Consider the following 550,950-nt stretch of genomic DNA (forward strand, 5'->3'; position numbering starts at 1 on the left):
GCGAAAACCTAAGATGCCACCCCGGCGCGCCTGCTCAGGAAGATGGGGGGACGATGGGACCCTGGGAGCGGCAGTGGCGGGGGTGGGGGCCTTCCCGACCTTGCTTGGTGACCAAGCTCTCCGCCCAGGCCTTTCCATTTCCTCAGCAGGGGGCGCCGCGGGCCGGAACGTGCTGACGGACCTCCCAGAGCGGCCCTTCCGGCTTCCACCCCCTGTTCTGGGCGGTGGCGAGGGCCCGTGACGTCACAGGAGGCGGGGCCAGCGCCTTTGCCGGTGCTGGAGCCGCCATTGGAGCCGGCTTGGCTTGCGGGCTCCGCTGCGGAGCGGGAGGTTGGGCCGCAGTTAAAGTCGCGTCGGCTCCTGGTCCCTGGCCCTTCAGCGGCATGGCGTGCGGGGCGACGTTGAAGCGGCCCATGGAGTTCGAGGCGGCGCTGCTGAGCCCCGGCTCCCCGAAGCGGCGGCGCTGTGCCCCTCTGCCCGGCCCCACTCCGGGCCTCAGGCCCCCGGACGCCGAGCCGCCGCCGCTGCTTCAGACGCAGACCCCACCGCCGACTCTGCAGCAGCCCGCCCCGCCCGGCAGCGAGCGGCGCCTTCCAACCCCGGGTAACCTACGCTGCGGGCTTGGCAGGAAGCCAGGCCCAGGCATTTTTTTGAAGGGGGTGGGGGAGGGAAGGTCATGAACGCTAGGCTAATTCACTCGCGGACCCCTTCTTTGCTCTGAGAAAAGTGAACTGGGGTGTCGCTGGGCCTGGTCGCTTCCGGGGATGGGAGACATCCGGGAGGCGTCGGGGGGCCACAGTGTCGGTTTTCGGTTTTCTTGGAGCTGGAGAGCCTAGAGGGGTGGGCAGGAGGAAGATGGGAATATCCCCGGCCGCTCGGGGCTCTCGCAGCCCCCGTAGCCCTTCCTGCGTCCGCCACCCGCGCCTGCACTGAGCCACCCTGCAGATCCAGTGGGCCATGGAAAACTGGATTCCGCTCACGAACCCGGCCTTGAGGGTGTGGGGTTGGGGGCGGGTTGCTGGGAGGGGGCCTGAGTGCGTGCTGTGCAGCACTGTGTTGTGGCTTGTAGGGAGACCTGATTTCCAGAAGTCTTTAGGGACCTCAGGCCGCCGTCGAAGTCGTGGAATCCGATTTCAACCTGTTTCTAAGAGACTGGCCCTGTTCTTTTATTGTATGGCTGTGGTCCTGTACCATATATGGCTTGAAATCGGTAGGTCGTTAGCTAGAATTTGAGAATCCTTAAACATACAGAGGTTCTGGAAGCAGGAATTCAGCCATCCGTAACAGAGAGATTTTCCTTCAATAGGGATTCCGCATAGGCCAAGGAAAGAGAAGAACTGGTGTGACAATAAAGTTAAAAAAAAAAAAAAAACCCGAAACCCTAACCATTGCGCAGGAGTAGAGGGGAAAGTGCATCCGAATGAATAGTTAGCAGTTTTAAAGGGCTCCCGGAAATGCGGGGCGAGGGGGGGGGGTGGTGGTGCCTCAAAACTGGACTTCGGCAAGTCATTTCTTTGTGTGGGTTTTTCTATTCCTCAAGCGTTGTCAAAACCTTGAGGTGGCCTTAAAATCATTCTTTTCTTGCCCCTTTTCAGTTACCAGTGTCTTTAGCCATTATTTCCTCCTCCCTCTGCGTATCCACGATGCAGATTTGAGGCCCTCATCGTCTCACACCAAGATCCCAGCAGTTGCCAGCCAGGCTCTCCTAGGCACTGTATCCTTACTCGTGTTCACCTTATCTTTTCTTTATCCTGGCATTCAAAGGATTTATCAACTCTAACCATTTCTTACTTAGTCAGTCTTCTGTACGTTTTTTTCCCCAAACTACGCCTTTGCTCTTTTCCCCCAGACCCACTTGGCTGTGCCTGTATCCTGTCTTCCATCGTGATGTTTTCACCTTCCGTTTGCTAATCCAAATACAGTCATTTCTTCAAGTCTTCCATCATTACCTGACTAACCCTGCTCCATAAGGAGCTCTATTCTACTTTAAATTCCCTGATCACTTATTGTTTCAAAGCCTTATGTACTGAATGAAATGATGTTTGCAAAAGCAGGGTACATAGATGTCCTCTTGAAGTGGTATTTTTTTCTTCCACTGCTCCTACAGGTCCCCAAGGGTAGTCGCATAATCGTTCTGGCTCTCTCTTCTGCCAAGTAGAATGAATACTTGCCCTATGTGTCTCGATGGAATTTATGTAAATGTTTTATTTCTTCCAATACTACCCTCTAGATTAATTTTATGGTAGTTCACAACACGGCAAATGCTGACTAAGTGATTGTTCCATGTATTTGGAAGCCTAAATATGGCAGGGTGCTGTAATGGGGTCGCTGTTTTTTTAATCTTAAAATTTAATTTTTGCATAGATTTCTTGGTCATTTTGTGTTAAAATATTTTATTAAAAATACTCATTTGTAAAGGTTGATCAGTTATGGTTCTGTCATGAAAGAAACTGAATAATTTGATGCTTTGGCTGAAGTGAAAGATGCCTTCTGGATTAAAAAGGAAGAATGGGGAGGAAATATTAATTGCTATACAAAAAGAAAGAATAAAGCCAACTAATAGAAAAGTGAATTTAAAAATCAGTGGCTTCGCATCAAAATATCCTAGTTGTTAACTCAAAAGTTCTCTCAGAAATAGTCAAGACACTATGTTCTTACTAAACTTAAAAAAAAAAAAAAGATATGTATCATAGCATTTTTTTATGGAAGGAGCCTATAAAATTAAGCCTTTCATTGCTTAAAGGAGCTAGATGGATACCAGACATGGAAGGGGTTTGCTGACCTCCAGGAAATGTTTGTAAACATGGGGGGAGTCTAGATGCAAAGCAGTTAATTGATCATGACTTGAGGGTTGGAGAATAATTTCCAGAAAGAGGTAGCATTTTAGCTGGGTCTTGAATAATGTTGGGGGGAGAGACTGCCCCAGTTCAAGCAAAGGAAAACTGCTAGAGCAAAGGCTAGAAAACCCACAGGTTAAGGAAAGGATAGTTTAAGGCAACTCGGTTGTAGCAGAACTGGAAAAATAATTTGGGGCCAAGTCTTGGAGGAAGGCATGGAATGCCATGTTCAAGAGTTTGAATTTGGTCTGTAGCAACTAGCAGTCATTGTAAAATTTTGAAGATGGGCTTAGTCTGATATAAGCTGGAAGCACAACCTCAAATAATAACGGGAGGCAAGAATTTAAATTATTATCCACTGTTAAAAAGAAATTTGCATTTTTCTTTTTTTTAAAAAAATGCCTTGGCCTGCTTGGGAAGAAAGTCACAGCTACTTCTTTTTCTCCTGTGCATACCATGTTTAGATTCTTGGACTTCCCAGTCCTTCTACCAGCCTTAATGTTGTATCTTTCCATTTGTTCACTTTGCTGTACAGGAGGCAGTTAGAAGTTTATCAAAGACCTTCTGTTCTCGTGAGCATTGTCCTCATACTTGTCCTTTCTTGTTTCAAGTCTTTGCAGTTCCTTACATCCTTGTATTGATTCTGGCAAGTATGTGCTTGGAGACTAACGCATTTTAAAGATGAAGCAAGGACTTCATAAATTCAGGGATCTAAAATATGATCTTCATAGCATTCTGAAAGGAAAGCTTTGCTAATCCTGCATTGTTCCAGTGTTCAGGCTTGAGAGTTCTGGAGTTTAGCTACGTGTGGGGCTACTTTGAGTTCATGTCAGTCCCTGGACTGTACCATCACTTGTTATGACATTGTTAATGTCTTTGGTGTTGATTCTCACAACTTTATTGGGTAGGCATTTAACATTTGTTTTGAAGTACTAGGCTAAAGATCCTGAATGATTTCCCAAGGTCATAGTCACATAGGTAGGAAGAAGCAAAATGGCATTATTAACACTTACCCCCCATTAAAAAAAAATTGTTATGACAAAGTAAATATTAGAATAATGTGAGTGGGGGGGGGTGATATAATATCCTGGTTTTTGTTTTTTATAAGGAGGCTTTATGATCTGGAAAGTGAATACATACTCTATCAAAAAACCCCAAAAAACTTGTTGAAAACCACATCTTTCCAGATTCTGTGTTGTCTCTGGGAGTGGCCTTCAAGGTGGTTAGTGATTTGTGGTCCCTGGACTCCGTTTAATAGCGTTAACAAATTAGTTTATGATTACCTTGACACAGAATAGTAATCTGAATCCTACCAAATATTGCCTCTTACAGGATCAGAAAATTCTTTTCTAAGCTCTGACCATCAGTTCCAAGCAGTAACCTCAGGTCTTCTCTTGGTCAGTGTCCAGGCTGTGAACATAATGCTTTCTGCTCTCCTCTTCCCCAAAGATCTTGAATCCCAAACAGGACAAGAGTTTCATTGTTAGAAGGCCTTGGTATAAGAGACTCGTTCCTAATACCCTTGTTTGTGAAGTTGTGCAACTCAGAGGAGATCAAAAATAGCTTCTTATTAGGTGAAGGAGCTAAGGATGGTTTTGTTTGTTTGTTGCTGTAAGTTGTCCTACTTAATCCTACAGCAAACAGCAGATCTGGTCTTCATTGTCACAAGAAAAGAAGCAAAGGGAACTACCTGGGTGGTTTATGCCAAAATAGCTGCTATCCTATGTATTACTGAAATAGTGGCAACAAGAGGAAACACTTTGGGGATTATAGGAGGAGTGCTTTATCTGGTATAAACACTTTTGTTAATATAACATGGGAGGAGGGACAAGAAGCTTGAAGAAGTAACACAGTAAAGTGAATGCTCAAGTGTGTTTCTTTTTTATTAGAGCAAATTTTTCAGAACATAAAACAAGAATATAGTCGTTATCAGAGGTGGAGACATTTAGAAGTTGTTCTTAATCAGAGTGAAGCTTGTACTTCGGAAAGTCAGCCTCACTCCTCAGCACTCACAGCACCTAGTTCGCCAGGTAAGCATGTTTTAGTGTGCACCATCCATTTAAGAGTTTGTAAGTGGTAATTAAAATGATGGTTTCCTAAACCAGAATTGACTTTATCTAAACTAATAAAATTGGTAAAGTGTATTCATTGTATTACTACTTATAAATACTTTTAAAACCACGGAGTCATGAAATTGCAAAAGACCTTAGATTGATTTGATTGGACTTCCTTCCACCCAATTCAAGAGTACCCTCTATAACTGCAGTATATAATACCGTAGCCAGTAGCCACGTGTAGCTGTTTAATTTTCAATTACTGAACATTTAATAAAATTTTAATTCAGTTTCTCGCTGTGGTAGCCATATTTCAAGTACTTAGTAGTCACGTGTAGCTGTTGTATTAGACAGCACTATAGAACATTTCTGTTATTGCAGAAAGTTGTGTGACAGCACTGCTCTGTAACATTGACAGGTGGTCAGAGAGGATGGCTCAAAAATAGAATCTCAGGGTTGGAGGGAACTTTCATGGTCACATAGTTCAGCCATGAGTCTTGCCTGCCATATCCCTGTAAATAGTCAACAGGCCAGGGCCCAAACATCACCACTGGTGGTGGACTCTGCCTACTTTAACGGTAGAGGAGCTTGTTTCCTCACAGAATATTCTACTTTATAACAGTTCTAAGAGTTATTAAAAATTACCTTGATTAAAACTTGTCTCCTGGGCTTCCCTGGTGGCGCAGTGGTTTAGAATCTGCCTGCCAATGCAGGGGACACGGGTTCGAGCCGTGGTCTGGGAAGATCCCACATGCCGCGGAGCAGCTAGGCCCGTGAGCCACAACTACTGAGCCTGCGCGTCTGGAGCCTGTGCTCCGCAACGAGAGGCCACGATAGTGAGAGGCCCGCGCACCGCGATGAAGAGTGGCCCCCGCTTGCCGCAACTAGAGAAAGCCCTCGCACAGAAACGAAGACCCAACACAGCCATCCATCCATAACTAACAAACTAACTAGCTAACTAACTAGCTAACAAAACTTGTCTCCTTACAGAACACAGATTGATGTTGGCCAGGAGATAGGGGGAGGAGCGGGGAATGGGGACAAACTGCTTAATGGGTAAGGGGTGTTATTTGGAGTGGTGGAAATATTTTGAAACTAGGTGGGGGTGGTGGTTGTACAACATTATGACTATACTAAATGCCACTGAATTGTTCAGTTTTACAATGGTTCGTTTTCTGTGAATTTCACCTCAAATAATTTTTTTAAAAATTGTCCTCTTGGGGACTTCCCTGGTAGTCCAGTGGATAAGACTCCGTGCTCCCAATGTAGGGGACACGGGTTTGATCCCTGGTCCGGGAAGATCCCACATGCCATGGAGCAACTAAGCCTCTGCGCCACAGCTACTGAGCCTGCGCTCTAGAGCCCGTGAGCCACAACTACTGAGCCTGCATGCCACAACTACTGAAGCCTGTGCGCCTAGAGCCCGTGCTCCACAACCCGAGAAGCCACCACAGTGGGAAGCCCACGCACCGCAACAAAGAGTAGCCCCCGCTCGCCGCAACTAGAGAAAGCCCACGCACAGCAACAAAGACCCAGTGCAGCCAAAAATAAATACATTAAAAAAAAAAAAATTGTCCTCTTAAAACCCAAAGGTCTTGACCCTCAAACAACACCCTTTCCAATTAATTGCTCTTGCCCATACATGACTGATAGATCTTTCAGTGGTTGTAGCTAGCAAGTCTCTCCTTAATATTCTCTTTGGATTTTAGTAATATCATTTTGAAGTAATAAAATGTTACAGGTAGAGAAACAATTATAAATAATTACTGACTAGATGTTTTGCAGGTTTTATTTGTAGAGAAAAAATTTTGGTTTAAGCAAAAAATGATTTGTTTCAAGACGTTAACTGGTTTATAGACTAAGAGGGCTGAAGAAACAGATTCCAGGCTGAGCTTTGAGGAAAACTCAGAACTGGGCCGCCAACAGAGCTGCTGCTTTTATCATGATCAGGAAGCCAATTTCCATCTGGCATCCCAGGGGAAATTTTGGTTTCCAGCTGCAATCTCATGAACATTTCATTTTTCTCAACCTAGTTTCAAAAGGGATCAAGGATGAGATGTGTAGTGCCTAATCATCTCCTTCCGTCATTCATCAGTGACTTAGCTAACAGTTTTTTATATTGGGCAAGTCAGCCATTTCTTATCAGAATCACCTGTGGAACTTAAAAGATGCCTAAGCCCTACCCCAGAATTAAATCAGCATACGTATCTTTTTTGTTGTTGTTAATTCTACAGATAATTATAATGCACCACCATGATTAAACGTAGGTGTAGATGATCTCCAAGGATCTGGGTAGCTCTTATATTGTGAATCTACTTTCTCTAATTCAGACTAGAGGCTTTATATCAGCTTTAACCTTTTTGTTCTTGTCCTTTACCAAGTGAGCATTCTGTATGGGCTCGGATCGTTATGGCATCAGAACTGTTTTTCTGTGTGCAGATCATTTAGCACACCTGAATATGCTTTCCTCCTACTTCTTAATTTACCTTCAGCCTTGCCTTGTAGAATGAATGTCAGAATTTTGTGAAACTATTCCATGTAAAGTAGTGGAAAATATCATTTTTCTAAACAATTTTTATATCCTAGAACTCTTTGCATAGTTACTAATTCAGAACCCTAGAGCTAGAATGTATTATGTAAACTAGATATGTCTTTTGGCCAGGTTCCTCCTGGATGAAGAAGGACCAGCCCACCTTTACCCTCCGACAAGTTGGAATAATATGTGAGCGTCTCTTAAAAGACTATGAAGATAAAATTCGGGAGGAATATGAGCAAATCCTCAATACCAAACTAGCAGGTAGGCTGAGGCAGTGGCTATGCCATTGTTAATAGGGTTCTGTAAGGATTAATCCCAGTTAAGTAAATGGTAACTTAGAAAAAGCGTTAAGACTGAATACCAGAAGGTTTAATGAATTGTGAGTATTAAGTTTCTCTCTTTGGTTACTCTCTTTTGGATTCTAAACATTTTATTTATACATTATATGGAAGGACTTTTCATTTACATTTCTGAAACAAGATAAGCCAAGCTTTTCTTTCAAGAATTTTCCATATGAATAAAGGCATCGAGTAGGTTATTCGGGCAAGCTGGTGGGTAAACAGGTGGTAGGAATCATGCTGACCTCCCAACAGGTGGTTGGGAAGAGTATAGTCAACACATTCAGACTTCCTGGTGGGAGTCACTTTGTGGATGTGGGAAGTCAGGCATCCTGTGATTTAGAGGTACTTTAAAGTCTGGAAAGCACTGCTCAGGCTAGAACAAAGAGTGATTAGTGATGGCAACCAGTAGACCCTTTTGTGAAAGGAAGGGATCTAAATCAGGAATAGGAAGTAGTACCTGTTTAGTGAAAGAGGGTGATGTTGTGATCAGAGAGGTTTTAGGCAACAGCTTCTTCCTGTAACAGTATTGTTTCCTCATGTGGTGGCCCACACCACAGAATGTTAATTGGTCGGCTTTAAATTGAGAACTGTTGATTTAACAACAGAGTTAAATGAATTTCTTTATAGTAACATTTTTTTGGTCCTTTAATATACTAACAATGTGTATTATAAGAAGTAGCTGTAGTATGTCATTCCCCTATTCTACCCCCACTCCAAAATTGTTTAGACCAGCTGGCTGTAAGTCACTTCTGTGTTCATGGATGTCAGACTACCTTCTGTATTTCTACTGAGTTTCCCTTCAGAAGGTACTTCTGTGGAACTGTCTGCAATTAGGTAATGTGGAATTTTCTCTTAGCTTTCTAGCCATTCCACCTCTATCACTCAGTGTGTATGTTGAAATTTATAGAAAAGATAGAGTGCAGAAAAGAGCTTCAAGCTTCACGTCCTATAGGAGATATACTAAAATTTGCTGGCTTGTGGTAGTGAGCACAGCTGTCTATCTTGGGAAGCCATTAGCAGGAGATGGAATTACAGCAGGGGTGAGATTATTAGGAAAATGTTAGCAATGATCGGTGACCAAACCTAGGAGCCAGGGATTTGGCTCTGGGACCTAAGAGAAAGGAACAGATCTCAGAGTGACCATTATAAGCAGGGCCTGAGAGTGGATAATATAAACTGGGAAGCTAGATGTGATTCTGACACTTGATTCTTGAAAAACTGTGGGAGAGTTTCTGGGGATAGTATACACTGTCTTTCCCCTCACAGAACAATATGAATCTTTTGTGAAATTCACACATGATCAGATTATGCGACGATATGGGACAAGGCCAACAAGCTGTAAGTATTGCTAAGTTTTTCATTGAATTTTTCAACTTCCAAGAGCAAGATTTTGACACTGAGTACCTTGTCTCCTGAGAGCAGAAAGCCCCTGTGAAGTAAAATAATAGATAGCATTTAAAGAATACTTATATGTCCAGCACTGTGCTAAACCCTTTAAATCCTCACAAAGTTTATTTAATCCACAATTACCTGTTGGGGAGGAACTATTCCTAGTCCCATTTTACAGGTAAGGATAGCATTTAAAGAATTTAAATAATTTGTCCAGGCTCATACAGCTAGTGTTTCAGCCAGGATTAAAACCCCAGGTGGTCTGACTTCAGTGCCAATTTGTTTAATACCTGGCTTTTCCCTCAGAAAGGTAGTTTCAATTGTTTATTTATGAAAGTTGAGTCCTTAAGCTAGTTTATCAAGTGTGTGGTCAGAATTTCTTAATTCTAAACATCTTGCAACTACCCGTTACTCAAAACATAAATTAGAAATAGCTATATATGTAAACTGAATCTGAGTCAGGTTTCTTAAATTCTTGCGAATTTAGGCCCTCTTTAGTGGTGATTGATATCCTCTACTGTTTATCACATTTACCGTTAGTTAATATTAAAAAAGCATGACACTATATTTTTAGTATTCTTACACTCATTTGTTTTTTATTCCTAATTTATAGACGTGTCCTGAAGCTTTCTTGCATATCTGGGTACCAGGTTTGACCTCAAGAGATGGCTGCTGTACACTTTTTGCAACTGGTTTGATATCACATTTCAGCTCCAACTTTGCATCCTGAGAACACTTAAATGTTTCTGCAGGTCCATTTTATACAACTTGAAAGACCTTAAAACTTTCCGGTTGCCACAAGCATATCTTTCTTTTCTGCTCATCCAATAAACAGCTGTGCCCTACTGTGATAGATTTTCCAAACAAAAATACCTGGAGCAGCAGTTTAGCAAAATATGCCCTCAGTGGCACTCAACAAATGGAGTTTCCCCAAGCACAGTTCTGTAAGAAGTGTGTGTGAGAGTGTCTGTATGTGTGTGTATGTATTTTAAGTTATTATTTGTATTGTGCAAATTTTTTTGATCTTGGGGATTCTGGCTGTGAATTTGATGCACGACAATTATGGTTAAAAACATTTCCTTGGTCTACAGAAGATCATTAATGTTTTGTGACCATATAAGTTGTAACAGTGGATTGTTTTCTGTGTAGGTGTTATTGTTAAATACAGGGACTGTTTCCAGGCACAGAATATGAATCATAAGTTAGGATGGACATTAGATGTGATTATGACGACATAGCAAAGGTCTGTGGTCCTAGGTCTACAAATGCGTGGTGAGGAATTAGAACAAACCCAAGACAGGCCATTTGACACATGACTCTGCCTAGCTGTGTTAGAACATTACTTTGACTCCAAGCCTTAAAATACCCACGTGGAGTCTGTGCTCACCTCATTCACACAAGGAGCTCCCTGGACACTGAACCTCTAAGAAGGAAAGGAGTCTCCTCTGGAGCAGGAGGAGCAGGGTTTGCTTGGGAGCTTGACAAAGGTGAGCATGGGGCTGGGCCATGCCCCGGAGGCACTGCTACTTGGGAGGCGCCACTTCACCTTTGTGTCAGTTATTAAAAATAGAATTTGGATCCTTTGGTCAGGTTCCCCCAAATTCTTTTAAGAGATGTCCATGTTCAATTGCTTGAGCTTTGTTTTGGCAACCCCCTGCCTGAAGTTGCTTACAGACTGTTCTTCACCTTATTTCCAAGGCTGAGGAACAGAAAGTAGCCTCTGTTTTGAGGAGGTGGAAGTTAAGTATACATTTATTTTTTACTGTGACTTGTTCAGGACCACGTTTTACAAAATGCCTTGTTTCCTTTATTATTGTCTCTGGAAAGGAAAGTTCTATTAAAATTGTTTTAGTTTGAATATAGAATAGTTTCTTTAATTAAGGCTTATTTTGAAAAAAAACAGTTTAATTCAAATGTATGCCAGTACCTTCCAAAGTAAGGTAATATTCAGAGACAGTTGTCCTTATCAGATGGCTTAGAGAAGTTTCTGGAATATTCACATTCGAAGATTCCTTATTAATGAATGTCTTTGACTTAAATCTAACCAAAAACTGCAACATTATTCTTTGTACATTTTCATTATATAGTGTTAACAAGCTTAGTTGCAAACAAATAAAATACTTAAGCTATTTGTTTACCTTGCCTTCTTAATACTGTGATAATGTTTATTAATTCAAATAATTTATGTGAGGCTGCTATAACCATTTCCCTATTTCAGCATTACATTTAAGATTTAAAGACTTTTTAAAGCCCAGAAGTGATCTTTTAATAATTAAAGAGTTATTTTTACTTCATATTTGAAGGGCAGTGTGTTTCATCTCTTCTTTTTCCAGGGTAGTCACTTGTTCCTGGAAGAGGAGAATAGCAGTGGCTGTAATGCGAGTGGCCTTACAGTGGGATAGTCACCCCAAAACAAGGGCAGGGCATCTGTGGGGGCCATCCGAAGTCCTGAAGGATGGGCCAGGAATGGGCAACGCTGCCTCACTGAAGTCTTCTTGTTACAGAATCAGTGTGATATGTTCACTCACTCTTGCAGGTGTCAGCCCCGTTCCTACTAAATGGCTGCTGGGTGGGAAATAGAGTAGGTTTCTATAAGGAAAATGACAGACACTCTCTCACTGCACCTAGTGTTGTTAGGCTGTTTTATTATCATATGGTTGCCCTTTGGGGCCACAGAGTAAGACCACACCACCATGGCTGGGTTTTGGGATCTCTTCAAAAGGGACTGGACATGTTTGTTTAATGTTTTATGCAGAGAAAAGATGACTCCTAGGTCAGAAAATGGGGACCTGTAAGGTAAGCCTTAGACTAGTGAAAGGTGTTTTTTCCTAGACCTTGATTTCTAGGGCTTGAACGTAGGGGCATTCCCAGGTAGGGAAGTGTCTTTGTCTCATGGAAATAGGTCAAGGCCCAGGGAAGAAGTCAACCTACAGAGACTGTAAGGATGGGCCAGGACCTGTGGTCTCAGAAGATTTGTATCTAGTGAGCTAGTTAAAATTTTTTTCTGTTTGAATTCCATTCATTATCTTTTAGTAAAGTCTTCACCTTAAGGGGAATGAAAGGAGTAGGTGTCCCTGCATACCTAGGTCAGAGGAGTACAGGGGAGATTAAAGTTTGTGAGGCACTCATAACTGCCAAGAGCTCCCAGGAAAAGAAGAACATCAGAAGACACATGAACTTGGGCCAACCTTCCACACACGGTGAATCTTCTCTGCCCAACAGGGAGGATTGGTTGTTTAGAATAGTAGCTAAAGGAATGGCCTTTGGATGTTTGTAGCCCTAGAGTTTAGTCTGCTCTGCCACTAATTTGCTATGTGAGCCTTGCCAAGCTACTGAACTTTCTGAGCCACGGTTTCCTTATCTGTAAAATGAGGGTTAATTGTATGTACATCATTGGGGTTTGTTTTCAAATAGATTAAACTAAATAGTCCATGTAAAGAAAGTATTTATATTTAGCACAGGTTGGGGCATATAATATGCATTTGAAAATGTTACAGCAGGTTTCTTTACAGTGGTCTTCATCAGATCTGAAGACCAAAACCTTTCTTTCTGCAGTGGTGATTCTCAACTTTCCAGAACGAATAGCCCCTTGTTAACATGAAATCTCACATTCTTTTATTAGAATTTGTACATTTTAAGTGTTTGACTAAAAAATAAAAGATGAATGACAAGTGAATTCAGTAATGCCTTTCAGTGAATCTGTATTTTGTTACTCAGCAGGGATCAGCAAACTATGGCCTATTTTTTGTAAATAAAGTTATATTGGAACACTGCCACGCCTATTTGTTTGCATCTGTGGCTGCTTTCATACTGCAACTCCAGAGCAAGAGACAGTATGGACCACAGAGTTGAAAATACTCTCTGGCCCTTTATAGAAAAGTGTGTGGGCCCCTGCACTGTAGCATTGATAGACACTTGAGAAAGCTCACAAACAAGGCAAATTTGGTGCATCATGGATGGGGGAGTCACACCTCAGGTTGAGGTATGATGAAAAATTCTGCTTACAAATGTAAACTGGTTGCCAAAGTGAACATCTTCCAGAAAGAGCTAATGAACTTTTTAGAGTAATGGTTCTCTAGGATGAGGACAGGGAGCATACTCTTCAGAATGACCAGTTTTATCTTCAGCATACTTAATTTTGAAATTTTAGTTACAAAGGTGGGTGTGAGAATTTTATGTTTATCAGAAGATAGCATGGGTTTAAAGATAGTTTGTTAAATACTGTTAAGGAACAGTGACTTCTGTGCTGCCCTGGTGGTTCTTCCCTTGAAAAGGCCTTCAAAGTATGTGTAGTCTCCTATAGCTGCAGTTGTCCCCATCAGTCCATGAGGCTCCTAAAAGTGTAGTTCAGGCACCCAGGGGCTTTTTCCAGATTGGCAAGTGCCTTAAGAGGAAGAGATGCTTTGAGTTCTAGGCTCTCTGGGTTCTTATCTAGATTTTGGCTCAGTAATTCCTCATTACCTAGTTAGCCTTTTTATGCTTTTAAGAAAATGATTTTTATATTTCACTTGTCTAGTTGGTCTTAGCAGTAGGTGGATCCACATTTCCTGAGGCATGGTACCCAGTGTGCCTTCATGTTAATGGGAGAAAAGTAGGGAAAGACATGTTTATATTGACTTTTGAATGTTTTCCAGTCATTCAGCAAGCATTACTGGTGTCTTCTGAGTTATGTATTTATGGAGGACAGATATATGTACTTTTAAATTTATTTATTGTTTATTTTTCTGCCACACCGAGCAGCTTATGGGATGTTAGTTCCCTGACCAGGGATCAAACCCGGGCCCATGGCAGTGAGAGCACCGAGTCTTAACCACTGGACCGCCAGGGAATACCCTATGAGTTTTAAAAGCCTGACAAGTTCTGTTAAGTAGCCCTAGTCTGTCTTATATCCCCAGTATCTTTTTTTTTTTTAATTTTTATTTGTTTTTTTTTTTTTGGCTGCGTTGGGTCTTCGTTGCTGCACGCGGGCTTTCTCTAGTTGCGTCGAGCAGGGGCTACTCTTCATTGCAGTGGGTGGGCTTCTCATTGCAGTGGCTTTTCTTGTTGTGGAGCATGGGTTCTAGGCGTGTGGGCTTCAGTAGTTGTGGCACGCAGGCTCAGTAGTTGTGGCTCTAGAGCGTCAGGCTCAGTAGTTGTGGCACACGGGCTTAGTTGCTCTACAGCATGTGGGATCTTCCTGGACCAGGGCTCGAACCCACGTCCCCTGCATTGGCAGGCGGATTCTTAACCACTGCGCCACCAGGGAAGCCCAATCCACCTATTAAAGGTTCTGGTTAGCTCTTGCATGGATTATTAAATTTTCCTCTCAAACTGTCATTTTTCATGGTGCTCCTGTTCTTCTGCCTGGAATTAACACCTTCTCGCTTGACAAATGGCCTACTCAAGTGGCAGTTGTCTTTCTGCTCCCTTCTTGAAGGCAGTGTTACTTAGTCATTTGATGAATGTTTATTGAGCATCTACTATTTGCCAAGTACTGTTCTGGGCACTAGGAATATATCACTGAGCTGGACAGACAAGGTCCCTTCTCTCATGGTGCTTAACACTGTTGTGAGGCAAGAAAGGCAAACTAGTACACTGTTTTCATCCAAGATTTAAAAGTGTTTGAAGAAAATAAAATGGGAATGATAGTGAGTAACTGGATGCCTAAATTGGGTGGTAAGAGAGACCTTTCTGAGGAAGGTAATCGTGTAATGCATTTATGGGTCTACATGACTCTTCCACTATACTGAGCCCTTAGTAGCACCTTGAGCTATTATCTATTCTTGGCTCTTAAATGATGAATGACTAAATGAATTATGTGGCTACTCCTCCCCTTTTCCAGTAGTCAGTGCACTACCTGAAACTCTTCCTTAACTCTCAGATCAAATTACTTTAAGCCTTCTGCAGGTTGTCTCTGCAGGCAAGGTAAGAGAGATGCCGTCCTTACCCTAGAGAGGCTCACAGTCTCTGGGCAGGAATGTGATAAAACTTCCTTTGGTAAGTATTCTGTGCACCTGGACAGAGAAATCAGGGTGTTTCCAGGGCAAGGCCACTCTCGGCAGCTTCCCTCCAGGTAGTTTAATTACCTTGATCTGTACTCAGGAAAGCTGACTAGTAAAGCTATATTGGTCTATATAGAACCAGACTCCAGTGTGTTAATTTATGATGAGAAATATGTCAGGTGCAGTAGACTGCCCCATTGGCCTTAGTGTGTTTTCTTCATGTAATCATATCACTTGGGAAGCCTAATTAAAGTCAAGAGATAGCTCCACATATCAGAATGAGGGGAGTTTAATTCTAGGGATGGAATGTTTACCAACATCAGATTACCCCTACCACAAGCCTGGCACAGCTTTCCTCCCCACTTCAGTTTGCTTCAGTGATTCCTGGTTCTGTTGCATCTTCGACTTGATATTTTATCTACCCCCAAATGGCATGATTTTACTTTTATTTTTTTGGCCACACCACGCTGCATGTGGGATCTTAGTTCCCCAACCAGGGATGGAACCCACGCCCCCTGCATTGGAAGCGCAGAGTCTTAACCACTGGACTGCCAGGGAAGTCCCTTTTTTACTTTTTTAAACAGTCACTCTGATTTCCATTATATTCCAGGCCTTGGGACCCATTACTTTCTCTTTCAGATTACTTTGCTTTTTGCTTTTGTTGAATCTATCCTATAGCTCTGGCTTGGGGGTGAGGGTGGGGGGTAAGTTTCCAAACTCACTGACTTCCCGAAATGTGCTAGGATCCTCAGGCTACCCAGTTTATTCAAATCTGTGTAACAGTGGTATCAGATACAGACCTAAAGTTCCCAATGTGCTAAATTATAGGTGGCCTACCTGTAGAAAGGTAGCGTTAAAAGCTTTTCTCGGGTTATGACTGAGGTGTGTAAACATGAGGAAATTCTATAGGTCAAGGACAGAAGTCCAGTGAATGGAGACCCAGGGGGACGTTAAATGGCCTGTGACCGTCCACGCAGCAGCTGAGGCTAGTTTTCAGAGGAGTGGGCATAGGGGCCTTCAATTAACATTGAGCCATCCTCTTATGCTTTGAAGATGGGAGCAAGGCTCTATCGCGGAAGAACAGGTCGCTGGAGCCCGCGGCGAACGCCTAGTCCTGTTTCACCGGTTCTCTGAGCCTCGGGTTCCCGAATACAGAATGAAGAAGGCGACAGCTCAGGCTTGCCTCTCTGCGCATAAAACCCTTTGATTTCGTTGTAAAACTACACTTCCACGTGAGGATCTTAGAACAAGGAAAATAAAAGATAAATGACGGGCGTTACAAGAACCGGCAACCCGCCCCTAACGGCCCAGTTACAACACTCGTAACGCAAAGCGTAGGAATCCAAGCGGGCGCCCGTGGTGAGAATAGCAACGGCGCAGGCTCCGTTCTGACGTAGGGTTTTCTGGGAATTGTAGTTTTCCCGTCTTCGCGGGCGAGGAGACGACCTGTCACCGACATCTTTGCACAGCCGCGCCGACACCGGGGCTGAATGCACGGTCCATTGGAGGGGGTCGGCGTATCAACAGTTAACAACATCTATAATAGGCAACAATATATAACAGGGCTGGTGGGACCTCAACAAAGGCCTAGTAAATGCTCAGGAATTCGGGAAGCTTTCACAGAAAACCGTGCGATAACCGATGCGGACGGATTAATGCATTCGTCTGGGAGACAGTGGGAAGGTAGCAAGTGGGATCACTATAGGCAGAAGAAACTGCTCCTACAAAGTTTGTAAGCATGAGAGCAATTCTGGGTGGCTGAGATCACCAGGGTATTGAGTAGGGGTTGGTGAACAATGGGATCTGACGATTTAGAAATGGGAAGAAATCAGATCATGGTCTTGAATACCAAACCCAAGAATTTGGACCTTTTCTTGAATACACCTCACACGCAGCCCAAGCAATATGAATGACCCCCTCCTTTGCGTTCTCCCTTATTTTGTTCATCTTTGTTTCGTCACTTACCACAGCCTTCTGGCTGTGTCTTAGTCCCAAGAGCTCAACAAGGATCATGGCCGTGTGATAAGAGCTCAGGAAGTGTTTTTTGAATGATCAGATTTCAGTTTTTAGAAAAGCAATTAGCAACATTAAGAAGAGAGGGTAAGAAGAGAGCAAGGCTGGATGTAAAAAATCATCAGAGTTCAAAGTAAATTGCTTTTCCAGCCTGCAATTTTCCCTCCAACCAAGGGTTGAAATCTGGCAGCTCCAGGCCATTTCCATCCTGGGTTTTTTTTGTCAGTGCTTTAAAAAAAAAAAAAGATTAATTGCCCCACATTTTTAAAGTGGAATGTTTCACACTTAAACAATAACAAAAGATTTCTGGCTTCTCTTGAAAAATTTGAAGACTTGACAATTTGGGGCCCTGATTCTTGACAGCAACAGAATGGAGCTGAGTAGCTGCTGCCCCCTTTAGACAGGACATATGCTCTTCAGTTTGTCACGTTCCCCAACACTCCTTCCATCCCTTAAACTGAGGCCAAGTACCAGTTACCATTTATCATGATGCTTTTGTTTTCATTTCTTTACAGTGAGCTAGCTCTGTTTGGCCTTGGAGGTGTTTAAGTTGCCCATCTTTGTACTAATCTATCCTGCCTGGTATCCGAGGAGTGATACAATGAAATTAGTATTTTAAAAAGATTAGTCAGTGCAAAACAGACTGAAGTGAGGAGCCGGGAGGCAGAAAGGAAGAAAGAAATTGGAAACCTATTGAAGGAATATTTGAAAGAATTTGGCCAGTAATTAAATATTGGATGAAAGATGAGGAAAAGGCAAAATACAACTTCAGAGTTTCCTACCTGAATGGCTGGGAAGATGATATCACCAACATAAGAAAGTGGGAGAAGTGGAAGGGGTGGTGGTGATCACTACCTTGCTACCTCTAGTATTTTGTGGGCAAGGGCCATGAGTTACCAATTCCATAATCCTCCAGTATTGTGCCGGGCATGCATTAGGTGCCCAGGAAATTCTAGCTGAACTGAAACTGATCTCAGGTGCGGTATACCTGATGAGGGGGGAAGGAAGGGAGAATTGGAATGCTGGAACAAAACCAGAACGTTGTGGGACCTTAGGAATTCTCTCCAGAGTGGATGAACCTGGGGCTTGGGGATAGTTAATCCATTTTGGAGGAAAACCTATGCAAAAGTCCTGAAGCAGAGCAGGAATTTGGCATGCAAAAATGGAGACGGGATGGGGGGAAATGGTGTCATTCCAGGGGAAGGGAGAAAAAAAAAAAAATCAAAGAGACTGGATGGCAGGACTTCTCCTGGAAGACACTGGAAGAGCAAGCTCTTGGTTGGAGCATTAGGCAGGGGATTTGGGACAATGAGGCTGGCAAGGTTGGAACGCCAGACTTCTCTAAACAGTTTTGAGAGCACATCACTTGAAAAGAAGTCTCCAGCCCCGAGCTGCTGCTGCTGCCCCCAGCTCCCCTGTGGCGGGGAGGGCACCAGGTCACTGCATCCAGAGGGGCCCAGAAGGGGAAGGAGGCATAGCCTCCACCGCAGCAGCTGCACCCACCATGCAGAGCATCAAGTGTGGGGTGGTAGGCGATGGGGCTGTGGGCAAGACGTGCCAGCTCATCTGCTACACAACCACCGCCTTCCCCAAGGAGTACCTCCCCACAGTGTTCGACAGTTATAGCGCCTGCAGTGCCGGCGAACGGTGAACCTGCACCTGTGGGGCACAGTGGGCCGGGAGGAGTAGGGCCGCCTCCGCACACTCTCCTACCCTCAGACCAATATGTTTGTCATCTGTTTCTCCACTGCCAGTCTGCCCTCCTATGAGAATATGTGGCACAAGTGGCATCCAGAGGTGTGCCACCACTGCCCCGATGTGCCCATCCTCCTGGTGGGCACCAAGAAGGACCTGAGAGCCCAGCCTGACACCCTATGACGCCCGAAGGAGCACGGCCAGGTGCTGGCCAAGCAGATCCATACTGTGCGCTACCTCGAGTACTTGGCCCTGCAGCAGGATGGCATCAAGGAAGTGTTTGCTGAGGCTGTCCAGGCCGTGGTCAACCCCATGCCTAGCAAGCGTGGGTGGTCCTGTGTCCTCTTGTGACCCTGACACTCAGCTTGAAGGCTGCCCCTGTCCCCCACCAGTTGTGCCTTTGTGCCTTGTCTGCCCCCAGCTGTGCCTTTACGACTAATTCTGGCACCCCTTGCCAAGGGGGCTCCCCGAAAGCCTTTTCTCCTTAAGGAGGCCCACAGGGAAAGGGGCTTTGGGCCCTGCCCCACTCTGCTTGGGAACACTAGGTATTCTCGAGAGCTCACCCAGGCCGAGGTCAGACCCCTCCCCAAGAAGCCAACCCAGCGCCCCCTCCCCACTTTCCTCTACTGACCAGTTGATCCAGCTTTCCACACAGGTGTTGCTGCCTACTGTGGTGACTTCTCTCAGGTTAGGAGCTCTCAGCCATCCCTAACCTCTCCCTCGCTGCTCTTCAAATTGCTTCCCCCTCAAGATATTCTCTCCCTTCCCCAGAGAAGGAGCCACAGAATCCTAAGAAGATGAATGTGCCCTAACCTACCCCCCCGACCCCCCCCCCCCACCCCGTGTGCTCAGGCCTTTTGCATCCACTGACTGACTCGGCCCCACCCCCACCCCCTCCGGGATCCAGGGGGCCCCACCTACTCCCATCAGCATCAATAAAACCTCCTGTCTCCAGCGGAAAAAAAAAGGAAAAGAAGTTCTCAGCCCAAACCCCCCAAAATAAATATTTATTTACAAGTTATTTATATGTACAACTAATGTAATATTATGCTCTTTATAAACATTAACACACAAACAAGAAATTAAAAAACAAAAATTAGAAATATTCTAGTATTTCCTTCCCACTCCCGCAACGTATCGTATCACACACTGCCTATGTTACCTCCCCCCCAGCCCCTCCCCCCCCACCATCACTTCGGAGCCCCTGCTGTAATCAAAGGGAGCCTTTGGAGTTTCTGAAACAGAGGAGGGGCATAGTCTCTGACGACTTTCCCGAATCCGCAAAGTAAAAACAGACTGAGACATCAAAGAACCGCAATTGCCTTAGAGCGCTTTCCACGTGCCAGGAAACGCCTCAGTGCTTTAATATAACTCATTTAATCCCTAAAGCAACCCTACTCTGTACGTACCATTATTGTCTTTTAAGATATTTTTATTTTAAGATGAAACCAAGGCACAGTGAGGTTAAGAAACTTTGCCAGGCTGACACAGAACTGGCGGAGCCAGAATTGGAACCCACCCTGGGTGGGTCCACAATCCATGAGCTTAACCGCTACTGGAGGGGGATGAGGGCGGCTCCCTTGGTTAAGTCCCTCACCAATCACTGCTATCGTGAGAATCCAAGGTACAGCGCGAGGAGGCAGCAGGAAAATCACTAACCCCCGGGCCACCTCTCACTCAGTTGTCTGGGCAAGCTCGGCTTATCCGCAGTCTCCGGAAGCCAACTCAGCCGGTCGCGCAGGCGCAGATCGACAGGCTTGGTTTCTATGGTTCCAGGGCGCGACTGCGGAAGGCAGGTCGGCTCTCGTCGTCGCGCTGCAAGCGTCGCGCTGCGGGCTTCCTTTGCGGCAGGCCTCATTGTCGCCTGAGGATCTTCTAGTTGCGGCGGCCAGCAAGGAGTCAAGGGCACGGCTGCTGGAAGGTAGGGGCTGCGTTTGTTTGCGGGGCGATTGAGCCTAAGGAGCTTCCTTCCGAGATCTCTTTAACAGATTTCCTCTTGGCTTGCTGGGTGTCCGTTCTCCCTGGCCATGTTTTCTGCTTTTCCAGGCCCCTTGGTCCACACAGCCAGTGTCACCGAAGCTTGTAGACCGCGCGTCTCTCGGCTCTCTTTCCAGGTTAAGGTAGCTTTCTGCCGGACTCATACTTTGGCCTTCTGTTTCTTAGCCTGAAGTCCACGCCCCTTGTCCCGGCTTGCATGGCCCTGCGGGATTTGGGCCCCATCAACTTCTTCAGCTCGTTTCGTTCTTCCCGACATGCACTCTGCGCTCCAGCCACGTCTGGGTGCTCAGTGTCCCCCAAACATACCCAGCACCTCCGGCTGTAACTCGTGCTGTGTGTGCCCTACTGGAATACTCTGCTCACGGAGCTTCACTTGGCAAGCGCAACCCATATCAAAGGCATTTTCCAGTCTCCTGGGCAGAATTGGTGCTTCCTCCTTCGAGCTCTACCTCTTGTGCTCTTGCATTGGGTTCCCAGTTCCAGATGTGTGTCGCCATTTTAGTGCTTAGGTTGCAGCTGCTTTTCCTCCCCATCCCAGTGTCTGGAACGTTATTACTAAGTAAATGACTGAAAGAATGGGTAGAAAAGTTTTAGATTACATTCATTTGTAAATCTGCCACTTATAGGTAACTATTGACCCTTTTTTGTGCTTTCTTCCAGTCTTCTTTTGCAGGCAGTTGTTTTTTTTTGGGGGGGGGCATTATTGTAATCCCCCTCCTTTTTTTTCCATTCAATATTCAAGTGTATGTTTCATGTGTATTATTCTTTCCCCCTCATTTTCTACCAAATAGGTACCAGATTTGATTATCCATTTCTCTATTGTTGCACTTTAAAGTTGTTTGAAATTCTTTTTTTTTTCCAACAGTTACTGAGCTCCTACCTGGTCCCTGCCCTCAAGGCACTCACTGTTCAGTAGGGGAGGCATTCATGTAGATAGTGCATTACAGGGGTGTGCGAAGTACTATGAAAAGTCGATGATGCTGTGCTAACACAGGAGGGACATACCCATTTCAGGATGGCTTCTTAGAAGTGTCATCTAAGTTATATGGGTCGAAAAATGTAAAGAAATGTTTTTATGCTTGTGCTTTTTTGTTTATTTCAGTTATTTCTTCAGATCTATCTCAAAGAATTGGGATTACTGAGTCAAAATATAAACGCTTTTTTTAACTTGATAAAAATGACCTTATCAATATAGAGGATTTTAATGCATTGTTTTTTAGTTCTAGCTGTCTTTTCCTTGAGTTTTGTGAAAGCACAGAAATTGCTCATCTACCGTAAACTGGAAGAACCTGTCTAATGAAAAAGTTTGGGGAGAAGTTGGGAGAATAGTATAAAATATCTTTCTTGAGAGCTGTGTATCTAAATTATTTCATTTTTCTCAGAAGTTTCTCATTTGATTGCAGTTTTACGGCATTCTTTCTTTCTTTTTCTTCCATTTCAGCCATGCCTTTCTTTGATGTGCAGAAAAGGCTGGGTCTTGACTTAGACCGCTGGATGACAATCCAGAGTGCTGAGCAGCCTCACAAGATTCCAGGTCGATGCCATGCTTTTGAAAAAGAATGGATAGAGTGTGCACATGGTATTGGTGGTATTCGCGCGGAGAAAGAGTGCAAGATAGAATTCGATGATTTCGTAGAGTGTCTCCTTCGACAGAAAACGGTGAGGAAGTGATGGAGACAGGCACTGAATTACTTCCTCATTTCTTTGGGGCTACTTTTAAGTGCTTTTAATTGGTCACTGGGCATTAGTTTGCCCAATGTGAATTGGCAAAACTTTTGTGGTGAAACTCCTTCCCTACTTAGGTACCATGTCAAGGAAGTTAAAAGCCTTCAGATCTGAGAAGGGCCTCTTATTCCTCAGTGTTCTTCTTAATGTTCTCACATATTTTCCTTAGCATTGTACCCTGCTGCAGCGACCAGGTCAGAAATTTCATGTGTATATTTCCATTTTTGCGTGGGCTATAAGGTAAAGAATACCAACCAGCATTGGATGTTTGTCCTTGAAAATCTTTGGGTGAATATATTTCAGATTCATCAGACCCTCATTGGGGAAGAGATTAAAATCCTGTAGATCTATTACATTGAAACTGATAAAACAATCTCTGGATAGATTTCTACCTGGGGAGGATGAAGGTGTTAATGAGATTGCTTTAGGTGAGCCTGACCAAAAATGCAGGGGGAAAAAAAAGTTTATAGCATGGTGTCTACTTCCTCAAGAGTTGAATGAATTGCATAACATGTAGGGCCCTGTTCTCCCTTAGAGGAGAAATCTTTGGCTGTGGGCCGTCATTTTGCCTATTTCTGTGCTCCAGATATAACAAATATAAATGTTTTTATTACTCTTAACTCCTTGGGGTTCAGGGATACATTTTAGATTTTCAGTTAAATGTTTCTCAAAGTTATCTGTATCAAAATTTTAAAATTTCTTGTCTTTTATAATCTGCTCTTGGCATTTGGATTATGTGAAGCCAAATTTGGAAGGAATGAAGGGGTGTCAGGTAATAATTTTATATTGATCTCTAAAGGAATATTGATCATTGAGTAATATTGTAGTATTACTGAGGGACAAGGAGTGGGTCATGGTTGGCCACCTACCAGCTATTTAGTTCACAGTATGTCTTAACTTGTCTTCTGCGGGCCCCACTTATTCCTTGCTCAGATTAAGACTTTACTCACTATGGAAAATTAACACCAAGAAGAGACAGTGTGATGAGGCGGGAAGAACATTAGATTGGGAGTTTGGAGAGCTTGATTTTGATGCTGGTTTTGCCACCACTAGTTTCGTGACTTTGAGCAAGTCATTTCTCTTCTAGTCTTGGTTTCCTTATCTGGAAATGTAAAGTGTTACTCTAAGGTCACTCCTCATCCTGTGAATTTATGAACAGATATGTTACCATTTTGGAGGTCATCTAAGTGAAGAAGCTAGTGAATCAAGGAATTAGAATCAAGCACTGTTCTAAGTTCTTAGAATGTAATAATGCATATATTTCTTACAGTAATCTCCTGTGAGATGCATTACGTATATTTTCCCCACTGTATGATTAAAAAGTTGAAGCAAGGAAATATTAAGGCCATTACCTAAGGTCATATAGCCCAGTAAGAGGTGGAAATGGCATTTGAACCTGGCAGTGCCGGTTCCAGACCCTGTGCTTATATCCAGAACACCAAGTGGTGATTGGTTCTAGCTGGGAGAAAGATTTGACATATGATGGTGTGATAGCTCAGCCATGACTAGTCTGTTGGGGGACTCTTTAATAGAGAAATGTTAAGAATACAGTTTTTATTATTTATTTATTTACTTATTTACAAAATAAATTTATTTATTTATTTATTTTATTTTTGGCTGCATTGAGTCTTCGTTGCTGCACACGGTCTTTCTCTAGTTGCAGACTCATTACGGTGGCTTCTCTTGTTGCGGAGCACGGGCTCTAGGCTCATGGGCTTCAGTAGTTGTGGCGCACGGGCTTAGTTGCTCCGCAGCATGTGGGATCTTCCCAGACCAGGGCTCGAACCCGTGTCCCCTGCATTGGCAGGCGGATTCTCAACCACTGCGCCACCAGGGAAGACCAAGAATACAGTTTTTAAAATGGTTATTGTTGGGGCTTCCCTGGTGGCGCAGTGGTTGAGAGTCTGCCTGCCAGTGAAGGGGACACGGGTTCGAGCCCTGGTCTGGGAAGATCCCACATGCCGCGGAGCAACTAGGCCCGTGAGCCACAATTACTGAGCCTGCGCGTCTGGAACCTGTGCTCCGCAACAAGAGAGGCCGCGATAATGAGAGGCCCGTGCACCGCGATGAAGAGTGGCCCCCACTTGCCGCAACTAGAGAAAGCCCTCGCACAAAAACGAAGACCCAACACAGCCATAAATAAATAAATAAATATAAATAAATAAATAAAAATGGTTATTGTTTATATTAGTATTTAGGATACCTAGAGTTTTTTTTCCTAGTGAAGTTACATCCTAATTCTTTAAAGTTCATGGGATGTTTAATTGAACATACTACCTCTTCATGCCTTTGTGAAAACCTAGTCATTCACTCAGAAAATATTTACTGGATCACCTATTCTGTCAGGAACTATTCCAGGTACCGGAAATATAGCAGTAAGCAAAAGCCTCTGCCCTAATGGAGCTTATATGCAGGGCAGTGGGGCAGGGGTGGGGGTGACAGTGAGCGGTGGGATACAGAAAATTTACAAACAAGGGAAGATAGTGTGTCAGGTGTTGATAAGTGCAATGGTGAAAATAAACAGGAGAAGGATAGGAAGCAGGAGAAGGCATGTATGCACTTTTAAATAGAGTGCTACAAAAAGAACTCAGTGATAGAAGACATTTGAGCAGAGGCTTTGAGATAGTGAACCACATGCACATGAGGGAAGAATGTTCCGGGCAGAGGAAACAGCAAGTGGAAGGGTCTCTGAGCTGGAGCAGAGAGCCGGGGGAAGGGTATTAAGAGATGAAGTCAGAGACGTGGGCTTTTTAAGTCATTCCAGGGAAGGAGTCAGCTTTTCCTCTCAGTAAGATGAAAGCCGTTGGGTTTTGAGCCACGGAATAGTGCAGTCAGGATTAGTAAGTCTGTTTTCCATGTCACAGAATCCATGAATTAGGGTTCTCATACAATCTTGAATAGCATGGCTTTCCTCTATTGGAAATGTCCTGCTGAGGAGAAGAGGCAGAACTCAAGGCTCTGCCTATCCGAGTGACTAGTAGCCGAGCACATACCATGTCTTTCTTTCAGTGTGGTCCAGAGACCTCATTTGGCTATTTCTGCTTCATTCATACCCAGTGAACAGTCACCAGCAGCAGTGCCACCTTCACATAGAGAGGTCAGGAATATATAAGCTGTGAAATGATCTCAGCTTTTAATATTTTAAAAGATTTTAATATACACAAGTATACCTCTTAAAGCCTTTGGATCTGTATTGTTTTTGTACATACCTGTATTCCTGTATATCATAGAAACATTTTAGTTATTAGTTTTCAAGGAGATATTATTATATATACCAGAAATTTATTTGTTAAAAGCTTGGGAAATTGGTTCTTTAAAGAAGGGATTTATCCCAGAGGCCCTCTAGGATGAAAAACTTCCGTAGTTTAAAAATGAAACCAATTTTTTATTCAGCTTCTCCAGCCCTCACTTTCCAGTGCATATCTCCCCCAAGTTTAAATACTTTCTTCCTTTGACAGATGAAACGTCTGAGTGCCATCAAGAGGCAGCGGGATAAGCTAATAAAGGAAGGGAAGTACACACCTCCACCTCAGCACTTGGGCAAGGAGGATCCTTGGCCCTGAGCAGAGCAGCTGCCGGTGGCTGGAGGCTGATTTTCACGTTCTCTCTTCTCTGCTGGAAACTTTACGTACTGAAAACCCTTTTGTGAAAGTGTCAAAAAATAAAGGATTGCTCTATCCTATTTGTTCTATATTCTCATGGATCATACTTCTCTATACTGAGGTTGCAACCTATTTTTTTAAGTTTGAGAAAATGCGTTTATCTTAAAAATTAGCATCTAGGGAATAATAAGCAGCATTTAACGAATGCTTACTATGTAGGTACTTTAAATATGGTAACTCATTTAAGAAGTTGCAGTGTTCCTTAGTGTTTGATTCTGGTTTATTTTCTGTAAAGCACCAACTTGGGCCGGGAGGGAGAGGCAGTACAGAGGGTGGTTGTGTGTTTAAGGTCTGTGAAGTGTAACTTTAAGGCTAAGAAAATGCCAAGTTCAGATAACCTCATTTTGAAGAGGCAACACCATTGTTTCAGTTTGCCATCAGTGTTGTGTGTTATGTGTGTTATATATTAGTGGTATATTAGTACTGCTAACTGACATGCTTAGGAACATGTTTTCTTTGGTTTTTGTTTTTTATTTTATTTATTTATTTATTTTGGCTGTGTTGGGTCTTCGTTGCTGTGCACGGGCTTTCTCTGGTTGCGGCGAGCGGGGGCTACTCTTTGTTGCAGTGTGCGGCTTCCCATTGCGGTGGCTTCTCTGTTGCGGAGCACAGGCTCTAGGCATGCAGGCTTCAGTAGTTGCAGCACGCGGGCTTGGTAGTTGCGGCACACGGGCCCTAGAGCACTCGGGCTTCAGTAGTTGTGGCGCGCGGGCTTAGTTGTTCCACAGCATTTTGGATCTTTCTGGACCAGGGCTTGAACCCGTGTCCCCTGCATTGGCAGGCGGATTCTTAACCATTGAGCCACCAGGGGAGTCCCTAAAAACATGTTTTCAGATGTAGAAGGAAAGGTATGAACCCTAGAAAATTAATGTAAGTGTTGAGAATATAATGGAAACCTCAGATATCCTGCAGCCTTTCTTAAACTATTTTTTATTGTGTTAAAATACACATAACATAAAATATATCATCTTAATCATTTTTAAATGTACAGTTCAGTGGTATTAAGTACTTTCACGTTGTTGCACAACCATCACTACCATCCATCTCTAGAACTCTTCATCTTGGAAAACTGAAATTGTATCCATTAAACAATAAGTCCCTCTTCCGCCTTCCCCCTAGCACCTGGCAACCACTATTCTACTTTTTATCTCTATGATTTTAACTACTCTTAAGTACCTCATTATGAGTGGAATCATACACTATTTGTCTTTTTGTGACTGGCTTATGTCACCTAACATAATGTCCTCAAGCTTCATACATGTAGCATATATCAGAATTTCTTTCCTTTTCAAGGCTGATAGTATTCCATTGTATGTATATACTACATCTTGCTTATCCATTCATCTGTCAGTAGACACTTGGGTTGCTTCCGTGTTTTAGCTTTTGTGAATAATGCTGCTATGAATATGGGTATATAAATATCTCCTTGAGACCCTGCTTTCAATTATATTCCCACCAGTACTGCAGAAGAGTTCTAATTTCTCCACATCTTCACCAACATTTGTTATTTTCTGGGTTTTTTTGATAGCCACCTAATGGAAGTGAGGTATCTTATTGTAGTTTTTTTTTTTCATTTATTTTTAAATTAAATTTATTTATTTGACTGCGTTGGCTCTTCATTGCTGTGTGCGGCCTTTCTCTAATTGCAGCGAGCGGGAGCTACTCTTCGTTGTGGTGCGTGGGCTTCTCATTGCAGTGGCTTCTCTTGTTGCAGAGCACGGGCTCTAGGCTTGCGGGCTTCAGTAGTTGTGGCTCACGGGCTCTAGAGCACAGACTCAGTAGTTATGGTGCACGGGCTTAGCTGCTCCGCGGCATGTGGGATCTTCCCATACCAGGGATCGAACCCATGTCCCCTGCATTGGCAGGCGGATTCTTAACCACTGCACCACCAAGGAAGTCCTCATTGTAGTTCTGATTTGCATTTCCCTAATGACTAGTGATGTTGCATCTTTTCATGTGCTTATCGACCATTTGTATATCTTGTTTGGATATATGTGTACTCAAGTCTTTTGTCCATTTTTGAATTGAGTTGGGGTTTTTAAAACAATTTTTCCTAAAGTCCAATTTTCTGTTTTTTCTTTTGTTGCCTTTAATGTCATATCCAAGAAATCATTGCCAAATCCAATGTTGTGAAGCTTTTGCCCTATATTTTCCAAGTTTTATGTTTTTTAGGTCATGGGTCCATTTTGAATTGATTTTTAAAAATATAGTGTTAGGTAGTGGTCCAACTTCATTCTTTTGCATGTGGATATCCAGATTTTCCAGCACCATTTGTTGAAAAGACTGTCTATTCCCCATTGAATGATCTTGGCACCCTTGTCATTTGGCCACATGTGTGAGGGTTTATTTCTGAACTCTTATTCTGTCGGTCCATGTTTCTGTCTTTTTGCCATTGCCACACTGTTTTGATTACTGTAGCTTTGTAATAAGTTTCAAAGTCAACAGTCCTCCTGATTTGAGTTCTCCAGCCTTGTTCTTTTCAGGATTGTTCTGGCTATTCAGGGTCGCTTAAGATCCTATATGAATTTTAGGATGGGTTTTTCTATTTATGCAAAAAAATTGGGATTTTGACAGGGACAGAATTAAATCTGTAAATTGCTTAGGGTAGTATTGATATCTTAGTAAGTCTTCCAGTCCGTGAACATGAGATTTCTTTCCACTTATTTATGTCTTTAATTTCTTTCAGCAGTGTTTTATAGTTTTCATTGTACAAGCCTTTCACCTACTTAAGTTAATTCCTAAGTATTTTTTTAGATGCTATTTTTTAAATTTTTATTTTATGTTGGAGTATAGTAGATTTACAATGTCGGTGTACAGCAAAGTGATTCAGTTGTACATATACATATATCTATTTTTCAGATTCTTTTCCCATATAAGTTATTACAGAGTACTGGGTAGAGTTCCCTGTTCTATACAGTAGGTCCTTGTTGACTAGCTATTAGATGCTATTTTTTTTTGGCTGCGTTGGGTCTTCATTGCTGCACGTGGTCTTTCTCTAGTTGCAGCGAGCGGGGGCTACTCTTTGTTGCAGTGCACGGGCTTCTCATTGCAGTGGCCTCTCTTGTTGTGGAGCACAGGCTCTAGGCATGCGGGCTTCAGTAGTTGTGGCACGTGGGCTCAGTAGTTGTGGCTTGTGGGCTCTAGAGCACAGGCTCAGTAGCTGCGGCGCACGGGCTTAGTTGCTCTGTGGCATGTGGGATCTTCGTGGACGAGGGCTCGAACCCGTGTCCCCTGAATTGGCAGGCCGATTCTTAACCACTGGGCCACCGGGAAGCCCCTAGATGCTATTTTAAATGGAATTGTTTTTGTAATTATTTTTTTTTCAGATTGTTCATCGTTAGTCTTACAGCATTTTGAGTCACAAATGTCAGCTGTAAGGCTTGAATATAAGTTCTCCTCCAAAGGGAAAGTACATTGTGTCCTAGTCTCAATATTGGAAATAGGGGATTTGGCATTTGAGCAGGCCCTGCTTATTCATTGTGTTAGCCAAGCAGAGTTTTCTTAAACTAATCATTAATCAATCACAATGGAGAAGAAAACTGGAGGCCTTCCAGCAAGATCCTGTGCTGTGGCCCTGTGTTAGGTTGTTTTATTGTGCTCTAAACACACAAACTTTTCTGAATTTTTAAAGCCCCAAATGGCTTTAGGTGCATACATATTTATGGAAAAGCAGAGACCAATTGGAAATGCCAGAGAGGAAAGTAGAATGTTAATCAAGGCTTAATGTAGGTACATGCTCTTTCATTCAAAGATATCTTTTATTCTTGAGCTCCGGGTTGTAGAATGAAGGGAATCCCATAAGATTGTATTTACCTAAAGGTAAAAAATGAGTGATAGAGAACACTTAGTTGTGTTTGTTGGAAAGCATTGCCTTGATGTGTTTACAGAATATCAAGCCTTCATTCACATCAGATACCCATAAACAAACAGCTCTGGGATAAGCAACCCTGCCTCTTGTCTTTGTATATTTAGCAAACTTTGTGCCTTAATTGCTTTTTTGAGAAAGTAAGACAGCAGTGTTATGAGCTGGTGAAAGCAAGGAGCCAGCTCCAAGACCCCTGTTCTTTAAGCATTTGAACAAGAACAAGCAGAGTTAGGACTGTATTTTTTTGAACAACTACATTGGACTAGAATAGGACTGAGATTGGGGGGGCAGGAGGGAGAGAAAGCTGTGAGGTGCTTTGCTGTTGATGATTAAACACTAAGTTACTTGCTGCCCTTGCCCCGTCTCTTCACTCTGGTAAATGGGACTCAACTTCTTTGGCCTCTGCTTTTTAACCCTGACTGCCACAAGGGAAACCACTAAATATTTTGGCAACTGCATTTCAATTTTTCATTTAATTTTTCTGAATAGGTAATTTATGTGGCTCAAAATTCAAACAGTACAAAGGACATATAATGAAAAATCTTCCCCAGGCATCCAGTTCCCCTCCCTAGAAGCAATCAGTGTTTTGAGTATCCTAGAGATTCTGTGTCTACACGTACATACACACATTTTCTTTGCCCTTTTTGAAACAAGTGGTAGCAAATTGTGCACATAGTTCATGCATTTTGCTTTCTGTCCTTACTGTATTTTCAAGAATGATCCATAGCAGGCACATGACCCAGTTGGAGCCAGTGAATGACTCTTGCTTGGAATCCTGGAAGAGAGGAAGGATATGTCCTCTGGATTTAATGCTGAGGAGGTTTATTATTTATTGCTGACAAGCATAAATAATGTAGTTGTGCACATTCTCAGGGGTGATTACATTCTGGGACCCTATCAGAGTTGACTCTAAAGATGAACCCCAAATATCTAGAAGTGCAACCAACACCTTCCCAGCTCAAATTCTAACAAGATCAAAAAGCAGCACCTGGGAAGGTTGGCATTTAGGTTAATCACAGGTGAAATCAATCTAAAGTGGCAACTCAGCTCCAACCCTCCTCTAGGTAGAATCTGAATGATCACTTCCTTCAATGCTTAGAGGAAGGGATTTCTACTTTTTGGGAAATAAGCAAGAAGTATACTTTATTAGCTTCTGTTCTTTTAGAAACAGTATCTGGAATACAATATGAAATTATGAGACATGCAAAGAAGTAAGAAAATGTTTGAAATTTATGAAAGTTTAAGAAAATTGTGACCCATAATCATGGAGAAAAAGTCAACCAAACTATTGTAAATATAAAGAAATTTGTTATGGACAAATGAAAATTCTAGAACTGAAAAATACAACGTCTGAAATAAACTCACTGAATGGTCTTAACAGTAGATTGGACACTGTAAAAGAAAGGATCAGTTAATATGAAGACAGATCAATAAAAATGATCAAGACTAAAGTAGAGAGGGAAAAAAGATTGTAGGGGGAAAAAAAAGAATCAGTTATCTATGGAATAATATAAAGCAGATTTGTTGTTGTTCTTTTTACCATATGATTCCATTTATATGAAATGTCCAGAATCGGCAAATTGATAGAGACTGTGAAAGATGAGTGGTTACCAGGCAGGGACTGGGATAACTGCTAAGAGGTATGGGGTTTCTTCTGGGGGGATGAAAATGTTCCAGAATTTTACATAGGTGATGTGTAGGCTCGGACCAGTTCTTCACTGTGCAGGACTCTGTACAAGGCAGGATGTCCACCACATCCTCAAAAGGCCCAAAGTGTGACAACTGGGTGCCCTCCAGGCCACCCACCACCCTTTTCCAAACTGTCCCTTGGGGGAAGCACTGACCAGGCTTGGGAGTCACTGCTGGGGATGGAGAAGTGGAAGACTGGGCTGAGCAGATCTCAGACTTTCCTTTCTGTTGCCCTCATGGCCCAAACAACTTTGTTCCACACCATCAGGGTTTTTGCTGAGCCAAGTCCAAAGTTCAGAAGCCCCAGAGTCTCAGAAGCTTTCTCACAACTCCAGGAAAGGAAAGAAGCCCCCATCTCAGGCAGAGGAACAATTTACGACCTCCTCTCAGACAACGTGCCGTGATGGGGCAACGCCAGGTTTCCAGGAAATCACTCCCCAAAGAAACGTAGGACAGATTCGCTAGTGAGTCCACCAACTCCACCATCACAGGGACAAAATGGCACATGATTAAGAGGAAAGACAACAGGTACCTGTGGGTGAGATGAAGGTCCTACAGAACTTCTTTCTATTGACTGCACCTAACTGTGAGCTGGTTCATGTGCATGTAAAGCAGTCTACATACAATTGCAGTCTCAAAAGGAGAGGAAAGAAACAGTACAGCATATGACATATTTGAAAACAATCTGAAAATGCAATTAAGAAAATTCCATTTATAATAGCCACATAAAGAATGAAACAAAAATAATTAACAAAAGAAGGGTAAAACTGGGACTTCCCTGGTGGCACAGTGGTTAAGAATCCACCTGCCAATGCAGGGAACATGGGTTCAAGCCCTGGTCTGGGAAGATCCCACATGCTGCAGAGCAACTAAGCCTGTGCACCACAACTACTGAGCCTGCACTCTAGAGCCTGTGAGCCACACTACTGAAGCCTGCATGCCTAGAGCCCATGCTCCACAACAAGAGAAGCCACTGCAATGAGAAGTCCACGCACCACAACGAAGAGTAGCCCCCGCTCACCGCAACTAGAGAAAGCCTGCGCACAGTGATGAAAACCCACGGCAGCCAAAAATAAGTAAATAAATAGATTAATTAATTTTTTAAAAAAGGGTAAAACTTAAAGTACAAAATATTAGTGACGGAAATTAAAGAAAATCTTAAAAATGTAAAGGCATTCATGGATCAGAAGACAATATTGTTAGGATGGCAATACTTCTCAAGTTGATCTACATATTCAGTATAATCCCTATCAGAATCCCAGCTAGCTTCTTTGTAGAAATCAACAAACTGATCCTAAAATTCATATAGAACTATAAGGGGCCCAAAATAGCCAAAACAATCTTGAAAATGAAGAAGAAAGTTGAAGGACTCTCACTTCCCAATTTCAAAACTTACTACAAAGCAACAGTAATCAAGACAGTGTGGTACTGGTGTAAGGATAGACATTTAGATCAATGGAATACAATTGAGGGTCCAGAAATTAATCCACATATCTATGGTCAATTGACTTTTGATAAGAATGTCAAGATTATTTAATGGGGAAATAATAGTCTTTTTAACAAATGGTGCTGGGACAACTGGATAATCCACACGTAAAAGAATGAAGTTGGATCCCTAGTTACCATATACAAATTAGAGTGTCTTTTCACAGACCCATCCTAGCACTGGATAAAATCAAGTTTCCACAAATTCAGGGAAATCAACCAGTAATATAACTGCCTGACAAAACAAAAATCAACTTCAGAAAATAACAGAAGTCAGAGTCTCTACAATTTTTATAATTCACATGTTCAATGTTCACAATGTTCAATATACAGTAGACATGTTTACTGTAAACAGGAAGCGTGACCCATAGTAAAGGAAAGAGCAGTCAACAGAAACAGACCCCAAGATGACTCAGAAGTCCAATTAGCAGACCAGGACTTAAAAGCATGTATTAAAATTACGTTCAAGGGCTTAAAGGAAAAAATGATCATAGTGCATGAACACATGGGAAATCTTAGAAAAGAAATAAAAACACAGAAAAAGGACCAAATGAAATTTTAGAACGCAAAACAACGATACCTAAAATTTTAAACTCACTAGATGGGCATAACAACAAATTGAAGACAGTAAAAGAAAGTTTCACTGACATTAAAGATAGATCAGGACTTCGCTGGTGGCACAGTGGTTAAGAATCCGCCTGCCAATGCCGGAGACATGGGTTTGATCCCTGGTCCGAGAAGATCCCACATGCCGCGGAGCAACTAAGCCCGTGTACCACAACTACTGAGCCTGCACTCTAGAGCCCGCAAGCCACAACTACTGAGCCCTTGTGCCACAATTACTGAAGCCCACATGCCTAGAGCCCATGCTCTGCAACAAGAGAAGCCACCGCAATGAGAAGCCCGTGCACCGCAATGAAGAATAGCCCCTGCTTGCCGCAACTAGAGAAAGCCTGCGCACAGCAATGAAGACCCAACGCAACAACAAAAAAAGATCAAAGAGGGATAGCAAAAAAGACAATAAGGGGAAATCTCAAAATCAGGTCACATGTGAGAAATCAGACACAAGAAAGTATATATACTGTATGATTTTATTCATAGGGATTTCAAGAACAGGAAAACCAATCTCTGGTAATAGAAAACAAAACAGTAATTGCTTAGAGAAGCATTTGGATAGGAATTCGATGGGGAAAAAAAAATGAGAGAACTTTTCTATGGTGATTGTTCTATATCTTGATTGTAGTGATGATTAATATACACAATCATCAAAACTCATGAAACTGTGCACTTAAAAGCTGTGTATTTCACTGTATGTATGGAATTAACCTAAAAGAAGGCAGGAAAAAAGGAATAGAATAAAAAACCAGGTGAAATAAATAGGAAACATAGCAAAGTGGTATACTTAAATCCTACCATATTAATAATTAAGAAATGGTACATATATGAGTAAATGTAAAGGTAGCTTTTTTCTTCTTTTTTTTTATTTTTGGCTGTGTTGGGTCTTCATTGCTGCATGCGGGCTTTCTGTAGTTGCGTCGAGTGGGGGCTACTCTTCGTTGCGGTGCGTGGGCTTCTCATTGCGGTGGCTTCTCTTGTTATGGAGCACGGGCTCTAGGTGTACGAGCTTCAGTGGTTGGGGCACACAGGCTCAATAGTTGTGGCTCACAGGCTCTAGAGCACAGGCTCAGTAGTTGTGGCGCACGGGCTTAGTTGCTCCGCAGCATGTGGGATCTTCCCAGACCAGGGCTCGAACCCGTGTCCCCTGCATTGGCAGGCGGATTCTTAACCACTGCGCCACCAGGGAAGCCCTTTTTTCTTCTTTAATGTCTCTGAAAACTACAAAATGATGATGAGAGAAATTAAAGGTGACTGTGATAGGCTGCTTCTAAAATGACTCCCAGTGATCCCATCCCCTTACATGCATGCCCTATGTAATCACCTTTTGTTGCATGTTGACCTGATTTAGTGACTTGCTCCTAACAAATAGAATATGGTGAAAGTGACAGAATGTCACTTCTGAGATTAGTTTACAAAAGACTGTTAGCTTCCATCTTGCTGGTTCTCTCTCTCCCTCACTCTCACTCACTCTTCTCACTTGCTCACTCTGAAGAAGCCAGCTCCCATGTTTTAACCTGCCTAGGACTTTGACACTGCCCCTCCTTCCCAGCCATGACCCAGCAGTAACAAGGTGACCCTCATCCATCCAGAGGAGGATTTTGGAAGAGAAGAAACTGATGAATGGAGTTTTTAAACCTGTGTATGAAGTCCAAGGCAGACTCCTGAGTGACCCACATGTCAAACTGAATAGAATCAATATGGCAAATATTTGAGAACTGAATTATAGTGTGGAATATCATGCAGCTTTTCAGATTGGTCTCTGGTAGCACACAAATGAAGCAGACCAGAATAGCACTCAAACACTATGAAAATGAGATCATGTTTGGAATGATAGCCCACAAAATTAAGCCAGGACCTGCACACTAAACTAAGTAGGGTGACTGCCAGCTAAAATAGAAGATTTAAATAGGATCAGAGTTTTATAACATAATATGCAAAATGCCCAGGTTTCAATAGAAAATCACTCATCATCCCCAAAATTAGAAACTTGAATGAGAAAACATAATCAACAGATGCCAGCACTAAGATAATTTAGATGTTGGAATTATCTAACAAAGATTTTAAAGCAGTCATCATAAAAATGCTTCAAGAAGCAATTACAAACTCTCTTGAAACAAAATAAGAATCTCAGCAAGTAAAGAAATATATAAAAGAACCAATCTGAAATTATTGAACTGAAAAATAGAGTAACCAAAGCAAACAATTCACTGGATGGCCTCAGCAACTGAATGAAAGTAACAGAAGAAAGAACCAGTGAACTTGAAGATAGAAAAATAGCACAGTTCTAGGAGAAAATATAATAGAATGTATTTGTGGGCTGGGGTTGGCAAAGATATCTGACAAGGAACACAGAAATCACTAACCATTATAAAAAATTGATAAATTGGATTTCATCAAAATTAAGACATTGTTCATCAAAAGACACTATTAAAAAAATGAGTAGGTAAGCCAAGATTGGGAGAAATCTTCAAAATACATATATCTGACAAAAGTCTTATATCCAGGGTATGTATATATGTGTGTGTGGGGTGGTGTATACACACACATATGTATATATTACTTATATTTCTGCAAATCTATAATTAGGGCTTCCCTGGTGGTGCAGTGGTTGAGAATCTGCCTGCCAATGCAGGGGACACGGGTTCGAGCCCTGGTCTGGGAGGATCCCGCGTGCCATGGAGCGGCTGGGCCCGTGAGCCGCAATTGCTGAGCCTGCGCGTCTGGAGCCTATGCTCTGCAACGGGAGTGGCCGCGGTGGTGAGAGGCCCGCGCACCGCAGTGAAGGGTGGCCCCCGCTTGCCACAACTGGAGAAAGCCCTCGCACAGAAACGAAGACCCAACACAACCATAAAAATAAATAAATAAATACTTTAAAGACCTCTGTTATTAAAAAAAAAAAAATTTAAATCTATAATTAAAAGGCTAACAACCTTAGGTGTTTTTTGTTGTTGTTCTTGGTTTTGGTTTTGTTTTTTTAATGGCAAAAGACTTGAATAAATACTTCCACAAAGGAAGATATATGCATGGTCAGTGAGCACATAAAAAGTGCTCAGTATCATTAGTAATCAGGAAAATGCAAATTAAAACTATAGTGAGAGGGAGTTCCCTGGTGGTCTAGTGGTTAGCATTCAGCACTTTCACTGCTGTGGCCTGGGTTCAATCCCTGGTCAGGGAACTGAGGTCCCTCAAGCTGTGTGGCACAGCCAAAAAGAAGAAAACAAAACAAAACAAAACAACACATAGTGAGATACCACTTCACACCCATTGGAATGGCCAAAATTAAACAAACAACTGACAACACCAAATGTTGGTGAGGATGTGGAGCATCTGGAACTCTCTTGCACTGCTGGTAGAAGTATAAAATGGTGTTGCCACTTTGGAAAACTATTTTCCAGTTTCTTATAAAGTTAAGCATACATTTACTACATGATCAAGAAATTTCACTCCTAGATATTTTCTCAAGATAAATGAAAACATGTTTAAACAAAGTTCATAACATTCATGCTATGAACATGAATGTTCATAGCAGCTTTATACATAATAGTGAAAAATCCAAATGATCATCAGTATGATAAACTGTGGTATATCCATATAATGAAATACTATCTAGCAATAAGAATGAATAAACTATAGAAACACACAAAAACATAGATAAATCTTAAAATCTTTATGCTGAGTGAAAGAAGCCAGACACAGAGTGCATGTTGTATGATTCCATTTATACAAAACTGTAATAAAGACAAATGGAACCTAGAGTGATAGAAGGTAGATCAGTGGTCGTGGGAGGGAGGAGGGAAGGGGACTGACTGGGAACCAACACAAAGGAACGTTTGGCGTTAATGGAAATGTTCTATATTTTGATTGTGGTGGTGCTTGCATGAATGTTTACATTTGTGAAAACTCACAGAACTATATATTTATTTATTTATTTTTATTTGTTTATTAATTTTGGCTGTGTTGGGTCTTGTTGCCGCATGAGCTTTCTCTAGTTGCAGTGAGCGGGGTCTACTCTTTGTTGTGGTGCACGGGCTTCTCATTGCAGTGGCTTCTCTTGTTGCGGAGCATGGGCTCTAGGCGCATGGGCTTCAGTAGTTGTGGCATGTGAGCTCAGTAGTTGTGGCTCGCGGACTTTAGAGCGCAGGCTCAGTAGTTGTGGCGCACGGACTTAGCTGCTACACGGTATGTGGGATCTTCCTGGACCAGGGCTCGAGCCCGTGTCCCCTGCATTGGCAGGCAGATTCTTAACCACTGCACCACCAGGGAAGTCCCAGATCTATATACTTTAAAATGTGTGCTTTTTATTTGTAATTTTACCTCAATTTTAAAATATCTTGGTTTATGGGACTCCAAAGCTTGTATTTTTGAAAGGTATTGAATCCACATCTATCTATCTGTATTCTTTGGTTAGAGCATTGTATTTTGCAGATTTCTTCCAATCTTGGCTTACCTATTCACTTTTTAAATAGTGTCTTTTGATGATTTATCAATGGAAATAAAAAATAAATTCTGTCCTTTGAGGGACTTCCAATTTAACCATAATTCAAAACAAAACAGTATAAATACAACTGGAGAGGCACTTTATTATTATTATTATTTTTTTTCATTTTTTTGGCAGCACAGCTTGCGAGATCTTAGTTCCCCAACCAGGGATTGAACTCGTGTCCCCTGTAGTGGAAGCGTGGAGTCTTAACCCCTGCACCACCAGGGAAGTACCCCCTTGTAGAGGCACTTTAAAAGGCTCTGAAGAGGAGCTCTTTCCTGAATTACCCTCTACCGAGCTTTATAATTAAGTCACTTAAGCCTATCTGACTGATGTCCTAACATGAAGGGGATTTTGGAGTGGATCATATCTAAGTTTTCTTCCAACACTAAAGTTCATTGATCTATGAACTTCCAGCTCATCCAATGCAGTTGCATTGAGGCCTTGAAAGATGGGGCAGGATTTCCACTGGTAGACTTGTGAGAATGGCTATTCTGGCAGAGCATTGCATGGGCAAAGGTGTGGTCACTGGAAGCACAAGCTCTGCTCAGAGAAGAGCAAGAACTCTGTCTTTAGAGTGAAGGTTAGATGTGTGTTGGGGAGCAGTGGGGAGAAAACTAAAAAGGTGGATAGGGCCCAACTGGGGCCATGACTGCCAGGCTGAAGACTCTTACCCAAGAGTACAAGGTTCCAGAAATATCTGGGAAAGAGGGGGCAGCAGAAGGAAGGAAAACAGGCAATAAATTTAGTCCTTCCCTACGTGCATGTCCCTCTTATTAGTGCTTACCTATGGGAAAAAGGTCGCAGATCTGAAAGATGCTGCAGTCTTACTCAACATCAGTGCTGTATTTGACCTAAAGCAGGTTCCTAAATGTTTTCCTTGGTCATATGAAAGACAGTTGCATGAGGATCAGGCTTTCAAAAGGAATTTAGAACAGCATTTCCTAAGTGTGCTGTAAAGAACTGCTTCTATGGGATGTCAATAGGTATTCTTTGGGGGAGTTGTAAGAGGTCAAATACATTAATGCTGAGTAAACCGAGTTATTATCTTTTAACTGTAGAACGTTTTAGAACCTTCACTATGCTAATATGTTTTGTGACTCTCCAAGAAAAGGATAGAATATAACGTTGCCCAGTTGTATTTGGAGATAGAACCCATTTTTGATGAAGCATCTCCTGGGTCCAGTGTTCTATTATACACAGTTTGGAAAATAAAGGGATAGAAATTTCTTATCCACAAGGATGAAGAAGAGATTGGCCAACCTACTTTCATTTACCTAATATTTTTATTCAAGACATGGGATTAAGCATGAAACCAAGTACAAGATACTCTATTGGGCTTTGTGGAAGAGTTAAAGATGATAGAGCATAGCCCTGCCCTCATGGAGCTCACAGTACAGCGAGGGAGAAAATATGGGCAAAAATAAACAGTTCATGGTAGAAAGTACTTTTCAGTTTCATGAGGGAAACACATCTGCCTTGAGAGTGATTCTGCTCCCCCACTGGTGCCTGCAGGTTTGGGCACTGAAATGGCAGAGCTGACCAGGCTCTTGTTTGAATCCAGAACTACTTGTTTGAATCCATGAAGAGAAATAGAGCATTTTTATGCCTCTCCTTGGAGCTATTGAAACTTTCACATTACCAGGATCACCAGTCTGGCTGGAGCCACAAACACAGCATTCTTTGCTGTTTTAGAACACAAAGCTGCTTCCCCTCGGGGCTTTACTTTGTAGCCACTGAGAATCTAAGGCTTTTGCTGACCTACATGTTTCTATGGGCCAACTGGCTCACTCTGTAGGGCTTCCACAAGAATGGGCTGGGAGCTTAACTCTGGGTCATGTCCTGATTAGGGGTTTCTCAAGAGAAGGAATGAGCTAGCTGTTTGCTGAGATGAGAGAGGGGAATTTTTTTTTCTTACTGTAACTACTCGGAACAGTGTGTGCTAAAGCAGAGTTTTGTGCTGGGAAAGAGAGGACATTTCTGCAGTGATGCAGTAGGATCCTTAAGGATTCTGCCAATAGCTCCTTTTCTGGTGTCACATCCAATCTTTGTTGTGGCCAACACTTCCTGGAAATCAAACACAAGTTCTGAAACAGAGACAGCAAGTCCAAACTCCTATGGTAATGTAAGAACTAGCAATACAAGCCTTTTGTCGGTATAAATACAGTCATTGCAAGAGGAGCAGGACCTACGGTCAGCTCATTACAGTGTCATTACATAAGCTCATCAGAGGGTCAGGGGATGCCTAACTCCAGCCAATCGTTACCAAGCAGAAGTGCAGGCCAGGATGACTTAGCTTCCAGTGTTACATGAGAGACCAGAAGTCTACATTTTTATGGGAAATATGTGTTTTTCAAGTGTTGCCTTTAATTTTTTAAAGGATGTGGAACAACTTCCACTTCTGGAAAGATGGAATAGATATACTTTTCCCTATTCCTCCTACTAAGCACAGATAAAAATCCTGGACATTATATCTTAAACAAACACAAGACTCTGAAAGAGAAGAAAGCAGACTGGCTAGGGACCTCAAGACCCAAGGAATGACTCAGCAGTGAGTTCCCTGAGTTTTCTTTTTGCCTCTTATATGTCAGACTGGGTACTGGAGAAGCCAGCAACCGAAAAATGCCAATGGGTACAGGCAAAAGTCCCAAGAGAAAAGCCTGCTTTCTCTGGTCAAAGTACCAGAAAAGGAGCAGCCTAGAAAGACAGACAATCCTTAGACAATATTCCCTGTACTCCAGCCCCTCCTCTATACCCATCAGCGAAGGTCAGGTGGAAAGCCTAGACCTCTACCCTCCCCAGACTGTAATGAGGCGTCTCCCCTCCCCTCTAGAGTGGTGCCAGAAGAGGCCTAGTTATCCACTCAGGATTTTCACCGCTGATCAGCAATAACAAGGTCATCTCTCCCCACAATGCCAATGGAGGAAGTGAGGAGGACCTCCTTCCTCTCTCAGCCAGTGTGATATCAGTGAAGACCTAATAGGACACCTGAACTCCCACCCCTTCCCAGAAATAGGTGTTAACAGAGGCCAAGAGAACCTGGACTTCCACACCCACCTGGCGGTAATGAGGCAGCATTCCCCCTTTCCCACAGAAGCAATGTTAGAGGAGGCCTCCTAAAACATAAGATATAAACAAGATCCAGAGTCTTACAACACAATATCCAAAATTTCTAGGTCTTAATCAAAGGTTACTTGTCATACTAAGACCAGAAAAATCTGAACTTGACTAAGAAAAGGCAAACTATAGACCCCAAAACCAAAATGACACAAACACTATAATTATCGGAAAAGGATTTTGAAACAACCATCATAAAAATGCTTCAATGTGTTCAATGACAGACACACTTGAAACAAATGAAAAACTAGAAACTCTCAGCAAAGAAATACAAAGCTTCAGCCAATAAATAAGAACTAAGTGGACATTTTAGATATAAAAATATACAATAATGGAAATTAAAACTCAATGCATGGGCTCAACAGCAAAATGGAGAGGAGAGAGGAAAAATATCAGTGAACTTGAAGACAGAAAGTGAGTAATTACTCAATCTGAACAGCAAAAAAGATAGACTGGAACACAACAAAGCAAAACAAAACCAAAAAACCAACACATTGCCTCAGGGACGTATGGAACTATAACATGATCTAACATTCATGTCATCAGAGTCACAGAAGAAGAGGAGAAAGCGTATTCAAAGAAATAATGGCTGAAATTTCCCCAAAATTTGGCAAAAAAACCATAAACCTACAGATTCACAAAGCTGAGCAAACCTCAAAAAGGATATTTATGCCAAGACACATCAGAGTCAAACCCGTGAAAATTAAAGTCAAAGGAAATAATCTTGGAAGCAGCCAGGGAGAAATGACACATTATTTGTAGAGAGAAAATGATTCAGATGATGGCAGATTTCTTGTCAGAAACCATAGAGGCCGGAAGAAAGTAGCACAAGATTTTTCAAATGCTAAAAGAAAAGAACTGTCAATCTAGAATCATACCTGGTAAAAACATCCTTCAGAACTGAGGAAAAAAAAATCAAGACATGCCTAGATGAAGGAAAACTAGGAATTAATTTCCAGCAGACTTACCCTATAGGGATTGCTAAAGGAAGTTGTCTAAACAGTAAGGAAATAGTAACAGAAGGAATCTTGGAACACTGGGTAGGAAAAAAGAACAACAGAAATATAGGGACTTCCCTGGTGGTGCAATGGTTAAGAATCTGCCTGCCAATGCGGGGGAAACGGGTTCGATCCCTGGTCCAGGAAGATCCCACATGCCTCAGAGCAACTAAGCCCATGCGCCACAACTACTGAGCCTGCACTCTGGAGCCCGTGAGCCACAACTACTGAAGCCCGCGTGCCTACAGCCTGCACTCCACAACAAGAGAAGCCACCGCAATGAGAAGCCTGCGCACCGCAATGAAGAGTAGCCCCTGCTCGCCGCAACTAGAGAAAGTCCCGCGTGCAGGGGGCTTTCAACGAAGACCCAACACAGCCAAAAATAAATAAATAAATAGAAATTTTTAAAAATAATAAATAAAAATAACTAACTAAATAAAAGTCATCCAATCTGTGTCTAAAAAAATAAATAAAGATTTTTCGAGTAATCAAAAGTCAAAACAAAAACAAAAGCAAAACAAAAAAAACAAAAGTGTGTGGACCAAACAAAACATGTTTTTAACCTGAGCTTTTCTAGACCAAACACTGGTATTTTCTACCTTTTGCCACCCAATACCTTACAAATCAACATCTATTACTGAGCGCTTCAATGCAAGGGTTCCCTTGCCTCTCCAACATCTGACAGGGAATACAAATAGGTCAGTGTTTACCAGTGAAGTCGTGTAGAGGCCTGGTGGAGAGGAGGTAGAGGCTCTGACCTCCCCCATAATAGCATAATTTAGATTGTCTCTTGCTAACATGTCTGGAACCATTCCCTCTCCTTGTGGTCCAAAGAGTAAGCACATAAAACCAGCCAACCTTAGGTTATATCCTCTCTGTCCTAGAGAACAAATGCTCCAGGACATCAGAGAAGAAAGTCTGGACCAGGGGCGATTACTCTTTGTATCATTCAGATTGTTATTTCTCTCTATATGTCTTGTTTCCCTATTAGACTGTGAGCTGGAGGGCAGGACTTTCTGATGTCTTTCTAACCCTCTGCATCCTTACAATCCAGCAGTCCCTGAAGAATCCTTTGCCACTGATGAATTGTAATGCCATTTTTTCAGGGGGATACACAGCTATTTATGATATGAAAGGGAAGTTCATATTTAAGAACAAATTTGTGAGTGGACTTGTTTTACATGAAGACAGTAGGTAAAATACTTAGATAGAAGCCTTTCATGTCTCAGACCAACCTACTTAGCTTCAGACAATTTATCATTTTAGCAACCAAAGACCACTTCTAGGAATAGAGCCTAAAGAAATAATAGCATATGTACATAAAAATGCATGTAGAAGAATATTTGTTGTAGCATTGTTTGGATTTAACAAATTGCAAATAATCAAAATGTCAAAGAGGAAATAGTGAAATAGATTATGGCATACCCCAAATGTCATACTAAGTAGCCATAAAAAAGGAGAGGCAGACCTTGAAAAATTTCTACATTAAAAGAAATGCAAGGGCTTCCCTGGTGGTGCAGTGGTTGAGAATCTGCCTGCCAATGCAGGGGACACGGGTTCGTGCCCCGGTCTGGGAAGATCCCACATGCCGTGGAGCAACTAGGTCTGTGAGCCACAATTACTGAGCCTGCGCGTCTGGAGCCTGTGCTCTGCAGCAAGAGAGGCCACGATAATGAGAGGCCCGCGCACCGTGATGAAGAGTGGCCACCGCTTGCCGCAACTAGATAAAGCCCTCGCACAGAAACGAAGACCCAACACAGCCATAAATAAATAAATAAATAAAAATTAAAAAAAAAAAAAGAAATGCAAGACGTCTAAAATAACGAACAAAAACATGATTGGTGAAAGATTAAAAGAAAATGCAAGCTTCAGAGTTCAGGTATATTACATACATATATTTTCTTTGAAATTATCTATATAAATATAAATATGTGAACTTGGGAAAAAGTCTGGAAGATACACAATAACACTTTGACAGTAATGGATTTTGGGATCTAGGACTAGAGGCAAATTTTTACTTCTTACTTCAGGGAATTTTTTTTTAACTAGTAGGATTTAAAGAAATACACTTAGACCCATGAAAAGATACTCACTCTCACCCACAGTAAGAGCAATGCAAGCTAAAACTAAACTGGCATTTCATTTTTCACCTTTCAGACTATCAAGGATCAAAGATTTTGGTAATATTGTTTTGGTCAGAATATGGTAAGCAGATCTTCTCATACCCTTCAAGAGGGAGTATAAATTGGTACAAGCTCAATGCTGAGGCAATTTGGCGATATCTATGAAAATTATAAATGCATATACCTTTTATACCTTTTGACCCAGGAATTTCAGTTCTATAAATTTATATTTCAGATATGACACATGTGAGAATTGACATATATGCAAGGTTATTCATGGCAGCACTGCAATAGCAAAAGATTTGAAATCACCTAAAAGTCCACCAGTAGGGTACTGGTTAAATTAATTATGATACAACCATACAATGGAATAACATGCAGCTGTTTATTAAAAATAAATTGATTATTGTGGTCAAGAAATGCAATGTCTTGATTGGCTTAGGCTTAGCTTACAAGATCCCTCCCACTGGGTTGGGGAAGAAGCCCTGAGCTTGAATCCTGGACCTTTGTCTCTTTCCTGTAACCAAGCCTTACCTTGGACCAGTCCCGGGAACTTGGTCCCTGCCTTGTACTCTTGTCTGATTTCACTTCAATGCCTTCCCTCTGGTTGGGCTTTGACCAGCCCTCTCAGAGGCTAGAGTCTATTCATCCATCCATTCAATAAATATTTATTGAGCACTATTATGTGCCAGATGGTATTCTGGAGACTGGGGGTACAGCAGTGACCAAACAGGCACAAATTGCCTTCATAGAACTTACAATCTCCCTTGGAACCAATCCCCATGGCTGAGCTCCATTTTCTCCTTTGCCCAAATGAGAAAAGATCTGCAAAGCATCTATCTTTATTCCTGACACCTCAAAGACAGTGTGGCATCATAGAACGTAGTCAGTTTTGGGAGCTTATGACTTCCCTATGGCACTTACAAGCTATGAGACCTTGCACAAGCCACTTATGCTTTCTGAGCCCTAATTTCCTCATCTGTAAAATGGGATGATGACAACACACACCTTGTAGGGCTGTAAGGACTGAACATACGGATATTTGCAAAGCATGTGGCACCGCACCGTGCCTGAACAGTAAGGGTTCAACACACGGTAGATGTTCGAGTTTTGTATGTCAGAACCAGGAGCCTTGTGCAGAGGGCTTGGAAGGGAGAGTGACTCAGCATCCAGGAACTGGGACAAGAGAACAGAAGAGCATAATGGAGAAGCAGGCTCTAGGCAGCTGTCCCCAGCCGGAGCACAGGAGCTCAGAGCGGATGGAGAAGCGGCAGACGGTGGGCAGCAGCCCTCCCAGGATCATCTCTGCTCTGGGGGGTGTCTGAGAGCAACTAGCAAAGAAGAGTGGGCAGCAGGGCTGAGACAGCACATGGGTCCCAGGAATCCAGATGGCGAAGGGACAGGGGCTACAGAAGGCTGGAACAGAGGCAGCCGAGCCTGCCGCCACCAAGTCTCCTACCTTCATCCCTGCTTACCCTTCTTCCACTCTACAGCCGGTCCCTCCTGCCTCTTCAGGAGCCTCACATCACCTGTACGCCATTCTTTCCAACCTCCCCCTCTTTATTACTTCTTTCAGATCAATACTTGAACATGCTCAAATATTTCCCTGCTTAAAAACAAATAAGCAAACAAACACCCAACTCCACATCCCCTCCGTCACTACCCTACCATTCCTCCTTCCCTTCACTGCCAAACTTCTCTGTCTCCTTCCCACTCCTCCACTCACTCCAGCCTGGCTTCTCCCTGCAAAAATCTGCTGAGCCTGCTCCTGCCCAATCACCAAGAACAATAGGAGACTTGCTGTGCATCCTGGTGCAGGCCTTCTATGTCTCTGGACCTCTAGTGTACAAGTGAGAAACGAGAGGTAGCTGGTTTCCTTGTGCAGCAGAAGAGGCATAGAGGGCCCCACGCTGCCCCCCCCCCCGCCCCCGTAACAGGAAACAGTAGAATGATAAGGAACATCTGCACTGCATTTCGTGTCACAATGGGACAGAATATGTTCCCTGCTCAGAGCCCTTTAGCCGTTTTCCAATCACACTCAGAATGAGCCTCAAACTGCTTGTACAAGGCCTCCCAGGGACTATAGCTCCTGCCCTTCTCTTCAGCCAGCCTCGTCATCTGTCACACCACCCACTTACCCCTCACTCCTTTCTGTCCCTCCTGGCTCTCCTCAAACACACACAACGTACTCTTGCCACTCCTGCTTGGGCACTTTTGCACTTACTGTTTCCTTTGCCTGAAACGTTTTTCCTCTGCGTTCTCCAGCGCAGAATCTACTAGCCCCTGGTGGCTCTGAATACCTGAAACGTGGCTCCTCCAAATTGAGATGGGCCATAAGTGTAAAATGTACACGGAATTTTGAGGACTCAGTTCACACAAAAAAGAATTTTAAATATCAAATGAATGCTTTTGATATGGACCGCATTCTGAAATGATAATATTTGGGGTATGTTAGATATGTAGGATTGTTGTGAGGACCTAATATGCTGATATTCGAAATATATTATTGAAATATATTGTTAAAGTTAATTTTACCTGTTGCTTTTTATTTTTTAAATAGACTTTTTTTTATAGCAGTTTTAGATTCACAGCAAAATTGAATGGAAAGTACAGAGAGTTCCCATATACTTCCTGCCCCCATAAACGTGCAATCTCCTCCACTATCAACATCCCGCATCCTGTTGCCTTCAGTGAACCTACATAAACACATCATCATCATCCAAAGTCCTTAGTTTACATGAAGGTTCAATTTTAGTGTTGTACATTCTGTGAGTTTTGACAAATGTGTAATGACACGTGTCCACTGTACAGAATAGTTTCACTGCTCTAAAAATCCTCTGTGCTCTGCGTATTCTTCCCTCCCTCCCCCATAACCCTTGGCAACTACTCTGCTTTTTTACATTTCTAATGTGCTACTAGAAAATTTAAAATTGCAGGTGCGGCAGCAGTATATTTCTATTGGACAGCACTGCTCTGGATGGTCACAAGGCTGCTCTCTTCCTCTGTTCAAGTCTCTGTTGAAATATCACCTCCTCCATGTGACTCTCTCTGACTACCCACCCTATTTAAAACAGTAGCTCCCATGGGAGTTCCCTGGCAGGCCAGTGATTAGGACTTGGCGCTTTCACTGCTGTGGGCTGGGTTCAGTCCCTGGTCGGGGACTTGGCTCCCAAACTAAGATCCTGGCCGTGCATGGCGCCGCCAAAAAAAAAAAGAAAGAAAAGAAAAAGCAGCTCCCACTCTCATGTTTTCCTTTCTACTTTATTCTTCCTCATAGCAGTTATTATTAACTGCACTATACTGCAAATTTAGCTATTTGTTTAATATCTGTCTCCCCTATTAGAATTTAAGTTTTATGAGGGCAGAAATTTCTTTGGTCTTGTTTATCACTGTATCCCCAGCTCCTCTAACAGTACCTGGCACACAGTAGGCTCCCAATAAGTACTTGTTTAATTAATTAATAAGTGTAATTGTCACAAAATCCAAAGGTCTCTTGAGTCAAGTAACTGAAATGACGACAAGGACGACAGGAACGAAATGATGACAACAAGAAAAGCAACAGCAAAAGTGTCTCCTGGTAACTCTCTTGAGAGTAAGGAATCTTTACTAATGTTCTTTGTGTTTCTGGTCTGAAGTGGTCCCAGGTCCATGCCAAAACCAGTCCCCACGGCCAGAGGAAAACCCATCACTGACTGGATTAGGTGATGTCAATTTCATTCCTTTTCTTTTCTTTTAATTAATTATTTATTTACTTATTTGGTTGCACCAGGTCTTAGCTGTGGCATGCAGGCTCTTTTAGTTGCGGCATGCAGGATCTAGTTCCCTGACGAGGGATTGAACCCCGACCCCCTGCATTGGGAACATGGAGTCTTAACCACTGGACCACCAGGGAAGTCCCTTCATTCCTTTTCAAGTTCAACTTTTCAACCACTCTCTTCTTACTGAACGTGGCCTTTCCATTGTTCCATGACTCTCCTAGTTTTTCTCTTACCTCTCTGGGTTCCTCTCTTCCACCTAACCCTTAACTGTTGATACAGCTCAGGGCTCTGTCCTCAATCTTCTCTCCTCACTCTTCATACTTGTCTTGGGTGGGTACAACATGGATTCACTTTCTACCCTTATGCAGACAATTCCCACATCTATTTCCAGACCTGGCCTTTCTCCTGAGCTCCAGGCCTGGAGATCTCCACTGGGTAGCCCAAGGGCACTTCAAAGGGAACATATCTAAAAATAAACACAGCATCTTTCTCCCACACCTGCTCCTCCTTCTATGTAACCTTAGAGAATGACACTATTAATCTGCCTGAGACAGAGATCTGGAAGTCACTCTTTGGCACCTCTTCTCCCTCACCCCCCAAGGACTTCATCCTTAAGTCCTGTGGATGCCATTCTCTATACCTTTGATTCTATGCACTTCTCCCCATCTTTACTGCTGTCACTCTCATCCAAGATCTTGTCCAATCTTGCCAGGACACGTTTAAATGTCTTCTAACTGGCACCTATTGGTGGCTTTCTCACATTCAATTTAGGCTCCCTATAGTCTGTTCTCCTACAGCACCCAGCGTGATTTTTTTTCTAGAATGCATATTGGATGAAGTCCTTCCCTGTTTAAAATGTTAGAATGGCTACCATCAAAAAGACAAGTGATAACAAGTGTTAGGATGGGGAGAAAATGGAACTCTTGTGCACTGTTGATGGGAATGTAATTTGGTACAGCTGCTACGAAAAACTGTATGAAGGTCCCTCAAAATATTAAAAATAGAACTACCATATGATACAGCAGTCTCACTTCTAGGTATACATCCAAAGGAAATGAAAACCTTTGGAGAAGTAAAAGAGATATCTTCACTCCTATGTTCATTGCAGCATTATTTACAGTAGCCAAGATATGGAAACCATCTGAGTGTCCATCAATAGATGAATGGATAAAGAAGATGTGGTATATATATTTATATATACAAGGGGATATTACTCAGCCATGAGAAAGAAGGGAATTCTGCCATTTATGACAATATGGATGGAACTTGAGGGCATTATGCTTAGTGAAATAAGCCAGACAGAGAAAGACAAATACTGTACAGCATCACTTATGTGTTCAATCTAAAAAAAAAAAGTCAAACTCATAGAAAGAGAGAGTAGAAAAGTGGTTGCCAGGGGCTGGGGGGTGGGGGCAATGGGAAGAGGTTGGTAAAAGGGTACGAACTTTCTGCTATGAGATGAACACGTTCTGAAGCTCTAATGTAAAACATGGTGACTCTAGTTGATAACACTATATTGTATAATGGAAATTTTCTAAGACAGTATAACTTAAATGTTCTCACCCCTCCAAAAAATAAAAATAAAAAGACAAATATGTGAAGTGATGGATGTGTTAATTAAATAAACGAGGGGAATCCTTTTACAATGTATGTGTTAATTAAATAAATGAGGGGAATCCTTTTACAATGTATATGTATACCAAATCACCATGATGCACACTTTAAATATCTTACAATTTTATTTGCAGTTAAACCTCAATAAAGCTGAAAATAAATCAACTCTCCAATGGCTTCACATGGAACTTGGAAGAGAGCCTGAAACCCAACATTCTCCAGCCTCATTTTGGACAACTTATTCCCATAGTGTTCTTTATGCCAATTATTCTGAACTTCTTCAATTCCTTGAGCACCCTGTCCTCTCGACTGCAGGTCTTTGTACATATTGATCTGGTTAGTCTCTTCCTCTGCTGTCCTCACTTCACCGATCCATTTGATTCAAGCTTTCATTCATTCAACAAGTATCTGCTGAAAGCCTACCATGTGCTCGGCACCGTAGGGATACAGCAGTGAAGAGCACAGACGGTCCTCCCTCTCATGAAGCATCCTGGAGGGGGAGACAAAAAATAAACCAGTAAACACGTAAGCAAGATGATGGCAAAATAATAAATGTTAAGAAGGAAATAAAACAAGGTTTAAAGGAAGTCGCTACTTTAGATGGGTGGTCAAAAACGCCTCTTTGTGAAGGTGACTTGTAAGCTGAGTCTTGGATGATGAAAAAGGCACCAGTTATGCACAGATTTTAGGCAGGGGGCAGGAGGGGGGTGGATTTCAGGCAACCAGAACAGCTTTGTGAAGCCCCAAGATGAGAATGAGATGTTTATTAAAGGAACAGGAAGGTCTGATTTGTTGGAATCCAGTGACCATGGGATCTTGAGATTAGGTCTAAGCAAGGGCCAGATTGTATAAAGCATTATGGACAATTATATGGAGTTGATATTTTATTCTAAGTGCAAATTGGAACTGTGTATGACATGACATGACTTATGTTTAAAAAGATTCACTTTGGCTGCTTCGTGGATCGAAATGGGGTGGGAGCCAGAGTGGAAACAGATATGATTCAGAAGGCGAGCGCAGTTGTCCAGGTGAGCGATGGATTAAGGTAGTAAGAGGAAAATGGAAGAAGTGGATGAATTCAGGATACATTATGGAGGCCTTTTGTCAGACCTTCCTGATGGGGCTGAGGGGAATGAGAGAAAGAAAAATCAAGAGTAACTACTAGGGACTTCCCTGGTTGCGCAGTGGTTAAGACTCCGTGCTCCCAGTGCAGGGGGCCCGGGTGCCAGTCCTGGTCAGGGAACTAGATCCCACATGCATGCTGCAACTAAGAGTTCGCATGCCACAACTAAGGAGCTCACCCACCGCAACTAAGGAGCCCGTGTGCTGCAACTAAGACCCGGTGCAACCAAATAAATAAATATTTTTTAAAAAATAGAGTAACTACTAGATCTTTGACTTGAGTAAATGGGCAGGTAGTGGAGCCATTTTCTGAGATGGCCAAGACTGGGAGAGAAACAGTTTTGTAGGTGGTAGGGGGCAGATATCAAGAGTTCTATGTGGGACATTTTGAGTTTGAGATGCCTATGAGACATCCAGGTAGTGATGGGGATGTCAAGGAGGCAGTTGGATGTGAGTCTGGAGCTAGGAGGAGAGAGATGAGAGCTGGAGCTACAGATGGGACATTAAGTCTGGATGTCATCAGTGTACAGATGCGGGGGAATCAATCAGAGAAAGATGGGAGGAAAACATTCTAGGCAGAGCTTAGAAATCTGTAAGGTCCCTCCCAGTTTGGGGATTCTGTGCTACTTCCTCTATGTGGATACTTGAACTTTACAGGGCTCCAGCCTCTACCCATGCTCATGTTTCATCTTCACCTTCAGTCGGACACCTGTCTAATTCCAGAGGGTCCAGAGGAGCAGGTGGGGATAGAAGGAATAGACACTGTTGAAGAGCAAGCTTTTCCATGAAGCTGGATGACTGAAATTTTCCACTGGAACAAGAACCTAGAAGGACAAGGATGAAATGCCTGGTAAAAATACCTGGCCTCAAGCTTCTAGAAAGTGTCCCTTCTCTGTGCTCCCTTCCAGGGTATCCTGTACTTTCCCCATCTCAGCATGAATCAGTAGAAGTATAACTGCCCTTTTGCTTGTCTATCTCCCACCTAGGCTGTGAGCAACACAAGGACAGGGGCCGTGTTTTTCTGGTTCATTTTAAAAATGAATCAGCACAAAGCTTAGTGCTTGGCACTGAGTCGATGCTTAATTAGTGTTTGCTGAATGGAGAGTGAGTGTCATTCTTCTGATGTGTCTGGAAAGCTGGTGGCCCAAGCAGCAGTCTGGGAACCTAGTTCAGGACTCCAAATAGGATAAAAAGTTGTTCTGGCACCCCTCCAAGGAGAGAACTCTGCTCAGGTGTACAGGGTGTGAGGTTCCCTAGTTCCAAGGCTACTAACTTCTGGAGGGAATCGGCAGAGACCTCCAGTTGGTGAAATAAGGGACAGTAGAGGGGAACACTTATCAGGCCCAGAGGACATTTCAGAAGGGAATAATTTTTTTTTTAAGGCTGAGCTGTGTGGCATGCACGATGCAGGATCTTAGATTCCCTGACCAGGGATCAAACCCGTGCCCCCTGCATTGTGAGCTCAGAGTCTTAACCACTGGACTGCCAGGGAAGTCCCATAGAAGGCAATGATTTTTAAATGCCTGCCCCCTCTATCACCCTGTGAATCCTCAAGGACAAAGACCTGATCGGATTCACATCTGTGTTCCCAGCAGAACTCAAAACTGTCCCCAGCACATAGTATTCCTCAATAAAAAATTGCTGAAGTGAATCGAAGCCCAGTAGCCCAAGGTTACTGGCCGGCTGCCAGCTGCAAAAAGCTTGGCATGTCTCACCAGCAACTCAACCCCAGGGTAGCACTGCTGGAGCTGGAGCCCCAGGGAGACACAACTGAATGTCCTAAGTCCAGAAGCTTCTGGAAGCTCCACCTTCTCACAGCCCACAGCATGAATAATTCAGGACAGGATTGGTGGTCAGATTTGGGAAGGACACTGAGGTTGGAGAGGAGGAAAACCTTTCGATGTTCTCTAGTCAGAGAGGCTGGGACTGCAGGCGTCCTAGGGGACTTGACAGCCCTCCCCCATGAGCTCCCCTCAGCTGGCCCAAGGTCCTGCCCACAGATCCCGGCACCTGTGGAGACTCACCTTCATCCCCAGGCTCCCCACACTCCGGCTATGCTTTCAGCTGGTCTTCCCCCTTGGCACCCATGTTCCCGTCTCACCAGGGAAGGGCTTTTGCACTCATTTCTAAGCTGAGAGTGATTCCTTTATTGCCTCTTCAGCTTTTTGCCTCAAGGCATAAAGGAACTTTAGAATCAGGCTGAAGAATTCTCCTGGGCTGAGGCCTCTGCAGGTTTCTGTGGAGAGATATCCCACACAGGGACCTGCACTACCGGCCCAGGTACCGTTTAGGTTACAACTGTGGACTCCTGACCTTTCTCTGGAAGTCTAAGCGGTACCTGTGGTCCAAGGAGAAGAACACTTGACTGAGTCAAAGGACTTGGGTTCCTTGCTTTGGCTTCAGACAGTGGAGACTGATGGTTAGAGCATGAGGTTTGGAGGCAGGCCTGGCAAGCCTCAACACTAGTTTGCTTTGTGGGCTTTAGTAAGTCACATAACCTCTCTAAGTCTCTATTTCCTTATTTGTAAAATGAGGATAATAAAGGTACCTACTGTACAAGGTTATGGGGAGGATTTAACAAGATAATATATACAAAAATACCCAGGGCATTGTCTAGTTCTTAGTAGGAGTTTAGTAAATGATAGTTCCTTTCCCTTATTTAATGGGGGAGAATGCATGCAAACAGAAACCTAGAAGGTTTCAGTGAGTGGAAATCATCCCTTCCCATCCCCACTGTCCCTACCTGGGATCAGAGCCTCCTTACCTTTTGCTGGGACTATTGCAGTAGTCTCCCAGCATAACCATCCACACTTATCTTGAGCCTGTCCTTGATTTCTTTCACTCTTCTGGTTTCCACCTTCCTTGGCTGCTCATAACCATATAATTTAGACCAAATTTCTTTTCTTTTTTAAGTACCGGTTTTTAAATAAATATTTTATTTATTTATTTTTGGCTATGTCGGGCGTTAGTTGCAGCCCATGGGCTTCTCTATAGTTGAGGTGTGCGAGCTCAGTAGTTGTGGCAGGGTGGTTTGCCCGGCGGCATGTGGGATCTTAGTTACCCCACCAGAGATGGAACCCACATCCCCTGCACTGGAAGGCGGATTCTTTACCACTGGACCATCAAGGAAGTCCCTAGACCAAACTTCTTAGCTTGAAGGTCAAGGGCCTCAGTAATTTGGACCAACCCACATTTCCCCAATAGTTACAGTGAAAAGGAACACAGGACGCGGGGTGTGAAGACACGGATTCCAGTCTTGGATTGGCTCCTTTCTTCCCAGATGACTGAATAAATCATCTGTTTCCACATCCAGAAATTGACGTATTGATCTTAACACTGCCTCATGGGATGCACAATGATTTACAGCTAATTGTCCATCTTTATTGCTAACCCAGTGGAGCCAGTGGGCAGGGACCATATGCATCTTGCTCATCACTGTATCCTTAGCGCCAGGCACAGGGCCTGGCACAGGGTACATATTTGTTGAATGAGTGAATGAATAGCATGGTGAGGATTAGGTGTGGCATGACCCAGGTGAAGCACCTTGCATGGTCCGCAGGAGGCACGCCCAAATGGTAGCTGTTGCTGTGCAGACTACTAGTGAAGTGACTTTAGACAAATACCCTTCCTTCTCTGGACATGTACATGGATCTGTACTAGGAGAGCATTGAAGGCACTCTTTCTTGGCTCTTATTTACTGTATCACTAGGCAGAGCATACAGAAGGAGCTCAATAAATGTTTTCTCAGTGGATGAAGTCTCTTCCAAGGCTCTGAATGGGGCTACTGCTGTCTAAAGCAGAGTCTGAGTTTCTTCCTGGGGCCTGGTTCCCCTCTGCCCTTTACCCCGCGGGGAAGACGGGGCCTCTTTCTGGTCCCTCCTACATTCAGTTCCCCGAAGCCCGGCGTGTAAGTGGACCCGCAGGGCGCTCTCGGGAGGGGGAGCAGGAGCCCCAGGAGTAGGGACGGAATATGGGTTTAGGGGAAGCAGGCAAAAGGGGGTCAGGCAGGGGAACGGGCTGTTCGAGAACCGGGTCCGGGGCTGAGGGACAGCCCCGCAGCCTGGGAGAGCGACCCGGGGACCTGCGGTGAGGAGCTCCAAGGGGGCGGGCCGCGTGAGCCAGGCCCGGGTCAGCGAGCGGCCGCGGGGCCGGGACAGAGAGGGCTCCGGAGCCGGAGGCGGGGAATGTGGGGGTGTGAGTTGGCCCCGAGGACGCGGGCCGCCGCAGGGGAGGAGTCACGGGGGGAAGGACCCTGGGAGAGGACGCGGGGTCGATGCGGAGGGCTTGCGGGCGCGAGGAAGCTGCCGCGGGTGGGGTGCAGGGCGGGGAGCGCGCATCGGGGGGTGGGGGCGGCGTCAGCGCCGGGGGTGGGGGAGCGGGTTGGGCGGCTGCGCCGGCTCCGCTTCAGCCGCCGCCTCTAGGGCGCGGGGGGCGGGGGGCTCGGCGCCGCGAGCTCGGCCATTGTGGGAGCCGCTCCCCTCGGCTCCGCGGCGCTCCCCTCCGCTGCGCTTCTGCCCGGGGCGCGCCCAGCCGCCGCCGCCTTCGCTGCCGCTGCTGCTGCCGCTGCCGCAGGTCCTCCGCCGCACCGGCTCACAGGGTAAGGCGCGGAGCGCGGGGCTGGCGGCAGGCTCCCCGCCCGGCTGCACGGGGTGCGCGGCGGCGGCCGGGGCGCGGTGCCTGATCTCGCGGGGCGGCCGCGCCCGAGCCTGGGTAGCGGGCCGCAGCGGGAGGGCGGGTTGACCGGCACAGGCATCGCGGCCGTCCGGGCCTCGCACCTGCAGTCCCGGCGGCGGGCAGCGCCGAGCGCGCGGACTCGGGGTTTCCCTCGGCGGGCGCTGCCCGGGCCAAAGGGAGGCGTGTTCTCCGGGAAAATGGGACACCGAGCCCTCCCGGGCCGGGCGAGAGACCTGCGGGGGCGGGCAGAGGCGGGCGGGGAAGGTGGCTTCACGGTCCCAGGTCTCGGCAGTTGGCCCACGCGCCTGCTGGGTCCCTGGTCGCGCGTCCGCATGGCGCGGCCCCGCTCTTTGTCAGCCGCGCGCGGCGGGCACGCGGACCCACCCGCGTCGCCCCTGGCTCCCGGCGCGCCCCTCCCCTACCGTGGGGAATGGGACTAGGAGCGAGAGGGAGGGAGGCCCGCTACCGGAGAGCTCCAGGTGAGGTGCCAGTCGCCGACCTGGCCTGCGACCTTCGGAACGGGTTGGGGGCGTGGGCACGCGCTCCAGTAAATTGGGAATTGATGGAGTGGCTCAGGTGACCGAGGGGTGGGGCGGCAGCCCCGAGGTCATACAGGTGTTTGTGAGGGTCAGGAGACTGACCCGGGTCGAGTCGAGGAGGGACGGGTTCTCAGGCAGGAGGCCTTGGCTGAACGGGCCTTTGTAGTGAAATGGGCGTCTCGGGGAGGGAGCAGGTGGTCTGAGAGGAGAGGCGTTTTCCTGCCCCGGGCTGAGGGTAGGGATGGAAGCCCGGGCTGAATTTCCCTGCGATGGGGGCATTCATTCATGCACCTGACTAGGCTATACGAAGTGGGAGGCAGGCACCAGACGGTAATGGGGGTTACATGCTAGGATAAAAGGCAAAGCTGTGCCAGGACCTGGGTCCTTTCCTTTCTGCCTTCTGGGGCTGGATTCCTTCTTGATCTTGCATGGGAAGAAGGCCCAAATGCTGCCGGCACAGGAGGTGCCCTGGCAGTGCTGTTCTGCCTGCTGGAGGCTGCCTAGAAGCCTTCCGCACCGTCGGATGTTTCTTTTGTTATCTCTCCTCACTCTGTGCCTATGGTAGGGATCTGCCAGTGACCCAGGAGGTGTTTCTGACCCTTGCTGCCTCCAGGCTGAGATTCCCAGAATCCAGGAGGGGCTGTGCCCAGAGACCCATGGTGTCTGGCCATTTAGGCCAGCTCCCTGTGTCCACACAGCCCTGTGTGCAGGTATTCCCCATAAGTGAAAGGCGATAGTCTCCTGCCCTCCCTGGACCCTGGAGCCAAAGTGAGAGTTGGTTACTTGGGCTGGATTTGGGGCTTGCAGGGAGGCTGGTAGCTGCGGGCATGCGCCGTTGGGGGGCTCTGAAGAGGCTGTTGGGGTGGTGGGCCGTGTGCAGCAGACGTGGTTCCAGGCAGTGAGCTTGGCCTGGCCGAGGGAAGGCCGCCCAGTCTGGCTGGTGGAGCCCAGCTGGCCCCAGAGTAGTTGTATTTCCACTCAGATCCCTCCACTGGCTAAACTGACCAGAAAAATGGACTTTCTGTACCACCTCGCCCACCCCCACGCTGTGCCACTTACTTCCACAACAGTCCTTGGAATAGAATAGGCAAATGAACATTTTTTTAAAATTAATTAATTAATTAAATTTTTTTTTTTTTTGGCTGTGTTGGGTCTTCATTTCTGTGCGAGGGCTTTCTCTAGTTGCGGCGAGCGGGGGCCACTCTTCATCGCAGTGTGCAGGCCTCCCACTGTCGCGGCCTCTCTTGTCGCGGAGCACAAGCTCCAGACGCACAGGCTCAGCAGTTGTGGCTCACGGGCCCAGTCGCTCCGCGGCATGTGGGATCCTCCCAGACCAGGGCTCGAACCCGTGTCCCCTGCATTGGCAGGCAGATTCTCAACCACTGTGCCACCAGGGAAGCCCGGCAAATGAACATTTTATCTAATGCCTGTTGTGTGCCACGCATGGCACCAGCCAGTGTTTTACATTTGCATTTTGCTGTGTTCTTAAAACGTCAACTTAGAAGTTGAAATATTACCCCATTTTGCAGATGGGGAAACTGAGTCTCCGAGAAGTGAAATGACTTGCCCCAGATCACAGCAATTTTTTTAGTGGCCAAACCGGAAGCTATGCCCAGGTCTGTCTTACTTCAGGTTTAGTGCTTTTTCTAATCTCTGTCTTTTGCCAGAGACAGTACAGGAGAAATCAAGAATTTCTGCCTATTCTAACTCATGCTTTATTGCATGCCTACCACTGAGATTGTGCTTTAGTTTTTTGAAAATACTTCCCATCTGTTGCCCCATTTTATCCTTATAACATTCCCAGGAGGTAAGTAGAACAGGAATGTAATAATAGATGCTGTTTGTTGAGTGCTTATTGGACACCGGGCTCTGTTAAGCACTTTACCTGCATGATCTCATATATTCCTTGCAAACAACCTTGTGAGGTAGGTGCTATTACATTCCCATTTTATAGATGAGGATGCTGAGACTCCAAGAGGTTAAATGGCTTCCCCAGGGTCACACAGCTAGTAAATGACGGGGTAGAATTTGAATCCATATCTATCTATAAGACTTGAAAGCTTAATCCTCCACAAGTACTAAGTAACAAAAATAGTGGTTACTAGTAATAGCTAACTTTTTTGGTGGGGGGGTGGCCTCGTGGCATGTGGGATCTTAGTTCCCCGACCAGGGATCGAACCCGTGCCCCCTGCATTGGAAGTGTGGAGTCTTAACCACTGGACTGCCAGGGAAGTCCCTAATAGGAGCTAACTTTTACATAGTGTTTTAAGATTTATAGGCACCTTCACATATATTACTTCACGTGATTTCCCCCAAACCCCATGAGATAGTTTTGTCATGTAGTATAATTATCCCCATTTTCCAGATAGGGAAACTGAGGTTCAGAGAGGTAAAGAAATCAAGTCAGTGGCAGAACCAGAACTAGAACCTCCGCTTCCCAAGTCCCAGCGTTCCTTTTGTGACCCCTTCGGTCTGTTCACATACACTTCTCTCCCCTACAGATTACTTCTCCCTGGGCCCCAGGCCCTTCTGCTGCAGCCCCTGCCTGGGCCATGTCTTCCTCAGATGAAGAAACGCTCAGTGAGCGGTCATGCCGGAGCGAGCGGTCATGTCGGAGCGAGCGATCTTACAGGAGTGAGCGGTCAGGGAGCCTGTCTCCCTGTCCCCCAGGGGACACCTTACCCTGGAACCTGCCACTGCATGAACAGAAAAAGCGGAAAAGCCAGGACTCGGTGCTGGACCCTGCGGAGCGTGCTGTGGTCAGAGTCGCTGGTAAGAGAGGCCCAGAGTGAGCTGGGGACCAAGGGTGTGCTGGATGGGGGTGGGGTGGTGGAGGTGCCCTCCCTGGGCTCTCTGACAGCTGGAGTCCAATTTGGTATTATTACTACTGGAAAGATGATGAAAAGACATTAAAGAAAAATTTGAAGAGGAAAGTCTGCCACTCCTAATGCCTGTGTGCTAAAGCCAGCCCTGTTTTCCTTTTTTTATCTTCTTCCCTGCCTTTGTCCCCATGCAGTTATATCTTCCGTGTAGTCGCCTTCATGGCTCATGTACCATTCTGGATCTGACTTTTTTCACTTAACTCCTACATCGAAAAGATTTTCCACGTTACATCTTAGGCTTTATAGTTACCATTTTTAAAGGCTGTGTAATATTTCATGATTTAAAAAATCCTACTCATTTTCCACTTTTTTTTTTTTTTTTTGCCACAATGGACAATGCTGCAGTGAACATCTTTATGAATAACAATACTTGACTTCCACTGAGTTATTTCCTTGGAATAAAGTCCTTGGAGAAGGCAGTTTCACGCACATTGCCTTCTAAAAATGTGGTCCATGTTTACCCTTTCTGCAGGGCAAGGGCTGGGGCTGCTGCCCCTTTGCCAAGCAGCAGAGCAGTGCAGTGCAGTGGTCACGAGCCCGGACTTTGGAGTCAGGGAGGGAAGGTGCTGGATTGTGGCCCTGCCACCGACCAGCTGTGTGATTCTGGGCAAGTCTCTCACCCTGCCTAAGCCTCACCTGCCTCATCTTGAGAATGCTTCCTGTGCAGGGCTGTTTTGAGGATTAGATGAGATAATGTATGTAAAGCTCTTCGCACGGTTCTTGGCTCTGTAAGGGGGAAGTGCTCTCTCTGCTGCTTCCACCAGAGGCATCCAGAGCTGCCTCCGTGGGTTGTGCTCAGCATCTCAGCAGGTGTTGGTGCCAGAGTGCAGACAGAAAGACAGACAGAGCAGCGCCTGCAGCGAATTCAGTGACATCACCCACTTTCAATCCATCACCAAGGCCTGTCCTGCTACCTCCTTTGTGTCCCTCAAACAAGGCACCCTGCCTGCCTCCACTTTGTCATCTCTCACCTGGACCTTCCAACCTCCATCCCATAGTTCTCTTCCTTCTGGTCTTGCCCCCCTTGCTCCACATGACTGACAGAGTATTTTGTTCAAAAATGCAGACCTGATCCTGTTACTCAGCTGCTTACACACCTTCTTTGGCTTTTCATCCCTGTGGAATAAAGGGTATGGCATAAACACCCATCAAAATCAGCGCTACTTCCAGGCACCCTGCCACATTGAGCTGTACCTCGGCTCCCACAGGTGTGCCTCCTGCAGGATCAGGCCTCCATGCCTGAACTTTCTTCTCTGCGAGGTGCCAGGAGCCCCTCCTCCTGTTGTAAGGGCCACCTCCCCTCTCCCTGTTACCCCCAGAGGTATCCAGAGCTCCCTCCTCCGCTCTCATTTCATACTTTTCTCTCCTCTGTTCCCTGGTACAGCATAGCAGTCATCCCACGGGGTGCCCGTCACTCCCTTAGGACTGTAAGCAATTCCAGACCATGTCTTGTTTATGTTTTTACCCCCAGCTCCTTTCACAGGGCCTTGTGCATGTTGGAGATCAACCAGTATTGAATGAATGAATGCAAGGAGTGCTTGCATTCACATATTCATTCAATATGTGACCGATTGTGATCCAGGAACAGGCAGTGGGCTGTAGTGGAAAGCTAGGTGGGGAGAGGGCTATGTGGGCTCAAGTAATCAGGAAAGGATTTGAGAGGGGGTGAGCTTCAAGGGAGGAGATCTGGAAGACAGGCTGGAGAGTTTGAACCCCTTCTGTGGGCAATAGGAAGCCCTTGAGGAAGGACTCTTTAGTCTTTCTTGAGACCTTTGGGCCTATGGCATCAGCCAGTCAATAGAGTTTCAGAGCTGTCCCTACGATGCAGGAAGGGCTTTATTTGTCTCCAGCCTTGAAGGGTCCCCACTGAGGGGCCTCTGGACGCACAAACCCCTCATTCTCCTGAAGGCAGCAGAGTGGAGGCCTCCTTCTCCCTTCCTCACACCCTCCAGCCCCATCCTCCATCACACATGAACACAGTGGGCCTTCCATATGCATAGATGTGGAACCCGCAGATATGGAGGGTCAACTGTATTACATCAATTTGTATATAAGGGACTTGAGCATCCGTGGATTTTGGTATCTGCTGGGGTTCTGGAACCAATCCCCCCGCACATACCGAGGGATGACTGACCGTACTTATAGATCCCTTTGTGACGAATTCCCTGTCCAGTCTTCTCTGAAGAACCCCAAGGGATGATTTGCCTGCTGTTTAACATTCTGAGTCTAGAACAGAAATGGAGTGGGCCCAAGGGGGCTTAATCCCTCAGAACGCTGCTGGGTCCACTGAGCAAAGGGTTGGGGGGTTGCTGTGCTGCTTCCGGCATCCGTGGCTGATCTTCTTTACGTCCTGACACTGCCACATAACTGTCTTGAGAAGGGGGCTGGGCCAGTGAGGCTGAAAACGGGGAGACTGCCATGGTTAAAAATAACTTGTGCGCTGCAGTTGGGCGTGTTTCGTTAGCAGGAGAGAAGAGAGGCAGCAGAGAAGAGGCGGGACCGCTACTTCTGGGCCTGGCTGAGATCTTCCTGTGATTTAGAACATCATGGGGGTTCTACCAGAGTAATTAAAAAGGCAGCCTTCCTTCTTCGGGGATTGCTTCCTGTGAGGTGCAGGAAGGGCACGTCTGGGAGACCCTGTGTGCGCTGAAGCTCTCTGAAGTTAGAACTTACATTCTGGGAGGAAATGAAGTCAGTCTCATCCTGGAAGCCAGCTGTGGCCTGTGCAGTTTTTTCCTCCCCATGGGCCTGGGTTCTGAAGCCAAGCGGGGGTGTCTGAATCAGTCTCACCAAATACACAGACCGCCCCCTTCCCTGGCCCCATTCGGTGTCCTGAGCTGGTCTCAGGGCCTCCCCTATGCTGGAGAGGCCGGATGGGGGACCCCTGCTGATCACACGTGTCGGATGGAGAGGCATGTCAGGGCCGAGAAAGCTGCGGATCTCAGTCTACAAAGTCAGAACAGGTTCTAGGGGCCCCACGCATGATGTAACCCTATTCTTCCCATCCTCATCCTTTCCCTCCATTTTTTCTTTCTCTCGTCCTTGCTAGCCCTATTCTCAACTCCTTAAGCCTGGCCACATTGAAGTGGAATAATAGTCATTAACGAGAAAACCTTGTTTCTGTTGATCACAGAGATTTCACAGTGACAGTGCGTTAGGTGGGACACGTGTTAGGATCTGAGGCCCAAAGGGTTTAAGGGACTTGCCTATAGTCATACAGGACCAGTAGACCCAGATCTTCTAACTCCGGGTACATTGCTATTTCCATTCCCTTAGGCAATACCTGGCAACCAGGCCAGCCGGAAACTTCTGCAGGAGACAATCTAAATAGCTGACTTGGTCTCCAGACTCACCAGAGAGTCATTCTGGTCACTTCTGGGAGAGGCCTCAGGATCCTGACCTATAGAGAAAAGAAGAGACAAAGATCTAGTAAGCTGACTCTTTGAAGCCCTTTAGCTCTCTGTTATTGAATAGCAATAGAAATATCCTTATTCATCGGTGGGGTGGCGGGGTGACAGGAAGCGGGGAGCTCAGGAGGGTACTTGAGCAAGGAACACAACCCCATAGCGTAGAAGAGGGGAGAGGAGAGAAGGCTGTATCCCTTGGGGCTTATGAGGAGTGGGGGGAATAAACAAGAGTGCAGGACCATGTCACATGGTTGTACACTGCACGACTCTAGGGGGCACCATTCATACTTTTGTCATTGTAGGTTTGTATTGTGGCAAATTTCCTGCAGATGGCAGTAAAGTATCTGGAGGAAGGGACCCTGTTTGGGCAGGGCTGGGTGCAGGAAGGATTCCTTATCTACCTATCAATCAGGTATTCAACCATCTTAACATCACATATTCAGGACCCTCCCTGTTCTTGGCATTGATACTTAAGGATGACTGAAGATGTGATCCGTTCTTCATGGAACTCAGTCTAGTTAAGAGGACAGAAGGGACAAAATAATTACATTCCTGTATGTATTATGAAAGAAGGGAGCACAGGGACTCAGGGCTAAGGACTGCTCCCGGTGAACCAGTAGAAATCTATAGGATTTGTTTTTGGGAACCTCCCAGCAGGTGCTGGTGAAGTCATCATCCCCAACATTTGCTTCAACGTGGTCTCCCGCAGGAAGCCTTCCCTGATCTCTCCAGTCAGAGAGCAATCGTATCTCTACCCAGCCCTTATTTCAGCTGGCCTTATATTCAAGTTCATTGTTTCCAGGTATGTTTCCCCCTCCAGATCTCGCTGGTGAGAGCTCACTGTAGTCAGGAGGCCCATCTCATCCTTCATGGTGTTGCCCCAGGATCTCCCTCTGAAAGCATGGGCTCTAGCAGCTAGAGGCTCAGGGAGGGCTGTGAAATGCAGCTCGGATGCTGGTGTTTGCTCCTGCTTTCAGAGCCTACGCTCAGCTGCTGGAGTCACTCAAGGGCTCACTCCTGGGGAGATAGCCTTAAGAGCTTGTGCCTGGTCAGAGGAAGAAGTCTGATCCTCTGTGCCCATGTGTCTCTCCTCCAGGATGGAAGCTCTCAGAAGGTGCCTCGCTGCTTGTTCATTCATTCAGTTTAAAAAGTGGGTTTAGCCCCAGCTATGTGCCAGGCACTGTGAAGACAAGTGGATCTGGAGTCAGGAAACTTGGGCAAATGACTTCACTTCTTAGGGCTTCGGTTTCCTTATCTGTAAAGGGGAGATGATGACATCTGCTTCGAATGATCATTGGATGAAAGTCAGAACATACTAGACAAACATGGGTTAACATGTCTGTCACTGCACTTAGTGTGTCATTCCTTGTATCTTCCCTGGGCAACTAGAAGAGGCAGTGGGGACTCCAGGAAGCCAGTAGTTTCCTAGGGGAGCAAGGAAGTGGCCCCAGGCCTCTTAGTCCTGTCCCTTTCTTTTGTTCACTCCAGGGGTGGAAAATGGAGCCCTAAAAGTATTGGGAATCCCTACTCCTGAGCCCAAGGCTCCTCCTCCTTTCCAGCTTATCTACTTCTTCCTGGCAATGTCCTCAGAGTCCCTGACCCTGTCCTGGAGCTCCATTTCAGTAGCAGGAGAGATGAACAGGAGAGAGTCCCTGAAAGTGGGGCAGAATGGATTGCAGCTACACACCACCGGCTCGGCTCCAGCTCTTTGAAAGTAAATCTGGGTCACGTTAGCTGAAGGGATGGAAAATGACCACGTGGGCAGAATTCTGTGCAGGCAGCAGAAAAGACAGCCAAGCTGTCCTTTTTCTGAGGCTCAGGGTCCCTGTGGGACCGCAGCTAGTCTGGGAAGGTGGTTGTCACATTGCAAGGTGCCGTTTTTATGCCACTGGATTCCCATCATGCTTTTCTAGTGACTTCCCCGGTGACACAAAGACAGGTTTGGAATGTCAGTCTGACTCACGCCTTTCTGTTCTGGAGCAGCCTAGGACTGAGGTTAGGAATGCGGAGGAAGGATGGGTTGATTTGGGGGCTGTGGAAAGCTGTCATTTCTCAGCCCCGTGGGGTTAGAGCCTTGATGCCTCCAGAGGCGCTGACAGTGCAGCAGGATCTGGGGCTGCACTCGTCTTTTATTCCAGGAGTCCTCCTCCTGGGGAAAGGTCTGTGAACACACCTGGGTGTGAGTGTTAAGAACCCATCAACACCAAAGTGCTATCCTGAGCTTGGCCAGTTGCTGTGGCTAGGACCTGCTGTGATTTGGCCCCTGGTCTGCCTGTTGCCACCTGTCAGGTAGAAGCCAGCCAGCTTCCTGGCTCCGCCTTGGCTCTCCTGCAGAAGCAGAACTGGTGCCCCTGGCTCGAATCTCCGCCCCGACTTAGGATGCTGCTGCAGAGAAGGTCTGGAAGCTCCTGTAACTTGAAGAGTGATTATGGGCTGAAGTTTCTGTTCTGTTCTCAGCTGTGTCCCACCCCTACCCCAGAGGGTACCAGGCTTTTGCCTTGTGGTCAAGGGGAGGATTCTGCCCGGAGCCTCAGTGGGTGTGTCTCTAGGCATCCTCTTCCCTTCTCATTCCCTCTTTTTTTTTCTTTTTTTTTATAAATTTATTTATTTTTTGGCTGTGTTGGGTCTTCGTTGCTGTGCACAGGCTTTTCTCCAGTTGTGGCGAGTGGGAGCTACTCTTCGTTGCGGTGCGCGGGCTTCTCATTGCGGTGTTTTCTCTTGTTGCGGAGCACCGGCTCTAGGCTCGCGGGCTTCAGTAGTTGTGGCACTCAGGCTCAGTAGTTGTGGCTCGCAGGCTGTAGAGCGCAGGCTCAGTAGTTGTGGTGCACAGGCTTAGTTGCTCCGTGGCATGTGGGATCTTCCCGGACCAGGGCTTGAACCCATGTCCCCTGCATTGGCAGGTGGATTCTTAACCACTGTGCCACCAGGGAAACCCCTCATTCCCTCTTAAATCTTCCATTCATTCACTCCAGGGAATGGCTTTGGGAGTCAGCTGGAGTCCCAGTTCCATCACTTCATCAGTTGGGTGACCCTGAGAAGTTACTAACCTTACTGAGCCTCACTTTCTCACGGGTAAAATGGGGGAGCAAGAGTGCCACCGCCAGGTCTTGCAGAGTGAGATAAATGAGGTAGTGGGAGTGAGGGGTCTGGCCCATGCCTGCTATGCAGTCAGACTTGATACGTGTTAGCTATTCTCATTAATATCATTCATTCACTCATACACTTGTTCACTAATTCATGACCGCATTGTTTCATTTCTTTGCTCATTCATTGATCATGCACATGTTCATTTAACACATATTCCTAGGACTGCTTTGTGCTAGGCTCAGACTGGGCTTCAGAACGCAGCTCCCACCTGTAAAGGCAGCTAGGCTGTGACATGAGCTGTGCACACTGTAAGCCTAGAGTTGTGAGGACATTCTGAGAGGGAAGGGCTTCCTCCTACTTCTGCCCTGCCTCCTAGCTTAGAGCAATGATGGCGTTTGATCTGGGACTTGGAAAAGAAATAGGAATTTGCCAGGACAGTCTGAAAAGAGAGGGCATGTCCCTGTTGCTTGTTTCTATTCTTGCTCTCCTTTCTTTGGCCTCAATAGAAAGGAAGGAAGGGAGATGAAGAGAGAACAGCTGGTGGGAGTTAGGAGTTAAAGAATCCAGAGGTTAGTCTGGGGAGTTGAACTCTGGACTCAGTCCAGGAGCTCCTGAGAGCTGATGCCAGCTGAGATCCCCTAGTAAATAGTAGCTGGAAAAGCTCCTGTGTATTGAGTCTGAGATGTGTGCCAGGCATTTTCCATATATCGTTTAATCCTCATGGAACCTTGGGAAGTAGGTGCTATTCTCCCTGTTTACAGAGAGGAAAGTTAAGGAACTTGTTTGAGCTCATGCAGTTGGCCAGTAGTGGAGCTGGGATGCAGCATTGCTGAATGTGCACAGCGTCCCCTGAAACACAACACGGGCATGTGCCCTTTGGAACTGTTCATTACTGGGGTTCAGGTTGGCCGAACTCCAAGTTCCCAGCTTTCTTCAGAACACTTTAAACGTGTACTAAAGTAGTGAGAATACAATGAACCCCCATCATCCAGATTCAAGAGTTATCAATTCATGGCCAGTCTTATTTCATACACACACCCCAATTCTGCCTCCCAGTTACATAGGTGGAAGTTCCAGAAATCGCATACTTTCACCTCCCACACTTTTAAACTCTGATATTATATTGCCTCTCCCCCAGTAGGAAATATATCAGTTTATCTGCTCAGTAGTTCTTTCTGAAGTCTGGTCAAGTTCCACTGAACCATTTCGCAGAAATATCAGGGGGGATTCTGCCTCCTGGCCCAGGGGTATTTCAGTGTCGCTTGTCTCTGATCCTCAGTTCCTTCTAGCTTGAGGTTCATGCCCTACTCCCAGAAACACAGAGCTAGGCTGGAGCATACCTGGTTCTGTGAGTGAACTTGGTTTCTGAGGAATGTGTCTGTCTGTTTTGCCTAAAACACTTCAAAGCCACAGACCCTGGGTTTGAGTCAGCACCCTGCCAATGTACTTGAGGAAATTACCCCTAACATAGATTTTGAGGATTCTGTCTTGAGAGACTGAAGTTGAGATGCAATAGGAGTGAAGTCTTTTAAACCACAGAGGGAAGGAATTTTGTTCTTGTGAGAGGGGCCTGTGCCCCAGGCCTGCCCTGCTGCCGGTGAACTGTTCCATGTGACTGTGATCTCAATCAGCAGCAGCCACCACTCTCTAAAGCCTGAGGGAGTACTGGTTGGGGAGATGTTGTGTCGGCTGGAGGGAGCTTCCTAGGTCACGAGCCACAGCTCCTAATCTGGGGAACCTCCCAATTCCCCAAAGGGTACAGACTGCCCATGGCCCTGTTTGGTAGGAACTCGGGAGGCCCCACACAGGATGAGGCCCTTCCCTGCCCCAGAGCAGGAAGGGAGGTTGGGTGCGGTTGAGCAAATAGGGCTCAGGTTGGCCTGATTCCTTAAAAAAGGAAAATGGAACAGTTATATTCACAGAGACTGGGAGATAGGCGAGGGGCCAGTACCTTTGCCAGCTACTATTGATATGTTCCAAATGCTGGGCTTTGTGCTTAGGATCTTACATGCTATGTTTGACCTAATCCTCAAAATAACTTTAGGAGGCCGACGTGCTGTAGTAGAGGAAACAGAAACCCAGAGAGTTGGGTAACTTGCTCAAGGTCTCCCAGCCAGTGAGGGGACCAAGCTGGGAATGGCACTAGCTCTGCCTAAGGCAACCCACTGCCTTCCCCATTACAAGGAACAGTGGTTTAATGACAGCTAACATCTGTGTGCCACTTCAGGGTTCACAGAGTGCCTTAACACCCATTATCTCCACTGAGCCTCGGGAAGCCCAGGGGGGGCAAGGCGTTGCATGCCCCTTTGGGACAGCTGCCTATCAGGGGTCCAGCTTCTGCTCATTTCCCCCAGTAAAGAGGGAAGATTCTTTGGCATTGGCTCTCACAAGCCAGGGGACCCAGGGAGAGGCTGAGGTGGAGAGACTTGGCCAGTTGCTATGGTAACCCAGATGGCTGAGTAACCATTTTGAAGGTTGCTATGGTGATGGGGTGATGGGCTGCCCGGTGGCTGGGATCTTGTCTTCCTGGGTGGCTGGCACCATCCTGGCCTCTTAAATTAGCAATTTTTCACTTTCTGAACAGAAGAGGGCAGCGCGATAGTGGGCAAAGCCTTCCTACCCCAGAGCAGATTTGGGAACTTGAGGCAAAGTTTAGCAAGGGTTTCCAGGGTCTGGGCTGAAAAGGAGCTTTGGCTGGGATTGGCTAAAGCTGGTGTCTAAAAGGATGGTGGGGCTGGACCTGGAGATGGGTCTTCTGAGCCTAGAACTAGATTTTCTCCCAAGAGCTGGCCAAAGGATAGGGCTTGGGGCAGCCCCTTCAGTGTCTGGCTGTCTGGCTCCAGCTACCATTAGGGCACAGGAGACAGCTAACCCCTTCAAAGAGGAACAGAGAAAACACACACACACACACACACACACACACACACACACACACACACACACACACACACACACACCCTACTAGCAAAGAATTTATTTATAAAGCATCAATTAACACATGTAAAATAATGCAGCATGAGCCAAGCTGAAGAAGTGCTAGGAGTAAATCTTCCAGAGATTGGAAGAGGAGCACTAACAGGAGAAATGATTTTGCACTTCCCTTTTTCCTCCCTGCACATGAAATGCCATCAGCTCTTGGCCACTGAGTGGACACTGAGTTGGACTCTCAACTGTCTTGAATCGCAGATCGAGCCCACACCCCCAATCCCCGTATGTCTTCAGCGAGGCATCCACGCCTTCAACAAATATTTACTGAACACCCGCTAGGTGCAAAGCATTGTGTTAGGCCCTATGATGAAGAAGGTGAAATAGATGCCTGCGCCTCAAAGAACTTATGAACCAGGAGGTTAAGGAGGCAGCGATGCAGACATGCACAGTGCGTGTGGTTGCCCGAGGAATAGGGGAAAGAAAATGCAGTTGGGATTTTGAGGAGAAGAGCCTCTTCTACCTGGATTGACTAAAAATAACTTCAAGTCGTTTCAGGTGAGCTTTCAAGATGGGTAGGGGTTCAGTAGGTGGAGTTGGGGGTGGAGGACATTCCAGGCAAAGGCTCCGAGTTTGATTACAGGGGAAGATGCTGAACGTGAGGGTATAAGGGGAGATCAGACTGTAAAGGAAGGTAGATGTCAAAATATGGAGGACTTTGAATGCCAGGCAGAGATAAGGGAAGCTGTGAGAGAAGCATAGTCTCTTCTTAAATACATTAGCCTTCTAGCTAGTCAGAAGCTACAGGCAGCTGAGTATTTTAGGATCATCTGGTTCAGTCATTCACGCATTTAATCAAAAGTTAAATATTTGGGCTTCCCTCGTGGCGCAGTGGTTAAGAATCCGCCTGCCAATGCAGGGGACACGGGTTCGAGCCCTGGTCTGGGAAGATCCCACATGCCGCGGAGCAGCTAAGCCCGTGAGCCACAACTACTGAGCGTGCGCGTCTGGAGCCTGTGCTCCGCAACAAAAGAGGCCGCGACAGTGATAGGCCCGCGCACCGCGATGAAGAGTGGCCCCTGCTCGCCGCAACTGGAGAAAGCCCTCACACAGAAACAAAGACCCAACACAGCCAAAAATAAATAAATAAATAATTAAAAAAAAAAAAAAGTTAAATATTTAATGAGTGCCCTCTACGTGCCAGGTCATTTGCTAAATTCTAAGGACCCTGTGGTGAACAAGACACACAACAGCCCCAGCCCTCAGGGAGCTAATGATTTAGTAAGGATGAAAGACACTGAACCTATAACTTCAGTGTGATGGTTATTACCAAAGGGGAGTAGAGAGGCAGGAGGGACTACTCATCTGGGGGATGAAGGCAGGCTTCCCTGCGGAATTTTCAACAGAGGCCTGAGTAGGAGTGAGCCAGGCCCAAAGAGGAGAGCAGTGAAGGGTTCTGGCCTGGGAGAAAAGCAGGTGGGAAGGCCCTGAGGCGAGAGCCCCTTGGAGGAGCTGAAAGAAGTTGAGCTTCAGGGAGAGAGGCACCTGGTGAGGCTTTAAGTGGGGGAGGACACTCAGAGAAAAATAGAGCTTTATTTACTTGCGCTACCCCTTCCCCCCACTAGATGCCCTTCTGAGTACACCCTGCCTCCTTCAGCTTACCCCATTGCAGCCTCTTTAGAAATGCAACAGCATTCTCACCATTGGAGCAAAGGAAAATCATAGACCAAAAGGAGAAAGCCTCAGAGCTGTCCCAATTGTGTGGTCTGGCTATAAATTTAGACTGTTGCTTGGAAAAAACCAAAAACCTCCCCTTCCTATGCTTCCTTCTTCCCATCCCCCCAGCAGCCGCTTTGTTCCTCTATCCTTGTAAAATTTTCTCTGTATAAAACAGGAACATCAGCCAAACATGTGGACTTCCCCCTTTCCATTCATTAGAAGAATGCATTACTTCGAAATCTCTTCGGAGCATTTAAATGCAAATCTTGCCAAGAAAGCTACTTGAGTCTGAGAAGCCCTTCTAGCCACAACCCAAACCAGAACTTTCTTCCTTGATTACCATGCTTCTTAATGGTAATCTCAACCCCTTGCCCTCTCCCCCAAATCGCCCCCAGGCCTTTAGCAAAGCCTGGTTCCCAGAACAGACTCTTATTCCCTTCCTGCCCTTGTCTCTCCTCACCTTTGGCAAACCTCAGTCACAATTCTTGAGGAACCTGCTAAGTGGTGTATGTAGCAGCCCCAGGAGGGGATGGAGGGACTTTCCTATTTACTGTGATGTAAATGAGGAGGCAGATGTCTGTTTGGGGGCGACGAGGCTGGAAGGTGTGTGTCTGTGTGCTTGTGTCTGGGCCTTCCTAGCCCCACTGGTATAAAATAATATAGGAAATGCAGATGACTCAGCACTGATACAGTCAAGATCCTCAGAATTAGCATTTCTATATTCTCTGCTGTTCTCTGCTGTTTACGAAAAATGTGCTTATGCCATCAATCACCGACTCCTTCATTCTGCATTTTCTACTAAAAGCTTTTTATTTATTTTACAGAGAATAAACCTCAAGCTTCTTCTCTTCTTTTTCTTAAACTGAGCTCATTAGCCACTGATGCCAAACTGCAAACTAGCTTTTTTTGAGCACGCAGGACTAAACTGGAAGGAAATGAGCATTTGCCCAAGGATCCTCCCTGTCCGTCCTCTTTCAGGCCTTTCCATGTATGGTCTCTATGCCTAGAATTTGGGCAGGCCAGCAAAACTTGTTGGAAAAAGATATGATTAATGACTTGCTCACCAGATTTCTGATCATGGTATGATGTGGAAACAACCATCGTGCACCTATTAGTGAAAAGCATCATTTCGTCTTTTTTTTTATTTTTGGCTGCGTTGGGTCTTCGTTGCTGTGCGCAGGCTGTTCTCTAGTTGCGGCGAGCAGGGGCTACTCTTCGTTGCGGTGCGCGGGCTTCTCATTGCGGTGGCTTCTCTTCTTGCGGAGCACGGGCTCTAGGCACGCAGGCTTCAGTAGTTGTGGCACGTGGGCTCAGTAGTTGTGGCTCGCGGGCTCTAGAGCACACGCTCAGTAGTTGTGGCGCATGGGCTTAGTTGCTCCCTGGCATGTGGGATCTTCCCGGACCAGGGCTCGAACCCGTGTCCCTTGCATTGGCAGGCGGATTCTTAACCACTGCGCCACCAGGGAAGCCCTATCATCTCTTCTTGTTATTAATGTGCTTGCTGAGCATTGACCAAATACTTGGCACTACTCATAGCGTACAGAGATGCAGGCCTTGTCCTGGGGGTGAGACGCTTCTCTTAAAAATCTCAGAATGGGAACTGAAATGGAAGCCTGAGTCCCAGTTTTGTCTGCTCAGTGTCACATGAATTCTCCTTTTACTTGCCGGCGTGCTGTTATTATGAGATCAGCCAGCCTAGCTTTTAACCCACAATCACTCTTCCACCTGCTTCCCCCATCCCCCAAATCAACAGGCTTGTTGAGGCTGGGGAGGATAATGGCTGGATGGGGGTAGATGTGGGCAAAAAAATCACCTGCATTTACCTGAGTTCCTCGTTCACTGCTCTTGGCCCCAGTGCAGTCCGTCAATATTGGGTCTGAAGGATACACAACTGAATGCAGGATCAGAGGATACTGGGAACTCCCTCCTCAAAACTGTCCCCAATACATCCCTACCTATATTTACCAGCGTCCTTACTTCATTCTTTCCTTTTCCCTGATGACAGAGAATAATTGGCTTCCCTTTTTCTTCCCTGAGCAGCTATGCTCCAGAATTCTTTTCTTTGTTCCATAGCAGTCCTGATTCAGTCTCAGGTTCCCACATTTCTCCCTTTTGATCTAAGCCTTTTTGTGCCTGAGGCTGTCACAGTATAATAATCCTGTTGCATCTTTTCCCTATAGATGTGTGTCCTCCTGTCTCTCCTCTTATTCACCCCACGGTGCAGTCAGAATCCTGTTTTCATTCCCTCAGTTGTCATTTCTCAGGCTCTGGCTCCTCATTCTGGGCCTGGTTTACTTCATGGTGCTGGGTAGGTTCTCTCATTTCGAGTTCAGTTTCTTCCGTTTCTGGAGAACCCTTTGTTCCCGGGATTCTTTGTGGTCTGAGTGTTCCCTTGGCCTCACCCGGCAGCCCTTCTGGATCTTGCCCCGGCCTCATTCGGACCGCGTCTGGCCCTGCGATCTATCTAGGTCTTTGGCTCGCTCCCTTCCGTTCAGTGTGTCTGGGTTCTTCTCCAGACGCCGCACAGGCCCAGCTCGGTTTCTCTCCAGGCAGCGGGCTCCCTCCTTTGTCCCGGCTCCGGGTGTGGGTCTGCCCCGAGCGGGGCAGCCCTCCCGCCCCGCGGAGTGGGCCCCGACCTCTCGCCGCCCCTGCGGCCGGCCTGGCCTTTCATCCCGACGCGCCAGGGGCCTCCCACCCAGCGGGGCTCCGGCGGAACGCCCCCGCGGGGGCCGGCCTCCCGGCCCCCAACCCCGGCCCCCTCCCCTGCCCGGCCGCGCGCAGGTCCACAGACCCCGGTGTGTGTGTGTGTGTGTGTGTGTGTGTGTGTGTGTGGCTGGGGGTGGGGGGGACCTGGGTGGGCCGCCCCAGGGCCGAGGACGCGCCGGGCCGCGGAGGCGGCGGGAAGAGGGGCGGGGAGCGGGCCGGGCCTGGCGCTCCTGACGGGAGGAGCCGCTGCCGCCGCCGCCGGCGGGGTGGGCTGAGGGAGGAGCGGAGCCGAGGGGTGGGGAGGCGGAAACGCCAGCGGGACCGGCGGCGGAGCGCGAGCGGGCTAAGGAGCGGAGAGCGAGCGGCAGGCCGGCAGGGCAGGCGCGGAGCGGAGAGCCGAGAGCCAGGGCGCCGCCGCCGCCGTCCCCGGGCCGCACAAAGGGCTGAGGCTGGGGCCGTCGCCTCAGCGCGCGGACCTGCAAGCGGCGCCCGCCGGGGCCCCGGGAGAGCGCGGCGCGGGCGGCCATGGCCGGCTACGTGCCGGGTCAGCAGCCGGCCAACCGCAGCCAGGAGAAGGAGTTCGTGCAGGCGTACGAGGATGTGCTGGAGCGCTACAAAGGTGCGGCGGCGGGCGGGCGGCCCGGGGACTGGCCGGAGCCGGGGCCCGCGGCAGGTGGGGCGGCGGGCGGGGTGGCGCCCACCGGCGCTGGGGCTGGGCCGGAGCCGCCGGGGGCCGGGACCGGCTCGTTTCCAGAGTTGAGAACAACCTCCGAGCCCTCTCCCACCTGGGACGGCGCCTTCATAGCGCTAGTTACATTCTGTGCCTTGTTATCTGGCTCCCTCTGGAAGGAGGCGAGGCCGGGCGCTGTTTCGGCGACCTAACGCGGCGGGGAGTGCGGGGAGGGGGAGGAGGGGAGGAGGAGGAGCTGGGGCGGGAGAAGCCACCCGTTCCTGGAGAGGCTCGGACCTCCGCGTGCCCGCCGAGGGTCCCTCGCCCCCTTTTGTCTCCCTCGGCCTCCGCTCAGTCGCGTGGCAGCCGAGCTTGTGAACCACCTTGGTGACTTGGGGGTCGGGGGGGCAGCGGTCGAGCACCGGCCGGGGTCGGTGAATGTACAGTTTTGGTGGCGAGGCCTCCTCCCACCCCCAGCCCCGGGGCTTCCAGCCTGATCGAGGCAGGGGTCTATGCTCCCCCCCACCCCCCCCACAAAGACTTGTCTTGGAGCTCGGATTTCCGCCCCTGGAAGCTCTTTTGCTAAGCACTTCTGCAAGTTAATGCCTCATCCAGAGCCCGGGTATCTGCAGAGAAAGTTTTGACAGGCCCAGAGTCTCGGTGGACCGCATTTCCCTAACTGCTGTAGGTGCCCCTTAGTGGAAGCCAGGGATGCGTGGCCTTGGGAGGCCCCTGCTTTGATCTTTAACATCCAGTTCTGGGATTTTGCTTTGTGTGGCAGTTGTGCTTTCCACAGACATGGAGGTTTTCCCAGAAACTACATAGGCAGCACTTTCTCCTATTTTATTCAGCTGGGGCCCTTGTGACTGGGCCTTTAGTTTCTTTTCATCTGAAGGAGAGAAAACTTAAGCCCTTCTGACCGAGTCCAGCATACTTGCTTATGGCAGTTACTCAGTGAAGGGAAACTAATGAAGAAGCTGTAAAACGCTTTTTTTTTTTTTTTTTTTCCTCGTGCCATTAGAGTTCTGCTTGGGAATGCAGCAGAGAGAGAGAGAGGGAGGGAGGGAGAGAGAGGTAAAATGCTGAAATGGACCTGCTTGGGAGTTCTACTTGTTCCCTTCTGCATCAGCTCCTGTAAGCTGTCCAGGTTTTCCTGCCTGCAGCAAGTTTTCTGTCACCCCCCTGTGGTCTTTCTTTTAAGAAATGTGGTTCATTTCAGAGCACAAAGAGGTTAGATTGTGCTGCTGAACTTCATTGAAAAAAAAATGCTGCTAAGTGGATGGTTTCATTAAGTTTCCTTTGCAGGCTTTTGAGCAACTCTGCATTCTTCAGAGGGAGGACCCTCTGGGCCTGTGTCGGCTGTTACAGCTTTAAAAACCAGCAGAATTAAAACAAAAATAGGTGAAGAAATCCCAGTACCTCAGTGAATCATATTGCTGGTGGCCTCCAGCTGAAAGGAAGTTGAACTGCTGCCTTGTGAAACTAGGAAAGAAGGGGGAAGTAGAACGTATTCCAGGAGCGGCTCCTGTGTCCAGTCCTTTTAGCTGTCTCTCTCAGTTTGGCCTTCCTCTGAAGGACTTTGATCAGGTGTATAGGAATTTGGTCCTTCGCAGACACAGATCTCTCTCTTGAGGGGAAGAATGAGTCAAAAATGGTTGGCCAGAGTAAATTAACTTGAGCTGTATGAGACTGTTGTGCAGTCCGCTTTATGATAGGTGTAGAAGAATTTCTCTTCCCCCCACTGCACCATTCTCACTGGGATGTCAGGGTGGATTAGCACCCTGGCCTTTTGTTACTTTGCTGTGTGGAATTCCTGCATTTTCCAGACTTTGAAATCCCCTTACTACCTTATTGGAGAACTGTTTGCCTAAGCTGGAATCAATAGAGTGAGCAGGGGAGGTAGTTTGTGAGGTTAAAGCCAGGAATTAGATTTGGAGAGACTTGGGGAAAGAGATATTGATGATGATGGGGTCCTAGACACTCACTGTTTGGCCACTAAATTACTTGGATCTCTCTTTCTGCTGCTATTAATTTGTAGTCACCTCATTCTACAAATGACATAGGATTTTTGTATTCTGAAGGAGAGCTAAAGTTTTCAGCTGCATAAACTGCCCTGGAAGGGACAAAGATGAGAAGGGAGGTGATGCATTTGCATTGTGAAGGGAGTAGAGCAGTATGTATTGCAGCTGTATTAAGGATGGTTGTCAAGCATTGGTTTTCCAGAATTGTGCTTGGCAACCGTTTCCCTGTATGTTGGTCATGAGCCTGGTTTTGGCAGGATTAGATGATTTAGCATGGACATAAACACTCTGTTTCATTTCCTCAATATCCCAAAGCCTCTTTCAGAGCCTGACTGGCCAGCAAACAGGAGGTATTAGGTAATAACTCTGGATCCTAACATTTCAGAGTGGGCAGCACCCCGACAGAGTCAGGGTAGGTTCTTCATTCTTCCAGTCCTCCAACGAACAATTATTATATATCTGTTAGAGATAACACAGCGTTAGCCACTGGAGATGCCAGAATTATGAATGATATCTGGATCCTGCCCTTGGTTATTCAATCTAGCACGGGAAAGATATATGCAAAACGTGATAAATGCTAGAACAGAGGTGTGGATAAAGTACTATGGAAGCAAGAGGAGGGATGAATATCCTACTTGGGGTTCACTGGGAGATTTGACAAAAGTGGTGACACTTGAGAGAACCTTTAGGGATGAATGGGATTTAGACTGATGGAGGGCGGTAGGGAGGGGAGAAGGCAGAGGGAATAAATAACACGTGCAAAGGCATGAAGGGATGAACGGTTCGAGGAACAGGAGTAGTTGGATGCGACTGAAGGGCTAGAGTTTTGTGGGAGCAGATGATACTGTAAAGAACTCAGAGTCCAGCTTGTAAAGTTTCTTTTGTGGCTTTATTCCTTAGGCACTGGGGGAGTCAGTCATTGAAAGTTAAAAAAAAAAAAAAAGCAGCCATTCGTGTGCCAATTTTATTACTTCATAATAGAGGACATACCTGTTCAGTGATTGGAAATATTTACATTGCTATCTGGAGCACCCTTTTCCTTATACCAAAGTGCTTATGAAGCTTGTAATCAGATGGTTGCTTGGTAAACATGAAAACAAAGAAAAGAGGAATGTTTCATCCAGATGATGATATGGGCCCGTCACAAAGTTCTCCTCTCTGTAGTCTGAGGTCCCTGTGAACACCAACGGAAACTTAAGAAACAACAGTAGTCGTAGTCGAAGAAGTAGGAGAACCAGGATCTGATTCTTTTCTTAGTGTAGAGTCAAACTCTATTCTAGGCCACATATGGACAGAGTTTTAGGTTTTAGGGAGGAGGTTTAAAAACAAACACAATCTGGATTCGAGGTGGTTGGTTAAGCAGCAAGGGTAATATGTAAGTTGGTTCAGGAGGAATTATACTTTCTGTTTTCACAAAGCCCTAAAGACTGCAAAGCCTTTACATGCCAGGCTGGACTAGGAATAAAAGAGAACATTCACATTTCAACGTTGGTAACATGGACTATCTGGTACTTAAAAACTTCAGAGTTCTCACTAGGTACCATGGGTTATATGAAGCTAATTAGGACTGATTTTTGTTTATCATATCACAGAAAAGAACTTAACAAAACTTACTGCACAGACAGTTAGGAGTGAAGGGTCTACCTACTATTTAATATGTAAAACCAGCAAGGCAGCATGATATAGTAGAAAGAGACAAGGCTTTGAATTTCTTCAGTCCTAATTTTGCCACTTAACTTCTGCTGTGTGACCTTGGAAAAGTTGCTTAACTTCTGATCTTTGTGTTTCTCGTCTGTCAAAATGGGGATGATAATACTAACTCCTTGGGATTCATGAGAATATAAACGAGCTATTGGCACATATTAGGCCCTTAATGTTTAGAAAAACCTTCATGTATATAGTACCTTGTATTTTACAGAGCAGCTTCATATTCATTATCTTATTTGATCTCCATAATATCCTGTAAGGAAAGTGTTATACACCTGGGCAAATTTAGGCAGAGACTTAAATTATTGTCCAAGAGCCAGAGGATCCAGGCTTCTAGATGAAGGTTTCATACTGTATTATAGAAGGAAATTTAAAAATCAGAGCAGTGACTTGGTTGATTGCGACAATGCTTTAGTTGTTAGTATCACTGTATGTTAGTATCATTATTGTTAACAGTTTTTAGCCTCTGAACTACAGTCACACACCTTATGTGGCTTACTGGATCTCTGAACTGTGAAGGATTTCTTTTATTATGGGAGAGGTTTCATGATATATAAATCACTTTGAAATTTTTATACAAAAGCAGTGTAGTGCAAAGTGATAAAGTTTTGTTAACACAGTGGTTGGAAAATACAGGCTTAGGATTTGGTATTGTTTATCCAAGCGATACTCTGAAGCAACCTCTTGGTTAAATGTACACCCAGTTTTTAAGTTCCTTTTTAGAACACAGCCCATGAACTGGAGTGGATAGCTTCTAGACAGAACAATAGACTAATTGCTACTTTTGGACATGAACACTGTTAATTCAGAAAGTGAGTCAAGTCCGTCTGCTGGGAAATCACAAGCTTTGGCCACGTTCATGCTGTTGAAATCATAAAATGTGTGCATGTGCTAACAGTGCTTATGAGAGCTACTGCTTGCTTGCTTGCTTGCTTGGCAGGTGACATCATGCACACCAGGGAAATGCATCAGCTGAGGCCTTATTGTCCTGGTACTTTTCAGTGCCAATTTCAGGTTTTACAGATCACAGTAGAGAGAATACTTCAGAGTGCACATCTGGGAACAGGATCAAAGTCACAAGTGAACAATTATGGGTTGCACAATGAGTTGGTAGTGTTTTTTTCTCAGTGATCTTGAAAACACTCAGGCCCTCCTTTTACTAAGTAAGGTTGGCCCTTTCAGCTTCTGGTAATTATATGTTGAGCCACGTTGCAGCTAGGTTGTGTGGTGCGCTAAAGCTCCTGTTTTTGCTCTTCATGGTTTTGATTGGAGTTTAAGCCTCTGTTCTCTTGCTTCTGTCAGGGACATTTACTAATTTCCTGGCCTGTAGGAGCCCTTTCAGGCCCATTGGCTTGGTTTGCAGTATCTAAGAATGTTTATTCCAACTTTTTTTGCTACTTCTAATAAAATATTATTTTTCCTTCCAGAACTCCTCAGTTCCTGGAATAAATTACACTGAATTTCTGCTTCTTTGTCTCCAGCTTTTGGAGCCTTCCATAATTTGACTTGTCCTGCATACCTAACTATATCCACTGTGATCGGTTCTCTGCTTCATTTGGGCAGGTCTCAGTAATCCTTCCCCCTGGGTCCTCATACCTGCCTCTGTGTCTTTCTGTTCTCTCTTCCTGGAATGCCCTCTCCCTTTCTCTCTGATTCTTCAAGTCTTATCTCTTTCTTCTTAATTAAAGCTAAGCACAAGCCCTGTGTCCTCCATGCAGCTTTCTTCCATTCCTCTATCAGACATTCATCTCTCCCTTCCCTGATCTCTTAGAATGTCTACCTTATAATTAGTCTTTTAACTATATACTGTTTTGTGTTATTCTTGCATTGCCTCATGTCTGTTAGAATTGTTTCCCTAATGAGGTTTTATACTCTTACATTGTAGGGACTTTTTATACTTCTTTTGCATGTGGTCGATTGGCAGGGAATTTCTCTCAAGAGAAAGGGCAGTCATAGCACTTTCAAGTCATATTTTAAAACAATTTTATTTTCATATTGTAAAAGTAGTATGTGTTTAATGTAGAAAATGGTAAAAAATACAGGACAGTGTATAGAACTTCAGATAATATGCCTTCCGTGTGTGTGTGTGTGTGTGTGTGTGTGTGTGTGTAGGGGGAGTGTGGAGAGGCAAGCCAATTAACAGATAGATGTGCTTTAGCTGGAGAGAATGCAGCTTTCAAGGATAGGCCCTTTTTAGCCAGCCTGGGATCTGATACCTTAGCTTGCTTTTGGCTCCATAAATTTGTGTTACATTGTGAGTCTGCTTTCACTGGGCCCAAACACTTATTTTTCTTTCTCTGTTCAAAACTGCTTTCTTCTGCATGACCATGTGTCAGTCATCAGGGATGTATGCCTGTTATCAAGAATGATTTGGGTTGTTGCCTAGGACAAGTTAATTAATTGGTCAGTCAGCATCTTTCTTTTGGGCAAGGGCTTTGCCAGCTGTATTGCTGGCTTCCCTCTTACCATAGCAAATTTCTCTCATCATTTTTACTCAGAAATGTAAACACAGTTCCTTTGTGTTGATGAAAAGAACAAGCTTGCTTGAAGTGTCTTTTGGAGTTCAGATGGTTTCAACCCGCAGGAGCATGTTGGATTGAGATATATAGGAAGGGATTTTTTTTTTTTTGGCTGTGTTTTTTAGTTGGTCACCAACAATGAATAAGCTCACTGTGTACACTGTATTCTACCAGTAGCTATAAGCAGACACTGTGTTGGGGAGTGTGTTAGTGGGGAGGTGGGGGGCACTTAGGGGCATTGAAAAAATATTAAGATTGGGGTGGAGGGAAAGAAGGTCCTGTGAATGTTCATACGGGGAGCCTGAGTTTTATGCAATGGACAGGATTAACGTAGTGGCTGTGTAAATGACGGATGAGAGCGGAGACTGACTCTCTAGGAGGTCAGTGTTGTAATTGAGTCAAGAGGTTAGATTAAGGGATATTAAAGAGGGAGGGGCATATTTGAGAGACATTTTGGGCAGGTACAGGGACTTAAGTTCAGATACTATACTAACATTGCTAACTCTTTCTAGAAGATTTTGCCTTAAAAAAAAGAATTAACTACCCCTCATGCCAGGGCTATTCCAAAACAAAGTCTTCTTTCTCGTATAAAAATCTTCTTTTAAACATTTTACTCCATTCTGAACTTGTTAGATAGGACTGTACCTTTGAACCTATGACTTGAGGTTGTGTTTCTTGGTCTTTACTTCTCATTTAAACTAACAATGCTGAGTGCCTCAGAATACCTATTCTACCCATTCTCTGGACAACCTTCATTGTATGCTTCCAGGAATACCTGCCAAGAATTGCATAAGAAATCCTCTTAAATCCCTTCTAAAATCTTCCATTATATCTTGAAGTGCTAATCTCCCAGGGTGTCAGGGGGCTTGTTTGGAGGATCCATTCATTCATTTAATTAGTAATCATTTATTGAATGTGTCTACTCTGAACCAGGCATTAGGCAAGGTGCTGAAGGAACAAAGATATTGTCCTTGCATCTCTATGACCTTACAGTTTAACAGGGAAAACATATTGGTAAACTGACAATTACTGTCCATTGTAGGGAGTGCTATCGAACAGATGAGTCTGGTGCCATGGTAGTGAAGAGTAGTACCCATGACAGCCAGGGTGGGAAAGGGCCAGGGAAGACATCCAAGAGGAAATGACTGAGCTGTCACCTAAAGAATTCAGAACTCTGGGCAAAAAGTTCAGGTAAAGGGCATTCTGGGCAGCATGAACAGAAGTAGGGATGAGAGAGCCTTAGGAGAGGAAATATGGCATCTTAGTAAGGTTGGAGTGCAGGATGTGAGGGAAGGAGAAATGAGATGAGGTAGGAAAAGTAGGCAGAGCTAGAATGTTGACTGGCTGTGTATATCATACTGCAGAGTTTAGACTTCATCCTACAGGCTTTTGGGAGCCATTGAAGGATGTTAGGCAAGGAAGACTAGGGTTGGATTTACATTTTAGAAATATCCCTGCTTTGGTAGAGTCGTGAAGGAGGATTGGAGAGGGGCAAGGCTAGTGACAGACCAGTTAGGAGGCTGTTACAGTAATTTAGGAGTGATTAGAGTGTAAACTAAGGTTGTGGACCTAGTAATGTAAAGTGGACAAATCAAGAAACGTTAAGGGGTAAAATCCATGTATTTATTTATTTATTTTTTTGGCTGCATTGGGTCTTTGTTGCTGCGTGTGGGCTTTCTCTAGTTGCGGCGAGCGGGGGCTACTCTTCGTTGCGGTGTGCAGGCTTCTCATTGAGGTGGCTTCTCTTGTTGCAGAACACGGGCTCTAGGCGCGTGGGCTTCAGTAGTTGTGGCTCACGGGCTCTAGAGTGCAGGCTCAGTAGTTGTGGCGCATGGGCTTAGTTGCTCCGCGGCATGCGGGATCTTCCCGGACCAGGGCTCGAACCCGTGTCCCCTGCATTGGCAGGTGGATTCTTAACCACTGCGCCACCAGGGAAGCCCCCATGTATTTTGATGCCTATAATTGAATGTGGCATATGAGGGGAGAGGGAAGAACCTAGGATGACTTGCAGGTTTCTGCGTGGGTGGGTGGTGTCATTAACTAAAATTGGGAGTATAAGGAGAGGAAGGTTATTTGCAGTGACATGGTGGCAGTGCTGGTGCAGGGGATGGTACTGAGTTCAGCTTTGGTTGCATTGAGGTTGAGGTTTCTGTGGGATGCTGGCAGAGGTGCCCTGCAGTAGGTGGTTGTATACAATGTGGAGCTCAGGAGAGCTATAGATGGGGCAGCTGTCAGCTTCTGGAATCAGAGCCACAGGAGTGGATGGACCAGGAGATTGCTGAGCAGGTGTGTGTACAGTGAGAAGAGGTTTGAGACAGAAAAACTCTGGGGAACTCCAAAGGGAGGGTGGTTTGGGGAACAGAGGAAGGGGATCCTGTGAAGGAAACTGTCCACTGAAAGAGAGTGGCCAGAGATGTAGGAGGAAGAGGAGAGAAGTGAGTTCTAGAAGGAAGGTTTGCCATACATTGTCAGATTATATAGACGTCAAGCGAGGTAAGGGCTGCAGGCTCTCATAGAAAGGTCACCTATCCTGGAGCATTTTCAGTGGCAATGTGGGAAGTGCAGTCCAGAAAGCAGTGGGCTGGGGAGTGAATGAGAAGTGCGTTTTGAAACCTAGACTTTGATGGAACAGAGAGGAGGAAGGCATGACTATGTAGAGGGGGATGCAGGGTAGAGGGCGTTTTGTTTGTTAATTGTAACACAAAAGAGACTTAAGCATGTTTAAGTGCTGTTTGGGAAGAGTCAGCAGAGGAAAGAATAAAATTCAAGGGAGGGAGAGAATAATCGATGAGAGCATGGGATCTGGAGTCAAAAGAGGAATGTGTCTGATGAGAAAGATAAGAGGGAGGAAGGCAAGAATGCAGGTGGTCAAGTTGGTTGATTAGAGGCGAGGGAATTTCCCTTGATGGCTCCGGTTCTCTCTAAAAGTAGGGGGTGAAGTTATCTGCCAAGAGTAGGGGCTGTGTGTGTGCGTGCGAGTGCAGGGGTGCATTCGTTCGTTCTTTCCCTCTAGCCCCCGAAGCACTCAACAACCTGAGTGTAGATACTGAGAAAGCAGACAGGTGGATTGATCCAGGATCCAAGTTTTCCAGTGTAGGTCTGATGGAAGAACAAGGGGTCCTTACAGAATAAGGTGTCTTTCTTAAAAAAAAAAAAAAAGTAACATCTGCTTTGTTATACATTGTATTCTCTGGCTGACTTGTATTTTGTGCCCCCAGCAAAATTGTAAGCTCTTTCAGGGCAGGAACCATATATGTATCTTTTGTATTCTTTTATATCATTTACTAAAGTGCATGTCAGAAATTGATTTTTCTCTCATTGTTGACTTTAATCTGACTTTTGTGGTCAGGGGCATCTTGACTCTTGACATAGAGGCTTTTCTCACTTGTGGTCTTTAATCCTCATCTCACTGTCTGATATGGAGAGTGGCTTAGCATTGGCATACACCTCAGGGGCTAGCTTCACTTACTCTCCCCAGGGCAGTTGAGTTTAGGAATGTTTGTGCTTTCCATGAAGACTGCAGGATTAGTATTCCCTATTCTATTTGGACCAGGCTTGTGAAGATCAGGTTCTTTGCAAGACTAGACAGAGTGGCTGTTGTGGAGGATGCAGCCTCCTTTTTGTTTATTTTGGCAGACGGACAGCGAATGGGGTCGATTTGTTCGCATGACTCAGAACCTTCCCTGCCTTACCTTAGCAGGTTCAATATAATCACTGCTTTTCAAATCATGATAGTGTCCTTCAGAGCTTATCTGACCTTTATATCTACAAAGCGTAGTAGTTACCCTTTCCTTTGTCCTCTACTTGCTTGGGTTCTTCACCTTTCGTCTACTATAGAGGATATTTCCTAGTGTATTAGGTTACCTTCAGAATTGACTTAGGTCTTACTCCTTTGACCCACTCTACCTGCTTTAGTTGTTAACTGGTATGTTCTCCACATTGTGACTTGTTTTCTGCTCTTTGTTTTGTAAATTTGGACTCTGTGTTGGGTAAACTTGATGTGAGTCACCGCTGGGAGTGGCAGGTGTGTCTCCACTAATTTGGAGAATCTTTGATCTCATTTCTGTCTCTGGTTTGGCTGATCCGGTACAATTTCTCTCTAAGTCCTGCAAGAGTTGTGTGTGTATGCTTGTTTGTCCCTTGCCTCTGGTTTCACAAAGTGCAGTGGATGGTCTACTCCAGGGGAGGCTGCTTTGCATGTATGGACGCCCTCTACTATCCTTGTCATCACCATCAGCAAAAATGCCTCTGTTAAGAGCCTCTTTGAATGTAGTACAGTATCTAACACTGAATAAGTAGAGTTCATAAACCCTCTGTCTGCCCCCGGGAGTTAAAGTATACAACAGATGTTACAAATGACAAAAGACAATAAAGAATGTATAAGCAGTTGAACAAATAATAGATGGTTGCTCCTCATGCAGCTATCATCTTCCCCGTAGAAGGTTTCCTAAAAAGTGACTTCGTCCAGAGGGAAAGGGGTTTGACAGAGTCAAGCTTACCTTCTGTTCCAACCAGAGTGACAGGGAGCTCCCATCCATGGCCCTTCGGTGCCAGGCAGTTCCTTTCAATGTCCTTTCTAGTCGTGCAAGACCTTATTGCCTTGTTCCCTCTCCATACAGCTGGGTCAGGATCCTAATGGGGCCCTCACTCTCCGTGACCTGTGGCTGGAGTGGTAGGCAGGAGAACACCCGGAAGGCCTGGGTCCTCTGTACAATTGTAACGTGAGGAAATTCATCCCAGACCTACTGCAAATGCTCGTGTGCACACAAACACCAGAAATGAGCCATGGGGTTAGAGTTGGGTTGGAAAGAAGCTGGTCTGGCCTGGTTTGGGGCGCCTCTGGGGATGAGAATGTAAGACCCACCCCAGCCTCTGTTGGTTAGTTTCCCAAACGGAGAACAGGAACCAGACTACTTCAGGTGGGGTGCTTTGAGATCCTCACCTCTCCCAGAGGACTGATTCATTGTTTTTATTGTTATTATTTTTAATTAGTATAATAACACTATTCATGTAGTACTGCCTTTATTAGGAAGAATGGGCGTCTGTGAGGGGCTGGAATTTCCCTCCACCTTCCCTGTGGAAGACAAAGCTAGAGGGAGCATTAGATTCCCATCGCTCAGGCCTCCTCAGCCTTTGGGCGGCTCCTGGGAAGGGCTGAGGCGGTGGAGGCCCTAGCATGAATATGCCACTGAGAAGGGATGAGAGGCAGGAGCTGATGTAGCTGTGGCGCAGTTGGTGTGTTAATAAGAGACGATTGGTGTGGGGGGCACTACTAAGGGGGCTAATAGAGGCAGCGTATAATCCTTGTGGCTGTCGTTAGCTGCTTCCCTTTGCCTTTGTCTAAAAGCAGAGCCAAAACCCCTGCATTCTTTCGTCCTCTACCTCCTCCTGTTGATTACGTCTCATTTTCTGACTTGTAAAGATGTATAATACCTTCAACAAATAGGCTTGTGACGATATGGAAAGTTGAGTAAATACAAGCTCCAGAGATTAGAAAGCTGAGTGGGGATGGATTTTTTTTTTTTTTTTTTTTTGGCTGCTTTGGGTCTTCGTTGCTGCACGTGGGCTTTCTCTAGTAGTGGCGAGCGGGGGCTTCTCTTCGTCATGGTTGCAGGCTTCTCATCGCGGTGGCTTCTCTTTGTTGCAGAGCACGGGCTCTGGGCGTGCGAGCTTCAGTAGTTGTGGCTCGCGGGCTCTAGAATGTAGGTTCAGTAGTGTTGGCTCACGGGCTTAGTTGCTCTGCGGGATGTGGGATCTTCCTGGACCAGGGATCGAACCCCTGTCCCCTGCATTGGCAGGCGGATTCTTAACCACTGTGCCACCAGGGAAGTCCTGGGGATTTGATTATTGTGTTTAAGTATAACAAGTGTTTTTCTTGCAATTCATCACAAACCAAAATTGCCTGGTAGCATTTCTTGTTTTTTTTTGTTAACTTTTTGTGTATATTTGTCTGAACTTTCCAACCTAATTGTGATCTTGTTCAGGGTGTAGATTGTGTCAAATGAGATGCATATGATGTACTTCACAAACTGAACCACTTTGCAGATGGTGGTGGTGGTCATATTTCTTTGTTTTTCCGGCAGCTTCCAGCACCCGTCCCACGGACATCTCAAAGTTGATACATCCCAAATGGGCATCACTGTCCTCCTCCCTACTCCCAGACCTGCTTCTCTTCCTGGGTCCCCCAGCTCAGTGAATGCCTTCCTCACCCATCCAGTTGTCCAAGCCAGGAACCTGGGCTTCATGCAAGTCTCCTCCCTCTCCTGCATCCTGCCCAGGGGGCCAGTCTGTCAGCAAGTCCCGTGGATTCCATCTCCTACAACTCTCTCCACCTGTCATCTCCTCCAGCCCCACTGCTAATAGATGAGTTCAGGGCCTTATCTCTTACTGGGACTGCTGTGATTGCTCCTAACTGCTCCGACGTCACTCTTTCTTCCAAACTCCTACCTGAAAAAAAACTTCCAAAAGTGCAAAACTAATTACATTTGGTAGTATGTTAATAAGAGAAGATAGTGTGGGGGCAGTTTTAAGGGAGCTAATAAGGCAGGAAATATTTGTTGCTGTTATTAGCTGTTTCCCTTTGTTTACATATTTGTCTGAGAGCAGAGCTGAAGCTCCTGCATTCTTTTTGTTTATTAACTCTTGTATTCCTAACACCCAGAAGAGTGCCTGGTTTATAGCAGGTGCTCAGTAAATATTTGTTGAATGAGTGAACTGGAAATGATCAGTTCAGCTCACTCCTGTTCCTTGGAAGGAAATGAAATGAGGCATGGAAAGGTGTAGTAACTTGCTCAAGGTCATGTACCAATTGGTGCTACAGCCGGATCTCACTAGGTGAGTGGTGTTTTTTTATGAAACCACGCTTAATCACAGTTCCTTTGTGTGATTTGATACTGATGTGCATTATCAGCTTAACTGTATATCCCTGTGAGCAGGGGTGGGGAGAGGAAACTAACATGTATTAAGGCCTTACTAAATGCCAGGTGCTTTATCTCATTTAATCATCACAAATAGCATCCTATGACAGTCCAATGACATTGGTAGGTATTACAGACGAGGAAACCAAAGCTTAAGGAACCTAAATAAGTTCCCTGAGGATCACACAGCTGGTAAGTGACTGCACTGGGTTTTGCACCCAGGCCTGCTGAACTCCACTGGCCCTCTTACCTTAAGGGGCAGTATAAATTTTGATTTTGTAGTCTAAGTTGCTTTAAGATTTTCAAGTCAGACTACTCTTGAAAATGGTCTGATTTGAACTGCTCAAACAGAGTTGCAGTACTGTTTACCTTAAGACAACCCCATGGAACAGTGGGGTCGTGGTAATAAAGAGGAGTCTGCGGGGCTCTTGAGTCAAAAAACAATCCTGTGCTCTGGGTAGTGCTGTATCCCTCCATTCAGTTATATCATGTATAACTGAATTTCACAGTTGTTTTCTATCCTAGGCCTCCAGGACCACTATAGAAAGGCTCGTGCAGTGCAGCACTTCTGAGTATGTTTGATAGAGCTAGTAAACACTAAGAGCACAAAGACAATGCCTAAAATGTAGGACAGGTAGAGCAGGAGAGGACCGAGCCTGATTGAAGCTAGCTGTTTCTATAGTAAGTAGGCAGACCGTAATTACCTGTGTTGCTCAGAGACCTGAGCTGAGAGTGGGGGTGGGGAGAGGTCACACCCATTATCTTTGGAGAAATGATGGGAGTAAATAATCCTTAGTTTCCAGTATACTCCAGAAACTTTTGCTCACTGTTCAGAGTCACAGTAGTCATGTGGACTTTGAGGTGGCACCTTGTCACCCCGAATCATCCAACCATAAGGTTAACATTTTTTTCGTTAGAGGTCTCCTTAGGTACCGCAGCCGTTCATTTTGAACTCCCAATTAGCTTCTCTCGGTAGCTTTGTGTAGCCTGCCTTAGAAAGGAGAGTGGAGACTGAGCTAAGGGGCCCAGGAGGGGAGAGGAAGGAATAGTGAAGGTGGCAGAGAAACAGAGGCTTAATTAGGAGGTTCCTCTGTCTTTTGGGAGTTAAAATCCTTTTCATTAGCTGATTGCTGAGATGAGGGTGGAGACCCAGGAGGGGGAGGAGGAGGAGTTGTTGTAGTGGAAGCAGAATAGTTAGACACTTGGTGGTGATCCAGGACCAGCAGCATCTTGTAGCACCTGGGAGCTTGTTAGGACTGCACAGTGTTAGGCTCCACCCCAGACCTGCTAAATCAGTTTTTATTTTAGCAACATTCCCAGGTGATTCCATGCACATTAAAGTTTGAGCAGCACCGAGTTGGTAATAAAGTGGTTCAGTGTAAGGGTTTTGGAGTCTGACAAATCTGGGATTGAAATCCAGTTTGGCCATTGAATAGCTGTGTGACCTTGGATGAATTCTTTAACCTCTCAGTGTCTCAGTTTCTTATCTGCAGAATAGGGGAACTCTCTACTTCATAGTGCTGTTGGGGAGAGTAAATGAAATATTGGTTCTTTCTGCAATTGATGGTGTCTTAGATTTAATGAAGTTTAGTAATGGCTGTAACATACCAAGTACTGAGCCTGGTACAGAGTAAATAATAAATGTTATTACTAATAACTAAGTTAGGCAAATTTACAGGAACAAAGAGCCTCTTTCTCTTTTTCCTCTCTCTCTTTATCTCTCAATGAGTGCATTTGTCTGCAGTTTTATAAAACTATAGTCAGTGTGTATATACTCTTTGGTGTTTTACTTAGCATTATTTGATAATAGTTGTAGCAGAAGTAGTTAACAAACATAATGCTTATTAATGTGCCAGGCACTATTTTAAGTACTTTATGTATATATTCATTCAGTCCTAAGAGTAACCATGTGAGATAGGTATTACTATCTCCGTTTTTAGATGAGGAAACAGAACAGAGAGGTGAAGTGACTTGCCCAAGATCATGCAGTTGGAAAATTGCAGAGCGAAGATTTGAACTGAGGTAGTCAGATTCTAGCATCCATGCTCTCTATTTTCATGTACTATGTGATGGAATGGAAATCAGGAGACTTGGGTTGGATACCTAATTCTGACACTAACTTATTTGTGACTCTGGTCAAGTCAATTTACTTCTTTGGGCCCATTGCCTTACTGTAAAAATGGGAGAACTAGATGGGATTTATAAGGTCTCTTCATTGATTCACTCAACACGTAGTGATTGAAATCAAAAGTTTGGTAGAAAATCATATCTAGGGAATTGGTTCAAAAGTACTTGTTCAAGCAGATTGGTTTAGTTAAAAACAAGGGTTTTGAATCTTGGCTCAGCCACTCTCTGGCTGTATGATGTTGGGCAACTTACTTAACCTTTCTAAGCATTGATTTCCTCACTAGTAATGGGGGAAATAGTTCATACCTTGCAGGGATGTTGTGAAGCTTGAATAAGATAATGTGTATTAGCACCTAACATGTGAGGCACACAGTAGATACTCAATGTACATGAGTTCTCTTACCTTCTTTCTTTTCATCCAGCAATGGTTAGGGAAGCAGATATACCAGATTCAAAAGGAGTAAGAATCTGTCTTGGTCCTAGTGTCTTTTTCCCACAAGGGTATTTTCATTGTTGGGAGATGAGAATTAGCAGAGAAAAAAGTATACGTATAGTCAGGTCCTGTCATTTATTTTATCTTTCAATTTTTTAAAAAAATATTTATTTATTTATTTGGCTACGCCGGGTCTTAGTTGCGGCGTGCGGGATCTTCGTTGCGGCACGCGGGATCTTCGTTGCAGCTTGCAGGATCTTTTAGTTTTGGCATGCAGGATCTAGTTCCCTGGCCAGGGATTGAACCCGGGCCCCCTGCGTTGGGAGCGTGGAGTCTTTTTTTTTTTTTTAAACATCTTTATTGGAGTATAATAGCTTTACAGTGTTGTGCTAGTTTCCACTGTATAACAAAGTGAATCAGCTATGTGTATACATATATCCTCATTTCCCCTCCCTCTTGCATCTCCCTCCCACCCTCCCTAACCACCCATCTAGGTGATCACAGAGCACCGAGCTGATCTCCCTATGCTATGCAGCTGCTTCCCACCAGCCATCCATTTTACATTTGGTAGTGTATATATGTCCATGCCACTCTCTCACTTCGTCCCAGCTTACCCTTCTCCCACCCTGTGTCCTCAAGTCCATTCTCTACATCTGCGTCTTTATTCCTCTCCTGCCCCTAGGTTCATCAGAACCTTTTTTTTTTTTTGATTCCATATATATGTGTTAGCGTACGGTATTTGTTTTTCTCTTTCTGACTTACTTCACTGTGTATGACAGACTCTAGGTCCATCCACCTCACTACAAATAGTTCAGTTTCATTTCTTTTTATGGCTGAGTAATACTCCATTGTATATATGTGCCACATCTTTATCCATTCATCTGTTGATGGACACTTGGGTTGCTTCCATGTCCTGGCTATTGTAAATAGTGCAGCAGTGAGCATTGTGGTACATGTCTCTTTTTGAATTGTGTTTTTCCTGGGGTATATGCCCAGTAGTGGGATTGCTGGGTCATATGGTAGTTCTAATTTTAGTTTTTTAAGGAAACTCCATACTGTTCTCCATAGTGGCTATATCAATTTACATTCCCAGCAACAGTGCAAGAGGGTTCCCTTTTCTCCACACCCTCTGCAGCATTTATTGGTTATAGAATTTTTGATGATGGCCATTCTGACTGGTGTGAGGTGATACCTCATTGTAGTTTTGATTTGCATTTTTCTAATGATTAGTGATGTTGAGCATCATTTCATGGGTTTGTTGGCAATCTGTATACCTTCTTTGGAGAAATGTCTATCTAGGTCTTCTGCCCATTTTTGGATTGGGTTGTTTGTTTTTTTGATATGGAGCTGCATGAGCTGCTTGTATATTTTGGAGATTAATCCTTTGTCAGTTGCTTTGTTAGCAAATATTTTCTCCCATTCTGAGGGTTGTCTTTTCATCTTGTTTATGGTTTCCTTTGCTGTGCAAAAGCTTTTAAGTTTCATTAGGTCCCATTTGTTTATTTTTGTTTTTATTTCCATTTCTCTAGGAGGTGGGTCAAAAAGGATCTTGCTGTGATTTATGTCAAAGAGTGTTCTTCCTATGTTTTCCTCTAAGAGTTTTATAGTGTCTGGTCTTACATTTAGATCTTTAATCCATTTAGAATTTATTTTTCTGTATGGTGTTAGGGAGTGTTCTAATTTCATTCTTTTACATGTAGCTGTCCAGTTTTCCCAGCACCACTTATGAAGAGGCTGTCTTTTCTCCAGTGTATATCCTTATCTCCTTTGCCATAGATTAGCTGACCATAGGTGCATGGGTTTATCTCTGGGCTTTCTGTCCTGTTCCATTGATCTGTATTTCTGTTTTTGTGCCAGTACCATACTGTCTTGATTACTGTAGCTTTGTAGTATAGTCTGAAGTCAGGGAGCCTGATTCCTTCAGGGAGTGTGGAGTCTTAACCGCTGGACCACCAGGGAAGTCCCCAGTTCCTGTCATTTTTAAATAACCCACCTTTTGATTTTAAATTAAAATTCCTTTAAAAAATACATAGCTTATAATAGGATAAATGCCAGTTAAAAAAAAATATGGTGTATTATTACTTTCCTGGGGCTGCCATAATAAAGTACCACAAACTGGGTGGCTTAAACAACAAAAATTTATTGTCTTACAGTTCTGGAAGCTAGATGTCTGAAATCAAGGTGTAAGCAGGGTTGATTTCTTCTGAGGGCTGTGTGGGAGGATCTGTTCCAGGCCTTTTGCCCAGCTTCTGCTAGCCTCAGGCGTTCGTTGGCTTGTAAATGGCCTTCCTCTGTGTGCATTCACATCACTTGTATGTGTCTGTCTTTGTGTCCAAAGTTCCCCTTTTTATAAGAACACCAGTCTTATATTGGGTTAGAGTCCACCCTAGTGACCTCATTTTAACTTGATCATTTGTGAAGACCCTATTTCCAAATAAAATCATGTTCACAGGTGCTCTGAGGTAGGACTTCAGCATCTTTTGGTGGACGCAATTCAACCTGTAACAGATAGTTTAGTTTAGCTACTTCTAACCTGGAGAGAAGAGCATGTATGAAATTAACTTTTGCTTGTCTCTTAGCACTTATTACCAAGATTCTTTTGGTAGGGACACAGGGAGAATCCAGGTTCACACCTTGTCCTGCTAATTCTGCACCTTGGTTTTGGCATCCTTTAGGAAAGAGAGCGGAAATGGATCTGGTACATAGCGTTGGTGGGAGATGACTTCCTTTCATGAGCCGAATGGATTAATAATAATAATAGCTCCCATTAGTTGAGTTTTTACCGTGTGCCCGGGACTGTGTTAAGCACTTTATATACACTAGCCCATTTAATTCTCATAACAATCTCATGAAGTAGATATTATTATTATCATCATCATTTTACAGAGGAGAAAAGTGAGACTCAAGCCAGTGAAATAACTTGCCCAAGGTCACATCTAGTAAACGGTAGAGTAGGAATTCAGATCTAACTCTGTGGGACTATAGAACTCCTGCTCTTAACCGCCATGTTATACATCTCCTTGAATAGAATTGTCTGGCCCGAGTCTCCTTCTTTTCTCTAAAAAGTCCTAGTTCTGGAAACATGCCGACTGAAGGGTCAGGGGAGTGACCTTTACGTGCAGTCTTGGGAGCTCTTATTGTTTGTGAGTGGGAAAGGGAGTGTGACTTTAGTTGGCACTTTTTACCTAGTGGTTTAAGTCTTGCCAAGGGGCCCTAGTCAGGTGTGGGACATTGTGAGTTACTTTAAAACAAAAAATACTGCTCTAGAACTGAAGAGGAAAAAACACAGGCTTTCTATGCTTATCTAACTCTCTTTCTTATTACTGCAGAATTACACGTGCTTATTGTAAATTTGAGCAGTACAAAGAAAAAGGTAAAAGTTCTCTTTTCTAGTCTTTCTCCATCTAGTGCCACTGGTTAGGGTAACTGGAGTTTAAGTTTAGTTTGTATTGTTTCAGCTTTTTCCTTGCTAGGCTTACTTTTTTTCTTTTTTAATTTTTTATTTATTTTGGTGTTTTTTTTTTGGCTGCGTTTGGTCTTCGTTGCTGCGCGTGGGCTTTCTCTAGTTGTCGCGAGCGGGGGCTACTCTTCGTTGCGGTGCGCGGGCTTCTCATTGTGGTGGCTTCTCGTTGTGGAGCACGGGCTCCAGGTGCGTGGGCTTCAGTAGTTGTGACACGCGGGCTCTAGAGCGCAGGCTCAGTAGTTGTGGCGCACGGGCTTAGTTGCTCCGCGGCATGTGGGATCTTCCCGGACCAGGGCTTGAACCCGTGTCCCCTGCATTGGCAGGCGGATTCTTAACCACTGCGCCACCAAGGAAGCCTTTTTTTTTTTTAAATTGAAGGTTAGTTGATTTACAATGTTGTGTTAGTTTCTGGTTTACAACAAAGTGATTCAGTTATATATGTATACATATATATTCTTTTTCATATTCTTTTTAAAAATTAATTAATTAATTAATTTACGGCTGCATTGGGTCTTCATTGCGTGGGCTTTCTCTAGTTGCGGCAAGCGGGGGCTACTCATCATTGCGGTGTGTGGGTTTCTCATTGCGGTGGCTTCTCTTGTTGCAGAGCTTGGGCTCTAGGTGCGTGGGCCTCAGCAGTTGTGGCACGCGGGTTCAGTAGCCGTGGCTCACGGGCTCCAGAGTGCAGGCTCAACAGTTGTGGTGCACAGGCCTAGTTGCTCCGCGGCAGGTGGGATCCACCCAGACCAGGGCTCAAACCTGTGTCCCCTGCACTGGCAGGCAGATTCCCAACCACCCCGCCACCAGGGAAGTCCCTCATATTATTTTTGAATATACTTTATTGTAAAGATATTGAATATAGTTCCGTGTGCTATACAGTAGGACCTTGTTGTTTACCTGTTTTATATGTAATGGCTTGTATCTGCTAATCCTAAACTCCTGATTTATTCTTCCCCTACCCCCTTTCCCCTTTGGTAACCATAAGTTAATTTTCTATGTCTTTGAGTCTGTTTCTGTTTTGTAAATAAGTTCATCTGTATCATATATATGTTTTTTTTCTTTTTTCTTTTTTTTAAAATTTTTTGGCTGGGCTGTGCGGCATGCGGGATCTTATTTCCCCGATCAGGGATCGAACTTGTGCCCCTTGCATTGGAAGCACAGAGTCTTAACCACTGGACTGTCAGGGAAGTCCCTGTATAATATTTTTGATTCCACATATAAGTGATATCATATGGTATGTGTCTTCTTCTTTCTGACTTACTTCACTTAGTATGATAATCTCTAGGTCTATCCATGTTGCTGCAGTGGCATTATTTCATTCTTTTTTATTGCCAGGCTTACTTTGAAATTGCCCCTCACCCTCCTTTACTCTTTCATGTTGGTCATGTCTCTTCTTATCTCAAAGCCTGACCTCTATTTTATTTATATCTATATTATTTATTTATTTATTTATTTATTTATTTAGTCAGGGTGGCATTCACCTACATACCCTGTAAAAAGCAGCCTTTTATTGGGAAGGGCTATGTAGGAGAGATAGGCTGTAGATTGTATGCCAGTATAGCATATGGCCAAAATTTCTTAGTAGGAGACATGGTCTCTCCACACCCTGGCTACTCACTGCATTTCTTTTCTTATACCCCTGTAATCCTTTGCTGTATTCATACCCCTCTGCATGCAGTTTACTCACACTCCAAATTGTTTCTGGTTCATTTGTCTTGTTCATATTACTGCGTCTGTCTGCAGAGTCCTCCTAAATCTATTCTCTTGAAAAACTTATCCTTCCTGACTCAGTCCAAATGTTATGTTCTTAATGATAACTTTTTGAGTTCTTTTGAGTGAGTGAATTAGCCACTCTCTTCTCTCTGCTTTAATAGTCCATGCATGCATATATTATTTTTTTAATCATAGCATTTATTTTTAATGCAAATGTTTTAGTATATTTTTCTTATGTTTATTAAGTAAATAAAAAACCCATTATGATTATTATTGATTTATGCAGACAATATTCATTTAGATTTACCAAATACTTACCTTTTTTAAAAGTTGCTTTTCCTTTCTCCTATCATGTCCAGTCTTCTGTTTGGGATAATTTTCCTTCTGCCTGAAAGCTCCCTGTACTAATATTCTGTAGTGTGGCCTGCTGGGTGATATATTCTTAGTTTATATTTGCCTCATTTATTTTTGTTGCCATATATCTGGCTTTCTTTGGGGACTTCGTTTGGTATTTAGGACTTGTGCCTCTGCTAGAGCCATCCCCTTTTCTGTAAAGTCTTTTCTCACCTCGCCTAATGAAATCCTCCTTGTCTTTGGAGCTCAGATTGAGTCCTCCCTTTTCCCATTAATCCTTTGCAAACCATGCTAGCCTGTGATAACTCATTCTGCTTCTGAACTCACAGTGTTAATTTCTGTCACTCATTGGCCAGTTGACCATGTATATCATCACTTGTATTTTATCATTTGTTATTTAACTTCCCGTGTATTTGCCCAATTAGATTGTGCTCCTGGGGCTCACAGATTATTTGTCATTTTGCCTAGCACAGTGCCCTACATTTAGCAGGTATTCACCAAATGTCAGTGCGATTGGATTTTCTTAGTACTTCACACCCTGTTAAAGATCAGGTGCTCAGAGCCGGAAGCCTGAGGGAGCATTCAACTGATGACATCATGTTGGCTGCCTATCACGAGGGGTGTGTGCCACTGAGGAGTGTTGGCAGATGAAATACTTGTGCAAGAGCTTATGCTTCCTCCTCATGAATGGGATTCAGACTCCACATTGGGGAAAAGAGATAGTAAGTGTAGGAGGAGGGCTAACAAGGGGATGGAAGGGAGGATGCTGTATCATTAGATATGAGGATATGACTTTATTAAAAACATAAATAAAAGGATGGTGTAAGGCAGAGAGAAGTTTCTTGGAACCAGTAGGCTGACTAAGTAAATCAGCTTCTCTGGCGCTAACCAGTTATTGCCATTCATTTTCTTTGCCATAAAACTGTACCACCCAGCTACTTGCTTTCTCATTATGGTGAGTCTGGAGAGAGAGCTTAGTTTAGAATTAGGAAATCCAAGAGAGATGCAGAATAGTCAGAGTGGGCAAAGGGGTGGGGATATTCCTTTCATTTGTCTTTCCAGCCCTAGGCCTTAGGGGCTGCCAGAATCTCCTTGCGTTTGCTAGTAGGGGTTGCTACTGGAGTAGTATGAAACCTCTTGTTTCTACCCCTACTTCTTCCTTTTGCCCATCTTTCTTCCTTCACCGATGCCCGCCTACCGCACACACTAGTCATCAGCCTCATCTCTGAGGCCCAGGTATGCAGTGGACGTTCTGCCGTTAACTGCCCAGGCCTTGAATGTAATCTGTCTTTCTATCCTCCACTCCTCTGCCCTCCCCAAATGATAGGAAGGTAGAGAAAAGGAAATAGAGTATGATAGTTCAAACTCTTCTGTGGCTTAGAGAGCAGAATGGTTTTTGTTTTTTGTTTTTTGTTTTTTTTTTTTGGGTCGCGCTGTGTGGCATGCAGGATCTTAGTTCCCTGACCAGGGATCGAACTCGTGCCCCCTGCATTGGGAGCATGGAGTCTTAATCACTGGACCGCCAGGGAAGTCCCAAGGGCAGAATGTTTTGATTGCTTGATTTAGGGGTCTTGGGGTCTCCTAATACGAGAATCTATTCTTTTGTTGATAGAAAGACCTCACTTCATTCTTCATTTTTTTTCTGTGAGTAATGTGGACCTAGAAAAAGTCTTGTGTTGAGGGTTTGGTACCTGCCCCCAAAGGGAAAAAGATCACTCTTGGACTTGATTTTTTTCCATTAGTGGTTTCTCATTATCAGAAGTTGAAAATTAGTGCTTTGAACGGAGTATAGAGTATAACAGTATAAATATAGCTAAGACCCTAGTACATTTATAGTAATTGGGCTTTGTTTTTTTTTTTTTTTTGGCTGCATTGGGTCTTTGTTGCTGCGTGCGGGCTTGCTTTATTTGAGGTGAGCGGGAGCTACTCTTCTTTGCGGTATGCGGGCTTCTTGTTGCAGTGGCTTCTCTTGCTGTGGAGCACAGGCTCTAGGCACGCGAGCTTCAGTAGTTGTGGCACGTGGGCTCAGTAGTTGTGGCTCACGGGCTCTAGAGCACAGGCCCAGTAGTTGTGGCGCACGGGCTTAGTTGCCCTGTGACATGTGGGATCTTCCCGGACCAGGGATCGAACCTGTGTCCCCTGCATTGGTAGGCCACCACTGTGCCACCAGGGAAGTCTGGGGCCTTGGTTTTAAAAATACCTTTTTAAAGTATGTTGTTTTAGGCTAGATGTCTCCCTACTTTTTGTGGGATGATTTAGCTGCGGACTAATCTGGAGGGAATAACAATACTAAATGACTCTTAAATCATCAAACATTGTGATGTTACTGAGACTGTCTTGGTGGGGAGAGTTTTGGTCCACAGGAATAATATGGGTTTCCTTTCTTTCCCTTCAGATAAATCCTCCTGCGTGTCCCATTCTCTGGCTGTGGGAGGGATGGACAGTGGGGAAAAGTTTGTACACTCATCTCATTGTTCAGGTCATTTCCTGGGTGCGGTTCTGCAGAGCTTCCTCTGAGAGCTGACTCAGGAGTTCTCTTCCATGGTGGTAGTGTTCTTGTTTTTACATGCCATACCAATTTATAGCCTTGGCATTTGGGACAACATCATTTGGAGGTGTCAAGTTGGGAATGAGGAAAGTAAAAATATTTTCAGAGGTTCCTTGAGAGGAAGGTGTCTTTCATTGGGCACACCAGTTCTCCCTAGATGCTATGGCTTGAGAACTGAAGCATTCTAAGCGTATGTTCTTCCTTTTTGATGTCACCGATCCCTCTGAATAACAGTTATTTGTTTGTCTTTCTGTGCCCCATGAGACTGTGCATCTTGAGAGCTAACATCTCATCCATCTTTTTGTCCCCAAAGTTTAGCGCAGTGCCCAACTTGAAGTAAGTGTTTACAAATGTATGTTGAGTTGAATAATGGAGGGAGGCTTTAAATGCATTGTGTGCCGGCAGATGCCTGCCTAGCATATTGAGTTGGGAGGCATTAGTAGAAAGCGGAGATAGGCGAGAGAGATAAGAGATAAGAGAGAATTTTTGTGAATAGGACATAGGGAATTTTTGTTGCTGAAGAATTTATTGAGAAACAGTTGTGTTGCAGTCTTCCTTTATGTGAGAAAGCATTTAAAAGTTGAGCGTTAGGGGACTTCCCTGGTGGTTCAATGGTTAAGACTCTGCCCTCCCAATGCAGGGGGCCAGGGTTCGAGCCCTGGTCAGGGAACTAGATCCCGCATGCTGCAGCCAAGACCCAGCGCAGCCAAACAAACAAACAAATAAAGAAATAAAATAAAATTAAAAAGTTGAGCGTTAGTTCCATCTGACTAGCTAATGACCTTCCATAAGGCTTCCAGTCACTGACCTTTGTAGCAAGGACTAAAGATACGTGCCTGTACCTCTTAAATGGAGGGATTCAGCTAAGGGAGGGGATCAGGATTAGATTGTGCATAGGAAAGAAAGCATTGAGACCCTGCTAGCCAGCACTGTGGAAATATAAAGCTGTTATTATGATGGCTGCTGTTGGCAACAGAAAGTCTCAGCCTCTTCTCTGGTTTGTATTCCACACCCAGCCACAACCTCAGATTGGGTGGACGCAGACTTTAAATATTGGGGTCACCTGTACCTGTTGGCAAATGTCCCTTGTGGTTTCTCTGAGTATTGTGCCAACATTACTTTTTGGCTCTTTCCTACATCAGGAAAAAGTAGAAAGTTTGTGGAGTTGTGCTTCTGGTTGGCATTAGGGCATGAGGGGCTTTCATTTTCCACTTTTAACTAGTAACTATCTTAACTAGTGAATAGCTATAACAAAACAGCCCTGGCTTGGAAATTCTTACCTAGGTAGTGACTGAAGCTTGAGAGGAACTCGGCTTTCCTAAGCCCCAGCGTTGAGAAGAGGGCTGTCATTTCCCTGACATGGCTGGGATCCTGGTCGGCCGATTTCCTGTCTCTGTAGGGATGTGATTCCTCCCCCTTCCTTCTGGAAGAATGGGTGGTTTTTCATTTCCTGTTGGATAGCATATTTTCTGAGTACCAGGAGACACTTGCTGGCTGTAAATCATCTGGGTTGTGGGGTGGGATGGAAGCCGCTTTTGTTTTCAGCAGAACTGCTTTCGTCTGAGGGATATACATACACACGAACCCAAGCTTCCCCGTGCCCCCGGGAGAGACACAGGGCCCCGAGGGATTGTTTTGAATCCTTTCCTGGGCTGTGCCTACTTGACCTGTGGTAGTGGAGCCCCTTCTCCCACTTAGGCCAGAAGAGCTTGCTTGGCCCCTCACGGGGCCGGCATGCCATGGATTCCACTCTTGCCTCATCCTCTGGTCAGCCCTTTTGGTGCCTGAATCTACCGGGGAGCAACTGTTAGTGCCTGGTGGAAGTGACACCGTTCTTGGAATGGAACCTGGCAGGATGCCCCCCTGAGCCCTGACAGAGTGACACAGGCTGGGACTGGAATCTGGCCGTCCAGGTTTCCTGCCCTCTGTCCTTACTTGCAGCTTCCTCTCTGGTGGCGGGGGAGCTGGTCATTAACAAGCGGGGCCACCTGTGGACCCACACAGCTGTTTCTGTTCTGCCCATCCAGACTGGCCTGCTCCTCATCCATCTGGAGTGAGAACAGAAGACAGAAAAGGGAGGAGTGGGGAGGTAGTCATTGTGATCCCCTTTACTTCTCCTGGAGTTTTGCGTAGTGTCTGGGGACGTGGGGTTTAATTTTGTGACACACTAATAACTCTTTAGGTATTTTTTTTCTTGACTTTGGAGAAGTCCTTAAAAATTCTTACAAAATAGGACATTGCTTGGTAGGTTATGAGAAATGTCATTTCTGGGTTTTGTGTGTAACACAGCTTTTCTTAGTGTGCCAGGGTTTACGTGACTAGGTAATTGGTATGTTTAAAGTTCTTAGAGGTCCTCAGAGGAAGAACAGCCTTAGAAGTGGAATTAGTGAGCATGCTGTGACTTTTTTTTTTTTAAATAAATTTATTTATTTATTTATTTATTTTTGGCTGTGTTGGGTCTTCGTCGCGGGCTTTCTCTAGTTGCGGCGAGCGGGGGCTACTCTTTGCTGCAGTGCGCAGGCTTCTCGTTGTCGTGGCTTCTCTTGTTGCGGAGTACGGGCTCTAGGCGTGCAGGCTTCAGCAGCTGTGGTACGTGGGCTCAGTAGTTGTGGCTTGCGGGCTCTAGAGCTCAGGCTCAGTAGTTGTGGAGCACGAGCTTAGTTGCTCTGTGGCATGTGGGATCGTCCCTGGCCAGGGCACGAACCTGTGTCTCTTTCACTGGCAGGCAGATTCTTAACCACTGCACCACCAGGGAAGCCCCATGCTGTGACTTCTAACAGTAAATTCTTCCTTTTACCTCTGACCGTGTCACCCTTCTCCTTGCTCTAGGGGCTTTCTGGTTTGTGGCTATTTTATAGTATCAGATAAATTTCCCCTCTAGGGTGGAGAGCAGCATCTTATAGTGGAAAGGGTGTAAATGTTGGAATCCTGGTTCTGGTACTTACAAGCTCTGTGACCTTGGACAGTCACTTAACCACTGTGTGTGATTTTTCTAACTCCTTATTTGCAAAATGTTAGTGATAATAACTATCTTGTAGGGTTTCTGTAAAGGTTAAATGAATTAATATATGGAAAGCATTTTGCTTGGCACATTGTAGGTATGCAATTGTGGCTTCTTTTTATTAGTAAGAGTCATGATAAAATATGATTTTTTAAATAAGTTTTTAAAATAAATTTCTTTATTTCTTTATTTTTTGGCTGCGTTGGGTTTTCGTTGCTGGGCACGGGCTTTAGTTGCGGCGAGCTGGGGCTGCTCTACGTTGTGGTGCACGGGCTTCTCATCATTGTGGTGGCTTCTCTTATTGTGAAGCACAGTCTCTAGGCGCGCAGGCTTCAGTAGTTGTGGCATATGAGCTTAGTAGTTGTGGCTCGTGGGCTCTAGAGCGCAGGCTCAGTAGTTGTGGCGCACGGGCTTAGTTGCTCCGCGGCATGTGGGATCTTCCCAGACCAGGGCTTGAACCCGTGTCCCCTGCATCGGCAGGCGGATTCTTAACCACTGCGCCACCAGGGAAGTCCTAATGCTTTTTTTAATGTGGTAAAATGTACATAAAATTTACCATTTTAACCATTTTTAAGTGTACAGTTCAGTGGCATTAAGTACATTCACACTGTTGTGTAACCATTACCACTGTCCATCTCCAGAACGTCCCAAACTTAAATTTCATACCCATTAAACAGTAATTCCCATTCCTCCGCTCCCCCAGCAACCACAGTTCTGTTCTCTGTCTCTGTAAGTTTGACTATTCTAGGTACTTCATGTAAGTAGGCTCATACAATATCTATACTTTTGTGATTGACTTATTTCACTTAGCATAATGTCTTTAAAGTCCATCCATATTGTAGTATGTGTCATAATTTTATTCCTTTTTAAGGCTGAATAATATTCCTTTGTATGTATGTACCACATTTTGTTTATTCATTCGTCCGTTGATGGACCCTTAGCTTGCTAATAATATGATTATTTTCAGTAGCAATATTGTTGGATTGATTCTCTATAGTTAGAACTCCCAAAGCTGGGAGGAAGAGGTTGAAGTGAGGGAAGATACATTGTTTGTGTGTCGACGTCATCTCTCTGGGTTTTGGTTGCAGGACATATTTTGATTGGAGTCTGACAAATAATGGAGCCCATTCTGATTGGAGCCCATATAGAGGGTCCAGGTCTGGCAGAATTCCAAGGGGAAAAGTATTCCTTCATAGCCTAAGCAAGGATTAGACTTTTCCCCAGGAATGGACTGCTTTTCAGTGCCTGTAGCTTACCAGCTTTGCCTTTCCTCCTGCCCTCTTCTGCTCTTACTATGAATAGGACTCTTGATGTTGTGACATATCTAGACTCTTAATTTGTTTTGCACAGGTCAGGGCCTGAGGGGCAATTGTCATACGACCGTACAATGAACGGCCAGCTGTGTGCCAGCCTGGCTTGTAGGATTTGTAGGATATATACACACACGTGTGTACACGTGTATGTATATATGTATGTGTTCATATATATACATGTGTATATGCACACATCCTGTCATTGACAGTTGACACAATATAGAAGCTACATGCTCTCCTTTGGCTTCCTCTCAACCAAGTCCACCACTAAAATGTGTACATTGGCAACGGGGAGTCCCAGGATGATGGTAGAGGTCTCCAAGGGGATTGAAGCACAGGAATCTTAGCACGGTGGTCTTGACAGCTTGGATAGTCTCTTGCAGTTTCTACCAAAATTCTGAAGAGAGTACTCTGCAGCTCTGACTTCTTTGCCCATCTTCAGGCCTGAGTTTGACCTGGAAAAGTCCAAGAGCTCAGGCTTCTGCATCCTTCACTTATGCTGGACATAGGGAGTGGAGGTCGAGAAGGAGAGGCAGCCCCTCCAAACTCCTGGATCCCTCTGTGTGGACTCTCTTGTTTGTTTATAGGGGTTGAAGGACAGTCTGTACTGATTTGTCCCCAGTCCCTCTCTGGGCTTAAGGGAACTTCAGTGTCGTTGGGGTTTTTTGCCCCATTGTGTTAGGGATACAGGGGCACATCCCCTCAGTGCACTCCTCCACCCATCTTGATCTACCTGCATATTTCCTGTTCCATACCTTCATTGTCTTCATACCAGTTATCTTTCAGAAGCTATTCAGGATGATTTTATGTTGTCAATATAATGTGAGTGAACTAATTCTATATTAAGTTAATGAAGATCACACTTACTATTCAGTTCTAGTTGTATAAATACTTATGACTAAAGAATTATGGTCATGCTTTGTGAAGGCTGCTACAGGAGAGGATCTAAAAATAAACCTTAAAAAATCTATTTTAGAGAAACATAGATTAAATATGAACGACAGTAGGGGGCACTTGTATGACAGTGGAGTAAAGACAAGCACAAGTGTGTTCAGTTTGATTTTTGAACTTTAACTTGTTCCTTGGAAAGTTAATATTTTTTCCTTAGGCAATTTTCTTTAGGTAAAACTGACAGTTGAATTTTAAAGATAAAGATATTTGGCATGATCAACAAGTTATATTTACCCTTTGTTGACTAAAAATGGACTTTCTTCAAAGTCTGTTAAGTTTATTTTCTTACTTTCAGATACTCTTGGGCAAGCAAGAATTACTAGGTTAAAATTATATTACTTCATTCAACTACAACAACGTAGAAAGCTTTAAAAATTTGTCTGAAACAGTCTATTGGAAGCCTCAATTTCTGTATCAACAAATTTGTGTTACTCTAGATTATGCGCTTACCGGTCACTCAAGGATCTTGTTTAAACGCTTTCTCGTACAAAAAACAATGAGTGAAAACAAACAAAAAACCAAAGTAAATGTACTCATGTGTATTTAAATAGAGGTACCAACAAACACTTGAAAAATGGCTAAGAGGGTTGAACACTTTCCACTTCATTTTGTAGCTGGTGTTAGGTGAACAAAGATTTGTCTTAATTGAATAATGATGTCGAATGGTCCGAAAGGCCCAGTCTTTGTGAGCTCTCTCTCTCCTGGATTCCCGAGGAGCAGCTTTGATGAGGAATAACAGTATCGTTTTCAAACTGGCCCCTGCACAAACTACATAATTATAGTTATTCCATTTTCCATACATACAGTATAGCTGGCTCTTGACGCCTGAAAATGGAGTGGAGGCATGCTGAATACTTCAGGCTCATAGATAAATCCTGAAACTAATTTTAACCCACTGTTTCATCATTTTACTCCTACTTGAAGTACCAAAGATGCTTATAGGAGGAAAAGTGAACAGTGAACATACTCTTCCCCCCTTGTTTGCCCTTTTCCTGCCTTTTTAATGTTATCTCCCATTATTCTTTACAGCTGGAATGAACTAGTAACCCCCACCCCCACCCCCGCCCCACATATATGCCCTGTGTTTTCATGCCTTTGCTTATGCTCTTTCCTCTACCTGGATTTTCCTTTCATTTCCATATCTTACTTGTCCTTCCACATCCATCTCTAATGTCACTTTTTTTTGGTGCAACATTTCCTGGTCCCTTCAGGTACAAGTCATATCTTTCTAAACTTACATAATATTATTGAAAGAAATTCACTTAAAAGTAATAGTAATAGTAACAACTGACATTCATACGGCCTTTTACAGAATGCTTTCGCATGTATTAGCTCTTCTGTGCCTCATAGGTAGTTATTTTGCTTGACAGCCCTGGAAACTAAGGCTCAAGGAGGTAAGGTGACTTGCCTGAGGTCACACACAGCTGGAACTGAGTCTAAATATTGTGACCTCAAACGCAATGTTCTTTCCATCAAAGAATGCTGTCTGCTGATTCTTATCACTTGCTGCTGTGTGTTGCAGTTACTTCTGTAAATGTCATGCCTGATGCACTGCTTTGTGCTGTCCTTAAAGGGAGGGTTAATGCTTTGTTCTTTGTGGCCCTCATAATCCCATAGCACAGAGTACTGCATGTAATAAGGCATCGATAAACATTTGAAAGGCTGATGATGTGTTGGGGAGATGTTGATGAATGCATGTACCTGGCACAGTGCCTGGCACATAGATGCCTAATAAATATTTGTTGAATTTAATTGTAAAATGAATCAAAGGCCATAGTTAATAAGAGCTTATATGGCACTTACCAGGTGCTACACACTTTTATAAACGCTTTGCCTGATACCAAGTCATTTAATCCTCAGAACAATAAAATGAGGTGGGTACTGCTATTTCCATTTCACACTTGATGCAACTGAGCAACAGGGAGGCTAAGTGATGTGCCGAGGTCACACAGGTGGTAAGCAGTAGAGCTGGGCTTTACACTGACAGGCGGTCGGCCCTAGAATCCACACGTACTCTTAAGCATCATGCCACAATCAGTTGTTCGGGATATTTTTACACTGTTAAGTTCCTTCTGAACTCCTTTCTGTCTTGGGTGTGTCTCAAATAAAGCAAGCAGAAGCAGCACAGCTTGTGAATTGAGCAGTGGTTCTCAAACTTTAGCCTGCATCAGAATCACCTGGAGGGCTTGTTAAGCCATAGATTGCCGGGCCCCACCCCCAGCTTCTGATTCAGTAAGTCTGGGGTTGGGCTTGAGAATTTATATTTCTAACAAGTTCCCAGGAGATGCTGCCGGTGTGGGACCACTTGGGTAGCGTATAGGGGTTGAGAGCATGGACTCTTGAGGTTAAGCTACCAGGATTTGGATCTTAGCTCTGCTGTTTGCCATCAGTCCTCATCTGTGAAGTGTCTGCAGTGATAGCACCTACATCGTAGGGTTCTCATGGAGAGCGAATGAACTAATACAGGTGAAGTGCTTAGTTCATAGTAAACGTGCATTGTTAGCTACAGTAATGGTGATAAGACATGGTTCCTGCCTTTGTAGAGTTTGCAGTCTAATGACATATAGACTTAAACCTAATAAATGATAAAATGATGTGAAATTAGGTATTAGTTCACGAGGTTCTGACTGTCAAGGGCCTTAGAGGTGAAGTGTGTGTATGCTGTGGGGCAGGAGAAGCAGTGAGGGAGCAGGAGGAGGAGAGGTACCTGGGATTAGGAGGTAATGGAAAATTACACAGAGTTGAGAAAGGTTGGGGTGGTCAGTGGTTTCCGTTTTACAACCAGAGCATTGGAGGTGGGGGTGTTGGAGAGAGAGACACAGAGAAAGAGAGACTGAGAGACACAGAGAGAGACTGAGAGACACAGAGAAAGAGAGACTGAGAGACACAGAGAAAGAGAGACAGAGACATAGAGAAAGACTGAGAGACACAGAGAGACATAGAGAGAGACTGAGAGACACAGAGAAAGAGAGACAGAGAGAGAGAGATGCTTGCACTCTGTTGGCCAGAGAGAGAACTAACTCCTTTTCCCATTTCTCTTAGAGCTGCTAGCTGGTCTGAAGGTGAAGCTGCTGGCAGTTTGCTCTTTGTTGGGAACAGTGGCTAAGGAAGTGGTTTGCTACTGGCTTCTGAAACTGGGCTCTGCAGCCTTTATCCTCCACAGCTGATTCACATACTTTTGATTCTTGCTGAGAAAGGCAGTTGTTAGATTTGGAAGTTTTCAGATTCCAGCGCCAGCTGGACAGCTGACCCTCTGGTAACTGTTTCCCGAACTGCCAGCCCTCTGTTGCCGCATCTCCCTGGGCCCCTTCTTTTCGACTTTGAAGCCATATCCTATATTTAGTGAACTAGCCCGTTAGGGGTTGGAGGAGGATTGACGGGGAGTCTCTCCCACCTCAGAATTCTGGATGGATGGAGTATTTGGGCCTAGGAACAAGGTGTATCCTGCTTAAAAACTTTAACCCCTTCTTTGTCGGGCATGCTCAGGTGACAGCTTACAGTGTTAAGAATGTGCCTCTCTCCAGCTCATGGGTAAGGAAGGAGCAGTGTTTATTTTTGGGTGTCCTGAAGAAAATATTTGGGAGAAGGAGTGGGGAGAAGCCCAGACAGCTCCATTTATGGTTGAGCAATGCTTGGTATTCTACAGAGGGACCGTATGGGCCGTGGGGAAGAGTTTAGCAGTCTCATTGTTCACCTCTTGCTCCCTCCATTCAGGGATGATCAGGGACACCGCATTAGCCATCACAATGGGACAGGTGTTCCTTGGGCTGACATGAGCCTCACCCTCAAATCCCGGGCGTCTTCTGCTCTGCCAGCCTGCTGAATCACCACCTAGGAATGGCGGTAGCCAGGATGCCTCCTGCAGTGCCTGGAGCGCTCTTGGCATGCCCGCCGTTGACTGGTCTTGGTCTCCTAGACACGGCTTGGGCCTCTCCAGGCCTGCTAGAGTGATAGGCTGGGTCTTAGCTCCCCCTCCAGCTTGTTCCACAAGGCGATGACCTACTTTTCAGAGACAACTAAGTGTTTGTGAGCAGAAGAAAGCGGTGACCCAAGTGAAGGTGAACCAGAGCTGCATGAAACAAACACTGGGAGTTACTTTTTTTTGTCTCGCATATAGCAGGGCCCACCCACCTCAGTCCCAATGGAATCGCTGACCAGGCTGATGTGGGGGCCAAGTTCCAGAAGCTTATGAAGATGGGCAGCCACCCTTGAATGCTCGTTTCTTCCATCGATGTACTTTAGTGTAAGAGAGAGTCTTTTATAATCATTGTACCCTTTGTCTTTTGGGTGATAGGGGAAGGCTTGAAAGGAAGTTGGGGCTCTTACAGTGAGTCAGCGCTATAAGTCAGCAGTCCCTTCTGGTGACAGTGTTCTGCTTCATTTGTAGCCCCTCTGAGAGGATTTGAATCTTTTTCTTTTGTACAGGCTGGGATAATAAGCTGGATGGGAGCCCAGATCTTTATGGAACGAGTGAGTAGCTTGTTTAGGTTTTCCTGTCCTTGTGAGACAAGATTTAGATTCAGTTTTTGCAAGTGAAGGGAAGTGAACTCACTTTTCTCTTTCCTGGATGTCACTTAACCTTATTAGCAGACCTCCAGCTTCTGCTTCCCTGTTGAATATGATGATTATGCTCGAGTTGTCACCCTTACTGTTGTAAGTTAGCACTGGGGGAAGGATCCAAGGCCCTGGCATGAGAAGGACAGTGACTCTTGTCCTATATCAGCTGGCTCTAGGGCCCTGGGGGGATTGCTAAACTTGCAGCTGGGCAGTTTCCTAAACTTTTATTTTCAGCAACTCCACACACACGACAACTCCCAAATCTCCCTGTTAATAAAAAGAATAGTTACTGATGTTGCACCCAGAGATCTGGATCAAATCTTAAAGTCCAGGAAGGAAGGTGCTTAGGAGAAGAACTCAACCCTGCCACTCTCTCACTGGAATTCCTTCTGATAACCTAAGAGGTGTCAGTCCCATTTGAAGAACTAGTTTACACATCAGAGCAGGGCTTGGAAGGCAGCATGGCATCAACGTTGGTCTTGGAGTTGGCTAAGTTTCTTGGGGAAGAGATTTGAGGTGACCTGAAATTGCCCCCCCTCCTCTTAGAAATCCCAGAATCTGGTCACAACCTCCTTTCTTCCACTTTTCCCATCCCTTTATGCCCAGGAAACCTGGTCTCTGCTCATTTTCTAGCCTCTCAGCCTCTTCGTGGTGTCATTGTCCTCCCATCTGTCCTGCATGGCCACTCTTGCACTGACGTTCTCAGGTCTCTTTCTTTCTCCCACACCTTCCTGTCCTTCCCCCCAAAGCCTTCCCCCCATGTTCACTTTCCCCACGGAGCTGCTGAGTTCTGTGGCATAGCATTGTGCTGACGGGCTCCTTCACAGATTCATGAGCTCCAGCCACAGCCTGACTCTCAACCCTGCCCTGAAATCTCTCTGTTCTCTCCTGGGTGACTCCCATTCCTTTTCCTTACAGCAGCTATTCCAGACTTTCACCATTCTCCTCCAACTTTCTGCCCCACCCCACCTTGTAAACTCTCAACAAGCCATTTAGCCTTTCACTGTCCCCAGCTCTGCCTCTCAGCTTCTCTGTAATCTTCCCCAGTCCTCACCTCATTCCCTTTTGTTTCAGAGGCAGTCCTCCGGGCATGTACATAGTTTGTATTCTTAGTGTCTCCCCACCTAGTGACTCTTCATAAGTTTTCTCCATCCTAAGGAAGAAACATCTTTTAAGCTGTCTCTTCTTCGACCTAACTCTGCTTTTTATTTTTTTAAACCCCTAAACCTCTTTAATAGCCTTTCTTATATTCCTTTAGTCATCTTGACCCACGATAGCATGGCTTTTGTGCTCACCGGCCCAGCTGAAATCGCTCTCACTTATGATGACCTACCTGCAGAATTCACTGTTTCTTTTCAGTTCTCACGTTTGACCTTGTCACAGCTTTTTTTTAAAAAAAGTGTTTATTTATTTATATTTTATTGTGTCTGCACCGGGTCTTAGTTGTGGTGCTCGGGATCTTCGTTGAGGCGTGCATGCAGGATCTAGTTCCCCAAGTAGGGATCGAACGTGGACCCCCTGCATTGGGAGCATGGAGTCTTACCCATTGGACCACCAGGGAAGTCCCTTGTCACAGCTTTTGACACTATATTTGGGCCTCCTTTTTTCCCTTCATTGTGTGCTCTCCCTGGACGAGTTTACCTACTCTGGTGATTTCATTTATCAACATTGTCTACGTGTACAGTGATGACTCTCAAATCAAAATCCCTGAATACGAACTTTCCCCTGAGGTCCAAAATTGTATTACCAGATGACTATTGCCTTTTTCCACTTTGAAGTCTATAGAAGTTCTAATGTAACGTATCCAAAACCAAGCTTATCCTCATCCCCCTTTTTTTCCCTGCCCAAACATGCTTCACTTCCTACTGGTATATACACTATCTCAGATACCAGTATCACTCTCTGCCTGTTTGCCCAAGCTGGAAAATTCAGGTTTGTTTGTTTTTTTTTGTCTTCCTTCGTTCTCCACATCTGACACTAAGTTCTATTCGTTCTAGCGCAGAAACATCTCCACATCCATCCTTTCCCTCCCATCCATCCTGGCTGGACCCACTGCCCTATTTTATTTTATTTTTATTTTTTAACATCTTTACTGGAGTATAATTGCTTTACAATGTTGTGTTAGTTTCTGCTGTATAACAAAGTGAATCAGCTATATGTATACATATATTCCCATATCCCCTCCCTCTTGCGTCTCCCTCCCACCCTCCCTATCCCACCCCTCTAGGTGGTCACAAAGCACCGAGCTGATCTCCCTGTGCTATGTGGTTGCTTCCCACTAGTTATCTGTTTTACATTTGGTAGTGTATATATGTCAGTGCTACTCTCTCACTTCGTCCCAGCTTACCCTTCCCCCTCCCCGTGTCCTCAAGTCCATTCTCTACATCTGCGTCTTTATTCCTGTCCTGCCCCTAGGTTCTTCGGAACCTTTTTTTTTTTTTGATTCCATGTATATGTGTTAGCGTACGGTATTTGTTTTTCTCTTTCTGACTTACTTCACTCTGTATGACAGACTCTGGGTCCATCCACCTCACTACAGATAACTCAATTTCGTTTCTTTTTATGGCTGAGTAATATTCCATTGTATATATGTGCCACATCTTCTTTATCCATTCATCTGTCGATGGACACTTAGGTTGCTTTCATGTCCTGCCACTGCCCTGTTTTAGGCACTCATCATCTTTGGCTGACTGTCAGTTATCATGCTGTATCTCTTCTTAAAAACTCCAATGCTCACTGCCTTCTGTTCTTCCACAAGGTAAAGTTCAGACTTGGCTTGGGTATGATTCTCAGTTGTATCCCTTGTTTATGTTGTTTGCTATGCCTTGGATGTTCTTTGCATTTTGTCAGCTTCACAAACTCCTATTCATATTGTTAAGTAATCTTCATCCCAGCTAAAATGAACTAGCTTTTTATGATGTTCCAGCTTCTTTCCTTCTCTCCAGGAAAAATTTAACTTACCTCCTCATCTGAGTTTTCATGGTACTTTATACATCCCTTTGTGATAGTACTTATCGTCGTGTTCTACAGTTGTCTGTGTATTTGGCTCCCCTAGACCATGAGTTCAATGAGGGCAGACCGTGCCGCCTTCTTCCTTTTTTTTTTTGGTACTATAATAATTGGTTGAATTGTTGGGTTGGTTGAATTGTGTACAAAGGTCTTGCTATCTCCAGATAAGGGATGTTTGGAAAGTCTAAAAGAGCTATGCTGCTGTTGGATATTAGCTGTGGTAGAATCTGCTCTACTCTTTTTATTTCACAAAATACCCTTGTTTATTGTATGAAAATTATAAAACAATAAACAAAACTATAAAATTAAACTCACCTAAAATCCCACCACTTTTGGATAACCACTGTAAGTATTTTGCTGTATTTTCTTTCATACATTTTCTTCTGCAAATATATACGTATAAATACAAATTTGTAAAAATATACTATTTGTAACTTGTTTTCTTCACTTACTGTATGGTAAAAATCTTTCAGTGTCAAAAATATGTACTCGTATCATAATTTACCTTGTTGTCAATATTCCTGTGTGTGGTGCAGTGAGACTTGAGATGGCCCCCTAATTGTTGGACTTTTAGGTAATTTTGCATCATTTGATGTTATAAACAATGGGATGAATATACTTTGTGTGTGTGTGTGTATTTGCACATTTAACCACGTTTCTTTTATATAAATTCCTAGGAGTGAAGTTGCTGTGTCAAAAGTTACTGGACACTTTAAAAATTTTTAGGTATATTTTGCTAAACCCCTTTCCATAAAAGTTGTACCATGTGGTTGAGTTTTTATACTTCATTGAGATTTTTTCCGCCTGTGGTAGGTTTTTTGTTTCTGTCAGAGGTTTTATCTATTGGAATGATTGAATTAAGGCTATGTTTTAGGAAGACTGATCTAGCAGCACGTGCAACATGGATTGGGTGAGAAGGAGGGAAGTCCTTTTTTTTTTTTTTTTTAAGGCTGTTTAAGCAATCCAGGTGAGAGGTAGTGAGAATTAGACAGGAGAGGTTGACAATTGCATAAAGGAGGTGACTGTGAGAGGTATTTGGAAGAACCGATAGGACTTGATAGTGGATTGAGCAAAGGATGGTGCCATTACTCAAAGGAGGAAATTCAAAGGAGGCATTGATTTGAGGAGGAAAGATGTGGATTCACTTTTAATAACTTGAGTTCTAGTTGCTGTGGCATGCCCGGGTGGAAGTGCCCCACAGGCAGCGGGCACTGCAGAGCAGCAGTCAGCAGAGAGGCCGGGCTCAGTCTCCTCAGCCTGATCTTTAAAGCCCTCCATAATAACCTTCCCAGCATCCTCTCCAGCTACCTCCTCACATCGAAGCCCGACAAGACTGTCTTTCTGGAGCGTCTTCACTCACTGTGTCTGCTGTACAGATCTTACCCCTTGTTCATAACCCACCCCAAAGTCCTCTAGGAAACCTTCTCCGATCACCCCACTGGAAGTTAGTTCCTAGTTTCCTAAATTCTAGTGGCAGTTTTTTAAAGTATCATTTATATGGTACTTTAACATCCTGTTTGTACATATGCTTTGTCTTCTTCTGCAAGATTGGAAGCTCCTAGAGGTTGAGGACTATATTGTAAACTCCATTTTATCTCCAACATTGCCAGCTCTGTATATGGCACATAAGTGTCCCAAAATGTTTGGTGATTTCTGGAGTAAGTGGAACCAGCTTTATTGTAGTAGTAGTAATACACTGGATTATTATCATTCTACAGCTAACACCTAATAAAGTGCGAACACTATTTTTTGCGCATTTTCCTACTTATTTTTCTTAAAATAATACTCAGATATATCAATATTATGGGAGGGGAAGTGGTAGACAGGAGATGTTAAGTGAGAATCCTCTTTTACTTGTTCTTTGTTTCCCCCAAGATTCTTAAGAGTAGTATATATCTGACCTTTAGCTTTTAACCCCCTCCGCTCTCCTGAAATTGCTGTTGTTAAGGTCACCAATCATCTCCTAATTGCCAAATCCAATGGTAATTTTTCAGCCCTGATCTTACCTGACCTTTCTGTGGTACTTGACACCATGAAATGAAACACTCCATCCTGCTTGAAAGCTCTCCATCCTTAACCTTTTATGACCTCATCTTTCCCTGGTTTTCTTCCTTCGTTTACAGGTTTATCTTCCATTAAATAAAGGTGCTTTCTGGGATTTTGTCTTTGGCCCTCTACATAATTTTCTCGAGTGACCTTATTCATACTCATGGCTTCAACTGCTAGGCCTGATCTCTCTCCTGAGCTCCAGACACTTGTCTCTGAGTGTTGGAGAACTTCTTTTGGATACTGTATAGGTATCTTTTACTCAACATGTTCCAAACTGAACCCTTCATCTTCTTTCCAGGAAACCTGCTGTTCCTCCCTTTATTTAAGGCATTGTCTTCTACCCAGTCACACAAGTGACTTGACAGTCTTCCCTCTCTTGGTCCATCTACCCTACCCCACCCTAACTCAAACAGTGATCAAATGCTGTGTAATTTTACTCTCACATTCCTTCATTTCTTCCCATCCTCAATACTACTTTCTTAGTTCAGATTCTATTATTTCTCAGCATACAACCATAACAGTGTCCTAACTAGTCTTCCTCCCTTCTGTTTTGCTTCCCTCCTTTTCACTACTGCTAAATGCTCTTTCTAGAATTAAAATCTGATCATCAGAAAAGTCATTCCCAAGCTTAAACCCTTTCAATGGCTTTCCATTGTCTTTAGGACGAGATATGGTTTCTTTAGCATGGCGTGCAAAGCTTACATGTCCTGCCATCATTCTTCCAGGGCAGTGTGTACCCTGCACGCTATCCATATCAAACTATTTTAAGTTCCATAAATATATCATGTTTTCTCACGTTTCTACTTTGTTTCCTTTGTCTGTGACACTCCTGTCCCCATCAATCTAATTCCCTCTGGCCCTGAAGTCCCAGTTCCAGCAGCATCTCTTCTGGGAAGCCTTCCCCAGGCTTCCCTGCTTCCCTGCTTCCTCTTCTCTTCGCTTCTGTGCACCTTCATCAGCATCAGCTGCGCTACATTGTGTTTGGTTCACTTGCTCGTCTCCCTCACTAGATTGTTGGCTACTTGAGGGAAGAGACTCTGAGCTCTTCATCTCCATCCTCAGCGCTCTACACATTTGGCCCAGGGCAGACACACAGGGTAGGCTTGTTGAATGTATGAATGACTGCTTGAGAAGGTTCAGTGGTCAGCGGCAGTGCTGGCATCAGGATTCAGAATCTCAAATTCTTGGCTTTTAAACGCTCATTTATTTTTTGGCTAGGCAACGTGTTCACATAATTGAATATTCAAAAGGTACAAAAAGATATACAGTGAAAAGCCTTTTTTTTTTTTTTTTTTTCACCCCAGCCACCCTTTTTCCTCTCCCTGAAGACGGTCAGTTTATCAGTTTCTTGTGCTTCCTTCCAGAGATAAGTGCATTTACATATCTTATGAATTCATTCACATATCTTATGAATTAAGGAATTAATTCAGCAAATGTTTATTGAGTACCTAGCATGTGCTAGGTACTATGCTAGGCTCTGGGGACAAACAGTGAACAAAACAGATAAAAATCCCTGTCTTTGTGGAATCTCAATTGTATATATTCTTCCTCCTTCCTCTTTTTAAAAACGTAAATGAGAGGTACTATACACACTGTTCTGACATTTTCTTTTACTTATTGTATCTTGACTATTAATCCATATCAGCACATATAGACCTTTTTTTCCTCCATGCTTATTATTTCATTGTATGGATGTACTATCATTTATTTAGCCACTTCCCTACTGATGGACATTAAGGGTGCTGCCAATCTTTTGCTCTTACAAAATGCTAAAATGAAAAACTTTGTTGTACACTTGTCATTTTACATATGTATATTTTTAGGAAAAATTCTTAGGTGTGGAATTGTTGGATCAAAGGATATGCATATTTGTAAATTTGATGGATAGTTTCATCCATTGCTTTAACTTTTTATTATGACTATTTCCAGCATATAAACAAGTATAGATAATACTGTAGCATATACATATGTATCCTCTACATATGTACCCACTACTCATTAAACAGGTGTTGTGCTGACACCCTCACTGAGGTTCTGTCTGCTAGATGCTTTTAGTACCTCCTTAACATTGTAGGGTACTCCAACAGTATGTTATCTTAGACTCAGAGTAAGAAGTTTCTCAGAACTCATACCCTGCCATCCTGGAATCACCACTAAGCAGTCTGTCTTGAACTTAAAAAAATATGTATAACCTCATTGTTAGCAAAAGACAGCTTCAGAGGAGAATTCCATTGTGTTATTTTTAGTACCTGCAATCTGACTCTCAAAAATGTTTATTTTGCCTCCTTTCTCTGCTCAAAAGCAACAAAGAAATGCTACCGGAAGTTGGTGGCCTGTCTTTTTGGAGACCTGTTTTATTTGCTGGTGGAGGAGCCCAAGTGAATTGAGCCAGAAGCACAGCATCGCACCCGCCTTTGTCAGAATAACTAAATGTGGTTCTCCTGAGCAGGCGCCTACTTTTAACTGACTTGGAGGTACCGCTGTGTCTGGGTCCTGATGGAGTTGGTGAGAGAGACTGTTCTTGGAGGGGGGAAGCTGTTGATCTCTATTACACCTGCATACCTGCAGCCGTTTCAGTAGGCTTTTGTTGAGATAAATTTCCTTCCCTCCCGTCTCTCTGCTGGAGACCTCTAACCTTTTTCCAGTGGTAGGTGACTCTTGCTTCTGACCTTTTTCGTAGGTCCTCAGAGTGCCCAGCAATGAGGCTTTTACATTATTTTATGATTTTATAAACCTAGTTTCAGTTGGGGCTATAATCTGAGGTCATGCAGGTTCAGATTCACCCTGGAAGCAGGTATTTCTGCCTTCCCTCCCAATTGCTCATTTTTTTTTTTTTAACCTTGTTTGGACTTGTACTATTATGTAATCACTGTAGGGAGGAGAGGATGCATAGGATTCACCCATTTCTCCATGGACCACACAGCCAAGAAGAAAAGGATCAAGGAGAGGGAGCTGGTTTGAGGGTCCATGGCCTAAAGCACAAACCCCCTTTAAGCCTGTTGTCGGGCCTTAGTATAGGTCTGACCACACAAAGTACCTCTCCAGGCCACGGTTGAGTGCAGGGTGGGCAGAACTCCTTGGACCCGCACTTAGTTCCCGTTACAGCCTCCCTTTGTCTTGCCCTTTCAGTCCTTTCCTTCTAAGCAAGCGGTCTGACTTCTTTTGTCTTCAGTTCCTCAGCCCTGCAGAGACAGCCTTGGCCCTGGGGACAACCCTTCTTCAGATGGTAAACTCATTTTCTCTGTATAGGACCAGTGGGACAAGGTGTAATTCAACCCCATGCTCCATCAGACACTGCTGCCAGGGGAGACAATGAAGAAAGTGATCTTTGTTGCTCCCTGAATAGGACTGTGAACCTGGCACCTGCTTTTGTTACTGGCTTCTTAAGTCACTGGAAACATTTTTGTTGTCTTCCTGGGTCAGCAGCTGCTTGGGGGTAACGGTGGCAACTGGCTGTCAGGGTGTCAGTCCTGCCTCAAAGAAAATGATGTCTTTAAGCAGCATTACCTTTCTTTTTTTTTTTAAATTTATTTATTTTTGGCTGCGTTGGGTCTTTGTTGCTGCGCGCGGGCTTTCTCTAGTTGCGGCCAACGGGGGCTACTCTTCGTTGCGGTGCAGCGTCTTCTCTTGTTGTGGAGCACGGGCTCTAGGCGCACAGGCTTTAGTAGTTGTGGAGCGCAGGTTCTAGAGCGCAGGCTCAGTAGTTGTGGCGATTGGGCTTAGTTGCTCCGCGGCATGTGGGATCTTCCCGGACCAGGGATCGTACCTGCGTCCCCTGCATTGGCAGGTGGACTCCCAACCACTGCACCACCAGGGAAATCCCAAGCAGCATTACCTTTCATGTCTCTAGACCTCTTGTCTTCAGGGCTGGTGTTGAGAGTGAGCAGCTGGGCCTTCACTTTGACCACGCATGACCCTTATCTTCTCTGAGTCTGAGGAGACAGTTTCCTTCCTTTTTCCTTCTGCTCTCTCCTTAGGCTCTGAGTTCTGTGTTCCAGGCACATAGGTTGGGGCCTGGTGCATGGTGAGTATGCAGCAGATGTGTGTGGAATGGGTGAATTCCTTAACTGTGCATATTTAGTGTCACTGACCCTGATGACGTGAGGGTGCCTTGTCGGAGGACAACCTTTGTTTTTAAGAGAAAGGTTGCCTCAAAGGAATATGGAAGGTCTTGATTTCTACAGGCTTTGGGGAACTGTGGGAACTCCAACATAGGACTTGTTCTCTCCTTCTGGGCCTCGAACTTTCTCCTCAGCTGAAACTCTGCTGGCAGACTTGCTCTCCTGTTTCAGGAGTAATATCCTGAATCTGACTCAGGCCTTCTCTCTACCTGGGCTCCAGCGTCCCTGAGCCCACCCGAGGGCAGGGCAGGTAATTCCTTTTTAGCTGTCATCCTGTCGCTATAGAGTCAGCAGCCCTGAGGACCACACCTCATGCACTGAAGTCTGGACTTCCTGATCTGCCTGCATTCAGTCAAGCTCCACTCAGCTCTTTGGTGTCTGCGCCTTTGTAAAGGCTGTTGGAGACAGCAGGGCTCCCCCTTGTCAGCAGCTGGCCAGAGTGTCTGTTAGACTGCCAGATCCTGAGCCTTTCACATTTGTCTGTCTCTGTCTGGAACTTATGGCAGACTCTCTCTTACCACCCGAGGTTACCTCTCACTGTTCGCCATCATGGGACCTATGAGGATAAAAGATGAATGGCCACGAGGAGCACAGAGAGTTGTTGGACTATGGTGCTTTGAAATGCTCTGATTCTGGGGAAAGGTCCCTGGTGTGCAAGAAAACAACTGGAGTCCAGGCCACTGTCCCCCCTCCCCGCTTCCCAAGAGCCTCAAGTTAACCATCACTCACTTCATAGTTCTAAACATCCTTGTTTTTGTTTAATTTTTATCTGATAAAATGTTACTAAACAATTTCAATGGTGAAACATGCAGAGGAAATGACAGACTAGCATGTGTTGCCTTTTAAATGCACTTAGTTCAAGTGGCTATTTTAAAAGTCAGTTGTTCCTGCTGTTAGATTCCTGTTGTCTGGGCTGCTTTCCTCCCTTAGGTGGGAGGAGTCTCAGAATTTTACGGGGGCATTAAAGGAAGGGGGCCCAGCTCTTGCCGGGCTGATTGATCATTCCTTTACACCTTGTTCTTTTCAGTACTTACATTCAGATTGTTCTATGTTAATTGCTGTCAGATCTTCACACAGAGGAGGTCTTAGAAATCAGTTCAGAGGTTCTTTACCTATGGTTCACTAACCCCTATCCACTTGTAAACAGAAGTTTGTAGGTGGGTGAATATGTGCCTTTTCCTAGGGAGAGTATCTTTAGTTTTCATCAGATTCTGACTGGAGTTTGTGGCCTAAAACTAAACAAAACAAGAACTAGCATTTTATAGGAATTTGGAGCTCCTGCTCACATAGCTAGTTAATGGCAAAGTTGGATCTTGAGATAAACTCTGGAATCCAGGTATCTTGACTCTATAACCAAAGTTATTTCCATTGTGCTCTCTTATCCATACTCTTCCAGGAGAAATAGCAGAAAAAAGCCAGGAAACAGGCATATGTGATCTGAACTGTCATTTAATGTTTACCTTTCTCATCCACAGCTTCATTTCAGAGGTGAGGAATCCAAGGCACCTGGTCTGTTGGACTAGGGGACCTCAAAGACACTTTGATTCTCAGAGTAGTATATTGTAGAATCTATATTTGGTGTGCGTGTATGTGTTTACTGTTTCCCACTGTCTGTTATGCTCTGTAAGCATTAAACTCCCTTTTAACCTTGCCCATTAAATGGTTCTTTGAGAAAAGAAACCATGTGTTGTGTGCCCCGTGACTCCTAACACTCAAGATCTTCACAGTGGCTGGCTACCTTGTTGGCACTGTTGACCGACTAGTAGCATAGGAAGGCACAAAAGCTTGGGTTGGTTATTTTTATTATCCAGAGATTTTCCCTTTCCATTATCTTAGCAGCTGTTAATTTTATTTAGCCTGATCTTTTCAAGTAGACATCCTCCCTTTTCTCTTTGTTTTCACAATGCTACTTATACAGTTTCTCCACCTGTATCCAGCCTGCATCATTGGGAGTTCTGTGGAACATTGTGTTTGGCACACTGTGAGTTCTTCCAGGTCACTGAATGGCAGCCTGCCTGGCAGGTTACTCTGAAAAACTTCAGACCTGGGAGAGGGGTGTCTTTCTTATGAGGGGTTGTTCAGTGGAGTCTGACTTGGTTGTTGCTCATGGATACTTAGCTCAGGTTTGGGAAATGTATGTTCTTTTCATGCTGTCTTATTGGCCTGATGTGTGACTTTTGGCTAGTTTGCTTAACTCTGTGTATTTTCTCATCTGTAAATGAAAATTACATACTTTCATATGTATGTTACTTTCACATGTTACTTTCATAAAAACATTTTCAAAGATGAATATAACAATGCAGATGAACTACTTTGCCTTACAACAAAGATGCTGAGAAATTTAAAGATGCTAAGAAATTTAAAGATGCTAAGAAATTTAAAGATGCTAAGGAATTTGAAGATGCTAAGGAATTTGAAGAAATGTAAGAAATTTGCTAATTTTTTCCTCTAATTATAATCTGTGTAGCTTATCCTAAGAGCCTGTGACAATTGTTTGTGTGTGTGTGGGGGGGGTTAGTCATCTTTTTGAGGCTGATGGAGTAGAAGGAAATTTGCATCAGCTACTGACATCACTAAAGCAAACTAAAAACAAATTAGCTGAGTGAAACAGTGCCCCAGAATGGGGAGAATGCGGGTGGTGTCTGGGCTGCATTTTCTCCCTTGTTGTTTTTGGGGAAGGTCTTGCATCCCTGAATTGGGCTTTTAGCATTTGGGGAGTGGCGTCCCAGAACAGTTTCTGCTTCTCTCCGGACTGTGTTCATATGCAGTGCCTCGTCTGTGTGTGGCTGTATTCCAGTCTGTAAACATGACTGCTGTGAGGAGCGTGCAGAGTTGGTTGTTTATTTTGTAAAACCTGTCTCATTGCCATGTGATATTTGCCCAGGAACTCGTGTTGTGACATTCTTATGGTGAGTGTGGCCCTTTAAAAGTTTCATTCTCAGATGTTAGATGAGCCCCTAACTGGTGTCCTGAGAAGCATTTAAGCCTCTCTCCCTAGAGTTTAAACCAGAGGAGCAGTAATCCCAGTGGAGCCTGGGCTGGTGTCTAAAGAGAAGGTAGCAGATGAGGTGGCAGATGGTAGGCAGGGGCTGCTGTGGTCTCCTGACTCATTTGCACAAAGGAGGGGCTGGCCTATCCTGGGGAGGTGTTTCCGCTCATTGCAGCAAATGAGGGCGCACAAAGGGCTGTAATGTAATGAGGCTCCTCTGGTGACGTCACTTGCAAGTGTGGTCAAAGTCCAGTTCTTGGGGGCTAGGAGACGGCAGTGGAGCTCTCCCTTCTCAGCTGTCACTGTGCCAAGGTGCCTACTTCCAGCCACTGAGCCGACACAGCTAAGCCCGGGGCATGAACGCTTACAAGTACCAGAAGTTCCTGGAGGGGCTCAACAACCTGAGAGGTATTCCAGGGCTTCTGGCTCCCCACCTTTTGTCCTTGCTGTTTGTGTGAACACTTGCTGTGGTGTGTGTTGTATGGGGTCTTTACTCTCCATCAATCCCTAGGGGCTTAGAAAGGCCTCTGACTCAGAGCTGGCCATAGTTTTTTCTGTGTTTGGGCAATTACATAGAAGGAATAGAGTTTGTAAATGCAGTAGTGGGTGACGGGAGGGAATCCTCTCAGCTGCTCCAGCCGCAGCCTGTTCTCTTGCTTGAATGGGCACTGAAGCCACGTTCGGCCCCTTGAACTCAGCAGCGCTCAGGGTGCTCCCGGCAGGGTGGGCGGAGGGCTCCTGCTTTGGGCCCTGCAGCCTCACCTAGGTGTAGCTGGGGTTCTTGGGCCAGATTTTCCACTCGCCTGTGTCTACAGTGAGTCAGAGCCCCATCTGGAGAGAGAACATGGAGTCAGGAATGGTTGTGGAGGGGAGGAGGAATGCAGGTTGATAGGGCAGAGACGCCATTGTAAAGGGTAAATCAGTGACTTTAAAGGGGACAGCTTTTTACTAAAATAATATTTAAAGGGATTAGTGTTTGCTTTGCATGGTTGGCAAACTTTTCACTGATTATATAATATATGAGAAAAATGCTCCCAGGTATGATGATGCAAGACTCTTTTTGGCTATTAAGGAGGAAAATGAATGAAATCTTTTTACTTCCCTTTTTCTTATTAATAGGTAGTTTTATTTCCATCTCTTAGGAAGCTGCTCAAACCATCCTTCTTCCATTGGCAGTCAGGGTTCTGGACCCAGAGTGACCATGGGGTGTGGAGAGAGTCAGGGGAAATAGAGGAAAAGGGTAAAGTTGCTTCCTTCAGAGTTGAGGGGGATGGCAGGCGATCTGGACTCACATCCTGCCAGGGTCTATAGATATTTTACTTTCTTTCATTATCTGTAGAAGAACAGTTTCTAAGAGAACATATACATGAAGAGCTTTGTATGCTACAAAGGGATATACAACTAAAAAGTATTGTTCCATTGATCTCTATCTTCTCTTCCCTTGTCTCTCCCCCCATGCCATACAAACATTTTTTCCAGAACTTCTGACAGCTGGAGCCAATCGCTTTTAGGTTGAGGGCTCTCCAAGCTCATCACGCATCAGACAGGTCTTAGCAAGAATGAGCAACATCAACTGTTGCTTCCCTGTCAAAGGAAGTTTTGAGAGGCCAGGAAGAGTCTGAACTCCTTTATCCAGACTCATGGGGGAGAGATGGCAGGTGGGGACAGAAACCAGTGGCGCTTCTCAGTGACTCTTCCGGTTCCTGGGCCTTGCTGGGGACTGTACGAAGGTGCAGGACTGTACCCTTGTCCCGTACAAGAGCCCCTTTTCTTGCCCTCTTTCCTGTCCTAGGGGATCCTTCTGTATTCCCGGGCATGAAGCCCACCCAACAGCAGGAGCCTTTTTTCTCCTGTGTTTACAAAACTCATGGAAGGGTTATCAAACTTAATTAACCTGCCTATTCCTTCAGGAGAAGAAAAGCCTCAGAGTAGGAATCCTAGGCCTCTCCTTGGACGCTGATCTCCTTAATATAGTTTTATTCCCTGTTATCCTTACTGTCATTCTTCTGATAAAGGGCCAGAACTTTCTAAAGACGTATTGGCGGTGGGTGGAAACTATAGGGGGTTAATATAACTTTTCCTTTTGGTTCCCCTTTGGTCAAGGGTTTACAGGAGCAGTGAACCACAATAGGATGGCCACAGCCTATGTGGATCAGGCTTAGCAGTGACCTAAGTGGATTCCTGAGGTTCTCAGGAGACCATTCCACTCATAACTCTGTCTTCCTCTGCTGTATGTGCTTCAGGAACAAAGTGCAGGGGTGGGGGGCACTTCTTGTTTTCCTCCCATAAAACATGCATGGGATGTTTACTCCCTAAATAGGAGTTGTTTTGGTCCCCAGTTTCCTGTAACTCTCCTGACTTTCTCAGGGGACTAATGGAACAAGTAGCTCTTGATTTGATCTTCTCAGGGCTGTAGAGGTTTGAAGTTACACGCTACATACATATTTTTGCTTTTGGAAGACGTTATATTGAAACCAGCTTGGCAATCATTTGTTTTCTCAGTTCACCTATAAAGTTTGTTAGTTTGTTTTTCTCCTTCCTTTGCCCTGTTTTTACTAGGAATGAATGAATAACATGGCTAGGAATGAATGAGTGACAGACTAGATGTACCTGTCATAGTGGGTGTCCTGTATGGGGCCGAAACCAGAGAAGAGAAATGACCACAGCAGCTCCCGCTCCACTCTTCCTACCCAGACACTGGGGCTCTCTGCCGTGTTATTTTGGCTCTGCACGTCTAAGGTGAACTCAGAAACACTTACTGCTGTGGACATAAGTAAGAAGACATATGCACTTAGTTCAGTGTCTGGTATGTGGTCGGAATTTACCAAATGTTCTACCTCTTCTTTCTCCTGTTCCTCCCAGAGACTTGTTTGAATCACAGTGAGTCTTGTGCCCGCACTGGTCCAGGATGAGCTGGATCAGGACACCCTCTGACTGAGGAGTTGTAGCCCTAGTCACCCATCCACATGTTTGGTTCCAGGTCTTACTTGATCTCACTGATTGTTGAGACTGGAAGACAGCAGCACTAGTGATATTCTTGAAAATATTATGCACTCAGCAAATGTTAGTTATGGGCTAGGCACTGTTCTGAGCACTTCCCTGTATTAATCTGTGCAGCGCTTATAATATTCCCATAACATAGGCTCTTTACAGTGGTACAACCAAAGCTTGGCTGGCCCGAGAGCAGGGTCATCTGTCCTGCTGAGGAGATAACAGTGCCTGGGAGTATAGCAGCCGAGATGGCTGTATTGTGTAGCTGTCTGATACTGGGGACCATATGAAGTAGGGAGAATACCCAAGTCTGAGTGTATGTGTGAAACACACTTGGTACCTTCCTCTGAGCGACAGCAGCAGTATGGTGCTTTGGAGTGAGGGCAATAGATCTTCTCTCTCCACACTAGCCTCCTTGAGCTGTGTTCAGTTTTCTAATCCTTCATTCACATATATACACTGTATAATAGTCTTTATGGCATAAAATGTATAATATACAGCAGTTTGTCCTGTTCACTCAAAGAAAGCGTCTGATTAACTCCCTTGTCTCTCAGAACCTGACTCTTTTTCGGGTGGGAGAGGTGCCCGGAACGAGGGCATGTAGTTGTTTTGGTTTAGTCCTTATAATCATTTCTGGAACATTGCTACAGGTGTTAGATAAGTATTCCCCCAACTCTGAGTTGACAGGCCAACATTTAGACACAAACCGTGGCCTTTGTCAAACTCTCCTCTGGGTTGAGTTTCACCCACTGTCCCCTGATTATGGTGAATAGCTACTCCCCTTCTTCATTTCACCTGTACCTTTGTGTATTCTGGAGGGCCTGACGGAAGCAGGTAATTGGCTCCCCTCTTTGTTTAGTTACTGACTTTGCTTTTCTTGACATGGTTCAGCTTGCAGCACTCCTCCATCTAGTGGGTAACTGTTGAAGGGAGCCCTGTGGGAGAATAGAGACATTGTGTAAGTCTTGAAGTTCCTGTCTCCAATTTCCTGTGAATCTTTGATGCTTTGATGCCAGGATTGAGGTGCAGTATATTCCATTGCTCCTGTTTCCTCTGGAAGGCTTTGACCTTTATTTGTCAAGCTTGCCAGCACCCACAGCTGTTGAATGATTTTTGCCTAGATGCACCACTTTTGTGGGCACGACAGGTTGAACTATTGGCCCAAGTCCCGCCCTTTGGCAGAGCGCAGGCCTGTGCTGTGACTGGTAATTAGGGATTAATTAGGGAGGCAGAGAGATAGGTGAGGTTGAGTAATGAGAAAGTGGTTCTCTAGCCTTTGCTAAGAAAAATTTGTGTTAGGTCTGTGGGATAATAGCTGACTTTTTAAAGCAAATGTACCCCAACATACCCATGTACTTTCACCCTTCTCTTCCTTTGCATATATATACTGTCCTGTTCCCTCTGCCTGGAAGACCACTATCCTTTTCTCCTTGTGTCAAACTTCTGTTATCCTTTAGTGCCTAGCTCAGTCTTACTTTCCCTCCATGGTTTTTTGTTTGTTTGTTTTGTTTGCAGTTCCACATATAATTTATTCTCTCTTTCTCGTCTGTGTTACTATAGCACTTTAAACATTTATTTTAAGGATATCACATTATGGTATAGTTACTTTATTAAACATTTGATTTTTCCTGGTAGTCTTTACTTCTTGGGCAAGCTTCCTGTAACTTCTGTAAACCTCTTTTTTTTTTTCTTCATTTGTAAGATGGGGATGATAATAGAATTTATCTCACCAGTTAAATGAGACAGTAAATGTAATAACATCTAGCACGATTAAGATCCCAGGAGATGTTAGCTATACTGTTGCTAAAGGTGGGAACTGTGTCTCATTTATTCTTGTATCTTCCTGACCCAGCATAGTACCTGGCACAAATTAGGCATGAAAGAAACATTTGAAGAACTGAATTACACTAAACTCATGTATCCAAGTGTCCTTCAGTAGTCACCAAAGACAGTTTAAAAAAAGAAAAATACCAAAACAACTCTGACAGTGGTGCCCATGCTCTATACATTTATAAAATCCTTTTTGTAGTTTTTCTCTTCAGCGCCAGATTGTGATGCCCATAAGAAATTCCATACTCATTTTATAGTCGTACCTAATTTTTGGTCAAAAAATGATATTATCCAAGATTGGCTCTTTGAAACATTAACTCCAGTCTCAAAGAATGAAATGTACTGCTCTGGAAGACATTGGAAAGATGGTACTACTAGTCTGTAGGCACTTCCAAAGGAGGGGTTCCAGGTATATTTTGGGCAGCGGCAACGTTGTTGAATAAGTGAACTAGGTGACTCCTGAGGAGGCATGCTTATTTTTGGTTCTCTTAGTTCTGATGTGTTTGTCAAGTCATCTTTCTCATTATCTTACAGCTTTACTTTGGACATCCACTCAGTTGACCAGCCTGGAAGCCTGTTCCCAGTTGGCACATCTGGGCTAGCAGGACAAGCCCTCACATCCTGACATGGGGCCTCCTAAAGTGGCCTTTTTTGGGGGACTTTTCTCCCCTCTTCAGTGTGACTAATAAAGAACCCTAGGAAAAAAAACTTAGATTCCCCCCCGCCCCCTGCAATTAAATAGATGCGGTATTTTGTCCTTATAGAAAGAATAGAAAAACGAAACACCCAAATTACTAAAATCCTACAACCCAAAGATCAGTATGTTCCTATTTTATCGTATTTTCATCAAGTCTTTTTCTATCTCTCTCTCTATATATAATGTTGTGTTTTTATATATTTGTTATCGTAATTTAGTTCTGTCTTGCCATTTATTATTTTGTATTATTTTTTTATGCCTTTAACTATTTGTCTGCAATATCATTTCTTAACAGCTGTGTGGAATTTCATCAAATGTAAGGGTCATTTATTTAACGTTCCCCAATTGTGGGGCGTGTACCTTGCTAATTTTTCAGTGCTATAATATTATAATGAACATCCTTGTAAATAAACTTTTCTGTGCATCTCTGATTATATTTTTTGGATAGATTTCTAGAAGTGGAATTACTGGTCTTAATACATATATTCAGAGCTCTGGATGTTGGTTTTTAACTTTATTTCACCTTTAAAAGCTACTGAGGTTACCTGTAGCCCTTTAAATACCTTTCTGATGGCTCTCGGCCCTTGCCTTCCGGGGACAGCCCTGTATTAGAGCTTAGTGGCCAGCTGGTTCAGATGTTTTATTATCCAGTTAATTTCATCATGGGACAGGTGCCAAGCGTCTCTCTCACTTAGCAGCTCCCACATGTCATCATCATATCACTGCACTGTCTTACTCTGAAGCTTTTTCCCCAGCAGCTCCAACCTTCATTGAAAAATGGCTTCACTGATTCTCCCCACCGTAGTACCTTTTCCTTTTCTATCAGGAGAGATCCATAATGTTGATCTGGAAACTGTAGTACCAAGAATGACCTAATCAATGCTGTATAGAGATCCCACATTGGAACCCCAGATTGGTACAAGGTTGAGATTCTCTTTTTCTTTTGCTGTTGTTACTGAGCTAGCATCTACCTAGTAAATTGCACCAGCTTAACCTGATATAATAGGCTGACAAATTCTACTGTGTCATCACGCTTGCTTATGGTAGGTGTCTGCCTCTGGAAGAAATGGAAATGGTGCTGTGTGTTTAAATCAACATACTGCAGTCGAGTGCAAACTGGCTTCTGTTACTTGGGACTGACAGCCCTTAAGGTTATGATGAGAGTACAGTCTTGTTTCTGACTTGGAGTTGACATCCTGCAGCAGACAATGTGGGGTTTTCCAGCTGATGATAGACTGGATAGATGGTGTTTGGGGATTAGCTTGAGGACTGAGAGAAGGAAGGCACATGTGTGGGGCTTTGTGTGCCGGGGTCAATAAGAACATCCCGACAGCATCCAGGATGGTGGAAGATGGCTTGAGTCACCCCCAGGATTGCATCCTTCCCAGTGAGAACTGCCTGCCTCTCTCGTTCCCAGAGCCCTTAAGCAAACCTATCACAATGGGTTGGTTCTCTCCTCTGCAAGGAATTCAGGAGTCTGCATGCTTCTGGAGTAAGATCTGTCAACACCTTTTACACCTGCTAGACCCTCAGTATATCCTATACTTTTTGGATGCTTGGCAGTTTTGTACTATTAAAGTATATCCCCTCCTTAATTGTATATTTTTAGGCTTACTGCTTGCCACTGGGCTGGAGAGGGGCATTCTGTGCTGGTTTGAAATGTGTGGGGACTATGGGGTTCCATGATGTAATGGTTAGTACTCTAGACTCTCAAATGTGTGGGTTAGTTCTGTGGTGGGATGGGGCTTTTTTTTTTTTTTTGGTTACAACAGGGGATGAGTGTTATATTCTCCCTCTTTCTCAGAGAGTGAGCCTATATGCTAGCAAAGAATAAATTATCATTTCCCCCCCATCCTTGGTCTTGTGTTTTTTTGAAGTAGGCAGTTCTGAAAGGTAAGGCTCTTGTCTGCACTATTCTGCCACAGTTTCTTTTGGCTACTCTCCTAGAGAAACCCCAGGCTAGTTGTCCTAACTGTGTATGTTCCTCATTACAACAACTGTGGGGATGGTCCCTCTGAATGAATACCAGTTGCTAAACAGCGTCTTTTGCTCATTGTGGGGTGGCAGGAACCTTTTAGACTTCCTGGTTTGATGTATTTTGGAATCTTTTGATGTGGAAGATCATTTTTTACAATTTGTTATCAATTAACTATTTCACTCGCTGATAATGTTTCATGCTTCCTGTCTGTTTCACTGGAAGCCCCCATTATCTGTCTCCTTCCTTCCTTTCATTGAGAACCTTCTCTATGCCGGGCCCTGTACAAGGCATTGGGGATACGAAGATAAATGACAGTCCCTGTCCTTGAGGGGTAGTCAGTCCTATACGCAGCCTAGTGGGGATGGAGATATATAAATATATTTGTGGCTGGTGCTGTTATAGAAATATGAACAAAGTGCTGTGAGGACAGAGGTGGAGTGATTTACTAGGGGCAGATGGTGGGGGACTGGGAAGACTTTACAGTGGAGTTGGTATTTAAGCTGAATCTTGAACTTAGATAGAGTTTGCCAGTCAAAAAGGAAGAAAAGATATTCTGGGAAGACAACAGGGTGTGCAAAGGAATAGACTCACGAAGGTCTCTGTTTCCTCTGGGGAAGGTGAGAAGTGTTGTGAAGTAGGAAGCTGGAGAGAATGGGTAGTTGTTTAGGCTAGAATGGAAAGTTGAGCCTGTGTTATAAAAGGCTAAGGAATAATGTAGGTAGTAGGGGGCACTCAGTATTTTTAAGGCAGAGGAATGATATAAACAGGAGTTTTTTTGGTGGGGGAGAAGTATAACTCTGGCAGCAGAATGAAAGGTCATTTATAGGGAGGTAAGGCTGCAGCTAAGGTGGGGCTGTATGTACCTGATTTTATTTGTCTAGGATAAGAGAAGAAATAAAGAGAGCAGGCATGTGCAATTCTTCTAAAAGAGAGTTTGGTTTTAGAAACAAACAAATTTTTGTTGAACTATAGCCTGAGTGGAGATCCACTCTCCCCACAGCTCAAGTTGAACCCGACCCCGGGTTGTGCAATGTTCTGTGTTTGGGTTGATATTTCCTGGGACTGGTCAGATGATGCACCTTGGCATGAGGCCTGTGGAGTAGCTGAGACCAGCAGCCCCAGGTGTCTGTCAGTGATAAGAGGGAGAGAAGAGGCCCATTTAGGTCTGGGTAGGACTTTTGTTTCTTTGAAATTCTCTGGACTACAGTACCTGGCCCAGGGCTCCATCTTTACATGACTCTACAGAGAGATTTCATGTGTTGACTTCGTTCTATGTCGAGTGTTGGCGTTTGACACTGTTGATCACATCCCTGCCTATTTAAAATATTCTACTAGCTTCAATGAGGGCATTTCTTGGTTTTCCTTTACCTATCTGATTGCTGTTTGTCTGCCTTTGCTGGATCTTTTCCTTCTTCTGACTCACTCTCATAGTTTTGCTAAGGGGTGAGGCAGTGTGGGGAGGTGGGAAGAACATGGGCTTTGGATCCAGGCTAGGTTGGGTTAAAATCCCAGTTTCTACATTTACCAGGTGAGTGACTTAGACAAGCTACTCACTTTCTCTGAGCTTCAATTTTCTCATCTGTAAAACAGGGATAATAATATCTCCCACATAAAATTGTGAGGGCTAAAGTAACGGCATAGGTAAAGCTCCTAACACAAGGCTGGCACATAAACACATAACAAACATAGCTGGCATTATTATTAGGCTGCTCTTGACCTTCTTTTCTTTCTCTAGCCATTTCTTCTGGCTCCAGCTTTTCTTTTAAATTGCAGACTCCCATATCTGTCTTCTACTGTTTAAAATCTCTCCATTAAAAAATAAAAAAAAAGATGTAGTAAAGACTATTTAACATGAAATCTACCCTCGTAACAAATTTTTGTTAACTATATGAACATTTGTTGTACAGGAGATCTCTAGAACTTTTTCATCTTGCAGGACTGAAACTCTATACTGGTTGAACAGCAACTTCCCATTTCCCCATCCCCCCAGCCCCTGGCAACCACCATTCTAGTTTCTGCTTCTTTAAGTTTGACTACTTTAAAAACCTCATATAAGTGGAATCATGCAGCATTTGTCCTCCTGTGACTGGCTTATTTCATTTAGCATAACATCCTTAAGGTTCATCCATGTTTAGCATATGAAGAATTTACTTCTTTTTAAAGGCTGAATAATATTCCATTATGTGTATAAAAATCTCTCAGTGTTTTAATCTCTCTTTTTCCAACTGCTTACAGGACATCCATACTTGGATACTGCTTCGAACTCAGCTTGGCTTCCCCCCCCTTCTTCCCCATTTTTGACAACTGTTCCCACATTCTCTAGTCTCCGAGATCAGAAACCCTGGAGACATCTTTGACTCTTCTCTCTTCATCAACCCCCATTTTCATTCTGTCATCGAGTTCTTTTGTTTCTTCAGAATTTCTCCTAAATTTGCCCTTTCCTCCCCATTCCCTTTGGCAAGACTCTTGTCCGGTCACTCATTACCTCACGCCTGAATTACTGTGACAGCCTCGTATTTTGTTTCCTGTGTCCTGTCTCTCCCTTCCAGTTAACACTGCCAGCTACTTCCTACTGTTTTTTTTTTTTTTTAAAGTACAAGCATATTTATTTATTTATTTATTTATTTATTTATATTTATGGCTGTGTTGGGTCTTCGTTTCTGTGCGAGGGCTTTCTCTATTTGCGGCAAGTGGGGGCCACTCTTCATCGCCGTGCACGGGCCTCTCATTATCGTGGCCTCTCTTGTTGCGGAGCACAGGCTCCAGACGCGCAGGCTCGGTAATTGTGGCTCACGGGCCCAGTTGCTCCGCGGCATGTGGGATCCTCCCAGACCAGGGCTCGAACCGGTGTCCCCCGCATTGGCAGGCAGATTCTCAACCACTGCGCCACCAGGGAAGCCCCCCCTACTGTTTTCTGTTACCCAAAGTAAGACAGACCTTTTATGCTCTGACCCCCTTCCTCCTTATCAAGGCTTATCTCACATGATTTCCTGGAACACACCTTTAGCCCCAGACAGATCCGCCTCCTCATCTCCTCTTGCCCTTTCTGTGCGGTTCTCTTTACCTGGAGTGCCCTGGTTCTTTATACTTCACTGAAATCCATCCATTCCTTCAAGCCTCACTGCAGGTCTTTCTTCTCCACGAAGACATCTCGATTATCATTGTCCACGTCGATGTGTCACTTTCCCACACTCTAGTTTTGTCTCCTATTGAAACCGTAAGCTTTTTGAGGAGACTGAGCACTTACAAGGCATGGTGACCAAAAGCAAATCCTTCTTTCAGTTGACAAATATTTATGAGCACCTACCGTGTGTGCTGGGCTATGCACAGGGGTCCAGCAATAAACCACATATTGAGGAGACCAGTTGCACTGTATATAAGCAGACAAATACTGGTTGGTCAACTGAATTTGAGGAAACCAGGTCAGACTCTTTAAGTGAGGACAAATGAAAAGAAGAGGGAGACTTCAGAAAACAAGGCCTAAATGAAACAATTATTGTAGGACAGAGGCATTTCATGGATTCATGGAGCAAATAGTAGTTTACTAAGTATCCACTGATATCGATTTATTCTGGGTATTAAGGATATACCAGAAGACAAGATCAAGTCCCTTTCCTGGTAAAGCTTATATTCTAACATTTAGAGGCATTTTTTTTTTTTTTAAATGAAAAGCACTTAATATTGGGTGAAGCCCATCTGTAAGAGGTCAGCAGTGAAGGAGTTAATATGCTTGTAGGGCTCTAGGCTTTGTTGAAACAGATGGTTTCTCAGCCCTAGGGAGTGTTTTTAAGGGGGATTAGAGGACTGGGCTGAAGAGGGCCTGAGACCTCTCTCCCTCACCCCATAGCACACACACCTGCTGTTTGGCGCCTGGTGAGCTATGTAACTTGTCCCCCACTTGGGTAGGCACTTATTTGCAGGTTTGTGATTGTGGCTTTAGGGCTGGCTGTATGCTTCGGGCATTTTTATTTTCCTTTCCTGATTTTTATTTATCATCTTAACATCAGCGAAGTCCCACTTTAATTTAACAGATGTTGGGACTTGTCAGTGTTCCTTTCTGATCCATATTTACTTTATTTATGTATGTATGTATGTATGTATGTATGTATGTATGTATGTATGTATTTATGGCTGTGTTGGGTCTTCGTTTCTGTGTGAGGGTTTTCTCTAGTTGTGGCAAGCGGGGGCCACTCTTCATCGCGGTGCGCGGGCCTCTCACTATCGCGGCCTCTCCTGTTGCGGAGCGCAGGCTCAGTAGCCGTGGCTCATGGGCCTAGTTGCTCCGCGGCATGTGGGATCTTCCCAGACCAGGGCTCGAACCCGTGTGCCCTGCATTGGCAGGCAGATTCTCAACCACTGCGCCACCAGGGAAGCCCTGATCCATATTTACTTTTACACAATTATGATCCTGGTCTGTATATACAGTTTTTTTCAATCCAGTTTTTTTATTGTGGTAAAATACTCATGACATAAAATTTACCATTGTAACAGTTTTAAAGTGTACGATTCATTGACATTAAGTACATTTACAGTGTTGAAGAACCATCGTGACTATCTAGTTCCAGAACTTTTTCATGACCCCAAATGGAAATCCCATACCCATTAGGCAGTCCCTCCCCTCCCCTCCCCTCCCCTCCCCTCCCCTCCCCTCCCCCAACCCCTGGCAACCACTAATCTGCTTGCTCACTAGCCTGTTCTTTTTTTTTTTTTTTTTTTTAAATATTTATTTATTTATTTTTGGCTGCATTGGGTCCTCCTTGCTGTGCATGGGCCCTCTCCAGTTGTGGCAAGCAGGGGCCACCCTTCACTGCAGTGCGCAGGCCTCCCATTGCGGTGGCCTCCCCCGTTGTGGAGCACGGGCTCCAGGCACGTGGGCCTCAGCAGTTGCGGCACGCAGGCTTCAGCAGTTGCGGCATGCGGGCCCCGTAGTTGTGCCATGTGGGCTCTAGAGCGCAGGCTCAGTAGTTGTGGCACGCTGGCTTCAGTAGTTGTGGTGTGTGGGCTTCAGTAGTTGTGGCACACGGACCCAGCAGTCAAGGCTCACGGGCTCTAGAGTGCAGGCTCAGCAGCCGTGGCACACGGGCCTAGCTGCTCCGCGACATGCGGGATCCTCCCGGACCAGGGCTCGAACCCACGTCCCCTGCATTAGCAGGTGGATTCCCAACCACTGCGCCACCAGGGAAGTCCCGCTAGCCTGTTCTTGATATTTCATATAAGTGGAATCATATAACAGGTGGCCTTTTATATTTGGCTTCTTTCAGTTCGTTGTATATATATATATATATATATATGCCTTTTTCATGTGACATTATAAGGATTTTTTAGTGTTTCTTTATAGTCATTATAATTTTACATTATAATATTGATACTGGTTTCACTTAGCCATTATGTTAAATGTTGAATATTTGGATTGTTTCCAAGTTGTTGCTGTTATCAGAACTGCTGCAATGGACATCTCCCTGACTGTGCTCTGCCTTCTTTCAGAGGACTCTGTATGTTGCACACCAGCTGCAGAAGAACCGTTGTCTTTGATTAGGATAGTGTGGCCTGTTAGCCAACTCTCAGGGAGAACAGGAGAGAAATGATTTTTATACAGAAGGGAGCATTATACTTTGCAACAGAAGAGCTTGATCGCCAGGGAATGGCAGGGAAAAGAAAGGTTTTTCTTTTTTTTTTTCCCCCCCCGTACTGTCTAGAAGTCTTCTCTGACACTCCCTCCACCCCCTTGGGTGTAGGAAGGAACTGAGTATAGCAGTTGAAGATGAAATGTCTTATTCATTTATTCATTCAACAAATATTTGAGAGCCTACTATATGCCAGACATTTGAAGCTTGCCAGTGGTTTGAGCCTGGCCAAGCAGTACCTTTTACTCTACAGGCCTTTGGTCCTGCCTGGGAGCAAGATGCTGGAACTGCTTCCAGGGCAATCAGGATTCAGAGTCCTGAGCCACACAGGACCTTCTTACCTCTTGGTTTAACACCTCAAGGTTTGGGACTGCTTCCTCCGGGGGATTTCACAGCCAGGCTGAGACTCCTCATACACAGCTGCTCTTTTTCCCCATTGTGACAGAGACCTGGCTGCTAGGAGATGTGCCATTGGGCCTGTGGCCTCAGAGTGGTTTTAGTCACAATATCCTGGCAAAGCAGCAAGGGGAAGGTGCTGTTGCCTGGGTCTAAAGGCTTCAGGCACTTTGTTACAGTGAAGTTACCATGTTCATGCAAAGCATGGGGGGTGGAGTGTCAGATGCTGAGTTTAGCCCAGATAGCTCTGGGATTAGTGCTGCTGGGACTCTCTTGTCTTCTGGCAGACTGTCCCCCGCTCCTTTTTATTTCCTTACTGACCCATTTTATAAAATAGTCTTCATTTCTCTTTACCCTGCTGGGAAAATGTCTACCACTTAAGGCCATTTAGGGTCACACTATGTCTTTAAAATCCAGTGTAAGTAGAGGAAGCACTGAATTGCCAGATCTTAACAGTTACACTTAAGAAAGTGCTAAAACTCTGAATTGTTGACTTGGGGTAGGAAGCACAGAGGTTGGTGAGAGGACCGGAGTTAGGCCCAATCCCTGCCCCTTGCACCTACCACGTGTTGCATTTCTTTCACTGTCAGAACTTGATCCATTATGTGTCTGTATCTTCAGATGCATTTTTCCTAGTGTACTTTTAAAACTGTTGAACATTCCCTGTCAGGTAGAGGAGAAAGGAGTTAGACCACCAGGAATAGAGACTCTGCTGTCGCTCCCCCTACACCGTGGAGTTCAGGAAATTGGCCTAGAGTTGCTGAGGGGCTGCTGTGTTTGTGTTTCAGTGGGCTGGCTTTACTGAGTGGGACACAAAAGCCCAAAGCACACGCCATTCCCACAAGCCTAACATTTTCATATTTCTTTCTCTGCCAAAGAATCTTTGGTTAGGGTTAAGAATAACCAGTCTGTCTGTGGAAATACCAAGGCCTTTTGTTTGCCAGGAGAAAAGGGCTTTTGATTAAGGCTGTCTTCTCTCTCTCTCTCTTTTTTTTTTCCTTAAGCTGCTGTGAGAAGACTTCAGAGCCTCTGAAGGTGCTGTGCTTGGGGGAAGGAAAGATAGCTAAATAGAACCAGGAGAGACTTAATCATGCTCTGCCACCCATTTGTGAAGAGATTAAAAAAAAAAAAAAGAAAATAATAAAATCAGTCCAATTTTTGGTGACTGCTTTTACTAGCCTTTCTTTCTTCCTGTCTTTTATGAAATCCATCCAAAACAGTAGTTCCCCAAGGACCTACCATACAGACGTCCTTGAATCCCACTCTATCACTTAGTGTGACCGTGGGCAAGTTATTTAACCTTTCTCTTTATGTGAGTTTCTCAGCTACAAATTGAGGATTATAATAGTGCTATTTTCATAGAGTTTTAATGAGGATTGAATGAGGTAATATGTAGGAATTACTTAGAACAGTGCTTGGCACTTAGTAAGTGCTCAGTAAATATCGACAACTATCTCAGTAATACTATTACTCCTATCTGTAGCAAATGCTGAGTGTAGCTTTATTTTCCTGATTCCAGCTGTGGCTTGCTAGGGCTGTCAGAGTCAGGCCTTTTGTCTTTTTAGAGTGAAAAGGAGGCAAACATTCCCATTGGGCATGATCTTTTTATCAGTCAGAGGCAAAGGGAAAGATTTATTCTCTGTGTGGACACTTCTTAGAGGCTCAGTGTGTCCTTAATTGAATGTCAGTAAGGGAATCCATTTCATTAGGAGGAACTTACTATTCTTTGGCAAAAGCAGTGGCTGTTTGTTGGGTGGGAGTGGGTCATGACTAAAGCAGGTAATGACTTTCTTTCTTGGTCTTTGACTGAGGATAGTGAGGTTTCTTGTGCCCCAGGAGAGCCTGAACTAAGCTAAAGAGGAGGGGCCTCTGGTCCTTCAAATATACAGCAGTGGGAGAAGCAGGAGGCATGTTAGTAGGGAAAGGGGGCATCCTCAGGGCTGGGCTGGTCCCAGTGACTTTAGTACCAGGTCTGGGGAGTGTCATTAATGGAAGCTCCGAGAAAAGTGCCTGGCCACTGCATTTCCCTGGCCGTAAGTAAGCGACCCGCTGAATGACTCACCCTAAGCCTCTGAGCTGTTTTATAAAGCTGCCACCTCCTTTCCCAGATTGCTGGGGGTGGCTAAGGAAGTGACAGAAATTTACATTTGTTGTCTCTTTCTTGTCCTTGTCTGTATTGCCTTTAGCTTTCAGGAAGGATTTCCATGTCTGCCCCCCCCACCACCCCCCCAATCCCTCAAGGTGAAGTCTCATCTCACCTCTTGCAGGAGGTTCATTTCTAAAGTTAGCACATATAGTGAATGTCCCAAATAATCAAAATTATCCTTGAAAAATGTCTCAAATGATCCATAAATCCAAGTATATAAACCCGGTTTTGTATACATGCCAGGACAGAGTTGAAACACCATATGAAGTAGTTGGCCTGCAATCAGGGGGAAATTTATATAAAAGGATAAGTGTTCTCAAACACTAGAATCATATTCAGGGTTCAAGGTGCTCATAATGTGAGAGGTACACTGGAACCAAGACTTGCTGATGTCTCAGATTCAAGTCCTGTCACCTCATGTTCACCTTGTACATAACCTCACCTTGGTGTGAAACCTCACTGAGTGGAATCGTGAGTAAACCTCTGCACGTGTTTAAAGTATTTCTCTCTCGTCAAGTTTCTGTAATTCAGTGCAAGTGTGTTGAGATTCTCCAGTATCCTTCTTTTGTGCTTTCTGTTTTTCTTACTTCACTTTTTAAATCCTTATTTTCTTCTTCTAAACATGTCTTATAGCTCTCTGCATTCTTCTCTTATCCAAAATGCTTATCTGTGTGGCTGCTTGTTGCATTTCTTAATTATTTTCAGTGTTCAGGATTCTTTAAAGGGGGCTTGGGGGAGAGAGTGTGAGTGGGAGGGGAAGGCCTCTAACAGTCTTCATTTAATTCTGTAGTCATAGCTTCCACTCTCCTCCTCTCCAGTCTTCTGCTAACTTAACAGTTCTTACCCCTTGCATATAAGGCCCTTTCTTTCCTTCATTTTCTTCCCCCTTTAGGTCATTCTTCAATAGAAAATTTCTGCTTGTGTTAGGCCAGTTAGAAATGAATTCTTGTTATACCTACTATGCATCACTGTTTCAGCTCTAGATGATTAGTTGGTACATGGATCAACCCCAAAATCCTAGTATCATGAAGAGATAGACGAGGTATGCAGCCCACCTAGAGAGGTCAAAGGACACTTTCCCCAAGTCACACAGCTGATTATTGACAAGCTAACGTCATGACCCAGGTTCCTGACTTGGAGTTGAATTCCTTTTCCCCGAATCACATTGCTTGCCTTTGAAGCCTTGGATGGGAGCAGTCCTTTGTAACTGTTTTTTTTTTTTTTTTTCCTTCTCCCAGACTTTGGGGAATTGTGACTTCTTTTCTTTTGTTTAATTTTATTTCAGTTCCTTTCCTTAACAAAAATGCTAGATAATATGAACTTGAAGAGGGTTAAATTTAGTTCCTTGTCAAGCATCTATTTGAGAATTACGTGGCATCTCTTGACAAAAACTTAGAGCTGTGTTACGACTTCTAGGACTGGGAATCACTGTCACTGGCATAGAGCTTTGAGACCAGGGAGTTTGGTGACCATAGTTCCAGGAGGGCGAGGGTTTGTGTAGGGAATCAGCTGGCACACAGAAGGGTAGTCAAGGTCAACAAACATCTGTTGAATTCCGCTCTTTGCAAGGTACATGACTAGGTGTTGAGACGACACAGTCCCTGCTTACAAGGGGCTCATGGTCCCTTGGTTCAACTTGAGAAAAGAAGGTAGTATGTGTATTTAGAGAGCGAGCTCAGCGAGGCTGTAATTTCTCTTGTCCTGATTTGGTCACAGAACTGGAGGAGATGGAATCGCTGTTCATTGGGACCTTGAGAAAATCTGAAAATATAAGGTAGTGAATGCTAGTTTAGTACTCAAATAGGGCAAGGTGGGGTTTCGCAGGGTCTCAAGGGCCGGTTGTGTTTAGTCAGTGAAAAGGTTAGGTGGGGAAAATGGAGTTCTTTATACCCTTTCCTCCCCCTTTCTACTGGTAAGTATTAAGCAAGGTACTTTCTAAAATAAAAAAAAATTTTTTTAAACTATTTCTTTTGAGCGGAGGGTGGGGGGGGCGCTATCAGAAAAAAATAACTAATGAGAAAAATGATTTGCAAAAGATAACCCTTGCTTCATGTAAATCAAGCAGTCAGTCGGGCCTGGGAGAAGTTTATGCAGTGTGTTCAGACATTGAGGCAGCAGGAGCTTCTGGCTGGGAGGATCATACAGTTGTTCTGACCTTTGCAACCCTGCCCCAGCCATCCATTGTGAGTTTGCCCAGCTCCTTCAGCTTTTGTTGGTTTAAAACATCACATGGTAACAAAGTTCAAAGCTGTAGTCCTTGTTTTCTCAATCCTAAGGAAGGAAAATGGGTTCTTTTCAGCCAGGTACCTTTCTTCTCTGTCCCAGAAAAACTGTAAAACTAAAAACAAAACAAAAAGATGAACAACTAAACCCTCCAATGAAACAAAAACTTCAACAGCCGTGATAGACTTGTGGAGCCTCTGGTGTTGGACCACCTAATGGGGATTCTTATGCTCCAGGAGTTTTCCAGATTGATGGCCAACGTACAGATAACTATGTCAGGCTCTGGCTGTCATCATTTTGCTGTTCAAGAAGGGAACATCAAAGAGGGGCCCAGGAACCACTCCGTGCGACGTTCTTAACATTTTTGTTGCTCACCGAGAGGGGGCTGGTGGTGGTGGTGGGAGTGTTTGGTTGTGTAGAGGAAGGTAGGTGTGCACGGCCCATGCCCAGTTTCTGATTGGCATCCGTAATGCAGCTGTCAGAGAGCTCCACGATGCGACTTTGTGGAACAGTTTCAGTTCTGCTCTGCGCACTGTTTACTGTGCTGTCTCCACCAGCAGCTGTGTGAATGGGAGAGCCATTGCCTTCTGAAGTACCCTTAGGCTCTTGCCACTGACCTTCAAGTCTTCAGAAGCATTTGGGTGAGAATAATGCTAAAATCCTTTAGCTGTTTGGCTCCAAGGAAAAGCTGCACTGCCACGGTGATAAAGCTCCCAACTGAATAAGGAAAATGGCAATTTCCAAGAATCTGGGTGGTAGTTATCTTAATCAAGTTGAGAAATGAGATCATTGAGAAGGGGATTTCCGCAGTACCTAGGCTGTCAGGGAAACAGTTATTCCCCTCTGCTTCTGTGTACAAATTCCAGGAGAGGAGCATGAGGTCCAAGGTTGTATCCCTGTCCTCAGCAAGACAGGCAGTCCGCAGGGGCCTGCCAGCGTACTGCCTTACAGTTACACTGTAGTGTTTCCTTTCAAAAATACTTCGTATACCGAACATAATCTTAGTATTTGCACGTGTATGAACATCCTTCCTAAAATCTGCAAATATAAGAAATATAGAAATACCCTGTAGTCTGTAAGCCTTTGTTCTTGGGGAAGCCGACCGGGGATTTCCCTCATCTTCGTGTCATATCAGACTCCTTGAGAGGGGTGGCAAGAACATTTCTCTCTTTTTCCCCTCTCTTTCATTCACCCTAATGGGACAAATAGTTGCTGGATTCAACAACATTCTTTCCCAAATGATTCTTAAGGCATGAGGGTCACCAAGATTTATTTTTAAACTAATAACCTCAGGCTGAGGGAAAGCAGTTGTCCTTACTGAATTCCCTTGGGGGCTTTCAGCTGCCCAGACACCCCACGTCTTTATGGGGCACATTCCAGCGTTTTTAAAGCCCTGGCCCTCAGAGTGAAATCTGGTCTGGCGTCTCACTCATGGAATCCCTGCATGAGCCATGGCCACGGCATGAAGTAGGTGTCAGATTGGAAAGCTGAAGGAACAGGTGGCCTGTGAGCTTAATATAATACTTCCGGCTTGGTAAAGTGGTTTTGGAGCCTTATGCTTATTGAAAGTTTCCTTCTGCTTTCTTGTCAGCTTTAGCCATCTCTTGATGGTTTCTTTAGTTCCCTTCCTGGATTTTCTAGGAGCATGCTGGAGACTGTCAGAATATAAGGAGTTAAGGCGCAGTGAACTTGTGGAGAATAATTAAGCAGTGATTAAGTGATATTTTAACTACTGTTTACAGGGGAGAGATGGAAATCATCAGGAAAAAAAGTTTGACTGAGGTCATCTTTGTTGGCCAGAGTTTGTCTGCCCTTATTACTCAGTTTCATTTTTAGCTGTGAGGGGAACTCCCACACATACTTCTTTACTGATGTCCATCTTTGTCTTTGGTCATATTTCTCCCTCTTCCCCTTCCCCCTCTCCCCTTCTCTCTCACCCCACTTCACCTCTGCCTCTTTCCCTACCTCCCCTGTGTTGCTTTAATTGGTCTGGGAAAACCAGTTTCACTCAGAACAGTTGGAGTGGGACTCCCTTCTGTGTCTTCTCTTCCTTGAAGGTCTTGGGATGAAGCACAGATAGGCGATTTGGGATATTTGGAAAGCCACTGGACTAGTGGGAAAAGCACCAGATAAGGAATTGAAGTTGCCTGGGTTTGAATCCCAGCTCTGCTACTTATTAGCTGTGTAATCCTGAGCAAGTTACTTAATCTCTGTAAGTCTCAGTTTCCTCTTCTATAAAATGGGGGTGATAATTCCTACTTGAAAGAGTAGGAATTAGAGAGGATTAGAGTTATGTATGTAAAGATCATTGTCTGGCACACACAGTAGGCATTTAATTGTGTTTGAAAGTAGGAGCTTTGTGGGACTTCCCTGGCAGTCCAGTGGTTAAGAACTCCACGCTTCCACTGCAGGAGGTGTGGGTTCGATCCCTGGTTGGGGAACTAAGGTCCCGCATGCCAGGCGGCCAAGAAAAAGAAAAAAAGTAGGAGTTTTGCTGTGTGACTGGAGAGGTGAGAGGTGATGGTAGGGTTTAGATTGCCTTTGGTTAGCTTTTTGCCTATTTAACTACATGTTAATTGTATAGTTTATATATTATAATAGGAAGTTATGTTATTCTTTGCCTTTATTCCTGTCTAGTAAGTGTAGTAGCAACCCCAAGGAGAGCTAAGAGGGCCTTTAGCAGCGCCCCCCCCCCCCTCCCCATAGTCTTCATCACCTCCCCCTCCTCAGCCACTCTAAATAAACAAATTTAAGGGAAAAGAGTTTATATATAAATGTAGAATTAAGACTTACTATGATTGCTTCTCTTTTTCCAACTGGATTGCTACATGCGAGTCCATTTTATATAAAATTTCTGTTTTCCTACTCTAATACTGATGCAAAGGTTTATTTCTCTCAGGAATGATTTGTGGCCAATTTATATAAAGGAAGGTGTTAAGTTAATTTCTGAACACTTTTTATTTTGTCACATTTGACGCATTTGTGGTGGAGAAGTGGATCATGGTTATTCCATCCTTTTTCCTTTACAGAAGTGGAATGAGTCAAGGCCAGTGGGGCCTGGCAGAGCACAGGGCCTTTGCTGTTCCTTTCAGCACTAGTTATGCTTGGCTAAGTCTCTAGGTCTTAGGACTTTGGGTGCTCAGCTGTTTTGGAAACTTGTTATACAGCGTAATGTGTTGTTTTGCAATATGAAAGACATGTTGTGGCTTTATAATCAGTATCTTTTAGCATATCGCTTCTATTTATTTATTTATTTATTTATTTTATTTTGTCTTATTTTATTTTATTTTATTTTTTGGCTGTGTTGGGTCTTCGTTGCTGCGCGCGGGCTTTCTCTAGTTGTGGCGAGCGGGGGCTGCTCTTCGTTGCGGTGCTTGGGCTTCTCATTGCGGTGGCCTCTCTTGTTGCGGAGCACGGGCTCTATGCACATGGGCTTCAGTAGTTGTGGCTCGCGGGCTCTAGAGCGCAGGCCCTGTAGTTGTGGTTCACGGGCTTCGTTGCTCCGCAGCATGGCATATCACTTCTTTTGGGGAGGAATCTTTAAAAGCAAGTGTCTCCAGTATATTTAATATTTGATAGAGTATAAGGAAATTTGAGTAGTTTTGTCTCAAAGTATCAGAAAACAGTGGCTCAGATTCCTTTTTATTTTATATGTTCATGAATTGGAAGACTTAATATTGTTAAGATGGCAGTACTCCCCAGATTGACCTACAGATCAATCAGTCCCTACCAAAATCCCTGCTGGCTTTTTTTTTTTTTTGCAGAAATTGGCAAGCTCATCTTAAAATTCATGTGGAAATGCAAGGGACCCATAATAGCCAAAATAATCTATCTTGATAAAAGAGGAACAAATTGGAGGACTCACACTTCCCAGTTTGAAAACTTACTCCAAAACTACAGTAATTAAGACAGTGTGGTAATAGTATAAGAATAGAGATTTAGATCAATGGAATAGAATTGAGAATCTAAAAATAACCCCCTACATTTATGGTCAGTTGATTTTTGACAAAAGTGCCAAGACAGTTCAATGTGGGAAGAATTCTCTTTTCAACAAATTATACTGGGACAATTGGATATCCATATGCAAAAGAATGAAGTTGGACCCCTACCTCACACAATGTACAAAAGTTAACTCAAAATGGCTCATAGGGCTTCCCTGGTGGCGCAGTGGTTGAGAGTCTGCCTGCCAATGCAGGGGACACGGGTTCGAGCCCTGGTCTGGGAAGATCCCACATGCCACGGAGCGACTAGGCCCGTGAGCCACAACTGCTGAGCCTGCGCGTCCGGAGCCTGTGCTCCGCAACAAGAGAGGCCGCGACAGTGAGAGGCCCGCGCACCGCGATGAAGAGAGGCCCCCGCTTGCCGCAACTGGACAAAGCCCTCGCACAGAAACGAAGACTCAACACAGCCATAAATAAATAAATAAATAAAATTAAAAAAAAATTAAAAAAAAAAAACAAAACCAAAATGGCTCATAGACCTATGTGTAAGAGCTAAAACTATAAAACCGTTAGAAGAAAATTTAGTAATAAATCTTTGTGACCTTGGATTAAGCAATGGTTTCTTGACTGTGACACCAAAAGCACAAGCAGCAGAAGAAAAAAGTAGATAAATCAGATTTGGTCAAAATTAAAAACTTTTGTGCTTCAAAGGATACTATTAGGAAAGTGAAAAGACACCCCACAGAATGGGAGAAGATATTTGTGAATCATATATATAATAAGGGACTTATGTCTAAAACATATTAAGTCCTCTTATAACTTAACAGTAGGAAGACAAATAATTTAATCACAAACGGGCATAAGATTTGAATAGACGTTTCTCCAAAGAAGATATATAAATGGCCAATAAGCACATGAAAAGATGCTCAACATCATTAGTCATTAGGGAAATGCAAGTCAAAGTTGCTGTGAGATACCACTTCATACCCACTAGAATGGTTACTATAATCAAAAAGACACAGAGAGGGGCTTCCCTGGTGGCGCAGTGGTTGAGAATCTGCCTGCCAATGCAGGGGACAGGGGTTCGGGCCCTGGTCTGGGAAGATCCCACATACCGCGGAGCAGCTAGGCCTGTGAGCCACAATTTCTGGAGCCTGTGCTCCACAACAAGAGAGGCCGTGATAGTGAGAGGCCCGCGCACCGCGATGAAGAGTGGCCCCCACTTGCTGCAACTAGAGAAAGCCCTCACACAGAAATGAAGACCCAACACAGCCATAAATAAATAAATGAAAAAAAAAAAAAAAAAAAAAGACAGAGAGGATGTGGAGAAATTGGAACCCTCATACGTTGCTGGTGGGAATGTAAAACGGTGTAGCTGCTTTGGAAAACAATTTGGTGTTTCCTCAAAAAGTTAAAGACAGAGTTGCCAAATGATCCAGCAGTTCCACTAAGTATATGTCCAAGAGAAATGAAAATGTATATCTGACAAAACTTGTACACAAATGCTTATAGCAGTATTATTCATAAGAACTAAAAAAATGGAAACAACCCACATACCCATCAACTGATGAATGGATAAGCAAAATATGGCATATCCTTACAATGGAATATTATTCATAAATAAAAAGGAATGAAGTACTAATTGGTGCTAACATGGATCACACTTGAAAATATGCTAAGAGAAAGGAGCCAACTTGAAAACGTTCTGCTAAGTAAAAGAAGCCTGACGCAGAAGACCACATATTGTATGACTCCATTATACGGAGTAGGCAAATTCATAGAGAAAGAAGTAGATTAGTGGTTGCCAGGGGTTAGGGGAGGGTGGAATGGGAAATGACTGCTGATGGATATAGGGTTTCTTTTGGGGGTAATGAAATGTTCTAAAATTACATGGTGGTGATGGTGCACAATTCTGTGAATATGCTTCCATTGAATTATATACTTTGAAAGGTATGGGTATGGTATGTGAATGAAATTCGATAAAGCTGTTATGCCATAAACAAGATGAATAGACAACCCTCAGAATGGGAGAAAATATTTGCAAATGAAGCAACTGACAGAGGATTAATCTCCAAAATACACAAGCAGCTCATGCAGCTCAGTATCAGAAAAAACAAACAACCCAATCCAAAAATGGGCAGAAGACCTAAATAGACATTTCTCCAAAGAAGACATACAGATTGTCAACAAACACATGAAAGGATGCTCAACATCACTAACGTTAGAGAAATGCAAATGAAAACTACAATGAGGTATCACCTCACACCGGTCAGAATGGCCATCATCAAAAAATCTACAAACAATAAATGCTGCAGAGGGGGTGAAGAAAAGGGAACCCTCTTGCACTGTTGGTGGGAATGTAAAATGATACAGCCACTATGGAGAACAGTATGGAGTTTCCTTAAAAAACTAAAAATAGAACTACCGTATGACCCAGCAATCCCACTATTGGGCATATACCCTGAGAAAACCACCATAATTCAGAAAGAGACTGGCACCACAATGTTCATTGCAGCACTATTTACAATAGCCAGGGCATGGAAGCAACCTAAGTGTCCATCGACAGATGAATGGATAAAGAAGATGTGGCACATATATAGAATGGAATGTTGCTAGCCATAAAAAGAAACGAAATTGAGTTATTTGTAGTGAGGTGGATGGACCTAGAGTCTGTCATACAGAGTGAAGTAAGTCAGAAAGAGAAAAACAAATACCGTATGCTAACACATATATATGGAATCTAAAAAAAAGAAAAAATGGTTCTGATGGACCTAGGGGCAGGACAGGAATAAAGATGCAGATGTAGAGAATGGACTTGAGGACACTGGGAGGGGGAAGGGTAATCTGGGAGAAGTGAGAGAGTAACATTGACGTATATACACTACCAAATGTAAAATGGATGGCTGGTGGGAAGCAGCTGCATAGCACAGGGAGATCAGCTCGGTGCTTCGTGACCACCTAGAGGGGTGGGATAGGGAGGGTGGGAGGGAGACGCAAGAGGGAGGAGATATGGGGATTTTTGTATATGTATAGCTGATTCACTTTGTTATACAGTGGAAACTAGCACAACATTGTAAAGCAATTATACTCCAGTAAAGATGTTAAAAAAAAAATAAAGCTGTTATGCAAAAAATTTAGGGTGATTTGTATGTCTGAATAGCATTTTGTCAGTTTGAACTTGTCTCCTATCCCTGCCACCATGAATCTTGAAGTTAGAGCATCACTGTCTTGAGCACTGAGGCAGGTGACTGTTGCCCCAAAGCCTTTCTCACCTTGAGGTGAGAAATTATATTTGCAATTATTTCTTGCAGGAGAATAGCTGATGGCACTTTGTATCAGGAACCAAATCTTTTAAGGTGAATATTCTGAGGTTGAAGCCTTTCCAAGTTTTAAGTGTGAGTGTGTGCCCTACCCTAGTGCTTATTTATCCTCTCAACTGTGTGTCCCACTGGAATAGATAGTTTATGTTTTGGGTCCCAGGCCCCATTCCCACCTCCACCAAGAACCTTTGCTTCTTTTCATTTCTTACATTTTTCCTCCTGGCTGTTGATCTTGCTCTGTGGCATTCTTTCCTGGGAGGTGTGGAGGTAGCTGAAGGAGCCTCTGGGTGGCGCCTTGCCCCCAGAAGATTGACAAGTGAGAATGACTTGCCTGATAGAGGCTTAGGCCTGTGTTGGCAGGAAGAGGTGACTCATTTTTCATCAAAGGAATTTCAAAGAAAATATAATGACAGGATGATGTCAGAGGAGCAGGTGGAGACAGGAACCTTGATTGAGGTGCTGGAGGGGGAGGTGTTGGATAGTACGGTTGCCAAGGTAGTCAGAATGATTGACTGGCATGGATCACAAGAAACGTCACCTGTTTTTCAGTTCCTTTCTCATGAGGCCTGGTGCGGGCAGTGCTGTTCAGTGCCTTCAGAGCATGCAAGTCTATGCCTGTCTTAGGTGTACTGTGTTTCTATCTGGGTGAGACATCTCATGACATCCGGTGCCAGTCATGGACTTATTTCACACATGGTGTGGTGTGTATGGGCTCCTGCACTCTGTGCATCAGCTCCATGGCTTGCAGGGTCTGTGTCTGAGAATTGAAAATCACATGCTCATGGTGGCTCGAGGTGTGGCATTTCCCCTGAGGTATTATCAATAGGTACAGGAACTTGCCTAGATATCAGAAGGTCAGATCTCAGGGACTTTACCTTATTGCCAGAAGTGCTCTGGTTCCCTCCAGTGTTTTGGCAAGAGCTGGATCTTTGCTCTAATCTTAGTTAATTTTACTGTTTTTTATTTTTCTTCTTTGAGTTGGGTCCCCTCCTTGGTGTGTATGGATGAAACTGATAAGTGGGGGAAACTTACAGTCAGGAGGACGGATAGATAAGTTTTCGAATCTTTCCATGTAAGCACTCAAGTTGGTTAGGTGTTCAGGCGCCCATTTATATTAAGACTGTAAGGAGTGGTCCGTGTCATCACTGTGTTTTAGCACCTACCAGAGTCTGTGTGATTGTGAGGTTGGAGGCTAAATCAGCAGTTTATAAAAAGATAAAAGAGAGGGTATTTATTGCTAGTACTCTGCCTTAGGATTCAGGTCTCAAGGAATATCTGGGGAGACAGCTTTGCAATATCAATTTCTGCTTTTGTGCTTTATGTATTGTTCATCTGAAAGTGGCGTGGAGATAGGGACTTCTTGGTAGCATAGGATGCTGCCAAGAAATAGGAGGGGGCTTCCCTGGTGGCGCAGTGGTTGAGAGTCTGCCTGCCAATGCAGGGGACACAGGTTCGAGCCCTGGTCTGGGAAGATCCCACGTGCCGCTGAGCAACTAGGCCCGTGAGCCACAATTACTGAGCCTGCGCGTCTGGAGCCTGTGCTCCGCAACAAGAGAGGCCGCGACGGTGAGAGGCCCGCGCACCGCGATGAAGAGTGGCCCCCGCTCGCCACAACTAGAGAAAGCCCTCGCACAGAAACGAAGACCCAACACAGCCAAAAATAAATAAATAAACCCAAAAGTTTAACAAAAAAAGAACTGCCTGCCTTTAAAAAAAAAAAAAAAGAAAAGAAAAGAAATAGGAGGTATTGCCTCTCTTTAAGATATATCATAAGCAAGAAGGAAAAATAAAAACAAAAACAAACCCCCAAACAGACAAACAAGAAAACCCCTGAAATTGGAAAGGGAGGGAGGACAGCTTTATTTATTACTTGGTGCTGTCTTTAATTGTTGCATCCTCTGGCTGATCATGAGTTCTGTTTTTGGATAATACTACTAGGTACACTGTGGGACTAAAGCTGATCTTTGGAGTAGGGTATGAAGGACATGAATCACAGCTTGTTTCTTAGAGAAGGGTGCTGGGCTTCCTTGGGCCCCAGTTAGCACTATTCCTCCTCCCTGCTAGTTGTGCTTCTCTCTGTATCTCTCCATGACATAACAAGTCATTAGAAGAGACTTTTAACATGAAGTGCCAAAGAACCCAGGGGAAAAATATTCTGTAGGGTGGGTTTGACATGGGAGCCCCTTGAGGATAATTTGTGATGACAGTGTTTCAGAAATCACCACCTGATTCACCGAGCAGAAGCAGCAGTCTTGACCTGAACATGTTCTTTATATCTGCCCCATAATATATACAGGTCCTCTTTCCCTTTGGTTATGAGCTCAAGGCCTTTAATCATGAGGTTGAGCAGTGGTAAGGGAGAACTATTCTGATATGCCAATTAACCAGAATGTTAAGAGAATCCACGTATGAGCTGGGATCCCAAACATCTCTTCGATTTTTTTGGTGGGGAAGGAAAAGGACTCCTTTAGGGGCTCATTATCACCTATAGAATAAATAAAATCCAAACTCATATTGTCACTTAAGACCTTTCATAATCCAGTGCAACTTTCTATAAAACTGTTTTTATCAAAATGATATTTATTCTAATTTTAAAAGGTCAAATATTACTATGAGGCTTCTAACAAAAGTAATCTGTTCTATCCCTCCGCACGTCTGAGAACTGCTTCCAAGTCATCTAGCTGTTTCTTTTAGTATTTTCCACTACACTTCTTAAATATACCCTTCTACTAGTTATTCTTGAATTTTCAGTTTTAGACATTATCTGTTGATGTTCTACTCTAGGAAATTAGGGTTTAGTTCTTTCATCCCTGTCCCCTTTACACAGTCCCCCTCCCCCTTCTTTCTGCTGTTATACATTACTACCATTGCCTGGTACTCAGTGTTTAGATTATTATGATTATATAAACATTGCTTAAAGCTGAGCCACATAGTATTCTATAATTACATTTCCTTTCTTGACCAACTTTTAAAATTTTTTTCCTGGAATTAATAATTGCCCTATTTTATAATTTATCTACTGCTCTATGTACCTATCTCCACCCTCTCCTACAGGACTCTAAGACAACTCTTAGTATGTTGGAACATGTCAGATAATCTTTTGGTTCAATATTTTCTTTGGAGACATCCCCCAAGAGCTTTCTGTTGTCCACCTGTAGCCTTTAGTAAAGCTATCACCCTGAGACTTCCCTTCATCATCATACTAGGAAGTTCCTTTGCCTCTCTTCTGTATTGGATGCCATGTTTCCTGGATCTCATGCAGTCAGTTTTCTTGGTTTACTCCATCTCTTCATTGGAATATATCTTAGAGTAGCTTCCTGAGAAAGGATACATGAGAGGTTAATATTTTTGAGACTTTGCTTATTTGAAAATGTCTTTATTCTACTTTTCATTTCATGAAGGGTTTGGGCATAGAGTTCTAGGTTACAAATGACTTCCATCAGAATTTTGAAGGTGTTCCTTCTTCTGGCTTTCAATGTTGCTCTTGAGAAGTCCTGTGCCCTTCTGGTTCCTGACTTTTGTTTTGTGATCTGTTTTCTTTTGATAGCTTTTAAGATTTTATTTTTATCCCTGGTATTCTGAAATATTATGATGATGTACATTGATGAGGATCTTTTTTCATTTGCTGAGTTGAGTTCTCTGTGGATCTTCTTTATTTGAAAACACATCTTCCTTTTATTAGTTCCTTGATAATTTCCTCTCTTCCGTTTTCTCCTTCTGGTATTAGTTGGATATTGGACTCGATTGATTTTCTGTCCTCTCCCCCCACTCTGTATTCCTCTGTCTCTTTTTGTTCTTATTTATGGTGAAGATCCTCAGCTCCATCTTCCAGCTCTTCTCTGAATTATTTATTTTTGCTCTCGTAGTTTTTATTTTAAGCATTCCCCCCTTATTCTCTGCATGTTCCTTTTTTATATACTTGTTCTTGTCTTATAACAATATTGCTTTTTAGGGCTCTCTGAAGGTATTAATTATCAGTGTTTTCCTCTGCTTCCAGTATTGTCTCTGTTTCAAGCTCATTCTGTTTGTTCATTTGGTCTCTGTCTTTCATGTTAGAGACTCTCTGAATGTCTGATGTTTCTTGGTGATCTTCATAATTAAGAGTTAGCCCCTAAAAAAGCTGATTGGAAGCCTAAAAAGCTGATTGGTGGGGCTTGTTGCCTGGTATGTTCTACTGAATGACCAGGTAGGGGAGGTCCATTTCCCCAGGGAGGAACTGGCCGGTCTCCTATCTGGGACCTCTTTAGCCTGGAAGCCAGAACTCTGGGACCTCTTTAGCCTGGAAGCAGGGCAATAGGGCAGGGGGAGAGTCTTGTTGTTCATTATGTCAAATTTCATTCAGTGCTACTGTTTTCAGTGAGGTACCTCACTTCTGACCTCATGTGAGCCTGAAGACATTCAACCAGCCTGTGTTCTGCCTCACCCTGCAGCTCTCCTTCCCCTCCCATCAAGCCTTCAGGGGTACCTAGTGCTTCTAATTCTTGAGCCTTTCTGGAGTCCTGCAGCACTGTTTGCCTCGTCCCCCATCCCCTACAAGCACTTAGCAGCTGAAATTTAAATCAGTGACCATTTATCTTTCCATTCTCCAGTTTGTCAAATTTCTGTTGATATTTTGAATTCTTTATTCCTGTGGTTTTGTGCCATTTTTATTCCTTTACTGTCATTTTTCTGAGGTTTCAGAAGGGAGTGGAGATAAATGTGCATATTAAGTCTGCCATGTGTAACCTAAGGTGGGCAGAAGTGAATCTTCCCAACTTCTTCTCTCTCTCAAATACACAAACCCTGTGCTCTAGCTTCGCTTGTTTCTTCTTTTTTTTTCCATAATCTTGCTTGTGCCATCTCTCCTCCTGGAATGTCTACTCTTCTCATTTCAGACTGTTGAAATCCTACATATTCTTCCAGACCCCCAATCCATGGAAGCCTTTTATCCCCCCTCCTCCCGCATAATGACCATTCCATTGACTGAGTTACTAAAGTTCCCTTTACTGAATTTTTGTGGTCTTGCCCTCCTCATGACAAAACATATACTGCCTTATACTATAATTTTTTATACACTTACCGCTTCCCTGTTAGATTGTGAACTCTTAAAGGATAGTGTAAGACTAGTTTGTAAATTTTCTGTTGTTGGTAACAATTAACGTAGAACCTAGGCAACTAAATATTTCACAGAACCGCAGAATTTTAGAACTGGAAAAGAATTTAGAGATCTAGACTATCAACTCATTTTATGAATAAATAAATAGATCCAGTGTGATTAAACGATGCTGGAGTCATATAATAAGCTAGGGACTGAACTGGAGCTGTAACCTCATCATCTAGCTCTCAAACTGCTAAATGTAGTGATAAAATCTGATATATGCTTAATTAAATATTCTGGTTAATCCAGAGTTAACCAGAAGGCACTTTCTGTTTCATTCTTGTTGAAAATTTTTATACATATCTTTTGGTCTTAGTAATGTAGGTAATTTTGTCGTAGGTAATTTCTTTCTTTTCTTTTTTTTTTGACAAATCAGGATATTGAATATTCTGAATTTTGTCAAAAACTGAGTTGCGTAATAGTTTTCTTCCAAGGCCTCAGGGACCCATGGATTATAGGTGAGAAAAATATAAGCAACTGAACTGAAAATGCCCTGATTTCAGGAAAATTAAAAAAAAATCCAATTATGATGTTATGTGGGGCGATTCTTTTTCTTCTTCAGTAGTAGAGTGCATACAGTAGGGGGCAGACCCAGTCTAGTTGGGTCCTAGTTAAAGTTTTGCTGTTTGATATCAAATACATCAAGGATTATTGCTTGAAGTACTTTAAATTGTGTCAAAGATCCTCCTTGATTTCCCTGAGTTATTTAGCTCTTGGCAGTCATTTCCAGAATGTTTGAGATGGCTCCATAGATTCATCATGTCTGAGGGGTTAGAAGATCTAGGAATATCTGTTGGGAGAAAGTTGAACAATAGCTATTGTCCATTTAGGATTTATTGAATATCAACTGTGCCAGTCACTAATAAGAAAGCCAGCTGCCATTCTTTTCCTCACTCCCTACTTTGGGCACTTGAGGGTGGATGGGCAGGTACTTAAAGAGGCTGCGTCTTCCTCTGAGATGTGGTTTTCATCGTGCTTTGCCTCACAGTATAAGGCTGCATGATAACAGATGGTCTGATGCTGGGGCTGGCTTGCAGTCTCCATTGGGCAGAGCTGTTGCTAGACAAGCAGTCTATGGTGGAATGAACCAGAACTGACCAGTAGGCTGGGCTGGGCTCTGCTTCATGCCCATCCCTTTTGGTTTTATCCAAAATAGAAACTGTGGTCCTCAGATTTTAGATGTACTCATTGGTGTTTCTGCCTTTGCCTGTTTCTTCATTGCCACCTGGCTGTCATTGGAGGGAATTCACTATAGCTCTGAGTCCCTGCAGGGGGTTGAGAGGAGCCATCACTGTATGCAGGACGGGGTGTGTGTTCTCTTCCATTAAAACTGTTACCCACATTTCCTTTTATTACTCGTTAAGTCAGAGGCAGCTGGGAGGATGCATTACTCACCAGGCACGCACAGTGGCCCTGGCTGCGGGCGGGGAGAGTGAGAGTGAGTCAGCTCAGGGAATGGAAAAATTGCAGGGGTGGGGGGTAGGGGTTGTGTGCCAGTGACTGTTCCTTCTCTGCCTGTGCTTTTCTCTATAAGGACTCATCACAAAGCTGTGAATACTGGGCATCCAGTTGGGGGCGCCAGTAAGCCAACCAAATTGTGGTGATGATATCTCCTGTGAAAGGAATGAGCTGACAGTCTTCTATGTTATGGGTGTATGTGGGTTTTGAGGCAAGCTTGAGCTTGTATAATATTAAGTTCTGTGTGTAAGGATTTCACTAGAATAAAGCAATCACAGAGTCTCTTTGTCTTGGTTATAAAATTCAGTCTTCTGCATCTATCTTTGTCCAGTAGGGGTCACTGGGGTGTTAAGCTCTAAATGAGAGAAACTCCTAATCCTATGATAGACCAATCAGATTCCTTGTCTTTATTGTACAGAGTACTATCTTTTTTTTTTTTTTTTTTTTTTTTAAATATTAGAGCAGAAACAAAAGATGTGAACTTGTTTTAAGAACGTTGTGGATGGGCTTCCCTGGTGGCACAGTGGTTAAGAATCCGCCTGCCAGTGCAGGGGGCACGGGTTCGAGCCCTGGTCCGGGAAGATCCCACACGCCGCGGAGCAACTAAGCCCGTGCGCCACAACTACTGAACCTGCGCTCTAGAGTCTGCGAGCCACAACTACTGAGCCCACGTGCCACAACTACTGAAGCCCGTGCACCTAGAGCCCATGCTCCGCAACAAGAGAAGCCACCACAATGAGAAGCCCGCGCACCGCAACGAAGGGTAGCCCCTGCTTGCTGCAGCTAGAGAAAGCCTGCGTGCAACAGCAAAGGCCCAATGCAGCCAAAAATAAATACATTAAAAAAAAAAAAAAGAACGTTGTGGATCATTAAGTATTTGAAGAGCAGATTATTCCAAAGGCTGAGATGGAATTGATTTTATGAGTAAGATTTGAAGAGCAATTTTTAAAGAAAATGTAAGGAGATAGGGGAAGAAAACTTTTTATTAAGCGTCTGATGTATACCTACATACTTTACATATATTCCTTATTTAATCTTATCAACAATGCTGAGAAACAGGATTTATATACACATTGTACATATTAGGAACCCAAAGTTCAGAAACATTAAGTGGCTTCCCTAAGGTCACATAATTATGAAGTGATACTGTCAGGGGAGATCCTACTAGCCATGTTTCATTTGACTTTGGTCCTTGGACCCTGGTAAGGGGTCACGAGAGCAGAAGGTTTTATTAGAAGGTAAGCAGAGCCTGGTGGTAGACTCTCCTGAGAAAGACTAAAATAATTCTTGTGTTGAATTAGGGTTCGGAGCAGGCTCCAAGAGTTCACAAGTGGAAAGAAGCTGACAAATCTGTCTTTGTCTTCAGTGGGCAAGTTCTACATCTTTTTCACTTAGGGCTACTGCCAGGATGTGGAAAACTGTCTCACAGAGATCTAAAATTAGCTCTTTGTTTGTGTGCAAAGCTTGGTTTCCATGGATAAATAGTTTAAGTTGGTCTCTCTTACCTACCTCTTATCTTGGCCTGGACTCTTTTCTGAGCCTTGAATGTTGCTACCTTAGGCATTCTCAAGCCTGCCCGGTTACATCATTGTTGAGCTCCTGACCCCTCTGTCAGCTGCATGCTTATTCTACTCTCTTGCGTTCTTGATTTTCTGGTATCTCAGGAAAACTGAAGTTGATCACGTGTTCTTAGCCAGACCACACTAAAAGACATTTCCCATTGAGACCACTTTTTGTTTTTATCTGGAAAAGCATTTAAAAAATGCATTTAGGTGGGATATGAGTAAGATGCTAACTCTCCTTCAATGTGCATTTACTTGGAATGACAGTATTTTTCTGGACAAAAATAACAGCCTTGGCAAAATTCAGGAGCAATCCCCATAGACAGGGCTTCTTATTCTTGTATCATCTTTTCTCCATTTACTTAAGATACTGACTCTCAGAGTATCCTGGAAAAAGTTTAATAGCTAGATCTTATTATTTTTACTTTCTTGGGGGAAATGGTCAGAACCCCAAAGAGAGGGATTATTTAAGATGGTAATATGGATACTAAGGTTGACTAATATTCTTGTCTTTTTCCTTTTTGAAGCAGTGCCGTTGAAGCTCAATTTGTTTTATTCATGGCGTTGGTGGTTTAGAGCTGTTAAATACAACACACTTTGCTTTGACTTACCTCCTTGCATTGGCCACTGAAGATGATTTGATGCTTTGCTAGGACATAAATGTTTTAGTGTAGGAACAATGATAACAATAGTTAACATTAATGAGGGAATGTTTAATTTTTAAAAAATAGTTAATAGTGCTTACCGCGTGCCGAATAGCCCATGCATTTTATCACCTAATTCGCACTGTAACACTGTGAAGAGGTAATTTTATTATCCCCATTTTACAGATGGAGAAATTGAGGATTAAAGAGATTAAGTAATTGGTCCAAAGATACAGCTAGAAACCATGAAGTCAGAATTTGAGTCAAGGTTTGGCTAACAGATTATGTTAAGTTTAGAGTTCTGGGGAGAGGGAGAGAGAGGGAAAGAGATAGAAGAACGGGGCTTGGGGAGAGTTTGGCTGTTGGACAGAATCCATATCTGGAGAGACTTCTAGAAGTGGAATTTCTGAATCAGTAAATTAACTTTTTCTCTTAAGCTCTCAGGTAGATTTGGAAGTTCGTTGTTAAAAGTGTCCTGGCTCCTTTGTTAGTGTATGTAATCTGCTGGGCCTATCTAGAGGAGCATACTGAGTTATTTCTGCCATAAGATGAATAGTTTTCCAGGCACTTGCTCTCTGGTGTATGATTTTTTGGTGAAAATAGATGGATTCTCAAGGAGTGCTTATATTTTGGGAATCTTCATGATTTGTTGGACCCAGTTTTACTCTTTCTAGTTTGCTCCCCCCTTGTACTCCTGGCCCTCACGGTGCTCTTCAGATCCTCTTGCTCTTTTTGTTCATTCATTCATTCATTCATTTATTCACTCATTCCACAAGTAGTTATTTAGTGATGAGAGTTTATACAGGAGAACATTGATCTAACTTCAAAAACTTCAGTGGAGTCAAAATATACACACAACTATATTATAAAGTAGAAACTGCTTAATGTTATGAGAGAGAAACATATAAAGTATAAATTCAAGGGAGGTGTTTACTTCTAACTGGGATGGAGGGAGTCACCAGGGAAAATTCTGTGGAAGTACTGGTTTAAACTGACCCATAGGAGTGGGACTTTGACTTGCGGAGATGGGAAGGAAATACAGTACATTCCAGGGTAAGCGAGGGAAATATTGCAAAGCCAGAGAGTTTTGGACTTAATTTGCTGACTGTGGAGAATTGAAAACTTTAGAATTAAATTACAAATGAGCATTTATTGAGCATTTAAGATGCACCAGTCATTATGCATGCTTCAGGGAGATTAATCTCACAGTGAATGAGGATAGGGTTGGCAGGTTGGAGACTGGGATCAGGTAAATTAGATTCGGTAATTTTGGTTATAGGTTAGGTAAATTATCAGTTTACCAAGGTTTTGTAAAGTTTGAGCAGTATTCAGAAGTCTTGTGATCAGATGTAGTTTTGTTTGCTGTTCCTCCAAATAATGATAATAATAGGCAATATTTATTGAGCACATACTATGTGCCAGGCACTATCTAAACACTTTAAATACATTAACTCATTTAATACTCACTACAGCTCTGTGGGACAGGTACTATTACTGTCATCATTTTACAGGTGAGGAGGTTGAGGTTCCTTGAAGTCATTTAAGTAACTTGCCCACAGGTGCTAAATGTGGCATATACAGTAGAGTCTGGATTTGAACTCAAGCAGCCTGGCTTCAGATTGGGCCTGTAATTGCCATTCTACTAAAATACTTATGGCATCTAGGTTATTGAGCAAGAAATTTGGGTATTTTCCTAACTTTATTGTATTTGGTGACTCTGGGGTATATAGAAAATTCTTTGTAAGCGTTCTGAGCCTTTGCATGTTTATTGTTGTCCCAATACCATATTGCTAAACCTTAGAGACAGGAGTCATGGATGTCTCGTAATTAGCTCCTATGAAGCCCACATCCTCTGCCTTCTGGACTCATAGGAGAAAACAGATGACAAGCACTCAGGGCCAGGTTTTGAGGCCTGGGCCTCCCATTTCCAGAAGCCCAAGGTTTCCAATCCTATTAGTCATATGCTAGTCTCTCCACCAAAATTTTAATCTCAGTTATATATATATATATATATATATATATATATATATATATATATATTTTAAAGTCTCTCTTTGTACGCATTATTTTTCAAGATTTCAGGCTTTTAATCATATGGGTCTTAAGTTTTCAGTCAGTATCTGCTGAAGTTCTGATGCTTGTAGATGTCAGTTATTTTTGAGACCAGGTATACTCCATGACAGTTTGAATAAAACATGCAGCCTCCTTTCTCACAGGCTTGCTTTCATCTCAGTCACAGACACTAAAGTGATTCTGGGGTATTGCCCAAGATTTCTTGTGGGTAATGGTTGTGGGTGACCATCCTAAATTCTTGTGAGTGAAGTAATCTGATAGAAAGGCAGGTCTCAAGTCTTAATGAAGTTCAGAGTCTTGCTTCTACAAGGCTTTCTGATGGTTTGGGGCCCTTGCCGTTGGGTGTTAGCAAGGGATATCCTGGGGGGTGCTAAATATGTCTTTAAATGGCCTATTCTTTGTATATTAAATGATCTCTAAAAAGAAAACTAGTCACTCCCTCCTGCCAGCTTCTAACCACTTCCTGTAAATGACAGCACACAGATCCATCTTAGTTTTTCTGAGTGAAAAAGTTACTTTCACAAAGGCAGTTTCCCTGCCCATTTTTCTTCCTTCAAACATGCGTACATACCTATACACAAAGGCTGGAAACAAACTTTTTAACCTGTCATATGTAGAAAAATGGTGTATCCAAGGTATAGCATGTCATCTTTTTTTTTTTTTAATTTATGAGCAAATATCATGGCCTTCCTTTTTTTAAAAAAAAATTTATTTATTTATTTATTTATTTATTTATGTATTTTTTTTGGCTGTGTTGGGTCTTCGTTTCTGTGCGAGGGCTTTCTCCAGTTGCGGAGAGCAGGGGCCACTCCTCATCGCGGTGCGCGGGCGTCTCACTATCGCGGCCTCTCTTGTTGCGGAGCCCAGGCTCCAGACGCGCAGGCTCAGTAATTGTGGCTCACGGGCCCAGCTGCTCCACGGCACGTGGGATCTTCCCAGACCAGGTCTCGAACCCGTGTCCCCCGCATTGGCAGGCAGACTCTCAACCACTGCGCCACCAGGGAAGCCCCAGCATGTCATCTGATAAAGATCTTATGAAGAGTAAATTACTTTGGGTACTTTTCATTGTCTTCTCTAATAATAACAGTAGATTCAGAATGTATCTTGATATTTGAGTCCTTGAATTTTTTTTTTCCTTCAAATTTCCTAGGTGTTTTTGAATGGCACAAGCATGATATATGATTTTCTAATTAAGACAGCTTTGCAGTGGCTTCAGGTAGCAGAATAAGGCAGAGAAATGGCTTTCACTTTGGGAAATGAAAATATGGTGAAGATATTTATAAGACTGCAAAAAGTGTTGTACAGTGGTGACACAGACAGCACTAGCACTGTAACATTTTGTGTTGAAATTGAGATTCTTTCCTTAGAGCTGGGTAGAGCCATTTACAGGCTCTTGTCTTACAAAGAGGAAGTATTCCAAACATGTAAATATCTAAAATTGTGTAGCTTCAGGTTAGCATACTGATTTTGCCAGAACTTTTCAGCAAAGGGAGGCAGTGTGATTAAAATACATTGATTTGAAACCAGACAGATAAAAGTTCAGATGTCAGTTCATCTTCTTACTTACTTTGTGACTTTGGGCAAAATAACTTGAATTTTCTGAGCCTCAAGTTCTCGATTTATAAAACAGGGATATTTTAGGGGATATTACAGGGGTTACGTTGAAATAACAGATTGAAGATGCTTTCTAGTAGCTGCTTAATAAATATCGGTTTCCCTTCCAAGCAAGTCTGTCTTCTTTGACCATCACAGCTCAGGAGCTTCTCCACAGTAAGAGGGGTGTCATCACCATCTTTGTGTCCATTGTGTCTAGCATAATGCTCCATATTTTCAATTGAATGAACGAATGAAGTGCTCTGTCTCACAAGAGAGCCCTGCTCCAGAGGGAGCTCTGGCTTAAGTCTCCACCGGATTGCACCATCAGTTTTTCCTCCCTATTGCTTATTCCCTTCAGCAAACACAATTATTGACACATTTCACATGCCAAGAAAAATTCTCTTTTGAGCCTACATCCCTCTTTCTGCTCCCTTTTGCAGCAAAATTCCTTCCTAGAAGAGTTGATGTTAGTTATTGTCACTGATTGTTCCCATTCCCTCTTGAGTCACTCCCGTTGGACCTTTTCTCTGCCATGCCATCAAAACTGCCCTTGTTAAAGTCACTAGCGACCTCCACGTTGCTAAATTCAATGGTCAATTCTCAGTCCTCTTCCTGACACATGAACAGCTTAGTTACCGCTTAGAGCACATCCTTCACCTGGCTTCTGGGGCAGCATGCTCTTTTGGTTCTTTTAATCCACTGGCTTCTTTGTTTAGTCTCTTTTGTGGTTCTTCCTCTTCCCTACCTAATGTTGGAGACTTTCTAGGGCTTAGTCCTTGAACTTGACCTTTTCTCTCTCTGTGTTTACTCCCTAAGTGATCTCATCTAGTTTCCTGGCTTTAAAGCAACAGCCTGGGTCTCTCCAGGAACTCTGGATTCATGTATTAAATTGCTTATTCAAAATTCTATTAGAATGTCTACTAGGCATTTCAAAGTCAATGTATCCAAAACGGAATTCCTACCCCACTCCCCACAAAAACCACCCCAAACAACTGCAACCACCAATGAACCCCAAACCCTCTGCTTCTCTGGCTGCCCTTCCCATCTCAGGAAATAGCAGTTCGGTCCTTTTAATTTCTCAGGCCCCAAACCTGGAAGTCATTCTCAACTCTGTTTTTTTCCCTGCTCACCCCACATCCAGTCTATCAGCAGATCCTGATGTTTCTTTCTTTTTTTATATATATATATATTTTTAAAATTAATCTTTTTAAAAAATTTATCCATTCATTCATTTATGGCTGCATTGGGTCCTCATTGCTGCAGACGGGCTTTCTCTAGTTGCGGCGAGCAGGGGCTGCTCTTCGTTGCGGGGCGTGGGCTTCTCATTGCGGTGGCTTCTCTTGTTGCGGAGCACGGGCTCTAGGTGCGCGGGCTTCAGTAGTTGCAGCACGTGGGCTCAGTAGTTGTGGCTCGCGGGCTGTAGACACAGGCTCAGTAGTCGTGGCGCACGGACTTAGTTGCTCTGCGGCATGTGAGATCTTCCCCGACCCGGGCTTCAACCCGTGTCCCCTGCATTGGCAGGCGGATTCTTACCCACTGCGCCACCAGGGAAGTCCCTGATGACTCTTTAATTTGTCCAGAATATGACCACATTTCACCGTCTCTACCCACTACACCCTGGTCTCAGTTATCGTATCTCAGGCACTAGTTTTCACTTGGATTATTGTAATGGCATTATAACTAGTTTCCCTACTCCCGCTCTTGTCGCTCTCTAGTCTGTTCTCAATATAGCAGCAAGAGTGATCCTTTTAAAACCTAAGTTAAATCCTATCACTTGCTCACAGGAAACCCTCCAAAGGTTTCCCATTTCACTTAGAATAAAAACCAGATTCTTTACGAATGGCCTATACAGCCATAGGTGATCCGACCCCTCTCTGGCCTCATCTCCGGACACTCCCTTTTGCTTTCAGCTTCAGCCATTCTGGTTTCCCTGATGTCCCCTGAACACACCAAGCCTACTTCTGCCTCAGGGACATTGCACTTGCTCGTTTCTTTTTTGGGCTTATCCTTTCTCTAAAAAGCCACATGACTTGTTGGTTCGTAATGTCATTTTATTAGAGAAGCCTTCCCTGACCATCCTGTACATAAAACTGTAAACATCCCCCCTCTGGCTCTCCTTTCTCCTCTTCATCTCCTTTAGTATATATTTACTTGTTTATGTTTATTTTGTGTCTTCTCCTATTCTCCTACTAGCATATAGGCCCCATGAGAGCAAGATCTTTGTTTTGTTCACTACTCTGTTACCAGTACCTAGAACAGGGCCTGGTACATGGTAAATATTTGGTGAATAAAATGTAGGTTAGCACAAAATCGTAGATGGTCTTGATGCCAGATTAAAACATACACATTGTAAATATTAGTTCCCCCATCAAGGGCCCCTTGTCATCTTTCTGGTTAGTAGATTGTTCAAATCTAAAACCTTCCCTTTTATTAAAAAAAAGAGGGGGTAACTTTAGAGATATTAAAGCAGGTTGCATTTTTAAAGCTTATTTGTGGTAATACACCATGTTTATATACCATAATGTAAAAGGCACTGTAGAAATAAATAAAAAGCTAGTTTGGTAGAAAGATGAGGCCATAACCCTTCTCTGAGTGAAGGCTCCTGGGTGTTAGATGTACTCTTGGCCGTTGGGTCTTCTGTGTTTTTGTGTGTCCACACTTCATTTTATAAAGTATCTCTTCATAGAAAAGTAGATGAGAAGAGGGGCAGTGGTACTGCAAGAACTTTGCATATTCAGCTTAGGTTGTACAAAGTTCTTTCTAGTCTTTAAATGTGTTTCTTAGGTTTATTGAAATATAATTTATATACAATAAAATCCACCCATTTCGGTCTACAATGTTGTGAGTTTTGACAAATGTGTACAGTCGTGGAACTATCATCAGAGTCAGCATATAGAACATTTCCATTACCCCATAAAGTTATCTTGTGTTCCGTGGTAGTCTGTTCCCTTCCCTCACCCTGAGCCCCTGGCAACCACTTATCTGATTTCTGTCCCCGTAGTTTTGCTTTTCTAGAATGTCATATAAATGGCATCACACGGTACGTAGCCTTTTGTGTTTGGCTTCTTTCATGTAGCATAAGGCTTTTGAGATTCATCCACGCTGTTGTATGTATCAGGAGTATGTTCCTTTTTTATTGCTGTGTTGTAGTCCATTGTATGGATGGATGCACCACAGTTTTTATTAGTTCACCGGTTGATGGACATTTGGGTTGTTTTCAATTTTAGTTATTCTTAATGAAGCTGCTATAAACATTTACGTACAAGTTTTTGTGTGGACACGTTTTCATTTTTCTTGGATCAGTATCTAGGAGTGATACTGCGTGGTCACCCTGGTTATGTGTATGACTGTTTTCTAGAGTAATTTCTAGAGTCGCCAGTTTCACACCCCCACCAGCAGTGTATGAGAGTTCCAGTTGCTTTATATCTTGCCAGGACTCTTAGTTTTAGTCATTCTACTGGGTGTGTAAGTGTTAAAGTGTTTCCAGTTGCTGCTACAATATCCGTATCAGGTTTTCATTTGCAAGCAGGCTTTAGTTTTGTTGAAGGCATTCTTTTCCGCGGAGCTTGTTCTGCATGTGATCCTCACTGTGGTGATGTTCGGGTCCCTTACCTCCTCCTCCCGGGTTGTGGGTGTGGAAGGGTTGCCCTCCGACTAGGCCAGGGAACTTGTGGACACTTACACATCCTTGCATACTTCCCCTCCTCCCTGCAAGTGGTTCCCTAGTGTTTCTGCAACTTTCTGCTTCTGGCTCCATCCCAGCCAGGCTGGGAGTGGAAAGTTAAGAGTGTGGCGTCCTCTGACAGCCTCCCTTCTTGTAGAAGGGTCTGAGGCTTGTTTGTTTAAGCTGAACAGAGGATGCCAAACATAGAGTTTGAGTCAGCTCAGCAGTAGCTTAGACGCCCCTTTTTGCTCTCCTGGTTCCTCCTTCCCTTTCCCCTCCCCCTCTGGCCAGTTGTTTCCTGGGCTTTGTCTGAGACACACTGTAGAGTTTTAGTCCCCATCTACTACTGCCTGCTGTAAAACAGAGGCGAGATGGAGGAGAAGCCACCAGGAAGTGTCTGACAGCACTGAGCTGCGGGCCTCTGCCTCTGTGCTGATAGTACAGGACAGCGGTAACCTCAGGAGAAAGGCATTTAGAGGCTGCGCTGAGCTGTGGGCTTGTGGCTAATTCAGGGGAGGAGAAAGGACGGGCCTGGAAATGCCTCTCTTAGATTCATCTTATTTGCCACCAACCATCTTTATTTTGACGCACGTTCTTGGAATTGCCGGTGTTCTATACTGGAAGAGGTGTGCCAGAGGCAGAGCAGGTAATGGGTGCCCAGTGCTTCTTGAAATCTGCTGTGGGGCTTTCGAGGGTGGGGTGGATGACGGAGGCCTTCCCAGTTGCCTTCCTTAAAGGGCCAGTACAGCCTCTGGGCTGGGTGCTGTCAGACCTGAGTGTGTGCGGGATCTACTGAGGAAACCAGACTGTCCTGGGACCAGTTTGGGACCTGGACCCTTTCCTGTTCTGTGAGGTTCGTCTGGCTGGAGGGTGTAGGTTGGATGAGATGATGTCTGGGCTGGAGGCTGAGGGAAGTGGCAATTGTGCTGACTTTTGTCCTTCCTCAGAGAATCAAGCCCTTCCATTCTTTACTTTCTCAGTCTCAAAGTGGTTTTTGATCTTTTTTTTATTTTAAAAAACCAAAAACATACAGTAACTGTATCACCCTCCTTCAGGTGTAAATGTGGGAGAACTTGTGGGGTTAGAGAAGTTTCTAGATTTGCTGTATATTTGGGTGAGAAAAGGCAGAGGAGGAAAGGTCAGTGAGAGGAAAGGGTCACAGGGTGTCCTTGCTGAGGTGCATCTGCGAACACGGGGGTGCCTCTGTTCTCTTTGATAGGGTTTAAACTGTTCCTTTCCCCTCAGGCAGCTACACAGTTTACTCTCTGTGTATCCAAGCCATCCTGCATCCTGTTCAATGCAAGGAAGTTAACTGTTCTTTCCCGCAGGCGAATATTTGGATCCTGATATTAAAATTTTTTTCTAAGTGGTAGCAGACCCCTCCCTCCCCCCCCCCTTATTATTTGTTACATTATATTCCTTTGGCTTCTAAACGCCCAGTGCTGGGATCAGCCCCGTGTTTAGCTGATTCTAAATCTCCATAGTTGAGGAATAATAAAGTCCAGCTTTTGCTGGAGTACACCCTCGGATCTCAGTGCCTTTAGTACTGTCTTTGTGACCTGCTTACTGCCTTCAAGCTGACCTATTGAGACACTTGTTACTTGTATCTTACAATTAAGATGGAGATTTGATGATTTATTACTTAGTTTCTCATTAGAAGTTCATGAATGCTTGACAGAATTAGAATTAGATTCAGTCATTCCCCAGTGTCTTTCCAGTAAGTCCCAGAAAAGCTTATGACTAAATACTCAGATCCCAATGTGTGTCTGTATCAGCAAAAGCACACAGACATTTAGAAATATGTTTGCTTGTGTAGTGGTGTGTTTTAAAAGGTAGCCCAAAGTGGGTTTCTTGAAATGTAAGCCTGTATTTGAGCTTACAAGGAAAGGAGTAGACAGGCATGAGTTATTTGGCTGTATATACTGCGTCATATATAATGAGAAAGTAAATATTATTTAGGCGAAGGTTGCTGCTTTCATTTTCCTGTGCATTATGGTAATGGCGTTTCTAAACCACTAGTTGATTAATATTTTAAGAAGTTTATCCTCAATATAGGATTTGCTGTTGAACTTAGAAGCCGTAGCCCTATCTTTGAAGTGCTTTCTTGTTTATGTTTTAGAAATATTAATTTCATAAACAGCTGTAAATACATTGAAATAAACAGAAGAAAAATAGATTGTAAAAGCTTTTTATTTTATGAAACAACATTGATTCTAGTACCTAATAGTTATACTGGGAATGTGCTATGTTCAGTTTATCTGTAAAATTAGAGCAGTGGTTTTTTCAGTTGGAGAGTATGGATTCTAAAACTTTCACAGGAGTACTTAAGAGCTTCTGTACCCATTTTATTTTAATTTCAATTTTAAGATGTATTTTATCTGTTAAAATGTGTTTTTAAATGACGTGTATACTCTACTGTACTACCTGCCAGTTGGACATCACCAGAATAAAGTTCCCCCGCCATCTCTCTGTATATATTTACAACGCTTATAAATGTATACTTGATTAAAAAAGGTGAAGATTGTGTCTTCTAGTCTGGTCTTTTTTTTTTTTTTTTTTTTTTCTTCTTCCCCTAATAGGAGGTGTGTACACTATTGCAGAACATACTGTAGAACATAGGTCCTGTGCCTAATAAATTCTAGGCAAGTCTCAGGTGTTCAGTCCTTAATAGTGAGTGGGTAACACATCGTTAAGTGATAACATTTTAATATTGGCTTAGTGTGTACTACAAGGTTTTGTGCTTCTTGTTCCACTTTTCTAGTCATATTTACATATTATAGGATGTACATAGTTTTTAGATATTGAAGGTATTTAACTTTGAAACAAATATTTCTGCAATTCCTTCATGCTCTTGTATTAATTTATTTGAATAATATCCTGAGATTACAGGCAAACTATGAAACTGTTACTATTTGTTTCTATTTGTATAAAACAGTTTCTAAAAAAATGGTTCCCTGCAGTAAAGCATAGTACAGAAATGAACAAGATGCTGAGACTGATATAACTGTAATTACGTAATCTCTAATTTCAATCAAAATTACCTGATTGGTTATGTCATTTGGCTTTAAAATAAGTAACATAAATTTGAATCTATAAAATTGATTTATGCTATTTAATACTGAAATTATATGTTATATATGTTGAGTTCCACGTAAGATTTGTTTTAAAAAGTGTTCTGTCAGAGTTGAAAACTGCTAAGTTCCTTTTAGTGCTACGGTTCTAAGATACGATGTTCTAGTAAATCTTCATTGTGTTTGTATAGATTTCCGATTTCTTCCATTCTTAAAGTTGATAACAAATTCTATATTGCTCTTAGAGTTGGAAGGGACCTTACATATCAACCAACGCAACCTCTTACTTAGTACCACTCTTGTCAGAGTGGTACTAATAACTTCTTGTCAGAAGTTATTCTTCCTTTGCTTGAAGGCCTCTGTAGAACATACAACCGATGGACTTATTCATTATGTTGGTAATGGAGTTCTTTTTTAATCTGAAAGTTGCCTCTTTGTAACTTATGCCCATCAGCCAAGTTCTGCCTGGCAAAGATCTGGTAGACAGACGGTCCCCAACTAGATTGGTTCGACTTAGATTTTTCGACTTTAACAATGGTGTGAAAGCAATATGCATTCAGTGGAGATCAGTCTTTGAATTTTGATCTTTTCCCAGGCTAGTGACATACAGCACCTAACTCTCTCCTGATGCTGGGTAGTAGCAGCAGCCGCAGCTCCCATTCAGCCATGTGATCACGAGGGTAAACAACGGATACAACCATTCTGTACCCATACAACCGTTCTGTTTTTCACTTTCAGTATGGTATTCAGTAAATTGCAAGAGTTGTCCAGCACTTTATTATAAAATAGGCTTTGTGTTAGATGATTTTGCCTAATGTAAGTGTTCTGAGCACATTTAAGGTAGGCTAAGCCAAGAGATGATGTTTGGTAGGTTGGATATATTAAATGCACTTTCGACTTTGGATATTTTTAACCGGCGCTGGGTTTATCGGAATGTAACTGCATCATAAGGAAGATCTGTACTCCCTCTTCTAGGTGTCAGGCTTGCTTATACTTGAAGGCGATCTTTGCCAGCCTAGACACTTCCCTTTCTAATACTGCATACAATTTCCTAACTCCTTATCATTCTAGTGTTCCCTTTGGACAGTTAAATTGATTATTTTTGCTTTGAAAATGTGGTGGCCGTGTGTGTGTAGAGAGGTGAGGGGAGTACGGCAGGAATGTGGGGAAGGAATCTCTGATTACTATTTCTTAGCTTTCATTCGCCATTTTTTTTCTAGGTGTTAGGCGTCCATTGGTGAGATCTCGTTATATGATATTAAGTACATGGCTTTTACAGCGGTGTTCCCAAGTCACCATCTCTTCAGCAGATGTAAACAAGAACAGGAAGACACAGTTTGTACTGAAGCCATAATACCTGTCAGACAGAATTTAGCACTCACTTAGTATCAATACTTGGAATTTTAAATAGCTTTCAGTACACCCTGTCCACACTTGCATTCACATATATTATCTCATTGCTCCCCAAACTTCCTACTGTTTTAGCTTGCATCATCATTTTTCTTTTCCAGGACTGTTGAAATAATCTGTTTCGCCCATTCTCTGTGTTCCCCCCGCCCTCTCGCCCCTAGTCTGTCTTCTGACTGTAGCCAGAATGATCTTTCTAAACTACAGAGCTGTCTGTGTCACTCTTCTGCTTAAAATCCATTAAAGCTTTCGTTCTGCTTTTAAAAGAAAGTTCAAACTCTTCATCAGGAGATAAAAGGGTTTTCATGATCTGCCCCCTGCCTATTTCACTAGTTTCACATCCTGTCTTGGCCTTATAAGCACTCAGTACTCAAGCATCATTTAAAAACTTGTAGATCACTACCCGAAATGCCTGTATCTTCTTTTTAACTAACAACTTGATGCTTGTCCTTCAAGGTAAGTAGTTATCACTTCTGGAGAGCTTTCCTTGACTGGAATAAAAGTTCCTCTTCTGTGCTCCAGTAGCATTCTGTTAATACTTCTTATTCAAACCTCTGTGGTCATCTTGTTTAGCTTGTTTCTTTCCCCACTAATTAGATTTTATTAGACTGTAAGATCTTTAAGAACAGGAACTCTTACTCATCTCAGTTTCTCAAGTGTCTGTGACAAAACAGATGTTAATGAATGTTACTTGAACAGATAAATGAAGGAATTAAGATATCATTAGATTAAGCTGTGACAGGAACCATGCCCTGTTCATTTGTATATTTACAGGGCTTGGCTTAGCTTGATGTGTGGCCCGAGGTGAGTGCTTAGTATAGGTTAACTGAATAATATAGAGTTGCCCTGTGTTTTAGTTTATTAATATCCATGTCGTGGTAGTGTAAATAGGAAAAGGGCTTTATTTATATACTTGAGAAGAACATTTGAATTTTTTGTTTGTGAAAGGACAGACTAAGGTCTTCTTTTCTTTATCTGTAAAATGAACAAGTTGGACAATCTAATCTCTTAAGGTTCTTTCCATTTCCAGCATCCCACTAGGAGGACCAGCTATAATCCCTGGATCTGGACCATATGGAGTACAATCTAGAATTGTATGATGCCTTTTCTTTTTTTTTAAAGCAGCTCCATTACACTGTTGAGTCTCATTAACCTAAGATAAGTTATAAAATGGCCAAACCTCGTGCATGAACTGTTGTTGTCTCCCCTCCAGAGACTGCTGTTCCTTTGGTTTTCTTGAACTTCAGCGTAAGACTTAAAGGCATCCTAGTGAAATTTTGTCCTATGAGATTTGGTGTAGATTTTTGCAGTTGCCTTGAATTTTAATTCCTCCATTTATGACTTAGCTGTGCATCCTCCATTTGTAGTACCTAAATTTTGTTACGCATGTAATAGACATGCAAATATTTAAACAAATGGTCATATACCTAATATATCTTTGCTCAAATAACTAAAACAATAGGTGTTGTAGTCAAGATGTAGTCTTTCTCTTTTTCTTTCCTTAGCTATTTTTTTCTAGATTGTTCAGTATGTAGGAAGACCACTGAACTTCGAGTCAGAAGATCTGGATTCTAAGTCCTGGCTTTTCTGCTTACTACTATGTGATGTTAGGTCACTTAATTCCTCTGGACTTCGAATTTCTAATTGGCATGAGAAGAAAAAAGACTAAAGTCTCTAGTTTTCTGCAATTCTGGCAGTATGATTATCTGGCCCACACTTGGATGTAGTATGGAATTGTGGTTGAGAGCTTGTTGAGAGTCTGGGGTCAGACTGCCTGTGTTTTCATCCTAGCTCTGCCCTTACTGGCAGAGTGACATTAATCTCTCTGGGCCTCTGTTTCCTCATCTGTAAAATAGGGTTAATAATACTGCATGGTTGCTTTGAGTTAGTTCTTAGAATATATTCCGCACATGGTTAAGGACTATATAATTGTTTGCTATCATTATACTTTTTTTTTTTTTTTTTAACAAGACAAAAGATATCAGTGAAGACATTGCACTTTCCTGTGGGCTCCTGGGACAAAATATAAATGCTTATTTTTACAGTTGGGAATTTAAAAATGTGGTAGAAGCCAATGTGGAAGTGTTTAAAAAGTTAGTGATACATTATGAATCGTTATCTCACACATTAGAAGGAAAGACTACGTCTGCTTTACTAGCCTCAATAGTGGGTGATTTTGATGTTTTAGGAAATAAATGTATAGCTTCAGTTCTCTGTGCTAGTAGGAAAGCCAGTAGCTGTAAATTCTTAGATAACTTCTAGCCATGTGTGGAAATATTGGCTTGAATCTCTTGCTTCCATTCAACATTTTAATGAATCTGCAGGTAGCAGCCAGATTCACCTTTTCTCGCCTCTCACATCTCTGGACATCTAGTGAACTATGAAATGGCTAAACGTTGGGCTAAAAAGGAAGTGGACTGGCCCGGATAATCACTATACAGGCTGATTTCCTCTGGGTAATTAAGAGCTGACTGTCCTCATCAGGGTCCTCTCTTTCCTGTTAGCAGCGGCTTCCCTTTTGAGGCTCAGGATCTCCTAGGATCCTAAAGGAAAGGCCTGTCTCCTGGTGGCTAGACTGACATTGTCCCCAAAACTCTCTCCTACTTTCCTCAGTCTGTAGTACCTTCCGGGGAAATAAGTTCTGCCTGGATGCCAGAAGAGTGAGAAAAAGGGCACGCTTTGGTTCACCTTCCTTAAACCTTACCCAGTAATGATTATTTTGATTTTTGGAGACTGTGAAATTATTTAGTATTTCTAGAAGTTGCTCTACATACTCATTTGGGATATGCCTTAAATCTTCAGTTGGCTGTAGGTAAGTGGTTTTATTTCTTAACTTGCCAGGAACATTCTACCTCCTTACATATATAGCTTCCCTACCCCAGTTTAGTTACTCTGGTTTAGGTCCCTCTCAAAGACAGCATGGTGTAGCAGGAGGCCTAGCTTTAGAGCAGGACAGATGGATATGTAATCTTGGTCTAGTTATTTAACCTTTTAAAAGTAACTTCATCTCTCAAATGGAAATGATAATACTTTTTTTTAGAGAATTGTTGGGATTAAATGAAATGATATTTAAAGTTTTTGGCACATTGCCTGTGAACTAACAGTGGGTGCTCAATTAATTTTAGCCTGGGTTATTGAGTGCCTTCTAAATGTGTTAGAAACTGGGATATGAAGAAGACAGTCCCTGCACTCAAGGAATTTAAATCTGATAAAGGAAAAGGTTACTAAATGTGAATCAGGAAATCTTTATTCCCTTTTATTCTCTCTTCCCTATTTCTTATGCATTTCTTTTCCTAGGTTAAGGTAAATTCTAGAAGGACCCTTCCTCCAAGAGTGACTAAGAAGACTCTAATAAGAGGAACAAACTGAGTAGAGTTGTCACAGGTTATCGGGGTGACTGGGAGCTTAGTCAAGGAGGGATAAAGTCAGCTGTTAGTCCCGTTATTAGTAAGTAGTAACAGGATTATTACCAGTTTGTAGGTGGGAGAGATGCCTAACAGGGGGTAAGGAAACTGTCAGGGAACTGAGGCAGGTCACAGGGCTTGTTTAAACTGAGTGACCTGCTAGGTAAACTTGTGTTTACTTTTTTTCCCACTTGCAGTCTTTTGGGCTAATTTCTGGAAACCTGCTTTCCTGGGTGCTGCCCCTCCCTCCCTGTCTTCAGGAACGGGATTGGAAGTAGCATTAGCCTGAAGAAGTTGTTCTATTTAGGGAGCTAAAGCAGAGGGCCAGTGATTAGGCCCTTATCTGCAGTGGGGCCTTTCTGAGTGGTGTGGGGACAGGATCGGAGCATCTGTCCTGACATCAACAGAGGCTCGGCTTTTTCTATCCCCTGGTTGCATCAGAATTATGAAGAAGCACTGATGGGCCGGGCCATCTGAATGAAAAAGCCCTTCATTGTGTTTCTTCAGCATTCCAGTGTCTGGTACAATTAGCCAAGACTCAGAAAACAAGTTGGACAAACAAGCAAGCAGCCTTCCACTGAAGGATAAAGGGATTTCTGGCACAGCTGAGTTAAGTGCGTTGACTGCAGAGACAAAGTGGGAGGGTCTGGGAAGAGGAAGGTGCCTTTGGGATGACATTCCTGGCTGGATGAGGGGAAAGAATGGAGCAAACAAGCAAATGGTATTTTTGAAGCTGATGAAATCTGCTGTGCCAGATCTCCCTAGAGGCTGGTTGGGGCCGGGCTACTCTGTAAGGAGGTGGAATCACTGGGGAGAGACTTTGACTCTTTGGGCAGCTCAAAGTTGGGACATGAAGCTCCCTGTGGAATCTAGGAAATCCGTTGGCGGCGGACAGCATGTGTGTGGGCTTGCCCCGTGATAGCCTCCCCGACCGTGGGGCCTTCTCAGTCGGTTAACACTTTACACACAGTTCAGCCTGAGAAGAGTCCAGCACCAGCAACAGGTTGTTGGGCAGTGGATGCACTCGGCCTGTCTCGGCCCATTTTACCTCACCAGCCCTCCTGCAACTGTCTCAGATTCACCGGGTCACAAGCTTCTGCTCTGCAAGTGGAGGGTACCTCAAAGACCGGCTTCTGCCTGCGCAGGCTTACTCACTCACTAACTCGGCTGGACTTCTGCATCCGAAGCGCCCACCTCGCCTGCTGCTGTTGGTCTGAAAACACTGAGCTGGTGGCGCTCTTGAATAGGATGCCTCTTGCATGAAGACCTGGACCCAGTTTGGAAGTGCCCCAGGGAGGAGCTTCCTCTCTGACCTCAAGGGGAGGGAGGAGGTCAGTAGGAAGTGGTGGGTGGAGCCACTTCTCCTAACTTCTGCTGTCTCTGTTCATCGCACGGCCCTTTGGCTGTCTGTCTCTGTTCACCTCGCAGCCTTTTTTAAGGAGCTGCAGGGTGTGCACAGGCCCCTAGCTGGAGGTTCTTTGGCACACCTTCCTTCTAGGCAGGGTCAGCAGACGCTGGCGACATGTGGCCCAGTTACCAAGATGAGCACGAGTTCAGCACCCACCTGGTTTGCCGCATGTGCTGCATGGGTTAGTACGTGAAGTTTTTTTTCCTTGCCTGGGCCTGAGGATCCCAAATAGCCCTTACTCTCACTGACTCATAGGAACGCATGGGCTCTGAAGCCTTGGAGGCGTTCCAGCCTTTGGGCTTGTTAAAACGTGCAGTGGGAGAGACTGGGGTGCCCGATTTCCTGGGGAACTTCTTAAGCTTGTAGTGACTGGCAGTTAAGAGCCTAGGCTTTGGGTGTGGGACTTTTTTATAGAGACTGAATTCATGCTCATGCTTCTGTCTGTATCAGGAAACCACTTTTAAGTTATGTTGCATAGTTCTGAAAGTCCAGGGCGTATTTTTAGGAGAAGTTGGTTGGTTACAGAGCCACCTCTGAGCAGACAGGATTGTGGGAGGAGGGGAGGGTGGAGTCATGACCCAGGTTTCCTCTTTGGGGCTGATTGCTAATTCTCTTACATTTACTCTCTTGCCGGCTGTGAGGAGGGAAAAAGGCTTGAAAGTGGTCTGGGGATGGGGATCTTAAGAAGAGTTGGAGGCTAGGAAAAGAGTCTTGTTGGCTTAGATCTCTCTTGATAAAGGAGAGGAGTTCATTTAGATAATGTTCAGTGACCTTGAGCAAGTAGCCTAGCCTTTTTTGGCCATAGGTTTCCTTGGCTTCCAAACTGGAGGGTGTACAGACTGATGCTGGAGGTATCGTCACCAATTTCCGGTAAAATGGAAAAGATAAGGAAAATGTAGTGTGCCTTTCATAAAGATAAACTTATTTAAAGAACTGTCCTTTATTCTGAAAGTGCCCTTTCTACTTTTTTGATGTTAAAATGTCCATTATTTTATGAAAGAATTGTTGTCAGATGGTAGTTTGGTTTTAGATAGATATCTTTACTTAGCAAAATAAAAAGTTGACAACTTGATATTAGGTTTTCTAATTTATTTTGGAATATTTACTCGTTTGTGAAATCTAAGTTTAGGAACTACTGGATTGATACTAGTACTAATATCTTTTGGTTTTGTATTCTTAGTCTCTAAAGCAGAACAAAATTGTGACCCAAACAGGCGGATTTTCACTAAAATTGAGATTGCTGGTTGTTTGATCAAGAGGAGACCTCAGAAGAAATCTCAGAAGGGGAGTAGCAGAGCCAGGGTTCCAATCCTGTCTCCTGACTGCTAGACTAGTACTGCCAAATTTTTAAGTGCTTTCTGAGAAACAGAGTTGGTACTATATAATAATGTTTGGGCACAAGGAGTAGCAGTTTTAGTCAGTTACTGCCATGGAGTCTAGCTTTTTATCTTTCCAGTATCATTGAGATTTCTTCCCTGAGATCTAGAGGAAAGACTCTTCTGCATCTGAAAATGCTTAGAGATAAAAGGGCCCTTTTTCTGTAATCAACAGAAAAGTATAAAGAAGTCTAGAATCTTTATTGAAATTTTCAGGGCAAAACATCATTCTCCTAGCTCATCCTACTCTGTTTAATCCCCTGGAGATACATACATATATATACATATATATATATACATATATATGTATATATATATATGTATATATATATAAGAGAGAGAGAGAGAAAGAGAGAGAGAGAGGGAGGGAGGGAGGGAGAGAGAGAGAGAGAGAGAGAGAGAGGGAGAGAGAGAGAGAGAGAGAGAGAGAGGGAGAGAGAGATTGAAATAGGCCCTAATTCATACAGTCATTATGAGGAGTATATGATGTTAAAGAGCTTAGCTCAGTGCAAGCTCCTCTGCTGATTTTGATATTGTTGATTCACAGCTGGTATTTGGAAACCATTGACCTAGTCCAGACTCCACACTTTATAAATGAAACTCAGGCTCACAGAGGGGAGATGAGTATCCTATAAGGTAAGCCACAGAGTAGAGGCTAGGAAATTCAAGTTATAGCCCTGATTCTGCCCCTCTGTAACCTTATCTAAATTCTTAAATCTGGGCTTCGATTTCTTCATCTTTAAGATGATTTTTTTGAGGATTGTTAACCCCTATATCTCTTTGTATCTGTGAAGTATTTTATTTTTTCTGAATGTGATACTCCATTAAATACTCTAGAAGCTATTGTGTCTTTCTCCCTCTTCCCTTCTCCGTATAAGCCTCTCGTTCTGTCTCTGTGGCTCTTTCTTTTGCCACCAGGCTTACTCCTGGCTTATTTCTTTATGTAACTTCTGCCTTGTACTCTCTGATTCCCAGTAGGGCAAAGAATTACTGGTAACAAAGTTCAGATTTTCTTAAGAAATAACATAAAATTTTAATTTTGCCCTGAAGTCCCTAGTTATCACTTTCCTAAATTCCCACGTCTCAGTCCTCATTGAGACGTTCTGAGTCTTCACCCGCTCTTGGTGACAGATACCTTTCATGAATCCCTATTATAGTTGTAGTTTGCACCTCTCCTCTTCCCTTCATTATATAGGACTATATTGTGTTGCCTTCTAATAATTTCACAGTGGCAGGAGAGTGTGGTGGTTAAAAGTCCATGACAGACTTGGATTTGAATCTCAATTCTACTACTTAGTAGCCATGTGACATTGGGCAAATTATTAATAAGCATTTCTGAGCCTCAATTTGAACTATGAAATGAAGGTAAATAATGTGTACTTGATAGAATTGTGAAGATTAAGTCAAATATCAATACTAAATGAGACAGGCCTTGCACAGTGCCTGACATGGAGTAAACACAATAAATATCGAGGTCATTCTTATCTCCCAAAGTTGACTTATATACTTCTAAGGAAAGGAATCATTTATAATACTGGTGCCATTGTATATTATTGGTAAACATTTTAATCGCTTGATCTCCATTTCAGACCATTTTCTTTGAGCTCACATTAAGTGGTGTGAAGTCTCCTGGGTCTAGATGTGGCAAGAAGAATTTAGAAAAGCTGTAACTGTGGAAGGGACGTCTGAATGGAGATCCCTGCTCTCCGCTGAAAAGCAGTCTTTTAATTATCATTTGAGAATATTTTTTAGTCTGACTTTGCAAATACCATCATAAAGTATCCATATAGATATAACCTTGGCACGCAGTGGGCTCTCACATAGTATATATGGTTAAATAAATGAGCATTCCTGAGTGCTTACTATTGTCCTAAATGTTGGATATATATATATATTTTTTTAAATTAATTAATTAATTTATTTATTTTTGGCTGTGTTGGGTCTTCGTTTCTGTGCGAGGGCTTTCTCTAGTTGCGGCGAGCAGGGGCCACTCTTCATCGCGGTGCGCGGGCCTCTCACTGTCGCGGCCTCTCTTGTTGCGGAGCACAAGCTCCAGATGCGCAGGCTCAGTAGTTGTGACTCACGGGCCTAGTTGCCCCGTGGCATGTGGGATCTTCCCAGACCAGGGCTTGAACCCGTGTCCCCTGCGTTGGCAGGCAGATTCTCAACCACTGTGCCACCAGGGAAGCCCCTAAATGTTGGATATTTAACGAAATTTAAAACATGGTTCTTGACTCCAAAGAACTAAAGTTCAGATAGAGAAATGGGATTTACATGTAAAGATATCTAGCAATAGATTTTATATGTTCAGTGCCAAGTAAATTAAATAAACACAGGCATCCAGAGATGGCTGGGATAGCCAGAAAGGTGTAAAGGAAGAAGTGGACTTCAGCTGGACCTTGTAAGGAGGCTCTAAATTAGATAAAACAAGAAGAGGAGGGTAGATATTTCAGTAGGGAGAAATAGGTGAACAAAGGCAAGAATGTGCAAGGTATGTTTGGAAACTGAGGTCAGAATGGTTGCAGTTGAGTCATGCAGGGGAGAGTCTAAAGATAAAGTTGGAAGAGTAGATAGATTGTAAATTTCTTCAGGTTAGGGACCATGTCTTATCTTTATCTCTTCCAACCACCTAACACATAGTGAATAAAAACTGGAATTGAATTTCAGAGGATTGTAGTGGACAGTAGAAACAAAGGACTTGGGCTTGAGCCTCTGGTCATCTGAGAGCCACTAAAGGATTTTGAATAGAGGGGTAATACGAGCAAAGTGGTGATTTAGAAAGACTTGTTGAAATAGGCTGGCTGTACTACCTGCCATGGCCTCAGCTATCAACTGTTAGCATCAAATCTGTATCCTCAATTCTGCCTGCTCTTCTGAACTCTAGACCTAAGGTTCCAGCTGTCTGCAGGAAGGGCCTGCTGACATCTCATTATGTTTCTTCTACTTTACCCAACCTATCCTCATACAGGCTGTGCCACCTGTTTTACTGATCTCCAGGTACCACTCCTCCCAGTTGCTGTGACTGGAAACTTTTTTTTTTTTTTTTTTTTTTTGTGGCTGCGCTGGGTCTTCGTTGCTGTGAGCGGGCTTTCTCTAGTTGCGGCGAGCGGAGTCTACTCTTCGTTGTGGTGCACGGGCTTCTCGTTGCGGTGGGTTCTCTTGTTGCGGAGCACAGGCTCTAGGGCGCGCGGGCTCCAGTAGTTGTGGCACGTGGGCTCAGTAGCTGTGGCTCGCCGGCTCTAGACACAGGCTCAGTAGTTGCAGTGCACGGGCCTAGTTGCTCCACAGCATGTGGGATCTTCCCGGACCAGGGATCGAACCCGTGTCCCTTGCATTGGCAGGCGGATTCTTAACCACTGCACCACCAGGGAAGTCCCTGTGACTGGAAACTTTAGAATTATCTTGAACTCTCCCTTTCCTTAACATTTAGTCAGTAGTTAAGGGCTATTGTTTCTTCCTCTACATTGGAGTGGGGATCTGGCTGCCCCTGCCCTATTCATGCTCTTAGATTTCTTTCTTGGTCTGTCACACACAGTAGGCCTCTAATTGCTTCTACCTCTTAGTGTGTCTCTGCTGCAGTCTGGCCTTCCGTCCAATGCCAGATTAAGCTTTCCAAAACACCCTCTGGTTCAGAAAATTACAGGGGTATCCTTTTATCTACTGAATGAAGTAGATGCTCCTCATTCCTGCTCTCTGGAGTGATGTGGTCTCAGGTGACCTTGTTAGCTCCCCTTCTCATTACATGGCTAACTGTATGCTTTGTGTAGCCACACCATTCCTTCCAGTGTATCCTGTGTACTCACATATCACCAAGTCACTGCTTGTGCTTATTCTTCACTCTGGAATTCCTTAATCTCTTTTTGGGCTGCCAAAATCATACTTGTCACCCAAGGTTTACTTCAAATACCACACCTTTCATGAACTCTTCTCCTATCCGTCTGTCAGAATTAATCAGCTTTTGTTTATCAGCATGATTTTGGGCAGCTTGTATCTGGTGTGCTATTTGCTTGGTGTTATTGTTAATTATTTATTTACATATTGGTCTCTGCCACTAGATTGACCTCATGTGGTCAAGGAACAGGCCAGTTCCAACTTTCTATATATTTATTTCCCTCTTTGTCAGCTCAGGTATCTCATTATTTATTTATTTATTTAAAAGATTTATTTTTTATTTATTTATTTTATTTATTTTTGGCTGTGTCGGGTCTTAGTTGTGGCGTGTGGGCTCTTCGTTGTGGTGAGCGGGCTTCTCTCTACTTGTGGCGTGTGGGTTTTTCTTTACTCTAGTTAAGGCGCGCAGCCTCCAGGGCATGTGGGCTCTGTAGTTTGCGGCACGCGGGCTCTAGTTGAGGCGCGCGAGCTCAGTAGTTGCAGTGCGCAGGCTTAGTTGCCCCGCGGCATGTGGGATCTTAGTTCCCTGACCAGGGATTGAACCCACATCCCCTGCGTTGTAAGGCGGATTCTTAACCACTGGACCACCAGGCAAGTCCCAGGTATCTCATTTTTAGATTTTCAGGTGGTTGGTGCTTCTCGGGCTTCTTGAACCACTTGTAATTTTTCTGTGGCCCTCAGGGAAACAAGCAGAGGCTCTTCTCCCTTTGCTTTTTTAATGATTCATGATGCTGTGTTGGGCTGTGTTGGAATAGAACACAGAACTGTGTGCCTCAAATGCAGGCTTTCATTCCGACCCCAGGCCTATCCTCAAAATGCTCCAAGTAGAGTAGGACAGATGGACAAGCAAACTGTGATATCTTGAAATAGGCACAAGAGGGAGATCACTCAACTAGTGTATATAAGGGATGGAGGAGGTGACAGCTGAGTTGAATGCTGAAGAATGAGTAGTCAAGGAAATGGGGGAGCTATCTTCCATGCAGAGAGAACAGTAAATGCAAAGCATGGAAGGGTGAGAGCACATGCCTCATTTGGGCAAAACTGTACATTCGGCAAGGCTGGAAGTTAGAGTTTTTATGAAAGGGTGGAGAGGGAAGAGTGGCCACATCATATGGGGCCTTAGGTCCCAAGCTAAAAAGTTTAAATGTTATCCTGAATGCAGGCATCAGGCTTTAAAATCCAATAGAGCTGGGTTCAGACTTACCTTGTGATCTCTGGCAAGTTACTTAGCCTCTGTGGGCTTTATCTTTCCTGTAAAATAATGCCTCTCAGGGTTGTTGAGCATTGGAAACAGTATATGTAAGATACTTGGCATATAAGTAGAGACTCGATAAATGTTATCTGTTAATATTATTAGGATAAGGATTCACTGCAGGATTTTAGTGTGGGCAGCATTGTCCACAGTGCCGGCAGCACTGAGGAGGGTGGTGTCTTAGTTTGGGCTGCTGTAACAAAACCATAGACTCAGTGGCTTAAACAACAGACATTGATTTCTCACACTTCTGAAGGTGGGGAAGTCCATGGTCAAGGCACCTACAGGTTTGGTGTCTCGCGAGGGCCTCTTCCTGGTTCATAGACAGCTAGCCCTCTTCTTGCTGCACCCTCACGTGGTGGAGTGGGAATGAGAGAGCTCTCTGGGGTCCCTTTTGTAAGGATACTAATTCCATTTATGAGAGCTCCACCCTCATGACCTAATCACCTCCCAAAGGCTTCAACTCCTACTTCTGTCACATTGGGGATAAGATTTCAACATACGAATTTCAGGAGGACACAAGACATTCAGGCCATAACAGATAGATTATAGCAGGGAAACCTATTAGAAGCAGAGAGGGAGACAAGAAGAGTTCATTTTTAGACAAGTTGAGCTTGAAACGAGCATGAAATTTTTAGGAGTCAGTTGGACATATGAGAGTGATGTTTAGGATAAAGGCCTGAGCTGAAGATACAGATTGGGAATTGTCAGTGTACAGGTTACAGTTGAAACTGTGGAAGTAGATTAAATCATTCTGGGAGAATGTAGAGAACAGGTATTATTTACTTCTTTTTGAAATCTATAGGTTTTTGTTTTCCTCCATGCCGTAGTGTACATAACACCAAAAATTTTGCATGCGATTTTAGGTAGTTTATGACTCCCCCCAACCCCGCAAATCCATTTATGGACCCTTAGGCCCATGGATATCTTAAGAAGCTGTAATACAGAATAAAAAGGAAAGAGGGCTAAGAATGAGTAGACATTTAAGGGGTGAACAGAAGAGAGGGAACAGTTAAAGGGGAAGGAGGGAAACCAGGGTGGAATGAAGTCTCAGAATCAAGAGGGAGAATGGGTTTAAAAGGTAAAGGAATGGTCACCAGTGTCTTCTGGGTTGGCAGTTAGGTGACTGTGGGGAGGGCAGTTTCAGTGAATTGGTGGAACTGGAAGCCAGGTCACATGGCTGAGCAGGACGTGCAGTAGAGACAGTGAACACTGTCATCTCACTGTTCCGGAGCCGAGGGGAAAGGAGAGGAGTCGTTAAAGATATACAAGCTAGGGGATGATGGTTGGATTAAATTCTCAAGGAGAAGGGAAGATATAGGATCCAGATTTCAGAGGGAAGGACTTGCCTAGGTAACAAGGAGGGACATCTCTGCCAATGAAACTAAAAGAAAATTAGGGTAGGTATTGGTAGCTCGGTGTCCTGTAGTGGTCTTAATAAAGTTGGAAGCAAGTAGTAAATCCCTCTAATTAAGCAACCCTCACATGATTAATTGGTGCCTCAATATGTTCAATCTAAGAATTTTGCAGTGGCCTGTTTGGTTCTTCGTGGTCAGTTCATAGCCTTTGGTGGGGCTGAGCTTACAAGAAGCATCTAAAAGAATATCACCTTTCCTGTGATTGACTGTTTTCTTCTTACATAAGGGTACCTTCTTAAAATTCTATCTCCAGTGTTAGGTAGAAAGATCTTCACTGGGCCTGGAATTAAATGAAGGATTTATGTATAGGGAATCAAACCTAAAACTTATTAAAAACTTTCAAAGTCTGAGCTGTTTGGAGTGTTCTGAAGGTCTCTGTAATAAAGTTGCTCTTTGGCTTCCCTAATGAATTTCCTTGCTGATATTAAGATCTTAAACTCCAGGCACTGCAGTATCCTCTTATTCTGATACTTAAGTCAGGAGAGAATGTTCATGTAATTGATTGGTCTGCGACAAAGGATCCTAAAAAAGGATCCTCTGGCTTTGGGGCAAGGTTGTTCTATAAAACCCTTTCCTGAGGAACTTACAGCTTGGCTCTAAGCAGGCTAGCTGCTCTTGGGAAGGACTTGTAATCATGCTGCTTTTAGTAATTACATTCAGAATTAGTACTTGGACCTCTTCCCTCTGAATTGAAAGTCAGTTTTTTAGCTATTCGAAGCATGACTGATATGAGGCCATCCGGTTTCCCTAGTGCATTATCCCCAAGGTGGGGCTTGGTAGGTGAACAGCATAACTGTGGGTAGTAAAATTTAAAAGACTCAATCGTGTTAATCGCATCTTCAGGTCTAAAAGAAATGAGGCAGTGGACTGAACTCTTATAAGTGACTTGGTTTTGATTTCTGTGTGTTTCTTTAGCCAGTCTTCTAATCATATATTGGCCAATCAAGAATGTTTATTTATTTTACCTATAAGAGTCCAGTCCAGGGAATTCCCTGGTGGTCCAGTGGTTAGGGCTCGGCGCTTGCACTGCTGGAGCCCGGGTTCGATCCCTGGTAGGGAAAATAAGATCCCACAAGCTGCGTGGTGCGGCCAAAAAAAAAAAAAAAAAAAAAAACCGTCTAGTCCAATATGTAAAAAAACTCAGATACACCAGTAAGTATCACCTGTTTGCTGGGACATGCAAACATAATGGAAAAACAGTATTAAAGCTAACTAAAAGTTCTGCCCACCACATTTTCACCAATGCCAGGTCCACTCTGCTTTACTCTATTTATTACCCTTATAACCAAGAATAGTCTGTTTCTAATTTTACAAAGTTCTCACTCTGAAGACACAGGTTTTCTTTATAGAATTTCTTTTATTATAAAAGTAATATGGGTTTGCTATAATAGGTTAAACAATACATAGATGGAAAAGAAAAAGTTAACAGATTTCCTTTTAAACTAGCCAATATTTTAAAGAGGTGGAATTCATGTGATTTCTTTTTAGTCCACTGCCTCAGTTCTTTTAGACCTGAAGATGCGATTAACACAATTGAGTCTTCTTTATTTTCTACCCATAGTTATGCTGTTAACCTACCAAGCCCTCCCATGGGGATAATGCACTAGGGAAACCAGATGTTTTCTCATCAGTCATGCTTCCAGTAGCTAAAAAGCTGACTTTCAGTTCAGGTAAGGGGAAGGATTTATTTTAGTCTTATAATGTAGAGCTTTAGATGTTAGAAGCTACGGGACATGCAGAAAAGTAAAGCATGATCTCTTTCCTCAAGGAGTTAATGATTTCATTGATGAGTAAGAATGAGCATATTAAAAGATCAGAATTTATATAATTGTTTAAGTACGGATTGAGTGATTAGCATAGTAAGTACCATAAAAATTTGGAGAACAAAGAGACTATTGAGAAATGGAATTGTCAGGAAAGGCTGCCAGAGTAATTTTTCTCAAACACAAATCTCACCATGTCATTCTTCTGTTTAAAATCTTTCAATACTTTCCCTTACCTTCCCCTTACCAGTTTCTTGGTGATAAAGTTTGGACTCCTTAGCTTGTCATGAAAGGCCATGATTTGACCCATGCCATTCTATCCAGTTTTAAGTGTCACCACTACCTATTACATGTCCTGTCTTTCAACCATCCTTAATTCTGTGCAGTTGTCTGAACATGAGCTCCTTCTTACCTACGTGACTTGGCACTAGGTAGAACTTCATGTAGTAGCTTTGTGCCTTCTCTTTCTGGCTAACTTGTACTCATCTTTTAAGGTTTAGTTAGTCACCCACCTGGAAACGTTCACTAACCTCCCATGGGTCCCTCCTCTACTCAGACAGGCTTAGCCATTTCTCTTACGTTCTTGAGCACTCTGTGCTTACCTCTGTTAGCAGCACTTGTCAAGCTGCATTGAAGTTATTTCTCCTTTCTGCTAGACTTTTAAAGGTAGGGACTGTGACTTTGTGTAACACAGAGTATTCCAAGCAGCTAGCTCCTTAATAAGGACTTATTCAAAGAATAAATGAGTGAATGAATGAGCTGAATTTTAAAGAATAAATAGCATTTGGAGAGGTGGAGAGGAAGAAAGTAGCTTGCCATGAAGAGAAAACAAATGTCAGTGATTTAGATGAGATTGTAGCTGCAAGCTGATTCTGATTCAGTCTGCAGATGGTACAGGCTTGGAAAGGATGATGAAGAGGTCAGATAACTGAATCAGCATCTAAAGAAGATCAAAAGATCAAAATATGTTGGAATGACAGTTGTCAAATCTAATAAAAATTCTGGCTTCAAATACTTGCAGGACTCTATGAAGTGAAAATTAGATAAGACTTAAAAAAAAATCCCAACAGTTCCAAGTGAGAGCCAATAGGTAGAATTTAGAAGGATGCAGATTAAGACATGTTATGGAACTATTAAGTTAGTATGTGTTGCTTTATGAGGTAGTGAATTCTCTATTATCTTAAGTTTTAAGAGTCAATAATATTGTAGATGTATGCAAGATTTGGACAGACCTTTCAACTCTGAACATATGATTCTTTGTTGTTGAGGGGATTTGTGAATCAGCAGGGAATTAGACTAGATCCATTCTAATTCCTATGTTCTGTGGTCTGTAATATAGGAAGAGATCACTGTTCCTTGCAAATTAAGCAGGAAAGGAAGAGATAGAGGTAAGGTTAGAGACAGATGAAGCAGCACTTACTGGATGGCTATAGATTCAGAAAAATAAGAAGATAGTGCATCCACCTGGAAGTGGAGAGAAAGCCTTAGCATTGTTTGAAACGGTACCTGTGTGGCTTTTACTTGGGAGTCAGTAAGAAGGAATAACTGTGGCAGTAGGGAGAGAAAACCTAATTGAAGTTTATGTGAATTACTAGTGAGCCAGAGTTACATAATTCTGCTACTTTCTTCTGAAATTTCTCTGAGTTGGAGAAGAAGTGGAGGAGTCAAGCCATGGTAGTCATTCAGGTTTGGGGATTGTCCTGGTGAACATACTAGTAGAAGGTTAGGCAGGTGAGACTCCCTGGGGTATTAGTGACTGCAGCTTTGAATTGCTTAACCATGTTGCCTAGCACAGACTGGGATCATCTTAGGTGTTCTTAATAAACAGGGTAAAATAAGAAGGGAGTGACTGAAGGTTGAGAATGATGAGGAGGTATGAAAGATTGATAAAGATGACTGCTAAATAGGTATGTTTGGAGAAGGAATGAGGCTCAGGAAGTGGCATGGTGGTGGCTGGCTGTGAATTGGAGATGAAGGTCAGTGGAGCCAAGCAGGCTCACATGCACTGTCCACACATATGCTGAAGTAATTTGAGGATGATGCCATAGGATACCCTTGGAGATAGTAAATGTGAACCAAGTTGTTAAGAGAAGTTAACGTAGATTTGCCACGTGGAGGGAGCAGGCAGCAGGGAATGGTCGATGACAGAAAGGATGATTTGAACAAGATGGTATAGTGGAGGGCAAGGGCTTCAAATAAGTAGAAAAGGAACGGAGCTGATGAATCAGTGGTCTGGAGGTGGTGTTGTGGGAGAAGGTGAGTCCTCCGTAGGATCAGGCCTCTGTGGCGCAGTCATTGTCAACTGTTGACAGTCATGCTTCTGTTAAAGAGGTGAACAAAATTGAGAATGAAAGACAATTTGCCTACAAAAAAGGTGGGGCTCTGTAAGACTTGGGAGAAGGGAGGGAGGGAGGAGGTGTGCGGGGCAGGGCATAGTGGGCAGCTCTGAGCGTTTGGTTGGTGAGGCTGGGGAGGAAGCTGGAGTGAGGGAGTACTGGGGAGGAGGGGGTGGGAGGAGAGCATTGATCAAGAGGACCGGTGTGTGGAGGGTGAGATGTAACCCTGCACTATAGGCGTCCCGAACGCCAAGGGCACTCCACCCCTTCTGTTGGGGGTTTTCACAGCTTTGGCTTTTTGGAGCTTGCTGGGGGCAGGGGAAGTAGGGAACCACTGTGCTCCCCGGAGAATTACGATGCGAAGGAGACTTTGCCATGACAAGATTCTTGAGGCACATGATTCTGTCTAATGCGTAAAGTGACAACATGGTAAGGACAGAAGAGGAAGTTCAGACAGACTGAACCTTCCCAACAACAAGACGCTGTCTCATAGTCCTGAGGAAACTGTCTCCACTGTCCCGGAGAATCTGGGTGTGGGCAAGGCAGTGTTTGGGGAACATATTGCCGGGTAGCGCTAAGCCAGTGCCTTCTCCTTGTTTCCTCACAGATGAACGGGACCGTGTGCAGAAGAAGACGTTCACCAAGTGGGTCAACAAGCACCTGATGAAGGTAGGACCCCTTCATGGATGCCGCCCTGGCCCCTCTGGCTGCTCCTGATCTGGATCTGTCAGTCCCTTCTCTCAGTTCATGTTGCTGGCCATGTGCTCCAGTTGATGGGGTTACACATGACCTTTTTTTTTTGAATATCTAACATAGTCCGAATAACGCGGAAACTTCCACTGATCAGTTTCTTGGTGAAGACAGTAACACCTCCGTTACCTGAGGAGGCTGAGGGTGAGGATACCGTGGGGTGATTCCTGGGATTCCAAGAACACTTTGCACCAAACTTTACATACTATTTTGTAAGCCCCTTTCTTGTTTTAAATTTTTTAACCTGATTACTGTGGAAGGATGGGGCAGAGGGGATTTTGTTCTCTCTCTCTTAAAGTATGCAAATCTTGAATGATCAGTTTAATGAATTTTTTTAATATGTATATTCAGGTATAACCCCCATGCAGTTTAAAATACAGAGCAAAATGGCTAGGGTTGGAGGGAGATCTTATTATTTTTTTTTATATTATTATTTTTAAATAGAGGAAAACCCAACGCAGAGGCATATTAAATACTCACCTAAGGATAAACAGTATGACTAATGTGGCAGTCAGATTTGAAAACAAAGTTTTTAAGTTACAATAATTACTCAACTCAAATAACTGTGAGTTATAATAATCACTGCTCTGGGAAAGATTACCAGTGACCTCTTAATTGCTGTATCTAGTAGCCTAGTTTTATCTTCTTCTCATTTGATTTCTCTGTAGCATTTGACAGTGTTGACTAACTCACTGCTCCCTTTGTTTTTTTAAAAATTTATTTTATTTTACTTTATTTATTTATGTATTTATTTTTGGCTGCGTTGGGTCTTCATTGCTGTGAGCAGGCTTTCTCTAGTTGTGGCGAGCGGGGGCTACTCTTCGTTGTGGTGTGCGGGCTTCTCATTGCTGTGGCTTCTCTTGTTGCAGAGCACAGGCTCCAAGGGCACGGGCTTCAGTAGTTGTGGCTCGTGGGCTCTAGAGCACGGGCTCAGTAGTTGTGGTGCGCGGGCTTAGTTGCTCCGCAGCGTGTGGGATCTTCCCGGACCAGGGCTCGAACCCGTGTCCCCTGCATTGGCAGGCGGATTCTTAACCACTGTGCTACCAGGGAAGCCCTCACTGCTCCTTTAAAGCTCTCTTTTATGTTGCCTTCTAGGACACTGCTTTTTCCTCAGTTACCTCTTCCCTCCATGAATGCCTCTTTCACTGGCTTCTCTTCCTCTGTCTGAGTCCTCCATGTTGACGTTCCCTGGGTCCTAACCATTTTCTTGTTTTCTTCTCTGTATTCTTTGGCAGTCTCATTTGTGGTAGCCACGGGGATCATTCGGTTGCGTGGAATGCAAGGAATCATAAGTAGAAAGGTATACAGGGTGATCTCCAGAGTCTGGTGTCTGGATGCATCTGAGCTTTATGAAAACTAAACTTTATTGGGCAGTTACGCTCTCTTTCTCTTTTTATGAGGCCTTGTGTTTCTTCATTTTTATATCTTTATGTGTGTCTCCTACATTTAGTTCTCTGCATTCCTCCCGTTGCTTGTGTGTGAGCCATGGTGGCTGTCCCTCAAATGGTAATGTAAACCCCTGCAGCTACATGATTCTAAAGACACAAACACAAGCGATCTGGTTAGCTGAGGTTTTCTTCTCCTCCATGGGTCAGTGGTCTATCGATTTAGTTCAGTAAACTATGGCCGGGGAGATGGTTACATAAATCAAACATGGCTCATTAGGGCCACTTGTTTAACTACAAATGAGGGCGATTTTCTAACTACAAGATATAGATAAGGAGGTGATGATAGTGCCTTTTCCTGCATTCTTTCCTAAGCCCAGGACCTGTGTCTCACAGTGTACTTGACACGGTCATCTGGATGTTATCCAGACATGTCCTATATTCAACACATCCCGAATTGCTCAATATTTTCACTCATGTACCTAGCTGTCCAAGTTAGGAACCTAGAATCATACTATATTTAGTCCTGCCCATCATCTCTCCCTGTCACCAACTATAGTCAGTCACTTCGAACTCAGAAAGATGCTTGCATCTGGTTTCTCTTCTCCATCCCCATTACCTCTGTTCTAGTCCGGGACCTCTTCATCTCTTGACTTGGCCATAATAGTTTCCTAATAAAGTTTTCTATAAGAACAAATGTAATGATAATGGTAGTAGTTTATTGAGTGCTTACTGTAAATCAGACTTCCTGTACTAAGTCTTTTACATGGATCATTTCATTTAATTCTTCACTGACCTTATGCTGTAGATTCTATTAATAGTCCCATTTTATCAGTGAGGTTCAGAGAGGTTAAATAACCTGTTCAAGGTCATACCACTAGAAAGAAGAAGAGCTAAAATACTAGAACTCAGGCAGCCTAAAGTCTAGCACCTGCACTCTTAACGTCTGCAGTACTGACACTGGTCTGCCTACCTTTCCAGGCTCATAGTGTCATATTCCCCTCAGACCTTTGTTTGCCATGCGATTTATGACTCTGTATCTTCGCTCATGGGGCCCCCTCCGCGTGGATTACCTTCCCCAACTCTGTTCTGCCTGGACAACACCAACTTAACACCTCCTCAATAGATATTTTCCTGACTCTCCCACCTGGAATTGACTGGCCTTTCCTTTGTGGCCTCCCTGTATTCGTTATGTACTTCTGTTATAGCACCTGCAACATTCATCTTTCTGCCAGATTGTAACTTGAAGGTTGATGTTGTGTCCTATTTTTTTAGTCGGGACAAAGTAGATAGGGAGAAAACAACCTGCAATTTTCCTCTAATTTCTTCAACATTTACCAGTTAGTTGCCTCTAGTTTGGTGGCACATAACCCTGTCATGGTGCAGAGCCCTTCACAGCCTGTTTCCAACCAGGCATTGTCCCCTGCATAGCCTGTGCTGTAGCCGTACTAAACATCTCACTGCTTCCTAAACACTGTGTACTTTCATACCTCTTTGCTTATTCATTTCTCTCTCCCTTGAATGCATGTCTTGGCCTCCTCTGCCTGGCCATCACCCACTTACCCTTCAAGGCCCAGGTCCAGTATCCCCTTCCTGAGGCTCTGACCTCCATCCCTTGGACTAAATTAATTGCAGCTCCATCTCTGTGCCATACCACTTTGAAGAGATGGGCTTGTGTGTTCACACATCGGTGTCCTCTGCTCCTTGAGGGCTAGGACTTGTGCTACTGTCTCAGCCAAGTACTGCACCCGGAGCCTGAGAAGTATCCAGTAAGGATTTGTTACCTTGAGTAAATAATAGCTCAATAGTCTTTTTAGCTTACAAAGCATATTCTAATCTGACTTGATCCTTACAGTAACCCTGAAGGAGGTGAAGGTATTTTATCCTTTCAGTTTTAACAATTGAGGAAAGTGAGAATTAGAAGAATGAAGTGACTTTCCCAAGGTCATACAGCTAGTGAAGGATGGAGCTAAAGAGCAGTCATGAGTCTTCTGGCAGGAATTACTTGCTGTTACTATTAAATATGCCCCCACCTTGCTCTGCTTTCATACCTCATCTCTTAACAATCGGAAGAACTGAATTTATCCTGCCTCAGGCTTGTCCCCCTAAACTTTGTAGTTGGATGCAAATGCTCTGGCTCCCTGCTCTTCACTTGTAGCTGATGTTGCCTGTTGAACCTCTGCCTCAGTGCTGTGTGATGACAGGAGGCCCAGGGAGGGAGAAACTAGACGAACACATCATAGCATTGTTAGAAATTGGAGGCCAGCCAGAGCTTTACTTAAATCCTTGGCAATTTTTCATCTCTTCTCAGGCCCCCAGCCTTACAGTTCCAATGGCATTTTCTCATCTTGGAATATTTCACGGAGATTCACTGCTCATCAGAATCATAGCTCCATGTTGGAATTCTTTGAACTTTGGGCTGAGAATTAGGGATCAAGATCTGTTTTTTGTAATTCAGGCATCCTTTGCTTTGCTCTGCAAGTACACATGAACTACATTAGTGTTGCCATTGGCAAGTAGAATGATGTAAGATCAAAACAACCAAGTCCCTCAAGTTCTAGATTTAGTCGACCTAATGTCTTGGATTCCCAAATATCTCTTTAGGAAACAGTTTGTTCTTGCATAAGCAAATCAATTCCTCTTTATTAGCTGAGAACACTGTTGGTCCAATCATAAAAAAGATTTAAGGATGTAAGCATCTGAAATATATAAACAACCTAATTTTAGAACACAAGTCCTACAAATCGAAGAGTTCTGCTCATATGCCAGAACCATCAAAAATAAAAACTTAAGGGTTTTAAGTGAGATTTTATTTACATTATCCTTGATATATCTCTGGGTTCTGGTAGCTGATAAAGTATCCCAAAGAGAACTTCAAGAAAGGCTGAGATGATGAGACAGAACTGAGAGCATGAGCTCCTGAGAAGGAGGAGGAAGGCTTTCTCTGGTCGGTTTCTACTGACTGCGGACGTTAGTGGGTAGAAAGGAAGGAAAGCATTCAATCTAACAGATGGACTAGTTCTTTCCATCTTTAGTCATGTACACAGTCTAGAAGCAACTGGCCTTCCTGGAATTTTAGTTAAGAATTCCAGATAAACCAGCAAAAGTTTTTAACTCCAAAGTTTTACTAACGTTCTCAATTTTTCTCCGCCTGTTTGAGGCTCTCTAGCTGAACACAGGGTGGGAGAATGCTCTAATGGTTGCAGGCACTCTCTCCTGTGCAGCCTCTGTGCTGTGGCCACGTGAGATGGAGACTGGCAGTGGAGTGTAATTTAAGAGATTGATTGAGTTGTGCTGGTCAGATGCTGAGGAGAGGAGTGTTGCCTTTGTTGCCCAGCTGTGACTGTGTGGTGGTGGTTTGTGACCATGCCTGCCTAGACCTGAGTTTTCAGGGCTTGATTTCACCCTGAATGCATCTCGACCCCCACTGAAGGTTTTGGTTCTACATTTGGACTTGGATTCTCTACTCCCTGAGCATTAGTGTCTGCCTATTAAGTAAAGACACCCTTGGTGGATTTTAGAATCCTCCTCATCCTCAGAGAATCTTTGTTAATCAGGGTTGGCTGTTACCACTGTCAGATTCCTTAAAACTTAAGGAACTCTCAAAACAGAGGCGATAGGATTCTCATCTGCAAAGAGCCTCACACTTTGCTCCCCCATCGCACTCTACTTACTCCAAAAGGGACTCTCAGCCCCCACTCTTATTCCCTGCGTTCGAGCACGGTTCTGTCCAGAGTGACAAGTCTGTGACAACTGTTATCTGTGTTTTTTAGTATTGGGCTTTTCTGGAGGATAAATTTGGCCTTTGAATCAGTATGGAATTTTCCCTCTTACAGTTTAGAAATCTGTAAATTCAGAAATCCATCTGAAGCTACTAGGCTCACTCTTACTTTCCCTGTATCTTTTAATAAGTGTAGATGAGAGTAAATGACAGACTCTCCTCTTTAAAACTTTCCCCTCTGACCTATATATTGCTCTTCAACATAATGTGGATCAAGGAAGTTGAGCCGCTTGTGTTTTAAGAGTCTTCGACCAAAACTTTTCCAGATCAGGCTTTCTGCAGGTGTTAAAGAATACTACATGACAATCCTTGGTTCTTTTTTTGCAGGGGGGCTCTTATAATTTAATAATGTTGTTAATATGTTGTTTCTACCCTTCAAGCATCATGGAAGCCTTGTGAGGGGAAAGAGCCCTGAACTCAGAGTCAAGAGGCAGTGATCTGACACTTTCCAGCTAAATGGTCTTACAAAGTTATTTAACTTCTCTAGACAATGCTTTTCTCATCTGTAAACTGAGTATATTAGAGTTAAGTAATCTTTAAAGTCCCTTTGGGCTCAGATTCTGATTCCAAGCACTTAAGTGCAATTTATTCCCTTTGCTAAAGCCACTTAGAAATTGGGGGAAGCTGTTTATTTTTTCATAACTTCAAGCCAATCTTTTAAAAATTGGGAGAGCAGAGTTTTCCTTGGCTTACTAATGCATGGTGATTGGGGAGGATTGGCTTGGTCTCAAAATTTAGTCATTCATTAATTTTTTTTTTTTGGCTGTGTTGGGTCATTGTTACTGTGCGTGGGTTTTCTCCAGTTGTGGTGAGTGGGGGCTACTGTTTGTTGAGGTGCGCAGGCTTCTCATTATGGTGGCTTCTCTTGTTGCGGAGCATGGGCTCTAGGCGCGTGGGCTTCAGTAGTTGTGGCACACGGGCTCAGTAGTTGTGGCTCACGGGCTCTAGAGCACAGGCTCAGTAGTTGTGGCACACGGGCTTAGTTGCTCCCTGGCATGTGGGATCTTCCCGGACCAGGGCTCGAACCCGTGTCTCCTGCATTGGCAGGTGGATTCTTAACCACTGCACCACGAGGGAAGCCCCATACATTAATTTTTAAAAATAGCTATGTTGAGATTTAATTCACATATCACATAATTCACCCATTTAAAGTGTACATTTCAATGGCTTTTATTGTATTCACAGAGTTTCGCAGCCATCACCACAATCAATTTTAGAATATTTTCCTCATCCCCCAAAAGAAACCCCGTAGCCTTTAATCATTATCCCTAACCAACCCCCCATCCTCTCCCCCAGCCCTAGGCAACCACCAATCTACTATCGGTCTCTATAGATTTGCTGATTCTAGATATCGCATATAAATTGAATCATACAATACGTGGTTCTTTGTAAGTGCCTTCTTTCACATATCATAATATTTAGGCATTTGGATTATTTTCACTTTTTGGCTGTTGTGAACAATGAATGCTGCTATGAACGTTCATACATGTACAAGTTTTTTTTTTTTCTTTTTCTGGACATATGTTTTTAATTCTCTTGGATATATACCTAGGAGTGGAATTACTGAGTCGTATGGTAACTTGTGTTTAGCCTTTTGAGGAACTGTCAGACTGTTTTCCAAAGCAGCTGCGTCCTTTTACATTCTCACTGGGAGTGTTTGAGGGTTCCAGTTTCTCTATAGCCTCATCAACACTTATTATCTGTCTTTTTGATTATAGCCATCCTAGTGGTTGTGAAGTGGTATCTCCCTGTAGTTTGATTTACATTTTCCTTATTGCTAATGATATTGAGCATCTTTTCATGAGTTTGTTAGCCATTTGTACATATTCCTTGGAGATTTCTAAAGAACTAATTTTGATGGTGATTTTCACAGGGAGTACAAACAGGCAAGGACCTGGATAGTTGAAGTTTTCCACTCATCTTGTTTGTTAACAGAGCAGCATGATTATTTGTTGGAAAGAAACATATATATGGATGACTCCTGAGCACTCTTGGCTTCACTTGGCTGCCTCTGATGCTTTTCTGGTGCTTAGTCCACCAGACTTTTTCTTAGGAGATTTGTGGAAAACTTCAGAGGCAACGTAGCATGTACAAAAACGGTGAAGACTTTAGAAGGGGGCAGACCTGGATTTGATTGGCCTGGTCATTAAGCTGTATGATCTTGGTATGTTAATTGAGCCCTCCAAATCCCCCCTCTGCATCTGAAAATTTTTTGATGTAAAAGCACTAGTAAGTGTTAGCTAGTTCTTTTTATTTTTTTTTAATTATCATAGTTCCTTATTTTTTTATTATTTATTTTTGTTTTTATTTTATTTTTGGCTCTGTTGGATCTTTGTTGCTGCACGTGGGCTTTCTCTAGTTGTGGTGAGTGGGGGCTGCTCCTCGTTGCGGTGCGCGGGCTTCTCATTGCGGTGGCTTCTCTTGTTGCGGAGCATGGGCTCTAGGCGTGCGGGCTTCAGTAGTTGTGGCTTGCGGGTTCTAGAGCGCAGGCGCAGTAGTTGTGCACGGGCTTAGTTGCTCCGCGGCATGTGGGGTCTTCCTGGACCAGGGCTCGAACCCGTGTCCCCTGCATTGGCAGGCGGATTCTTAACCACTGCGCCACCAGGGAAGCCCCTAGTTCTTTATCCTTCTCTAGGCAGAGCTGTGTCCAGTATGCTTCAGAAACAGACTACTGTTCTCTGTTGAAAATTATCCGAGAAAAAAAAAATCTCACTACACTCCCTTTCCCCATTACTTTTGTCTATATCTCTCTACTGGTTTTCATAGTTACTTAGTTATTATAATCACACAAAGACTGAGAAACAGTAAACTAGGTCTCATCTAAATTTCTTGTAAGGTGGTTGAATTTTGCTATTCACAGGTGTAAAACATAACCGGAATTTTCAGAAGGAGATATTGGGGCCTTGATATAAAACTAACTTTACATTTCAAGTACTTTCTTTTTCTTTTCAGCACTCCATGGTGTTTGGTATCCTATTGATAACACGATCTCACCTGGTCCGCAACCCTATGTAATTTATTTAAATAATTACTTGATGACCACTCCCGATTTTTATACCCTATGTTCAGGTCTTACCTGTCAAAAATAAATCCCTCGGGCTTCCCTGGTGGCGCAGTGGTTGAGAATCTGCCTGCCAATGCAGGGCACACGGGTTCGAGCCCTGGTCTGGGAAGATCCCACATGCCGCGGAGCAACTGGGCCCGTGAGCCACGATTGCTGAGCCTGCGCGTCTGGAGCCTGTGCTCCACAACAAAAGAGGCCACGGTGGTGAGAGGCCTGCGCACCGCAGTGAAGAGTGGCCCCCGCTTGCCACAACTAGAGAAAGCCCTAGCACAGAAACGAAGACCCAACACAGCCAAAAATAAGTAAATAAATAAATTTAAAAAAATAAAAAATAAATAAATCCCTCATTATTGTTTCTTCTCTTCTTTTTTTTTTTATAAATTTATTTTGTTTTATTTATTTATTTTTGGCTTCGTTGGGTCTTTGTTGCTGCACGTGGACTTCCTCTAGTTGCGGCGAGCGGGGGCTACTCTTCCTTGCGGTGCGCGGGCTTCTCATTGCGGTGGCTTCTCTTGTTGCGGAGCACGGGCTCTAGGCGCGCGGGCTTCAGTAGTTGTTGCACGTGGGCTCAGTAGTTGTGGCTCGTGGGCTCCAGAGCACAGGCTCAGTAGTTGTTGCGCACGGGCTTAGTTGCTCCACGGCATGTGGGATCTTCCTGGACCAGGGCTCGAACCCGTGCCCCCTGCATTGGCAGGCGGATTCTTAACCACTGCACCACCAAGGAAGTCCCTGTTTCTTCTCTTCTTAATCCTAATATCAAGTATTTAATAATTTCTGACTTTTTCAAACCTACTATTCATTTAAAATCTGATTTCCATTCCACCACTCTCTAGAAAATTATTCTCACAAAAAGCACTCTTATTTGTAGGAAAATTCAGAAAGCCTGTCTTAGTCTTCATCCTCCTTGTCCTGTAGCATTTGATACTGGTGATCATCTCTTCCTTGATTATACTTTCTTGGTTTGTTGCCTACCTCTTTCACTGCCTTTTCCCCTACCTGCCCCCCTCCTTTGTTGATTGCTTTCCCATCTCCTGCCTTCTAATTTTGGCTCTTCCCTCAGGCTCAGTCCTTAGCACTCTGCTCTTCTTTTTTGCCCTAACCCAGAAAGCCCAACATTTCCCATGTCTTTAGCTAGCACCTCTATGCATATGACTTCTAAACTTAAGTTCTCAGCTGCCCCAGGTTAAATTCTGGTATTTTCAGCTGCTTCAAGAACATTTCCATTTGTAGCTCCTTTGCTGTTGTTTTAAATTCAACATACTTCAAATTGAACTTGTCAAATCAAACTTCCTTTCCAACTCTTATGACCTGCTAATTTCTTGAGTGGTGCACTGTGGTTGAACCCTTGGACCCGCGTGTGGGAAGGGTCTTGAAATCTTAGAGCCACTGGTGTGTTGGAGTCAACTGTCATGGGCTCTTGAGAGCCCAATATTAAACTTTCAGGAATTTTGTGAGCTATTTGCTAAGCACAGCCATTATTAAAAATTAAATTATGTAAACTTACAATTAAATAAATTATATTTTAAATAAAGGTAATAAATATTCAAAGCTCATCACTTCAGTTACTTTACTATGTTATTACCATCTGTGCTCTTGAGGTCAGTTATGTGTGTTGTATCTCTCTGATGGAAATTCTATATATTGGTGTGCTACTGTACATTTCTTCCCAACATTGCTTTTAGTGATATTATATTAATAGCTTGAAATCGGTCATTTCAAGAGAGTATTTACACCATGGAAATCAACAAGTGATACAAGTCTGAGGTAAATGTATTGTTTCATTCATTGTCTAAACTTAAGAAAGTGAGGGAGAAAATGTTAATATTGCAGATTAAACTAAAATGTGTGTCATACTGTCAGTAGCACAAAAAAATTGAAGAAATATTCTTTAAATATTTGAAACCTATATTTAATTTTTAAATATTTGAAACCTATTATTCAATTTATCATGAACCATTTTCTCCAGTTGGGTTATCTACCTGTCAACTTCTTATTCCTTCACACACACGTACAAACATGCATGTCTTGCATGTTTCCACCCCTATACCTAGCCTTATGTGGTTTTCCTCTCCTCTTTCTTTCTATCATTTTCTAATCCTTCAAGTCCTTTCTTTTCTAGGAATTTTACTGAGATGTTTGCAGCCTGTATCTTTTCTGATTTGCAATCTGTTTCGAATGCTAGAATATTATAGTTGGAAAGGACTTATAGTTCAGTCTTCCGCGTGAATGTAGAAATTCCAATATCCTAGTCTCTGCTTGAAAAACTCCAGTGACCAGAAATCCACTATTCTGAGAGTAACCCTTTCTCTTATTGTCTAGAAAATTATTTGTGTTGGAAAGAATCTTCTTCCTTGTAATTTCCAATTGTCTTCTGATTCTGTGTTTGAGCATATCACTCAGTGAAGTTGTCACTAGACTTGGAATGAATCAGTCACTTTAGGCACTTGCTACATCTATGTGACCATAACTTCTCAGAGCCTTAGCTTCCTCAGTTTCTGCTACAGAATGGGAGTAATAAATAAACTTCACAGGGCAGTTGTTTGGATTAAGTAAATAAAATGAGATTATGTCTGGTTACAAAGCATTGTAGTAATGGCAAAGACTAATATCAGAAAGACCAAACTGAGGCCAGTTTTTCCACTTGTGACCTTAGGCAAGTTACTTAACCTCTTTGTGCCTCATTTCCTCATGTGTAAAACAGGAATAATAATACCTACCTTATGGATATGAGGGATAGATGAGATAACATCTAAAGCATTAGCACAATGTTTGACATTACCCACACATTTTCCTAAAGTGATATTTATTTGTTTTTGCATAGTTTCAGTTGTAAAATTAGAATTGTTTTTTCCCAAAAGGAAAGTAATTCTCAAGTTCACTATTAGAAGTATTTGGTAAGGGGCTTCCCTGGTGGCGCAGTGGTTAAGAATCCGCCTGCCAATGCAGAGGACACGGGTTCAAGCCCTGGTCCAGGAAGATCCCACATGCCGCGGAGCAACTAAGCCCGTGTGCCACAACTACTGAGCCTGCGCTCTGGAGCCCGCGATCCACAACTGCTGAAGCCCATGTGCCACAACTACTGAAGCCCGCGTACTTAGAGCCCGTGCTCTGCAACAAGAGAAGCCACCACAGTGAGAAAACCGCACACTGCAACGAAGAGTAGCCCCCACTCACCGCAACTGGAGAAAGCCCGCGCGGAGCAACGAAGACCCAACTCAGCCAAAAATAAATTAAAAAAAAAAAAGTATTTGGTAAGAAAAGGGTTAAATTAAGGTACACCGTATGGAATACTGGGTATCTAGCATTTTAGTTTCCTTCATAGCACTCTGGAAGGCTTTTCTGACTCTGACTGGTCTCATCTGTCCGTCATTGGCCGTCATATCACATTTTGGTCCATAATAATTCCTGAGATGTTTCAGGATGATTAAGACTCCCCATCCCTAGTCCAAACTTGCTGGAGTATTTTTCATGGTTGGCTAGAGTGTGTAATGGATCTGGCCTCAATTTATTAATTATAAATTTACTTATTTATTTTATATTTATTTTTGGCCGCGTTGTGTCTTTGTTGCTGCGCGTGGGCTTTCTCTAATTGTGGTGAGTGGGGGCTACTGTTCGTTGCCGTGTGTGGGCTTCTCATTGCGGTGGCTTCTCTTGTTGCGGAGCATGGGCTCTAGGCACGTGGGCTTCAGTAGTTGTGGCTCACAGGCTCAGTAGTTGTGGCTTGCGGGCTCTAGAGCGCAGGCTCAGTAGTTGTGGCGCACGGGCTTAGTTGCTCCGTGGCATGTGGGATCTTCCTGGACCAGACCTCGAACCCGTGTCTCCTGCATTGGCAGGCGGATTCTTAACCACTGTGCCACCAGGGAAGTCCCTGGCCTCAATTTAAAAAAACACACATACACTTCTGTTAAGTGTTACCATTTCATATGTATTGTACTCCAACCTGAAAATTCCTGAATTTTTTGTTGTTTCCAGTTTCAAATTCTTTAATTGTGTTTACCTAGGACCAGAGATTCTTGTGTAGATAATAAAATAATTCAAGATAGAATAAAAATCAGTCTGTTTCACTCTCATGCACAGGTCCGGAAGCACATCAATGATCTTTATGAAGATCTGCGGGATGGCCATAACCTGATCTCTCTGCTGGAGGTCCTCTCAGGCGTCAAACTGGTGAGCTTCTCTTCTCCTAATGAGTTGACCTCACAGGTGTGGCCCTATTAATGACATATGGGTCCACCTTGTTGAGTGCTAGGGCAGTGGCTGTCACTGTGTGCTCTGTTACATGGGAGGAAAAAGTAGAAGAGGTAATTGGCGGACTTTATTTCTAACTCAGACTTAACACGTTATAAATGATGTAATTTCATCTTAATTTAACCTGATGTATCATATATTCTCATTTCTTGATGGAATCAGGTATCAGTTCTATTCCTTTCATATTTGCATGTTTTCTCCTTACTTGTTCTTTATCTATTTATAGATGCTAGTGTTTCAGGAATAGCAGATTTACGTTTAAAGATTTTTGAATAAGGTGTATTTTTCTTGCTACAGCTTTATTTCTAGTCTATATAGACTCCTCCTATTTTCGCTTCTGCTATGAATTGTTCTATTTCTATATTCAACAGAGACCTGAAATTTACATTTAAAAGCCCAGGTGTTTAGGGTCATTTTTTTCCAAATCACCTCACTTTCTCCCTTCTGGGATTCACTGTCTTTCGCAGGGTTGGAGAAGTGCTGAAGTTGGATGTCTGAGCATAGCCCCAGACGGAGTACATCTGGGCTCCTTGGATAATTAAACATGCCTGCTTCCTCCCCAGATGTATTAAATGTGGCTTGTGGAAACACTTACCTATCTGAGGGCAAAGGCTGTCTGAACCTCTTGGCTCATGAGTTCTTATCTTCACTTTGTTTGAGGGATCAGCGTAACCTTGCTGTGGGCTCATTGTTTCCTATATGGGAGCCTAATGGAAGCCTGTGATCCTGTGCAGCTCCTGCTCTATCTCGAGTGTTGTAGACAACATACTTTTCATTTAGAAAATGCCAGGAAACACCTGTGAGGGAGGAGTGCTCTGGTGAGGCACACAGCTCGAGGAGCTGGTGGAGCCAGCGTGCTCACCGCCTTTGGTGAATTCTTAGTCATTGTTTGTTGTGTTTCAAGGGCAGGATTTGGCACATTAGATTTCACTCCCTAAGTAATAGCTTCTTCCACGGTTGGAGCTTGCCTTCCCCTGGGGCCTTTGTTTTGGTTTCACTTTTGTTTTGGTCTTACAATAGAATTAATTTTATAATGTTTAATGGCCTAAAATTGACAGATGCTTTTATTAACATAGCCAGTACATATGAATTCTAGTTCTTCTCTGGCCCTCATTTATAAATCTCCTAAGTAATCAGAATTTTACTTTCACTGTGCTGGACTTAACAGTGCTCACAAAGTTATATTTTGGGCAATTTGGCTGGTAAATTTGATGAACTTGTAGTGATTTTATATTGAAAAGTGATCCTTTTCAGTGATGTTGCTTAAAAAAACAGGTTAAAACCACTCCAATCTAATTTCTTTTCCTAACCTTTGAAAACCTACAGGTGTTTATGGAGATAGTCGTAAAATATCATCTTTTCACCAAAAACCACCCAAATATGTCTTTCATGGTTATTCTCATCATCCTCTCTGCTTTACTTGATTCACAGAAGTAGGGAGGGTGGGTGGCCGTGGAGAATTAAAGCTGTGTTTCAACATAAGAAGTGTTCAATATAACCATCTGCTCTGGTCTTAATTTGGTTTTTGCATCTTTCTGGAGGTGGGAGGGTATTTTCATATTTATTTTCACCTTTTTTTTTCCTGCATTCATTTCCTTGTCATTTATGTGTTGTGAATTTCCTGTTACTCTGTCGTGTCTTTGTCTTGGTTGGTGGCCAAAGGAGCCAGCAGGGCTGAAGACCCTCCGTCTGGTGAGCATGCCCTCCTGGCGCCATACAAACAGCGAGGAGCAGGAGGAGGAAGATGATGATGATGTAGTAGGTCCTCCTGGGGACACCAGCATCCCAGCCGGCATTGCAGGGCCATCAGAGAGTTTGGGGTTCTCTAGGTCTCCAAGTAGCTCAGTTACCAGTTGCCTTCTTCCCTGTCCACCTGGGAATTTGGGTCCCAAAGAAAGTGGTTAAAACTAATTGTGCCTCTTGCCACTGTTAGATGATCCTGGAGTGGGAATTGTTTCGCTTATCTGAGAGTAGCTGGCACAGAAAGAATAATGGTGTTTGGTGGCATCAAGTCCCTTTGTGACCTGGAGACCCATGGCTTTCTGGTGGCCTTGCTATGTTGTCTGAGTCTAGATTGCAGAATCGTGGGAAGCTTAGTTGACAGCATGACAGTTATTGCTTATGACTCCACACTCCAGACTAACGGGGACTCTCCATCTCTCTGGCCTCCAGGTTCTCACCACACACCATGTCATTTGTTTTCAGAAGAGCCTGTTGTTTGCAAACCACTCACTGCATGGAGATACTCTGCTTGGTCAATAACATCTCTAGTTGCTGTAGAGGACAGATATTTAACTTGCATGTTCTTAAGGGTATTTTTGGTGGGGAGTACTTAGGAGTAAAGATTAGAGTGTGTAAGAGGGCCATTTTCTGCTTGCAGGCTTTAAGTTATAGCCTATGATCTTTCTCCAGAAATAGGGATTAGGCAGTATCCCCATTCCCTGTCCTCTTAAAGTCATCTTTTCACCTCATTGATCTCCCTTCCCATTGCCTTAGAGTCTTCAGTTTCACAGGCTCTGTCATCTTCTAAGCTATAGTCACAATTAGTTTAGCTGAAATGACTGAGAAGAGGTTCTCACTAAGAAGATTTTTCCTAAAACTTTGACTTATGAAGTTATCCTGTTTCACAGAGAGGCCTCATCCTCTCTGTCGATTACTCTGGTTTGGGAGTTTTGCTTAGAAGGGTTAGGGGACCCCCACAGAGATGCTTCCACCCCATCTTTCCACGTGGTGGGTTACTTTTTGCCCATTTCAACCTGGGGCAGTGTTTCTTCTGTGCAGGTGCCCACAACAGAGCTACCTTGTATTTTATTGGCCTTTAATTAGTACCAATTTGACATTTACAAATGAATTGGGTATGATCTAGTGAGAGTAATGTTATAGTCCCAATTGTAGTAAAATAAAAACAACATTGGAAAGTGAGCAGGAGAAAATGTTCCAGAGGTAGGTAGCCGTCCCTGCCTGTACCCACTGGGGAAACAGACTTCCTGCACTTCTGGATGGATAGGAGTTGAGCAGTGGACGAGGCGGTGGGGATGGGCACCAGGGGCACTGGGTGAAGGTGGGCCTCTCCCCTGTGGCTTGTATGACATCCAGAACTGAGTGACTGGCAGGAAATACCTTTCTTTGGAGGACCATGTTGAACAGCCCTACATCTTCAAGGTCTTGTTTGCTCTGGGTGTTTCATACTGGGGTAAAGGGTGGCTTTGCTACACCAGCACCCATCTTCCTAGAAAATAGGTTTCTTCCTGATTTCTGCCTTCCATGTTAGGTTTTTTCACTTGCTTGTTGAGCATGTGTAACTCCTCATTCCCTAGTATAAAATTGGCTACCTCTAGTTTCTTTTGCCAGGTTTGTAATACAGTTGGCTCTGTCCATTACTGTGCAGTATGCAATTAGGACTTTCTACCCTTCCTTACAATAGCATTTAACTGCGATTCTGGGAGCCATAGAGGCAAGTCTTTGTTCCCATTAACGTCACATCCAGAATCAAGTTCTGCCACGTACGACAGCAGAAGAACCCGCAGAGGAGCTGCGGCACTACCTAAGCGTTTGCATTCACACGGGCTGTGTGTTCACGGGGATCCTAGTGGTAAACAAGGCATTCTGGAGCCTCAGCAAGCATGGTGAAAACACACACAGGTCCTGCCCTGGGGGGTGCTTTATGTGATGCTCCCACGCCTGGCTTCAATCATGAGGAATTCTTTGTGGTCTTTCAGTCCTTGAAATGAAAGAGGAAAGAGGTCTGCATGGGTAAATTGGTGCAGCTGAAATTAACATCCCTTTTGTTTGTTTGTTTGCAGCCCCGGGAGAAGGGCAGGATGCGTTTTCACAGGCTGCAGAATGTGCAGATTGCCCTGGACTTCCTAAAGCAGCGACAGGTAAGAGTATCCCGTGTGTTCCCCATTCTGCCAGGGAATGTTGGCATCGGGTCCCTAGATGTTCTCAGTGCCCCTGGTAAAGTCCTCAGTAAATCTGACCGATGCCGTTCTGATCCTTGCTTGCTAGTGAGCAGCTGTATTGTGTTTGGACAAATCCTTTGGTGTTCCTTACATAGAGTTTGTGGCCTGTCTGAGGGGGAGAGTCTTAGAGAAGAGCACGATATGAAAGGTTGACTCACCTCGGGTGGAGGTCAAAGGGAAGATGAAAAATAAACCAGCACAGAAGATGGGAAAAGGTACATCGTCTAGGAAGAGGGAAAACCAGAGTGCTCCATCATCATGAGAACTGGGTGAGGGGATGGTCAGGGTGGCTGAACGGCACAGGGAGCTGAGGGGAAGGTCTCAGCTGTGCAGCACTGGTGACTTAAGAGAACAGTTTTAATAGAGCAGAAGAGTATTTAGGACATAGTAAAGAAGCAACATATTTTTAGACATAGTGGGAGAAGGCAGTGAAGAGAGGAAAACAGAATGAGAGTGAGGAGGAGTACGAGTCAGAGCATGTTAGCCCCGGAAGGTGCCTTGGAGATCCTCTAGTCCAGCCTTTTTGTTTCATACGAAAGGAAACTGAGAAATGACCCGCCCCAGATCACACAAGGTAGAGCAAAGCTGGGACTTCCACCCAGGTCTCCTGACATTTGTTTAACGCTCCTTCCGTGCTGCTTTCTACACACGTTTCTTCCTCCCATTGCTTCCTAATTGATGCAGCCAAGCCCAGGGATTGAGGGATGAGATACAGAGTACAGCTGATGTGGTTTCTTTGAAAAAGAAAGGAAAAAATGCCTCTTCTGAGATACAGGGAGGAGGAAGGAAGGAGGGATAAAGACACAGAGAAAGTTTGTGGAGAGGAGGAAGGTGGATGGATGAGGGAGTCAGAGATCATCTGCTTAGAGAGCTGTTTGGAAAGATTTGTTATAGCTGCAGTCGCCAGGCAACAGCACCGGTCACGATGACATTAGATGGTACATATATTTTTGGAGTTAGTTCATTTTTGTCACTCTTATCAGTAATTCTCATTAACTTGGGAAATTCTTTTTCTGTGTACTCCTATAGCAGTTTGCTTCTAATATAATACTTACTACTTTATTGTTATTTCTCTGTTTGCTCTAATGCATTGTAGGCCCGTGAGGACAGGGAACGTGATCTTACTTAACATTTTTATCTTCATCACCTGTCATCATGAATGGTCCATAATCAGCACTTAATAATATTTGTTGAATAAATTGATAAATGAAAAGAGGTAGGAGAAGTGGAGGCTGACGTGTTTAGGGGACCAGAGAGAGCAGCGTTGGAATGTCTGTATGTAGAGTTACAGGAAACCAGAGAGGGCCTTAATGGGCAAAAGGTGAATTGAGGAGAACTGATTAGCTAGAAATGTAAATAAGGATGGAGAGGAGATTGGTTACTCGGCTACAGTAAAAATGTGAGAGGTTAACAGTGGACACAGAGAAGGGCAGAGAGAACTCTAGAGCAGTTCTTGCTTATGGTGAGGTTGTAGCTGTGCAGGTGTCCAAAGCAGAGTGAAAATGAAAGTCATCAGAAGTGGGAAGGCAGACGAGTTGTACAGATGGGTGATACTTGGGTCCTCGAGATGACTGTGACAGTTACCAAGAAAGGTGGTAGAAGATGAGGTAGGAAAGGTAGGAGTTAGGTGTGAAGTCTCCAAGGAACAGATTGGCAGAGGTTGGAAGGTGGCTTGGCCAAGGAAGGTAGACTTCAGAAAACAAGGGGAAAGCTGACAGAGGTGGGACTGAGGAACGTGGACTTGGCTGATACTGCCAGCCTGCCAGCTGTGGGCTGCTTGTGATTAGAAAACCTGCACTCAGACCAGAAGCAGGTTGTCCCACTCCCAATACACAGAAGAGGAAACTGAGCTACAGACAAGGGAAAGAATTTGCCCAGGTGTCTTGGTCATTCAGGTTGCTGTAACACAATATCACAGCCCTGGTGGCTTATAAACAACAGAAATTTATTTCTCACAGTTCTGAACGCTGGGAAGTCCAAGATCGAGGCAGATTTGGTATCTGGTGAGGTCCTGGTTCAGAGATGGATTTTAGCTGTGACCTCACATGATGGAAAGGTCGAGGGAGCTTTCTGGGTCTCTCTTATAAAGATACTAATTCCATTCCCTCAAGACCTAATCACCCCCAGAAGGTCCCACCTCCATGTACCTTCAGGATGGGTGTTAGGATTTAACATGTGAGTTTTGGAGGGGCACAAGCATTCAGTCTACAGCACCGGTCACAATAGTGTAAGGGAGAAGTGAGGCTTCTGTTTGAGATCACTAGGTTCTTTAGTACATGAAGATTTCAGTTCAATTGAAGAGATAAAGGGAGGGCAGCTTCAGGACGGTTTGGCACAGTTGTCAGGACCTCCGTGAGGGTACGACAGACACTCGCAGGGGTGGAGGTGGAAGTGGAAGTAGGCTGGTTTTCCTAGGACACTCTTGGTTTCAGCACTGAAAGGCCCACGTCCCAGGAAACCCCTCAGTTTTCAGCACACAGGGATGGTTGGTCACCCTGGTGGGGGAAGGGCCTGTGTGTCTGTGCACATCGTGTTGCTAGAATGAGATTTTAGGAGTAAAGCATATGCTATGGGAGGTGTGGGCAGGTGGGGATGTCTGCGACAAAGGAGGGGAAATAGGCAGGAGCAGGCAAGAGACCAGTGAGGGACAAGGGGCAGATCTCTCTCTCTCTCTCTCAACCTTGAAGAAATAAGAAAGAAAAAGAAAAAAGTCAGGGCTGTGATGACTTAATTAAAAAGCAACTCATAATAGCATGTGCTTGCAAGGTTGCTTTGCTGGTGGGATTGCAAAATGGTACAATCACGCTGGAAGATACTGGGTTGGCCAAAAAGTGCCTTCACTTTTAAAGTAAAAATCAGACACATTTTTCGTTTTCACCAAGAACTTTATTGAACAAATATATTCACCCTTTTGTTCCACTACTTTCTGCCATTTTTCAGGCAACTTCGTAATTCCATCTTCCCAAAACATTTTATCTTTTTGAGCAAAGAACTGTTCCAGGTGCCTTTTACAGTCTTCCAGGGAATTGAAATTTTTTCCATTAAGAGAATTTTGTAAAGACCTAAATAAATGGAAATCTGAAGGTGCATTGTCTGGTGAGTACAGTAGATGAGTCAGAACTTCCCAGCCAAGCTGTAACAGTTTTTGCCTCGTCATCAAAGAAACTTATGGTCTTGGCGTTATCCTGATGGAAGATTATGAGTTTTCTGTTGACTAATTCCGAACGCTTTTTGTCAAGTGTTGCTTTCACTTGGTCTAATTGAGAGCAGTATTTGTTGGAATTAATGGTTTGGTTTTCCAGAAGGAGCTCATGGTAGAGGACTCCCTTCCAATCCCACCATGTATACACAACATCACCTTCTTTGGATGAAGACCAGCCTCTGGTGTGGTTGGTGGTGGTTCATTTCGCTTGCCCCACGATCTCTTCCGTTCCACATTATTGTACAGTGTCCACTTTTCACCTCCTGCCACAATTTGTTTTAAAAATGGAACGTTTTCATTACGTTTAAGTAGAGAATCACGTGTGGAAATACGGTCAAGAAGGTTTGTTTCACTTATGTGGAACCCAAGCATCAAAGCGATGAACATAAACAGGCTGGTGCAAATGATTTTCAACGCTTGATTTGGATATTTCGAGTATGTCGGCTATCTCCCGCGTGGTATAACGTTGATTGGTCTCAATTAATGTCTCGATTTGATCGCTATCAGCGTCAACTGGTCTACCCGACCGTGGAGCATCGTCCAGCGAGAAATCTGCACTTCGCAAACCACTCTTGACACGTTCGATCAGTCGCAGCACCTTCTCCATACACTGCACAAATCTGTTTTTGCGCTTCAGTTGCATTTTTACCTTTCTTGAAATAATAAAGCATAATATGCCAAAATGTTGCTTTTTCTCTTCTATCTTCAACATTAAAATGTTTACACAAAAATTCACCAATTTTGATACGTCTTTTTTTAAATGCGCACTGATATGACAGCTGTCACAATACAATCTAACAAAATTGTTTTGAATGCAGTTAAAGACAACTAAGTGCTACTAGAGCCATCTTACGGAAAAAACCGAATGAACCTTTTGGCCAACCCAACAGTTTGGCAGTTTCTTTTAAAGCTAAACATATACCATATGACCCAGCAATCCCACTCCTAGGAGTTTACCCTAGAGAAATGAAAACATGTGCTCGCACAAAAAACTGTACATGAGTATCAGAGCTTTATTCATAATTGCCCCAGACTGGAAACAACGCAAATGTCCTTCAATAGATGAGTGGATAATTACAGTGTAGTATATCGGTATAATGCAATACTCCTCCACAACGAAAAGGAGCAAACTGTTGTTACGTGCAGCACCTTGGATGGGGATCTCATGGACGTTATGCAGAGTGAAAAAAAGCTATTATCAAAAGATTACATACTGTGTGATTCCATTTATATGACATTCTGGAAAAAGCAAAATTGGGAACAGATCAGTGGTTGCCAGGATTTAGGGGTGGGGGCAGGGTTTGACTACAAAGGGGCAGCTCGAGATCACCTTTCGGGTTGACGTACCTGTTCTGTCATCCTGATTGTGGTGGTAGTTACACAAATCCGTACATGTGTGAAAACTCAGAACTGTACACCAAAAAAACCAATTTAACTGCATATAAATAATGAAAATCTATAAAAATGAAATCAAAACAAAAATGTCACAGAGCTCTGAGACCAGCTTCTGTTTCTTTTTCAGGTGAAACTAGTGAATATTCGCAACGATGACATCACAGATGGCAACCCCAAGCTGACCCTGGGCCTGATCTGGACCATTATTTTGCACTTCCAGGTAGGGTCTATGAAGTTTGGGGTCCTGGTTGCTTGGTTTGGGCATGGCCTAGGAAGAGTTAGAGGTTGCTCTGCCTTCCAAGGGCACACTGAGGCTTGCTTGCTTCTCTGTATTTGGCAGTGAATGAGGGTGAGAGTGGGAGTTGGAAAGGAAGATTAGGGTGGCCTGGAGACAAAGCTCTTGCAGTGTAAACCCAGAACTTCCTCATCATTTGCATGATGAAATGGGACTTTTCACTTGTTTGTGCTTTGGCCCTTTCATTGGCAGTCTGGTTATTAAAAGTCTGCTCAGCTGAGTCAAAACTGGCTCTTCAGGGACTCAGAATGTGAGGGGTGGGGAGAGATGTTGGATTTGATGCTCTAGAAGGATGGAGCAAAGCCTTATAATCCTGCTTTGTTGTAGACTTTCCCTCATCTCTAATGATCTTAAACAAGCCTAGTTAATTGTAGCACTGTCTTAGTCAGTTCGGGCTGTTGTAATGAAACACCATAAGCTGGATGGCTTAAACAACAGACATTCATTTCTCACATTTCTGGAGGCTGGAAGTCTAAGATCAGAGTGCTAGCATGGTTGGCTCCTTGGTGAGGGCCCTTTTCCTAGTTATGCCCTTGCATGACCTTTCCTTGGGGCATGCATCCAGAGAAGGAGATCTTGTGTCCCTTCATCTTTTTATAAGGGCATCAATCCCATTATGAGGGCTCCACTCCCATGACCTCATCTAAACCTAATTACCTGCCAAAGGCCCCACCTCCAAATACCATCATATCAGGGTTAGGGCTTCAATATATGAATTTCGAGGGGACACAAACATTCAGTTCATAGCAAGCACCTTGGTCTCTGGGTTTGTATATGTGTTTGTAATCACAACCTTGTAGCATCCATCACACCCAAGAACAGTGGCATGTTGGAAGTGTTCACATGGTCACACAGCCTTCCTGTTGGTCCCCCCTAAGAAGGTAAATCCTTTTCAAGTCTGGATTGCTATTGGAAAATCACAGCCCTATTTTTATAAGAAGACTATCTTGAATCACGTTAGCTCAACTAAACAAAACTATTTCTCAGACAGTTCTCCTATACCCAACAGCTGTACACAAGGCTGATCGATTACAGGGAGCACTTCTTTTTTTTTTTTAATTAATTTATTTTTGGCTGCGTTAGGTCTTTGTTGCTGCGTGCAGGCTTTCTCTAGTATGGCGAGTGGGGCTACTCTTGCTGCTCTTGGTTATGGTGCGTGGGCTTCTCATTGCGGTGGCTTCTCTTGTGGAGCACGGGCTCTAGGCATGGACTTCAATAGTTGTGGCGCATGGACTTCAGTAGTTGTGGTGTGTGGGCGTGGGCTCAGTATTTGTGGCGCGGGCTTTTAGTTGCTCTGTGGCATGTGGGATCTTCCCGGACCAGGGCTCGAACCCATGTCCCCTGCGTTGGCAGGCAGATTCTTTACCACTGCGCCACCAGCGAAGTCCTAGGGGAGCATCTCTTGAGCAGGTGGGAAAAGGCTATACTATAAATATCTCAAGGCAGTGACTCCCAGGGCTGTGGCTGCTGTGATGTCCCAGTTGGGGATTCAGCTCCACCTGCTGGGTGAACTCAGAACAGCAGGTGTCCCAGAATTCCTGAGAATCTGAGAAATTCTGAGAGCTCAGGGCTTATTTCTTGGGGCTCTGGTTTGGAACCAGTGCTGGCAATCTGCAGCATAAGTAGGCTTAGGAAAGTGTGGAGGTAACGTGTGTTTTTGTGGAACCACAGGGTGTCCTCAGGCATGCTTCGGATATAGGGATAACCAAGAACATGAACTTGGCAGTGTGCCTTGGCAGGGTGGGAACGAGAACTTTGCTGAGCTTTCATAGAGTTACCCTCCTGGCACCCTTATGAAAAGAGGGGTTTTTTAGAGAAACTTTGTTGGTTGTTTGTATTTCACCACAAACCTGCCTTCACTTTGAAAGACCGATGTTATTCCTCATAGGTGTGACGTAAGAGGAAGCTGTCCACTGGGTCTTTGTTTCTCCTGACTGCAACTAAACTCAACAAAAGGGAAATTCAGGGGCCAAGGAATGAACATTGAACTGGCTAATGAAAATTTTCCTGGGACAGAGGAGATGGTGGTTATGTTCCTTAACTGAACACTCCATCAGGAAAATGTTCTCTCTTACTCTCTCTTTAAAAATTTGTTATGAAAAATTTCAAACATATATGAAAGCAGAGAAAATAGTATAGAACCACCATGTACCCATCACCTAGCCCTACAGTTACTAACTCATGGCCAGTGTTATTTTGTCTATATCCTGATCCACTCCTCACACCCCCCAGTAGGTTTTTTTTTTTTTTTTTTTATAAAATGCTTGTTTTCCTCCACTTGATTTTAGGAAGTTTTTTTTTTTTGTTTTTTTTTTTTTTGTTTTTTTTGTTTTTGGCTGTGTTGGGTCTTCGTTTCTGTGTGAGGGCTTTCTGTAGTTGCGGCAAGCGGGGGCCACTCTTCATCACGGTGCGCGGGCCTCTCACTGTCGCGGCCTCTCCCGTTGCGGAGCACAGGCTCCAGACGCGCAGGCTCAGTAGTTGTGGCGCACGGGCTTAATTGCTCCGCGGCATGTGGGATCCTCCCAGACCAGGGCTCGAACCCGTGTCCCTTGCATTGGCGGGCAGACTCTCAACCACTGTGCCAGCAGGGAAGCCCCTCATTTTGGATTTTTGCCTGTATGTTCACGAGTGAGATTTTTTTTTTAAGTCCATCCCTTCTTTTTTTTTTAGAAATGCTCTATTTATTTATTTATTGCTTGCTTGCTTGCTTGCTTGCTGTGTTGGGTCTTCGTTTCTGTGCGAGGCCTTTCTCTAGTTGCGGCAAGCGGGGGCCACTCTTCATCACGGTGCGCGGGCCTCTCACTGTCGCGGCCTCTCCCGTTGCGGAGCACAGGCTCCAGACGCGCAGGCTCAGTAGTTGTCGCTCACGGGCTTAGTTGCTCCACGGCATGTGGAATCTTCCCAGACCAGGGCTCGAACCCGTGTCCCCTGCATTAGCGGGCAGATTCTCAACCACTGCGCCACCAGGGAATCCCCCAATAGGTTATTTTGAAAGGAGTCCCAGACATCATATTTCATCTGTAAATATTTCAGTGTGTATCTCTGAAAGACTCTTCATTTAAGCAAACCACAGTGTTATAACACTGTAAAAATCAGTAATTTCTTAACATCATTGAATATCTGAGCATTGTTCAGATTTCCCCAATTATCTCATTTAAAAAAATGGCTTGTGGGCTTCCCTGGTGGCGCAGTGGTTGAGAATCTGCCTGCCAATGCAGGGGACACGGGTTCGAGCCCTGGTCTGGGAAGATCCCACATGCCGCGGAGCAACTGGGCCCGTGAGCCACAATTACTGAGCCTGCGCGTCTGGAGCCTGTGCTCTGCAACAAGAGAGGCCGCGATAGTGAGAGGCCCGCGCACTGCAATGAAGAGTGGCCCCCGCTTGCCGCAACTACAGAAAGCCCTCGCACAGAAACGAAGACCCAACACAGCTAAAAGTAAATAAATAAACAAACTTATTAAAAAAAAAAAAAAGACTTGTTTGAATCAGAATCCAAACAAAGTCCACACATGTATTAAATTTTCCCCTCCTCTTTTTCTCCCCTTTTGGTTTGTTGAATAAATCAGGTCTTTTGTCCTATGCAATTTATGTAAAGATGCTGGTGACATCTCTGAGATGTTTTCTAACAGCATCCGCCATCCCTCTTTTGTATTGCCTGTAAACTGGTGTTTTAGACCTGAGGCTGGATCATACTCAGGTTCCCTTTTTTGTGGGGGGGAGCGGGCAAGGATGGTGATGCTGAGTTGTATACATTTTTTTTTTTTTTTGGCTGTGTTGGGTCTTCATTGCTGTGCGGGGGCTACTGTTCGTTGCGGTGTGTGGGCTTCTTATTGCCGTGGCTTCTCTTGTTGCGGAGCATGGGCTCTAGGCGCATGGGCTTCAGTAGTTGCAGTAAGCGGGCTCAGTAGTTGTGGCACACGGGCCCTAGAGAGCGTGGGCTTCAGTAGTTGCAGCACATGGGTTCAGTAGTTGTGGCTCACGGGCCCTAGAGCTCAGGCTCAGTAGTTGTGGCGCACGAGCTTAGTTGCTCTGTGGCATGTGGAATCTTCCCGGACCAGGGATTGAACCTGTGTCCCCTGCATTGGCAGACGGATTCTTAACCTTGCACCACCAGGGAAGTCCCGAGTTGTATACTTCTATTGCTACACATCAGAAGGCACATAATGTCTGTTGTCTGTCTTTTCGTGATGTTAAGCTTGATTAGTTGGTTCAGATGTTATCAGCCTGATCCATCCATTGTAGATCCACTCACTGTTAGCTCTTCACCTAAAAGTTTAGCAGCTACTGTTTGTCATTGCTAGTTCCATTATTTCATTAGAAGTTGCAAAATGGTGATACTCAAAATTCTGTAATTCTTTTGTAAAGTAGAATTTTACCTTATCCATTACCCTGAGAGATAGCTTCTATAGGAAAGGCAAGATACCAAGATAAATGCTTTCATCTTTCCCTCTGTTTTACCAGTTTTCAGAATAATTAGTTGGTTCTCTAAGTCTCTCCAAAGACCAATGAAAATTTCTTTGTTGATATTTATTTTCCCTTAGTATCAGTGTGACTCATGGATTTTTAACAGACTTAAATGTGTTCTAATCAAATACAGCTGTCATTTTTCCTAATACTCAGCTCCATCTTTGGCCAATGACTTTTTTCAAGTTGACTCTGAGTCCTTTGTCATGATCCCCATAGTCTTTGATAATGTCTTTTATTTCTTGCGTGAAGAGCTGTTCGAGGTATTTTTTGTATATTTCCTGTTTCAGGCCTGGGATTATCAATTTCTCCAAGGAACTGAAATTCTTTGTTGACAGCAATCTGAGTGCTACCGGGTTCGTCACTGTATCTAGGTGTTTTCTGTGGACAGAGCTAGCTAACACTTGTATTTTTCTCTTTTAAAAAAGCCAAGAATTTATAATGATGTTTCTAATTCAAACAGAATTACAGAGTTTTATTCAACTTCTTTGACTTTATGTTTGTATCCTTTTTTTCTTATGCTGAAAATCTTGATGCTATCTAAGTAACACATTACTTTTCCCCTTTTTCATACACACACAAGCACACGGATGCACGCATACATAAACTCATATATATTATAGCATATAAAATCATATATATTGTACGTAATATATTTGAATCAAAATAACAATGACAGTGTTATTATTAACAACACGATTACTGAAAAGTTTGTGATTTCTTTGCAGTTCTTTTTGTCCTTAGTGTTTATCTCCTAAGGACATACAAATAATTTTGTTTTATAGTCATTTGAAGTAACTTCTCTCTGTGTTGTTAAGCCATTAATTCAATACACAATTAGGTTCATTTGTTTTTATATTCCTTCAGTTTTTAGGGATTGTTTTTTTCCCTTTCAATTTTATTTTATATTTTATAGACCATATACACTGTTCCAAAGGGAAATTTTAAAAAGTGAACACAAGGTGTGCTCAGTGAAGTCTAGCTCTCATCTCTGCCCTCTCCATCCTGTTTCTTCCCTTTCCATATAGTTAGCTGATTGTTTTAAAACATCTTTTGGTTATCATTCTATTGTTTGTTTAAGAAAATACATTCTTTTTTAAAAACGACTTTATTGAGGTATAATTTATGTACCTTAAAATTGACCCATTTTCATTGTGTAATTCACTGATTTTTATGAGTTGTATAACCATCACCATAATCCAATTTTAGAACATTTTCATCATCCCACTAAGGTCCTTCTTGTCTATTTATAGTTATTCTCCATTCCCATCCCCAGCCTCAGGCAACCACTAATCTGTTTTTTGTTTCTACAGATTTGCCTATTCCAGACATTTCATTTAAATGGAATGTTACAATATGTGCTCTTTTGTGTCTAGCTTCTTCCACTTAACATAATATTCTTGAGGTTCATCTATGTTGTAGCATGTATCAGTACTTAATTCCTTTATTTCTGAGGGGTATTCTGTTGTATGGATATACCATATATTTTGTTTATTCAGCAGTTGATGGACATTTGGGTTGTTTTCATTTTTTGGCTATTATAAATAACGTTGATTTGAATATTTGTGTGGATGTATGTTTTCATTTCTCTTGGGTATATACCTGTGGGTGGAATTGCTGGGTTATAGGGTAGGTTTATATATAACTTTTTAAGAAACTGCCAAACTGTTTTCCAAAGTGGCTGAACCATTTTATATTCCCATTAGCTCAATTGTGAGAGTTCCTGTTTCTCCATATCCTTGTAATTGTTTGTCTTTTAGATTATAGCCATCATAGTGGGTGTGAAATGGTATCTGCTTGTAGTTTTAGTTTGCAGGAGAATGTATTCTTTTTCTTTTTTTTTTTAAAGGATTTTGTTTTTTATTTTTATTTATTATTATTATTATTTTTTAAACCACAAGTGTCTTTTTTTAAGTTATTTATTTATTTTTATTTATTATTTATTTTTGGCTGTGTTGGGTCTTCGTTTCTGTGCGAGGGCTCTCTCTAGTTGCGGCAAGCGGGGGCCACCCTTCATCGCGGTGCGCGGGCCTCTCACTATCGCAGCCTCTCTTGTTGCGGAGCACAGGCTCCAGACGCGCAGGCTCAGTAGTTGTGGCTCATGGGCCTAGTTGCTCCATGGCACGTGGGATCTTCCCAGACCAGGGCTCGAACCCGCGTCCCCCGCATCGGCAGGCAGACTCCCAACCACTGCGCCACCAGGGAAGCCCCTATTTTTTATTTTTTTGGTTGTGTTGGGTCTTCGTTGCTGCGTGCGGGTTTTCTCTAGTTGCCGCGAGCGGGGGCTACTCTTTGTTGCCATGCGCTGGCTTTTCATTGCGGTGGCTTCTCGTTGCAGAGCGTGGGCTCTAGGTGCGCGGGCTTCAGTAGTTGCGGCATGCAGGCTCAGTAGTTGTGGCTTGCGGGCTCTAGAGCGCAGGCTCAGTAGTTGTGGCTTGCGGGCTCTAGAGCGCAGGCTCAGTAGTTGTGGTGCACGGGCTTAGTTGCTCCGTGGCGTGTGGGATCTTCCCGGACCAGGGCTCGAAGCCAAGTCCCCTGCATTGGCAGGCGGATTCTTAACCACTGTGCCACCAGGGAAGTCCCGATTTGAGTTTTTAATTATGAAATTTTTAACTACCCAGAGAAGTACAGAAAAGTATATAACAGATCTTCATGTGTGTAGTCACCTTCAAAATTAAACAGATGTTAATATTTTATATTTGCTTTTATATATGTTTTTTTTTTTTTTTTTTTTCCAGAATACTTTTCGTTTTTTCAGTCACTCTCAGAAGGCCAGTATGACTTACAGGGTTGTGTGACATATACTGCTGTCTAACGTGGTTATTTGTTTCACTCAATAAGTATTCGTTAAATGAATGGATATTGTATGAAATTGGTCTCCTCGAAGCTGTGGTGTAGGTAGACCAGATAAATAGACTGTGGTGTCTGTTTTCCTGTGCCCATTGTTCAGATGAGCAAACTGAAACCCAGAGACCAACTGACTTTTTTAGGTTATACATCCAGATACTAATAATAGGATTTCTTATCTCTTGATTTTGTCCAAGCCTGTTTTAAGGTACATGTTAGGATTTATGATTTTTCTGGAAGATAAGTTCTTTAAAAATCAGAATCTGACAAAATTAGCTTTCCAACTTTCAAATGTTTATTAAATACTAGTGTATGTATAGCACTCTGAAATTTAAAAAGTCTGGGAGTTTAGGTCAAGAGTGGTCTTAGTTGGGTTTGCATTTGTGTGTACTTTATGACACTTGGTGCTTGGCGTGTAGATGAGGCATCATTCATGCTTGTGGAGTAAATGAATGAGCTTTTTTGCTCTGGAGTTTTTCATGCCCGCTGTCTCTGTGGGAGACCTATGGGCAGTAAACAGTTAACTAGAAAAAGCCAAAGGAGAAGATGTGAAAAATATGTGGGCACTAGAAACCTGCTCTCCCAGAAGGCAGCTGGCCATGTGTTGAGAGTTCAGGCTAGATGAGAAGAAGGTCCAGGGGAAAGTCCTTGTGATCAGAGTTAACTTACTCAGTAAACTGGGGAAGCAGCGCCCCTATGGAGAAAAACAAGCACCTGAACTTTGGACGTTAGAACATAGCTACTTTCCTTAGAGCCTAATCAAGAAAAAGAGTGTATTAGGACCCTGGTGGTGGTGGAGTGCCTCATACCTCTTAGCTCCAGTAGTAAATGAGGAGAAAAGGGATTTACTGTAGACCAGGCAGGGAGCCAAGCACTTTAAAGACACCATCCCATGAACCCTCTCTACAACCCCATTAAGTAAGTGGTAGTATCCATGTTTTAGAGGTAAGGAGACTGAATCACTTAGCAAGATAGTTACTTAGCTACTAAGTTAACAGAACTGGGAATTTGAACCTAGGTCTACCTTGCTGAACTCTCTGCTCTTTTCCTAGACCAATTTTCCTCTGGAGCAGAAGGAAATGAAAGCCTGATTTGCCCAACATATGCAGAAGTTTAAGAAAGAAAAGGCTCCTAGAAGTATGCTCAGCTCTGTCAGGCCCATCTGTCAGAGAAAACTGCAGCAGCAGCAGTCATATCCAGAGGCTGTCTCTCTTGCCCCTGAGTTGATCGTTTTCAGGAATTCAGTTTGCTTGTATTTCATGGGCAAAATTCAAGCTTGAGCCTTGGGGTGTACGTCTGAGAAGTTCCATAGTTCCAGCGCTCTTCGTTGAAGGAGTAGAGGCCTGGTGCCTGCCTGGAGAATTATACTCTAACATCAGATTTTTTGCTGATTAAGTGATTTTTCTGGAGTCTGACTGAGTTTCTCTCTCATGCTAACCTCCTTGTCTTGTTTCTTGCTGTGGTTTACAATGGCCATCAGATGGTGCTACAGCTTCGCAGTCAGCCTTTGTAAAGGCTTAGGGGAGAAAGAACACCTCCTGCAATGGTGAGGCAGGTGGGGCATCAGTAGGGTCTCAGAAGTGCTGTGGAAACTGTTGCTTAGGGGCTCTTATTGCTTTCCTTTTGTGGCGGGCACTTTTCAGGTCTCCAGGAGAGCTGGGTAGGCTTACGTAGAGCCAGGCTGACTGTTTCTATCTGCAGTGTGGTCTGGATCCTTTCGGTATAGAATAAATAGATTTGACCAGGAGGAAACACATATAAGCTCTGTCCTTCCACTCCATTTGGAGCCCTTTGGATTGTGCCGTTATCTCATCTGTCACACGCTATACTAAAAAAACTGGGGTGGGCAAATCCCACTGGCACAACAGGGTGGTTTTTGAATCCAACTTTTTAGACTTTTTTTTTTTAAAGATGAGCTTTAAAGTAATTCCTGTAATTATTTTTTTAAATATTTATTTAATTAATTTATTTATTTGGTTGCACCAGGTCTTAGTTGTGGCTCACGGGCTCCTTAGTTATGGCATGAGAACACTTAGTTGCGGCATGCATATAGGATCTAATTCCCTGACCAGGGATCGAACCCGGGCCCCCTGCATTGGGAGCACGGAGTCTTATCCACTGCGCCACCAGGGAGGTCCCACCAACTTTTTAGACCTTTAATTCAGACTTCCTGCCCTGCTGCAATTTGAGTAAAAACCATCTGGGCCTCACTTTAGTGACTTCCTCTCTTACTCCCAAAGAGCAAGAGTTATCTTTTTGTTTCAGCCCTTGGTCCATGTGAGTCTAGTTGCCAATTCAAAACAGTGGAGTATCTTCCTGTTTTACTTTACTGAGTACAGACTTCCATCCCTGCTGAAGGTAGAAGGCAGTGTAACAAGGGTTTGAAGTTCAAAGTCTTAAACAGGGGCTCATGTTCTGGCTTTGCCACTTTGTGTAGCCTTGAGCAAAGGAATCCACTTTCTTGAACCTCAGTTTCTTTATCTGTAGAGTGTAAAATAATAGTTTTGACTTCATTTGGTTACTGTGGGAATTAAATGAGACAATCTATAGCTTAGCATGGGGCGTGGCACATGACAAATGCTAAAAACATGTTAGCTGTCAGTAGCAGCAGTAATTACTGTTGGACATTCGTGTCAAGTATTGTTCAGCAGAAACGCTGCTTCTCTGTTGTATGTGGAAGTGGTATCCTTTTTACCGAGCATCCATATACTGTACTGAAAGCCGATTTCCGGGTTTTTCCTCTGTGTGTCATTGGCCAGCAGAATTAACAGATGTCTCTCTCTCTCTCTCTCTCTCTCTTTCTCTCTCTCAAAAGTAGGGAAATAAATGCTACAGGAGACTAGATCTTTAAAGCTTGTGTTTCTTTTCGTAACTATGAGGATTACTCTCTGGTCTCTCTTCTGGTTATAATTTTATTTTATTTTATTCTGACCTGAAAAAATCGAGAGTAGGTTAATCCTGCTTGATATTTTCTTTTGGACATACTTGGTGCAGCAATTGAAATCTGTTTCACTTCACAGTTTGGGGGCCATAGTCCCCGGCCCTGGTTCCTCTTGGCCCTTCCCTTCCTGGTTGGTACCAGCCGCTGGCTTGCTTTTCCCCTCTTTCTCCTCCTCCTTCCTTCACGTTACCTTCTCCCAGGGCCTCTTTTCTTTCCCCCTCCCTTTTCCATTTACTCTTACATTCCCTCCCTCCTTCCTGCCCTCCCTAATTCCTCCCCTCCCCTGGTTTCTAGCTCCTTTTTGCTTTCTGTTTGTGTTTCTGAAGGCAGTGCTCCAATTACCTCATATTTGGAGAGAGGAAGCTGTAGCCAATCCGGTTTCTGTCTGCTTTTAGGTCAAGTGATTTCTGAACTGCAGTGAGATGCTTTGAATTTGTCTTGTTGCAGCTCTGAGCCTGTAAGATGGCTGTCTGAATCGGCAGCGGCTGGAAGAGACAGAGAGAGGCGGGGAGGGAGGGAGGAAGAATTGGAGGGATCGCCGGCATAGTGCATGTTTTTAAACGTGCATCTAATCCGATGAAGCCAAGGTTGGGATTTCTCTGGGATCCCAGGACTGGCTTAGCTGCGTTTTTGCTGAGATTAGGAGAGGAAAGCAATGGGAAATTCGCTGGGCTGCGTTAAGGAGCCAAAAGATTCAATAGCTGTTGCTGAGAAGACTCCCATATCTCCTAAGAAAAGGGTTCGGTTCAAAAGGAAGTGGAGGGGGAAGAAAACCCCTACTCCAGAGGTCCCTCGTGAGGAAGAACCCTTGCAAGGGACTGGAGTCATCGAAGAGACGGAAACCCTGACGAAGTTAACAGTGAGTCTCCAGAAGGAGGGAGGAGTGGGAGGGGTAGAGCCACCCCCCACAGACATTTTACTGCCTGGGGACTCGGCCCCCGGCTCAGGGGTGGGAGATCAGGGGATGATCGTGCAGGTGAAGGAGAGATTCCAGGGGGAGATCCAGACTGCTCAGCTTTTGTTAGAGAATGAGTCATCAGTTGCTAGAGGGGTCTGGGATTCCCTGGAAGAGGGGATGACCGTCATCGCTCACCTGCTCGATAACCCCGCAGAAAGGAACTGTGAGAAGTCAGTGAGCCAACTGGTGGAATTTCCGAGGACAGCATCGTGCAGCAGCAGGGCTGTGCTGCTGCCTTTGCGTGGAGGGGCTGCCGTGGAGAAAGGAGACACTCAGCTTGGGTTTGGGAGCGGCACTTTCCCCAGGACAGACTGCCCCACCGACACAGGAAACCAAGACCATCTTTCCGAGGGATGGAGTGTAGGGGGAGGAACCAAGGGTATTTTAAGTGCCCCTCAGACCGGTTCCTGGATTGTGGAACGTTCTCCTTCATCACTCCTGGCCAAGTCGAGAGGCCAGAGCTGCACAGAGCCTGCCCATGTGGGTCGAGTGCCCCCCCAGGTTCCCAGACTGCCTGCTTCTCAGAGTGATTTATCCATCAGTGGCCTGACTGTGAGCATCTTGCCCTCCTCCTCTGGCTATGGCAGCGATGGGCTGCACTTACGAGGGATCCGGCCTAAAGGTACAGAGCCTGAAAAGAGCTCCACGTCCTTCTCAGAAGAGGATGGCACCCTTTCTTTGGAGGCAAGTCCCACCCCCTTAGGGGGTCTGGAGGAGGTAGGTGGGCATGTTCAAGGGTTAGTCAAACAGTGGTTTGTATTACTGGCCTCAAACTTACGAAAGTGGAATGTGGCGAGGAGTGAGGAGCTTGGTGCTGCTTCTCAAACTTTACCTGTTAGTCAAGTACTAGTAGTTAGCGACTGCTGCGCTTGACAAGCAAAGTCTATTTCAGGTCTGCCCCTTGATGCTTGAAACTGTCTTGTTGTCTCTGGGGAATCCCTGACTCTGGGTAACCATGCCACGTAATTGCTCAAGCTATCTGGTGGGGTTATCTCTCCAGGTGCAGTGCTAGGTAATACTTAACTCTCAGCAGGTCTGTTTATCAACGTCCCTGCTGTAGGAAGTTGTGGTATGGCACGGAGGTGATGGGGAGGCCTAGCTGACTCCAAAATGAGTGTGGAAGGGGTGAGGGGTGAGGCACTGACTTGGGTGTGATTGTTCTTCTCCCCTGGAGAATGATGTTCTTATTGGAGCTGCTGTAATTCCCCCCTTGGGGACACTGCTAACGACAACGCCCATTCAACATGTGTTTAGGTGGAGAGGCTAGTCCTCCTTTGGTTCCTAATTCCAGCATTAGAGGAGAGGGGCATGGATTTATCTGGAGATTAGTCCAGAGCTGGGGGGAGGGGGTAGAGAGGGAGTTAGGGCAGTTTGAAGGTTCAAGGCTAGAAACAGTTTGTTTTCTGATTGGACTTGTTTATGGCTCTAACATGTTTCTGTTTGTGAGATATATATTCAGACGTAAGTGGAGGTGGTGGTAGTTTTAGGTGGTGGGTGCTGTGAATATTTTTAGGGGTCAAGGAGCAAGTGAGAATTCAAGAGCTCTGAACACTGAGAGGGAAGGAGACTCAGCAAGACGCTGGGTGGCACAGGGTCTGGTCTGTCACATAAGGGTGTGATTGTGTAGGTGACTAAAGTTATAATTCATCAATGACTGAAGAACTTTTATTGGCATGTCAGTCTCTGCAGCAGAAGAAATAAAAACTTAGGCTCCCAGAGCGGCAAGAGGTGGAAGATGGAGCATGGCATTTTCCTTGCTAGGCTGTGGGCAGCTGCCCTGATGTCTGCAGAGCAGACAGTGTGGCCCACCTACAGGTGCCCTGCTAGTCATCAACAGGATGAGGCTGAGGAGAGACGTAAATTTTAAGCTGATCTGTGCTTAAAATGACCTTTTGGGTGATGAATTTCCCCCATGGATAGGCCCATTTCAGTGCCCTTTGTTATTATAGAGTTTGGAGACTCCAAACAGTTGGAGGAAAAGATGGCCATTGAAAAATATTTATTATGCGGTTGGGCAGGAGGCATCCTTGGGCTTTTCCATATAAAAATGTGTGTGTGTGTGTGTGTGTGTGTGTGTGAAAGTGGGAAGGGAGGCAGTGAGGCTGCTGGGGGGTGGGGTGTATTTGAGGTTCATCGGATAAGAGGGAATGTCAAAGTCAGCTTTTATCTTTGTACAGAACAGATGTAGCATAATTGTGGCAGAACCAACTGCTGAACCGACTGCTCCTTTCATATTCCTGGGGTTAAAGTTGAAGCCGTGGAGGCATCATGATGATTTAGGATACATGCTCATAATTCGGTGTGAGATTTTCAGAAAGTTTGGAGTATAAAATGTGAAGGGACTCCTAGTGGAAATCAGTTCTAGATAATGGCCCATAAGTGACTGTGGTGCTTTTGGTGTGGGATCTCCACCCTGGAGCGGGAAGGTTCTGCGCAACTCTGTGAGGAGTCTCCAAGAAAAGATTGGTGGGAGTAGACTGTGATCTGTAGTTTAACGGAAGCAACAGCAGTGTGATTCTTGGGCTGTTCAGTATGAGAAGCATACTGGTGTGTGGTGTTTTCTGGGCAGCCAGGCTCTACATCCTGTCCCAGCTACCCCTTGAGAGCAGACACAACCAGACTACTCACTTATGGCCCAGGCAGAAAAACTAGGTGGCCCGGAGTCAGCTCAGAAGGCTGACACGTCTCTGAGGCTCTGTGTCCGTCAGGTGATGCAGGGACCACAGACTGACCATTCTGTATGACAGATAAGAAGTGATTTCTCAAGATAAGTGTGAAATCCCTTCAGGATGAAAGTCCTTAAGGTCACAGGGGCCTCAAACCCTCTCTGGTCTCTGAAGGCATTGTCTTCAGGGAGCTGCCCCCTCCCTGGCAGCCTGTTCACACGGCCTGGGGCCAGCGGCAGCCCCCCGAGAGACAGGGCAGCGTGTTGTCGTGTTGTGACACTGCAGACCTCCTGTGAAATGTGGATTGAACCTCAAGGCGAGAACGTCTGACTGGAGTGAGAGCCCTGGGAGGACACGAGGGTCAGAAGAGTGGCCGCTGCTGGTCACACACCAACTCCTTCGCGGAGAGGGGCAGCAGGCGCTTCAACAGGGTTGATTTTTTGTTTGTTTGTTGGTGCTCATTTTGTTTTGTCTTTAACATGTCAGGGTAGTAACTCTCCGCAGAAACAGTTCGAGCTTCAGCGTGGTATCTGTCCTTGGCATAACTCAGGCCGCGTTGTCTCTCCCGTTGATCACTCCTGGGCATGGTGATGGGAGTGGGGCCAGGCTCTGGCTGCACAGAAACTTGGCAGTGGGTTTGTTTCTTTTCAAGATAGAGAGAAATGGGAACTGACTCTGATGCTTGCTGAGTGCCGGGTTTAGGTAGTAGAAGACAAATGGTCTGCTTTTCTGTTCACCTGGTAGAGTTGATTCTTCTCTTGACAGGAAACAGTTAACAAGAGAAACAGGATGACAGGGGCCAGGGGACAAAAATGGTTTTCAGAATAAGTAGACTCGGATTTGGAGCCGGATGGAAACGAGTTAACAGCAGTTGTACTTTGATGTCAGACAAAGGCCTTCGCTGGTCCATTCCATCTCTCAGGAGGACTCCCTACTCCCAGCTGCCATCAATAGCCATAATACCTGGCTTAATGGAACAAGGAAAATTGTTGAAAATCCCTTTCTTTTCTCTGTCTTGGCTCCACTGCCAATTGTTAGTGGATTCTGTTGATGGAGAATTGGCTGTATACCATTGCCCTTGACACAAATCCTTAGATTTCGGATGAATAGTCAGATAACACTGGGGCTAGAAATGATGAGAAAGAAATCAGTTGATATATTATTTTCTGGGCTGAGCCTTTTCAGTTATAAGTATCCCTTTCCCATTTCTCCTCTTTAATTATAGGGAAAGTAGTTTTACTAATATTGGCTTTATATAACAAGAAGAAAGCAAAATTAACCAGATGATACTATTGGAGGAATATAGCAGTTAAAGTTACAGTTAGAGCTTCATTTAAGAAAGGAATTTTCTTTTAAAAAAAATTTTTTTTTAAATTATTTATTTATTTTTGGATGCGTTGGGTCTTCGTTGCTGCGCGCGAGCTTTCTCTAGTTGCAGCGAGTGGGGGCTACTCTTCGTTGCGGTGCGCGAGCTTCTCATTGCGATGGCTTCTCTTGTTGCGGAGCACAGGCTCTAGGTGCACGGGCTTCAGTAGTTGTGCCACATGGGCTCAGTAGTTGTGGCTTGTGGGCTCTAGAGCGCAGGCTCAGTAGTTGTGGTGCATGGGCTTAGTTGCTCCCCGGCATGTGGGATCTTCCCGGACCAGGGTTCAAACCCGTGTCCCCTGCATTGGCAGGCGGATTCTTAACCACTGCGCCACCAGGGAAGTCCCTTTCAAAAATTTTTGCATAATTAAAAATATTACCAAAGAATCATTATTTTTCAGGTGTAACAATGGTGGTGTGGCTATGTTTAAAAAAAAAAAAAAGAGTTCTTTTAGAGATACATACTGAAGTGTTTTTGGAGGAAATGATAGTGTGGAATTTGCTTCATAATAATAGGGGAGGGGTGAAGTGGGTGGAGTGTAGATGAAACAAGATTAGCTATGAGTTGATATGGTTGAAACTGGGTGATGGGTACATAGGAGTTCATAATACCATTCTGCCTTTTTTGTATATATTTGATATTTTCCATTTCAAATGGAAAGTTGTTTTTCTGGGTTTTGATTTGTTTTTTGCTGCTCTTCTCATTAATTTATTTTGTTTTGGAAAATGTATTTTTTGTCAAATTGTTATTTATATTAACATGTAATGAGTTTATTATCTTTTTTATTATTACTATTGTCTTTTTAAAAAATGTTATCCCCACATGTACCTATGGCAACCACCAATCTGTTCTCTGTTCAATCTATGAGCTTTCTGTTTTTTTTTTTTTAAAGATTCCATACATAAGAAGGATCATACAGTATTTGTATTTCTCTGTCTGACTTATTTCATTTAGCGTAATGCCCTCGAGATCCAGCCATGCTGTCGCAAATGGCAGGATTTCATTCTTTTTAATGGCTGAATAATATTCCATTGTGTATATGTGCCTCAATTCCTTTATCCATTCATCCATTGATGGATACTTCAGTTGTTTCCATATCTTAGCTATTGGAAGCAAAGCTGCAGTGAAGGTGCATATATCTTTTCAAGTTAGTGTTTTCATTTTCTTTGGATAAGTACCCAGAAGTGGAATTGCTGGATTGTATGGTAGTTCCATTTTTAAGTTTTTGGGGAACCTCCATACTGTTCTCCAGAGTGGCTACTCCAATTTACATTCCTACCAACGGTGCACAAGAGTTCGCTTTTCTCCACATCCTTGCCAGTATGTGTTATTTCTTGTCTTTTCTGATAAGAGCCATTCTAATAGGTTTGAGGCAGTATCTCATTGTGGCTTGGGTTTGCATTCCCCTGATGATTAGTGATGTTGAGCATCTTTTGATGTACCGGTTGGCCATCTGTATGACTTCTTTGGAAAAATGTCTATTCAGATCTTCTCCCCATTTTTTTTTTTTAATTATTTATTTATTTATTTATTTATTATTTATTTATTTTTGGCTGTGTTGGGTCTTCGTTTCTGTTCGTGGGCTTTCTCAAGTTGTGGCAAGTGGGGGCCACTCTTCATCGCGGTGCGCGGGCCTCTCACTGTTGCGGCCTCCCATTGTGTGCAGCACAATATCCAGATGCGCAGGCTCAGTAGTTGTGGCTCACGGGCTTAGTTGCTCCGCGGTATGTGGGATCTTCCCAGACCAGGGCTCGAACCCGTGTCCCCTGCATTGGCAGGCAGATTCTCAACCACTGCGCCACCAGGGAAGCCCCTCTCCCCATTTTTAAATTGGATTGTTTGTGTTTTTGCTGTTGAGTTGTATAAATTCTTTCTGTATTTTGGATTTTAACTTCTTATCAGATGTATGATTAGCAAATATTTTCTCCCATTCAGTGGGTTGCTTTTTCATTTTGTTGATGGTTTCCTTTGTTGTGGAAGCTTTTTACTATGATGTAATCCCACTTGTTTATTTTTGCTTTTGCTTTTGGTGTCAGATTAAATACATCATTGCCAAGATCTGTGTCAAGGAGCTTGCTGCCTATGTTTTCTTCCAGGAATTTTATGATTTTAGGTCTTATGGTCAAGTCTTTAATCCACTTTGAGTTAATTTTTGGGTATGGTGTAAAACAGTGGTTGAGTTTCATTCTTTTGCATGTGGCCATCTAGTTTTCCCAACACCATTTATGGAAGAGGCTGTCCTTTCCCCATTGTGTATTTTTGGCTCCTTTTTTGTAAATTAATTGAACACGTATGCATGGGTTTATTTCTGGGTTTTCGCTTCAGTTCCATAAGTCAAATACCATACAGTTTTATTACTACAGCTTTGTAATGTTGTTGGAAATCAGGGAGCATGATGCCTCCGGCTTTGTTCTTTTCTCAAGATTGCTTTGATTAATCAGTGTGTGTGTGTGTGTGTGTGTGTGTGTGTGTGTGTGTGGTTCCATACAAATTTTGGGGTTATTTGTTTTATTTCTTTGAAAACTACCATTGGAATTTTGATAGGGATTGTACTGAATCTGTAGATTGCTTTGAGTAGTGTGGACATTTTAACAGTAATGATTCTTCCAGTCCATGAGCACAGAATTTCCTTCCATTTATTTGTGTCTGAAATTTCTTTCATTAATGTCTTATTGTTTTCTATATACAGGTCTTTCACCTGCTTGGTTAAATTTATTCCTAGGTGTTTTATTCTTTTTGATGCAATTATAAATGGGATTGTTTTCTTTATTTCTCTTTCTGATAGTTTGTTATTAGTGTATAAAAATACAACAGATTTTTGCATATTGATTTTGTATCCTGCAAGTTTATTGAATTTGTTTATTCCAATAGTTTTTTGATATCTTTAGGGTTTTCTGTATATAATATCCTGTCATCTGCAAATAGTGGCAGTTTTACTTCTTCCTTTCCAATTTGGATGCGTTTTATTTCTTTTCCTTGCCTAATTGCTCTGGCCAGGACTTCCAACATTATGCTGAATAAAAGTGGCGAGAGTGGGCACTCTTGTCTTGTTCCTGATCTTAGAGAAAGGGCTTTCATCTTTTCATCACTGAGTATAATGTTAGCTCTGTCGTTTATTACGATGAAATACATTTCCTCTGTACCTGCTTTGTTGAGAGTTTTTATAAATGGTTGTTGAATTTTGTCAAGTGCTTTTTCTGTATCTATTGAGATGATGATACGATTTTTATTCTTCCTTTTGTTAATGTGTGCTATATCACATTGACTGATTTATGGATGTTGAACCATCCTTACACACCTGGAATAAATCCTACTTGATCATGGTGTGTGATCCGCTCACCTCCTGCTGTGTGGCCCGGTTCCTAATGAGCTGTGGATTGGTACTGGTCTGCGGCCCGGGGCTTGGGGACCCCTGCCCTAGAGAGACCTCCATGACTCTGAACTTGAATATTGAAAGGAGCACCCCTGATCTTTACCTAACTCTTCTGTAGGTAATAAACACAGCTGCCATGAGATCCTTCTAGCCAGGCATTTGTAATGAATTATTGCCTTGTGCCCTCACCTGTTTCTTGAATGGAAGTTTTCAAAGTCTGATGCCTTCACTGTAGCGGGATGAAGTCAGCTAGAAACTTCAAGACATGTGAATCAAGTATCTGTTAGCTCATTACATCTAGTTCATTACCTGAGACTTATGTAGACTTACAAAGTCCAAAATCCTCAGCCTGGTATTCCAACCCCTCCATAATCTCTCTAATCTTCTCTCCTATATCAGTTCCCAGTTTGAACTTTCATGTCTTTTTTTTTTAATGTGCTGAAATTTTTATTTTTTATTTTTAATTAATTAATTAATTATTTTGGCTGCGTTGGGTCTTTGTTGCTGCCCGTGGGCTTTCTCTAGTTGCGGCGAGCAGGGGCTACTCTTCGTTGTGGTGCGTGGGCTTCTCATTGCGGTGGCTTCTCTTGTTGCGGAGCACGGGCTCTAGGCGCGTGGGCTTCAGTAGCTGTGGCTCGTGGGCTCTAGAGCGCAGGCTCAGTAGTTGTGGCGCAAGGGCTTAGTTGCTTTGCGGCATGTGGGATCTTCCCGGACCAGGGCTCGAACCCGTGTCCCCTGCATTGGCAGGCAGATTCTTAACCACTAAGTAGAGGGCACCACCAGGGAAGCCCTCTACTTAGATATTAAAACTCAGCATAGATGTTGTCTTATCATCTCTGCAAAGCTCCTCAGCACTGCTAGTTTGGGTTACTTGCTTACCTCTGTCACAGCATTGATCTCTCTGATTGGTATATTGTCTCCCCTACTAAATTGCTTGAGCTTGAGGCCCAAGGTTGTGCTTTTGTCTTGAGATACCAAGAACTTGAACACAGCTCCTAGAACATAGGTGTTGCTCAAGAAATAACAACAGAATGAGTCAGTCCCATGGTGATTGACTTTTTTGTTGTTGTTCTTCTCCCTCGTCCTAACATATGGTGTCTGACATAGTGTGAAGCACAGATGAGATGTTCAATAAAAACTTACTAACTTATTAGGAACATGCTCAGTTTCTAGGTAATGCTTCAGAGAAGGAATTAATCAAGCCATGGGAAGTGTACGTTGAAAGAAAATTCAGGTAGATGAGTTTAGTCTCTGAGATGGTAATGAGGCTGTGCTCTCTCTCCAAATGGTTCCTTTTAAACATCCAGATGAGGGAGAAAGCTCCCTGACACTGAAGCTGGAACTCTCCATTTGGGAGATTAAGGTAAAAGCTTCTGCATATCCCAAAGGACAGCACTGTGCAATCACATGAAAAGATGGACAAAAGCCAAATTTAATTATTGAGATGATTGTGACGATAATCCCATTTTTCTCATCCAGTTCACAATCTAGGAAAGGCCCTAATCCAAACAGGGTATTTTTCCTTCCCCTGAGGGATCTAAATATTTCCCTGTCTCATTACAGCTATGTGGAAAATCTGAAGTACAGCTGTTCATTGAACTGTTTCCAATGCAATATACAAAGATACTGTGATTGGCAGACAGGAGATGCCATCGGAGATACTGACTGTGATATTGTGGAGATACAATATCAGTTGACTAACTGGAATTTCTTTTTTGGGTAAAGAGCCCAAATACTCACATTTCATTTTGCTTATTCAAATTCTATCCCTTTTCACTTCAACAAATCTATCTCCTGTTCCCAGCAATGTTTTGCCTTAATATGTATGTGAAGCACTACAGTGGAAGAACTGGGATATGTCAGTGTGGGTGGCATTTAGCCACTGAAATAAATAGCTAGAAATGTCGTTGAGGAGAACTGACAGAGAGTTGGTACTAGTGAGGGGCTGTTTACACTGGACTCACAGGATGATGGCGTGGGCACCATAATCCATCATTGGGTCCTTGGCTTGTTTGCTTATATACATTATATACATTATTTGCTAGGTAAGTTTGCTGTCAATAAAGTAATGTGTCTCAGGTTTCTAGGTGGGTCTTACCCCCAAATACATTTATTTGTTTATTTTTATTATTTTGTTTATTAACCAAGTGATTATTAATTAAAACATGTTAAGTGTCCACCATATGACCAGCACAACACTAGGTGCAATACAGAAGGAACTTGATCACTGAGTCTCAGAGCTGCATCCCAGCTTCTGCTGGGACATATCCTGTGTTGAGGAGCTCTTCTTCATAGCAGCTGCTATGATTTTAGGTCATTCTGATAGTTAAGATGTAGTATCAGCCCCTCAGGAAACCTGGTCCTGGGGAGATATTAAATAATAAAAATACATTAAATAATAGCCAATAATGCAAGATAGCATTTAATTGATGATACAGACTGACAGTGCTGTGGGAGTTAGACAGGCAGTAACTGAAGGAGAACCACCATTTATACAAGGAAGAGAGAAGGGAACTTTGTCGAGCTTAGCCCCGTGTTTGGGCTGGGTATTTCACTGTATAATATCGTTGATTGTCACAGCAATCCTGAAAAGATAATAGGTGTGATTCCCACTTTACAGATGGTATAACCAAGGTCCAGCTTATAGTTGGTGAACTTGAGTTTCAACCCTAGGCTTGTGTGGAATCAAAGGCATGCACTTTTCTCCTCTCTCAGACTGACATTTCTTCAAAGTAGGTCCTGTGCTAGATTTTGGAGGTTTCTTAAAATAACTTTTTTCTAAATATAAAAATATACATAATGTAGAAAATTTGGGAAATATAAAAATCATCTGTAATGCTACCACTTAGAGATAACTATGATTACTAGTTTGGTGTATATACGCATACATATATGCATCTATCACATACATTATGCATATATATGACTATTACTTAACTATATATTGTATATTTTTCATGTAAAATCAGTGTTATATACTATTTTGTTTGTTTTCTTTTTGTAAAATATGGCGATCATTTTCCTATCATTAATGTTTTCTAAAGCATATCTTTTTTTTCCATAAATAAGATTTTTTATTGGTAATAAAATCAGCAAACTTTATATGGTAGAAATATCTCAGAGTATTTTTACACTAGAGGAAGACTTAGCAAAGGCAGCCAGTTTATTTGACAACACATTTCCTTTTTTATTTTATTTTATTTTATTTCATTTTATTTGTTTATTTTTCCTCATCAATTACTTCTTTTTTTTTTTACTAAAGCATACCTTTTTAAGTGCTACAAAGAATTCTACCATGTGTATGTGCTATAATTTGTAACCAATCCCTCGTTAGAGTTTAAGCTCTTTATAGCTTTTTGCTATAATAAAATATTTATCATATTTTGATAAGCATTTTTGTGACATATTTAAAGTGTACATCATGGTGATTTGATATACAGGCAGACCTTGTTTTATTGTGCTTTACAGATACTGCGTTTTTTACAAATGGTTTTTGGCAACCACGCGTTGAGCAAGACTGCTGGCATCATTTTTCCAACAGCATTTGCTCACTTCTTGTAATATTTCAAACCCTCCACCAGCAAAAAGAGTACAACTTGCTGAAGGCCCAGATGATGGTTAGCATTTTTTAGCAATAAAGTATTTTTAAATTAAGGTGTGTACATTGTTTTTTTAAGACATAGTGCTATCGCACATGTATTGATAATATAGTATAGTGTAAACATGGCTTTTATATGTACCGGGAAACCAAAACATGCATGTGACTCACTTTATTGTGATTGATATCTCCTCTGTTGGTGTGGTCTGGAACTGAACCTGTAGTGCCTCCCAGGTGTGCCTTTATGTATATATTGAGAAAGTATTCCCACCTCTAGTTAACTAACACATCCATTACCTCACATTTTTTTGTGTGTGTGAGAACATTTAAGTTCTACTCTCTTGACAAATTTCAGTTATACAATACAGTGTTATCAACTGTAGTCACCTATCTTTTACATTAAATCCTCAGACCGTATTCAGCTTATAGCTGAAAGTTTATACCCTTTTTCTATCCTCTCCCTATTTCCCCTACCACTGTCCCTTGGCAACTACTATTCTACTCTCTGTTTCTATGACTTTAACTTTTTTTCTTTTTTTTTTTTTTTTAGATTCCACATATAAGTGATATCATGCAGTATTTGTCCTTGTCTGGCTTATTTCACTTAACATAATGCCCTCAAGTTTCATCCATGTTGTCACAAATGACGGGGTTTCCTTTTTCATGGCTGAATAATATTCCATTGTATATACCACAACTTTCGATGGACACTTAGGTTGTTTCCATATCCTGGCTATTATGAATAATGCTGCAGTGAACATTGAGAGTGCAGATATCTTTTCGATATCTTGTTTTCATTTCCTTTGGATGTACCCAGAAGTAAGGTTGCTAGATCATATGATAGTTCTGTTTCTAATTTTTTGAGGAATCTTCATACTGTTTTCCAGAGTGATTGTACCAATTTATAATCCCACCAAGAGTGCACGAGTCTTCCCTTTGCTCCACATTTTTACCAATACTTGTTATGTTGTCTTTCTGATGACAGCCATTCTAATAGGTGTGAGGTCATAACTCATTATGGTTTTGATTTGTGTTTCCCTAACGATTAGTGATGTTGAATACCTTTTCATGCACCTGATATCCCTTTGTATGTCTTCTTTAGAGAAATGTCTATTCAGATCTTCTGCCCAATTTTAAATCGGATTGTTTGTTTCTTTGCTTTGAGTTGAATGAATTCTTTATATATTTTGGATATTAACCCTTTATCAGATATATGATTTGTAAATATTTTCTCCCATTCCGTAGGTTGCCTTTTCATTTTGTTGATGGTTTCCTTTGCTGTGCACAAACCTTTTAGTTTGGTGTAGTCCCAGTTGTTTGTTTTGCCTTTGTTGCCTTTGCTTTTTGGTGTTGATAAACATTCTTGTATAAAATTTTTTGCACATTTCTTTGATGACGTCCTATCAAGTGTATGTGTATTTTAAGACTTATTAAAAACCGTCCTCCAGAGAAATTATGCCCTTTATACTCTCACCAGTGGCAATGTATGAGAATACCCAATTTCAGATATTCTTTCCAATACTGAGTAGTATCATTAAAAAAAAAAAAAAAACTATTCTAATTCGACAGGTAAAAAAATGACCTCTCAAAATTTTAATTTGCATTTCTTTGACTACCAAACAGGGTGAATATATGTTGGAGTTGTCATCTTGAAGTGCTGCCAGCCTTGGATCTCCCTCTTCTTCTAAGACCCATAATGTATGAAGAGAAGCTTGAAAGGCTTCATCTTATTTATACTAAATTACTTCACATCCTATCTTTTGGCAGATCTCTGACATCTACATTAGTGGAGAATCAGGGGACATGTCAGCTAAGGAGAAGCTGCTCTTGTGGACCCAGAAAGTGACAGCTGGTTACACAGGAATCAAATGCACCAACTTTTCCTCCTGCTGGAGTGATGGGAAGATGTTCAATGCACTTATTCACCGATACAGGTAAATACAGTGGAGTTTCAGTGGGCCTGGAGAGGCTTCTTCTCATCTCTTGTTTGTAATCAGCTATAATGCCACATTTCCCCTCAACCAACAATCCAGGCTCTGATTCATTTTATTTATTTTAACAAGGAATATGTATTGAACTCCTACTATTCCAGGCACTGGGCTCATATAGCAGTGAAGAAAACAGCTAAATTCTTGCCCTCATGGAGCTTACTTTTCAGTGGGGAAGATAGGCAATAAACAAATAAGTGTATGCTGTCTTACAGTGGTGAGTGCAGTGGAGGGAAAGAGAATGATGGGGGTTGTGGCATTTTGGACAGGGTGGTCAGAGGTGGTCTCTCTGATGAAGATGTTGGAGCAGAGTCACGGATGAGGAGTAGTGGGCCATGCAGGTCTCTAGGCTCAGCATGTTTCACTCGGAGGAAATAACAAGTGCAAAGGGCCTGTAGTGGGGACTTGCTTGGAGTGGGTGAGGAAGATAGGAATTTTGAATGGCGAAAATCAAAATTTATTGTACTGTTAGTGGTCATAAACACTCATAGGGAAAGTTGATACCTTTCCCTTGAAATTCAACAAACCTACTATTACGTAAGTTTAGAATTATGGAGCACTGGGCTCCTGGAGTGTGAGTAAAAATGGGACTAGCGCTCCTCTAAGCCTCTTGCTTTCTCTCTAACTCATCCAGTGTTTTTCAGCTCTGAGTACTTTTAAGAGGGTTTCTTTGTGTTAACTCCCATGTGCTATGTAGCTGGGGGCCTTTCATATACTTTGGTGGACTTTTACAGACCTGATCTGGTAGATATGGAGAGGGTACAGATCCAGAGTAACCGAGAGAATCTGGAACAGGCTTTCGAAGTAGCAGAAAGACTGGGCGTCACCCGTTTACTGGATGCAGAAGGTGAGAGCTGACTGAAGTTGATGATGTTTGACATATATTCATTATTCCTTCCCCCAGCGGGTTCCTTTGTTCTAAGAAATTTCTTGCCTTTTGTCTCTCAGATGTGGATGTGCCATCTCCAGATGAAAAGTCTGTAATCACTTATGTGTCTTCTATTTATGATGCCTTCCCTAAAGTCCCTGAGGGTGGAGAAGGGATCAGTGCTACGGTAAAAGAACACTTCCCTAAAATACCTTCTGGCTATGATTTGTTTGGGTGGAATGTATTGATTAGGGTAGGTTTCTTAAGCACTCAGTGTATACAGAGCACTTTTAAACAGAGCAAACTGAATCCACATCATCTTTATTCATGGTTATTGTCCTTGGTCTGTGGGAGTGAGTCTAGATATCACTAATTTTGCAGGTCCAGCATAGGCTATTCTAGGTGTCAGGAAATTAAATCCCATCTTGAGAGTCCTTGAGGAGCTTTGAAACTGGGACTCTGAGCATTAAACTGAATGGCTGTGTCTGTGTAGGCAATTAGAGGAAAGGATTTTATGTGGTTTGGGATGGCCTGAGCTGCTTTCTCCTGTGCTTGTCTTGCATACTGCTAACCAGAAGGTGTGTGATATCTACCTTTTGGCAATAGGAAGTAGACGCCAGGTGGCAAGAATACCAAAGCCGAGTGGACTCCCTCATTCCCTGGATCAAACAGCATACAATACTGATGTCAGATAAATCTTTTCCCCAGAACCCTGTTGAACTAAAGGTAAAGTCATGGACTTAAATTGTTTTTTGTAAATTCACTCTGGGGAGTAAGTCTCAGAGCTTGTTGCTGCTGGCTCCTGGGTGAGGTGGTATGAAAAATTAGACCGGGTTGCTTGCATTCATTCACCAAATATTAATTTTGTAGGCACTTTATAATCAATATATACACTTCAAAGAAACAGAAATTCTGGCCAAGGAGAGAGAAAAAGGAAGAATTGAGGAATTATATAAATTATTGGAGGTAAGGAAACTTATCCTTTGCTGAGACTTAGGGTTTGCTGGTGTGCTCTTTGTTGTTTCTTTGTTAGGCAGATTCCCTGCATCTTCTTCCGAACCTTCATTGTAATAGCAGTATTCTCAGGGTGACAAATCGAGCATCACTCTCAGGCTGCTCTTGAAGATTGACGGTCAAGGGGAAGTATCAGCCATCTCTGTTTTTTAAAGCTCCTGTTGAAAAATGGCATACAGTTATTCAGAAATCTTGAGTTTTATACATGTTTTCCTGTTTCTCAGAGGGAAGCTAATTCTTTCCCTAGGATAGAAAGAAAAGAGACTTTCCTTCACATTTTGATTCCTAGAGAATTTGAAGCTGTAGAGATGGGCATTTAACCTTTCCACAGTGGGGGAGAGGGGTATGGAGAGGACAGGAGGATTTATGGAAAGTATAGAAGGAATGGAAGGGTTTCAAGCAAGTGGTCCCTGTATTTTTTTTTTTTTTTTAAATAAATTTATTTATTTATTTTTGGCTGTGTTGGGTCTTCGTTGCTGTGCACGGGCTTTCTCTAGTTGTGGTAAGTGGGTGGCTACTCTTTGTCGCAGTGCACAGGCTTTTCATTGCGGTGGCTTCTCTTGTTGCGGAACACGGGCCCTGGGCGCACAGACTTCAGTAGTCGTGGCTCGCGGGCTCTAGAGCGCAGGCTCAGTAGTTGCGGCGCACGGGCTTAGCTGCTCCGCTGCATGTGGGATCTTCCCGGACCAGGGCTCGAACCCGTGTCGCCTGCATTGGCAGGCGGATTTCTTAACCACTGCGCCAGCAGGGAAGCCCCCTAGAGGTGATTTTTTTCTCTCACCTAGAGGTGAGGTACTGCTAAATTATTTGGTTGTTTTCTCTTATTAGACAATGGGGGAAACTGCTGAATGGCTGGGTAAAGAAGCAAAGAATTAATTAAATCTGGGACCTGAGGGCATGGCTGTTTTGGGACTAAAAGGGTTATCTCTGGGTTTTTTAGGTATGGATTGAATTTGGCCGAATTAAACTGCCTCAAGGTTATCACCCTAATGATGTGGAAGAAGAGTGGGGAAAACTCATCATTGAGATGCTGGAGCGAGAGAAGTCACTTCGACCAGCTGTAGAGAGGTGGGTTCAGAGCCTGAAGGTGACATTACTTACTGGGCTGCTTTGAGCCCTGCACTTGACTATGGTCTTGATCTCATTTTAGGCTGGAATTGCTGCTACAGATTGCAAACAAAATCCAGAATGGTGCTTTGAACTGTGAAGAAAAACTGACATTAGCTAAGAATACACTGCAGGCTGTAAGTCTGACTGTTCTATCTCACTTCTTATGTCACATGTTTTCCACTTCTAACCTTGTGCTCTAATGGTTGAAGTCAACAGTTAAGGGATCCAGCTTCCTTTCTCTTGGAATTGCAGTGGAATTGAACCACAAGGCTCCCTTGGTCCTAGTGGGTGGGAGTAATGGGAGTTTTCCCACTCTTCTTCTCCCTTTCTCTCTCAGGACGCTGCTCACCTGGAATCAGGGCAACCAGTGCAGTGTGAGTCAGATGTCATCATGTACATTCAGGAGTGTGAAGGTCTCATCAGACAGCTGCAGGTGGATCTCCAGATCCTAAGGGATGAGAATTACTACCAGCTAGAAGAGCTGGCTTTTAGGTGAGGAACATGGGACTCAAACGGAGGGCTTGCTTACTGCTCAGGCTCAAGGATCAAGAGTCGGGCGCTGAATCTTGTAACCTGGATGCTAGAAGTCAACGTCTCAGTGGGGATGTTATAGGTATTTGGGGCAGGAAAACTCTCATGGTAGAAGACAGTTTCCCTTTACTGTTGGCCCTGCCCACTAAGTACCTGTAGGGTTCCCTAATCTTTGTGTGGCATCTTATAACGCCCCCACATGCTTCAGGGTGACTGCAGCCGTGTGGGACCACGTCTGCTTTAGAACTGCTGGGGTGATTCGATGTAGCATTTCATGGAGGAGGAAACCAACACCCACAGAGGGGATGAGGATCTTTGTACAGAGCCGAGACTAAGAGCCGCATCTTTTGACCCCTAATCCATGGTTTATTCTGTTATATCATCCAAGAGTTATAGGAACTGGTATTGATTTACTTGCCTCGAGTTAATGCTGTGACTTGGCATTTGCCTCAGTGACAGCTCTGAACGATGAAGATGTTAATAATATCACCTTGCATTCACAGAACACGTTTTCTTTCTCAAAACACTTTTCCTAATATGATCTCATTTTTATTTTTACCTCATCCTTGTCAAATGGATAGGGAAGATTTTATCTTAAAAAGCACGTTACAGATTTAATCTTTTCTTTCTCGTCTTCCATTTCAGGGTCATGCGTTTGCAGGACGAGCTGGTTACCTTGCGTCTAGAGTGCACAAACTTGTATCGGAAGGGCCATTTCACTTCACTTGAATTGGTTCCACCCTCTACTTTAACCACTACTCATCTGAAGGCAGAACCCTTGACCAAAGGAACCCATTCTTCTTCTACCTCCTGGTTCCGAAAGCCCATGACTCGGGCTGAACTTGTGTCTATCTCCTCCTCTGAAGATGAAGGCAACCTCCGATTTGTGTATGAACTACTGTCTTGGGTGGAAGAAATGCAGGTGGGTGTATATTCCAAATGCTTATGCAGTGCACTGAGGTTTACTGGATCCAGCAGCTTGTCTCAGAGGGTTAGGTTGCTCTATGCGCCTTGTATAGATCCCCTCAATTATTGCTGCTACCTGGGTCCCAAGCCTCCTTCTCTACGAAATTTTGAAAGGATAGGTTCAGTTCAGATCCTCAAAATCCCATACTAAATGCATAGGCTTTTCTAATTTGAAGCCCTTCAGGAATCTCTTCCCTTCAGCCAACTGTGCTCTAAGTGGGAGCTGGTGGAAGAAGTTGCAGAGTCTGTAAATCTGTTATCTTTTCTGAAATGCTCTCATTGTCAGAGGAGCTGCTTCTCTACTGTTGTTTTTGTCTCAGCTCTTAAGAGTAAGCAAGACTGCTGTGTTTCACAGTTCTCAGGGACATTATTTACATGTATTCTAGGATAATGGTTCAAGTTCGAGATTGTCCTCTTATCCTCTAACCCTTTTGTTTTGTGTTAAATTCTTCCCATCGTCTGAGGATGGATTTTCCATGTACCAATAAATAAAAATATTCAAAGGCAAGCTGTTTTACAGTTATCTTCCGTTGGCCAATAGTTGGTGGCATGAATGAAGCTTAGTATTTACAGATATTTATTTCTTATCTCCATTCTGATTGTGAAATGAAGAGACCCCATAAAGGGAAATGCCTAAACTATAAAGTTAAGCATTTCAGCCTGTGGGAACGCCTTTCTGGTTGGCAAATGCAGGGATGTATTCCCATAATGCAGCAGCAAAAGGCTGCTTCTGCTGCTATAGGTGTTGGGGTTTATTCTCCAGCTCCTTGGGGGTGGTTATGGCATACTTTCCTGTAAGAGACCAAGATGGAGATAGTTTAGATGTCCTTTTTCTCAATCCCCTCTCCCCAGCCCCCTTGTCCAAACTGATTCTGACAGTTTTCTTTATCCCCTCTCCCCAGCCCCCTTGTCCAAACCGATTGTGACAGTTTTCTTTTTCTGCCAACTTAGCAGTAAATTATATTCGTAATTTTTCTTTTTTTCAGATGAAACTGGAGCGAGCGGAGTGGGGCAATGACCTGCCTAGTGTGGAGTTGCAGCTGGAAGCACAGCGGCACATCCACGCCAGTGTGGAAGAACTGGGCTCAAGTGTCAAAGAGGCCAGGCTATATGAGGTGTGTGGCATTCAGAATCCACTGTGGGAGGCTGGGGTGGCTGTGCGCGATGGGACAGTGCCCAGCGCAGCTGTTCCTGTGGAGAAGAAGGGTACCCACTTGCAGCACTTGACCACAGGTCCCCTCAGCACATGAAGTGTCTCTTGCTCTTTGAAATAACCGTGTGAGAAAGGTGTTTTTTATTAACCCCTTTTTAGTAAAAAGAATAGTGATACTGAAAGCTAAGGTCAAAATTAGTAAGTAGTGAATGCAGTTTCCAAACTCAAGCCCTCTGCTCCAAAAGTTCATGCTCTTTCCACTTCACCATCTACCTGCAGTAGAGAACTGGTAAGAAAAACTCTTCACTTGGTCTCTCCTCTCTCTCACTCTTTCTATCTTCCCATTTTAAATTTCAGCTCCCCTCTTCCAAAAAGCAGCTGAGTAGTTGGAGGAATCACCAGGTATAGGTTTTGCTTAGAAACCTCCCAGAATTGCTGGAAGCACAAGACCATGAGGTCACGCAGGTGTGCTCACTCTGCTGGACTGTTCCTCACTCAGTGCTGCTCTGAGCTATCAAATCTCACCTGGAGATTTGCTGTGCAAGCTTCTGTTTTCTCAGAGTAGCCAATCTCTGTCTATGTGCAGACGTAATATTTACATAGTTGAAATCATGCTGTAGACATAGTTTACTTACTCTTTCTCTAATATATTTTTATTTCATTCCTTTCTTATCAGGGAAAAATGTCCCAAAATTTTCATACCAGTTATGTTGAAACTCTTGGAAAGCTGGAGACACAGTATTGTAAATTGAAGGTGAGTTTTGACTAACTCTCTTTTGTTCTGTTCCTGGAGAATGTGGTTCCCTAATTCAGAAGGCTCTTGGTTTGAGCCTGTTTTGGTTTTCTGTTTATTAGTTTATATTGTTTACTGTGCAGTTGTTCATATGTATCATAACATTTTCTCAATTTTCTTAATGGATCAAAAACCACTGCCCCAGGAAGTTTTAAGTAAGTAGAGCTTATCCTAGTTATCATACTTCACCAAAGCAGTGGGTATATGTGCTCTGAGGCATCAAAACTAAGTCTCCCCCCGCCGCCACCCCTACCTGGCTTGCGGGATCTTAGTTACCCGACCAGGGATTGAACCAGGGCCCTCGGGAGTGAGAGCGTGGAGTCCTAACCACTGGAACACCAGGGAATTCCCAAAAACCAAAAGTTTAAGATTGACAGGGAGGGGACTTCTCTTCTGTCTGTTGTTCTTCATTCCTGTCTTTCAAGATGTCCAGAGTAGGACAGTTCCAGGATCATTGTTTATCCAGGGAGCCCCACACAGACCTGGCGTGTTCTCACTTCTAGCTGGGATTGACACGGGCTCTCTGGGAGTCCGATACCAAACTTGTACTAAATTTAAGTCTGTGGAGAAGCACCCAGAGATTGAAAAAGCAAGGCTAAGTTCATTTTCTCAGCTATTCTTTGCTTTGATGTCAAATATGATATATCCTACAGATGAAAGCCTAGCAGTCTAACCTTGTAATCCTGCCTTTGTCTAGGAAACATCTAGCTTCCGGATGAGGCACCTTCAGAGTCTGCATAAATTTGTCTCCAGAGCTACAGCTGAGTTGATCTGGTTGAATGAGAAGGAGGAGGAGGAACTAGCATATGATTGGAGTGACAACAATCCCAGTATCTCAGCCAAGAAAAATTACTTCTCTGTGAGTCTAGCACAACAGACCTGTCATATTTTGTAATAGCAGCAGAAGGAGCCAGAGGGGCTAGTCTGCTGAGAGCTTGGGTTTCTAGATTTGCATTTTGTTAGAGAGAAATCGGGACCCCGCTTAATGCATCTGTTCCTGTGAGAAAGTGTATATGGAGAGAGGGGAAATCGAGCCCTAGAATGAATTTATTTAGAATGCATTTAGAAAGGCAGTGTCTTGGGTGAAGAGAGCAGCAGTCTGCAAACTGAATCATTTCAGAAGCAATATAACTTTGTGGTCAAGGTTATAGGCTTTGGAATGAGATAGACCTAACATCAGATTCTTATTCCTCCACTTATTAGCTCTGTGACCTTGGCAAGTCATTTACTCTCCCTAGACCTCTGTAAAATGGAAAAATAGTAGCACTTCAAAGCATTGTGTAAAAGGTTAAGTAAGATTTAGTAAGTTAATATAGCAAAGCACTTAGTATAGGGCTTAATATTGTTTAACTGAGGTATATTCTTGGCTTCTTACAAATTCTGAATTCTCTTTAATTCATTCAACAATTTTTTGGTCTCCATCTCTTGGTTTGTAAAATGGGAAGGAAAATTCAGCATTGGCCGATGCAACAATGCTTTTTATGCTTTTCAGTGAAAGATATAAAGTAGGATTTTTTTTTGTTATTTTCAGTCTGCCCACATTTCAGAGAATTTTTCAGGATATTATGAACCCCATGAAAATAGGAAGATTTTTAATAGCACTTAACTTCATTAGAGAATGGTATGTGATTCTTCTGAAGTAAAGAAGAAACAATAGATACTGTAATACAATAAACAGTCTGTATGAGAACAGAAATTAGGCTACGATAGAGACATAAAGAAAGTGAGCATCGAGGAGAAGGGGTCAAATCTGATAGTGAGGATCAGTGCCCAGCTGCACAGAAGAGCTGGCATCTAAAGCAGGTCCTAAAGTGTTAACAGAATGTAGAGCCGGAGGAGGGCACTGCAGCTGAGGGTACAGTCTGAGCAGAGCCAGCCAGTCAGGGATGCGGATCAGGTACCGTGTTCGGTGGGTGCTGACGTGAACCATCCAGCCACGTTCCCTCCTTTCTTGCCTTCAGTCTCATCCTGTGTGACCCCACTTACTCAGGTCTGGCTCAGATCCCGTATCCTTTGTGAATCATTCTCCAGTAATTCCAGCACTTTTGCTCTTCTCTGAAATCCTCTGGCATGTACTGTTTATGCCTCTCATTTTGGCACTAACCCTGGGTTGCGGGCTCCTTTAAAGTAGGGCAGGGAACACAGTTTTTTCTTTATTGCTACTCCTCCCTTAACAGCACTTATTGAATACAATTGAATTCAATTTTCAGGAATTGACAATGGAACTGGAGGAGAAACAGGACGTGTTTCGGTCTCTACAAGATACAGCCGAGCTGCTGTCCCTTGAGAACCACCCAGCCAAGCAGACTGTGGAGGTGTGTGACTTGAAGGTGTGAGGGTCAAGTGCTCAGAGGTTGTTACTATACAAGTATTCAAAGCAGAGACTCAGCTCTGCTGAGGGACTTGGAGCAAGTGTCAGTGAATCATGTGTCCTGGGTCTTCTCCCTTTTCTTCCCAGCCCCCAAAAGACTGCAAACAGTTTTGTTAATAGTCTAAGGAGGATACTACGAGAAACAACAGAAACGATATTGACTCCTCGCTTCACGGGGAAAGTGACTTGAACCGTATTTTTTCTTTTCTTTTCTTTTCTTTTTAAGTGTGTTTTTTTTTTTTCCCCCGCATCGTGAGGCTTGTGGGATCTTAGTTCCCTGATCAGGGATTGAACCTGGGCCCTCAGCAGTGAAAGCGTAGAGTCCTAATCACTGGACCACCAGGGAATTCTGAACCATAGTTTTCCAGATAACTGTTTAGACAGACCCTGCATGCCTTTTGGTGTGGTGCCTGTGCTCGGAGAAGAGAGGCAGCGGAGGAAGCCAGGAGAGACTGGCTTAGGCCTGGGTTTTGCTGACCAGGTCATTTAGTTGCAAGTGAGTGTGGAAGAGGCCTTTTCTGGGTAACCCCTCCTAACAAAACCATGTAGGATGAAAGACAAACCTCTGTCTCGTGGGAAGCTTTGAGCAGATGCCAGTCAAGTATCTCCACTTATCCTCTGTTGGCCTCTCTAGCACTAGCAGAGGTGTACTTGGAAGAGCACATCGCACATGTGTAGCAGGTCTGTTAAACCCATGCCCTTCTGTCCGTGTGCCTGGTCGTTGCAGGCTTACAGTGCTGCTGTCCAGTCCCAGTTGCAGTGGATGAAGCAGCTGTGCTTGTGTGTCGAGCAGCATGTGAAGGAGAATACTGCTTACTTCCAGGTACGTGGGCTAGTGTGTGTGTGTGTGTGTGTGTGTGTGTGTGTGTACGCAGAGAGGATGAGGAGGATATTTTTTTTCATTCAGGCAAGAGATTGTGAGTGTGATTGCGTGTGTTGGTGTGTGCCTGCAAGCATGCACACGGGAGGGGTGAGGTTAGAAACACATCTGTATCAGTTACACTTTACTGTATAAACCACCACCCCAAAAGTTAGTTGCTTAGAGCAACAACCGTTAGCTCAAGATTCTGTGAGTTGGCAGTCTGGGCTAGGCTCAGCTGAAGGCTTTTTTTCATCTTGCCTGGGTGACGCGTGGCTGTAGGCAGTGGGCAGGCAGGTTGGGGGCTGGTTGGCCCCAAATGGTGTCACTCACATGTCTGACAGTTGGTTGGGGTGATCGGGTACAAGTGCACATGCAAGTCTCTAGCATCCAGTAGGCTATCCTAGGCTCCTTCACAGAATAGCTGTGTTCCACAGGCAGCCAGAGAAGCCAGGCCCTGGTGCACAAGCATTTTTTTCTGCTGTCACGTGTATTAATGTGCCATTGACTAAAGCAAGTGATGTTCCCCCGCCCAGCTTCAGGCGGGGGAGAAATAGACTCCACCTCCTGATGGGAGGGGCTGTAAAATATTAGAACCGTTTTTTGTTTTTTTGGGTTTTTTTTCTTTAATCTATTGCTACATCAAGAACATACTGCTTGGGCTTCCCTGGTGGCGCAGTGGTTAAGAATCTGCCTGCCAATGCAGGGGACACGGGTTCGAGCCCTGGTCCGGGAAGATCCCACATGCCACGGAGCTACTAAGCCCGTGCGCCGCAACTACTGAGCCTGTGCTCTAGAGCCGCTTGCCGCAACTACTGAAGCCCGCCTGCCTAGAGCCCGTGCTCCGCAACAAGAGAAGCCACCGCAATGAGAAGCCCGTGCACTGCAACGAAGAGTAGCCCCCGCTTACCGAAACTAGAGAAAGCCCGCGTGCAGCAACAAAGACCCAATGCAGCCAAAAATAAATAAATTAAATAAAAAAAAAAAAAAGAACATACTGCTTGTTTTCAGGTGAGGGTGGGAAGAGGAAATAAGCTCTTATCTCTGTTTGGATTTGCTGTTAATTAAATAAGCTCCCTGATCATTTTGTAATCATATCAGTGAATTGAGACACTCAACCTCTAGGCTTTTCATGAAATAAACCTGACAGTCAAGTGCTGTCACTAGCCAAAACTCAAGGGGAAAGAGTGGTGATTTCTGAGGAGTGAAGCAGACTAACTGTTCTATTGGGTTCAGCGGGCTTTGCGGCACAGTCACTACTGTTTCCCTGGCATGGCATTTGTACTCCAGGATTGTGTAATCAGCAGGCACAGTGAGGTTGTTTTTTCTCCATTATCACCTTGGCGTTATGACGTATTGAGCGCAAGGCACCGCTCCCTCTTATCCCCACAGTTCTTCAGTGACGCTCGAGACCTGGAGTCATTCCTGAGGAACCTCCAAGAATCCATCAAACGGAAGTACTCCTGCGACCACAGCACCAGCTTATCCCGCCTGGAGGACCTGCTGCAGGACTCCATGGTGGGTGTTGCGTCAGTGGGATGATTGCCTCTGAGAAGCAGAGTAAAAACCCTATCAGCTGCTGCTCTTTATATCCTTGAATGCACCAGGGCTGGGGGTCCCCATTACAAAGTTTGGCTCACATTCAATTAGAGTGTAATCAGCGTTGTTCCTTTCCTTTTTTCTTTTCTTAAAGAAGTGGCTGATGAGTCCCTTGGGTGTGCTGTTGAAGTAAGGGCCCAGCCATGTGCCCCTGAGCCACGTAGCGCTCATCAGAGTTTCTTCGCATGGTTCCTATTTTAATTCAGTCGTTGGAGCCAAAGATGGGGGTGTGGAGCATGAAAAATAGGGTTGACGGGATTAGCTGGCACCAAATTCTTTTTCGCTCTCTCGTGCAAAGAGAATAAAACAAAACACCAGTGAACTACACCTGAGCCAATTTTTTCCTCCTTGGGAATTTTCTTTTGGTAATGATGAGGTATTTGAAACATTAAAATCTTATATAGGTGTAATGCCGTATTTGTTCAGTTTATTTATGTAGTGGTATTAACTTTTTAAAAATAGTTTTGCAAGTAGTATTTAATCCAAATCAGTTTTACATTTATTTTCTCCAATGAACTATTCCTTCAGGGGTGGTGGTAGTAAAATCACCAGCAGACTACTTATAGTTATTGAGCATATATTACACAGAGTTCGCAAGACAGGGCTCCAGCTACAACTCTGATTAAGATGGAAATGTATATGTAATAGGGAGATTACTTTTCCTGTGTGAGAAATGCGGGTAGTCTCACGTTTCAGTAGAAAATTATAAATAAGAGAACCAGAATAACCCAAAACAGTGTCATTTTATTCGTGGGTGAGACTTGGGAATTAGTGAACATGAGCTGATTTTTTAAAAAACACTTTCAGGTATTGTAAAGCTATGAGTGGGTTTAGATTCAGTGTTTCACCTGAGCAAATAACCTGTGAATTTAATTAATTTGGAATGAAGGGTAAAGACCTGACTTTTCCGATGTTGTCTCTAGAATGTCGCTCTTGGAGGTACATCAAGTATGAAGGAGGAATCTAATAATCCGTGGCTATTATCTCCTCCCTCCCACAGAGTACCTTCCTGTCATAGGGTAACTCCTCTGCAATTGTTGTCATATCTTCTCTTCTCGAGGGTCGCTGCTCTGTTCCCTCCTCTCCAGGTCAGGGGCATCGGGTTGGCGGCGTCATCGGGGCATGAAGTCACCTGGGTCTGCTCCTCAGCTTGTCCTCAGCTTGTCCGTCAGGTTCGGGAGCATCTGTCATGGCTTCTGGTTCTTTTCAGACCTTTTACCACGCTGAGCACTTGGTCTCTGGAGCTTGAGACGTTTGGCTGTGGGTTAGACAGAAATTGACTTCTTTATTGCAAGGAACCTGAAATGGGTAGACCAGCTCTCAAGGATGGAACAGTGTGGCTGTCTCCCTGACCTATTCCATTCCTCTTTCTTAACTGATAAGTTAAAGTTGTATTTCTTCCAATCATGCTCCCGGGGACAGGCACAGGTAGTTTATTTAAGCATTTCTTTTTATTTACTTGCATATTCTTTTTTTTTTTTTTTTTAAACATCTTTATTGAAGTATAATTGCTTCACAATGGTGTGTTAGTTTCTGCTTTATAACAAAGTGAATCAGCTACAGATATACACACGTTCCCGTATCTCCTCCCTCCCGCATCTCCCTCCCTCCCACCCTCCCCATACTTGCATACTCTTAATTCTTTAATGGCATTTCTTAACATTATTAACTCTTTACTCTCATCACATCTACTTCCATCCTAAGAAAGCCCTCTTCCGGGGACTTTTTTATACCTCAAAATGGGCTTGAAACATCCTGGTTAAGAGATAAAGCTTATCTTTTACTCTTTAATGGAATTGGTAGTAGATTGCTACCAATTTCGTTGACAGGAAGTTCATTAGTTTTTAAGAAAATTGGGTTTGCAGAGACTTGAGTATTTCAATTTTGCATGAGACCTCTTTCAAATCAATCAAATTTATATAAATACAGCACAGCAAGACTCTAAAAGGTAAACCTTAAATCATTTGTCCCAGTACCTTCACCAACAGCATTGGTTTATAGATTGTTGGTTGAAGAGCTAAGATCTTTCTCTAGAAAGTTTGATTCAATTTAAGAAAGTAAAATATTTGTAATAGAGCTTGGGAGATAACATTATTTAAAAAAAGAAAAGTTTAAAAGAGCACAACTCTAGCTTCTCCTAAGCAGAGAGGCAAGAACTGGCTTCTACCAATGAGAAATTGAATAATAATAACAACCACAACCTAGTTATTATCATTGTTTTTAACTTCCATGTTCTCTGAACCTTATTTGGCAAACTCCTTTGTTAGCTGTATAGCTGTATTTGGCAGCTAGAAATTCTTTTTTTAAAAATTTATTTATTATTTGTTTTTGCATGTGGCTTTATGGTTCATTGAAAAGGACACAGGGAGAAAGCTGCAAAATTTGAGCATAAAAGCACTTGGTAGCAGACAGAAGCATCCTCTGCTGTTTTCTTTATCCCTATGTTTCTAAGATGGCTCCACCAAGGATCCCTACTTAACCGAGAAGTGACATTCTCGGAGGGAGTGGAGCATTCAGTTTTCTTTGTTGACTGAGTCTCCCAAGGAGCAACATTAATGTCTTTTTGGTTTTCTTTCCATTTTGTAGGATGAAAAGGAGCAGCTTATACAGTCCAAGAGTTCCGTTGCCAGTCTTGTTGGGAGATCAAAATCCATTGTTCAGCTAAAGCCACGCAGTCCCGACCATGTGCTAAAGAGCACCATTTCCATCAAGGCCATCTGTGACTACCGGCAGATCGAGGTGAGGAGGTGGAAAGGGTACTTCCCGCTCCAGAAGGAAGCAAGGGAGAAGGGAAGCCTTCAGTTAGGGTTATGATAACAGGGAAAGGTCAAATGATAGAATTCTTCTATTAGAACTTAAACATGCTCAAATCTCTTCTATCATGAAAAAAATAAGCCTCAACTCTATGATCTTGACCTGCTCCCTGCCTCAGTAATTGGCATCATTATCCACCCAGTTGCCTAAGTGTGGATAGAAACGGTGCTTTGTAGCACCCAGGAGAGATCCATGACTCCTCCCCTCTTATTCCCCACAGCTAGTAGGACTATCAAGTCAGTAGTATCAATACCTTGTAAATAAGTATCCCTCAAGTGTACTTCTTTCTGCCCCTGCTGCTACTACAAGTTAGACCCTAAGTTTCTTTCACTTGGATCATTGCATCAGCCTCCCCATTCAATGCATTCTTCTTCTTATTATTATTATTTATTTATTTATTTATGGCTGTATTGGGTCCTCGTCTCTGTGCGAGGGCTTTCTCTAGTTGCGGCGAGCGGGGGCCACTCTTCATCGCGGTGAGCGGGCATCTTCACTATCGCGGCCTCTCTTGTTTCGGAGCACAGGCTCCAGACGTGCAGGCTCAGTAATTGTGGCTCACGGGCCCAGTTGCTCCGCGGCATGTGGGATCTTCCCAGACCAGGGCTCGAACCCGTGTCCCCTGCATTGGCAGGCAGATTCTCAACCACTGCGCCACCAGGGAAGCCCTCAATGCATTCTTTATCCTACCACCAGCATGGTCTTTTAAAAAATTAATTAATTAATTAATTTTGTTTTGGCCACGCCGCGCAGCATGTGGGATCTTAGTTCCCCGACCAGGGATCGAACCCACGCCCCCTGCAGTGGAAGCGCAGAGTCTTAACCACTGGACCACCAGGGAAGTCCAGCGTGATTTTTTTTTTTTTTTTAACATCACTCCCCTGCCTAAGTCCTACAACAATTCCCCATTTCTGTGTAGAAAGTCTAAATTCCTTAATGTGGCTTTAAGGTCCTGAATAATCTCTCTACCTCTCTAACCAAGACTGGGCCTCATGCCTTCCATGCATTCCCTGGTAAATCGCATTTGTCACACAGTGTTGTAACCAAATACTGCATCAGAATATGTGGAATATAGACCATGGTTGTTGGCTTATCATTTTTACCATTTTTATCTCTAATGGCATAGCACACTTCCAAGCACATAATAGGCTCAATAATATTTGTTATACAAAGGAACAAATGAACTTTTCCTGTACTTTTCTTTGTCTCAGTATTTCTGTCTACAAAATAGAGATGATATTTTTGGTTACTTGTCTCCTAAGAGAAAGAATTGGTGATTTCAAAGGCTTAAACATTTCAGGGATTTGGGTGGGGTGACAGGAAGGGAGGAAGAAGAAGTATCAGAAATGCAAAGTTGTGAGTATTATGTCCCTTTAAGTTTTACCCTGTTGGTTGTAGGTTCAGAGAGATTGCTCTTGCAGGTCTTACAGTCTCCTTATAAATTTCATATACTGAGTTACTTGACATGTAACAGGCATTTAATAAACACTTGCTTCCTTGATTTATTTCATTTCACAACCTTCCCTAGGTTGTTTATTTATACACATTATCCTTTTGTCTAAATCAGAAACTCTCCCTAGGTGAACTCCAAACGATTGGAGATCTCCAAAACGATTTTTCCTTAAGGATTTCATAGCCTTGGGATCAGCCACCAGGTAATAATAGGTCGTTGGTTTATCCATTAGCAATGATTTGTAAATTTGTCTCTTCAGATCACTATTTGCAAGAACGATGAGTGTGTGTTGGAAGATAATTCACAGAGGACCAAGTGGAAAGTGATCAGCCCCACAGGGAATGAGGCAATGGTGCCATCAGTCTGCTTCCTTATCCCCCCACCCAATAAGGATGCCATGGAGATGGCCAGCAGGTAACTCAGCTCAACTGCCGCTCTGTACTTCCACCTCTGCTGTTTGGCTGGGTGAACTGATGGAGGTTATGAATCTGCGTTTGTGATTTTGAGCAGAGAGACCAAGTTTTGCAGATTCTTTTGGGAAAGACCTCCTATTACGATATCAAGTCTTGTACTGCCAGCCACATAGTAGATTTTCAGTAAATGCTATGGTCAATTGAGATATATTCAGTGATAATTCTTTTTTTTTTTTTTAAATCTTTATTGGAGTATAATTGCTTCACAATACCTTGTTAGTTTCTGTTGCACAACAAAGCAAATCGGCCATATGCATACACATGTCCCCATATCCCCTCCCTCTTGAGCCTCCCTCCCACCCTCCCTATCCCACCCCTCTAGGTCATTGCAAAGCACCAAGCCGATCTCCCTGTGCTATGCTGCTGCTTCCCACCAGCCAACTATTTTACATTTGGTAGTGTATATATGTCGATGCTACTCTCACTTTGCCCCAGCTTCGCCTTCCCACACCATGTCATCAAGTCCATTCTCTATGTCTACCTCTTTATTCCTGCCCTGCAACTAGGTTCATCAGTACCTTTTTTTTTTTTTTCTTCTTTTAAGATTCCATATATATGTGTTAGCATACGGTATTTGTTTTTCTCTTTCTGACTTACTGCACTCTGTATGACAGACTCTAGGTCCATCCACCTCACTACAAATAACTCAATTTCGTTTCTTTTTATGGCTGAGTAATATTCCATTGTATATATGTGCCACGTGGAACCAACCTAAATGTCCATCGACAGGTGAATGGATAAAGAACAGTGATAATTCTTTTTTAAATAATTCTTGGTTATAAACAGTTATCTCTCAATAGTTGATTTTTGTACTGACAGCTAACTTTCTTCTTTATATTTTATTGAAATATGTATAAAGATTTTAAAAAGTTGAATTATACCACAAAACTTATAGTAAAAACTAGCAATCACCTCCCCCACCCCAGAGTTCTGCTTCCCAGAGTGAACTGTTTTCAACTCTTTGAGCAGATTTTTCTGGTTTTTAACATCAAATGTCTAAATAATGTGATTTTTTTCCTGTTACTTCTTAATTTTTTTTCAACTTCGGAAATTATTGTCTTCCTGCTCTAGGAAATTAACAGTTAGTTTTCTAACAATTAGTTTTCTACACACCTGTAATTCACTTCTCCTTTACCCATCTTCCAAATGTAGTTATGTCATGATTTTTGTTTAAAATCGGTATCTTGTTTGTTATTTTTACATTAAGTTGTTTACAGCTGAACCGCATAGTACTCTAGGGCATATTGTAAGCCTTACCCAAGCATGTCTTACCTCTCTAAATCATCCTCTGCCACTGTCCTTGCTTGTGCTCAGCTCCAGTTTCTCAAGCACTACAAGCATACTCTTGCCTCAGGGCGTTTGCATTGCCTCTGCTTGCTTCATATATTAACGTGATTCACTCCCTCACATCTTTAGTTCATCTAATCACCTTCATATACTACCACCCCACTCACTGCCTATCACTTTCTATCTCCTCTCCCCAGCAGAACACTTTATTGTTCTCCAGAACACTTAATACTGTCCAAAAGATTATAAATTTGTTTATTGCCTTTCCCCTCCCCTTAGAAGTTCTAAAAGAATAGAGGTTTTTGTCTGTTTTGTTTACCTCTGTATCCTCATCACCTAGAACCTGACGTGTAGTAGGTACTCAATAAATGGTTGTTAAAGAAAAGAGTGAACGAGTTAGGTGATTGAATATATGTATGAACAAATTATTTTGTATAACTTTATGTTTCCTTAGAGCTGATAATTGTTTTGTTTTTACGTTTGCTTAGTTGTCTATTTGTATCTTATGAATTTATTCCCAAACTCTCCTATTTTACTGTAAAAGGCTTCTTAGTATGGCCAAACACCAGGTAATTTTCAGTTTTATTTTCTCTTGGAAACGTCTCTTCTGAACCATTCTGTCTTCCTTTTCCAGTCTGAACCTGCTCTGTAGGCCTGCTTCATTACTGCCTCCCTGGCATTTCCCTTCATCTTCACCCTGAAGATTCCCTTTACATCTCTTCTGTGTTGGACCCTCTGCTTCCTAGGTTCTAAGTCTTATTTATTGGTTTATTCCCTGGTTTGGGAGAGTACACTCTCCAGTAGCTTGCTGAAAAAAAGTGCAGAAGTAAATTTTTTGAATCCTGTCATATCTGAAAATGTCTTTCTTCTCCCTTCATAATGAATTGGTCAGTTGCAGAATTCTTCTGGAAATTCTTTTCACTCTGAACCTTGAAGGCACTGTCCCACTGTTTTCCAGCTTCCAGGGTTTGTTGTTGAGAAGTACAGTACGATTATCATTTTTTACCATTCTTTAAGTTTATGTAACTGTAAAATTCTCCCTTTGTAGTGAGCAATACTGTCATTTTGACAAATGCATAGAATTGTGTCCTCTACCACAGTTGTGATACAGAACAGTTTAATACTTTAACCTTTTGAATGAAATCTTTATCTCTATGAAGATTTTAAACTCCTCTCTGTCTTTAATCTTTGAAGGGGATGCTGTGTTTTCCGGGTGAGCCTTTCTCGTGCTAACCCTGAACACAAACTGGAAACTCATATCTTTCAGATCTGGGGAAATTTTTCTTGGATTATTTCTTTAATTATTTCCTTTTCTATGTTTTTTTTCTGTTCTTGCTTTCAAGAGCTCCCATTTGTCAGCTATTGGACCTCCTGAACTGTTTCTCTCATTTTCTCTTATTTTCTTTCTGTTTTTTATACCTCTGTATTTTTATTCTTCTTTGAGATTTCCTGAACTTTTATGTCAACCTTACAGTCATTTTAGTGGGATTTTTGGAAAACGGAAAGTTAAACTAATGGGTTTAATGTCTGACATCCTAGCTTCTAGTTTTCCATCCTTTTCTATTTCCATCCTATTCTTACATTTCTTAGCTTGAAGAAATTCAAGGTAATTTGGTGTGTGTTGAGTGTGTCTGTGTATCTGAGTTTGTAAGTCATCCGTAAGTTGAGGTTGAATTAGGTATGGGATGCTAAGAAAAAGATCTTCTTAAGCCCTTCACACTACAGTTTCGTTTTATATGCCAGGTGAACTTCTTAAATTGCTATTAACTTTTAAACATTTTAGCGGTTTTGTAAAAATACAGAACACAGCAAATCGCTTTTTAAGCATTGTTGTCATTTTCCAGCAATTTCAAATGGAGTTACTTTGTCTCTATTTTTCTCTATCATTGCTTTCCCTGGGTATTCCTCTCTCTAACTTCTCACAATTATATTACATTCAGGTAACATTTATGAGATTGCTAAATATGTGCTGACATAGTGTATATAATAGTGTAGCAAATTGCTTGAGGATCTCAATTTATTTAGGTCTAAAGATTCCTGTGTTGTTAGTATTTGACTTGTTGCCTTTCTCTGCTCAGCATATAAGCTCAGTTCTGCTAAGGCAATCACATTTTCTCCTTAGAAGGTCTCTAGTGTGGAGCTGAAGCCTTAGAAAAGCTATAGCCAGGTTCTGTGTTGTTTGTAGGGTGGAGCAGTCTTATCAGAAGGTGATGGCCCTTTGGCATCAGCTACATGTTAACACCAAAAGCCTTATCTCCTGGAACTATCTGAGGAAGGACCTTGACCTTGTAAAGACCTGGAACCTGGAAAAGGTAATTATGACAGCTTTACCACAGGCTCATAACCTATTGGCAAGTTTTTTTCAGAAGGAACTTCTTACTGTGAGACTCCTACTCACGCAATTGGTGTAAAATGGAGTCAGGGATACCGTCTTGGGGTTAGGGGCTTGAGGCTCTTAGGAACCAGAAACTTTTGCATAAGTGTGTGGAGTAGGGGAATACTGGTGAATTAACCATCATTAAGGTTTACATCCAAGAGGGCACAAAGAGTGCTTCTGAGATACTAGGAATGTCCTGTTTCTTGATCTGAATGCTGATTTCATGGACAGGTTCAATTTGTGAAAAATCAGCATGTTTATAATTATGGTTTGTGTACTATTTTGTATTACATTCCCATTCCACTGAAATGTCCTCTGGCTTTTTCTCTGCAGCTCCGCTCCTCGGCACCTGGGGAGTACCACCAGGTTATGAAGAACCTGCAGGCCCACTACGAAGACTTTCTGCAGGAGAGCCGTGACTCGGCGCTCTTCTCAGTGGCTGACCGTCTGCACTTGGAAGAGGAGGTGGAGGCTTGTAAAACCCACTTCCAGCACCTGATGAAGTCCATGGAGAATGGTGTGTGCCTTGGGAAGAGGGAGAGGAAAGTGGAATGAGAGCCCTGAAGGGTGCTGCTGGACCCTTCATATAAACTAGAAAGTATCATCACTACCTTTTTACCACTTGAGTTGCTAAAAAAACTTGAGATAGAGAAAAACTTGTAGAGATGAATTCTCAAAATGGGATCATGGAAGAAGAGGCCATATTTCATTCATTATTGCTTATCAACCTATCACATTTTCCTGTGGAAATTACGTGTTTGGATCCTTAAAGATTAGTATATCATGCAGGGAGTTTGGGAACAGACAGAAGGTTCCCCACATAAGGCCTTGCTTTCATTCATGGAGTATCAGGTCTGCTGGAACTAGTGTTGTTCTCAGGTTTGCTGATCTCTGTTGTCGTGCTTAATGGTCTTCTGTGCTTGTGCATTCACAGAGGACAAAGAGGAAACTGTGGCCAAGATGTACATTTCAGAGCTGAAGAATATCCGGCTGCGCCTGGAGGACTGTGAACAGAGGCTAATCAAACGAATTCAATCCCCTGCCAGCTCTAGGACTGACAGAGATGCCCGGCAGGACAGTGCGTTAAGGATCGCAGAACAAGAGGTAAGCCCTAAGAGCAACGGGTGCTGGATACAGAGTAAACAGTTTCAGAATGAACTGGAGGGCAAGAGAGTGTGGATCCTAAGGAATAAGGCAACAGACTCACGGCAATCCTACTCCAGAATTCTTCCCTGAAGCCTGTAAATGCCTTTCACCCATGGAAAAAGCATAGTTTCAGCTCCCAGGGTATTGCTGAATGTTGATTAGTTTCCTACACAGTTGGGAAGGCAGACACTGGCAAATTGTTCTAAGCGCTGCTTTTGGGCTACATATTTTAGATGCTGCTCTCTGCTCTCTCCCTTATATGTATTGATATGTTTTATATTCTGTGACATGGTTACTGTCCGTCACATGACTCCAAAAATAGTAAGGAAAGACTCAGATTCTACTATGGCTCTGATACACACCTTCTCTGTGACTGAGCAGATTCTCTTCCTTAGTTTCCTTTCTTATAAAATGGAGATAGTAATATATGAGTCACACAAGTTGTTTTGAAAATTAAGTGATATAGTACATATCATGAGCTTCCTGGAAAAGTAGAATGCTGTAAAAATGTGGGGTTGTATTCTTGACATAAAAGCAGCAAATATTAATTGCTTTATTAAGTTCTCATGGGCATGCAAAGAAAGTAAGCCAAAGCTCCTTGCTTTTGGCTCCTAGTGTAAAGAAGAAGAAAAGGTTAAAGTTACAGTTAGAGGCTTCAAGTATAAGAGATGTCATAAGATAGTACCTAGTGTACTTCCAGATTGCCAAGCAAACATTGCTGTAGGAATGTGGAGTGTTACTGGAACATTTCTACTTGGGGTGTGTTGAGGGAGCTCTATGAAGAATGTTAGATTTGATCTGGGAGCTTAAAGGAAATGGAAAGGAATGCCTAATGAGGAGTGAGTTTTCTCAACTTGAGAAATTTCTCAGTAATTCCTAAGCCTGAAGAAGAGGATGTGAGCCCAGTATAATTTTTTTTGGTCAAGAAGGACCTAATATGTCTGTGTGAGGCATGTCATATGCACCTGCAATTCTCATATTAAAGTGTTTTTACTATTCTGTAGTCATGCAAAATAGGACAGTCAAAGAAATACAGGTTAATATTGAGCTCTTCTAAAGGACCATTTTTTTAAAAAAAAATTATTTTGGAATAGATTCAGATATAGAGAAAAGTTTTTATTCTCATATAACCTTCACCTAGATTCCATAAATGTTGACATTTTTCTACATTTGCTTTATCATTTTTTTCTACATATGTATACATAATATTGATAATAATCTTTTTTTTTTTTTTTTTGAGAGTAACTTCCGAACATGGTGCTCCTTTACCCCTGTATAGTTCAATGTGCATTTCCCAAAACAAGGATAGTCTCACATAACCATGGGACAGTGATTAAAATCGGAAGTGAACATTGGTATAATACTGTTATCCAAGACCTTAATTGAAATTTCTTCAGTTGACCTAATAAATGCCTTTTTGAGTAGTACCCCCACTCCCATAATTCCCCCCCCCAAAAAAGAATATTTTGATGTAGGATTCAGTGCAGTATCCCACATTGCATTTAGTTGCTGCGTCTCTTTAGATTTCTTAACCTGAAACAATTTCTTGATTTTTCATCATCTATCATGACCTTAACATTTTTGCAGAGTGCAGCCCATTTATTTTATAGAATGTCCCCATATTTGTGTTTATCTAAGGCTTGTTCAAGATTAAATATAGGTTATACATTTTTGGCAGGAATACCATAGAAGTGATAGTGTGTCCTTGGTGCATCCTATCAGGAGGCATGTGATGTTGATTTGTCCCATTACTGGTGATAGCTTTTATCACTTGTTGCTATTTTCCTCATTGTGATTACTAAGTATCTTGTGAGGAGATACTTTGAGACTATGTAAATATCCTGTTTTACATCAAACTTTCACCAACCAGTTATAGTATCTATTGTTGATTCTTTTCTTTTTTTTTTTTGATTTTTTTTAATAGATCTTTATTGGAGTATAATTGCTTCACAATACTGTGTTAGTTTCTGTTGTACAACAAAGTGAATCAGCCATATGCATACACACATCCCATATCCCCTTCCTCTTGAGCCTCCCTCCCTCCCTCCCTATCCCACCCCTCTAGGTCATCGCAAGCACCGAGCTGATCTCCCTGTCCTATGCACTATTTTACATTTGGTAGTGTATATATGTCGATACTACTCTCACTTCGCCGCAGCTTCCCCCTCCCCCACCGTGTCCTCAAGTCCATTCTCTATGTCTCCGTCTTTATTCCTGCCCTGCTAGCAGGTTCATCCTGCCCTGCTACTAGGTTTTGTTTTGTTTTTTTTTTAGATTGCATATATATGTGTTAGCATATGGTATTTGTTTTTCTCTTTCTGACTTACTCCACTCTGTATGACAGACTCTAGGTCCATCCACCTCACTACAAATAACTCAATTTCGTTTCTTTTTATGGCTGAGTAATATTCCATTGTATATATGTGCCACATCTTTATCCATTCATTTGTCAGATGGACATTTAGGTGGGTTCCATGTCCTGGCTATCGTAAATAGTGCTGCAATAAACATTGTGGTACAATGTGGTGCAATGTCTCTTTTTGAATTATGGTTTCTCAGGGTATATGCCTGTGTGGGATTGCTGGGCCATATATTAGTTCTATTTTTAGTTTTTTAAGGAACCTCCATACTGTTCTCCATAGTGGTTGTATCAGTTTACATTCCCACCAACAGTGCAGGAGGCTTCCCTTTTCACCACACCCTTTCCAGCATTTATTGTTTCTAGATTTTTTGATAATGGCCATTCTGACTGGTGTGAGGTGATACCTCATTGTAGTTTTGATTTGCATTTCTCTAATAATTAGTGATATTGAGCATTTTTTCATGTGCCTCTTGGCCATCTGTATGTCTTCTTTGGTGAAATGTCTATTTAGGTCTTCCACCCAGTTTTTAAATGAATTGTTTGTTTTTTTGATATTGAGCTCCATGAGCTGTTTGTATATTTTGGAGATTAATCCTTTGTCTGTTGTTTCATTTGCAAATATTTTCTCCCATTCTGAGGATTGTCTTTTTGTCTTGTTTATGGTTTCCTTTGCTGTGCAAAAGCTTTTAAGTTTCATTAGGTCCCATTTGTTTATTTTTGTTCTTATTTCCATTTCTCTAGGAGATGGGTCAAAAAAGATCTTGCTGTGGTTTGTGTCAAAGTGTGTTTTTCCTGTTTTCCTCTAAGAGTTTTATAGTGTCTGGTCTTACATTTAAGTCTTTAATCCATTTGGAGTATATTTTTGTGTATGGTGTTAGGTAGTGTTCTAATTTCATTCTTTTACATGTAGCTGTCCACTTTTCCCAGCACCACTTATTGAAGAGGCTGTCTTTTCTCCATTGTATGTTCTTGCCTCCTTTGTTGTAAATTAGGTGACCATATGTGTGTGGGTTTATCTCTGGGCTTTCTATCCTGTACCATTGATCTATATGTTTTTGTGCCAGTACCATACTGTCTTGATCACTGTAGCTTTGCAGTATAGTTTGAAGTCAGGGAGGCTGATTCCTCCAGCTCCGTTTTTCTTTCTCAAGATTGCTTTGGCTATTCAGGGTCTTTTGTGTTTCCATATGAATTGTAAAATTTTTTGTTCTAATTCTGTGAAGAATGCCATTGGTAGTTTGATAGGGATTGCATTGACTCTGTAGATTGCTTTGGGTGGTATAGTCATTTTCACAATATTGATTTTTCCAATCCAAGAACATGGTATATTTCTCCATCTGTTTATGTCATCTTTGATTTCCTTCATCAGTGTTTTATAGTTTTCTGAGTACAGATCTTTTGCCGCCTTAGGTAGGTTTATTCCTAGGTATTTTATTCTTTTTGTTGTGAGGGTGAATGGAATTGTTCCCTTAATTTCTCTTTCTGATTTTTCATTTTTAGTGTATAGGAATCCAAGAGATTTCTGTGCATTAATTTTGTATCCTGCAGCCTTAACAAATTCATTGATTAGTTCTAGTAGTTTTCTGACCGAATTAATTATTAGTATGACTTTTGCCAAAAGGTGATTTTCTAATTCTGTCATTCCTTTTACATTTAAAATTTTCCATTCTATCAAAAGGGAAGAACTTGCCTCCCCCATTCCCTCCTTTCTTCCTTTGTTATGTCAGTATGGACTTATGGATTCTTATTTTAATTCAGTGGTTTGTATAATAATTTGCTACTGTCTTTATTTTGATGTTCAAAATTTCCCAAATTTAGCCATTGGGAGCCCCTTCAAGCTGGGTCCTGTGTCATTTTAACATGCCCTCCTCATTCTTTGAGTGCTTTCTTATTTCTCAATAAAACAGGATTTTCTGGGTTCCTCTTGCCTTTACCATTCCCAACCCTAGAATCAGCGTCTCTCCTAAGAGTCTTGCTTCCTTTAGGTTCCTTTATTTAGAAACCAAGATCAGGTGCTGAGTGTGCTCATGTTTATTGGGGTGTCCACTTCTAGGCCTGCTCAGCAGATAGAGCATACAAGTGATCACGAATTCATATGTATCTCTTTCCATCCAGTTCCAAACCAATACCTCAGGGCTTCTTCTGTTCTTTCCTTTTTCCATATATGTAACTCCCCCAAGACTGAAAAACCTCCTTCACATTACCCACAGTAAATTTATTTATTGCTCAGTTCTAACATGTACAGATAATGGTTTCAGAACTGCTAACTCATAGTATTACAAAAAGCAAACCTACTAACTAGAGTTTAATGTAATTCTTTTTGTGTTTATCCTGAAGGTATGCCTACAGTCAATTCTTTGTTCAGAAGTTACTTGTCTATATTCTTTCCCCAGCTCCCCCTGCATTGCTGTTTCCTAGTTGATTCCATCATTCTCCTATATATGACATTTGGTTTGTTTCCAATATTTTGCTATTATGAACAAGGACTTCTTTTTAACTTCTTTGTTCAATTCTGTCTCTGTGTTTGTTGTGTGTCTTGTTCCTGACAGCACACCCAGGAGGATTTGCAGCAACTGAGGTCAGACTTGGATGCTGTTTCCACGAAATGCAGCAGCTTTCTCCATCAGTCCCCATCTGGTTCGAGTGTCCCAACTCTGCGCTCAGAACTCAATCTGCTGGTGGAGAAAATGGACCATGTGTATGGTCTCTCCACTGTCTATTTGAACAAGTGAGTGAGCTGAGAATTTGGGTCCAGAGGGCAATGTTTTCCATTCAGATGAAAAAAAAAGTGCCTGGAATGTTTCATGAACAATTCAGGGAGAGTGCACCCATAAAAAGAGCTTGTACCAATAAAAAGAGACCTTGGCTTTAGTTTCAAATAACACGGAGTGGGTTCATTTGGGCTGCAATGAACAAATGCCAGGAATACAGAAGGGGAGTTGATTTACAGTTTTAGGACTATTTTGAACCTCATTTCTGATTGATTAGATACCTCTTTTGAAAAAGAAAAAGGGACACTAAAGAAAGAAAATTTTTCATCTAAACTAAATACTAGGGCTTCCCTGGTGGCACAGTGGTTGAGAATCTGCCTGCCAGTGCAGGGGACACGGGTTCGAGCCCTGGTCTGGGAGGATCCCACATGCCATGGAGCGACTAGGCCCGTGAGCCACAATTGCTCAGCCTGCGCGTCTGGAGCCTGTGCTGTGCAACAAGAGAGGCTGCGACAGTGAGAGGCCCGCGCACCGCGATGAAGAGAGGTCCCCGCTTGCCGCAACTAGAGAAAGCCCTCGCACAGAAACGAAGACCCAACACAGCCATAAATAAATAAATAAATAAATAAATAAATAAACAAACTAAATACTAGGCTTTGAGGGTCTTCCCTCTACCCACCCATCCCTACCCATGACCTTGAGAAGCAAGATCTTAGAGTCTTCATGGTATTGAGTGGATTTCTGGCCTCATGCCTTTTTTCCCATGAGACCACCATGTGCGTGTGTGTGTGTGTGTGTGTGTGTGTATGTTTGTGTATGTTTGTGTGTGTCCCAGTGCCACCCAGAACTTCATTTTTAATTGGCTTAAATTGGCAGCACTACACCATGCTTTCTTGTTTTTATGAAACCCTGTCATCATTTAGTAATGGTGAAGTTGATTTTTTTTTTAAATAAATTTATTTATTTTTAATTAATTAATTTATTTTGGGCTGCATTGGGTCTTCATTGCTGTGCACAGGCTTTCTCTAGTTGCGGCTAGCGGGGGCTACTCTTCATTGTGGAGCACCAGCTTCTCACTGCGGTGGCTTCTCTTGTTGTGGAGCACGGGCTCTAGGCGCGGGCTTCAGTAGTTGTGGCGTGCGGGCTGAGTAGTTGTGGCTCGCGGGCTCTAGAGCGCAGGCTCAGTAGTTGTGGCGCACGGGCTTAGTAGTTCCGCAGCATGTGGGATCTTCCCGGACCAGGGCTCGAACCCGTGTCCCCTGCATTGGCAGGCGGATTCTTAACCACTGTGGCACCAAGGAAGCCTGCGAAGTTGATTTTGACAGTTACGTTTGGTGAATCTCTCTGTAGTACTCCGGGTCTGTAGCTCAGCTCTTAAAATGTGTGTGTTAATGGAAGTGATTTTATCCTCACAGGCTAAAGACAATCAGTGTTATAGTGCGTAGCATCCAGGATGCTGAACTCTTAGTCAAAGGTTATGAAATCAAGCTGAGTCAAGAAGAAACAGTACCAGCAGATCTCTCAGCTCTGGAGTCCCATCGGTCTACGTTACAGGTTGGTTGTTCTCGGTTCTTAGGTTGACTTAACATATCCATTGCTTGGGGTTAGCAGAGAAATGCAGTTTTGGATGGCATGACACTGATTTAAGTTTGCATTTGAATTAGGCAGAATATCAAACTTAATATCTTTTGATGTGGGTCCAAAGAAGAAAGGATTGAGAAATATGTCTAGCTAGAAAGGGGAGATAAAGGACTATGCTTCTCTATTTATTTCTTCCTATTTCTCCCCAGTAAAGTCATAGTTTAATTGGATATAATCAGTGGTTGTGCTATAAGTTTGTGAATCACTTAGCTGTTATCTCCTTTGATTCTCACAAGCAACTCTGTGAGGTAGATAGAGAAGGGATTTTTATCTCTATTTACATATAGAATACCAAGATTCAGATTGGCTAAGTGACTTATCGTGGTTTCATAGCTTATAAGCGGTAGAGCCAGGTTTCAGACACAAGTTCTTTGCACATTTTCTGTACTCTACTGGCTGACTAGTTTGCATGAGGACTGTGGAGGCATTTCTGGCACGAACAGTATAGAGTCTAGGTTCCGAATCACAGATGTAATACGGAGCTGGCTGTAGACAACGTCCTTGTTTTTTACCTTAGTCTGAGTCCTTTTTTAGCATGGAATATATTTAACCTGTTGCTATGCTTGTGTTTTTATAGCACTGGCTTAGCGATGCGAAGGACAAGAATTCAGTGTTTTCAGTTCTGGATGAGGAAATTGCGAAGGCCAAGGTGGTGGCAGAGCAGCTGAGTCGTCTGACCCCAGAGCGAAACCTGGATTTGGAGCGCTGTCAGGAGAAGGGCTCCCAGCTGCAGGAGCGTTGGCACCGGGTCATTGCCCAGCTTGAGACCCGGTAAGTGGCGGCCCCGCCCTTTTCTTCCCTTAGGGTTCAGGAACCAGGTTTTAAACAAAAACAGAGTTATTTCTGTGTATGCTTGTTTAAAGGCAGGAATTGATAGGGAGGGGTAGAAATTAAGTGACAGTATACCTTCTGGACAACGTAAGTGACAGGAGGTTGGGACCACCAACCCCAAAGCAGTCCTGAGGCTTGCTTTTGGGGCACAGTGATGGTCCTGTTAGCAGTGCCTCTCCTGTGTCCCTGGTCTTAACCCATTTAAGCCATGATGACAGTGGTGTCTTAGAATATAGACTGGAAAGGTGACTTAATGATCTTTTCTCAAGGACAAAACCTGAGTTCTAGCTCTCGTTTTACTAGCTTTGAATCTTTTTTTTTTTTTTTGGCCGTGCTGCACGGCATGCGGGATCTTAGTTCCCCGACCAGGGATCGAACCCTGCGCCCCCTTACAGTGGAAGTGCAGAGTCTCGACCACTGCCATGCCGGGGAAGTCCCTAGCTTTGAATCTTAATATGAGTTATTATTCATAGTGGGGCTTTGTAGAATTTCTTGCTTCCTTTTCATTTGCTGATTTAGTGGTTTTTATCTGTTATTTGAGGTCCTGCTTTTGATGACTGATTTGAGTAGCAAAGATCGGAAACTACCTATCTGAGGCTAGGCTAGTTAGGAAAATATATAGGAAGAGGGGTTCTAGAGACTCAAATAAGCTTGGATTGATTCTCTATAATTGAATTACTATCCCAAGGCTAGTTAGACTAACAGAAGTGGTATAAGAAGCTGTTACTGGAATTAACAGTCAATAACTACTATTTTTTACCCACTCCACCCCTACTTTTCTCCCCAAGAAATTACAGTGATTCATAAATCATAGCTGGAGTACTCTGACAGGTACTCTGTCACCAGGAGACAAAAGTGTACAGGCAGTACTACCTTATTGGCAACGTGGTAATCCTTGGCAACATAGGTGAAAAATTTGACAAGGATTATCATGGGATGCCAGGCCCCAAAGCCGACTCCAGGCCTAGCAGGGCACGACTGGTTTCTATTCACTTTTCACCCCATAGGGTAGTGGGTAAATGCATAGCTCCCACTCAGTGCTGCATTGCTCTTTCCTCAAAATAAAGATGTATCCTCTGTGGTCAAGCCCAACTGGGCTTGGAGGGAATTGACTCATTTACTTAATTGTATTTATACCAAGGTATCTGATAGCAGTTTCCCTTTGCTTCTGCAGCCAATCTGAGCTAGAAAGTATCCAGGAAGTTCTGGGAGATTACCGAGCCTGCCATGGAACTCTCATCAAATGGATTGAGGAAACCACTGCCCAGCAGGAAATGATGAAGCCAGGCCAGGCTGAGGACAGCAGAGTGCTATCCGAGCAGCTCAGCCAGCAGACGGTGGGTGTGGCCGTAGCCGAGTGGAAGTTGCACGGGGGGGAAGCTAGCTAGCTCATCATAAAGAAGACGATATGCTAGCAATTAGCTTCCCTCCAATGTTAAGACATTCTGAGCTCCTTCTGAAAAGGGTTCAAGCAGGATGGTCTCTAGGTACTGGTTTTGCATTTAGGCCAGGTAACCTGTAAGGCCCCTTCCAGTCCTGAGTTTCTGTGAGTATATATTGAAAGCACTTAGATGGGCAGAGTAGAATTACCTTGCTTTATTTCATTTCTTGATATTACATTTTGTTTTGCCAGGATTAGAATATAGGGGAATGAAAACCCAGGGAAAGCTATGAGTGGAAGAAAATTATTTCATTCAAAACAGTTTTTATTTGTTGGTATTTTGGGATTTTTTTTTTTTTTTTTTTTTTGGCTTCCTCACTCATTATGAGAACTTGAGCAGATTACTTAGTCTCTTAGTATTCTACTTTCCTTAACAATAAAACGGACATAGCCCATTATTTGTTCAACTGCCCTCATGAGGTTTTTGTAGTAAGGATTAAATGAAATGATACATGTAAAATACTTAGAACGATGGTTTTCAGAGTGTGGACAACCAGATTAGCAGCATCAGCAGCACTTGGGGACATGGTAGACATGCGAGTTCTCAAACCCGAACCCGAATCTATCGAATCGGAGACTCTGGAGGTGGAAACTCAGCAGTCTATGCTTTATCCAGTGTTCTAGGTGATTCTGATGCAGCTAAGGTTTGAAAACCACCGCTTTAGAACATGGTAAATGCTCAGCTGTTTCCGTGATGATAACGACAGTGATACGGTTGTGATATTTCGGTTCCCAGGAGCTGTTTGCAGAAATCGAGAGAAATCAGAGAAAACTGGACCAGTGTCAAAAGTTTTCCCAGCAATACTCCACTATTGTAAAGGTAACGCTACCATGTCCCAGAAGGAACATAAATCGTCTCCAGCTTAGGAAGATCTGCATGTCACTATAGGTTTTGGTTTTGGACAAGTAAGCAGAGCTCTTCTGCTCCATCCTTAGGTTAATGCAGCTGTGTGCTTCTCATGGCCACATATCTGGGGATGCTCAGAGAGGTACCAGACATCAGCTGAGATTTGAGGAGTCTCCATCTGGATGGACCACAGGCCTCTTAAACTTACCACGTGAAAAACAGAATGTTTGGGTTTTCTTCTCTGATATGCTTCTTACTATCTTGCATATCTCAGGAAATAGTGTCACCATTTTCCTAGTTGCTGAGGCAAAAAAAACCCCCCAAGAGTCATCCTTAACTCTTCTCTTTACCTTAAACTTTATGTTTGACAACAGTCTGGGAACAAGTTGTCTTCATCTTCCTGTATGTCCCGGATCTGACTACCCCTCACTGCCCCTCCCTCCCCCATGTTCCTGGTTCACATCTAAGTGAAGAATCTGCCATAGCCTACTCCAGTACTCTGCGCTGCTCTCTTGCTTCTGCTCCTGCCCCCACAAGCTATTTTCCCACACAGTAGCCAGACTCACTTTTTAAGAACATACCACGCATCACAGAACCTCAGACACCATGGATTATAAGCCATATTATTTTATGCACTACCAAAAAGGGAGAAACTCCACCAATTATGCACATGTCAAGTAAGACATATTGCAGATTTTAGAGATACTAAAATGTGAGGGAAATGTGTACCTTACCATAGCTGAGACATGATAGATTAGATCCTGTCACTCTTCTGCTCAGAACTGTCTCATGGCTTCATATCATACTTGTACTAAAATTTTAAATGCTTTTGTGGTTTATGAGGCTATGCAAGATCTGGCTCCCCACTCCCTATTTCTCTGGTAAGGTCTTTAAAAAAAAATGACCTGAGATTCTCATATATTTATTTGTTTAACATGTGCCTTCCCACGAGAATGTAAGTTCAAGGGGAGGAAGGTTTTTTCCTGACTTGTCTCCCACTATGCGTGTAGCACTCAGAACAATGACAAGCACATAATAGGTGCTCAACAAATAGTTTTTTAGATGAATACATTTCTTCAGTTAATAACAGAAGACTTGGTGTCACAAAGAATTGAGTTCATATCCTAGCTTCACCATCTTCTAGGCTTAAGACTTTGAGCAAACACTTAGCCCCTCTGAGCTTCTGTTGCTATATCTACAAAATGTGAACAGTAAGTACCTCACTTGTGATTGCAAAGTGTTTGCAAAGATTAAATGGGATCATTTATACATAGGACAATGCCTCAAACTTAAAATACATTCAGTAAATGGTAGCACGTGTTTTTATTATTGTTAATATTTTATTGTTACTACTACTGTTTTTTTTAATAGACTGCTTACGGAACTCATTCAGTATTTTCCTCCTGTCTAGAATTTTCAAAGTCGACAACAGAAAGCAAGACATTCTAGGCAAAAGGAACTGCATAATCAAAGGCACGGAGGAATAAAATCCAATGATTATATGAGGAAATAGCAAATTCTAGCAATTCTGGTATAGCTAGAAGGTGTACTTTACATGAGAAACAGTGATTGTGGAAAATGAGAGAGGAGATTGGGGCCAACCTTTGAAAGGCCTTGTTCAGTTCCTTTGTCTTTACCATCTGTTCTTTTTTTTTTTTTTTAATAAGAAAGAGCTTAACGGGTTCTCAGAACTGACAGGTTATGGCCTGGGCAGCCTGAGCAAGAAGAGTGGCATCAGATAAAGCTGAACATGTAGACTGAGGGCTGGCTGGGGCTCACAGACATTTGGATTTTATTCTAAGAACATAGAGGAGTCAGCCAAGAAGTAAAATAGTAAGAAGTTAAGATAAATAATCTGAATAACATTTTATTTTTTCACTTTTTTATATTTTGGATTTCTTTTTTTTATTTTAATTTAATTTTATTTATTCTTTTAAACAGCAGGTTCTTATTAGTTATCCATTTTATACGTATTAGTGTATATATGTCAATCCCAATCTACCATCTGTTCTTTTCTTTTTTTGGGGGGGGGGGAGTATTCGCTTTATTCTTCATTGTTGCTGACTTAATTTGAGTCAGCACCATCTCTAAGCACATTCAACCTTCCTCAAGCTTTAAGTTACCAAGAGAATATAATTGCAAATTATGGTTTGTGGGTTATCTCTCTCTCTTGGAAAATTTGCTTTATACAACCATCTGTTCTTGCTCCTCAAAACATGGTCTGTGAACCAAGAGCATCGACATCACCTGGTAACTAGTCAGAAATGCAGAATCTTCAGCCTGCTGAATCAGGATCTGCATTTTAACAGGATCCCCAGGTGAATGTTGATATTTGAGAAGATCTTCTCTAGGTCACTGAGAACTTTCAAACAGAGGAACGAAGTGGTCACCTTTTTGACTTAGAAAAGTTATGCTAGTAGCAGAACAGAAAGTAAATTGGAGGTGAGACTCTAAGCAGGAGAGTAAGAGGCTGTTGCACCGTCATATGAGCTATGAAGAGGGCCTGGACCAGGGCAGTACTCTCAGGATTGCAGAGGAAGCGACAAGATAGTATGGCGACATGAGAAGAGCGTTGGTTTAGGGACGGAAGACAGATTCCAATCCTGACTGTGTCGCTCACCCACTGAGTTAATTAGGGAAGCTCACTTCCTGTCTCCTGGCTCAGTTGCCCCATGTGTGAGATGAAAGGATGGGGTCAGCACACAACAAACTGCAAATTCAGGAGCAGCAAACTGTGACCCACAGGCTAAATCCAGCCTGCACACCTATTTTATATGGCCCATGAGAAATGCCTGTAAAAAATCAGAAGAAGAAGAATACCTCACGACATATGAAAATTATATGAACTTCAGCTTTCAGTGTCTCTAAGTCATGTTTTATCATAATACAGCCATGCTCTTTCACTTACTTACTTTTTGTGGCTGCTTTCACTTGCAGTGGCAGAGGTGAGTAGCCATGACTGAGACAGTACAACTTTCAGGAAAAGTTTGCTAACCTCTATTCTAAAGGATCGTCAGGATGCCTTTCACCATTGAAATGCTGTGATGCTACTGCATGACAGTGTGAGCTGTAAGCCCTGTGTGAACGTAGTTCAATGTCTTCTTCCCCCAGGACTATGAATTGCAACTGATGACATACAAGGCCTTTGTGGAATCACAGCAGAAATCCCCGGGCAAGCGCCGTCGCACGCCTTCCTCTTCAGATGCCATCACGCAAGAGGTGAAAGGGTGGGGCAAGGACGTGTGCCGCTGTCCTCCCTCAAGGAAAGATTCGCTCATCGAGGCCTTACAGCTTGATTACTGTCGAGCGTGTGACTTCGTGAAAACTTCCTCTTATTGTCAACTATTTAAATTGACTTTTCTGGCAGATAACTTATCTAAATTGTTTTTTTTTTTTTTTTGAACTGTAGTTCATGGACTTAAGGACTCGCTACACAGCATTGGTGACCTTAACAACTCAGCACGTGAAATACATCAGTGATGCACTCCGGCGGCTGGAGGAGGAGGAGGTGAGGGCAACGGGGTCCTAAATCATCTTGAAAGTAGAATGAAAAATCTTGAACCTCATCTATCAAGATTTAAAATGCACACATAGCCGATGACCATTGTTCACAGTAGTCATGTTCTATGAAGTCGCTGTGCACACTGCACCAGCAAATTCTTTTTTTTTTTTTTTTAACATCTTTATTGGAGTATAATTGCTTTACAATGTTGTGTTAGTTTCTGCTTTATAACAGAGTGAATCAGCTATACATATATCCCCATATCCCCTCCCTCTTGCATCTCCCTCCCACCCTCCCTATCCCACCCCTCTAGGTGGTCACAACGCACCGAGCTGATCTCTCTTGTACCAGCAAATTCTGAATTCATGCATCCAGGGGAACACAGGGTTAGGTTCCTGCCAGCTTCTGGTCACATCACAACATTTTTGTCAACGGATAATGCACAACTTGGTTTTTATGTGTGTTTTTATTTAAAAACACATTTTAAAATATATCTTACTGATTCACTGACATTGAACTCATGGCTGAGAGCAATATAACTCACACCTGAACAAAGCTTATTAAGCGCATTTTCTCCATAAGGCACATCACAGCCTTCTAGTGAATAATGAGGACTGACTGTCTTGTGTCTGACACTCCCACTTCCAAGTATCTTTATTACAGAAACATTATAAGCATGAAGAAAGGGATATGAACAAAGATCCTTAATAAAGCATAATTTGTTAAAGGGAAATAGTGGAAATATCCAAATTCCATATGATGGAATGCTATGAAGCTGTTAAAAATAATGAAATAGATTTAAATGAACCAACAAGGAAAGATATTTATAATATATTATTTGAGGAAAAAAGCAAGTTGAAATATTATGTATAATTATGATTTCAGTAATAACAAAACTGTGTGTACCACAAAGGGACAATATGGGCATACAAACAAGTTTAGAAATATATATATACCAAATTCCTGGGGAAATGAGATTAAAGGAACATATATTATGAATTTCAGATTGTTTGAATTTGTTGTAATGAGTATGCAGTCTTTTTGTAATTATGAAGATCTTCTGTGTCTTTGCAAAATAAGTTTCCACATATTCAATAACACTTACAAAAGAAATGCTGTTGGAAACATTAACCCATACCAACTTTTGCCCATGTAAATTAGCAAAAGTCTTCCTTTCTGTCAGTACCTACCTCATTTAATCTCTGTAGATGTCCATCTCTTCATCTGTAAATCTAAGAATTATGAACATAAGTAAGATGCTATATGTGAAGGGCTTTTTAATTAATTTATTTTATTTAATTTATTTTTGGCTGTGTTGGGTCTTTGTTGCTGTGCGTGGGCTTTCTCTAGTTGCAGCAAGCGGGGGCTGCTCTTCATTGCGGTGTGCGGGCTTCTCATTGCGGTGGCCTCTCCTGTTGCAGAGCGTGGGCTCTAGGCACACGGGCTTCAGTAACTGTGGCTCACGGGCTCAGTAGTGGCTCGCGGGCTTAGTTGCTCCACGACATGTGGGATCTTCCCAGACCAGGGCTCGAACCCATGTCCCCTGCATTGGCATGTGGATTCTTAACCACCGTGCCACCAGGGAAGCCCGTGAAGGGCTCTTTAAAATCAGTAAATAACTATTGACTACCCATCACATATGAAAACAGCATGCTTTTTTAGAAAAGTGCTAACCTAGATATAATGAATTTAGCTATTAGTATCACCCAGGCGCTGGTGAGCATTGCTGTAGGCTGGGTAAATTATATTTAACTTGGGGTTATTTTAGCTATGATTTAGGTAACATTCATGTCTTTGTTTTAGGAACTATGAATCAGGCCGGTGTAGTAAGACATTGACCAAGATACTGGTTTTCTATTTTCTCTTCTAGAAAGTGGTAGAAGAAGAAAAACAGGAACATGTGGAGAAGGTTAAAGAACTTTTGGGCTGGGTGTCTACCCTAGCAAAGAATACACAAAGCAAAGCTACCTCATCCCAGACCAAAGAATCAACAGACATTGAAAAAGCTATTTTAGAACAGCAGGTGAGTAGAAGGTCCATCTGTCACTTCCTGGGTAGCATAATATGTGATTACTCATTAGGTGGAATAATATGTCACAATGGGCCACCCAGGAACAATTATGATCTCATTAAGTGTTAACTTCCAGGACTTAAAGAAACTTAAGACGTCATCTTATTTGTACTTCTGCTTTCTAGATCACTGTATATAGTGGTAATAATCATTTTACCTAAGCTAAGTTTTTCCCTAGGATTTTATTTTAAGTTATTTCAAATGATTTTTGGTTCTTTAATATCTTGGGTTCTGAAACTTTTTTCTTCTACTGCATAGGTTCTGGCAGAGGAGCTAACAACCAAGAGGGAACAAGTCTCTGAGGCCATTAAAACTTCACAGATCTTCTTGGCCAAGCATGGTCATAAGTGAGTATTAAATGAGAGATTACAGCACATCTGGGGGAACTGGATCTACCTGGCTAAAACTTCAGGTCATGATCAGAATTTGGGCTGGAGGATTCAGGGTGGCAAGAGCCAGATTATGAAGAGCCTTGTAGTTCATCCTGAGGAGTTTGCATTCTACCTGTTGGCTATGGGGAAAGATTTCAAACATGATTGGACATTATTGATAAAGGTTTCTAGAACAGTTTTATAGAGAATGGATAGACATGGGGCAAGAGTAGAGGCCTGAGAGACCAGTTAAGAGGCTGTTCTGATAACATAGGCAAGAAACGATGAGAGATGGAGAGGGGACAAAGATTCAAAAGATAGTATGGATAATGAACTTACAGGGTTTGGTGACCAATGAAAATTATCAGATATAACTCCCAGGTTTCTGGCTCAGGCCGCTGGGTATTTGGTGATGCTGCTAACCAAGACAGAGAATACAGGAGAAAGTATGGGTTGAGGACGAAGGAGGCAGCTATAGTTTCAGACATTATGAATGTGAAGGTCCCACAGGACATCAGAGGGTAAACTTCCAGTATGTATTTGGAAGTACCTGATACATTATTTATGCCTTATGTAGTTCCACTAAAGTTGTCCAGTGGGCAGCTTTATGTGTAAATTTAGAATTAATGAGAGACGTTTGAAGTGACAGAGATTTGAGTCGTTAGCATAGAAGAAACCATGACTGGATTAGCTTACAAGGCTTTCAAGGGCTTCTCGGCCTATAAAGGAAGCCTTAGAGAAGTAAGAGGAAATTATGAGTGATACCTTAGAACCTAAGAGAGAACAGAGCTCCAAAAAGAAGGGAGTGGTCAAAAGTCAAGAAAAGTTAAGACTGAGACATGGCTATTAAATTTGGCGAGTTGGAAGCTTTTGGTGACTCTGGTGAAAAGCTGGGGGATGATGTCTGATTTAGAGTAATGGGGAGCACGTGAGGCATGGAAGGTAGTGATAATGAAATGAGACTACTCTTCCAAGGAGCTTGGCCATGGGAAAGGAGAGGAATAATACAGCAAATACTTAGAGCAGAATTTATGATCAAGAAGAGGTTCTGTTTTGTTAAAAGATCGTGGAGACTTAACTGTGTTTATGGACTGAGTCTCAAGGACCGAAAGGGAGAGAGAAATTGAAGTCATAGGAGAGGGGTTGCAAAGGATGTAGGAGAGGATAAAATTTATCCATGGGTAGAAAGTACAACCTTAAACAGGAGTTGAGACACCTTTCCCTCTGAGGTCTGAGGAAAAGGAGATTAGGAAAGGTATGAATACAGATAAATATGCCAGAAGTGCAGTTAGAAAGTGAGAGAATTAGTGCCCAGTGGTCTGTATTTTCTCTTTGAAATAGGGAGAGAGGTTGTTTGCTGCAAGTTAGAGTGGGAGCCTCCAAGAGGATTGTCAGGAAGCACGGAAGTCCAGTAGAGGTTAGAAACCAGGAAGACCTCTTCTGTTGATACATGGTTTTGGAATCCCCCCACTAGGTAGACTTAGGCTGCATGTGGGAACAGAGAAGTCCAGGGATTTGGTTGATCTGGGACTGGAGTCTTGTTAGTGAGGAGAGAGTGCAAAGATAATAGGGAGTAATTGAGATGGTGGCCTGTGGGTCTGGACTCCAAAGAGAAGAAACTGAAGATAATGGAGAGGACTGATGGATTAAGAGAGATGGAAGAGTCAAGGAAGGTTTGGGAAATCTCAGTAAGGTGATGGATACTTGTAAGATGAATCACAGGATTCAGTCTCAAAAACACAATGTAGAATGAGAAAAGGAATTCAAGATAGTGATAACTTCTGGGGAGAGAGGGATAGGAGCAGGGTTGGTGACAGACACACATGAGACTTTATCAGTGATGTGTTATGTCTAAGAGAAGGATCTGAAGAAAATTTGGTAAAATACTACAATAAAATTTGGTAAAGTTGGATAGTTGGATAATGAGTAAATGAGAGTATATTTTATTCTTCTCTTTTGTCTCTTTAAGATATTTTGTTTTTAAAAGAGAAGAGGTGTAGGAGTAAAGAAGGAAAACTAGCCAGGTAGGATTATAATCAGGAGTTACAATCCGACAGTAGATTCTTGAAGTTTAAAATTTCAGAAGTGGACGGTCCTTGCACACAGGGGAACAAGGTCTTGAGGAAAGGAGTGCTTGGTGTGCTGCCGCCATTTCTTCTGCCTTCAGTTTCTGCGCCTTTCGCAGGGCTTCTGACAGCGCTATGTTGGGACAAAGCACCCAGAGGTTCACAACCTCTGTGATCCGTAGGAGCCACTATGAGGAGGGTCCAGGGAAGAATTTACCATTTTCAGTGGAAAACAAATGGCGGTCACTAGCTACGATGACTTTGTACTTTGGTTCTGACTTTTGCTGCACCTTTCTATATAATAAGACACCAACTGCTTAAAAAATAATCCATGAGACAGATACGAAGAGGAGCATTTTAAGATGTGTGGTCTCTTTGGAAAAAGGATCAAACTCTTGAACTCAGCATCCTAGATATGTTTGTAAATAAATTCCTGGCATAAATCCTTAAAAAAATAAAATAAAATTTCAGAAGTGGAATAATTTTAGATGATGGTAGCAGCCAAGTTTGCCATGTGTGGCTGGGGCTGAAGTGGCGTGGAGCACATTTGGATTGAGAAGGTCGCAGGACTACAAGCATCGGGTTTTAGATAATTGGTGACATGAGCATTGACATAACCAAGAATCATGACTTGATTGGAGATAGACAGGAAAACTGTGAGCTAGATGCCAAAGTGTTCACTGAGTACGGAAGAGGGACCAGATGATCCGTCATGAACAGTGATGAAGAAGAATACTATCCACGGCGGAGAAGTCATTTTGAAGCAATAGAGGAGAGTTTGGGGAAAGGTTTTTCTCTAAAAGAGCTTTCATGCTTCATCTTCCAGGCTCTCAGAAAAAGAGAAGGAACAGATATCTGAGCAATTGAATGCCCTGAATAAGGCTTACCATGACCTTTGTGATGGTTCAGCAAACCAGCTGCAGCAGCTTCAGAGCCAGCTGGCCCAGCAGACAGAACAAAAGGTACTTTTAGTTTTCTCTCCAAATGTTGGAAGGGTATCTTCTGAACGGTATGACGGCAGCTTTGCTGATTGGGAGTCATGATCACTAGCTTTCCATGACCAGTGTGACTTGATTTTTAACCTCACTGTAGCAGCCATTTGTCTCGTGTTTCTTTACTGGGGTTCCACGATGTGTTGGTCAGTCAAAAATCACTAGAAGGTGCTTACGGCTAACCCGTTAGACCTGGTTCACTGTTGTGTGATCTTCCATTTTGTGGCAGACCACAGTCAAGGAGAACCTAAATGCTATATTATATCTGATCAGAAGGCAATAAGGTCACTCTGTGGCATTGTCACTCAAAAGTTGATAGCCAAGAGTTCTGAATATTGGGAAGTAAAGGCTGTGAACCTCTTCCCCCCATACTTTTTTCCCTGTCTACTAAATAAATGAGAAATGTTAATTTCCAAAAGAAACTGGTGGATTAGCTGCACTGACTGAGACACTGGTTCCCCTTACCCATAGTCGCCCCATCATGTGACATCTTTACCAGTTCCCTCTCATGTTCATTTCCTGGACCATATGGAAGTTGTTAAGTTCCTGCTGGTTGTCCTAAGTTCTTCCTGGATACTTGTGTGTATATGTAAACTTACCATATTATATACATGTGTCTCTGGGATATATATGTGTGTTTGCCTGCTTATTTCCTATGTTGTGAAGCAATGGCCAAATTCCGTGGGGCAGGCCAGAATTGAAGCTCTTGTGGCAATCAGATTTGGTCTAGATATTGCTCAAAATGATATTCATACGAAACATGCTTTGACTCTGGTCATGAACTTTGTGCAGCAGGGGCTAGAGTTGTAAAGACCACAGTGCAGAACCAGCTATGATTTATTTGAGAGCAGATTTCCAAAAAGAACGTGCTGGTTTAACATGCTCTGTGTGAGGTAGCCCACTTCTAATGGCTCATTGCTTCACCATATACGGGAGTACATGAAGAGTTTTAACAATTGCTTGCTGAGAACATTCAGTTCTCATTTTGAAAGGTGGAAAAAGGGGAGAAGGAAAGAAAGAAAGTCAAGCTGCTGAGCACCACTCCATTGAGCATGATGTGTCCCCTGTTACCGTTTGTGTGTTTCATGTGAAGTACTGTTCTGATTAACTGACATCCTTGCTTACAAGTTTCACTAACCCTTTGGAGTTTAAGCACAAATGCACAAAGGGAAAAGAGGACGACCTGTTTGGGGTTCTTTTTTGCAAAAAAAACAAACAGTCGCATGCTGGACGCTAACACCAAGCTTACACTGTGTGTGCGATACGGCTGAGCTGCCCCATAAGGCTCTCTCTCTTATCTGCCCAAGGCACACCCTGCAACCCTGGTAAGTAGAAGCCTTTTATGTTTTCTTTCCTCTTCTCCCTCTGTCTTTTTCTGCTTGTTGAGGTCAGAATGCCCATGTTTGGTGGGGCCGAAATGAATTTCTCTGGATTATTTCCCGATACAGTGATTCCTGCCTCTCCTCCAATTACGAGGGTGTTAGAAAGAACAGCCTTTTCTCTTTGGCTGGACTCCAGGCCTTTTTTCAATACCAGCATTTCTGAGACTCTGTGAACTCATGGAAGAAATTAGAGGTTTCCCCAAAGAATCTTTTCCTTTGTCATATTGTCTGCCTCTGAATAGTCTTTACGTGGATTTTGTAAAAGGAATTTTTCATATATTTCAGAGAGTCACATGCCAGTGGGATTTTTCCTTCAATCTATAAAGACTAGATAACTTGTAGATTCACATAGCATACGTTTACCTTATACAAGTTAAACTCTACATCTGGGTCAGAAAACAGAGGGAGGATGAAGAATAACACATAATATTTTAAGTAGTGTGGAGAATTCTCAGTTATTCCATTATTTGAACAAATACAGTGAGATGAAGATGCGACCCAGATCTGCTTCCTCATTTGCTGTCTGTTCTGCGTCTCCAATAGTGTGCAACGAATCAAGCTTGACGTCCTCAGGGCATGTTTTTAAAATCTGGGGGAAATAGGTTAATGATTTTAAGGATTTCCTTACTATTTATCAGTTTGTTCATTTATTCATCAAATGTTTCTTTAACTGCTGGTACGAGTCCTGGACATCCACTGGGCAAAGTACCTGCTGTTATGGAGCTTACTTCTCACTGAGACAGAAATGAAATGCATTATATAGGAGGCAAGGAAGTGATTGGCAGTTACTTCAGTAAGATCCTCCATGAATAAGTTGAGTTAAATAAGGATCAAAAAGTAACACTGACTAAAGAGGGATAGATAAAAGCATGTATAGAAGACGAAGATAATGCACACTGACAAGAAGAAGTGGAAAGTTGGAGATTAATAAAAGTGATGAAGTGTTCTAAGTGGTAAAACACTGGAATGACTTCATTTCTGAATAACATCATATTGCGATGAAAGGCTTCAAAATAGGAATTCTTCAGAAGCTGTTTTCACGCTTTTTTGTGAGGGTAATTTTGACAATGTGTAAGGCTTGCCTTATTCTCTGTCCTTAGTACCTAACTCCTGTGTAAGATGCAGCTCTACTGTGCTTATCCTTCCTGCTCTTCTGGATCTGACTGGGGAGGCAGTATAATAGCTTGAGATTTAGAGTAAGATCTTGGTTTGATTCTGGAACTCATTCATTTTGTGACCTTGGACAAGTTACCTTATCTCTCTGTACCTCATTTTCTTATCTGCTAACTAAAAATTAAAATAATTGCTTTCATAGGATTGTTGTGAGGTTGTCAGTGCTTAATAAATATATTAAGTGCCCAACAAGTAGTAGCTGTCATCATGATGATTGTACTACCCATTCTAGCCTGGACTAGAAGAAAAGTTATTAGTGGTTCCAGAGTCAAGAGTCCCTAGTCTGCTCCCTCCTTGACTTGCTACTTCCAATTCCTAGAGCTAATTTAACTCAGAGCCATTGCCATGGGACACGCTAGCACTGGCCACCAAGAGTATGACCGCTCCAGTTGCTAAACAGCTGCCTGAGTAATATACACAGGGCCATTTACTGAGCTGCACAGCTGTTGCTGGGCTGCTTAAGTCTCTCTTCGAATCCTGTGGACCCATCACGCTGAACTCATCGGCAGGGAGGTCCTACTTCAAGAGTCTTCTGCGTGGATTGCAACACTGAGAAGTTGTTGTGTGGGGTTGAATTCTCACTTTGGGGGAGCTGGTATGTGTCTGTAGGAGCCTTTGTGGTGATTTAGTCTTATAAATAGCTGAGCTGTCCCCTCACTCTCACTGCTTGCTACTTTGTAGAGCTTGTCACTCAGATATGCTTAATGCTACCATCCCTTGAGTAATCTGTGAACTTCTGGACATGTTAAACATTCTGTAGTTTAGAAAAATTCTTTTTTAGCATTAACACTGCCAGGCTTCAGAATGTTTCCTATAGGTTGGGGCTCATCCAGGCTGGGTTTTTCTTGTGGTCAGAATTTGATATACTGTAGTTCCTTGAATGACTCTTTCCAACATTTGTGCTTCTCTGATTCAGTGTTCTTTTTCATTTTCTCTTGTAGGGCTGCAGAGCAGTTGCTGGGGTGATTGACCTAGGCACAGTGGAGATATTTCCCATCTTCAGAGCCATGCAAAAGGGCCTCATTGACCAAGACACAGGCCTTGTGCTCCTGGAATCCCAGGTTATCATGTCTGGCCTCATTGCCCCTGAGACCAGTGAAAAGCTGTCTTTGGAGGAGGGCCTAGCCAGAAACCTCATTAATCCCCAGATGTACCAGCAGCTCCAGGAGCTAGAGGATGCCCTGTCCTTAATCAGCAGGCTTACTGAGAACAAAGGCCCTCTTTCAGTGGTGGAAGCAATTGAAAAGAAAATAATCAATGAGAAGGTTGGACTGAAAATCTTAGAAGCTCACCTGGCAACTGGAGGTTTCAGTCTCCCCCCTGATGAGAACTGTATTAGCCTAGAGGAGGCTTTTCACCAAGGCCTCATTTCTGCCTGGCTTTACTCAGTGTTAGAGTCTCACCTGAGATCATCCAAGAACTTGATAGACCCAAACACAGCTGAGAAAATCGGTTTACTGGATCTGATGCGGAGATGTATTGTCTACCAGGAATCAGGGTTGAAATTGCTGCCTATCAAGCAATTGGCAGGGGGAATGGTGAGCTTGAAATCAGGCCGGAAGGTTAGCATTTTCCGTGCAGTTCAGGAAGGGCTAATAGATAGGCAGGTCACTGTCCGGGTGCTGGAAGCTCAGCTTTTTGCTGGAGGCATAGTAGATCCAAGAACAGGACACAGACTTACAGTGGGAGAGGCTGTGAGACATAATTTGATTGACCAAGATATGGCCTGTGCTCTTCTCATAAGGCAGCTTCAGACAGGAGGCATCATAGACACTGTCACTGGGCGCAGGCTGACAGTAGATGAAGCAGTGAGTAACGATCTAGTAGCTGCTAAGATTGCACTTGTGATTCTGGAGTCCCTTTGGTCATTCATGGGGTTGCTATGGCCCGAGTCTGGAGAGATTCTCCCAATTACAGATGCCCTGGAACAAGGTATTGTGTCTACTGAACTAGCTCATAAAATCCTTAGTGGCCGACAGCATATTAAAGCCCTATTTCTACCAGCAACCACAGAGATTTGGTCCTGGAAAAAAGCAATAGAAAATGGTATGTTAGACAAAGATCTTGCCAATAACTTGAAGTCAATTTGTATCCCCGATGTGATGCCCCACGTGCAATTAGCAGACTCTTCAGAGCGAAGCAAATTGAACGCGAATCCTGGAGCGGCAGGTGTGCTGTGCAGCAAGGGCCAAACTGAGGGCATCGCAAGCCATAACGAAAAGCTGCTGTTTCATGTGATGACTCACAGCTATATTAATGTGCAGGATGGACAGAGGCTGCTCCTGTTGGACAGTGAGCTGATAGAGGCACTAACAGCAAGAGGTGATCAAGCACGTCCTCCAGAAGTGTTTGGAAGCGGGCATCAGAGACTAGAAGCTCCTGAGAAATTACAAGAATCGGTGAACGTGAAAATCACAGAAACTTTCTGTGATGGGCTGACTGTGAGGCCACGTGAGTTCCAGTTTTCTTCTCGGAGCAAAGAAGATCCTGATGAGGCAAATTGCACTGAAGCAAAAGGCAAAAAGACCATTGTAGAACCAGAAGGGAACCCCAAAAGGGACCTGTTTGTAGGGCAACAAAAAGTGGGAAATCCAAATGTTGATACTTTGAAGGTCATAGATAAAGTCAAGTCAGAGTTTAAAAGGCAATTGTTAGATACCACAAAGGAAGACCAAATAGAAGTATCTACCAGAGAAAATGTCAACAAAGGATTTCTCCTTACGGTACCTCCTGAGGAAGCAGAAGATGTGACTTTGGTGGAGGACAAAGATCCTTTTCCTGTTGAACCACCAAAGGAAGAATGGCAGACTCTCAGAGAGACTTCCTTTATGTGTCAGAAGGAACAAGCAGACACACTTGAAATTGCATATACTCTAGGTGAAACTGGAAGACGTCTCATAAGACCCCAAAGCAAAAAGTCACAATTTCAGGTAGAGAAAACTCTAGTTTTAGAATCGGAACTCAAGTCTGAAAAGGATAAGACTATTCATTCTCTGGGCAGAAAGAAAGCATTAAATAAGACTTGTTTGGGTAGGGATGACCATAAACAAAGTACAGAAGGACACAACATGGCAGGTGGTGGTATGATGTTGTTAGAAAAGACAGACAAGGAAGCTAATGGCAGTGAAACTTCCCTGTCATGCAGTCATCCTTCAGAGTTGCTTGAAGAAGCTACCTTAAATATATTATCTGCACAATTACTAGAGGGCGGTATCTTTCATGAACAGACAGGTCAAAAGCTCTTACTAAATGAAGCAATAGCCCGAGGCCTTGTGCCTAGTCACACTGCTGTGAAACTTTTGGGAAAGCTGAACATGTTTCGGGGCTTCTTTGACTCTCAGACCTGCGAGTCTTTGAAAACTGAAGAAGTCATTGATGAAGGTCTAATGGATGAGAAATTGTTACACAATGTCCTCATGGCAGACAAAGCTATAAGTGGTGTCTTAGACCCTCGTACCCACACACTCTGCTCTGTGAAGGAAGCAGTTGCCATTGGACTTCTTGACACACAAACAGCCACCAGAATTTTAGAGGGGCAGGTGGTGACTGGTGGAATTGTTGACCTGAAACGAGGCAAAAAGGTTTCAGTAACTTTGGCCTCAAATCTGGGCTTGGTGGACAGTGCTGACCAGACAGAGCTTATAAATCTGGAGAAAGCTTCTAAAGGCAGAGATGCTGAAAGAGCAGTCAGGGAGAGATTAATTAGCTTACAGTTGGAAACAACTGGAATTATGGACCCTGACAGCAAAGCCCCTTTAACAGTTGTGCAGTCCATTGACAGAGGGCTTTTGGAGAGGGATGAGGCCATGCGGTTGTTGACAAAGCAGGTGGTAGATGGAGGTATCATTCACCATATATCTGGGATGAGACTTTCTGTTGATAGTGCCTTTAAACGTGGCATCATTGATGAAGATTTAGCCGAGCAACTCAAAAAAGTTGAGAACTTAAGCCTCCGTCAGTTCTCTCATCCTGAAACAAAGGAAACTATTTCCCTGTCTGAAGCCATAAAATTAGATCTTGTTACCCCGGACTTGAAAAGAGAAATCCAAGAAATTCAGGCCTTGACTGGAAGCTTTGTAGATCTCATTTCTGGCCAGAGATTGACCTTGGCAGAAGCTGAAAAAGAGGGACTCTTAACTAATAAAGAAATATTGTCTTCAGGAATGAGGAATGGGATTATAGATCCTGAGAATTACAGAATTGTTCCCTATGCAGAATTAGTAAAAAAGTGTAAGATTGATATTGAATCTGGACAGAGGTATCTAGAAGTAATTCCCTTCTCAGACATTAAAGATGGAGCAAGTGACAAAGTACTTACATTGTCTCAAGCAATTAAGCTTGGAAAAGTAGATTTTGCAGCTACACTGAAGCTTCTGGAAGCTCAGGCAAATGCTGGAGGAATCATAGACACTGCCACAGGGAAAAGATTGACATTGGCATCAGCTTTGGAACAGAAATTAGTGGATGAAAGCATGGTCCGAATTATTGCATCCCGTCAGGTGTTAGATGGAGGAATTATTGACATATTTAATGATCAGAGAGTGACTCTAAAGGAAGCTATTGAGAAAAGACTTATTAGCCCTGAACTGGCAACTATAATCCAAGTAGATACCTTCGAGTCCAGTGATCACCAGGCTCAGAGTGAAAAGCAAGATGGAATTGAAGTATGTGAACTAAAGAAAGAATTTCGAAGAAAGGAAATGTTAATTGCTTGTAGTCAGACTGCTGAAATGAGTTGTGGTAAAGGAGAAAGTGAGAAATTATTTCAAATTGAAAACCAATCTGCACGGAAAAAGGTTAAAGTGAGAGTTTCTAATGGGGAGCAGGCAAAAAAGAGCAGGGAAGTTTCATTAAAGGAATTGGAATGCAAGGGTCAGGACAGGAGATCTTCTCGAGGTGCTAAAGAATCTTTCAGTATCATAATTTCTAGTGATGGTAAAGGTAAATCATTGGGCCAAGGTTCAGTGACACACCCTCACTCAGAAATTTGTGATTTTAACCCCAAAGAGGTGGCTTATAATACCATGGAAAAAAATACAAATGAAGAGCAAGAAAAAATAGTGGCACAGACAGAAATTATTTCTCAAATGAAACAGTTTATATCAGGTCTAGATTCTAAAGAAATAAGGGGAAACCAAGGAGAAATTATTTCAGAAGTACAAGAATCAAATTGTGAAACTCCGGGCAAATTGCCTAGTCAGCAGGTTATGCAGAAACCAGTGAAAACCAGGGAGAAAGGTAAGGGAGGAAAGAGGGAGATGATTGTAGAAGAAAGTGTCAAAACACGCAAACCAGCAGTTCTTTCAGAAGAAAAGCTGAATCAGGAAACTGCCATTAGAGATGACCATGACTCTAATATAGAGAGTCAACCTGTGGAAATAACTAGAAGTGAAAAAGGGAAAGAAACTGATGGGGAGCTGGGATTTTCTGTTGTTGGTGAAGCTGAAGATTCTTCTTCCCAAATGATACCCAAAGGAATTTCTGTAAGAAATCAAGATGCTTTAACATTCTTCAACTCTAATCAGGTCAGTGAAGGAGATGTGAAAAATTTAAGCCTCTGCTTGACTTTAAAACCAGAAGAAAATTTATCTCGAGAAGTTACTGTTGGGACCCAGAGTGAAATACTCTCTTCTTTGACCCCACGACCTGAAGGATTGTACTACCAGGAACCAGTTGGAGAAGCCCAAGTTGCAGACACATCCCCGATTTTCACAACAGACAAGTCTTTCCAAGGAACCACCAGACAGGAGACCAGTTATCATCAAGATTCTTGTGTTACTTTTAAGATTAGGGAAACCAAAGATCTGACTTTCTCATCTAATGAAAGTAAAGAAAAATCATACCAAGAAGTACCTTTTGACTCAACAAGCGCTGTTAAATTGGAAGAAATTAGAGTAGGCTCCAAAGAAGTCAGTTATTTGGAATTCTCAGACAGAAAGGACCTTCATCCTCAGGACAGCAAAAGTGATCGTGAACGTTGCGGAATTCTTGAATCTAAAATAGTAACACCTCAGGAAATAACGGGGGAGAAATTTCTAAAAATGTCAATCCCTATAGTTACAGATGCAGAAGCAGGGTCTTTTGAAGGCATAGTTACTCAGGGAGTTCCCAGAGTTTCAGTGTCTCTTCTCCCAGAGAAACTGTCCAAAGATGTATCTCGAAAAGAGAGTACAGGACAAGAGGATGCCACCATTAGTCCTATTCCAGAGACCAGTGGAGAAGAGATGGTACCCCTAATATCATACCCCACAATGAAGATGGATGAGAAGACACCACAGGAGAAGCTCAGAGAGAGGTCAGAGCCTGGCAGTGAACAAACCCCCTTCATGACTGCAGCGGGGGGAACGAGTGTGAACCCGGAGCCCTTCAGAGCTACCAAAGTAAGTTACCCAGTGGTGTGTTTGTGTGTGTGTGTGTGTGTGTGTGTGTGTGTGTGTGTGATAGCTAATTTCATGCTAAGAGTCTTGACAAGATACTGAGCTTTCATATGTATAATTGTATACATACATACACTTCAGGGCACTAGATGATTCTCTAAGATATAACTTAATCATCATCTGTTTGTAACATAGTTGTTGGAAAATTAGGCAGTGGCTCTGAATGTCTTTCTGAAATTTGCAAGGGTTTTAAGTTAGACACTAACGTTGAAGCTAATTTAAAATACTGAGGCTATGGTACCTGAAGTCAGAATAGGTTTTGGAAGTTTTGCTAAAATGATGCTTATAGATTGATAATTTTGAGCTGCTGCTCCCTGAGGAAATTTAATAAAATCACTTTTTTGTCTATTGATTTGCGACAATTTAGACAAAATAACATATTTTATTTCATTCCATCCAATGTGTAGTAAAAATTTCTATTCTATTCTAAGACCCTGCCTGCTTAAAAAGCAGACTTAAAGGAGTATGTCAGATTTGAGTGAGTTTCCTTTTTGGCTCCACAGAATGTATTTAACCGGCAGCTCTGCCTAGAACATGATGAGAAGTTGGTATCCTATCTGTCTCTGTTACGAGACATTGAAATGAGGACCAAACAAATTCAACCTCTAGAGCTAAACCTGGCAGAACTACAGGATCTGCTGTGTCAGGCCAAGGTAGGTTCCCAGAGACTTCCTCCAGGCCCATCGGCGTGGAGAAAATAAAGACTATTCAGGAAGAAAAACGTGTTCAAAAACACTACCATTTAATGGACAAAAAATAGATTGGAACAGTGTAACTAGAGATCTGTGAAGAACACCAGGGAGTACTAGTCTCACAGAAGCCAAAGCAGAAGAGAGTCAAGGGAGGAGTAGTCGGCAGTGTTAAATACGGTAGGGAGACTGAGTACAGTGAGGACTAAAAGGGGGTTTAGTGCCTGAGAGTCGCTGGGGACCTTGATAAGAACAGTTACAGTGCAGTCATGGGATATAAACTAGGTTGCACTGAGAATAAACGGGAGGTTGGACGGTACGGACAATCAATGTATGTCATTCTTTCCAGAAGCTTGATAGTGCAGGCAAGGAAAGAGGTAGAACACTAGCTAGAGGAGATGGACTAAAAGAGGAATGTTTTGAGTGAATTTTTAGGCTGAGGAGAAAGAACCAATAGAAAAGGAGAATTTGAAGTTAGAGGAGAGAGGAAGTGCTGACTGGTGGAATGAGGTCCCTGAGGACATGGAAAGGCATAGACTTAGACAGCCTTGAGCGGGAGGAGGAATAGCTCTTTGACTGGAACTGGAGGCTGAGAGTTGTCACAGGATTGGAGTCACGATGAGGACAGAGATTGTAGAGGTTTACCAGTTCTCTCAGTGTCTAGAGTGTGGCCTTGGGCAGGGGGGCTGAAGGGGAAATGAGGATCATGCCCAGAAGAACTACCGAGCTCTTCCCCAGCTTGTTTCTGGCTTCTCTACTGAGGAGCAGGATATTGAGGAGTAGCTGAGTGGGAAAGCTGGCTTGGGGTATTTTTATGTTCATTGGTTCTGCTCCCTTGGACTTTGGAGTGGAAGACTTGTCCTTTGATTGACTTATATTGCATAACATTATGTAAAGCATAATGACACTCTTGAAGAGGCAGCAAGTTGTAGTGCAAGGAGCATTGCACTGAGTCAGAAAACCTGAATCCAAGTCTTGGCTCTCTTGCTTATCAGCTGGGCGACCTCAGGGGAAAACAAATTCACATTTTTAAGCACTGAGGAATCTCTCCTGTCAATCCAGGATAATAATATCTACTCTGCCTACTTCAAGAATTACTGTGAGAACGAAATAAACTAGTGAATGTCTATAAAAACATTTTATAAACCCTAAAGCCTGTGTAGGCCTGAGGTGACAGAAAAATATGTTCACAGCTTATTCCTAGACAGCAAGATTTCGAGTCTTGATTTTGGAGGTAACTCCACTTTATGCCCTCAGGTAGTAGACAGGGAGCTAAAGGATCTGTCCACGGTGGTGAGTCAGGAATTGGAATGTGTGAATCAGATTATCATCAGCCAGCCTCAGGAAGTCCCGGCTCAACTGTTGAAGGCTCTAGAAAAAGATGCCAAGAATCTTCAAAAGTCCCTCAGCTCTGTGAGTGACACCTGGGGTTCCAGACTACTCCACCTCCAGAATGCTGCAGAAGTAAAAAAGGTAGCTTCTTGTTTTTATTCACAAAGGCTCACAAACTCTGGGTAGGCTTGGAGAGTTTTATCATCTAATTTGCCATTTATGTCTTAGACTAGAGTTTTAAATCAGTATGAACAGCTAGAAGGCAGACTTCAAGATCTGAGAGCCTGGGTTGGCAATACCCATCTTATTCTGAACAGCAAGGAGCATGTCAATGAAACAGATACCGTCGACAGCCTGAATCACTATCTCCAGCAGTATGAGGTAAGCAGTCCACCAGTTCTCAAGCATGTTTTGTTTGTCCTTTTGAGTTGTATCAATTTTATTTCTCTGCTAGGCAAACTGGTATCTGTACTTGCCTTTCTTAGAAAGTCTGACTTTCCATTTGAGAAATAAAGTCAGCTACGTTTAGTTTTTTAGGTTATCATACCTCTGGAGCTTCTTCAGTGATTATGATTATTTTTCCTTTCAGCTGTACTGAGAATCTGTGGAATGGCCTATGATTATCCAACTTAATCTTCTCTTTATAACTGAGCATCTAGTATCCCTTTTTTCTGTTTTGCCCAAGATCTAATCCTATGCGCACACACCAGTTGTTTTTTTTTTTTTTAATGATTCTAGACTTTCTTTCTTTTTGCTTTTTATTTTTTGAATTTTATTTAATTTTTTTTATACAGGAGGTTCTTATTAGTTATCTATTTTATACTTATTAGTGTATATATGTCAATCCCAATCTCCCAATTCATCCCACCCCCACCCCCTGCTTTCCCCCCTTGGTGCACACACACCAGTATTTTTAAAATTATTATTATTATTTTTTTTTAACATCTTTATTGGAGTATAATTGCTTTACATTGTCGTGTTAGTTTCTGCTGTATAACAAAGTGAGTCAGCTACACGTATACATATATCCCCATATCCCCTCCCTCTTGCGTCTCCCTCCCACCCTCCCTATCCCACCCCTCTAGGTGGTCACAAAGCACCGAGCTGATCTCCCTGTACTATGCAGCTGCTTCCCACTAGCTATCTATTTTACATTTGGTAGTGTATATATGTCAATGTCACTCTCTCACTTCATCTCAGCTTACCCTTCCCCCTCCCCATGTCCTCAGATCTATTCTCTACGTCTGCGTCTTTATTCCTGTCCTGCCCCTAGGTTCTTCAGAACCATTTTTTTGTTTTTTTAAGAGTCCATATATATGTGTTAGCATACGGTATTTGTTTTTCTCTTTCTGACTTACTTCACTGTGTATGACAGACTCTAGGTCCATCCACCTCACTACAAATAGTTCAATTTTGTTTCTTTTTATGGCTGAGTAATATTCCATTGTATATATGTGCCATATCTTCTTTATCCATTCATCTGTCGATGGACACTTAGGTTGCTTCCGTGTCTTGGCTGTTGTAAATAGAGCTGCAATGAACATTGTGGTACATGACTCTTTTTGAATTATGGTTTTCTCAGGGTATATGCCCAGTAGTGGGATTGCTGGGTCATATGGTAGTTCTATTTTTAGTTTTTTAAGGAACCTCCATACTGTTCTCCGTAGTGGCTGTATCAATTTACATTCCCACCAACAGTGCAAGAGGGTTCCCTTTTCTCCATACCCTTGCCAGCATTTATTGTTTGTAGAATTTTGGATGATGGCCATTCTGACTAGTGTGAGGTGATACCTCACTGTAGTTTTGATTTGTGTTTTTCTAATGATTAGTAATGTTGAGCATTCTTTCATGTGTTTGTTGGCAATCTGTATATCTTCCATGGAGAAATGTCTATTTAGTTAGGTCTTCTGCCCATTTTTGGATTGGGTTGTTTGTTTTTTTGATATTGAGCTGCATGAGCTGTATATTTTGGAGATTAATCCTTTGTCAGTTGCTTCGTTTGCAAATATATTCTCCCATTCTGAGGGTTGTCTTTTCATCTTGTTTATGGTTTCCTTTGCTGTGCAAAAGCTTTTAAGTTTCATTAGGTCCCATTTGTTTATTTTTGTTTTTATTTCCATTTCTCTAGGAGGTGGGTCAAAAAGGATCTTGCTGTGATTTATGTCATAGAGTGTTCTGCCTGTGTTTTCCTGTCACACACCAGCTTTTATCAGTGATCTAGAGCATGGGTTTGCAAACTTTTTCTATAAAGGGTTAGATAGTAAATATTTTAGGCCTTGCAGGTGACCTGTTTCTGTGGCAGCCATTCAGCTCTGCTGTTGAAACATGGAAGCAGCCATAGACAGTACATAAACAAATGGTTGTGGACGTGTTACAGTAAAACTTTATTTACAAAAACAGGTGTCAGGCAGACTTGGCTCGGGGACTGTAGATTGCCGACCTCTGATCTCGAGAGATGGTTTTCTTCTTGTTAAACTCCAAGTTACTTGATTCTTTTTATAAGTCAGTGAGAGAAAGTTAAAGATTCTGAGATACATATGAGCCGAGGATTTTCCCCCCATCCCCACCTTCAACATTGTTGTTTCTTTTGGTTATACTTAAGGTAATATCAGATAATACTCACATTGGTTTATCCACGCTCTGCTATAGACATTCCTCTCCTAAAACTCTTTCTAAAGTCAGAGCAGAACTAGAGATGTTCCATCCTATTCCATCCTCTTCATTTTCCCCAGTCTTAGGAGACACAGACCTAAATGTTGTCTGTGGTCAGGCTTCCTTGTATGCAACCTCGTCCCTCTTTATCTTGCAAGAGTTGGCCTGCCTTCTTCCATAGCCTTTTATCCAAATATACCATTGGAGGAGTGAGTAGCATACTTTATCTGTTCACGGGCAGAGTACTAAAAGAAGCAAGGGTGAGAAAAATTTCTACGATACAGTACGAGATATGAAAACAGAGCATCTCATGCATTGGGATCCTTGCCTAGTTATAACTTACACAAATTCTGTTATAGAAAGAGAGCCACAGCCTAAGCCTCATTTTCCTAGTGACAGTTTCCCAAATCCATGTGTTCACACATGAAGGAAGTATAGTCTTGTGATAAATATCCAAGAAGCCCTTCTCCCAGCCTGCTTTTCAAGATTGCTGACTACGCTCAATTTCAAAGTGATAGACGGGTAGATATCTTACTTGTTTTTATGTTCTTTATTGCATCCAGTATAACATAGTTGACGATCACTAAATGTTTGTGGGAAAATTGCATGCTTTTTAATTGTCTGAAAACAGATAAATTCTAGTGTTTAGGCAGTTTTCTACTGCTTTAAAGAAGCAATATAACTATTATATAAGAAAGTCTGACTGTAATCCTTTACAGTTTTAAAATATGTAAGCAACATTATTTACTCTAAAAGTCAAATTTCAGTGAACCAAAAATAAATTGAATATTTTGTCACTTCTGGCCTACCAGGTACTCAGGGCTAGACAAATACAAATAGGTATTTGAATCTAAGGAAATACAATTAGACAGATATATCTCAGACCAAAAATTCATGTTATACTTTCCAAAACTTAAAAAAATACATTTTTTCACAGACACCTGAGATTAGCTGTACTGTAATTCTGGTATTATAAATAACTGAAAGCTTAGTGCATTTAGAAATCAAGGGCTAGTAAAGGAAACCTAACTGTAATATGCGAGGGGTTTGGAGAGGCCAGAAGTGAGAGAGACTTCGGTTTGGCCCTAGAAATTATCAGTGTCAATTATAAAAATGCAAGAAATTAACCTCTGTTTGATCATGTTGATTCTTTGATTAGAACCAACAGCTTCTGCTTCTATAGAGAATAAGAAGTTTCTTTTATTTTTTCTTTTTCTTCCTTTCCCCACTTACCTTAGGATTTGAAACAGCCCATGGCTGAAAGGAAATCTCAGCTGGATGCACTTGCCTTTGATATTCAGTTCTTTATCTCTGAGCACGCCCAGGACTTGCCTCCTCAGCAGAACCGACAGATGCTAAGGCTTCTGAATGAACTGCAGAGGTCCTTCCAGGACCATGTGGAACGGACCGCAGCCCAGGTGGATGCCTTGCAGGGCCGTCTTCAACAGATGGAGCAGGCAGCCCGGCTTAAGGTCAGGCTGAACCAGAAGCTGGACTCAGTTGGTCTCTGGATGTCCTCTATCTTTGGGTTTTCTGGCCAGACGCCGTTTGTCATGATTCCAGGAGCCTGTGTTTACCAGTTTTGATTGGTTCAGGCCAGTTTGGTTCTGGTCCAGGAGGCAGCTGTTCTGGCTGTTTTTCTTGCCGTGTTTTTGGTTTTATGTGTGTGTGTGTGAGAGAATATGTGTGTTTACATGTGTATGCATGTGCAAGTGTTTTCTTTTTAGTGAGACTCTACTGTCACTGTGTCTCATTGTCTCTGACTTTCAAATGAAAATTTTATCCCTAGCCCTTATTTCTCCTACTCTCTCCCTCAGCATTCTCTTGAGGACTGTTAGGAACATTTAGGTACTCTGAGCTCGTGAGAAGAATGGTCCTGAAATCAGTTTTATTCTGGGGCTTTTCAAATGATTAACAGTAAGATTCCTTGACCACCTTCAAACAGCTGACAAAAAGATTTTTATCAGAATCATATTAATTTTTTAGCACATTTGAAATTATTATTTTCTAGCACCGTTCTTTACACTGTTGTGCCCAGTGCTTATTCAGTTATTGGAAAACTGTGTGTAGAAGCACTCTTGATACATTTTGGGGGGTGGGGGGAAGCAACTAATCATCTCACCACCTTCTATCACAAGCCTCTTCTTGCAGGACTCAACATAATTGCATTAATGGTAACATCATAACCTTATAATACCAAGAATGATGCTTATGCCATTTCTGCTGTTTGAATAATAAGTTGGAATTCAGCAAGATGATACTAGAATTGTCCTTGTCACCAGCAAAACTGTCTCAGGGTCTCTTTTATTAAATATTGTGCAAAGTAGAATTGAGCTTTTGAGTCAGGCTTAAAGGATATTAAAGGCTTAAAGTCAAGTCTCTATGTCCCTTATTACTGCTTAGTTGTTTCAGCTGTATTGAATTTGAAGTAAAATACTAATGAAATATGTTAGGTTACCTTCCATATCTGGAAATTTGCAGTGTCCTCACTTGGGAATTTATATAGCCTGGTGTAGCTTATGGATAATTAACGAAATAGCATTGGTCTGGGCCACCTTAAGACACAGCCCACCTCCAGGATAGGCGCCTGAGCTGCAGAAGGTGATACAGTTGCATGTGAACATTCTCTCTAAGCGTGTAATTAATTCCACAATGTTTATTAACCTTGTTATTGTCAGAAATGCTCTGCTTCTCTCTATATTTGCCCTGAATGCATGTGTATGTCTGTGTGTTAACTTGTTTGCTTTGCTTTTTTCAGATTCAGTCTGCACCCATCCTAACCCATGAAGATCCTGTTTTACAGCTGAAGAACTCTTAGGAGTTCTCTTCCAGAGCCCTTCTATTTGTCCTAAAGAGGGGGAGAGAGGGCCAATTTGGGCACCTGTTTGTAAGTGCAGGTGACTAAAACACCATCAGAAGGTAGAAACTGGTGGAAAACGGTTCTAGAAGGATGGTCAGGAGAACACATCATGCTCAATTGCTCAATCAGGTGCTTCAGTGTCATGCGACTGAGAGGTCTGGAGAAAGGATCAGGCACAGAAGTGTACTCCCTCCTCCCCTTGGGCTGGCTTTTCTCTTGGGTAATGGTATAGACACCTGAAGGACTGAGCCCGTTGCTATTCTGGGGCAGTTCCCTTCTCCTCAGAATAGCCAAGCCCTTCATGCCTGGCATGTAATCATTCCATTTAATGGGTGTCTGCATTTGTGAGACATTTGGTTTATATAAAATCAGCTCAATTACTAAGAAACTCAATTAGCTTATAAATTATCCAGTTTCTTGATTTTTACTCCTAGTCTAGTCCTTCTAATTTTCCATATTATGACTTAACATATAGTGTATCATCCAGTTCCAGTAGAATTGATCAGAACCGCTAATTTATTATTACCACCAATATCATCTGTGGATTTTAAGCATCTGGGCTCTCTGTTCTCCATTTCCAAGGATAATAACAGCAGTCTGGCAAAGGAGCTTCCAGACCAAAACCTGGGAGCGTTCTCACCCCAAATCACCGCTGATTATAATCCCGACCATAGCCCAAGATTAACAGACGATCCAATTGAGGGGAGCTTTCTGAATATGATTTCTGTGCCTTTTCCTCCTCGAGTCTCCCACCAACTTTTCCATCCTTGAGATATAACCTTCCTATTTTACATTTCAGAGAGTTATCTTGTATTTATAAAATGAGAATCATTAATTGTCTCTTGGCCCCTTTGCATTTTAACTAGACCCTGCAGAAACAACAAAATACCTGTCACCAGAAACTGGAGGATCTTTGCAACTGGGTAGGACAGGCAGAAAGAGCATTGGCTGGCCATCAAGGTAGAGCCACCCAGCAGGATCTCTCTGCTTTGCAGAAGAACCAAAGTGACTTGAAGGTCAGTAAGAGCTAACTCATTTTTTTCATTCCTTCAAGTATTTATAAAGGCTTGCTATGTGCCAGGCACAGTGCTTAGTGCCAATAACATAATGGTAAACGTCCCTGCTCTCATGAAGCTTACAGTGTAGTGGAAGAGACAGACATTGCACAAATAATCACGAAAATGAACATATGATTTATTCGGTATTATAACTATAAAGGAAAAGTTACATGAGAACACATAACAGAGAGACCCAATCTTGACTTGGATATCAAGATTACCTTAAAGAAGTGTCACTTAAACTGAGAAACAGAGGGTACGTAGGGGTTGATACATGAAGGTGTGGGAGGAAGAAGAAAATTGCCAGGCAGAGGCCTGTACATCAGTCTGGAGGTGGGAATGGGGTCGAGCACAATGTATTCAAGAGCTGAAAGAAAGCTAGTTCAATTGGACTGCGAAGAAAAAAAAGGAAGATTAGTGAATGATGAGTCTGGAGGGTAGGACCCAGATCACTCTGGGCCTTATAGGCTACATTAGGATTAAGGAGCGATAACCAAGAGAGTTATAAAGGACCAACCAGGCCTCAACTCCGCTAGAATCCTGTTGTCAACTCTTCTTTATAGAAGAATGATCTCTTTGAGGATAACTCATTGCAGAATAAAAATCATGTTTGTGGGCAGTCTCCTTTTTTGTCTTCACTAAATATCTTCTTAGAAATTTAAATTTAAATTTTACTTAGAAAATTAAATATTAAAAAAGTTTCTTAATTAAAAAGCATTTAAAATTTTATTATCTCCATTGGTTTAGGCATAAACCTTAAGCAAATTATACTCAGGGACATACGTCAATTGCAGATAATGTCATCTTAGTCATTCATCTTCATGCTGTTGAGAGGTCTTAGAAGTTCTAAAGTTGAAGCCTCTGCCATCCTGTTTTCATGTGTTAAGGATTTACAGGATGACATTCAGAATCATGCCACCTCATTTGCCAGTGTTGTCAAAGACGCTGAAGGGTTCCTGGAAGAGAACCAAACCAAGCTGAGCCCCCATGAGTTGACAGCTCTCTGGGAAAAACTTCATCAGGCTAAGGAACAGTATGAGGCTCTCCAGGAAAGGATGAAGCTGGCCCAGAAGGAGCTGGAGGAAGTGGTGACCTCAGCCTTACAGCAGGAGACTGAAAAGGTAACCAGACTGCTATGATGCTTGGTGTTTTTCAAAAAAGAAAATTTTGGTACCTACACAAATAAAAGGTAATGAAGGGAAACTGCTTTACAGAGAGCATAGAATCACAAAAAAACGGTTAATTCAGGAGCAGATCTGTGAGTCAATATTTATTTTTATAAGAAACATCCTGAAGGACTTTAAGTTAGGAGTAGTTGGTAGTGAGTTCATATTCCAAATCATCACCATCATCATCATCATCATCATCATCCTCGGGGAAAAAGCAAATGGCATATTTCTAACATGAATCTGGACTGGTGATCCAAGGGTACTAATGAAAATACCTGGGCAGTCTTAATGGGCCACAAGCTATCCTCAAGCTGCCACTATAGTTTCAGTGGGAAGTCATGGCACTGGGATAAACCTAAAAGAAGGTTAAGTCTCATGGTCTTCTGCACCCCACTCAGCACTGGCTTATTGAATCAAAGTTCTTTTTCTGGCTGTGAACTTGTACACTAATGAGGGAGGCAGAGAATGTGGAAAGAGAAGTAAGTTACCTGAAGATGAATTCTGAAATACATGAATATATCACTTGGCATAACCTGTTTTATTAAAGTACTTGAAGAGTCAGAAAATAGAATTTGAGAGACAAGTTTCAGAATTCAGTGCTCTACTTGGCAGAGAAAATGCTGGGAGTAGTCTGCATCTTCCTTAAGGAAAAACAGACAGGTAATTGAGTGTGACTGTGCTATTTTTTATCCTACCAAGGCAGTGTATAACTTCTGCGTACCTAGAAAGGATTCCATAAAGCTTGGAGGTGCCAGGACTAAATCATCTCTTAACAAAGCCCTTTCAAATCCTGGGATTTGCCGCCCTCCTGCTCCTTTATTAAAAGCAGTGAGATATAGATCAAATTTAGGGATTGTTTTAAATAATTATTTTTCAACAGATTTAGAAAATGCTTATTTTTCTTTGTGGGTGCAAAGACTGTTTATACCCAGCCTTAGAGCCTCTTCTTTTTTTTTTTTTTTTTTTAAGCCTAAATGTCTTTGCTTTTACCTAACCTTTGGTTGATAGCTGAGTATCTAAGGCCTTCTCACTAGACTCCCCCTGTGGCTTTCAGAGTAAAGCAGCAAAGGAACTGGAAGAGAACAGGAGTAAGATCGACGCTCTCTTGGATTGGCTGACTTCAGTGGGATCATTGGGTGGACAGATGGAGCAGCTGTCAGGAGATAACCTGGAGAAAGGAGCCTTGGATACCACTGATGGTCACATGGGGGTGAACCAAGCCCCAGAGACGCTGGGCAAGCAATGTGAGAAGTTGAAGGTGAGCATGTTAGCTTGTTCTTACAATGCTGGGTGAATCTCTGCTGCCCTGGGCAAGTCACCATAACCTCCTGCCCTAAATCCAGTGAGCACTTCTCAGTTCATATCTTCTTTGGTTTCTCAGTAGCCTTGACAGTCTTGACTACTCCCCTTGAAATAGTTTCTCCCTTGTTTCCATAACACTATCGGCCCTGATAACCCTCCTCCCTTTCCTCTGGCCAGCTTTTGAAATACTGATATGCTTCCAGGTTGTAGCCTAGGCCTCTTCTCGTCTTCAGAATATATTTTCCTTGGGTAATCTCATCCACCCATGACACTTCACTTCCCATTTGTACTAGTGGTTTCCATGTATATATTTGTCTCCAGCCTAGATGCCTGCCCTGAGCTTCAAACCAGTGTATAAATCCATCTGCCTATTTGCAACTTGGAACCACAAGCACCTCAACCTGAGAAATAGACCTCCTATTTTCTAAAATACCCCTCCCCCATTGAACATGTTCTCCTTCCTATAGTCCCACTTACTTGCCTGGACTAAACATCATCCTAGATTCCTTTCCTTCCCTCACTCTCCCATATTGAATCAGTCATCAAATCCCACGCTTCTTATAGCTCTTTTAAGGTCATCCACATGTTTTTATCTCCGTCGAGATATTATTGCAGTTCAGACTACTATCAGCTCTCACTTGTGTTATAGTAACTTCAACTGGTCTCCTTGCCTCTTGGCTTTTACCCTCCAATCCATTCCCACACTACTAAGTGATCTTTTTAAGATGCTGTATCCCTGCTTAACCCTTTTAATAGTTCCCTGCTGCCCTCAGGAAACTGTTTCTTACTCATCTCTACTCATCTATTCATTCAGCAAATATTGAGGGCCTGATGCATGACAGGTATTGGAGATAAACCAGTGAACCAGCCAGATCCACCATCTCCAAGACATTAACTGATATGCAGGCATATTGTGTTACATGATTGAAAGACTATTACATATTTAGGGAACTTAGAAAACACACGGATCACATATGTTAGTGATACCTTTATAGCATACAAAATTGGTTTAGCTGAAATGCTTCTGTTGAACAGCCTGTGTGGGCCATTGCCTTATTTTGTATTCTTAGGATTTCTGCCTCTTGCATGCTACTTCGGTGCTTGGAAGATCCATTGTAGTGTGTACCCTAAAGCCATGGCAGTCTTGGCACAGAGCAGAAATGGTCCTGCTGTCACAGGGGCTTCCTGATACTGCTTGCTGGCAGCTCCATCTAGGAAGGACACTGTCTTACCTGTGGGTGGATGAGAGTGGGGACATCTGGGCAGTATACAGACAAGCTGTAGTACTGCCCCTTACTGTCTCTTTGAGCAGGATATATTTGTCACCCCAGCTTCGCTGAGATGACGTCGGAAGCTGAAGCTATCAGGTTGCTGTTGTCCTTCTCTAGGGAGTTGCATAAACAGTATAGATAGTTAAGAACACTTACTGAGCTCCCGGTGACTTCTGCTAGACTCAGGAAGAACATTTTAGGAACAAAACCAAGCAACCACAACTGTCCTAAAAGAACTTATGTTCCACTGAAACAGAAAAAAGGTCTACATGTCTGTACATAGACATAACACATACAAATAAAACGTACAGATTACCTATACTATCCAGAAATACAGTTTGTTCTCACTAATATACAAATTGTTTATTTAAAGAATTAATTTTCCAACATTTTTTCTAGTAGGGACAGTCTTCAAGGATATGTGAATGACATATTTCACAGCTTAGCATTTGCAGGTTTTATACTGTCATATGTATGACTTATCCAGTTTACTGTCTGCTTCCATCAGTGTGGGTAGTTTTAGTTGGCCATTTGTACCTTCTCTTAGATCTGGGGTAGTTTAGTGAAGAGAGTCAGGTTCAAGTCACAGTTTGTCCCTTAACTATCTGCATGACCTTAGTCAAGACATACAACACCTTTTTGGTATTCACTCATCCCATCCTTGATATGGGAATTACATGGTCGGCCTACACTGCAGATGGTGGCACGAGTATTATGAGATAATACATGAAAACTGTCAGATCCTAGATGAGTCAGTTCATCTGGGATTAGCAGATGGCATAATGCATAGAGAGTGAGAGATATTGATGATTTCTGAGCAGCTGGAAAAGTGACCTATTGAGATCTCTCCCTACTTCTAGCTGTAGACATAAACAATTACTGTGGTGTCCCTACTGATTGTCCTTTGTTTGGGGGGATTTTTGCCAGGCTCGTCACCAAGAATTGCTGTCTCAGCAGCAAAATTTCATCCTGGCCACCCAGTCTGCTCAGACGTTCCTGGACCAGCATGGCCACAATCTCACACCCGAGGAGCAGCAGATGCTGCAAGAAAAGCTCGGAGAACTAAAGGGGCAGTATGTGACTTCCCTGGCCCAGTCAGAGGCAGAACTGAAGCGGGTGCAGACACTACGGGATGAGCTGCAGAAGTTTCTGCAGGATCATCGAGAGTTTGAAAACTGGCTGGAACGGTCTGAGAAAGAGCTGGAGAACATGCACAAGCGAGACAGCAGCCCCGAGGCCCTTCCCGCCCTACTAAAGCGACAGGGGAGCTTCTCAGAGGATGTAATTTCCCACAAAGGAGACTTGAGATTTGTGACTATCTCAGGACAGAAAGTCTTGGACACAGAAAACGGCCTTGAGGAAGGCAAAGAACCATCAGCAGCTGGGACCTTAGTGAAGGACAAGCTGAAGGATGCAGCAGAAAGATACAGTGCTCTCCATTCAAAGGTAGAGGAGAGGTTCCTGGCAGCCCCTGGTGAAACAGTCATGTCAGCCCTCACACAACTGTGGGTGGTTTCTGGGGCTTACAGTAAGAACCTCAGACACAGTGAACAAGCTGATTTGTAGATTGACCACGGGTAGAATGAGTTATGAGTGTTTATGAGTTCTGAAAAATTGCAAAATATAAAGACCCAGGGGCTCATGCCTGATCTGAGCAATATCCAGGGGTATGTCTCACTGCAGTGGTGAAGGTGGAAGTGCTCACCTCCCTGTGTCCTGACCAGCAGCCATGGCCTCCCAAGAGACAGAGCACAGGGAGACTTAAACCAAATACACAGTCTTTATTCCTGGACAGAACATCTAGGGTAAATCCTTATCTTCCTCCCTATCAAAGAACTCCCTTTAGCTCCCAAGATATAGAATCCAGTCAGTACTTCTTACCTGTCTTGTGCTTTTTGCCAACATCTTTCACCCCCGAAAAGGAACACGTTTTGTACCTCTCAGTCCCCACCTTTGCCTGCAACCTGATGTATATTTCTTTGGTGGCTTGTCATACAACTGAATCTTCCCAGGTATATAATAAAGTGGGGGTGGATAGTATGGATCAAACAGTCAGGACCCCACTTACAGAAAATGGTCGCTACCATCTATCTGTGGGGGCCCACACTAACCTTAACTGTAGTTACAGTCAGTTCCCTGTAACATAGCCAGACCTCTTTGGACTGTGCCTGGGAAGCTGCTGCCTTTGGCCTGACCCACTTAAGTCTGCTTTCCCTTCCTTTTTTTTTTCTTATGGCACAGTGTACACGACTGGGCGCTCACCTGAACTTGCTGCTGGGCCAGTATCAGCAGTTCCAGAGCAGTGCCGAAAGCCTGCAGGCCTGGATGAAAGCTTGTGAGGCCAATGTGGAGAAGCTCCTCTCAGAAACTGTCGCCTCTGACCCTGGGGTCCTGCAACAGCAGCTTGTGACCACAAAGGTGAGCCAATACGCAAGCTGTTGTACTGCATGGCTTAGAGTAGCTTCAAAGCAAAACAGATGCTTGCATAGGTTAAAGGCAGTGGTTGGGTTGCCTTGGACAACATATGATTCCTAAATACTCTATTCTGATGTCTGTGGCTATGGATAAACAGAATTATTCTATAAAGCTGCTCAGTAGCTCTCGACCCCTAGAACCAGCTTTGACTATGCACTGTGATGGTTTTCTTGTGTCCTTTTTCATGGACAAGCAGCAGTTGCAGGAGGAATTGGCTGAGCATCAAGTACCTGTAGAAAAGCTCCGAAAAGTAGCTCATGACCTCATGGAAATTGAAGGGGAGCCAGCCCCAGACCACAAGCATGTTCAAGAAACTACAGGTATGAAGCAGCAATAGCCAGAGCGTTCCCCTAATTCCTAGTATGTGCCTCTGTTCTGTAACGTATCACATTGTGTTGTACAAGTATCTGTGGTGCTAGCTAGGGGCTGTGGATATAAGCACGAATAGCTCACCATCTAATGAACTTTATTCTTACACCATACGAGGCCTTCATGGTCTGACTTCAACCTCTTTTCCCCAGGCACTCGCCTTCTAGCCACACCCGACTTCTTTCCTTTCCCAAGTCATTTCCTCATTACTTTACCCCTGAAGTTTTTCCTGTTGCTTAGCTGCTAACATTTATTGAGTCCTTACCATGCATGATGAAATCTTGCTCATGCTTCAAGATGTAACCGGGAAGTTACTTCCTTTGTAAAGTCCTGACACCACCCCCGCCCCGACCCCCAAGAAGAAGTAAAAGATAAGAAATAGTCATTCTTCCTTCGGGTTTCTCTAGTACAGTACTCCTAGTACCAATATAGCACTTATGATTTTATTATTATGGTTAGTTGATGTGCCTTCCACTACCTATGCTCTCTTTTAGAGTTTTAAGGTTTGTAGAAGGCAGGGACTTTATCATAATAATCTTTAGTCATCAGCATCGAGCACAATTTCTGGCACTTAGTAGGTGCTAAATATATAATGCTTCTTGAATTTGGTTCAAATAGTGATGTATTTAGGCTTATTCTTTCTGTTTGTCTTGATTTCTGTTGTTGTTATAACTAACATGTACAATTTAAATACGTTTTCTTTTTCAAGTGCAACACAAAAATTGTCCCCACTCTCTCTTCTCATGGCCTTGAATTTCCAGATTCCATACTCAGCCATTTCCAAAGCCTCTCCAGTAGCTTGGCAGAGCGCTCTGCTGTGCTGCAGAAAGCCATTGCCCAGTCTCAGAGTGTCCAGGAAAGCCTGGACAGCTTGTTGCAGTCCATCAGTGAAGTTGAAAATAACCTGGAAGAGGAGAAGGTGGCACCGCTGTCATCAGGAGTCATCCAAGAAGCCCTGGCCACTAACATGGTGAGACCTGTGCCCCAAGAGTTAGCATAGAGGGTATATTTGCCATGTTCCATAATGACATCATTTTGAAAAAGTATCAGGAAAAGAATTCATTTCCATGAATCATCTAATAAGACTTAGAAATATTGACTAATCCATGTAAAGGTTTGTCTACCCAATTTCCAAACCATTGGTCAGCTTGAGGAAAAGTGGTGATGGCAAAGTCACTGGTGGCATGGGGTGGAGAACTAAGGGTATTTTTTTTTTTTTTTAAACTTTTGGGGTTTATTGATTTGTTTATTTATTTATGGCTGTGTTGGGTCTTCGTTTCTGTGCGAGGGCTTTCTCTAGTTGTGGCAAGTGGGGGCCACTCTTCATCACGGTGCGCGGGCCTCTCATTATCGCGGCCTCTCTTATTGAGGAGCACAGGCTCCAGACGCGCAGGCTCAGTAATTGTGGCTCACGGGTCTAGTTGCTCCGCGGCGTGTGGGGTCCTCCCAGACCAGGGCTCGAACCCGTGTCCCCCGCATTGGCAGGCAGATTCTCAACCACTGCGCCACCAGGGAAGCCCCGAACTAAGGATATTGATGGTATTCTGAAGGTTCAGTTGCAATCCTCCAACCCTCCTTGAGGAGGTGAGCATGTAGTTACTAGAAGCTTATTAGTTTGTGGCTCAGATATCCTGGAATAAGTGAGCCAGGAGCTGACAGACGTGTTCTTGATGACAGAAATTGAAGCAGGACGTTGCTCGGCAGAAGAGCAGCTTGGAGGCCACGCGTGAGATGGTGACCCGATTCACGGAGACAGCAGACAGCACCTCGGCCACAGTGCTGCAGGGCAAACTGGCCGAGGTGAGCCAGCGCTTCGAACAGCTCCGGCTACAGCAGCAAGAAAAGGAGAGCTCCCTAAAGAAGCTTCTGCCCCAGGCAGAGATGTTTGAGCATCTCTCTGATAAGCTGCAGCGATTCATGGAAAACAAAAGTCGGTTGCTGGCCTCTGGGAATCAGCCAGATCAAGATATTGCACATTTCTTCCAGCAGATCCAGGTGAGGATATATCTGCCAGATGGGCAGAATAAAGGGGAAAGAAAGGCAAGGAAAAAAATATATTTACTGAACACAAAATATGTCAGTCAGTGTACTGGAAACTTTACCTGCATTGTCTTAAAGAATTCTCACAGCCATCCTGTAAGCTAGATATTGTTTGTTCATTTTTTAAGAACACAGCCTAGATTTATTTTTCACTCATATTGCATGTTCAACCCAGATCAGCAGGAATACTTAGCTCATCAAGGTCACTCAGTCTTTCAAGTTGATGGAAACTTCATCCTGACATATGTTTTCATGATTACTACTGCAAGGGAAAGAGGACATATCATATCCATTTACATTTTATTAGTCAAAGCAAGTTTCACATGACCATAGCTGACTTTCAAGGGGGTGGAGAAATGTAATCCTACCATGTATCTAGTAGGTGCAGAGCTGAAAATCTTTGGTGAAGAGTTATTACCTCCCGTAGATATAGATGTATATCCAGGAGCAGAATTGCTGGGTCATAGTACCTGCCTGTATACTTAATTTGACCAAGTAGTAGCCAACTTGAGCTCCAGAATGGCTGCACCTGCCCACATTCCCACCTGTAGTACCCCAACATTGCTGTATTCCCACATCGCTGCCCTGGGTTTATCCCAACTATCTAACGTTTTCCATATTGTACTGTGATCTCACTGTTTTGTTTGGTTTGCTCTCCTAACTTTTTGCTTTTTGTTTTGAAAATTTTTGAACTTACAGAAAAGTAAAAGGAACAGCACAATAAACATCAGCATACTTTTCACCTGGATCCACCAATTGCTGTTTTTTCTCTCTTTTTAAATATATAAAAGAGTATCACTATGGGCTTCCATTTTCATTATCATCATTGTTCTTTTTTATGCTCAAAACGTTTTCAAATTTGGTCAATGGGTGCCCCTTTAAGCTGTCTCCTGGTATCTTTTTGACATGTCCCTACCAGTATATGAATACTCTCTTACTTTCTGGTACAATAAGATGTGTCACGGTCACCTTGTAGTTTCCCTGTCCCATACCTGAAATCACCTGTTTCTCCAAGGAGCCCTATTTTTACTGGGGAATTGTAATTAGATAACAAAATCCAGATACTAGATGAGCCATTAGGGTGTCATTGCTTCTAGGTCCTTTAAGTGGATAAGATTAGGAAATCCTGAAAGTTTTTTATATCATGTATTCATACTGATAATCCAGCTCCAGCTCAACACCATAGAATTCTTCCTCCATTCCCTATTTGTTTCTTCCTCTTCCTACAGGGAGAACCCTCATTTCCAACAACTTAATATATTATTTGCTATATCCTACAATAAAATAAGATCACTTTGTAATTACACTGTTATTTCTACCAATAACAAACCTACTAAGTAAAAGTCAAGATTTCTTTAGATTTCTTTTTGTCCTGAGACTCTGACCTACTGTATACTATGTTCAAAGTTACCTGAAATTTTTTTTCCCTGTAATTTCTTACATAATTAGCTTTCTTTGTTTCTATTTGTATTCAACTCCAGGATTTTATTTTTCTTCGTAAAGTTTTATTTTTAAATATGTGAAACATTAAGAAAGCTCAGATTTTCCAAGACTGCTTTCTAAAGGATCAGCAGGTGGCTAAATGCTCATGGAATAATAATATCTATCTTGAAGAAACTATTTTGGGAATTAAAAAGTATCGGAGGTCGGAAATTGGTTCAAGATGGCAGAGTAGAAGGACATGCTCTCACTCCCTCTTGTGAGAGCACCGGAATCACAACTAACTGCTGAACAGTCATCGACAGGAAGACACTGGAACTCACCAAAAAAGATACCCCACATCCAAAGACAAAGGAGAAGCCACAATGAGACGGTAGGAGGGGCACAATCACAATAAAAGCAAATCCCATAACTGCTGGGTGGGTGACTCACAAACTGGAGAACACTTATACCACAGAAGTCCACCCACTGGAGTGAAGGTTCTGAGCCCCACGTCAGGCTTCCCAACCTGGGGGTCTGGCAACGGGAGGAGGAATTCCTGGAGAATCAGACCTTGAAGGCTAGCGGGATTTGATTACAGGACTTAGACAGGACTGGGGGAAACAGAGACTCCACTCTTGGAGGGCACACACAAAGTAGTGTGCGCATCGGGACCCAGGGGAAGGAGCAGTAACCCCATAGGAAACTGAACCAGACCTACCTGCTAGTGTTGAAGGGTCTCCTGCAGAGGTGGGGGGTGGCTGTGTCTCACCGTGAGGACAAGTACACCAGCAGCAGAAGTTCTGCGAAGTACTCCTTGGCATGAGCCCTCCCAGAGTCTGCCATTAGCCCCACCAAAGAGCCCGGGTAGGCTCCATCGTTGGGTCACCTCAGGCCAAACAACCAACAGGGAGGGAACCCAGCCCCACCCAACAGCAGACTAGTGGATTAAAGTTTTACTGAGCTCTGCCCACCAGAGCAACACCCAGCTCCACCCACCACCAGTCCCTCCCATCAGGAAACTTGCTCAAGCCTCTTAGATAGCTTCATCCACCAGAGGGCAGACAGCAGAAGCAAGAAGAACTACAATCCTGCAGCCTGTGGAACAAAAACCACATTCACAGAAAGGTAGACAAGATGAAAAGGCAGAGGGCTATGTACTAGATGAAGGAACAAGATAAAACCCCAGAAAAACAACTAAATGAAGTGGAGATAGGCAACCTTCCAGAAAAAGAATTCAGAATAATGATAGTGAAGATGATCCAGGACCTCGGAAAAAGAATGGAGGCAAAGATCGAGAAGATGCAAGAAATGTTTAACAAAGACCTAGAAGAATTAAAGAAAAAATAAACAGAGATGAACAATACAATAACTGAAATGAAAAATACAGTAGAAGGAATCAATAGCAGAATAACTGAGGCAGAACGGATAAGTGACCTGGAAGACAGAATGGTGGAATTCACTACTGTGGAACAGACTAAAGAAAAAAGAATGAAAAGAAATGAAGACAGCCTAAGAGACCTCTGGGACAACATTAAATGCAACAACATTTGCATTATAGGGTTCCCAGAAGGAGAAGAGAGAGAGAAAGGATCTGAGAAAATATTTGAAGAGATTATAGTCGAAAACTTCCCTAACGTGGGAAGGGAAGTAGCCACCCATGTCCAGGAAGCGCAGAGAGCCCCATACAGGGTAAACCCAAGGAGAAACACACCGAGACACATAGTAACCAAATAGGCAAAAATTAAAGACAAAGAAAAATTACTGAAAGCAGCAAGGGAAAAATGACAAATAACATGCAAGGGAACTCCCATAAGGTTAACAGCTGATGTCTCAGCAGAAACTCTACAAGCCAGAAGGGAGTGGCATGACATATTTAAAGTGATGAAAGGGAAGAACCTACAACCAAGATTACTATACCCAGCAAGGATCTCATTCAGATTTGATGGAGAAATCAAAAGCTTTACAGACAAGCAAAAACTAAGAGAATTCAGCACCACCAAACCAGCTCTACAGCAAATGCTAAAGGAACTTGTCTAAGTGGGAAACACAAGAGAAGAAAAGGACCTACAAAAACAAACCCAAAACAATTAAGAAAATGGTCATAGGAACATACATATCGACAATTACCTTAAACATGGATGGATTAAATGCTCCAACCAAAAGACACAGGCTTGTTGAATGAATATAAAAACAAGACCCATATTTATGCTGTCTACAAGAGACCCACTTCAGACCTAGGGACACATACAGACTGAAAGCGAGGGGATGGAAAAAGATATTCCATGCAAATGGAAATCAAAAGAAAGCTGGAGTAGCTATACTCATAGCAGGTAAAATAGACTTTAAAATAAAGAATGTTACAAGAGACAAGGAAGGACACTGCATAATGATTAAGGGATCAATCGGAGAAGAAGATATAACAATTATAAATATATATGCTCCCAGCATAGGAGCACCTCAATACATAAGGCAACTGCTAACAGCTATAAAAGAGGAAATCGACAGTAACAAAATAATAGTGGGGGACTTTAACACCTCACTTACACCAATGGACAAATCATTCAAACAGAAAATTAGTAAGGAAACAGAAGCTTTAAATGACACAATAGACCACATAGATTTAATTGACATTTATAGGACATTCCATCCAAAAACAGCAGATTACACTTTCCTCTCAAGTGTGCACGGAACATTCACCAGGATAGATCACATCTTGGGTCACAAATGAAGCCTCAGTAAATTTAAGAAAATTGAAATCATATCAAGCATCTTTTCTGACCACAACACTATGAGACTAGAAATCAATTACAGGGGAAAAAAACGTAAAAAACACAAACACATGGAGGCTAAACATTACGTTGCTAAATAACCAAGAGATCACTGAAGAAATCAAAGAGGAAATCAAAAAATACCTAGAGACAAATGACAATGAAAACACGACGATCCAAAACCTATGGGATGCAACAAAAGCAGTTCTAAGAGGGAAGTTTATAGCAATACAAGCCTACCTCAAGAAACAACAAACATCTCAAATAAACAATCTAACTTTACACCTAAAGGAACTAGAGAAAGAAGAACAAACAAAATCCAAAGTTAGCAGAAGGAAAGCAATCATAAAGATCAGAGTAGAAAGAAATGAAATAGAAACAAAGAAAACAATAGCAAAGATCAATAAAACTAAAAGCTGGTTCTTTGAGAAGATAAACAAAATTGATAAACCATTAGCCAGACTCATCAAGGAAAAGAGGGAGCGGACTCAAATCAATAAAATTAGAAATGAAAAAGGAGAAGTTACAACAGACACCGCAGAAATACAAAGCATCCTAAGAGACTACTACAAGCAACTCTATGCCAATAAAATGGACAACCTGAAAGAAATGGACAAATTCTTAGCAAGGTATAACCTTCCAAGACTGAACCAGGAAGAAACAGCAAATATGAACAGACCAATCACAAGTAATGAAATTGAAACTGTGATTAAAAATCTTCCAACAAACAAAAGTCCAGGACCAGATGGCTTCACAGGTGAATTCTATCAAACATTTAGAGAAGCGCTAACACCCTTCCTCCTCAAACTCTTCCAAAAAATTGCAGAGGAAGGAACACTCCCAAACTCATTCTATGAGGCCACCATCACCCTGATACCAAAACCAGACAAAGATACTACAAGAAAAGAAAATTACACACCAGTATCACGGATGAATATAGATGCAAAAATCCTCAACAAAATACTAGCAAACAGAATCCAACAACACATTAAAAGGATCATACACCACGATCAAGTGGGATTTATCCCAGGGATGCAAGGATTCTTCAATATACGCAAATCAATCAGTGTGATACACCATATTAACAAATTGAAGAAGAAAAACCATATGATCATCTCAGTAGATGCAGGAAAAGCTTTTAACAGTATTCAACACCCATTTATGATAAAAACTCTCCAGAAAGTGGGCATAGAGGGAACCTACCTCAACATAATAAAGGCCATATACAGCAAACCCACAGCAAACATCATTCTCAATGGTGAAAATCGGAAAGCATTTTCTCTAAGATCAGTAACAAGACAAGGATGTCCACTCTCACCACTATTATTCAACATAGTTTTGGAAGTCCTAGCCACAGCAATCAGAGAAGAAAAAGAAATAAAAGGAATACAAATTGGAAAAGAAGAAGTAAAACTGTCACTGTTTGCAGATGACATGATACTATACATAGAGAATCCTAAAGATGCCACCAGAAACCTACTAGAGCTAATCAATGAATTTGGTGAAGTTGCAGGATACAAAATGAATGCACAGAAATCTCTTGCATTCCTATACACTAATGATGAAAAATCTGAAAGAGAAATTAAGGAAACACTTCCATTTACCATTGCAACAAAAAGAATAAAATACCTAGGAATAAACCTACCTAAGGAGACAAAAGACCTGTATGCAGAAAACTGTAAGACACTGATGAAAGAAATTAAAGATGATACCAACAGATGGAGAGATATACCATGTTCTTGGATTGGAAGAATCAATATTGTGAAAATGACTCTACTACCCGAAGCAGTCTACAGATTCAGTGCAATCTCTATCAAATTACCAATGGCATTTTTTACAGAACGAGAACAAAAAATCTTAAAATTTGTATGGAGACACAGAAGACCCCGAATAGCCGAAACAGTCTTGAGGGGAAAAAATGGAGCTGGAGGAATCAGACTCCCTGACTTCAGACTATACTACAAAGCTACAATAATCAAGACAATATGGTACTGGCACAAAAACATAAACATAGATCAATGGAACAAGATAGAAAGCCCAGAGATAAACCCACACACCTATGGTCAACTAACCCATGACAAAGGAGGCAAGGATATACAATGGAGAAAAGACAGCCTCTTCAATAAGTGGTGCTGGGAAAGCTGGACAGCTACATGTAAAAGAATGAAATTAGAACACTCCCTAACACCATACACAAAAATAAACTCAAAATGGATTAGAGACTTAATGTAAGACCGGACACTATAAAACTCTTAGAGGAAAACATAGGAAGAACGCTCTATGACATAAATCACAGCAAGATCCTTTTTGATCCACCTCCTAGAGAAATGGAAATATAAACAAATGGGACCTAATGAAACTTCAAAGCTTTTGCACAGCAAAGGAAACCATAAACAGGATGAAAAGAGAACCCTCAGAATGGGAGAAAATATTTGCAAACGAATCAATGGACAAAGGACTAATCTCCAAAATATATAAACAGCTCACGCAGTTCAATATTAAGGAAACAACCCAATCCAAAAATGGGCAGAAGACCTAAATTTCTCCAAAGAAGACATACAGATGGCCAAGAAGCACATGAAAAGCTTCTCAGCATCACTAATTATTAGAGAAATGCAAATCAAAACTACAGTGAGGTATCACCTCACACCAGTTAGAATGGGCATCATCAGAAAATCTACAAACAACAAATGCTGGAGAGGGTGTGGAGAAAAGGGAACCCTCTTGCACTGTTGGTGGGAATGTAAATTGATACAGCCACTATGGAGAACGGTGTGGAGGTTCCTTAAAAAAACTATAAATAAAATTACCATATGACCCAGCAATCCCACTGCTGGGCATATACCCAGAGAAAACCATAACTCAGAAAGACACATGCACCCCAATGTTTATTGCAGCACTATTTACAATAGCCAGGACATGGAAGCAACCTCAATGCCCATCGACAGATGAATGGATAAAGAAGAGGTGGTACATATATACAATGGAATATTACTCAGCCATAAAAAGGAACAAAATTGGGTCATTTGTAGAGACGTGGATGGATTTAGAGACTGTCATACAGAGTGAAGTAAGTCAGAAACAAAAAAACAAATATTGTATATTAACGCGTATATGTGGAACCTAGAAAAATGGTACAGATGAACCGGTTTGCAGGGCAGAAATTGAGACACAGATGTAGAGAACAAACATATGGACACCAAGGGGGGAAAGTGGCAGGGGGTGGTGGTGGTGTGATAGATTGGGATTGACATATATACACTAATATGTATAAAATGGATAACTAATGAGAACCTGCTGTATAAAAGAATAAAATTCAAATTTCAAAAAAAAAAGATAGCTCAAAAGTCAAAACTTTTCAAAAAGTTATACTCAGGGTTAGAAAAGTGAATAAGGATATACTCTCACTCTCTTCCGTGTGTCTTCTATCCCATTCACCCCCACAGGTAATGGATTTCACATTTATTATTTCTATTTCTTTTTTCCAAAATAAACACACCATTTCCAATTCTTCGTTACACAAAAGGGGGTACAATACATAATCTTTTGCACTTTCCTTTTTTACTTAATATGTCTTAGAAATCACTTAATTCATAGATATCTTCCTCTTTTTTTGTTGTTTTTTAACTATACATTCATTCTGAGGATGAACCATAGTTTATTCCACCAGACTTTTGTTCTGGTTGTTTCCAAAATTGTGCTATTAAAAATGACACTGTGGTGAATAATTTTGTGTATTTTCCCAGTATTATTGGAAGTGTATCTTCAGAGTAATTCCTAGAATGGAACTGTTGCATCAGAGGGTAAACGGTTGTGTGGTTTTGTTAGATGTAGCCAAGTTCCCTCCATGAGGATTTCCCCATTTTGCATCCCTAGCAGAAGTGTATGACAGTACTATGTATTTCCCCTGCAGCCTCACCAATAGAATGTATTGTCAAGCGTTTGAGTTTTCACTAATCTGATTAACAAAACATATCTCAATGTGGTTTTAATTTTTTATTTCTTCTCTAAGTTGAATATATTTTTATACATTTAAGAGACATTTATTTGTAAATCATTGGTTCATGTATTTTGCTATCTTCTGTCAAGAGTTTGATCTTTTTTTTTCTTTCAACTTACAAGAGTTCTGTATTAGGGAAATTAGTCCTTTATAACATGTTGGAAATATTTTCTGACAGTTCGTCCTTTGTCTTTTGACTTTGCTTACGGTGTTTTTGGCCATATAAAAGTTTTTTTTTTTTTTTTTTACACAATAGATTTTATCACTTTTTTTAAAACTGAAATATAGTTGACATACAATATTATGTTAGTTTCAGGTGTACAACATAGTGACTCAACATTTAAATACATTATGAAATGATTACCATGATAAGGCTAGTAACCATCTGTCCCCATTCAGAGTTATTACGGTGTTATTGACCATATTCCTTATGATGTCTATTACATCCCATGACTTAAATTTATTTTATAACTGGAAGTTTGCGCCTCTTAATTCCCTTCACCTATTTCACCCATTCTTCTAACCTTCTTCCCTCTAACAACCCACCTGTTTGTTCTCTGTATTTATGAGTCTGTTTTTGTTTTTGTTTGTTCATTTATTTGTTTTGTTTTGGAGATTTCAAGTATGAGATCAACAGTATTTGTCTTTCTCTGTCTGACTTATTTCACTTAACATGATATACTCTAGATCTATCCATGTTGTCACAAATGGCAGGATTTCATGCTTTTTTATGGCTGAGTAATATTCCATTGTGTGTGTGTGTGTGTGTGTGTGTGTGTGTGTGACATCTTCTTTATCCATTTAGATGTATATTCTGGGCTTTCTGTTCTGTTCCATTGATGTATATGTCTGTTTTTGTGCCAGTACTATACTGTTTTGATTACTGTAACTTTGTAGTATAGCTTGAAACCAGAGATATCACTCTTTCATTGAAGTTGTATTTTTAGTCATAGTTTGAAAGCCTTTTGCCACACCCAGGTTATGATGGAATTTACCCAAATGGTTTCCTTTTTTCTTTTCTTTTTTTTCTTTTCCATTTGAATACTTTAACAATTTAAGTTTATTGTGAGGTATGGTATGAGGTATGAATACAAGTTCATCTTTTTTCAAAGTTCTATATAGTTATTCCCAATATCATTTATTTGAAAAGTCTGTCTTTACCCCAGTGATTTGAGAATCTGTCTTTATCACATACAAAATGTCTTATGTATTGAAGTTTATTTCTTGATTTTCTATTCTATTTCACTGGTCTTTCTATTCATTAACAATAGCATACTATTTTTAATTCTAGAGGCTTTCTGGTATGTTTTACTATCTGGTAAGGCTAATCTCCCTAATTTCTTTTTTCTTTTTCTTTTTCTTTTTTTTTCTTTTTCAGGATTTCTCATAGCTATAATTGTACATTTGTTTTTCCATATGAACATTAGAATCAACTTTATCAGTCCTAGAGAAAAAAGTTGGCATTTTTGTTTGGCTCACATTACTTTACTCATTCGCACATGCATATATACACACATAGATGCATACATACACATACACACATAGCTTTATGGACATCTTTCCTTTTTTTCCAGGTCTGCTTTCATGTCTTTCAGAAGTGTTTTAAAGTTTTATTCATAAAGGTTTTGTACAGTTCCTAAAATTGTACCTTTTGTGTTGCTATTATATTATTCTTGATTTTTATATGTTGATTTTATATTCTTGCGTATTGTATCACTTCACTGTTCAATTTGGTTGTATTGTTGATTCTCTGAGGTTTTACAAATATACTTTCATGTAATCTGCAAATATAGTTTTACCTCTTCAAATTCTTATGCCACAAATTGTTTTCTCCTACCTAATTGCATTGGCTAATATTGTCAATACAGTGTTAAATAATGGTGAAGAGTGTGTTTACCTGTTTTAAAGAAGAGACAGACTGCGGAAGCTTAGAGAAGTTCAATAGCTTAAGATCACAAGCTAGTAAATGGCAAAGCCATGATTGACTTTCAGGTCTGTTGTACTCCAGAAACTTCCATTCTTTTTATTCTGTCATGCTGCCTCTGGCATCTTTAAAGATTTGTTTAAAGGAGACAAGACTCCTTTGTAATTTCCAGCCACTCTCAGGTGGATTGGAGAAATCCTACATATTTAATGTTTTGATCTAGCAGTTGACCCGGTGAACATGCCTCTTTCCTTGTTCCCTCTTTTTCTACAGGTAAGGGAGAACGTGCCCCAGCTTTAATCTAGATATCTTTCCTTCTTTAGAGTCATTATTTACAAGGACCAGAGGATTGAATACATTTCCTTATTTCCTTGACAGGAGCTCAATTTGGAAATGGAAGACCAACAGGAGAACCTGGATACTCTTGAGCACCTGGTCACTGACCTGAGCTCCTGTGGCTTTGCCCTGGACCTGTCCCAGCACCAGGACAGGGTACAGAAACTCAAAAAGGACTTCACAGAGCTACAAAAGACAGTTAAAGAAAGGTGAGTTTTCATACGTATGGATCAGTGTCATGGAGCTAATTTTTTCTTGCTATTGAATGAAATGACTTTCTCCTCCTTCCTTCTTCACCAGAAAAGATGGCATCAAAATTCTGCTACTGAGCCATAGGAGCTTGGAAAGTGCCTCTTTCAGACAAAGCTATTCAGTCTACTTAATGCTTAGTGGTTTTTCCGTTAGTAAATAGTGAGTTCCTTCTTAGTAATGGGACTCAGTTCCTCCTCAGTACAATCGAAAGCCCAGGTCACCTGGACCAAACAGAACGAATTTGGGGCAGCAAGTTGGATTGTGGCAGGATTTGAAATAATGAGAAAAATTGGAAGAGACTTCCCAGACATAATTAAGGATTATATTGGAACTCACACTGCTTGTTTTGACCACATTTAAGTCGCTGTTATGGAGGAGTTTCTGGATTCTTCTTTTAAGGCAAACATGGGAATATACAACAAAGGTGGATGATTTCAGGTTATTAGCTCACAGTTGAAAAGCCATAATTCCTCCATTAGAAAGCCTCATGTGGGTTTAAAAGCTTGATAAGACTTCTCTTGGTTTAGCCATAAATATCTCGATTTAGCAGATGACGGCTTTAGTGACTAGAGGAAAGCAGTTGCTCAAATCACCACTGTAAGCAGCGGTTATTTAGTGCAGGTGACAGGGACAGGACAAAGGCCAAGAAGGCTTTGTTTTTCTTGCCCTCAGCTGAGGGCTGTTTAGCTATACGAAGAGCCAGGATCTCTGGCTTGAAGTCTAATAGATGTGACCATTTCCAAAATTTAATTTCAAAATTGAATTCTTCTTTCTCCTTGATTTATTTTACTCATTGGTGTGCTTAACCTAACTTCTCTGAGCCTCAATTTTGGCATCTTCCTTGTTAAAGGAATTAGCATTTGAATTGGACCTTGAAAGAGTCAAATACCTAAAAAGTAGCAGAGCTGGCCTTGAGATCCAAAGCCTGCATTCTTTCCATTGTATCATAGTACCTAAATAGCAGGCTCCCTTTAGTTTTTCTCATTTTCACTTTAGCCTAGAGTAAGATTGAAGACTCCTTTCCCCAGAAATGTCCAAACAAGGGCAACAGATTCCTTAGTTTGATGCTCTCCTACATTATATGTGGTTGTTTAGCCAAAGCTGCCATGGAAAAGATTATGAGAAGGAAAGGCCCTGTTAGGAAACTGATGCCTAGAGTCCTAGAATGAATATAGTTTTAGTTCACGTTGACTTCTTTACAAGCTTAGTCTGGCAAGTAACAAATTGTCTCTGTTGACAGAGAGGAAGATGCGTCATCTTGCCAGGAGCAATTAGATGAATTCCGGAAGCTGGTTAGGACTTTCCAGAAATGGCTGAAGGAAACTGAAGGGAATATTCCACCTACAGAGACTTCCGTGAGCACTAAAGAGCTGGAAAAACAGATTGAACACCTGAAGGTAGGTGAACAAAGTCTCTCCAGGAGTCAGGCTGGACAGCAGTTTGGAATCTTGTGTGGACTCATTTCCACCTGTGGTGGGCAAATGGTGTGAGAAATCCAAGTTATCCATGTGTATCAGAATAGCAGTTCCTCCATTCTCTCCACGTGAGTCCAACCTACCCCTACCCAAGCACTGAGCACCAAAACATCTCCTATTTAAAAACCAAAACCAAAAAAGTAATCTGGGAATGATATCTGTAAAGTTTCAGCTGTCTTGGGGTTGCCTGTCGTGCTGTGGTAGGTCATAAAAAAGACAGTTGTCAGAGTGTCCAGTCTTGAGAAGCTTACACTCTCGTTGTATGTTTGAGAATTAGACAATTATATGTGAGCAAGTGACCAGATATGTGATCAGAAAATTGAGGAGAGAATTTCTCCTCAACTAATAAAGGAAAAGTTACTACAACTTATGAAGGAAAAGTTACAATCAGATGGTTGGAAGGTACCTGCAAGGGTAGCATCAGCCTTTCTCCCATCTGTTGCAGAATCACTTCTCTCCTATCTTTGATTCATAGTCATCCAGCTCTATTTTGCACCTCTAACATGTTTCTTATTTTTGTTGAAACCAGTCTCCAACTAACTCTCATGCATTTGTCCTTATTTTCTTAGTAAAACAGGATTTATCTTGAATAGATGAAAGAGAAGAGCTTTCACAGAGAGAGTGCCAGGAGCGTTTGCTGTGGGGAGTTCCTAGGACAGAGGTTCCCTGCTTTCTTGGTTCATGGTTCCCTTTGTGTTTCAAGACATTTTTCATGGCATCTCAAGGCAAAAAGCAAACAAACAAAAAAACACCCAAAAAACTGAAAAACCTCACTTACTATGTGGTCAGGTCCAAACAGCGTAGCAGTAGTTGTTCACATGGTGTCCAACAGATGTCACTCTTTTTCCCTCAAAAATTTAAAATATCCTGTGAGTCAGTGCATAGTTTGGGAACTGTTGGCTCTTTGGAATCAAGAGTGACTAATAAAAGAACTGACAAACTCTGAATTGGCAAGGTTCAATTTGAAGGTTGGCAGCATGAGCTTGCCAGATGTTCATGGCTCGATGTCTTTCTCTGCTGCTGCTTTGCAGCTTGAAGTCAAAAGCAAACTAAGTAGATTGTGAGGGAGATTCAGTATGGAGGAAGGGATTGAAGGCTAGGATGGTGTCCCAGCTTGGAAAAGAGTAAAATTCTACTTCTGTAGCAGGCAGTTCACAGCTTAGAGACAACATGACCAGATACTTTTGTCTTAGAGCAAATGCCATTGTTTCCTAACAGCTTTCTATGGTGGTTTGAGCTCTGACTTGAAACCCAATATAAAATCCCCTTGAAAAGGCAAAGTGTAGCCTATGATTCTGTATGTTTCTCTACATCTCAATATCTAGCTCCTCATTTTACCCTCCAATTACCATTTCCTTTATATTCTTTACAAGCGTGGTATTCCCTTTGTCCACCTGGCAAACTCTTATCTTAACTCCAGTCTTTCCTCTCTCCAGCAAGAGTTAGATGTGTCTCCTTTTGTGCTCTCAGAGTCTGGTGGCTGTCCATATTTCTGTAATAGCATTTATCACATTATAATGCCATTGATAATCTGAACTCTTGGTTTTAGGAACTGTGTCATAATCCTATTTTGTATCCCCAGTGTTTGGCACAATGCCTGGCCTATAGTAAGTGCTCAAAAAATATTTGCTTGATGAATGAATGAATGAATGAGAAGGGCCTGAATATTCCAGGATATCATTCTCCCACATCTTGGCTGGCTAAACCAAGTTCTGGAAATGGCTGAATAAATGAGGATGATTGCTTAATGCTTATCAAAACTTTAGGGAGTGTATGTAGAACAGGTGTCCCTACTTATGAGGAGAACGCCTCCAGATAATTACATTTTGCTATTTTATTCTTTAAACAGGGTCTCCTAGATGACTGGACAAGTAAGGGAACTTTGGTAGAAGAAATCAATTGCAAAGGTACTTCTTTAGAAAATCTCATCATGGAGATCACAGCACCTGATTCTCAAGCCAAGACAGGTGAGTGCGGGCTCTTGAAAATGTAGTGAAAAAACATCATTCTTCCCTTTGCCCTTTGGTGATGACCCCTTATTGAATAAACATTAGAATCAAGGTTGGATATGAAAACCAAGGATGTTTCATGAAGCAGCCTTCCCCTCAACCTGATCTGTTTTCCCATTTCCTTTGTAACATTGCTCTATTTTGCAAAACCCCTTCCTGTGATGGGAAAAAGTAAAGGGACTAGTTGGCCCACTTAGAACTGTCAAATGAACATAGAAGGATTAAAATAGGATTTTCCATCTTGAGGAATTTCTGTCTTTTAAATATGTGAATGGATGGCTATGCATTAACTTTAAATTAGGGTCAGCCCTGGAGGGTATAAGCATGATATCTTGGGAGAGGCTAAGTGTTTAGGAGTCAGTATTGGTACACCAGGAGCTGACACACTTCTTGGAAGTGCATACAAAGATTGTGCCCAACTATATGAATTATCTCTGCCTACAAATTAAGTCTTTCAAACAGAATGTGTTCTGAGCTCACAGTCACTTGCTGGTTGTTAATTGGGATCGCCTAGGTTTTATTACCAGACTATGTTAATGCACTCCTATAGTCACTTAAATAGTAAGGGCAAAGTTTACTTTCTTTTTTCCTCCTGAGAATGGCTACTTTCCTATTGTATCCTAAAGTTTAAAGATGTCTTAGAACTATCTAGAAGTGACAACATTTCAGAGAATTGGTGATTTTTATATTCTAACACTTAAATTTCTAAGTTCAGTGACTTATTAGTGTGTGACATCACCCAGCAAACGTTTTCTATAAAGGGCCATAGAGTAAATATTTTAGGCTTGTGGGCCATATGGTCTCTGTCACACTACATGTCTCTGCCATTGTAGCACAAAAGCAGTCATAAACAATATATAAATGAATGGGCGTGGCTGTGTTCCAGTAAAACTTCACATACAGAAACAGGCGGAGGGACAGATTTGGCTGGTGCACTAAAGTTTTCTGACTTCGGGACTAGATCAGTGGTTGTTCGAACTTTTTAAAGTACTGTAATCTTTTTTAAAAATAAATCTCATGTAGAACTATAAGACAGATAAAAATATAAGTGAATTTATAGCATTTATCTATTATGAAATTCATCAATGAGAATATTGAGGCTATTGGGACTTCCCTGGTGGTGCAGTGGTTAAGAATCTGCCTGCCAATGCAGGGGACACGGGTTTGAGCCCTGGTCCGGGAAGATCCCACATGCCGCGGAGCAACTAAGCCCATGCGCTACAACTGCTGAGCCTGCACTCTAGAGCCCGCGAGCCTCAACTACTGAGCCCACATGCCACAACTCCTGAAGCCCGTGCGCCTAGAGCCTGTGCTCCGCAACAAGAGAAGCCACCACAATGAGAAGCTCGCTTGCCGCAACTAGAGAAAGCCCATGCACAGCAATGAAGACCCAATGCAGCCCAAAATACATAAATACATAAATAAATAAAAGAATATTGAGGCTATCTTAGTGAATATGAAAATTTGGAAAAAAAGAATTTTTGAATGACAACTTTATTATTTATTTCTCAGTTTTTTCCTTGGTTGCATTGTATCCAGAAAATACAGTTCACACAGATAAATAGTTGCAAATGACGACAAATGTTTTTAAAAGTTCACTTTACAATCTGAAGTGTTAAGAATTCTCTTACTACACAGTTCTACTCTGATGAGAGCCTGCTCTGAGTAGATATACCTCAGCCTTTTTTGTCATTTTATTTAATGGAATTCATGTGTGCTGTAGATGTTTTTCTTTGTATGTAAGTGGGCATATGTAGGTTTGAAAATTATAGAGTGCTAATGAAGAACTACAACTTTTCCCATCAGTGACACTCAGAAAGAAGTTTAAATGTATGCACAGAGGTGCAGGAGCTACTTTATTCTCCCCAAAAAGCAGCATAAATTGGCTATATCTACTGGGTTAAAATGTGATGTTCAGCATAATTGAATGTGCATGTTTTACTGCCATTTCTAAGTACTTAGGAATATATTCTGAATAATAAAATATTAAAATTAAACCAAACACAGAGTCCCTAAAGCACCTCCTCAGGGTGCTTTGAAAACCAGTTTGAAGATCACTAGCCTGAGTGCCCTTAAAAAGTTCTCTTCCATCTCTGAAAACCCATGAGTGTTCTAGTTCCTTATGGTCGTGGAGCTCTTTTGGTTTCGTAAAGTGCTTTCACATACACTACCTCACTACTTCTCACCAGTAACCCCATGAGAGCTGACAAGATAGGTAGTATTATCTTCATATCCCAGAGAAGATACCAAGGTCTGTCCATAGATTAAGGCTCACGTACTGAGTTAGTGACAGTCTTGGCTACGACTGTCTTCTCCAAATTACTAGTCCGGTTTCTTTTTGGTCATCACCAGACTGCAGTGGAATATGATCTTTTGGTTTGATCCATTTTTTAAATTGAAACTACAATAATGTTAACATTTAAAAGTTTTACAATCATTATTGTCTAATATAACCTTGCACTTGACCTTTTCCACAGTGAAATCAGTGTACCTGAGAGTCTTATTCTGCCCTTTGAATGTTACATTATGTCATGACTGTTCTTCACATTTCTTTATAATCTTTGTAATTACATGATCTGGTTTTTACTTACTTGGGATACTTCTGAAACACAAGGAATCAACTTGGGGAGAATATAGGTGAAATTGTGGTAATTAGAAACAGAACCAAAGACCCTAAACAGAATTTATGGGAATGTTTATGAGCCAGATTTATTGACGCTTAGAATTTCTGTTTTCTGGTGGGGGAAGGGGAGCAGAATGTCATGAACAAAAAAACAGGGAATCTTTTGAAACAATATAGGAAAGGCTCATTTTAATGTCTTTACTAAAAGAATGCTGCTTTTTATGTCCTTAATTGTACTTATTGTTTATTTTTATTATGTTGAAGAACATTGATGTTAAAGTTGAACCTTTTTGGCTGTATTATAAATCCTCATTCTAAAGTATGTCGAATGCCCGTCTAAAGCCTTAGTCATTCTACTAATACTTGCTTCACAAAATTAGGGCAAGGTTCAAAGAATCCAAATTGGAGATTTAAGAAGAGAATTTGGATTTCCTCTAGAAAGGGTTAGGGTTAGGGTTAAGGAGCTGAAACTCCTCGAGTGACTCTGTTGCCCGGCAGCTAAAATGATTTGTCTCTTTCCATAAGTATGTTGTCTTGTGCTGTGTTAACTTCCTGATATCTGAGCTTAAAGTGAGTGCCAAAGAATAAATTCGGTGCCTGTATGTATTCCTAACACATTTGTCTTGCCTTGTTTGTCTCTCTGTCCTTCTGCTCAGGTTCCATACTGCCCTCTGTAGGAAGCTCTGTAGGCAGTGTAAACGGATACCACACCTGCAAAGGTGAGAATGCCATTTTCAACAGTGCCTCTTCATTGGGTGTGTTAGGACAGTGTTCATGTTTGCATCTGTGTATGTTTCCGTATGTGTGGAAGGATTGCTGCCAGGATGGGTGTGAGGGTAAAAGTCTGGGGAGAAGCAACTGTGATGCCTCTTTGTTGCTAGCTAGAGGCTAAACAGGTTGGCAACCAGTGAAATAAAGTTACTAAGCAAATAAACTGGACCACCAGATAAGACCAATAAGGAAAGACCTAGAAGAAAATATATGCAAATCTTTCAGTTATAAAGAAGCTATACTAGAGGTGGTCTAAATCTAGCCCTCAGCCTCCCAGCTAGGTTTTCTTCTCTGCAGTTTAAAGAAGAGGAAGTAGAAGAATGCCCCAAATCCTTCACTCCCTTCACTTTTGCTGCTCCCATGTTTGCTTAGCATTTTATTTATACATCTGAGTATATAATGCCAAAATCAGAAAGCCGATTAATGAGAGCTCTTTTGCTTTTTGTATGTAAACAGGAACTTCTATGTGATTTAGCAGGAAGATCATCTCTAGTTCACTAGAAGGAGTGGGAGAGATACTTAATCCTGATGAATAATTTAGTGAGGAACCAATGGGGATGCTTGAGAGCTATTCCCAGTCTGATTTCTGTTTCTATGATGCTAGATCTGACGGAGATCCAGTGTGACATGTCAGATGTAAACCTGAAATATGAGAAACTTGGGGAAGTGCTTCGGGAACGCCAAGAAAGTCTTCAGGCTGTACTCAGCCGAATGCAGGAAGTTCAGAAGGAGGCAAGCTTGGTGCTGCAGTGGCTGGAATTAAAAGAGGAAGTCCTGAAAGGCATGGATGCCTCTTCATCTCCAACCAAGACAGAGACAGTGAGAGCCCAAGCTGAATCTAACAAGGTACTGTGTTCCCATTAGCTGCATCTCAAACACTAAGAGGAAGGGGTGGTTGTACCAGTGTTCCCGCCTGAGCCCGGGGGCCTGAGAGTGAGACATGGCCAACCACCCAGTCGTTACGAGCAGCATGTTTGACTTTCAAATGACTAGTATGCCTAAACTCTCCCAGAGCATTTTCTTACCTATGAAATTAGAAATTGTTACACATCAGACTGAGAAACAAAACCAGATCTGTTTGCAGAAGGAGAATAGCCCTCCTCAGAACCATCAGTTCATTGAGAATGGGATCTCATTTTCAATGTGATGGTATAAGCCAAACCATTCCATCAAAGCACCTTTCCAACTCTTGGAGGGATCTAAACAGCTGTGATTGCATTTCATTCTTAAGATTGACGTGTAGGCTTAGGGAAAATGTCAGAAGAAATAAGACCATGTAGAAAATCCGGTAAAAATTTTTTGCCAAAAATTTTAGTATTCCTGTTGAGCCTAGCATGTCATATCCTACAACTGCATAAACATCGCCATTATCGTCATCGTCATCATCATCATCAATTCCTGACACTTTTAGTTTATAGGGATTAGCAATTTTCTTATTGGGTTACTGATGTGTTGTACATAAAAGAAATTCAAATCTTGCCATCTAGATTTTCCTTTTAAGTAAATATTCAAGCAGAAAGGTTAAGTATCTTAAAATCATGAAACAAGCCATGGATAGAATCAGAAGTCGAGCCTGTAATTGCTGCCCCGTCTTCCCGTCATTTCCTCCACACTCACAGGTTTGTTTCCTGTCCAGAAATCTCATGGCATTCATGATGTTCTTTCTCCTAGGCCTTCCTGGCTGAATTGGAACAGAATTCTCCAAAAGTCCAAAATGTAAAGGAAGCCCTGTCTGGATTACTGATAACATATCCCAACTCACAAGAAGCAGAAAACTGGAAGAAAATGCAAAAGGAGCTCAGTATGTTATCACTGGGGTGTTACAAATTCACTAAATTCCTTATCTTCAAAGTAAACACAGGCTTTCGGCATACCCAACAAACAGGAGTGATTTTTAGTTAATTGTCATAAGCAAGCAAGAAGGGGCATGTGGGGTTAGAGAATGAGCCTGATTGTGGAAAAAATTTAGAGATTCCACTCAAAGCTTCAATATTGGCTTTCTTGGGCAAGTCAAACTGACAATCTGCTGTGACAAAGAGCATTGATGATAAAAATAAAAAATGGGAAATAATCTAAACATTCTGTGAAGGAATTAAATAAATTATGCTGTACTCATAATATTGAACTATAAATGATGTAGGTGAATGTGTATTGGTATGAAAAAAATTATTGGCATGAAAGATGCTCATAATTAGTAAGCTTAAAAACAGGTTATAAAATAATATATATGTCGCATAAGGTATTTTACGTGCGTTGTGTATGTATGTACGTACTTCTGTGCAGTTTTATCCCATGTGTAGTTTCATATAGCCACCACCGCAGTCAAGATACAAAACTGTTTGTTACTTTAGTTAAAATTAAATGCAGGTTATTTTTAACTTAAAAAAATATTAAATAATGCTCCAGGGGTCATTTCCTGTAGTATTTTAGGAACGTAATTTAGGGACCAGGCTAGTGGCTGATGAGGGTAAAAGAATACATTCTCTCATTTCCTCTCTACAGATTCCCGATGGGAAATGGCCACCGAGGTGACAATGGCTCGGCAAAGGCAGCTGGAGGAATCCGCAAGTCATCTGGCCTGCTTCCAGGCTGCAGAAGCCCAGCTACGGCCCTGGCTAATGGAGAAAGAGCTGATGATGGGGGTGCTGGGGCCCCTGTCTATTGATCCCAACATGCTGAATGCACAGAAGCAGCAGGTCCAGGTGAGCAGTATGGCTGAAAGCTTTCGAGCAAAGAAATCAGAGGCACTTGAATCTGGGTCTGAATGCTGCTCTCAACAGGTAGATTTACATGACCCTGGACAAGTCATTTAACTTCTCAAAGTCTCCATTTCCTCACTTTAAACGAGATGCTTGTAAGGTCTTCATCATGGTGCCTGTCAAATAGCAAACAGTATTGTTAATATCATTATATATATATATATATATTTTTTAATTTATTTTATTTATTTTTTTTATGGCTGTGTTGGGTCTTCGTCTCTGCGCGAGGGCTCTCTCTAGTTGCGGCAAGTGGGGGCCACCCTTCGTCGCGGTGCGCGGGCCTCTCACTATCGCAGCCTCTCTTGTTGCGGAGCACAGGCTCCAGACGCGCAGGCTCAGTAATTGTGGCTCACGGGCCCAGTTGCTCTGCGGCATGCGGGATCCTCCCAGACCAGGGCCCGAACCTGTGTCCCCTGCGTTGGCAGGCAGACTCTCAACCACTGCGCCACCAGGGAAGCCCCTGTTAATATCATTAATGTCAGTAACTGTTATTAATATCGTTGACTGAGGCAGTAAGATGAGCAGATGGGAGACAGGGAACTTCTGACTAAATGGTAGAATCATATTTTATTTTCAATCCCCAGTGGTAGTGATCCACATTACTTCATGCAGTATCTTATATCTGCCAGCTTTACTTAAAGATTTTCTGCTGATCAGATCTCTGTACCCAATGTTTGCGAAATTTAGGTTGGTCCAATTATGTCATTTCCAGTGAAATCCTGCCTAGACCCTTTCCTTGTTCTATATCCTTCCCTAAACTTGTCCTGTTTCTTCTCACCACCCACCAAGTCCCCTAAGAGTAGTTTTTGAAAGAACCCTTTCTTTTAGCCCCTGCATCCATGTTAATTATCAAGTCCTATTTAGTCTACTTACAAATATTTTTCTAATCCAGTGGTTTTCAAACTTTTTGATCCCAAAACCCTTTACACTCTTAAAAATTATTGAGGATCCCAAAGAGCTTGTGTTTATCTACTAATACCTATTAATATTAACTGTATTAAAACACTGAGGAATTTTTAAATTATGTATTTATAAATTAATTTTTTAAATTATGATGATACAACCATAACACTAACATACATAACATTTTTATGAAAAAATAACATTTTCCAAACTGTAAAAAATTGAATAAGAGTGACATTGTTTTATATCTTTGGCAAATCTCTTTAATGATGTCTGGCTTGGGACTTCCCTGGCGGTCCAGTGGTTAGGACTCCGCGCTCTCACTGCCAAGATCCCGGGTTCAGTCCCTGGTCGGGGAACTAAGACCTGCAAGGCATGGCGATAAATGAAATGAAATGAAATAAAATAAAAATGTCTGGCTAATAGAACAGTCTCACAGATTTTCATATCTGCTTCTGCACTCAGTCTGTTGTGATATCGGATGTCGTGAGAGAACAAGAATTTTAAAAGGCAAATAACATCTTAGTATTATTATGAAAATAGTTTTTACCTTACTGCCCCATGCAAGGGCATTACGGTCTGCCAGGGGCCACCAGACCGTAATTTGAGAACCACCATTCTAAGCTTCTCTTCTCCTCCACTCTAAATGCTGGCGGGCTGGATCTTGGGCCTGTTGCATTGCAGCAGCTCGCTAAAGGGCCTCTTGGTCTAGTTTATCTTCCACACAATTATCAAATTATCCCCTTAAATCATATATCTGAATATATTAAAATGCTTCTGTGGCTCTTGGCTGCCTATTGAACAGAGTTCAAATACCTGCTCACTGTGGTGCATGAGGCTTTTCACAGTCTGGTCCCAGTTTGTCTTGCCGGCTCTTCCCCCATATACCTGGGCTTCTTCCCACACCGGATAACGGGTTCTTTCCTGAACACACTGCACTCATAGATCTCAGGATCTCTGTGCCTTTGCTAATCCCAGGCCCTCCTCTGAACCAGCCTTACTCTCTGTTCTCTTGGAGAACTCACATATTCTTTATTGTGTCACCTGTGAAGCCTTTCCTGACTTCCCTCTTCTGCTCTTGTCATCCCCGGAGGAATTAACCACCTTTACTTCTTGCTTTCACAATTCCACGTTCACGTCAGCATTTTATCATTTTAACTTTTGTTACATTCTATTATAGTTCATTATTTACACATCTGTTAGTCCTTGAGGTCCTGTCGTATTTATTTTTATGAAGTGTAAGTGCTGAGTACTTTCCATAAGTTTTCTTGTTTAATCCTAACAACAGCCAAGTAAGTAGTTTACTATCCTCATTTTGCAGATAAGGAAGCTGAGATTTGGAGAACTTCTAAGAAGTTGCCTAAGTTTATACAGTTTAGTGAGTGATGGAGTCAGGATTTTAACCCAGGCGTCTAACTACAGAGCCTGTAATCTCAACTTCTTTGATGAGTGAAACAGTGAATAGAAATAAATAAAAAGGAAAAAAAAAAAAAAAAGGAATGGTACTTGCTTTAAAGAAGCTTTTTATCTAATTGTGCTATATTATAATGTGCAGATTATATGTGCTGATGGAAATTCGAGAAAGGAACTAAGAAAAGTAGGGCATTAAGAGTTGAAATGGCAAGCCCAGCCAGTGATATAGCTCACTTTGGGACCCAGGGTTCCAAACTCCCAATTCAGAGGCCTGGGTTTTACCTGGCAAAGCTGACAAGTGCCCATCCAGTCAACAAACTTTGGTTTCCCAACCAAGGCCAACCTTAGTAACTGATGTTGAAACAGTATAGGACAAATAAGGAAAAGAAATAAAATAGACACAATCAATGATCCTTTAAAAACAACAGGTTTGGGCTTCCCTGGTGGCGCAGTGGTTGAGAATCTGCCTGCCAATGCAGGGGACACGGGTTCGAGCCCTGGTCTGGGAAGATCCCACATGCCACGGAGCAACTGGGCCCGTGAGCCACAATTACTGAGCCTGCGCATCTGGAGCCTGTGCTCCGCAACAAGAGAGGCCGCGATGGTGAGAGGCCCGCGCACCGCGATGAAGAGTGGTCCCCACTTGCCGCAACTAGAGAAAGCCCTCACACAGAAACGAAGACTCAACACAGTCATAAATAAATAAATAAAAGAACGGGAATTTCTTTAAAAAAAAAAACAAACAGGTTTTTATTAAGCAGTTGTTAAAAGTGATACTGCATTTTCATAGTAGCCTGGTCTTTGGAGTTTTCTGGTTTATTTTCAAAAGGAGTTGGCACTGCTTGGCACAATCCAAAATCAGTTTTTGTTTTGACAATGTTTTTAGATCTGTCTTTTCTCTCTAAACATCTTGGTGTCATTTCTATTACAGTTTATGCTGAAGGAATTTGAAGCACGTAGGCAACAGCATGAGCAGCTGAACGAGGCAGCTCAGGGCATCCTAACAGGCCCTGGAGATGTCTCTCCTTCCACCAGCCAAGTACAGAAGGAGCTCCAGAGCGTCAGTCAGAAGTGGATTGAGCTGACTGACAAACTTAATTCCCGTTCCAGCCAAATTGACCAAGCTATTGTCAAAAGCACCCAGTACCAGGAACTGCTCCAGGACTTGTCAGAGAAAGTGAAGGCAGTCAGACAGCGACTGAGTGGCCAGTCGGCCATCAGCACCCAACCTGAGGCTGTGAAGCAGCAGTTGGAGGAGACCAGTGAGATTCGATCTGACGTGGAGCAGTTAGACCACAAGATTAAGGAGGCGCAGACACTCTGCGATGAACTTTCAGTGCTCATTGGAGAGCAGTACCTCAAGGATGAACTGAAGAAGCGTTTGGAGACTGTTGCCCTGCCTCTCCAAGGTTTAGAAGACCTTGCAGGTGAGGAATACACTGCTGCCATTATTAGTGGCAAGCCAAAAGGAGGAGTGGATTAGTGGTCCCAAGAATCTAGGGCGACCCTTAAGTAGCTTTTGGACTCAGAATAGTGTTACTCTATCCCTTTGTCCACCTACAGTGAGGACTGCCGTGGTCATTACACATTGATTGGGCACTAGCAATATGTGGAGCTTTACACACCATAATCTAAGAGATAAGAACACTAATATAAGTCTAGCCAGCAGGTAGAGGTACTTATAGGTGGAGTTACACACATACTTTCACTGATACTCACTTATTTTCTTCATACTGTATGTGTACGCCCACACACATATACCATATATACAAAATTAGAACATGTTCTAGACTTTTTAGGATGGCCTTATACGAGAAAAAATTTGTCATTAATTTGTTGCCTCTTTTTCTAGAAACATTTATGGCTTTTTACCAGCTTAGAAGTTAAAAGTTTACTTCTGTTACTCAGATCACCTTACAAGGTTGATGTGAGGGTTAAATAGGATATAGTATATGAAAGAGCCTAGCTATGTGCTTCCTTTATGGTAGACCCTCAATTAGCATTAGTTTCCTCCTTTTCCTAAGATTAGACCGTGTGCTCTCAGCAAACATTTTAAATGCCATGTTCAGACTTGACGATTTAAATTTGATTTTCTCGTTTCAGCCGATCGCATGAACAGACTCCAGGCAGCTCTTGCCAGCACCCAGCAGTTCCAGCAGATGTTTGATGAGCTGAGAACCTGGTTGGATGACAAACAAAGCCAGCAAGCAAAAAACCGCCCAATTTCTGCAAAATTAGAGCGGCTGCAGTCTCAGCTACAGGAGAATGAAGAGTTTCAGAAGAACCTTAACCAACACAGTGGTTCCTATGAGGTGATTGTGGCAGAAGGAGAATCTCTGCTTCTTTCTGTACCTCCTGGAGAAGAGAAGAAAACTTTACAAAACCAGCTCTTTGAGCTCAAAAGCCATTGGGAAGAGCTTAGTAAAAAAACTGCAGACAGACAGTCCAGGCTCAAGGACTGTCTGCAGAAAGCTCAGAAATATCAGTGGCACGTGGAAGATCTCGTGCCATGGATAGAAGATTGTAAGGTCAAGATGTCTGACTTGCAGGTCACTCTGGATCCAGTGCAGCTGGAGTCCAATCTCCTGAGATCAAAGGCTATGCTGAGTGAGGTGGAAAAGCGCCACTCCCTGCTAGAAATCCTGAACAGTGCTGCTGACATTCTGATCAACTCTTCAGAAACGGATGAGGATGATATCCGGGATGAGAAGGCTGGGATCAACCAGAACATGGATTCCATTACGGAAGAGCTACAGGCCAAAACAGGGTCCCTTGAAGAAATGACTCAGAGGCTCAAGGAGTTCCAGGAAAGCTTTAAGAATATTGAAAAGAAAGTTGAAGGGGCCAAACACCAACTTGAGATCTTTGATGCTCTTGGCTCTCAAGCCTGCAGCAACAAGAACCTGGAGAAGCTAAGAGCCCAACAGGAAGTGCTGCAGACCCTGGAGCCACAGGTGGACTATCTGAGGAACTTCACTCGGGGCCTGGTAGAAGATGCCCCGGACGGATCTGATGCTTCCCAACTTCTGCGTCAAGCTGAGGTCACCCAGCAGGAGTTCCTAGAAGTGAAGCAAAGAGTGAACAGTGGTTGCATGGCAATGGAAAACAAGCTGGAGGGCATTGGCCAGTTTCACTGCCGAGTCCGAGAAATGTTTTCTCAGCTGGCAGACCTGGACGATGAGCTCGATGGCATGGGTGCTATCGGCAGAGACACTGATAGCCTCCAGTCCCAGATCGAGGATGTACAGCTGTTCCTTAACAAAATCCAAGCCCTCAAGTTAGACATAGAAGCCTCTGAAGCAGAGTGCCGACAAATGCTGGAGGAAGAAGGGACTCTGGACTTGTTAGGACTCAAGAGGGAGCTAGAAGCCCTGAGCAAACAGTGTGGCAAACTGATGGAGAGGAGTAAAGCTCGGCAGGAGCAGCTGGAGCTGACCCTGGGCCGGGTCGAGGACTTCTATCGGAAGCTGAAAGCACTCAATGACATGACCACAGCGGCAGAGGAGGGAGAGGCGCTCCAGTGGGTAGTGGGGACCGAGGTGGATGTCATCAACCAACAATTAGCAGATTTTAAAGTAAGTCTTACCCTTGTTTTTTAATCTTTTTCTGTCTAATATGTGTATTTCTTTTCTTGTAACTTGGAGACCGATTGAGTACACATCTTAACTTCTGTCCCTGGTTTCATTATTCTCACTTCCATCACCACCATAGCACACAGTTTGGAGACTAGACAGTCTCTTGGACTTCTGGGCAACTGGTTTGAACATTTTTCTATTGTAATTTATTTTAATGTTCATAACCAATTAAGGGTATGGAAAGAAATGTCCAAACCTTATTTCTTACTCTAAGAATCTTCTCCTATGATTTCTTGAGATTTCAAATTAACCAATTTTGTAACAGTAGTGAATGTTTGTTGAGGGCCCTGTTTTTCGTGTCGAGGTGTGAGAATCCATAAGATAAACATGGGTTCATCTTGCTGAAGTGTGGATTTTTTCACAGATTTTGAGGGAAAATTATTGATGTATTATTGATGTATTATGAGATAAAATGAAAAATTCTCATGAATTACTAAGACGAAACATGACACTTCAAAGAAATTTTCCACTTGTAGCAAGTAGTGCTTAAGACTACACCTTAGACTCCTAAAGAGCACAAGTTCTCTGCCTGTATGAGAGTTTGAGAAGCACTGCCTTAACTGCAAAAATATTTTGATTCTTTGCCTGAGTCAGAATTTCCAGTCCTGAGATATTGTGAGTCTATATTAAAACAACCGGGAAGATGAGAGGAGTTGACTCAAAAGCGCAAATTTGCCAGGTCTGGGTTTGGAACCCAGGGCTGTCTGCTGGGTCTTGGCTCTCACTGCATGAGCCTTTCACCCCAAGACTTACCTAAAAGCTCCTCGCTTCCCTGCTGGAGGCCTGTTTGCTTGCTCTTTCCTTCTCGGTGCCTGGGGTAGATTTGGAAAGGATACCTTACTTCCATCACCAGTGGTGATTGTTCCTATTTACACAGTAACACTCTGCCATCAGAGTTAATTTGTTCTCTCAGAGCCCCTGCCTGTTAGGATTCTTTCTATTAAAAACATGGATGGAAAGGTGGTGTTGACGCCAGGTCAGAGCCACGTGGTCCCGAAAAAGATCACAAATTTGTAGACAGGATCCAGATGCAGAAAGGTGGCTGTTTCACAAGGGCCCTCTAGCTTGGGGGATGTTTAGCACACTAAGGTGAGGCATTGGCTGAAGACCCCCTTACAGTGCAATGTGGAGCAACACAAGTCGTCGTATTTGGGATTCTTGAGGCACCGGGGGAGGAAGGGGTAGGTAGAGAAGGTTCAAAGCCATGAGCCCACATGTTATCCTCTGGGAAACGCCCACACCTAATCCAGTGGCTGGGTGGCCTTTCCTGCTTCACCACGTGGGCTTCTCTTCCCTCTTCCACTGTAAGCCCCTCAAAAGCAGAGGCTCTGCTACAGGCATGCTTCATTTATCTGATTTACTTGGATCTGGGTTACTTAGAATCAACTGTCTAACCAACTAAATGAGTTTTTTAGAAAATTGAAGCTTATCCCTTGAGGCACCAAAATAGTTTTATCAAACTAGATTCTGGTTTATATGGAATTATTTTAACTTTTATTTGCCTAATTTCCTAAACATTATATTGTGTGTAAGTTTTTATGAGTGCAGGTTAACATTACTAAACAGATTATACTGTTCTCTACTATGGTGAGGCTGCTTTGTACTAAATGTTCTTAAATTATCGTGCAGTTTGAGTTCTGTATTGAAGTCCTTGTTCAGGGCCTCTAATTGCTGTACTGGTTGGGTTGGATGTATGTGTATGTGTATGTATACATGGGGGGATGTAGTTTCTGCCTTTTCCCCCATTACCCTGATATCAGGTATTATTTCTCACTGCTATTACTTTTCACTGCTGTCACTGAGTCTGCCTTGAGCAGTCTGTCCCTTCCTTCTGATCTTCAGTGAGCTAGAAAACAAACTAAACAAGCCTGTTAAAATTGCATTAAATATGACCTAGGATATAAAAAAGGATCCACAGGCAGGCACATATAGTGTTTGGATTTGAGGACAAGCGATTGTTTCCTTTTCATTTAATCCTTGGTTTCTAGAGGCATTCTGAATTTTGACGCTGCTGAAAGCTTTTGAGAAATTATTGGACATTCCCGTATTTGTATCCTAGTATGTAGCCCAGCAGCACTCAGGGTTCAGTAGCTGCTTAGTTGCTTGGGATAACAGACTTGTTTTGCTGCTTTCTAAGAAGAAGCCTCCCACCACCAATACTGTGGATATGGCGGCTGGGGCCAGTGTGTTTATCTGCAGGCAACTGGTGGTGACAAGGCAAGATGAGAAGATGAGTGCGAGAAGGAGGGTGGTGAAGTTGGGTGCCCGTGTGTACCCTCCTCCAGCTGGGGGTGCAAATCAGAAGCCTGGTTCCACAGGTCCACCTTGTAAAGTCAAGGGCTTTGGAAGAGTTTTTGCCTCTTCCCAGCAAAGGTTTTCAGGCAGGAGGGGAAGAATACAGTACTGGCTTAGCTCATGCTGAGCTCATGGGAAGTGAAAACAATGAGAAGGGAAAAGCTCTGTGTGTCAGTTCACAGTTCCCTAGAGGCTGAGCCAAGGGAAGGTCTTTTTGGACCCATTCTGAGGACTGAGTCATTTTCATGATCTTAGCGTTGAGTTCCTGGGTTAATGTGCTGAGTAGTCCAGCGATAGATTAATCTTCCCCTCACACCAGCAGCAGACCAGATGCATACAGTGTGACTCTGCTTTCAGATTCAAATTGTTTTTAATAAGAAAAAACAGAGATGAAGGTAAGTATTAAAAAAACAGTGTTCGCTTTAAGTTTTCAACTCTTGTCTTTTTACGATGGGATCACGCTCTCAGCACAGAGTCTGCTGTAGAGAAGAGGGTATGAATCTGTGAGACGGAAACGTGGGCTGTGCTTTGACCTAGCTGACTCCACTGGGGATGGTCAGAATAGACAAATGAGTCAGGTCTGTGGAGAACCCCAGGCTTACTTGGGATTGTGCAACAGTGCTGAAAAATGCTAGGAAAGGCAGTTAGCCTCTGGGAAAAGTTATTTCCTTCTTAAATGAATGTGAAAAACTGAAAGTCATTATTCCTAGGAAAGACTTTTCCCTCGATTGCTTCTGAATAATTGATAGAATCTGGACAGCCAGTGAGGACCTATCAGATGGGAATGGAAGAGAGTCCTTTCCCACTAAACAGGCAAAAACCTCAAACCTCCTGAGTTAGGTGCTTTACTGGGTTCTGCTCTCTGTTGGAAGTAGAAAGGAAGAAGCCATTCCAGAAATCACGAAAGAGAATATTGAGCATGTTTGCAGAAAACTGGAAGGAAAAGACTTTGGCTAATCTCTTCAGGAAATTCCGTTTTCCTGAACAAGAGAGTCTCTGATTAGTGAGGAAAAGGAACTGTATATATATAACTAGAGTCTAACAAGAAAGGAGGGACCTTTATTTCACTGAAACTTAAGTCAAAGAATTCCCCCAGGGTGACCTTCCTAGGAAGGGAAGAGAAAGACTCCAGATTTGGAGAAGAAATCTATAAGTCTGATGATAACAAGAAGCTTTCCTCATTTTGAAATTCCCTATGTAGGTTTTGTAATCAAGAATTGAGATCATTCTGAGTCTTACACCAGCCCCTCCCTTGCATCCCCCTCAGGAACCACGCCTGCCTCTCAGTCAGGACATGTGGAGGTTTGGGGTTTGGTGGGCTACAGGTAAGGCAGCAGGCTTTCTTAGGACTGTTCTCAGTCCTGATTCAGTCTGAGTAGAGCCCAGGGTCAGGGACTGCATACACTTGCAGCTTCTGTCTGGGGACCTCTATCCTACTATGAAGCCAGAACAAGAAAGCCCCATAAACCTGTTCATCTGATTTTTGGGCCTCATGGGAAGCAAGCATAAGCTTCACTGTGAGCACATGTGAAAACTCTTGGAGGACAGGGCCTGCCATGGAGCTGAGAGACTGCCAATTTGCACAATGATAGATATTCACTCCTTACTTTCAAATAATTACAAAGGCAGTATCAGCTCATCTGCGTCTTTGCCAGTTAGATTTACCAGAGAAGAAAGCAAGTGAGGTTAGCATTATCTACCGCCTTTGGAGAGAAAGGAAATCACACTTGGTGTGACCTGTCTGTCAGCGGAGGTTTAGGTATCTCCAGCTTTACAGCAGTCAAGATAAGATGAGTAGACCCTCACCACCCCTGCCTGCTGCTGCCTTGTGCTGACCCTTGGCCTGCCTTGGTTTTTTCCTTCTTCCTTAAACAAGGCTACTCCAATAGGAACTACTGGGGTCCAAGGAAGTAAAACGAATGCCCTAGAACAGGGTTTCTCAACTTGAGCACTCCTGATATTTTGGGCTGGATGATTCTTTGTTGTGGGCAGCTGTCCGGTGCATTGTAGGATGCTGAGTAGCAGCACCCCTGATCTTTGCCCACTAGATGCCAGTAGCAACCTTTCCCCAGTGTGACAGCCAAAAATGCCTCTAGACATTGCCAGATGTCCCCTGGAAAGAAAAATTTTCCCTCAGTTGAGAATCATTGCCCTAGATAGGAGAAAATTGCCACCTGTATGTGGGAAATTTAGGACTCAGTTGGAAAAGGTGCTCGTTAAGATAAATATTGACGTGGCAAGCTACCTTCTGGTAATCTGATTATGACTGTGTAGTTAGCAACACCCTTAGGCTGGGCCCTGGATTCTTTATTTTTGCTGGTGCTGATCTGTGTTTGGTTTAAAAATCTCGTCGCTTTTCCTGGCATCTGCGGTTTCTTTTGCGTAGAGTGGTTGATGCAGGTGTTCAGCTGATGGAGCATTTCTATGGAGAAGAGGAACTTCCTTTGTGGAAATACTTGAGGGAGCTTCCTTGCCCTGTGCCTTTAAGGGGAGACTACAGTCTGTTCTCAGCCCAGGAGCTCACAGTTCGGCTGCTGATATTTATAACCCTTATGTGACCATCCCCCTCTGCACCTCCCTCCCCCCCCACAAGAATTCCAATGCTCTGTAATAATCCTCTCCACCCACACCGTAGCAGCTGGGTGGGGAGAAGGTGAAGGAGCCTTTAATACCCTTAAGTTTGCTTCATGTTGAACTTTTTCCAGCCCCATTTTAAAGTTTTGCCATTAATATTTTAAATATCAGCACCACAAGCAAAATCCCAAGATTGTAGCCATTACATCATCTTGAAGGAGCCTCACGCCTCAGTGAAGGTAGTAAAATCAAATGGAAGGGCGTCAAGAAAGTGTTGATGGATTTCACAAAAATCCGTCTGGAAATTTTGATAGCAAAGGGAAGATTTTAAAGCAAAAGCGAATATATCCTCAACCAGAAGGAAGGAGTGAGGAGTTTCTCTTTGAGTTTACTGAAATTCTTCACATGTAGTGTCAGCATGTATCATTTGCAACCAAGATTGATCATCATGTGAAACATGTGTGTCCAGAAAAACTAGAATTTATCCTGTGCAGAACTTGTGTTTATTGTTGAGTTTTGATTAGTGGACATGATTGAGATAAGCACAGACTTGCAGAACGGGGCTGTTTCTCGCTGTATCTAGAATGCATGTTAAGTGGTCTCAGCCTTAGCCTAGTCCTGGGCACTTTGCAGCTAGCTGGCTGGCACACGAGCTATAAGTGGTGATGCTCTAGGAAGTAAGATGAGTTGCTTTTAAGGGCATTTTGTTGTTAGAGGTGGTTGGTTTACCAGGAATAAAATCAGTCCCACAGGGAGTCAGGTCAGGTCAGGTCACTGCACCAAAGCATTACTGCACCAAAAGGCTGTCTCCTGCCAGACAGACTCTTCCCAAGTCTCAGCTGTCCTGGTTGGAAAAACCTAGCTATGGGGAGAATGTACTCCCTCCCCACCTTCCTTATTACTTTGCCAGTGCCACTACCGAGTGCTTTTCAAATACCAGTCTCTGTTAGTGACTGTGGAAGATTAATGGGATAATACTTATCCCCTGGGCCTTCACAAGCTATTTTCCTACCACCAGTACTGTGATTTGAAATGTGGACCTTTCAGAACTTTGGCCACCCAGGGATGAGAATAAGTGCTGCAAGGTGGTGGTCCGTGGATCACTTTTTGGGGGTTAGGAGGAAGGGGCTCTGTATTCCTTTCAGTCCATCCTTATTGAGCACTTGCTCTGGGCCAGTCCTTGTGGTGAGAGCTGGGGTCTCAGATAGTCTCTAGTTAACAGTGCAGTAGGAGAAACAGGCACAAAGAATTGCAGTGGTGGTGCAGTAAGAGAGACCTAAGTCTAAATTATCTCCGATCCTAACCCCCCTGTAAATCAGACATTTAAAATCCCAGTTGCAGGTAAGAAAACTGAGATTTGAAGATGTTAAAGTAACTTGTTCAAGCACAGAGCAAATAAATGTTAGAGCCGGGATTGGAAAGATCTGTTTGGCACCAAAACTCGTGCTTGACCAGTGGCCCTCAATGGGGGTGGGAGGAGCAGTTTTGGCCCTTGGAGGACATTTGACAATGTCTAGAGACATTTTTTACTGTCACAACTGGGGAGGCTGCTACTGGCACCTAGTGGGTGCTGCTAAATTTCCTGTAATACACAGGATAGCCCCTTACAATAAAGGGTTATTCAGCCCACTTCTAGAAATGTAGGGGGTTTTTGATATTTTGCCCTTTTCAGATTCCATAACAAGTAAGAGTTAACTGATGAAATAGTCCCATTGCCTGGGGAAGCTTCGTGGTTTTCCTCCCTTTTTTCAAAATTTAGTTAAGAAACAGTGTTGGTTCTGAGAACGACTTGTACAGATCTGTTGGATCAAGTCAGGATCTTGGGGAACTAATTTGAGTCAGTGGCTAAAGAATTCTCTCCATGCTCCACCAGTCCCCACCCAACCCTGCCTGCCACAAGGTTCCTGCTGTGGAAATCAATCAGCTGTGTATCTCAAGCTGCTTCCTGTAGGGTGTGTTGTGGAATGGCATCAGCCCTGCACCAGCTGGGAGTACTGACCTCAGTGTGATTTTATCAGACTCTGTCTCTTTTGAGCCTTGCTATTTGGAACAAAAGATCCTCTGTTAGGAATGCAGAGAGCTAGTGTGATTGGACAGCTAGCCTGTACGCACATGGTTCCCACGGAAAAAAACAGACATAAATTATGCTGTAGCCTTCTAAAACTTGGGCCTCCAAGGTGGTTTTCCCTTAGCATCTGTCTGTATTCACCCTTCTTTCTGTGAGTGCTTATCCTTCCCCCAGATCAATGCAGGAGCCATCCGATCTGATGGATTAAGTGGTGGCATCCTGCAAAACTGGTCTGTATCTGTGCCTCCACTCTTTTGCTTCTCCAGTCTTAGAAACCACATTTTTGATCCCTACTGTCTATCCAGTCTTGTTTCCTATATAGACCATCCACTCCATCCACTTATCCCAAACACTCCTTATTCATTTTACCTATTTGATTTCTACTCATATCTGATCTCCTCAAAACCTTCTTGATCGCTCCCCGCCCCCCAGGCTAGCTCACTACTTCTCCCATTCTCTTAAATCACTTAATATGTGTAACTCATTTGGCCTTCATCATATACTGCCTAATTTTGGCATTTAATGATTATATGCATTGTCCCATCCCTCATCTTAATATATCCATTTTTGTGTCTCTCGAAGTAGTTAGCATATGGGTATATGCATAGTTGGAGATTAGTGAATATTTGACTGATTGAGTGAATGCTCTTTATTTCTCATGCGCCACGTGAGCTGTAGGATTCAAAATGCTGACTGTTCTGCAACACTTGAGGTAAATCCTTGTGTGTCCTGAGAAATTCTAATCCTAGCCTGGATTCCTCACCTCTACATCTTGCCTCTGGGCTCCCTTCCTTCTCTACTAGTTAGCATATGTTAAAGGAACACAGTTTCATTTCAGTATTAGCCTGAACAAAGTAAAACTAAGGAATTTACTACTTTAGATGCACCTGAAGAAAGCCAGGTTCTGAAATACTGTCTTGTAGTTACCCATTACATTAGAGTCATTGTCATTTACTCAACCAGTTGACACCAAGAAGAATCTTCATACTTCATTCAGCTTGGTGTAGTGAGAAAAATTGAATATGAGGTTGAGTCAGAAATATTCAACTTTGAATTCTGGCTCTATCATTTACTAGCTGAGTGACCTTGGGGGAAATTACTTAACCTCTGTATAGTTATTTCAACTATAAAATGTGAACAGTGGTAAATCCTACCTTTAGGGTTTTTATGAGAATTAAATGAAGTGATGTAGATGAAAACCCTAGGCAGATATTAAGTGCTCAATAAATGATAATATTCTTTTAAGAAGTTTATCCAGACACACAAATTATAATATTATGAAATCTTTTTAATAAGAAAAGTTATTCCCTTGGTGCCTACAGCTTGATCATTCCCCAGAAGATTTGATCTAAGACCCAGCACCAGATTACATTAGTTCTTTTTCTTCTTGAAAAAATGAAAATGATGAAGATAAAGTAAATTAGTTTGATGACAGCAATGAAACACGTGGATGGACAAAGAGCCTTCCTGAGCAGTTTTTCTGGGGAACAAATGAAGAGCTCGTTTCCAGCCCTATACCAGCAATACATAGGCAGGTTTAGGTCATGACTCCTTAACACAGCTTTAAATATACTGTATGTACACATACACACATATACATGGTTATTAATTAATTTATTCATTCATTGATATCAGAATCCCACAGCCAGCAAGTTTCTCTGAGACCATTTTGACCTTGGCTTATGTGCTCTACAAATCAGTATTATTTTCAAATCATTAACCAGAATTAACCAGAAGCCATTACCAGCTCAGTGACTTCCCCAGACACTCAGTTACCTAGCAGATCAGCTTTAATGATCTCAGGGTCCTTGGCCTAATTAGCTTATAGCATAGACCATGTTACCTTCCTCTGTTGCCATACAATGGCAACTACCAAGTCAGCATTTTTGAGAGAGACACCTCTTAATATTAATCAATCTTTAATTAAAACATTAAGATATGAGGGGAAAAAATATCAGCTTAATTTCAGAGGAAGCAGCTTAAAAACACAGATATAATTAATCTCTCTGCCAAGCACATATACCAGATCAAGATGTTTTACAGAAAAGCTTTCAGCAAATATATGTTTCTAGTATTTGGTTACGTGTATTTGTGAGCAAGGGAAGAAGATGATAAGAATTCAAAGAAATTGAACCTGTCTTAGGTCTTCTCCAGCTTGAATTCATTGCATCCATTCAAGTAAACCATTTAATATCTCTCTCATCTTGCAGTTCACTCCCAGAGGAAGAGCTCTGATTTGGGTCTAATTCTTTAAATTCAAACCTAACTTGTTTGTTTGTGATCAGTGATAAGAATTGCTTTAGTAACAAAATGAAAGAGTTTTCAAAAATCTCTTGACTCTGTATTACTTATTTTACCTCCTTTTCTAATATTGGAGAGAGGACCCCTACAGCAAGATTCCTTAGAGATTCAGCCCAGGGATCTGTTTCATAGAAATAGCTAAGCACCTTTGTGAAGTTGCTACTTTGTGAAAGTTGTGAAGTCATGCCATCCTAGAATTGGAAAGGCTACTCTTGGTGTTAAGTGAAAGCCCACATGGTCACTTTCTCAAGGATGTCTCCCCTGAACTTCCAGACCACATCAGGGCCCTTGACAGATGCTCTCATAGCACTGTTTGCTTTTCCTTCAGAGTACTTATTGCAATTGAATTAAAATGAATATCTGTCTCCTCTACTAGAACGTAGGCTCCTGATCATGTCTTGCTCATCACTCTCTCCCTTAGTGTCTGGCATAGTTTAGGGCACATAGTAGATCCCAATAAATATTTGTTGAACAAATGAAAAGAATCAGGGCTACACCTTGTGGAATTACTTGCCTTAAGAGGACGGGAAGAGGAGCCCAAAGACACAAAAGAAGGACTGGCTAGAAAGGTACCATCAGTATAGCACAGTGTCATGGAAGCCAAAAGAAGAGTCGCAATAAGGGAGGACCAATACTTACTTTCTCACCGCTGCTTATCCTTAATCCCGTACAGTCTGACCCAGCCCCCATCACTGCACTGAAACCATTCTTTCGGAAGTACTCACTGACGTCCTAGTTGCCAAGGCTAGTGGCCTTGTCTAACTCATTGTCTTCCTCATTCCTTGTGCACCATTTAACATCATATCTTCTTTCTTAAAACCCTCCTGTCCATTTACTTTCCTGACCTTGTGCTCTCTCCATTTTCTTCTCTGGCTGCTCGTCTGCTTTCTGTTTTGGTTTGTCTTTCTACCTCCCCAACATGTGGTGCCTGAAATCCCGTCATCTGCCCTCTTCTCCCCTCTCTCCACACTCAGCCCCAGGATGTCCAACCCCTCACTGTTCTACAAGAGAAGGTTTCCACGTGTCTATCTCTGCCCTGAACTTCAGTCTTTCTGGACACCTCCACATGGGTAGCCTTTGAGTCCCTCACACTCAGTATGCTCCACATGGAATGTGCTGTCTCCTTCAGTATTTTCTTCCTCTCTGCTGCTGTTTTATAGTACTACTGTGCCCTCAGTCATCCAAGAGTAATATGACAGCCTTATTTTAAATTTATTTTTCCCCCTAACCTCTACCTTCTATCGGATCAGTTGTAAAGTCCAAATCGTCTGCCTCTGCAATTTCTTTACCGCCCCCTTCCTCAGTTTCACGAGTCCGGGCTTTTGTTACCTGTTACCTAAACTGTGTAACCCTCCTAGCTGATTGTTCCACCTTCCATCTTCCCCAACTACGCTCTGTTCTATACATATTGATACCAGGGCAGTATCAGCAGACCTAGGCTCAAATCTTAAGAGCTTAGGTGTTTAATAGCTGTGTTTCTTTGGAAAAGTAAGTTTAGCACCCCAAGCGTCATTTGTAAATTAAGGATTTGGATTTTTTTAATGCAATAATATATATTAAACGGCAGTTGAATGAGCAGCCAGGCTCAAATTCTTAGGAAACTTTCCACACACCGCTCAATAACTCGCATGACCCCCTGGTAAGTTAAATAAGTAAGTCTTGGTGTAGTCATGGTGTTCTGAATAAAGCAAAAGTTCATGCTTGGCATTCAAGGGCCTTCGTGAACTGGCCTTGAGCTACTTAACATTCTGATCTTTCATTTTTCCCTTGCATATATCCTATAACTTAAACCATGATAACCTTGAATTTGCTTCTTTAGGGTCCCTACCTCTTTAGGTTTCCTGCCTCTAGTCCTTCACTTAGAAATCCTTTCTTTACTGTCTCTGTATATCCAGATCCTAATGAGTAAACGTGATTCCCTCCGTAATCCCCTGCTTTCCTTCCTCCCACTCTTCTGTTAGGCCTTTTCTCACTTACAAAGCCCTCTGCTTTTGTCATCACTACTGTCTTGGGGAGTGGCTAAAGAGGGATTAATACACTGTCTTTTGGAAAGTCTACAAGCAGGAAAGGGCTTACAGAGGTCATGAGAGTTCCTGAAGAGTGTGTGGAAAGTTTTCTCATGAGTTCAAAAATACACAAGAACTCAAAGAGCATCAAAATCCTTAGTGTCCCATTTAAAGCAAGCTTCACATCATGCTGCATTGCTTAATGAGCCACTCTGTAGCCATCTTTATGTAATAAAAGGATGGTAGTGACTGATGCCCAACAGGTTCAGACGAATACTGTGGAATTTCCACTTGCCACTAAATAAACGCTTGTAAAGTCTAGAGATCCTAAGATGAAAGGCATTTTGTAAATTTTAAATGTGCAAGATCCAACCAGTCTTCTGTCCCCTCCTCTAGTCAGCACTAATCCTCCGAGAGAGAGGTGGATGAAAAGGCAGTATAGAATCTGAGGAAGTGCGGATCTAGGGTCTCCAGATTTTCCTAGGAGGCTGGTGGTTTAAAAGTCTGGAGCAGACAAAGGCAAAGTGCCAAGTCCAAAACTTGGAAAGGGAGCTGTGTTAGGGTGTGAGGAGACTCCACCTTGCTGTTTTAATTAGGAGATAGCAGGAAGGGCCAGGATTGTTCTTTCTTCCAAGTTCACCAAAGGAAAATCTGACACCGATTCTGTTCTTAGGAATTTTGAAATGAGTAGAGAATTCTTTGAACTCTGTAATCAACTAATTGGAAACTAATTTGAAATTTGGCATCAGCACAGATATTTGTGTTATAGGAATGGGGGAAGCATCCAAAGGGGTGCTCCCTGTACTTCTCTTTTTAAAAGTTTACACACAGCATGTGAAATGAACAGATGCTTTTTTTTGTTGGAGCTGTCAGGGTAACAAGAAGTTGAAAGCTGTATCAGGTATTTATTTCAGTCACTGAGATGGCTATTGGCAGAGTTCCACATACCAAAACTAAGGAGAAACTCATGAACAGATTAAAAAAAAAAAAAAGACATGGAGGAAAGAGACTTTGTGCCTCCTTTCCTTCTAAACACAAACTGATGATTTTACACAAGGAGCGAAGTACTTTTTGCAGGGGAGGGGGGAGAATTGGCCAACTTTATGTAATCCTTTCCACAAGGCTGTGTTTGAATTTTGGGCTGTGTTTGAATTTGGGGGAGATTTATCTGTAATGGTCTCCTAATACACTAGTCAGAGAGTGTGACTTAAGCTGATAAGTAATTTGAATCTGAACTTCATAGTTGCTAAAATGCTCCACTTATTTATTTGTATTATAATATGGAGCATTGGCGAGAGTGGTGAGAATAAGGTAGATAGGTGTGGGGAGGGATTAAGAAAAGACTGAATTGACTGGCACCTGCCTTGGTGAGGAAACAGGAAAGGAATTTCTGGCCATGAAGTTTGTGATTCCACATCAATATCATTCTTCATAATAGAATAACCACCCACCCTTAGTCCAGAGCCAGAATTCCTCAGATTCTTCCAACCAGAGGGCCCCTGGCACATTAAACAGTCTGTTATGATATCTCAACACATAAGTGAGTGTATTTGGCCAGGGAGATTTGCTAGTGAAATTGATCTTGCCTTCCCTGGGTTTTTCCAGTTGTACTTAATAATTAAAGGAAAATTAAAACCCAGATTCCCTGAAACATAAAGTATCAGATCTGTAAGCTTATCAAGCCTTCCAGTCACATTGTGTTAGAGTTTGAAAGGACCTTAAAATTCATCTTGAACAAACTGTTAGAGGAATTGTAAATCTCGTTCCCCAAATCTCTGCCAAGTGATTGCTTGAATTTCTGCTCAGACACCTCCAGGGTCAGAAAAGTCATCCCTTTAGGGGACACCCTATTCTTTGAATAGCTGTGAGAAAGCTCTTTGTTGGTTTGACATCTGCCCTTGGATCTTAGTGTGCCAGCTTCAGTAGACATCCAGAACAAGCTTCCTTCCTCCCACTTCCCAGCCCTTTAGATACTTCATCGTATTGCTTGGAACCTTCTCTAGGTCAAGCATTCTTGGTTCTTTCTGCTGTTTGTTCCTCAGAGGACAGTTTTCTAGTGTCTTGCAGTATAGGACCAGGAGGACTCAGGATTCTGGGGCAGCTCCTTTAACAGTTTCAGAACTAAAGAATATTCAAGTTAGAAAGGCTGTCAAGACTCAATCTAGTCTGCACATCCTCCCTTTCAGTTACAGATAGAGTCTTCTGGATTTGAGTGGGCAGAAATTGATCAGCTTCAAAGTGAGAAATGAAGTGTAAGACATTTTGCCAGTCTTTTGGTTGCTTAATTCTGATCACAGGCTTCAGCTGACACTTCATTTTTGCCAAGGACCTCTCTGGCTCAAGTAAGCCTAAGGCTCAGCTTATCATTGCCAGATCTCCATACACCAACTATTGGCTTCACTTACTGTCTGTGTAAAGGACAGAAATAACTTTTCCATAAGTTTTACTACCTGTATTGACCACTTGGTCAATTCAGTAATTTTAATAGACTTTTTTTCCTTCATAAAATCAGAAAATGACCATAACAAAGGGAGCAGCATATTACATCCCTTCAGATATGCAGCTGCCTCTGGTGGACAATTTCGTGGGTTGCCCTTTGTACTTTAACAGTCACTAGGTGACTAGATGGCTTTTCTTTTCTTTTTATAAATTTATTTATTTATTTTTGGCGGCTTTGGGTCTTCGTTGCTGCGCACAGGCTTTCTCTAGTTGCGGAGAGCAGGGACTACTCTTCGTTGTGGTGTGTGGGCTTCTCATTGCAGTGGCTTCTCTTGTTGTGGAGCACGGGCTCTAGGCGGATGGGCATCAGTAGTTGTGGCTCGCGGGGTTGATGGCTTGCGGGCTCTAGAGCGCAGGCTCAGTAGTTGTGGCGCACGGGCTTAGTTGCTCCGCGGCATGTGGGATCTTTCCGGACGAGGGCTCGAACCCGTGTCCCCTGCATTGGCGGGCAGATTCTTAACTACTGCGCCACCAGGGAAGTGCTAGATGTCTTTTCTAAAAGCCAGAAAGCTGTGGACGGGATTGTGGGCCACTTTTCTCTAGTATTTTCCATCTTGAGACTTGAAATACCCATGCTTTTCAGCTGGCCCCAAGGAGCTCAGGTTTCCTTGGATGTGCCCAGCAATAAAGGAGCCCAGGTATTTGGGCGTGGGGCACTGCTGCCAGCATCTCCACCGTCGCGCAGCCCCCCAATTCCCTAGTCCTCAACACCATTCACATCTGTGGGCAAAGAAATCCTGGTGGGGGAATGGAACAAGACCTGACGTACGTGAGGAGCCGAAGAGAGAAGGTGCTGGAGTTTATCCAATAACTTGGTCCGAATTTAAGTGCCAGGTTTAAGGCTGGAGTGTTCTTGGGCCCGGCAGAGGCGCGCTAAAGGTGACATTGGAGGGACTAGGGACACCCCTTTGGTGGCAGAGCCGAATCCGGGAGCGATGCGGGCGGCATCGCTACCCTGCCGGCAGATGGGGCCCAGAGTGGCCCTCGCCAGAGCCGGCTGGCTGGGGGGCGGCGGGAGCGCCCCTTCTGGGTTCGCTCGCCCTTGGGCTAGGAGCCCGGCGGGTTGGTACGCGGCAGGGGCGGCGGGGGTGGCGGGGGCAGCGGGGGCCCGGCCCGCGGCAGGAGGGCGGGGCTTTCCTTTGTCAAGGGATTTGCGCGGCGCGGCCGAGACTCACGCGGGTGTCGCTCCCCGCCCCTCGCCCTCTCGGGGGGCGGGGCTCTCCCCCCGGCCCCGCGGGGCGCGGTGGGCGTGGGCCTGTGAGCCGAGCGGCCGGCGCCGGGCTCCCTCGCCAGGAGCCGCGCAGAAGCCCCTCCTTCGGTGCCTCGGCTTCCAATCGCCTCCGCCGCCCCCTCCTTCCCGCTCGGGCAGCTCCCCGCCGCGGCTCCGCCTCTGCCCTCCTCCCCTAGCTGTCCGCGTCGCGCTCCCCGGCGTCCAGCGGGGCTGCCCGGGCGGGGCGGCGCGGGGAAGGGGAGGAGAGCCGCCCGCCAGCCGAGCACTTCCAGCGAGCGGCGGGCGAGCGGGCCGCGCGGCGCGAGGGAGGAGGGCTCGCCCCCGCTCGGGCCGAGCGGAGCCTTTTGTTCCCAGCCAGAAGTTTGCATGCCGGGACCGTGACAGCTGCGGGCGGGGAGGACGGCGGGGCCGGCGGCGGCGGAGAATAGAGGCGGCTGCTTGACATGCAGCCCGCGGCGCGGCGGCTGCGGGCCGGGGACGGGAGGCGGCGCCCACAGCACGCGGGACTCATCTGCCGGAGGGACAAACTAACTTCCTGAGCGCGGGACCGGAGGCCGGCGCGGCCGGGAGCCACCTGCCAGCCTGCGGTGAGGCAACCCTGGCCCTCGGGGCGCGCGGCACGGCGCGGGGGAGCAGCGCTGAGCGAGCCCTTCCGAGTGACCCTCGGCCGCCGCTGCAGCCTGCCGGCCTCTGAAAGGCCCGGCGCCGGGCTCCACTCGCCTTGTTTGGCGGCCACGGCGCAGGGCTGTTCTGGGAGCCACAACAATGCCATGATGTTTTGGAGACAGGAAGCCCCAAGCTGGCCGCGAATGAAGGACTTCCTGTGTTTAAAGTTGCAGGAATATCCGCCGACCAGCCCAGTTCAAATGCAAACACCCGAACTAGGGAGGACGAATGGCTAATTCAGACCAGCTGCACTCTCCAGGGCTGGAACTGAGGATAAAATGAAAGGAATTCCTAGGAGCTTGGGCCATACTTGAAGACCAGAGGGGCTGTGCCATTGTTATTAAGGGACACAATCGATATAAATTCTCTGCTTCCAACTCTGCTTGGGTGAGAAGTGAGTGGAACTAGATATTGAATAAGACTTGTCAATATCAGATGATTTTTAACTGACTGAATTGGAAAGAGCAGTGCTCTTAAAAAAACAAAAAAGCCATAGAAGGAATTATTTTGTTTGTTGAATATATTATACCATTTATCTGCCTGCAACTATGAGGCTGCTAACCGGTGAGGAAAAAGCTGTTCTTCTTAGAGCGTCTCTCAGAATGGTTTCAAAGTGGGACTTCCAGGCCTTTCTGGAGGGAAGTTCCAATTGGTGGTTTGAGGTTACGAACATGTAAAAGGATTTTTAACTTATGCAGAATGCATTTTGGGGGAACCCGTGAGAAACTTTTTAAAGGTTGATGGTTCATCTTGTTTGAAAAATATGGGTAAGCCACTCAGCAGGCCAGACTGTTTAAGGCAGAACCCCATCTGCCTGGGGAAAGGAGAGGAAGAGGATGGCTATATAGAGGATTGCTATGTTCCGCAGCGATCTATATATGATACAATGAGGATAAATGAACAAATTGACCAGGGGTCAAAGCTTAATCAGACTTCAAAAAGCACCATGGAAAAGATAGAAGGAAGTAGTATATCCAGCAATGGTACATTAGGAGCAGCAGCTAATGTTTTTGAATCCAGAGCACCAGAAGGCAAAAAGTTGGATGAGAGAATAATATTTGATGCACTAAAGCTAAGCAGTGATGTGCAGAAGTCAGCACCTGTGCCACCCAGAAGGCGGCCAAATGCAGAACGCAAAGACAATGTTAACAGGAGATCATGGAAGTCCTTCATGCCACCGAATTTCCCAGAATTTGCAGAAAGGATGGAAGCTTCTCTCAGTGAGGTGTCCGAAGCTGGTGCTTCAAATCCTTGCTTGCAAGAGAAGAAGGAATCCAGTTCTGCATTAACAGAAAGTTCTGGTCATTTGGACCACAGGGAACCTCAGTCAGAGTCTGTAACTCTGGAACATGTGTCCAAATCCATAGGTATTCCAGAAGGGCAGGATGTGAAAAACTTAGATGGAGATTGCCAGGACTTCAGATTTCAGCAGCACAGTGAGATCTCTCCACGTGAATTCCAGCCTCTAGAGTCAGAAGCTGCAGCAGCAAGTGGTAACACAGATGTAACGCAGGAACACATATTCTCAAGTGCAACCTGGCCCAGAGCCATGAAAAGTTTGGCTAAGGGAGGCTTTGGCGAGAAGCAGCACCCCCTTCAGGACACAGGTTGCACTGTAGAAATGCCACCTCTCTCCCCTTGCCTGAGTGAAGAGCTGTTGGATCCAGAGTTGCATATTCTCATAACCCCCAGCCTGAGAGAGAAAACAGAGTCTGAGCTAAAGTTTGAGGAGGATGAGCGATGGATCATGATGGAGGCTGAGGAGGAGTGGGAGGAAGAGAAACTGTCAGAGAGAGGAAAGACTTTTCTAATGGCAGATGAGGAAAAGAACAGCCTGGCAGATGTTTTCAAAGAAAGAGAGCAAGCAAACACTGTAGCAGTGGTGGAGGAAGGAGCCGACTGCTCAGCTGCTGTCTTGGGGACTTTTGACCCCCTAGCTCTTGGTCAGATCTGTTGCTCTGATGACCCACAGCCAGCTAAGAACCTTTTGGCGTCTGTTCTCAAGGATGCATCTCTTGATTACAGTTGTGTTCTAACAGGTGAGAGTGCTGTAGGAGAACTGAGAAACAGAACTGCTCAGGGGCTAGAGGGTCTCGTTTCAGATTTAGAATGCACTGTTGGTCCTGCCAGTTCAGAGCAGCTCTCTGACACAGATTCAGTGCAGATGTTTCTTGAACTTGAAAAGGAGTGTTTATGTGAAGAAGGAGTAACTCCTTTAGTTGAGCTGGAGACTCAAGCCTCTTCTGAAGGGCTGGCCCCATCCCAGGATGCAGAAAATTCACTTGTAATTAGTCATTTTCCAGGGGCTGCCTTAGAAAAGGAGCATCTAGGCCTTTTAAATGTAAGAGCAAAGGACTCTGATCCTGGGTTGGATTGTGACTATTTTAATGCCCTGGATTCTTCTCAGGTGCCTAATACTTTGCAACTTACTGCCTACTCTGATACCGTGAGGGACGCTTCCACTGTTAGTGAGGAGGAGGGTGAAAAAGTGCCTTTTAGCCCCGAGACTGCAGGGGAATTTAACTTTAGACACCCGGCTGATCTGGAGTCACCAGGAAAGCCAGACCCAGGAGGATTGTCCAACTCTGATCACAGGGCTTCTCATGAAGAAAATGTATCAGGCTTTGAAGCCAAGCTGGCCAAAGAAAATGGCAGTTTGTCCCAGCTGGACTGTAGTGAAGTTGAGGGGGATGCCGAGGAGTGTGTGGAGAGAGTCCCTCTCAGTTCTGCTGTTAGCTGTGAACTGATAGATGTTACCTCAGGATCTGAAGTAGAGGCGTTACTATATGATTCACATTTACTAACAGATGAGATTCATTGGGAAGGTGAGAAAGGAGCTATTAATCAAGGAAATAACAGTCTGACTTCCTTGGGAGATGTGGACCTTTGTGAATTGTTGTCCGTGGAAGGAGCTTGTGATGAGGATGGTGAAGCACAGGCACTGGGTTATGATGCCAGCCTGGAGGACCGAGCCCCAGCACATCTTCCTAGAGACCTCCCAGAGTGGGTCTCCCAGGATCTCCAGAGGAAGTCCCCAGAGTCGGAGATCCTGAGTCTGCACCTGCAGGTTGGAGGACTGGGACATAGCAGAGATGGAGTGGAAGCTGTGAATGACATAAAGCCCAAGCTGAATGTGGCCTCATTGGAGGGAGGGGAAACAGAAATGAGAGATTCAGATGCATTGCTAAATATCCTTCTGGAGGAACAAGTTACCAAGGCTAGTGATACGGAACCAATTTTGGAGGAATGGATACCCATCCCACAAAAGCCTGACCCAACTGCTGCAGTGCCCACTGTAGAAGAAGATGCCCTAGATGCTGCAGTGCCTGCCCCAGAGGGAACTGCTGTAGCAGCTCTTACAGTGCCCTTCCCAGAGGAGGATGTACCTGTTGTTCCAGTGGCCACCATGGAGGCACATGTCCCAGCTGCTGCAGTGTCAGCCACAGAGAGGGCTGCTGCCCCAGCTGCTGCAGTGCCTCCTCCTGAGGGGACTGCTCCACCTGCTCCAGTGGCCATCACAGAGGAGGATGTACTAGCTGTTGCAGAATCCTCCCTGGAGGGGACTGCCCCAGCTGCTGCAGTGTCCACCCGAGAGGAGCCTGTAGCCCCCACTACTGCAGTGCCCACCCCAGAGGAGCCTGTAGCCCCCACTACTGCAGTGCCCACCCCAGAGGAGCCTGCTGCACCTGCTGCTGCAGTGCCCACTCGAGAGGAGCCTGCAGCTCCCACTGCTGCAGTGCCCACCCCAGAGGAGCCTGTAGCCCCCACTACTGCAGTGCCCACCCCAGAGGAGCTTGCCGCACCCGCTGCTGCAGTGCCCACCCCAGAGGAGCCTGCTGCCCCAGCTGCTGCAGTGCCCACCACAGGGGAACTTTCAGCTCCCACTACTGTGGTGCCCACCCCAGGGGAGCCTGCCGCCCCAGCTGCTGCAGTGCCCACTCGAGAGGAGCCTGCACCTCCCACTACTGTGGTGCCCACCCCAGAGGAGCCTGCAGCCCCAGCTGCTGCAGTGCCCACCCCAGGGGAGCCTGCAGCCCCAGCTGCTGCAGTGCCCACCCCAGAGGAGCCTGCAGCCCCAGCTGCTGCAGTGCCCACCCCAGGGGAGCCTGCAGCCCCAGCTGCTGCAGTGCCCACCCCAGGGGAGCCTGCAGCCCCAGCTGCTGCAGTGCCCACCACAGGGGAGCCTGCAGCCCCAGCTGCTGCAGTGCCCACCGCAGGGGAGCCTGCAGCCCCAGCTGCTGCAGTGCCCACCCCAGGGGAGCCTGCAGCCCCAGCTGCTGCAGTGCCCACCCCAGGGGAGCCTGCAGCCCCAGCTGCTGCAGTGCCCACCCCAGGGGAGCCTGCAGCCCCAGCTGCTGCAGTGCCCACCCCAGGGGAGCCTGCAGCCCCAGCTGCTGCAGTGCCCACCCCAGGGGAGCCTGCAGCCCCAGCTGCTGCAGTGCCCACCCCAGGGGAGCCTGCAGCCCCAGCTGCTGCAGTGCCCACCCCAGGGGAGCCTGCAGCCCCAGCTGCTGCAGTGCCCACCCGAGGGGAGCCTGCAGCCCCAGCTGCTGCAGTGCCCACCCCAGGGGAGCTTGCAGCCCCAGCTGCTGCAGTGCCCACCCCAGGGGAGCCTGCCGCCCCAGCTGCTGCAGTGCCCACCCCAGGGGAGTTTGCAGCCCCAGCTGCTGCAGTGCCCACCTCAGGGGAGCCTGCCGTCCCAACTGCTGCAGTGCCCACCCCAGGGGAGTTTGCAGCCCTAGCTGCTGCAGTGGCCACCCCAGAGGAGCCTGCCACCCCAGCTGCTGCAGTGCCCACCCCAGAGGAGCCTGCCACCCCAGCTGCTGCAGTGCCCACCCCTGGGGAGTTTGCAGCCCTAGCTGCTGCAGTGTCCACCCCAGGGGAGCCTGTCACCCCAGCTGCTGCAGTGCCCACCCCAGGGGAGGCTGCCGCCCCAGCTGCTGCAGTGCCCACCCCAGGGGAGCCTGCCGCCCCCGCTGCTGCAGTGCCCACCGCAGGGGAGCCTGCCGCCCCTGCTGCTGCAGTGCCCACCCCAGGGGAGCCTGCAGCCCCCGCTGCTGCGGTGCCCACCCCAGGGGAGCCTGCCGCCGCTGCTGCTGCGGTGCCCACCCCAGGGGAGCCTGCAGCCCCAGCTGCTGCGGTGCCCACCCCACGGGAGCCTGCCGCCCCAGCTGCTGCGGTGCCCACCCCAGGGGAGTTTGCAGCCCCAGCTGCTGCGGTGCCCACCCCAGGGGAGCCTGCAGCCCCAGCTGCTGCAGTGCCCACCCCAGGGGAGCCTGTCGCCCCAGCTGCTGCAGTGCCCACCCCAGGGGAGCCTGTCGCCCCAGCTGCTGCAGTGCCCACCCCAGGGGAGCCTGTCGCCCCAGCTGCTGCAGTGCCCACCCCAGGGGAGGCTGCCGCCCCAGCTGCTGCAGTGCCCACCCCAGGGGAGCCTGCCGCCCCCGCTGCTGCAGTGCCCACCGCAGGGGAGCCTGCCGCCCCTGCTGCTGCAGTGCCCACCCCAGGGGAGCCTGCTGCCCCCACTGCTGCAGTGCCCACCCCAGGGGAGCCTGCCGCCCCGGCTGCTGCAGTGCCTGCTGTGGAGGAAGTGTTCCCTGCTGGCGTACCCTTCCAGGGAGATACTGCCCATACTGACTCAGTGCCTGTCTTAGAAGAAGGAAGTCCTGTTCTAGAGGAGGCTTCCCCTGCTGGAATGTGGATCAAGGAGGACCTTGATTCCCCAGCATTTGCAATGAAAGAGGTGACTGGCACAGTGCTGCATGGGAAAGTGCCTCTGGCTGCAGTTGATGGATTAAATTCAAATGAGGTAATTGTTGCTCATATTGTTGGGGAAGGATCTGGAGAGTAAAGTGAGATTTGCAAGTTCTCTGACTTGGTGGTGATTAGAAAGGGCACAGATTGTTCTTTCTTTGGTTCTCTTTGGGGTGTCTGGGCTTTTCTGGTCTTTTTTGGTCTTTTTATTGAGTTTATGGGGAAAATGTGTTTTTTATCTGCTGAAAAACTTTATAATTCAGACTCTCTCATTGTTTTTAATTCGGACATAAGCAAAACCCAAAGAAAACAGGGATGTAAACAGTTTTTGGCTTACATTTTGAAAAAGATTATTAACAGGAAAGGGTGATTCTGCTTTTGAATTTCACAGTAAGCATGTTCTTCCCTAAATCAAGAGGCTGCTTATTCATCGATGATGTCAGCAGTCAGGTAGAAGCTAGAATGTGGACTTTGGAGTGAGACCTGGAGTACTTTTTAACCACTCTGAGACAGTTAAATGTCCTGAGGCTCCAGTTTCTTCATTTGTTAAGGCAGAAGAACCCTGTGAGGGTTGTGAGGATAAAATGAGATAATCCATTCAATGCATCAAACATAGAAGATTTCAATTACTATCAATATGCTCCCCCCTTTCCCTTATTTATTTATTTATTTATTTATTTATTTATTTATTTATTTATTTATTTATTTATGGCTGCCGTTGGGTCTTTGTTGCTGCTCACGGGCTTTCTCTAGTTGCAGCGAGCGGGGGCTACTCTTCATTGTGGTGGCTTCTCTTGTTGTGGAGCACGGGCTCTAGGCGCACGGGCTTCAGTAGTTGTGGCACATGGGCTCAGTAGTTGTGGTTCGCGGGCTCTAGAGCGCAGGCTCAGTAGCTGTGGCGCAGGGGCTTAGTTGCTCCACGGCATGTGGGATCTTCCCGGACCAGGGCTCGTGTCTCCTGCCTTGCCAGGCGGATTCTTAACCACTGAGCCACCAGGGAAGCACCCCCACCCCCTTTCCCTTTCAAATAGATATTTTGGTTAGTTGGAAGAATTCACCAAGGCGGGTTGGGGGAAAGCCATATATAGATGTGTGAATAACAGTTTTTTAATACAAATGTGTGTTTTTAAAAGCCTAATAAGGCACAGTAATATTTATGAAAAAGAGGCATTTTAGTCCTCTTGTCAAACTTTGTATCCTGAAGCAGTCACTTTTCCTTTCCTGGACCTCTTGTTTCTTAATCCATAAAATAAGAATTGGGCTGATGTCCTCCTGGGTCTCTCTTAGCTCCAGGATTTTGAGACTCCTGATGTTAGAAAACAGAATGTGTTGTGAACCCTTTTCCCAGGTTTCCTATCCTTGAGCATTCTTAGTCAAAGGATTTTGAGAGTGGCAGCTTTCTACAGTTCACTGTCCTGTCGTCATTTGGTCGCTGGTAAGGAGTGAAGGAGTTAGAAGTTTAGTCAAATACAGTCAGGGGTTACTGAGTGAGGAGGTGGTTTTGATTTTACACCATCCCCGGGACCCAAAACAGTGCCTTCTTCGTAGTATGCCTTCCCTGTTGCAAGTGGATGAATATTAATCTCCTGAATATCCATGGATGCTGCAAGAAAGATGGGTTCACCCCATTGCAGAACCTTTCAGGGCAGCCTTAGCTAGAGGACCAATTAAACATGCAGCTGCCAGCAATGAAAAATCATCTTGATTGTAGGCTATAAGCCGTCAACTGTGCCACAGATCCTCCTGCTTAGCTGAGTGGTGGTAGTGTCACCTGGGCTTCACCAATTATTTTGTAATTAGGCATCCCATCAAATTAGAATGCATCACCTTTCAGATTGAGGGATTTGATTCAGTTTTCTGAGTTTTACTGAATTTGGGATTGACACTAAGATCCCAGCAACCTATCCAAAGTCACCAGCATTCTTGATTATACAGAATATTTCTAGTATAAAGCCTACAACACTAATCAATGAAATATAGGGATTACATTATAAAGAGCCAGGCAAATCTGCATAAAGGAAGACTATTCAGAGAAACTCTTAATATCAGTCTCTGGGATCTCTGTTTCCCCATCTACAAAATGAGTAGGTGGGGCTAGGTAATCTCTAAGGATCCTTCCAGCTACAGGAGGTTGTCATTTTATGAAATATTGCCTGATATAAATGACAGGAGAAGGAAATAGTATCCCAGCTGCAAAATCTGTGATTTAAAATGAACTGCTTTAGATCGTCTCTGCACGTGTATGTACAAATGTACACATGTATACATGGTTAAAATAGATATAAGCTTTCCAATAGCAGTCACAAGAAGGTTTGATTGAGGAAACAAAAGGCCAGAACTTGCTTGCTATTTCTGTAGTGGGATCCTAGGCCCACTAAGAACAATATGTGGTTATTTAAGCCCTCTCCTCATGTATAGACTTCCTTAGTCTTATTTCCAGTCGTTGGTTCAATGGAAGAAAAAAACGTTTTGTATAAAACAGTGGTTCTATAAAATTAAAATTTGCCAAGAAAGTCTTTTTAAGCAAAAATTGGGGAGCCCCGCAACTTCAGTTCAGTGTTTGAATACTCAGCTGATCAGCAGAACTTTTATGGATTTGTTTGCTTTCTCTAATACCATTTCTATGCAAGGGTTCATTCATTTACTGGATAAATATTTATTGTGTAGCTACTCTGAGCCCGGCACTAGGGCTTCTGCAGTGAATAGCATCGGCATGGTCCCTGCCCTTGTGGAACTTATACTGTAGTAGGGGAGGCAGACATTAAGCAAAAATGACAAAAATACATGCTTACAAATGTGGCAAATGCTTTGAATAAAAAAATAAAGGTTATGATGAGAAACAATAGGGGTATTTAACTTCAATTGTGGTGTCAGGGAAGGAATTTTAAAACTAAAACCTGAAGGATAAGTTACTTAGTTACTTAGAGAGTCAGAGGGAAGAGCATTCCAGACAAAGGAAATGGTAACTGGGAAGAGCTTGGCATGTTAGAACTAAAAGAAAGCCAAGTGGCTTGACCACAGTGAGCAAGGGTTCCGGAAGAGTGCCTTGCAGTAAACCTGCAGTTAGGAAGGGGCCAGATGATGCAGCAGCTGAGAAAGAAGTCCTCAAAAGGATTTCTACCTTAAGAGCCATAAGAAGCTATTGAAAGATTTTAAGTAAGGGAGTGAAATGATTTCATTTATGTTTTTTAAAAGGTGACTCTCAGCTTAAAGATAGAGAAAACTGGTTCACACTGACAGTAAACATTCTCAACATTATCCGGGGTTTATAAATCTCAGATTTCTTTTGTCTTATATTTGTTAGTTCATATTATGATAATTGATGTGGAATACAGAAAACACAGAATGGTTTGCAACTTACAAAAAAAAATCACACTGGCTCCTGTGTTTAGAGTGGATTGCAGGGGATCAAGGACAGAGTAAAGAAGCCTGCTAGATTACTGCAATTGTCCAGGTGGCTTGGACTAGAGAGATGTCAGTGGATTTGAAGACAATTGGATGGATCTAAGATACAGTTTGGAGGCAGAATCAATAAGACCTGATAATGGCTTTCATATTGGGAGGGAGTGAGGGGGAGTTATCAAGGATGGCTTCTAGTTCTGGTTTGCACAACTGAGTGGATGGGTGTTGGAGGGTGGAGGGAACAAAAAGTACTCATTAAACCGAGAAGGCATCTTGAGACCAAAAAAGGAGGCAGGTAGCTCCATATAATCAATGGATCAGTTTATTGTAGGGTAACTTACAGTCAGGGTGGGATCAGACAGACAACAACCCGAAGCATTTGCAGCTGCACTCTGCACCACCCAGGGGGCCACTGGGACAATTCTACAGTTAACCTAGGGTCTGGGGTTTATGGGGTGGGGGCAGCAGGTGCTTGGAAACAGGACGTGCATTCCTAAGTCAAGATTTATGAATGAGTACTAGTCTCATGGGCGCCAGGAATATATGTCAGCGAAGGTTTTCATCATTGTTTGGGGACTAACAAAACATAGGGGCTACTGGGTCCTGATGATTATTAAACAATATCTATTATCTACAAAGCCCGTGACAACAGAGAAGTGATTTACTGTACGGTACAGTCCTGGGTTGGGTCTGCAAAAGGACAGGAGAAGCTCTAAGGGCCCAAAATGGCGTCACTTATGCTCACAGCCATACAATGGGGGCAGTAGTAAATTGCTTAGGGAAGAACAGATTTGGGGGAGAGGAAATTAGCAGGTTCTGTTTTGGAATGGTTAAGTTCAAGATGCCTGTGATTCATTTGTATGGCAATATTAAGCAAGTAGTTGGATATCCAGATTTGAAATTCAGAAGATATATATATAAATTTTAGAGTGATGAGCATTTATCATGGTAAATATTTAAAGCCGTAGGAATGGATAGAATTGCCTAGAGGAGAGTGTGGAATGAGAAGAGGGCTCAGGACTGACATGCTACTCTTATCCCTATCCCCAAAGGCTAACATTTGGAGATCTAGAAGAGGAAGAGGGCAAAGGACATCAGAAAAGGATCAGTCAGGATGCAAACTGGGAGACTGTGGTGTTACCAAAGATAAAAGCATTTGAAGAAGTTCTTCGGGAAGTTTTCTGTTTTCTGCCCCTGTTGCATCTTACAGCCTTGCAGTAATTTTTACTAGTGTTCTGCTCTGGGAAATGTCTGCCAGCACTGGTTAGTTAATAACATGGCACAGTCCCATTGAAATAGTAAGGAGTAGGAATTTAATGTATCTTAAAAGCACTGGTTTTGCACAACAACTTTACTTGGGAGTCGAGAGAAAGGAGCAAGTGTTTTCAAATTTACTTTCTTTAACATTCTGTTCACTGGTGTTCAATATAAGTATTTAAACAGTACTTAGTATCTAGAGGCACCTTCATATATTTTTAAACTTCTGAGGAAAAAAATGAGACAAATACCCATTCCCTGTCAACTTAATCCATAGAGTGGATATGGGAAATGAAGTAACCTCTAATGCTTCTATGTGAAATGTTCACGAACAAAGTAAATCCAAATTTTAAGAAAAGAATTCGCTCTGTTATATGAAAGAGATTGTTAAGCTATTTAAATTTTATTTTTGCTTTTCTGTGTCATTTACATCGATAGCCAGTAGAGCTTCTTGCCAGGAGAGGAGGTATTCTCTGTGTTGCCCAATACATTAGGCCCTAGCCACACGTGGCTGTTGACCCGATGAAATGTGGCTAGTGTGCTTGAGGAACTGAATTTCTAGTTAAAGAGCCACAGGTAGCTGTTGGCTACCATATTGGCACAACAGAGAAAAAATTAAATGTCAGTCATAGCATGAGACAGGATTTAATTACTGAGTAAAAGGGGACTCTTCGGTGTGGACTTGACATCTTCTCTCTGTACCTTAGGCATTTCTGCTTTCTTTGCCTTTCCAGCCCCTGCCCCACAGCCATTTTGTTGCACTCAAGCAGCTTAAGCCATAGGAGTTGTTTTTCCCCCCTCTGCTCTGATTTTTCTGCAGTGAAAACATCTTTAACACAAAATAGAATCATAGCACTTGCGTTCTCTGGGAACCATGCTGTCGGAGTAACAGTCATTTTTAGCTGAACTGCCTTGTAGTGTTGCCTAACAAAATATGGTGTAATCGGATTATAGTGTAAAATGAAGCCCACTGGTGAGTACCTGTATAACCTTCCTTTTTCAGTGTTCCCTGGAGCCTCTCCTCCCTGGTGACTCACTTGTTCAGCCACAGACCACTCTTGCTAGAATCAGTTTCCTAATCCTAGTGTGATCTGTGGTCTCACATAGGCCAAAATTAGTCTTACCCAAACTTATAATTTTCTTTTACATTTATTTTTGTCCTCTTCGATTTTCTGTCATTCTTGGGCTTTAATTGGCTCACCTGTCTCACTGAAACTGAAGGAACTTTTTATGGAAGAGAAAAGAATGGAAATAGATCTAGACTAGTGGAAATATGGCTCATTTTATCCTCTGATAATTGAGAGAAATCTGATCTTAGGGACAAATATTTATCTCATTCTTTTCCTTAATACCATTAGAGTGGCAAAAGTACTGTTCTCTTGTGACTCTTTGTTTCCTTTTAGAAAGTTCCAAGTAGTAATGGACCTTGACTGCATTAGAAAGAAACATTCACATTGCTTGTTACACTTGTTCATATTGTTTTAAAATTCCATTGTTTCATGGTGAACATGGATATATAGTATCATTGTTTCAAAAATATTTTATGTATACCTGCATCTTACTCAGAGTAGGTGTCTGAAGTTGTTAAGGACATCTCCCAGTATTACTGGCCCATTCCCCTTTGTAATCAGAGGAATACTATTTCAAGATTATTGGCCATGTGTGGTCTCTGGCCTTGGAACAGAATGGAGTTAAATAGCCACAGGGGGATTAAGCTATGAGGTTGGTGTTCTTCACACTATTAATATGTTTTGGCTAATTGAGTTACTAGTCCAAGTCAGAGAAGAGCATTGCATGTATCAGTGGTCAATTAAAGCTATTCCCCAAGGTATTTTTAATCTTAAATACTAGTCAGTCTTCCCTTTTAGGACTGATATGCATCACACTTTCATGATATCTTGAGGCTGGTGCTGCTTTTATTCTCTATAGCTTTTTGCATTAAAAATTAAGAAGATTAAAAAACAAAAACAAACCATGAGTCATTGGGTTAAATGCCTAAGTAGTGCTGTAACTCTCTGTAATTACTTGTCCGTAAGAGAATGTATGTATTGAAATATGAAACCACATGTTTCCTTGATACTTTCCCGTACAAATGGCTTGTTTTCTCTTGTTATTCCTGGCCCTCCCTTGTTAAATCATAAATCTCCCAAGAATAACCAGTCACTGTGTGGTGTAGAGGATCTCATTGCCTTTAGATTAAATCTTCTTTGGCTTACAATTATCTAGATGTTTCAGAAAGAACAGGTGGATCCTCTTCAGATGAAACTACAGCAGGTGAATGGACTCGGCCAGGGCTTGATCCAGAGTGCCGGAAAAAACTGTGATGTGCAGGGTTTGGAACATGACATGGAAGAGATCAACGCTCGGTGGAACACATTGAATAAAAAGGTGAGTGTACTGGGAATGGAGGGCAGAGAAAAGAGACATTGCAATCTCTGGTTTCCCTGGCACCTGAATGCAAATAAAAATTTGCAGTTCCAATCTGTAGTTACAAAAAGGGGTGAGTAGTCATTTAAAAGCTCTCTCCTTTCTCGTAATGAACCTCCATGTCTGTGATACAGGTTGCACAAAGAATTGCACAACTCCAGGAGGCTTTGTTGCATTGTGGGAAGTTCCAAGATGCCTTGGAGCCATTGCTCAGCTGGTTGGCAGACACTGAGGAGCTCATAGCCAATCAGAAACCCCCATCTGCTGAGTATAAAGTGGTGAAAGCACAGATCCAAGAACAGAAGGTAAGTGAGAGTGTTGGGGCAGTGAACTGTAGGAGCCGTAGGGAATGACAGACAACACATTTGCTTATGGTTTCAGGAGCATATTCAGGAGTTTTAGTAGAATCCTAACCTACCTTGTGTGATCCAGAAAAGAAAGATGGAAATTGATTTTCATCATCTTACTTTATAATCTCCTAGACTACCATGACATGTATTGAACTGAACAATTTTGCTTGTTCACTTATCCTATTTCAGTGTTTCAGTCACCACTTTATCTTAAGAGGTTTTTAGTGTTTTTTGGGTCAGCAATATTTAAATAATGTATATCATGTATAAGGTTCTACCTGTATATGTATATATTTTTGGTTGAATTTCCATTTCAGTGCCTTTTTCTCCTGGTTCAAACTAAGTTCCCTATCAGTCACATAATGATAGTCACTGCTCCATTTAAAAACCTAAGTGTATGAAAAGTTTATATGGGTGGTAGGAATTATATCTCATGTTTTTGCCTCAGGCTGGAAAAAAAAAAACCACCTTCATTATTCAATTAAACTTGGGGCTCAGTGGGGTGAGGTTTTGGATTTTGTTTGTTTTCCTTGTTTCCGATTTTAAAGTGACCCCATGTTATCACTTTTCATTCCTTTTAAACATGTACATCAGTTGCTCCAGCGGCTCCTAGATGATCGAAAGGCCACAGTAGACATGCTTCAAGCAGAAGGAGGCAGAATAGCCCAGTCAGCTGAGCGGGCTGATAGAGAGAAGATCACTGGGCAGTTGGAGAGTCTTGAAAGTAGATGGACAGGACTACTCAGCAAGGCAGCAGCCAGGTAAAGCCACTGGGGATTTGAGGAAGATAGGTCAGAGGCGGTTTCTGACTTGTATCACTGAGGTGCTCTAAAAGCCCCTGGATGATTCATACAGTGCTTTGGTAGGTGTTTAACGGCTTTTATCTTGAAGAGAGATAAGTTTTTAGAGATGATCCTCATAACCAGAGTAACTCAGGAAATGAGCCTCAGCTACTCCATAAATTTCTGAGACCTGGAAGACTCATTGCTCTTTGGTGGTGTTCTGTTGCAATATAATCTTGGTTCCAAACAGCAGACGCAGACTCTTACAATCCAGCCAAGTTATTTTCTGAGTTTTGGAAACAGATTTTTTCCATTCATATTTATAAATAATGTTTGCAATACTTGGAATTGAAATTTATCATGTTCTTTTCTGTTAGCTTATCCTAATGTTAGATGTTCTTACATCTAGGAGCTAGTCTGTGGTTCTGTTAAATGAGCATTCAAGAGATGCATGGACTTTCTTCACTAAATGGCCACAAGACAGGCAGTATACTTTTCTCCTCCAAGGAAGTGCTTTCTCTTTCCATAGCTGTAAGTTAGCCCAGTGTCACTTGAGCTTAATAAGTCACACCATGTCTTTACTTTTAGCTTATACTGTTCTCAGTTTTAAAAATAAATGATAACTAATCAGAAATCAGTATGAGAGTTGTAGAGTTGATCATTTATTATCTAGGTAGCCACGGGCAGTCTTCAGATAACCCCCTCTTCAGTCTCTTTACTTCTACCCATCCATGGCTTGCTTATTTCTTATCTGAGCTACAAAGTATTTGCTGGCTCCACGTTAGTGGGAGAAACAAATGAAAGAATTCAACTTATTTTCATTTCCAAATTGCACCACTTTTCTTCTGTCTCTCCATCCATTTCCCCTAATAGCACCATTAACCTTCCAGTTTCCTAGGCTTAAAACCTCAACCTCATTTTTTACCCTTTTTTTCCCCCCCTGCTTTGTGTCCCATATCTATCAGGATGCTAAATTCTGTCCATTTTACTTCTACAGTGTCTTTCCTCTCCGTCCCTTTCTCTAATTCCCACTCGCCTCAGTTCATGACTTACAAACTCTCACTTGGGCTAGTTCCCATGAGGTAGCTTACCTGAGGTAGCCTCCTAACTAATCATCACTCTACTGCTGCTTACTTAGCCTCAGGCCGTCCCCTCTTTGCACGCTCAGAGACATTTAATGATCCCCTGTTGCCTATAAAATAAAGTCTCTTTAATCCAACATTCAAAGCCCTCTGCTGTTTGGCCCTAACCTACCTTTCTTAGTTTCCACTATTCTCATTCCTTTTGGGCACAGTAAACCGTATTCGGTTCTTCAGTATCTTCTGTCAGTTCCCTAATTCTGTCTTTGCTGATGGTGTTGCATCTTCCATGAAATACTTCTGTTCATCTCCCCTGCTTTTATGAAGGTTTTCTTTATTCCCCAAGCATAAAACAATTTCACTTTCCTCTTAACTGCCATAACTCATCATCTGTACCTTGTATTATGGTCATTATTTTATGTACTTATCTCCTAGGTCCTTAAGCTCACTAAAGTCGTGGTTTGTTCCTAAATGTATCTTTTTATGACTCTTTCCTTCTACCCTACTTGCTTCCATCCTCCTAGTCTAACACAGTTTCTGAGCCAATATTTTAAAGAGAAATACCAAGAGCAGCGTCATTTGTTGTAGACATCCTAAAGACTTTTGTTTAGATTCTTTAATATTGGATTTTTGATGCCTCTAAATTATTTTTTAGCTCTTCTCTTTGCTACCCCAAATCCTATTACATTGATTTCTTCAAACTTTCAGATTCCAAAATCAGAGATGAGTCAGAAAGACATAGAAATTAGGGGCAATTTTTTTAAGAATGAAATTTTTTAAATTTAGAATTTAAAAAAGAATAGATACATGTATATGTATAACTGAATCACTTTGTTGTACACCTGAAACTAACACAACATTGTTACTCAACTATACTCCAGTATAAAATATAATATTTTATTCTTTTTTTAAAAAAAGAATAAAATCTATAAGCAGGTCATTAACCAATTAAAATAACCTACCAAGCAATATTTAAAAAATGAAATTCTTGATTAATAATATTTAAGATTATATATTTTAGTTGTATTATTAATTCAAGATGTATTTTGCAAGTTGACATAAACTAAGAAAGGAAATTCTATACTGTATATTGACATTTAAAAATAGCATCTAGAAATACATTTTTCTTTATGCTCGAGCATAATTAAATTTCCAGAAAGTTAAGATGGCAGATCTTTATATTAAATCATTTCGTATTAAGATAAGTTTGTCCAGAGTAGGTGTTCAGTGAAGGTTTTCTGAAATAAAAGTCACATGCTTCCAGGGCCTTTTCAGATGACATAGCACTGAGTCTGTTTTTAATGCTCCAATGTCATCGTCATGGCCTTTGATTGTTAATCTGGGTGCTCATGCAGTTCTGCGGTGGTTTTTCTGTCTGTTGCTTATTAGGCTGCCTCCAGCATTCAGGCTTCCTCTCTCCTTTTGTAATTTGCTGATTTTAATCTACAGGGTATTTGAAATCCAAGCTAAGTGTGGATGTTACATTAAATAAGAATTAAGATTCCAGATTTAAGATTCCAGTTATAAAGTCCATAGATCTTTTGGCTGCTGTTTGCCTTGGCAAATTCAGCTAGTTTGAGGTCATTTTTTGCCTTGAATCAGAATTCAGAGTTATGCTCTGGGGCTTGAAATTACTAGAAGCCTGACTGGATTGGGGGAGATAGGAAGGGAGGTTCTCATTCATAGCTTGGTCTGCCTTTGCTTTTCAAATGCTCTCTCTTCTCTTCACTCACAAGTGAAGGTAACCGTGATGGGGAAAGAAAAATGAAAACTGACGTTTTTTTTTTTTTACTCCTTGAAACTTTATTTTGATCACATTTACAGAGGATGCACGTGCCACATCCAATAGGAGAAAGAGTAGTAGAAGGTCTGATTATAATCCTCATTGTACTATTGCTACCCAGTGGCCGACCTGGACAGATCTTTCTTTAAGCCTTCAGGGTTGGTTTTCTCTTTTGTAATAGTGGGATAATTCTGCGTACCTTACAAGGGCATGACAGAATCAAAATAAGGTACTGCTTACAAAAGCCTTTAAAACAGCAAAGTGCTGTTTATGTGTGTTCTGTTTACTATTGATATTTCAAATGTGCCTCATTAAGATTGGTCTTTTACTGAATATAGTACTATTATCAGTCTTAATGTGACTTTTTGCCTGAGCAGCTTGTTCTATATATTTGTGTAGGCAAAAACAGCTGGAAGATATCCTGGTTCTGGCCAAACAATTCCATGAGACAGCTGAGCCTATTTCTGACTTCTTATCTGTCACAGAGAAAAAGCTCGCTAACTCAGAACCTGTTGGCACTCAGACTGCCAAAATACAGCAGCAGATTGTTCGGCACAAGGTAGGAAGTAGTTATGGTAAATGAAAACACAGAACTGGAACCAGAAATCCTAGAAAACTGCCTGCAGCATTCTAGAAGATGTGTTTTGTGGGGGTTTTTTAATAAGTTTAATTTAAAATATGGTCCAGTTATTAATTGGACTAGTCACATTCTTGAAGTAAAAATAGAAATGGACTAATAGGCTGCTATCAGGAAAAACAGCTTTTGTTCTGTTTTGATGTTATTTTTGCCCTTCAGTAGGTGAACTTTTATATTATTATTTATTATATCATTTGTGATTCATTGTTTCATGTCTACTTTTCATTTATTTTGTTTCTGTTATTCATTTTTTCCATCTGGATTTCCAGGCTCTGGAGGAAGAAATAGAAAGCCATGCAACAGATGTGCACCAGGCAGTCAAAATTGGGCAGTCCCTCTCCTCCCTGACATGTTCTGCAGAGCAGGGTGTACTATGTGAAAAGCTAGACTCATTGCAGGCCCGATTCAGTGAGATTCAAGACCGGTGCTGTCGGAAAGCAGCCCTGCTTGAACAAGCACTGTCTAACGCTAGGCTGTTCGGGGAGGATGAGGTGGAGGTGCTCAACTGGCTGGCTGAGGTTGAGGACAAGCTCAGTTCAGTGTTCGTAAAGGATTACAGACAGGATGTCCTGCAGAAGCAGCATGCTGACCACCTGGTATTCATGTTTTCCATTCTTATTGATTATGTTACTAAGTTATTTTGTAATTTTGATTCATGTTTCTCTTCATTTCTCTCTCTTTTTTTAAATTCCAAACATTTCGACTTTATTTTATACACAAGTGCATAGTTACAGACTGGGCTAATCTATTTTTTGATGATTTGCATGGAAATACTTGTACTTAACAGACTGAATCAATAATTCTAGAAGATGATCCAGAATGTAATCAGGCCATCTCAATTCCACCTCATGTTTTACGTCATTAAGGAATGTATCATTCAGTTTCCACTTGAGCGATTATGTGAAAGAGAATGTACTGTAACAAAACCAGATTACCTAAATAGTAGTGCCTAGGGTTTTTTAATGTTTCTAGAATTTATGTACTCAAATTCCAGGGATTCTGTGTCATCTGAGTAGAAACAACAATTTGCCCCTTTTCATTTTCGTTTTTGTGACATTTCCTTGGGGATGGTAAAAATCGGCAAAGCAGTGTTTTGGTTTTAATAATCTTAGATTCTTCTGCTTCGTTGACTTCAGATATTGACAGTTTTTAACCAGGATCCTGGTTTAAGTCAGCCCGTTCTTGCTGACTTTCTTCTGTTGAACTTTCTGCCTTATTCTTTATTTTGGACATAGACATTTTTGCTGAATTCTACTTCTACCTTTCTTGGGTTCATGTTTGGTACCTATAGATTAGTAAAGTGGATTTAGTCCTAAATCTCTTCTCATCAAAGGAAAGTTTGCCTGTAAGTAGCTGATTTCATTGTTTTGAGTAATTAAAGAAGGGGGTAACCAAAGAGAAAATGAAGGAATCAAATATCTCATGTTTAAACTAAACTGATATTCATCTCTTTACTTTAAATTTGGTCTCTTAAAGGGCTCACATTTCTTTCCCTTTGTTGTGCCATAGTTTTAGGATTAATGGTATTCTTTCCTTTCAGGCGTTAAATGAAGAAATTGTTAATAGAAAGAAGAATGTAGATCAAGCTATTAAAAACGGCCAGGCTCTTCTAAAACAAACCACAGGTACTTTGAAAAGTGCATCTCTTAGCACCTCTATGGTCCCACAGACAATTACCTCAGCACCCTGCAGTAGCCACTTCTCTTTGCAGATAGGAGGAGCTTAGTACTCACTGATTGTATTACCATGTGCTCCCAGGTGACGGGCAGCTTGGGTTCCTATTTCCTGCTCAATCTTCTGAAAACTAAAACACTGTGTTGTCTCAGATCTGGTTATAGATGAAGGCTCACCCTGCCCTCCAATATGGTGAATGCCAGCATTTACTGAAAGGTGCTGGGAATGTCTAGGAACACCTGCAGTCAAACTCAGATCTTAATAATCTCAGAAGTCACTTCTTTTATTGATTGAAGGTGTATTTCCCACCTCCCTTAGTGTGGGATGCTAGGTGAAATCACTGCCATAGGGAGAGAGCATCTATAAAAATTAAGCTCTGATTTGAAGAAGGGGAGGTTAAGAGGGCTCCCTCATATCCTATTAAATGTGAATAATTGTGTGCTGTCTCCCACAGGTGAAGAGGTATTGCTTATCCAAGAGAAACTGGATGGCATAAAGACTCGCTACGCAGACATCACACTCACTAGCTCCAAGGCCCTCAGAACCTTAGAGCAAGCTCGGCAGCTGGCCGCCAAGTTCCAGTCTACGTATGAGGAGCTGACCTGGTGGCTGAGGGAGGTGGAGGAGGAGCTGGCAGCCAGTGGAGGACAGTCTCCCACAAGGGAGCAAATACCCCAGTTTCAGCAAAGGCAGAAGGTGAGCTGTCATTTCACACTGTAAAGGGAAAAAAATTTTCCTCTTAGAATCCTTAAGTTCAAATTCATGTGTTTAATACCAACTATATATACCTTAAATGTAAACCAAAAATTTCTGCCTGCCTCGTTTTTTGTTTATTCTTGGAAAATAAAATTTGATATAAAGACCTATATAAGAGCACTTGTTATGGTCTGAGGAAGAAAAAAGATTGACTCTCAAAACCCTAGGAAGGGCTTCCTTGGTGGCGCAGTGGTTAAGAATCCACCTGCCAATGCAGGGGACACGGGTTCGAGCGCCGGTCCAAGAAGATCCCACATGCTGTGGAGCAGCTAAGCCCACAACTGCTGAGCCTGTGTGCCACAACTACTGAAGCTCGCGCACCTAGAGCCTGTGCTCTGCAACAAGAGAAGCCACCGCAGTGAGAAGCCCGCGCACCACAGCAAAGAGTAGCCCCCGCTCACTGCAACTAGAGAAAGCCTGCGCGCAGCAATGAAGACCCAACACAGCCAAAAATAAATAAATAAAATTAATTAAAAAAAAAAAAAACAACCCTAAGAAGCTTGCTTTGTATGCAACATTTTAGAATTTACTGTCATAGTTCATTCTGTAAAAGGGTACTTCATGGTTATGTTTGATTCTCCTGCAGGATCTAGTGCAGTTCTAGATGCGCAGAAATACTGTGTAGGTACTTGTTGAGGTTAAATACCTATGATTAAAGCATTATTTATCATTTCTACTGAAGTAAGGAGAAAAAAAGCAAAAAGCACCATTCATGTTACCCAGAGACAGTCTGGCTCGAGAAGTCTTGCAGACAGTTCTAAGCAGCTAAGCCTAAAGTCAGGCTGTGGAGTGATTGAAAAAGCTGAGACAAGAAAAAAAATTAAAAAAATAAGTGAAGGAAGGAGGTCAGAGCCCTGCTGGGATGTGTGGTAGAGAGAGCACTTTCCACCCAGCACAGCTGCTAATGTGCTTAATTTAGCAAGGAATGGCCTGAAAACTTTTTTTCCCTCTTTAGGAGCTAAAGAAGGAGGTCATGGAGCACAGGCTGGTGTTGGACACAGTGAATGAGGTGAGCCGTGCTCTCTTAGAGCTGGTGCCCTGGAGAGCCAGAGAAGGGCTGGATAAACTTGTGTCTGATGCCAATGAGCAGTACAAGCTGGTCAGTGACACTGTTGGACAAAGGGTGGATGAAATCGATGCTGCTATTCAGAGATCACAACAGGTAATCTTTATAGACACCTCTGCATTAATATTTTAGGCAGTGTGAAGTACAGAACTATGACCCACATAAATACGGGCTCAGGAATAGGAATAAATGAGATCAAGCTAAATCTGATGCGACGAATCATTTCAGTGGTGGGAACTGATTAGGTAAAGGTATGTGAGGATGGATCTAGGTTTGACCAAAAATACTTGACCCCTTTGAGCAGAAAAGAACTTGGAGAAGAGAGTGTGTGAGCCCTTTCCTTGCTACTGCCCTGCTAAGAGGCAGATGGTGATGGGGGTAGATAATATCTAGATCCAAAAGGTCCAAGTGCCTCACAATCTTAGTTTGACATAATCAGCTGTTTTAGCGTTAGATGGAAAAGGGGACAGAACCAAGAACTATAATTACTATCAAATATGCTAACCAAAATAGCAGAGCCATCCAAAATAGAACCCTCCCAAGTAAACACAGGTGTCATATTTCCCTCAATCCTTTTTCCTTCCTACTTTCTGGGAAAAGTTATTTGCTTTTCTTTGTAGCTGGATATGCACCTATTAATGTGCCATGGTGCAAAAAATAAATTAATATAACATGGACTCCTTGAGTTCGTAGTGATAAGCAAATGCTTTCTGAACCACAGAGAAGTTTGCTCTGATGCCAAGTGCATCCCTGTTGTGTCTTAATTAATATCCCTCATCTTGGCCAGATATTTCAGTATGAAATTTATCACGCTTGGGAGTTCACTTTCCTTTAAATATTAGTGTAATTTGGCAACGTTGACGAGGAAGAGATAAAAGATTGAGGGACCTCATTAAACAATGGTCGAATAGAACATGTTCTTAGGTTTTGTATTTGTTGATGTCATTGCATACGTTATTGCATTCCATTTAAAGGTTTGGTATTCTTCTGGGGTCTTAGGCTTCTTCAGCTGAGCAAGTACTTCAAGTTAACTTGACTCAGCCATCTGCCGCCATGTTAGTTTGTATTTAAACACATGACTACTACTGTTTAGAGCATGGGTAGGAAAGAGGATTGGCAGAAAAAGAGCACAGCCTCATAAAAGTACTCTCATTAGGAAGTGTATTTCTTTTGAAGAGTCTTGGTTTCCATGGTTGTTTCTAGCTGTAGAACCACTAACTGGGTTCTGTAACGTCTTTCTAAAGAAGTTGAAATAGGATCAACTCATATTTGTTGAAGTATAATCAACTCTAAATTGTCTGCATCTTGATTTGTGATTTTATGAAATTCTCACCAATTTTGGCTTTACTTTGTGAGATGTAAACCGTATTACTGAAAATCTAGGCCTTTCTGTGTTGAATAAATTAGAATTCTCAGAAGGAGGACGTTGGCTGTAATATGTCCATTTTTCTTCAATATGTCTGTTAGTATGAGCAAGCTGCTGATGCAGAGCTAGCTTGGGTTGCTGAAACAAAACGGAAACTGATGGCGCTGGGTCCAATCCGCCTGGAACAGGACCAGACCACAGCTCAGCTGCAGGTACAGAAGGTAAGTCACGTATTCACTGTGTCCTGAGCTAGAAGAATCATCAGTCGCTTAAGAGTGACTAGCAGAGAGTTTCTGACTATCCCAAGTAAAGTAGAATGAGTCAGTGTCATGATGGTGGATAGAGACTAATTATATAAATATTTGGTTAGGATGAGGAAGAGATTTTTTGCTTTGTGAAAAGGGTAGAAATAGGCGCATTAATCCAGGAAAGAGTAGTTAGCAATTTTCATCCTGGTTTTCAGGAGGGAAGATATTCTTGTAAGCTACTAAATGATAAGCATTGAAGATGTGTGGATAGGCAAAGTGTCAAACTTTATAAGAACAGTTTTTGATGTGGCTTTTTTAAAGCAAAGACTTTTTCATAGGGTATGTCTAACTTTTCACTAACACAGGCTCGGGCTTCTTGTATTTCTTGACTTAACAATAGTTTACTTTTCAAAGGCTTTCTCCATTGACATCATTCGACACAAAGATTCCATGGATGAACTATTCAGTCATCGTGGTGAAATCTTTGGCACATGTGGGGAGGAGCAAAAAGCTATATTACAGGTAAACTACATTTATTTATTCACCATATTGTTCTCATCTTGATCATGGTGAATTAGAAATACAATTGTGAAATGATAGTTTAAGACGTTTTTTTTTCCCTCTATTACTGGTAGTGATATTTAAGTCCAGCTTGATGTTTTGGGGCATTCAGACTCCTAACCCTGTGTTCACAGATATCTAAACAGCCGTACTGTATAATGTGAAATACACTGCAAATCCATCTTCTTTATAACAGAGGAATTGCTACTCATCCTCAGTTCATAATGAGTTATCTTTGAGTTAACTTTCCAGGTAGATAGATCTTTCAGAACTGTGTACAGATACTAATTCCTGCTTCAGGTCCTTCTAAAAAATCATTACCCATTTCTAAAAGAATTGGCCAACAGAGTCCATTTGTACACCAGTTTTGTTTTTTATAAAGGGTATGGGTAACCACTGTTTCCTCAGAAGTCTTCATAAATTGAGCTACTCATCCTAAAAATATAAAGCATAAATGCCAGGTTTGTGGAGACATTTATCAGAGAGAAAAAGACAAATGAAACTTGATGAGCAAATACCCATCTTAGCCCCTGAGAGATTCAGTCAAACTGGCCTATTACAATACTGCTGTATCTAAAGTTGTAAAAGGTATTCACTAAAAGGTTAATTTTGGTGTGTTGTGCTTGTGCTATTTTACTGTTTGTGAAACTACTTTCATATTTTAAAGATTATAAAATTATGCATATGTATGATAGAAAAATTCAGTTAAGTATAAAGAAAATAAAAATCACTTGTAATCTTACTAGATTAATCCATATTTTTTAGCATTTTAGTGTGTATTCCTTTAAACTTTTTAGTGTGTATATATGTACCTATATATACTTACATTTTTACTTTAAAGAAGGGTTCATCATGATAATAATGCTTACACTTTTTTTGTTGTTCACAGGAAAAGACAGAGTCTCTAATACAACAATACGAAGCCATTAGTCTGCTCAATTCAGAGCGTTACGCCCGCCTAGAACGGGCACAGGTCTTGGTGAACCAGTTTTGGGAAACATATGAGGAGCTCAGCCCCTGGATTGAGGAAACTCGGACACTAATAGCACAGTTACCTCCTCCGGCTATTGATCATGAGCAGCTCAGGCAGCAACAGGAGGAAATGAGGGTAAGGAGCATGCCGAGTTTTATTTAATCACAGAACTGAAAATGGGCTCTACAATTTATTCAAAAACAGCCTATTTATTAGTACCTACTGAGTATAAGTAAATGTTATGAAATTAATTCTTAACCAGTTAGAATTTTTTTGCACAGTAAAAATACATATCTGAATTATTTCCTGTGTCCTTTAATATGAATCAGATAAAGAATAAGATTATGGAAATGTCAGGAACCTGGGTATTGCAGAAGTAAACAAAGCACCACGTAAAAATCAAGGGAGTTTAAAATCTTCCCAGTGACAGTGGGGTGTTATTAGACTTGGTTGTGGTTGGGTGGCCCTTTCCTCGTGGTTAGGCCCTAGCTGGAGTGAGAGCCTCCACTCAGGAATGTCAGAAAGCATTTGCTGCCTAGAGTTGAGATGAAAGGGAAATTTGTAGACACTTCAACTGATGCTGTTACCATTAAAGATAGTTTTTTTAATGTTTATTTTATTTGTGGTATATGACTCGTGCTTATTGCATTCTCTGTATTCCTGTAAGAGGAAGGATGTAAACTGGAAGTAGCCAGCAGTAAAGTCAAGGAGCGGTTGGATTACCAGAAATGTTGCTGTTTGTAGCTGGTCATGCTTAGTGTCTCCCAGTCTGGGCAGGGAGACAGACATGAAATCACGCAAACTACAGTAGAGTACAGAGAAGTATTTACACGTACAGAAGACGGTGGAATACATTTGTATTGGAGGGTGAGAGTGAGAGAGGATTTCTGGGAAGCTTCCTGGTATAAGAAGGCTCATTTTATTTTAATCCATATTTCTTTGCATAGCAACTAAGGGAATCCATTGCTGAACACAAACCTCATATCGATAAGCTGCTAAAGATAGGCCCTCAGCTAAAGGAGTTAAACCCTGAAGAGGGGGAAATGGTGCAAGAAAAATACCGGAAAGCAGAAAATACGTATGCCCAAATTAAAGAGGAGGTGCGCCAGCGGGCCCTGGCTCTGGACGAGGCTATTTCCCAGTCAGCTCAGGTATGTGTGTGTCTTAAACTCATATAACCTTCAACTGTCCTTTAGTCTAAGCAAGAGGCTCTGTATCAGTATGCCCCTATGCTCAGGAATGTCCAGACTAGTATGCTGGTGATACATTATCAAGAGACTGGGAGCCTTTGCCTGTCTGCATTTTTATTCCAGGGAGCATTGGTTATACGGACAACTATAAGGAGGGTGAAATGCATCTTGGCTGGTATATATTGCCTGTTGATGGTTTCCTTGAAAATTTATTTTGTGATAATCCTTTAGCAGGGATGATTTTGGGTAAATTCATCTTGAAGCAACAAATGCCTCAAGAAGTCAAATTCCTACTGGGCCTGTTGCTTTCGAGATTTAGACAGCACATTCGTTTTCCTATTCAGGAGGCCACCAGCTAGCTCCTAGTTCAGAGAAAGATGCTTGATTAGGGAGAAGGTGGAGTCAAGGAGAAACAAACCACCAGCAGTGGAGTTTAAAGCATGTAACTACATACTTTCCAACTAATATATTACTGTTATGTCTGGGTAATTTATTCCTATGTTTAGTCAATATTCTTGGTTAATATTTGTACTTACTCAAGTTTTTCCCCCCCACCTTCCGTCCCATCTCTCACTCACATTGTGGAATGTGTTACTTTGTGTTGTTGCTGCCTGCTCCTGTCTTCCCCACATCGTCACATTTCATTGTTGTGTTGACCGCGCCCACCATTACAGATTACAGAGGTAAGGTACCCACCCCCTTGGGATTAGGGTGTTCTTATGAAGCTGAGAATTGAGAGGATTATCTATAAGGAAATTTCCCTTAACTTTAGTGGAATAAATTTTATTAATGCAGTTTTTTATGCCAGTTTCATTTGGGGCAGAACCTAGAAGTGAGGGAGTGATGGGAAGGGATTTTGTTTGTATACCATGTTATTTCCTATAGGACATTTAACAGTTGGTAAGCGTTATTAATGAATCCAGAGTTGGCTTTAGGGGGCAGACTTGTCTGTTTTGCTCCCTTTTGTCCCCTCTCTGCTTCATATTACAAATTGAAATTTTACAATTATAGACATGTTGTTCAAAGTACCAGAAAAGTGGAAAGGGCAGTAGTTCTCTAAGGTTAGATTTGGCCTTCCCTAATTATCTTCCATCATGCCGACATTTTAGTTTCTTACTGTTACACTGGTGGGTTGTCAAATTGCATGCCATGATACTTTTAAACTCCAAGTCATGTAGCATATTGAGTTCCCCATCCATTTATACAGTTGGTGGAGGGCATCTAACTTCTTGGTCTACTCTGTTGCATGCAACTGTCATCTGAGATGCTGACACACTGACTCTCACTGGTTTCATAGTCTTGTCCCTTTTTCATCACGTTAGTTGGAATAGGGGAAGTATTGTGGCAGCATTAAGGATTTTAGTTGATTTTTCGTATAGTAAGTAATAGCTTTTTGATTCTTAAACATTTACTTTTTCTGATGGGCCAGCTCTGGTGTACTATGCCCAAAAGAGTTTCTTAGCCAAACCCAACACTTGACAGCCATGGGGCTAAGGCTGAGCATAGGTTTTTATCCTAAACAGTAGTAGATTTATACACTGGCCTTAATCCCTAACATTTACCCCAGAAGTGTGACGAAGTACTGCTGTGATGGCTAATGGTCCAACATTTGTTTAGTTCCATGATAAAATTGAGCCCATGTTGGAGACTCTGGAGAATCTTTCCTCTCGCCTGCGTATGCCACCACTGATCCCTGCTGAAGTAGACAAGATCAGAGAGTGCATCAGTGACAACAAGAGTGCCACCGTGGAGCTGGAAAAACTGCAGCCATCCTTTGAGGCCCTGAAGCGCCGTGGAGAAGAGCTCATTGGGCGATCTCAGGGAGCTGACAAGGATCTGGCTGCAAAAGGTGCTTGATTAATAATTTTTAAAAAGTCGATAGAATAAATTCTAGGCTGTGGTTACCTCCAGCATCCCACCAGATGTACTTCATTGAATGCAAAGGCAGTGCCTAAGTAATGAGTATTCCATGAAGTCATTTAGAATTCAGAACACATCTCCCCATTGAAATAAGGTTACAATTGGTAGTTAGAGTCCCAGACCAGGAAACAAATGCTCCTTTACCCTCTAATATGAGGAAACTGCAGTACCAGTAGTGGGTAGAACATAACTACCTTTTATAACACTTTCCATGGGAAACATAGCAGGTTCAACACAGAACACTGCAAACAGAGTTCTCATTCCAGCCCCTTTGTAAGTATCTTAGCAGTACTTTTATAGTAGATGATAACTCATTTCCAGATTACCTCTGTGATCTCTTTATGTGGGAGACCGACGTAAGTGGAAAATGAGAATATAGAAATAATTAATAATAAAGCTAAGATAGAAAACTATCCTTCAGTTATACATTTTTAGAGCCTTTTAAGGATAATTTCAGTGAAAATAGGATTAGATCTAATTTCTGATGAGGCTGATTTTAAGTCCTTAGAAAAGGCCTGTTCACTCTTCTGTACCCCTCAGAAATCCAGGACAAATTGGATCAAATGGTATTCTTCTGGGAGGACATCAAAGCTCGGGCTGAAGAGCGAGAAATTAAATTCCTTGATGTCCTTGAACTAGCGGAGAAGTTCTGGTATGATATGGCAGCTCTCCTCACCACCATCAAAGACACCCAGGACATCGTCCATGACTTGGAAAGCCCTGGCATTGACCCATCCATTATCAAACAACAGGTTGAAGCTGCCGAGGTAAGAAACAAAACCCCTTCTCTCATGTGTTTGTCCTCTGGGAAAGCACTGTATCCAAGTATGTTGTGTTAACTGCTTAGCCAGGCTGAGTGCCTTAAAAGTTTTGTTTGTTTTTTTTTTTAAGCTTAATAGTATGTCTTTACACTAGAAAAAAAATACCTGCTCATTATAGATTTTTCTTTTTTTAACGTACAAGTTTTACCACTTTGTATAGGTACATACAACCTCCACTGGTCGTGATACAGAGCAGATCCATCACACAAAAGTAATTCTGTCATCAATGTTAAACTTAACAATTCATATTAGTAGCATGTGCTTTAAAAATCCAGTTTTGCTTTCATTTCTGAATTTAGTCCTCTCTTTGGTGTACTTATTTTTTGAGTAAATTTCTTTACTGTAGAAAAATAGAAAGTAGAAAAGAAAATAAATTCTGGACTCATCATCCAGACATAACAATTGTTACTTTCACATACCTTTTTCTAGTCTTTTTGGGGATCCTAGTTTTTATTAAATGCATTTCTCACCTCATTTTGTCCATTTAGCCCAAGGCAAGACTGTCTTGCTATTCTATATTCTCTCTCTTATCACTCATATCTTTCTTTTATTTCAGCCATTTCCACCTCCCCACCCCTGTCGTTGCCAGTCCATGAACCATTTTTTAGGATCTGGCACAGAACTGACTTTCTTTGAGATTATATAGCCTAGCATTCTTATTATGCTCATCTCCCAGCTCTTAAATATGTGACTTTTGTACTCTATTATTTTATCCTTGTTAATTTTCTTCTCTGTAATAGACTTCTGGTTGTAGATTATAATCTCCTTGGACCTTTGGTAAATTATTGAAGCTCATTACACCTTTCTCAGACTGTTTTATGTATTTATTGTTAATATATAAAAATATATTTGATGTATATATAAGAAAAATAACCAGACTCTGAAGCTTCACTATTTAGATGAGTGAAATATTAAGAACACTGAAAGACTTTAATGAAATTGACCATTCTGTTCAACATCTGCTATCGATGGGGGTATAAATTACATTTGCAAAGTTTGGGAAGTTCTGTTCTGCTTTCTGTTTTGGCTTATGTTCTATTCATTTACATGTAGACTATTAAGGAAGAGACAGATGGTCTGCATGAGGAATTGGAGTTTATTCGAATCCTTGGAGCAGATTTGATTTTTGCCTGTGGAGAAACTGAGAAGCCGGAAGTGAAGAAGAGCATTGATGAGGTGTGGAGAAGTGGACAAGGGGTTCAGACAAAACGTTACTGGACTCACACTAAGAGTGGGATTAATTGGAGAGTCTGATCCACTGTTTTTCCCCTAGATGAATAATGCCTGGGAGAACTTAAACAAAACATGGAGAGAGAGGCTGGAAAAGCTTGAGGATGCCATGCAAGCCGCTGTGCAGTATCAGGACACTCTTCAGGTGAGAGGCCACGAGGTGACCACCACGGAAACACAGGTTCCGTGGTCTCTTTGTCATATTCTGAGTCCAGCGTGAGTCGGTCACCTTCACAGGACTGCAACATTCTCGAACCAAAGACAGGCTGTTTCTTTATATCTAGCCCAAGTTTCCCACTTCTAGCAAGAAAAGTTCTGACATCCGAATTTCTAGTCTTCTTGCCATGTTTTTCATCGTGTGCTCATCATATTATCTATCCTCACAGTGGCTGTAGAGTAAAGCTGGCCTTGCTGTCAAAGTCATTGCTTGCTAGAGGTCCCAACCCAGGTTTTCTCAAAGCACAGCACCGTACAGTAGCTTCAGCACATTGTGGGCTTGCTAGCTGGCCATAAGAAATAGTAGTTTTTTTTCATATTTAGTTTTTCCAGATTGTAATTTATTTTGGACATTATTCCAGTCATGTTGGCTTCATCCTTAAGTCCCCATATTACTGAAATAAAGATCATTATCCCTTATTTCTGCCCCCAACCTCAGAGCACCAGCAGCACAAAGTATTGATACTTTGATTTATCTCTGCTTGTATTAGCAGAGATCATGCTAATTGTCTCCCAAGTCCTCATGGTTTTGTTTTTTGACTGTTTATTTGTATGTTTATTTTAGGCTATGTTTGACTGGCTAGATAACACTGTGATTAAACTCTGCACAATGCCCCCTGTCGGCACTGACCTCAACACTGTTAAAGATCAGTTAAATGAAATGAAGGTTTGTACCTGGGAATGGTTTTTGAAGAAGGGTTGCTTCTTTTTAGTTTTTAAAGACTTGGTTTGATGTTAACATTCAGTATGTCTTTGACAGGAGTTCAAAGTGGAAGTTTACCAACAGCAAATTGAGATGGAGAAGCTCAATCACCAGGGTGAACTGATGTTAAAGAAAGCTACTGATGAAACGGACAGAGACATTATACGAGAACCATTGACGGAACTTAAACACCTCTGGGAGAACCTGGGTGAGAAAATTGCTCACAGACAGGTAAGGCAAATGGTAGAGTCCATAAAGTGGACTACTATCTACTGTTTTCTAATTTCCTAACAAACGTTCCCTTTAAATCATTTTCTGAGTAGCATAAGCTGGAAGGTGCTCTCTTGGCCCTTGGCCAGTTCCAGCATGCCTTAGAGGAACTAATGAGTTGGCTGACTCACACTGAAGAGTTGCTAGATGCTCAGAGACCAATAAGTGGAGACCCAAAAGTCATCGAAGTTGAGCTCGCAAAGCACCACGTAAGTATTCTCATTTTTTCATCTCTAAGCCTATTGGTTTGAGACCAGATATTGCCATCAGAAGCTTTTTGATGTTGTGTGTACCTTAGCCAGGCTTAATGATACCTATAGAGATAAATTATGTTGTTCAACATTTTTTAGGTTCTAAAAAATGATGTTCTGGCCCATCAAGCCACAGTGGAAACAGTCAACAAAGCTGGCAATGAGCTTCTTGAATCTAGCGCTGGAGATGATGCCAGCAGCTTAAGGAGCCGTTTAGAAACCATGAACCAGTGCTGGGAGTCAGTGTTACAAAAGACAGAGGAGAGGGAGCAGCAGCTTCAGTCGACACTGCAGCAGGTGCGTGCACTGTCCCAGTCAGGCGGCTGGGGCTGTGCTCATAGCAGCATTCAGCAGAAAGTCCACTTAAGTCGACAGAAGAAAAGCAGTTTTGGGTAGAACCCCCTCTGCCTTGAGAGGAGGGTCAGTTCTGTGCTGGACTTGTCTGGAAAGAACAACTTTTGACTGGGTCATTCTTTTTGGATTAGTTTGTGGTCCAGTCCCTCTATCTACTATTCAAAGTTAGTAGATCTTTGCTATAACAAACCTTGTTCACAGATTTAGTTATTTCTTGGATCAAGTCAGGTCCCTCCATATCCATATTCAGCAGTACCTTAGTCAGTCAATTCATCAGGTTATAGCAGACATCTCTGTTACAGTGAGGTCTGAAGGATTCTGCTCAATTCTGAAAATAAGTAAATATAATGGCCCCATAATCATCCAGCAACAGAACAACCCTGCCTGAGAGCAGCCTAAAATTCCTCCCTCAAAGAGACTCCTCATGTGGTCATTTAGAAAGTTTACTTTTGAAACTAGAATTGACTACTGACCTTGCTAATGTCTTTTCTCAAAAGGCCCAGGGTTTCCATAGCGAAATTGAAGATTTCCTCTTGGAACTGACTAGAATGGAGACCCAACTTTCTGCATCGAAGCCCACAGGAGGACTTCCTGAAACGGCTAGGGAACAGCTTGATACACATATGGTAATAGATTTCTTGAAATTGAGCATAAGTATCCCATTTTCAGTAGCTCCTTTCCGAATTCACAGAGATACACGTAGTTGGGAGTCTACAAAGTAGTGCATTGTTACTGACAATATAGTACTTGGGGATTGCTGCTTATGTACAGGCTTTTAACACCCTGTGATAGGCAGCGACAGGGAAGAGTCAACCAGCAATGCCCTGGGGAGCTGGCAAATTTCGAGTTGATCAGATTGACTGGCACAAGAATATTGATTTGAAGGTGAGAGCATCAAGAAGACAAATACTTGACACAGATACGGTTGTATTTAAGAAAAAGACTGCTGGGACTTCCCTGGCCTTCCAGTGGTTAAGACTTTGTGCTTCCACTACAGAGGCCGAGGGTTCAATCCCTGGTTGGGAAACTAAGATCCCGCATGCTGCGTGGAGCAGCCAAAAAACTAAAGGAAAAGACTACTTGAGGGGGATTTAGGGAAATCCAATAGAAACTGACAGTATTTTAAGAAAGTGGCTGAGAACAAAAGGCAACATAATTTCTAGGCAAATCCCTCAGGAAAAGGAGAAATAAACTATTGGGGTCTATTTGTGTGATCTCTGATCCTTAAAAATTCTGTTGGGGACAGGATTATTTTTAAATTAAGGAAGAATGGTGGGTTTCACTTCCTAATTGTTCAGCAGTTGAATTGAATCCAAAAGAAAGGATTTTAATCAAAATGAGACCTGCCTTGGCTTTTCCAAACTGTGCTTGTAAATCTGTGTGGGTATCTTTCAGGGGATTGGCATTACTGATATCTTTCTTGCCCTTATAGGAACTCTATTCCCAGCTCATAGCCAAGGAAGAGACTTACAATCAACTGCTTGACAAGGGCAGGCTCATGCTTCTCAGCCGTGGTGATTCGGGATCTGGCTCAAAGACAGAACAGAGCGTAGCACTCTTGGAACAGAAGTGGCATGTGGTCAGCAGTAAGATGGAAGAAAGAAAGGTATCACCACAAAATTCAGTCTGATTACTGTTTGAGTAGTTTGCTTAATGATTACATGCAATTATCATCTAGTTTCTATGGAAGATTTTTCATTATATTGTAGCAAGCTAGCAGAACTGATACCCTCAGAACTGGCTTTGTGCTAAATCAAGCCATCTTTTCTGCCATTACATTTCTATTTTCCATCCACGTCAAGTTGCATTGATGCTGATAGTTTCCGCCGATACTTGCTTTTATAATACTGCATTCCTTTTCTGCATCTACCAGTTAAGGCATTACTACCTGTTACTGCTCAGTGATGGACTTAAAAATAGGTTTTGTTGGAGTTGGGAGCTTGGGAACAGCATGCAGGGAGTATCACTAATTATTCCTCACACAGAATTTGATGTCTAGTTACTAAAACTCAAGAGCAGTAAATTGTATGTCCTCTTCTTACTCTTCCTCAAAAATCAGATTCTCCTCAAATGAAAAGTGATCAGAGATCAAGGCATTTGCCCCAAAACATTGTTTTTTATGAGTACAGAGTTCTAGAATATCACTCTGCATAGAGTTTTTGTGCTGGGCAGCTGAAACGGTAAAATATGTGTCCAAATCCATTGGCCACATCCATTGAACAAGTAGTCGTTAAGCATGTATGTACCAAGCACTGTGCTAGGTGTACAGCGGAAACAATAAAGGCATGAACTCTGTCATCATGAACTTTAATGTGCAGAAGGAAGTAAACCACATCTTCACACATATAAATGAACATTTTGAGAGAAGCATTAATTTCCTAGGGTCCCTCTAGTGTGGGGTCTGGTAACTTCGTTGCATGAAGAGTGGGCAGAGGACCTGAGTGTATGGTTGTGTTCGAATTCTTGGACAGGGTCTGTCTATAATTCACCTGCTGAATGTAGAACTAAGACTAATTAAAGAAAAGGTAGATTCTGGCTCAAAATCAAGTAGTTTCTAGAGGGTTTTGCCACAGTGGAACAAGTTGCCTCAAGGAATATAGTTTTGACCCTTGAACAACATGGGTTCGAACTGTGCAAGTCCACTTGTATGCAGGATGTTTTTTCTTCACTAAATATATCTACGGTACTACATGATCCCTAGTTGGTTGAATCTTTGGATTCAGAACCGTGGATGTGGAGGGCTGACTTTAAAGTTACACACGGATTTCCAGCTTCTCGGAGGATCGACACCCCTAAACCCATGTTGTTAAGGGGTCAACTTTAGTTGGTGAATTGATTAAGCAAAGGCTAGCTGTCAATGATAGTTATTTCTGATTTTGTAAGAACATTACATTCCAGGATCACTAAAATTATTTAAGCCCTGTTAAAGACTATGTAGATAAAATGATGTAAAAAGATTTCCTGGCATCTAGGAACTTGCAATATATTAATTGCTAAGCATTTCTATGATAGATTTGAGGTAGATTTCCTTTTTCCACTGAACTTGTTTAGATGGGGTCTATGCATTTTTATAATGTTCATCACAGTGTTTTTTAGGTTACAGAAGTAACCTGAAAACACCAAGAGGAAAGTAGAAAGAATACACAACCCATTTAGCAGCAATGAACATTTTTAGTATACTTCTGGGGTTTCTTTCTGTGAATATTTTGCATATATTCATTTTTAACAACCTGTCATTATTCTACTTTGCCCGCCTAGTAGACGGGCCAAGGGCAGAGGCCATCACCCAGAAGTTCGGGGTAAAGGTGTCTGAGGATGGAGCTTGTAGACTATGGAACTGGGATGTACTCTTGGAGAGTAGCACACACCCTGAATGAGCCAGTCTTTTTTGTCATTCTGATTTAGATCAAAATGACTAAAAATTTACATCTTTGTAAATTGTCACATTTTTGTTTGAAATGTTCTGGCTTTTATTACCTTTGCTGTTGTAGCATAAGCATAAGTTTCAGACTCAGGCGTTTTCAAGTGCCATATTTTCTGAAAACATATTCAAATAGAGAGCACTGCAGTGACCGTCATCTTCACAGTAAAGTGCTTTTCATTTAGTTGTTTTATGCCACAAAAAGGACATTAAAGGAAACTGAGACTTTGCCCAAAGCAGGTTGCAGATCCTGCAGCTGTCACCACTAAAGGGTCTGTTCACTTAACATTTATTGAATGGCTTGAATGCCTTTATTCCTGTTCTTTAATGTCCCAGGAAGTGGGGAATGGCAGAGAAAGCAACTTAGCTGCAAACTGTGCTCTTTCCTTTTCCAAGCACAGTTGTTTCAGTTTCAAATACTGGCACTAAAATGTCCCCTTCTTTGCAAACAGGGCATGTTTGGAGGTTGATTAAATGAGGCTTCCTTCTTAGAAGTCATTTCATTTGGTGTACAATTCACGCCTTTGTCCTTAAAGCTATAATTCTTGAATTTGGCACTTTTCTGTGTGTGTGTGTGTTACTTAAAATTTAGTCAAAGCTGGAAGAGGCCCTCAACCTGGCAACAGAATTCCAGAATTCCCTGCAAGAATTTATCAACTGGCTCACTCTAGCAGAGCAGAGTTTAAATATCGCTTCTCCTCCCAGCCTGATTCTAAACACCGTCCTTTCCCAGATAGAGGAGCACAAGGTAACAATGGCATTATGATGCTGCCTTCCTTTTGAAAGCACCAATTGAAAGTGATGCTCCTTGATCTTATCTCCAGTTTAAAAAGAGCAATATTTTCCCCTCAGGTGTTTGCTAATGAAGTAAATGCTCATCGAGACCAGATCATTGAGCTGGATCAAACCGGGAATCAGTTAAAGTTCCTTAGCCAGAAACAGGACGTTGTTCTGATCAAAAATTTGCTGGTTAGCGTCCAGTCTCGATGGGAGAAGGTTGTCCAGCGATCTATTGAAAGAGGGCGATTGCTGGATGATGCCAGAAAGCGGGCAAAACAAGTAAGTTGTAAAAGAAAGATACTAATTTACTGAACAACCTTGGGCTGCATGTGTTGAGTCTCCGCATTGGTTCACATAAAAGTGCTGTGTAGTGTGCATATTCATTCCTGTTATAACTTATTTCTTACATAATTTTAGTTCCATGAAGCTTGGAAAAAACTGATTGACTGGCTAGAAGATGCAGAGAGTCACCTGGACTCAGAATTGGAGATATCCAATGACCCAGACAAAATTAAACTTCAGCTCTCAAAGCATAAGGTACAGCAATTCATTGCTCTTAGGTCCTGAGCTTGGTATTCGCTGACGATTGTAGCTTGATAAAAACACAGAACTAGTCAAAAGAAAACTAATCGGTTAATGTTAAACAGCCAAGATCATAGAGCCATTTTGTATCTGGACAGTGTCTAACCATGACACTTGCTCATTTGAATAAGAGTTCAAACAAAGTGACTGTGGGAGTAACCAGCTAAAACTGTGGGCTTTTAGAAATAGTCATGCACTGCTGTATGTGGCACAGACAAAACCTTATAAATTTCTTCAGGGTAAGCTGTTGTTAATTTTAGTTCAAGAAGTAGTGACATTCATACTATTTCTGGTTACCCACCTGAAAACTCAATGTCATCTGACTTTTAGCGTGGTTTTTTTTTTTTTTTTCCCCTTTCTGAGAACAGGAGTTCCAGAAAACTCTTGGTGGCAAACAGCCTGTGTATGATACCACAATTAGAACAGGCAGAGCACTAAAAGAAAAGACTTTGCTTCCTGATGACACTCAGAAACTTGACAACTTACTGGGAGAAGTCAGAGACAAATGGGATACTGTTTGTGGCAAGTCTGTGGAGAGGTGAGTGTGAATGTCCCTTTCGTGGATCTGTGTGTTATCCCCGAAGTAACCAGGAGACAGTGACAGGATTCTAGAAAGTGGTAATAAAGCTAATGTATCAGTAACAATAGCATCTTGCTATCTCCATTTAATTCAGTGAGAGTTATGAAACAATTTGAATCAAATATATTAAAATTATCATATTTTAAACTTGAACCTTACTGTATTACAAAGAGAGAAGCCTATAAAATCAGGCCAACAGTAATAGAAGATCTGTAACTCTAAGTACATGTAAATCACAAATTTGTAATGCTAGTAGCTGTCTCAATGAGTGTCTCTTGTGTCAGACGCTGTACAAAGCCTCCAATGTAGTATCTCATTTAACCATCTTGAGGCTCATTAACCCTCACAAGAACCACTGAGGTGTGGGTATTGTTCATCCCATTTTACAGATGAGGAAATGGTCACAAAGAGGTTTCTTAACTCCCCCATGCTCACTCGGCTACTAAGCGGCAGAGCTGAGATTTGGTTCTAAAAGTTGTACTTTTATCCACTTGTACCAGCTATGCTATGTAAGCATTATGATACCTCTGTATTACTTGTACTCCCAGTTTTTCAGATGAAGTGACTGAGGTTCAAAGAGACAGCCAGAGTCTCACAACTGGTGGAGAGTTAGGAGTTGAACTCCTGGCTCCAGATCATTAATAGAACCACCACCCTCTACTGGAGTGGTGTAATGTAAATAAAAAGACCTTGGGTTGTAGGGTGTGCATAACATAGCGTGTGCATAGCAGTTGGACTCTAAAATGCCAGAAGGGCATCTACACCGGTCTCCTGCACTGCAATGCTTAATCCATTTTAGAGAGTGGTTTAATTTAAAATGTCTAAACATCTCTTAGTCACTTTTTACAGTATTTCTAACTGTTCTAACACAGCGGTCCCTCTCTAGATAAAGTTCAAGCAGTATTCCTGTTCAGTGGTCAGAATTGTGAGGCATTCATAAAAGAACCACTAAAACCAGTGAAGTTTGTGTGCTTCTCTCAGGCAGCACAAGTTGGAGGAGGCCCTGCTGTTTTCGGGCCAGTTCATGGACGCTCTGCAGGCCTTGGTGGACTGGCTGTACAAGGTGGAGCCGCAGCTGGCTGAGGACCAGCCTGTGCACGGGGACCTGGACCTGGTCATGAACCTCATGGATGCCCACAAGGTGAGCGGCGAGATCTGGGCTGCGTGGAGGGCAAGGCCGTTGGGTCCTGCACCTGTGTGTGCCTTCTGCCCATGCTGCCCTTCTACGGCTCCCCTAGAAAGGAAGTCTGAAAGAGCCTGTGTCTCTGCTTGTCAGAGAGGCAGCTCCCTGCTCTGTGTGTTTAAACAAACTGTTACAGGGATTCTGCATCAGCCACAAGGAATTTGCCAAAGTTGGTTTGATTCAGATTTGCCAGTGTGTAAACTTCTCGCTGAGGGCCACCCCCCCTGCAATTTCCTGTTTATATCTCTCAGTTGAGTCGAAATGGATTTAAATTCAGGAAACCCTCAAGATATCCATTTCCACTGATTCTTAAAATGAAAATGAGTGCTTTTTAAACTACTTCTGAACCTAACAAGCCAGCTCTGCACACCAGCGTTTAGTGTAACCCTACACCTGTACGTTGAACTACATACTGTCCTCCTGCTTCAGCACAAAGTGTTGAGCTTTACCTTGAAGTTACACCAAATTCTTATGTGCGTGGCAGGTGGGCTCTTACCACGGGGGAAGGGGGGAGGGAGGGATAAATTGGGAGATTGGGATTGACGTGTACACACCACTATATATAAAATAGATATAAGAACCTACAGTATAGCACAGGGAACTCAATACCCTGTAGTGACCTATATAGGAAAAGAATCTAAAAAAGAGTGGATATATGTATATGTATAACTGATTCACTTTGCTGTACAGCAGAAAGTAACACAACATTGTAAATCAACTATAAAAATTAAAAAAAAAAAAAAAAAACTCCCACAATTCTGGAGATGCTATAGTACAGCGTAATTCCTGTTTCACAGATGAGACTGGGACTCCAGTTAAGCAACTTACCCAAAGTCACGCCGCTCACATTCAGAGCCACATCCTGTGGTGGTTCTTTCTTACTTGTGGTCCCACCTCCGTCTGTGCATAAAAGACACACAACTGGAACCTACCAAGGAGAATTGAAGGAAATGACTACTTTCTCTGTGGTTTTACTTCTTGAATTCAAAACATTTGTAAGACAAACTAATTCTCCTGTTTTCTTTTCCAGGTTTTCCAGAAGGAACTGGGAAAGCGAACGGGAACCGTTCAGGTCCTAAAGCGATCAGGCCGGGAGCTGATTGAGAACAGTCGAGATGACACCACTTGGGTGAAAGGGCAGCTCCAGGAACTGAGCACTCGCTGGGACACCGTGTGTAAACTCTCTGTCTGCAAACAGAGCCGGCTTGAGCAGGCCTTGAAGCAGGTCAGGCAGCGCCTGGGGGTGGGCCTGAGCAGAGTCAGTCTAGCCTCTTTATCAGGATCGGTTTCAGCCAGTCTTGTAAGGAACACAAAGTCAAGAATTGATATTCTAAATGCTCAACAAGATTTTAACCCGCATCCGTATTAGAGAAATAATGAATTTAGTTGGTTTTTCAAGTTGCACAGATGAAAGATGACCTTTGTGGGGCTTTGATAGAGGCTTCAAGTGCCTGTGATACTCCATTGAGTTCAGGCCAGACCGTTCCCTGGCATACCATGTCCAGGACCTTGGCTGCAGAGAGAGGTTCAGTCTCTTGTGCTTGGTTATTTCAGGCAGAAGAGTTTCGGGACACAATTCACATGCTGTTGGAGTGGCTTTCTGAAGCCGAGCAGACACTGCGTTTTCGGGGGGCACTTCCTGATGACACAGAGGCCCTGCGGTCTCTCATCGACACTCATAAGGTAATCCAGCCCCCGGGTGCAGGGACCCATGCCACCCACATGGGGAGGGCGGCCCCGCCACCAATGGAAAGCAGTTTTTGCTTAGAAACATTAGACCTCGTGTGAAAAGGAGCAAAGCCAGAATGGGCCCAGCTTACTGGTTATCAGGAATGAGAGGGAAACGATTGGTGGGTTTTGTGACCCCTTAAAGACCACTCGTCCACTCATTTTTACAAAAGTAGCACATGCTGGTTGTAAACAAGTCAAACAGCTGGTGTTAATATAGAGGAAAACATGGGCTGCTCTACCTTTACGCCCCACCTGCACACGCCTTGTGTGACTTTCCTTACATTACCAGCTCCAGGCCCTGATCTGTGCCCCTAGAACTGCTCACCAAGCTGCAGAATATAATACAGTGTCTGGGGCTTCAGTGTGACTGTGCTAACAAGGTGGGAAATGTTTCCTTTTTTAATTTTGGTGTTTCCCACTGAGAGATTTTAATCATGGTTTTGTCATTGCATTGTGTTGTAGGTATTTTTAAAACGTTGTAGTGTTGGCAACAAAGTAGATTTGCCTTTGAAATTTGTAACGTAATGTGCATATATGAAGTTTGGGAAGAGGGGGTTGAGGCACCTGGGGTGATTCTGATGGGAAGACAGGGCTGGGAGCTGGTGGAGCTCACAGACGTGTGTCTTCAGGAGCTTCCTCTCCGGTTGTTAGGAAGGACACTTGGTCTCTGAGTCCAGGAGAAAAGCTATGGTCATTCGATTGCCTTCTGTTCTATTAGTATTCATAATCTTTTTCCTATCTCATCTTGAACAAAAAAAAAAACAAAAAACGTTGTAGTGTTTTGTAGCTGTCACTGTATGTGTCCAAGACAACACCATTTACACATATGGAAATGAATCCAAGCAGGAATTCATAAAAAGAGAGAGAGATCAGGAAAAGGGTCATGCCTCTGTCTCTCTAGTCCTTATCATCTGTGCAGAGAAAGTCATTTTTATGAAATCCCTCGCTTCCCCCCACCTCTGAGAACTGGAAAGAAAATGACAGAGATGCCTAAATGCAGGCTTTTAGAGGTCTGTGTCAACATATAGAGTTGAAAAACACAATAAAGTTGTTCTCCCCTCTCAGTGTAAACTAACAGTCGCTGCTAGACTAGGTTTAAGGTTTTGGTTTCAAATCCTGTTTGTTTAGGAATTCATGAAGAAAGTGGAAGAAAAGCGCGTGGATGTTAACTCAGCAGTGGCCATGGGAGAAGTCATCCTGGCGGTCTGCCATCCTGATTGCATCACTACCATCAAACACTGGATCACCATCATCCGGGCTCGCTTTGAGGAGGTGAGTTCCTAGTTTTAGAGGAAGACCGCACGTGCCCCGTCAAATGGGTGAACAGCAGTAAAATACCCCAGAGCTTCCCCACCGCCACGTAAGGAATCTTTCACTCACTGTGAATATCTCAACAAGAATCAAGTCATTCGCATTTTAGTAGTGACTGTTTTCTTGATAATGTGCAGAAACCTGGAAGGATGGTGCTGGTGTTGTGATGTGTTCCTTGATGACGTCCGGTGGACACGTGGTGTGTCCTTCCCTCCTTCCTGAGAAGTTCTGTGTCTAATACCACGTGCTACATTTGCTTTCAGGGGAGCTGATTTCTTATTCCAGCTCTGTCTCCAGAATAAGAGTGAAGCCTCTTGACTGCTTGGGTGGTCTTTCCCCTAAAAGTCATTGTTAGGCTCACACAAAAAAGGGCTTTGAAAACGAGGGATGTGCTTGACTGAGAGCCGACGGGTTCCCTCCCCCGCAGGTCCTGACGTGGGCCAAGCAGCACCAGCAGCGCCTCGAAGCCGCCCTGTCAGAACTGGTGGCCAACGCCGAGCTCTTGGAAGAACTTCTGGCGTGGATCCAGTGGGCCGAGACCACCCTCATTCAGCGGGATCAGGAGCCAATCCCTCAGAACATCGACCGAGTTAAAGCCCTCATCGCTGAGCACCAGGTATCCTCACCACGTCGTGTGGTCGCGTGTTTCCTGCATGGCTCGTGGAGCCCGTTTCCTTGGCCCTGTGCATCCGTGTTTTAATTGCTGCTGAACATACTCCCGCAGACTTAGCGGCTTAAAACACGCTTACTGTCTCAGAGTTTCCGTGGGGCGGGGCTCTGGGCCTGAAGTAGCTGGTTCCCCATCTAGGGGACCAGGGGACTTCTTACCAGGCTGAAATCAAGGTGTCGGCCAACACTGCAGTTCCCACCCAGGCTCTTTCAGGTTGTTGGTGTCGTTCATTTCACTGCAGTGTAGGATGGAGGTCTCCCTTTTCTTGCTGGCGGTCAGCTCCTGGAGGCCACCCTCGGGTCTTAGGCACACGGCAGTCTCACAGCATGGCAGCGTCTGTCTTCAAAGCCAGCAGGAGACCCTCCATCCTGCTCTGACAGATCTTATAGAATAAAACGTAATCCAGGGCTTCCCTGGTGGCGCAGTGGTTGAGAATCCGCCTGCTGACACGGGGGACACAGGTTCGAGCCCTGGTCCGGGAAGATCCCACATGCTGCGGAGCAACTAGGCCCGTGCGCCACAGCTGCTGAGCCTGCGCTCTGGAGCCCGCGAGCCACAACTACTGAGCCCGCGAACCACAACTACTGAGCCCACACGCCTAGAGCCCGTGCCCTGCAACAAGAGAGGCCACCGCAATGAGAAACCCGCGCACCACAACAAATAGTAGCTCACGCTCACCGCAACTAGAGAAAGCCTGCGCGCAGCAACAAAGAGCCTACTCAGCCAAAAAATAAATTAATTGATTAATTTTTTTTTTTTTTTTAAACATAATCCAGGGAGTGACTGCCCACCCTTTCCACAGGTGTTGCCCACACTTGAGGGGGAGATTACACAGGACATGTATGTCAGGAGTCTTGGGGCCTGGCTTAGAAATCTGCCTGCCGCATCCTGTTTCTGTTGACTTGCCTCTGTGCCAAGGTCCCCATTACCTGGGACCTACCCCATTACACCTGGATTCAGAAAGACCTCTTGCATGAACTCAGAGATGGGCCAGACAACACATCAAACTAAACTGAACAGAGGAAAGCTCAGTTAGGAGACAAATGTGGGTTTTAACCATGATAATTTACACCAAATGCAAGCATGGATCTTGCCTAGTTATACCGTGGACATAAGGTCTTTTTAGCATATGTAATTAGCCTGGCCAGTGAGGACTCCCTGTACTTCCCGTCAAGGTTACCTACATTGACCCCTTCTCTCCTGAGTGAGATTATCTTCTTCCATCAGGGCCAGTCCCTCTCCCTTCTGTTATCACCTCTCATTCCTTGTGCCTTTAAGCTCCCCCATCTTGTGTCCCCCCATCTCTCTGACAATTCTTTCTCAGTCTTCTTAGCTGGTTCCCCTTCCTCTATCCACTTGTTAACGTTGTTCCCCGAAGTTCCATTCTTGACCCTCTTCTCATACCTGAGGTTGTATTTGGCCCGACACCTTCAGCCAGCACCTGTACACCAAGGGCTTCCACATCTCCTGGCTTGTCTGCAGCATGCAGGAATCCAGAGGCAGCTCTAAAACTCCATTTCATCCCTGCTTCCTGGCCCTGACCCCACCCCTCCCTTCCACCCCTGCCTCCTCTCTCCTCATCCACCCAGTCACCCAACACAGGAGTGACTCCATTTTCTTTACCCCCTACATTTAGCCAGTCATCAGGTCTTACCTGTCCTACTTTCAAAATACTTCTTGGCTCCTTCTCTTCTGCCCTGGCTCAGGCCCTCACTGTGTTTTGCCTCAATTACTGCAGTGGCTTCCCAACTTGCCTGCCTCCCCCCTTTCCATCCTCCCTCCTACACTGAGGCCAGAATGATAGCTCTAAAACAGAGATCTGATTGTGTCTCTTCTATGGATCGGAATCCTTCAGTTGCCCACCCACCCGTAAACACCCTCCCGCGCCCCCCCCACGCACACACAGATTGCTCTCAGAATAAAACCCCAGTCCCTTAGCCTGACACAGGCCTTTCTGGACCTTTCTCCTGCCTACCACTCCAGCCGTCCCTCTTGCGTCTCCTCTGAGTGTATCCTCAGCTCAGCCAGTGATCAGCAGGGCCCTGGCTCACTCCACTGTCAGGCTTCCGTGGGACTGCCCTGCCCCCAGTGTTTGGCTCATTCTTCATCCCGCAGCACACAGCTCAGGCACCAGCCTCCAGACAGCCTTCCTCCCCACCTCGGGCTGTGGCTGCCTGTCCTAGGCCTTCTTTCGGAACCCTGGGTGCCACTCATTGCTCTAACTATCTGGTTTCCTCACTCAGCTGTGAGCTCCTGGAAGGCAGAGCCATGTCTTATTCCTTCAGGTCTCCAGCACCTGATGAAGCGCCTCACTCAAGGCCGCAATCACGTTTCTTGAAAGGAGTGCAGCCGTGTACGAAGGCATTTGCAATTGGTCCATCTGTCACAGGCTTGGCCCTTGTTAGTAAGAAGTTGCCTCATTCCATCTTAGTCCAAGAAAACTCTCAACCCTTTTCCTTGTTGTTTGTGTTTAACAGACATTTATGGAGGAGATGACTCGCAAACAGCCTGACGTGGACCGGGTCACCAAGACGTACAAAAGGAAGATCATAGAGCCAGCCCATGCGCCTTTCATGGAGAAGTCCCGCGGTGGCAGCAGTACGTGGCAGCCTGTTGTGCAGGATGCTTCCTTCCTGCTCATTGATGAGTGCTTCCCAAGTGCCCAGCAGAAATTTCTTTTCCATTTTCAAAAACCATATTGGATTTGAACGAAAATCTTTTTTTGAAACTCACTTTTCTTACACTGACAAACAGTAACTAGACTCCAGTTTTTTGAACTGGTATGAAATTTGGAGTGGTTAAGCAGATTCTTTTGCAGTGACCTTTCTATGTTTTGGTCATCAGCGCTGACTGTTGCGCTAATTTCATCATAAAATAAATCTGCCCCTGCAGAACCATTGACATTTCCTCAGTTCGCTAAGGTAGGACAGAATCGATTAAAGGTATGAGACAGGGACCTGTTGGCTGGGGAAGAGCATCAATGGTTTTTAAGTCAGTGTGCTTCCATGTCTAAGTGTAGCCAGGTCCTGACTTCCTTTTCTCAGTTACTGACCAGATACCATTATGAAGATCTTTTAGGTTCATACAGGTGGCAGTTTCTCTTTGTGAACTGACAAAAGCAGCTTTTCTAACCTCTTGATTATTTTTCCTTTCAGGAAAGTCTTTGAGTCAGCCCACACCTCCTCCCATGCCAATCCTTTCACAATCTGAAGCAAAAAACCCACGGATCAACCAGCTGTCTGCCCGCTGGCAGCAGGTGTGGCTTTTGGCACTGGAGCGGCAGCGGAAGCTGAACGACGCCTTGGACAGGCTGGAGGAGGTGAGGCCCCACCAAGCAGCCTTCCCTGGAGGGAGGTGACTTTTATCAAAACACAGCCCTTCTGAGGCCCTCTGAACATGACCTGTGTGCCTTGACCCACTTACGCAGAAGGAGGAACAGAGCAGTGTAGGCCGGGACTCTGTCCTCCAGGCCCCCTGGGAGGAAAGACACATGTGAGGAAACCAACAACAGATAGGCCGTAGCACTGGTGGTGGAAAGCAGGCAGCCAGCCAGTCCGGGAGGGTCCGGCCTGTGGCGCGACCCTCCTCAGCACCTGGCCTTGGTTGAGGATCAGGAGCATAACTTTGCAAGGTCACCGCCAAGTGTGGAGTTTCTCACAAAAATGACCATTCCTGAGCCTTTTGTGTAGATGCAAGCTACCCAATTATGAAACGAGTAATTTTTTTATCATCCTGTTATTCTATCAATATTATTCTTCAGTAGATTATGAAAAGCAAGTCTATTTTGAAGTATCATTAACCAATCTAAAAAATATAGTACTTCACTTCCTAGTTTCTAAAACAAATTTCTAATATCTTTTATATTTTTTTTATTTGTGCATATCAAAGCAGCTATGCCCAGAAGTGAGTGTTCTGTGTTTTTTGTTGTTATTTCTGTAGATCCAGTTGAGTTTTAAGCATATTTGGTTTTGGCTTTTTCTTTTTTCCCCATTCCTTCCAACTTTGGAGTTTGAAAGACCAGGGGGAAAACCGCTGCACTGTTTAAGTCATTCTGAGTCTGTGTCACTGACATAGTCCAAGTAGCTCAGCATCATTCTGCCCACTGCATAGGCCTGCTGCCATCTACCAGGGCCAAATATTTAAAATGGGAGTCGGAAGGACAGTTCACTCCCTCTGCTGCCATCCCAAAGAAATGTGCTTGGGTGCAGGACTGGATTCTTGATGCTTCCAACCGGAACTCAAATTATCTCAGAAGACCCGTGGGGAGGGGGGCTGAGCCTCAAAAACACAGGCCTCTGTGTGATTATAGTTCCTTTCAAAATCACTTAAGTGAGGAGTGCTGAGGACGTCTCTTCTGGGATAGAATCCATTCTCTTACATCTAAGGGGAAAAAGTGCCAAGGGAAAGCAAGGCTGGCTCCACCCATTCTTGTTCTGCGTGCTCCGTATTTTCCATGGTGGTTGTTCAGTTACCGTTTCTCTCGCTGCTCCATTTTACCACAGCTTGTGTAAATAATCATGGCTTTAAGTGAAGGAGCCAGAGTGTGCGTTCCCAAAAGATGCAATACACAGATATCATTGTTGGTCCCCCTCGAAAGGCCCGCATGGCTTTGCTGGATGTCTGAAAGTTTTGGTATGCTCTGGGCAGGTTTGAAGGCCAAACAATAGGTCTTGTTGACACCTCTGATTTCTGTCTAGTTGAAGGAATTTGCCAACTTTGACTTTGATGTCTGGAGGAAAAAGTATATGCGTTGGATGAATCACAAAAAGTCTCGGGTGATGGATTTCTTCCGGCGAATTGACAAGGACCAGGATGGGAAGATAACACGTCAGGAGTTTATTGATGGCATTCTAGCATCCAGTGAGTCCAGTCGTAATTCCTTGCACCTACTTTGTAGAGGCAGGCTATATTCTGGCTAAACAGTCTTTCTCAAGTTAAAGCTGTAGTCTTAGGGAAGAAGTAATGCACCTGCTTACTAAAATTGGTCTATTGTTTTGATGGAGGGAAGAACCTCCATCATTTTGCTGGGAATAAAAAAAGCAGGTCTTGTTTGACACATTATGGCAAGCAAAACACATTCGAGGTATAGAAAAGAAGCTAACTTTTGTGAATAACGAGGTTCTAAGTACAGGCAGACCTTGGAGATATTGCAGGTTTGGTTCCAGACCACCGTAATAGAGCAAATATTGCAATGTTGTTTCCCAGCGCATGTAAAACTGATATTTATACTATACTGTAGTCTATTAAGTATGTAGTAGCGTTATATCTTAAAAAACGATGTACATACCTTAATTTAAAAATACTTTATTGCTAAAAAATGCTGACCATCAGCTGAGCCTTCAGCAAGTCATAATCCTTTTGGCAATATTAACATCAAAGATCATTGATCACAGATCACCATAACAAATATAATAATAATGAAAAAGTTTGAAATAGTGCAAGAATTACCAAACTCTGACACAGAGACATGAAGTGAGCAAATGCTGTTGGAAAAATGGTGCCGACAGACTTGCTTGACACAGGGTTGCCACAGACCTTCAATTTGTTTTAAAAGGGGGAGGGAGAATATCTGTGAAGTGCAGTAAAGCGAAGCACAGTAACATGACGTACGCCTGTAAAATGTTTTTTAAAATAAGTTTTTTACAATATCAGTTTCTCAATAGGAATTCAGATTAAATTTTTATTCCTTCCCGTTTTATTGAGATATAAGTAGCATACAGCACTGTATAAGTGTAAGATGTACAGCATAATGATTTGATTTACAGCCTATGAACTAATTATCACAGTAAGTTTAGTGAACATCCATCATCTCATAGGTACAAAATTAAAGAAATAGAAAAAAATGTGTTTTCCATCTGATGATAACCCTTCGGATTTACTCTCTCAACGACTTTCATATGTAACATACAGCAGTGCTAATTAATTATGTTTATCATGTCGTACATCACGTCCCTCATGATGTCAGTTTCTGGCATCTGTATAACAGCTTACAAAACGTATGATCGCATTTATTTTCAGCAGAAGGAATAAGGCATAAAGTTGTAAGTGACTTGCCAAGATCACAAAGCACATCTCACAGCTGTGTTACTTCACATGGGTGGCCCAGGAAGGCCTGTCTGGAGGTAATAGTTGAGCTGAGACCTAGGTGATGATAGGATCCAGCCATGTCAAGATTTCAGGGGAGAGATAGAGGCAGAGCCACAGCAGATATAAAGTGCTGAGATGGGAATGAAGTTGGCATGTTCTAGGAGTGGAAAGGTTAACACGGCTGGAGTGTCATGACCTTAGAGATGGTAAGATGTGAAGTTGGAAAGGTAGGAAACAGCCATCAATGCAGGGCTTTGTTGGCCATCATGAACGGATCAAATCTTATTCTAAAGACAGTGGGCAGCCAGCAGAGGTTTCCATCTGAGAGACAGTATAGTCCAGTTTACGTTTTAATAAGTCACTCTGGCTATTGTAAACATTCACACTTCGGAAAGCAGTTGTCAAGAACCCAAGGCAGTAATCTAAATGTAGAAAAACTTTATCCTATTAATTCCAAATTGTCACTCTCCTGAAATAATCTATATATTCCAACAACAGTGGAGTGGATAAGTAAATTCTGAAGTTTGTTGGTAGGCCTCTGGTTTTAAATTGCATTGGGGAGCGGGGTAGATGAGTGTATAAGCAAAAATGCCAAAAAACTGAGTATGCTCTGTGTAATATTTTTTTTGGTGATTTTTATCTTCTTTATAATATTTTATATTTTCCAAGTTTTCTAAAGGGAGTATGTACTGTTTTCCAGAAAAAAATCAAGACAAATTTTTTTTAAAGAAGTATTTATATAACCACCAACCAACCAAGTAAGCCCTCTTAGCTAATGTTCCAAAATGTGATTAATTTTCTCCAGAGTTCCCTACTACCAAGTTAGAGATGACTGCTGTTGCTGACATTTTTGACCGCGATGGGGATGGCTACATTGATTACTACGAATTCGTGGCTGCTCTCCATCCCAACAAGGATGCTTATCGACCAACAACTGATGCAGATAAAATTGAAGATGAGGTACGGGAAACAGTTGTATTTTGAGTACATTTTTGACCATAGGTTACTGCTGTCCTGAATTTGGTTGGGTGTAATTGCCATATCAGCCCTTCAGCGTGTCTGTTGGGAGGTGATTATCTGGAGTTCTTTTTGGGGATCCCCTTTTGGATGGTGTTGCCCCAGTGGATCTCCGACTCTTGAGCTGTATCTCAGTCTCGATGCATTGGTACCTAAATGAGTCACCTCTGTGTGGTGCTCTGCAGCTTGCAGCGAACCTCTCCAGGGCACCATGTTGCTTAGAACAGTCCTGAGATCCTGCCTCGGGATGCAGGAGAGCGTCTTCGTGTGTAGCATTTAAGGGGTGAAACATAAAGTAATGTTTAAGATGGTGTGTACCCAACAAACTTTCTGCCTAATTAAGAACTGTATCATACTGAAAATTGTATCCCATCAAAAAGTGTGAATTCATTGGTAGCACATAGAGTTGATCCTGGGATGGGAGAGGCAGTGGGCCTGGTCTTGGAGAGTGGCTTGGAGCAGCCCAGGACTGACTTCCAGGGAATTTGGGGCTCCTAGGTTGAAATTTAAATCAGCTCCTAGTTTGCTTTATTAGTCAGTTAATATTGATGCATGCGTATTAGCACACTTGAGGAAATTTTGAAGCAGGATGGAAGAATGTGTTGTATCATTACTGGGGAATTTCTTTCATACTCAGCGTCTGAGTATCCCAGTTAGTGAGACTCACAATAGAAGATAAACGCATGTGTCAAAAGCCTGAGATGCCTAAAAAATATGTAATGAAGAGCTTCTCTGATGACATATAAAAATCTTTGTTTCTCTGAAGAGGAAGTCTTGCTTTACCCTTCACACTTTTCTCTTTTTCTGTTGTTTACAACCAATAGGTCACAAGACAAGTGGCTCAGTGCAAATGTGCAAAAAGGTTTCAGGTGGAGCAGATTGGAGAGAATAAATACCGGGTAAGAAAGAGAAAACCAGTCCTTTGTGGTGGTCATTCCTGCTGTGTGGCCCTTACAGGTGAAAGCAGCCTGACACACAGCAGATGGCTGATCCCACCTTCCCGTTACTGATGCTTGGAGTACCAAAGCCAGTGGGGACTTGTAATGCGATCAGTCTCTGGCCCTCACCTCTGTAGGTGCCAAATGTCAGGTGTCCTGTGGGCTGAGCTTTAGTGCCCCAGATAGTTGCATCTGGAAAATAGTGCCGTATCTAGCCAGCAGTAGCTTGTATGGGATCCAATATAGGAGACATTTCAGAGCCCTCTCTTCACTGCCGAACAGGTCTTTGAGGAAATGGAGGCACCTTTATCATAAGATAAGGAAACAGTTATCTAGTGACTGACCGTTGCCCCCAGGGAGCTGGTCATTGTGAGCCCAAGTGGCTCGCAGGCTCGGAAAGGGCTGGAGAAGCTCTGTCCAGGCTCCACAGGACGCTCAGCCTGCTCAGTAGTCTTCCCTGGAAAGCTGTGCCGAGCGACGCCGTAACTGACAGTGAACCGTGCTGTTTTAGCTTCTTTGGGGACCAGGGCGGGGCATAGAAGGGATCTATGACAGGACCCCTAAAATGTATTCAGCATTTTGTCAGGGTTCTCTACAGTCCGAAGGAAGATCTAGGATTGGCAAAGAGGATTTAGATGGCCAGATAGCACAGTTACGTGCACCCAGTTAGAAACAGGAAAATGAGGTTCCATTAGCACGTCACAACTGTCTTCAAGGTCCAGCAGAGCTACACTGTGCTGCTCTGAGCCGGGGAGTGGAGTGTTGGGTGACTCTGCCTTGGATCCAGCCCAGGGCTTTGAGTTAATAAGGCTCCAAGCAATCTTATAATGGTTTTTTTTCTTTTTTTTTTTTTTTTAATTACCTGTGAGAGAAATGACTTAACAAAGAATATGGTCAGTATGTGTCATTCTGCTTGGAACTGGTAATATGATTACATGATTTTCATTCCTTAGTGTTAATTTGACAAAACGTTCTTTTCTCTCTTTTTTTTTTTTTCTTCCTTTTCCTCCATCCTTTACTCTTACTGTCTGTAGTTCTTCCTCGGCAATCAGGTACAGTGTGCCTTGCAAACGTTCTTTTTGGTGGAAATGGTGTATGTGGCTAATGCTGCCTGTTCTTTGCTGTGGGGAGAGGACGTAATCTGAAGCATGCCTGGGTCATGTCTGGTAGTCTTACCAAGTGGAGAAACTGCTAGCAGGGCTAGTATTGTAAAGCTGTCTCAGAAGCAAAAGGATATAAGTACATATAATTTTCCATTTAAAATTAGATTGGCTGAAGACGATATTTTGGCGGGCTGAGTTAAAAGTAGTATGGTTCTGGGGAAGTTAAAGCTATGGTATCAATCCATCCCACTTCTAAAAAAGAGCCCAGTCTTGTCAGAATACCAGACAGCACAGTTCTGATTTACACCCAAGTCTTTTGACCGTTAACACAAATTTTATAACGCACACTAAGTCAGAAAAGTCTTAGGGTATTTAAGGTACTGTGTTTAAATACCTTACTAAAATTTTAGTTATCTGTGCTTATGTTATATTTTATAATCATAAGGGATGTGAGAAGTAGAGTGTGGAACTCATACTTGGCTGTAGCCTGACGTTTGCCGATTATGGCCAGCCAGCATAACCTAATGGGATCAAATTAGACTTGCAAAGATTGAATGCTTTTGACTCCACTTGGTAACTCTAACCTTTTAGATCTTTTTGAGGGCTCTGGGGTCCTATGTCTTAAAGTGGAAGGAAGTTGCATGGGTAAAATTTGTCTTGTGATATGAAATCAGAAACACTAAGAGTTGATTTGAAGCCTTCAATCAAAGTTCCAGGCACTGCTTTAACCACCAACTACAGTAACATTCTGGGCCAGTGGGAAGAACAAAGGATGGAAAGAAACTAAAGACAAGAACAGTCAAACTGGCTTTAAATAAATCATTGCATAAGAGTGCCAAGTAGTACCTGAAGGTTGTACCTGTTTGCTAGTGACTGCATGTGGGTACCAGGGGCCCCTTTGAAGTGGCACCTATGTCCTCCTCTACTCCACTGACCAGCAGAGGGTCAGAGGGTTAGTTCCAATGTTTGGAACAGAATTATGAAGTTCACTTTATACACGAGGCACCTGAGGCCTTAAGGACCACTGTGCCAACAGTCACACGGCGAATGTTAGAGCAGTGACGCAGAGAAGGAAACAGACCTTACTGTCGCCTCTAAGACTGTTTGGAGGTCTTTGCCTCACTGGCAACCCCTCTCTGCCGGATTTCTGCAGGTCCCTGTTTTTAGAGCTGCTATAACTCATTCCACATTCATCTCTCTGGCCTCCCCCAGACACTTTGGCCCCCGGCTTGGGTCAAACCTCCTTATCCCTATAGCTCAGTAAAAGCAAGTTAGAATCTTTCAGAGAGAGCTTTAGTAAGAAATTAAGGGGGAAACAAGAATGAAATCAATGGAGTTAATTCTAAAGGCTGACAGATAAATTACAGGGCACAGTAATGTAAGAATAAAGTACAGCTTGGGATGCCTTCCTGATTCCCTCTGGAGGACACATAGGCCCTTATTTCCTTCTTCCCCTCACTTATCCAGAGAGAACCCCAAACAGTGTCTTGGGCCGGCACTGCCCTTGGATCTGGTGGAATCCTCAGTTCCTCCCAAAGGGCCTCCCCGTTCCCACACGTGGGGCCAGTGTCTGAGGGCAGCTTCCTTCCCAGGACAGGACCTTTATCCCCTTATGTTTCTGGGTCCCGACTTCAGTGCTCTTTACACTACACCATGCTGTGGCTGCAGTCACTTTGTATGAAAACCTAAAACCTGCATGAGATGAAAGATGGAGGACCATTTTTACTTCCAGAGAAAAGGGCTTGGGTGGGGGATGATATTTTTTCAATCATCTTGCCTGTATAAACAGTGAGCTTGAATCAGTGTAAAGTAATACAGAGAATTACCACAGAAATATTCATTTTGAGGGAGGTTGGTTACGGGTCCTTCTTAAACATCCTTTCTGGCATTTTCAATTTTGTGCCTTCTTTCAAAGTTATGGTTCTCCTTTATAACTTTGAAAATCCTAATTAAGTGATTAAATTACCCCCCTCAACATTCTCCTTGAATTAAACAATTTTAGGAATTCCATTTCTCCAACCATACGTTTGATTTTTGTTTTGAGATCTCAGCATGATTCTCTTTTGTTACCTCTTAACTTTTATTTTGGGAAAAGGATAATTTATGCAATGGGAAACTCCAAATGTTGATAGGGCTGGGAAGTAGGAATATTTGGCAAGTAAAAAAGGAAAAATAAATATCAGAAAATCATGCTTGTTTTAACATCCCAAAATGATTGTTGAAAACTACTTAAAATCAGCATGGTAGATTTAAATTTTAATTTCTTCAACTGAATTTTAGTATAAACACTAATCATTTGTTCAGCTGAAGAAAATTTTCTGCTGGTGACAACACAATTAGAGAATACTTAGGGGTTTATTTCTGAAAATGATGTGGAAAATCAAATTTCCTTCTAAGCTTGTAATAATGATGATGCTTTGCAAGGTTTTCCTTGAGACTTGAAATATTATTTGCTGTTCTCCATTTAACTTTCGAGCACACTGTATTCAGAAGCTGACATCCACCTTATAGCTACCTTTTCTTTTATGGAAACAAACTAGCTTAACAAAGAATTGTATCATTGGGTTTTAATTTGGGCAGAATCTTTAAAAGAATCAAAGTGAGCTAAAGCCTTGTCTGTCCTCCTCCCTCCCCTTTGGAGCAAGGTCACAACCATCAACAGTTAACTTTATCGGAACAGAAAGTACATCAAGATAATGACCTTTAGCTTTTCCATATTTTAAGTTTTTTGTGAAAAATGCAAAATAGTGAGAGTTAAAATTGCCCCCAAACCGTGAAATTGTCATTCTGTCTGAATACAGTGTGCTTAGGGAAGAAAGTCTAGCCCTGCTCTCGGGCGCCCTCGCTCACCATCTCCCCTTGGCCCTGCAGTTTGGGGACTCCCAGCAGCTGCGGCTGGTCCGCATCCTGCGCAGCACAGTGATGGTCCGCGTTGGGGGAGGATGGATGGCCCTGGATGAATTCCTAGTGAAAAATGACCCCTGCCGAGGTAAGAAGCCGTTCTGAGCTCGTGTTACTTGTTAGCTACGCCCTCACCACTGATCTTTCATGATTCCACAGGGTGTTGGTGGTGGGGTCTGTTTGTTGATTCTGTTGTTAAGCTGCCCAGGTGTCATCCCACTAGCACAGATTGGGACTCGGGGTGCAGGGCAGACCAGGGAGAGAGAGCAGGAGGGTTTGATGCTGTCAGGGGAGACGGGTTTCTAGGGACACACTAACGAGAATTGGGAATTTATTGGTGTCATCAAATGTTTCTGTGTGAGGGGTTAAATTAACACCAGCCTAGAGAGAAACCCTATAAAGCCCTGCCGGTTCCCTGTTAGTGCTGCAGATGACTTTGCCTGTAATTCCTGCGTCTGAAACTCAGAGAGGGTATTGGGCCCCTCCTAGGCAGGGGAGGACTGGGAGCTCCCTTAACCAGGAGAGGAATAGAGAACACCTAGCAGTGAGCCTAGGCACTGCATTGTAAGGCATATGGTCACCTAAGTAAGTCCATGGGGTCTCAGTCTGCTTCAACCTAAAAAGGCCCAAAGGCCAAAATGGTCTACTCTTTTAGCCCAAAGGCCAAAGATAACAGTCAACTCAATGTGAGTGATGGCATCTGCAGCTAGAGGCGTGGGAGGGCCGCAGCAAGCGGGGGATGATCAGATTCCGGTTGCTACATCCCGTTCAGCTGCTCCTTTCCTTTCTCCTGTTAGCCAAGCTGCATGTGGGTACACAGGAGGCTCCCCCACTGTCTGCCAGTTTGTCTTTCTTGACCAGTTTCTGCGTTTCCTGCTCTGTTTCTTTGTGTTTATATATTTTTTATTCTAGTTCACCATCCTGGGAGTAAAATAAAGCGCTCTGATTCCAGCTCTTCGATTTCCAGTCAGTCTCCCATAGGTTGGCTTTTAAGCTTTGTCCCTCTTACCCACATCCCAGCCCGTTGAGAATGGCTTTGCTTTTTTAAACTGTAGCATCTCTTGGCTCTGTGGTATCTGCTGCCTTTATGAATGCTTTGAAATAGCCAAACCATAGCTTTTCTAACTATTATAAGTTGACAAAACATAAAATATGCCTGTTGAGACAGTACCCATGGAATTCGTTCTGAGTTTCTGTTTATTTAACAAATACTTATAGCTTTATATACCACACACTGTTTTATTATAAGACCTTACAAACAATAAGACATTTACACCTCTAGGAGGTGTAGCTACTATTACTATCTCCATTTTATAGAATAGGAAATTGAAGCATAGGAAAGTTAAATAACTTGCCCGAGGAGAGGCAGCTAATGGCAGAGACAGGATTCACATCCAGCACACTCTGGCTCCTGACCTCCATGCTGTCTCTCAGATGCTAACATACCCAACACCACCCTTTTTCACATGTGTTTTACTGGTTCCAACTGCATAATTAAATTAGTAAGGCTTACTTATAAACCGAGCAGAAATGTTTACAGTACTGTTATGTCACCTCTTTGGAAGTGATTTATAGTCAGAATCTGAAGCACTTGAAGCTAAAGGTTCTCACATGAATTCAGACACGCTCATGAATTAGTTCCTCTTAACTCATTCTGCATTTACTCCAATAAACCAGAGTAATAATAGAGTAATAATTTTCATTAGGATTTCCTTTTTATAAAGTAGTCTTAAAAACACCTATTCTGATAAAAACTAGAGCGGGTTTAAATTAGTTTTAGAACTTAATTATATTGCAAACCAATTTCTTTGATATAAAAGTGCCCTCTGGGGCTTCCCTGGTGGGGCAGTGGTTGAGAGTCTGCCTGCCAATGTGGGGGACACGGGTTCGAGCCCTGGTCTGGGAAGATCCCACATGCCGCGGAGCAACTGGGCCCGTGAGCCACAATTACTGAGCCTGCGCGTCTGGAGCCTGTGCTCCGCAACAAAAGAGGCCGCAGTAATGAGAGGCCCGCGCACCGCGATGAAGAGTGGCCCCCACTTGCCGCACCTAGAGAAAGCCCTCGCACAGAAATGAAGACCCAACACAGCCATAAATAAATAAATAAATAAATAAATAAACTCAAAGTTTAAAAAACAAAAACAATGCCCTCTGATTGTTTTAAATGAGGAGATATATATATATATATATATATATATATATATATATATCTCTTTTTAACCTTAACTCAGTAAAACAACATTATTCCTTTCCAAGTCTATTAATAAGGTTTTATTTTTCATGCTGTGTGTGATTGAACTAAACAAACAAAAGAGATACTGCATGTGACATTTTTGGAATCTTTGACTGCCTGTTTGCTGCCTGCTGTACTTGCTCTCTTTACGATAACATTGTGCTGCTGGCCAAGGAGAACACTGCTTGCTTTTTCCTTATCTTGTTAGCTAGAAATTGGAACCCCAAGGAGATTTGGGAGGGCCATCTAGGAGCTATTTTCTATGGAACATAGTAGCCTTTTTCAGCATCCCTTGGAGCAAACAAGGTAAGGCTTTCCCCCGTGCCTTTCCAGGAATGCCCTCATCCCAATTCCATTGACTACAGGGTCAAGAACTCCCAGCATCTTAGATATCATAACCCTACCAGTGATGGACAGGATGAGCTACATCTAAGCAAATAAAAAATTGTGCTACGAGGGGAACACTTAAAGGCCCAGGTGGATGTAATACATGACTTAGAAAGGCATGAACATCACAAAGAGAAAAGTTCCTTGAAGCTACCTGAGGTTCTGTGAGGATTACTGTGGCTTATAGAAGCACCACTTGGGGTGGATTTTTTTTATTCATTTGGGTTGCATTTCCTTGGCTCTCTGCACCACAGAGAATGTTACTCTGAGGACAGTACCAAATGTATGACGGTATTATAATACCAGTGTTGCACAATCGTGTTATCTGCCTTTACACAGTCATTTAAGAAGATGAAAGTTGTCTCAGACTGCACGTTGCTTTAGCCAAATGTAAAAGGTAAAAGTATTCAACTAGGTAGGTTCCTGGTACTGCCAGAATTGGAGATTTCACTTTCTGAATTGAGCCATGGCAAAGGAAATCATGATGTTTGGATGGAGGTAAAACAACGTCCCTGCCTAATGAATAGGTGCACATTTACCCTAGGGTTCCGTGAATGTTTCTGAGCATTAGACAAATTAATTCCCCAGATTTTACTGAAAATTTAGAAAAACTTTATGAAGATTTAAAAGACACAATTTGGCTTAGAACTGATTTTTTTTATTATTATGGTAAAATACACATAACATAAAAACTTACCATCCTAACCATTTTTAAGTGTACAAGGTCAGTAGCATTACATACATTCACACTGTTGTGTTACCATCACAATCACCCATCCACAAAACTCTTCATCTTGTTATACTGAAACTCTACCCATTAAACAATAGAACTGAATTTTAACTAACAAGCCTGTTCCAGCCAACATCGGTGGCCAGCAGTAGTCTCTTAGAAAATGGTGGTCTCTCTGGTGGTTGAAAAACTGAACTTGAAATGGCTGTCTTTGGGGTCTGGCCCCCAAGATGTGATCTTCAAAAAACCAAAAAAATCATGGTCAAATGCGTTTGGAAGACACTGAGTTAAAACTAAACAGGTTTCTTTGCTGCAGGACTTCTCGGAGCTTATACAATGCTGATTGATTGCATTAGGGAGAGAAATGTAGAATCCAGTGTTTACTAAACTCCTCTTCTTAGGAAACCCCTCAAAAACCTCAGTTTGGGAAATTATGCTGTAAGCAGTGAAAGACCATGGAAAGATTTGGAGCTGTTTAGAGAGATCAGGTTTTTACTTAGAAATTCAGTGTGGGGAATGAGGAGTGAGGGAGGGAGGGTTGGGGTTAAGATGAGAAACAAGGAGACCATTTGGAAGCCTGTTACAGTGGTCCAGGGTGGAGGAGATACTCCATGAACCACGTAATTTTAAGGGGTACAGGGAAGGCTCAGGGGGATTCAAGAGGCATTAGAAGGTGGAATCAATAGTAGACTGAACTGCCATCAGGAGGGAGGGACCTACGTCAACAACCGTGTCTAATCAGTTGGATGTAAGGTTCTGGCATCCAGGAGAGGTCTATGCTGGGGATGTATTTGAGAGTTAGGCAGGACCGTATGATGGCGCTGAAGTCTCAGATGCATGAACTCATCACCAGATCAAAAGTCTAAGCGGGAGAACAGGACTATGGATGGAACCAGGGGAACATCGGCGTTTAAGAAGTGGGTGGGATGGAGTAGTCGGGAGAAGGGGGAGAGGCAGGAGAGCGGGGGTCCTGGAAGCCGAGGGCAGAGAGTGTTTCAGGAACAAAATAGTAACTCCCCCGAGTGCAAATGACAACAGCAGAGAGGTGTTTTTACCTGTCAGATTATCAGGTTTTTACCTGATACATACACATGTGTACACACACTCTCTCTCTCTCAATACACAGAGCATTGGCTGGAGTGAAGTAAATTGAATATATTCATACATTATTTTTGAGAGTGTACATTGGTGTAAAATTTTGTAGTTCAGTTGACAAGTATCAAAAACCTTAAGTGTGCATCCTTTCTCCCCAGCAGATCCACTTGTAGAAATTTATCCTAAGGAAGTCATCATGGGTGGGCACAAAGACTTTTTACAAGTAGTTTGTCACAGCGTTGTGTACAGTGTTTTAAAAATTGTGAACAAAATACAAGGTTGGTGAAATAAATTATGTCGGTACGATGAAACAATACTTTGCAGCTAGCTGAAGTTACGCAAGACACTTCAGGCATGGAGGAATGTTTCTGATATTTTTGTATCTTTTATATATATATACACACACATATACACACACGGTTGTGCAAAGGAATAAAGACACCAACATTTTAGTAGTCCTGTCCCCTAAGATTAAGCAATTTTTATTCTTTGTACTTTTCTGTAGATCTCAACCTTTCTGCAATCTAAAAGCATCCCCCTGAGGCAGAAGTTGTCGGTACCCTTTGCCAGTGATTACAGTAGTGTGGTGGGGAAGGAAGGCGGAGTGGGCTGAGCTGGCGTAGATGAATGCAAGGAGCTGGGCCGGGCAGAAGGCAGCTCAGGTGCAAGCCCTTGGTTCTGGTCCCAGTTCTGCCACAGCGTTCTTTGACCTCAGCCTCTGAATGCTTCAGTTCCTTTGTGACATGGGGATGCTGACTGGTCGCTGATAACAGTCAAGTGCAGTGTTACACATGATCACACTCTGTAAACTGTACAGTGCATGGGGAACATGTTATTATCGTTACACTTAAAATGTCATTGCCCTCATCTGCAATGCCATTTCAAAGTCTTCCTCTTGTGTCACTGTGTTGTTTTCTGGGAGGGTGGTCTCAGTGAACCGTTAAATCTCTACTAGGTTTAAACCACACGTCTTAAGTTCTTTATGGCTTAGGGCCATAAACAATTCTTTTGGGGTCCAAGTCCTCAGCTGAGTAATGATTTTCATTTGTCAGTGTTATCTCAGTGCTTGCTGTGTGTCCACCCTTGTGCTTGGCCCTTTAGCAAACATAAGATAAATAAGTGTTTAGCGATGTGGAATCTTAACTGAAGTACCCAGGTTAGCGCTGAAGGAAATTCTCTTTGAGAACTGGACACTGAGGAAAGTGCTGGAGTTTGGAAAATGGATGAGTAGGGAACAGACGGCCAAGGAATGAACCTTGAAGGGCATGTTCTGTTGGGGCCTAAGAAGGGAGGAGACAGCTTAGCATTCCAGGGACCAAAAGTCCTAGACCGTCCAGACAAGAAGGACTCTTGGACATCAGTGAGCCTGACTGATCACCTCTAGTGAGCCTGAGGAAACAGAGGCCCAGAGCAGGAAGGATCCCAGTTGGGGGCAGAGCCTGCACTGTAACTCAGGGGTTTTGATCATGCAGGTTAGTCCTTTTAACCTGATACTTTGATATGTCAACTGAGTATACTGAAAAGAATTTGGATTTGATTTAGGAATTTAGACCTCTCTGCTTGGACACTCATGCAACCTGATTTAAAATCCGATTCTACCAAGATTCCTCAAATTTCTTGAGGACATGTGGAGTTGGGCAGGAGAGAGGGTAGGCACAATTACCTGAAATCTTCTAAACTTGTAGTTTCTGGCCAAAGTAAAAAATCTAATATAGGAAAGAAAGACAAATACTTTGTTTCTAATGGTTCCCTTTTCCCAGGCTTTACCAGCAGTTCTGTTTGTTTAGATTTATCTAGTACATCCTAAAAAGTGAGCAGCTTGGGGATGAATGAGCAGACAGAAGGTGATTGCAGAATAGCACCTTTCAGTGAGGAATAATCTAAGAACACATTCCAGAGGAATTATTTCTTCTAAATTCATAGCGTCTTTCACATTTAATGTTTGTGTTGGCTGTACTTGGTATCTTCTGACCGAATCCAGATTTTGGGTTCTGGTCTGATGGCTCCAGGAAGCCGCAGGACAGCACTGTTGGCCTTCAGTGGTGTTTCCACACTCTCCAGCTGGCTGTCCCTCTCCCACTGCAGGTGTGCCTTCAGCTTCTCATCGCTTTCAGCTTTTGACTTAACGGTTTCTCACTGGCAAGTTTTGTGCATGGCCTTGATCTCTCTCTCTCCTCCCACGTGTTTACTTCTTAATGATTTAGTCCGGATCTTTTTACTGTCCTGAGTTCCTGGACCCCTTTCTTTAATATTATTATCGACTGAATTCAAATAGAAGAGTCTAGGTGACGTCAATTTCAATGATCTGTTTTTCTCTACTATTTCATTACCGTGTATCATGCAACAGTTGAGCAAAAAGTACACATGTACTATGAGAGAGAAAAGAGGGGTTTTGATTTAACCTCAGAGGTTTGTGAACTGCTACATCTGCTTTCTCTTGACCCCAGGGGACAGTGGCAAGGCAAGATCGTGACCACAGCATGGGATGGTGCTTTCTACACAAAGACTTCTTTATTACAGCAAACCAAGGGGCTTGTTAGTTAGTGTGTCTGCTGTGGGTAAGAATCATGACAAGGCTGATAAATCATGAATTTATCCCTATTCTAAAAGAATCCACAGATGGTACTAAACCTATAAATTATATAACTGTTATCATGGGGTCAAGCATCTGTATGACCATCAAAGATATATTTTTTCAAGGTTAACTGTTATTGTATGTGTGTGTTTATTCCCTTTTTAGCACGAGGTAGAACTAACATCGAACTTAGAGAGAAATTCATCCTGCCTGAGGGGGCATCCCAGGGAATGACCCCTTTCCGATCACGGGGCCGAAGGTCCAAACCGTCTTCCCGGGCAGCCTCCCCTACCCGCTCCAGCTCAAGTGCTAGTCAGAGTAACCACAGCTGTACGTCCATGCCGTCTTCTCCAGCCACCCCAGCCAGTGGCACCAAGGTACGTACAACCTGCAGTGTGACCTCCTTCCCCGCTCCCAGCTTTGCAGATGTCCATTGTTCAGTGTAGCCTCTGAAAGACCCCAGTGAGGAGAGGCACTTGAAGACATGCAGACCAGGCTGGCCAGGCCCTAGTGGTACACAGATCCGGACCTTTAACATGACTGAAGAGGACATTATTAAATAGGAACTCGGGTTGTTAAGTCCAAAGCGCTTCTTTTCCACATATTCCCATTTTGAGTTTGAGCCCATCCAGTTACTAATCTTGAAAATCCAGGCACTATCTGTGCTGCTGGAGCTAACAGAGAAGTTTGTTGTTACGACGGGTGATGGATGAAGAATGCTGTTGCCTTTCTGCCTGGTCCCTTTCATCCCGTTGGACTGATGCGCATTTTATTTTGTCTTCTATTTCTTTAAAATTCAGTGTCTTCTGTTTATTTTTTTTTTATGTTCCCAATTTGCTCCCTTTCTGTTCCACTTTCAATTATTCCCGTCCTTCCCTTTGGATTTCCGTTTCACAGACTCCACTTCAGTTCTCTCGCTGTTATGACAAACCCTGGTTGGTAAACAGTAAAGCTGGCACCCCTGTCAGGGACAGCCACTATCCTGACCTCCAGCTGTCCAGCCCCGAGGTAGAGTATGGCTTTGCTGACTAAGGACACAGTCAAGACCAGGCCCTCGCTCATGCCGAGGACTTGACCAGCTCTTCTTCCTGACACGAGTCCGTGCTCTTTTCCATCTCTGTGGTGCTTGCTCTCACAGCTGATTCATCTCGTCCAGTGTTTTTCAGGGGTTTCTAACTCGGATTCACCAAAATTGGAGATAAATAAGAGATGCCTAAGACTGGATTGTTTAACAACTTCCTAACAGTCTTTAGAATGGTATTTGTTCAGGGTGAGAAACAGTGGTCATCTGTGGTGATTTGTTTATTGATATTGTTTATAATCAGGCCTCTTGGAGCCTCCAGACGTCATATCTGACACAGACGAGTTATGAACACTTGAAATTCAACGACGGTGCATGTTCAACAGTGTTCTATCTTTGCTTAGGACAGAAGAGTGGCTGGTGCCCCCGCCCGAGCCACATCTCCGGGGTGGTGGTATTGCCACAGTGGCCCGGGTGTGGGTGCTGCCCTCTCCTTCAGCCAAACACAGTATCAGTGAACACTGCTCTGAGGCTCAGGTTTTAGCTTCTGAATTCCTTGGCCTAGGCACTTGGGTTTCTATAGCCTTGATTTGAATACACATGCCAGCAATTAAGCATGTTCAAGTACAGTCATTAAAATGCCCAAGTACTGTTGGAAGAGCAGTGTTTCAGAAATAAAATGTGGACTAGAGGCTTGTGTGATAGCGCTACAATTTGCATTCTAGCTCCTGCTGGGAAACATTGGGTTCTTGTGCCGCAAAAGGTAGCGTTGCCATTAGTCACGTAAAGCTTCAGCCAATAGAAGCAGGAGGTACAAGAAGCCAATGCCCACGAATGGACTTGCTGCTTTGGGATTCATCCCACTCCAAGCTAAAACTCCAATTCAGAAATACATCTGGCTTAGAACATGATCTGGGGACCCACTGACACTAAAACCCCACGACTCAACCTGCTTATCCTGCTTTTCTTCTTTAATGGCTCCAGTTTCATGAAAGTCTCAAAAGTTCTAAAATTTTTAATGTTTTAATTATGAAGTGCCAATTCTCATAGGATTCTGATAGATCAGCATTTTTGTTTTGTCTTAAGGTTTTACCTTTGGTTTCATTTCATTTCGAGGTTTCATCTTTCCTTACCTACTGGTGTTCTGCAGGCTGTGTCCTGACGCGGACGCCCAGCCCGGCATCTCTGGCGCCACGTCTTCCCAGCAGCAGTAGCTTCTGAAACTGGTGCTCTTCCTCCTGTGTGGGCCAGGAGGGTTTGTGCTGGAATGTTAATCCCTCTCTGTCGCTTTTGCTCTTTCTTTATAAAGATATAAGAAACACCATGCAATGGGTTGCTTTACTCTTCTCTTTGTATAAACATCTTAAAAGTCCTAGAAAACAATTTACACGATTGATTTCAAAGAAAAATTGGAATAGCATGCTGTGGCATGAGTGATACTTAAAACAGATTTAAAATATTCTTTCTCCAAATTAAATCTTTAAAAAAAAATACACTCAAATGGGAAATGGAGCTCCTATCAGCAGCAGTAATGATTATGTACATCTTTCCAGCTCTTCTCCAGTTTAGGAAGTGCTTCCACACATGACTTATTCACTCAACAAGTTTTTATTGAGCCCCTCGTCTGTGCCAGACGTGGTATTAGGTGCCAAGGGTGTGACAGGGAACAAAACAGTCCCTGCTTTTATGGAGTTTCTGCTTTAATGCAAGAGATTCAGGCAACAAACAGGGAACTTTCCTGGGCTGTTACAGGAGGAACAGCCAGGAGGCCGGTTGCTGCGGTGGACTGAACGAGAGGGAGTGTGGTAGGGATGGGGTCTGAAAGGCAGGACCCTTCCCTGGTTTCCAGAGGGAGAAGTGAAGGCACAGATGCCAATTTAGATAAGCCAAGAGCCCAGACCCAAGCTCAGTTCTTCTGGCCCCTTGTTCAGAGCCTTGTTCCTGACATCACAGCCCCACTCTTGCGTGCTTCTCCTAATCATTTATTTGATCAAGTCAAGTAATTTAATCTGCATTCTGCCAGTGAGGAAATAGATCTTTACTTGACTGAAGTTACTGCATCTATCTAGTAGGGATTGGAGTAATATTTGGATCTCCATGTTAAATATTTGGGGTTAGAACTCATATGTCACATTTCTAACCCCAAAACTTTGATACTTGGGAGTATTTGGATTTTTTTCCTTTACTCATTTACCATGTTTCTGTTTGTTATAACTACTATAATCTTACCATTTGAGGATTTTTTTTTTTTTTTAGTAGAAATTTGTCCGTAAGATAAAAGGTATTGGAAGACATTTTAAAACTTTTAATTGGGACATGAAATCTTTATTTTGGGAATCCTCAAAATACATGACCTTTAGAATAAAATTCACTAAAATATTAAAAAAAAAAAATACATGACCTAGGACATTTTCAAAATAAATCTTTGTTTTCCTGGACTTTTAATTGGCTTTTCAATTGATTAGACATAAGGAGGGCTTAAGTAGACCTTTTAAAGTGGAATTTCTACCAAAGATTACACCAAGTAAATATGACCTTTTTATTTTTTTTTTTTTAAGATTATTCCATCAACAGGCAGCAAGTTGAAACGACCAACACCAACTTTTCATTCGAGTCGAACATCGCTTGCTGGCGATACTAGCAATAGTTCTTCCCCAGCCTCCACAGGTGCCAAAACTAATCGGGCAGGTAAGTACCTGCCCCAGCACTTCTGCAGCAGGATGAGGGTGAGGGGAGCGGCCAGGCTAGGAATTTGGAAACAGCAGCCTCTCAGCAATGCTTCACTGCTCCCCAAGGAGCAAATAATGAGAGTAGCACTGAGGTGAGATGCCGAAAGACAGCCCTGCAGATTTCCTGCCGACCTTGACTTCTTCTCCTATCGGTACAAGTAGCTCGAACCTTACCTTCTGAGAGCAGATGCTCTCACAGCCAAAGCCAGACCACCTGTTCTTGAACAGAAATGATAGTATTTGAGAGAAAGTAGAAGGAAAAAAGGGCCTCCTGAAGCGGGGCCTTCCTCAGAAGCCCGTCCAGTATTGGACCTGGCAGTTTGCTAGTAATTTTTCCGACACCCCGTATTTATTATCGCTGCTGGGGAGCTGAGAAAGTCAGGGAAAGATTACATCTGCTCGCCTGTTGACGTTCCTTTTGCGAGCCTAGGGATTTGGCTTCCATTTCCTGCTCTCTGTTTGCCATCCCTTCGCCCCCATTCTCAGTCTGCCCATGCAACTAGCAGGCTCTCTCCTCTGTGCCGAGGCCATGGGACAGCCCTGCTCGACTCCACCGTGGGGGCGTGTGAGATAACAGTGCTGCTGATAGAAGCTGGTTTCTAATCCTCAGGACGCTTCTCAAGTAGAAGCACAAAGCCAGAAAGGGTTTCAGCAACTTCTGTGTAGGTGAGAGGACCGGGGTTCAGAAAGGCTGTGGTTTGCCCAAGGTCACACAGCATATCAGGTGGTATTAGGATGAGAACCCTGGCCTCTTGTGACCACCTAGAGGGGTGGGTTGGGAGGGTGGGAGGGAGACGCAAGAGGGAGGGGATATGGGGATATATGTATGCATATGGCTGATTCACTTTATTGTACAACAGAAACTAGCACAGCATTGTGAAGCAACTATACTCCAATAAAGATGTTTTAAAAAATTAATAAGTAATAGGAGATGCTGTACAGCAGAAATTAACGCAACATTGTAAATCAGCTATACTCTAATAAAAATTTTTTTTAAATAAAAAAAAAGAACCCCGGCCTCTGGTAACTTGTTCCCCCGCCCCAGCCCCACCCCCACTCCAAGGCTGTCTCTATTAAGTCTGTGGCTTTATTCTTAAATTCCAGACCCTAAAAAGTCAGCCAGCCGCCCTGGGAGTCGAGCTGGGAGTCGGGCCGGGAGTCGAGCCAGCAGCCGGCGAGGAAGCGATGCCTCTGACTTTGACCTTTTAGAGACGCAGTCTGCTTGTTCAGACACTTCAGAGAGCAGTGCCGCAGGGGGCCAGGGCAGCTCGAGGAGAGGGCTAAATAAGCCTTCCAAAATCCCCACCATGTCTAAGAAGACCACCACTGCCTCCCCCAGGACTCCAGGTCCCAAGCGGTAACACTGCACAAGCACCCCCAAGCCTCTATCCACTTTGAATCCTGCTCCACACATTGGGTGTATATTTATTCTGAATGGGAGAAGTTATATTGTTAAAAGCGTAAAAGAATAATTGTGTTATGAAGCTGCCTTATTTTTTTTCTTTTTGTAAGTTACTATTTTCATGTGAATATTTATGTAGATAAAATTTGCCTCCTGGTAACCCTGTAATGGATGGGGCCCAGAAATGAAATATTTGAGAAAAATAAGCGAAAAGATCAAGATGCAAATGTGTATTAAAATTTTAAAAAGCCTCTTAAGTAGGGTTTCTGTGCGGTGCAGGGTTGTAAACCTGCTTTATCTTTTAGGATTATTCCTAAATGCATCTTCTTTATAAACTTGACTTGCTGTCTCAGCAAGATAAATTATATTAAAAAAAAAAAAAAAGAATCCTGCAGTGTTTAAGGAACTCTTTTTTTGTAAATCACGGACACCTCAATTAGCAAGAACTGAGGGGAGGGCACTTCTGACTGCTTTTTCCATTGTTTTTAATGTCGTGTAATTTTAGCTGAAGAGAGGGAACCACATCTAGGTAATGTTTGCACATGGTACAGCAAAAGGAGTTCATTGCAATACTGTCTTTGAATACTGTTACAGTACTAGGTGTTTAAAGGACAAATAGCTGCTAGAATTCAGGGGTAAATGTAACTGTTCAGAAAATGTGAGAACATTGGGGTTTTTAAGAGTCCTGGTTTATAACTTCCTATCCAACCCGGCCACCAGTAACTCCTGTGCTCACCGGGACCCAGGCCATCGGCAAGGGGAGACTCCTTGGTGGCATCATGAATTACAGATTTGTTTATCTGCATTTTTTGCTATTTATTTAAAATGGTCGATCAACTTCCCACAAACTGAGGAATGAATTCCACAAGCCTATTCTGAAAATGTGGACATAAAACAAACACTCGCTCGTCCTTTAAAGGAGTTCACCAGCACACTTGTTAAGAAGTCCCGTTTGCTTCCGTCTTTTTTTTTGTGCGTAATAAAGTCAGCTGACCAAGTGATCACGAAGAGGGGCTGTCTGGGGCTCCTGGTTTTTAGCTGCTGTTCCTCTTCAGCTCTGACCACGTTGCTGTGTGATTATCTCAATTGATTTTAATTGAGGCAGAAACTGAAGCTCTACCAATGAACTGTTTAAAAACAAGACACACTTTTGTATTAAAATTGCTTGCAGTAACAAATATTTTGTATTTCCTGCTTTACTTCTGAACCATTACCTTATGTATAACATATTACTCTTTTAGGTACTTCAGTGCATTATTCAAATCCAAATATCTTGATGGATAAATTATGGAGCTCATTAATAGATTTTTTCTTATATATTTTATCCTCATTAATTTTATTTAACAAGGGAACAAAGAATCAGACTGTTGTTAATGTAAATCTGTAGGGCTATCTGGCCCACTTAGGTGATTAAACAAATAACCAGTATGTAAGAAGATTTTTGTCTTAGAAATCACAGATCCTGGGTTTTGAGAAAATGGGGCCAGTTTCCCACAGTATGCTGATATTTCTGGTTAAATGGTAGAATAGAATTTCAGAGGTAGAAACAAAATTGGTCCTCAAATCTTACCTCCTTTGTTTTACAGAAGGAGAAACGAATGGGAAAGTGGGTGAGAAAGTGATCTGCCTGAGATCACATAATGAATAAATGGCAGAAGAGGACCTCGAATCTAGTCCTGGGCTCCCTGTCCAAGTCAGGCAGTTCTCTTCCCTCCTGTCCCTGGTTGGCTTTATAATATTTAGAACAGCCAAATATTAACTAATTCTGATGACAGGAATTAGACTAAGAAATAACTAGAGAACTTGAGAGTAAGAGGGGTTGTTGAACATCAGCCGCCTGTGTTCTTGATCATTAGGCCATACTCCCCTTGTGATAGGGGAATTTGGTAAGATGGACACATGTTTGCCAAAGCTGTTTGAAGCCAAATATCCAGATTAAAAGGAATGTGCAGCCTGATGGATTCTGAAGGAAGTGCTTACTGTATTCTCCATGGAATTGAATAACTTCAGGCTGCCAGAACTTTGTAGGATGGTGTTTTCACCCAAATCTGCTTCCCCCTCTAGGCCTCCTGGCTGCAGAAGCATGCTGAAAGGAGCTTGACCTCCATCTTCTCAAAGTCTGGACCATGGTCACTTGTTTTTCTTACCAACTAATTCAGGTTTTCCCTCAGTCTTTGCAACAAAGCTCAGCTAGTGGTGCAATCTGCAGGAAGTGTATTTCCATTCAGTGAACACCTGTGTGCAAGACCATGTGGGAAATATAGGGATGGCAGGAAAGGGGTTAAAACTGCAGTTCTGTGATACAAGTGCTAAATAAGTAATGCAAACTTGGTGTCTGCTAGGATAGAGGAGGGCAGGTTCTGGGGCTTTGAGTAACAATAGCTAACATGTATTGAGTGCTTCCCGTGTGCCAGTCACTGTGCTAAGTGCTCTGTGTACATTCTCATGTAATTCCCATCACAGTCCTACAATCGTGAGCCTTACTGGCAGATGAGAGACAGCCTGAGAGAGGTTCAGTAACTTGCCCAAGGTCACAGAGTTGCCAGATGGCTGGGGAAGCCCTTGTTTGACACAACTTTCTCCAAGAAACCTTCCCCATGTCAGTTCCCATCCAGTTAAGGAGTTCCAGGATTCCACTCACAGATCGCCCGTCCCCACTTCCTCTGCCCATCCGGGCACTTTGCCGGCCCCTCTGTCGGAGCACAGCCTCTGTTTTGCCTTCAAAAAGACTGCATGTTCACCTGTCACCCCTGGGGTGACCCCTGGGAGCCACTAGAGGGCAGGGAGCTGGTCAGCTTCATCTCTGGCTCAGGGCACAGCACAGAGCAGCACCGCTGGTTTATGGGAATGTGAGGCCATTGTTTAAAGAGCACAGCCATCTCCACTCATCCTAAATTGTGATAAATGACTTCTATGAGTCAGACCAGCACTGGGCTGCTTGCAGTCTTGCTGGGAGGCCAGCATTTTACAATACACAACTGGAGAATTACAGGCTAGGTCGGAGACCTCCAATGATGTATGGACTCAGGGGAATGCAGAAGGATGTCCAGGGACAGTGAAGGGGGCAGGAGATTCAGAGACCCTGACCAACTCTGACAAGGGAACACCCCCTTAACTCTGCCCCCTGCCTCTGCATGCAGTCACCAAGCCCTGTGGATTTGCCCTCCTAACAGCCTTCTCCTCTGCCCTCCATTCCTCTAATGATTCTCCATTAGAGGATTATTGTCATCATCCCCTGATCCCTCCCATTACTGTACCTGCCCCAGCTGTGGGCCCTGACTCCAGTCTCCCTCCCTCCAATCCATAGTCCCCTCTGCATCCAGGCTCTGGTCTTGTCTTGGGCACTTTCAATGGCTTATCTCCATTATCCTTATGATAAAGTTCAGCATTCTTATCTTGCCTAAACACGTGGTGTGGAAATCTATCTGTTGGGTAAGACAGACTAGGCATGTTGCTAAGGCAACAGCAGATGATTATTTAAGGATTTATTTGATATTTAAAATTTTTTTGAAGTGATCATGGAAAAATGTGAATTTTATTGGACATAATTTTAAAGTTTAATCTTGAATTTACATTAGGGCACCATTATGGTCAGGGGCCCAGAGCCCTCTTCTAGCCTTCCAAGGCCCTTTGTGGTCTGTCCCTTGTCAGTGCCTCCAGCCTCACCCTCAGCTGGCCATTTGCCCCCCCCCCCCCAGGCTCTCCAGCCTCCACTGCACAGCTCACCTGCACGTGCCCACCTGCTGCAGCCCAGCTCCAGTGTTGTGTGACCTGAGGGAAGTCCCTTAACCCTTGTGTGCCTCGGTCTCCTCGTCTGTTAAATGAGGTGGGGGAGGGGCGGCTAGGTATCTACCCTGTGACAACGTGTGAGCGTGAAAGAAATGGTACAGAACATGGCTGGCACATGGACAGTGCTGATTGTCACCTGCCACTGTTACGCTCCTTGGAGTCTCGGCCTTCGCACAAGCTATTTCCTCTGCCTGGTACATTCTCCTCCCACTGACCTTTCCTTCATCCCAGCCAATTCCTTACGGCCTTCAGAGCTCAGTCTAAGGGTCTTTTCCTCTCAGCGCAGCGCCTCAACCATAAACGAATAAATGCGGTGAGAAGGCGCCTAGGGAAGAGCAGGGCGTGCAGAAGGGGGCTAGTCAATGGAGGGGTTTCCGTGAGGAGCCTTCTCTCGCAAGCCGCTGAGGGCCGTGACAATTCAGATGCGCAGAGGCTCAGGAAGGGCACCAGAGCTCCTTGACCGGCGGGAGGCGGGAAGCGGGTACGCGTATCCCGCGCGTGGCTAGACCGGCACCGGGGTCCGAAGGGCGCCCAGCCAGACCTAGTGGTGTCAGTGCGGCTGCTGGAGCTGCCTGGGCGGCCCGCCGGAGGCGCCAGCCGGGAGCGCGCGGGAGCCAGGCGGGTGGGCGCGCCAGAAGCAGTGACGGAGCCGGCGTCAGGTGTCCGGGAAAGAGCTCCCAGAGGCGCACGCAAGGGGACTGCGGGGAAGACGCCAAGAGGCCGGCGAGGAGCTGCGGTGGCCGGGAACCCAGGCCCGGCTGCTCGCAGAAGGATGCGCCCCACTCTCGGGCCTGCCTGTCACCCGCGGAGTCCCTCTACCTCTAGACCCGACTGAGGCGTTTCGGGTCCTGGAGCGACACTCGTGCACCCGGAGGGGCTGCCGGGTCACTCTTCGGGCCGGATCGAGAGTTGGGATGCCGCCCGGGCAGGGTGATCAAGGACACGCCCCGCGGGAGGGCAGGGTCCGATCTTCCCGAACCGCGCCGCTACCCTGGGTCCCCAGGCCGAGTCCCCGCGCCCGCCCGACAGCGCGGCCAGCGGCGGGAGGGGAGCCCAGGACGATCGCGATGCCCCCGACGGCGGGGCTAGGGATTCCTCGACGACCACCTACCAGCGGGTCGCATCTCACGGTCGCCAACACCTGGCATCCAGAGCCCATCCTGGGGCGTCTGTTCCGCGGCCTTGGTCCCGCCGCTGTGCCCCCATTGGTCGGGTCCGGAGGGGGCGGGACCCGACGGCTGTGAGCTGGACTGAGAGAGGCCACCTCGGCCCGGGGCGCGCGGCACAGACTGAGGGTCCGCGCCTCCCGGAGCCCGGCGGGGAGCTCGCTCTCCGCCTCTGAGCTGAGCGGCCTCGGCAGCAGCCGGACTGTCTAGCGCGGCGGCACAGACAGACTAGCCGACGGTCTCCGGTCCCCGGAGGAGCCCTTGCCCGAGGAGGTGCGGCCGCATCCGACTACCCGGAGCCGCGACAGGCGCCGCGGGCCGGACGCTCTAGGGACCGCGCTGCGTTCGCGGGCGACGCCCGCCCCGTCCCGCCGGCCCCAAGCCCGGCCCGCCGCTCGCCGTCGGGGCGGCCCCAGCCCCGGGCCCGGCCGGGAGCGGATGCGCGCGCGGTGAAGCCGCCCGGGTCCCGCCATGGCCGCGCGCCCCGGGCCGCTCTGGCTGCTGGGCCTGGCGCTGTGCGCGCTGAGCGGCGGCGGCGGCGCCTCTGGCCCGCGCCCCTCGCCTGGCTGTCCGCAACGGCGCCTGGGCCCGCGCGAGCGCCGCGACCTGCAGCGCGAGATCCTGGCGGTGCTCCGGCTGCCGGGGCGGCCCCGGCCCCGCGCGCCGCCCGCCGCCGCCCGGCTGCCCGCGTCCGCGCCGCTCTTCATGCTGGACCTGTATCGCGCCATGGCCGGCGACGACGACGAGGACGGCGGGACCCCTGAGCGGCGCCTGGGCCGCGCCGACCTGGTCATGAGCTTCGTCAACATGGGTGAGAGCGGGCTCTGGGTGGGCGGCGGCGACCCCGCGAGAAGGCGAGTGGGGGACGGCGGGCCGAGGGGCCCCTCGGGGGCTGAACGCGGGCTGCAGGGGCGTGTGCGCCACTTCGGGCAGGGCGAGCGCCCTGCTGGGAGCGGGGAATCACCTTGTCGTGGACGAGGAACCGCGGGAGGGAAAACCGACCAGGTCAGGGCAGCGAAGTCTCAGGGGGGTGGGGGTCGGTGAGCTGCCGATCCCGCAGGGACAGATGAGGGATATGAGTCCCAGAGGCGTACATTCACCCGCGGCCAAACACACCCGACGGTAAGATTCGTGTAGTGTCGGGTGGACGCGGGCAGTGCCAGGAAGACAGCCTGGTCCTGGGGAGGCAGCTGAGTAAACAGAAGCTGTGATGCTGTCACGGTGATAAGGGCGGTACTGAAGAGAGGGACAAAGTTCAGCGTGGGAAACCCTGGTCACATCATCAAAGCACCAGAGTAGAGATGAGGACCCGGATGTTCTGAGGCCACAGCAGCCTCTTCCCCGGGCCACCTGGGGGCGGGGTGCTGCTGGGGGGTGGGGCGGTGGGGAAGGAGTAGACTCTGAGCTCGGCGGGGCAGGGACTGTGGTCTTGTCACCCTGGGCTCACACCCGGGACTTGGCTTGTTATGGAATGAGTGTCCAGGCCATTGAATGACCTGATGGGCAGCTTGGACCCTCTTTGTTCTCCCAGGTAAAGCCCAGCTTTTCCTCTCTGCAGAAATTATACTCCAAATCATGGAGCCATTTACCCTTAAAGTTCTCAGATATAACGTTTTCCATTACTAAACTCTCTTTGACCTACATTCATGAACATATGTCCCCCACCTGCTTTGCCTCCTGTCTGTGGCCAGTGAGGGGCAGGAGTCTGGGCTGAGGCAGACACTAGGCTGGACCTGGGGACCCAAGGACTACAGCTCAGCCCCAGGTGGGGAGAGCTGTGGGACCCAGAGCAGGGAGAGGACCCTTGCCATGGCCACCAGCCTCCCTTCACCTACAGCACCGCTCTTAACCCTCCCAACAGCCCTGTGAGCGACATGATATTCATCCCCATCTCCCAGGTGAGGACAGTGAGGCTCAGAGAGGCAGTGTCTTGCTCAGGACCACGTGGCCTCTATGTGGCCAAGCCAGGACAGGCCCAGGTTGTTTGGCCCTCCATCCAGTGCTCAAGGAGGTGACATTCTGTGTCAGGAGGGCAGGCTTTCAAGGTGGAGAGAGCTTTCAGAGAGATTTCGGCAGAGGAACCCAGGGGTCAGAGTGACAGTAAGTTTTGTGGGTCTTCAGCCATTTGCCTCAAGGAGGCCCGTCCCCCCCAAACCAGAGCTCGTGATGGGCTCAGGTGGGGGAGCGAGCAGCAGGAGGCAGCCGTTAACCTGTGCTGAGAGCCCAGTGCCAGGCCCAGGACTTGGGCTGGCGGGTTCTAGATGCCACCTTCCTGGTTAGAGGGCAGGGGTGGGGACTTGGGACAGAGGCGACCACATGTGGAACTGAGGCTGGAGCTCCGTGCTGGGGACAAGCTGACCCCGGGCTCAGGACCAAGAAGACCTGTGGATGCAGTCACCCAGAGAATGCCTCCAGGGGAGCCGTCCATCTGAGTGAGTCACCACCTAGCCCATGTCCCTCTTCCCCCAGCATCCCCTGGGGCAAGGGGTGCACAGACCTGGTGGGAGCTGCTGCTGTGTGTCGAGCAGCACCCTGAGCTCAGGAGGAGCTGGTTGCCCTCCTGCTTCTGCTCTGTGATCTTAGGCAAGTCCCTTGACCTCTCTGAGCCTCAGATCTCTCCTTGTAAAATGGGGCTCCTAGTGATCTATCCTCAGAGTTGTTGTGTGATAGGTTGACAGAGGGGGAGGGGCAGAAAGTCAGCCCCCTTTTTAGGGTGAACCTGGCCCTGGTCAGTGCTGATCCCAGACCCTCCCAGCTGCTGCTCAGCCTTGGTGTGGATGTGATGGAAATGTCCCCACATGTCTTATAGACATGTGAAACCCAGAAACAGATTTTTAAAGCCAACCAAAGGTGTTTCTGTTTTTGAATAAAAACTAACATTTGAAGTTCCATAGTCCTATAAATACTCATTTCATCCATGCAGCAACTTGTGAAGCTGTTTTACCAGCCTTATTTCATGGGCTCAGAGAGGTTAAATAACTGACCCAGGGCCACACAGCACGTCCATGGCATCATCCAGGCTGTGGATTCCAAATCCCAGTTTCTTCCCACACCACTTCTGTGTGTTTCATGAAGGTCTAAGGCCTCTGACGCTGTGGATTAACAAGCAGATCTTTGTTCAGTGGAAGCCTGGCCTGTGGGCAGTCCAGCCAGCTGTCTGAGGGCCTTCTTTATTCTCATGTACTAATTGCACTAGTTAAACTCCTTCAGTTCGAGTAGTTTTAACTGGTAATTACCTAGGCTGATGTGGGGGATTAGAACCTACCAGGATTGTTTCCTCCTTTGGAGGCCCTGGCTCCAGGCCCCTGAAGGTCAGCGGCCCCTGAACCACCGTGGAGTCTAATAGCAGAGTCGCTGTGGCATCAGCGCCCACGCCGAGGCTCCCACACCTGTTGGCTCCAGCTCCACCTCTGCTATTGGCCTCATCAGCTCCTGAGAAGCCAGCCGGGCATGGTGCTTGCCGGGCCCCTGACCGTCAGTGGCACCTGTAGGACCCAGAGGCCTGGGCCTGCCGTCCAGGGGTCAGGCCTCTGCTTTTGAGCAGATGCTTTAGGAGCCATGTCGTGACTGACAGGGCCTGTGTTGGGGGCCAGGGCCGCGGTCAGAGCTGGGCCCTGTCTGGCCTGCCTGTCGACCTCCGCCTGTGGACTCTTGGCTCCCCTTGGCCAGGACACAGTGACGGGGCCGCTGCCCTCGAGGAGCAGACGGAGCCTGTCCCTGGTGCCGCCTGAGCTCAGGGGAGGAGGCCCTGATCTGGGAGGCAGCGCCCAGGTTCTCGTCCCTCCTGGGCCTGCCGTGGACTCCTGCACGTCCCGAGCCACACCCCTTCCCTTCTCTGGGCCCCTGCTGTCCTGTGCAGTCCACAGCGATGGTGCCAGAAAAACGAGGTGCCTCCCAGCTCCGGCCCTGTGGCTCCTCGGAGGCAGCTTCTCACACCACCACCCATCCCTCCGCCCAGCTCGGTGTGACTGGCGGGACCCCCGAGTGCCTGAGCCGGCCCAGCCAGTCCTGAGGGAGGAATGAGGCAGGAGAGACCACCTCTGCATGTTCCTCCTGAGCCCTTCTCCGCCTCCTGTCCTGGGAGCACCAGGTGCCCATGCTCCAGAGTGAGAAACTGAGGCACAAACGGCACTGCAGGCAGAAGTGTAGTCAGAACTGGATGGGCCATCTTCACTTTTGTCCTGCCCCTTCCCTGGACTGGACTAATTCACTCCCGCGATCCTGGGGGGCTGAGGACGGGGGTGGGGATGAGCTGGGGCTGTTGGATTCGGGAGGCGCCGGGCTCAGTGCGAGCGAGGGACCTGGCCCGGGTCCTGCTCAGCCCCCTGACCTCACCTCCGTGAGCCCCAGGGTCACTTTCTTTGGTTCTTTAGTAGGCAATTCTTGCATATTTTCCTGAATTCACTCCACAAATAGTCATGTAGTACCTGCTCTGTGCCAGGCTCCGTTCTAGTTCCTGGAATATAACAGGGAATGAAACTAAGTACCCCCTTGTGGAGCTGACCTTCCAGTGGGAGAGACAGATAGCAGTACATCAACCACAAGGTGATTGTCACGTGGTCTAGACAGTGCCGCCTCTCTCTGGAAACCGGGAAGGGAAGGACAGTGGGAGGGCAGGCAAGACTGGGCTGGGGATTCTGACCTGGGACTCAACAGAATTTGCATCTTGACTCCACCCACTACTCTCGGTGTCATCTGGATTTTCAGTCCACCTCTCAGAACCTCAGTCTCCTCTATAAAACGGATATACTCACAGTACCCACCCTAGGGGCTGTACAGCGATTGTGTGAGATGACACCCAGTGATGACCACATGCCCAGAACCTCCATGTCTGTCCTTTCATTTCATCTCACATTTACTGTCACATCTTTGTTTAATAAGAAGACAGTGAGGCTCAGAGAAGCTAGGTGGTTTTCCCAAGGCCACACAGCTGGTCAACTCCCTGCCTGCACACCTTCTGCTCTTGTCCTACACAGAAGTGGCCTCTCCCCCGAGTCCAGGGGCCATCATTAGGCGCAGTACGTGCTGCTGAGCTAGACTGTGTTGAATGTGTGTTGTAAACTGAGAATCCTGTTTTTAAAGTGTCTTTATTGCCTTGGGGTTTACAAATAATGCATGCTCATTGTACAAAATTCAGACCACAGAGGAACATATAACACAAGTGCCCCTGGGAACCCTATTTCTACCAGCCAATCTCCTCAGGCAGCCACTTTCTGATTTCTATCACGAAACATTCCTTTGCTCTGTTCTTGAACTTCGTGTGAATGGAATCATACAGTACATACTCTGGGTCTAGTCTTTCACACAACATATTTTCTTGAAATTCATCCATGTTTTTGTTATATATGTTGTTCTCATATAAATGAGTTGTTTGCACTGCAAACCATTCGTATTAAGGGACATTTGGGTAGTTTCCAGTTTTGGGTTGTTCATAAAGCTATCTGGACATGCTTGTACACATTCCTCTGTGGATATATTAAACGTGGATTTTAATCCTGACTCTGCCACTGGGAAGCTGTGAGACATCACACAGTTTCCTTTTAAAGTCTCTGCACCTCATTTCCTCACCTTTAAAACAAGGTTCATAAGGGCTGCCTCCCAGGGTTGTGTAGGACTAAGTGAAACATGCAGTCAGGCCAGCCTCGTGCCTGCCACACGGTAGGAGAATAATAAATGGGAGCAGATATATTGCGTCCGACTTCCGTGCCTTTGCTCACATTGTACCCTCTGCATAGAATATACTCACCCCCATTTCTTCTTTTAAAAGAGATGGGCAGGGTTTTCCATAAGTCTGACTCTTCCTACTCCTCCTCCTCCCAAAGAGACAGACTCCTTCCATGATTAGAGCCCTCAGCCTTGATCGTCTGTATTCCTTAGGATTCTGCATGTCTGATCTGGGGGCACATCTAACCCCTCTTTCTGCTACTCCTCAGGAAACCATGAATAACCTGAGAACGGGGACCAGATATGCGTCTCATGGCAACCCCCAGACTGTACCCCCTGCCCCCGCATGGCCACAGGGCAGCCTGGCAAAGTTGAGGGAAAGAGGAAAGCAGCGGGAAAGCAGGGAGTGCCCAGAGCCAGGCGAAGGAGCCTGGGCCTGGGTGGATGGCACAGAAGCAGGGCCAGCCTCCTCGTCTTTGCAGATCACCCTGGCCCTCCCCTGGGACCCGAATCCCCGCAGGACCCAGCCTGGAGGACAGTGGCCTCAGTGGGCCACCTCTCACGCACCTGTTGATGAAAGAATCTTGTGAACAGGTGACCCCCCCCCATCTCAGAATTGCCACCCAGAGGTAGTCCAGGACCACTCATTTTACATGGGCTCCAAGGCTGCAAAGTCCACATGTCAGGTTAGTCCAGGCCCCTAACCTGACACGTGACCCCCAGCAAGTCTCTGCTTCCCTGGGCCTCAGTTTCCCATCTATGCAGGGTTGCCACGAAGGCCTTTCCAGCTCCCACAAAAGAATGTGTCCCTCACCCTCCCTGCCCACTGATGGGGCTCCTCCAGGACTGAGGCACAGGGCGGGAGGACACCCGCCACTCCTCACAGGCACCCACTCCCCACGGGAGAGAGGGGATGTGTCACCGTGACCACGTCTTTCTGGAAAGCCCCACAGTTCAGGTCTTTCCTGGGTTTGAACTGGAGGAACCACATCCTTCTTGCTCACATCTCCCTGGATCTATTTTTGGCCTTGGCGGGCTTGATGTGGTGCAGTGGGCAGGTTGTTCCCTTTTAATTTGGGCTGTGAAGCCGGCTGAGGCCTGGACCGGTAATTATAAGCACAGAGCCATTTATGGAAACAGCTCTTGAAAAAGTCAGTAATGAGAACTGGCTAAAAATACCCCCAGAAGTGAAGCGGGGGGCCTGCTCTGGGCAGCGCTGAGATTCCTGGGCGGGAGGAAGCCCTGAAGAGGCAGAACCGGGAGGTGATGGATTCTGCAGCTCACTCGGGACCCGCACGGGCCGCGGAGACCCGGGTGTTTCCTTAGGTCTGGGGTCCCCCTCGGCCTTGTTACCGGCAGGACCAGCCAGTCGGGCCCACCCCATCCGCCTCCGGGGCCCCGAGGGAGCCTGTCCTCCACCTCGGGGCCGGGCCGTGAACGGAGGCGAGTCCCACAGTAAAGTGAGAACATGGGTGGCTTGGGTTGGAAACCCTCGGTGACGTGGAAGCCACTCCCAGACCAGCAGGACGCCCCAGCCCAGGGGCTGCACTGCTGGATGCTGAGCCGCTGTCCTGGGGACCAGGAGCCCTTAGGATGAGGGGCCGGGCATGCCCTCTCTGGGCCCCCGGGACACGAGGGGCTGGATGAGCAGACCGCTGAGGCCTCCCGTTTCCACCCCACATTGCTCAGTCTCTGTCCTCAAATTGGTCACCGTCCAGAGGGCAGATGAACCAGTGACGGGGACCCCCGGGACAGGGAAAGGGAGAGACCGGCAGGCTGATGTGTGTGGGGTCAGAGGCGGGCAAGGGGGCTTTCACAGCTGGACCGAGAAGAAAGTAGCCTTTATACTTGGTGGGACGGGGCAACCCTGGAGAGAGCGGCTTCAAGGAGGGACTCCAGGGGAAGGGTGTTTGCACCAGAAGGCCCAGGAGGCCGTGAGGATGGGCAGGGCCAGCCTGTGTGGGTGAGGGGCGGTGGCTGGACAGCAGAGCCAAGTGTCAGACCCTCCCATGGGCCCTGAGGGGCTGGGGAAGGGTTTGAGGGCAGGAAGGACTGTCAGGTCAGAAGATGCCATTCTGTCTCTCTAAAAATTTTATTGAAGTATAATTGATTTACAATGTTGTGTTAATTTCTGCTGTACAGCAAAGTGATTCAGTTATATATATTCATTTTGATATTCTTTTCCATTATAGTTTATCACAGGATGTTGAATATAGTTCCCTGTGCTATACAGTAGGACCTTGCTGTTTATCCATCCTGTATATAATAGTCTACATCTGCTAATCCCAAACTCCCAGTCCTTCCCTCCCCCACACCCCCTTGGCAACCACAAATCTATTCTCTATGTCTGTGAGTCTGTTTCGTAGATAAGTTCATTTGTGTCATATTTTAGAGTCCACGTATAAGTGATATGGTATTTGTCTTTCTCTTTCTGACTTACTTCGCTTAGTATGATAATGTTTAGGTCCATTCATGTTGCTGTAGTGGCATTATTTTGTTCTTTTTTATATATATACCTTATCTTCTGTATCCGTTCATCTGTTGATAGACATTTAGGTTGTTTCCATGTCTTGGCTATTGCAAATAGTGCTGCTGTGAATATAGGGGTGCATGTATCTTTTCAGATTATAGTTTTGTCTGTATATATGCCTAGGAAGAGAATTGCTGGATCATATGGTAGTTCTATTTTTAGTTTTTGAGGAACCTCCATACTGTTCTCCACAGTGGCTGCACCAGTTTACATTCCCACCAACAGTGCAGGAGGGTTCCCTTTTCTCCACACCCTCTCCAGCATTTATTATTTGTAGACTTTTTAATGATGGCCATTCTGACCAGTGTGAGGTGGTACTGCATTGTAGTTTTGATTTGTATTTCTCTAATAATTAGTGATGATGATTATCTTTTCATGTGTCTATTGGATGTATGTCTTCTGTATGTCTTCTTTGGAGAAATGTCTATTTAGGTATTCTGCCCATTTTTTGATTGGGTTGTTTGTCGGTTTTTGTGTGTGTGTGTTATTGAATTGCATGAGCTGTTTATATATTTTGGAAATTAAGCCCTTATTGGTCCCATCATTTGCAAATATTTTCTCCCAGTCCATAGGTGGCTGTCAAAAGATTCCTTTTTTTTTTTCTTTTTTTTTTTTTTTTTGACTGTGCCGTGCAGCATGCGGGATCTTAGTTCCCCAACCAGGGATCGAACCCAAGCCCCCTGCAGTGGAAGCACGTAATCTTAACCACTGGACCGCCAGGGAAGCAGATTCCATTCTCTTAATAGGCATGCTGAACTGGAAGAAGAGGGTGTCTTTTGAAACAAGATAAATTTTAGTCAGAAACAAGACAGATTTGGGTTGTCTCAGTGACTCTATAAATTTGGTCCAGGGCACAAAAACAGCCCAAGCCTTTATTGGTGTCAGGCTGGCGGATACAGGGTGTGACATCTGGAGATCTAGCCTGTGTGGAGGGTGCAGGCCTCAGACGTGGGAAGGCAGAACATGGACGGTGGCCGTGGTGGTGGAGGCTGCCTCGTGCCCCCGGCAGGCTCTTCCTGCAAATGTGGGATCTGGAGGCCTTTTTATCAGAGGCTGGAGGAGAAGGCCGAGGGTCTGAGACTGCTTATTTTCCAAGAGCCACAATAAGGGGTTAAGAAAGTAAACACTCTGACTGCTTCCCTAAGCGGAGCTTTGTAGAAAAGAAGGTACCTGTGGAACCAGCAGTGGCATCGTGTGTCCCCAGTGCTGGGCCCATGCCTCACCACTCAGGTATCTCAATGGAGCTGGCTGTCAAGAGTCTCTGTTGGCTTCAAGAAACTACAAGTGGCTTCCAACCCACCTCACAGGGTCGTGAAGTGTCATAACATCAACAAGAGGTGAACTTTATTAAATACTTCCTAGGTCACAGAACTTCTTTGAATCACTGTGATGAATTCTTGAAGGCTGATAAGTAGGATTTATTGTACATGAACTGGCCTTGCTTGTCACTGCAGCCTCATCTTGGACACCTAGACCCTGGACCACTAGATTCCAGCCCTGTGGGCCTCCTGGATGTTTCTCAAAGATTCAGGGCCTTTGCATTTGTGGTTCCATCTGCCTGAAGGCTCTTCCACCACCTCTTCACATGACTGGTTTTTCCTCCTCCAGACTTGACTATTTATTTCCCTCATTTACCAGGGTTTAGAATAGTGAATTGATTCCTAGCATTCTGCAAAGGCGGTGGTTCTCAATCTCCCAGGAGACATTTGGGAATATCTGGAGACATTTTTGGTTGTCACAGCTGGGGAAGGGAAGGTGGTGCCACCGGCATCCAGTGTGCAGAGGCCAGGGATGCTACTAAATATTCTACAATACGCTGTACAGTCATCCACAGCAAAGAATTATCACCCACGACAAAGAATTATCTGGCCCAAAATGTCAATAGTGCCAAGTTTGAGAAATTCTGTCCAAAGATGACCAATGCTGCTGCTGCTGACCTAATGGATATTAATATATGTGATACTTTTCAATCTATTACAGTTATCTCTGATGCTCAAATTGTCCCTTCCAAGCCTATTATGAAGCCTCTTCAGGTTAGCTTCAGAGTACTTTTAACTCTCTCCTAGGAGATTCAGGGAGCTTCCTTGCCTTCTGGGATGAGATGTTCCAGGCTGTGCTTATGCATTTCCTGCCCTGGGTCAGAAATGGGCCATTTCTCTAAGAGCCCTGGTGCCTTGTGGTGGAGTTGATCATTTAAGACTACACTCGGGGCATTAGAGCTCCCCACTGTCCCTCCTTGGCCACCATTTCTAGGCTTTTTCAGTGGACAGAGCTAGGGAATATGTATTTTCTAAGAGAAAAAAATCACGAGTTCAAACAAAATTTCCTTTTTTAAAAAAATTATTATTATTATTTTTTGGCCCCGCCGGGCGGCATGCAGGATCTTAGTTCCCTGATCAGGGATCAAACCCACGGCCCCTGCAATGGAAGTGCGGAGTCTTAACCACTGGACCACCAGGGAATTCCCCAAACTAATATTTCTTCTTTTTTTTAAATATTTATTTATTTATTTATTTTATTTTTGGCTGTGTCGGGTCTTAGTTGCCCCACGTGGGACCTTCATTGCGGCACGTGGGATCCTCCACTGTGGCGCGCGGGCTCCTCTTCGTTTGTGGCCCGCATGCTCAGTAGTTGTGCGAGCGAACTTAGTTGCCCCGTGGCATGTGGGATCTTAGTTCCCCAACCAAGGATCAAACCTGCGTTCCCTGCATTTGAAGGCGGATTCTTAACCACTGGACCACGAGGGAAGTCCCCAAATATTTCTTTTTAAAAAATTTTTTTTTATATTGGAGTATAGTTGATTAACAATATTGTCAGGTGTACAGCAAAGTGATTCAGTTATACGTACACGTGTCTATTCTTTTTCAAGTTCTTTTCCCATTTAGATTTTTATAGAATATTGAGCAGAGTTCCCTGTGCTATACAGTAGGTCCTTGTTGGTTATCTATTTTAAATATAGCAGTGTGTATATGTCAATCCCAAACTCCCAATCTATCCCTCAAACTAATATTTCCAATTCAAGCTTAGGATTATAGACTTACTTAAATTCTTTTTTTTATATTTTATATTTCTATTTTCTTTTGCACTGAATAATTTGGTCCTAACAACATTAATATGATAGCCGTTTGCTTTATCCTACAAGTATATATATATATATATATAAAACTTATATATATATTATATATATAAATATGTTATATCCTACACGTATAATAGGTATAGAATAACATCATCATAACAATATGATTACTGAAAAATTAAGATTTATTTTTAGTTTATTTTGTCCTTAAGCTATCCCATTAGGGATATACAGTCAAACTACTCTGTTTGAAAATGACTTGAAATAATTCCTCACTGTGTGGGTAAGCCACCAACTCAATATACCCACCATTTATTTACTTTATTTTGCATTTTAGTCTTAGGTATTACTCTTTGTTTTTGTATTTTGAATTATTCTTGTTTTATACTTATGTGAAATATTTACAAAATTTACAAAGCAAGGGACATTCAGAGACGCCTGGCTTCCATGCCTGTCTCCTACACTCTGTCTCTGTTCTCTTCCTCCAGCAAAAGATAACTACATTTTTTAAGTTGAAATATAGTTGACATACAATATTATGTTAGTTTCAAGTATACTACATAGTGATTTGACATTTGCACACATTATGAAATGATCACGGTAAGTCTAGTAACCACCTGTCCCCATACAAAGTTATTACAATATTATTGACCATATTCTTTATGCTGTATATTACACCCCATGACTTATTTATTATAATAACTACAGATTTGTACCTCTTAATCCCCTTCACCTATTTCACCCACTCCAACTATTTCTTAATTAATTTATTAGTTTGTAGTTTATCTCCATTTTAAAAATACAATGACATATATACGTACCTATGAGGTGTATGCATTTTTATAATATTTGTATTTTGACCCGTTCTTAGATAAAAGGTATATTATCTGTACTTTTCACCTTAGTTCTCTTTAAAAAAACTGTCTCCTGGAGATCACTTTATTGCAGAATATAGATGATCTCTTTGTTCTCATTTACAGCTGTTTAGCACCCCATCATGAAGAGGTACCGTGGTTCATTTATTCCATCTTCTGTTGATAGACGTTTGGGTTGTTTCCAGTCTTTTTCTGTAACAAGTTACAAAACTGGGTCATAACAAATAGTCTTGTATGTACATCTTTTTGTATTTTTGTGAGTGTGTCTTTGGGACAATTTCTTAGAAGTGAGATGCTTGGGTCAAAACATGTATAATTTTGCTAGATATTGCCAGATTCCCCTCCATAAGGATTATGCCATTTTGTGTTCCTGCCAGCAATGCACGAGTGCTTGATCCGGTCTTAGAGTGTCTTTCTGGAAAGATTTTTCCAAAGTACCACATCTAAAGTAACCCCACACTGGGGGCTTCCTTGGTGGCGCAGTGGTTGGGAATCCACCTGCCAATGCAGGGGACACAGGTTTGAGCCCTGATCCGGGAAGATCCCACATGCCACGGAGCAGCTAAGCCTGTGTGCCACAACTACTGAGCCTGCGGTCTAAAGCCCGCGAGCCACATCTACTGAGACCGCATGCCACAACTACTGAAGCCCATGCACCTAGAGCCTGTGCCCCCAAAACGAGAGAAGCCACCTCAATGAGAAGCCCACGCACCCTGCAACGAAGAGTAGCCCCACTCACTGTAACTAGAGAAAGCCCACGTGCAGCAAGGAAGACACAATGCAGCCAAAAAATAAATAAATAAATAAATAAAATTTATTAAAAAAATAAATAAAGTAACCCCACACTGAACTGGAACTAAAGGTATAACTCTAATTTTTCAAATAGATATATCCAGAAAAATAGAAATAAATACAGATGTGTGTTTATGCATGGGTTAGTATACACAGATACATTTCCTAGCTCTGTCCACTGAGAGCGCCTAAAAGCATGACACTTTATTTTAATGAGCACACCGTGTGCTCAGAGCTTGGTGTTTAAATCCCCAGTCTATACATGGTAAATGAAATGAACCAGAGCTCCTTGGAGAAGTGACTGATGTCAGCAGCGGGGAATGGGAAATCACAAGATGGGCCTGGAGCATCTGGTGGTGCCAGACAACTAGGAAATACTCAAAAAAAGAATGGGGAGGGGGGCATGTCAAAGGGACAAGGGGCCAACCCAAAGATGCTCCCAATGGGCAAAGCTAGAACAATCTGAGCAACAATTGTATTGGATTATAACCCATAGAATAAATGAAATATCCGTGAACCCATAATGATATAAATAAATAACAGAATAATTATGGGAAGAAGGGCAAGTCTTCCTTTCAAAAGAATTCCATTTAATAAAAGTAGAGGGAAAGAAGGAAACAGAAAATCACTATTGCAGATATTACAGTAATAATTGCTAAAATCAGTGGGCAAAAGTTTGAGGAGAAGTATATGTGCAAATCTCAAAATCTCTCCCTAAAGATATTTATTATTTCCAAAAGAAAAATAATGACATTACAGTGAAGATACCTGGCAGATACCACCTTAACCAAAGAATTAGTCAACATCACTAGTAATAGTACATATTGACATTATATCATCCAATTTGATGTGCTTAGAAGAAGACACAGATTCCAAGGTGGATTTCTCCAAAATCCGTAACTTCAATTTAATAATGAGAAAACATCAGCTAAACCCAAATTGAGGGGCAGCCTACAAAATACCTGACCAGTGCTCTTCATAAGAAAGGGCATGGGGCTTCCCTGGTGGCGCAGTGGTTGAGAATCTGCCTGCCAATGCAGGGGACACGGGTTCGAGCCCTGGTCTGGGAAGATCCCACATGCCGCGGAGCAACTGGGCCCGTGAGCCACAACTACTGAGCCTGCGCGTCTGGAGCCTGTGCTCCACAACAAGAGAGGCCGCGATAGTGAGAGGCCCGCGCACCGCGATGAAGAGTGGCCCCCGCTTGCCACAACTAGAGAAAGCCCTCGCACAGAAACGAAGACCCAACACAGCCAAAAATAAATAAATAAATAAATAAATAAAAAAAGAAAGGGCATGAAAGACAAGGAATGGCTTAGCACTTGCTACAGGTCAGAGCACATCAGGGAGACCTAACAATGAAATGTAATGTGGGATCCAGGATTGAATCCTGGAACAGAAAAAGGACATAAGTTGGAAAACCGGCAAAATTCTAGAAAAGTCTGTAGTGTACTTAATAATATTGTACCAATATCAATTTCCTGGTTTTGGTCATTATGCTGTGCTTTGGTTATGTAAGATGGTTATCATTAGCGAAAGCTGGGTAAAGAGTATATGGGAAGTCTCTTGCAACAATTCTTGCAACAATTTTTCTCTGAATCTAAATAATCTAAAATTACTACAGAATAAAGTTAGAAACATAAAATAACCCCACACGCCCTCCCTGCATTATCCGCAATCCCACCTCTCTCTTGGTGTCCTTCACAGAGCTCATCGCATACAATGACTTTGTTCACTCTTTCCTACCTGACTTCCCCCCTGCACATAAACTTCACAGGCACAGGGCCACAGTTTCCCCAGTGCCTAAATACTGACTTGCGTTCAATAAGCACTGCTTTCAAATGTGTTGCGTACACAAATTAATTAGTATTCCTAGATGTGCCAGGGAAAAATGAAGGGAAAAGTGAGTGTTCTAGAAGACCTCCAGAGCATGAGAAGGCAGCAGAGTCAGGAGTCTTCTCCCATGTGCCCAAAGGTGAACTTATAGGACACCCCCCACCCCCGCCAGATTAGGAATTCCTACCCCAGATCCTGCAGAGGGGGGGAATAATTTACTATCCTCTTGCTTCAAACATCAGCAGTCCCCCCAGGACGACCACGGAGAGAGAATTCCTGGCAGGACTTATCTCAGATGGCCAGGATCCAGAACATAGGCCAGACAAGGAGCACCCCTTTCCCTGCACCCCCCAGCCTGTCTTAATCTGCCAGGGGACCCGGGAATGAACTTCCCAACTCCACAACCCGCAGCAAATTTTACCAGGAAAACCCAAGAAATCACATTGTGCAGACCTTGGCCTTTCCCCTAAATTCCCTCTACAGAGCATCCCACAGTAGCAGCGGGGCAGGAAGCAGGGACAGGCCAACTCCAAGGTGGAGGGCTTATGCTGTTTTGTAGCCTTGGACGGTGGAGGGCCACTGCAGTGAAAAGGAGCCCAGACGGGAGCCAGGACTCCTGGGATCTGTCTCCACGTATGCATAAAAGTGGGAGGAGACTGTATGCAGTGATCTGTCCTTTGAGCTCTGATGTTTTGGAATCTTCAGCACTTTCATAAAGAAGGGGTCAGTTTTTGCTTTGTGCCCGAGCTGGAACACAGTGGACGGCGCCACTGGCATTGCTGAAGGGCTGCCTCTCCAGGCCTGGGCATCTTTGGGAGATTCCAGACCTTGGTTATAGGGGAAGGTGGAGGCTGGGCATGAATGTGCACCGAAAAGGAAATGCTCCTGAATAATAGGTTAGAAGCATTTGCTGGACCACACCAAGTGCAGCCACAGTTGCAGACAGGGCTTTTTACACTTTCATTTCAATTTCATCTCTGTATCAAACATTTTGCAGATGTGGATTCCAAGGCCCAGAGGATCAAGTGTCTTCACAAAGGTCAGGCAGGTGGAAAGCAGTCACTTTGAAGCCGTCCAAATGCCTTTCAGATGCACTGATATATTTTTATTTTATATAATCTTTCATTTCATACTTTTATTTAGAGGAAGAAAACTGAATGTCTCTCTTTTCTCTTCCATGGCTTTTGAGTCTCACACATGAAACTCCCGATGGTGCTGGCAGGATGTTATTACTTTGATATGTCAATTAAATTAGGAAATTAGAGGTCAACACCCCTCCCACCTCCTAAGGAATGGCCATCCCTCCTATCCCATGATCCCTGTCCGTTTTTTTTTTTTTTTCAGCTTTGTATTCTTTTATTTTGAATTTGTAGGTGGAAAATGGCAGACACCTGGGGTAGATTTTAAAGAACGGAAATGATCCCAGACGGGCATTGTGTTCTCTCGGTGCTTCGTTGACTGCATTAGTAATGCTGCTCTGGCCTCATACTTTTTTTTTTTTTAATCAGTCATCAATTTTATACACATCAGTGTATACATGTCAATCCCAATCGTCCAATTAAGCACACCACCATCCCCACCCCACCGCGGTTTTCCCCCCTTGGTGTCCATACATTTGTTCTCTACATCTGTGTCTCAACTTTTGCCCTGCAAACCAGTTCATCTGTACCATTTTTCTAGGTTCCACATACATGCGTTAATATACGATATTTGTTTTTCTCTTTCTGACTTACTTCACTCTGTGTGACAGTCTCTAGATCCATCCACGTCTCAACAAATGACTCAATTTCGTTCCTTTTTATGGCTGAGTAATATTCCACTGTATATATGTACCACATCTTCTTTATCCATTCGTCTGTGGATGGGCATTTAGGTTGCTTCCATGACCTGGCTATTGTAAATAGTGCTGCAATGAACATTGGGGTGCATGTGTCTTTTTTTTTTTTTTTTAATTTATTTATTTATTTAGTTTTGGCTGTGTTGGGTCTTCGTTTCTGTGCGAGGGCTTTCTCTAGTTGTGGCAAGCGGGGGCCACTCTTCATTGCAGTGTGCAGGCCTCTCACTATCATGGCATCTCTTGTTGCAGAGCACAGGCTCCAGTCGCGCAGGCTCAGTAGCTGTGGCTCATGGGCCTAGTTGCTCCGCGGCATGTGGGATCTTCCCAGACCAGGGCTCGAACCCGTGTCCCTGCGTTAGCAGGCAGATTCTCAACGACTGTGCCACCAGGGAAGACCCCATGTGTCTTTTTGAATTACGGTTTTCTCTGGGTATATGCCCAGTAGTGGGATTGCTGGATCATATGGTAATTCTATTTTTAGTTTTTTAAGGAACCTCCATATTGTTCTCCATAGTGGCTGTATCAATTTACATTCCCACCAACAGTGCAGGAGGCTTCCCTTTTCTCCACACCCTCTCCAGCATTTGCTGTTTGTAGATTTTCTGATGATGCCCATTCTAACTGGTATGAGGTGATACCTCATTGTAGTTTTGATTTGCATTTCTCTAATAATTAGTGATGTTGAGCATCTTTTCATGTGCTTCTTGGCCATCTGTATGTCTTCTTTGGAGAAATGTCTATTTAGGTCTTCTGCCCATTTTTGGATTGGGTTGTTTGTTTCTTTAATATTGAGCTGAATGAGCTGTTTATATATTTTGGAGATAAATTCTTTGTCCGTTGATTCATTGGCAAATATTTTCTCCCATTCTGAGGGTTGTCTTTTCGTCTTGTTTATGGTTTCCTTTGCTGTGCAAAAGCTTTGAAGTTTCATTAGGTCCTGTTTGTTTATTTTTGTTTTTATTACCATTACTCTAGGAGGTGGATCAAAAAAGATCTTGCTGTGATTTATGTCAAAGAGTGTTCTTCCTATGTTTTCCTCTGAGAGTTTTATAGTGTCCGGTCTTACATTTAGGTCGTGAATCCATTTTGAGTTTATTTTTGTGTATGGTGTTAGGGAGTGTTCTAATTTCATTCTTTTACATGTAGCCGTCCAGTTTTCCCAGCACCACTTATTGAAGAGACTGTCTTTTCTCCATTGTATATCTTTGCCTCCTTTGTCATAGATTAGTTGACCATAGGTGCGTGAGTTTATCTCTGGGCTTTCTATCTTGTTCCATTGATCTATGTTTCTGTTTTTGTGCCAGTACCATATTGTCCTGATTATTGTAGCTTTGTAGTATAGTCTGAAGTCAGGGAGTCTGATTCCTCCAGCTCCGTTTTTTTCCCTCAAGACTGCTTTGGCTATTCGGGGTCTTTTGTGTCTCCATACAAATTTTAAGATGATTTGTTCTAGTTCTGTAAAAAATGCCATTGGTAATTTGATAGGGATTGCATTGAATCTGTAGATTGCTTTGGGTAGTATAGTCATTTTCACAATATTGATTCTTCCAATCCAAGAACATGGTATATCTCGCCACCTGTTGGTATCATCTTTAATTTCTTTCATCAGTGTCTTATAGTTTTCTGCATACAGGTCTTTTGTCTCCCTAGGTAGGTTTATTCCTAGGTATTTTATTCTTTTTTTGCAATGGTAAATGGGAGTGTTTCCTTAATTTCTCTTTCAGATTTTTCATCATTAGTGTATAGGAATGCAAGAGATTTCTGTGCATTCATTTTGTATCCTGCAACTTTACCAAATTCATTGATTAGCTCTAGTAGTTTTCTGGTGGCATTTTTAGGATTCTCTATGTATAGTATCATGTCATCTGCAAACAGTGACAGTTTTACTTCTTCTTTTCCAATTTGTATTCCTTTTATTTCTTTTTCTTCTCTGATTGCTGTGGCTAGGACTTCTAAAACTATGTTGAATAATAGTGGTGAGAGTGGACATCCTTGTCTTGTTCCTGATCTTAGAGGAAATGCTTTCCATTTTTCACCATTGAGAATGATGTTTGCTGTGGGTTTGTCGTATATGGCCTTTATTATGTTGAGGTAGGTTCCCTCTATGCCCACTTTCTGGAGAATTTTTATCATAAATGGGTGTTGAATTTTGTCAAAAGCTTTTTCTGCATCTATTGAGATGATCATATGGTTTTTATTCTTCAATTTGTTAATATGGTGTATCACATTGATTAATTTGCATATATTGAAGAATCCTTGCATCCCTGGGATAAATCCCACTTGATCGTGGTGTATGATCCTTTTAATGTGTTGTTGGATTCTGTTTGCTAGTATTTTGTTGAGGATTTTTGCATCTATATTCATCAGCGATATTGGTCTGTAATTTTCTTTTTTTGTAGTATCTTTGTCTGGTTTTGGTATCAGTGTGATGGTGGCCTCATAGAATGAGTTTGGGAGTGTTCCTTCTGCAATTTTTTGGAAGAGTTTGAGAAGGATGGGTGTTAGCTCTTCTCTAAATGTTTGATAGAATTCACCTGTGAAGCCATCTGGTCCTGGACTTTTGTTTGTTGGAAGATTTTTAATCACAGTTTCAATTTCATTACTTGTGATTGGTCTGTTCATATTTTCTGTTTCTTCCTGGTTCAGTCTTGGAAGGTTATACCTTGCTAAGAATTTGTCCATTTCCTTCAGGTTGTCCATTTTATTGGCATAGAGTTGCTTGTAGTAGTCTCTTAGGATGCTTTGTATTTCTGCGGTGTCTGTTGTAACTTCTCCTTTTTCATTTCTAATTTTATGGATTTGAGTCCTCTCCCTCTTTTTCTTGATGAGTCTGGCTAATGGCTTATCAATTTTGTTTATCTTATCAAAGAACCAGCTTTTAGTTTTATTGATCTTTGCTATTGTTTTCTTGTTTCTATTTCATTTCTTTCTACTCTGATCTTTATGATTTCTTTCCTTCTGCTAACTTTGGGTTTTGTTTGTTCTTCTTTCTCTAGTTCCTTTAGGTGTAAGGTTAGATTGTTTACTTGAGATTTTTCTTGTTTCTTTAGGTAGGCTTGTGTAGCTATAAACTTCCCTCTTAGAACTGCTTTTGCTGCATCCCATAAGTTTTGGATCGTCATGTTTTCATTGTCATTTGTCTCTAGGTATTTTTTGATTTCCTCTTTGATTTCTTCAGTGATCTCTTGGTTATTTAGTAACGTATTGTTTAGCCTCCATGTGTTTGTCTTTTTTACGTTTTTTCCCCTGTAATTGATTTCTAATCTCATAGCGCTGTGGTCAGAAAAGATGCTTGATATAATTTCAATTTTCTTAAATTTACTGAGGCTTGATTTGTGACCCAAGATGTGATCTATCCTGGAGAATGTTCCGTGCGCACTTGAGAAGAAAGTGTAATCTGCTGTTTTTGGATGGAATGTCCTGTAAATATCAATTAAATCTACCTGGTCTATTGTGTCATTTAAAGCTTCTGTTTCCTTATTTATTTTCATTTTGGATGATCTGTCCATTGGTGTAAGCGAGGTATTAAAGTCCCCCACTACTACTGTGTTACTGTCGATTTCCTCTTTTATAGCTGTTAGCAGTTGCCTTATGTATTGAGGTGCTCCTATGTTGGGTGCATATATATTTATAATTGTTATATCTTCTTCTTGGATTGATCCCTTGATCATTATATAGTGTCCTTCCTTGTCTCTTGTAACATTCTTTATTTTAAAGTCTATTTTATCTGATATGAGTATAGCTACTCCAGCTTTCTTTTGATTTCCATTTGCATGGAATATCTTTTTCCATCCCCTCACTTTCAGTCTGTATGTGTCCCTAGGTCTGAAGTGGGTCTCTTGTAGACAGCATATATATGGGCCTTGTTTTTGCATCCATTCAGCAAGCCTGTGTCTTTTGGTTGGAGCATTTAATCCATTCACGTTTAAGGTAATTATCGATATGTACATTCCTATGACCATTTTCTTAATTGTTTTGGGTTTGTTTTTGTAGGTCCTTTTCTTCTCTTGTGTTTCCCACGTAGAGAAGTTCCTTTAGCATTTGTTGTAGAGCTGGTTTGGTGGTGCTGAATTCTCTTAGCTTTTGCTTGTCCGTAAAGCTTTTGATTTCTCCACCAAATCTAAGTGAGATCCTTGCCAGGTAGAGTAATCTTGGCTGTAGGTTCTTCCCTTTCATCACTTTAAGTATATCATGCCACTCCCTTCTGACTTGTAGAGTTTCTGCTGAGAAATCGGCTGTTAACCTTATGGGAGTTCCCTTGTATGTTATTTGACGTTTTTCCCTTGCTGCTTTCAATAATTTTTCTTTGTCTTTAATTTTTGCCAATTTGATTACTATGTGTCTCGGCGTGTTTCTCCTTGGGTTTATCCTGTATGGGACTCTCTGTGCTTCCTGGACTTGGGTGGCTATTTCCTTTCCCATGTTAGGGAAGCTTTCGGCTATAACCTCTTCAAATATTTTCTCTGGTCCTTTCTCTCTCTCTTCTCCTTCTGGGACCCCTATAATGCAAATGTTGTTGCGTTCAATGTTGTCCCAGAGGTCTCTTAGGCTGTCTTCATTTTTTTTCATTCTTTTTTCTTTAGTCTGTTCCGCAGCAGTGAATTCCACCATTCTGTCTTCCAGGTCACTTATCCGTTCTTCTGCCTCAGTTATTCTGCTATTGATTCCTTCTAGTGTAGTTTTCATTTCAGTTATTGTATTGTTCATCTCTGTTTGTTTGTTCTTTAATTCTTCTAGGTCTTTGTTCAACATTTCTTGCATCTTCTCGATCTTTGCCTCCATTCTTGTTCTGAGGTCCTGGATCATCTTCACTATCATTATTCTGAATTCTTTTTCTGGAAGGTTGCCTATCTCCACTTCATTTAGTTGTTTTTCTGGGGTTTTATCTTGTTCCTTCATCTGGTATATAGCCCTCTGCCTTTTCATCTTGTCTATCTTTCTGTGAATGTGGTGTTTGTTCCACAGGCTGCAGGATTATAGTTTCTCTTGCTTCTGCTGTCTGCCCTCTGGTGGTTGAGGCTATCTAAGAGGCTTGATGGGAGGCTCTGGTGGTGGGTAGAGGTGACTGTTGCTGTGGTGGTCAGAGCTCAGTAAAACTTTAATCCGCTTGACTGTTGATGGGTGGGGCTGGGTTCCCTCCCTGTTGGTTGTTTTGCCTGAGGCAACCCAACACTGGAGCCTACCTGGGCTCTTTGGTGGGGCTAATGACAGAGTCTGGGAGGGCCCACGCCAAGGAGTACTTCCCAGAACTTCTGCTGCCAGTGTCCTTGTCCCCATGGTGAGCCACAGCCACCCCCTGCCTCTGCAGGAGACCCTCCAACACTAGCAGGTAGGTCTGGTTCAGTCTCCCCTGGGGTCACTGCTCCTTCCCATGGGTCCCGATGTGCACACTACTATGTGTGTGCCCTCCAAGAGTGGAGTCTCTGTTTCCCCCAGTCCTGTTGAAGTCCTGCAATCAAATCCCACTAGGCTTCAAAGTCTGATTCTCTAGGAATTCCTCCTCCCCTTGCTGGACCCCCAGGTTGGGAAGCCTGACGTGGGGCTCAGAACCTTCACTCCAGTGGGTGGACTTCTGTGGTATAAGTGTTCGCCAGTCTGTGAGTCACCCACCCAACAGTTATGGGATTTGATTTTACTCTGATTACGCCCCTCCTACCGTCTCACTGTGGCTTCTCCTTTGTCTTTGGATGTGGGGTATCTTTTTTGGTGAGTTCCAGTGTCTTCCTGTTGATGATTGTCCAGCAGCTAGTTGTGATTCTGGTGTTCTCGCAAAAGGGAGTGAGAGCATGTCCTTCTACTCCACTATCTTGGTTCCTCCCTCCCTGTCCTTTTTAAAGCCCTTTCACAGCCTTATGTGGAAAGGATCCTAGGATCCCCACTTCCCAGATGAGCAGATTGAGGCCACCCAGGGAAAGTACCTGATTGCTGACAGGGTCAGGGCTGGGACCAGAAGCCCCAGCTGCAGGTCAGAGCATCTACGCTTCTTAATGCTGTTTTAGTGGCTAAAGCAGGGGAGGCCAGCCCAGGAACTACCATAGGGGACATCCAGGTCCCAACAAATGCTGTTTCTTAACACCAGCTTTTGAGAAACATCTTCCCCTAATCCACAGAAGCAACTACTGAAAGCTGTACATTCATGTGGTTCCAACAAAGAAAGGGGGTGCTCCCCTTTGGCCAGTTACAGTAATGTCCAGTTTAATGACGCATCCCAGAAGTTCTATCAATTTCCGATGAAATCATTTTCCTAAAAATGTCCCACCTCTCATGCTTGCCTGGAACACTGGGGCAGGCAGTTTCCTGTGCTGGAACTATTGGGCAGGGGTGGGGGGTTGGTGGGGGCAGGTATCGATTTCACAAACCCACAGGACAGAAGCTTGGAGCTGAGGTCAGTCCAGGAGAAGAGGGCTCTCTTGACCCAGCACAAGCGGGCCCCCAGGTCAGCAAGGGATGGAGGCCACAGAGCTTGGTGCCCGCAGGAGCTGGCAGGTTTGTGGTTGTTCCCTCAGTCCTGGATCCAACATGAGTCAGTGTCAGGCCTGCAGACAGAGGTTCTCAGTGACCCACCTGTCAGCACCCCCCTGTGCCTTGGGGGCAGATACATTTAAGGATGCTTTGAGAGGGGTTCGGGGCAGAGCATGACTAAACGATCCCTACTCACTATCAGGGCCACCTCCTGTGACAGCTAACAGCCTGGACCTATTTCATCCTGCAGATCAGGGATGCTTACACAGTCACGTAACCGAGGTGGTCTCTGCAGTTACCGAATCCATGGAAATTGTCCCTAAAGCTCTGTGTGTGAGTGTGTAGGGAGGATGGGACTCTTGTGGTGATATTCATGGCGAGCATCACTGGGCAAAGGTCCAGAACCCTGCCCTCCACATCCTGCCTCTGTGGGAGGACCCAGATCCGTCCTATGTCACGCTGCCCCTGAAACAGCGTGGCTTGTGGGTGGGCATTTGCTGCAGGTCCAGCACCCTGTCAGATGATGGAGGTTCTATTTTCCCTCCTCCCCGGTCTGGGGATGAAAAGCCCATCTCCTGCCCAAACATGTGTCCACTGGCCCCGCCCAGCACAGCTGTTTGCCCATCCATCACCGGACCAGGTCCCCACCACGAGGACAGGAAGTGCTCCCCCATCCGCCTCCACCACCAGCCTGGTGACTTGTGGTCTCTGAGTCCAGTAGTCAGAGAATTTTTAAAAAGACTCACAGACCTGTAATTAAAATCTCAGTGTTGGTTTTGGGGGAAGGCTCTGGGAGGCTTCCGCCCCTGCTTTGCGGAAATACAGATTTTTAGTGTTTGAAAGTGACAGGAGGCAAAAGTGAGACGTCCTAAATATACTGTCCTGGGCATTTCCGGGCAGCTGGGGAAATATGGGGTTTATTCTGCTCCTGCGGTCTCTTGCCCAGAATGTTAGAGCAGCTTTGCCACCAGCCTGCCTCGGGTCCCCTCCAGCCTTGGCTTTACCCTCGCCTCCACACATAGCTTCCACTCTACCCTTAAACCACACTCCCTTGCTGCCCAGAACCCTGACCCCCCACTGGCCAGAGCACAGCCCACGCTTCGAGGCCAGAATTCCAGCTCTCCGCAGTCAGGCCACAGCCAGACTTATGCCCTGAGCCGCACATTGCTGGATGGTGGGCGGCCCCAGCACCCCACACCTGTGCAGGACCTCTGCCTAGAATGTCTTCTCCCCCACCTTATCCACCCACCAAGACTCAGTCCCATCCTTCAAGGCCAGTTCAGGTGTCACCTCCTCCGGGAAGCCTGCTCAGATCATGCCATGGGACCCTGCAGCTTCCCCAGCACTTGACCCAGCATCTCCAGGAGCTGTCATCCTACCTCGCCTCTTCCTGGTTCTTTCCATGTCTCTCTCCGGCCCCCCTTCCTGCTTCCCCTTGTTCCAAAAAGGGTCCTGCCATCCTTTCACCCTTTGCTGGGTTTTATGGCTGTCGTATTCCCTGCTGGTGCTGTCGTTCCTCGGCTTTAGGCCTTTGCTCAGGCTGGACCCTACCTCTGCACTGTCCTTCTCCCTTGACATCGTGGCAAATTCACTCTCACCCCTCAAGGCCCAGCTCCAAATTCAGCTACAAGCCCACTCTCCCCTCAACTCCCATCCACATACTGGCTGACTCCGGGAGCCCCGTCCTGCTCAAGTGCACTCAGCTATGTCCCTGCTGCCACCGTGGCCCTTTTCTGCCTTGGGTCTGATGTCCATCTCTCCAGAGGAGGGACCTGTCCTGTGCCCCATCTGTGGGTCCCAGAGCCAGCAGGGTGCTGAGCGGGGCAGGCTGGGTTTGGGGCTTGCGGACCAGACATGGACACTGCCCTTGTGGCACCGCCGTGTGCCAGGTGCCGTGCCAGGCGCCTCACGACACAGCCCCCGGAGCCCTCTCGGCACGCAGGAGGCAGAGCTGGGACAAGCCTGTTCTCGAGGAGGGAGCGGTCCCACCCAGACTGCCCAGGCCCCCAGATCCCACCCAGCCCTGCCCACCCCGGAACCCGAGCTGGAACCACAAGTGACCGCCAGTCCCACTTTGTCTTGCAGTGGAGCGGGACTGCACCCTGGGCCACCAGGAGCCCCAGTGGAAGGAGTTCCGCTTTGACCTGGCCCAGATCCCGGCGGGGGAGGCCGTCACCGCCGCGGAGTTCCGGATTTACAAGCTGCCCAGTACCCACCCACTCAACCGGACCCTCCACATCAGCATGTTCGAGGTGGTCCTGGAGCAGTCCAACAGGTGCCTGCCCTGCGCCCCACAGGCCCGCTCAAGCCTCTGTCGGAGTGTCCGGCCCAGCCCTGGGTGCTGGGGGGGACATTTCCCAGAGGACAGAAGGGGACCTTCCTGGGCAGCCCAGCCTCAGAGAAGAAATGATGGTTGGCCGGAGGCCTCGTGTCACCGTGGGGAGAGGCCCAGCATCAGTCCTGGATTCAAGTCCCCATCCTACTGTCCTAGCTGTGGGACCATGGACAGGTCACTGAGCTCCTGAGCCTCAGTTTCCGCACCTGTACACGGGCACAGTAACACCTTTGTACGGTAGACGCAGTGAGAAAAGGCATGTAAGGCACTCAGGTCAGAGCCAGGCGGGGTAGATGCCCCACTAATGGTCCCCCAGGAGGGCACTGGAAACAAAGGCAGCTGTGCCGGCCCTTGGTTAATTGTTCTTTCGTGTCCACAGGGAGTCTGACTTGTTCTTTTTGGATCTTCAGACGCTCCGATCTGGGGACGAGGGCTGGCTGGTGTTGGACGTGACAGCAGCCAGTGACCGATGGCTCTTAAACCGTAACAAGGACCTGGGACTCCGCCTCTATGTGGAAACAGATGATGGTAAGACTCAGGTCAGCAGCGAACCTTCCCCTGGGGGCTCCTCCGAGGAAGCTGCTGGTGGCAGGCGCAGCTGGAGCCCCTCACGTGGCCCTGGAGGCCTGACCTTTCCCACCTGTGCCGCTGGGGGATACCTCCACCCCTCCGCGGGGCTCAGTGGGTAGAGAGTGAGGTTCCCGCAGTGCGGGACAGCAGGCGACCCCCTACCAGCCGAGAGTCCCTCCTCTCCTTCTGCAGGACAAACAGTTGTGTTGCTCAGAGTGAGTCCATGTTTTCCCTCCCCAAGAAATGGGAGATTCTTTCTACTCTACGGAGCTGCCTTCTGCACCAGGAGTTTCCGTCCTGGGCTGGGCGAGGGGAAGCGCTCACACCCTCAGGCTCTGAGGCAGAGGCCTGGGTGTGAATCTCGGCTCTGCAGCCTTCTAACTCGGTGGCCTTGGCAGGTTACTTACCTTTCTAAGCCTCGGTTTCCTCATCTGTAGAATGAGGATTCACACCTTCATTCCTTTAGCAGGTGTTTGGGGGAGAGCCTCCTGGTGGGCGCAGGGTTGGTGTGTCTGCGGTGCAGCAAGGGGCCACCATGGCTGGAGCACAGGGGACTAGGCAGCGACTGTGAGGAGGTTGAGAGAAGTGGGCAAAATATTAACTATGAAATAAATGTTATTTTATTTAACAGCAGTGGAGGAGGACAGGATCTGATTCAGCTTTTTATCAAACAACCCTCTGAGACACTCCCCCTCAGGGGGGTGTAGCATCTCCCCCTCCTTCAGTGTGGGCTACGCTTAGAGACTTGCTTCCCAAAGTATGCCGTGGGCTGGGGCAGTACCTTTGCAGGGGCAACCTGAGCGGCACCCCTCAGCTGGTTCTCAGGTCCCATGAGCACGTCATGTAGCTCCCAGACACCCTTGATCTGACGGGATGGGAACAGCACTTCACCTCCATGGTCTTCGTCCCCAAAACCCAGAACCCCAGTCTCACCATGAGAAAAACATCAGACAACCTGAAACTGAAGGACATTCTACAGAATACCTGACAAGTACTTCTCAAAACTGTCAAGGTCATCAAAAAACACGGGAGGTCTGAGAAACTGTAACAGCCCAGAGGTGCCTAAGGAGTTGTGATGACCATATGCCAATGTGGGACCCTGGGTGGGATCCTGGAAAAAAGACGCTGGAGAAAACTAATGAAATCTGGGTAGATCGTGACGTTTAGTAAATAATAAGATACCAATATTGGTTCATTAGTTGTGACAAACGTACCATAATCATTTAGATGTTACACTTGCCAGGGGAAACTGGGTCTGGGTATATGAGAACTCTCTGTACTATCTTAGCGTATTTTCTATAAATCTCAACTGCGGTAAAATAAAAAGTTTGTTTATCTTATGTACAAAATAAAGATCCCCTGACTTCAGTGGGGAGAGTAGACTGCGGGGGACAAGAGTGAAGTCAGAGAGGCCCCCGGGAGCCTCGCCGGGTCGAGGTGGGAGCTGGGATGGGGGGTGGAGCGCTTGTCCAGCAGCGGAAATGGAGGAGGGTGCGTGCAGGGAACGCGGGTGATGGGGGCTGAGCCAGCGGGTCTTTTTAATAGGTTTGGTTTGGTTTTTGCCCGACTTGGGGAAAAATAGACGAGGAGCAGGTTTGAGGTGGGAAGTAAAGAGATGTCCTTCGGCAGGGATGTTGTTGAGGCCGTGGTAGACATCCATGGAAATGTGGTTTCAGGACAGTACGTGCTGGGGACACGCGTGTGGGAACCGCTGACGTGGAGGTGGATCTGGGGACGGGGGGACGGGAGTAGCGCGCCTGGGAGGAAGGGTGACGATGGAGAGGAAGGAGACGGCTCCCAGGCTTCCCCGGAGGGACGTCGCCTCGGGGCCTCCGTGCGCCAGTCCCCGGGTGCCTCCAGTCCCGCCTGACTGTCCGGACCGGTCCCGCCTCCCGCCTTCGCGGCCCGGGAAGCTCGGCGACTCGCTCCCTCGGAGCGCGGAGACGGAGCGGGGCGGCGGGGAACCAGCCGGGTGGGCGCGTCACCGCCGGGGGCCCCCTGCCCTGTGACGCGCGGGCGGGGCGCGCACGGCCGCCGCCTGTCCCCGCTGGGCCCGGAGCCGGAGCCCCAGCCGGAGCGGAGCGGACGATGGCAGCCCTGCGGCTCCTGGAGTCTGCGCTCGGGCGCCGGGTCCCCGCCGGCTGCTCGGTGCCCGCGCTGGCGACGGGCGGTGTGTGCGGCTTCGCCAGCAGCGCCCGCGCGCGTGCCAAGTCCTAGGCGGACCCCGTGGAGGCCGTGAGAGACATCCCGGACGGCGCGAGGATCATGGTCCGGGGCTTCGGCCTCTGCGCGATCCCGGAGAACCTGAGAGGGGCGCTGCTCAAGACCCGCGTGAAGGACTTGACCGTGGTCAGCAGCAACGTGGGGGAGGGAACTTCGGGCTCGGCCTTTCCCTGGGGACCAATCAGATCACCCGCATCGTCTGCTCGTACGTGGGGGAGAACTCGCTCTGCGAGCACCAGTACCTGGCGGGCGAGCTGGAGCTGGAGATCACGCCCCGGGGCACCCTGGCCGAGCGCATCCGCGCGGGGGGCGCCGGCGTGCCCGCCTTCCACGCCCCCACGGCCTACGGGACCCTGGCCCAGGAAGGAGGTGCACCCAGCAAGTACTTAGAGGACGGCCACATCGCCATCCTGAGTCAGCCCAGGGAGTTGAGGGAGTTCCACGGACAGCACTACCTTCTGGAGCACGCCGTCACGGCCGATGTTGCTTTGGTGAAAGGGTGGAAGGCCGACCGGGCAGGAAACGCCATCTTCATGGCCAGTGCCAGGAACTTCAACGTGCCCATGTGCAAAGCTGCGAGAACCTCAGTGGTGGAGACTGAAGAAATTGTGGACCTGGGGTCCTTTGCCCCAGAGGACATCCATGTTCCTAACACTTACTTAGATCGAGGAATACAGGGGGGAAAATATGAGAAAAGAAATGAGCACATGATCTGGAAAGAGGATGATGAAATATGCAAGTCTGCAGAACCGTTCATCTTCACAGTGAAAATGGAATCTTGGGCTTGGGTCCGTTTCCACTGGAAGAGGAGGTGGATGCAGATCGCAACAATGTGGGCAAGCAAAGAGTCACCCTTCTTCCTGGGGGCTGTTTTTTCTCCAACGATGAATCATTTGCCATGATTCGAGGCGGACACATCGACCTAACCTTGCTGGGAGCCATGCAGGTTTCCAAATACGGTGACCTGGCTCACTGGATGATACCCGGCAAGAAGGTGAAAGGAGTGGGGGGTGCGATGGATCTGGTGTCCAGTACCAAGACCAGAGTGGTGGTCACCATGGAGCACTCCACCAAGGCCAATGAACCCAAAATCTTGGAGTAATGCACCAGACCGTTGACTGGGAATTGGTGCGTGGACCGCTTTGACTGAGAAGGTGAAATCATCACCGAGACAGCAGTGTTTGACGTGAGAGGACTGACCCTGATCAAGCTCTGGGACGGCCTGACGGCAGAGGACGTTGAAAAGAGCACGGGGAGCACCTTTGGTGTCTTCCCAAATCTCAGACCCATGCAGCAGGTCGAAACCTAGCCGGAAAGTGAACCTTGGTCCCAGAGCCTGTGCTTCTCCCTTTAACCTCCTGGATTGCATCCTGAGAAAGCCACAATCACATTTCTACATTTCACCAGCATCTGGCCGGCTTTCTCCTGCTGTCCCAGACTGGCTGCCACTGGATAGGCTTTGTTCTCTCAAGAGGGACATGCCTTTAATTAAAAACAAAAGGAAAACAGAGGCATTGACCTTATATGTCCTGTGAGTTCTGAGAAAGCTCTGCTCCAATCACCCTCCTCCCTGTCTGTGATATTTACATTAAATTCTATGCAGCTTGAGATGATCCCATGGGAAAGGTTTCACTGAAGTGCCTACTCTCGTGAGTGAATCATGAAATGTAGGGAAAAGTGATGGGGGAGGAACTGTTACCGAGCCCAAGCTCACTCTGCTCACTGCATGACAGGCCAGTAAGTCGGGAGATGAGTTGTTGAGACAAGGAAGAACGACTTTAATTGGAAAGCTAGCAGACGGAGAAGATGGCAGACTAGCATCTCAAAAAACCCATCTTGTCCTAGTCCCAATTCAGGCTGCTTTTATACAATCTTGTGGGAAGAAGGAGCAATGATCTTTCTGGCTACTTCCCACTGAACAGGGGTGATGAGGGGGTAATTGTGAAATGGAATTGATCAGTTTTGGGTCAGGAATATTCCTTAAAATTTTTAGTAAGCAATACAGTTCTCTTTCTTTATCTACAACTATTTGAACCTGATGAAATCTCTTCTACAATGAAATTTTAATCTCAATACTTATCCTTTTTGAAGAGCAACCTTAAGTCTTCTAAGGGTTCACAAACCCATTGCTCTCTAGGCCTCTCAGGAGTTGGGTAATTTTCTGATGACAGTCGGGCTACTTTAACCCAAGTGTGATGAATCCATGGCTTAATCCAGCTAACTCGACAGATGAGTGCGTGGTAAGTAATACCACATGTGGTCCTGTCCACCTTGTAGTCAGATGGTGCTCAGGCCCTTGTTCTCTCTAGATTTTAAGGAGGACTCCAGGCAGGAAAGGATGTAAGGCTACCTCAGCTGGATAGGCAGACCTACTGGAAGCAAACTCATGCACAGAGGTTAGTATAGTGCCCGGAGTTTTAACATAATTGGCAACTGCTAGATCTTTCAGAGCATTTATAGATTCTCCCTCCCCGGCAGACACCTGGAATGGCCTACCATACAATATCTCAGTGGGGCTTAATTTGAGCTGCTTCTGGGATCCACTCTGATCCTTGGCAGGGCAACTGACAAGGCCTTATCCCAAGGTAAATTAGTCTCTTGACATATTTTAGCAATGCTCCTTTTTTTTTTTTTTTTTAAATTAATTAATTAATTAATTTACTTTTGGCTGTGTTGGGTCTTCGTTTCTGTGCGAGGGCTTTCTCCAGTTGCGGCAAGCGGGAGTCACTCTTCATCGCGGAGCGCGGGCCTCTCACTGTCGCGGCCTCTCTTGTGGAGCACAGGCTCCAGACGCGCAGGCTCAGTAATTGTGGCTCACAGGCCTAGCCGCTCCGCGGCATGTGGGATCTTCCCAGACCAGGGCTCGAACCCGTGTCCCCTGCATTAGCAGGCAGACTCTCAACCACTGCGCCACCAGGGAAGCCCAGCAATGCTCCTTTTTAATATATAATTCATTTTCTCAGTTTTTCCTGTTGATTGTGGTCTCGGATGAATGTAGCTTCCAATTAATTCGCAGTGCTTTAGATACTTGTTAGGTTATGGTAGAGACAAAAGCAGGCCCATTATCACTTTGAAGGGAGTTAGGCAGTCCAAATCGGGGGATAATTTCCTTAAGGTGGACTTTAACCACTTCAGAGGCTTTTTCTGTCCTGGTGGGATATGCCTCCACCCATCCTGAAAAAAGTGTCCACAAATACTAGCAGGTGTCTGAAATTTTCTGTGGCTTGAGGCATTTGAGTCAAGTCTATTTGCCAGTCCTCAGTGGGGCAGGTTCCTCTGTGTTGAGTTCCCATCTGGGGAGGTCTGACAGCAGTCTTTGGGTTATTTTTAGCACAAATCATGCAATTTTGAGTGACTTGCTGGTTGGTCCTTTGTAGGTTAGGCCCCATTATATATTTTTGCACTCTGTAGTCCAAGTAAGGGGCTCGAAATCATGTCCCTTTAAAGCCTCATAGAGGAGCTTTACTATGAGCCTATCCATAGTTCGGGATCCAAATCCGACAAAATCCTGCCATTCCCAGAGGCCCCCTCATTTGTCTGTGAGTCTTGGGTGTTCCCAAGCCTGCAATTGCCCCTTTTCTATCAGGCAAAAGACCCCGCTGTCCTTGAGAAATGACAAAACGCAGATATGTGACTTGTTTCTTACATACTTGGGGCTTTTTCTGGGAGACCTTATATACACAATTGGCCAAATAATTCAGGGTTCTTATGGTATTTTGTAGACACATCATATGCAAGGATTGCTATGAGCAAATCATCCACATGTTGGAGTAAGAGTCCTTCATCCAATATTAAGTTTCTAAGATCCCTAGCCAACATTTCCCCAAACAAGGTAGGGGAATTCTTAAATCATTGAGGCAGGACTGTCCAACAATACTGTTGGACTACCTGTGTTTCTGGATCCTGCCATTCAAAAGCAAACAGCTGCTGTGATTCTTCTGCAATAAGAATGCAGAAAAAAAGCATCTTTCAAGTCCAAAACTGAGATCCAGCTGTATTCTCCAAGAATAGTTGTAAGCAGAGTGTGTGGATTAGATACCACAGGGTGCAAATCTTGGACTATTTCATTAATAGCCCTCAAGTCTCGGACAAAGTGATACTCTGTTGAGTATGGCTTTTTGACTAGGAGGATAGGGGTGTTAAATGGCATCTACAAGGTTTAACCAGTCCTGTTTTCAAACTTTTTGAGAACTGGCTGAATTCCCTTTTGGGCCTCTTGCCTCAGAGGGTATTGTTTTAGATTAGATGTCCCAGTGTTCCTTTTAAACGGAATTTGTATTGGCCATGTATTTTTGGCCTTCCCTGGTGTGCCGTCAGCCCACACTTCCAGCCTTACCTTTTCATAGACCTCTGGTGGGTGCAGGGGAAGAGCTCTGTCTCCTTTTCTGGGGCATCCATGAATGCCATCTGTAGGCTTACCGTGTGCGCTGGTGGGACCCTGATGTCAAGCTGTCTTGGCAAAAAGTTACTTGAGCATTTAATTTACAAGGGAGACCTCAGCCCAAAAGAGGGATTGGACACACCAGCATACATAAGAAACTGTGTTTCAGGGTGAGGTCTCCTCATTGGCATAGAGGTTGTAAGAAAGGACAATTTTGTACTTCTCCAGAAACTGCCATGAACTGGATGGATTGAGATGTTTTCTGTGCCACCTTTGTGTTTACCACAGAGATTGTTGCACTCGTATTTATCAGAAAGTCAATCAACTTGTCCCACACTATCAAAGTTACCTGGGGCTCCTGTGGGGAAACTGGAATTGGACGCCTCAGGTTCAAGGGAGCCCCCAGGCTTATTCATTCATCATCAGAGTGTTCCTCTCTTTCTACCATATGAGAGGCTCCTGTCTTTCTTTTATTGTTTTCTTTCTTATTCTTTAGTCTAGGGCAATCTTTTTTCCAATGCCCTTCCTCCTTACAGTAAGCACATTGTTCCCTCCTCAATGGTGGCTTACCTCTCTTCCAGTTACTTGCCTTCCAGGAATCCAGTGCTGCTGCCAGAAAAGTGGCATTCCGTCTTGCATCCTCTCGCTTCTGTCATTGTTCCCTGTTGTTGAACACTTTAAAAGCAACATCTACCAATTGAGAAGGGTTCATTCCAACTGCACCATCTAACTTTTGTAATTTTCTTCTTATATCTGGGTACTTTGCCCAGTGCAGGTCATATTTACCATTCTCATATCTTAGGGGGTCTCAGGATCTACATCAGTGTAGCACCTATAAGATTGATAGATTCTTTCTAGAGACTCTGATGGATCCTCAGTGGGTTTTTGGTGTACCTCCTGAATTTTGTTTAAGCTCTTTTGCCTAGGTACTCCCTTTGGAAGACCCACTAAGATACACTTCCTATAATGCTTTAGGAGCAGCATACCTCCATTATTAGGCTCCCAGTCAGGCTCAGCAGTAGGAACTGTCAGATTTGCTTCTGGAGTTCCATCTGGATCTGCTGGATGAAGCTGGTGTGCTTCCTCTCTAGCCTTGTCAATGACCATCCTTCTTTCATCCCCAGTAAGTATCATATTCATAAGAGTGTGAATGCCCAAGAAGAATGGTAAGTGGCAAAGATAGACGTGAACATTTCAGTCATGCGGACGGGGTCCTCTTGGTAAGTAGGGTTATAGTTTTTCCAGTTAAACAAATCTGATGTTGAGAATGGCTTGTGCATCCATAGAAACCCAGCTGGTTGGCCATCTGCATTAAGGCCTCCTATAGGATATTGGTGCAAGGGAAACTGCCCTGCTTCAGAAGTGGCTCCTAGTCCAAACGGGGTGCCCTGTCAGGTCTTAGATGGTGACACCAAACCTGGCCCCTGTGCCCCGGAGGTTAGCATAGGAACTTCTAATTGATCCTCATAAGTAAAGGAAACAGCAGGTGGTGAATATGTTGGTGGCATGTGGGCGGGGGGTGGCCAGAACAACTGCTGGTGCAGTCTGCTCGGCCAGTGGGGGAGCCGGGCTGGCCAGAGGGGGGTGTAAGTTTCAAAATAACATGTCCCCACTCTCACTTTCTCCCCTTCCTCTTGTAGAACAGGTTTTCCCTTGGTTTTCTCTTTCAACTGCTGTACCATAAGGCGGCAGCAGTCTGACTTCTTTTCCTCCTGATACAATAGCATAAATGCTTCTACGTACAGAATCTCATCATTTTTACCTGCTCTTTCACAAAACAATTCTAACTGCAAGATCGTATAATAATTAAGTGAGCGATCAATGGCCATTGCTCGCCTGATCCTAACATATATTGGGCCACACACTATTACAGTAAAATATCATCTCTTCTTTAGTCATAGACCCACAGCTATATTTTGCCCATTTATTTAAGATACGCCCCAAAGGGCTTTCCTTAGGGACAGATGGAGTATTCCCCATATTTATAAGTTAAATGGGCTTCCCTGGTGGCACAGTGGTTAAGAATCCGCCTGCCAAGGCAGGGGACACGGGTTTGAGCCCTAGTCCGGGAAGATCCCACATGCCGTGGAGCAACTAAGCCCGTGGACCACAACTACTGAGCCTGCGCTCTAGAGCCCACATGCCACAACTACTGAAGCCCACGCACCTAGAGCCCGTGCTCCACAACAAGAGAAGCCACCACAACGAGCAGCCTGCTCACTGCAACTAGAGAAAGCCTGCATGCAGCAACGAAGACCCAACACAGCCAAAAAGATAAATAAATTAGATAAATAAAATTTTTAAAAAGTTCAAGAACAACAAAACACAAAAAGCACAAGCAAATTCTAACACCAAAAGCACAAAGAGATTCCATCAAGAATGAATGCAAAACAAAAAGCCAACAAACTGGTTCACAAAGCAGGTAGAGTCCAACAACAATTCCCCTCTCCAGCAGGGTACCCCAATCAAATGAACAAACTGGCTTTTCCCTTAAAGGAAAAAAGCCCAAACAGAGGGGAAAATGTTCCCAGTTGTATATACTGGAGCTACTTACCCTACTACGTGAGGCCCATTGGCTCCCAAATGTTGATTCCCCACTTCAGCTGCCCAGCGCTGGGGCAGCCAGTGCCACTTCAGGGAATTTTGAAGGAAAGATCCTTAGGACAAATGGTCCCAGTGGCTGCTAGGGCCTTACCTGAAAATTCCCCAACTGAGGCCAGCCAGCCACAAGCACCAAGGCTCCTGGCCAGCTCACCAAAATTTGTTGCCGAGCCCAAGCTCACTCTGCTCAGCAGACAACAGGCCAATAAATCAGGAGACAAGTTGTTGGGACAAGGAAGAACAACTTTAATTGGAAAGCTAGCAGACTGAGAAGATGGCAGACTAGTGTCTCAAAAACACCATCTTGTCCCAGTCCAAATTTGGGCTCCTTTTATACAGAAGAGGAGAAGAGGGAGGGGACTACTGCAGTGCCAACCAATGGCTTAGCGGGACCACTAGTGGTCACTTGTTGACAGTTGCTTGCTTGGGGGAAGGGCTCACTGTGGCACTGACCAATGGCTGAGCAGGACTGCTTAGGTTGCACCTGCCCCACCCCTATTACAGAACAACTCCACCCAGAGTCTATGTAAGGCACTGTTTTATTAGAACCATAAAAACATACACAATGTGAATTTGTAACTGGGAGAAATGCTGTCTGAATGAAAGATGTTTTTCCTTTGGCCCTTCTGACTTTCCTTCTGGGGCCTTTCATTTTGTCGCTAAGTTTTGTCTCCTTGTAGCCTCACCTCCCCTGCCCCCCACATATCTCCTCCTCATAGCTAAATAGATGTCTCTAGAAGGGAAGCAAGACGGTTTAGGCAGCCAGTAAACTGGTAATAGGGGCAACTGAAGGGGGAGAGACCGTTGGTGCAGACATTTCGCCGGGAAGTCTCCTCTGTGAATAAACAGCTCGCCTGTGTGTGGCCAAAGGCTGCGACTTAGGATGGGAGGAGTTCTACAAACCTGACCGATGGACTTAGATGGGTTTTCTCATCTCAAATCATAGCATTCCTGTGTCGTCCAGATCAGACACTTAGACCCTTCTTCTCTATAACAGAGCCCAAACCAGCCTCTTGTTCATACTCCCTTGAAACTCATGAGGGGCAGTGAAGTACTTCATCCTGAATCCACAGTCTCACAAACTAAACAGAAAAAAATGAGTTTCCGTTTGCGTGCGTGTGTGCGTGCGTGCATGCGTGTGTAAGGTTCGAACCCAGGCCTGCCGTGGAGCCCACGTTTTCTCAATGCGGCTCTAGGGCTGCACAAAATGGATAGGAGCCCGTGGGTAAAAACAGGAAGCTCCAGCTAGTCAAGGAAGGCCTTTCAGAGAGGTCTCCCTGAAGCCTCACCCTGACGGGAGGCCCGGATCCTGGAGTGGAGAGACAGTGAACCTGAGGGGACAGCCACAGAGTGTCAGGGGACCGTGACCAGGCGGGCAGTGGATGGACGTCATTGAGTGGACTGTGCAGCACCTTCTGGGGCTTCTGGGGAGGAGGACCTGATCTGCCCTGCATGGTGGGAGAAGTCCTCCAGCAGCAGCCGGGGACAGGCAGAGGTTCTAGAAGCAGACGAGTTACAGGGCTGTTAAACAGTAGAAAGAAGGAAAAGCACTGAGTTCCTACTTCTCATGCGGTGAGGAAATAAATACCCTGTGGGACAAAAGCACACCTGGTCACAGCTGGATCCCCTCCAAGGGTTTCAGCCAGGCGTCCTGATTGTCCTTCAACGTGGCACTAGGGTCACATCCATGACCGCAGGCTGAGGTGGGGCAGGGGCTGCAGGGAAGGGGCAGGTGGCACCCAGAGCAGAAAGAGGCCTTGGGGAGAGATGGGAGCAATCTTGGCCTGGCCCAGGGGGAGGGGGCATGAATCCCCAGGGATGGGATAGGTCAGGGGAGCTGCCAAGACATCCGGGCCCTGATGGGGTGGTCTCAGAAATGGGGGGAGGCCGGAGGTGTCGGGGGCCTTCCTGGCCCAGAGGAGCAACATCTTCCTCTGGACCTGCGTGCGGGGGGAGGCCACAGTGTGGCCCCCATCTCGAGGTGTGGCCACACATCCCACGTCTCTCACAAAGGGGACAGCATGCCTGCCAGCACCCTCACAGGTCAGGTCTAGAGGCAGGGACCCTGGGCCTCAGAGGTTCCTGAAGTTCCTGCCTCTGCTTTCTGGAAAGGGTGCTGCCAGAGCCAGGCAGCCTGGGGGCCACCACCTGGACAGCCGGGGCCTGCCCTGTGACCCAATCTCTCTGCGCCCAGGAGACCCCAACACGATCCTTGACCAGACAGTTGCACAAAGAAAAGCCTACAGTGAACACGGCCTCGGGAGCACCGAGGGTCCCCCTGGCCTCTCCGTGGACCGGGCTCTCCAGGGACTCACAGGACAGGGCGGCTGCACACACAGGCCCGGAGGGCTGCCGGGCCAAGGCCGCCCCACGTGCCCACCAGGTGTGGGGCTCCGCTCCAGTGCCGCGTGGACGACAGCCGCCCCCCTGCCCCCGTCGCTCCACGGCCTCCTCCTGGTGCGCTCTCGGGCCTTTCTCTCTGTGGCGGGGCTGCTGTGTGTCTTGTGGCTCTGCATCCTCACGGGCCTGCTGCTCTTCCTCGTGACCCTAACCTGCCATGACCCAAACTCCCCGAACGGCTTCTCCCTGGGCCCCTTCCAGTGTCAGCTCCTGTCTCAGCAGGGTCATCCCTGAGTGGCACCTCTGATGGGCCCAGTGCATGTTTGTGGCAGGTGATGTCATAGGTCAAAGGTTAGTCGCTGGTCGATTAGTTGTTTAGTCAACTCTGGCGCATGGACTCAGGGCTAAAGCACAGCTGTGTAAGGGCCGGCGATGTCCTTGACCTGTAATGTGCAGTGGAGGATCATGAGACCCACTAATAGAACACATATGTTTATATGTGTGCACATGTGTACACTAGCTATATAAATGCACACGTATGTGTACACATACATATATGTGCATGTGTGTATATGCCTGTGCATCACTGTTGCAACATTGGGGTGAAATGTACATGGAAGTGGGATGTTCCGCCCAGTGTTATAAGAAACATTAACAGTGAGCTTGTAGTCATCCCCTGTTGTTTAGTCTGAGAAAATTGCACAGGGAAAGGAAATGAAGAGGTTCTATCACATTCTCATCTTTATGATGAAAGCCAGGAAATAACTTAAATGTCTAAAGACGAACTAATATCTAAGTATTCAGATGTATCTACTCAAAGGAATTTTATACATTTGAAATGTTCATAGTTGAGACTTAACAAGCGAGAAAATGTTTACGTGGAAAAATTGGGAAAAATACAGACTTCTTTCTTACGCTCACAATTTAAATTAACATATGAAAATATCCCAGAAAAATGAAAATGATGCGTTGTAGCAGGGGAGGGGTTTTATGGGTGATATTTTTTCTAAGTTTCTTTACAGTTGTTGTTATATATCACTTTGACAGTTAAAAAACAAGAGGTCATCGGAACTACAAAGAGGTACAGGAGGATAGTTTTATCGGTGGAGGTGACTTCCAGGGATAACCAGTGTGTTTTTCCGGCGTCCTCAGGCTTTAAGCAGCTGCGGGTAAAATCCCAGTTTTACAAGCATCACTACTCCTAGGCTGAGGCCCCAGTCATGTCTCTGCCCACAGCCTTTTCTCTCTTTCTTCCTTTTCAAACCACAAACCCGCTGGTTAAGAACTTAAATGGATAAGAAGGGCTCTGGAATTAGATGCAGGTGTTTGAACGTGGACTTGGGGTAAATGTCTCTGTCTGCGGAGCCTGGGGTCTCGTTTGGGGGCATCGGGACAGTGAGTGGCCTGCTCTTGGGCGGTGCTCAGCACAGCAAGCACTGGGTCCTGGCAGCCGCTCCCGCCAGCTGGGTGTTGTAAATCCTACACTGATCCCCAGAAAGGATGGGGTGGAAGGTAGAACTCGGGCCGTGGAGCCCCGAGATGGGTGGGAACCCTGGTTCTGAGAGTGTCCGGTAGTTGAGCTCTGAGCTGTCACTGAGGGGCTCTGATGTTTCTCAGGGAAATGATGGGTCTGGCGTCACCATGAAGAGTGGTTGAGATCATCACGTGAACTGACTGAAAGCTGTAAAGCGCTGTCACAACTGGCAGTGCCCTGGACCATCACTAATCCCGAGCCTGTGCTCACGAGGACCCTCCCCCTCTCCTGCAGACCTGCCCGCTGGGGGCTGGGGCTGGGGCTGGACTTGGGACTCGGGTCTTCAGAGGAGGAAACCGAGGCCCAGTGGGTCCCCTGCAGCCTCAGGCTCCGTGCTCCTGGCCCGCCCACAGAGAGGTCCCTGCTGTGTCCCCGTGCAGGGCCCCACCCTCGAGTGACCGCCCTCTCTGCTCTCTCTGTCTCAGGGCACAGCGTGGATCCTGGCCTGGCCGGTCTGCTGGGGCAACAGGCACCGCGCTCCAAACAGCCTTTCGTGGTCACCTTTTTCAGGGCGAGCCCCGGCCCCGTCCGAGCCCCTCGGGCAGTGAGGCCCCTGAAGAGGAGGCTGCCGAAAAGAACCAACGAGCTGCCGCCCCCAAACAAACTGCCGGGGATCTTTGGTGAGGTTGGGGACCAGGTGGTGGGGACAGAACCCTCGTGGCCTCAGTGGGGTCAGGCTGATGGTCAGTCACCCAGCCACCTTTCCTGACACCACTTTGCCCCTGCACCCTGGGGACCAGCCACTGCACGGTCTCCAGGGCTCTGAGCATCTGCCCTCGCCGTCCCTGCCGCCCTGAAGTCCCTTCCTGCCCTCCCTGGCTCACCAGGGTCCCCCCACCCCCCGTCAAAATCAGGTGCCCCTGGTGGCCCTCGGTGCTGCCCCGGGCGCCCTGCAGGATCCAAGCGTTTGTGTGAAGGTGTCCCCACCAGACCAAGCCCCTCGGGACCAGAGTCCCCTGCTGCCCTCCTTTCCTTCACGGGGAGCCAGGCTTTGCTTGGCCTCAGTGGGAGCCACTTGTCCTGTGGAATGGGCGTGGCTGGAGAGGCGGATGAGGTCAGGGGTGTCTCCGGAGGAAAGGAGGAGGGGCTGCTGGACGGCAGAGGGTCTCCAGGCTGTTTATTGGACCATCGGGAGTCACAGGCTGAAAGTCAGGGGAGGCTGGGCTGAGCGTGGGGTGACTGTGACCACGGGGAATCATCTGGAGCCATCGAAGGTTCTTGACCTGGGTCACGGCGCCAGCAGAGCTGCAGAGATGGGCTTTATGAGACCAAGTGGGTTAGTTTCCCATCATTCATTTATTCAACAAATGAGACCATCAGGGCGTCCCCCGCCCCGGGAGCTCCCCGTGGTAGGTGAACAGAGCAGGACCCCCAGAAAAGACCTTGTCCCTTCTGTCCCCTGCAGACGACGTCCACGGCTCCCACGGCCGACAGGTGTGCCGTCGGCATGAGCTCTATGTCAGCTTCCAGGACCTTGGCTGGCTGGTAATTCCTGACTCTCCTTCTTTCCTAAATGACAGTCCCCACCTTGAAGATGGCAAGTGTATGTCCAAGAGGAGGTAGAATCATGGGGGATTTGGATTTTCTTGGTTTATTTTCCTCTGTGTTTTTCCAAGTTCTCTAAAGGGAGAATGTGTTGCTTTTGTAGTGAAAAGTGCTTTTTTGTGAAAACCATGAAAATGGAGACTGTCTGAATCCTTAGCCATAAAATGTCAGAGCTGCAGCAGGAAAACTGAGGCCAGGGTGGGCAGTGCCTCTGGCCTCTGCTGTGACTGGCGGTGGGCTGGGGAGGACGAAGCTGAGCGCTGATGGCGCATGAAGGGGACGGAGAGCGTGCCCAGCCCTGTCTGCTGAGGGTCTTCGGGTGGATGTCAGGCCTCTGGGGGAAACTGCCCTGGGAGGGGCCCGAGGGTGGGGTGATGGGCCCTGAGGCTGAGGGAGGGTAAGGGGCAGCCCTGAGTTGTGCTGTGACAGGCGCTGGACTGGGGGGCTCGGGAGGGGCACATGGGTGGGACTCACCTTCTCCCATTACCTGCCCCCAGGACTGGGTCATCGCCCCCCAAGGCTACTCAGCCTATTACTGTGAAGGGGAGTGCTCCTTCCCACTGGACTCCTGCATGAACGCCACCAACCACGCCATCCTGCAGTCCCTGGTCAGTACCGCGTCCCTCTGCCTGGACGCCCAGGGGAGGGGTTTGCGGAGGAGAGGGGCGCGTGCAGCCAGCAGGTGATGGCAGCACTGCTGTGTCAGGGAGCTTTCTCCACATGGAAACCTTTCTGCGTGCACGTGCAGTGAAATCCCACAGCCGTGCAGCAACTGGTCCCCATGTGGGCCACCCCCAACCCGTGCACCTGAACACACGTGCACTAGACTCTCGCTGATCGGTGTGCACACGTACACATGTGCACGTGGGGGACTTTCACGTCCATGCTGTGGGTACCAGACTTATAAAGGCCTGCCGGCTGGTGGTCAGAGGCACAGCCCGTGCATGATAGGCGGGCATCCCACACAGCTACTTGTGCCCTCGGAACACACACGTGCACCATGTTCACTGGCGCGTTCGGCCTCCTGTGTGTCACACACGCCCTCAGGGTCGGGGTGGGTGACACACGTGTGGGTTCTGCCCCCTCTTCCTGTGCAGGAGTCACCAGGTACCCCGTGCCCTTCTGGTTTCCCCTCCTGTTCCTTTCCCATTGGCTCTTTTTTCTGGTTCCCTCTCGGCTCTTTGTGTCTCTACAGGCTTTTGATGCCCCGATGTCTAGGGAAACTTTAAATGCTGAAAAAGTTTCTAATAGGAACACTGTTGCTGCTGCTTATTGCTAAGTGTTTTAAATGTTTTTTTGTGCTGAGGCTTCTTTCTAGAACATTGACCTGGACACTCTAGTTACAGGTTGCTCAAGGTGATACCCTAGAGCAAATGAGTTAAGGCAGCATGGACCCCAGGATAATGCCTCCTTTCCCAATGGTCACATGGGATTTGCTGGACCCCTGGGGAGCTGCCTTCCTTGAAGAAGGTCAGGGGTGATGGAGCCTGTCCTGGCAGCAGGCTGCTCAGAGCTGGGGCTTCTGGGGTAAGGCTGGGCTCTGGGGACCGGGGGCCAGGCTGCCGGACAGGGGTCCCCATGAGACGGCTTCGCCCAGATCCTGCTCAGCGGCCTCCGTGAGGCCTGGGAGGTCCCGGTGGATGGAAGCAGGTTCCCTTTTCCCTCCAGCCCCTGACAGGCTGGGGAGCTGCCTTCCGGGCCCTTCCACGTGGGGCCCCGATGAAGAGTCCACAGTGAACGGCAGCTCATCCTGCCGAGTCTCCAGATAAATATTTTTGTAGAGGCTGCAAGAGCTCACTCAGTCGGGCTGCCTTTAGGGGTACAGCTGTTTGGAGGAGGGTAGCGGGATCCCCGTGCCAGGTCCCAGTCGTGCCGTGGCCTCGGCCTCAGCCATGGAACTGGGCAGGTGACTCGGTCCCAGTGCCCTCAGTGGTCATCTGCCCAGAACAATCCCTGCCTAGAATTTGTTACGAGGGGTTGGAGGTGCTTTGAGAAACAACAGTGTCGGACACCCCAAGGGTGAGCTTAGAAGCCTGGCCGCTAGCAGGTGTAACACGCACCTTCACCGGCTCGCAGTCTGGAGCGGGAGACGGACCAGAAACAGCTCATGCGGACAAGACAACGATCAGGGACGTTGCAGAAGCGCAGGGAGGAGAGAGGAGCAGAAGGGACGCCGGGGGGCGGCGCTGCACGGGCGCAGGCAGGACCTGGCACACGTGCCGGGGACCAGCAGGGTCAGGGTCGTCCTGTCTGAGGGGAGGGGCTGTGACAGGAGCCACAGGTGCTCAGGCTGGGCCTGAGGGCAGCGGCGGGGTGGCCAAGGGGGGCGGGGCCGGGGCAGAGTTCGCGCCAGCACCTGCCGGGCTGCGGGGCGAGATGGAGCCGAGGAGGGGCGAGCGGCTGGAGCCCGGGTGGCAGGAGCTGGGGGCTGGGACGGGGTCCCCGCGGCTCTCACGCGTCTGCCTGCCGCCCCCTCCCCGCCAGGTGCACCTGATGAAGCCTGACGCGGTCCCCAAGGCGTGCTGCGCGCCCACCAAGCTGAGCGCCACCTCCGTGCTCTACTACGACAGCAGCAACAACGTCATCCTGCGCAAGCACCGCAACATGGTGGTCCGCGCCTGCGGCTGCCACTGAGGCCCCGCCCCGCCTGCTGCGCCGCCCCTCCCGGGTCAGCTCAACCCTCCGCAGGGGGCACCCCCAACGCCCTCACAGCTCAGGCAGGGCGGCAGCGAGGGCGCCCCTCCGCTGCCCACATCCTGCCAGGGGCTGGTCCTCCCCAGGCCCCTCTGCCCCGCCCCCGCCCGGCGCCTGAGGCGGTGGTGGAACTCGGGCCTGGTGGTCTGCGTCCGCAGCAGGGTCCTACCCCAGACCCCTCTCCAGAGGCACGGGCTGACCGTTCTTTGCGGTTGGCAGAGTCCTGTCTGAGGACCTGCCCTTGTCCACTGCTGGCCCAGCTGTGGGTGGATGTGGGACGAGCTCAGAGGCACCTGGAGCCCAGGATGGCCACCCCAGGCCCTTCACCGTCCACAACAGGGTCTGGGGATGTGTAGACAGGTCCTGGTCCATCTCCAGTTGCCTGCCCTTCCCAGGTGCAAAAGTGGGCATTTCTGGGCACTTCTGTTAGAGTGTGGAGTTGCCCTCGGTGTGCTATATTTGTGGATCTGAATTACCAAACCGCTGGCCACAAGGAGGCATGTGGGTCACCTCCAGAAAGAGCTAAATGAACAGCATGATTTAGGGCCAAGGCTGATGGCATTCATCTTCCCTGTCTTCCTCCCTTGACCTGCCTCTGCTGTCTGGGGAAGACATGCAGTGCGCCGACACTTTAGGGAAACAAAATATCTTGGGGGCTTTATTGACCCCATCTGGTCACCATGTTGAACCATCAGGAGTTCAGCTCTGTGGAAAAGTTATCTTTTTGCTGAGCCAAGTACGGTGGATACGTCGGGTGGCCCAGGATGACAATGCCCAACACGGGTGACATAGTTTCCCGTAACCTTCTGCACGGCAGTCATCAATCAACCTTGATATTTTTTCTTTCAAATCTGGATAGAATTTCAAAATGACCAGCACAGAACTCCAGGTGGCCACCACCAACAGATCAGAGTTGGCATGTGGAGTGAAAACTACCTGCCATCTCTTGCTAAGGAGCGATCCACTGCCCCCAGTGCTCTGGGACACTGGGCAGCCTGGGGCCAGGCGTGGAGCGAGGGCAAGGCTTGTTAGCACCTGCCCGTGTCCAGAAGCTGTCAAAAACAGACTGGTCACCCAAGTCTGCGTCACCCTGTGTGCCCAGGAGCCCTGTCCTGTTTCTTGGGGCCTGTGAGCCAGAGAAAAGGCCCCCGTCCCAGGGGAATGACAGACGGCAATTAAGCTGAGCTGGGTGGGGAGGTTCCCGGAAACCACTGCTCTCCTTGGAGCGGCCGCCGGCAGTTAGAGTGTTTATTTGATTTCTGACTTGGTAAGCCTGTAATTTACCTGGTGGAGCAGACTGCGTCCAGCTGCCCGAACCCTGAAATACTGTGTCATTAAAAGCAGAGCCTGGGCCCGCCCCAACCCACGGGCACAGCCCAGGACGTGCAGCCCTGGAATTCACTCTGCGCCCCAAGGAGGGGCTCCGGGAGCGCAGGTCTGGCAGCAGGGGTGGAGGCTGGGGCCTTGCTGCAGGACAGCAGCCCCTCCGCCTGGACCTGGGAGGGCCTCTGGGAGCCAGTGCACAGGAAGAGACCCTCCCCATGGACAGAGGAAGGTGGTGGTCTCCTCTTTAGCCTGGGGCTTTGAGCTCAGGCTGGCAGTGAGAGGACCAGGTACCAGCCCAAGTGTCAGGAGACCCGTATTCTGGCTCCAGCTCAGCCACTGACCTGTCTGACGTCTGGGCAAGTGCCCCCTGATTCAGGCTTCAGTTTCCCGTCTCTGGCAAGAGGACATACAAGGACTCTCACATCTCCAAAGGCTGTTCCAGCCAGAGAATCCGCCTGCCACTCTGGCCGTGTCCTCTCAGAGAGCCAAGACATGGCCTGAGCGCCCAGTTGTCCTAGGACTTGAAACCTGCCATTTCAGGGCCTTATTCAGAGCTCTCTCCTCCCAACATCAAGGGCAGTGGAGGCTTGGAAACTTTTGACAAATGTCAATGTTAGGTTTCTTCAGTGCCTAAGCACGTAACCTGGCATGGTTTGGGGCTCCAGGAAAGTTTATGAAGTGAATGTTTTGAAGATGTGGACTGCCCTGCCATCAGAGGTGTAGAACAAAAGGAACATAGGATTGTGATACGACTCCCTTTTCATGCAATAAAGCCAAAAGTCCTGCAGTCATGGCCTTCCTGACACTTCTAGCACCTTCAGCCATCCAGGTGGCCACCAAATGAAATCAAGTAGAAAAGGCTTCAGAGAAGGGAGACAATTAAGGACAGAAAGCTGATGAGGTGGCAGTGGTCAGTCACTAGGCCCACCTCGTTTATCTGGTTGCCCTTGGCAGTCTGGGTCACATTCAAGGCTGCACATGAGAAGCATAAATAAGGGCGGTCAACTCAGGCCCACTGGCGGTCAACTCAGGCCCACTGGCGGCAAAGTACACGCTGCCAGAGAGGGTGGGCCCAAAGGAACAGCGGCGCCTGGGGCCATGCTGTGTGGGCACACTGCTCTGTCACCTCACCCCTGGTGCACATCTTCATAACCGAAGCGTGATCCTGGCCCAGATGCCAGCCCATCGGGCGAAGCCCTATTCTTGTGTGTCTCTATGTAGGGAAGTAGGTGACATTCTTCAAGAAATTCCCTGTAACTTCATAGGAAAGGAAGCTGTGACAGGAGAGGGTCAGCTTTGCAGCCAGCAGACCCGCTGGCAACAAGCCCTGGCTCTGCCTCTTGTTGATCTGACACACTGCGCACCGGGGAGCCGGCTTCTCCCTCTTCAGAACGGGCTACTGGCTCTGCCCTGGCAAGGCCAGCAGGGGGAGCAGGGCCGTCCGGAGCACTTGGCACTGGGTCTGCACACCTGCGCTGAATGAATAGCATTATTAGTGGCCTTATTTTAAGTGAATTTGCAAACGTGGGCCTCTCCCGCGTGCCTTCCTATTAAAACCCACTCCTCCCAGAATGTGTCCTTGGAGGTGCTGCTGTACTTACTTCAAAGCTGTGCTTTTCCTAAAAAAATAAAAACTTGGTAGTCTCCTGGGGTGAGGTGTGGACTTGCTCGCCCCTCCGTGGGGGGAGGGGGGGGGTCACGGCTGGCAGAGGACATGGCAGCGCTGCCCCCTCCCCGTCCTCCCACGGCCCTGCTCACTAGTGCAGCTCAAGGGAAACTTTCTGGGGTTTGTCTCCTCACTGGGAAGCCTTGAGCAAGCATTTGGCCCTCTTTTAAAAAAAAAAAAAAGTTTTTCTCACTTAAGAAAATATTACATGTGTGTCGGGGACACTCTTGAAAATCAAAAGCAGAATACAAACACACACAATCTCACCACATGGAGACAACCGGTGTTAATAATTCCTTCCAGGCTTCTTTCCTTAGCACATTCCTATCGGTCTCTTTATATAATATATGGGTATTCTACAAAGTTAGGATCGTACTCTATGCACTGCTTGGTGATCTGAATTATTCAATCTATAACATATTTTGAACATTTCTGTTACTAAATATTCTTTGGGAACATAGTTTGCAGTAGCACTCCATCCCTTGACTTCTGCCTTAGTTTTGTCACTTACAAACCAGGGCTCACTATTCCTTCCCCGGAGGGCAGGTGTGGGCCCCCCGATCCCATCACCTGCAGCCCTGGCCCAGCATCGGGAAGGCAGGGAGCCAGGGCACGGCCACCAGGCTGGCCATTAGCCCAGAACACCTGGACCAGGCACCTCAGCCCTGAGGCTTAGGTCACCACCTGCACAAGGGTCACAGGTGATTACCGTGCAGCAGCTTCTGGGGAAGCCCTTACACAGGACAGGGTGGGCAATCGGCCCCTGATGACCCCCCAACCAGCCTCTCCGGCCAGTCCACTGGTCCCACCTTCCCAGGGCAATCAGGGAGGTCCAGTGACATAGTCCCCCCGCCCCCACCCTGCCCTTGTTTCACAAGGGCTTTGTGACCAGTCTTCCCTCCTGGGGCCTCAGGCCAGCCTGCTCCCCATCCCCACATCACCCCTAGGGCCAGCCATGCTGACTCTGAGTACTTCACACACATTCCCTTGTCTCCTGGACATCACACCAGCCCCGAGAGGCTGGCATTCTCCTGGCCTCACTGCTGCGTGTTCTGACAGCCACAGCTGACCACCAGTGAGAGGAACACCTCTGTTAAGTAGTGAGGGCCCCAGCCAGGAATACTGCAGCGGTGGATCCCAGCCACGGGAGTGGACCCCAGCCAGCCAGATGGGACGAAGCCCCACCTGAAGGCAGAGAGCCAGGCTGGCACAGGGCGGCAGAGGGAGGCCTAGCATCCATCCCTCTGCAGGAACTGACCTGGGGGCACTGGGGCCAGAAGGCTGTCCCACCCCCCCGACTCAACCTGATCTCAGCCCAAAATGAGAACACAGGCTGAGGGAACCAGCCCAGCCCAGCAGTTTCTGAATGTTGAGACTCGATCCAGACAGCCACTCGCAGGCGGCAGGGGAGCAGGTGGCAGCCCTGGAGGAGGTTTCTGGTGACTGAGCACCTGACGGGGCTCAGCCTCGGCACGGCGGGTTGCTGTGAGGTGGCCTGGCCGGCCAAACACTGGTGTAGGCGAGAGGTGAGCCTAGAGCAGGTGACAAACCGCAGCCTCAGAGCTCAACGTCCAGGTGCAACTGGGGGCGGGGCAGGAACCGCCTCTGGCTTCTTGTACCTCACCAGTACCAAGCTCACGGCCTGGCAAAAGAAGGGCCCTGGACTCTGCTGTAATACAATTCTGACTATTGGTTCAACGAATGAACAATAAGTGAACGGGCCGCTGAGACTGACCACTGTGCCCATTAGACTCAAGACCAGCAGGTGTGAGGGCAGGAACGGAGCGTGGCTCACCCACCTCGCCTGCCTGGCAGCAGGTGAGAGACAGGAGACAGAGGCACTTCGGCAGCAGCTCTGACCTCTGCTGCCCTGCAGTGGTCTGACAAGGGTGTGCCTTCTGGGCCAGCCTGGAGGGGAGGGAAGCAGCAAGAGAGGTGCTACGGTCTGTCATCCGTTGCAGCAGGACACATCAGTCACAGGTGCAACCTCTGAAAACACCTGGGACCTGGCTGCGTGGCAGCAGTACAAGAACTAGGATTGATTTTACCGGAAGATACAGCCAAGATCCACACAGGTGGGCCCAGGAGAGGCCCTGGCCTGGAAAGGGCACGCACAGCCGTCCACGGTGGGGAGGGCAGCACCCTGGCCCACGGCCCCACTTGGGGAAGAGCCAGAGGCGGCCCAGGGCGTGCCTACAGAGGAGCTGCCCCACGCTGACCCCAAGGAAGGGTCAGGACACAAAGCCCTGCTTGCTGCAAATGGGACACCTTGGCTGCCGGTTCCCCGGGCTGACAGCTCCCCTCTCACACGTACTCCCCACAGTCGGAGATGATGACCTTCTGCTTGGGTTTCCCGTCCTTGCTGCCCTGGGCCTTTGCAGGCAAAACAGAAGAGGAGGAATCAGGGGAGGGAGGGAGGGTGGAGAGGAAAGGGCAGCTCAGGATACCCACCCCCCAGCAGCAGCCGTGGCCCCTCTCTCCAGGCCCCGGAGCCCCCGCTCCTGCCCTCCCACACGGCTGTGCCCCGGGGGCCCGGGCGGCCGCCCACCTCAATCTGCCGCAAGACATCCAGGCCTTTCGTGATCTCCCCAAATACCACGTGCTTGCCGTCCAGCCAATCCGTCTTGTCACATGTCAGGAAGAACTGGGAGCCATTGGTGTTTGGGCCAGAGTTGGCCATGGAGAGCAGGCCTGGGGGAGAGAACGACCACGTCGGTCCCCTCCACCCTTCTCCCGGCCCTCAGGACGTCTGGTAGTAGAGGGAGGAGCGTAAATGCTGCTGGGATGTCTGGCCCTCAGAGGATGCCTGCGCACACTGCTGTCAGCCTTTCAGTCAGGCAGGCTCAGACTCTGGGACGTACAGAGTCTTGGATGCCTTGTCTTCCACTCAACTGATAGTCAATGAAACGCTAAGCATGGTTGTTCCAATCATTTTATACTGGTTTGTCCTTTCATTAATTCATTCAACAAATACTTATTACTTCATAACCAGGCACCTGTTGAACCCTGGGGACACTGGTCCCAGCCCTGGTGGAGCCCACAGTCTCGCGGAAAAGAGTCACTCACAAGTTAAATATTGATTCATCTCAGGAATGTAAGCTTGGTTTAATATCCAGAAACCAATGTAATAAACCGTATCAATAGAATAAAGGACAAAAACCACATAATAATCTCAATAGATGCAGGAAAAAAAATCCAACACCTTTTCATGATAAAAACACCCAACAAACTAGGAATAAAAGGGAACTTCCTTAATCTGATAAAGGATATCTACAAAAAAACACATAGTTTTCCAATTCTAGGTATATACTTAAGAGAAATAAAAACATACGTCCACACAAAAGCCTATATATGAATGTTCACAGCAGCATCGTAATAGCCAAAAAATAGAAACAACCCAAATGTCCATCAACTTATGAATAAATAAACTGTGGTATATCCATAAGTGGAATATTAATTGGCAACAAAAAAGAATGAAATACTGATACACCCTATATTGTAGATGAACATTTTTAAAAACATTATGCTAAGTGAAAGAAGCCAGTCACAAAAGCCTACAATTGTCTGATTCTGTTTACATTAAATGCCCATAATAGGCAAATCCACAAAGACAGAAAGCAGATTGGTGTTTGCCTAGGGCTGGGGGACAAGGGGATTAGGGAATGACTGCTAAAGAGTGTGGGGTTTCTTTTTGGGAGTGATGAAAACATTCTAAAGTTATATGTGGGGATGGCTACATGACTATGTGAATTCATTAGAAACCACTGAAATGTATTTTATTTTTATTTTTTGGCCACACCATGCAGCACGTGGGATCTTAGTTCCCCAACCAGGGATCGAACTCACACACCCTGCATTGGGAGCATGGAGTCTTAACCACAGGACCGCCAGGGAAGTCCCGAAATGTATACTTTAAATGGGTGAACTGAATGGTATGTGAATTCTATCTCAATGAAACTGTTAAAAAAAAAGATAATTATGCTCTGAAATAGTGAAGCCTAGTGGCAGAGATGTTTGCTCAGTGAATGAGAGCACAAAAGACAGTCACCTCAGACAGACACACACACACTGGTGACAGTATCACAGAAGGCTTTCTGGAGGAAGTGACATCCGAGTTCAGTCTAAAAGGCCCAGGTTTGGCAGGGGCTGAAGGAGTGTAGCATGAGGAGCTGCAGTTCATCTGTGGCAACAAGAAACCCCACCCCTCACGGCTGGGCCTCTAGAACGTGTGCTCCCTTCAAATGGGGACTGAGTCCCACTCTACTTTCAGGCCGGAGTTGATCAGGGTGCCTGACACATAATGGACTGGCCCTGTGAATATCTGTTTTAAATATTTAAATATTTACTGCAGGTTTACTATGTGTCAGACACTGTTCCAGAATACAATGGTGAACAAGAAAGACTAAGTCCTGCCCTCATGAGGCTGACATTCTCAGGAGAAAAAAGACAATAAATAAGTAAAAGAGTAAATTTATAATATGATTTCAGGTAACCAGTGCGTGAAGAAAAATGAAGCTGATTAAAAAGAAGAGCGAGATGGTAGGAAAGCCCATTTGAGACAGAGAGGCAAGGGCAGGCTTCTTGGGCTAGACGACCTGTGGGCGATGCCCAGAGGAGATGAGGGGTGAAGCCTGTGGGTGCTGGAGGAGGAAGCCTCCAGGAGAGGAGCCGGCACCTGCCACACGGCCCTGCGGGCAGTGAGCTCTGGGTGTCTGAGGAACAGCCAGACTGCAGTGGGGGCACAGAGGGCGGGCAGCACAGTCCATGAGCTTGGAGAGGGGCCAGGACCCAGGTCAGCGGCCTGTAGGACCAGATGCTACACGAGATGCGCCACGCGGGGGTTGTCAGCAGGAGAGCAACGTGATGAGAGTTACCCTTAAAAAGGACTGCTCTGACCATCTCGCAGAGATTAGACTCTGCGGGGGAAGAGGCAAGAGTGGAAGGAGGGAGACGAGCTCGGGGACGCCGGTGGTGCTGGAGGAAGGTGAAGAGCAGCTGCACTGGGAGGTGAACTGAAGACAGATGGACCTGCCATCCAGGCGACAGAGGAGGGGGGGCAAGGATGAGTCCTAAGCTTCTGACCAAGCAGCCGGGTAGATGGCGGCTGAAACAGGGCAGATGGGGAGGAAGCACTCGGGGGTGAACAGCAAGAGCTGCTTGGGCACGTGAGGTCTGCGACCCCGCTGGGATGTCCAGGGAAGACAGCGGGAGGGCAGCAGCAACACGTACGTGGGGGCGGGAGAAATTCAGCAGACAGGAGGGAAAGCCCCAGGACGGACAGGATTGTCTAGGGCAGTGACTCTAAATAGGGTAATGCTGCCCCCTCGAGGCTACTTGGAAAGTTCAAGGCATGGTTTTGGTTGTCAGTAATACTGGGGAGGAAGCAGGCATGTCCTGCAATGTCCCACCTAATGAAGAATTATTCTAAATCCTTAGACTTTCAATGCCCAGACAAACATTCATGCAGATGACAAATATCTGTTTATAATGATCTAAGCCTAGAACCTAACTCCATTTTACATGTAAATCCAAAGATTTATTATGTCGAATTTTTTCAGAAATGGACCTATCACATAAACTGAGGGAAGAGTCACTTTCTTTTTGTTCAGAATATTACCAAGAGATTTTCACTGTTTCAGAAAATCATGCTGCCGTGACTCTGGTGACATGATACGCCAGTGTCAGTCAGTCCACGTTGCTAACCTGCTCCAGGCAGAAGTGCATGTGTTCAAATATTCCATACATGCAGTTGTGTCCAAGCACCTAAATATCGAAATGCATATTATTTTATTCTAAATTACTTTCCTTTATGTTATAATACTACTTTTTAAAAATTAGGTATTGGCAGGATATATTAGCTGTGACTTTCATTTCAGCATATAGTAAAGTATCAGCTCTAAGAGGTGGGCACGAGGCTAAAGCGTTAAGAACCGTTAAGTAAAGAGTAAGTGTAGACAGAGAAGAAAAACCAGGGCTGAGCTTTGAGTCCCTCTAACGACTTGGTGGGAGGGGGAGAAAGGAAAGGAGACTGAAGAGGAGCAGCCTATGAGGCACAACGAGAACGGAAGATGAGGTGCTCTGCCAGCAAGTGAAGAAAGGGGCTCAGGAAGGCGTGATTCATAGTATCAAGTGCTACTGAGAGGTGGAAAAAGAGGGCGGAGGCTTGGCTGCTGGCAAGGTGGAGGCTGCTGGCATCTTCAACGAGAGCAAGGCGTGGTGGGGAAGAAAGTCTCACTGGAGGGGGCGGAGGAAAGAAACAGAGGCCATGAGCCTACACAACTCTGAAGAAGTTTTGCTAAAAAGGGACCAGCGAATTAACGTGGCAGCTGGAGGGGGAACACAGGGTCGAGGGAGAGTTATTTTATTTCTTTGAAGGCTGGCAGCACTGCAGCATGAGGGAGACTGGAGGATGCAGTAAAGGGAGGGGAGGACCCAGGGTCTGATGGGAACTGGGAAGAAGAGCACAGCAGATCTTTCTCATTGTTCCTATTGCTCAGTGAGATAAGAAGCAAGATCATTTAGCTGGGAGGGAGAGTGGCGGGGGCAACGCTGGAGGTCTGAGGCTCGAGGAAAAGGAGTGTTTTCTTCTCAGACTGCGATGAGGATCAAGCAGCGATCTGCGAGGACTGCTGGGCTGTGCTCCTCACCCTGAGGGGCATCAGGTGCATGGGCATGTGCTTTTCTCCAGTACATGCGAGTTTTGTACCAGGTGAGCAGGAGAGAGCAAGAAAAAGGCAGTGCGGCTGGAAGGCAAGAGTGAGGGAAGCACAGCTGGTGATGGAGCCTGGGATATGAGGAGGCAGATGCAAACAAACGGCAGTGTTTTGGGGGTGGGAGAGGGGAGGGGTTGGACCATGACTGGGCGAGCGGGTGATACATTTCAACTATAAATACCTCGGAAAGGACATTACCGAGACCACGATGAAACCTGAATATGCACTGTAGGTGACAGTACTGTACCAGTGTTAATTTTCTGCTTTTGATAACTATATATTGTGGTAATACTAAAAATGCCCTGGTTCTTAGGAAATAACACAATGAGGTATTTAGTGGTGAAAGTGCATGAGGTCTCTGACTTACTCTCAAACGGCTGCCCCCAAATAGACACTGTCTATAAATATATACAGAAAGAGACTAGAGTAAGTGGGGAACGATGGTCACCAGTAAACAGCTGGTGATGTGGGTGAACGGCATATAAAGGTTTACAGGCAGGGGCTCCTTGTTCTGTTCCGGTAAGTTTTTGGTAAACTTGAAATTATATAAAATAAAAAGTTACAGAAACAGTAACAACACATCACTGTAGCAGCAGGACCAGGCTATATGCCTCTTCCACTTAAAAGGAGGCAAGCGTGAACTTGAGTAAGTCAAAATAAAAACCAAAACAACCCTTAGAAGCCTAAAGCTCTAGCCAGGCTGAACACCTCTCCTCTGTTCACTGGGTGACCGTCTGGAGGGGACCGGAACCACAGCCCATTGCTCCCCCTGCTCCGCCATCCGGCCCCAGCCCGGCCCACCGATCACCACCCACCGATCGGGTCCCACCTGGTCCCGTGTGTTTGAGGATGAAGTTTTTATCATCAAACTTTCCCATAGATAGACTTGCCCCCGGTGCCGTTGTGGTTGGTGAAATCGCCGCCCTGGCACATGAACTGGGGGATGATGCGGTGGAAGCTGCTGCCCTTGAAGCCAAAGCCCTTCTTGTGGGTGCACAGGCAGCGGAAATTCTCTGGCGCCGAGAAAGGAAAAGGTGCCGGGGTTAAAAATATCTAACTGGATAGTTAAACCTCCAGCTCTCAGAATCTAAGAAAGTATATATTACCTTCACTTGAAGTAAACGTTTACTAGTGGTATGGCACACAAAGAGACTGAACAGACCAGGGGAATAGAACAGACAGTCCAGAAACAGACCAAGGTACATATAATTCAGTATTTCATAAAAGTTGTCATCTTAAAATCGTTTGGGCAAAAATGGACATTTTCTAAAATGGTGCTGGGACATATGAACAAACATTTGAAAAAAGGTGAAGTTGGATTTACAACTTACCTCACTGCAAGAATAAACTCCAAATGGATCAGATATCTAAATGTAAAGAAAAAAATTAATTATCAGTACTAGAGGACAACATGGGTTGGATTCTTCTATAACCTGGGTGTAAGGAAGGACTTTCCAACTATCACTCAAAATCCAGGGGCAATTAAAAAAAAAAATTCAACAACTTTTGCATGGCAAAAAAACCATAAACAAAGTAAAAACAACAACAAAAAATGACAAACTGGGAGAAATATTCATTGGCAACATATATCACAGAAAATCTAATATCCCCATATATGAAGAACTCTTAAAAACTGGAAGGAAAAAAAAGATCAAACTTAACAGAAAAAGCGACAGAAGACATAAAAAAATCGTTTTTGGGGGACAGTTTTTGTTATAAGTCATTAAATATATAAAAAGATATTCTTTGACAATCATAATAAGAAAAACGTAAATTAAAACTACCAATACTTTGAGAATCCATTTCTTGCCTATCAGACTGGTCAAAATTCAAAAACTTAAAAACACAATCTGTGAGTGAAGCCAGGGAAACAGGTATTCCCACACATCGCTAGAGGGAATGCAAAATGATACCTCTTTGTAGGAGAATTTGGCAATATCTAACAAAATTACCTGTGCATTTACCCTTTGACCCAGTAACCCTACTTTTAGGAATGACCCTGAAGATATACCTCCAACGATACGAAATCCACATACACATTATTTGTAACCGCAGTATAATGGAAACAACCTAAATGCCCACGCACCAGAATCTTGTTGAATAAACTATGGTATGTCCACCTTGTGAAGTACTATGAACAAGAATAGGAGATCTCTGTGAACTGATATGGAGTGATTTCCAGGATATGTTGTTTAGTGAAAAAAGCAAAGTGCAAAAGAGAATACACAATATGCTACATGTTGTGAAAGAAGGAAGGAGATAAGGAAATATTCCTATATCTGTTCATTTTTGCAAAAGGAAACAAAAGGAGGATTAACCAGGAACTAATGAAATTGGTTACTCATAGAAGGTGGGTGGGAATAGGGGCAGAGGGAGTGGGAGGGAGTGACACAACTCCATGTGTGCCTCTTGGTATAGTTTTGATTTCTGAAGACTGTCAGAGTTTATTCAAAAAATAAAACTAAATCAATAAGGCTGGGGGTGGGGGTGGAACCCCTAAAACGGAACACAAAGAGAAACAAGTGAGAACTGAAGTTAAATGGATAACTTAGCCATACAGAAGGAAAGAAAGGAATCTAAGAACTCTTTGAACACAGTATTTGGACTCTTTACAGACTGAAGAAAAAGAAATGCAAAAAAAATTGTTTGTTGGTAGTGGTACAATTGTAGCAATTCTGAAACTATTTTGTACTGTAGGATTGAACAGTATGTGAAAATACTGATGTTATTGGGAGCCAAGGCTCTCGCTGTGGGAGAAAAGAGATATAAATATGTAGTATTAGACAGAAATTAGAGTATCAGTATGAATTCATGACTTAAAGATACACACACACACACACACACACACACTTCCTACTGAAAGGCTGAAAGGGCCTAGGATCAATGACACCCCAGAAGCAGTGTACCCACCCAGGATCCACATCTTGATTTCTAATTATTATTTCCCACTAAAAGGAACAGGAGCTTCTTGGAGAAATGGCTGATTCCAGGGTCAGAGCAGAGAGAGTACCAGATAAGCCCAGATCTTTTTATTGTACCAGAAAGTAAGGAAATGCTCAAAAAATGAGTATCAAATGGATATGATACAGGAACAGACTCGAGGGGGCTCCTGATGGCCAAACTTAGGACAGTCTGAGGAACTGACAAGTGAGTGAGTGAGTGTAATGGAGTAGAACATGAATAAAAAGACTCATGAGTGCACACTAACACATGGACTACTAACGCAAAACAAATAAAGGGGGAAGGAAGAAGAGAAAGCTCTTATTCATAGCAGAAGGCTAATTAGAATAAATGTAGAAAATTACCATCACGGTAATAATTGACTTAGTCTAGAATCAAAAACAGAATACCAAAAATCACCAGGTGAAAAGTCTTAAAGTGTCTCCTTAAAAGTCACTTATCAATTACAAAGGGGAATAAAAGTACCTTGTGAGTGGGAAAAACTGGCAGACACAACCTTAACCAAGTAACCCTCACCAGTAGTGGAAAAATCAACATTAGAGACAGGGAGAAAGACATGTCACTTCTGGAGTACTGCAAAGAATACCAAAAATAACCTGAATCTAATCATGAGGAAACAAACTCAAATGAGGAACATTCTATAAAACAACTGGCCTGGAGTCTTCAAAAATGGCAATGTCATAAAAGACAAAGGCTGAGGAACAGTTCCAGATTAAAGGAGATTAAACTGACACAAGAAACACAGTGCATGATTCTAGGTTAGGGGGAGAAAAGTTTCTATGAAGGACAGTATTAGGATATCAGAAATGATATCCTGGGGACTTCCCTGGCGGTCCAGTGGTTAAGACTCCGTGCTCCCAATGCAGGGGGCACAGGATAGATCCTTGGTCGGGGAACTAAGATCCTGCATGCTGAATGGCTCGGCCAAAAAAAAAAAAAAAAAAAAAGATTTCCTGTAAGGACAGCCCTAAATCAGTGCTCATTAGCGAGTGCTATGTCCCTGGGGGTCCAGGAACCAAGAAGTAGAAGCTGGAGTGGTCCTGGTTACCATCACTCCTGTTACTTTCTATCCCTGCAACTCAAGCCTCTGTGGGTCTAGAGGTCCTGGCTCCTAGAGGGCACACCTTCACCAGTGGAGACAACCAGACTCCATTACACTTCAAGCTATGCCACTGGGTGATCACTTCAGGCTCCTTGTGCCAGGAGATAAGCAGGTAAGAAAAGGAGTCATCATCTTGGCAGGATTCTTGACCTTGGTCTTTAGGAGGTAGGTCTGCTGTTACACAACAGGGCTGGTCAGAATATGTTTGGGGCACCCATGGGACCTCTCTTGTACTCTCCTGCCCAATCTTGATGGGCAGCCATGGCCTGGGAAGGGCACAAATGACCAGGAGCTCAAATCCCCTTGGATAAATGTCTAGGTCACCTCATCAGGTAAGCCATGTAGACAAGCAGAGAAACCAGCTGAGGTGAGGGTGAGAGGAATCTGGAATAAAGTAGAGGAGGGAGATGACAAGTATCGTTTGTGGTTCTGAGACCAAGAGCAGCAATGGGATTATAGTTCCATTAACATTCCTCTAGAAATTTCCCCAGAAAAAGAGACCAACCAGAGTCCTGGAGGAGCCGTTCCCAGGTGAAGTAAGCGGACCCGAGCTGCGAGATGGGTGGACTGCAGTGGATGCTGCGGTTAAGCCCACAGATCCTCTCCAAGACCAAGACCCGCATTCCCTCACCCCCGCACCTCCCAGGAGTGTTGGATGCTACCAGCCCCAGGATGGGTCCCATCCGGGAAATGCCTTTGGCCAAAGAGAGCTGCCTCACCACTCCTGGGAATCAGCCAGAATTCATGACTGGTCCATGTGAGGGTACAAAAGCCTGGCCCCCTGGCCTAAAATTCAGAGCTGGACATTCTGGAGGGATATCCAAGCGCCCAAACTCCCCATGGGATCAGCTGAGGTCTCTGTGTGACTGCAAGGCTGTTCAATTACTCTATTTTTGCCCCATCTGCTCCACTCATTCTCTTACAGAAGTTGTTCCTGAGATCACTCCCCAATAAACTTCCTGCATCCACCTCTCCATGAGTCTGTTTCCCAGAAAAACTGACCTATAACAGCCAAAAACTGAGAAAAATCAAGTAGCAGTAACATGAATATATTTTTCAGAGATACAGCAATAAAAGTCAAAATAATCACCTAAAAGAAAAGAATGTTGCCTCTGGCAGGGCAGAAAAATTATGACGATGGGGAAGCAGAAGAATGTCATGTCTTGTAACAAACTCCAGAGAACAATTTTCTTTAAACTGTATGCAATTATGACTTTGATAAGCATTAAAAAAAAAAAAGCTAGATTGAAACAAACAAAAAAAAGGATCATAGGTAAAAAGAGTAATTATGAATATTTAAGGAAATAGGCAACGTACAACAACTGTCAATAGTAGTTACCTCTGGGAGATGGGCTGGAGATAGTGAGGAGAAAAGTTTTAGCTTTTAATTTATAACTTAAAAATTGTAACCTTCCAAGGGAGAAACCTGGCAGAGATCTCCTTAACCAAGTGGTCAAAGTTAACATCACAAACATTGGAACTGACCTCGAGTACTTCCTCATATGATGCACTAACAAGGAAACAACGTTCTACTGCGGTATTCCTGCCGAAACACATAATCTAAGTCTAATCACGCGGAAGCACCAGGCAAAGACAAACCGAGAAACAATCTTAGAAACAACTGGCCTGTCTCTTCAAAGATGTCAAGATCAAGAAAGACAATAAAAAACTGAGAAACTGTTAACAAATAAAAGGAGACTAGAGAGACCCACCCACTAAATGCAATGTGTGACTCCTTGTCAAGGAACGGAAATTGTTAACATTACTATAAAGAACAATATTGGGATAAGTGATGAAATTTGAATATGACCTGAAGATTAGTTAATAGTGTTATACTGATGTTAAATTTCCTGATTTTGATAGCTGTACTATGATTATGTAAGAGAATATTCTTGCTCTTAGGAAATTCATGCTGAAGAATGATGTATGTCTTCAACTTCCTCTCAACTAGTATGAGGGTAAAAAAATACAAGTATGTATGTATGTATATAAACAAAACGATAAAGCATAAGGGCAAAAAAGTAAATTAATCAACAGTTAAAGGACATATGATAGTTCCTTGTACTATTCGTATAGAATTCTTACTCTATCTGTAAATTTGAAAATATATCAAAACAAAATTATAAAAAAAAAAAAACCCCAATAAAACCAAATGGGAGAGTAATTAAAACAAATCACAAAACTTTCAACTGCTTACTCTTTCTAACAGTCCTAAGCCTTTATGGAATTTCGAAAATGCCTGTTCTGGGAGTTCCCTGGCGGTCCAGTGGTTAGGACTCCATGCTTCCACTGCAGGGGGGCATGCGTCCGATCCCTGGTTGGGGAACTAAGATCCCACAAGCCATGTGGCGTGGCAAAAAAAAGAAAGAAAAGCCTGTTCTGCCTCATTTGTCACTAGATGCCGGGATCTAAGACGCCTCAGATAGACTCAGGTAGAAATAGTCAAGGGCCCAGGAGTCCAGGCAGTTTCCTCAGCCACTAGCTTCCCGGCCATCCTGACCGGAGTCCTGCTCACATGCTGTCATGGGAACGACGCCTGAAAGCAGGAGCATCTGGATGCAGCCTGCTGGCTTGTTCCTGACCTTGATGTCCATGTACATCTGAGGGTTTAACTGGGCCTTTTTTATGGCGGGCTCTCCCTAGACGCAGGAGAAATGGCCAGGTTAGAGAGAACAGCCTGACTCCCCGACTAGGAGAGCGAGTGTTCTTCTGAAGACACCCCAGAACCCACTGTAGCGAGCGGGCTGCGCAAGGCACCGACAGGGAAGGCCTTGGGCCCTGATGGCGCTGCAGAAGGCGGAGGCCACGGCCACGGCCCCCAGCTGGACACCCAGTGACAGGAGACCTCAGCACCCTCTACCCGGAGCCCCACCCCTCAGGCATTTTATCTCATCTCACTGCCTCAGACAAGTCAGCTCGCTTCACCTTCACCTTCCCCTGCAGTCACAGAACAACGCTTTTCTGGCCCAAAACACACAACTCTCAACAACTTCAAGCCCCAGTTCAAGCCCACCCACCTTAGTCAGTTAAACGGACCCACTTCTGTAACACCACCCCCTTCCTCTATGCTTGGCCCTGCGTATCCACAGGCTGGCTGCAGTGGAAGCAAGGAGGGCCTAAGTGCTCAGAAAGGAGACAGTGGAGGAAGTTGGGCCTTGCTTAGTGCTCCAAATGGACAAGGCTGATTAGACGATAAAACATTCAATAGAAACCGTCCCATCTGTTTGACAGAGAAAACTCTACTGTCTCTGTCTGACCTCTTTGTAGTGTGGATTAGGTCAACACGTAGGTATGAGCTCTCAGGCCAAGCCCTAGGTGATTAAATAAGATCGGGCTTCTGCCCTTGAAGGACTGGCTACTCAGTGAGGGACGGGCAGCCACAACTGTGAGAGGCACACAGACCCTAGAGCCCCACAGCCTTGGTTCAAACCTCAGCCCCACCACTTCTGAGCTATGTAACGTCCACAAGTTATTCAACCTCACCGTGCCCTAGTTTTGTCACCTAGACTTGGGGATAATAATAGTACTTACCTCAAAGGACTGCCAATAGGATTAAATATTTGTAAAGCCATTAGTGCCCGGCAAAGAGTACGCAATATTTAAAATACGTTAAATAAGTAATGTCAAAACAATGCAGTAAATGCTAGGATAGCAGGTCCCATGGAAGCCCAGAGGCCATGCAAGCCCAGAAGGGAGGGATGAAAGGTGAGTAGGAATTAGCCAGATTAAGTTGGAAAGGTCATTTTAGGCAAAGGAACTGCTTATGCAAAAACACAAGAGATTTGGGAACTCCCTGGCGGTCCAGTGGTTAGGATTCCGCCCTTTCACTGTCGAGGGAGCAGGTTCAATCCCTGGTCTGGGAACTAAGATCCTGCAAGCCACGCAGCGTGGCCAAATTTAATAGAACAAAACAACACATGAGATTTGTAGGTAACTATAAATTTGTAGATAACTACAGATTTATAGGTAACTATAGTCTCTTGTTTCCTAGAATGTAAAATGGGGCTACAATATAAAGAGATGAGCAGGGTCAGAACATGGAGAGCCCTTCTGTGCCTCTGATGTAGCCCAGACTCAATCCTATACATGAGGGAGGTTCTTAAAATGCTTGTGGAGAGCAATTATCCTCAGATCCATCCTTCAGAAAGCTCCTCCTGGTTACTCAGATCAGGAGGAAGCAGGCCTGCGACTGACAGACCAGTTAGGAAGCTACTATCATTATTCACAGGACAGAAGATGGAGGCTAAACCAAGATAATGCAGTAGGAACAAACAGGAGAGGAAAGAGGAAGACTTAAAAGATAAGATAAGCAGAATATGGCAACGCATCATGTGTGAATTAAAATAAACTGCACCTTCTGGTTTGAGTGACCAGAAGGCAGCAAAATCAGCTAAAATCGGGCACACGGGGAGACCAGAGTGAAAGGCAAGAGGAAATCCACTTGGGATGTGCTTTGTTTATTTATGGTGACTGTGAGACATTCAGGCAGAAATATGTGAAACACAGGAGAGAGGTCAGGGCTAGGACTAGAGATAAAGAAATCACCAGAACCCTGCCTGAGTGGCTGTGATCATCTCAGACAAGGGACAAAAGTGGCTGAAATGCACAAGGACAGTGTGGAGAAAGGAGGCGAGCGCTACGGAAGGAACTCAGAGAAACACCACTGTGCAAAGGGTGGACAGAGGAGAAGGAGCCCCTGAATTATTCTGAGGAGCAAGGGTCAAGATGTGTGTCAAGAAGCAGGAGAAAGCGCCCAGGCATGGGGAGCCCTGGACCTGGGGAAGGGGCCTCTGTGGAATCAGGGTAGGAGCAGGAAGACAGGGAGCCTGGAGCCAAAGTCTTCAGTGACGGAGCGGGAAAGATCGGTGGATGACGGGTCCTGGTGGTGTCCCTTCTCATCTGAGATACCCCCTCGTTGAACAGCCGTCACAAATCGACACCAAGCACACATAAGGCACTTCTCACCCAGTGCCCTACAAGGACAAGACACCCACAGTTTCTCCATTCAATTCCCCCAACACCACCCACAGCAGAAGTGTGCTGGGTGCAGAGCACCAGCCTCTCTGGAAGCGCAGCCTGCAATCTCACCTCCTGGGTTTCCACTTTGGGAAGCTCTGACCCTTCTTCCTCTTTCCTCTCTTCAAGAGTCTTCCTAGAAAACTTTTTCAACCAGTCATCATGTGACCAAAGTGAAAGGAAAGAATCAAACAGATGTTAAGAAACTCAAGCTATCAGCCAACTGCTCATTAGCCACGTCCAATTCTTTGCTGCTTGGGTCAGCACTACGTGGACGCAGAACGTGGACTCACTACGTGGACACACGATGTGGCTCTCACGGGCCACAGAAAAGAAGTTACGTCTTAGGAGCTCCCCAGGGCAATGAAAGCTGTCACTGGGGAATGTCAGGCCTTCAAGTCCAGCTCTTAGCAGAGGTGGGTGAGAATAAGGAGGAAGGACTCAGCCGTGTCAAAAGGGAAGTCCCAGCCCTTGTCAAGGCTGGAACGGCACAGTCTATATGTATGTCCCAAAGCAAGACTTTCATGGGGACAAGGCCTCTAGCTTTCTGAGAATCTCAAACTCTTTATTTCCTTGGAGGTGCTGCATTCTCTTCTCTACTCTACACCACTCTACTCATGTACACATTACCCCACAGCAGGAAGTAAGACAGGGATAAAAATGAAACAGAGGCCACAGTTGAGGACGTGATGGGGTATCTGTGGTTGCCCCCACTTACCTGGTCTGGACAAGCCTTCCTTAATTCTCACTGGTTTGGCCAAACTGACATGGATTGTCCGCCCAAACATTTCAGATTCATTCTGAAAAGAGTGCAATACAACTCAGCTGCTTAAACCTTGTTAGGTTGAAAGAAGACCTGGCAGCCTTCCAGTTACTTCTAAGAAGGCTGAGACTTGCTCATGATTAGTCCTAAGTTGGAAGCCTGCAACCCCCAATGGCCAGCTAAGCACAAAGCTCACCACAGAAAGCCCCTGAGCCACCACACACTTCCTTTATTTCACCACCAACAACAGAAACGTCCGTGTTGGCATAATCTTTGGATCTGAGCTCAGGACTCTGAAATTAAAAGGGTAAACGCAGTTACCAAGTACCTGAGTCCACCTTAAAAAGACAAGAGCAGTACTGAACTGGAAAAAGATAGTATTGCTGACTCTTGAGGGGCATGTTTGATGAAATAATGACAGAGAACAAGGTAACATGGAATAATGTTTCAGAATATTTCAAAATCCAAGAATAACTGATACCAGGAAAAGGTAAGTAGACAGCTTTTTAAAAAAGGTTTGTGGGGGGCTTCCCTGGTGGCGCAGTGGTTGAGAATCTGCCTGCCAATGCAGGGGACACGGGTTCAAGCCCTGGTCTGGGAAGATCCCACATGCCACGGAGCAACTGGGCCCGTGAGCCACAATTACTGAGCCTGCGCGTCTGGAGCCTGTGCTCCGCAACAAGAGAGGCCGCGATAGTGAGAGGCCCGCGCACCGCGATGAAGAGTGGTCCCCACTTGCCGCAACTAGAGAAAGCCCTCGCACAGAAACGAAGACTCAACACAGTCATAAATAAATAAATAAATAAATAAAAGAACGTGAATTTCTTAAAAAAAAAAGGAGACAATTTCTTATTCATTAAAAAAAAAAAAAAAAAAAAAAAAGGTTTGTGGGACTTCCCTCGTGGTGCAGTGGTTAGGAATCCGCCTGTCAAAGCAGGGGACACGGGTTCGAGCCCTGGTCGGGAAGATCCCACATGCTGTGGAGCAACTAGGCCCGTGCGCCACAACTGCTGAGCCTGCGAGCCACAACTACTGAGCCCGCGAGCCACAACCACTGAAGCCCACGTGTCTAGAGCCTGTGCTCCACAACAAGAGAGGCCACCGCAATGAGAAGCCCGTGCACCACAGCGAAGAGCAGCCCCCGCTCGCCACAACTAGAGAGGGCCGGCGCGCAACAACGAAGACCCAATGCAGCCAAAAATAAATAAATAAATTTATAAAATACTTTAAAAAAAAAAAGGTTTGTTTGGGGCCTTTTCATGAAAACTAAAAAAAGAAAGAAAAAAGGATTCCTTAATTTAATAAGATTTAGGTTACAATTATAGCTATGTCTTTGTTCTCAGAAACAGACAAATAAAGTACTAATTTTATTTCTAGCGATTAAGAAAAAATTGAATGATAGCATGAAATAACATCCTTATTTCACATTTAGTCATGAAGAGTGATCATAAAGATTTTTAACAAGGGCAAAAGCGTTTAAGGGTTTTACAGCAGGCAAACTAATGGCCTGCCCAAAGATGTCCACCTAGGGACTTCCCTGGTGGTCCAGTGGGTAAGACTCTGCTCTCCCAATGCAGGGGGCCCGGCTTCGACCCCTGGTCAGGGAACCAGATCCCACATGCATGCTGCAACTAAGAAGTCCGCATGCTGCAACTAAGAAGTCCGCATGCCGCAACTAAAGATCCCACATGCTGCAACTAAACATGTCACAATGAAGATCCCGCGTGCCGCAACTAAGACCCAGTGCAGCCTAAGTAAATAAATAAATATTAAACAAACAAACAAAGATGCCCACCTACTCTCCAGAACCTATGAATATGTGATATTACGTGGCAAAAAGGAATTAAGGTTGCTAGTCAGCTGACCTTAAAATAAGGATATTATCCTGGATTATTCAGATGGGCCCAACGTAATCACGAGGATCCTCTAAATGTGAAGAGGGAGACAGAGGACTTTGCTTCAGAGTGATGCGCTGTGAAAAAAACTCACCCTGCCATTGCCAGCTTGAAGATAGAAGGGGCCAAGAGTCAAGGAATATAGCCATTCTCTAGAAGCTGAGAAAAAGGCAAAGAAACATTCTCCCCTAGAGCCCCCAGAAGGAACACAACTCTGCTGAAATCTTCATTTTAGCTCCAAAGTGAGACTCACTTTGGACTCTTGACCTCCAGAACTGCAAGATAACACATTAGTGTTGTTTTTAAGCCACCAAATTTGTGGTAATTCAGCAACAGGAATTCAAATCATTTTCTTCTGAAGTACCCAACCTGTCATAATCCTTCTGTAGGTTTTCTCTTTCTCAGTTGTCAATTGGTTTAACTTTATGAGAGCATCACTATTCAATGGCTCAAGAAAGCCTCACATTTTTGACTAGAGCCAACTACAGAAGTTTTCCACAATCCCTTCCATACACTTCATGAGACCCTGCCTCTTATACAAGATTCACCATTTCACCTTGCAGTCAAGTTACACTCTATTTGCAGTTTATTGCCCTAGCCTACAGGTTGGCAAACTTTCTATAGAGGGCTAGATAGTAAATATTTTTCATACAGTCTCTGCTGCATGTTCTTCTTCTTCTTTTTTTTTTTCATAACTCTTTAAAAGTATAAAAACCATTTAGCTCATAGGCCATATAAAAAACAGCCTGCAGAATGGACTTGGCCCATAGACTTAGTTTGCTGACTCCTGACATAGATATAAAAATGTCAGGGAGAGATTGGCCAATAAGATGGTTGACATTTATACAAATGTTAAATGGGGAGGACTTCTGAATAAGAATTAATTTTATAAGCAGCCAGTTCCTAGTGAATACTTTTCAAATAACGGCAACTTCTGCTTCCTCTATAACTTTGAAACGGTGGAAACTGGAAACACAATATGTGCATCAGGGTCCCATGTAGCACCAAAAAACAGCTTCAGTGAAAAGCAAGATTCTCAGCCATCCCATGTTTTTGATAGCTGCTTCGGCATCCTGCCAAAAGAATACAAGGAAAAAGTTGATGTGCGTAGTTCAACTCTTTTTGTAGTTAGCACGCAAATAAAAACTCAGTACCACAAGCTTTGGAAAAAAAGATGCTACTTCCCTTCCTACGGCCTAGATTGTATGTATTTAACAAAGAGCATGTACTAACTGCTTGTTGGAGCTGGTGGTGTAAAGATAGGTGCTCAGGTTATGGAGACAGAATACACACAGGAAATAGGAAACAGCAGTGCCAGGCCAGAAGGCTCAGGGCTCTGCAGGGCCTGTCTTTCACATTCTGACTACATGAAGGGAACTTTGAACCAGGGCTTGTGGGTCTTCCTTCAACCAGAACTTCCTGTCTCTTGGCAACTGTCACCACCAAGCCACTATAGGGGGTTGAATAGTGTCCCCCCAAATTTCAGGTCTACCCAAACCTCAGGATGTGACCCTGTTTAGAAATAGTCTTTGCAGATGAAATTAGTTAAGATGAGGTCATAATGAATTAGGGTGGGCCATAACTCCAATGACTAGTGTCCTTATAAGAAGAGAAGACAGAGAGATACACGCAGTGGAAAAGACCATGTGAAGACGGGGGCAGAGACTGAAGTGATGCAGTTATAAGCCAAAAAAATGCCAAGGATTGCTAGGAAGAGTCAAGGAAAGATTCCTCAGAGGGACGCGGCCCTGCCAACACCTTGATTTCAGACTTCTAGCCTCCAAGTTATGAGGATAAATTTCTGTTTTTTTAAGCCACAAAGTTTGTAGTAATTTGTATGGCAGCCCCAGAAAATTACTACATCCGCTCAAATGGAGAGTGGCACCTTTTGTAACCAATGACAACAGCAACACTAGTCTAATACTAACCAGGGAAAATTTCTTACCTCTGCCAACTCAGATTCAACAAAAGCAAATCCTTGGTGCTTTTCTATAATAGCAGAAATGGGTAGTTAATATGTGGGCAATAGGAGGAAACATGTCATATCCAGATGCCATTCAAAAAGCGAAAATCTAATTTTTAGATTTTTCTTGGTTTATTCAACAATGCTTCCAGAAATATTAAAGTCATTTTGTGTGTTTTAAATAAACATACTAAATAGTGAACTAAGTTTTTAAATTTTGTAGTATTCAATTCTACCACTACAGAATGGAAGATTTAAGTTACTTTCCAAGCATTTTGGGAATCTTTGTTTACAAGACTTACAGAAAGTAGAAAAAGTTGTCAATCTGTCAATTACTCATTCCAATTGAGCATCAACTGCATACAGAGCACTGACTTCACTACCGGGTTAGGTGACTATTAAAGCACAGTGCTTGGCCTCAGGAAAAAGTTAATTTAGTTGGTGGAGAGCAAGAGCAATAGGAGTTACTAATTTATAGAACTCAGAGGTAGAAGGACCAAAAAGCCAATCTTATCCTTTCATTTAAGCATTGAAGCAATGGAGGCTCAGAGAGTTTAAGTGTCGCACAAAGTTAGTGGCGGGGCTGGGTCTAAAACTCCTATCTTAGAAAATAACAGCCAAGGATCAAATAGAAACGTGCATATAACTGTGACACCAACTGAGGGAAAACTCACCCAGGTGAGCAGAGGCCAAGGCTCCCCTACCGAGGCTAAGCTTGCCCTCTGTCCTCTGCTATTTAAAAGCATAGCTGCCGGGCTTTCCTGGTGGCGCAGTGGTTAAGAATCCGCCTGCCAGTGCAGGGGACACGGGTTCAAGCCCTGGTCCGGGAAGATCCCACATGTTGCGGAACAACTAAGCCCATGCACCACAACTATTGAGCCTGCGCTCTGGAGCCCACGAGCCACAACTACTGAGCCCGCACGCCTAGAGCCCGTGCTCTGCAACAAGAGAAGCCACTGCAATTAGAAGCGCGTGCACTGCAACGAAGAGTAGCCCCCGCTCGCCACAACTAGAGAAAGCCTGCGTGCAGCAACGAAGACCCAATGCAGCCAAAAATAAATAAATTAAATTAAAAAAAATAAAATCAAAAATAAAAGCATAGCTGCCAAGAAGGGAGATCTGGTCAACAGGCATGGTGGGGTGATACAACACCCAGACCTTTTAAGATTTTTCTAAGACTATCTTCCTACTGGTTCTTTTTTTTTTTTTTTTTGAATTTTATTTTTTTATACAGCAGGTTCTTATTAGTTATCCATTTTATACATATTAGTGTATACGTGTCAATCCCAATCTCCCAATTCATCCCACACACACCCCCCGCCACTGGTTCTTACTATATGGTTTATATATTAAATGATCAGAAATCAAAGCCCCCAAATGATTCCAAGGTAGAGAAAGCCTTTCCTCAAATCCAACAAATTGCCAATCTCTGTAAATTTCAGCCCATAACCACACCACCATCCTGGCCTTGCTGTCCTCAGAACATTCCATCACCAAGATCACAGTCACACTGACCTAGAGAGATATCCTCCTGAACTTCAATACATACCAACCATACGCAGAATGTTCATGACTTAAAATGTCTCCTCAAGTTCTTTTCCTGGCATTAGGCAGCTGAATATGAGAGACACTGAATAAACACCTGTTTCATAATCCAGTGGAATTTGAATATCTGTGATGTCTCCAAAAGGAATAAAAGCAGCACGAAGAACTTTGTCATCCATCTCCTCTGCCAGCCCACCTGCAAAGACACCAAGTGCTTTCTGAACCGATGTCCTCCACACTCTTGGTACGGCTGCTGCAACACTCTTGTCAGCAAGACAGCCACAGGGAGGGCAAGGAGGGGTCCCTACAGTCTTTTGGGTATACAAATGACTTGTGAGGTACACTCCTCTCACCATCCCTCTTCAGACCTACATCGAGCCCCTGGTTATTTTGACAGCTTCCTAAATGGGCTGACTGCTTCCAGTTTCTCTCTCTCCTCTACACAGCCACTAGAATGATTCCAAGAAAGGGCAAATCCGATTACATCACTGTCCTGCCAAATAGTCTCCAAAAGTTCACCAATGACCACAGGACAGAATCCAAATTCTTATTGGCATGGCATGTAAGACTTTCAGAACTTGAGCCCTGCCCACCTCTCTAGCCTCTTCTCTCCTTGCTTCCCCAATGCAAACTACTTGCCCCAAGTGCTAGACTGCTTCACCCCTCTGGGCTTTCACTCTCGCTGCTCTCCATTCAAGCAACAGCCTCTCCAGCCTCCAGGAAGCTTGCCCTTACCTCTCTGGATGGAGTGGTCATTTCCCAAAACCCCCAACCCGCCTCTTGTTAACACTGCCATACAGTAGCATCGTAGAGTTCACCAACCCGCATCGCGAGGCTATTTCCGTAATTTCCCAACTATTCTTGGAGTTCCTTTACCTAAGGGGGCAGGGCTGCAGAATTTAGGGAATGAATGAGCATGACAGTTTGGGATGCGGTCTGAGGTTGCAATAACAGATCTCAGTACCTCCCAGGGTCCAGGGTCAGAGGGGAAAGGGCTCTGGGCAGAGCTAGGGCCAGCAAAGCCATTAGGTCGCAGGTGCTGCTCACAAGCTGAGGGGTAGTCCCCCACAAGAGACCCCGGCCCGGGCTGCCACACGCCGCCTGGGGCCCTGAGTCTGCACCCAGTCCACGCGGCCAACTTGGACTCAGTCCGAGCCCCGCCTCACCCCCAGCCAGCTCACCCAAGTTGAACCCCCCTTTGGTGGCAGCCGTCTTGCTCCCTCGGCTCTTCCGCCGGAAGCCGTTACCTGGGCCCCGCCTACAGCCCCGCCCCCTCGGCGGCTGGCGCTCAGGCTCCTACACTGCTCAGGTCCCAGGAAGCGAGGTTTGGAGGGACAGTCTGACGTTAATAGAAGAAACACACATACTCACATTAACCACAGACGTTAGAAAACAGGGGAACCTACTTCAGCTTGGGCCTTTACATCAGTTATTTAAGGTGAAAGCATACCTTGAGAAAAAGGGGGAACCTGCCAAGAGGCACGAACCAGGGAACATTCCAGGGAAAGGGACCGCCTGGGTAAAGCCCTGAGGAAGGACAGCCTGCCAAGTTTCAAGGAAGAAGGGAAAAAAAAAGTGTTGCTGCAGGACAGGGAGGGCAAGTAGAGTAGTTGACCCTGACCAGGTTAAGGTCGCTTCAAGGACTGAAGGATCCATAGAACACTTAGGCCTTCAGACACTTGGATCTCTGGAAACTTTTCCCACTGCCACTTGCAGAATCTGAGCAAGTGGACCTGCTTGCAGGATAAACTGAGAGTAGGAGATAAGAGGGAACTGGCAAACCCCGAGCAACACAGTCCAAGAAGGGAGGGGCAAGATAGGTTCTGCGTGTCTCACCATGTGTCCTTGGAAAGCACGCCAACGCCACCCTTTACCCGATTTTCCTGTGCCAGACCCAAGGTCTGCTGTGACTGTACTAGACTTCTGTTCCCAATATAAAGGTCCTCCCACAGTAGAACACAATGGGACAGTTCTGCACTCCTTGCTAATCCAAAATAATCTGCTTATAACCATCAGGAAAGGATGATAAGCTATACAGAACTTCAATTGACCCTATTTACATCCAAAAATTACTTGCAGTGAAAACTGGAATTTATATAGAAAACTGTGGTCAGAGAAAAACAGAGGCAGTTTTATGGAGATTTTTTCTTTATTGAGAAACTTAAGACTTGGGTACATCAAATAAAACCAGTTTCTGGGGGGAAAAAATCAAAACTCACAATAGAAAAACAAAAGTTAACACTGTTTGGGCCACATCAGAACCCAGAGAATATATTCTTTTAATTGAAAAATTCTAGGTGCTTCATAATTGACCTTTTGATACAAAATGACCTATTAAATTTGCAATTTGTGGTTCTTGGTGTTGAGGTCCATAGGACAAGCTAGGACGTCTTCAAACCTTGAGCTGAATTCCATGAGGGTTTATTTGGCTTTTGAATCCTGAAAAGAAAAGCACCGACACTGTAAATAATCAAAAAAACCTCAGAGACTCACGGAAATCTCTGATATAAGTAACTACAGAGCAGGGTCTCAGCCTTGGTGCCCACTGACATTTTGGCCCAGATAATTCTGTGGGGGCTGTCTTGTGTATTTCAGGACACTTAGCAGCATCCCTGGCCTCTACCCAACTAGATACCAGTAATATTCCCAGTTTTGACAACCAAAAATGTCTCCAGATATTGGCAAATGTCCTCTGAGAAGGCACCCCTGGTTAAGAACCAGTGCCTTCGAGGCTACTTGTATGTAAAGCCCCACCCTTGACCCTTCCTGGCCATCCTTGCTTAAACTCCAAATGACAGGGCTCAGGCCCTTGACAAGGAGCTATGACTATGCCAAGTCAAGCCCTACCAGCACACGAGCTCTGACCCTTACCATGTGCTCTTTTCCCTTGCCTCTGCTCATGTTCATTTGGTCCTCTCTTTTCTCCATCTGGAGGCAACCACCAGTCCTAGTCAGAGGTCCTAGTTAAGCTTCACTGCCCCAAGTCCCTGCAGACAGAGGCCCTGGCCCCCAAATGCAGAAGTCGATGGGAACACACCTTGTAACTGTTAGCCAGGTGTGTCTGTCTCTCTCACTCTGACACCAAGGCCTCTGCCCGCTGTGTTTCCAGAGCGAAACTGCGGATGCCACACAACTGACCTCACAACCTCAAGCTGAACTAGGGAGATGCTCATGGAAGTGAGGCTGTGGGATGGGATTATGACGACACCTCATATGCCCACCATTATTCGAGACGAAAAGGTGATTCTGGAGAAAGAGCTAACCAGGTGCTCTTTATGAAGAAAACTCTTGTTTGTGTCTTCTAATTTACCGCCAGGACTCTCTTTTCTCCATATTAACTCATCCAGGTGACAGAAAAAACCCAGCTGACAGCATGCCCAAGTTATCAGGTTAAGGGACAGAAACATAGCTCTACATATACATTGCCACTAATCTTTCAGGGAGATATTCAAAAGTCATAACCATTGCAGAAAATAAAAAGAGCCAAACATACGGTTTGTCCTTGTCTAAGAGGTAGCAGCAGCAACAGCGCCCACCTTCTGGGCAGCTTCTTTCTTGGCATGATGAGCCTGTAGGACCGCCACAGCTTCATCCACCTGTGAGAAACTCCAGGCGGTCAGTGACATCTGAGGAGAGCCCCTCCGCCCCTCCCTGGCGCCCGGGCCCAGCGGTGGCCTCTCCTGGTGCTGACCGCCTTCCCAGATACCCACGCGCCAGCAGCCCTCAGGTCGCAGGCGAGGCACGAGGAGGTCACGGGGCAGCAGACCCTTCTCTCTGCCGCCCCTGGGTGTCCAAGGCCACCCCCTGTCCCCGAGCCGAGTGAGCGGAAGCCGCGGGGGTCTGGGAGCCTGCTCACCTTGGAGCGGAGAGACTCGGGGGACTCCAGCATGTGCAGCAGCTCCGAGTTGTCAATCTCCAGCAGCATCCCCGTAATCTTCCCAGCCAGGTTTGAGTGCATCGTCTGGATGAGCGGGAACAAACGTTCACCTGTGGGAAGGTATTCCGTGAAAAACCCAGTGGCATCCCAGTAGAGAACGGACGCTGGTGTACAGGTCAGTAGCAGCTCTGGCCCCCTCTTCTGCAAGCACGTGGGTCACTCACCCAGCATCTGTTTCTGTTCCTGGGGGGGTGCTGCGGCCAGCATGGAGGCGGTCAGCGGCTCCTGCCCCTGCACGTGGACCGCAGGCTGGGGTGCCTGGGAACCAGGAGAGGCGGCAGGTTAGCACCCGGGTAAGTACAGTGACAGTGGTCATGTGCCCAACCACTCGAGTCTACTGAGTTAAACAGGAGAAGGAGGTAGTTGTCTTTGCTGTCGGGGAACTGACTGCAGTCTTGGGGATTGAGGGAGAGGAACAGAGTGGTGTGAGCAAAAAACACAACCAATCACAGTTAAAATGCCACATGCTATTCGAAGAGAAGGGAAATGACTAAGAAAAACCTACAATGCTACACAATCATTTACCAAATGATTTTACTTTACTCAAGGCTACAATGATCATAATTTACCCAAGGCTGCCCAAGATATCGAAGCCTTGTTAATAAATAAGGTACTGTGAACATTTGTATGTGTAGCCCTTTCGAAAGTTAGTTTTCTTTTAGGGTGAATTCCCAGTAGAGACTGGGTCGAAGGACATGAATAGGAAAATGCTTATAATTACATCCTGTATCACTTTTACTGAACTGCACGTTTTTATTGTATTAAATGCTTGAGGACCGTCAACACACAATGTCAATACCAGTCACAGTCCTAAAAGTAGGGCCTTGTAGGCAAAAATATTTCTCACAGTGCCAAGTTCTGGGAAATTTCCAACTTAGAGCACAGAGGCAGGAGGAAGCAAGGCCCGGCACAGCTCCTCCAAACAGACTGCAGAGTTCTGCCATAAGCTCGCTGCTTGGCCTGCCTGAGAGGCGGAACTCTAGAGACAGCAGCTCCAGCTTAGAGACCCTGAGATCCAGGTCCAATTCCTCCACCCAACCTAATACCTCTGAAGATGAACCTTTCATCTAAGATGTTCTTTCCCACCCAGTCACCTGGAAGAGCAGCTAAGGATCAACTCGACCACCGGATGTGAAAGTGAAATGGAAGCTCAAAGAGCTGAGAGAGCCCATGCACGTGGTGAGGAGGAGAGCAGGAAGCACAGCTGCCTCCTCTGGGGCATTGCTGAGTCAACCGTTATCAGAAGAACACTTGCAAGCCCCTTCTCTCCCACTAGAGCATCACCCAAGGGCAGGGTCACCACATGGGACACGGCTCCCTGACACAGAGCAGGCATTTAATACCTGTTGAGGAAATCCAAGCAAGGCAGCTTTTGAATCATGTGGAAGCGGGGGGAACCCTTCTAGGGCTCTGTTTGGTGGACCTCACCTGCAGGGGCTGGATGGCGGGGTGAGGGCTGCGGACACTGGAGGCGTATTTGTAAGGTGCAACAGCCCGAGGAGCGGCGGCAGCAACAGCGGCACGAGGCGCTAGGTTCTGCACAGCTGTGGGAACACCTTAGGAAAAGGACAAGTAAAATTAAAGCCCATCGGTCTGGGCAAAGACCCGTCAAATCCCGTCTTTCCCCATTCTGTGTGCATCCAATACCACCTCCAGACTGGCAGCTGTCAGTCAGCCCTTGCTGGGCGGCACCAGCCCCACCAAAGTCCATAGCCAAGCGGTCCGGGCACTCAGACCCTACAACAGACCAGCAAATGCACATCAGTGTTGGCAGCAGATGTCCAACTGGCCACGTCCCACGGAAGGAGCAATTCCAAAGCATGTTCATACAGCACACATCACACATGGGGCCGCTACCGCTACTTTTGAGGAAGAGCCAACAGAAAACATACAACTCTTGCCACCTCTTGGAACTCAGGACATAATCTGCAAAAAAGTCCCTTGAATCTCCCAACCCCACCCAAGGAACAGGCTGCCTCTGTCGTCATTCAGCTAACAAATTTCTACAATTAACCTTGTTCACATGACTCACCGATGAGGCAAAGAATCTTAAAAGGAACCAACATTCAGAACTCATATTGTTTCCCTGCTCCTTAAGTACCCACCTAAGCACACAGCTAAGAGTACAGAACCAGGACCGGACAACACGGTGAGCCCAACGAACTGACCAACCCTGCGCAGAGCCTAGTGGTCCTGACTCCCTCCTCCCCGGGCCACACGTTAAGGCCAGTTTGCTCACCGACTCTCTGAGCGGTAGTAGGGAGGCCACGAGAGGCCGGAGCATTACCAGTTGGAGCCAGATGGCGAAGAGCTGGACGAGGCCCAGACTGGCGTATAGCACTTGGCATTCCTTGGAAGCCTGGTGAAGAGACAAAAAATGCACGTCACTGATGGAACGACACAACCGAACCTGGGCTGTGCCTCAGAGGGGGCAGGGAGGGGAGGCAGGGGAGCCCAGGACAGGTACATCCTGGGTGATCAAATCACTGTTCCCCACCACCTACCTTGAGGTCTCCCACCTTGCTGCCAGCGTGGATTAGGCCTCATCTGTGCTAACTGGTTAGGTGTGTAATATGGAGGTCTTCCCTGAGCCTGTAAGAAAGAGCAGCCAAGCCCTTTTATTTAAGGACCTGAAGCCACACTAGAGAAGTATCTCATCTCACCTCATCTCACTACCAGGCCCTAGGCTAATTATTCAGGACAGAGGCGCTGTCTACTCAGGAGCTTGGGGGAGGGACAGCCAGTTAACAGGGACTCTTTTACTCTACCCCTGCCACTGTGCCTGCACAACCACGAGTTAAGTCCTTCCTTGTTTTATTTGAAGGATCTTTACTGTGACATTCTAGAACTCCAATATCCAAAAATCCCTCTCCCCAACCACTGCGGACTATAGGAGCAGCTGTCAGCAGGCAGGTTCCAAGGAGACATGAGCATACTGCAGACCCACCTGTGGAACTGCTGGCACAAAGTAGCCCCCAGCTGCAGGCTGGAACTGATTTAAGATGGCATTGGCGGGGAGCGCTCTCATCCCGGCCACCCGCTGCATATACTGGTTGGTCAGATGAGCCTTTCTCTCTTCCTTTCTCTGGGCCAGGGCGACATACAGTGGCTTGGAGCCCACGATGCGTCCGTTCATCTCCGTGACTGCTTTGGTTGCCTCTTCAGGGGATGAGAAGCAGACAAAGCCAAACCCTTTGCTTCTCCCATCCTCCAGCATCACCTACAAAATGAGACCAGCCACTTAGGACAAAGATGTCTGTGTGTTAAAACCTGGGTTCCACTGCAAGAGTTACCAGGTCTAGGTCAGGGCTTCACGGTCCAGTCCCACGATGGACCCCAGACCAACTGAGTCACCAACTGAATCACAAACTCTAAAGGGAGAAACTAAGCATTTTCCTTTTCAGATCCCCGGGTGACTCTAAAGTTCCCAAATACTGTGATATGGCTAATGGTTGAACCAGGAACCCAAAGATGTTTCCTCATACCTAGAAGCATAGCTATCTCTGGGAACTCACACAGATCTGGACATTAGCATCAAGCAATTTATTTGTAAAACTCATCTGCCCAAGACCTTGGTGAACAAAACTTAGTAAGCTCTTAGCAAGGTTAGGACACGCTTTTGAAATACCACATGTGGGCAGGAGTCATAAAATCAATGACTGCCACCATTAATTCAATGGGAATAAACACAGCAGAACAACCAGCCGGGAGACAAGCAGCTGGATTCTAGTCTCGCTCTGTAATCTCTACATTTCACTCATGTCTTAGCTCACCGCCTGGTGAGCCTCCTGAAGTGGAGGACATGGGAGTAAAGATGTGTATCAACCCAACACCTGTCTACCAACGAGGTGGACCAGTAAGGTGTGTGAAAGTAATGTGACACCTTGATCTTGGGCATGGTGCCGGGGAACTTCAAGATACAGTTCTTTTGCTCTCTTCTTGCAAATGCCATCTTGACTCCTGTGCTGGTCCGCTAGGAGAGACTATCATTCCTTGCGCTGCTGGAGGCCCGTCACGGGGGTGATAGGAGGGAGGGGGTGAGGAACTGAGGAAATTCCTGGAGGTGGCTTCTGGCCAACGCCCTGCGACCACTGACAATGCTCCTGGGTTGTGAGTGACAAGCTAAGGGCCAGGGCAGGGTCACCAAGTCTTTACCGGCCCGCTGGCCTCCTTTCTCATCCCCTGAAGGACTCTGTGACATCTGCTGCACCTCTGTGGAGCAGGCACAGAGTCTGCATCAGGCTACGCCCCAGAACTTTCCTTTCCGATGCCATCAGTTCCCAGCACACACCCAAAGCGCTAAGGACACACAGTACAACATCCTCACCTAACCAGCATTCTCTTGCTCAAGGACTCAATTCCTTATCTTCACAAGGGGGTTTGTACTTACTCCCCCAGCTAACTCAGTTGCTATGATTATCAAAGAAAATCAAGCAGATGATGCGCATTGCAAAACACGGGAAAACAAACTTTCCACTCCCCTCTCCTTCTTTAGGACACCAGATGGAAGTTCCCAACCCCAGCTCCAAAATCCTCAAACACCTTCGTTCACGGAAGAAGTGTGGCAGAGTTGTAGAGACAGGCCTCAAGACAAACGGAAGACAACCCGTCTGGATTTCCTCTGCTCATGCTGTGGCACCATCTGTCCCCACACCAGCACAAAGCAGCAAAGAATGGGAAAGATTCAGGTGCGCTTGCGGGGCTGGCAGGGAGGGACTGAGTCAGATGCATCTCCACATCCCAGTACTTGGGAGACAGTGCAATGTTAACCTAACGAAATGTCATTCTCCAGAGCATATACTCAGATGGGTAACCGAACGTCAGGAGGAATTTGCTAGATGAATGTGGTAGCTACTCTCAGAAATGAACAAAATTTAGATCCTATTCCTTCAATGAAACAAATGCAATGAACCTCTGCAAGTTTACAACTTCTGCTTTCAATCCCCACATCTCAGTATAAAATACCTTAGCACTGGTGATTGATCCAAAAGGAGAAAACTCTTTCCTTAACTTCTCATCATCAATGGTGTCATCCAAGTTCTTAATGTAGAGGTTCACCCCCTGAAGCAGAAAGATCTGTTAATTGCACTTCTATACCTCACACATTTCCTAAGACAGTGGTTCTCAAAATATGGGCCCCAGACATGCAGTAGCAGTATCTCTGGGTACTTGTCAGAAATGTAAATTCTCAGGCCAGAACCCACACCTAATCAATCAAAAGCTGTGGGACCCAGCAATCTGTTTTCACAAGCCCAGCAAGGGATTCTGACGCAGGCTCAAAGCTGAGAATCTACTGCCGAAGACTCTGACAGGACCATCGATACAGTCCCAGCCTTTCTCACAGCTGGTCTGGCTGACCACTGACCTAGCAGGGCTCTCCTTACACCGTTCCAAACAAAGTGGTATCATTTAAGTAAACAGAACGCGTATGACTAAGAACAACAGGCTGAGGCTTCCAGCATAGAGTCCCTAAATGAATAAATTATCTTCATCCTTGTTCCAGAACCGCTGCTGTTATCTGGTAGGTACATCCTGTTAAACCTGATGATCTTGAGAGAAATGAGAAGAGGAGACTCATGGTCCCCCAAAGAGAAAGCCTGCCAAACTAAGGATGCTTTTGCCAACATCTCGTGGTACATCCCCTGCTGGTAGGCTGGGCTGAGACCACCTCTTACCTGATACCGACTAATTCTCTCCTGTTTCAGCTGTTCAAATTTTCGCTTTAACTCGGCCTGCCGTTCCACTTTCTTCTGTGCACGGCCGACGAAAATGACTTTCCCGCTGATTTCTTTTCCATTCATCTCCTCCACGGCCTGAAGAGGAAATACATGACTTTAAATCAAGATGCAGAGGCAGGGACCTTGCTCTGGAGGTCTGTTAAGTCCCACCAAATATTCTGAGAGAAAAATCTTCCCTACAGGGCTAAAAATTAATTTCACTCTGAAGTCAGCTAAGCCAATCCAAACTTCCTCATCAGTAAAATGGGGTTAATATTTAAATGGGTCACTGGTCCAGATAGTTCAGTGAAAAGACTGTACAGCTGTATAAATACAAGCATGGTAGACATGAGCCTAGGTTGATAACCTGGCTGTCACTAAATTTCTTAGGTTCTTTCAGGGTACTGAGTGATACATGTTGAGGGCCTAGCACAATGCTTCTCCCGGAAGCGGCTACTGTTCTTTTATCAGATCAGCAACTCGGGTCCCTTGGTTCCCTCACCTATGAATGGGAACAAACGCCTGCCCTACTCTTTCAACCCACAGGGCTGAAGAGCTGAGGTGATGGGCACATGCCAAGTGCTTTGAAAACAGTTCTGTGAGATCCCTCGGGAAGACAATTCCAGAGCTCAGTGACCAGGCATCACTACTAGGTACTAAGACAATTACAGCTCCGCTCTACTATGTGCTGGCAAGTCCCTGCCCACACACTAGGGCCACTCCCTACAAATCCTCCCCGGCCCTCATGGTGCTCTCACCTTATTGGCATCCTCGTGTTTTTCGTAACTCACAAAGCCAAAGCCTTTGGATTTCCCACTGGGATCTCTCATCACCTTGACACTTAGAGTCTTACCTATTACCAAAGACAGAACTATTAGTAACAGCATCTCTATCACAGCTCAAGGAGAGAAGGCTTCTTCTCTAGGAGCCCACTTGAAGCAACCTCCTGCTGAGCCCAGATGGACTCTAAACAAGAGGCACCATGCCTGGCCCTCTACTTCTGACCAAGCTGCTGAGATGACCTTGGGGATGGGACAAAGTAGGATGAAGCCAAGAGCCGAGGCCTGGAGTCTATTCCTATCTACCCTGTGGCCTTTGTCATACAAGGCATTTTACTTCTGGGTCTAGGTGGACTCATCTGGTAAGTAAAAATAGATGAATTCCAGGCCTGGTGGACTGTGAAAGGGGACACATGGGGCAAAGGACCCTGACTTACCAAACTGGCTGAATAGCTCTTTCAGACTCTCATCATCCACCTCTTCCCCAAAGTTTTTGATATAAACATTGGTGAATTCCTTAGCTTTGGCTCCAAGCTCAGCTTCCCGCTCTTTTCGAGACTTGAATCTGCCCACAAACCTAAAAAGAAACCGTGAAAAACTGTGATCACTCAGAGGAACAAAACATGATTTCCAGGGGCCCGAAGGAATGCAGATTAAAGGCTGAAAGGAGAGGTTAAAACACACGAGTTCCCATCCAACCACCAAGAGAGCAAGCTCAGAGACGTCCCAACTCCCCAGCAGAAAGAGAAAGAGGCAGGACTGTCCTACAAGGACCAGCCCCAGGGCTCCTGGCTCAGGCCAGGGCTCCTCCTACCACATCACACTGCCTTCGTGAAGAAACCTGATGACCATGTTTTTAAAACGTTCATTTCTGTGCATCTATGTAAATGCATAGAAAAGGTCTGGAAGGATACAAACCAAACTGTTAACAGTGGTTAATCCTAGGAGTGAGATTGCTGGAGAGAACTAAGAGGTAGCCTTTGCTTTTTTTACTTTATTTGTTTTGGTGCTGTCTACACTTAATGGGGAAAGGTATCCATACATGAAAAATCTTTAGGCTTCTTTTCAGTGATACCTTTAGAAGACCACTGGGCACATGCACATCATTAACACAAGCCATCCCCTGGTCTGTTCAGTAACACAAAAGGACAGAAGTGACTTTTGCTTGTCATAACCAAGATTTATTGTCCCTTCTCTCCCTGCATGGCTTAACTAAGATCCCCATCTCTCCATTCTGAAATAACCACACCAAAGCAACAAGGTCTATTATGAACAGTCTTCTGCAATGGGATAAAACTTTTCATTGTAACCAAATTAATTACTGCTGTGGAGCCAGCCTTGTATTTGAAGGCCACCGAGTCATAAATTAGCCAAGTGGAGGGGACAATTTGCATCAACCCCTAGCGAGTGACCCCACGGACAGACCTGAATCACAGAAGGCCAAGGTCACATGGCTAGTACACAGCTCCTGGTCAGTCCAGGGCCCTCTCCACTCTGCCGCTGGCCAAGACCCCTGCTCAGAGTGGGCTTAAGAGCTGCCTTCCAGCCAGCCCCTGTTGCCGACGCTCACAAAACCCACAGACGGATGCTTTTAAGGGAGAGGCGGCAGGCCAGCCATGGCTTGGGCAGAAAGCCCACCTTGGCGAGTCAAAAGGGCTGCCACGGCTCAGGCAGGGAGACTCACCAGCCCTGGAGTGGAGAGGTAGGAGCAGGCCACACTTGGGCCGAGAACCAGTAGCCGCCTTGTGTGTGCCAGTTAATACCGAGGTGGGGCCACGGCTGGCTCATGCGACGGCTGTTGCTCCGGACTGGGACACTCACACTTTGCGGTCATTGAGGAGCATGCCATTCATCTTCTCGATGGCCTTGTCGGCAGCCTCCTGGGTCTCGAAGTGGACAAAGGCATAACCCTTAGAGCCGTTCTCATCACACACCACCTGTCAAAGACAAGGCGGGCCACTTCAGCGCCACTACCCAGCTGCAGAGACTCGAGAGCCGTGTGGGCTCCTGGGTCTGAGAGGCCTGTAGCCCATCCATGTTCAAAAGGCAGGAGACTACAGCAGGTACCCAATGATGTTCCATTTACAAATGGTAGCCACCATTAAGCTGCTTCTATTCCAAATGTTTTCTTACTCCATTTAAAATATATTAAGATCTGGGTGCAAAACCACAGGGCTACAGAATGATGAACCATTTTCCAAGCCCACAACAGAATTTCAGTCTAGTGTGGAGTCAGACATGTAAACCACCACCACACAAGTTGTACAAAATGCTCCACATAAACAGGTGCGTGGAGAAGGAAGAGGGTGAATTCATGCTTCTAAAATGACTAAGTACAGCTTCCTGGAGACCAGAGGCATTGCTCTGGTACTTGCCAGCCCCCCACTCCCCAGGAGAAACCTTTTGATGCCTTCCAAAACTAGAAAACAGGAAGGATATTTCAGGCAGAGGGAAGAATAAACAAAGACACGAAAGCGCCTGCTGGTTTATGCTGGGCTGTGGCATCGAGATTTGCTGCAGTGAACTTTTAGACTTCAGAGCCATTTCCAGCATTTTGAAAATTATCATACCCGGTCGCCTAATTCCAAGCAATTCCTCATTTGGTATTTGTTTTCATGATTCTGTAACTATTCTGCTGAAATCATTTAATCAGTGTTTACCTTGCAGGACAGAATGTTTCCAAAAGCAGAAAAAGTATCATAAAGTGCCTTGTTATCTATAGACTTGTCCAGGTTCTTGATGAAGACATTTCCCACGCCAGATTTTCTCAAAGAGGGATCCCTCTGAGACCACATGATACGGATTGGCTTTCCCTTAATCACATCAAAGTTCATGGTATCCAAGGCCCGCTCAGCTGCAAGAGAGAAACATATTTCAGTCAAGGATATAAAATGTTACCTGCCACCATCCCAGGAACAGATAACTCCAGAACTTTCAAGGTAAGCACTCTGATGAAATGCAACTCTATCAAAATTAAAGGACATCAGATTCCTCTAGCCTGCAGTGCTACTGAGGCTAAGTTCTAGCTAATCGTCCTCCTTCATGGTAGAAGTCTCAACCCCTTCTGGGGTAAGGAGGTTACGCAAGAAAATCTAAATGGGTTTATAGCACCAGGATCAAATAACACCTCACATTTGACTAAGCTTTATCATTTATAAACGACTTTGCAGCCTACTACCCACTGGGATGGAGGTGGAAGAGGTGAAATGATCCCTCTTATAAAATGGACAAACTTATGTTCAGGATGGCTAAACGGTATAGCTAACTACTGACTAAGAAACTAATGGCAGACTTTCTGATTATTTTTCAGTAAGGTATTGCATCAGCGTTATCAACTAGCTGTCACTTAGTTTACAACCTGTCTATGAGACAAATGACTAAAAAAACCTGTGAGCGTTCGATTGGGGAAAATGTGCTATCTCCAAATTCAGCCCAGTTTCTTATATTTTCAATTTCTGCGAACAGAAATTGATTCAGACAAAAAAGCCTCAATCATCAAAATGATGGCCACATATGGAAATGTTCTTTGTATCAGGACAAGGATGAAACTGCAACCCCTTTCTGCCTAAGTTGACAGTGGAGGCAGGCCCTGTACCTAGTAGTTTCTAGGCTATCTAGAAGCCTTCATCTGCATTCTACGGAATTCCAGGACTTTCAAATGCCTTGGTGCCCAACAAAGTTCTCGATCCAGTGCTTGGGGATGCTTCCTTAGCTTCCCAACCAAATCCACGCATACACCATGGAGACCATTTAAAGAACCAGAGGCCAAAATAACCCTCACCTGTCAGCAGAACACTTCTCTTTACTGGTAGTAACAAGGACCCAGACCCACTTCCCCTGACTTATGCACTGACATCTCCCAGAATCTCCTCCTCCACGAAGGGATGGGGGTAGAGGGTGTTTCTCCTGCCTCAAGGCACCATCTCACTTAAAACAGGAACACAATCCCTAACTCTGCCCCTCCACAGGCTCAGCTGTCCGGTCAGCCAGCAAGGTATCTCCTTTTCCCTATTTCCAACCATCTTTCCCACTTTCCTCAGGTGGGCTGGTTCAGCATGAGAGGGGAGGAGATCAGGGAAAGGGGGGACGGCAGATCCAAGTCAGTGCAAGTCCGGGACAGAAAGAAGGGCTCGTTTGTGAGGACTCTGTGATCCACAGCCTGGGACCCCTAACTGTGTTGCGTGAATTAGCAACGAAGGAGCCCATTTCAACACAGCTCCTGTCTATTTCCAGAGAGGGCTGCACAAGGCAACTCGGCTTAGTCTGACAAATCTGGCTGCACTTATTTATAGCAGGGAGAGGTCCTGCAGAGGTATGTGTTGGCAGACACACTAACCAATGGCTTCTGCTACTATCTCTAAGTGACAGGACTTTTGCTCAGAAGAGTCAAGGAGGCAGACAACAGCCAATGTGCCCACTACTCCCCCCGAAAAAGGCCACACTCAGCTACCTTCTTTGTGCCCTGTGGCCAGACACAACTCAAGAGTACACTGAACTGACGGTAGCAGTACCTTGTGTCTCTCAACAAGTCCAATTCTCTGGTCTCAGCTGCATCCTGGGCAAGTGACATTCTCTGTGCTTCACGGACACTGAACAAAGTGGCGACAAAAATAGGGACCCGGAGATCCTTGGCCACAGAATGGCTTGTTTCTCCCAATAATGGTCTCTACAGTTGCTCCCTTTTATTCTGGAGTCACGTGCAGCCCCTGATTAGGTTTCTTCTGGCCTCACTCAGGCCAGGCCTGCAGCATACCTCTCCACACTCCAGGCTCCGGCCCCAGTCAGGGCTGGCAGAGCACTGCACCCACAGTCCCAGCTTAGCCTCCCACCTTTTGCAGCTGCTTTTCTCCCTCAGAAGTCCTATTTTCTTCAGATGGGATGAAGTAAAAGGGTTTTGACAAGTATAAAGCACTGTGCACAGGTGAGGCGATAATCCCCACCAGCCTAGCGGATTTCGAAGAGGCACTTCCCCAGACTACCTGCGTACCACGCTCCACAGCCCAGGGCTTGTCCAGAGAAAGAACTCCTCCGCCCCGGTGGCAAACACGAAGACGAGGGAGCTGGCCCGGCACGACACACACTCCGGTGGTGTTAACACAAGTGCCTGCTCAAGTTCAACATACAACATTGTTCCCCTGCTTCCTACCTGCCCGGAAAACCCCCTTTATCAGCACAAAATCAAAGACTCTTAGCCCAGAGTACAGTAAGGGGAGGGGGCAACAGCTTTGCCTAGTAAAATTTTTGAAGGAATTGTGTTTCAATCATCCTGCCTTTTCCGCAGGCCTGTGAGGGGCCCGAACCCCTGGCCACTGACCAGGTAAGACTCACAGAGCAAACCGCCCACATACAGAATGACAGCGACTTCCTTCTGGTCCCGTTTTACAGCCTCCTTGGGCTCCAACCCCACCAGCACCCATCAGCCCAAGGTCACCCGGTTAGCAAGTGTTGTGGAAGCAAGACTGAAACTCCGGTCCTCTGATGCCAGGATCCCGCGTTCTCAACCCCCGTGGCCCGTCCCCGACTAGGGCTTCTGCGGCAACGTGCTGTCGCGATGCTCCCTCCACGGGGGTGGGGACCTGCCCGGAGAAGGAATCTTAGGGTCCCCAGAAAGCCCAGGGACGTGTGGCCACCGCTTGTACTCACCGTCAGCCGGCTGCTGGAAGTTGACGTAGGCATAACCCAGGGAGCGGCGGGTGATCATGTCGCGGCAGACCCGGATGGACAGCACAGGCCCCGCAGGACTGAACTTTTCGTACAGCATGGCCTCGGTGACGTCCGAGTGCAGGTCACCCACGTACAGGGAGGCCATGGGGTAGCTGCTGGCCGCAGCGTTCATCTCCCCAGCCCCCAGCACCCCGAGCCCCGCCAGGAGGACTTCTTAGGGGGGGCCACACAGGACAAAGGGGGCTCCGCTCCGAGCCGCGGCCCACAGGTGGCAGCGAAGCTCAGAGAAGCTGGAGTCGGCTCCGAAGGCCGGAGAGGAGTGCGGGGACGACTCGGACGAGACTGCCCAACCGCAGACAAAAGGCTCTCAAAAACAATATGGCCCTCCCTCCCTGGGAGTTTGTTAATTTTCAGCTGTCCTGGTCTGGAAGCTCCCAATTTCAAAAAAATGGAAACAATGAAAACGCGGACTGTCCTCCAAATTACAAAAATTCTTCTCGAGGCAACCCAGTGGTGCCCACGGCGGCCTCCGGAACGTGCGTTTCTCTATAAATATAGGCCTCGGGCTCCCGGCGGTTTAAGATTACAGCAGCCCGGGGAAGAGGGAAACCAAATATTTGTCGGTGCCGACTCGGCAACCCCCGGGCGGCCAGAGCGCGCAGCCGCCTCCCACGCCGGGCCGGCGAAGGGCAGCGCGGACACGTGGAGCGCGGAGGCCGGCGCGCGGGGGGCGAGGGCGGCGGGCGCGGGGTTGCCACGCGGCGCGGCCGGGCGGCGGGCGGAGGCGCGTGGACGCGGGCGCGCGAGCGGCTCACCACCGGACCGACGGACGGGGACCGACGGACGCCCAGGTGCGGCGGCGGCGGCGGCGGCGTCGGGCAGGCCGGAAGCGTGCAAAAGTGACTTCCCCGCGGGTTCTCCGAGGAGGATTCGCTCTTTTTTTTCTTTCTTTCTTTCTTTCTTTTTTTTTAAGATTTTAAAGCGTTTTCGGATTTTTTTTATCTTTTTCTCTTTTTTTTTTTCTTCAGGCTGCTAGGCCCGAAAGCGGCGGAGGCTGCGGCGACCCGGGGCGGAGAGAGGCGGCCGGGGGAGCCACCGCTCCATTTATACCCGCCCGCCCCGGGCGCTGCTGGTCGAAGGGCGCCTCGCGACCTGGGCGCAGTCGTGCCCGCCCACTCGGCCCGGGGGCCCGAGGCGGGGCGGCCACGCGAGAGCGTCCCGGCACGGCCGCGCGGCGCCACAGCGACCCCTGGCGCGCGGAGGACCGCTCCGCTGGGGCCTCCGCCGAACCCAAGGGCCGCTTTCCCTACGAGTGGGTAGAGAGTAAATCACCCGCCCCTCCGGGACTAGAACCGAGGGATAAAGTTACCCACCGGCACGCATCATGTTTATAATCGATGTCTTGCCTAACTGTAAAATAAAGATGACATAAAATAAACTATCGTTACATAACAGGTGCTCCGCTATGTAAATGACTGGGCCCAAATAACGGAGAAGACGTTCTGAAGTTTTTAGAATACTGGGACCTAAAGGTAGAATCATTGGGAACACGACAGCTACTAATGCAGTAGTGCCCGTGGGTGATGGGATTCTCTGGAAAGGTGAACAAATTTGGGGAAAGCTTCAATAAAACAAAATGCAATCATCTTTCTATTTACAAGGTAGTGGTGTTCCTGGAAATTTAGTTGATACTTAAGGGCACAAAATATGTTCTGTTCCCATGTAAAAGGGAGTCAGGGTCTAAGCTCTGATAGTTATGAAAAGAATTTTCATCTGCATGAGGATCTGGCAGGTCATTTGAAAGTCATGTGGTACATGGGACAAGTCTACTCCATGTGGCACTGTCGCCGTGCATTGCAAGATGTAATAGAGACAGCATCTCTTCTTCCATAAATGCCAGGAACCACCCTCATCATCACTGTGATGACCAAAAATGGAAATTACTAAAAGCACACAGACACTCCCATTGAAAAGCATTGGTTTGATTAAATGAATGAAGAAATATTAGTATTTATATATTCATTCAAAGAAATGGGCTCACTCTCCGTCAACACCGGATAAAGGTGCTGGGGGATACCATGATGGACAAGGCAGAGGAAGTCCCTCTCTCCCTCATGAAGTTTATATTCTAGTTAGTGTATTAAAGCAAGAAACCTTTAGGGAGCACTCCATCTATAGGTAGATCCCCTCCTCAGGGAAGACTTCCTAGACCACCCAGTGGTTTAAAGCCTGCCAGCACTGTTCATCCCAGCACAGTGGGTCTGTACTGGATAGCTAGTATGATCTGTCAAGAGAAAGAATGAGTCCAGGGTTGGGAAGAGGAAGGAGAAAAAACTTCATGGTGAGGACATGGCTGCAGGTGAGGTCTCTGCAGCTGAGGATTCTGTAGTATAGCAGGAATGTCAGAGATTTACTTTCTGGATTCATTCATTTGTCATTCAACAAACTTTATGTGGCATTTCTAAGAGCCAGCCTTGCTCTGTTCCAAGTGCTGGGGAAGACATGTGAGCTAAACATTCACAGACCATCCTGCCCTTATGAAGGAGAGAGATGAAAAGCAAGCAAATATGGGTGTGTATAGAACTTGTGAAAAGGGCTTTGAATCTAGAGACTTTTTGAGTGTAAGAGCAGGGGAAACCCAGCCCCATCCTCCCAGCAGGAGGTCAGTTCCACCTACAAAAGCTCTATTTCCTATAAGCAACAATGGCTCTGCCCCTCAGGAAGGAAGACCCTTCCTTGTCCACGGACAGGGTCTTTGAGATCTTGGAGGTTTGGTCCAGGCAAAAGACAGCACAACTTTGGACCGTTGTCACATCTCTGGGCCTCCTCCATCTGTATGATGGGCTCAGTCAGCCCTTTAAGGAAGAGGGGCCCAGTATCTGCCCACTAGAGAGAAGATGTTCTTCCCTTCTTATCCTCCAAGGAAAGCTTCCTGGAGGAGGTAGCAATGAAGCTGGGCCTTTAAAAGAAGGTCGTGTTTTGGAAGGTAGAAATGGATGGAGGCAGGGAGATCATTCTACAGACAGAAGTACAGAGACAGATAAACCATTTGTTAGCTTAGTAAGTCATTTTACACTCTTGGGGCTTAGTTTCCTCGTTGGTAGAATAGATATGATGTGAGATAGTATACGTATACCTTTACACAGTGCCAGGCATACAAAAGTATTTGGTAGACAGTGGATAATATAATACTGTATTATTACAACATGACATTTTCCAGGTTGCTATGAGTAGCCCAATGAGGCTAGAACGTAGGGGTGTGTGTGTGTGTGTGTGTGTGTGTGTGTGAGTGTGTGTGTGTGTGTGTGTAGTGGGGAAGGAAACTGCAAAACAGAATTTAAATCTTGCAGAGGTCCTTGAATGCCATTCTAGAGTGTGGCATTTCCCAGGAGTAATTGATCCAATAAATACTATTATTTGGAAATAATGACATTAATAGCTAACACTGCACAGTATTTCCTACACCCCAGGCAGTATTCCAAGCTCTGTAGAGTAACTGGCCAAAATCAAAAAGCTGGCAAGAGTGGATTGAGGCTTAAGTTTTTCTTGCTCTAAATCTCATGCTGTCTAAAATAATACAGGCAGACCTTGTTTTATTGCGCTTCGCTTTCACAGATACTGTGTTTTTTACAAACTGAAGGTGTGTGGCAACCCTGTGTCAAGCAAGCCCATTGGTGCCATTTTTCCAACAGCATTTGCTCACTTGGTGTCTCTGTGTCACGTTTTGGCAATTCTCACAATATTTCAAACTTTTTCATCATTACTGTATTTGTTATGGTGATCTGTGATCAGTGATCTTTGATGTTATGACAGCCAAAAGATTATGACATGCTGAAGGCTCAGATGATGGTCAGCATTTTTTAGCAATAAAGTACTGTTCAATTAAGGTATGTACATTGTTCTTTTATTTATTTATTTATTTATTTTAATTTTTGGCCGTGCCACGTGGCTTGCGGGATCTCAGTTCCCCAACCAGGAATCAAACCCCGGGCCACAGCAGCGAAAGCCCGGAATCCTAACCACTAGCCCACCAGGGAACTCCCTACACTGTTCTTTTAGACATTATGCTACTGCACATTTGACTACAGTATAGTGTAAACATAACTTTTATATGCACTGGGAAACCAAAAAATTCATGTGACTGGCTTTATTGGGATATTTGCCTTATTGCAGTGCTCTGAAACCCAACCTGCAGTATCTCCAAGGTCTGCCTGTACTAATAATGATAACTAATGTGTATCGAGGCTTACACACATCATTTCATTTAATGCTCACAGCAGTCATAGAAAGTCAGTGCTATCATCCATCACTTTGCAAATGAGGGAACTGAGGCTTGGGAGGTTGAGTGACTTGTCCGCGCCTTGACCCCTGGTAGCTGGTGGGACACTGGGAGCCATGGAAATGTGCCATCCTAACTCCTTCCAGAAAGCCTGCTGTAGGGGTGTATTTGATTGACAGCTGCTGCCCCTCTGGCTCCACCATCGTGTTCACGCAGGGGCCACAGCCAATGACGAGCATGGAGGAGGTATGAGTGCCGGCCTATTCCTGCCTAGCATGAGTCTCTCCTACAGGCTATCCTCAGCTTTAGGACTCCCCATCTACCTGGCCAAGATTCTCTCAAAGCTACACTGTAGTGTGAAGATTTTCCTACCCAATCCTTCCTTCCCACTCTCCCAGCAGGTGTCAGATCTACATCATGGTCTGAAGGCTCTCCCTGCCTGCTTCTACTCCCATCTCCTTCCTTTATCTTTCATTGGCATTTTCCTGATAAATCTCTTGCACACCTAATCCCATCTTGCTGTCTGCTTCTCGAAGTACTAACACACCGACCATGTGCTACAGACTCTTAACAATCCTGCCTCTTGCGGGTGACCCCTGAGGTTGACAAAGCAGTTCACACACACTAATCCTTTCATGTCTACAAGAAGTATGTTCAGCAACCCTGTGTCTGAGCACCAGTGAACAGGAAGCTGTCATGAAATTCCGGTGGCCATAAGCAGGGGAATGGACACCCAGGAGGAATATGGATGTGTGTGCTGCCCAGGGTAGCTCTGCAGGCTGCAGCTTGGCTTCCTGACCCATAGTCTGGCTTTGACACAGAAATAGGTCCAGAGAAAAGAAGGAAGCCTCAGCAGGCTCCACTCGTAGCTGGACGAAATCATCCCTCAAAAGTAGCCAGCTGCCCTTGCTCTAATTCACTCACCATGCTGACTCCTCATGTGAAATCTCTGATGTCAGGAAAGAACTCACCCACCCAGAAAGGGGTGATCTTGGTGGCTAGCAGGGTTAAAGCCATGTGGATGCTGTGTATGAGAAAGAGCCCAAATTCCCTGCCTTTCTGGTAGAAATCCTCTGCATCTCTCGATATCACCTGGGAGCTTCTTAGCAATGCAGCATCTCAGGCCCCACCCCCTGCCTACTGAATGAGAATCTGCATTTTATCAAGATCCCCAATAAAGTTGTAGAAGCTCCATACTGTTGTGTCCTACCCACCACCACTCTGCTCTGCCCAGGCCCCAGGCACTTATGATATCTATACAATGCAATATTATTCAGCTAATAATAATAATAATAGTAATAATAATAGTGTACTGGTACATGCTACAAGATGAATGAACCTTGAAAACATCATGCTAAATGAAAGAGTCACAAAATACAGCATATTGTAGGATTCCATTTACATGAAATGTCCGGAAGAGGCAAATCCATACAGACAGAAAGTAAATTGGTGGTTCCTAGGGCTGGGGGTGGGAGGACCCTGGAAGGAAATGGGGAGTGACTGCTAACAATGGGGGGTTTCATTCTGGGTTGATGAAAATGTTCTAGAATTGATTGTGATTATGGTTGTACAACTCTGTGAATACACTCAAGACAACTGAATTGCACACTTTAAGTGGGTGAATTGTATGACTTGTGAATTATAGCTCAGTGAAACTGGGATATATATAAAAGGGTCTTCCTCAAAGAATTGTTGTGAGAGCTCAGTAAATCCATGCGTGTAGAGCTTTGGTTCTGCAAGAATAGCTACCATGGAGCAGGCACAGACCCTACCTTTGAGTAGCTCGCAGTCTAGTGAAAGAAATGACACAGGCATAAGAAACCAAAAATCCAGAAATGAATGGATAATGATCTCTAAATTAGGTACAGATAACATGTTGGGCAGATCATAAGAGAGAGAAGTAACTTGATTATTCATCCATCCATCCATCCATCCATCCATCCATCCATCCATCCATCCATCCATCTATTCATCTATCCAGTAATTGCCTGACACCTATTATATGCTGGATATGGGGAGCAGAGATGAATAGATGAGAGGCGGTCATGCAAACATATAAGTTCCATCACAGCATGATAAATGCCTTGGAGAGGACATAGTGTAAGTCCAAGGGAGGGTGTAATTAACTAACTAAAAAGGCCAGAAAGGGTCTCTCCAAAAGGGGACAGCTGGGCCCTTCTCTTTTTTTCTGATCTAACCTACTTTTCCTTTCAAACTAAAGAACAATGTTTGCTTATTGAAACAAACTAAACTCTGAGGAAGAGAATAAAGATAAAGGCAAATTTCCCTCTCCCCAACGGAATCACTGTTTTGTGGATTTCTTTTATACTTCTCTCTGTGGTCATAGAATGTACATCTACTTAGCACTGTGTCATGTGTGATCTGGCATGCACTCAGGTCAACCCAGGTAGATCTAACTTGTTCCTTGCCAATGAGGGTGAACCATAATTTGCTCAAACATTTTCTACCCACAGACACACATTGTTTTCAGGTTGAAGCCGTGATAAAATATTGCCATGAACATCTTGACCTTAATTACCAGGGCCTTTAATTTGGCTGGATAGAGTCTCAAAAATGGGATTACAAGGGTCAAAGGGTACATGTATTTTAAATTTTAACAGGCCCTACCAGAGTTTTCCAAAAGTTTGTTGTAATTCAGTCGCCCAAGAGAAATGTATGAAAAGGCCCAGTTCCCTGCATCTTTGCCAGCTCTGAATGTTATCAATTTTAAATATTTTCCTCAATCTAATAGGTAAAAATGGTATTTTGTTGTTGTTGTGCTGTTGGTGCTAATAGGGTGACTGTCTTTTCATATGGTTATTGGCATTTCCTTGTCTTTATTTGTGAGTTGACTGAGCCTGGGTTTGAAACAAGCAAATGGCATTTACAAAGCAAATGAGACCCTTAGCAGAAGACATTCTGCGTAGAGTCTGTGCAAAGAGCCCAGAGGAGGAAATCTGTTGAGAGAATTATAAGTGGTTTAATGCTGATAACTTTGCAGGATGATGAGAATGGCAGGAAATAAAACTGGATATGTGGATAGAGGGCCAGATCTTAAAGTGTCTTCATGCCATACCCCTAGAATCCCTAGACTTTATCCCCTAGGTGGTAGAGCCACCTCTACCTGGGTGGCTGGTATGGAGTTTGAAATAGTGAGTACATTAGTGTCCTAGGGCTGCCATAACAAAGTACCACAAATCGGGTGGCTTGAAAAAACAGACATTTTTTGTCTCACAGCTCTGGAGGCTCCCTCTGAAACCTGTAGGAGAATCTATCTTTGCCTCTTCCTGGCTGCTGGTGGTACCTACAGTCTTTGGTGTTCCTTGGCTTGTAGATGCATCACTCCAAATCTGTCCTCACATGGCGTTCTCCCTCTGTTTCCATCTTCACATCATCTTCCCTCTTCTTATAAGGACACCAACTATACTGGATCAGGGGCCCACCCTATTCCAGCATGACCTCATCTTAACTAATTCCATCTGCAACGAAACTATTTCCAAACAAGATCACATTCTGAAATGACTGGGGTTTAGGACTTCAACATAGCTTTTTGCAGGGGAGGGGGGTACTCGATTCAACCGATAAGGATGGGAAAAGGGTACTCATAAAGAGGCTATTTAATGGAGCTCAAATGAGGACAGTGAAAGCAAGGACAGACAAAAAAGGACGCATCCCAGAGAAATTTAGGAAGTAGAATCAACAGGAGCTGGTGATGGAATGTGAAGGGTGGCAGAATATGCTACTTTGGCATATTGGTTATTTTGATCTGTAGTCACCTGAAAAACAGTAAATGCAGGGAGAGACTTTCTCTGAACTCCCCTTATCTGCCTAAAGACAGATCTTCCAGAAGGAACTGAATTGTCAAAAATCCACTCCCTGGACATTTCATCACCCAGGAAAGATTGACTCTTTTCATAGGAGAAGAGACTAGACATCAACACCACACCCAGACCAACTTCATCGCAAACTGTTATATCTCCCATCTTCTAAGGGCCCGTTCACTTTCCTAGAAATCATTTTCTCTCTTCTAAATGGCCTAGATCTCCCCTCTTCTTTCTCTGTTAAGATGGTATTTAAGCCTGAACTCTAAACCACTTCAGGGAGTTACTCATTTTTCCCTGGGTGTCTCCTATGTGTACATGAGGTATACATGTTAATAAACTTGTTTGTTTTTCCCTTTTTAACTTGTCTTTTACAGGGGTCTCAGCCCAGAATTCAGTAGGATAGAGAGAAAATTATTTGTCTTCCCCTACAAATGTAGGGGAAGGTGAGGGAGAAAAAGACACTTCCAGACATCCAGCTTAGGGTATTGGATAGATGGGGACTCAGTGGGGAGGGAGGATGCCCAGCAAAGAGCTAGGTATACAAGCCCAGGTGGCGCTGCAGAAGAGAGGTTGCAGGCCAATATTTCTCACCTAGACCAATGCCATAGCTTCTTAGTTGGCTGCCTGCTCCAGTTTTTGTTGCTTTTCCAATCCACTTTTCATACAGCGGCCAGAGTTGACTTTTAAAAATCTTTTCCCCTGTATAAAACCCTTCAAGTTTTCTCATTGCTCTTAAAATAATACCAGACTCTTTGCTGTAACTTACAAAGCCCTGCACCGAGCTAATTGACACTCTTCTCCCCAGTCTCATTTCACCTCATGCCTTGTTTAAGCTGCTCCAGCCACACAGCCCTTCTTTTCGTTCCTTGAACCCTTCCCATTTCAGGGCCTTTGCACATGCTCTCCCCGGGGCTTGGAAGGCTCTTCCCCCAGTGCCTCCCTGCCTGGCTTATTCACGTTCTTTAGGTGCCACCCTAAATACCACCTCCCCCAAAAGGCCCTTCATGACCATCCTGTCTAAGGCAGCATGGCCACCACTTTACTCTGTCAATTTCCTTCACATCCCATATCACTGTCTGTCAGTTCTAGTAAGGCCATCTTACTAGACTATAACCTGCACCAAGTCAAGGAACCATGTCTGTCTTGTCCACCCTCGTATCCCCAATGCCTGGCACAATGTCTGGCTTGGAGTAGGTTTCCATGCATTTTGGTTGAGTGAGTGAATGGCCATATAGGATTGTGACTCATCAGCATAAGCATGACGGAGGAAGTCAGTGGAGGGGAGAAGGTAGGACGTTGAAACCCTGGAGAGCGTCCACTTTGAAGGGGCAGTGAAGGAGACTAAGGAGGATCCAGAGAGGTGAGAACAGTGATGGTGGTCTCGCTGGATGGGATTTCAAACCGTAAATCCATCCAGGGAGGCTTCCTAAGATGGTGGTGACTGGAGGTGTTCATTACTGAAGAAGAGCCAATGGAAGAAATAGAAGATCCCAGGTGGAGCGAAGAATCACGAGACAAGGTCCCCACGGCATGAGAAGGGGGTGTGGCCTGGGGCTCTGGTGTAGGGATTAGCCTGGGACAGAGAAATGGCACTCCCCTCCGTGGCCCCTCCTTAGGAGGAGAGGACAGGGTTCCTGTTCAGACTCTTCTGGAAGCACTCCTCCCTAGTTTCCTACATACACCCCAGCTGCACTGGCCTCTTGGTCCCTTAGGACCTTTGCATTAGCTGCGACTTCTCCTGGCAGGCATCTTTCTCATTCTCCTGGTCTCAGCTCAGGTATCTCCTCCTCCAAGAGACCACCTTTGCTAGGAGGTGCCTCTGCAATTCTCTATCCTGGCGCTCTTCCTTCCCAGAATGCATGAAGGTCTAGAAGGCACCATTCATCGGGACTGTGAGCTCCGTGGGGCAGGCCCGGAGGTCTTGTGCAAGCCTGTATCTTCAGTTCCTCGCATACAGCAGGTGCCCAACACCCCCCCGCCCCCCGCCGCTTCCCGCTCATCTAGTTGCACAAACCAGAAGGACACGGGCATCAGCCGGTGTCTCTTCGCACCCCATTGCCCCAACCACCTCCAGCCAAACACCAAGCCATGGACCCTGGCCCCACCTACCAGAACCTCCAGACCTACCAACCCTCCCTTCCACTCCTGCTGGGCTCTCAGCCTGGGGCTCCTCCTCACCCCTCCCATTCTCAGCTCAGAGCTGTCTTTCCAAAGTGCAAATCCTGCCCTGCCCCTCCCTTGCTCAACCCCTTCAGGAACTCTTCTTTGCCTTTGGAATACACTTTAAATGCCTTAAAATTTCCCAGAGTCTTGCCTCTGCTCTCCTCTCCTCCTGCCCCATAGCCCTGCCCTCTACCTTCCAGTATAGCTCCAGCCTTTTCAAAATCCAGCTCAGAACTCTGTCCCTTTCCTTCCTCACGTGGCTGTACTGGAAAGGGCTCCTCCCCCACCACCTGGGGGTGCCAGGTTGTCCATCTTGCTCACCATCATACCCCTGGTATTTAGCACAAGGCGGCACAGGGCATCCGCCCTCCCCAACCCCTTCATCAAATACCTAATGAACTGGAGGCATGGAGGGTAGTTTTGTTTTGCAGGAGAGTGGGGGAGTAATGGTTTTCCAGCAGCAGTGGGGAAGGGCCAGGCCCAGTGGGGGTGGGAGGCTGAGCAGACGCCCTCGGGGAGGTAGCAGCACAGGGAGTCAAGACTTCCAGTAGGTAGAAAGCTTTCGAGTGAGGCAGACTACGGAGGGTGGGTCATGAGGATGAATGAAGCAGTGTGGCCCAGTGGTTAAGGGTGGGGTCTGAGTCATCAGGATATAGGTGATAGAAACCCACCTTCCTGGAACCCGCTTAGTTCCTGAACATGAGCAGAGTGGTCAGTCACGGGAGCCCTTGTTGCTGGATTGGAGGCCACAGGACCTGATGAGATGCGACCCAAAAGTCCTAACTGTGATCAGCCTGAACTGGCCCAGGAAGCTGGGCTCTCATGAGTGCACCGGACACATAGTCCGGAATCCTGGGGCTGATACTGAGATGGGAGGATCACAGAAGAATCTACTTATCTGGAAAGGCCATGAATCAGCACAGGGAGATAAAAGAAAGGAGATTTTGGGTTGGGTGGAGGGTGGGGCTCGTGTGAGTGCCGGTGGGAAGGGCTGGTTCCCTCTCCCCTCAGGTCCCCATGGCTCATCCCTGGAGGCCGGCAATGGCCTCCTCATACGTCTCCTTCAGGAGCCCCTGCCATACACCCTGCACTGGGCAGCCAGAATTCATTTTAAAGAATGTAAATGACGTGGATGGATCTAGAGACTGTCATACAGAGTGAAGTAAGTCAGAAAGAGAAAAACAAATATCGTATATTAACGCATGTATGTGGAACCTAGAAAAATGGTACAGATGAACCGGTCTGCGGGGCAGAAGTTGAGACACAGATGTAGAGAACAAACGTATGGACACCAAGGGGGGAAAACCGCGGTGGGGTGGGGATGGTGGTGTGCTGAATTGGGCGATTGGGATTGACATGTATACACTGATGTGTATAAAATTGATGACTGATTAAAAAAAAAATAATGTAAATGAGACCATGTCACCGGCCTCACACAGCTGAAATCCTGTTAAAGGTTTCCCATGGCTCTTAAGATAGAGTTGGTGATAAAATGGTGTTTTCCAAACTGAGGTGGGAAGGCAGAAGATGTTAGGCAGGGCATGGAGGAACATTTTTCTATTTCAACTGTGTATTAGGAAAAATATGTGGTATGACAATTCTTTGATGTCACGAATATTTGTGCTCAGGGTAGGGATACAAAGGAAGCCAATTTAAAGCAAAAAATGAAGGCAATGAGAGTACAGTTGGAGGCCCATGACGGGGGTGCTCAATCTCAAGGCTCCTGTTCAATCTCATCAGGTCCTCTTGCTCCTCCCTCCCTGGCTCTAGCTGTACCGCCCTGCAGGTCCTTGAAGATGTCACCCCCTCATCTGCCAGGAATGTTCTGAAATGTCCTCCCCAGCCTCAGCCCCGCACCACTGCCCCCACCTTTTGCTAAGATAACTCCACTCATCCTCCAGATCTCCATTCCAGTGTCACTCTCTCGTGGGGGGCATCTCGTGGTCAGGCCCACCTCCTTGTCCTTCATAGCGTTTCCAAACTGCCATTTGTGACGATCTATTTTGTGTCTGGGATTAAACCTGAGGCCCCCCGCCAGAAGGTAAGCTTCTTGAAGCTGGATGTGTCTGGCTCACCACTGTAAGCCCAGCACCTAACACAACGCCAGGCTCATACTAAGCACCCATCTGAATGAATGAATGCACGAGAGAATGAATGAACCCAGTGACCTAGAGGCTCCTGCATGCTAACACCGCCCAGCTGGGGCTGCCTCTGTGGAGTTAGGCATTGCCCCTCACCAGTCTTTGAACAAGGGACTCCACATTCCCATTGTGCACCGGGCCTCACAGATGAGCTGGTCCTGAGCAGAGGGTGGAGGAGATTGGGAAGTGGGGACATGGGGGATGGGATGGGGGGACGTGGGGACTCCTTCCAGAAGCATGGCTAAGAAGGAAGGAGAGATGTGGTTTCAGCCTCCCTCTCTCCCTCCCTGGTCCTGGCTCTGCCACCAGGGAGAGGTCTTGGAGAGCAGATCTGAGCCCTCTTCCCGGGGGCCCAGGAGAGACATTTGGGAGGGTCGGGGGCTTCTGAGCCAGGCTTCCGTGGGCCTCCAGCCACTCCTCCCTGGGCCTGGGCTGGGCCTCTTCCTCCGGGCCTCTCCCCACCCCCCAGTGCTTGCCCCCACGGCCCCCAGATGCCAGACCTTTGCTGCAGGAGGGTTTAGGTCCAGAATATGTCTTTCAGTTTAAAGCATTTAAGAATATTCCAGAAAATCCCAGAGAATAATATTCCAAACACCCATGTGCTCATCGCCCAGTGTAACCAACTATTAACATTTTTGCTTCAGATAGACTTTTTTATGTAAAATAAATAGAACATCTCAGATAAAGCTGAAGGTCACTCCGTTCCTCTCCCCAGTCCAATTCCTCTCCCTCCCTTTCATTCCTAGGCACAGTTGTTATTATTAATCTGATGTGTTTCCTTCTAATCTATTTCTGGCACAAAACAGAATGTGCAGTTTAGAGTAGCACTGTTCGCAATAGCCCCAAAGTGGAAACAACGTAAATATCCATGAGCTGATGAACAAATAAACAAATGTGGTATGTCTGTATAATGGAATAAGCAATAAAAAGAAACACAGTGCTACCATGCTAACACGGACCAGCCTTGAAAACATTATCAGTGAAAGAAGCCAGACACCAAAGGCCAAATATTGTGTGAGTCCATATCTACAGGCAAATCCATAGACACAGAAAAGAGATGAATGATCGCCAGAGGCTGGCTGGGAAGGAAGGAGGAGTGACAAGTGACTTCTTAGTGGGTACGGAGCTTCTTTTTGGGGTGATAAAAATGTACTGGAATTAGATGGTGGCAATGGTTGCATAACTCTGCAAATAGAATAAAACCCACTGAATGTTCACTTTAAAATGGTTAAAATGGTGAATTTTGTTATGTGAATTTTATCTCAATAATAAGAAAAATGGAATGTGACTTTCAAATATTTTCCTAAGTGCTTTCACACTGCAGATACATTTCTGCACCTTGTTTACTCTCTCAGCATGATATTGATACGTGTAAATCTGGCTCATTTATTTTAACTGCTCAATTATCTTTTATTGGAGGAATATGCCATAGTTTATTTTTCTACTAGTGGGCATTATCAGTGATACAGTTTTCCTGTCAGCAGTGCTCCCATGAATGGCCTTGACAGTCTCTTGGGGCACATTTGGGGAAAATTTCTCTAGGGTATACAATTGCTGGGTTGTAGGGAATACAACTTTTCACAATATTGTCAGTGGTATCAATTACACTCTCATAGGCAGCTTGTGAGTTTCCACAGGTTCTTACCACTGACACTTGTTATTATCTGACTTTGATTTTTACCTATCTGATGGTTGTGCCATTTTAATTTGCAATGGTGTTTCCTTTATTTCTAGTTATATTTTCTTTTGTTTCCCTTCCCTCCTTTCTTCTCTTCATTCCTTCTTTCCTTTCCTTTTTGGTGTTTTCTTGACTGTTCTTGGATCTTTACACTTCCATATGGATTTGGAATCACTTTGTCTAGTTCCATGAAAAACCTTGTTGGATTTTTGATTGGAATAGTTCTGAGATCATAGATTTACTTGCAGGTTACCTGGCATCATTACTATATGAGTATTCCCATCCATTAACAAATAATATATTTCCACTTTTATAGATCTTCCTTTACTTTTAAAAATAGATTATTTATTTATTTATTTTATTTTTGGCTGCGTTGGGTCTTCGTTGCTGCGTGCTTGCTTTCTCTAGTTGCAGCAAGCAGGGGCTACTCTTCGTTGTGGTGTGCGGGCTTCTCTTTGCGATGGCTTTTCTTGTTGCAGGTACAGGCTCTAAGCACGCGGGCTCAGTAGTTGCGGCTTGTGGGCTCTAGAGCGCAGGCTCAGTAGTTGCGGCATGTGGGCTCAGTAGTTGTGGCACGCGGGCTCAGTAGTTGTGGCTCACAGGCTCTAGAGCACAGGCTCAGTAGTTGTGCCGCACAGGCTTCGTTGCTCCGCGGCATGTGGGATCTTCCCGGACCAGGGCTTGAACCCGTGCCCCCTGCATTGGCAGGAGGATTCTTAACCAGTGTGCCACCAGAGAAGTCCAAAAATAGACTTTATTTTTAAAACCAATTTTAGGTTCACTGCAAAATTGAGGGGAAAGTGCAGAGGGCTGTCATAGGCTCCTTTCCCCCTAGACGCACAGCTTCCTCCAGTGCCAACATCCTGCATGTCTGCACACCCCACACCAGAGTGGTACATTTGTTACAATCGATGGACCTGCCCTGACACGTCATTATCATCCAAAATCGTTTACATTAGGGTTCACTCTTGGTCTTGTACGGTTTATAGACTTTGACAAATGTATTAATGGCATGTATCCACCATAATAGTATCCTATAGAATAGTTCCACTGCCCTAAAAATCCTCTGTGCTCTGCCTTTCCCTATACCCTCCTCCCTTCAAACCCTTACAACCACTGGTCTTTCACCGTCTTCATAGTTTTACCTCTTCCAGAGCATCATATAGTTGGAATCATGCAGTATGTAGCCAAATTAACTTTTTTCACTTAGTAATACTATGCATTTAAGTTTTCTCCATGTCTTTTCAAGGCTCGACAGCTCATTTCTTTTTAGAGCTAAATAATATTCCATTGTCTCGATGTACCACAGTTTACCCACTCACCTACTGAAGGACATCTTGGTCATTTCCAAGTTTTGGCAATTATGAAAAAAGCTACTATAAACACCTGGGTGCAGGTTTTTGTATGGACGTCTTTTCAACTCACGTGGGTAAATACCAAGGAGCACAATTGTTAAATCGTATGGTAAGAGTACATTTGGGGGCTTCCCTGGTGGCGCAGTGGTTAAGAATCCACCTGCCAATGCAGGGGACATGGGTTTGAGCCCTAGTCTGGGAAGATCCCACATGCCACGGAACAACTAAGTCCGTGCGCCACAACTACTGAGCCTGCGCTCTAGAGCCCGCGCTCTGCAACAAGAGAAGCCACCGCAATGAGAAGCCAGTGCACTGCAGCAAAGAGTAGCCCCCGCTCGCCTCAACTAGAGAAAAGCCTGGGTGCAGCAACAAAGACCCAGTGCAGCCAAAAATAAAATAAATAAATTAAAAAAAAAAAAGAGTATGTTTGGTTTGTATTCCTTTACATTTAAAAAATGTTTTACAGTTTCCCGACAAAACATCTAGAAATCTTTTGTATATATATTCCTAGGTCCCTTAAAATTTTTGTTGCTATTGGAACAATAGCTTTTGATTACATTTTGATTATACTTTCTTGTTTCCTGTTGCTAATCCAGTAAGCATTCAATAAGAATGTCACTGATTTATGTAGGATGCTCTAGTATTCAGCAATCCTGCTAAATACTCTTATTAGTTCTAATACTTTGCAGGTAGATTCCTTTATTTACTGGGAAGAAAATAAATCATATGCATATAAGGATGGTGTAATTCTTCCTTTCTATTTTCTAAACCTCTTTTTTTTTTCTTTTATTACATTAGCTAGAAGTGCCAGTGAAGTTGAGACTAGAGAGCATTCTTACCTTATTTTCGATTTTAATGCTAGAATTCTAGAGTTTCACCCTTAGGTATGATGTCTAGGCATTTGGTAAATATCCTTATCAGGTTGACGTATTACCATGCTAATCCTAATTTGCTAAAACTAAAAAAAAAATGAGTGTTTAATTTCGTCAAATGACTTTTACACATTTATTAAAGTGATCATATGTTTTTTATCTCTTAATATATTAAGGTTCAGAATACAGGAGTTGTTACCTGGTGTTAAACTATCCTTGCATTTTTGGCTAAACTCTACTATATATTTCTGCGTTTTTATATACATTTTAAAATTTTTATTTATTTATTTGGCTGCGCCGGCTCTTAGTTGCGGCACACAGGATTTCTAATTGTGGCATGTGGGATCTAGTTCCCTGACCAGGGATTGAACCCAGGCCCCCTACACTGGGAGCACGGAGTCTTAACCACTGGACCACCAGGGAATTCACTGTTTTTATATTTCTATACAATACGGATTCTGTTTTCTGTTTTATTATATAGGATGTTTGCATCTATAATTACAATTAGGCTTGCTCTATAATGTTCTTACCTCTAGCTGCCCTTGCCTGGGTCTGATGTCAAGGTCATACTAATACTAGAAAATGAGTTAGGTAGCTTTCCCTTTTTTCCATCTCCTAAAGCAGTTTGTATAAAATAGTCAGGGTTCTCCAGAGAAATAGAAACAGAACCAATAGGATGTATGTGAATGTATGTGTATCTATATCTACGTCTATATCTCTATCTATCTATCTATCTATCTATCTATCTATCTATCTATCTGTAGGGAAAGAGAGAAAGAGAGATTTATTATTAGGAATTGGCTCATGTGATTATGGAGGCTGAGAAGTCCTAAGACCTGCAGTTGGCTGGCAGGAGACCCAGGAGTGCTGCTGGGGTAGTTCTACTCTGAGACTGAAGGGCTGAGAACCAGAACAACCAAGAGTATAAGTTCCAGTCCAAAAGCCAGCAGGCTCGAGACCCAGAAAGATCTGATGTTTTAGTTTGAGTCTGGACGCTGAAAAATGCCTATGTCCCAGCCCAACTGTCAGGCAGGCCAAGTTTCTCCTTACTCAGACTTTTTGCTCTAGTCAGGCCTTCAACTGATTGGATCAGGCCCACCCACATTATGCAGAGCAATCTGCTGACTCGGTCTACCAACTCAAATGTTAATGTCACCCAAAAATTCATAGACACACCCAGAATAATGTTTGACCAAATGTCTGGGTATCCTGTAGCCCAGTCAAGTAAACACATAAAAGTAACTGTCACATAAGGAGAATGTGTTCTTGGCAGGTGTGGAAAACTCAACTGTGAAACCTACTTAACCTGTCATCATTTTTATGTGTGTTTGTTTGGGCAGGGAGGTTGGGTAACTTATTTTTCATGAGGATCATTTCCCTGCAGCCATTCTGCCCTTCAGGGACCCACCTGGGCTAGTCCTTCCTGTTTCCCTTTGAGGAGGCCTTATCCTCATTTAGCCCCTGAAGACTAATAGGATCCAGGAGACTAAAGGAACCAAGAATCCTGAACTATTTTATTTGCAGAAACTATTGGCTTTGGGGCTACACCATTTAGGGATTCCGTATTTCACATAGCAGGTATGAGTTATTTTAACCGACCACTAGAGGGCAGTAATTGACCAAAAACAGGTACTCTACACTGGATGAAACAGCTAACACTTGGTAGATAAAAAGGTAGATTTTCCCCTTTTGGCCCATAAGGACCCCGGGATTTAGAGACGCTAAGAAACCTATCCAAATCTTGTATTCTAGTACATAGAAAATCTAGAATTTTACCCTACTTCTGTCTAATTCTAAACTTCATTGTTTCTGGTGCAGGTACAATAAATAATTACTCTTCTTTCATTCATTTTTTTCATTCATGCATTCATTTATTCATTCATGCATTTGAGACCAATATAGCAGAGTGGCTAAGAATTTAATACCTGGAGTCAGCCATCTGGATTAAAATTCTGGCCCCATCACATACTAGCAAGCACCATAAGAGCTCTGTGCTTCAGTTTCCTTGTCTGTCTATGGGGATATTAGGATTCACCTCATGAAACTATTGCAAAAGTGAAATGAGGGGGTTCCCTGGTGGCGCAGTGGTTGAGAGTCTGCCTGCCAATGCAGGGGACACGGGTTCGAGCCCTGGTCTGGGAAGATCCCACATGCCGCGGAGCAACTGGGCCCGTGAGCCACAATTACTGGGCCTGCGCGTCTGGAGCCTGTGCTCCGCAACAAGAGAGGCCGCGATAGTGAGAGGCCCGCGCACCGCGATGAAGAGTGGCCCCCGCTCGCCGCAGCTAGAGAAAGCCCTCGCACAGAAACGAAGACCCAACACAGCCAAAAATAAATAAATAAATAAATAAATTTTTTAAAAAAAAGGTGAAATGAGATGATACATGAAAAGTATTTTTGGAACAGCGGCTGGCACTTAGTAAGTACTTAATGCATTTCAGTTACTGTTATTATTTACTCAACCAATATTTATTAAGTGGTTTCTGTGTTCTAATACCACCACCATTGTAGGTTACCAGGGTTGGAGCAACCCCCCCCCCACCCACACACCTCCCTCCCTGCCTCCTGCAGCTTACATTCTATGGAGGGAAATCGACAACTAATACAATAAGAAAAAGTTTGTATTTGTCTTAGTGTAAGTAATGAGGATGGCCAAAACTAGAGCATGGAAGGGAGACAGGGAGAGCTGGGACTGGAGGAGGACTTGTAGTTTAAAACGGGGCTGTCAGGGACTTCCCTGGCGGTCCAGTGGTTAAGACTTTGCCTTCCAATGCAGGGGGTGCAGGTTTGATCCCTGGTGGGGAGCTAAGATTCCACATGCCTTGGGGCCAAAAAACCAAAACATAAAACAGAAGCAATATTGTAACAAACTCAATAAAGACTTTCCCCATCAAAATAAAAATCTTTAAAAAGAAATAAAATAAGATGGGGGCTGTCAGGGAAGCCTTCATTGAAGTGACATCCAGCAAAAACCAGAGGAGGAGAGGAAGCCACCTTCTGGATATCTAGGAGCCATGTGGATGTCTGGAAGTCAAGCATTTGGGCAGAGAGAAGAGTAAGGGTAAAGGCCCAGAGATGGAATGATGCCTGCCTTCAAGGAATGGCAAAGAGGCCAGGGTAGCAGAAGACGGTGGGCAATGGGGCGAATACTATGAAATGGGGCCAGAGGTGAGATGTGGAAATAGGTAGACAGCCGTGGGGGGCCTTGTAGCCTGGGGAGGGCTTTGGCCTTTATGTGAGCTGATAAGTCATTGGAAGGTTCTGAGCAAATGGGTGACCTCATCTGACTTCTCTATTCCAAGCCCCCTCCGGCTGCTGTGAGGAGAATGGACTGCAGGGCAGGGTGAGGCAGGGAGCCCAGGGAGGAGGCCGCTGATGGAAACCGGAGGGGAGATGCAGACGTGCTGAGGGCTTGGACTGGAGGATAAAGGTGCCGACAGCGAGAAGTGGCCAGATTCTGAAGCTATTTTGAAGACACAGCTGATAGTATTTGCTGACAGACCCGATGTGGGCTGTGAGAGAAAGAGGTGTCAAAGACAACTCCAGGGCTTTTAGCCTGAGCAGCTTGCAGGACAGAGCTGTCATTTCCTGAGACCTTGAGGATCCGGGGAGGAGAGTGTCAGGGAGGGGAGCGGGACGGGAATCAGGAGTTTGCTTTTGGACCTGTTAGTTTTGGATGCCTCTGAGACATTTGGCTGTTGGGTTTCCGGATCTGGACTTCAGCGGTCTGGGCTGGAGATGTAACTCTGGCAGCTTTGAGCCGACCTTATCCATGACCACACAGGGAGGCCGCGGAGCTCTGCCCAGGGCCAGGGCCTGAGTTCTCCACTCAGCACCTCAAGCGTGGCCTGTGTCCTAGGGAGGCTGCCGCAGCGCCCCCAGCTCCCCACACGGGGGTTCCCAACAGAAGCACCGACCTCTATGCCCGAGGCAGGGTGGGTAACACCAGGCCTCCTCCCCGCTGTTCACAGGTCATTGCACTGCAGGCCACTGTTATTCACAGAAGACAGGAACAAACCCCAAACCCAGTTACCCATTAACGCAGCCCTGAGTAAGAGCCAAGTGGGCAGGCCTCACTTTCTCATCAAAGCTGGCTAGTCCAGGGAAGGCACCTTACATGCCAACCTCAATTAATTAGGTTTGGCCCTGGGTAGGGCCGTCTTAACAGCAGGGAAGGGGAGCAGTGATTGATTAGCAATGTCTGCCATGGGGTCAGGGTGGGGGAGTGGTTGCTCATGTACCAGATATTGGTTATTCCTAATCGAGCTGCAAATACTCATAGGCTTTTGCTTGAAAGGGCCTGTTGGGCCACCGTGCAGTGCGGTCAGTCAGCCAGCTTCCTGAGATTCTCAGGTTGAGTGAGAAGCTTTCAGTCCTTTTTGAATCAAACAGAAAGAGCCCCCAAAGCCAATACTTGTCACTGTTTCACTCATCCCGCCAGCTATATAATGAGTGCCTCTCAGTAGCCCTTTTGGTTGAATCAGCGATTCAACTTCACAAACAGTGTTTGGGGCCCCGGTGAGGATGTGTCTGGTGACCACAGCCCCACAGATGTCTTTCTCAGTGGACAGGTGACTTCAATGGATGAGAGGGCTGTGTTTTTTGGTTTTTTTTTTAAAGCAGAAATACATCTTTCAGCCCTAGGAAGATGAAGAATTAACTAACTTCTGCTACCTGGATGGAATTTTCTTCCTTAGAGAGTACCTGATAGACAACTTAACCTCAAACGATTTAGGATTAAGTATATCATGCTAAACCAAGAATTAAAACTTGAGTATTAACTCACCGTCTTGAGTTTAAAGAAAAAATCTCCATACATTGAGCTTTTTATATAAATATAATTTTAAGAGAACTTAAGTTTCACAATTTTTATAAGTTGGGTTTATTAGATTTATAAGAATGAAACTTCAGGATGGTTTTGTTTCTATCAGATAAGTGAGGTACTGAAAAAGGAAATCAAAGCTATTCATTTACAAATGCACTTAAAAATGTTTGAAGAAGCAAGTCTGTAAAAAGTCCCTTTAGGAGCATTTGCTAAAATCTGCTAGATTCTCAAACATGATTTGTAGGCTAAGTTTTAAAGGTTAAGAAAGAACTAGTGCTTTGAATTAGTAACGTTAATGAATAGAAACGAATTGTGTACTCTCAAAATAAACTTGTAAATAGTCTTTCTGTGTTCAAAAACCATCCTCAGGAAACAACCCAAATGATCATCAACAGATGAACGAATCAACAAATTGTGCTCCATCCATGCAGTGGAATACTACTCAGCTGTAAAGAGGAAGGAACACCTGATTGACAGAACTTGATGGATCTCTAAAGCATGAGGGGAAGTAAAGGAAGCCAGACTCAAAAGGTTATACACTGTATGATTCCATCTATATGAAAATTCTTAAAAAGGCAAAACTGTAGTGACAGAAAGCAGATCAATGATGGCCAGGGGCTGGGGTAGGAGGAAGTGATTGACTCCAAAGCAGTGGAAGGGAAATTTTTGGGTGACAGAAATGGTCTGCATCGCAATTATGGTGATTACCTGCATGTATACATTATCAAGACTCATCGAATTGCACATTTTATTTTATTTTTTAAAATATTTATTTATTATTTATTTTTGGCTGCGTTGTGTCTTAGTTGCGGCGCACGGGCTCATCCTTGCGGCTAGCGGGATCTTCCGTTGCCGCACGCGGCCTTCTCTCTCTCGTTGAGGTGCGCGGGCTTAGTTGCCCCGCAGCATGCGGGATCTTAGTTCCCTGACTAGGGATTGGACCCACGTTCCCTGCATTGGAAGACGGATTCTTTACCACCGGACCACCAGGGGAGTCCCGAATTGTACATTTTAAATTGGTGAATTTTATTGTATGTAAATTACACCTCAATACTGTTGATTTTAGAAAGTAATACTATTCTCGGGACTTCCCTGGAGGTCCAGCGGTTGAGACTCCGCACTTCCACTGCAGGGGACACGGGTTCGAACCCTGGTCAGGGAACTGGGATCCTGCATGCCGCACAGCACAGCCAAAAATAATAATAATAATAATAATACTATTCTCAAGGTCACCCCAAACCTCCATATTCAATGTGAGGAATGAAGTAGGATCATCCTCTTCTGTTTTTGGTTTTTTGTTTATTTTGTTTGTTTTGCTTTTTTGCGGATCATCTTCTGGAATGATATGGGAAGGGGAATGGGGTTGTGAGGAGAGAGGCCAAGTAAGAATGTAGTTATCTTGAAAAGTAAACAGTACACACTTATTACCTCATGGTTCTGTGGGTCAGGAATCCTGGCACGGCTTAACTGGGTCCTCTGCTCTGTGTCTTAGGAAGCTGCAATCATGGTGTTGGCCAGGCTCATCTGGAGGCTCTCCTGAGGGAAAATGCACTTTCAACCTCATTCAAGCTGTTGGCAGAATTCATCCTGTGAAGGATGATGGGGCCCTGGTTATTTGCTGGCTGTCGGCTGGAGGCCGCCCCTGAGGCCCTAGAGACCACTCACAGCTCCAAAGTGGCTACTTACTTCATCAAGCCTGGGGGGAGCCTCTCCCACCAGTCGGCTAAGACAGACCCCTTTTTTTCTTTCAGTAAGTTGTATCTGACCATGAGCACTGTTTTACAGCTGGAAAGTCCTGCAGTGATCATCCAGTTTAAGCTCGAGGAAATTGAGGTCCACAAAAGTTAACATATTTAACCATTGGTAGAAAAATGAAATTAGAATTTAAATTAATTGATTCCTAGCCCAGGGATCTTTTTAACCACACCAAGCTACTTCCTGTATTTGCTTCATTGTTTAAGTGAGAATGATAAGCAGTCATTACACACAATTCGTAACATGTGAGCAAACACTCTCCTTAATATTGACCAATATTCTGCCATTTTGAGTAATATTTAGCCAGTGTAGACAAAACAATGCCAATAATAATAGTGAGTACCCTCTACTTTCTGGGCATGCAGAATTGTCATTGATCTTCACATAAGACACAGTCTTATACAGACGAATGGGTAAATGGATATATATATATATATATATATATGCAATGGAATATTACTCAGCCATAAAAAAGAATGGAATAATGCCATTTGCAGCAACATGCATGGACCTAGAGATTATCATATTAAGTGAAGTAAGTCAGACAGAGAAAGACAAATTTCATATGATACCACTTATATGTGGAATTTTAAAAAATGATACAAATGAACTCATTTACAAAATAGAAACAGACTCACAGACAACCATAAGAAAACAAACTTATGGTTGCCAAAGGGGAAAGGAGGGGGCAGGAGGGATAATTAAGGAGTTTGGGATTGGCAGATACAAACTACTGCATATAAAGTAGATAAACAACAAGGTCCTACTGTATTGCACAGGGAACTACATTCAATATCTTGTAATAAACTATAATGCAAACAAATCTGAAAAAGATATATATATATATATATATATATATATCTGAATCACTTTGCTGTACACCAGAAACTAACACAACATTGTAAATCAACTATACGTCAATTAAAAAGTTTTTAAAGAGTGAAAAAAAAAAAGACACAGTCTTATATAAGGTAAGGTAATCATGGGAGCGACCGCCCACCACTTTTGCCACATGATGTAGCTTAAACAAGGGGTGACAATTCTCACATTTGCCATATTCTATTGATTAGAAGCAAGTTGCAGTTTCTGCCCACTCTCAAGGGGAGGGGATTATACAGGAGTGTGGACACCAGGAGGTGGGGTCACGGGGTCCACCCTAAAGTCTGTCCCCACACCTGGTGACTGCAATGGAGTCAGGGATGGGACAAGGAGTAAGGGCGTTTGAAGGGGTGATTTTGGACATGAGGGTCCGTGGGCCCTTAGCTAGGTAAGAGGTGAAGCCAAGTCAGTAAATGACCAAGGGCTGGGGAGGGAGTCGTGGGGTGATTTGAAGATCTTCTTAAATTTGAGAGTTTTTACCACAGGAAGGTTGAGGAGAGGGAGGTTGGAGGAGAGTATGTAGTGTCTGGAGAATGGGATGTGTGAAATCAGGATTTCCTAGAGGAGCCATTTTGGGGGATGGTAAGTTCTGTGGGAGTGGGCAGTTAGGTGGTGTCAAGGAGGTCCCTGGAATTGGGGAGGTCTAGATGGTCTCCCTGCTCCCACCCTGGCCCTCTTGAGGCCTATTCTTCACTCCATGACTCCTAATGTGTACATCAGATCACGAGTCTCTTCCACACTTAACCCTCTACGCCTTCCTGCCTCACTCAGAGTAAAATCTAACACCCTCCCATGAGCTGCCCCCCACCCCCCTCAGACTTTTATCTCTCACCACTCTCCCCCTGCTGTCCACACTCCAGCTACACTGGCCTCTGGGACCAGCCCTTGTTGCTCCTGGCCTGGAACGCCCTGCTCACTGATGGCCTCATGGCTCCCTCCCTCCCTCTAGTGTCTGTTCAAACTGCTCCCTCTGGCCTTCCCTGTCCTTCCTATGTAAAACAGTACCTCTCCCCCATCACTCTCTGTCCTCTCAGCCACCTTATCCTGCTTCCCCATCAAGCATTTCATGTATGTCTTTGTCTAGGTGTTTATCATCTATCTCCCTCAATGAGAATGTCAGCTCCAGGAATCTGGGGGTTTGTTTTATTCACTGCTGAATTCCAGCACCTAGATGAGTGCTGGGCACATGGTCAGAGCTCCCTAAGTGTTGTTATAAAGCCAGACAGAGCTGGTTTCTGTGTCCTGAGGGGTGGCTGAGTTAATACTGATGGGTCTGAGGCCAAAGCCTTGAGGTGTAAGCCAGGAGCTGTGGTAGAGGCCTGGATACCCCATCTGATGTCTGGAAGGTGTGACACAGAAGATACAGCGCTTGGTAGGCTGTAGAACTTGGCAGTTAAGAGCTATGCCGCTTAATAGCTGTGTTACCTTGGGCGAGTTACTTAATTTCTCTGAGGCTGTTTCCTCACCTGTAAAATGGAGATAATGATAGAACCAAAATCTAAACCATGCAGTTACACAGATAAACCCACACTCTGCATGTAAAGCACGTGGTACAGGGCCTGCATATAGTGCATGCTTAGTAGTGATTGGATAATGTTATATTACTTCTCTGTGCCTGCTTACAATCTGTGACTTTCCACTACTGTCCAAACAAGCTTTGCCATTTACTATTATTCTGATCTGGGGCAGATCATTTTACCTGAAACGAGATTCAGTTTCTCATCTGCATTATGGAGATAATAATTCCTGCCCTTGACTCCCTTGACCAAGCTGTTGAGAGCTGTAAGCGAGGTGATGCATGTGAAAGCACTTTGAAATGTTATGTTGCTGTACGAGGTAAAGCACCATCACTTCTCGTGCTTGTTGACTGGTTCCTTTCAGGGTTGCTGGAGTTGTAGGCAACGAGTGGTTTGTTAATTGTCAGAGGCTCCAACAGAACATCTGGGGTGCCCAGGATGGGGTGTTGCCACACTGGACTTCCTTGAACAGAGCAGTGGAATCCAGATTTTGCCCAAAGGCCTGAGTCAAACCTGAATTTAAATGGCCCTTGGGCTCTGGGCAGCATTGGTCAGCCAGCCAGCTTTCTGACACTGATGGCCTGAATGACAGTCTTACTTCTTTTCACTCCTAGGTGAAGCAAAGAAAAAGAGTCCAGGGAGCCTGGGTGTCTGTCTTTGGAGACCTAACACCTGGCCCCTTTTCACCTGCCACTGTCAAGTAACTAACAAGGGCATCTCAGCAGCCCTATTCATGAGAGGCTCAACTCTGACAAGCAGAACCCACAGCCCTGTGAGGCCCAGAGCTCCTGGGCTGGTTGTGTACCTGGCAGCTGGGAAGACAAGAAAGCGTGACAGCCGTCTGGGTCAGGGAAGGTGTGAGCATCTGTCAGTGCCTCCCCAGGTGGGAGCCAGGATGGAGAAAGGCTCTCTGGGCACCAAGTGGTACACAATCCCTCCAGGTAATGCTGATCATCAGTCAGCTTGGGACTCACTGGCCATCCTAGAGCAACAAACCCTCTTTTCTTACACTGTGTTCCCTGGGGGAATTCTCCAGGGAGCTGGGTCCAGTAGATACAACTCCATTCAGGAGTATCCAACCTACCCCTGTAGCATCAGAGAGTGGTAGGTGGAGCCCCTATACCTGGTTCCTCCAACTCAAAGTAAATTGCCCTCCAGATCATGTACACACACACACACACACACACACAAAAGCCGTGTGGTAGCTACTGATGACTCTGATTCCCACATTCCTCTCAACCTCCCAGGCTGGGAGGCAAGAGTGAAGTGATAGAGACTATCTACCAATACCCATTCACACTCATTTCAGAGAACAGGGCAGAAATGCATTTCCCAGCCTCTGTTGCAGTTTGATGTGGCCATTCATCAAAGATCTCACCAGGGGAATGTGGATGGACTGGACATATATGTGCTACTTTGGGGCCTTAAGGCTTTAAGTCTGTGGCCATGTCTCCACCAAGTCCTCTTTCCCGTCCTGCTGGCTTGAATCCATGGAGACCTAGCTTAACAGTGCAGGGACAATGTTCTAGGGAATGGCAGGGAATCATGACGGAAGGAATCTGGAATGTCTGCATTGATTAGAGCTTCTGGCTGACCTGGAATGTACACCAGGCAGTTAGATGAGAGATAAATAAAATTCTATTTTCTTTCACCCACTGAGTTATTGTTGGGCCCTTTTGTTACAGCAGCTGGTCTTTACTCTGACTAGCACAGGGGAGAAGAACATGGCCAAGGTGAAGGCTTCCCAGGCTAACATGAGGGTCCAGTCCACCAGCCCTGTATGACCTGTCACTGAATGGCTTCGGGTTTGTATTACAAGAGGCAGCTGGGGAAGGAAGCCGTGTACTGTATTGGTTAAGATGGAATCAGAGAGACCTAGGTTTTAATTTTGGCTAGGACATTCACTAGCGTTATGAACTTTGGGCGCTCCCACCAACAAATTGAGTATCAATTTCTTCTTCTGTAAAATGGGGATGACAGAACCTACCATTATATGAAATATATATCATCTCATGTGATTATATGAGATAATGTAGGTCAAGGGCTTGAAAATGTTTGCTGCTATTAATGAGATCGGGTGATATCCAGACCTGATTTTTCCTGCCCTCTTTCCCCAGGAAGGAGGGAAGGAAGCTAATGTCTTGAGTTTTCCACAAAGTCATAAGATATTCAGTGACTCTTGAATGAATTACAGTCATCCCTCAATAACCATGGGGATTGGTTCCAGGACCTCCCGTAGATACCAAAATCTGTAGATGCTCAAGTCCCTTATATAAAATGGTGTAATAGTCGCATATAACCTTCCGGCATCCTTCTGTGTGCTTTAAATCATCTCTAGATTACTTGTAATACCTAATACAATGTAAGTGCTATGTAAATAGTTGCTGGCTGGGGCAAATTCAAGTTTTGCTTTTTGGAAGTTACTGGAATTAAAAAAAATTTTTTTTGATCCGTGGTTGGTTGAATCTGTGGATACGGAAGCCACAAACACAGAGGGCCAACTGTACAAGTCCCTAAAGCTTTCAACACATAAATTTTCTTAAGTATCTACTATAGGCCCAAAACTAGGATGGGGTTGGAGGACAGAGATGCCCTTGTGGAAATTAAGTTCTGCTTCACTTCTCAGAAAGAAGCAGCCTCTTCAGGCTCATAAGCTGGAGTCCAGTTCACTAATGGAACTGAAATTCACCTTGACTAGGAAAGAGATCCTGATTCTTCACACCTCCTTATGGGGTGCCTGAGCCCCACTGCAGGTGAGTTAAATCATCACCTCTAGGGCCTGGACACTGATATGTTGCAAAAGCATCTAGAGGTTTCCAATGAATAGGTGGCACTGAGTCTGAATACTGCTCCTCCCAGTCGTCCACACCACCCCAAACAGGAGTTTCTTAAACAAGGTCTAACCTTGGCATTCACCTGGCAACACTTTCCATGGCTCTCACTGCCTAAAGGCTGAAGTCTAAACTCTGCATGGCACTCACAATTTGGATCCAGCCTCTTTCCATTAATGACACTAATGGCTAAAATGGACTGAGTGTTTCACTTGACCCAGGCATTGTACCAAGGGTTTTATATGTGCTATCCCATTCACTCGTCACCTAACTTTAGGAGAATATGTCTCAGCCCAGTTTCCTTATTGTAAAATGGGGACATTCTAAGAAAAGCATTTAGCACAGTGTCTGGTATGTAGCTACTGCTCAGTTAACAGTAGCTGTTACGGCATCATCCCTGTTCTAAAGATGATAAGGTTGAGGTTCAGGGGTGTTAAGTAACTCTCCCAAGGCCTCAGCCCTGATCAGTGAATAGAGTTGGGACCTCAACCCAGGAAGTCTGGCTTCAGTGCCCAGACTAGCCTGCCTTTCGCTCTGCCACTGAAGGCCAGTGCTCACCTCAGGCCAATTTCCAGAGCTGCCCTCGACGACATTCCCCCCGCGGTTCGAATGCCTCCCTTCGTCCTCCTCCAGGAAGGCTTCCTTCCAGCACTCTCTTCCCCCATGACCCCCCCTAGGCAGAGGCTGATACCCCTCAGCCTTCTCAACAGACCTCTCTCTCCACTCTCATCCCACCCAACTGTCACTTAGACAGAGGGTGCATCCCCTCAGGGAGACAGAGTTCTCAGCACCTCTGTCTCTGCCATGCCTGGCCTGGCACGGAGCAGACCTCTGCAAAGGTTGCCTGGGTTTGTTGCAAGCCAAATGCATGGGAGAGAGCTGGGCCAAGAGTGGAGAACAAGACCTTCTGGCAGGGACGGACCACCCGTTCTCAGCTGTCAGCATGCACTCCAGAGCAAGCACGCTCGTGCTTTTCTTTGGCCAGAGTCCCTTCACCATTTGCCAGAACTTCCAGTACCCTGGCCCTGGCTCTCACTTTGCTCTCCAGCCACCCCCCTAAAGCTGGCCAGCAGGAGATTCACCCCTAGAGGAGCGTGTACCATCCAACAACATGAGTCTAGAAGATTCCTCACCTCCCCCAGTTCATTTATTCAACAAATATTTATTGAACCCTGACGTTGAGCCAGGTACCGTGGTTGGCACTGGATACAGGGTAGAGTGCAAACCAGGCATGGTCCCTGGCCTCACGGAGCTTACGTGCTGGTGGGGGAGCAACCAACAAGTAAATACACAAATGGATGTGCAATGGTAATTTCCATACGAGAACAACAACAAAAAGATAGAGGACGTTGAGATAGATTCAAGCCCAGTAGTCAGGGAAGGCCTCTCTGAGGAGGTGGCATTTATGCCAAGGCCTGAGGGTATGAAGAGCTCAGCCTGCAAAGGGTAGAGGAAGAGCATTCTGGGCAAAGGCACAGCATGTGCAAAGTCCTGGAGGTGGGAATGAGGTTGGAATGTGGAAGAAATGAAGGAAGGCCAGGGTGGCAGAAGCACAGGGAACAAGATTGGGATTGGCAAGAAAGAACAAGATTGGGATTGGCAAGAAAAAAGCTGGAAGTGAGTTTGGGACCAGATGAGGAAGAGCTTGGATTTTATCCTTAGAATAATAGGGTAATAGGGTAAGGATTTTAAACCAGAGTTGATGTGATATGGTTTGCGCGTTTAAAGCTCTCTCTGGTTGCGTTGAGAACTGATTGGCAAAGCAGGAAGGAAGCAAAGCGACCTTTTGGAGGGCAGTGATCTGGGGAGAAGTGATGTGGCTAGACCAGGGTGAAGGCTATGGGATCAGAGAGAAGTAGATGGACTCCAGAGATATTTAAGAAGTAGAACCTTGCAGAGGTTTCCAGAAGAGCTAAAGAAAAAAAACTTTATTGAATGTCTGCGACAACCCCAGTGATGGGGTGGGAGTCAGGGGCATCAGAAAGGCTTGGGAATATAAACAAAGATATGAGTTCTCAACCACAGAAACCAATACACACAGTCACCTTTCCCCACACAATCTCTCAGGGAGAATGCACCTAAGAGCAACTAAGATGCTCAAAGTTCTGGGCCATTTCCACCTCATTCAACCGTGTCAACTGGTTCTTCTGGAGTTGGGTATTTGAAACATGAAAGTGTGTTTCCCACCATCCCGCCATGAGTAAATGTTGGATTCTTGGGCTAGGAAGTGGTCAAACTGCAGGACTGGAGCGTTGACCTGGTATCTTGGGAGCAGTGAGCCACCACCTGCAGTGGCCAGGGAGAAGGAGAGTGCAGGGGAGGAGGGGGAGGGGGAGAGTGCAGGGGAGGAGGGGGAGGGGGAGAGTGCAGGGGAGGAGGGGGAGGGGAGAGTGCAGGGGAGGAGGGGGAGAGTGCAGGGGAGGAGGGGGAGAGTGCAGGAGAGGAGGGGGAGGGGGAGAGTGCAGGGGAGGAGGGGGGCGGGTGGGGAGCGCCGTTCTTCCCGCCCCTTGTGAAAAAGGTGAAGTTGGTCTTTGCCTTCTGCCACCTCCCTCTGCCCCCCCTCCCAACTCCTGGGAGCCTGCTGACTGCCTTCCCTCCCTCGCTATTTCCCTCTATCTCTGTCTGCCTCAGGAGCACTCCTGGCCAGTGACCCACGCCCTGAAATGACACCTCCTCACTGCTGTACACACAGGTGGGTCCAGGAGGAGAGCAACATCTGATCCAACTACCTCACACTGAGAAGTAAAAGAATTACTTTAGTTCTTTATCCCTCCTTGAGGAACTTGCCTCCTCAAAAGAGCTTTCTGGGTCATTTAAATGATCTCTGCCCTCCTACCCACTTCTCTGAAAGGGCCCTTTTCCCCCAGGGCATTTGCAGACTCTACTTTTTGAGCTCGTGGAGTCTCCTCAATGCAGCCTCTGGGGAGGGTAGTTCCATCAAAGGATGGGAGTGGGAGACTCTTCCAGGGGTGACCTCAGAAGCATTTAACAACCAGTGCAGAATAAGCACCAATGACTTGCCAGCTGGAGGGCCCCACGGCCTTGGGTCGGCAGGGCATTAACCAGCACGGGGTCCTGGGAGAAAAGCCATGTGGTGGGAACACTCAGGGAAGCAGGTCTGTCAATGAGCACAGAAGTGTTTCTGCATTCTAACAACCATGTGGCAGCACTGGGCTGGCTGTGTGTCGCTTCTGGTCTGCCCCTATCTTGTTCAGTTCCTGCTGTTCCACTGGGAAAGGTCCCTGGGCCATTTGTTCCCTCTGTTAGAGGGAAAGTGACCTGGGCTGAAGCTGGGTAACGCCATGCATGGCCTTTGAGCAGAGCCAGCCACGTGGAATCCCGGGTGAACAGGATCTCAGGCCCTTGACCCACTGTGTGACCTTGAAGGGCCGAGCTGCCTCTGACTGTCCTTCCCCTCGCCCCTCCTCGCAGTTATTTTCGTCCAGCCTGACAGCCCTTGGCGGTCCCAGCAGTCTGGGCCCCATGAGTCGGATGCAAAACAGGGAGCACAAACGTCTGGTGCTGAATCCCAAGAGGATTCCTCTCGGGGCGCCATCACGTGGGAACATGGCCTCCGCACTGTGCATCCGACGGGACCACAGGCCTGGAGGACGCTGGCCGTGTGGTAGGCAGAGAGCTGGGTTCTCTGTGGCTCAAGCCTGGCTCCTGTCTGGGGACGCCGTCCGAGGCCTGGTGGTGAGTACACCCTGTCACGGAGCCCGGAGACCTCCCAGCTGTGTGCAGGGAACTGCTGGTCAGCTGGAGGGTAGGTGTCAGCAGCTGACAAGAGGGCAGGAACGGGCCCTGCTGGGCTCCCAGTCCCCAGCCTTGGCCGTGGCGGACAGCAGGTCTGTTCTGGGTTCATTGCAGTGGGCGGGAGACAGGTGGGCTGGGGCAGACAGGGTTCCCAGGAGACCTCTTTGCGGCCCCTGTGTGGTTACTGTCTCAGGAAGTGAGACAGACACTATGTTCCGGCCCCTGGGGGTCTGGGAAGGCTGCAGCCAGGAAGTCACTGCTCTTGGCTGGGGTCTGATCTCTAGGGGAGCAGTGTGCCTTAGGTCATTGTGCCTTTTAGGTTAAAGCGTTGTTCCCCAACCTGAGATTAATGCCTACTGCCCATGTGTCCTGGAGCAGGAGAGGGGTCTGGGTACAGCTCTTGGGGGGCTCTCCTGAGACTCATCTCTCCAGGGAAAAAATGAGACCAAGCTTCTGAGATCAGAATAGCCCCAGGAGAAGCTGGGACAAGCAGTGAGGAGGGGAGAGGGGCCAAAGGAGAAGGGGGCCTCTGCCGGGTGAAGAAGACACCTTCATATATGAACCAGTCCAGGAAGCAGAGCAGAATAGGCAACGCCATTTTTAGAGCTCCTGGAAAAAGAACTCTCCTCATTCCTGGGGGCAAAGCCAGCTCAGAAAGCCCCAACTTCAGTGATTTCAGAGACCCAGGAGTGGCAGAGCACAGCTCCTGCTGGCCTCCCAGCTGCCCCGTGGGAAGACCCAGGAACAGCCACATAAGCAGGAGACCCCACAATGCCAGGAGGAGCGGGGGAAGAAGATCGCAGGAGGGGTGCCATGTGGCTGCTCCTGGCAGCCCTGCCACTGGGGGGCAGGGGTGCAGCTGGCCTCTCCAGGGGGCGGGCCCTCCGGGTAGAAGATGCCCCTCGACTGGGCAGCAAATTCCTCCGGGCTGGCAGGATGGTGCCAGTGGCTCTGCGCAAGGGAGTGGTTCTGAAGGCCGGGATGGGGTAAGCCAGAGAGGAGGTGCTGGGGAGGATGGGGCCGGGCACTCTTCCTAGGATGGCAAGCTGGCTGCTCGGGGCAGATAGCCCTGGACAGCTATGGAAGAAGGACCAGGGCCAGGCAGGAAAGGCCAGCGGGCCAGCGGGCGTGGGTGAAGGTTCCATCTCGGCTGCATAGCTGTTGAGGTGGGAGAGAAGGCGAATCCGCACCGGGTCTGCACGGCTGCTGGGCCCTTCCAGGACCCCCAGGTACCTGATGACCTCGGTAAGGCACTCCCGAAAACCGATGCTCCGGAAGTCGACTGCCAGGGCTCGAGCATCAAAGAATCCTGCAAAGTGAGGCACGATGAGGGCATGCCAGGCAGGAGACAAGCACTGATCCTGGGGTCAGACTGTCTGAGTTCTGGACCTGCTTTCCCCACTCACCCCCTGGGTGACCTTGGCCATGTCACCTCACCTCTCTGAGCCCCAGTCTCACCATCTTAAAGTGGGAATAATCATCCCTACTGGGGTAGAGGGGGTGGACTGTGCGGACCAAATGAGTTCACTAAACTATGAAGCATTATAAAATGTAAAGTGTTATTTTCATCACCATTCATGATGAACCCAAAGAAGGAAATCTGCGGCCCAGATAACTTCATTTAAATAGACACTTGCCAGATGTGTGCACATGGAGGTGTAGAACAACCCTGCCTGCTGATGGGGGCAGATGCTGGGAGGTGGCGGCAGCAGCCATCAGAGCTAGGAGACTCCTTGGAGAGGAGAGCATAGGGTAGCAATGAAGCATGAGGTCTTTGGGGGCCAGCTGCTTGACCATGGACTTAACTAGCGCCCTGACTATGGACAAGTCTCAATCTCTCCATGCCTTGATTTCCTTAGCTGTGAAATGGGTATATAACAGGCCCTGCCATGTACAGATGGGAGGGCGAAATGAAATGGTGCACAGAAATGCTTAACAAATGAAAAGTTAGCTATCATTTATATGACTGGTTTGGCCCCCATAAGCATTCGAGTTTGTTCCCCAGCCCAAAGGGCAGTCTAGAAAGCAGGACCCCACTCTGGTCCTCAGCTGCTGCCCTCAGGCCAGGGACCCTGGCTTTGGCTTGACTTCAGTGTGGGATGACCAGGGGGAAAGCCTGCAGAAGTATTCACATTCTCACAGCTTCTCCACACTTGCCCGTCTCTCGACCACCTTCTGGGTAAAGACAGAACAGCCCCAGTGAGCACTGGCTTCATGATCATGGTAGCAAATATCGGGTCCCTGGTTCACGGCTGAGGTCCCTACAGAGGAACAGCTTGGCAGGAGATGATGTTTGGAGCCAGGCCTCCTAGGCGGTGAGACCTGGCTCTGCTGTCTACTTAGTTGTGCAACTTTGAGCAAATCCCATCACCTTTCTCTGTTCACTGTTCTTTTTTCACTAACATTTGCTGAGTTCTTCCTAAGCACTTAATTTGCATTAGCTAATTTAAACCTCATAAAAACCTATCATTATAACCATTATGGGGCAGTGGTTAAGAATCCTCCTGCCAATGCAGGGGACACGGGTTCAAGCCCTGGTCCAGGAAGATCCCACATGCCACAGAGCAACTAAGCCCGTGCACCACAACTACTGAGCCTGTGCTCTAGAGCCCGCGAGCCACAACTACTGAGCCCGCGTGCCACAACTACTGAAGCCCGCACGCCTAGAGCCCGTGCTCCACAACAAGAGAAGCCACCGCAATGAGAAGCCCGCGCACCGCAACGAAGAGCAGCCCCTGCTCTCCGCAACTAGAGAAAGCCCGCGCGCAGCAACGAAGACCCAACGTAGCCATAAATAAATAAATTTATATTTTAAAAAAACCCTATCATTATTCCCATTTTAGAGGTAAGGAAACTGAGGAATAAAGAGCTTAAATCATTTGTCCAAGGTCCTAAAGCTAGTAAGTAGTAAACTCAGTGTTCAAATACAAAGCCAGCGCTCTAAGCCAATTCTCTGTCTTCCCATCAGCCCTTAGCCAGAAAACAGTGAGGATAACAGCACCCACCCTCGAGGTTCTTGTGAGAATCAAATGAGATAACATTAGAGAAAGCATTTGGAAAACTATAAAATGCTGCCCAAATATTAGTCACTAGTTTTCTTTTAATTGGATAAATATAAATGTAGCTTGAAATACCTCCCCCATTGGTTGATTAGAGACAGTTCCCACTGTTGGCTGTGCATTCCTTTGGCACAAGTTCTCCAAGTGACCACCTGCAGCAGGGTCATCGGGTGTGTTTGCTAAACTGGCAGATTCCTAAACTCCAATCCAGACTTACTGCCTCAGGATCTCTGGGCTGTGACCCGTGACGCTGTCTGCCCCTACATGACACTGCTACCCGCCGAGGCTTGAGAGGCACCAGGCTGGGCTGCTTAACATGCAACCATCCCCTTGAGGGGGTAGCAAGTTAAGGCTTCAACATTTAAGTCTTTGGAGCCAAGGTCAGTGGAGCTTTCAAGATTTCCCAATTGTGAAATTACCAAAACACACAGAGCGGCTTCAGGCAGACAGAATTTCCATCTGTCCAGAAGTCTTTTAAAAGCCACAGTTCCGTGACTTTTTTGTAGTGGACTAGCTCAAAATAACAGAATGTGTTAACATTCGCATCCTACTAAAATCCCACGACTGATCTTCAGCGGTGAGCGTGACATATCCTCCCAGCACTGCCAAGGACACAAGAGCTCAGAAGCCTAGACCAGTGGGTCGGCACACTAGTGAAGCGCTGTGGCTAAAAACCTCAGGCGTGTCCCTCCCACTGGGATCACAGTGAGAATGAGCTCATTCAGGCTGATGCTTAACAAGGCCCTGGGGGCAGGGGGATCAGTAATCTGTTGTAGAAGAGCTCCTCCAAAGTTCAAGGCTGGAAGGAGTGGAGTTTATGAAAGGGCTAGGACACATGGAGACAATAAAAGCAGAGAGGGCAATGCCAAAAGAAGAAGAAAGACAAGCTTTGCGAACGTTCCACCTGGATCTGCTTCAGCCCCTCTGTGAACTGTGAGCTCCGTGAGGGCAGGGACCACATCTACTTTGCTCACCAAAGTATCCCCAGGGCCCAGCCCCCAAATATTGGCTGCAGGAATGGTTCCAGGAAAGTAGAGCATCAGTACCTGTCCCGCCAGTGGCGTGGAGCATTTTCAAGTGATCTACCGTCATCTGCAGGACCTCGGCTTTCTCCAGCTTGGAGGAGCCCTGTGTGTACAGAAGACAGAAGAGTGGCGGCCTTCAGCTGACCTCTGTCGCCCACCTCCCCCGCATGGCGTCATCAGCACTCACGACCTCAGTTTCCTCCTCCTCCTCCCACTCCACCACTGCCTGCAATCGGGCTTCTGCTTTAGCCAAGCCCACCAAATCTAACCCATTCTCTTCAGTTCTCATTTTAGCCCACCTGTCCACCACACTGCTGACCATCCTTCTCGAAAGCCCTCCTCCCCTGCCTTCTTGCTCTAACTGTCCCTTAAGACGGTGGTGTTCCCAGTGGGTGATGGCTGACTTTTTTCTCGCTCTGTGCGCTCTCCTCAGAGGGTCCCCTCTACCTCCATGGCTTCAGGCACCATCACCAGAATGTCACTCCTGCATCCTCACCTGCCTCCTAGACCAGCTTTACCGGGAATCCAACTTCACACTCGCCACACACACCCAAGATCGGGCTCACTGTCTTATTCCAAAGCATCTGCTCTTCCTCCATTCTCTCTCTTGAGGAGTGTTTCCAAAGACTCCAGCATCACCTGGTCTCCCAGGTGAAACCTGAGGGTCGGACTCTCCATGTGAGTCCCTTGAAGGTAGGTACCAGGTCTAGTTCATGGCTGGACTTGTGAAGGTTTTAGTGAATGTCTGTGGAATGACTGACTTGTTCTCCCCAGCAGAAAGGAAGACACAGGACCTATGACCGTGCCTTGGCGCACACGGTGAGAATCTTTGAGGTTGTCTGATTGATTCAACTGTCTGACTCCCCACTGGAGTCCCTCCACTCCAGCATGTTCAATGACAGAGACTTCACTCCCCAAGCGGCCTGTTCTACTTTCAGATAGTTCTGGAAATGTCAGTAGTGCATTAGTGCTCTACTAATGTGCAGAGGGATAGGGCACTTTAGGATCACAGTAGTGCAGAGGGATAGGGCACTTTAGGATCACACAGTCTGTGTCCAGTTCCGCTCTGCTACTTACTAGCTGTGTGATCTGGTATAAGTTACTTCACCTCTCTGTGCTTCAGTTTCCTTACCTGTGCAATGTGCATAATAATCCCTACCCTTCAGGATCATTCTGAGCATTCAGTGCAACCGGATGATGGACATAAAGCCACAACTCCTGAGACACCTCAGTAAATATGAATTTCCATCCCCCTTATTCTTGGCCATCAACAGATATCAGTAAATGATATCACAGCACTTCAGGCAGCTGCCACCAATCGATAAGAGATGCCGTGAGAAGTGAACCTTATCTGCCACCCGCACAGCATCTCCTCTAGCACATTCAGCAATGTCACATACCTGCTTCTCAAAGGCAGTGGGGACCAAGCGCCGCAGTTCAGAAAGGCTGCTGTTGATGCGGTCCCGGCGCCGTTTCTCTATGATCTAAAAAACAATGATGAAACAAACAAACAAAAACCAAGTAGGCACTTCATCACAGTTTCCAACACACCTTGACGGGCACTGGCTCATATCTTCCGTCACAATATTTCTGTCAGGGAGATAAATCCATTCTTACATTATGGAAGAGGAAAACGAGGCTCAGAGAGGGGCAGGATTTGCTTAAGGTCACACAGCAAGGAAGTGCAAGGTTGGGACTAGAACTCAGATCTCTTGTCTTGATCTAAGGGGTGGTATTCAAAACGTTTAACCACTGATACAGCAGGGCACCAACCAATTAGAACAGGAACACCAGCCACAGCACTGGAGCAGGTCCTGGAGGCCCCTCCTGGGCCAGGGAGACCCCTTGAGGTGCTGGGTCATGAGGTCTGAGGAGTCCCAGGCATTGCTCTCTCCAGCTGGGAAGGCCTTTCATTCCCACAAGCTCACTCTCATCTCACAATACTGGTAGCGGAATACTGATAGCAGGACAGAAATTGCAACACCCATTTTACCGATAAAGAGAACGAGGGCTGGGTGGACGTGGCTGCTTAAGGTCTTTTGGTTAGTGAGTGGCAGGGCTGGTCTCTGCCAGATTCCGGTCTCTGGACTCCCAGGGCAGAAGCACAGCTGCATCCTGGGGGAAAAGTAGGGCCAAGAGCAAGGACGGGCTCCCCCTTCTTCCGTCCCCCTTCCCTACCCCTCAGCACACTAAGAGGGAAGGAAAGTTCTGAGCTCAGAGAGAAGCAGGGGAAGGCTGGAATAAATGATAATGGCTAATTGTGCGTCAGGTTCTGTTCTGAGTGCATTACATTAATTCACTTCAAAACAACCCTTTGAGGTAGGTACCATCATTATTTCAGTTACACAGATGAAAAAATGAGGCACACAGAGATTAAGTGGCTTGCACAAAGTCACCCAGCTAGCTACTGGCAAAGCTGGGACTTGAACCCAGGCAGGGCCGCTTCCCGGTGGTGTTTCTGACCAGGGTTCTCTGCGCCAGGCCCCTGGGAACTCAGGGCAAACATTTGTCTGACAGCTCTGCTGAGATACGCACTCACCCCTCTGCGTTTCTTCCTGGCTTGCATTTGTGAAGGGCTGGGGGTGGACAGCGGCCGGGCCATCTGGCTGGAGAGGAAAAGAAAGGCTGATTTTTCAGAGGACCATCTCCCTGGCCTGGGCTGACCTCGGAGGCCGGCTGTGGGCGGGCACAGACCCCTCCCAGGCGGCCGAGGTCTCCCAGGCCGGGAAGAGGCACAGGGCAGGCGTGGGTGGGGACGCCTTCTCTCCCCTTCTCCCCGGGGGCTCATTTCTCCCCGGGCCAAGTCCTCCCCTGCACAGAGCTTCCTGCCCCAGAGTCGCCGGAGGCTGGGGCCATGGGTGGGGGGCCTTGGCTCTCGCCCGGACCTGACCGCTCGGCCTTGCCTCCTGCCCCTCGCCCCTCGCCCTCGTTGCGCTGCCGTGGCCGTCGGGGGAACCGCAGCCCGGCCGCCCGGCTCCTGCAACCCGATCCCCCGGGCGGGGCGGGCGAGGGCACGGGCGGCGGCGGTGGGGCCGGGCCTGCGGGTTAGGTTTCAGAGGGAGCCGCTGGGAACGAGCGTGGAAAGAACAGATGCCGCCGCTTCCCACGGGCCGGGCCCGCCGGTCGCCCGCCCTCCACCCGGCCTGCAGCTGCCGCCTCCTCCCACGCTGCGCGGCCGGGGCGAGGGGGAGGCGACATCTGGGTCACAGGGCCCTCTCTGGACTCTTGGGACGTGGCCCCAGCCTCCCCAGAAGGCTCCAGCCCTGCATCGTGTCAGGCCTCCGGTCCCCGGGCTTGGCTGAAGGATGTATGTTTGCTGGCGACCCAGGAGTTCCCATCACCGGGAGGAGGCTCAGCCCTCTGGGGTTTTTCCTGCCCAGACTGACCCAATCCTCCTCAGCCCAACTGCTCGCCCTCTTAATGTTTTCCCGCTTCAGAGGCTCTCTTGGAATGAAGGAGATTCTCTGGGTTGCACTTAGGATCATTCACTTGGCCAACACGCCAGAGGCCCCACTCAGACTGAGGGCTGGACTGGATGCCCTCAGCCAGGCCCCAGCCCTCCAGAGCCCAGCTCCCATTGGAGACATCACAGCCACAAATAACTTTAGACAAGGTGACTCCCCTGCTATTTCAGAACGCGAAATGCCACACATCTGAACAGGAACCCAAGAGCCTGCCTCCACCTCTCCTCTTCTGCCTAGGTTCTCATCTCAGCGAAGGTACCCATATCCCACTTCTGCAAGGTGGACACCCGGCCACCATCTTTGATTCCTCCTCTGTCCTCACCTACCCCATCAAAACCTGCCCATTCCATGTCTAAAATACATCTCACACCCTTCCCCCTTATCTCCACTGCTGATCTCGGGACCAAGCCTCCATCATCTTTCTAGACTGCAGGAGTCTATTACACCCGCTGCCTCCTACAAGCGGGCAGAGTGATCATCTAAATGCAAATCTGATCATGTCACTCTCTTACAGGGCCTTCCCAATGCTTTTAGGATCAAGGCCACCATCTTTCAGGTAGCCCAGCTGGCCCCTGTCACCTCCTAGACTCAATTCTCTTTTGCTCTGTGCGCTCCAGCCTGTGAACGCACTAACTCCTTCCTGTGGTGGCACATACTGTTCCCCTAGCCCAAAACTCTCTGGTCCACTCCCTCTCCCCACCCCCAAGCCCCAGCCCCTTTGCCTAGTAACTTCTACTACCTTTCAGATCTCAACTCAAATGTCAACTTCCAGGGGAGCCTTTTCTGACATCGCCCCTCCCACTTGATACCCCCTCCTTTACACTATCCTAGCATCCTGCATTCATAGCATTTGTGCCCATTTGTTGCTTTATATTTATATGATTATTTGATTAAGGTCTATCTCTCCATCAAGTCTGTAAGTTCCATGAGGCCATGAACCATATCTGTCTCATTCACAGTTGTACCCAGTACTCAGCAAGTGACATGACAGAGCTCGTGGTTGAGCTCCTCCTCCTGCCCTCATCTTTGGCATCACCGGAGAACACAGAGGTGAGACCATAAAATCTATGTCTTGGGACTTCTCTGGTGGTGCAGTGGTAAAGAATCCGCCTTCCAATGCAGGGGACGTGGGTTCGATCCCTGGTCAGGGAACTAAGATCCCACATGCCTCGGGGCCACTAAGCCTGCGCGCCACAACTACTGAGCTTGTGCACCTCAACGAGAGAGCCCACGCGCCGCAAACTACAGAGCCCACGCATCCTGGAGCCCGCACTACACAACTAGAGAGGGAAAAACCCGCATGCCACAGCTAAAGAGAAGCCCGTGTGCTGCAACGAAAGAACCCGCATGCCTCAACCAAGATCCCACGTGCCTCAACTAAGACCTGACGCAGCCAAATAAATAAAAAAATATTAAAAAAAAAAATCTATGTCTGAGGCCTTTGTGGAATGGGGGCATATGTGGCTGACTGGGAGGGTCCCAGCCCACGTGACGACCCTCCTGGCATTAGAGGTTGGATCATTTTCATCAACTGCTTAAAGAGATAAGGTTGCACGGGAGACCAGACCAACATTTGTCAAACCTACTGCTATGTCCCTGGCTTCATCTAGCTACATCTGGAAAAGGATATCTCCATCCAAACATCTGGACAAGAATGTAAGAGGCCTATGAAAGCTTGTGGGAGGGATGGGTCAGCAAGCTAGATCCAGGGCTCAGGTGGCCAGATCCTGAGATCTGTAGGGCAGCTTGTTTACAAAGCTTCAGTCTGGACAAGCCACAAGAGCCAAGGTCTACTAAGAAACACGGCCTTTGTCCCCGCAGCCTGGATAATGTGTCTCCTGGGGTATTGGGTTACCACTGCTCACGTCACTGCCTCTCAGCCTGATCCGTCCTCAGGGACCATCTGTTGGAGGCTGACACACCCCTTTCAGAGCATGACAGCTCAGCCACCCCTTTTTCCACTCTCCTGGTTCTCTGCAGTGCTATCCCTCTCCCCCCACTCCCGTATCCCACAGGCAAGCCTCACTTCACAGCTTTCTCGGCATCACTACATATACTTCCCTCCTTTGAGGGGAAGCCCCATTTTACAGATGAGGATGTCGAGCACTGGGGAGGTAAGGCAGCTTGCCCAGCCTACGCAGCTGCTGAGGAGCAAAGCCAGCATGGGAATCCACATCTTCTGGCTTCAAATTCAGCATTGTTTTCCCTCCTAATTCCTATTTCCTGTCTGTCTGAATAGCCCTCCAGTCCCCTTAGCCTTAAAGCTCCCAAGAGCTCAGCCAGAGTTAGCTCTTTTCCAGGCTGTGATCTGGCCCTGACATTGGGAGAGGGTGTGAGAGATTCTTGTCTGAGAGTCTGAAAATAAGGCAGATTTTCATGAACCCAGAGAAGATATGTTGACCCCCAAGATCTGCTCCATGGGCCTCAAGGGGTCCCTAGCCAGAATGCTGGGGTGGTCTCTTCGGGGAGGGGCAGCTTTCCAGGTGGTCTGGCTGCTAGACCTGACTACCCTCAGCGCTCACCCTCACTTCCTTTTTGGGAACTCCCCTGAGGAGCCCTTGCAGGTGACCCCACTCATTTTCCATCAACCAAAGGCAGAATCACAATGTCTCCAATGAAGGGCTCTCAGAGAGCACTGAGCCCACCTGTAAAATGAGGAAGCTCAGAGAGGGGAAGGGATCTGCTCCAGGCCACACAGCAAATTAGAGGAAATTCCAGAACTGGAGCCAAGTCTACTGGCTTTTCATCCAGTGCTCCCCATACAGTCATCACCCCACCATGTACATTTCATAGCCAGTACTTTTTGTTCTAGAGAGCACTTCCATGTTCACTTGTCTCATTTATCATACAATGAGTTAAGTATATTATTGGACCATTTCACACTTACGAAAAATAATCACTTGATAGCTGGAGTGACAGAGACACAAAGTCCAGTCGTCAGATGTCCAGGCTTTTCATTAGACCATGCTGCCTCACGGACGTGGCACCCTCCAACTGAACGGCGACCCCTTAGAGAGCAGCTTTCATTGGAAGTTGCCTTGTGCCAAAGCAGGGAGCTGTGTGCCTTAAGTCCATTACCTCATCAAAGCCTCACCCTATGAGGTAAGGTATTAGCATCCCCATTTCGTAAAGGAGAAAATTAGAATTCAGAAAAGGGTGGTCACTTGCCCATGTTCATGGTGGCGAGACTTCAAAGGCCACCATGTGCCTTAAGTGACCCACAGACCCTGACCCAGTGCCTGACGTGGCAGGTGCTCATTAAATTTTTGCAGAGGGAGGGGGGAGACAATATTCTCAGTTTGGACCCACATGTGTCAGGGGGCTATGTTCAGATAGGAGCTCTGAGGGTGATTCCCATATATGGGGCAGGACACTGCCACCAGGCAGATGCCTACAGTGGCAATGGAACACAACCCGCTCTTTACTCTTACAGGGTGGGGGGGATTTGCACCCTGCCTCTGACCCTGGGGAGGCTGGCTGCTCCAGTCTCCTGGCCCTTGCCAATGTTCATCTGGCCTTCTTTGTCCATGAAGCTCTTCTTCTCTGAGAGTTCCCTGAGGGCAGAGGCTGAGCAGGATACATCTGGGTCCCCCACGCCCAGCCCAGGGTCTGGGCCACAGCAGGCATCGTTCAGCGCTCCCTGAATTGAAGCATTGATGTCTGCTGGGGGGAGGGCCCTTTGGTGAGTGCTACAAAGAGGGGTCTATAAGTCGGCCTCTGCCAGATGTCCAACTGCTTCTCTCCTCTGGGGGGGGGGGTCTGCTTGCCTAAGAATCTAGACAGTCTAAAAAAATGGGCTCTAGTTGAAAGGACAAAATGTATAGGAAAAAAACTGCCTACTGATCCTTTATGCCAGAGTCCAAATGCCACCACCTTCAGGAAGCTCTCCCTGCACTTTTGGTTGTGAGTGACCTCTCCCTGCTCAGGTGCCCTCACAGCCCACAGTCTATCTCTCCTTCCATCTTCCATCCAGTCCATGGACTTTGTGTGACCTGGCAGGTCACTGACCAGGCTGCAAATTCTTGGAGGACAGAAGGCAGCTCCAATCAGCCTAGCTCTCTGACACCAATTTCATGCCTCTGATTCATGAAGACCCAATGACACTGAGCTTGAGACACCTCCCCGCCAACCCCCCACCCCATAGTGCTGGGCCCTTCCCCTGCTCCTAGCAGGCACAGACTCAGAGAATTGATTCTCTAAAGAGCAGTTTCTGCTAAACAATTTTAAAAGGCTATTAAGTTGCATAGGGAATGCTATTATATACCCCAAAACCTCATGGACAGGAAATTACCTCCTATTATAAGCTAGAAGGAATTGGAAGCTGGTGGCACTTTACTGGGACTTGTGACTGAGGCAGGATCCCCTGGTCTCAGAAAACTGGAGATCACTGAAAGTATGGAATACCCTCAAAAACATCCCTAAGAATGAACTGAATCCCCCTTTCAAATCTATTCTAGAGAGTCAGGTTTGGATGAGCCAGGAGGGACCAGATAGGCTTCCTTTTCCCACTCCCTGTTCTCCTTTATTTTACTGATGAGGAAACAGGCTCACAAAGGGAAAGCAATGCCCCAAGGTCACATGGTAACTTGGTGGCAGATTTGGGGCTGGGACCCAAGTCTGCAGACTCCCAGTCAGTCCCTGCTGCTCTTTCAGGGTTCTGAGTATCACATATTGGGTGCTTGATACTACTTAAGCATTTGCTACGTGCTGGGCTCTGTGTGAAGTCCTTGACACAGGTTATCTCATCTGATTTTCCTAATTATCCTATGAGGTCAGTTCTATTATTTATACCCATTTTGCAGATGAAGAAACTGAAGCTTAGATTGTTCACAGAACTGGGATGTAACAGAACTTATACAAGTTCAGTTTGTTCTATAGGTTTGAAGCAGGGTCAGAAAACGTACCAAGAGTTGAAAGATATTGACAGCAGACTGGTGCAGTAGAAAGAGCACTGGAATCAGAGTCTAGGCCCTTGCAAGGACCATGGGCAAGTCAGCGATTATTTTCTTCAATATTAAAACCTTAATTCCAAAGATTTTCTTCCCCTGGAAGTTTTGTGTCTCTGTGTGTGTGTGTGTGTGTGTCTGTGTGTCTGTGTGTCTGTGTGTGTGTGTGTGTGTGTGTACTATATGAAAAGTGCACCCCAGCTAGGGTAAAATTAAGAAAGTATGGTTACTCTGCATAGTCACTGCAGAGTAGTGACTACTCTACTTCAGGACCAGGGGGTGTGATACCAACAGTCCATGAGGGTTTCCTAAGATCTTCAGGGAAAAGCCCTCCCTGGCAGCGCAGTGGTTAAGAATCCACCTGCCAACTCAGGGGACAGGGGTTCGAGCCCTGGTCCAGGAAGATCCCACATGCTGCGGAGCGACAAAGCCCGTTCACCACAACTACTGAGCCCACGTGTCACAACTACTGAAGCCCGCGCGTCTAGAAACCCATGCTCCACAACAAAGAGAAGCCACCGCAACGAGAAGTCCGCGCACCGCAACGAAGAGTAGCCCCCGCGCAGCAACAAAGACCCAACGCAGCCGAAAATAAATAAAATAAAAATAAATTAAAAAAAAAAAAAAGTCCTCGCCAGTAGCCTCACTTGGACAAAAAGAGATCTCCAACCGGACCTCAGACCCCGAGCTGAACTCTCCCTCCATCCCAGCATCTCGAGCACTAAACGGCCGAGAGCGCACAGGATCCCGGGCGCTCGTGCGCGTAACGGTGGCGCCACACCTGCGTCTACCCCGGTCGCTCCAGGACTGGCCCCGCGCTCGCCGGCCCGTCGGCTTGCTCCCCAGCCTGCTCGCCCCGGCGCGCCCCGCGCCCCCAGCCCGCCTTACCTCAGCTCGCCCTCGTGGCCCACGTCGATGGGTCCGTCGGACTCGCTGTCGGAGCCGCTCGGCTCCCGGGGCCGCTTCATCGTGAGCGCGGGCTGCGTGGCTCTCCGCCCGGCGGCGCGGGCGGCGAGCCGGGAAGTCGGGCCCCGCCCCGGCCCCGCCCCGGGGGCGCAGCCACCGCCCTTTCCCAGGGCCCTTTCCTGCGTCGCAGCCCCGGGCGCCCCCTCGCCCCCTCCGTGACGCGCTGGCCGAGCCGTGGGAAGGCCCTGGGCGGTCGCCGCCCCGCCGACGGCTGGGAGGTCCGGCTCCGCTCCCTTGGCCGCCGCGCGCTGGGTGGCCTTGGGCAGGTGCCTTTGGAGGCCCCCGGGGAAGCCAAGGGGTCCCCGTCTGTCCCTGGTTCGCCCCGGGGCGCTGTCGGCCTGTGGAGGCGCTGCTCCGCTATGCCCCCGCCTCTTTAGAGGTCCCCTCGCCGGCTCCTGCCTCCTGGGGTTCTGGGGGCGGCAGACACATCGGTTTGGGGAGGTTGGTGGGGTGGCTGTGGCCTGATCCTCGGCCAGAATTCTCTAGCAGCTTCTCCCAAAGGGGTCCAGAGCAAGTAGAATGTGGGTGAGGGGCCATCCCCAAAAGGGATGGCCGAAGTTGCGGCTGCACCACCTGCGCAGGACCGGCTCTGGCCAAGGTGCCTGAAGACTTGTCTTGATCGTGGGTGCCCCTGGGAATTAGTTCCCAGTTCACCAGAGGCAGAGCTGTCCTGGGAGGCCAAGAGTGCCTGGAGAGGGCCCATTCCTGAAGCTGTTGCAGGGCCTCTGAAGGGGGTGGGTGGCACCCTCCAGCCTCCCTTCCTGGGACCCTCCTCCCCCCTACAACAGACCAAACTGTTCCCTAGGTAGGGGCTCCGACTGCCCTGCCCCTAGGGAGGAGACTCAAGGAAGATTCTGAGATACACCTGCCATCCTCATGGGCCAGTGCCTCAGAGAGACCCCCCAAAGCTCAGAAGGAAATGGAATGGGGGCATCCTGGAAGGTGGCCTAATGAGCTGGAGGAGGAGATGGGAAGGTGGTCTCCATGTGGTGGGTCAGAGACGAAGTCTTTCCCTTTGACTCACCCCCCAGGACACAGAGGAAGCCATCTCCTCATTTGGGAGAGTGGGGTTAGTCATCTGAGAATAACTGCACTTTCACTCCCACTGTAAGACCTGCTTGGGGACACTTGATTATGGTGGTGGGACAGAACAATCCCGTGCCCCCTTCCACACATGTCCACAGACACTACCACGTGGCCAAGTATACGGACACATAGGTATAGACATGCACAGGTACACAGCTGGCATGCGCAGTCAGAACCTGCAGCTTGGGCTTCCTCAGGAGGCCCTGGTGGTCACCCCAGCCATACCTATGGACTCTCTTCTTCCAAATGCCCTCAGCACTCACATAACTTCCATGGACATGTACCAGTGGAGTGGAAACCTCAACCAACACAGAAGTTGTGCAGTCCGTGCACTCTGCATTCCCTGGAAAAGCAGAAATCAGCCATGTTGCCCAGAGATCTGCCCTGCGTGTGACTGAGGTCACAGGGACTGGCAGTGGAGCAGATTTGCAGGGGAAGGTCAAGCTCCGTTGTAGGTATGTTCATGTGAGATGCCCCGGGTCATCAAAATGGAGTGCACAGGGACTTCCCTGGGGGCACAGTGGTTGAGAATCCACCTGCCAATGCAGGGGACACAGGTTCGATCCCTGGTCTGGGATGATCCCACATGCCGTGGAGCAACTAAGCCCGTGCGCCACAACTACTGAACCTGCGCTCTAGAGCCCACGAGCCACAACTACTGAAGCCCGCACACCTAGAGCCCGTGCTCTGCAACAAGAGAAGCCACCGCAATGAGAAGCCTGCGCACTGCAACGAAGAGTAGCCCCCACTCGCCACAACTAGAGAAAGCCCGCGCGCAGCAATGAAGCTCCCCCCCAAAAAAAGAGTGCACAGATAAATAGGAGCTCAGAAGAGGCGTAGAAGCTGAATATTTAAATTTGGAAGTCATTAGGTAATAGGTGGCACTTAAAGCTATAGGAGTAGATTACCCAGAAAGAAAGTGTGGATGGGGCCTAGCTAAATAGCTAACGCTTGGTAAGCACTTATTATAACACCTGAAACTGTTTTGTAAGTATTAACTCACTTCATTCTCAACAACTCTATAAAGTAGTAAAATTATTATCATCCCCACTTTGTAAATGAGAAAAAAAGGCACAGAGAGGTGGAGTAACTCTACAGAGGGTAAATGGAAGGGCTGGAATTCAACAAGGCAGTTTGGTTCCAGAGCCAAACCACTAGACTTTACTACCTGTATAGCTCTTAAACATCAGGCTATAGTATCTAGTACTGAGCCTAGAGCTGTGCCATCAATACAATAGCCACGAGACACATGTGGCTACTAAGCACTTGAAATGTGCCTGTATTGAATTGCTTTGTTAGTAAGTGAGATACACACCAAATTCAAGAAAGAAAGAAAGAGATAGAGAGAGAGGAAGGAGGGGAGGAAGGAAGGGAGGGAGGGAGAAAGGGCGAGCTCTCATTTATATTTTTAATACTGATAACATGTTGAGACTATAATATCTTAAAAAATTAATTAATTAATTTATGGCTGCGTTGGGTCTTTGTTGCTGCGCGCAGGCTTTCTTTAGTTGCTGTGAGGGGGAGCTACTCTTTGTTGCAGTGCGCGGGCTTCTCACTGCGGTGGCTTCTCTTGTTGCAGAGCACGGGCTCTAGGCACGCGGGCTCAGTAGTTGTGGCTCGCAGGCTCTAGAGTGCAGGCTCAGTAGGTGTGGTGCACGGGCCCAGCTGCTCCGCGGCATGTGGAATCTTCCCAGACCAGGGCTCGAACCCGTGTCCCCTACATTGGCAGGCGGATTCTTAACCACCGCTCCACCAGGGAAGCCCCGAGATTATAATATTTTATACATATTGGATTAAGTAAAACATATTATTAAAATTAACTTCACTTGTTTTCTTTTTAGTTTTTTTAAAATTAATTGTTTATGCTCCTCCGCATTCTAGTTCTATTGGACAGTGCTAATCTAGTACAGGGGTGTCTTGGCCTCAGTCCCATTTGACGTGTCGGGTTGGAAAATTCTTTATCGGTGGGGCTGTTCTGTGCGTTGTTGGATGTTTAGCCGCATCTCTGGCCTCTACTCACTACGCGCCAGTAGTACCTGCCCCAGTCGTGACAATTCAAAATGTCTCTAGATAATACCAAATATCCCCTGGGGGAGAAATCACCCCCGGTTGAGAACCACTGGTCTAGAGAAACCTCAAGATTTAGATGTTGAGTAGAGGAGAAAGAGCTGCCAGAGGAGACTGAGAAGGAACAGCCGGGAGGTGGAGGAGAGCCAAGGGTGGGAATGACAGGAGCCAGAGAGCGTTTCAAGTACTTGGTCATGATCATTTAAAATGTCAGTCAGATCACATCACTTCCTGCTCAAAACCAACCATAGACTTCCCATCACATTCAGAATAAAATGCCAACTGTTTACTGTGGCCTATACACAGGGTGACTCTATAATTTATCATCTAAGCCTGGGGCACCTCTGAGAGTGAAAGGAGGCAACAGTAACTATGCCAGGACAGTCCAGGGCATTACTGGATGTATGGCCACCCTAAGCCCTGGGCCCTGCCCCTGCCCTCCTCACTCAGCCACTAGAGCCTTCCTGCCCTTCCACCAAAATGTCCTACTTGTAGCTGCTACAGGACTTCGAATTCATTGTTCCATCTATCTGGAAGCCTCTTCTCCTTGATGGTCTCAGATTAATTATCTCACTCTCTTCAGGTCTTGGCTCACATGTTACATCCTTAGAGAGAACTCTCCTGACCCTCTGTCTAAAACAGCCACCGATCTCCTGCTCACTCTGTGTCCCCTGCTTCACATCATCTTATTTGGTCTGGCCAAAAAGTTCGTTCGGCTGTTTTTTCCCGTCAGATGGCTCTAGTGGCGCTGAGTTGTCTTTAACTTCATTAGAAACAATTTTGTTAGATTGTATTGTAACAGCTGTCATATCAGCGTGCATTAAAGAAAAAAACTTATCAGAATTGGGGAATTTTTGTGTAGCCATTTTATGAAGATGGAAGAAAAAAAGCAACATTTTTAGCATATTATTTCAAGAAAGGTAAAAACACAACTGAAACGTAAAAAAAGATTTGTGCAGTGTATGGAGAAGGTGCTGTGACTGATCAGACATGTCAAAAGTGGTTTGGCAAGTTTCGTGCTGGAGATCTCACTGGACAATGCTCCACGGTCGGGTAGACCAGTTGACGCTGATAGCGATCAACTCGAGACATTAATTGAGAACAATCAATGTTATACCACGCGGGAGAGAGCCGACATACTCGAAATATCCCAATCAAGTGCTGAAAATCATTTGCACCAGTTCGATTATGTTAATCGCTTTGATGTTTGGGTTCCATGTAGGTTAAGCGAAAAAAACCTTCTTGACCGTATTTCCGCCTGTGATTCTCTACTGAAACGTAATGAAAATACCCCAATATTAAACAAATTGTGACAGGCGATGACAAGTGAATGCTGTACAATAATGCGGAACGGAAGAGATCGCGGAGCAAGTGAAATGAACCACCACCAACCACACCAAAGGCCGGTCTTCATCCAAAGAAGGTGATGTTGTGTATATGGTGGGATTGGAAGGGAAGTCCTCTATTATGAGCTCCTTCTGGAAAACCAAATGATTAATTCCAACAAGTACTGCTCCCAGTTAGACCAACTGAAAGCAGCCCTCGATGAAAAGCGTTCGGAATTAGTCAATAGAAAACGCAGAATCTTCCATCAGGATAACACGAGACCACATGTTTCTTTGATGACCAGGCAAAAACCGTTACAGCTGGGCTGGGAAGTTCCGATTCATCTGCTGTATTAACCAGACATTGCACCTTTGGATTTCCATTTATTTCGGTCTTTACAGAATCCTCTTAATGGAAAAAATTTCGATTCCCTGGAAGACTATAAAAGGCACCTGGAACAGTTCTTTGCTCAAAAAGATAAAACGTTTTGGGAAGGTGGAATTATGAAGTTGCCTGAAAAATGGCAGAAGGTAGCGGAACAAAACGGTGAATACATTGTTAAATAAAGTTCTTGGTGAAAATGAAAAATGTCTTTTATTTTTACTTTAAAACCAAAGGAACTTTTTGGCCAACCCAATCCTTTATAGCATCTATTAATCTCACTGACATTATATGTTGATATATTTATCATCTGTGTCCTCCACCACAAGGTAAACTCATTGAGGGTAGACACTGGTTTCTCCTTTTCCCTGCTGACTCTCCAGCACCTAGCACAGTGCCTGGCATGCAATAGGTGTGCAATAAATACTTGCTGAGAATAAACTCATTTAAGAAGCTTGACTGTGATGGGAAAGTAAGCTAGGACAATAGCTGGAGGGAGATGGGGAGTCTGGGTTTGTTTGCTTTTGCTTTTGTTTTGTTTTATTTATTTATTTCTTTATTGAAAGGGAATTTAAAAAAATAATAAACTTATTTATTTATTTTTGGCTGTGTTGCATCTTCGTCACTGTGCGCGGGCTTTCTCTAGTTGTGGAGAGCTGGGGCTACTCTTCATTGCAGTGTACAGGCTTCTCATTGCAGTGGCTTCTCTTGTTGCAGAGCATGGGCTCTAGGCACGCGGGCTTCAGTAGTTGTGGCACACGGGCTCAGTAGTTGTGGCTCACAGGCTCTAGAGCACAGGCTCAGTAGTTGTGGTGCACGGGCTTAGTTGCTCCATGGCACGTGTGATCTTGCCAGACCAGGGCTCGAACCCGTGTCCCCTGCATTGGCAGGCGGATTCTGAACCACTACGCCACCAGGGAAGCCCTTTTGTTTTGCTTTGTTTTAAAATGGAAGTGAGTAGGGCATGGTCCAAGCAGCAGGAAACCATCCCTCTGTGGGATTTTATGAAGAGGCTTCCACCTTGACTGTGAAGTTCTTGGACGTAGAAATCATTTGTGTTGTTCATTATTATGTCTTTCAGTGCCTAGTGAAGTGTCTAGTGCATAGTAAGCATTTAACATTGTTGTGAAATAAATGATAATAATAACAACAATAAAAATAAAATTTTATTGCACCCTTACTGCACCATGTACCAGGCACTGTACTATTTGACATGTATTAACTCATTTAAACCTCACAACAACCCTATAACAGAAGTTGCTATTATTATCTATTATAATCCCATTTTACTGAGACATAGGGAAGTTAAGCAACTTATCAGAGATCACACAGCTAGTAAGCGGTAGAGCTGGGACTCCACCCAGACAGGTTGGCACCAGAGTCTTTTTTTTTTTTAAATACAGTTTTTAAAAAAATATTTATTTATTTATTTTTGGCTGCATCGGGTCTTAGTTGCGGCATGCGGGATCTTCGTTGCAGCATGCGGGATCTAGTTCTCCCACCAGGGATCGAATCCGGGCCCCCTGCATTGGGAGCGAGAAGTCTTACCCACTGGACTTCCAGGGAAGTCCTGGCACCAGATTCTTTCTGGTAACCGCGGCATTGTGCATTTAGAGTGGGGTAGACCAATCAGAAGCCTCCTACGATAGGCCAGGCAATAGGGACTGGTTTAGAGGGGAAGAATACAGAACAAATCCATGTGATGCTGGGCTCCTGTCTGGATGACTGAGTGGGTGAAGGTGACAGACACCAATGGGAAACACAGGAGAAGGTAAGCTCAGTGTGGCCATGCTGTTTGTGAGACCCATGGGACACCCAGGAGGAGAGTCCGGGGAGATGTCTGGGCTGGAGTAGAGATTTGGGGTCTGGTAGCTGAAGCCACGGGGTACACGAGGTAACTCAAGGAGCTAGTGCAGAGCAAGAAGGAGGAGAACCTAGCATAGAACCCTGAGAAAAACAGCCAGAGAAACTCTGGGAGGAGGAGGAAAATTGAACAAGGATAGAGCACCTGGGGCCGAGGTCAGAGAGTGCCAAGTAAAGGGCTCGGTGGCCAGTCCAGGGACTCTAAGACCTGCAAACATGAGGTCACAGAGGCCTTGGCATGAATAAAGGAGTCAGAGGCAGGGGCCGTACCCCAGGGATCTGGAAGTGTCTGTGGAGGATGCAGAAGCAGGTTTGAAGAAGGAGCAGGTCAATGAGAGAGGGCAACACAGGCAACTGCAGAGGCCGGCAAGTCCTTAGAAGGAATTTGCTTGCTGATGGAGAGGTGTCAGGGAGAGGCAGAGGGGTGAGCCCAGAAGTAGCAACTAGCCTCAGTCCAAAGGGATGGAGGCAGAGAGGGAACCTGTACCCTCTCCACTTCCCCCATCCCCCTGCCCCAGAGCAGAATGAGCAGGAGCGATTTTCAGGGGCAGGTCTCAGCTCCAGTGACACTTTCTCAACCCCTGATCCCACACTAGGTCAGCCCCCTTCTTCTCCCAGGGCTGGTATTCAGATTAGTAGACTCACAGCGCCTGGGTGCCGATGGTTGGGTTGCACGTGGACCATATGTTGGAACAGGGTTCCAGAGCCCTTTTCTGGGCCAGACACCGAGCACCTAACTGCTGAGTGATGGAGGTATTGGGGGTCCCAGAGGAGAGGATGGTTGTCACAGAGATACTCCGGGCAGTCGTTGGTAGTTATTAATTGTGCAATAATTTATGTCTGTCTCTGGGACATAAAGGCAAAACCCAAGCTGTTTGCTTCCCATCGTCTCCCAATGCCTAGCAGTGTTTGGCATGTAGTAGGTGTTTGGTAAATATTGGCGAGTGACTAGCGATGGGGAGGGGAGCTGGGGGGCTCCTGAAGGCCTCTACCTTCTCTGTGGAGGAGGTGGCGCCCAGTCCCAGGGAAAACAGCAGAGTTACAATGGGCAGAATCCTGGCCCAGGGCCTGGGGGGAGTGGCTGGAGCACCGGGGTGCCACTCAGCTCTCCCTCTGTAGGCCCTTGCCCCTCTCCTTGTGTCTGTGGACATTGAGACCCAGAGAGGGGCAAAACATCCTTAGGGCCACACAGTGAGGCAAGAGGTGAGCCAGGATAAGAAAGGACTTCCTGTGCCTTGGTTTTCTCATATGTAAAATGGGATGATAACAAAGCTACTCACTCCATAAGCTTGTTGTGAGGATTAGATGAGGTAAGATGCATAGCACAGTGCCTGGTGTTTATTTTTTTTATTTTTAAATTTTTTTTTGAAAGTTTATTTTATTATATTTATTTTTGGCTGCATTGGGTCTTTGTTGCCATGTGCGGGCTTTCTCTAGTTGCGGCGAGCAGGGGTGCTACTCTTCTCATTGCAGTGGCTTCTCTTGTTGCAGAGCACAGGCTCTAGGCACGCGGGCTCAGTAGTTGTGGCTTGGGGGCTCTAGAGCGCAGGCTCAGTAGTTGTGGCACACAGGCTTAGTTGCTCCGCGGCATGTGGGATCTTCCCGGACCAGGGCTCGAACCTGTGTCCCCTGCATTGGCAGGCATATTCTTAACGACTGCACCACCAGGGAAGTCCCGTGCCTGGTGTTTAGAAAGAGCACTCGGTAATGTTAGCATTTGGGCCCAGCCTCTGTCTCCATGTGTTTTCTCGCTAGGTGATTCATCTACTCCCATGCCTTTACCTCCTGTAAGCCAATGATTCCCCAATTTTTATCTCTAATGCAGACTTTTTCTCTGAGCTTCAGACTCATATATCCAACTGCACCGTCTTTCTCCTTACACTCAGTTTGGTCCACCTATATGCCAAGACCTAACCGGGTGTGCCAGGCCTGCCCTGGATGTCCCCCAGGCTCTCTTTGCCAAGGCCCACACCGACAGGGCCTCCAGCCCAGATGTCAGGTACCCCCATCACGACTTTCCTGCTCAGTGTTCTGTCCTGAGAACAAACTGAGTCTCCTTGCCTCACCCCCTCCCTGACCCCTGCTCCTCCCAGGCCCTTCCTGTCCTCCCCTTGCCCTCCTCCCCTGCTCCCCTGGGACCCATCAGTGCTCACTCCCCACCTCCCCAGCTGCCACCACAGCTGGTCACTGACGGAATGTGCAGCTGCTGAGAGCCACATGTGCGGAACAGGTGGTGCACATCCACCCCTGGGGCCAGCGGGGGTGGGGGCTGGGACCATCTGTCTGTGTCTGTTTGTCTGCCTACAACACACACACACACACACACACACACACACAAAATGCACAGCTCCTTGTTCAGGGGAAGTGGTGGACAGTATTGCTTTGGTTCCCTTCCCCATCCCCAGGCTGCAGAATTCATGGGGGTCTTGCTCCATCTACAGGGGTCCAGCGGCCCCAGCTCAGGACCCCTGAAAGCAGACAGGCTGGGCTGGCCCAGCTGTCCTGATGCTCATATATTCCCCATGCCTGTGTGCAGGCAGCACAAAGCTCCACAGAGGCTGCCTGGGGCCAGAACGGCCAGCTGGGTGATTAGGGCCTTCCTAGCTTTCTCAGGCCCTGGGGGGTGGCCTGCAACAGAGGAATCCGGAGACCTCAGACACATCCCAGAGCCCCCTTGGCAGCTTCCAGAGGTTCCGCTGCTGGGGTGGCGCCAGCAGCATCTGTCCTGGTTCCCACACTCTGGCCTTTCTGGAATCTCCACAGATTTCTCTTCCGTGTGTACATGATGTCAGCAGGACAAGGACACTGGGAGTGGAGGGAGGGGAGGGACTGGGGACACCAAGCTCCCTGGAGTCAGATGGCCATGAGGGGGTGGCGTGGGGGAGAGCCTGGTCCTTGGTACTGCCCACCAAATAAGGAGAGGACGACTTGGCTGGTGGCTCCCAAGCCTGACTGGGGCCTGACACTGCCCCGTGCATTCCCATCACAGCCCCTCACCATCTCTGGGGGCCTCAGTTTCCTCATCTGTAAAATGGAACTAAGACTAGCATCTACTGTCTAAGGGTAATATAAAGGCTGTAAAATCCTCAGCCTTAATGGAGGTCCTTCATAGTCTGGGCACAGCTCACTCACTACTTCCCTGACCTCCACCCCAGTCCTGCCATTTCTCTTTTGTTTTAGGACACATAACATAGGTTCATGTCTCTGAGTCTTTGTATTCTGTCTATTTTGAAAGTCTTTCCCTTGTCTACCTGGAAAACTCCTACTCAGCCTCCAAAGCCCAGCACAAAAGTCTCTCTCTCTAGGAAGCCTATCCAACCTCCCTTGGGCACTGGTACTGCCTCCTTGTACTTCTGTGTTTCCCTCCCCATACCGCAGCTGTCTGCTTACCTCCCCTGACTGTGGCTCCTCAGGGAGCTGTCCTTCCTGGGGTGGGCTCTCAGGAGCCCAGGCACAGCACTCTGCAACCTGCGGGTGTCAGACCATAATCAGGACATGGCTCTAGGCCTGGCCTCGGCCCTAATGCTGCCAGGTAGAACTTCCCACCTGTCCCCTCTGGTCTGGTCTTAACAAGCAGAAGAAATAGCTTAGTCCTCACCAGCTGCCAAGGCATTTCTTAAACCCAGGGCCTTTAAATCCCCCTTCTCCCACCCAGGCCAGCCAAGCCAAAGTCCCACTGTACAGATGGGGACAACTGAAGCCCAGAGAAGGGAACTTAGCAGCAGGGACAAGATTAGAACTGAGGGCTCTTACCCCAGTCCAAAGCCTCGAGGCCCTTTTCTCTACCCTGAACCTCCCTCCTGGACAGAGGATCTGGAGGCTGGGAAGCGATGATGGGGTCGAGGCAGGGCATGGGTTGGGTGGGAGCCCCAGGCTTGGAAAGCAGCTGTCCCTCACCTCTGGCTATGGCTGGAATTGGATTCCACCATGTCCCCCGGTGGTGACAGGGAAACCACACTTCTATTCCGCCACTCAATAATGATGGAGAATTGTTAAGACCATCAGACAAGCTATTCCGAGGGGCAGATGGGTGTAGGGCTTACGGCCCAGAGAGGGTGTGCCATTCAGGTCTTCTAGAAGACAGATGCTAAGGTGAATTAGAGGTGCAAGAGATTTATTGAGGAAATGGCTTGTAAGGATAGAGGGAAAGAACAGGAGGAAGCAGGAAGAGCCTTCTGACCATGATGGAGGTCTGACACCTGTGAAGGGGAGGGAGCAAGAAGGAGGATTGGGTAGGAAGAGCCCCAGACTGCAATGCAGCTCTGAGAAAGTCTTGGTCAGGCCCAGGGTAAAAACTGTGCATTAGAGGAGCCCCATGTAGGGAAGAAATAGCCCCAGTCACTGACCCAGAGCAGCCCGGGGAACACAAACTATATGCAGATCCACAGAGACAGCAGCTGAAGGAGTTAATGACACTCCTTGCAGCCAGTCCTCTTGAAGGCGGGTACGAGTGATGCACCCTCCTGGTAGCTGCAGCGGGTAAGTGCTTTGCAAGGTCACCCAGCCCAGCAAGCAGGTGACAAGTTCTCATGCCTGGGCTGTGGCTGCACTATCCTGACACAGGGGTGAGCTTTAAGGCACTTGGATCTTCACAGGGCTTCTAAGGGGGACTTTGTCAGACAAATGAAAGAATGAAGATTCGGGTGAAGTTGGGTGAAATTATGGTGTTTCAGAGAATAGCGCTGAATTTGGAACAACAGCCTGGCATTAAATTTCCTTTTTGCATTCACTGATATGTGTCCTCAGACAAGTTGCTTCCTGTCTCTAAGACTGGGTTTTCACTTTTTTCTTGATGTGGTTGGAAATAGCTCACCCATGCTTCTCCTGCCCAGATCCAGAAACAATGGGGCAAGGGGAACCAATAGCTTTATCTCGGGAAAGATGGCTTGGCTTCTTACAGAGGTACCCATTAAAGACCAATTCTCAAACTTTTCCCCTTGAGTAACCCAAATGGCAGAAAATTATTTGTACTACCTCTGAGATTCAGGGTGGCATATCTCAAACTAGCGATGTAAGCTCTGGGAATCCTTGGCTGTCCAGGGGTTAGGGCTCCGTGCTCTCACTGCAGAGGACCTGGGTTCAACCCCTGGTCAGGGAACTAAGATCCCACATACAAGCCTCGAGGCACGGAGAAAAACAAACAAACAACAAACAAACAAAAAACAATGTAAGCTCAAATTTTCTTATGTGTGTTTAATCTTAAAATGTACATGACAGAGTCAATATAGTGTAGCACTTAAGATACACAGTCTGGAGCCAGACAGCTTGAGTTTAAATTAAGCTCTGCAATTAACTAGCTATGGACCTTGAGTGAGTTACCTTACCTCTCTGAGCCTCAGTTTCCTCATCTGTAAAATGAGGATAACAGTAGTAACTGCTTCATAGCGTTATTGTGAGGATGAAATGAATTGGTTTGGATTAAGTGTTTAAAACAGAGTCTATTCTGTTCACTGTTAAGACATGAATTTGTAGTTTTATTTCTTGAGTGACCTGTTTATAAAAAATGGGTTTTTTTTAAAATGACTCATGGGAAAGTAAAACTAACCACCAATAAGAAAAAAAAGACAAAGAAAGAAAACACATAGTTCTCAAGTCTTGGAAGAGCTTTGCAAGTGGAAAAGGGGGCGCACAGAGGAGGAGAAGGACTTGTGTCCCCGATTTCTCCGTCCCATTGCTCCTTCTTTTTCTGTTCTAAGCCACAGCCACATCTCTACCATATTATGGGGGTTTTGCTCCCAAATCTGGTCCAAGATCATGTCAGAAAATAGAAGATTTAGTTCTGGCACCAGAGGGTTGAGTCTGTTCATCCAAGGTCCGGGTAGGAAAGGGTGTTAGGCCACCACCCCTCTCTCCTCCCCTCCCTCCACCCCTGCCCTTCCCCTCACCTTAAACATGGTCCATTGGCTACAAACCAACGTAAGCAGCTCTGGTACCACCAGCCTTACGGACATTATAAAAACTTCACAGTGAGACCAAGACGTCTCAGAACACAAAGTTTCCATGACTTTCCCAAGTGGGTGACCCAAGGGCTCCTGAAAGAGTATGCTGGATGGGAGGTATCAGGAAGGCAGAAGATGAGGAGTCACATTTCTCCTTCTCCCTGGTGACTGGGTGGGAAGTGGGGAGCTTCAGGTTGGAGAATCAAGGAGGCACTTTTGGGTCTAGTCTTTATTTTTTTAAGTATTTTTAAAAATTTTATTTAATTTTTTGCATTTGGGTCTAGTCTTAACCAGCAGAAAGGAAATGATTAAGATAAATGTAGAGGCCCCTAGTTATACCAGGCTGATGGGGGTATAATAATACATGGGAGCCAGCCTCCAAGACAGCCCCTGATTATCTCCACTCCCTGGCGTTTCATACCCTTGTGTCATCCCCTCTCACCCTGGATCAGGTTGCTCTTTGTGATCAATAGAATATGGTAGACGTGATAATATGTCACTTCTGAGGCTAGGTCATAAAAGACAGTTTTTTGTTTTTTGTTTTTTGTTTTTTTGCCTTTTCAAAACTTCTTTTTTTTTTATTGGAGTATAGTTGCTTTATACTGCCATCAGTTTCTGCTGTACAGCAAAGTGAATCAGCCATACATATACATATATCTCCTCTTTTTTTGGATTTCCTTCCCATTTAGGTCACCACAGAGCACTGAGTAGAGTTCCCTGTGCTATACAGCAGGTTCTCATTAGTTATCTATTTCATACATAGTAGTGTATATATGTCAATCCCAATCTCCCAATTCATCCCACCACCACCCCCCCTTTTCCCCTTGGTATCCATACGTTTGTTCTCTACGTCTGAGTCTCTATTTCTGTTTTGCAAATGAGATCATCAATACCATTTTTCTAGATTCTACAAATATGCATTTAATATACAATATTTGTTTTTCTCTTTCTGACTTCACTCTGTATGAGAGTTCTAAGTCCATCGACATCTCTGCAAATGACACAATTTCATTCCTTTTTATGGCTGAGTAATATTCCATTGTATATATGTACCACAAAAGACAGTTTTTTAAAGCAAGTTTGCCTTGCTCTCTCTTGGATTACTCTGGGGGAAGACGACAGCTATGTTGTGAGGACACTCAGGCCATCCTGTGGCAAGGACTGAGGCCACCTGCCAATAGCCATGCGAGTGCACCATCTTGGAAGCAGATCCTCCATCCCCAGTCAAGTCTTCAGATGACTGCAGCCCAGCTGACAGCTTGATGACAACCTCATGAGACACTCTGAGCAAGAACCACCCAGCAGGACTTCCCTGGTGGCACAGTGGTTAAGAATCCGCCTGCCAATGCAGGGGACACGGGTTCAAGCCCTGGTCCGGGAAGATCCCACATGCCGCGGAGCAGCTAAGCCCGTGTGCCACAACTACTGAGGCTGCACTCTAGAGCCCACAAGCCACAACTACTGAGCCCACGTGCCACAACTACTGAAGCCCGTGTGCCTAGAGCCCGTGCTCCACAACAAGAGAAGCCACTTCAATGAGAAGCCCGCACACCGCAACGAAGAGTAGCCCCCGCTTGCCACAACTAGAGAAAGCCCGTGCACAGCAACAAAGACCCAATGCAGCCAAAAATAAATGAAATAAAATAACTTAAAAAACAAAAAAAAAAGAAAAGAAAGCACACTGCCTTAAAAAAAAAAAAAAAAAAAAAAAAAAAGAACCACCCAGCAAAGCTGCTTCTGGATTCCTGCCCCATAAGACTGTGAGATAATAAATGTTTGTTGTTTTGAGCAGTTAAGTGTTGGACTAATTAGTTACATAGCAACAGATAACTAATTCACTGTAAGACTCCCATGCCTTTGGTTTACTTTTTAGAGAGATATTCAAAATACTTTACAACCAGTTCAGGAACGACATTGGCTGCAAAGAGCTGGCC

The 550,950-nt window shown here is 44.7% G+C and overlaps 6 protein-coding genes, 1 non-coding gene and 4 pseudogenes across 19 annotated transcripts; 7 read left to right on the forward strand and 4 right to left on the reverse strand.

The window, feature by feature from the left end:
* Nucleotides 1–272: 272 nt before the first annotated feature.
* Nucleotides 273–11,294, forward strand: AKIRIN1 (akirin 1). 2 transcript variants are annotated; one of them, XM_068539568.1, is made up of 5 exons: nucleotides 273–603; nucleotides 4,727–4,867; nucleotides 7,554–7,688; nucleotides 9,035–9,106; nucleotides 9,771–11,294. In XM_068539568.1, the coding sequence occupies exons 1-5, from the start codon at nucleotides 384–386 to the stop codon at nucleotides 9,779–9,781; spliced, it is 579 nt and encodes a 192-aa protein (XP_068395669.1). In that variant the 5' UTR covers nucleotides 273–383; the 3' UTR covers nucleotides 9,782–11,294. The 2 variants fall into 2 exon arrangements, with proteins under 2 accessions (XP_068395669.1, XP_068395668.1); XM_068539567.1 differs by lacking the exon at nucleotides 9,771–11,294 and having other exon boundaries at nucleotides 9,035–9,120.
* Nucleotides 11,295–18,578: 7,284 nt separating this feature from the next.
* Nucleotides 18,579–19,197, forward strand: LOC137760986 (rho-related GTP-binding protein RhoG-like; annotated as a pseudogene).
* A 1,463-nt stretch (nucleotides 19,198–20,660) lies between these two features.
* Nucleotides 20,661–26,251, forward strand: NDUFS5 (NADH:ubiquinone oxidoreductase subunit S5). Its single transcript, XM_068539569.1, has 3 exons — nucleotides 20,661–20,767; nucleotides 22,286–22,503; nucleotides 26,028–26,251. Exons 2-3 carry the CDS (start codon nucleotides 22,288–22,290, stop codon nucleotides 26,130–26,132), a joined length of 321 nt encoding a protein of 106 aa, XP_068395670.1. The 5' UTR covers nucleotides 20,661–20,767; nucleotides 22,286–22,287; the 3' UTR covers nucleotides 26,133–26,251.
* A 47,121-nt stretch (nucleotides 26,252–73,372) lies between these two features.
* On the forward strand, nucleotides 73,373–401,789 carry MACF1 (microtubule actin crosslinking factor 1). Of its 7 annotated transcripts, none has more exons than XM_068539571.1 (100): nucleotides 73,373–73,658; nucleotides 182,715–182,776; nucleotides 195,165–195,254; nucleotides 196,998–197,093; nucleotides 199,139–199,216; nucleotides 204,022–204,114; nucleotides 228,171–228,337; nucleotides 229,126–229,238; nucleotides 229,340–229,446; nucleotides 229,866–229,985; nucleotides 230,130–230,225; nucleotides 231,214–231,341; nucleotides 231,424–231,517; nucleotides 231,721–231,875; nucleotides 232,560–232,836; nucleotides 233,867–233,995; nucleotides 234,710–234,787; nucleotides 235,524–235,685; nucleotides 237,037–237,141; nucleotides 237,925–238,020; nucleotides 239,449–239,574; nucleotides 242,242–242,394; nucleotides 244,179–244,333; nucleotides 247,865–247,991; nucleotides 248,390–248,573; nucleotides 248,991–249,160; nucleotides 254,114–254,292; nucleotides 255,691–255,829; nucleotides 256,494–256,687; nucleotides 257,922–258,084; nucleotides 258,925–259,008; nucleotides 262,147–262,254; nucleotides 262,445–262,543; nucleotides 264,408–264,560; nucleotides 264,867–264,955; nucleotides 267,872–268,007; nucleotides 271,534–276,972; nucleotides 277,533–277,682; nucleotides 278,976–279,191; nucleotides 279,279–279,431; nucleotides 282,941–283,174; nucleotides 285,429–285,578; nucleotides 286,508–286,741; nucleotides 287,844–288,047; nucleotides 290,290–290,808; nucleotides 291,604–291,780; nucleotides 292,034–292,157; nucleotides 292,968–293,176; nucleotides 293,884–294,201; nucleotides 304,739–304,905; nucleotides 306,189–306,345; nucleotides 308,273–308,390; nucleotides 311,712–311,774; nucleotides 312,431–312,672; nucleotides 313,498–313,627; nucleotides 314,329–314,528; nucleotides 317,833–318,328; nucleotides 319,005–320,476; nucleotides 348,813–348,974; nucleotides 349,148–349,318; nucleotides 349,958–350,124; nucleotides 353,407–353,566; nucleotides 353,914–354,240; nucleotides 355,185–355,269; nucleotides 355,773–356,014; nucleotides 357,030–357,236; nucleotides 358,608–358,727; nucleotides 359,169–359,276; nucleotides 360,205–360,423; nucleotides 361,236–361,439; nucleotides 363,096–363,327; nucleotides 363,939–364,165; nucleotides 365,273–365,395; nucleotides 365,493–365,594; nucleotides 366,231–366,332; nucleotides 366,426–366,599; nucleotides 366,692–366,847; nucleotides 366,989–367,186; nucleotides 367,741–367,869; nucleotides 368,676–368,849; nucleotides 371,257–371,412; nucleotides 371,517–371,723; nucleotides 371,862–371,981; nucleotides 372,395–372,564; nucleotides 373,588–373,747; nucleotides 374,820–375,014; nucleotides 375,344–375,472; nucleotides 376,649–376,792; nucleotides 377,259–377,447; nucleotides 379,979–380,099; nucleotides 380,657–380,820; nucleotides 382,199–382,361; nucleotides 384,394–384,548; nucleotides 385,430–385,504; nucleotides 386,578–386,595; nucleotides 389,518–389,635; nucleotides 396,733–396,944; nucleotides 397,465–397,575; nucleotides 400,147–400,276; nucleotides 401,422–401,789. In XM_068539571.1, exons 1-100 carry the CDS (start codon nucleotides 73,565–73,567, stop codon nucleotides 401,676–401,678), a joined length of 22,554 nt encoding a protein of 7,517 aa, XP_068395672.1. In that variant the 5' UTR covers nucleotides 73,373–73,564; the 3' UTR covers nucleotides 401,679–401,789. The 7 variants fall into 7 exon arrangements, with proteins under 7 accessions (XP_068395672.1, XP_068395674.1, XP_068395673.1 ...); XM_068539572.1 differs by lacking the exon at nucleotides 73,373–73,658 and adding an exon at nucleotides 119,810–119,909; XM_068539570.1 differs by lacking the exon at nucleotides 73,373–73,658 and adding an exon at nucleotides 161,126–161,427.
* On the forward strand, nucleotides 267,181–267,373 carry LOC137761689 (cytochrome c oxidase subunit 7C, mitochondrial pseudogene; annotated as a pseudogene).
* A 5,356-nt stretch (nucleotides 401,790–407,145) lies between the features above and the next one.
* LOC137762134 (bone morphogenetic protein 8B-like) lies at nucleotides 407,146–449,912 on the forward strand. The gene is made up of 7 exons (XM_068539577.1): nucleotides 407,146–407,485; nucleotides 431,835–432,024; nucleotides 432,464–432,612; nucleotides 446,159–446,353; nucleotides 447,139–447,218; nucleotides 447,776–447,886; nucleotides 449,763–449,912. Exons 1-7 carry the CDS (start codon nucleotides 407,146–407,148, stop codon nucleotides 449,910–449,912), a joined length of 1,215 nt encoding a protein of 404 aa, XP_068395678.1.
* Nucleotides 434,743–436,186, forward strand: LOC137762133 (succinyl-CoA:3-ketoacid coenzyme A transferase 2, mitochondrial-like; annotated as a pseudogene).
* Nucleotides 449,913–455,212: 5,300 nt separating the features above from the next.
* Nucleotides 455,213–460,610, reverse strand: LOC137762135 (peptidyl-prolyl cis-trans isomerase E-like; annotated as a pseudogene).
* Nucleotides 460,611–477,052: 16,442 nt separating this feature from the next.
* Nucleotides 477,053–492,158, reverse strand: PABPC4 (poly(A) binding protein cytoplasmic 4). Of its 5 annotated transcripts, none has more exons than XM_068539580.1 (16): nucleotides 490,999–492,158; nucleotides 488,016–488,209; nucleotides 487,177–487,292; nucleotides 485,793–485,932; nucleotides 485,335–485,429; nucleotides 484,535–484,672; nucleotides 483,825–483,920; nucleotides 481,807–482,079; nucleotides 481,379–481,451; nucleotides 481,099–481,218; nucleotides 480,510–480,596; nucleotides 480,288–480,415; nucleotides 479,024–479,117; nucleotides 478,779–478,909; nucleotides 478,416–478,518; nucleotides 477,053–477,361 (listed from the first exon to the last, which is right to left on the reverse strand). In XM_068539580.1, exons 1-15 carry the CDS (start codon nucleotides 491,189–491,191, stop codon nucleotides 478,429–478,431), a joined length of 1,968 nt encoding a protein of 655 aa, XP_068395681.1. In that variant the 5' UTR covers nucleotides 491,192–492,158; the 3' UTR covers nucleotides 477,053–477,361; nucleotides 478,416–478,428. The 5 variants fall into 5 exon arrangements, with proteins under 5 accessions (XP_068395681.1, XP_068395682.1, XP_068395680.1 ...); XM_068539581.1 differs by having other exon boundaries at nucleotides 481,147–481,218; nucleotides 481,364–481,451; XM_068539579.1 differs by having other exon boundaries at nucleotides 481,364–481,451.
* On the reverse strand, nucleotides 483,417–483,551 carry LOC137763211 (small nucleolar RNA SNORA55). Its single transcript, XR_011073768.1, has one exon. It is a non-coding gene; the product is annotated as a small nucleolar RNA SNORA55 (small nucleolar RNA).
* A 31,318-nt stretch (nucleotides 492,159–523,476) lies between the features above and the next one.
* HEYL (hes related family bHLH transcription factor with YRPW motif like) lies at nucleotides 523,477–536,356 on the reverse strand. Of its 2 annotated transcripts, XM_068537892.1 has the most exons (5): nucleotides 536,277–536,356; nucleotides 529,518–529,584; nucleotides 528,379–528,462; nucleotides 527,000–527,081; nucleotides 523,477–524,203 (listed from the first exon to the last, which is right to left on the reverse strand). In XM_068537892.1, exons 1-5 carry the CDS (start codon nucleotides 536,354–536,356, stop codon nucleotides 523,545–523,547), a joined length of 972 nt encoding a protein of 323 aa, XP_068393993.1. In that variant the 3' UTR covers nucleotides 523,477–523,544. The 2 variants fall into 2 exon arrangements, with proteins under 2 accessions (XP_068393993.1, XP_068393992.1); XM_068537891.1 differs by lacking the exon at nucleotides 536,277–536,356 and having other exon boundaries at nucleotides 529,518–529,766.
* Nucleotides 536,357–550,950: the final 14,594 nt, after the last annotated feature.

The sequence above is a fragment of the Eschrichtius robustus genome, chromosome 3 (genome assembly GCF_028021215.1).
Source record: "Eschrichtius robustus isolate mEscRob2 chromosome 3, mEscRob2.pri, whole genome shotgun sequence".
Lineage (NCBI taxonomy): Eukaryota > Metazoa > Chordata > Mammalia > Artiodactyla > Eschrichtiidae > Eschrichtius > Eschrichtius robustus.

Coding starts and splice junctions, on each gene's coding strand:
- LOC137762134 (XM_068539577.1), top strand. CDS start 407,146: ATGGCCGCGCGCCCCGGGCCGCTCTGGCTGCTGGGCCTGGCGCTGTGC. Junction 447,219..447,775: donor TCCAGGACCTTGGCTGGCTG/GTAATTCCTGAC, acceptor ACCTGCCCCCAG/GACTGGGTCATCGCCCCCCA. Junction 447,887..449,762: donor ACGCCATCCTGCAGTCCCTG/GTCAGTACCGCG, acceptor CCTCCCCGCCAG/GTGCACCTGATGAAGCCTGA.
- NDUFS5 (XM_068539569.1), top strand. CDS start 22,288: ATGCCTTTCTTTGATGTGCAGAAAAGGCTGGGTCTTGACTTAGACCGC. Junction 22,504..26,027: donor GTCTCCTTCGACAGAAAACG/GTGAGGAAGTGA, acceptor TTCCTTTGACAG/ATGAAACGTCTGAGTGCCAT.
- MACF1 (XM_068539570.1), top strand. CDS start 161,319: ATGCCTCTCTTAGATTCATCTTATTTGCCACCAACCATCTTTATTTTG. Junction 182,777..195,164: donor TCAACAAGCACCTGATGAAG/GTAGGACCCCTT, acceptor TCTCATGCACAG/GTCCGGAAGCACATCAATGA. Junction 371,982..372,394: donor TTCAGCTCTCAAAGCATAAG/GTACAGCAATTC, acceptor TTCTGAGAACAG/GAGTTCCAGAAAACTCTTGG.
- AKIRIN1 (XM_068539567.1), top strand. CDS start 384: ATGGCGTGCGGGGCGACGTTGAAGCGGCCCATGGAGTTCGAGGCGGCG. Junction 4,868..7,553: donor CACAGCACCTAGTTCGCCAG/GTAAGCATGTTT, acceptor TCTTTTGGCCAG/GTTCCTCCTGGATGAAGAAG. Junction 7,689..9,034: donor CCTCAATACCAAACTAGCAG/GTAGGCTGAGGC, acceptor TTCCCCTCACAG/AACAATATGAATCTTTTGTG.
- PABPC4 (XM_068539579.1), bottom strand. CDS start 491,191: ATGAACGCTGCGGCCAGCAGCTACCCCATGGCCTCCCTGTACGTGGGT. Junction 481,452..481,806: donor TTGTGCCAGCAGTTCCACAG/GTGGGTCTGCAG, acceptor TCTTTCTTACAG/GCTCAGGGAAGACCTCCATA. Junction 480,416..480,509: donor TGACAGCTGCCAGTCTGGAG/GTGGTATTGGAT, acceptor CCTTTTCCTAAG/GTGTTCCCACAGCTGTGCAG.
- HEYL (XM_068537891.1), bottom strand. CDS start 529,766: ATGAGCCCCCGGGGAGAAGGGGAGAGAAGGCGTCCCCACCCACGCCTG. Junction 528,463..529,517: donor CCAGGAAGAAACGCAGAGGG/GTGAGTGCGTAT, acceptor ATTGTTTTTTAG/ATCATAGAGAAACGGCGCCG. Junction 527,082..528,378: donor CCACTGCCTTTGAGAAGCAG/GTATGTGACATT, acceptor CTGTACACACAG/GGCTCCTCCAAGCTGGAGAA.